The 576,716-nt window shown below is 37.8% G+C and overlaps 1 long non-coding RNA gene across 3 annotated transcripts; it reads left to right on the plus strand.

Moving 5' to 3' along the window:
• Positions 1–19,786: 19,786 nt before the first annotated feature.
• Positions 19,787–379,783, plus strand: LOC128644864 (uncharacterized). 3 transcript variants are annotated; one of them, XR_008400053.1, is made up of 5 exons: positions 19,787–19,865; positions 34,327–34,474; positions 193,511–193,710; positions 219,973–220,110; positions 379,586–379,783. It is a non-coding gene; the product is annotated as an uncharacterized LOC128644864 (long non-coding RNA). The 3 variants fall into 3 exon arrangements; XR_008400054.1 differs by lacking the exon at positions 219,973–220,110; XR_008400052.1 differs by lacking the exons at positions 219,973–220,110; positions 379,586–379,783 and adding an exon at positions 272,397–274,182.
• Positions 379,784–576,716: the final 196,933 nt, after the last annotated feature.

Consider the following 576,716-nt stretch of genomic DNA (forward strand, 5'->3'; position numbering starts at 1 on the left):
AAGAAAACAACTTTCCCTAAAAATCTGTATCTGTGAAATGTGCAGTTTCCAGTAACTCAGGCTTTGTTTTCTAAAAACATTAGTACAACATAGAATAACACTTTCGAAATGTTTCAGATTCGGGCTGGCTTGGTGACTTCGCTAACAAAGGGGCTAACATATGGGGACAGCAGCACTCATGAGACGAGGTTTTATCTCTGGCAAATGGCAGTTTTAGAGAGATTAGTATTCATTGCACTTGTGGAGAAAAATAAAGCAAAATGAATAATAATAATAATAATAATAATAATTATATATATATATATGTATATATATATATATATACACAGTATATATACACATGCACACACATGCAATATGCACATACATATACATACACAAATACAATTAAAATGTTCTAGTTTCATTCTTTAGAAAGCCTGTGTGCTTTTATAATACAGGTGGCCCTCGTTTTACAACGGTTCAATTTACACCGTTTCAGAATAACAACCTTTTTTCCAGTCATGTGACTGCTATTGAAAAGCATTGAGAAGCAGTGCATTAATTAAAATAGCCAGTAGGGGGAGCTGTCCGCTTGTGTTGCAGCAAAGCCAAGCAAGCTGAAATTAATCAGTTTAACCAGACCTGAGCTATCGAGCAGATTTCAAAGGAACAAGATATTCCTGTCTATAAATCAGTCCAGATTGGAATGCATAGAAAGAACTGTTTGCAGAAAAATGCAAGTGAAGTCTGTGTTGTGTGATTATATTATTAGGTTTATAATGCTGTTTATCAAATGTTTTTGTTCATTTAACTTCGTTTAATTATATATTCTGTTTTATTAGGTTTATAATGCTGTTTAGCATTTAAAGTCTTCATTTCAAAGCTTTACAAATAATGTATTAGGTGTTATTTATGACAATTTTGAGAGGGGCCTGGAACCTATCTTCCTCACTTCCCATAGACTTACATTATAAACTGGGTTTCAATTTACAACGGTTTCAATTTACAACCATTCCTTCTGGAACCTAACCCCGGCGTAAACTGAGGGCTACCTGTATATGTAAATGCATTGTAATGAGCAGTTCAGACCTGAACACAACATTTAAAGTTGTTTTTTTTTATTATTATTTTACATTCCAGGAAAATAATCCTTGCAAAGTCTTTTGGGTATGTTGATCTTATTTGTGACTAGTTAGGAATAGATATAACAAAGCTCCTGCAGTAATCAATCATTTGATGTGTAGCATGGTGCAGGCTAAATTTCGGAGCCCTGAATGATTTGCTGTATCCTCTTTTGGAAAGTGCAAAAAAATCATAATTTTTAGTGTTAAATTACAGGAATAGCCCTATGATCTAGTGTGCAAAACAAACTGGCTCTGTTAAAGATCTGTATGGTGAGCAGTGCACAGATGTTTAGACATTGTACATGCTTATATATGAACCATGTGCTATATACACACATCCAGGTGGTAGTCTAAAGATTAATGATTACTTATACTAAGGCCACATCACTCCTTAAAGGGACAAGTAAATATTGGCAACAAAGCACTGCATTGCAAAATAAATGTTGTATCATTTTAAATGTGTAGAACAATCATACCTTTTGAGGTATTTTACAGCAAGAGCAGGCAAACTAAATAATGAGTGTATTTTGTTTCATTTTTCTTAAAAACATTTTATTTGTTTAGTGTCTCTTCAACCTGTTTAAGTTCCAGGACTTAGCGGAGGAATTGATATGTGGGCAAACTTTTTTAACAATAATAAAACATCTGAATATGGATTTTTCTGTAATTTAATGTACTATTATTATTATTATTAGTATATAATGCTGAAAAAAATATTATTAAAAGATAGGTAAAATAACAAAATAATTGACAATTAAACTTAAAGGGAAACACAAACATTTTCTTTCATGATTTAGGTAGAACATACAATTTTGAACACCTTTCTAGTTTACTTCTATTATCAAATGTCCTTCATTCTCTTGTTATCCTTTGTTGAAGGAACAACAGTGCACTACTGGTTTCTAACTGAACACACGGGTGAGTCAATGCCAATCGGTATATATATATGCAGCCACCAATCAGCAGCTAGAACCTAGGTTGTTTGCTGTTCCTGAGCTTTCTTAGATAAACCTTTTAGCAAAGGTTAACAAGAAAAAGACGAAAATTAAATAATAGAAGTAAATTGGAAAGTTGTTTAAAAGTGTATGTTCTGTCTAAATTATGACTTTACTGTCCCTTTAACTGCTACTAGATAATAGTTTATGTTAATACTTAAACCTCTTCAGTATCAGGAATTGATGGAATATTCAACAACAGACTTGGAAAACAAAAATGTATCATTATAGTCCTTAGATTTCCTATACATTTTAATTAGAAATTTTACCAAATTACAGGATAGATATCTAAAAATGAACACAGCATAAATCATTTTTGACCCCCTCTTGTTGATAGGGGTTAACTACATGATATGGAGGCAAATAATATTCAGTAATGTTGGGTCATTGTCTTACATTGAGGAATAAAAAAAAAAATGTGGTAGAGGAAGCCAATAAAGTCCTTTATTTGAATGCCATTAATGGGTTTGGCAGTCGTCCGCGCCATTTACTTCAGAGGAGCGCAGCACAGATTAAGAGAGGCTGGATGCTAATTTGCACATATGGAAATGCTCGTCTTCTCAGTTCCGATGGCTCTGTTGTGGACAGATGGAATTAGCGAGCTTTCTCAAGCCGTGAAGGCAAACACGTATCAGAAGAAAAAGAAATAGAAAAAACAGGCTTCACTCCTTTATAGGAAACTGAAATAAAATAATTACATTTATAATGTCATGGTTGTTTTTGGTGTTCATTGTATTTTTAAGCTAAAAATGTGTTTTCTTTAAGCTTATGTAACGGACCAAGCACCAAGTAATGAGTGGAACTTGTGTATGATTGCTGATTGCATTTAGCAGTAATTAGCTAACAATAGCCTTCAGTAATCACAGTATCATTTTTAGAAAATGAACAAACTGCGCTTTCAATTTAGATTCTTTTGCTGTGTCCTCCTTTATGAATCTGCGACCCTTGCCAGGTTTGCTTTCTTGATTAACTTAGTTAATAACCAGCATTATAGCGCTATTACATGCAAACCTATTAATTGGGATCAAGGTTTCACAAAGACACTAGGAGAATAGTTAAATGTGTATGTACTGAAAGGCATCTCTACCAATAAAAATACTATTTTCAAAATATATAACAATAAAATAACAAAATATTAAGTATATACATGGTTTTGGTATTGACATATGTCAATTTATAGTACAATACAAATTATCATTATTATTATAATTATAACTATTTTTAAAGTCATTTGAAAGAGCAATAATGCAGTTTCTAGTAGTTTTATTAATGAAACGATTGCACAGAACAATGTCCTAGATTTCTAGTGGAGCATAAAAATGCAATCCTTAAAGGGGCAGTCAAGTAAAAAAAAAACTTTCATGATTTAAATAGGGCATGTCATTTTAAACAGCTAAACCTAGGAGGTTCATATGCTAATTTCTTAGTCCTTGAAGGCCGCCTCTAATCTAAAAGCAATTTGACAGTTTTTCACCACTAGAGGGCGTTAGTTCATGTGTTTCACATAGATAACATTGAGCTCAGGCACTGATTGGCTAAAAATGCAAGTCTGTCAAATGACATGAAATAAGGGGGCAGTTTGCAGAGGCTTAGATACACGGTAATCACAGAGGTAAAAAGTATATTAATATAACTGTGTTGGTTATGCAAAACTGGGGAATGGGTAATAAAGATATAATCTCCTTTTACAGTATAAACAACAATAATTCTGGTGTTTACTGTCCCTTTAAAGGAACATAAAACCCCACATTTTTCTTTAATGATTCAGATAGAGCGTACAATTTTAAACAACTTTCCAATTCACTTCTTTTATCAAATTGTCTTCCTTTTCTTGTTATCCTTTAAAGCAGGAAAGTAATGCAGCACTATATCTAAGTTCTAACTATGAGTGTTGAAAAAGTGCTGCAAGCTAGTGCTCTTGCTAATATATAACATTGTTGCACAACTGCTGCCATAAAGTACTGCAGACACGTGCACACTCCTGAACGTAAATGCTTTTCAACAAAGGATAACAAGAAAACTAAGACAAATTGATAACAGAAGTAAATTGGAAAATTGTTTGAAATTTTATGTTCTATCTGATTCATGAACTCATTTTTTTTAGGTTTTATGCCACTTAAAGTCTAAATATAAGTTAAATCCTTTATTCTCATAGCATTTTTGTATGTTTCGTTACGTAAACTAGCAAGTGATGATTGTTACCTTAAAGTGGTATTTTGGTTTGCGCACAAACTCAACTCTTAAATGACCCCTTGTAATAAGAGTGCAGCGAGCCCGCTAATACAGCTCTTCACTGTTCATTAACGGGATATAAAACAGTCTTTTTCTTTGTGACTCCTGCTTTAGCTGCAGTCGGTTTATTCCCCATGCTCAGTAAAGGATTTAGCTGCAAAATCATGTGATAGTAGAACTGAAGTTCTGTAATGTCAGCTCTCATTTCACTTAAAGGGACATAATACTCATATGCCAAATCACTTGAAACTGATGCAGTATAACTGTAAAAAGCTGACAGAAAAATATCATCTGAGCATCTCTATGTAAAAATTGAAGATATTTTACCTCACAATCTCCTCAGCTTGCCTGAGTAAGTTCTGTATAAAAAGTTATACTTCAGCTGCTGCCCAGCTGCAGGTAAAAAAAAAATAAGAAATGAACAGCAGCCAATCAACATCAACAGTGCTAAGGTCATGAACTCTTTTATTGTGATCTCATGAGATTTGACTTAATTCTCAGATTTCATAGTAAACCTCCTTGTACTGAATAGTGAAATAACACGAGTGTGCATGAGGCTCGCTCCCTTGCATGTCCCGGGACAGACATACTGATTTGCTGCTTAAAGTCCTTTACAATGGGGTGTGAATACTTACAACATTTTGAGGTAAAATATCTTTCTTTTTTACATAGAGATGTTCAGGTGACATTTTCTAGTCAGCTTTTTACAGCTATGCTGCATCACTTTCAAGTGTTTTAACATTTGGGTATCATGTCCCTTTAAGGCAGTGGCTACGATGAGAAGTGCCCAGTTTGATAGAATACTTTTTACTATACATGTATTCAGCTTTATGCCAAGTATAACTAAGGTGTAACAAGTGTAACAAAGCAATACATATGGTTACAGGCAAATAAAATAAATTATATTAAAAAGCAGGGAGTGGACGTATTGCTTATTACGCCAAACTTGCCAAATTCACGAATACCTGGTGCAGAGATGCTAAAAAATATATGTAAGAAAATGGTGTGTCCTTTCCCCACCACAAGCAAAGATGAGAGACTAAAGAATTGCAACGGTCACCAACAATCATTTACCATAAAAAATACTGTGTGGTATCTTATCAGTGTACACAATTTAACTTGCTTTAATGATTGAAATAGCTAAGTATAAACCAGAGATATTGTTGAAGGGCTCTGCAGGTATAAAATCTGCACTTAATTTTCATACTTCCTTAAAGGGACAGTCTAGTTAAAATTAAACTTTCATAATTCAGATAGGGCTTGCAATTATACAACTTCCCAATTTACTTCTGTCATCAAATTTGCTTTGTTCTCTAGGTATTCTTTGTTGAAAGCTAATCCTAGGTAGGCTCATAAGCTAATTTCTAAGCCCTTGAAGGCCGCCTCCTATTTTAGTGCATTTTGTTATTTTTTTTAACAGTTAGACAGCGATAGTTCATGAGGGTCATACAGATAACATTGTGCTCACTCTCGTGGACTTATTTATGAGTCAGCACTAATTTCAAACAATAAAAAATATGGAGTAGACTGTCCCTTTAAAGAGCCTGGAAAAGTATTTCATCATTTTCCCCCACAATGCTGAAATTAAATTTACTGCTCTGTTTGGGTGACCATGTGAATATCTCTTGTGTGTCTAACTGCTGGTGAAACCTCCTAGCCCAATAAAAAAACAGGAGTGGGGGAAAAAAATCCTTTTTAAAATGAATTCTAATTTTACAGAACACAATAAACAATTCTGGATATCTGAAAATTTCTGGAATTCCAGATTTGGGAATTTGTAGCTGTAAAATAGAGGGTTTAGTGAGTTTTGAGGTCTTATGGTGGGGGTGTGACTTGTGTATGGGGGCATTTGCAGTGCATGGTCCCTAATAGTGGTAGCAGCCCCTTGATGTGTTAGGGGGGCTTAGCAATAAGCTATCACTTAACTGTGGTGCGGTTATGGATGTTTAGGGTGTTTTGGATGAGAGGATCACATACTGGAGTTTTTTGCATGGAGGCTTATTGCTCATTGGCTGATGATGAAAAATCTAATTTTTCTTGTTGAACAGTGATATTCCACGATTCAGATAGGGTATGACAGTTTAGACAACTTTCTAATTTACTTTTATAATCAGATTTGCTTTGCTCTCTTGGTATTCTTTGTGGAAAGCTAAACTTAAGTAGGCTCATATGCTAATTTCTAAGCCATTGAACTGCCTCTTATCTCAGTGCATTTTGGCAGTTAGACACTGCTAGTTCATGTGTGCCACAGAGATAAAAATTGTGCTCACTCCCATGTAATTTTTTAAGAGTCAGCACTGATTGGCTAAAATGCAAGTCTGTCAAAAGAACTGAGATAAGAAGCAGTCTACAGATGCTTAATACAAAGCAATCACAGAGGTAAAAGGTGTATTAATATAACAGTGTTGGTTTTGCAACACTGGGGAATGTGTAATAAAGGAATTATCTATCTCTTTAGACAAAACAAAATCTGGAGTAGACTGTCCCTTTAAAGGTACACTGAACCCAAATTTTTTCTTTCATGATTCAGATAGAGCATGCAATTTTAAGCAACTTCCTAATTTACTCCTATTATAAAATTTTCTTCATTCTCTTGCAATCTTTATTTGAAAAAGAAGGCATCTAAGGGTTTTTTTTTGGGGTTCAGTACTCTGGACAGCACTTTTTAATTGGTGGATGAATGTATCCACCAATCAGCAAGAACAACCCAGGTTGTTCACCAAAAATGGGCCGGCATCTAAACTTACATTTTTGCATTTCAAATAAAGATACCAAGAAAATGAAGAAAATTTGATAATAGGAGTAAATTAGAGAGTTGCTTAAAATTTCATACTCTATCTGAATTACGAAAGAAAAAAATTGGGTTCAGTGTCCCTTTAAGCATAAGAATTTTTACTGCAAAATTACATACTCAAATTAACTAGAATTTACCCCAGTAAACTATGTGCTTAACTCCCACAAAGGTAAATTCCCATTTGAAAGCCCAAGCATGTCAACTCCCTAGCCAAAAAATCAAGATTCCCTTATGAGTTAGTGTGATTGATGCTTTTGACTGGCTCACAGCAAAACTTGCAGCTCCCAATTGGGAATGCCCCTTTAATTAAAGAGAAAAACATCCCTTTAAAGGGAGAGTAAATAGTACACCTATGTTAATAAACTAATATGATGTGTGACTTTGAAAATGTTTAGAATACTTTAGCACCTTGTTAGCTGCAACTGTTTTTTAATAGCCAAACTCCACCCACATCTTGTATTATTTGGAGGAGGAAATCTGGACTTAAAACTGAAGACTATTTAAGTTCTCTAAGCTGGCGGAGTGAAATTATCATAAACTCGCTCGTTTGTGGTGATTGACAGGCACTTCTTTCACTAGGGAAGGGGGCCTCAAAACATGCTCACTTGAGCGTATAATGGTATATACGGGCAGGGGATGGAAAGGGTCTCCTCCCCATTTTGTTGAAAAGCTGTGCGGACAATTTGTCAAATTGAGAACCTTGTCTGAAAGCATTTTTAAAAATGTAGCCTATTATGGGCTTGATGACGAGTGGCCCGCTAACTGTTGCACGCAAGCAAGATGAGGTATTTCACGCCTATGTGCACACGTTGTGTTAGCGTGACTTTAAAGTCCTGGTTAATTGTATTTTTTTTGTTTGTTTTTTTACTTTTCAAAAAACTTTTATTTTGTAAATAAGTTGTGTAGTTACAAATTATAAGTCGAAGAAGGATTGAATGAGGGACATGAAGGTTTCAGAGCTTGTGATGGTCTTCCTGAGAGCTTGGGAACTATACTAAGCGGTCCTCTCATGTCAAAATTAAGTATTAACAGCTACACTAGGCAACCAAAGGGTGCTATATGCTACTTTCTAGTGTGCCCAAATAAGTTTGAAAAGGTCAGATTTGTCCAGAGAGTAAAATATGTCTTTTTCTATTGAGTATATATAAGCCATGGTGCTCATAACGATGAACCAACTAGGGGGAGAATTTATTTTCCAGGATCTAGCTATTGTCAATGTGTGTGTATGTCTACATATGTATGCCTACATGTAGTAGGGTTAATGCAGGGGATTTATGTAAGGGGATCCCCATCTTGGTACGGGCAAGGAAGCAAACTCATGTGTTCCAAACAGGGCCGCCACTAGAAATTTTGGGGCCCCTGACTTAACCATTGATCAGGGCCCCCCCACTCCTTTGACATGTGCAATTTTTGACCAAGTGACTAAAACGTATATGCACTTTATTCTTAAGTGTCTATTTAAATTGGAATTGTTGTAAAGGTAGTAACATACACACACACAGACACACTCATACACTGAAACACACACACACACTCACACATAAGGATTCACATATAGACTCTCTAGCAGACACGCAAAGAAACACACTCAGACACAGACACTCAGCACTTGTTTACATTGACCTGACAAGTAATGAGGTAAACTACAGTTTTGTGAAAAAATTAGATTTAGAAAACAAAATATGGAGTTCTGATTATCTTTTTGCAAAGGAAGATGCCAACTAAATGATGACAACAGCATGCAGTGGCTGAAAGGAAGGGCCCTGAACTGCCTAAGCAATAATTTAAAGGTTAAAGGGTGGATTGGTGACTTCCAGAAAGGTCTTGTTAGTCTCAAAGTCTGTAGAAAGATGTGAATAATCAGTAGTAAGGCCCCAAAATGTCCTAAAAAGGAACAGACAATGTGTATGTGCATAGTGGTTTAGTGCACACTCAGAAATCCTCTCAAATGCTAATACTTTACTCCTTGTAATAACAATTCCCATGCTCAATTAGCACTCTGCTGTAGTACCCACTGGTGGCTGCCAAAATGTAAAAAAAATAATTTTTTTTTTTTTTTTTTTTTTAGCTCTTGCCTCATGGGGCCCCCCTGGCCCATTGGGCCCCTGACAGGAGTCACCCCTGTCACCCCTTGATGGCGGCCCTGGTTTCAAATGAGTTTGATCTTGGGACATTCCCACCATATGTGTTTAGAGTCTCCCACCTGGCCACACTTACTCCAGCACATGGGGAGAGGTGTCATGGAACATTTTTGCAAGACGCGTGGGAACATAATAAAAATGCGAAATGAGTTTGTAATATGTCTTGGATAAGGTGATGCAGTGGATAACTTTTTTGTTAGTGTGATGGATCTTTGCCAAGTTTGGGTAGTGATAGTGGTATTCAAGATGGTCTCCCAACGCTGCAGGAGAGGTGCTATATGTGGTGCGGATGCTTCCTCCATAAGTTAACTGGTTAACTGTTTAGTAAGACAAAAAAGTGGCACAAAACACATCAAAAATACATTTAACAGTACAGTTGGCTGGTTATTGCTACTGCGAGCATGCAGTAGCAATTATCGCTCAGAAAATTAACCAGAGATTAGAGATCTCGTTAATTTTCTAAAAGTGCCCCAAATGCCCTAAAAATAATCTAGCTTTTTTTGTTTATATAAAAACTGCACTAGGCAGTTTTCAGGCTTTAAAGTTGGTGGAGTGGGGTGTTAGAAAAAAATAAAAACGGCACTCAAACGTGTCTTTACATGTGTGTTCCCATACACAGCAATGTAAATATATATATATGTATATGCTTATATACATATAAATGTATGTGTTAATATGTGTATATACATATATTAACACATAAATACATATATATATTCATATACATTTATATTTTAAAAATGCTGTGCTACTTACCCCCTTTGCCTATAGAAGCAAGCTCTCATAAGTGCAATGCTTGATAGCAATGCGAATGCAATGTCGCGTTCGCATTGCAATTTACTTGTAATACCATGCTGATATTACAAAGTGAAGCGCTACTATCGCTTGCAGCAAGCGATATTTAGCTCTCCACTTGTAATCTAGCCCTTAGTTTTCACACTTAAAGGAACATTTCAGCCAAAGTTTGAATCCACATGGATGCATTTAAGTTTTGAATAAAATAATTTTTGTAGTATACTTGTATTACCAAAAATGCTTCTAATAAAACCTATATCTGTTTTAAAAGTGTATTTAAGTATGCACCGTGTACCCACATTTTAAACACAGCCTAAGGTGCTTGTACCGTCTTTTAATGACTCAATTTGTTAATTGCTGACATGATACAAGCCCCACTGGCACTCTTAGTAGCTGCAGTGTTTAAATTGCTGGGGCACTGAGAATATTTAGCTATGCTTCACATCCACGTGCAGAATTTTTTTTTAGCACTAAAACAGTGATCACTTTTACTAGAAGCATTTTTGCCAATACATGTATATTACAAATATATTTCTATTCAAATATCTAATTGATCTATGTGCAGTTCAATTTTGACCAGAATGTCCCTTTAACTTACAGGGGGGGGGGGAAATAAAAAAAATAATAATAGAAAATATATTACAAAGTTGTTTTACTGTATAATTAAACCTTTTATGTTGAAATCTCAAAATATTTACTGTCCCTCTAAGATGAAATGTATCTAAAACTCTTGCTGTTGCTAAATTGACAATATTTCCTTTTTTTGTTTGTGCTAACAGGGGGCTCAGGTTTTTGACGACCAGCCTTGGGTTCCTAAGGGGCTTCTAAAGCCCCCTCTACCCTATGACTTGAAATAAATGGATGAGAAACACACACAGGTGTAGCTACATTTCCTTGGAGAATCTGTATATATTTTTTTTGGATGTTTCACCACGTCAGCTATCCAAGCACTTTCACCTTCACTGCGCAGCCTGGCATAGTGTGTTCATGAAAGCATTAGAGCTACTCAGCTTTTTATGTCGTCTCTAATTGAAATAAAAACAGGGTGCTCTGGAGAGAAAAAAAAACAAACCTAAGAGGGCAACCGAGGAAGCAATCTGTATCTCTGTCCTTTCTTGTTCCGCAGAATTATAACCACCAAGGGGGTGACAATTCATATAGTGCAGCCAATTTCCTGCATTGTTAGGCAGTTCTGGAAAACTGCCTAATTTGTTTGTGGTATTCAGATCAAAATCCCACGAGTCGCTGAAAAGTTCCATCCTGCACGTTAGAACATACAGTGTCCCGCAACTGGCGCATGCCCTAATGTTCTGTCTTTATCATAGAGTGCAGATGGCACCTCTTTATGGACTAGTTTTTATTGTATACAGTTAGTTAATGAAATAATCGTAACCCAGAGCAGGACTACAGAGAGCTTTGCATGGCACCAACACTAATCATTGTCATTTATGACCTTATTTTTCTGATATTCACTAAGATTCATGAAAAGACACAACTGGCTGCGCTCTGCAGTTCTACAATAAACACAGAAAGTTCAGATAAAAAATGTGTATCTATATTATATTGCTATTTTTATAGAACTTTACTGTATAACAAATACCCAGATGGTACACTATTATCTCTATATTGTAGCATCACGGATGAGTTTAAAGGGACATTAATAGTATTGTATTATGTCAGCAATTAGAAACTACTTTAAAGAAAATCTGCATATAAAATAAATGTCTTTTTTTTATTTTGCCAGGTTTACAGGGACATTAAAGGGACATGAAACACAATTTTTTTCTTTCATGGTTTAGATAGAGCATACATTTTTAAACAACTTTCCAATGTACTTCTTTTATTTAATTTGCTTCATTCTCTTGGTATCCATTGTTGACAAGCATATCTAGATAGGCTTCTTTATTCTCTTGGTATCTTTATTGATGGTGCAGCAATGCACTACTTGGAGCTGGTTGAACACATCAGGAATATTTGAATAGCTACCAATCAGCAGATTGCTCCTAATACATTTCTAATTACATTTCTGCTCCTGAACCTACCTAGGTATTATTTTCAACCAAGAGAACACAGCAAATATGATAATAAAAGCAAAAATGAAATTATGAAAGAAAAATGTTTATATTACTGTCACTTTAAGAACACTTTATAAAGTTTTTCTAATCAGAGCGAGAGAGAGAGAGAGAGAGAGAGAGAGAGAGAGAGAGGTTCCCTGGTGGGGGAGTTTTTTTGTTTGTATTGTGCATTGATAGAGGTTGCTGAGAAAAAGTCTGTGAGATACAATTAGGGTCGGACTGGGAATAAAAAGCAGCCCTGAAAAATTTGGAGACCAGCCCTATTGTACTTTGAGTCAGAATAATGTGCACACCCCATTTTTCTCAAAGGGGATTACTGGGATACTCCTTCTCCAATATTTCTTTTTCATAATTTTATTATATTAGCTTGTTTAAAAAAAGTGCCAGATTATTGTGATATGCACCCTACAACCAAATTGCATCCATTAATCACCCCTAAATTAGATATCCAGTCCCAGCTGCTGCAGCCCACTGGGAAATCTCCTGGTATCCTGGTAGGCCAATCCAGCCTTGTATACAATTGTCACTTTGATGACTCAGTGGAGGTGCACTCTTCAGACAGATTTGCTGCTCTTATTCTCACTTGTTGGAGCTGACAATTAAGAATGAAAGCATGGTTATTGCTACCATAACCTGGTACCATCAAAATAAGCCCTCACAAAATGTTATGTTGTTTATTTCATGGGGCAAAGAACTAGCCTTATGTACATATAAAGTATGAACTAGCAGGGGATAATGATTGCTTAAAAGAGATTGCAGATCATTTTAATATGGTTAGAAACCACCAGCAATGAGTTGTGTTTCCAGTCTGTCCCTTGGGTGAATGTTGACCTATCCTGTAATAAAAGTTGTCACCTGCCCTACAGATGTGGACAGATACTCTTAGCACAATAACCTAGACTATGACTCCTTGTTGATGATGATTGCCTGAAAGATTGCCAACATTTTATTGTGCCCAGCAACCACCAGAGGTGTGCTTTCATTCTGTCCCTAGGGTGAATAGTTACCTATCCCAGAGTAAAGGTTGCCAGAGATGTGGGTACCTACAGTTAGTACAATACCCTAGACCATGATTCCTGATTGATGTAGTGGGTCTTGGCTATGAACAATTATCAGGATCTAGGATCTGTAGACCTTTAGTTCTCTTAGGGTACCTGATGATCTAAAGCTCTCCGCTCTGGTGAGATTATCTAAGAAGTCTTGTTGGTTCCACAGGGTCCCTCAAACAATTTTATAAAGTCAAATTGTAGCTTGAGAGCTGTTTATCTCTATGCAGGTTCTGGATGTGAAAGCGATACACCTCCATTACAATATCATAATTTATCTCTATGACCATGAGAGTTAGATCATTAGATACAGGAAGAGGTACTGGGTTTGCTATAGTCATAACACCTACACTAAGTCTAATAATAGAATTAATGTGTCAGTAAACCTCACACCTTACTTATTGTCCTTCTTATTTCTGGTCCTTTCCATTCATTGATCTTTGTCCATTATAAGTTACTAGCAATTTATTTTATTACATTGATTTAATTTGCATTGAAACTTCCTTCTCATCCCATTGCAAAGTGATCCCTTAGGACAAAATTAAACAATGCATAGTAAAAAGACAATTATTTAACACCTAGGCCCCTACTTATCAAGCCGTCGACTTTCTTGCATTCGACGGCACCAATACGCTCGCCTAAGATCGCCTAACATCGCTGCCGCGGACCTGAATACGTTTGCCCAAATTATCAAGAAAGCTGTCAAAAAGCTGCGCACCAAGTACAGTGCGATGAGCAGCGGACTGTTGTTAACTAACAGTCATTGATCTCGCTGCTCATCGGCTTATTCGCAGCTTTCTTGGTACCCTGTCACTAAGCACCCACACTATATTATACTATTTTACCCCCTATACTGCTGCTCCCAGAGCACACCGCACCTAAATAAAGTTATTAACCCCTAAATCACCGCTCCCGGAGCCCACCACAACTCTAATAAATGTATTAACCCCTAAACCGACACTCCCGGAGCCCACCGCCACCTACATTATATGTATTAACCCTTAAACTGCCACTCCCGGACCCCGCCACAACTAAATAAAATGTTTAACCCCTAAACCGCCGCTCACGGACCCCGCCGCGACCTACATTAAATTTATTAACACCTAATCTGACCCCCCTACACCGCTGCCACCTACATTAAATTTATTAACCCCTAATCTGACCCCCCTACACCGCCGCCACCTACATTAAATTTATTAACCCCTAATCTGACCCCCCTAAACCCCCGCCACCTACATTAAATTTATTAACCCCTAATCTGACCCCCCCTACACCGCCGCCACCTACATTAAATTTATTAACCCCTAAACCTAAGTCTAACCCTAACACCCCCTAACTTAAAGATAATTTAAATTAATCTAAATAAATATTCCTATCATGAAATAAATTATTCCTATTTAAAACTAAATACTTACCGATAAAATAAACCCTAAGCTAGCTACAATATAACTAATAGTTACATTGTATCTAGCTTAGGGTTTATTTTTATTTTACAGGCAAGTTTGTATTTAGTTTAACTAGGTACAATAGTTACTAAATAGTTATTAACTATTTAATAACTACCTAGCTAAAATAAATACAAATTTACCTGTAAAATAAATCCTAACCTAAGTTACACTAACACCTAACACTATCATTAAATTAATTACCTAAACTAACTACAATTAAATACAATTAAATAAAATTAACTAAAGTACCTTAAAAGGGCTTTTTGCGGGGCATTGCCCCAAAGTAATCAGCTCTATTACCTGTAAAAAAAAGACAATACCCCCCCAACATTACAACCCACCACCCACACACCCAACCCTACTCTAAAACCCACCCAATCCCTCCTTAATAAAACTAACATTACCCCCTTGAAGATGACCCTACCTTGAGAAGTCTTCACCCAGCCGGGCACAAGTGGTCCTCCAGAGGGGCAGAAGTCTTCATCCGATCCGGCCAGAAGAGATCCTCCAGACGGGCAGAAGTCTTCATCCAGGCGGTATCTTCTATCTTCATCCATCCAGCAAGGAGCAGCTCCATCTTGAAGACATCCGACGTGGAGCATCCATCCAGACCGACGACTACCCGACGAATGAATATTCCTTTAAATGACATCATTCAAGATGGCGTCCCTTGAATTCCTATTGGCTGATAGAATTCTATCAGCCAATCGGAATTAAGGTAGGAAAAATCCTATTGGCTGATGCAATCAGCCAATAGGATTGAGCTTGCATTCTATTGGTTGATTGGAACAGCCAATAGAATGCAAGCTCAATGCTATTGGCTGATTGCATCAGCCAATAGGATTTTTCCTACCTTAATTCCGATTGGCTGATAGAATTCTATCAGCCAATCAGAATTCAAGGGACGCCATCTTGGATGACGTCATTTAAAGGAATATTCATTCGTCGGGTAGTCATCGGTCTGGATGGATGCTCCGCGTCGGATGTCTTCAAGATGGAGGTAACAAAGTGATGATCTGCACCGAGGTACTTCTTAAAACTTTTATAATGAGTCACAGAAACTTCCCTAGGGAAGCAAATCACAACAAAAGAAGGGAGCTTGGTGGTGTGTGAGGATAACACCCAAAGAACTATTGCTGACGCGTTTCAGCCTGTCAGGCCGTAGTCGTAGCATGAAGCTCATAATCTCAATTACCTATATATTCCTAGTGCATAATTGTGATTGGATAAAAACATTTTATCCTGGGCGTATTCTCAGACACACCTATTTATTACAGCTTCACAAAACATTAGTTCTAAATACAGGGAGTGCAGAATTATTAGGCAAGTTGTATTTTTGAGGATTAATTTTATTATTGAACAACAACCAGGTTCTCAATGAACCCAAAAAACTCATTAATATCAAAGCTGAATATTTTTGGAAGTAGTTTTTAGTTTGTTTTTAGTTTTAGCTATTTTAGGGGGATATCTGTGTGTGCAGGTGACTATTACTGTGCATATTTATTAGGCAACTTAACAAAAAACAAATATATACCCATTTCAATTATTTATTTTTACCAGTGAAGCCAATATAACATCTCAACATTCACAAATATACATTTCTGATATTCAAAAACAAAACAAAAACAAATCAGTGACCAATATAGCCACCTTTCTTTGCAAGGACACTCAAAAGCCTGCCATCCATGGATTCTGTCAGTGTTTTGATCTGTTCACCATCAACATTGCGTGCAGCAGCAACCACAGCCTCCCAGACACTGTTCAGAGAGGTGTACTGTTTTCCCTCCTTGTAAATCTCACATTTGATGATGGACCACAGGTTCTCAATGGGGTTCAGATCAGGTGAACAAGGAGGCCATGTCATTAGATTTTCTTCTTTTATACCCTTTCTTGCCAGCCTCGCTGTGGAGTACTTGGACGCGTGTGATGGAGCATTGTCCTGCATGAAAATCATGTTTTTCTTGAAGGATGCAGACTTCTTCCTGTACCACTGCTTGAAGAAGGTGTTTTCCAGAAACTGGCAGTAGGACTAGAAGTTGAGCTTGACTCCATCCTCAACCCGAAAAGGCCCCACAAACTCATCTTTGATGATACCAGCCCAAACCAGTACCCCACCTCCACCTTGCTGGTGTCTGAGTCGGACTGGAGCTCTCCGCCCTTTACCAATCCAGCCACGGGCCCATCCATCTGGCCCATCAAGACTCACTCTCATTTCATCAGTCCATAAAACCTTAGAAAAATCAGTCTTGAGATATTTCTTGGCCCAGTCTTGATGTTTCAGCTTGTGTGTCTTGTTCAGTGGTGGTCGTCTTTCAGCCTTTCTTACCTTGGCCATGTCTCTGAGTATTGCACAACTTGTGCTTTTGGGCACTCCAGTGATGTTGCAGCTCTGAAATATGGCCAAACTGGTGGCAAGTGGCATCTTGGCAGCTGCACACTTGACTTTTCTCAGTTCATGGGCAGTTATTTTGCGCCTTGGTTTTTCCACACGCTTCTTGCGACCCTGTTGACTATTTTGAATGAAACGCTTGATTGTTCGATGATCACGCTTCAGAAGCTTTGCAATTTTAAGAGTGCTGCATCCCTCTGCAAGATATCTCACTATTTTTGACTTTTCTGAGCCTGTCAAGTCCTTCTTTTGACCCATTTTGCCAAAGGAAAGGAAGTTGCCTAATAATTATGCACACCTGATATAGGGTGTTGATGTCATTAGACCACACCCCTTCTCATTACAGAGATGCACATCACCTAATATGCTTAATTGGTAGTAGGCTTTCGAGCCTATACAGCTTGGAGTAAGACAACATGCATAAAGAGGATGATGTGGTCAAAATACTCATTTGCCTAATAATTCTGCACTCCCTGTAGAAACAATTGTTGTATACTATTTAAATAGCAACAAAATATATATATACACAATTGCAAACATGAACAAATAGTGAGTTTATATACATGAAACTTAATATATATATATATATATATATATATATATATATATATATATATATATATATATATATATATATATATATATATATATATATATATATATATATATATATATATATATAGAATATTTGTTAGCTCTAACAGTTCAGTGAGCATACCTTAATACAATAAATAAGGTTTAACCTGCTAAATTGAGAGTAAATATTCTTCTAATATTTAGACATGTGCTCACTATTATCTGAATATTATTTAATTTGTTACTGTTTGAAGGTGAAAAATATAAAGTATAAAAAGTATAAACATAAATAACAATTTTGAAAACAACTGAAAGAAGAGAAGAGAGAGAGAGCCAGATTAGGAGAACCTTTTAAATTAAAGAAATGACAGGCCAACCTTTAGAGATCCCTTCTGTGTACACAGACCGAAAACTACTCCCAAAAATTGATAATATCAAATTCCGAATTTAATCCTAAGGGAATTCTTGTTTTCAGTCTGTGTATCCAGAAGGCCTCTCTTTTTGTCCCTGTCTCCACCTCTTGCTTTGCATGTCACCTTTTCAATAATGGTCCACCTCAAAGTGTCAGCTTTTTTATTATGCTTCTGATCAAAATGCTGTATTAGTGGAGTTGTCAATTTTCCTGCCTTAATGTTGTTTATGTCTTCACGGATTCTATCACGTGTTTCCCTAGAGGTAAGACCTGTGTATTGAACTCCACATTGCACACAGGTAAGCAAATATATCACATAAGTGGCTCTATAATTCAGGCATGAATAATGCCTGAATTGTTCTCCTGTTACTGTGCTCAAAAAGCCTTCTCCACTTTGGAGATAGCTGCATGCTATACACAACACATAGCTACATTTATAGACTCCCTTGAACCTTAGCCATGATGAATGGTCTGGCTTTGTAGAGCATAACTGAGTGGGAGCTAGGATATTACCCAAGGTCTTCCCTCTCTTAAAGGCATATCTACATCCCTTGGTAACTATATCTTTCAGATCATCATCAGCTGATAACATACGGAAATGTTTCCGTATGATGTTGCAGACCTGATGGTACTGATTGCTATATCTGGTGATAAAAGAAACACCCTTTGAAACATTTTGTTTTATTGGTTTATCTGTTCTTAGAAACTCTGACCTACTTCTCTTAGCTATATCCATCCTAGTAAGGGACACCTCTTTCCTTTTGTAACCTCTCTGACATAAACGATTTTCTAGATCCAAAGCTTGTTCATCATATTCTTCTTGTGTGCTACAATTTCGTCTTAGACGTATAAACTGCCCTTTTGTTACAGACCTAAAAACCCTCTTTGGGTGATTGCTTCTTGCGTGGAGCAGTGTGTTCCCAGAAATAGGTTTTCTGTATACCTTTGTGAACACTTTACTTCCTTTACTCATGAGAGTCACATCTAGATAGCTCAGTTGGGTTACATTAAACTCAAAAGTAAATTTGATTCCTACAGTATTGTCATTAAGATACATTAAAAAATCTCTGGCTTCTTTTTCATTGCCTTCAAGATGGAGCCGCTCCTCGTCGGATGGATGAAGATAGAAGATGCCGCTTGGATGAAGACTTCTGCCCGTCTGGAGGACCTCTTCTGGCCGGATCAGATGAAGACTTCTGCCCCTCTGGAGGACCACTTGCTGGGTGAAGACGTCTCAAGGTAGGGTGATCTTCAAGGGGTTAGTGTTAGGTTTTATTAAGGGGGGATTGGGTGGGTTTTAGAGTAGGGTTGGGTGTGTGTGTTAGGAATCAGTGTACCTTTCACAAAGTATGTCTGAAACTTAGGTTTCAAGTGGATCTCAGGTACAGACTGAAAAATATTATGTCACTTTAAATAATGGAATGTAACACAGTCAGAGTCATAACTTCTAGGAGGTTTTTTTAGAAGTAGTGATTTGGAACTGTGTAATTACTTATAGTAAATAGTTTGCAAATGACTTGCTTTATGTAAGCAGCTGCAGTTGAATTAGAGTAGGTGTGCTGGATCTTGATTGCACAAATGAACTAAAGGAGTTAGCTTAGAGTGGAGTGTTACTTTAATTAAACTGCAATGGAGGATGTTAGGATCACTTAGCAATACAGATGGGGAGAAAGAGAAATGTAACAGTATTGATTGTTTGGTAATCTGGCAACAATGTAACCTGTGGTAGATGAATGCGGGAGCAGGCTGAGATGATTGAGTGGTGACGTCACTCAGGGGCATGTTCCGGTTACGGAGCTCCATTTTAATGTGCAGTGAAATGTAACAACAAGTCAGAGAAAACAAATGATATGATGGTAAGTGAAATACCTTTGAGGCCAGTCCTGTGGCGGGGGTCAGTGGTTTGGAGAGGAGAATGTAGTTAAACTTCACCGGTATGTCCGAAACCGGAAGTAGGTGCCTGTCAGGTTTCTGTGTGCTAGGATCGCACTGAAGGAGCAGACAATTGTTAGAAGTGTTAGGTAAGGCTCTTGGCAACTGAAAATGTTCCCTTGGAAGGAAGGAGGAAAGAGCTTTGAGTTGGTTAGGTCTCCTATGAGAGTGAGTAGTCATGATCAGAGGAATAGAATTATTGAAGGAGCTTAGGATCTAGCAGCTATAGGTCTCCTAGACGAAAATACTAAGCACCTAATGAAAGGTGCACAGGTGTTATGAAGGGAAGTTGGGAGGAGTGTGTGTCAAGAGCAGGAATCCTGACAGTGTGGGTGGTGGGTTTTAATGTTGGGGGGGTATTGTATTTTTTTTTACAGGTAATAGAGATGATTAGTTTGGGGCAATGCCCCGCAAAAGGCCCTTTTAAGGGCTATTTGTAATTTAGTATAGGGTAGGGATTTTTATTATTTTGGGGGGCTTTTTTTATTTTATTAGGGGGATTAGATTAGGTGTAATCAGTTTAAAAAAAAATTGTAATTATTTTATTATTTTCTGTATCTTAATGTTTTTTTTTTTGTACTTTAGTTAATTTTATTTAATTGTAGTTAGTTTAGGTAATTTATTTAATTGTAGTGTAGTGTTAGGTGTAATTGTAACTTAGGTTAGGGTTTATTTTACAGGTAAATTTGTTTTTATTTTAGCTAGGTAGTTATTAAATAGTTAATAACTATTTAATAACTATTCTACCTAGTTAAAATAAATACAAACTTGCCTGTAAAATAAAAATAAACCCTAAGATAGCTACAATGTAACTATTAGTTATATTGTAGCTAGCTTAGGGTTTATTTTATAGGTAAGTATTTAGTTTTAAACAGGTATAATTTATTTCATGATAGGAATATTTATTTAGATTAATTTAAATTATCTTTAAGTTAGGGGGTGTTAGGGTTAGGGTTAGACTTATGTTTAGGGGTTAATAAATTTAATATAGTGGTGGCGACATTGGGGGCGGGAGACTAGGGGTTAATAAATCTAATGTAGGTGGCGGCGGTGTAGGGGGGTCAGATTAGGGGTTAATAAATTTAATGTAGGTGGCGGCTGGGTCCGGGAGTGGCGGTTTAGGGGTTAAACATTTCGTTTAGTTGCGGCAGGGTCCGGGAGCGGCAGTTTAGGGGTTAATACATATAATGTATGTGGCGTTGTGCTCTGGGAGCGGCGGTTTAGGGGTTAATACATTTATTAGGGGGGCAGATTAGAGGTTAATAAGTATAATGTAGGTGACGATGGGCTCCGGGAGCGGCGGTATAGGGGTTCAAAACTTTATTTAGTTGCGGCGGTGTAGGGGGGGGGGAAGATTAGGGGTGTTTAGACTCGGGGTACATGTTAGGGTGTTAGGTGTAGACATTCCCATAGGAATCAATGGGATATCGGGCAGCAGCGAACATGAGCGTTTGCTGCTGTCAGACTCCCATTGATTCCTATGGCATCTGCTGCCTCCAGGGCGGCGTATTCAAAACCAGTTATGCTGGGCCGGAATAGTGGTGAGCGTACCTGATAGGAATTTGATAACTTCCAAAAGTAGTCAGATTGTGCCGAACTTGCGTTCAGAACATCTGTAGTGACGTAAGCATCGATCTGTGTCAGACTGAGTCCGGTGGATCGTATGTTACGTCACTATATTCTACTTTTGCCGGTCTGTAGGGTTTGATAACTACGGCGAATCAAGCTCGCCACAAATACGCTGCAGAATTCCAGCTTATTTGCGGTTGAGAGCTTGATAAATTGAGGCCCAACTCTGAATTTCAAATAAGCAGTAGATTTTTTTCTCTGACAAGTGTATTTTTTACTCCCATTTTCTGCCCCCCTGTATCATGTGACAGACATCAGCCAATCACAGACTAGCATACATATACCCTAGTGAGGAAGATAGGAATTTCAAGTCTTCCTAATGCAACTTCGGCTTTAGCACAGTTGGTCTGGTTTTTACTGCGCCCCCATCGAAGTCAGTCTGCTGATGGAGTTAGTGTGGTTTCATTAACCAAAGTACTGAAATTAGCGTGCCTGAGTCTTTTGCACGCGCTTTAACTTTTTACTTTCAACCTGTAATACCAGCACTAACATGGGAGCGCTATTGTTTTACCTTGAGCTCAGTTAGCACTCAGGAGCGATAAAAACATTTTTTTATTATTATCAAATTGAGAAGTTATATATAATACAATGTTATACCAGCAACCTGTTGAGAGCTTTAGAGTGCAGTAGCTTCCAACACTTTACGGTCAAATTCAGTGAAAAATAAGATAATGAATTTGTCAAGTGTATAATACTCTTCAAAAGAATATTAAAGATGTTTTTAATTGCACTTGGTTCACGCTCCCTAGAGGTCAAAAAGCAAATCCTGTAACCTGCAAATGCTGTAAATTAAATAGCTGTTGTAGGTTATTTACAGCATTTTTAAAACCTAGTTTATAGATTTTGCTTTTCTGCCTCTCTAGGGATAGTGGAACATTGAACTATTTTTACACCAAACCAAGAGGTGTTTAACGTCCTGAGAATGCTTCTATTGTTGGATAGGAGAAATCTAAACAGATTGCCAATTAGTAGTAAGTGAAGGCAGAGCTGTGGGTTTTACCTGCTGCTACTTACTTTCTGCTACAGCGCCCTCTACATGTTGCTTGTATAGCACAGCTGCAGACATTGCTCCAATTTAGAAAAAGATTACAAATGGAGCACACATAATGAAGTGATAAGACACATTAACATATCTAGAGCACAATCCAGTCTAGCACAGGTGCTTTATGTTCCTGATGTAATAGACTTCTATAGGGGTGTACACTGAAATCTATGTTACATCATGCTGAAGAGCTAAACCAATGGTGCACACTAAATACACTCAAGTAGTGGAGTTTTCATTTTGTTATGTACAACACAATTTCAATGGAAATTAGGCATAATAGATGTAGCTACCAATCAGCAAGCGCTACCCAGGTGCTGAACCAAAAATGAGCTGCTCATAAGCTTACATTCCTGCTTTTTTTCAAATAAAGATACAAGGAGAATGATGTAAAATGAATAATATGAGTAAATTAGAAAGTTGTTTAAAATTGCATGCGCTACCTGAATCATGAAAGAAAAAAAAAAATGTGTTTAAGAATCAAAATGCTTTAAATTTTTAAAGCAATATTTTAGATAGTGTACAAGCAAAACACTTAAAGGGACATGACATCCAAAAATGTTATTTTATGATTCAGATAGTGCATTCTATTTTAAACCAATTTCCAATTTAGGCCCAGGAGTAGGGAGCCAGCTACTGATTGGTGGCTGCACATATACCTCTTATCATTGACTTACTGATGTGTTCAGCTAGCCTCCAGTAATGCATTGCAGCTCCTTCAATAAAAAAGGATACCAAGAGAATAAAGCAAAATTGACAATAGAAGTAAATTGAAAGTTGTTTAAAATTATAAGCTCTATCTGAATTGCGAAAGAAAAAAATTGGGTTTCATGAACCTTTAACACACCACCTATAATCCAATCCCAATGAAGAGCTTATACCTCTCTGTGCTATCCATTAAAAATATAGGTTGTGTTATAAAAATATTTGTCACATTAAGATGTTTTGATTAAAATATATAACCAACTACTTGTAATACCAGCTGGTGCATTATTGTTTGCTCTGTGCTATATATGCACACCATTGATTGCGCTCCACTTGTAATCAAGCCCATAGACACATGCACACTTATAACTCTACCTTATTATAATCTCATGAAAAGGTGCAAAGATTCCGCCAAGGAGACCAAAACAAACAGGTAACTTAGCTAAATGTTAACTCTATCGAAATAATGAAAGTTTTATGTTGAATTTAAGGCGCACTAAATACAGTACAATTGCATAATTAAAAGAAAATGCAATAACACTAACTCTGAATTTTGAATAAGCGGTAGATTTTTTTTCTGGCAAATTTATTTTTTCTCCCATTTCCTGGCCCCCTGAATCATGTGGCAAACATCAGCCAATCACAAACTAGTATACATATACCCTGTGCACTTGTGCACATGCTCAGTAGGAGCTTGTTCCCTAGAAATTGTGTATATAATAAGATTGCGTATTAAGATAAGATTATAATAATGTTGCGTGCAAAATGTGATAAGGGAAGTAAATTGGAAAGTGTCTTAAAACTGCATGCTGTTTCTGAATCATAAAAGTTTATTTTGACTTGAGTGTCCCTTTAAGTGAAATGATATTTCCACATTTTCTATAGTTAAAGGGACAGAAAGGTTGAAATTGAAAGTGCACGTGTGTATTTCAATTTGAAATATAGGCATTTTTGCAATATATTTTCATATCCTCACAGGATATGTGTGTATGCTGCAGAAAAACATTAATAAAACCTCTCCTAGAAGAATTTATGCTAATGAAAGTATATTGCAAACATGTTTCTACATTGGGATGCATCCCTGCACATCTCACTTTTGACCTTTCCATCCCTTTAATTTGAAAGGATATATTTTATGATGAACAGGTATTATACTTTCTTTTCTCTGTCTTCCATTTTTATAAGAAAGTAGACATGTGCATGGCGAAAAAAATCGGTTCGGATAGATTCAGATTTTTTCAAATTTTGGTTTGGAGCGATTCGAATTCGGAAAAATTTGAATCAATTCGGTTTCGGATTCATTCGGATTCGAATAAATTCGGTTCTGATTTGTTTCGGATTCATTTGGATTCGAATAAATTCGTCTGGATTCATTTCGGTTCGGAAATTCGGAATTTCGATAAATGTTATGTGGGATTAGACTAGTATTATGTACTGTACATTAGGTGTAACCCATAGCAGAGTGATATAACCTAATATACTGTACAATACTAGTGTAATCCATGGCCATCCGAATCTACCAAATAAATGCGAATAAATCTGAATAAATCCGAAGTAATTCGGATTTATTCGGTAGATTCGGCACTATTTTAATTCGGAGATTCGGTTCGATCCCAATCTCCGAATTTGCCGAATTTTCCGAATTTCCGAATCGAACCGAACCGAATCGCACATGTCTATAAGAAAGGTGTCATCTGCATTGTTTGCTCAGGCCCTGTTTGATCCTGACCTTTGCTAATTAGGATCCTGTTACTGTTATTACCTTTAAATTGTATACCCTTAGCTTGTTACATCAAGCGTGCTTGTGAGACCAGTGCAGCATGTGTAGTTATCTAAGTGTGTTAGTTCATAAGTGTAGGGAGTTATAACAAGGAGTTATACAAAGGAGTGGACAAAATAGACACAAGTGCATTTAAATCTCCCTAAACTAACTGCAAACATGCTAAACTTTCTAATGTCTGCATTAACCTTTTTCTCCCTTCTCCTTAAAGTCACAGCTCTTCCTTTCACAAACAGCAGTCAGGCAATTCATATTTCTCCTTCTCTGCTACCTTCCCCCCTCTACAACACACATGAACTCTATTCCTATCTCACATCCTTCAGCCAGCCATGCTTCACTGATTTAAACTTAAACACTCACATAAGACACATTCTCATCTCCTTTCGCTCACCATATGTCTTCTTCTTGCAGCTGGGGATGTCTCACCTAACCCAGGTCCACCCTCTGCTTGCCCATGTAACCCTCTAAACCTCATTAACTGCACCCCTGTTAGTATACCCCAATTCTCTTGTGCCCTTTTGAATGCACGCTCTGTATGCAATAAGCTTACATCTATTCACAATCTATTTATTTCACGTTCACTTAACCTGTTAGCACTCACGGAAACTTGGCTTTCCTCCTCTAACACAACTGCTGTAGCCTCTCTGTCCTATGGTGGCCTGCACTCGAGTCACACTCCCAGACCAGGAGACAAACAAGGAGGGGGAGTAGGAATTCTCCTTTCACTGCATTCCTTCACCCCACTCTTTTTCCTTCTCATCTTTTGAAGTTCATACTATACTCCTCTTTTCCCCTGTAGCTCTTCATGTTGCAGTTATCTATCGACCCCCTGACCCAGCATCACAAATTCTGGACCACTTTGAAGCCTGGCTTCAACATTTTCTCTCTGGTAATGTCCCTTCTCTCATCTTAAGGGACTTCAACATACCCGTTGATAATCCTAACATGCCTGCTGCCTCTAAACTTCTATCCCTTTGCACTGCCCCAGTGGACAACATCTCCAACCCACTGTGAAGGCAACTCCATAGACCTAGTCTTCAGTAAACTCTGTGATGTTTCCAATTTCCTTAACTTCCCTTTTCCTCTCCCTGACCACCATCTACTAACTTTCTCTCTTACTCTAGCTACTACATCCTTGCAAGCCCTCAAAAAATTGCTACCTTGCAGGAATTTAAATGACTTGGATCTCACAGACTTTTCCACTCAACTGAATCCTCTGCTCTCTAATATTTCATCCCTCTCTTGCCCAAACCTTGTGGCTTTACAGTATAATCCAATACTAAAATCAACACTTGACAAAGCTACACCCTTCACTCTTCGACGTTCATCAATCACTCAACGGCAATCATGGCACACCAAATAGACCAGATATCTTCAGCAATGTTCACGGGCTGCTGAGCGGCAGTGGAGGAAATCACGCACCTGTGCTGATTTCCGGCATTATAAATTCAACCTTAAGTCCTACAACTCTGCACTCTGCCTGGCCAAATAAGTCTTGTATCATCTCACGCATCCAACCCCAGAAAGCTGTTCTCAGCCTTAAACTTCCTTCTATGTCCGCCTGCACCCCCACTCACTACCATCCTCACTGCTCAGATTATTTCTGATAACTTCAAAAATAAAATTGACACCATTAGAAAAGATATCTGCACCTCACATCCCTCAAACCCAGCAATCCTACCCACCCCTTCTATTAACAAAACTCTATGCTACTTCCCTTCTGTAACAGAGGAATAATTCTCTGTACTCCTATCCTTAGTTTATCTCACAACCTGCCAACTTGACCCTATTCTTTTACAACTTTTTCTCTCTCTGCTTCATTAACCCCTACCCTAACTCATCTCTTTAACCAATCTCTCACCGCTAGCACATTTTCTGATACTCTCAAGCATGCGTCAATCATACCAATCCTAAAAAAGCCTTCGCTTGACCCCTCCATCCCTTCTAACTATTGACCGGTCTCCTTACTTCCCTTTGCTTCAAAATTATTGGAACGACTGGTCTATAATTGGCTAACTCAATTTATCACAACTAACTCCTTACTTGATCCACTACAATCTGGTTTCCGCCCTAAACACTCAACAGAAACCGCTCTTACTAAAGTAACAAATGACCTGTTATCAGCTAAAGCAAAAGGCCACTACTCCTTACTAATTCTTCTTGACCTGTCCGCTGCATTTGACACAGTTGACCATTCTCTCCTCCTAAAAATACTACATTTATTTGGCATCCGAAACCCAGCCCTCTCCTGGTTTGCCTCATATCTCTCAAAAACGCTTGTTTTCAGTTTCCTTTAACAACATATCTTGTGATCCTATGCCTCTCTCAGTTGGAGTACCACAAGGCTCTGTCTTGGGTCCCTTGCTTTTCTCTCTCTATACATCCTCCCTTGGAAAACTTATATCCTCATTTGGATTCCAGTACCACTTATATGCTCATGATACCCAAATCTATCTTTCCTCTCTTGATAGCTCTCCCTCTTTGCTCAACCAGATTTCCAACTGCCCCTTTGCAATTTCCTCTTGGATGTCTTCACACTACCTCCAACTCAATCTGTCCAAAACTGAGCTGCTTCTTATCCCCCCCTCTTCGAGACATCCAACACCTGACAGTTCTCTGATGGTTGGAGAATCTATTCTCAACACCTCACCCCAGGTCCACTGTCTTGGGGTTACACTTGACTCAGAACTCACATTCAACCCACATATACAAGTACTTACCAAATCCTGCCGTTCACACCTACGCAACATTTCCAGAATTAGTCTCTTCCTTACTCAAAAAAACTACAAAAATACTTATTCATTCCCTCATTTTGTCATGCATTGATTATTGTAATCTACTTCTAAATGGCCTTCCAAAACACTGCCTCTCCACCCTCCAATCTATTATGAATGCTTCTGCTAGACTCATCCACCTAAGTCGCTGATCTACATCAGCTGCTCCACTCCAGAATACAATTTAAAGTATTAATCCTAACTTACAAAGCACTCAAAAGTCTAACTCCCAACTATATTTCCTCTCTCATCGGGAAATATTCCCCATCACAACCTCTTCGATCAACTTCTGACCTATGTCTCTCAACTCCTGTTTACCCTACGTCCCACTTCTGTCTCCAAATGTCTGAAACCTTGTATAGCTTCAGACGCTCCTTGAAAACCCACCTATTCAGAGAGGCTTACCATCTCTCCTCCATCTCTCATCCTAACCAAACTAATACATGAACTGTCTGACGCACTTCTGCAACTACAACCGATGTGACAAGCTACTCCCAACCTTATGTCTCTGCAACCTAAACCTATAGACTGTGAGCTATCCGGAGCAGGGCCCTCTTCCTCCTGTACTAGATTTATTTAGTTGTGCTATGTTTTGTATTTTATCCCTAATCCTTGTAATTGTATCCCCCTATCACTGTACCCAGCACTACAGAATTTGGTGGCGTTACACAAATAAATAATAATAATAACAATAATAATAATTTCACAGAGAAAAGTGCTCTGAAGGCAAAAAAATGTGCATTGATGAATTAAATCATGTCACTAGAATATCCCTTTAACGGTTTTAATAAAGGGACTATAAAGTCATATCATTTTACAAATCTTTCCAATTTACTTCCATTTTTAAAATGTGCACAGTCTTTTTATGTACACACTGAGCATGTGTAACAGTTCACAGCATATATGCAGATGCATTTGTAATTGGCTGATGGCTACCACATGATACAGGGGGAGGGGGAAATGGAAATAACTTTGAAATTTGTAAGAAAAAAATCTACAACTTATTTGAAATTCATAAGGGCGTTTGCATTGTCTTTCTATTATGCATTTGTTGATTATACAATCCTACAATATTGATTGTTCCTTTAATTATATAATATTACAATGCTCTAATGTGCTAGAGAATTTTATTATTGCATGAATGCTTACTGATAACTAACTATGGCCTAGATTTGGAGTTTGGCGGTAAAAGGGCTGTTAACGCTCCGCGGGTTTTTTTCTGGCCGCACCATAAATTTAACTCTGGTATCGAGAGTTCAAACAAATGCTGCGTTAGGCTCCAAAAAAGGAGCGTAGAGCATTTTTACCGCAAATGCAACTCTCGATACCAGAGCTGCTTACGGACGCGGCCGGCATCAAAAACGTGCTCGTGCACGATTCTCCCATAGAAAACAATGGGGCTGTTTGAGCTGAAAAAAAACCTAACACCTGCAAAAAAGCAGCGTTCAGCTCCTAACGCAGCCCCATTGTTTCCTATGGGGAAACACTTCCTACGTCTGCACCTAACACTCTAACATGTACCCCGAGTCTAAACACCCCTAACCTTACACTTATTAACCCCTAATCTGCCGCCCCCGCTATCGCTGACCCCTGCATTACACTTTTAACCCCTAATCTGCCGCTCCGTAAACCGCCGCCACCTACATTATCCCTATGTACCCCTAATCTGCTGCCCTAACATCGCCGACCCCTATGTAATATTTATTAACCCCTAATCTGCCCCCCACAACGTCGCCGACACCTACCTACACTTATTAACCCCTAATCTGCCGAGCGGACCTGAGCGCTACTATAATAAAGTTATTAACCCCTAATCCGCCTCACTAACCCTATCATAAATAGTATTAACCCCTAATCTGCCCTCCCTAACATCGCCGACACCTACCTTCAATTATTAACCCCTAAACTTCCGATCGGAGCTCACCGCTATTCTAATAAATGGATTAACCCCTAAAGCTAAGTCTAACCCTAACACTAACACCCCCCTAAGTTAAATATAATTTTTATCTAACGAAATAAATTAACTCTTATTAAATAACTTATTCCTATTTAAAGCTAAATACTTACCTGTAAAATAAATCCTAATATAGCTACAATATAAATTATAATTATATTATAGCTATTTTAGGATTAATATTTATTTTACAGGCAACTTTGTAATTATTTTAACCAGGTACAATAGCTATTAAATAGTTAAGAACTATTTAATAGTTACCTAGTTAAAATAATAACAAATTTACCTGTAAAATAAATCCTAACCTAAGTTATAATTAAACCTAACACTACCCTATCAATAAAATAATTAAATAAACTACCTACAATTACCTACAATTAACCTAACACTACACTATCAATAAATTAATTAAACACAATTCCTACAAATAAATAAAATTAAATAAACTAGCTAAAGTACAAAAAATAAAAAAGAACTAAGTTACAGAAAATAAAAAAATATTTACAAACATAAGAAAAATATTACAACAATTTTAAACTAATTACACCTACTCTAAGCCCCCTAATAAAATAACAAAGCCCCCCAAAATAAAGAATTCCCTACCCTATTCTAAATTAAAAAAGTTACAAGCTCTTTTACCTTACCAGCCCTGAACAGGGCCCTTTGCGGGGCATGCCCCAAGAATTTCAGCTCTTTTGCCTGTAAAAGAATAAATACAATACCCCCCCCCCCAACATTACAACCCACCACCCACATACCCCTAATCTAACCCAAACCCCCCTTAAATAAACCTAACACTAAGCCCCTGAAGATCTTCCTACCTTGTCTTCACCATCCAGGTATCACCGATCCGTCCTGGCTCCAAGATCTTCATCCAACCCAAGCGGGGGTTGGCGATCCATAATCCGGTGCTCCAAAGTCTTCCTCCTATCCGGCAAGAAGAGGACATCCGGACCGGCAAACATCTTCTCCAAGCGGCATCTTCGATCTTCTTCCATCCGGTGCGGAGCGGGTCCATCTTGAAGCAGGCGACGCGGATCCATCCTCTTCTTCCGATGTCTCCCGACTAATGACGGTTCCTTTAAGGGACGTCATCCAAGATGGCGTCCCTCGAATTCCGATTGGCTGATAGGATTCTATCAGCCAATCGGAATTAAGGTAGGAATTTTCTGATTGGCTGATGGAATCAGCCAATCAGAATCAAGTTCAATCCGATTGGCCGATCCCATCAGCCAATCAGATTGAGCTCGCATTCTATTGGCTGATCGGAACAGCCAATAGAATGCGAGCTCAATCTGATTGGCTGATTGGATCAGCCAATCGGATTGAACTTGATTCTGATTGGCTGATTCCATCAGCCAATCAGAAAATTCCTACCTTAATTCCCATTGGCTGATAGAATCCTATCAGCCAATCGGAATTCGAGGGACGCCATCTTGGATGACGTCCCTTAAAGGAACCGTCATTAGTCGGGAGACATCGGAAGAAGAGGATGGATCCGCGTCGCCTGCTTCAAGATGGACCCGCTCCGCACCGGATGGAAGAAGATCGAAGATGCCGCTTGGAGAAGATGTTTGCCGGTCCGGATGTCCTCTTCTTGCCGGATAGGAGGAAGACTTTGGAGCACCGGATTATGGATCGCCAACCCCCGCTTGGGTTGGATGAAGATCTTGGAGCCAGGACGGATCGGTGATACCTGGATGGTGAAGACAAGGTAGGAAGATCTTCAGGGGCTTAGTGTTAGGTTTATTTAAGGGGGGTTTGGGTTAGATTAGGGGTATGTGGGTGGTGGGTTGTAATGTTGGGGGGGGGGGTATTGTATTTATTCTTTTACAGGCAAAAGAGCTGAAATTCTTGGGGCATGCCCCGCAAAGGGCCCTGTTCAGGGCTGGTAAGGTAAAAGAGCTTGTAACTTTTTTAATTTAGAATAGGGTAGGGAATTTTTTATTTTGGGGGGCTTTGTTATTTTATTAGGGGGCTTAGAGTAGGTGTAATTAGTTTAAAATTGTTGTAATATTTTTCTTATGTTTGTAAATATTTTTTTATTTTCTGTAACTTAGTTCTTTTTTATTTTTTGTACTTTAGCTAGTTTATTTAATTGTATTTATTTGTAGGAATTGTGTTTAATTAATTTATTGATAGTGTAGTGTTAGGTTAATTGTAGGTAATTGTAGGTAGTTTATTTAATTAATTTATTGATAGGGTAGTGTTAGGTTTAATTATAACTTAGGTTAGGATTTATTTTACAGGTAAATTTGTTATTATTTTAACTAGGTAACTATTAAATAGTTCTTAACTATTTAATAGCTATTGTACCTGGTTAAAATAATTACAAAGTTGCCTGTAAAATAAATATTAATCCTAAAATAGCTATAATATAATTATAATTTATATTGTAGCTATATTAGGATTTATTTTACAGGTAAGTATTTAGCTTTAAATAGGAATAAGTTATTTAATAAGAGTTAATTTATTTTGTTAGATAAAAATTATATTTAACTTAGGGGGGTGTTAGTGTTAGGGTTAGACTTAGCTTTAGGGGTTAATCCATTTATTAGAATAGCGGTGAGCTCCGATCGGAAGTTTAGGGGTTAATAATTGAAGGTAGGTGTCGGCGATGTTAGGGAGGGCAGATTAGGGGTTAATACTATTTATGATAGGGTTAGTGAGGCGGATTAGGGGTTAATAACTTTATTATAGTAGCGCTCAGGTCCGCTCGGCAGATTAGGGGTTAATAAGTGTAGGCAGGTGTCGGCGACGTTGAGGGGGGCAGATTAGGGGTTAATAAATATAATATAGGGGTCGGCGGTGTTAGGGGTAGCAGATTAGGGGTACATAGGGATAACGTAGGTGGCGGCGATTTGCGGTCGGAAGATTAGGGGTTAATTATTTTAAGTAGCTTGCGGCGACGTTGTGGGGGGCAAGTTAGGGGTTAAGAAATATAATATAGGGGTCGGCGGGGTTAGGGGCAGCAGATTAGGGGTACATAAGTATAACATAGGTGGCGGTCGGCAGATTAGGGGTTAAAAATTTTAATCGAGTGGCGGCGGTGTGGGGGGACCTCGGTTTAGGGGTACATAGGTAGTTTATGGGTGTTAGTGTACTTTAGGGTACAGTAGTTAGGAGCTTTATAAACCGGCGTTAGCCAGAAAGCTCTTAACTCCTGCTATTTTCAGGCGGCTGGAATCTTGTCGTTAGAGCTCTAACGCTCACTGCAGAAACGACTCTAAATACCGGCGTTAGGAAGATCCCATTGAAAAGATAGGCTACGCAAATGGCGTAGGGGGATCTGCGGTATGGAAAAGTCGCGGCTGAAAAGTGAGCGTTAGACCCTTTAATCACTGACTCCAAATACCAGCGGGCGCCCAAAACCAGCGTTAGGAGCCTCTAACGCTGGTTTTGACGGCTACCGCCGAACTCTAAATCTAGGCCTATGTGCTTAAAAATGTTAACGCTTTTAAACAGATAGATAGTGCCCCATTTAGGGCCAGCTTACGGAGTGGAGGGCAAAATAATGCTTTCGCAAGCTTAATATTTGCGCTCCACTCAGTAATACCAGGGCATGCAAATGTGCACTGGTATTACAACTTGAGTGCAATGTGAAACCAACCTCACGTTCGCATTGCTGGGAAGCATAGCGCTCACAAGAGTGTGCCTTGTCAGAGACGGCAAAGGACCTAAGCGCAGCAAAGTGGGTAATTTGCGCAGTAATGGGAGGTAAATGTTAAGTATATATGTATATGAGGTGAATTTGCCCATTTCCGTGCATGTGAAAAATGAGTGCTCTGCTTGTAATATAGCCCTTAATAAACACTGGGTGGACACCTGTCTGTCCACATTCGAGGCTTGCAAGGCAGCAATAGCAGTTGTTCAGGCAGTCCTGCCCTCTGTTCTTATGTAAAAAATTGCACAACACCTGAGCTTGTCAATTACCTCAGAAGAGTAACCTCACGCTCCTTTAACTCTCTCTCTCTCTTTGCTTAAGAAATGGACATGTAAGAAAGCTACTATCTTGAAATACATGGCAGAGGGCACCTTTGAGGTTTGGGTTACTGCATTCAAGAGCGGGGGGGGGGGGGGAACTTTTTCTAAACAGCCATTATATATAGTTAACCCCTTTACAGGCATTAAACACATAATTACCAGCAAACATTTATTACTTTACTGTACGTCCTTTCCAGACCATATTAGGCACTTCTGTTAATATGTTGCAGTACTTCTGGCAGCCAAATGGTTAATATTCCTTGTCTGTCCACTTACATACAGGTTACAGCAGGGAGAGAAAAGTTACAGCCCTTTGACACTTATTTTGATTTTTTTTTATTGTTTGGCAAAAAGCTTTTCCCATTACACACAAGAAAAATATTCTTTGTGTTCTCTGGAACAGGGATGGGCTTGTCTGCCTGGATAGAGTTAAATCGCAAAACAAAAGTGACCTTCATAAAAGTAATACCTTTGTGGCTTTGAGTTTTTTTACCACAAGCTGTAATCTTCATTCCAGGAATGGGCTAGTCTGTTGTGACCGGGCAATGATATCACCACAGCATTTAGACCGGATCTGATTCACTGAGAGACTTGAGCCAATAAAACTCATCTTCTCTGCTTGCCCCTCAACTAAAATACCAGTCCATCGCCACAAATATTTACAGGTAAACTATATAATAGCATCTGGAAAGTGTTTAATTTAATAAATGAGCAAATTACCCAAATAAATGAGAAAATTAATAAATGAACACATTACCAAGTTATTTGTATGGCTATAAACAAAAAAGTATTTTGTATTTTTACACTGGAATATTTAAAGGGACATTATAGTGCAATTCAGTTCTCTGTGGCTTCCAATTGATATACTTTAACAATGTGTTTAACTCCGTGTGAAGGTTAAACACATAATATTGCATGGTAATTATCTATTGCAGTGATTTTTAACCTTTTTTTTTTTGCTGTGGCACACTTTTTTACATTAAAAAATCCTGTGGTACACCATCATCCCAAAATTTAAAAAAAATCACACATTGTAGCCTAATACAGCATATATATATATACACATACACACAAACACACACATACTGTATGTATTGTGCTGTTATGCCATGCCTCCTACAAACTACCCCTGCACTGGGAGTAAAAAACAAGCAAAGTTTAAAAAATATATCACACTGTTGTCAGTCTGCCGTGGCACACCTGAGGATCTCTCACGGCACACTAGTGTGCCACGGCACACTGGTTGAAAAACACTGATCTATTGTATCCATATTTACAAGAGAAAACAGTATACAATTAATACATGACCAGAATGCATAGCTTTAGCAGATATGTTGAATACTGAGTTACTATGTGAGAAAGCTGATCACCTGAAATATACCTTTTGAACCTAAGGCATAAGTAAGTATGCCTGATCATCTGTGGCCTCCCTCCCCTGCATTCCCCAAAACTCAAAATTTCTAAGAAATCACACCTTGAGAATATTTATTAAAGGGACACTAAAGTAAAAATTAAAATGTTGTGATTCAGATAGAGCATGCAATTTTAAGATTCTTTCTAGTTTACTTCCATGATCAAATTCTGCCCTGTTTTTTTTTTTTTTTACATATATGCACATTTTCAAGACACCTGCTACTGCTGAGCATGTGCAAGACTTCACATGAGTCTGTTAATGGCTGATGGCTGTCACATGATGCAGGGAGCTGGCAAATTGAAATAAATGTTGAAATTTGAGTAAGGGCTCTCTGTACAAAGCAGTGGTAAGCTGCTCCAGAGCCTTTGCAGGGCAGATTTGCACATGCAAGCCTGCTTCCCACAATGTAGGAAGCAGCTGTAATTAGGCCGCTGGCTATTACTCTCTTCGCCACCTCTGAGGTGGCGAAGATAAATCACAGAGTGCTTGCACACTCTCTGTGATTGACAGTCTTCTCTATTGCACGATTGGTATCGTGAGTGAAAGGGCGGGCTTTACACACTAATCGGAGTGTGTAATGATGCATATAGGCCAGCGGACGAACAGATCTGCTGCATGTATGCAGCGAAGGCGTGCGGACAGCTTCTCAAGTTGAGAATCTGTCCGCACGCCTTTTAATACATGGGATCCTAAGGGCTATTGCATTTTGTTTTTATTTTGTATTTGTTGATTATGCAATTCTAATATATTTAACTGAGTGATTGTCCCATTTTGATTGAATTAAAGGGACAGTCTAGTCCAAAATAAACTTTCATGATTCAAATAGGATATGTAATTTTACACAATTTTCCAGTTTACTTTTATCACCAATTTTGCTTTGTTCTCTTGTTATTCTTAGTTGAAAGCTAAACCTAGGAGGTTTATATGCTAATTTCTAAGCCCTTGAATGCCGCCTCTTCTCTCAGGGCATTTTGATAGTTTTTCACCACTAGAGGGTGTTAGTTCATGTGTGTCATATAGATAACACTGTGCTCACGCACGTGGAATTCCTATAAGCCAGCACTGATTGGCTAAAATGCAAGTCTGTCAAATAAACTGAAATAAGGGGGCAGTTTGCAGAGGCTTAGATGCAAGATAATCACAGAGGTAAAAAGTGCATTAATAAAATGGTGTTGTTAATGCAAAACTAGCGAATGGGTAATAAAGGGTTTATCTATCTTTTAAAACAATAAAAATTCTGGTGTAGACTGTCCCTTTAAGAATGTCTGGCAATCAGAGTTAGTTGACAGTGCTGGATGACAGTATATTCTGGCTCTGAGGTGAGATAGTAAGTAGCATAGCACTCCCTGATTATTTGCATCCACTACCCTTATATGCACATCACAGCAACTTTACTAGTATTGAAAGAAGAGTTTCCTATTTAAATAAAAAATAAGCCATATACCGTCATGCTCTTCCTGGTAGCTGATATTGTTTATGTGTGCAGTTCTAAGTTTAAAAAATAGCTCCCCTGTAAGTTTCTAAACTGCACCTGATGGTTTAACTATGGGATCTATCCAGAATGTGCACAACAGCACCAGCCTGACAACATTGTGTGACATAACCGACTTGAAGAAGTACAAGACCTCTATTTTTTAAACACTTGTGATGTCATCCTTTAACCAACACAAAATGGATTTGAAGTAAGCATTATAAAAAAATCAGCAAATTTTAAGGCCCCATATATTAAAATGAGTACAGACAAGGTACTCAACTTGAGAACTTGTCTGCACTGCTTCACGGCATAAAAGCATGTAATGTTGCCCCCTTGCCTTGCACAACCAATTGGGCGAGAGAAGGTCCTGTCAATCACACAGAGAAAGAGTGTTTGGGGTGTTTGCTCTCCGCCAACTTAGAGGTGGCGGAGAGTTTAAGAAGCAGCCGTCTAATGACCACTGCTTCTTACTTTGCAGGAAGAAGGGTCGCATGTGTAAACCTTCCCCGGAAGAGCTCCAAAGCAGCTTACGCTGCTTAGTGCCTGGAGCCCTTAGTGCAAAGTGAATGGGCTATCCACAAAGCACCAGACTCGTTAAATTCAGTGTTGAACACAATTATAAAATTGTTCATTTTTGGTGTTATTTAGCAAACACAGATGTCAATTGTTATTAAGTCAATTTGGACATGAAAATTCCACTGCATTGAGCGTCACTTGAACTATGTGTTTAACTCTGTTTTGTGGCTTAAATACCAAGAAAAGCAGTGTCAATAGTCGTAAAATGACATGCTCTAACGCATTAGAGCATGTCATATTTTGACTATTTAAGCCAATAAATGGTCAGTCTACTCCAGATTTTGTATTGTTTAAAAAGATAGATAATTCCTTTGTTACCCATTCCCCAGTTTTACATAACCAACACTGTTATATTAATATACTTTTTACCTTTGTGATTACCTTGTATCGAAGCCACTGCAGACTGCCCTCTTATCTCAGTTCTTTTGACAGACTTGTATTTAAGCCAATCGGTGATGACTCATAAATAACTCCACTGGAGTGAGCACAATGTTATATATATATATATATATATATATATATATATTTATATATATATATATATATATATATATGGCACACATGAACTAGCGCTGTCTAGCTGTGAAAAACTGTCAAAATGCACAGAAATAATAGGCGGCCTTCAAGGGCTGAGAAATTAGCTTATGAGGTATAGTTTCACCAAAGAATACCAAGAGAACTAACGCAAATTTGATGTAAATGTAAATTGGAAAGATTTTTTAAATGACATGCCCTATCTGAATCATGAAAGTTTAATTTTGACTAGACTGTCCCTTTAAGATCAGTGACCTAGACAACACAGAAAATCAGGAACTTATTTTGATATGTTTTACACAAAATGACAATTGATACAGTATATTAATAAATGATTCATTTAATTATTTCATATATTGCCTTTGAATTGTCAAAATCATATAGAAAACTTTAATAAATATAACATGTGTTGTGTCAGAACTAATTAATAGAAAGACAGAAAAGCAATAAATTATAGTCTATTTTGATGGCTACAAAAGGAAAATATGAAAAAATGCAAATTGCTGTGGGAAACATAGCTTGTAATACGTACAAGTGAATAAAATGTATACAACAATGATTACAGGCATACTTATTAAAGGCACAGTAATGTAAAAATAAAATTTTAATGGGTGAGATAGAGTTTCCAGTATTAAACAATATATTTCTATTATTACATTTGCTCGTAAGCTCAGGAGTGTGCAAGTGTGAGTAGAACTCTATGCTTGTAACAATATTTGTAGAAGTATCATAGATTGTTGCAAACTACTTCTATAGAGAGCTAAATGAACATCTGAGCTCCTATACAACTATTTAGGTTTACTCTTCAAGAAAGGATACCAGGAAAACAAAACAAATTTGAAAATGAAAAGTTGCTTAAAATTGCATGCCATATCAGAATCAAGAAAGTTCAATTTTGACTTTACTGTCCCTTTAAATACTATTATTATATATACTCAAATTGTTTATATAAAATATAATCTAAATATAAACTTCAATCCATGCAGCAAGATGGACAGAAGGGAACTAACAGACATTTATATATTTATTTACTTTTTTGGGTTCAAAGTCTAATGATGCTTTATTCTAGAGGACTGCGATGGTTGACACATTATTGCACTGGTATGATGCTAAGTATATAAAAATAATAGTACTTAGGTATTTATTTTCTAATACATTGTAAAAAATACATGTAACAAATAAACGTTCAAGCAATATATAGTAACGTGTCAGATTGATAATTTATGATCCTAAAGAAAAAAGACAAGACTCAGTGGACTTATGTTTCTTATCTGCTGTCAGAATCAATGTTTCTCTGTTTCTATATCACAATGTTCAGAGTTGTAACATATAGAAGTAAAACAGAGAAAAAAACATTATTCTCTTTAAGCATGTGTTGACCCACATATGTGTAAAATGGCCTCAATTAAAATGAAAACTGCACAGTATGTTTACAATAAAACACTCAGGTACAAAATATAATTGATTCACAGCTTTTTTAAATTCCCCAAGGGTAAAACTGAACACAAGCTTGTGATCTGATTCTGGAAATGGACTGGCTGAAGCCCAGGGAATTTTTAGAAAGCACTTAATCATAATGTGAGCAGAGAGTAAGTAATCTGTATAGGAGGAGAATATAATAAAGAAAAGAAAATATAAATAAATACCTAAACGTAACCCTTTGTGTGCCAGATGTAGTACAGCCCCTTTGTCACATGAATTACCTTATCATGTGCTCATTAATATTGTATATGACATTAAAAAACTCTTATTTTGTGTAAAAATTTGTGCTGGTCTCAAACTACCTAGAGAGACCAAAAAAAAACAAACAAATTTTGTAGCATTTTAAAGAAAACCTAAGTTACCAAATTTACTTTTTGACCTCTCTAGGAAGATAATTTAATGTATTCATAATATCACTGGTATAGTTAGGTTCTCTAATGACCTGGACAATGGGAAACTGCTGCCCTATGAAGAAAAAAAACACCCTACAAGTTTACTGGAAATAGAAGAAAAAAGAGCGCAACCACGACTCAAGGTAAAATGTTTTATATTTCCACTTTGAGCATATGTTATAAGGGTCACGGAAGCATTGCGCGCTTCCATAGGCTCCAATAGGAGCCTTGTTCTCATGCCATCAGACACAGAACAGAACCTAAGCGCAGCAAAGGGGGTAAGTCGCGCAGTGATGGGCAGCAACCTTAAATATATATGTATATGCTTATAAGCAAATACATATATTTATAGGGAACACACAGTTCCAATAGACTGCTATGTAAAGGCACTTTTTTAGTGTTGGATTTTTTCCTAACACCCCACAGCAGCCAACTGTAGCCCTTCAAAATGGCCTAGTGCAGTTATTTATTTATTTTTTTAAATAAAAAATGCAAATATATTTTATATTCAAAAACGCACTAGACACTGTATTTTGGGAGCAATTGGGGCACATTTAAAAAAATTAACCAGAGGTCTGGTTAATTTTTTAAGTGATAATTGCTACCGCAAGCTTGCACCCCCCTTGTCCATCCATTACCACAAAACATAACTTAAATAGCTCTTTTTCTTCTACAAAAGACATAACTGGTTGAATATCTACCATTTATTTTACATCTCACCCAGACCACACAGCTCCACACCCTCTCAGTTCTGTAAATTGTGTATAGCCAATCAGAAAATGTACATAGGTACTGACAGCAAATTACCCTTTACTGCAATATAACATAAACAATTACTAGATTTCTGATTGCTTATTTGTTATAAAAAATTAGTGTTAATGCCTTGAGTTAGCACCAGCCTAATAGTACTGAAGCAGTTAAATAGGATGACAGTTTAAGACTAAATGTTTTCGGTTGTCTAGCATTTTGAAATGATGCTTTAGGGAGTGTACATTCCAACTCTTTTTTTTTTTTTAAAGAGAAGACAATCATTTTACCGTCTAATGATTGACTAATTATCCTTACTGCTGGTCACAACTTGCTATGTGGAACAAACTTCCCCAAAAGCATCCAGCATGGACTGCGAGCCAAAATTGTCTGTAATGCTCATGCCGAACTTATTTTTACTTGTAGAAATATAATAATACTTATAGTAACTTTACACAGAAATTGACCATTGCTATTGTAGAATGCTAACATAATAAGAGAAATTAGCATGACTTTTATTTACTTGAAATGTTTTCTTGTGAGATTACAGGCACTTCAAAGGACTGAAGAGTGAATGAAATACAATTTTCCAATTTGAAGGGGTATTAAAGGGACAGTCAACCACAAAATTGTTTAAAAATATAGATTAACACCGTTAACACCTATTCCCCCACTTTGCACAACCTTCATTGTTATATTAATACTCTGTATAACCTTTAAACATCTACATGTCTGCCTGTTTCTAAGCCACTACAGACAGCCTCTTATCACATGCTTTTTTATTAGCTTTTAACAACAGGAGAGAGCTAGTTCATGTGAGCTATAAAGATAACATTGTACTCACGCCCGTGGAGTTATGCTCAACACATCACTAATTAGCTAAAATGCAAGTTACAAGATAATAAATAAAAAAAGTCATGTGATCAGGGGGCTGTCAGAAGAGGCTTAGATACAAGGTAATCACAGAGGTAAAATGTGTATTAATATAACCATGTTGTTTATGCAAAAATGGGTAAAGGGTAATAAAGTGATTATCTATCTTTTTAAACATTAACATTTTTGAAGTTGACTGTCCCTTTAAAATAATATATATATATATATATATACAGTATATATATATTATATATACAGTATATATATATTATATATAATGACTCCACCCCTTTTACTGGGGTCATTGTAAATGTATTGAATGCAGGCTGGACAATGAGGTATATAAAGGTGAGCAGTTTTATTTAACTTCTGCTGATTCAATTTGCTGATTTAATTCTTTTGTCTCCTTTTCAGCAAAAAAAATTCAACTGTCATTGGTGGTAGTGAGAAATAAGAAAAGGAAACCATTATTGTATCTGCAGAATTGTTTGTCAGTGCTGAACACACCACTAGTCCCAAACAAGTGTCACTATATATATTTATGTATCCATAACACCCTATAGCATTGAAATACCCCTGTTTATAATATATATATATGTATTATAAACAGGGGTATTTCAATGCTATAGGGTGTAATGTTAGGTTCTTGTGTGGTATAGGTGTCAGAAATCTGATTATGAATGGCCAATGCCAGTTTCTATTTACTAGAAGTTACCTCAATCAATATGATGTAATTGTTGCATCTGTGTTGCATCTGTGAGGGAGAGACCTCTGGTGTGGTGATGGTGGGAATCTTTCAGAGTGCACCTTCTTTATCTCTTGGAGTATGTTAGAGGGGTACGTCTGGGGAGTAGTACCTCGTGGCATTACTGTTATATTCTTAACCACTGCAGGATCATCTCACTAGGGCAATCACTTTAAGGATATTTAGGTACCACTGCTTTTTTCTTTCAGTAGCTGAAGCACCTTCTCAGTAGTTTAGTCCACTGAAGTCAATAGAATTATCATGAAATCCTCAGACAAACCTAGGTAATTTTTAACTACATAATTAGCTAGTTTATCACTTTAATTATGTGGTTAACAAAATAACTAGATTATATTCACAGTGCACTTATATTATTATATGAGATATTTCAGTTTTTACTAGTGGCCACTAGCTTGTTTTTTTTCTATTTATGATTTTAATGTGGTATTGTATAGTTAGCTTCAATATAAGGCTATTTTGTTTTACATTTTATTCTCAATAAATTTATATTTTTTGCGCACCTTTATATGTGTTTTATGATGGCAGCTGGCTAGGGAACCCTTTTGTTCCTTCTTTCTCTCTCTCTCTCTCTATATATATATATATATATGTCTCGGGATTAGCACTCTCACCTTCCAAAATGACTGCCAGGGTGTCAGGTACGTAAATCACATAGAAAAAGTTGCAGATACGCATTCTCTGGACCTTTGAAGTAAATAATTTATTGTGAACAGTGACGTTTCGGGGATCAAACTGTCCCCTTCCTCAGACTAAATGTTTGGTCTGAGGAAGTGGATGGTTTGATCCCGAAACGTCACTGTTCACAATAAATTATTTACTTCAAAAGTCCAGAGAGTGCAGTTCTGCAACTCTCTCTCTCTCTCTCTCTCTCTCTCTCTCTCTCTCTCTCTCTCTCTCTCAGATCTCTCTCTCTCTCTCTCAGATCTCTCTCTCTCTCTCTATTAATATATATATATTTATATATATATATATATATATATATATATATATATATATATATATATATATATATATATATATATATATATATATAAACACACATAAAGTCTAGTACTCACTCACAAGCTCTCAGCTAGGATTAAAAAGCAAAACCAGAAGAGTTAGTTACCGCATTTGGCCAAATGGGACAAGCCCAGGTACCACGCCAAGGTCTCTTCCACATACCTGGGTCCCTAATACAGCCACACAACTGTAGATATGCATACAAATGCAAGCTAATAATCAAACAAACTGGGAACAGGTCAGGGCTCACAGACTTTTGTAATCACCCTGGGCATAAGCAAAATCAGGAAAAAGGAATGCACATCCAGACTGGACCGGGTACATAAAAAGGCCCAGCTTTGGTTGCTATCGCACTCACATAAAGCTCCTCTATTTACAGAGTCACAGGTAGTTAACCCCGGGCCTGCCAGGGTGCAAGTCCTTAGGGAGAATAGCAAAATCAGACAAAACAGCACACATAAAGTCCAGTACTCACTCACAAGCTCTCAGCTAGGATTAAAAAGCAAAACCGGAAGAGTTAGTTACCGCATTTGGCCAAATGGGACAAGCCCAGGTACCATGCCAAAGTTGGGCCTGTTTATGAGTCATGGGATGTGTACCCAGTCCAGTCTGGATGTGCATTCCTTTCTCCTGATTTTGCTTATGCCCAGGGTGATTATAAAAGTCTGTGAGCCCTGACCTGTTCCCAGTTTGTTTGATTATTTGCTTGCATTTGTGTGCATGGCTGCATTTGTGTGGCTGTATTAGGGACCCAGGTTTGTGGAAGAGACCTTGGCGTGGTACCTTGGCGTGTCCCATTTGGCCAAATGCGGTAACTAACTCTTCCGGTTTTGCTTTTTAATCCTAGCTGAGAGCTTCTGAGTGAGTACTAGACTTTATGTGTGTTGTATTGTCTGATTTTGTAATTCTCCCTAAAGACTTGCACCCTGGTAGGCCCGGGGTTAACTGCCTGTGACTCTGTAAATAGAGGAGCTTTATGTGAGGGCGATAGCAACCAAAGCTTGGCCTGTTTATGAGTCATGGGATGTGTACCCGGTCCAGTCTGGATGTGCATTCCTTTCTCCTGATTTTGCTTATGCCCAGGGTGATTATAAAAGTCTGTGAGTCCTGACCTGTTCCCAGTTTGATTATTAGCTTGCATTTGTGTGCATGGCTGCAGTTGTGTGGCTGTATTAGGGACCCAAGTACGTGGAAGAGACCTTGGCGTGGTACCTGGGCTTGTCCCATTTGGACATATATATGGCTTGTCCCATTTGGCCATATATATATATATATATATATATATATAAATATCATCCAAATAGGTGCACTCTCACAGGCAAGTCATTTAAATGCCAGGGTGCTACAGTAATATCATGTAGTCATCAAAAGAATAAGCAGTCACTGGACTTAAAAAACAGTGAATAATCCTTCTTTATTCCATGATAGTGATGTTTATGGGCGATTCACCCCTTCATCAGACCTTGGGTGAAGTGGTAAATTGACCCAAAATGTCACAATCATGGAATAAAGAAGGATTAGTCACTGTATTGTAAGTCCAGTGACTGCTTATTCTTTTGACGACTATATATATATATATATATATATATATATATATATGTATATATATATATATATATATATATATATATATATACATACATACATACACAAACACACATATATGAGATGTGATACATAGACATATATTTAAATATTTATATTTATTTAACAGTATTGAATGTGTATAAAAATAAAAACTGTACTTCTAAAATATATTTAAAAGGTGAATTCTGCAGCTGGATAGATAAATAAAAATTACACAAAACAAGGGGGGGGGGGAATAAAAAAATAAATAGATTTTAACTTACTCAAGAACATATAAAACTGAACCAAAAAGCTAAACTTGTAATGAGAGCATCAAAATTAGGTTAAATTTGAATGCCAATATATCCACAATGCAAATAGATTATTATATTTTTCACATGGAGCATCCATGAAATTACATCTTTAGTCATAGCTTCCTCAATGAGTCAGGAGGGTGCATTATGAAGATTAACACACCCCTAGGTGCAAACTGTGCTCCTACTGTGTGCTAATCCTATAACACCCATGCTCGGCTCTATGTTATTGCTTATTTATTAAGTTCTGAAATGCCACTATCCTAAAAATCATTTATCCACACAAGGAATTAATTAAAGCTAGTTTGTACACTAACAACTGCTTAATGTTAGAGGTCAAGGATATTATTTCATTATTATCAGGTATTTGTAGAGCGCCAACAGATTCCGCAGCATAGAAAACATCTTATTTTATTATTTTGAGTCATAACCCAGTGTTACATTTTATATATATATATATATATATATATATATATATATATATATATATATATATATATATATATATATATATATATATATATATATATATATATACTGTATATATATATACTGTATATATATATATATATATATATATATATATACTGTATATATATATATATATATATATATATATATATATATATATATTCTCCACAAAAGTAGGCACTCACTGGTCTTGTTTAAAAAGTAAAAATTTATTCAATCCATTAAAAAATTTCCATGACGTTTCGGTACTTTCCTGTACCTTTATCAAATGTAACCGCAATATCAAAGACAAAAAAATTAAAACCTCTCAAGAGGTTTTAATTTTTTTGTCTTTGATATTGAGGTAAGATTGTGCTCTCATTAACTTGGACTTATATATTTATATATATATATATATATAAATATATATATATATATATATATATATATATATATATATTACATTTCTTATAATGAAACACTATATAAATGTTAATACATTATTTATGTATATGTGCATGTGTATTGTTATATATATATATATATATATATATATATATATATATATATATATATATATATATATATATATAGATATATGTGTGTGTGTGTGTGTATACTGTACATATAGATATTTCTTTATAAAACATTCTTAAAACATATGAAAGTGTTCTATTTCACAGGATTTTTCTAACTATATTGTAAAATTATAAATTAGTTTGAGAGCAAAAGAAAAAGGAAATAAATAAATATATATATATTGAATATTTTATAAAACACAGAAGGGGACTGCACTCTCAGACTGGACTGGGTACACATCCCATGACCCTGCAAAATGCCCTGCCCTGGGTGCTCGATGGCACTCACAGGAAGCTGTGCTGTCCACAGAGTCACAGGCAGTTAACCTCAGACAGGTCTGGGTGCAATGAAAAACAACACACAGAGAAAATCCAGCATTCACTTGCAAGCTTTATGCTAAGATTAAAATCCTTGACGTGGTACCTGGGATTGTCCCATTTGGGCTAACTAACCCTTCAGATTTTGCTTTTAAAGGGACATAAAACAAGTTGGGATAGAGACAAAATAATATATAATGTACTTTATTTACTTTACCTGCAAATTTATACTGCGGTTCCTCGCTATTAACCCTTTCTTTTTATTTTCTGAGTTGTACAGCTCTAACTCCCCCCACACAATTCCTGTTATGGCTGTATCTATGTTTATTGTTCTTTTGGTAAAATGCAAATGTGAATAGGAATTATCTGCTGGAGCATGCCTAGAAGCTGTGAACTCAGTTGAAATACAATGCCTGTGTCTAAACACTGATAAGGGGGGTGGAGTTAGCTGCTCCAGGCAGTTTAGCTATGTAATTCATTTTGCTTATTTTTGAAAAATATTTTAAAATACCAGCAATTTTGAAAACAATTTTTTATGCAAACTATTTTAAATTAATTAGCCCTTTTACGATATGCACATATCTCAACCTGTTTTATGGCACTTTAATCTTAGTTAAGAGCTTGTAAGTGAGTGCTGGACTTTCTCTGTGTGTTGTATTAATTTGTTTTGTAATTTTCCCTATGGCCCTTGCACCCAGACCTGTCTGGGGTTAACTGCCTGTGACTCTGGGGACAGCACAGCTTCCTGTGAGTGCCATTGAGCACCCAGGGCTGAGCATGTTGCAGGGTCATGGTATGTGTGCCCAGTCCAGTCTGAGAGTGCAGTCCCCTTCCGTGTTTTGTATATGTCTAGGGTGATTACATAAGCCTGTGCACCCTTCACTTGTTCTAAGTTTTTTTGATTGAGAGCTTGCATTGTGTGGCTGGTTTAGGGACCCAGGTTTTGGAAGGGACCTTGGCGTGGTACCCGGGCTTGTCCCATTTGGCCAGATGCGGTAACTAACCCTTCCATTTTTGCTTTTAAAGGGACATAAAACAAGTTGGGATAGAGGCAAAATAATATATAATGTACTTTAATTACTTTACCTGCAAATTTATACTGCAGTGCCTCGCCATTTACCCTTTCTTTTTAGTTTCTGAGTTGTACAGCTCTAACTCCCCCCACACAATTACTTTTTTTGCTGTATCTATGTTTATTGTTCTTTTGGTAAAATGCAAAAGTGAATAGGGATTATCTGCTGGAGCATGCCTAGAAGCTATAAACGCAGTTCAAATACAATGCCTGTGTCTAAACATTGATAAGAGGGGTGGAAATAGTTGCTCCAGGCAGTTTAGTTATGTAATTCATTTTGCTTATTTTTGAAAAATATTTTAAAATACCTACCAGCAATTTTGTAAACAATTTTTTATGCAAACTATTTTAAATTAATTAGCCCTTTTAGGATATGCACAGATCTCAACCTGTTTTATGGCACTTTAATCTTAGTTAAGAGCTTGTAAGTGAGTGCTGGAGTTTCTCTGTGTTTTGTATTTATTTGTTTTGTAATTTTCCCTATGGCCCTTGCACCCAGACCTGTCTGGAGTTAACTGCCTGTGACTCTGGGGACAGCACAGCTTCCTGTGAGTGCCATTGAACACCCAGGGCTGAGCATGTTGCAGGGTCATGGTATGTGTGCCCAGTCCAGTCTGAGAGTGCAGTCCCCTTCCGTGTTTTGTATATGTCTAGGGTGATTACATAAGCCTGTGCACCCTTCACTTGTTCCCAGTTTCTTTGATTGAGAGCTTGCATTGTGTGGCTGGTTTAGGGACCCAGATTTTGGAAGGGACCTTGACGTGGTACCTGGGCTTGTCCCATTTGGCCAGATGCGGTAACTAACCCTTCCATTTTTGCTTTTAATCTTAGCTGAGAGCTGGACTTTCTCTGTGTTTTGAATATTTTATAGATACTGTAGATGGCTAGATAGATAGATAGATAGATAGATAGATAGATAGATAGATAGATAGATAGATAGATAGATAGATAGATGATATGTGTTTCAGCCACACCCAACAGGTGCATAAAATCCAGCATATAGCCAAGAAATCTCCACAGACAAGCATTGACACTACTATGGGTCCTACTGAAGGGCACCGTGACTTTAAACGTGGCACTGTCATAGGGTGCCACCTTTGTCACAAGTTAATTTGTGAAATTTCTACCCTACTAGATCTGCTTCTCTGCTATTATTGGGAAGTAGAAGCATCTAAGAGTAACAATAGCCTAGCCACAAAGTAGTAGGCCATGCAAACTCACAAAGTTAGACTGTCAAGTGCTAGAGCACATAGTTAGACTGCCAACATCTCTTCTCATCTATTGCATTACTCACTACAGACTTCTAAACTATCTCTGGAAGCATCACTAGCACAAGACCTGCTGGTTAGAAGCTTCATGAAATTGATGCGCAAGCCTCAAATCAACATGTACAATGGCAAGTGTCAGTTGGAGACATGTAAAGCACACCGCCAGTGGACTTTGGATCAGTGGAAACAGGTTTTCTGGAGTGATGAATCATGCTTCACTATCGAGCAGTCTGCTTGAAGAATCTGGTAGATGCTAGGAGACCGCTATTAATCAGAATGCATAGCGCCTACTGTAAAATCTGGTGGTGGTGGGATGAAGGTCTGGGGCTGTTTTCAGGGTTTGTGTAGGACCCTTAGTTCCAGTAAAGGGTCATGTTAATGCTATAGGATTCAAATACATTTTAGACAAGTGAATGCTTTCAACTGTTTGGTGACAGCTCTGGGAAGGTCCTTTACCGTTCCAGCATGACTGTGAAATCAAAAACATGGTCTGACAAGTTTGGTGTGAAGGAGTTTGAGCGTCCTGCCCAGAGCCCTCTTGATCACATTTGAGATTAATTTGAATTATGATTGATAGTTAGACCTTCTCCTCCAACATCAGTGCCTAACTGAACAAATGCTCTTTTGGCTTTTTTTTTTTGACAGACACTCTCCATAATCTCATGGAAAGCCTTCCAAAAACAGTTGCAGCTGCTATAGCTGCAAAGGGGGGTTAACTCCATGTTAATGCCCATGGTTTTGGAATGGGATGAAAGTCAGGTGTCAACATACTTTTGGCCATATAGTGTGTTTGTGTGTGTTAATATAAAAAATTATATAAAAATAATGTATAGTAAAATTGCAAAGATGGAAAATTGGTTTCAGGATTTCCTTTTCCTTATCTTTTTTACATTTGGATTAAAAGATGACTGGATTTTTGGAAGCTTTTTGCATTTTATTTCTAGATAATGTCAAATAGAATTTTCCTTAGTTTAGAGAAGTACAAATATGTTGCAAAAAAATATGTATCATCTTACCCTTTATAACACAGGGTATGTCATGAGATGCAGGACACAGCATATAAGATATTTTATTGCAGAGCATAGAAGTATACAGACTGCACAACACATCAGACTTAGTAACTGCGACATAGACTATAAAAGCTATAGCCCATGCCCCCATCCGGTGACGCCCCACTCCCACTCTTATCACATATTCCCCCTTTTCAAAGAATAAAGTATAATTATTTTTTTTTTTAGAGTACAACAAATAACAAGGTATACAAGAAGCAAACAAATATATATATTTTTTTAGTGTACAACATATAACAAGGTACATGAGAATATATATGAAAAACAAGAAATACAATCATGTCTTGGAGATTGGTGTAGACTAGTGACCGTGGGATTATTCTGCCCAGTCTGAGAGTCTGCTGGAAGCACAGAAGTATCCCGACTATGGTCTTGCTGTGGGGAAGTCACACCTCTTAAAACAGGGGATCCCACTGGCTGTGGCACTGAAGCATCCAGTTTCAAACATCAGGTACTGGCTGAAGATGTCTTCTATTTCGACGTGTGACTGTCCCTCCTTCAGCAAGGACTACATAAGACCTTGGTTCTGGAGAGCGTCCTATTACTGTGGCTGGCATCTTCCATTTCTTCTCATCATCCAGTTTAACTCTAACATTCTGGCCCACATTCAGCTCCTGCAAGGGCCTCACAGAGTGTTTTCTGTCGTAGAAGAATCGGTAGCCCCTTTTCGCCTCTTCATCCCTCCTAAGGACCTCATCCTGAGGAACAAGGGGGGCCTGCTGGAAGACACCCACAGAGGGTAGAGTGGTGCGGATCTGGCATCCTAATATCAACTGTGCCAGGCTAAAACTCGTGGCTTGGATGGGAGTCGCCCTATAGGACAAGGTATGGCTGAGATTGTTTCAAAATGATCTTGGTTGTTTGGACTGCCCTTTCGGCCATTCCATAGGCCTGCGGGTAATGAGGACTTGACGTAGAATGGATGAAATCATATTTACTGCTGAAAGAATTTAACTCCATGGAAGCAAACTGCATTCCGTTATCACTCACTAGCTCCATCGGTATGAACCACTGGGCGAACAAGCTTTTGAGACGAGTGTTGATGGCCAGACTGGTGGTTTCATTCAGGGGTGCAATCTCCAAATACCTGGAATAATAGTCGATCACAACCAAGTACTTCTTCCCATGTAGTTTGCACAAATCTGCAGCTATCTTCTGCCACGGGCCTGCAGGCAGCAGGGTAGAAATTAAGGGTTCTCTTTTTTGAGTAGGCTGGTGTTCCCGGCAAAAGGCACATTTTGACATGTGGCTTGCAATGTCGGTACTGATCCCAAGCCACCATACCACCATAGCTGCCCTTTTTCTGCACTTTGTAATGCCCAAGTGGCCATTGTGAATCCTGTTTAACATCTCCTGCCGCATGCTAAGAGGGATAACAATGCGATCTTGGAACAACACTAAATCGTCCAGCTTAGTGAACTGTGACCTCTCAGACTCGTAAAAGATCAAAGACATCCAAGCTGCTCGGCTCTCGGGCCAAACTTGATAACTTCTTGAAGTTCTGTATCCAAACGTATCTCCTTTCTTACTTGCTCTAGCTTCCTTGACGAGATGGATTTAGATGCCAGAACTGAATCCAAGTAAACTTTCACATCTGATTCAGTTGAATATCATTCAGCAGCAGCCAGCAGGAGCCTGCAAAGTGTATCTGCTACTGCCAGTTGTTTCCCCGGCACATGCACTGCCTGAACGTTGAACCTGAGTAGCCTCATCAGAAGTCTCTGGCATCTTAGGGGTGCCTTGTCAATATCATAGAAATTGATTAGAGGGACTAGTGGTTTGTGGTCAGTTTCAAGACTAAATTTCTCCAAACCCACTAGGTAACGCTGGAAGCGCTCACAGGCCCAACCTGCAGCCAGGCACTCTTTAGCAATTTGGGCGTATTTCGATTCTGCAGCTGTCAGTGTATGGGAACAGTAGGTGATGGGCTGTAGTTTGTTCTCATTACTAACCCATAACTGCTTGCATCAGCACTAACCACTGACATTTTAGAAGGGTCGTAGAACCCCAACACTGGGTCAGACCCCAGTAGGGACTTGACCTGTATAAAAGCTTTTTCTTGTGGAGGTCCCCAGACCCAGGCAACATCTTTATTCAACAATTCGGTGATAGGGTGCAGTACTGTGGATAAATTTGGTAGAAACCTGCCCACATAATTCACAAGGCCCAATATTTGTCTCAGCTCATGTACACCAGATGGACGTTTCTTCTGCTCAATAGCAAGGACTTTACCAGGGTCTGGCTTGATGCCTGTGATGGATACCCCGGCTACCCCGACTGGGTAGCTCCGCCAAATGGGTCCTGCGTCTTCCCTGCCAACTGCAGCTATGTAGCTGGCAAGTGACTACAGCCTGTAGCCACCCTTGATGCCCGACAGCACCAGTACTCAGGGACCCATCCTTTGGCAGACTCCAGCTACTCAGACTAGGTAGCTCTGACAGAGGGTCCTTCCTCTGCCTGGAACAGGCTGCTATGTTGCCCAGGAAAGCAATTTTAGTTTGAGCCCACCCAAATAACTAGACATTCTAGCATTCAGGTGAAACACGAACTGATTTTATTGTAAAAACATACTCCTTTTATACACAAAGCTGATCTTGATAAGAAACTGGATAATCCCACAATTTTCCCGCCATTCCCGCCCCTCCAGACAGACGGCACCTCGATAGCAGCCACAGTACCACAGAATCCCAGGGGTGGCGGTTTCGGGGTGATCCTGGTGGAGCGGCGGCACTTCCAAGGTGTCATTTTAAAGATCTCCATACTCAGATGCCACAGTCCAAAAAACGGCATGATTCTTTACTGGGGACCAGAGTTAAAATCCATTGAAGTTATGGAGGTAGGGGTGTCCAAAACCCCCAGTTCCCAAAGGAGCTCCCCTCCAATAATTGCCACAGCTCTTGTCCTCCCTAGGGGCTACCAATCCCCAAAATAGCGGAGCTCTGGGGCAAAGGGCTGCTGAAGCAACCAGGATTAAATTTACCAGGAGTAAATTTAGCAGTGTCCTGCTGTTCTGTGGCCGACCGGGAGTTCCAGGAGCCCGGCCAGCCTGAGAGGGGTTAGGTGGGTGTCCATTGTGAGGTGGCTGACCAGGAGTTCCAGGAGCCTGGCCAGCCTAGGAGTGTTTTTCCTGGTCATAGATAAGCTCTTCCATGACCAAGTGTACACAGCAAAACAGCACATAGCACATAAGCCATGAAATGTAACAGGGAGTGAGCCATGTAGTAGGGGGGTGGGGGGTAGCCTTAGCTGTCTGGTATCCATTATAATGCTATTTCCATTGATGATATGCCCAAAATAACATAAGATTTTCTAAAATGGCATTTTTCTTTATTTAATTTCAGACCAGACTCTCTAATGGTCAGCAGCATACAGTTCAATCACTGATCATGTTCTTCCAGTGTAGACCCATACACTAAAATGTCATGACTGCCATGCCCTTGTGGTCTCTTAGGATGGAACTCATCTCTCTTTGAAAGATTTCAGAAGCAGGGGATATCCCAAAGGGGAGTCTGCAGAAGCAAAACCGACCGGTGTAATGAAGGTAGTCAGTTTGCGGCACTTTGGGCCTAGAGGTATTTGCCAGAAGCCGCTGAAAGCATCCAGTGTAGAGAAGAACTGTGCCCAAGTCAGTTTCAAGCATCGGCAGCACATATCTCTCTCTTTTCACTGCCTCATTCAGCCGTTTCAAGTCTATGCAGATGCGTACCTTCCCGTTCTTCTTCACAACTGGCACAATAGGGGCAAACCAGTCAGTTGCTTCGACAACCTCTTCAATAACTCCTATATTCTTCATACACAGAAGTTCCTTCTCTACTTGAGGCATGAGCGGGAATGGAATACTATGAGGAGTAGTAATACTGTATGGGACTGCATCAACTTTATGTGATATTCGGACTGGATTGCAATTTAGCAGGCCCAATTCACCAAACATGTCTTCCGTAATCTTATTTACTCTGGCGAAAAGGCCCAAACCACAGGCTGCTTTCCTGCTCAATAGGTTGTTAACACACTGTCCTCTAATTACATGTACCCACATGGTAAATTTCCTCTGTTTGTACTCGCAGCTAGCAAGAAATTTCCCCACACAATCGATGCAGCCTCAAAGATGATGAATTTCATTATAACTTTCGCCAGCTGCAACTGTCAAGGCAGTTTTATGAATACTGCAAGGGACATAAAAGTGAAGTCTGCTCCTGTGTCAATCTTGAAGGCAACCTTGGCTCCCATCACAGTAAGGCTAACCGGCCAATCTTCGCCTGAACCAGACCGTTCAACAGCAGACCCTACAAAGGACACTTCTTGAGCCTTCTGGTCCCTATCCACCTGCATCTCCTAATAGACTCAGTTTTACACACCACTTCAAAATGGCCCATTCGGTTACACTTTCTACATTTTTTATCTTTAGCGGGGTTTAAAACATTCTGATTATGGGTACGGTTACACCGCGTGCAGCGAGCCAGCTGCACCCATTCGCTTCTGGGCCTATCTGCTGCCCTTGGTCTACCACTCACACTTTGCCTTTCACCTGCAGCTCTCCTGAACTGCTGCACTTCATCCACAATACTCTCAGGCCTCATGTCAGCACTTTGCTTTTTCACCAGTTCACTCTGGCGGGCTATCCTAATAGCCCCATCTAACCTCAATTCAGCCTCCAACTGTAGCATCAGTGAGACCTCAGCATCTGCAATTCCTATAACTATTCTGTCTCTGATTTGCTCTTCTTTAGCAACACCAAACTCACATAATTCAGCTAGTTCATACAGGCTGCGCACAAATGACTCCACGGATTCTCCCACATGCTGGGCGCGTTTATGGAAACAGGCCCTCTCATGAATCACATTCATACAAAGTGAGCATTGAGTTTGTTCATGACTATTTCAAAGTCAAACTCTTCCCTTTCTTGGAATATAAATGCATTAAACACTGGCTCCAGAGAATTAACTTGTACTTCACCACTCTCCTTGTCCAGCTTGGAAGCTATCCTGAAGCATTGAAACCGCTGACGCCATGTGGGCCAAGCTGCAGGTCAAGAGAAATCAAAAGGCTCAGGTGGAGTAAATTTCGACATCGAAACAGGAAACAGAAGCGCAGGAAAGTACTTCTGACACCATGTCATGAGATGCAGGACACAGCATAGAAGGTACAATGCTATTTTATTGCAGAGCATAGAAGTATACAGATTGCACAACACATCAGACTTAGCAACTGCGACATAGACTATAACGGCTATAGCCCACCCCCATCCGTTTACATCACACTCCCACTCTCATCACAGGGTACTCCTTTTGTTTGTTAGCCTATTTCTGTAGCCTCAGCAGATCCCATGTATATTTTATTTTTATGTTTAAATCTGTGATTAGCAGGTCCATGGACAGTCTGTGGCTGCGACTGGGTGGTACATGGGCAAAACTTGTCTGTGGCCGAGCAGCCCAGGGTAGGAGTTGGGTATGTAGTTTGGGGGGGTATTAGCTGTTTATGGCCTAGATTTAGAGTTCGGCGGTAGCCGTCAAAACCAGCGTTAGAGGCTCCTAACGCTGGTTTTGGGCGCCCGCTGGTATTTGGAGTCAGTGATTAAAGGGTCTAACGCTCACTTTTCAGCCGCAACTTTTCCATACCGCAGATCCCCCTACGCCATTTGCGTAGCCTATCTTTTCAATGGGATCTTTCTAACGCTGGTATTTAGAGTCGTTTCTGCAGTGAGCGTTAGAGCTCTAACGACAAGATTCCAGCCGCCTGAAAATAGCAGGAGTTAAGAGCTTTCTGGCTAACGCCGGTTTATAAAGCTCTTAACTACTGTACCCTAAAGTACACTAACACCCATAAACTACCTATGTACCCCTAAACCGAGCTCCCCCCACATCGCCGCCACTCGATTAAAATTTTTAACCCCTAATCTGCCGACCGCCACCTACGTTATACTTATGTACCCCTAATCTGCTGCCCCTAACCCCGCCGACCCCTATATTATATTTCTTAACCCCTAACTTGCCCCCCACAACGTCGCCGCAAGCTACTTAAAATAATTAACCCCTAATCTTCCGACCGCAAATCGCCGCCACCTACGTTATCCCTATGTACCCCTAATCTGCTACCCCTAACACCGCCGACCCCTATATTATATTTATTAACCCCTAATCTGCCCCCCTCAACGTCGCCGACACCTGCCTACACTTATTAACCCCTAATCTGCCCCCCTCAACGTCGCCGACACCTGCCTACACTTATTAACCCCTAATCTGCCGACCGGAGCTCACCGCTATTCTAATAAATGTATTAACCCCTAAAGCTAAGTCTAACCCTAACACTAACACCCCCCTAAGTTAAATATAATTTTTATCTAACGAAATAAATTAACTCTTATTAAATAAATTATTCCTATTTAAAGCTAAATACTTACCTGTAAAATAAATCCTAATATAGCTACAATATAAATTATAATTATATTATAGCTATTTTAGGATTAATATTTATTTTACAGGTAACTTTGTAATTATTTTAACCAGGTACAATAGCTATTAAATAGTTAAGAACTATTTAATAGTTACCTAGTTAAAATAATAACAAATTTACCTGTAAAATAAATCCTAACCTAAGATATAATTAAACCTAACACTACCCTATCAATAAAATAATTAAATAAACTACCTACAATTACCTACAATTAACCTAACACTACACTATCAATAAATTAATTAAACACAATTGCTACAAATAAATACAATTAAATAAACTAGCTAAAGTACAAAAAATAAAAAAGATCTAAGTTACAGAAAATAAAAAAATATTTACAAACATAATAAAAATATTACAACAATTTTAAACTAATTACACCTACTCTAAGCCCCCTAATAAAATAACAAAGCCCCCCAACATAAAAAATTCCCTACCCTATTCTAAATTAAAAAAGTTACAAGCTCTTTTACCTTACCAGCCCTGAACAGGGCCCTTTGCGGGGCATGCCCCAAGGATTTCAGCTCTTTTGCCTGTAAAAAAAAACATACCATACCCCCCCCCCAACATTACAACCCACCACCCACATACCCCTAATCTAACCCAAACCCCCCTTAAATAAACCTAACACTAAGCCCCTGAAGATCTTCCTACCTTGTCTTCACCATCCAGGTTCACCGATCCGTCCTGAAGAGCTCCTCCGATGTCCTGATCCAAGCCCAAGCGGGGGCTGAAGAGGTCCATGATCCGGTCAAAGTCTTCATCCAAGCGGGGCAGAAGAGGATCTTCCATCCGATTGAAGTCATCATCCAGGCGGCATCTTCGATCTTCTTCCATCCGGAGCGAAGCGGCAGGATCCTGAAGACATCCAGCGCGGAACATCCATCCGGACCGACGACTGAACGACGAATGACTGTTCCTTTAAGGGACGTCATACAAGATGGCGTCCCTCGAATTCCGATTGGCTGATAGGATTCTATCAGCCAATCGGAATTAAGGTAGGAATTTTCTGATTGGCTGATGGAATCAGCCAATCAGAATCAAGTTCAATCCGATTGGCTGATCCAATCAGCCAATCAGATTGAGCTCGCATTCTATTGGCTGTTCCGATCAGCCAATAGAATGCGAGCTCAATCTGATTGGCTGATTGGATCGGCCAATCGGATTGAACTAGATTCTGATTGGCTGATTCCATCAGCCAATCAGAAAATTCCTACCTTAATTCCGATTGGCTGATAGAATCCTATCAGCCAATCGGAATTCGAGGGACGCCATCTTGGATGACGTCCCTTAAAGGAACAGTCATTCGTCGTTCAGTCGTCGGTCCGGATGGATGTTCCGCGCTGGATGTCTTCAGGATCCTGCCGCTTCGCTCCGGATGGAAGAAGATCGAAGATGCCGCCTGGATGATGACTTCAATCGGATGGAAGATTCTCTTCTGCCCCGCTTGGATGAAGACTTTGACCGGATCATGGACCTCTTCAGCCCCCGCTTGGGCTTGGATCAGGACATCGGAGGAGCTCTTCAGGACGGATCGGTGAACCTGGATGGTGAAGACAAGGTAGGAAGATCTTCAGGGGCTTAGTGTTAGGTTTATTTAAGGGGGGTTTGGGTTAGATTAGGGGTATGTGGGTGGTGGGTTGTAATGTTGGGGGGGGGGGGTTTGTATTTATTCTTTTACAGGCAAAAGAGCTGAAATTCTTGGGGCATGCCCTGCAAAGGGCCCTGTTCAGGGCTGGTAAGGTAAAAGGGCTTGTAACTTTTTTAATTTAGAATAGGGTAGGGAATTTTTTATTTTGGGGGGCTTTGTTATTTTATTAGGGGGCTTAGAGTAGGTGTAATTAGTTTAAAATTGTTGTAATATTTTTATTATGTTTGTAAATATTTTTTTATTTTCTGTAACTTAGATCTTTTTTATTTTTTGTACTTTAGCTAGTTTATTTAATTGTATTTATTTGTAGGAATTGTGTTTAATTAATTTATTGATAGTGTAGTGTTAGGTTAATTGTAGGTAATTGTAGGTAGTTTATTTAATTATTTTATTGATAGTGTAGTGTTAGGTTTAATTATATCTTAGGTTAGGACTTATTTTACAGGTAATTTTGTTATTATTTTAACTAGGTAACTATTAAATAGTTCTTAACTATTTAATAGCTATTGTACCTGGTTAAAATAATTACAAAGTTACCTGTAAAATAAATATTAATCCTAAAATAGCTATAATATAATTATAATTTATATTGTAGCTATATTAGGATTTATTTTACAGGTAAGTATTTAGCTTTAAATAGGAATAATTTATTTAATAAGAGTTAATTTATTTCGTTAGATAAAAATTATATTTAACTTAGGGGGGTGTTAGTGTTAGGGTTAGACTTAGCTTTAGGGGTTAATACATTTATTAGAATAGCGGTGAGCTCCGGTCGGCAGATTAGGGGTTAATAATTGAAGTTAGGTGTCGGCGATGTTAGGGAGGGCAGATTAGGGGTTAATACTATTTATGATAGGGTTAGTGAGGCGGATTAGGGGTTAATAACTTTATTATAGTAGCGCTCAGGTCCGCTCGGCAGATTAGGGGTTAATAAGTGTAGGCAGGTGCCGGCGACGTTGAGGGGGGCAGATTAGGGGTTAATAAATATAATATAGGGGTCGGCGATGTTAGGGCAGCAGATTAGGGGTACATAGGGATAATGTAAGTTGCGGCGGTTTACGGAGCGGCAGATTAGGGGTTTAAAAAAATATGCAGGGGTCAGCGATAGCGTGGGCGGCAGATTAGGGGTTAATAAGTGTAAGGTTAGGGGTGTTTAGACTCGGGGTACATGTTAGAGTGTTAGGTGCAGACGTAGGAAGTGTTTCCCCATAGGAAACAATGGGGCTGCGTTAGGAGCTGAACGCTGCTTTTTTGCAGGTGTTAGGTTTTTTTTCAGCTCAAACAGCCCCATTGTTTCCTATGGGAGAATCGTGCACGAGCACGTTTTTGATGCCGGCCGCGTCCGTAAGCAGCTCTGGTATCGAGAGTTGCATTTGCGGTAAAAATGCTCTACGCTCCTTTTTTGGAGCCTAACGCAGCATTTGTTTGAACTCTCGATACCAGAGTTAAATTTATGGTGCGGCCAGAAAAAAACCTGCGGAGCGTTAACAGCCCTTTTACCGCCGAACTCCAAATCTAGGCCTAAGAGTGTTACTGGATATGTGGAGTTAACTTACGACATTGTGTGTATTACTAATTATTAGTAGGTTAAGTCATTACTTTGGGGCATATTTATCAAGCTCCGAATGAAGCTTGATGCCCCGTGTTTCTGGTGAGCCTGCAGGCTCGCCAGAAACAGCAGTTATGAAGCAGCGGTCACAAAGACCGCTGCTCCATAACCTGTCCGCCTGCTCTGAGCAGGCGGACAGACATCGCCGGAAATAAACCCGATCGAGTACGATCGGGTTGATTGACACCCCTGCTGGCGGCCCATTGGCCGCGAGTCTGCAGGGGGCAGCGTTGCACCAGCAGCTCTCGTAAGCTGCTGGTGCAATGCTGAATACAGCGAGCGTATTGCTTGCCGTATTCAGCGAGGTCTGTCGGACCTGATCCGCACTGTCGGATCAGGTCCGACAGACCTTGATAAATAGAGGCCATTGAGTGGAGTACTCACTATGGGTTAGTTTACAGGTAGCTCGCTATTTACCACTCCCGCTGTAATGGTTAGGGTGCGTATTGTGAGTTGAAAGTAAAAGTTTTGTGTGCAAGCGAGCACGCTTACTTTAGAACTTCAAATATCGAGACCGCACTAATGCATTTGCCCCTTAAAATTCAAAGAGAGCTTGTGCACTAACCCGACAGGAGTTATTAATATTTCACATTCCAATGCTCTTGACATACAGGAATATGCTATTTTTATTGTAAATACATATTTATATAGATATCTGTACAGTATATACCTAAACCTGTATTTCTATTCATATATATATATATATATATATATATATATATATATATATACTGTATATATATATATATATATATATATATATATATATATATATATATATATATATATATATATATATATATATATATATATATATTGTAATAGGTATATATTTTACATTAACATTCTCAGATATATATAGAAATTATCAGCCAGATTACGAGTTTTGCGTTAGGAGCTATGGGGTGCTAACGAGCAGTTTTTTCTCACCACTCACTTACCTGCAGCGCTGGTATTACAGGGTTTTACAAACCCGGCGTTAAAAGGCAAGAAGTGAGCGTAGAGCAAAATTGTGCTCCATACCGCACTTCAATAACAGTGCTGCTTAAGTGAGCGGTGAGCTGGTCGTACGTGCTCATGCACGATTTCCCCATAGACATCAATGGGGAGAGCCGGCTGAGAGAAAGTCTAACACCTGCAAAAAAGCAGAGTAAAACTCAGTAACGCAGCCATTGATTCCTATGAGGAAACACATTTTATGAACTTGAACCCCGAGTCTAAACACCCCTAATCTTACACTTATTAACCCCTAATCTGCCGCCCCTGACATCGCCGACACCTACATTATACTTATTAACCCCTAATCTGCCGCTCCGGACATCGCCGCCACCTACATTATACTTATGAACCACTAATCTGCTGCCCCCAACATCGCCGACACCTACATTATATTTATTAACCCCTAATCTGCCGCCCCCAACGTCGCCACCACTATATTAAATGTATTAACCCCTAAACCTAAGTCTAACCCTAACCATAACACCCCCTAATTGAAATATAATTAAAATAAATCTAAATAAAATTTCTATCATTAACTAAATTATTCCTATTTAAAACTAAATACTTACCTATAAAATAAACCCTAAGATAGCTACAATATAACTAATAGTTACATTGTAGCTAGCTTAGGGCTTATTTTTATTTTACAGGAAAGTTTGTATTTAAGGGAAATATGCTGAGAGCATAAAAATAGGGTGTGCCTAAATATATTGATGTATAAAATATAAAAATATGTGAAAAATAATGTGAATCGATATTAAAAATGATAAAACGTACAATATAACAATTCCTATTGGTCTATTTGGAAATCGTAATACCGTGGAAAACTAAAACAGCGATTTCAAAATAAAATATTTGTGTATATAAACACAGTAATATTAAGAAATAATGAGTGCACTGTAGATAAGGATTATAATAAACTTAAAGTATATAATAATAGTCCGAACAAAAAAGTTAAAAGGTGATAGCGTGAGGATCCACTGTAAAGAAAAAAAGTTCAAATGTGGGCAGCTTTTCTTGAGGCCGATGGTGAGTCAGTGAATCTAAAAGGTGAAGACAAAAACATGAAAGCGCCTCATGGTGTGGTAATCACAAACAATTGCGAGAAGGTGTAATGGAAGCAAGTGAACAGATACTCACAAGCGAGGTGGCAGTCTTATTACAAGAAGTGCAAACGAGCAGGCTGGCCTTTAACAGCAGCCAGTACGCTGGATGGACGAATCTTGTTGATAACAAGGCTAGCTGTTGATACTCCACAGCCGGATGATTTGCTCCTGCAGTCTGTGTGTAGTTGAAGGATAGGCTCCTGGCAGGGGGAGGAGAAAACAACGCCAACTGTGCTGCGGTAGCAAGAGTACAAGCCAGACCAATGTGATCTAATAGGCTCCTGTGTGCCAATAGACACTTCCAAAAGTAAAGTTCATGTAAGCAAGCAAAGTAACAGCAAGCAAAGTATCCGAGTATGGTAAAAAACAGGTATTTATTGGAGCTAAACAACGTGTTTCTCGGCCGCAAGCTCTTGGTCGTTTCATCAGATGCAATCAGCCAATAGGATTGAACTTCAATCCTATTGGCTGATCCAACAGCCAATAGGATTGAGCTTGCATTCTATTGGCTGATTGGAACAGCCAATAGAATGCCAGCTCAATCCTATTGGCTGATTGCATCAGCCAATAGGATTTTTTCTACTTTAATTCCGATTGGCTGATAGAATACTATCAGCCAATCGGAATCTAAGGGACACCATCTTGGATGACGTCAGTTAAAGAGATATTCATTACGAAGAAGCCGTCGTTTGAAGAGGATGCTCTGCGTCAGATGTCTTTAAGATGGACCCGCTCCGCGCCGGAAGGATGAAGATAGAAGATGCCGTCTAGATCAAGACTTCTGCCTGTCTGGAGGACCACTTCTGCCGGCTTCGTTGAGGACATCTTGCTGCTTGGATGAAGACTTCTCCTGGTAAGTGAATCTTCAGGGGTTAGTGTTAGGATTTTTTTAAGGGTGTATTGGGTGGGTTTATTTTTTAGGTTAGGGCTTTGGGCCTGCAAAAGAGCTAAATGCACTTTTAAGGGCAATGCCCATCCAAATGCCCTTTTTTTATAGGGCTCTTAGATTAGGTGTAATTAGTTTAAAGATCTGTAATTAGTTTTTTATTTTCTGTAATTTAGTGTTTTTTTTTTTGGGATTTAGCTAATCTAATTTAATTTATTTAATTGTATTTAGGGCTAGATTTATTAAAGCTCAGGCATACAGGGGCGCGTATCCCGCCCCCTCCCCGCGCACAGCCAATCAAGCATGGGCAGGAGCTGTCAATCTCCTCGGTCTGACTAGAATAGGTTAGGGAAGCGGCGGTCTGGTTACCGCTGCTTGATAAACACGGCGAGCAAGTTCTTATGAGAACTTGCAGCCGTAGGGCTTTAATAAATCTAGCCCTTAATGTAGGGAACTTTTTTAATTGTAGTGTAGTGTTAGGTGTTAGTGTAACTTAGGTTAGGTTTTATTTTACAGGTAAATTTGTATTTATTTCAGCTAGGTAGTTATTAAATAGTTAATAACTATTTAATAACTATTCTACCTAGTTAAAATAAATACAAACTTGCATGTAAAATAAAAATAAACCCTAAGCTAGCTACAATGTAACTATTAGTTATATTGTAGCTAGCTTAGGGTTTATTTTATAGGTAAGTATTTAGTTTTAAATAGGAATAATTTAGTTAATGATAGTAATTTTATTTAGATTTATTAAAATTATATTTAAGTTAGGGGGTGTTAGGGTTAGGGTTAGACTTAGATTAGGGGTTAATACATTTAATATAGTGGCGGCGACATTGGGGACGGCAGATTAGGGGTTAATATTATTTAACTAGTGTTTGCGAGGCGGGAGTGCGGCAGTTTAGGGGTTAATATGTTTTTTCTAGTGGCGGCGATGTCCGGAGAGGCAGATTAGGGGTTAAAAATTTTATTATAGTGTTTGCGATGCGGGAGGGCCTCGGTTTAGGGGTTAATAGGTAGTTTTTGGGTGTTAGTGTACTTTTTAGCACTTTAGTTATGAGTTTTATGCTATGGCGGTGCAGTGTAAAACTCATAACTATTGACTTTAGAATGCGTTAGGAATCTTGGAGGTAGCGGGTGTACCGCTCACTTTTTGGCTTCCCAGGACAGACTCGTAAAACCGGCGCTATGGAAGTCCCATAGAAAAAAGGGTTTACGAAAGTCGTTTTGTGGTAAGGCCAAAGAAGTGTGCGGTGCCCCTAAACCTGCTAGACTCGTAATAGCAGCGGTAGTGATAAAGCAGCGTTAGGACCTGTTAACGCTGCTTTTTCAGCTTAACGCAAAACTCGTAATTTAGCTGTATATTTTTTTCTATGTCAAGAAAATAGGAATGTAAAATATGTGTAACACGCTTCGTTCTAAAGTGGTGTCAGGATAGCGCACATGTGAAAACTTAGTTAAAGTGCTTTATTGAAATATTAAATATAAAATTTAAAAAAATATTAATAATTATTCAATGTATTATATATACTGTATATATATATATATATATATATATATATATATATATATATATATATATATATATATATATATATATATTCTTTGTATTATTTAGAATTTTTATTGTTATTAATATTTTTTATATTTTATATTTAATAGTTCAGTAATGCGTCTTAAGATAAATTTTCATGTGCGCTGACTCAAATCCATCGATCCGCTGATTTAAATATTTTAGCCAATAGGAATGCAATGGTACCCCAGTATAAAAGGGGTACCTTGCATTTGAATCCTCAGTGTGCGGTGGACAATCACATGTAGAGGACCTCTACGTCGGATCGATGGACCTCCGCCTTGGACCTTCACCTGGACCTCCGCCTCCGCACATTGACCTCTCCACCTCCACAGGGATGAAAAAGGTGACGGTCACGCGATGGATGAAGATGGATCTGCCTAGATGAATGGAGCCGCTGGATTGAAGATCGTTCAAGCCAGACTTCAGCAACTGTGAGTTTCTAAAGAGGGTTAGTGTTAGGTTTTTTAAGGTTTTTTTGGGTGGGGTTTTTTTTTTAAATTAGGGATTTGGCTATTTGAAAAAAGCTGAATGCTCTTTTAATGCCCATACAAATGCCCTTTTCAAGGCAATGGGTAGCTTAGGGTTTTTTTTAGAGTTATTTTTTTTATTTTGGGGGGGTTGGTTGGGTGGTGGGTTTTACTGTTGGGGGGTCTTTGTATTTTTTTACAGGGAAAATAGCTGATTTCTTTAGGGCAATGCCCTACAAAAGGCCCTTTTAAGAGCTATTGGTAATTTATTGTAGGCTAGGGTTTTTTATTTTGGGGGGCTTTTTTATTTTGATAGGGCTATTAGATTAAGTGTAATTGTTTTTATTTTGGATAATTTAGTTTGTTATTTATTGTAATTTAGTATTTTTTTATTTTTTGTAATTTAGTACTTTTTAAACTGTAGATTTTTTTTTTTTTAGTAGGGTTAGGTTTTTTTAATGTGTAATTTAATTCATTTAATTTGTAGTTATTTTAATTTTAGTATAATAGTAATGTTAGTTTAATTTATAGTTTAAACTTAGTTTTTTTTTAATTTCCCAGGTAAGTTTTTATTTATTTTAAGGGATCTTGTAATTTTAATTTAAAGTTAGAGGGTTGTTAGGTTTAGGGGTTAATAGTTTATTTATTTTTTGGCGATGTGGGGGGCTGGCGGTTTAGGGGTTAATAGGTTTATTTAGTGGTAGTGTTGTGGGAGACTAGAGGTGTAGGGGTTAATAACTTTATTTAGTGACGGCGATGTCAGGGAGTGGAGGAATAGGGGTTAATATATTTATTATAGTGTGAGCGATGTTGGGGTGCGGGGGAATAGGGTTAATAACTTTAGTATAGTGGCGACGATGTCGGGGAGCGGTGGAATAGGGGTTAATAAATTTTATTAGTGGCGGCGATGTCAGGAGCGGCAGATTAGGGGTTAATAACTTTAATATAGTATTTGCGATGCGGGAGGGCCTCAGTTTAGGGGTTAATAGGTAGTTTATGAGTGTTAGTGTACTTTGTAACACTTTAGTTATGAGTTTTATGTAACAGTTTTGTTGCATAAAACTCATAACTACTGCTCTCGGAAGGCAGTACGGAACTTGTCATTATAGCGTGTAACGCAAGCTTTTTAGCCTCACCGCAAAGCTTGTAATGGCAGTGCTATGGGAATCCCATGAAAAAACCTCTGGCTAGATTACGAGTCTTGGGTTAAGGTAAAAAAGCAGCGTTAACAGGTCCTAACGCTGCTTTTTTACGCCTGCTGCTATTACGAGTCTTGCAGGTTTAGGGGCACCGCACACTTCTTTGGCCTTACCGCAAAACGACTTACATAAACTTTGTAAAGTCTTTTTTCTATGGGACTTCTATAGCGCCAGTATTACGAGTCTGTCCTGGGAGGCCAAAAAGTGAGCGGTACACCCTCTACCTCCAAGATCCGTAACGCATTCTAAAGTCAGTAGTTAAGAGTTTTATGGTACAACGCGGTAGCATAAAACTCATAACTAAAGTGCTTAAAAAGTACACTAACACCCAAAAACTACCTATTAACCCCTAAACCGAGGCCCTCCAGCATCACAAATACTAAAATAAAAATTTTAACCCCTAATCTGCCGCTCTCGAAATCGCCACCACTATAATAAACATATTAACCCCTAAACCGCCGCACTCCCGCCTCGCAAACACTAGTTAAATAATATGAACCCCTAATCTGCTATCCCTAACATCGCCGCCACCTACCTACATTTATTATCCCCTAATCTGCCGCCCCCGACATCGCCGACACCTACATTATATTTATTAACCCCTAATCTACCACTCCGGACATCGCCACCACCTACATTATATTTATTAACCCCTAATCTGCTATCCCTAACATCGCCACCACCTAACTACATTTATTAACCCCTAATCTGCCGCCCCCAACGTCGCCACCACTATACTAAATGTATTAACCCCTAAACCTAAGTCTAACCCTAACATCCCCTAACCTAAATATAATTTAAATAAATCTAAATAAATATTATTACCTAAATAATTCCTATTTAAAACTAAATACCTATAAAATAAACCCTAAACTAGCTACAATATAACTAATAGTTACATTGTAGCTAGCTTAGGGTTTATTTTTATTTTACAGCCAAGTTTGTATTTATTTTAACTAGGTAGAATAGTTACTAAATAGTTATTAACTATTTAATAACTACCTAGCTAAAATAAAGACAAATTTACCTGTAAAATAAAACCTAACATAAGTTACAATAACACCTAACACTACACTACAATTAAATAAATGTACTAAATTAAAAACAATTAAACAAATTAAAATAAATTAGTTAAAGTACAAAAAAAACCCCACTAAATTACAGAAAATAATAAACAAATTACAAGATATTTAAACTAATTATACTTAATCTAATAGCCCTATCAAAATAAAAAAGTCCCCCCAAAATAAAAAAAACCCTAGCCTAAACTAAACTACCAATAGCCCTTAAAAGGGCCTTTTGCGGGGCATTGCCCCAAAGTAATCAGCTCTTTTACCTGTAAAAAAAAAATACAAACAACCGCCCAACAGTAAAACCCACCACCCACACAACCAACCCCCCAAATAAAGTACTAACTAAAAAAACCTAAGCTCCCCATTGCCCTGAAAAGGGAATTTGGATGGACATTGCCCTTAAAAGGGCAGTTAGCTCTTTTGCGGCCCAAAGCCTTAACCTAAAAATAAAACCCACCCAATACACCCTTAAAAAAACCTAACACTAACCCCCTGAAGATCGACTTACTGTTCTGAAGACCGGACATCCATCCTCAAGGATGGGGAGCTTAGTTTTTTTTAGTTAGTATTTTATTTGGGGGGTTGGTTGTGTGGTGGGTGGGTTTTACTGTTGGGGGGGTTGTTTGTATTTTTTTACAGGTAAAAGAGCTGATTACTTTGGGGCAATGCCCCACAAAAGGCCCTTTTAAGGGCTATTAATAGTTTAGTTTAGGCTAGGTTTTTTATTTTTTATTTTGGGGAGGCTTTTTTATTTTGATAGGGCTATTAGATTAGGTGTAATTAGTTTAAATATCTTGTAATTTGTTTATTATTTACTGTAATTTAGTGTTTGTTTGTTTTTGTACTTTAGCTAATTTAATTTAATTTATTTAATTGTTTTTGAATTAGTAAATGTATTTAAGTGTAGTGTTAGGTGTTATTGTAACTTAGGTTAGGTTATATTTTACAGGTAAATTTGTCTTTATTTTAGCTAGTTAGTTATTAAATAGTTAATAACTATTTAGTAACTATTCTACCTAGTTAAAATAAATACAAACTTGCCTGTAAAATAAAAATAAACCCTATGCTAGATACAATGTAACTATTAGTATTTAGTTTTAAATTGGAATTATTTAGGTAATAATTTTAATATTTATTTAGATTTATTGTAATTATCTTTAAATTAGGGAGTGTTAGGGTTAGGGGTTAATACATTTAGTATAGTGGCGGCGACGTTGGGGGCGGCAGATTTGGGGTTAATAAATGTAGGTAGGTGGCTGCGATGTTAGGGACGGCAGATTAGGGGTTAATAATATTTAACTAATGTTTGTGAGGCGGGAGTGCGGCGGTTTAGGGGTTAATATGTTTATTACAGTGGCAGTGACGTAGGGGGCGGCAGATTAGGGGTTAATAAATGTAGGTAGGTTGCGGTGACATTGGGGGAGGGAGATTAGGGGTTAATAAATATAATATAGGTGGCGGCGATGTTGGGGGCAGCAGATTAGGGGTTAATAAATATAATGTAGGTGGCGGCTATGTCTGGAGCGGTAGATTAGGGGTTAATAAATATAATGTAGCTTTCGGCGATGTTGTTGGCGGCAGATTAGGGGTTAATAAGTGTAAGATTAGGGGTGTTTAGACTCGGGGTTCATGTTAGGGTGTTAGGTGTAAACATAAATTTTATTTCCCCATAAGAATCAACAGAGCTGCGTTACGGAGCTTTACGCTGCTTTTTTGCAGGTGTTAGACTTTTTCTCAGCCAGCTCTCCCCATTGATTCCTATGGGGAAATCGTGCACGCTGGTATTGAAGTTGGTTGTGGGGGTGGTGGGTTTTACTGTTGGGGGGGTTGTTTGTATTTTTTTTTTACAGGTAAAAGAGCTGATTACTTTGGGGTTAATACATTTAGTATAGTGGCAGCGATGTTGGGGGCGGCAGATTAGGGGTTAATAAATGTAGGTAGGTGGCGGCGATGTTAGGGAAGGCATATTAGGGGTTAATAATATTTAACTAATGTTTGTGAGGCGGGAGTGCTGCGGTTTAGGGGTTAATATGTTATAGTGGCGGCGACGTTGAGGGCAGCAGATTAGGGGTTAATAAATGTAAGTAGGTTGCAGCGACATTGGGGGAGGGTTATTAGGGGTTAAGGGGCAGCAGATTAGGGATTAATAAATATAATGTAGGTGGCGGCGATGTCTGGAGTGGTAGATTAGGGGTTAATAAATATAATGTAGGTGTCGGCGATGTTGTGGGCGGCAGATTAGGGGTTAATAAGTGTAAGATTAGGGGTGTTTAGACTCGGGGTTCATGTTAGGGTGTTAGGTGTAAACATAAATTTTATTTCTCCATAGGAATCAATAGGGCTGAGTTACGGAGCTTTACGCTGCTTTTTTGCAGGTGTTAGACTTTTTCTCAGCCAGCTCTCCCCATTGAATCCTATGGGGAAATCGTGCACGAGCACGTACAACCAGCTCACGGCTGACTTAAGCAGCGCTGGTATTGAAGTGCGGTAAGGAACACAATTTTGCTCAACGCTCACTTCTTGCCTTTTAACGCCGGGTTTGTAAAAAAACGTAATACCAGCGCTGCAGGTAAGTGAGCGGTGAGAAAAAACTGCTCATTAGCACCGCATAGCCTCTAACGCAAAACTCGTAATCTGGCCGTTCATTTTTTCGAGTGTGGGACTGACGTTGCGTTACAGGCTAAAAGGCTTGCAGTACAGCTATACCGACAAGACTCGTAATGGCTGCGTTGCTGTTTTAACCTTGAAATGACCATTTTTTCAGCGTTAAATTAAAACACAAACGCAAAACTTGTAATTTAGGTGACTGTGTGGCATTTATTAAATGGGGGTTAAATCACTGTTTTAAATGTACTACTGGCAATAAGGGGCCTTAAACACTGCACTAATGTTGAATAGGGTTAAACTGTTTAGTTCTGAGAAACTTGAATAAAACAGCCACAATATGAAATCTTTGGTGACAAGAATGCAGTAGATTTCTGCTGCTTAGGGCAGGAGAAACCCTAAATACGTTGCTGATTTAGACACAATTTTCTTTTCATTACATATCCTAAGCTACACTGCATTAATATGTGTTCCTATATGTGACATCACTTTCCTTTATTACCGTAAAATGCCCCACCTGGCACAATATGGATGCACACAGATTTGAAACATATGAGTAAATTTCCCTGTGTAGCCGCTAAACGCACAAGAAAAACCCAGCTAATTTCGGTACTCTTCTTGCCGAAATTCCTCCCTACAGGTTTCATCATAGCTCAAAACAAATGCTACATGGGCAAAGGCAGGAACTTGATTTGTCTTGTGATATATAATTACTTTATACCAGGTGGTTTCGTCCACACAATTAGCAGCAGCGGAATCCCAAAAAGGTAGTTTTATTCTCATTTTATTCATGATTTCTGAGCAATAAGCTCTTGACCAAACACAATAATTTGGGTGTTATTAGTATTGTAAATTGTTATCACTGATGAATAGAAAATGTCAGCAGAAATGTTAAACCCCTCATCCAATCATTTGTTTTCTTCAATTAATGGGTCTCTAGCAGAGGATTTGTATCTATTAGGGCTCTGGAATGGTCAGAATAAGCACTTAAAATGAGATGGCACTTGCTTTTACATGCATAGTTTTCTTTATGGAAATATATTTTCTTTATTTTGCAGTGCTTCAGTTATATTACAGCCCACAGCAGAACCAAATACAGAGTTTTAAATTAAAATCAATAAATATAACAATCTGGAGAGAAAAAAATCTGTGAAATTCAGATTTGCATAAAATATTACATCTAATGATTTTAGCTTTATTTGGGCTATATTATACTATATAATTAAGTGGAGGAAAAAATATTAACGCTATAGAACACTGCTACTAACACTGGTGAAGTTAAATTAATAGCACTTCTATGAACCCAAATTAGGCATACATTACGCATAATAAAGAATGCAACACACAAGAGAAATGGGTGTAAAGGCCGCAACCCTCATTTATTAAAATGATTTAATAAATATATAACATATAAATTTGATAGAATTCTAATAACCTGTAAACATATTAACATGAGGAAAAATATAAGGTGCTTGCCACCAGAGATGTACCTTCCAGCGGTTTACCACCAGGTACATCCCCAAACAACTCTCCCGCCTCTTCAAGGAGGTACCAATTTACCTAACTTACAGCATAGAAAACAAGCACCCCGCCAAGGCTGCAACACTAACTTAAGTAACTAGGGAGGGAGGGAGGGAACTTCAGCTTGTGATTGCAGGAACTCAAGAGGAAGAACAGTTTCTGCCCCCACCCTTACATATCATCCCCTCAGGCTCCACCCTTTCCACCATAGCCTGCTCCATTGCCTGCATAGGGGTCAAAATCCCCTCCGTCCATGCTCTCCTCCAGGGAGCATTGACCCCAAATTAGGCATACATTATGCATAATAAAGAATGCAACACACAAGAGAAATGGGTGTAAAGGCCACAGCCCGCATTTATTAAAATGATTTAATAAATATATAACTTATAAATTCAATAGAATTAAAATAACCTGTAAACATATTAACATGAGGAAAAACATAACATGAGGAAACACAACATGAGGAAACATAAGGTGCTTACCACCAGAGATGTATCTTCAACCGGCTTACCACCAGGTACATCCCCCAAACAACTCTCCCGCCTCTTTTGGGAAGTACCAATTTACCTAACTTACAGCATAGAAAGCAAGCAGACCCCATACGAGCTAACACTGATGTTGAAATTAAAAAGATGTAAACCCACTTTGTTCAAGTGGACCCCATCCCTTAGGAAAAAACAACGGCCCGTCTCCCCCTCTAGCTCCACATGACAAATACAAAAACCCCCAATCTTAGCTACAAAACTACTAACTGTTCTATTAATCTTTTTCCTAGAGGCTTCCAGCTTCTTGAAATCCCAAGCTGCCCTCCACACAGAGTGAGGTTCAATGTCAGACCACACTATAATCAAATTAGGAAACAACTCCCTTAATCTTCCCAAATCCTTCCTAATACTCTCAACCAAATCCCTCTGGGACTGAAAACCCAAGTCGTTACCTCCCGCATGGATCACCAAAATAGCTGGAAGCCGGAACAACCTAGCGTAATCCACCACCATTCTGAGAATCTGCTCCCACCTTAAACCCCGAACCCCAAACCAACATAACAACACTGTCTCCTCAGAAAAGTTAAACTGTGTTCCTTGATCCTTCACTGCATCTGCCTTATGAGCCCAATATATATAGGAGTGACCTACAATCCAACACTAAACTGGACCTGTCAAAACAAATAGATTCTAAACCTACAACGCCGATCTAACATACAAACGAAAACATCTAGTCTTCCACCTGCCAATTCTTCTAATCACATTCTCACCTAAACCCAAGCTGGTGGCTTCAGTCGCAGCCCACGATCTGGAAGGAATGCGTTCCAAACTCTGCTACCTGCGTAACCCAACCTGGACAAAACCCGATGAAAAACAGTTAAAAACTGTAAATGTAATAATGCCGACCCGTCCCTGTGGACAAATAGAGGAAGAAAACCAACAGGCAGAACATCCATGAATGCTGACAAATTGGCTACTGGGCAACAAATGTCCTGCGTTTCCCCAATTCTGATCCACCGCCCTAACCCCTCCTGATCTGTTTTAGACTTTCTACACAAACCCCATCTCTGATTGAAACATCTCTGGCCTGCAGGCCCCCAACATCCCTCCTATTAACCCCCACCAACTTGGATATACAGAAAGCCCCCAAAAAAGCTAACACAAATGCAGCCCGGAGCAAAATCGTCTCAAATTCTGATGAGCACAATACCGCCAGGGCCTCAAGTAACTTCACCAAAATTTCAAAACCACCGGACGCCTCCTGTCCCTACACACTGTTCCATTGCAAATCCCCTTCATGGCTAACTGAATAAAGAACATTTTTGTTATGTCTTCCCAACCCAACAACTTGAAAAGAAACTCCAATGCCGCCACATTCCTCCTCACCACAGACTTTGACAGGCCTCTAACACCCCAATCCTCAATCCATGACAGCAAACCCTGAAAACCACCCATCTCTAGAGGTTTCTACACCTTTCTCCCTTAAAACCTGAAGCCACTGACCCCATGCTCTTACATATGCAACCCAAGTACCTTGAACTAATGCTCCCCTTGCCACTTTGATTAAAGGGACAGTCAAGTATAAATTAAACTTTCATTATTCAGATAGGACTTTTAATTTTAATTGACTTTCCATTTTACTTTTATCATCAAATTTGCTTTTTTCTCTTGGTATTCTTAGTTTAAACTAAACATAGGTAGGCTCATATGCTAATTTCTAAGCCTTTGAGGGCTGCCTCTTATCACATGCTTTTTAAATCTCTTTTCAACACAAAGAGACAGAAAGTACACGTGGGCTATATAGATAACACTGTGTTCAGGCACAGAGGGTTATTTAAGATCTAGCACAATACAATGCTAAATTTAAGACAATAGATAATAAACAGTCACAGTCATGTGATCAGGGGGCTGGAAGAAGGTTCCTAGATACAAGGTAATCACAAAGGTAAAAAATACATTAATATAACTGTGTTGGTTATGAAAAACTGGGGAATGAGTAATAAAGGGATTATCTATCTTTTAAAACAATAACAATTCTATGGTTGACTGTCCCTTTAACTCCAAAACTTCAACTCCAACAGCTCTGGCGGGCAGCTGACTCCTTCCTCCTCCACCGCTTCCCAAAATCGTGCCCAAGAAGCAAGAAAGAGCATCAGCAATTACATTTAGGCAGCCTGGCACATGAACAGCATGGACAAATACATTCAGTTGCATACAATCCAACACAAACAGCCTCAGCAAGCGCACAACTGGCAGCGAGCTAGACATCAACTTGTTAATCATGAATACCACCCCTAAATTATCAGTATGAAAAACCACCCTCCTATACCGCAAACTCTCAGAGCCACCAGTAAGGGGAAAAGCTCCAGGAATACCAAATTCTTAGTGAGCCCCAAACGGCTTGCAACTTCCCCGCACTCCAGCTCCCCTGACAATACGCGCCAAAACCCACTGACCCCGATGCAACTCTTCATTCAAAACAGACCTCTCCTGCACCAAAGTCCTACCATTACATTTCTCCAGAAATAGCAACCAAACCTTAAGATCCTCTTTAAGATTGGCAGCCAACTGGATCCAATAGTGAGGATCCTTCATCCCTGCCATAGCCATCGAAAGTCTTCTGCAGAATACTCTCCCCACTGGGATAATCCTGGAGGCAAAATAAAGCGGGATAATCCTGGAGGCAAAATAAAGCTTTCCCCCCAAGGATTGAATCTCCCGAAGCTGAAGCTTCTTTTTACCGATTGCCCCTGTGATGGAACTTTTCAGGTCCATCAACTTGTCCAGAGGCAAACGACATTCCATCTGGCTGGAATCAATTCCAATACCCAAAAAACTCAAAGAAGTCACCAGGCCTTCGGTCTTTTCATGAGCCACTGGGATGCCGAACTCGTCTGCCACCTTAAGGAAATGCTCTATTAACTTTACACAATCCCCATTTCCTGCTTCTCCCACAAATAGGAAGTCATCTAAATAATGGACAACTGACGACAAACCAGAAACCTGTTGCACGACTCATTCCACAAAGAATGCACACGAGATGGAACATCCCATCTGAAGAAAAAGATCAACATAAAAGGCTCTGTCAGGGTTTTTTCCCTGATCTGTTTGCCATGTGCTGCTGGCAGCCATTTTACTCACCTCTCTTCCTGACTCTGGTGCATACTGTGTGATGCTGCTCATTTCCTGCACTTCCTTTTATGGCCAGACTGGTGTACATCATCCGTGTGAGACAGGATTCAGTCTCAGAATTGTGATGTCATCACTTATTATTTAAAGGGCCTCTGTTCAGTATGCTTTGCCCTTGCATTGTCTCAGACCTGTTTGTGAGAGCTCCTGTGTATTACCTGGCTGTCTGACATCCATCCTGGTTCCTGATCCCTGGCTTGTTCCTGACTCTGCTGTTCTCCTATTATTTTTTGCTATTAATAAAGGTGTGATTATTTTTGTACTTCTTGTCTCAGTCTGATTCCTGGCACCCTGACATTACGCAAGGGCCATGAATCCAGATGGTGCTAATAATCCACCTTTACTTGCCATAATTTCCAGGATGGATGAACAGGATCACCATTTGGATCAATTTGCACTATCCCTGCAAATCCTGCTGACTCGCACTGCACATTTGACCCAAAGTGTTCCGCAAGTTATGACTGCTCCTGTTTCCGCTGCTGCACCTAGTCCTACCAGGAGCATGTTCGGTTCTGCACCTCTACCTCAGCGATATGGAGATGATCCTAAGCAGTGCAGAGGGTTTTTGAACCAGGTGGGCATTTACTTTGAGATGTTACCTCAGGCGTTTCCCTCTGACAGAGCTAAGGTGGGATTTCTCATCTCGTTACTCTCTGACACAGCTCTTGCCTGGGCTAATCCCTTGTGGGAGCATAATAAACCTGTGATTACAAATTACCCTGAATTTGTGGCCTCCTTCCGAAGGGTATTTGATGTTCCGGCTCGCTCTAAATGACTCATGTCCATTCAGCAAGGTACAAGATCTGTTGCTCAGTATGCCATTGAGTTCCGTACGCTTGCCGCAGAGGTAGGTTGGAACAATGAAGCCCTTGTTGCCACCTTCTTTCATGGGCTCTCTGATACGATTAAGGACAAAGTTGCTGCCAGCGATTTACCAGAAGATCTCGAGGTATTGGTGTCTTTTTTATCCTATTTGACATCAGACTAAGTGAGAGGCCCTCTTTCAAGGAGCACTTGCGGAAACCTCCTGTTCCATTGTTTCCTACGTGTTCTTTCCCACCCATGCCTCCCTCTCCTCCCATGCCTCCTGGTCTAGAGTCACCAGGTACTGCTGAGCCGATGCAGTTGGGATTCATGCATCTCTCCATGGCGGAGAGGGCCTTTAGGAGGAGGGAGGGGCTCTGCCTCTATTGTGGGTTACAGGGCCACCTTTTGAAGTCTTGTCCTACACGGCCGGGAAACGTTCACACCTAAGGTCCTGTCAGGGGCAGATCTTGGGTGGTTTATCCTCGTCCCCGGAACCGCTAAAGGAGAAACCTTTGGTCAGGGTTGTCCTTTCCTGGGTGGACTCCTCCATAGTCACCCAGGCTCTTGTTGACTCCGGTGCTGCAGGCTATTTCATTGACAGTGCTTTTGTATCAAAGCACTCCATTCCTGTTTTGCCTTGGTCTGTTCCGCTTGCTATTGAGGCCATTGATGGCAGGCCCCTTCACCCCGCACTCGTTACTCACGAAACTGCTCCGTTATACATGGGTGTAGAGGCTCTCCATTTTGAAACCCTCCAGTTCTAGGTGATAAACTCTCTGCATTTTCCAGTTATTCTGGGTTATCCCTGGCTCCAAAAGCACAATCCCAGTCTCGACTGGCGCAGGTCTGAAATTTTGTCATGGTCTCCACAATGTATTTCCACTTGTCTTCGGAAACCAGTTAAAGTCTTGTGCACGTCATTGGTATCTCAATTGCCAGAGGAGTACCAAGAGTTCCTAGACGTTTTTGACAAGGTGCGTGCCGGTGCGTTGCCTCCTCACCGGTCTTACGATTGTGCCATAGACCTGCAACCCGGAGCCATTCCTCCTCAGGGCCGGGTTTACCCTTTGTCTGTTGCGGAGAATTGTGCTATGGAGGAGTATGTTGCAGATGCTCTGTCGCGGGGAATCATCCGCAAATCCTGCTCTCCTGCAGAGGCTGGCTTCTTCTTTGTGAAGAAAAAGGGTGGCGAGTTAAGACCATGTATCGATTATAGGGGTCTTAATCGTCTTACCATTAAGAATGCTTACCCTATTCCGCTCATTACGGAACTCTTTGACCGCCTCAAGGGAGCTACGGTCTTTACTAAACTTGATTTGAGAGGAGCGTACAATCTCGTTAGGATCAAGGAGGGCCACAAATGGAAAACAGCATTTAACACCAGGAGCGGGCATTATGAGTATCTTGTAATGTCCTTTAGCCCATGTAATGCTCCTGCTGTTTTCCAGGAATTTATTAATGATGTCCTACGAGATATGTTGCAACAGAGTGTTCTGGTGTAATTAGACGACATCCTCATACACTCACCCACACTTGAGGCTCATCGTTCTGATGTTACACGGGTTCTTCAGAGACTACGTGAGAACAGCCTGTTTTGGAAACTCGAGAAATGTGAGTTCCATCAGACTCAAGTAACCTTCCTAGGTTATGTTATCTCCGTTGCAGGGTTCTCCATGGATCCTGATATGTTATCTGCAGTTCTGCAGTGGCCTCGCCCAGTTGGTCTTCGGTCTATTCAACGTTTTTTGGGGTTCACCAATTACTATAGAAAGTTTATTAAAAACTTTTCTTCCTTGGTCAAACCTATCACAGACATAACCCGTAAAAAGAATGATCCACTCCATTGGTCACCTACTGCCATTAAGGCCTTTGATAGTCTTAAGACTGCCATTGCTGCCGCTCCAGTTCTGGCTCATCCTAACCCTGTGCTGCCTTTTGTTCTTGAGGTCGATGCGTCTAAGACTGGAGTAGGTGCTCTCTTGTCTCAACGCCCTATGCCTGACGGTTCCTTGCATCCGTGTGGTTTCTTCTCTAAGAAATTTTCTCCAGCGGAGTGCAATTATGATATTGGTGACAGGGTATTACTGGCCATAATTTTGGCACTCAAGGAATGGAGGCATCTCCTCGAGGGTACTAGCGTGCCAGTGCTCATTCTTACTGACCACAAGAATTGAACTTATCTATCTGAAGCAAAACGTTTGCCGCCCCAACAGGCCAGATGGGCACTATTTTTGTCTCGGTTTAATTGTGTGTTCTCCTACCTGCCTGGTAGTAATAATGTTAGGGCTGATGCCCTCTCTCGACAATTTTCACCTCTGTCCAAGGAGGAGTCTGTACCTACTCCAGTTATACCTCCTGACCATATTTTGGCTACCATACGTACTAATTTGACTTCTCCCTTGGGGGAGGAGATCCTGGCTGCACAAACCAATGCACCTCCTGAGAAACCTAGTGGTAAGTGTTTTGTTCCTGAGTATCTTCGAACTAAACTTTTGCACACTTACCACTATCCTAAAGCCGCAGGTCACCCAGGCAAGAACCAAATGATTTGGTCTGTCACTCGACAATTCTGGTGGCCAGCTCTTTATTCATATGTTGACTCCTGCTCAGTTTGTGCACATAATGAGACTCCTCAACATCTTCCTGTGGGTCTTCTTCAACCTATTACTAATGGTGAGAGTCCTTGGACACATCTTTCCATGGACTTCATTGTCGAGCTCCCTGTTTCCAATGGCAATACTGTTATCCTTATGGTGGTAGACCATTTTTCTAAAATGTCCCATTGCATTCTCTTGAAGAAGTTGCCTACCGCTCAGGAGCTTGCTTTAATTTTTGACCGGGAGGTCTTCCGTTTACATGGGTTACCCAAGGAGATAGTGTCGGACCAGGGTAGCCATTTTGTCTCCAGATTTTGGCGCTCCTTTTGTGCTCATAAGGGTATCCAGCTTTCCTTCTCCTCGGCATATCACCCTCAATCCAATGGGGCTGCGGAACGGTCTAATCAAGCTCTGGAACAGTTCCTCCGTTGCTATGTCTCAGATCACCACAATAATTGGTCTGAACTGTTACCTTGGGCAGCGTTTGCTCGTAATAGTGCTATTAATGCTTCCTCCAAGTTATCCCTGTTCATGGCGAATTATGGGTTTCAACCATCCTTGTTGCCCGATTCATTCATGTCTCAGGGTATTCTGGCTTTGGAGGAGCATCTCCGGCAACTCCATTCCACGTGGGTACAGATTCAGGATTGCCTTCATCGTTCTATGCAGCGCCAAAAGTTCCAGGCTGATCGTAGGCGTAGGTTGGTGAGAAAGTTTGGCTGTCCTCCCCCAACTTGAACCTTTGTGTACCTTCCAATAAACTGGCTCCCTGTTATGTTGGTCCTTTTCGAACGGGTCAATCCTGTGGCCTACGCTCTTGACCTTCCTCCTGCAATGCGCATCTCCAATGTTTTTCATGTCTCCCTCTTGAAACCATTGGTTTGTAGTCGGTTTACCACTGTGTTGCCTCATCCCCACCCTATCTTTGTTGACAACCATGAGGAGTATGAGGTCAGCAGGGGGCCACGTACAGTATTTGGTTCACTGGAGGGGCTACGGTCCGGAGGAGCGTTCATGGGTTCCCTTCTCTGATATTCATGCTCCCGCCCTTCTCCATGCCTGTTTCCCCAATAAGCCTTTTGTCCTCCCGCGGGGGAGGGGTCATTGAGGGGAGGGTACCGTCAGGGTTTTCTCCCTGATCTGTTTGCCATGTGCTGCTAGCAGCCATTTTACTCACCTCTCTTCCTGACTCTGGTGCATACTGTGTGATGCTGCTCATTTCCTGCACTTCCTTTTTTTGCCAGACTGGTGTACATCATCCGTGTGAGACAGGATGCAGTCTCAGAATTGTGATGTCATCACTTATTATTTTAAGGGCCTCTGTTCAGTATGCTTTGCCCTTGCGTTGTCTCAGACCTGTTTGTGAGAGCTCCTGTGTAGTGATGTCACAAATTGTTCGCCGGCAAATAGTTCCCGGCAAACATAGCATGTTCGCGTTCGCCGCGGCAGGCAAACATATGCGATGTTCGATCCGCCCCCTATTTGTCATCATTGAGTAATACTTTGCCCCTGTACCTCACAGTCAGCAGGCACATTCCAGCCAATCAGCAGCAGACCCTCCCTCCCAGACCCTCCTACCTCCTGGACAGCATCCATTTTAGATTCATTCGGAAGCTGTATTTTTAGTGAGAGGAGGAACAGTGTAGCTGCTGCCGATTTAGTAGTGAAATCTATAGCTAGGCTAGTGTATTCAGTGTCCACTACAGTCCTGAAGGACTCATCTGATCTCTGCTGTAAGGACAGCACCCCAAAAATCCCTTTTTAGGGCTGCTTTTTTTTTTTCCTGTGTAATCTAATTGCAGTTGCCTGCTTGCCTGCCAGCGTGTGTGTCAGGCTCGCAGCTTATACTGTGCCCACTTGCCCAGTGCCACCACTCATATCTGGTGTAACAGTAGTGTAGATTTAAAAAAAAAAACACTTTTTTGACTGTGTTAAATAATAGCAGTCAGTTTCCTTCACACGTGTGCGTTTAAGTGCCTGCCTGCCAGGGCACAGTATCACCCCAGTGCAACTCATATCTGGTGTAACAGTAGTGTAGATTTAAAAAAAACAAAACACTTTTTTGACTGTGTTAAATAATAGCAGTCAGTTTCCTTCACACGTGTGCGTTTAAGTGCCTGCCTGCCAGGGCACAGTGTCACCCCAGTGCAACTCATATGTGGTGTAACAGTAGTGTAGATTTTTTTAAAAAAAACACTTTTTTGACTGTGTTAAATAATAGCAGTCAGTTTCCTTCACACGTGTGCGTTTAAGTGCCTGCCTGCCAGGGCACAGTGTCACCCCAGTGCAACTCATATCTGGTGTAACAGTAGTGTAGATTTAAAAACAACAACACTTTTTTGACTGTGTTAAATAATAGCAGTCAGTTTCCTTCACACATGTGCGTTTAAGTGCCTGCCTGTCAGGGCACAGTGTCACCCCTGTGCAACTCATATCTGGTGTTACAGTAGTGTAGATTTAAAAAAAAAAAAAAACTTTTTTAACTGTGTTAAATAATAGCAGTCAGTTTCCTTCACACATGTGCGTTTAAGTGCCTGCCTGCCAGGGCACAGTGTCACCCCAGTGCAACTCATATCTGGTGTAACAGTAGTGTAGATTTAAAAAAAAAAACACTTTTTTGACTGTGTTAAATAATAGCAGTCAGTTTCCTTCACACGTGTGCGTTTCAGTGCCTGCCTGCCAGGGCACAGTGTCACCCCAGTGCAACTCATATGTGGTGTAACAGTAGTGTTCATTTAAAAAAAAAAAAAAAAACTTTTTTGACTGTGTTAAATAATAGTAGTCAGTTTCCTTCACACGTGTGTGTTTCAGTGCCTGCCAGGGCACAGTGTCACACCAGTGCAACTCATATCTGTTGTAACAGTAGTGTACATTTAAAAAAAATATACAATTTTGACTGTAATAGATTGAATAGCAGTTAGTTGTCTACAAGCGTGTGTGTCAGGCCTACAGCGTCTACTCTACCAACTTCTGCCAGTGCACAGTGCCACTCATATCTGTTGTCACAGTAGCTTGCACGCATAGTACCACTAATAAAAAAAAAATGACAGGCAGAGGCAGGCCACCCCGCAGGGGCCGTCGTGTTCGGGGTGCTGTGATTCCCTTTGGCCCTAGAATAATGCCCAGTGTTCAGAGGCCACATACCCCGAACTCGAACATTTCTGACTCTGAGGACATAGTTGACTGGCTAGCACAGGACACCCAATCTTCTAAAGCTTCCGCTCAGAACCTTGACGCACCATCCTCCTCCAGCTTAGCTTCGGGCACCTCTCAAGTTACCACTTGCCCGCCTGCCGCCACCACCAACACCAGCACCACAGCAGCTTCACTTGATCTGTCAGAGGAGTTATTTACACATCAGTTGGAAGAAATGAGTGATAGTGATGCGCAACCATCATTGACAGAGGATGTAGATAACAGTGATATGTCTCAGTCAGGCAGCATTACACACATGGACGTACGGTGTGATGATGATGATGTTGTACCCGCTGCTGCTTCCTTTGTTGACTTGTCAGATACAAGTGAAGCGGTTGATGATGACGATGCAGCATCTGACAGCTAGAAGAGAAGAAGAAGATGGGGAAAGTTCAGATGGGGAGACAGAGAGGAGGAGGAGACGAGTTGGAAGGAGGGGAGGTCATCGCAAGGAGCTAGTGGCACAGTCAGACAGCATGCATTGGCACCCGGGGTCAGCCAGACAGCACGCCAATCAACGCATGCTGTTGCCACCACCAGAATGCCATCATCGCAGAGCTCAGCAGTGTGGCATTTTTTTGTGTGTCTGCCTCTGACAACAGCGATGCCATTTGCAACCTGTGCCAAAAGAAACTGAGTTGTGGGAAGTCCAACACCCACCTAGGTACAACTGCTTTGCGAAGGCACATGATTGCACATCACAAACGCCTATGGGATCAACACATGAGTACAAGCAGCACACAAACTCAAAGCCGCCATCCTCCTCCTGGTGCAGCATCTTCAGCCACATCAACCACTGCTGTCCTCCTTGCCCCCTCTCAACCATCCGCCACTCCGTGTCTCGCCTTGAGCTGTTCCTGCTCATCTGCCCACAGTCAGGTGTCTGTCAAGGACATGTTTGAGCGTAAGAAGCCAATGTCACAAAGTCACCCCCTTGCCCGGCATCTGACAGCTGGCTTGTCTGAACTTTTAGCCCGCCAGCTTTTACCATACAAGCTGGTGGAGTCTGAGGCGTTCAAAAAATTTGTAGCTATTGGGACATTGCAGTGGAAGGTACCCGGCCGAAATTTCTTTGCACAAAAGGCAATCCCCAACTTGTATTCGATTGTGCAAAAGGAAGTAATGGCATGTCTGGCACACAGTGTTGGCGCAAGGGTCCATCTGACCACTGATACCTGGTCTGCAAAGCATGGTCAAGGCAGGTATATCACCTACACTGCGCATTGGGTAAACCTGCTGACGGCTGACAAGCATGGAATGTGTGGCTCTGCAGAGGAGTTGGTGACACCGCCACGACTTGCAGGCAGGCCTGCTGCCACCTCCTCTACTCCTCCTACTCCATCCTCTTCCATAGCCTCCTCGGCTGAGTCCTCTTCTGCTGCTGCTGCTGCTTCTTGCTCCACATCAACGGCACCCCCCCAGCTCCCCAGGTACTATTCCACATCCTGGATACGGCAGTGTCACACCGTCTTGGGGTTGACTTACCTGAAAGCAGAGAGTCACACCGGACCAGCACTCCTGTCCGCCGTGAACGCACAGGTGGATCAGTGGCTGACTCCGCACCAACTGGAGATCGGCAAAGTGGTTAGTGACAATGGAAGAAATTTGCTGGCGGCATTGAAATTGGGCAAGTTGACACATGTGCCGTGTATGGCACGTGTGTAATCTGATAGTACAACGCTTTGTGCATAAGTACCCAGGCTTACAGGGTGTCCTGAAGCAGGCCAGGAAGGTGTGTGGCCATTTCAGGCGTTCCTACACGGCCATGGCGCACTTTTCAGATATCCAGCGGCGAAACAACATGCCAGTGAGGCGCTTGATTTGCGACAGCCCGACACGGTGGAATTCAACACTCTTAATGTTCGACCGCCTGATCCAACAAGAAAAAGCCGTTAACGACTATTTGTATGACCGGGGTGCTAGGACAGCCTCTGTGGAGCTGGGAATTTTGTTGCCACATTATTGGACGCTCATGCCCAATGCCTGTAGGCTCATTCATCCTTTTGAGGAGGTGACAAACCTAGTCAGTCGCACCGAAGGCACAATCAGCGACATCATACCATTTGTTTTCTTCCTGGAGCGTGCCCTGTGAAGGGTGCTGGATCAGGCCGTAGATGAGCATGAAGAGGAAGAGTTGTGGTCACCATCACCACCAGAAACAGCCTTATCAGCATCGCTTGCTGGACCTGCGGCAACGCTGGAAGAGGATTGTGAGGAAGAGAAGTCAGAGGAGGAATGTGGCTTTGAGGAGGAGGAGGAAGACCAACCACAACAGTCATCCCAGGGTGCTCGTTGTCACCTATCTGGTACCCGTGGTGTTGTACGTGGCTGGGGGGAAGAACATACCTTCAGTGAGATCACTGTGGATGAGGAACGGGACATGAGTAGCTCAGCATCCAACCTTGTGCAAATGGGGTCTTTCATGCTGTCGTGCCTGTTGAGTGACCTTCGTATAAAAAGGCTGAAGGAGAACGACCTGTACTGGGTGTCCACGCTACTAGACCACCGGTATAAGCATAAAGTGCCTGAAATGTTACCGAATTCCCGCAAGTCGGAAAGGATGCAGCATTCCAAAATAAATTAAAAAGTATGCTTTACACAGCATATAAGGGATGTCTCAGCACAACGGGAATCTAACAGGGGAAGAGGTTAAAGTATTCCTCCTCCTCCCACGACAGGACGCTGTACAGATGTGTTGTTGATGGAGGACATGCAGAGCTTTTTAAGTCCTACTAATCACCACAGCCCTTCAGGGTCCACCCTCAGAGAACAACTCGACCGACAGGTAGCAGATTACCTCGCCTTAACTGCAGATATCGAGACTCTGAGGAGCGATGAACCCCTTGACTACTGGGTGTGCAGGCTTGACCTGTGGCCTGAGCTATCCCAATTTGCGATAGAACTTCTGGCCTGCCCCGCTTCAAGTGTCCTGTCAGAAAGGACCTTCAGTGCAGCAGGAGGTATTGTCACTGAGAAGAGAAGTCGCCTAGGTCAAAAAAGTCTAGATTACCTCACCTTTATTAAGATGAATGAGGGATGGATCCCGAAAGGACTGACAGTGGGCGATACATTTGACTAAAAAAGGCCTGATGAGATGAGCTGCCTTGGGCTAAAACGGTCCACACGCTGCTGTATTTTATCTCTGAATGCCGGATGACTTGCGTGACTTATCCGCCACCAACTAGGGTTCAAGCTGCAATGTTTTAGGGTACTTTCTGCCTGGGAAACAAACATCAATTTTTCTGGCTGCTGCTACAACAGTGGCTGCAAAAATACCTAATTTTTCAGGCATGTGTACATGCCTAATTTTTCTGGCCTCTGGTGCTGCACTGTGGCTTCAAAAACCAAAAAAAAAAAAAAAAGGCACATAACAGGGATTAAACTGATAGGAATAGTACTACTTAACACACCACTCCTATCTGGTGGCACATTAGATTGCACGCGCAGTGCCTCAAATTTGAAGTAGGAGGACCGACCAAGCATCTTTTTCCATCTCCCGGTTCCTAAAATCGATGCCATATACAAGTCCCCTGATAGGGGACGTAACAGGGATTAAACTGATAAGAATAGTACTACTTAACACACCACTCCTATCTGGTGGCACATTAGATTGCACGCGCAGTGCCCCAAATTTGAAGTAGGAGGACTGATCAAGCGTCTTTTTCCATCTCCCGGTTCCTAAAATCGATGCCATATACACGTCCCCTGATAGGGGATGTAACAGGGATTAAACTGATAGGAATAGTACTACTTAACACACCTTATAATAACGCAGAGAGAGGCAACGCAGAGAGAGGAGTCTGAAGAAGAGGAGTCAGAGGAGGAAGGTGGCTTTGAAGAGGTGGAAGACCAAACACAGCAGGCGTCCCAGGGGGCTTGTTGTCACCTTTTGGGGACCCTTGGTGTTGTATGTGGTTGGGTGGAGGAAGAGACCTTCAATGACATCAGTGAGGACAAGGAACGGGACATGGCTAGCTTGGTATCCAACCTTGTGCAAATGGAGAGTTTGCGGTTGTGCAAATGGACTGTTTGCGGTTGTTTGCGGTGCGTTAAAGGGACAGTCTAGGCCAAAATAAACTTTCATGATTCAGATAGAGCATGTAATTTTAAACAATTTTCCAATTTACTTTTATCACCAATTTTGCTTTGTTCTCTTGGTATTCTTAGTTGAAAGCTTAACCTAGGAGGTTCATATGCTAATTTCTTAGACCTTGAAGCCCACCTCTTTCAGAATGCATTTTAACAGTTTTTCACCACTAGAGGGTGTTAGTTCACGTATTTCACATAGATAACACTGTGCTGGTGCACGAGAAGTTATCTGGGAGCAGGCACTGATTGGCTAGACTGCAAGTCTGTCAAAAGAACTGAAAAAAGGGGCAGTTTGCAGAGGCTTAGATACAAGATAATCACAGAGTTTAAAAGTATATTATTATAAATGTGTTAGTTATGCAAAACTGGGAAATGGGTAATAAAGGGATTATCTATCTTTTAAAACAATAAAAATTCTGGTGTAGACTGTCCCTTTAAAAGGGGAGTTTGGTCTGTCACTGTGAAGCGAGCGTAACCCTTACACTACCTGATCGATACAACATCATACCTGATGTTTTAAAGCACGTTATTCCAAACAATTTAGGAATGTTAGGTGATTTATGCCCTTTGTGGATTTAAACCAGACTCTGCATTAACTATGTCATTTTCCGTGGGAGTTTTGCCATGGATTCCCCTCCGGCATGCCACAGTCCAGGTGTTAGTACCCTTGAAACAACTTTTCCATCACTATTGTGGCCAGAAAGAGTCCCTGTGGGTTTTAAAATTCGCCTGCCTATTGAAGTCAATGGCGGTTCGCCCAGTTCGCCCATTCGCGAACAGTTGTGGAAGTTCACGTCCGCCGTTCGCAAATGCAAAATTTTAGGTTCGCGACATCACTATACCTGAATAATACAGGAACGATTTTTAACCATTCATACTTTATCTTTATTGGTTTAACTATTCAATCATACATGTTTAAAAACACTTAAACTCTCTAGATATCAATATATAGCATAGATGTGTGAATAATACTGAGAATCATGTATCTATATGTGAAATATTATACGTGGATTGTATAATATCCAGCAGTCAGATACAAACATTATTTTTTGTAGCCGGCTACAAATAAATTCAGAAATAATGCTCTAACATTACACTGAATAGCTGTGCAAAATAATGCTGTAACATTACACTGAATAGCTGTGCAAAAGTTAACTGTGCAAGCAAGGACTTTATAATTACAGATAGAGTATTATCTTATTAGCTTTAATCTCGCAATCTGACATCCCACATATTAACAGGTCCTCTTGTTACAGCATTGTTTTTTAATTTATTATTAGCCAACTACAAAAGATATTTGCCTAGATTACGAGTTTTGCGTTAGAGGCTGTGTGGTGCTAACGAGCAGTTTATGATCACCGCTCACTTACAGACAGCACTGGTATTACGGGTTTTTACAAATCCGGCGTTAACCGCATAAAAGTGAGCGAAGAACAAAATTTCGTTTACGTTAGCGGTGAGCTGTTAAAACGTGCTCATGCACGATTTCCCCATAGGAATCAATGGGGAGAGCCGGCTGAAAAAAAAAACCTAACACCTGCAAAAAAGCAGCGTAAAGCTCCTAACGCAGCCCCATTGATCCCTATGGGGAAATACATTTATGTCTACACCTAACACCCTAACATGAACCCCGAGTCTAAACACCCTTAATCTTACACTTATTAACCCCCAATCTGCCGCCCACAACATCGCTGACACCGCCGCAACCTACATTATACTTATGAACCCCTAATCTGCTGCCCCCAACATCGCCGACACCTACATTATATTTATTAACCCCTAATCTGCCGCCCCCAATGTCGCCGCAACCTAACTACACTAATTAACCCCTAATCTGCCGCCCCCAACGTCGCCACCACTATAATAAACATATTAACCCCTAAACCTAAGTCTAACCTTAACCCCCCCAACTTAAATATAATTTAAATAAATCAAATTAAAATTACTATCATTAACTAAATAATTCCTTTTTTAAAACTAAATACTTACCTATAAAATAAACCCTAAGCTAGCTACAATATAAATAATAATTACATTGTAGCTAGCTTAGGGTTTATTTTTATTTTACAGGCAAGTTTGTATTTATTTTAACTAGGTAGAATAGTTATTAAATAGTTATTAACTATTTAATAACTACCTAGTTAAAATAAAGACAAATTTCCCTGTAAAATAAAACCTAACCTAAGTTACAATTTCACCTAACACTACACTATAAATAAATAAATTAAATAAATTAAATACAATTAATTACAAATACTGAATATTTGGGGAACATTTACATTATTTTTCATTAAAACAAATGTAAATGTTCTTTTAATACGGGTTAAAAATTTCACTAGTAGCCTTATACTTACCTCTAGCACACTGAAGAGTCGCTCTAATCCCAACACTTCTTCACAAATCCCTGGGCCGGGCTAATAGGAGGCTTAGCACAGCGGATTCCAAAGCTTGCGCCAAAGGACCTTTTCCTTTATTAGCACAGGCTCTGTGAAGAAGTGTTTGTAAAATATTTTACCAGGAAAAATACATTGAGATTTCTCTCATTTTCAAGTATGTCCTGGGGACATATTTATGTATTTCAATAATAAATATATATTTTGGGCCAGATTATGAGTGGAGCGCAAAATTGCGCTTTCACAAGAGTGATATTTGCGCTCCACTCGTAATACCAGCGTATGCAAATGTGCGCTGGTATTTGAAGATAAGCGAAATTCATGGAAGCTTTGTGCTCACGAGAGAGCACTTCCATAGGCTCCAATGGGAGCCCCGTTCTTGTGCCGATAGTCACGGCAGAGAACCTAGTGCAGAGAAGGGCTTAAGTCGCGCAGCCATGGGCAGAAATATTTAAATATATATGTATATGAATATATACATATATATGTATGTATTTATTTGTGTATAAACACATATTAACACATACATATACATGTAAATATGCATATACATATATATTTCAAGTTAAACACAGCCTCCATAAACAGCATTGGAAAAGCATTTTTCAGTGTCGTTTTTTTTTTTTTTTAAACACCCCACATCCCCTCACTTTAACCCCTTATAACTGCTTTGTGCATTTATATTTAATGAAAAAAATACATTCTCATATATTTTTTTTTTTCTATAAAGGAACACTACACTTTATTTTGGGGGCTAATTGTGGGACATTTTTGAATTAACCAGCGGTCTGACCTCTGGTTTATTCACTGAGAGCAAAGTGCTACCGCAAGCTTGCGGTAGTATTAACCAGTTACTCATAATGGCTGGTTATTTAATGTGCGCCTATAAACGGGCAAATTTGTCCATTTATGGGCTCACGCTAAATTAGCACTCCACTTGTAATCTAGCCCTTTATATTTAACATGTTTATATGAATGCAATACTTTATTTTAATATGTTTAATATTTTTATTCTAGTTCTAACACTTTACTTCAACACTACACTATTAATAAATAAATTAAATAAATTAAATACAATTAATTACAATTAAATAAAATTATCTAAAGTACAGAAACCCCCCCCCACTAAATTACAGAAAATAATAAAGAAATTACAAGATTTTTAATTACACCTAATCTAATCCCCCTAACAAAATAAAAAAAGCCCCCCCAAAATAAAAAAACCCTACCCTACACTAAATTACAAATAGCCCTTAAAAGGACCTTTTGCGGGGCATTGCCCCAAAGTAATCAGCTCTTTTACCTGAAAAAAAAAATTACAATCCCCCCCCAACATTAAAACCCACCACCCACAGAACCAACCCTACTCTAAAACCCACCCAATACCCCCTTAAAAAACCTAACACTAACACCTTGAAGATCACCTTACCGGGAGACGTCTTCACCCAACCAGGCAGAAGTGGTACTCCAGACGGGCAGAAGTCTTCATTCAGACGGTATCTTCCATCCAGCATGGAGCGGGTCCATCTTCAAGACATCCGACACGGAGCCTCCTCTTCTTTCCACGGCCGACGACTGAATGAAGGTTCCTTTAAATGACATCATCCAAGATGGCGTCCCTTCAATTCCGATTGGCTGATAGAATTCTATCAGCCAATCGGAATTTAGGTAGAAAAAATCCTATTGGCTGATGCATTCAACTGTCATTCTATTGGCTGATTGCATTCATCAGCCAATAGGATTTTTTCTACCTTAATTCCGATTGGCTGATTTTATCAGCCAATCAGAGTTGAAGGGACGCCATCTTGGGTGACGTCATTTAAAGGAACCTTCATTCAGTCGTCAACCGTGGAAAGAAGAGGATGCTCCACGTCGGATGTCTTGAAGATGGACCCGCTCCGTGCCGGATGGATAAAGATAGAAGATGCCGTCTGGATGAAGACTTCTGCCCGTCTGGAGGACCACTTCTGCCCGGTTGGATGAAGACTTCTCCCGGCTTTGTTGAGGACTTCGGCCTGGTTGGGTGAAGACGTCTCCCGGTAAGGTGATCTTCAGGGGGTTAGTGTTAGTTTTTTTTAAGGGGGTATTGGGTGGGTTTTTACAGTAGGGTTGGTTGTGTGGGTGGTGGGTTTTAATGTTGGGGGTATTTGTATTTTTTTTTACAGGTAAAAGAGCTGATTACTTTGGGGCAATGCCCCGCAAAAGGCCCTTTTAAGGGCTATTTGTAATTTAGTGTAGGGTAGGGCTTTTTTATTTTGGGGGGGCTTTTTTATTATGTTAGGGGGATTAGATTAGGTGTAATTAGTTTAAAAATCTTGTAATTTGTTTATTATTTTCTGTAATTTAGTGGGGGGTTTTTTGTACTTTAGATCATTTTATTTTATTGTAATTAATTGTATTTAATTTAGTTAATTTATTTAATTATAGCATAGTGTTAGGTGTAATTGTAACTAAGGTTAGGTTTTATTTTACAGGTAAATTTGTCTTTATTTTTCTAGGTAGTTATTAAATAGTTAATAACTATTTAATAACTATTGTACCTAGTTAAAATAAATACAAACTTGCCTGTAAAATAAAAATAAACCCTAAGATAGCTACAATGTAACTATTAGTTATATTGTAGCTAGCTTAGGGTTTATTTTATAGGTACGTATTTAGTTTTAAATATGAATTATTTAGTTAATTGTAGTAATTTTATTTAGATTTATTTAAATTATATGTAAGTTGGGGGGGTTAGGGTTAGACTTAGGTTTAGGGGTTAATACATTTAATATAGTGGCGGGGACGTTGGGGTGGCAGATTAGGGGTTAATAAATGTAGGTAGGTTGCGGCGATGTTAGGGATGGCAGATTAGAAGTTAATAATATTTAACTAGTGTTTGCGATGCAGGAGTGCAGTGGTTTAGGGGTTAATATATTTATTATAGTGGCGGTGATGTCCGGTTCGGCAGATTAGGGGTTAAAATATTTATTTTAGTGGTTGTGATGTGGGGGGGGCCTCGGTTTAGGGATTAATAGGTAGTTTATGTGTGTTAGTGTACTTTTTAGCACTTTAGTTAAGATTTTTATGCTACGGCGTTGTAGTGTAAAACTCTTAACTACTGACTTTTAAATGCGGTACCAGGGTATTTCCGAGTCTGGCCAAAAAAGTGAGCGGTACACCTGTACCGGCAAGACTCGTAATACCAGCGGGCGTTAAAAAGCAGCGTTGGGACCGGCCAACGCTGCTTTTTAACCCTAACGTACAACTCATAATCTAGGCCATTGTTTGTATCTGACTGCTTGATATTATACAAACCATGTACAATTTTTTATATCTAGGTACATGATTTTCAGAGGTGTTATTCACACACCTATACTAAATATTAATATCTAGAGATTTTAAGCAGACAGAATCTATTACACTGAACAGCTGTGCTAAAGTTGACTGTGCAAGCAAGGACTTTTTAATTATAGATTAGCTTATATCTTGCAATCTGACATCCCACATATTAACAGGTCCTCTTGTTACAGCATTATTTCTGAATTCATTAATAGCCAGCTACAAAAGATAATGTTTGTATCTGACTGCTTGATATTATACAAACCAATTACAATGTTTCACATATAGATACATGATTCCCAGAGGTATTATTCACACATCTATGCTATATATTGATATCTAGAGAGTTTAAGTGTTTTTAAACGTGTATGATTGAATAGTTAAACCAAAGTATGAACGGTTAAAAATCGTTCCTGTATTATTCAGGGAGAATTTTTCCTAAATAATTGCAGGGGAAAAGCACTCATTTTTGTTACAGACTTTTTAACTCATTTATCTATGAGTCTCCTTAGCGCTAAATTGCTACCTAACAGGTGCATATATATATGTATATATGTATATACACAAACACGCCTTTGAGCCCTTTCCTGTCAAACACCTTGTTATATACTAGACTTGTGCAGCAGCGAAAAAATTTGTTTAGAACAAATCATCATAATGAATATTACCAATTTTTGTCTGCTGTACTATTGTTTAAAACAAAACAAATACTGAATATTTGGGGAACATTTACATTATTTTTCATTAAAACAAATGTAAATGTTCTTTTGGTACGGGTGAAAAAGTTCACTAGTAGCCTTATACTTACCTCTAGCGCACTGAAGTGTCGCTCTAATCCCAACACTTCTTCACAAATCCCTGGGCCGTGCTAATAGGAGGCTTAGCACAGCGGATTCCAAAGCTTGCGCCAAAGGACCTTCTCCTTTATTAGCACAGGCTCTGTGAAGAAGTGTCGTGGCTAGAGTGACACTCCAGTGCGCTTCAGGTAAGTATTTCACTTTAATTTAAAGGAAACAAATACATACTAATACATTTCTTTAGTGATTGTTTGTTTTCTTTAAATGAATGCACAAGCCTATCATATTTGTAAAATATTTTACCAGGAAAAATACATTGAGATTTCTCTCATTTTCAAGTATGTCCTAGGGACATTTTTATACATGTATTTTAATAATAAATATATATTTTGGGCCAGATTATGAGTGGAGCGCAAAATTGCGCTTTCACAAGAGTGATATTTGCGCTCCACTCGTAATACCAGCGTATGCAAATGTGCGCTGGTATTTGAAGATAAGCGAAATTCATGGAAGATTTGTGCTCACGAGAGAGTACTTCCATAGGCTCCAATGGGAGCCCCGTTCTTGTGCCGATAGTCACGGCAGAGAACCTAGCGCAGAGAAGGGCTTAAGTCGCGCAGCCATGGGCAGAAATATTTAAATATATATGTATATGAATATATACATATATATGTATGTCTTTATTTGTGTATAAACACATATTAACACATACATATACATGTATATATGCATATACATATATATTTCAAGTTAAACACAGCCCCCATAAACCGCATTGGAAAAGCATTTTTCAGTGCCGTTTTTTTTTTTTTAAACACCCCACATCCCCTCACTTTAACCCCTTATAACTGCTTTGTGCATTTATATTTAATGAAAAAAATACATTCTCATATTTTTATTTTCTATAAAGGAACACTACACTTTATTTTGGGGGCTAATTGTGGGACATTTTTTGAATTAACCAGCGGTCTGACCTCTGGTTTATTCACTGAGAGCAAAGTGCTACCGCAAGCTTGTGGTAGTATTAACCAGTTACTCATAATGGCTGGTTATTTAACGCGCGCCTATAAACGGGCAAATTTGTCCATTTATGGGCTCACGCTAAATTAGCACTCCACTTGTAATCTAGCCCTTTATATTTAACATGTATATATGAATGCAATACTTTATTTTAATATGTTTAATATTTTTATTCTAGCTCTAACACTTTACTTCAAGTCTCAAGTCGCCCAAACTATTATAGCACTCACAACTTGTAATATGATCAATGTTTAGTGCAGCCTCACTATCCAATGAACGTACAGGGAGCGCAAAAGAGATATCAGCACTAAACATTTGGCGCATAAAAATATCAACGCTATTGGTAGTTAACATCACTAGAGTTACATAAAAAGCATTTCTATTTTTGTTTTCATATTATAGTAATAATCATTTTAGCACTTGAGTGATAGTCTAGTGCAGTGATGGCCAAATTCATAGCACATAGGAGCCACAAATCAATATTTTAGAAGCCTTAAGTGAACATAAAACCCAACATTTTTCTTTCATTAATCAGAAAGAGCATACAATTTTAAACAACTTTCTAATTTACTTCTATTATCTAATTTGCTTTGATCTCTTGGTATCCTTTGTTGAAGAAGCAGGAATTTACTACGAGGAGCAAGCTGAACACATCAGTAAACCAATGATGAGCGGCATATATGTGCAGCCAGCAATCAGCTGTTAGCTTCCAACTCCTGAGCCTAAGGCCTAAGCAAAGGACACCAATAGAATGAAGCAAATTAGACAATAGAAGTACATTGGAAAGTTTTTTTAAATTGTATGCTCTATCTGAATCGTGAAATAAATATGTTACGTTTCATGTCCCTCTATGGAACACATATAAATGTATGACCATTAAACAAACAAATAATATGCTTCCTAAAAATGTTCAGTGGCACAGGACCAGATTTTGGTAAGGTTGCAGGGTCATTTCTGTCTGCTGTTCTTTGCTCCAGAGGTTTCTTTTGAATTGTGGTCATCTCACAACACACATTCAGGTAGATTACGAGTTTTGCGCTACAGCAATTCCAGCGTAATGGCCAGGAACGCATATTACGAGTCGTGTCGGTATTGCTATATTGCAAGCATTTTAGCCTGTAGGTTTTTGCGTGGGATTTTCATAGCGCCGGTATTACAGGTTGTGCGTTGAGACTAAAATGCTTGCGTTACAGCCTATACCGACACGATCCATACCGCTATCTGAGACCAGTAGTTATGAGTTTTGCGCAACAAAAATGTTTTTACAAAACTCATAACTAAACTGTTACAAAGTACACTAACACCCATAAACTACCTATTAACCCCTAAACCTCCGGCCTCCCTTATCGTCGCCACTAAATTAACCTATTAACACCTAAACCTCTGCCCTCCCACATCGCCACCACTAAATAAACCTATTACCACTACAAACCGCCGCCCCCCACATCACAAAACACTAAATTAAACTATTAACCCCTAAACCTAACACCCCCTAACTTTAAATTACAATATAACTATCTTAAAATAAATAAAAACTCACCTGTGAAATAAAAATAAACCTAACATTAAACTATAAATTAACCTAACATAACTATTCAAATAAAATAAAAAAATACTACCAATTAAAAAATCTAAATTACAAATTTAAAAAACCTAACACTACAAAAAAATTACAAAAAATAATAAACACTAAATTACAAAAAATAATAAACAAAATTATTAAAAATTAATACAATTATACATAATCTAATACACCTATATAAATAAAAAAGCTCTCCCAAAATAAAAATACCCCCTTGCCTACAATAAAATACCAATAGCCCTTAAAAGGGCCTTTTGTAGGGTATTGCCCTAAGTTAAACAGCTCTTTCACCTGTAAAAAAATACAAAGTCCCCCCAACAGTAAAACCCACCACCCAACCAACCCCCCCAAAATAAAAAAAAACTAACTCTAAAAAAAAAACTAAGTTATGTATAGGCATTGCCCTTAAAAGGACATTCAGCTCTTTTATAAAAGCCCAAAGCCCTAATCTAAAAAAAAAAAAACCCAAAAAATCTAAAAAAAAAAAAAACTAACACTAACCCCAGAATATCTACTCACGGTCCCTAAAGTCCAGACATTCATCTCCATCCAGGCGGTGATATCTTCATCCATCCCGGGGGCATCTTCTATCTTCATCCCGGTGGCGCACAGTGAAGCCATCCTGGAAGCCGAAGACATCCTGCACAGAGTGTCTTCTTCCAGGGCCGCCATCAGGGGGTGACAGGGGTGACTCCTGTCAGGGGCCCAATGGGCCAGGGGGCCCTATGAGGCAAGAACAAATTATTTAAAAATATATATATATATATATATATATATATATATATATATATATATATATATATTTAAATTTTGACAGACACCAGAGGGTACTACAGCAGAGTGCTATAAGATGGTGGGAAATGTTATTACAAGGAGTAAAGCATTAGCATTTAAGAGGATTTCTGAGTGTGCACTAAACCACTATGCACATTGTGAGACAGACTTGGCACTTAAGTTTGTACAATGTGTGCCTGAGTCAGACGGCAGATCACTTTCATTTGCAGAGGAGGTAGGACTTACTTAGTAAGTTTTTTATTTCTTTGTGCAATTTCAGATTGTAACTTCAGTGTGGTAGTAGTTGTATGGTGGGGCCAGGGGTCCATGAAAAACACATTTTCTTAGCAATATGCAGCAGTGTATTTATGATTATTTGTCAATGCTGTAGAAATTCTATATTTAAAGCCATGCAGAAATGTTTGCTCCTCAATACACAAATGGTAGGTGCCCTTTTGGCAGATATGAGCTTTTTTTTTATTAATATATATATATTATAATTGCATTCCAGTTTACTGCCCTTTTATGCAAGGACTTTCCAGATGCAAGGAGGCATTTTATCTAAGATGTTTACATCTGCATAAAATGTTATACTCTCAGACTAAGATTGCTCAGTGTTTGAAATGAGACAGGTTAACTTAACACTGTTAAGTTTACACTACAGCTGACGTAATTTTGAAATACATACAAACAAGTCTAAATCCTGCATTTAACCAGATCTAATGGTATGAGACTGAGTACCACAGCTTATTGTTCCACCAAGACCATATAGAGTACAGCATTTTCAAAATCCATAAGAACAGCTGACAGATGGGAACATTTGTACACCATATTTGAAGTGGTGCTCTTGGTTGGGGAAAATGGGGAAAAACAAACAAACATATGTCAACCTTTCAAAAGCAATTTTCTTTATCTACCTATCCCAGATCATTGATGTACAATTTTGAATTCACAGAATTATTTTTGTTTGCACATTTACAAATATGATTCTTTAAAACGTGATCTCTTAATTTCTGCAATTTTTTTTCATGCATGTCACACACTGTTGATTTAGGGGATGCAATGTGCAGACATTTTACCTCCTGTGAGTGTTGCTGTGGGTGTCTGTGTTTATGTCTTTCTGCTTTTGTTTGTGTCTCTGAGTGTGTATGTATTTTTTTTCTGTGAGTCTCTCTGTGAGGGTGGTGTGTATGTCTTTGTGCATATTCTGGGGATGTCTGTGAGGGTGTGTGCATATGTCTTTGTGCTTCTTCTTTGGCTGTCTCTGTGAGGGTGTGTGTATGTATGTCTTTGTGTATTTTCTCTGGGTGCCTCTGTGAGGGTGGGTGTGTATGTCTTTGTGTGTTTTCTGTGGATGTCTCTGTGAGGGGTGTGTGTGTATGTATGTATGTCTGTGTTTTCTGTGGATGTCTCTGTGAGGATGTGTGTGTATGTCTGTGTGTTTTCTGTGGGTGTCTCTGTGAGGGTGTGTATATGTCTGTGCATTTTCTGTGGGTGTCTCTGTGAGAGTGTGTGTATGTATTTGTGTGTTTTCTGTGGATGTCTCAGTGAGAGTGTGTGTGTGTATGTCTTTGTGTGTTTTATGTGGTTGTCTCCCTGTGTGTGTATGTCTTTGTGTGTTTTCTGTGGGTGTCTCTCTGTGTGTGTGTATGTCTTTGTGTGTTTTATGAGGCTGTCTCTCTTGGTGTTTCCTTGGGTGTATGTGTAAGTTTGTGTTTGAGTTTGTGTGTGTGCGTCCATTGTCTGTTCCTTTTTAAGACATTTTGACCTTACTACTGATTATTCACATCTTTCTACAGACTTTGAGACTAATGAGACCTTTCCGGAAGGCACCAATCCACCATTTAACCTTTCAATTATTGTTTAGGCAGTTCAGGGCCCTTCCTTTCAGCCAATGCATGCTGTTGTCATCATTTAGTTAGCATCTTCCTTGAAAAAAAGATAATTAGAACTCCATATTTTGACTTGTAAATCTCCTTTTTTGACAAAACTGTAGTCTACCTCATTCGTTGTCAGGTCAATGTAAACAAGTGCTGAGGGTCTGTTTAGGTGTCTGAGTGTGTTTGGTTTGTGTTTTTCTTTGCTTGTCTTCTAGAGTGTCTATATGTGAATCCTTATGTGTGAGTGTGTGTTTCAGTGTATGAGTGTGTCTGTGTGTTTCTGTGTTTGTGTTTTACTACCTTTACAACATTTCCAAGTTTGACTACACTTAAGAATAAAATGCATATACGTTTTAGTCACTTGGTAAAAAATTGCACATGTCAAAGGGGGGGGGGGGGGGGGCTGATCAATGGTTAAGTCAGGGGCCTCAAATTTCTAGTGGCGGCATTGTCCTCTTCATACAGTCACCGCCGTACACTGAAGTTGAATGCAAGGTAGCCATTTCAAAATGGCGTACCTTGCATTCCTATTGGCTGATTTGATTATTCAAATTCAAATCAGCCAATAGGATGAGAGCTTCTGAAATCCTTTTGGCTGATTTGAACAGATTATACACAAAGAGCCCTATATATATTTATAAAGAGTCTTATGTAGAGCTTAGCACAAACTTACTGCACAGAAAACTTGCCAGGGTGCACTTCAAAAAATCATATGAACTGTAACACACTCACCGGTCTTGCAAATAAACACCTTTAATAAAGTGTTACATGTGACACTTTATTAAAGGTGTTTATTTGCAAGACCGGTAAGTGCGTTCCAGTTTGTGAAGTTTATATATATATATATATATATATATATATATATATATATATATATATATATATATATATACACACACACACACAAATACCCCTTTGTCATATAAATCTTTAAATCTATTTTTAAACCATTTTATTTTAATTTTAGATGTAATCAGTAAGTGCCTGATTGTATACATATAAGTTTTAGGACTCTATTTCTCTCTTGGTTATAGGGACAACTATAGTTAACTTAACATAATTTTGGAAGGCTTTCATTTCTGCACTTTTTAATAAAAACATTATTATACTATATACATTAGAAATGTTGCATTTAAAGATTTTGCTGTGGGGTGTTGCACTTAAATTCCAAAGAACTGAGCAGTTAAATAAAATGTATTTGTGTCGTTGCTTGAAACTTGGCTCCTAAACCTCTGACCTCCAACATCGCTAACGCTACATAAATATATTAACCCCTACACCTAACTCTAACCCTAAACCTAAGTCTAACCATAACCCTAACACCCCCTAACTTTAACATAATTAAAATAGAGCGAAATAGAGCAAAATAAAACCTACAATTATTAACTAAATAATTCCTATTTAAAACTAAATACTTACTTACCTGTAAAATAAAACCTAACATAGCTACAATATTACTAATAGTTATATTGTACCTATCTTACGGCTAGATTTAGAGTTCTGAGGCCAAAGGGGTGCGTTAGCTACGCGTGCTTTTTTTCTCCCGCACTTTTTAAAAACCGCTGGTATTTAGAGTTCACAGAAGGGCTGCGTTAGGCTCCAAAAAGGGAGCGTATAGCATATTTACCGCCACTGCAACTCTCGATACCAGCGTTGCTTACGGACGTGGCCAGCTTCCAAAACGTGCTCGTGCACGATTCACCAATAGAAAACAATGGGGCAGTTTGAGCTGAAAAAAACCTAACACCTGCAAAAAAGCAGTGTTCAGCTCCTAACGCAGCCCCATTGTTTTCTATGGGGAAACACTTCCTATGTCTGCACCTAACACCCTACATGTACCCCGAGTCTAAACACCCCTAACCTTACACTTATTAACCCCTAATCTGCCGCCCCTGCTATCGCTGACACCTGCATATTTTTTTAACCCCTAATCTGCCGCTCCGTACACCGCCGCAACCTACGTTATCCCTATGAAACCCTAATCTGCTGCCCCTAACACCGCCGACCCCTATATTATATTTATTAACCCCTAATCTGCCGCCCCCAACGTCACCTCCACCTACCTACAATTATTAACCCCTAATCTGCCGACCGGACCTCACCGATACTATAATAAATGTATTAACCCCTAATCCGCCTCACTCCCGCCTCAATAACCCTATAAGAAACATTATTAACCCCTAATCTGTCCTCCCTAACATCGCCGACACCTAACTTCACTTATTAACCCCTAATCTGCCGACCGGAACTCACTGCTACTATAATAAATGTATTAACTCCTAAAGCTAAGTCTAACCCTAGCACTAACACCCCCCTAAGTTAAATATAATTTAAATCTAACGAAATAAATTAGCTCTTATTAAATAAATTATTCCTATTTAAAGCTAAATACTTACCTGTAAAATAAATCCTAATATATCTACAATATAAATTATAATTATATTGTAGCTATTTTAGGATTAATATTTATTTTACAGGCAACTTTTTATTTATTTTAACCAGGTACAATAGCTATTAAATAGTTATTTACTATTTAATAGCTACCTAGTTAAAATAATTACAAAATTCTAACCTAAGTTACAATTAAACCTAACACTACACTATCAATAAATTAATTAAATACAATTCCTACAATTATCTACAATTAAACCTAACACTACACTATCAATAAATTAATTAAATACAATACCTTCATTCTTCATTTTCGACGTCAAACGAAGAGGATGGATCCGCGCCGGAGGTCTTCAAGATCAGCCGGTCATCATCGGATGGAACAACATAGAAGATGCGGCTTGGATGAAGATGTTTGCCGGTCCAGATGTCCTCTTCTGCCCGGATAGGATGAAGATTTCTTCCCGAAGATGGACTTCTTCATTTGCCGCTTGGATCAAGACTTCAGCCGGAGGATGGACGTCACTCTTTAGCCCCCGCTTGGGCTTGGATGAAGACATCGGAGGCTCTTCTGGATCGATCGGTGAACCCGGCGTGGTGAAGACAAGGTAGGAAGATCTTCAGGGGCTTAGTGTTAGGTTTATTTAAGGGGGGTTTGGGTTAGATTAGGGGTATGTGGGTGGTGGGTTGTAATGTTGGGGGGGTATTGTATGTGTTTTTTTTACAGGCAAAAGAGCTGAATTCTTTGGGGCATGCCCCGCAAATGGCCCTTTTCAGGGCTGGTAAGGTAAAAGAGCTTTGAACTTTTTTAATTTAGAATAGGGTAGGGCATTTTTTTATTTTGGGGGGCTTTGTTATTTTATTAGGGGGCTTAGAGTAGGTGTAATTAGTTTAAAATTGTTGTAATATTTTTCTAATGTTTGTAAATATTTTTTTATTTTTTGTAACTTAGTTATTTTTTATTTTTTGTACTTTAGTTAGTTTATTTAATTGTATTTATTTGTAGGTATTTTATTTAATTAATTTATTGATAGCGTAGTGTTAGGTTTAATTGTAGATAATTGTAGGTATTGTATTTAATTAATTTATTGATAGTGTAGTGTTAGGTTTAATTGTAACTTAGGTTAGGATTTATTTTACAGGTAATTTTGTAATTATTTTAACTTGGTAGCTATTAAATAGTAAATAACAATTTAATAGCTATTGTACCTGGTTAAAATAAATACAAAGTTGCCTGTAAAATAAATATTAATCCTAAAATAGCTACAATATAATTATAATTTATATTGGAGCTATATTAGGATTTATTTTACAGGTAAGTATTTAGCTTTAAATAGGAAAAATGTATTTAATAAGAGTTAATTTATTTCGTTAGATTTAAATTATATTTAACTTATGGGGGTGTTAGTGTTAGGGTTAGACTTAGCTTTAGGGGTTAATACATTTATTATAGTAGCGGTGTGGTCCGGTCGGCAGATTAGGAGTTAATAATTGTAGGTAGGTGGAGACGACATTGGGGGCGGCAGATTAGGGGTTAATAAATATAATATAGGGGTCGGCGGTGTTAGGGGCAGCAGATTAGGGGTACATAGGTATAATGTAGGTTGCGGCGGTGTACGGAGCGGCAGATTAGGGGTTAAAAAAAATTAATAGAGTGGCGGCGATGTGGGGGGACCTCGGTTTAGGGGTACATAGGTAGTTTATGGGTGTTAGTGTACTTTAGAGCACAGTAGTTAAGAGCTTTATAAACCGGCGTTAGCCCAGAAAGCTCTTAACTACTGACTTTTTTCTGCGGCTGGAGTTTTGTCGTTAGATTTCTAATGCTCACTTCAGCCACGACTCTAAATACTGGCGTTAGAAAGATCCCATTGAAAAGATAGGATACGCAATTGACGTAAGGGGATCTGCGGTATGGAAAAGTCGCGGCTGCAAAGTGAGCGTTAGACCCTTTCCTGACTGACTCTAAATACCAGCGGGTGGCCAAAACCAGCGTTAGGAGCCTCTAACGCTGGTTTTGACGGCTAACGCCAAACTCTAAATCTAGCCATTATGTTTAATTTTTATTTCACAGGTAAGTTTGTATTTATTTTAACTAGGTAGACTAGTTAGTAAATAGTTATTAACTATTTATTAACTACCTAGTTAAAATAAATACAAAGTTACATGTAAAATAAAACCTAACCTGCCTTACACTAAAAACTAACATTACAATAAAATAAATTAAATTAAATTATTAAAATACAATTTTCAAAATTACAAACCCCCCCCACTAAATTACAAAAAATAAAAAACAAAATTATCAAAAATAAAAATGAATTACTCCTAATCTAATAGCCCTATCAAAATAAAAAAGCCCCCCCAAAATAAAAAAAAAACATAGCCTACAATAAACTACCAATGGCCCTTAAACGGGCCTTTTGCGGGGCATTGCCCCAAAGATAACAGCTCTTTTACATTGCAATAAAAAATACAAAAAAACAACAACTGTAAAACCCACCACCCACCCAACTAAACCCCCCAAATAAAAACCTAAATCTAAATAAACCTAAGCTAACCATTGCCCTGAAAAGGGCATTTGGATATTCATTGCCCTTAAAAGGGCATTTTGCTCTTTTGCGATGCCCTAAAAAGGGCAACCAGCTCTTTTAGGAAGTACCCAAACCCTAAGCTAAAAAAAAAAACACCCAAAAAACCCTTAAAAAAACCTAACACTAACCCCCGACGATCCACTTACAGTTATTGAAGTCTGGACATCCATCCTCATCCAGCCGACGAAGTCCTCATCCAAGCGACAAGAAGTCTTCATCCAGGAGGCCTCTTCGATCTTTATCCATCCAGCAAAGTCCTCATCCAAGCGGAAAGAAGTCTTCATCCAGACGGCATGTTCTATCTTAATCCATCAGGCGCGGAGCGGGTCCATCTTCAAGACATCCGGCGTGGAGCATCCTCTTCATACGGTCACCGCCGTAAACTGAAGGTTCCCTTTAAGTGACGTCATCAAAGAAGGTAAGTATTTAGTTTAAAATAGGAATTTTTTAGTTAATAATTGTAGGTTTTATTTAGCTCTATTTTAATTATGTTAAAGTTAGGGGGTGTTAGGGTTAGGGTTAGACTTAGGCTTAGGGTTAGGTTTAAGTGTTAATATATTTATGTAGAGTTAGTGATGAGGGAGGTCAGAGGTTTAGGGGTTAATAATTTATTATAGTATATTTTTTGTTTTTTGTACTTTAGTGTTTTTTTTTGTAATTTAGAAAATTGTATTTTAATAATTTAATTTATTTTATTTTATTGTAATGTTAGTTTTTAGTGTAAGGTAGGTTAGGTTTTATTTTACAGGTAACTTTGTATTTATTTTAAATAGGTAGTTAGTAAATAGTTAATAACTGTTTACTAACTAGTCTACCTAGTTAAAATAAATACACACTTACCTGTGAAATAAAAATAAAACCTAAGATAGATACAATATAACTATTAGTAATATTGTAGCTAGCTTAGGTTTTATTTTACAGGTAAGTATGTATTTATTTTTAAATAGGAATTATTTAGGTAATAATTGTAAGGTTTATTTAGCTTTATTTTAATTATATTTAAGTTAGGGGGTGTTAGGGTTAGACTTAGGCTTAGGGTTGCATTAGGGTTAGGGTTATGTTTAGGGTTAGGGCTACGTTAGATTTAGGTTTAGGGGTTAATATATTTATTTCGTGTTAGTTATGTTAGAGGCCAGAGGTTTAGGGGTTAATAAATTTAGTATAGTGGCAGCGACATTGGGGGCGGAAGATTAGGGATTAAAAAGTGTAAATAGGGGGCGGTGATGTTGGGGGCGGTAGATTAGGGGTTAATAACTGTAATGTAGGTGGCTGCAATGTTAAGAGCGGCAGATTAGGGGTTAATAAATGTATTTAGGTGGCGGCAATGTTAGAGGCAGCAGATGTCTATATGGAAATTGTGCACAAACAAGTCAAAGCAGCGCTTGTTTTCGGTGCGGTATGGAGCTCAACGCAACCATATTGCCCGCGCAAGCCTGCTTTTTTAAAACTTGTAATAGCAGTATTATAGGGAGGTGAAATAACGCCGCGTTTGTGGTGGTCGTTAAAATCCCTATAGCGTTCAAAACTCGTAATCTAGCTGTATGTTAGGCAATAGGAATATGTAAGCTTCATTTTTGTTCTTGGCCAATGCTGAACCCATTAAAAAGAATTAAAACAACCTTACATTTTTGCTGCTGCTGGATATAGCAATAACATTACAACTTATTGCTACTTTAACTTTATTTAAAATGGATTTTTACAAATATAAGAATAAACTAAATATTTTTTTTATGCATGAACAACCATTAACCTGTCACATGTCTAGTTATCAACAAAAACAAATCAATTTTAGAGGCTGTTCTGATTTCCCATTGACCATGTATTTTTGTTTCCGTTAAAAACCTGGTAAACCACTTATAGGTGTACATGTGTTTAGTTAATCCAAATGTAGGAAAATCAAGATATTCTGAAATTACTGCATACTAATGGCGGATGGTCTAACGCATTTAAAAAAAATATATTTTTTTAAAGATCAGAATTTTATTTTACTTAATGTTATTTAACTGTTAATATTTTAAAATATTATTAAAACATTCAAAACAAAGAAATAATGTATACATTGAAAAATAATAAATAGAAAACTATATATTTGTTGTTAAGTTAAAAATGTTTTTTCTTTTACCATACGTTTAATTTCTCAATACTGAAAGGGTTAAGCTTAATTATCTGATTTATTAAAACTACAATTCCCACAAGCTCCCTAAGAGGTCATGCTAGGAAGGACTAAATATAATTATCTCAGTTAAGTACTTGCATTTGTGGCCTGTTGAAATGAGCAGTAGGCTTTAACCCTTCCCCCAGTGGGACTTGTGTCCAAACAGCATACCCATGGGTCACAGCGGACGCTGGAATCTAAATTCATTTTAGACAGAGTCGGAAGTTCTTTGTATGATCTGCTGTAGTTGTAGGTGAACTTCAGTATCCACAACAGATGGAATATATCAAAGTAGTTTTTCTGCACAACTGGAACACATATAGACCGAAATATAGGATCAATTTAATCTAAGTAAAACGTTTAACAAGAATAATTTTTTTCCCCTGTGATAAAGAACAATTATGTGCGCTAAGAATAGCTTATTAAAGAATTTCTTTGTCACAATAAAAATGCATAAAAAAGCTGACAGATTGTTGTGTTGCGCATGCTAAACTAAGGCAGCAAAAGGCTTTTTCAGCTCTCGTTTAAACCTATTGGAAACAAAAAAAAGTATAATTTACACACATTCAGCTCTATGGCTTTTGGTGTGTTGTATGTTTCAATTAATTGTCCATAACTTTATGCCTCACTCTCCTAGATGTAAAGTGTTAAAATGCCCTTATTATTGGTATTTCAAAAAGTGAAAGATACTTAAAACATATACAACACATACATAGGGGTGTCGATTTATCAAATGCCGGGCGGACATGATTATCTATAGCGAATCATGTCCACCTGGCATGGCTAAATGCTGACATGTCTAATTATAAATAATTAAAATTATAGACATGTACAGCAGGGGAAATTTTAATTCATATAATTCTTTCAGAATGAATATTTGGAACAATTACGCCTAGATTACGAGTTTTGTCTGTAAAGACTTGCGGTGCTAACAAGCCTTTTTTTTCCAGCGCTCCCTTAAGCCAACGCTAGTATTACGAGTTTTCTGAATGGTTGCGTTAACCTTAGAAAAGTGATCTTTGAGCAAATTTTGCTCCACTTCAACCCTCAATACCAGCGTTGCTTACGGTAGCGGTAAGCTGGAAAAACGTGCACGATTTCCCTATAGGATACAATGGGGCTGAGCTGGCTGAAAAAAAAACCTAACACCTGCAAAAAAGCAGCGTTCAGCTCCTAACGCAGCCCCATTGTTTCCTATGGGAAAATACTTTCTAAGTCTACACCTAACACCCTAACATGAACCCTGAGTCTAAACACCCCTAATCTTACACTTAATAACCCCTAATCTGCCGCCCCCGACATCCTCGCCACCTGCATTACACTATTAACCCCTAATCTGCCTCTCCGGACACCGCCGCCGCCACCTGCATTACACTATTAACCCCTAATCTGCCTCTCCGGACACCGCCGCCGCCACCTACATTATCCCTATGAACCCCTAATCTGCTGCCCCCAACATCGCCGACACCTATATTAAATTTATTAACCCCTAATCTGCCCCCCCAACGTCGCCGCCACCTACCTACACTTATTAACCCCTAATCTGCCGACCGGACATCACCACCACTATAATAAATGTATTAACCCCTAAACCTAAGTCTAAACCTAACCCTAACCCCCCCCCAAGTTAAATATAATTTAAATTAAATTAAATAAATTTACTATAATTAAATAAATTATTCCTATTTAAAACTAAATACTTACCTATAAAATAAACCATAAGATAGCTACAATATAACTAATAGATTTATTTTTATTTTACAGGCAACTTTGTATTTATTTTAACTAGGTACAATAGCTATTAAATAGTTAATAACTATTTAATAGCTACCTAGTTAAAATAATTACAAAATTACTTGTAAAATAAATCCTAACCTAAGTTACAAATACACCTAACACTACACTATCAATAAATTAATTAAATAAATGAAATACAATCATCTAAAATAAAATACAATTAAATAAACTAAACTTTATTACAAAAAATAAAAAAATATTATAAGAATTTTAATCTAATTACACCTAATCTAAGTCCCCTAATAAAATAAAAAAGCCCCCCCAAAAAAATATAATTCCCTACCCTATACTAAATTACAAAAGTAATCAGCTCTATTACCAGCCTTTAAAAGGTCTTTTTGCTGGGCATTGCCCCAAAGTAATCAGCTCTTTTACCTGTAAAATAAAAGAAATACAATACCCCCCAACATTACAACCCACCACCCACACACCCCTACTCTAAAACCCACCCGATCCCCCCTTAAAAAAACCTAACACTACCCCATTGAAGATCACCCTACCTTGAGCCGTGTTCACCCAGCCGGGCACCGATGGGCCAGAATAGGACATCCGGAGCGGCAGAAGTCTTCTTCCGATCGGGGCAGAAGAGGTCCTCCATCCAGCAGAAGTCTTCATCCAAGCGGCATCTTCTATCTTTATCCTTCCGGCGATGAGCGGCTCCATCTTGAAGACCTCCGGCGCGGAGCCTCCTTCCAGCACGACAGACTAGCGACGGATGACGGTTCCTTTAAATGACGTCATCCAAGATGGCGTCCCTCAAATTCCGATTGGCTGATAGGATTCTATCAACCAATCGGAATTAAGGTAGGAAAAATCTGATTGGCTGATGTAATCAGCCAATCGGATTGAAGTTCAATCTGATTGGCTGATTGGATCAGTCAATAGAATGTGAGGTCCATTCTATTGGCTGATCCAATTAGCCAATAGAATTTTTGCCCCGCAAAAAGCCCTTTTAAGGGCTGGTAATAGAGCTGATTACTTTTGAAATTTAGTATAGGGTAGGGAATTTTATTTTTTTGGGGGGCTTTTTTATTTTATTAGGGGGCTTAGATTAGGTGTAATTAGATTAACCCCTTAATGACCGGACCATTTTTCAATTTTCTTACCCTTAATGACAATGGCTATTTTTACATTTCTGCTGTGTTTGTGTTTAGCTGTAATTTTCCTCTTACTCATTTACTGTACCCACACATATTATATACCGTTTTTCTCGCCATTAAATGGACTTTCTAAAGATACCATTATTTTCATCATATCTTATAATTTACTATAAAAATAAATATAAAATATGAGGAAAAAATGGAAAAAAACACACTTTTTCTAACTTTGACCCCCAAAATCTGTTACACATCTACAACCACCAAAAAACATCCATTCTAAAAAGTTTCTAAATTTTGTCCCGAGTTTAGAAATACCCAATGTCTGCATGTTCTTTGCTTTTTTTGCAAGTTATAGGGCAAAAAATACAAGTAGCACTTTGCTATTTCCAAACCACTTTTTTTCAAAATTAGCGCTAGTTACATTGGAACACTGATATCTTTCAGGAATCCCTGAATATCCCTTGACATGTATATATTTTTTTTTAGAAGACATCCCAAAGTATTGATCTAGGCCAATTTTGGTATATTTCATGCCACCATTTCACCACCAAATGCGATCAAATAAAAGAAATTGTTGATTTTTTCACAATTTTTTTCACAAACTTTAGGTTTCTCGCTGAATTTATTTACAAACAACTTATGCAATTATGGCATAAATGGTTGTAAATACTTCTCTGGGATCCCCTTTGTTCAGAAATAGCAGACATATATGGCTTTGGCGTTGCTTTTTGGTAATTAGAAGGCCGCTAAATGCCGCTGCACACCACACGTGTATTATGCCCAGCAGTGAAGGGGTTAATTAGGGAGCTTGTAGGGAGCTTTTAGGTTTAATTTTAGCTTTAGTTTAGTGTACTAGACAACCCCAAGTATTGATCTAGGCCCATTTTGGTATATTTCATGCCACCATTTCACCGCCAAATGCGATCAAATAAAAAAAACTGTTAAATTTTTCACAATTTTAGGTTTCTCACTGAAATTATTTACAAACAGATTGTGCAATTATGGCACAAATGGTTGTAAATGCTTCTCTAGGATCCCCTTTCTTCAGAAATAGCAGACATGTATAGCTTTGGCTTTGCTTTTTGGTAATAATAAGGCCGTTAAATGCTGCTGCGCACCACACTTGTAATATGCCCAGCAGTTAAGGGGTTAATTAGGTAGCTTGCAGGGTTAATTTTTAGCTTTAGTGTAGAGATCAGCCTCCCACCTGACACATCCCACCCCCTGATCCCCCCATGACCCCCCTCAAACAGCTCTCTTCCCTCCCCCACCTCACAATTGCCATCGCCATCTTAAGTACTGGCAGAAAGTCTGCCAGTACTGAAATAAAAAGCATTTATAATTTTTTTTAATTTTTTTTCATACAGTGTGCAGTGATGGATCCCCCTTACCCCACAACCTCCCTGATCCCCCCCCCCCATACATTTCCCTAACCATCCCCATCTACCTATTTGCCGCCATCTTGGGTACTGGCAGCTGTCTGCCAGTACCCAATTTGCCCCCAAAAATTGTTTTATTTTACTTTTTTATAATAAAAATGTGTTTTCTGTAGTGTAGCAGGCCCCCCCTGAACAATCTACATACCTCCCCCTCCCAGATCCCTTACTAAACAACTGAGACACCACTCGCCATCAGTTTTTTTTGTACATGAATCCATGTTTTGCGTGCGCGCGCATGCGCGCGCAACCCCCCTTCGCCCCCCCCCGCCGCCACCGCCACAACCGAACACAAGGCTATATCCGATCCTGGTAAGACACATCGCAACAAGCTCCAGGAAGCTGCTCCCACCCACCAACGTAATCGAATGTTTTGCAATCAATAGCCGATGCAGAGAGGGCCACAGAGTGGCCCTTTCTGCATCGGTGGGTAAAATAGGGGATTGCAGTGATGCCTCAATATTGAGGCATCACTACAATCCCCTGGAAGCAGCTGGAAGCGATCATGATCGCTTCCAGCACTTCAAACAACAGAGGACGTGCCAGGTACCTCAATTGTCGTTAAGGGGAGTTTTTTCTATGACGTACCTGGCACGTCCTCTGTCATTAAGGGGTTAAAATTCTTGTAATATTATTATTTTTTTGTAATTTAGTTTATTTTATTTAATTGTATTTTATTTTAGGTAATTGTATTTAATTTATTTAATTAATTTATTGATAGTGTAGTGTTAGGTGTATTTGTAACTTAGGTTAGGATTTATTTTACATGTCATTTTGTAATTATTTTAACTAGGTAGCTATTAAATAGTTATTAACTATTTAATAGCTATTGTACCTAGTTAAAATAAATACAAAGTTGCCTGTAAAATAAAAATAAATCATAAAATAGCTACAATGTAACTATTAGTTATATTTCAGCTATCTTATGGTTTATTTTATAGGTAAGTATTTAGTTTTAAATAGAAATAATTTATTTAATTATAGTAAATTTATTTTGTTTAATTTAAATTATATTTAACTTGGGGGGGGGTTAGGGTTAGGGTTAGACTTAGGTTTAGGGGTTAATAACTTTATTATAGTAGCGGCGACGTTGGGTGCTGGAGATTAGGGGTTAATAATTGTAGGTAGGTTGTGGCGATGTTAGGGAGGGCAGATTAGGGGTTAATAAAATTTATTATAGTGTTTGCAAGGTGGGAGTGCGACGGTTTAGGGGTTAATACATTTATTATAGTGGCGGCGATGTCCGGTCGGCAGATTAGGGGTTAATAAGTGTAGGTAGGTGGCGGCGACGTTGGGGGGGCAGATTAGGGGATAATAAATTTAATATAGGTGTGGGCGATGTTAGGGGCAGCAGATAAGGGGTTCATAGGTATAATGTAGGTGGTGGTCGGCAGATTAGGGGTTAAATAATTTTATTATAGTGTTTGCGATGTGGGGGGGGGCTCGGTTTAGGGGTTTATAGGTAGTTTATGGGTGTTAGTGTACTTTGTAGCACTGTAGTTAAGAGCTTTATGTTCCGGTGTTAGCCCATAAAACTCTTAACTACTGACTTTTAAATGCGGTTGGAGTCTTGGAGGTAGAGGCTCTACCGCTCACTTTCTCCAAGACTCGTAATACCAGCATTAGGCAAATCCCATTAAAAAGATAGGATACGCAATTGACGTAAGGGGATTTGCGGTAGCCTCGAGTCGTGGAAGAAAAGTGAGCGGTGAGCCTGTACCTGTCAGACTTGTAATACCAGCGTTAGGTAAAAAGCAGCGTTGGGACCTCTCAATGCTGCTTTTTAAATCTAACGCAAAACTCGTAATCTAGGCGTTAGTTTTTCCGAATATTCGTCTGCTGCTCTATTTAGTATTTGTTTAGTTTAAAACATCCTATAGTACAACACTGGAATTTGTTGGTGCTTTATAAATAAAGTATAATAATAATAATAATAATAAAGGTACTTTAAGCAGTCAATTAGGATGTTAGTATAGAGACTTGCAAGGGAGTTTGTGAATCATGTAATTTCTCTCCCCAATTTAAAGACGTTTACTATGAAACCTGCCGCTTTCACCTTAAAAACATCTCTTAAAATAGAGATTTCCTTACACAAGACACAACTAAGATTTTAATCCCCTCTCTCATTCTTTCCCGCCTCGACTACTGCAACTCCATCCTCACTGGTCTCCCTAGCTGCCGCATAGCTCCATTACAATCCATACTGAATGTCTCTGCCAGGCTCATCCACCTCTCTGCCAATCCCTTCACTGGCTTCCTCTTGCCTCCAGGATTAAACACAAAATTTTCAATCTGACATACAAAGCCCTCAACTGCTCGGCTCGCCCCTAAATCTCAGACTTCGACTAAGGATACTCTCCCTCCCATCCCCTTCGCTCTGCTCACAATCTCCTCCTCCCCTCCTCTCCTCCTCTCTTTTTACCTCCTCACATTCCCATTTACAAGACTTATCTAGACTGGCTCCCATCTCATGGAACTCTCTGCCTCACTCCACAAGAATCTCTCCTAGTTTTGATAGCTTCAAGCACTCCCTAAAGACTCTACTATTCAGGGATGCTTACAAGCTACACTAACCTTTCTAACTCCATAGCTATCCCCTCAAACCCCTTAGCATGTAAGCCTATGAGCCCAGCTGTTTGTAGATAACCTTCATAAGAGCTGACTACAACAGTGAAACTCTCTGCAGGGCCCTCTTCTCATTTGATCCCCATAAATGTTATCTTGTATACCGCCTATGTTTATAGCGCTGCGGAATCTGTTGGCACTCTACAAATACCTGATACTAATAATAATAATATGAAATTTCTTGAGATTTCAGTAAAATCTAATGAGATCACAATAATGAAGCTGATTGGCTAATACTTTTTTCCAACATGCAGCTGACAGTAGTTTAAGTATTACTGTTCACAGAGCTCTTACTCTTGTAAACTGAAGAAATTTTGAGGTAAAATATCTTCCTTTTTATATAGAGATGTTTATGTGATATTTTCTAGCCAGCATTTTACAGATATTCTGCATCACTTTCAAGTGATTTAGTATATGGGTATTATGTCCCTTTAACTTGGTAACTCAAGACCTCAGAGCTGAAGTATTTAATAATTTAGGGTAAATGTTTGCAGCGCAACAGCATGCTCTATATATTGCTGCTTTGAATACTGTTAAGAAAAAAGAGATTCTTTTAATCAGGACATACTGATGGGCTATGTGACATTTTGGGGACCGACACTGCATTTTATGATTTAGCAGCATGGGATTTTGTCAAGTGAACAACTTTGATCAGCATAGGTTGGCGAGGACTGTCTATTGTGACACTTTTTTAGGGGCCTTGAATTTATAATACAACTTAGGGAGAAGGACGTGTGTCATGCAGTCACCTTTGATCATTTAGGAACGATCTGAAGCGCATGTCTTAGCCTTTAATAAACTGATGGCGTCTCAGAATCGAAATCAGTACTCTCATAAACAGAAGTTCCTTTTCTGCTGTTTCTATCAGAAGACTGAAAAAAAAGAAAAAGAAAAGAATAAAAAAAGACAAAAATAATTACCTAAGAACAAGCAGTAAGCAAGATATGTAAGTAGTTTCAGGCAGTGTTTCTATACAGCAATGAACATGCACATTATGTGTTACAAGAATTTCAGATTCTATTGCTTCCAAAGACTGAATTTCTTGCTAAACTCACTAACTTTGAAGTGGTAGAATATTTTTAACTAAAAACAAACAATTCTGACATTGTTTAGGAAGATATAGCCTTATGGGTAAATAAAATATTCATATAACATTAGATAACAGTAAAATCACTAATGTGTAACGGCAGAAACACCTTCCAGGTGCTTTGCCTACTTTAGAGTATGAATGGAAGAATTTTTATGAAACTTACAGAGCCGAATAAATAGTTTTTAGCTTTATTCCTTCTATATTTTAAAATATTATAACCACTTGTATGAGGCAGACGATAATGGACATTACAAAAATTAACCTTTTAAAACTATGGTTCTTAAATCTAGCAATCTTATATGTTGCAAACAGAAGCATTGCTCTGTTTTTTTATATAGTGATCATAATTAATTTAGGAACGGACCTGATTTCTGGAAACATTTTTTCAGCAATTAACTCATTAGATACTGGGACATAATCCCACACTTTGGGCAAGATTTATCATTAGGCGAATGCCCCAATTTGTTGCAGGATCACTATTTTGAGTCTGTAACTGATATTTATGAAGCAGCGGTTTAAACAGCTGTTTCATAAAACCTCTCGCCAATTTGGAGTTTGTGGATGACAATAACGCCGGATTCATTTGACTGTGGTGATTGAGAAGCCCTACTGTCACGCAATTGGTTGTGTGAGGGTATGAGGCCAGCATTGCACACAGTGGCGTCACTAGGGTTGGTGTCACCCGGTGCGGTAAGTTATGGTGTCACCCCCCCCCCCCAGAAAGCAGACACACACAAAAACACAGGCAAACACACATACAAACACTCAGACACACTTAAAACATACTCAGATGCACACACAAACACTCGGAAACACACTCAGACACACACACAAAAACACACACACAAAAACACTGAGACACACACACACAAAAACTCAGACACACACATACAAAATATGTAAACTGCACTGCATTAATTATAAAGCGCATGCCTAGAGCTGCTCCCTGGCTCAGCAGAGCATCAAATGAAAGATAAACAGAACTATGAAAATTCTGCTCTCTGACTCTGTTCCAAGTCTGTCAGTGCACAGCCCCGGGCCGCGTACCTACCGCTTCTTATGGCCAATCACCTCTGCACTCTGCCCACCCCCAGACCCCCGCCCGCCCTCCTACCTGTTCAGTGTGCACTTAGTGTACCATAACCGTAATGGTCTGGTGGGCATCATACGTGGCTTCTTCACTTTAAAGACAGTGTCAAACAGTCATGCGGTCAGGTGCCAGGCATCCCCTCATGATTTGCCAGTTCCCGTTTAGAGAGACAGCACAGCAGTGAGTGACTCCACTGCTCCACATGTCACTGAGCAGTGAGCACAGATAGGCAGGCAGGTTTAGGCTAGCAGCGCAACTTTGCAAGCCCCACGGCATGCCCACAACATTCATAGCGAAATCAGCCGGGAAAACTATTTGTTGAAATTGCAGCACTGGCTCAAGGGGCAAAAAAATTGTGTGTCTACATCTTCCCCTGTCCCACCAATGTTCACAAATGCCAGCCCCTCTAATAAAAAAAAATCTATGCATCTCAACATTATATTTCTTTGAATTTCAATAAAATTTAAAAAAAAAAAAAAAAAAAAAAAAATTTTTTTTTTTTGGTGTCACCCCCTGGTGGGTGTCACCCGGGTGCGGCCCGCCCCCCCGCCCCCCCTAGTGACGCCACTGATTGCACAAGCATTTGCCCATGCAAAGGTAAATATGCGGAACAAATGCACCCCACAATCGGCGATCAAATGTGTATAGGTTCCCTACATGTGAATCCTGTCCATTCACAGATTGATGAATCTTGTCCTAAGTATTACTAAAGAGTATATTAATTACCAATCTTCAGATCACTTGTTTTGTAGTCTAAAATATTGTATGGGCCCTTATACAAAACCAAGCAAGATTGCTAACAGAATACGTTTGAAAAATTCAAGCCGCTATTCAAAATCAAGAGATTTATGCATGAGTATGTGGCTCCACAGCAGATGTGTGAAATTTTTCAAGAAAATATGTGTTTGGAACATTTCACTCTTCAGACAGCCATATTGGTTTAGAACATCATTTAAAAAGCAAGAGAGAATACAAACAAGATTGAATGTTTGCTGTAAATACAAACAAGATTGAATGTTTGCTGTAAATTTTCTTTATCTACTTGTTGGTGAACACCATTGTTAGCAATGGAGGTAATTGTGCCAGACAACATTGCAGAAAAAAAGGATTTGTATGTCATAATGTATTATTTTATTTTTGCCCAATTAACGATTTCATCTTTTTATGTCTCTAGACACACCCCCCACTAAAATAAAAACACTCAAATTTCCTTGCATGTTTTTGTAAGTGCAGAATGGCAATTTGCTCCCATTCACAAGTAGATTGGATTGTGTATTTTCCCTGCATTTCTCTTTGAATGCTTGAAAACATGAAGCACGATAAAGCAAGCACGTTTGTTGTGTCGTATTACACACAATATACACTTCTTCATAAAAAGATATAATTTAAATATTACTAAAAAGATTTTAAAAGGGTTAAAAGGGATATGGTATATGGAAAGGTGTTTGACTAGGAGGGGCTCAAATACATATATATATATTTTCTTTCTTCATATAGATAGGTAGGTATAGAAATATATTTTACAAAAACTAATTGTGTATATATATATATATATATATATATATATATATATATAAATATATAAAAAATAAAAATAACATTTTCTGCTATGTGAAGAACATAGGAATGTAAAGTATTCCTAACACCTTCAGGTTTTGCGCAGTTGATCTAGTGCATTGTTGGGGTAGAGCAAACTGTATTTTTTGTAGCATGCCCCATAAAAGTCTATGGGAAAAATAAGTTAATAAGGCCTAGATTTAGAGTTCGGCGGTAAAAGGGCTGTTAACGCCACGCGTGTTTTATGTCTAACGCACGGCATTGTTTGACTCCGGTATTTAGAGTTAAAATAAGACCATCTAACGATGCTCCTAACGCGTGTATGTCACACGCGTAATACTGGCCGCGTAAGACAGTCTCCCATAGAGATCAATGGGAAAGCAAAAAAATTGCTTTTTTCACCTAACACTCGATCTCGCGAGAATACGCACAGCTCAGTCATATGACGCATACCACATCATGCACAACAATAACACGCCGCAAATGTCACAACAACAATCAATCAACAAAGCACACAAGCATTACACATTCACAAGCGGGGGATGTTTTAATAAAATTTTTATACGGGGAATACGCATATACTTTAAGATGCGGAAAATCGCTAAATAACAACAAGGATTAAAAATGATATACATACACTAGAAAAAAGATCGTATTCAATATCACTATATATTAGGACAAACATACATATACAACACTTCACTAATAACACACCATCACAAATTCACATTTAAAAAGAATACTATTGGACAATGTTAGAGAAAACGACCACTATGACATCATCGCATTCTGCACATTCCACAAATACCAACTCAAAATGAGCATGCGCAAATTCACACACCTAATACACATTGCAATAATATTAATTGCTAATAAAGCACACCTGAACACTATTTACAACGCAAATAGGTACATCATTAAACATTTACACAGGGTATATAAGCACCACACAAGCATGGCTTCTTTGACTGTGTTGCTGTTGGGTCTTTGGAGATTGGAGGTTTAAGAATAGAGAGTTTGCGAATTTTTGAGAGTTAGTGTTAGCGTGAGAGAGTCAGTTGGTAGTGTTAGCGTGAGAGAGTGAGTGAGTTAGTGGTAGTTAGTGGGAGTGGGAGAGAGTCTGTTAGTGGGAGCGTGAGTGAGTTAGTGGGAGTTATTAGTGAGAGTTGTTAGTGGGAGCGTAAGTTACTGGTAGTTAGTGAGAGTTAGTGGGAGTGTTTGTTAGTGAGAATTAGAAGTAGTGTGAGTTAGCGAGCGAGTGATTTTTCTGTACACTTAACACATTTACACGCAAACACATTCAATACATACATACACTTATCAATAACACTACATACACTCCATACCCCCTACCCCCTCATACTACACTCCATACCCCATTCCTTGTAGTCCCATTCCCTTTCATCCTATTTACTCTTATCCCATACCCCATACCCATCCCATACCCATCCCCTAGTTACATTTAGTTTACATATCCTCCTTTTAGTCTTATTCTTTTCGTTTATTTAAAGACTCCTTACCCTCTTTGTTTTTTACATCCCTCTCACACTTTAAGCACCTTTTTTGTCTTTTTAGTTCTTTATTTTGACCCCCTTTAATTTCATCACACTCATTTTTTTTTTGATTATTTGGGGTTTAGTTTAGGGAAGAGATGGAGGCCAGGCAGGGGACAGGTAGAGGGGGGAGTAGAGGGAGGGGGAGAGGAACAGGGCAGGAAGGGGGGCAGGAAGCGGGGGTGGAAGCGGTGGGTGGACCCAGCCACTTGGTTCAAGATGACCAAGTGGCTGGGCCCAGTGGCGGTCAGAGTAGGGCTTCACAGTCCGGGAAACAGAGGGCATCATCACAGGGGAAGGCCAAGGCGACCAGGGAGGCGAGGTTTTCGATGGAGGAGAAGGAGGCCCTCGTAGAGGCCTATATGGCCAGGCATAGGATGCTGCAGCACCAGAAGACCACCCCGACTGACAGGAGGAGGCTCTGGAACGAGATTAGGAATGCAGTCAATGCAGTGGGAAGCCGGAACCGCGATATGGATTCTATCAAACATCGGTACCGGGACTGTAAACTTGAACTGAAAAAAAAGTTAAGCCTGGAGGCCCGACATGCCGCAGGGACCGGTGGCGGCCCTGCCATTGAAATGGACTACTGCCGATGGGAGGAAATGTTGCGTCCCAGCATCTCCGAGGTGGAAGTAGTCGGTATCGGAGGAATCGATACCGGGAACCTGCCACTCTCATCTGACGGTAAGCTTATTGAAAAATAATTTCACATACAAATGTATTTCAAGGGACACTATACGCAAACATTTACTTTCATGATTGAGGTAGCGAATACAATTTGTCAAAACATTCAAATGTACTTATATTACCTAATTTGATTCATTCTTGAGATATATTTTAATGAAGAAATAGCCATGCACACGGTGAAACAATCACAGGAGGCAGCTATATTCAGCTAACAATCAGCATCTTATAAGCATATTTAGATATGCTTTTCAGCAAAGAATATCCAGAGAATGAAGCGAATTAGATAAGAAAAGTACATTCGAAAGTTGATACAAAATGTATGCTTCTAAATCATGAAAGATAAAACATTGGGTTTCATGTGTTAAGTATCCGATTAATGCTATAACGTTGTTTACACGCATTCAATTACTTTGCGGTTACATCAGTATCTAGGCTATAGGTTAGGTGTGCATTTAAACAGACTGAAAAAAAACGCAAAAACATTCACATTGACCAGATATCACAAACACGGTTTATGAAAAAGATGAAATCGTATTGATTGTTTGTTAGATTTCAAAGTGGATTAATGATTCTGCATTTGTAATTGTATCGTAAGCTAAGTCATTTAAACCTTTATTTGCAAATATGCTAATATATACTTTTTTATTTTTTCTTTTTATATACAGAGTCTGGGGACGAGGCAGCACAGCCTCCTGCATCTCCCCGGGATGAGAGTGGTGGTGAGGAATTTCCACTTCGGAGGGAAGAGGCCCCCCGTGACGAACAGCGCACGGGAGATGATCAAGAGGCCCCGGAAGCACAGGAGGAACCCGCGGAACCCGAGGTCCCTCAAAGACCCGCACTCCGCCGTGCACGGGCACCCCGCCGTGCACGGGTTCAACATGCACAACAAGAGGAGATAGCGGAGGTGCGGGTTCTACTGGAGTACATAGACCAGATGCGTACCTCCCGGATAGAAAATATAGAAGGACGACACAGAATACTTGATGGCCAAAATCAGATTATTCAAGGCCAAAATGAAATCATAAACATACTGAATAGAATAGAAGAAGGCCAAACAAGAATATTTAATCTTCATCAACAAATGTTTACTTTTTTCCGGGAGGCGCATGCTGGTCTACCTCCTGTTGCTGTGCCTCTTGTTGCTGGGCCTCTTGCTGCTGGGCCATCTCCTCCTGCCGGCCCATCTCATCCTCCTCAGCCATCTACTCCTCCTACTCAGCCATCTACTCCTCCTCCTCCTCAGCCATCTACTCATCCTCCTCCTCAGCCATCTTCTCCTCCTCATCCATCTTCTCCTCCCCAGCCATCTACTCCTCACCTTGGTCGTCCCAGTACTCTTCCTTCCACTCCTCCCACAACAGCTCCAAGGAGGACTCTTCGGAGTCGGCAGTTGCCTCTCCCAGAGCCTCAGCCCCGTGGGAAGAGGGGAAGGAAGAGGAAGTAAGTATTTTTTTCATCTTCACTGCTTTTTTTAATTTAATGTGTAATGGATAGGTATGTGATGATGTGGTTTTCATACACTTGTGGACCACACTCTGTATATAATCGACTTCTATGGGGCCGGGTCCATGGAGGCAGATTGTTTGCAGAGTGTGGGTTATAAGTGTGTGAAAACCACATCATCACATACCTATCCTTGTTCATGATATTGATTGGTTTCTGTGATGTGATGTCCAAACTGTTTCCCCAATCGCTAACTCAATTACCATAACAATTTTCCATGATGGCATATTACTGTTTGAATGCCAATAACACAGCTTAAAGGGACAGTCAGAAAATTATTGATTACAAAGAAAACACTGTATTACGCATTATAAAGTTTGAAACAACAAAACATGGAGAAATACATGTGTGACTTATGTGCTTACCCTTGTATCTATGACTATGAAAAATGACCACTTATTTGTTGTTCTGACATAACAACATTTTAGATATCAATGATCAATACATGGTCAATAATATGCTGTATGAGCACAAGGTTTTACATATACAAATGCTATCAAAATGCCCTCTAGTGCTCAAATTGTATAATGATTACAAGCACTCTTCAAGATGGAAGAAATGAGCACACCAACCTCATAAGTTTAGATAGCAAATTTAAATAAACCCAGACAAATGTTCAATTGTTGAGAAACATTTGATATCCTTGATATTACAGAATTGACTTTTACAATAATGACAAACATTATATATTTTCTAAACTGTCCCTTTAACAACATTACATATGCTAACACATATTTTAAACTTGTTGGTATATCTACATGTACTTTGTCAAATTAAAAAAATTTAAATCACATTTATATTGACGTGTTAAATAAAGTCTATTTTCTTTAAGAGACATTATTGTGTTAATATTTTATTGTAAAGACATTTTTATTTAACAATGAATATGGTTTAAAGTCCTTTTAGGAGGGGGGGGGGGAGAAAATATGCTAACAATAATATATTTGAAGATTAAACTATGTGGATCTCATACATGATACAAAAAACAACATTTGCATTCAAGGGACAGTATCCTATATTTTTAACATAACTGTATGTAATAGACACTACTACAAACAACAAGATTAACATATACTGATATCAATCTTAAAAACCTTCAAACAATTGAAAATAAAATAGGGTTAGCTATATTGAAAATATAGACGAAACCCCCATTACAACCGTAAAACAACACAATACACCATCATTAACATATGAAAAGACCCTTTACACAAACTGGAGAAAGCTGGAGAATGTACTCACATGAAACTCAGAGGCTTTGCGAGGAGTAAGAAAATTACTTACATTTTCTTAGAACAGAAGAAAAAATAAACGTATTGGTTAAACAATGGACTATCTAACTAGAGACAAAATCCAAGCTTTTGATTTATAATGTGAGTGTCTAATGAACCTTTAATAAAATATACAACAAAATTACATTTAGAAGAAGTCGGCATCATATATTTAGCATATGATAAAGATAAATGCATATTGATTAATTTATTCAAACACAATAGCGCTTATTTATTAATTAGATATATTCAACATTAAACACAACATTAATTTTTTAAGAAAAAGGAACATATTGTTGACAAACATATTAAACATGGACTGTAGAGATTTGCACTTGCCTAGAAATATCCTATGCATGAAAACATTTTTCTTTAGTTCGTTGATTCAACCAGACATACAGCAAAAGAGAATGTGGTGGTCTTTATCAGCTACGGGTCAACAATGTAACATGATGCAAATAATACATATTCGCAAGCTTTTTAAAATTGGATGCAGTCACAAACGTTTTTAACGTGCACAAATATTGCGGGACTACGTAATCCAATCAGACGTTTTTTTAAATTTACATGTGCCGTCTTAACATCGCGCTTCCTTGATCACGTAAGAACGCCATCCAATGAAAGGCACATTATTGATCACGTAAGAACGCCCAAAATAAAAGGCGCATCCTTGATCGCGTCAAAACGCAATCCAATAAAAGGCATATTCCTGATCACGTAAGAACGTCAGTCAATACAAGGAATCATTGGACAGCCTGGCAGGTGACGTCTTAAGCAACATGGCGCATCCGAGATCGCTGAAAAACCGCTGACAATACAAGGACTCAGTGACAGCTTGGCATATCACTAAGAAACGTATTTATATTTTAGGAACTAGTATGTGTGTAGATTGCTATCTAGGAATGACAACAAATCCTGATTCATCTTTTCGGACTTCACTGTACCTTGAACTATAGCTATGGTGTATATCTTTAACATTTAAAAGATACACATGAGAAATACATATGCCATTGATGTTTTAAGATATGTTTGGATTGTTGTTGAATAACAATAGTTATACATGTATTGATTAAACATGTCATTTATTCAGGTTTAATTATTGTCAGCCTACCTATAGCCATATATGGGAGGAGATGTATTTTGTTAACATATTAGTTAACTAATATTCATCATCTAAATTATTTGCATTACACACAGAGATTTATTTGGTTACACCTTTACACTAATATAGATTTGAAAATGAAATACAGGTGCTGTCAACATTACAATAAGATTGTTTATTAATAAAATTATATGTCTTTGTTCTTGTAAAAAGGACAAAAACGCTTTACAAATGGAAAAACATTCATTAACAATTGTGATCAACATCACTTAAAGGGACATTATTTTGTTTTTAAAAAGAGCATACACATAGTCAATACTATTTCAATAAAATGAAGACTTTACAGGGATTATATCATTTTATCAATACTCAGATCATTTGGTAAAGGTGCATCAATTCATGCAGACTTTCTAAATACACACATGGATCTGAACATTTAAATATACATATATACACAAATACCAATCTATATATACATATATAAAGAAATTACTCTGCTAATCATAATCAGGCAATGATAGAGCTAAGAGAAAATAATATAAAGACAAATAATAAGATTACATTGGAGATGTTAATCTTAAAGTCATTTACTATTGTCTTACATATATGATTTCAGTATAACAAATATATTTGGTAGGTCCCTTTAAGGATCAACAACATAAACTAGAGCTTTCAAAAAATAACAGGAAGAATGAGGACAATTATTTGTGAAATAAAATGTATTTTATTAGTATGTAAGAAAACATACACAACGTTTATAAATAATCTTGTAAAAATAAGGAATCTATGAGCCATATGACAAAGTAACACAGTGCATCACAGTCCATGAAGAGAGTTGCCAAGGGCCAGCATAGCCCCATTGGAGACACATGACAAGGTAACACAGTGCATCACAGTCCATGAAGAGAGTTGCCAAGGGCCAGCATAGCCCCATTGGAGACACATGACAAGGTAACACAGTGCATCACAGTCCATGAAGAGAGTTGCCAAGGGCCAGCATAGCCCCATTGGAGACACATGACAAGGTAACACAGTGCATCACAGTCCATGAAGAGAGTTGCCAAGGGCCAGCATAGCCCCATTGGAGACACATGACAAGGTAACACAGTGCATCACAGTCCATGAAGAGAGTTGCCAAGGGCCAGCATAGCCCCATTGGAGACACATGACAAGGTAACACAGTGCATCACAGTCCATGAAGAGAGTTGCCAAGGGCCAGCATAGCCCCATTGGAGACACATGACAAGGTAACACAGTGCATCACAGTCCATGAATAGAGTTGCCAAGGGCCAGCATAGCCCCATTGGAGACACATGACAAGGTAACACAGTGCATCACAGTCCATGAAGAGAGTTGCCAAGGGCCAGCATAGCCCCATTGGAGACACATGACAAGGTAACACAGTGCATCACAGTCCATGAAGAGAGTTGCCAAGGGCCAGCATAGCCCCATTGGAGACACATGACAAGGTAACACAGTGCATCACAGTCCATGAAGAGAGTTGCCAAGGGCCAGCATAGCCCCATTGGAGACACATGACAAGGTAACACAGTGCATCACAGTCCATGAAGAGAGTTGCCAAGGGCCAGCATAGCCCCATTGGAGACACATGACAAGGTAAAAGAGTGCAACAGGCACAACAATAAACAGAAAAAAAGGCCAAATGGCAACACTAACAATAAAAATTCAACATGTGGACGGAGGATTCTTATCTGCCACCATGGAGCATATCCAGATCCTCCACTTACTGGTCATCCTCTTCATTGTCCTGTGCATGTCCAGCTCTAGATTCAGGCCTTGAACGTAATTGCATAATTTCACGCAGAGTCAAGTCCTGAACCCGGAGCTGGGCCTGCATGGTGTCGTTCATCCCTCTCAGGACAGCTGCGTTCCTCAACACGGCCTGCTCTACTCTTGCTATCCCTTCTAGCATGAGCCATGCTGAGTCACAGCCTAAAATAAAATAAAATCCAAGATTAAGGATAATTACACAACAGACTAAAAATTTTAATACATACATTGTCATCATAAAGACAAATAATTATTTACATTAATTAGTTTACATTTATTCTTTACACATGAATTAGGTTATTCAGACAGACAGAAATCATTAAAGGGACATGTTACTCAAACATGTTGTCCCCTTTAATTGGTTTTAGATGATCCACTTATACAGCTTGAGTGTATCAAATCTTGTTAAAGGATTTACATAGTACTTACATCAGAAATTTTAAAATTTAAATTAGACTGTGGTAGGCACACCTATCCTTAAACATTTTTGCATTGAGGACAAGCTGTGTAAACATAGCAACCAGAAGAAATTACATTCCCACTGGGTTAGACAAGAGATAATGTATCCACATTTGTACATAAAATTTTGGATCCAAGTAGTGGTGATTGGTATATGTAGTGATATCCAATTAAAAGGACACTGAACCTAAATATTTAATGGACTCATTCAGATAGAGCATGACATGACAAATCTTTATAAATTACACATATTCATTATATGTTTTAATTCTCAAGCTATATTTTGAAAGCAAGAATGTTGCTTTTTATGGAAGCAAATATTTGTTTATCAACTTTGTTTGTGCATGCTGGTTTATGGATACATTCATCCAACAATAAAGAAATGATGGCCAGATTTATTTTATTGTTTAAAATAATTATAGTAATTACTTTTTTTACAAAAATATATCAAGAGAATGACGAATAATTAATAAGAGTATGAAATAATAAATTTGATTAACATTGCATGCTGGATTTGATTCACAATTTAACTTCACTGTACCTTTAAGTATCTTATAAAGTGTATTTAGAATTATACTTACAGCTGTGCCTGGGAAGGACAATCTGACACCCAGGACAATGAAGGTTGAGACAGGGGGGAGGGATGGGATTGGCTTGGGGAGGGATGTGAATGGCTTGGGGAGGGGTGAGCTGCCGCTCCGGGGTAGGCCGTACAGCTGGGGAGTGGGGAGTTTGGGTCTGGGCAGCTGTACGGGCCAGAATACGGGGAGAGCGGCGAAGGGGGGTGTATGGGCGTTTTTTGGGAGGGACAGGATATGAAATATGGGAAGGGCTGGCAGTGGTCTGGGCATGGTCATGAGTTTGGTCATGGGAAGGGCTCTGGGTCTGTGCAGGGGTGTGGCCATGGTCATGGGTGTGTGCATGGGGAGGGGTCTGTGACTGGGCAGGGGCGGAAACCAGATGACCAGAAGTGGTGGATCCATCTGAAAATGTAAAGAAAATATATTAACATCTCATACATCCTGACATCAAATCAACGCATTTCAAATTGATTATGTTTTCAATATACTTCGAAGTGTGTTTGAATTTTTAAACAATTCTGAAATAAGGATATGGTATGTATATAGGCACTCAGATGAATATCAATGACTGTCTGTACAATTTGAACCTTATTATTGTTTTTTGGCATGGAATATGCATGTGACATAATGATGGCATGAATTAGAAATATTTCAAAATAAATATACAAGCAGAATTTCATGCTGCCTGATATAGAAAGGGGGCAGTAGTGTATTTGAACAGACAAATAATATTCATTTTTAAAGGGCAAAAGCTGTAGACTTTTAAGGTCTTCAATAAAATGATTTAAAAAAAAAAAACATGTTGGAAACATGATAGATATATTTCACATACCATCAGACTCCAAGGCAGCCTCTTCCTCCTCCGTCCCACATGTGACAGCAATCTCTGTAAAACATAACATGTTGTGTACACGTTAAGATCAGATATTATAACATATGTTACTGTTGCTCAAATACGCACATCAATGTTGCATTAAAGATATACACACACAAAGTTATGATTTTCATCATTTTGATGGAGCATACAAATGACAATAGATTTGTTATTGTCAATGAATATTAATTTTAATGTATTGTTTGTATTAATGTTCAATTCATAAAAGCATAGTACATAGAACATTTAAGATTTCTCATGTGTGTATAACTTGATGACTGTTGTCAAAAAATCTAATGGAAACAAACATATGTTATACATCTTATGAATAACAAATGTGTAGACTAATAAAGTAGAAATTATTAATCGTTCAATATGAAAAATAAATTAATATATAATCAGAAGATAAATATTTTGAATTTTTATAATGTTATGCTTCATCAGAATCATGATCATAGTATTGATTAGCAATACACCTTCAATTACATATAAATGAGTCAATGGACTTACCAGGAGACCGCAAAGGCGTCTCTATGTCACTGCTGGATTCCTGTGGGCTCACCACACCAACTCTCTCTATGAATGATATAGATATATATTATTAAACACATTTTGGATATCACTAAATCACATCTGTCTAGAATTTTAACATTAATCAACTTTAAAATGTGAAGAATAGAGCAGTCATTACACAAGAAAATGCTTGATTGAATCAAGGGGATTCTGTAAAAATATCTGTATTGAACATATGTTTAATGTCAGACTACATTAGACATCAAAGTCATCTCAGATGCTGCTATTGCATATCTAAATATACCCAATGATCAATGTTCTTAACCCTTTAAGGACACGCCTTTCACTTTGCTCAATTGTTTTATGACGGAATAATTCCGTCATATGTCCTTAAGAAGTTACAAGAATACACACAAACCACATATTGAGTAGCACCTGTTGACAAATCTAAACAAACACATTTGTCACATCGAGCCATTTTTGCAATGTACAGTAATCTTGTTTAGGACACAACACATATTTATCACAATACAAAACAAAATTGATTATTACAAATATGTAATCATGGTGCTGTTAGAGTATGCAGATATCTATAAAGTAACTCCAACAGAGAATGTGATTTATATATCAATAGTTTTTAATAAAAAGAATGTAAAGATGAATGAATCTATTTTGTCTTAAAGGGACACTGACATGATTAATTTAAATAATTGATTTCTATGTTCAAACTGTAAAAAATTATTTAACATTGACTCCTATTATAATTAGAATGTTGCTCGATATTAATCTTAAAGGCAGATAAGGAATATTGGATTCAATAAATATTGTTTGTTGAAGGTATCCACCAATCATCAATAAAAACCCAGGTTGGTCAACCAAAATTTAGATGCACATCAACGTACTTTCTTTATTTTACAATACATTTAGCAATAGAATATGTCACATATGATGATAGTATTATATTTTTGTGTTTATTAATATTGCATACTGTATCTGAATGACAATATTAATAATTGTAGCTCAGTATCCCTTTAATGTAAAATTAAATTGATTCCACAATGTTGTTGTTAATGAATTATCTACTCCATATGTTGATGTCATGAATGGTATTGAGCATGCAATTAAAATGTAATATGTTATTTAAGGATATCCGAATAATTATTTAATTTTCATCTATTAAATAGACATTACATCTAAATATTGAACAATGTGTATTTAGTATGTAATGTTCAGTCCATGTTTCTAAGACAAATGTCAATTAAAAAGAGACATACCATACTGTGACAAGCCCTGGCTTGAGGATCCAGCAGCCACATCCATATCTGTAATATATTAAATGAGGATTGCATATCATTAATACTAATCATGCCATGTTAAAAAAATTTACATTAATAACAAATCAATTGAAAAATATTAATCCTTTGGTAGTCCCATGAGTTAATTGTTTCCTCAATTAAATTAATTATAAATATATCCTGGACTCTTATTTTCAATCAGTTGTGTTGTTTACTGTATATTTAAGAATATCTGCTTGTTATTACATAATCATCAATTGATGGCCATATGTTATAATTGTTTTGTATTATTGGTTTTTTATTAGCTATAATATTGAAAATAAGAATACTGTATTCTTCACTAATCTAAGAATTCCCATTTAATTTTTAACAACATGTATAAAGCAATGCCACTTTCCGCAAACCCATGTTAACGTGGATGAGAAATGCCATTTTCGCGATCATTGCGCAATGATTCCAAGCGGAATTACGCATCCGTCATTTCACCAATATGTATAAAGCAATGCCACTTTCCGCAAACCCATGTTAACGTGGATGAGAAATGCCATTTTCGCGATCATTGCGCAATGATTCCAAGCGGAATTACGCATCCGTCATTTCACCAATATGTATAAAGCAATGCCACTTTCCGCAAACCCATGTTAACGTGGATGAGAAATTACATTTCCGCTCTGTGACGCATATTCTGTAGAGCGCAAGAAACATCATTCCTATTTCATGTGTCAATAATCTAAAATCAGATATCTAAACATCATATGTAGTGTATGTTGTGAGATCTGTATAGGTTTAGTATCTGACTATATGCACATTTTCTAAAAGTCTAATAAAATATTAACATATTATATGAAGTTGGATAATTACCTGGTTCAGATTCTCTATCATCTCCTCCCAGGCCACCGGACGGAGAAGCATCTGCCCTGTCCCCCGCGTCAGGACTTTCAGATCCCGCAGCTGGGAGGGAAGAAGAGGAGGCCGAGGATGGCGAGGATCTAAATCTTTTGGGGACCCGGAGATTGAGGAGCTCGCATAAAGTCACCTCATAAGGGAGTAGGTACAGTTTCCGCGGGGCCTCTCTTTTGCCACCTCTTTTACGGGCTTGTACCCAGTCCCTTATGAGGTTTACTTTTTTCGATAAACGCAACCTCATATCTCCGAATCTCCTCATGATCTGATCCTGGGTCCTCTGGACGTCACACACCAATCTAACCGCATTGGTGATAGACTCCCAGAGGGCCTTCTTAACGTGCGCATCTGTCAACCTCCTCTTGTTCCCAAACAGCTGGGGATAAAAGTCCTTGACGGCGTGGACCAGTGCAGCGCTCTCCTCCTTGGTGAACCTGGGAACTGACATGCCTGCTGGGTTGTCTTCTCAAATATATATATATATATATAAAAATATATCTAGTACGCCTGCAGGCATTAGAGAACTGACAAAGATGGCAACGTGTAATGGACTTTTATATGGTGAAGTAAACATGAGATGCACCATGGGACAAGTTATCTGTACATCTGATTGGATAAAAGTTTGAAATATTGTTATAATGTCTGTCAGACCATCCTGACTCAAGTTGTGTTTGTGTGATGAACTCTGATTGGCCGTTCCTTAATGTTTCATATCTTAGTAACTTCCTTACACATACCTCATGGTGGTGCTGTAACTTCATTTTTCATGTGTACTTATTTGTAACTCATGGGCCTGTCATGCGGATATGTGTGACGCAGATTTAATATCCGTGATACGTTAAATATTAATGATTAAATACTCTTTAAAATCTAATACTGTCACATTATTAATGTTGTCGACATTTCTCGGTTTAATAACGGTCTGTTTCTTTAATACAAATACACATTTCATATTGTATGTCTTTATTGTTCTTTAAATACATTTATTGTGAAGTATTGACATTGCTCTATTAAATGCATTTCATAATGCACATTGATTGTGTGCTATTGCGTGACATTAGACTCTAATGTTTAAAGATGCTAATCTGGTGTTTCAAGATGCGTTTCCCACGCAATATTTATTAATGTTAAAATTCAGGTTAGAATGTCAGTAACTTGGATAATCTGTTTATAAATATTAAACTACAGCTTTGTTATTCGCAAATAAACCTCGAGCTTGTATTTGTCTGAAGTGCTCATATATGTTATTGTGCAATGGCGTCTTTAGTTTTAAAGAGACATTACAAACAATTGTATCAAATGATCTGTAGAGATAGAAGATTGTTTAGACTTTAAAATGTAAATCAATTTCTCTTAGTATTTAGATATCCTCAACATAAGAAATTTAAATGCACATGGTTGAGCCAATCACATAAGGCATCTCTGTGCATCCACCAATCTTCATCTACTGAGCCGATCTCGATATGCTTTTCAAGCAAAGTATGTGAAGATATCAAGATAAGTAAATACACTCTTTAAATCTCTTAAAGGGACACTGTCCCAACAAATTTAGCATTGGTGATTGAGCATGAAATGTTAATCAACTTTATTCTTTAATCAGATTATCAAATTTTAACAGTTATCTTGTTATGTTTCTTTGCAAATCAATAATGATATTTTATATTACGGACAATTGTTTTATAAAAACATGGGTTGTCCTTGACGATTGTTGCATCAATTATTCCAAACAATCAAGTTCTGTCCAGAGTACTGAAGCAAATAAATTAGCTATTTACTGCCTTAAATTTAAAGTAATGATAGCAACATCACAATGAGCATTCATAATATGAGACAAGTTTTAAAGTTGATTCCAATAGAATACTCATTCAGAATGTATAAATCATTAATTTTTTAACTGTCTACCTTTAAGTATATTTTGAGTTCATGTCCCTTTAAATAAACATTTCACAATAATGGTTAAAATATCATAAACCTAGGCACCTTCCTTTTGCTAAATGAGTCTAACATATGAGTAAAGCAAATTAAGATTCAATTCTAGATTGTTTTACACACTGACTGAAATATATTTATTAAATGATGTCTTTTTTAGCCTTCAGTGTAGAGGGACATTAAGCTATATGTTATGTATGCATTTTGTATAATATTCTTATATTTGAACAACTTAATATGTTTTGTTATTCAATCATTATATTGTAATTATATATATTCTTGGATTAAATACATCTCTACATAGGCTATTTTGATGCTGATTGTTGTTTGCATATAGATGCCTTATATCATTGACTAAGATATGTGCATTTTTTTTTTTTGAAAACAAGTATATTTAAAGACTGAATGTAATTCTATAGTACTTTCTAAATATGTTTAAATTCTTGTATGATATTTTTTACAATCTATACAAAATATACTTTGTCATTGTCCCTTTAAGGACCCAAACATTTGGTATTTTTATTTAACATTGACAAAATAAACAAAAGTGGAATTTACATTCTATATAGATATTTGATGTCGAACCCAAGAGGTAAGATTGTAATAAATACATAATATTACTAAGTATAGTTAAATGACTCCACTAGAAAATTACATAGATTAACCTGGCATCCAATTAATAATTTTAAAAAATTATCAAGTTAAATAACCTACCATTCATAAATGTAATAATTTAAATAATTTCTATTAATTTTTTTAGATACCTAAGGAAGATACATGATCTTATACAATTATTTTTACATTCAACAACACTGTCACTTTCATGTAATTGAACCACTTCACCTTATTATATGTTTAACAAAAAATATTTTACTACATATCCTAAATCATTGTAATATATACATTTTCAATATAAAAGCATTGAAGAATCTGACTCCCCAATTAATGTTATAAAATATATATTTATATTCTCGGAAGCATTTTATTTTCTAATATTAAAGCATTATTTTATCTTATGCATGTGCTTGTCAAATAGCCAACTACCAGTCATGGGAGTCCAAGTTTGATTTATTTACAGATTATATTGATATTTAGTAGAATCTGTTCAAAATAATGTATTTAATAATAAAATGTTTAGTATTAACATGTCAAAATATAATTAATCAAAAATAATTAAATATTCCTGGAAGTGATCAGATGCCAATCTGAAAAGAAAAATAATAAAAATGGAACAAAGTTAATACACACGTTGTCAAATATTCATAAAATACATTTAAAATCATATGGTGTCTATGCTCTAACTTTGATAAACATTTTTTAAAGATAATCATTAAATTGATTTAAAAATCATGAAATACATACACCATTATATTGTTGATTAAAAATTCAATTTAAATATCCAAATTTCAAATTATACATAATAATGTATATCACATTTCAACAATATATGTATGCTGAACATAAATCTAATATTTCATGTCCATTCAAATACCTCTATATCAACTATAATATGTATTCCTTTTTCTGATTGTGATCCCTAAATATCTAATGATGAAATAAGTCTGACTAATGTATGTAAGCTAACAATAATCAACATTCTTCATGTGATTCTTAACTAGCATGCACCAACCTGGATAATGCATGGTCTTTGAAAGTCAATTCAGGGGTAAACAGTTGATCTTCAATAGGTGTCTTATTCATCAGTTCATTAAATAGAGGACTGGGAAATACCATCTACAAAATAGAAAATCATCTAAGTGTCTCCAATAGGATGTCTCCACAGCCTTATTCTATCAAATAGTTTGCACTTACCATGTGAACATGTCTTTGTATGGTTTTCAAGGTCAGCAGAATTGAAAGATAATGCCAGACATGATCCCATTGGTATACTTCAATTTCAATCTTGGCTTTTTCCCCACTGTCAGTCTGGGCAATCTTGACTGTCAGGCTTCAAATTGTTCCCTTTCAGTCTTTAGATTAAGTCATCTCCCTAATGTAATAAATTTAATTAAAAAAAAATCATACAAGTGTGTGAATCAGTTCAGTACCCCTCTCCCACCCCCCATTTCATAATAAATATCTGTCACTAGCTTACTAAGCCTGTGTATGAACCTGTGTTATTTTCTAGCAAGTGTGAAGATGAGTCATATTGAGCATAAAAAACCTCTGTGTGACATTGAACCATAGTCATTCTAGAGTATCCCTTTCTGATTATGTACATTTTAAGTAATGTGTAAACAAAAATCTATTTATTAAAATGTATGCCATATGATGTTTTTGTGTACAAATCATGCCAGCAACAGTCCAAACATTTCTACTTACCATCTGATGTCCTCTTTAAAAACCAGGTGGCAAAGACTCGCTATAGGACCCAATGCCCAGAGCATCACCTATATTATGAAAATTAAAATTTATTCTAACATTTGATCAATACTAACATGTTTGCACAATTCTCTACTTGTCATTTCCCTAGAGTTCACATCTATTGAAAATACTACACAGTCTAACTTCTGTTCTTTACCGTCTAAAGTGGCGGTTGATGACGTCTGCTCTGACATCAAGTCCCTCGTCCTGGAATTCCCCCTCTAGAACAGGATCATCCTCCTCATCTCTGAGGAGGTCTCTGTCCACCGGGACGGCCTGCAGCATCCCAGCCCGCTGTGCAATATTATGCAGGACGCTACAGGCTACAACGATCTTCGCCACCTTCTTTGGGTTGTACTGGAGTGCTCCTCCAGAACGGTCCAGGCACCTGAACCTCATCTTCAGGAGCCCGAACATCCGTTCAACCACCGCCCTGGTTCTCTTATGAGCCCTATTGTAGCGCTCCTCAGACACATCAGTCGGGCTACGCAAGGGGGTAATGAGCCAAGGCCGGCTCATATACCCAGAATCACCTATAAATTTTGAACAGAACATAATTCAAACAGAATACTTAAACTAGTATATTGTTGTCTAATTTATTTTAGTTAAAAACCATAATCCATATTAAAACTTTTCAGAAACATACCAATAAAAAAATTTATATATTATTTTGTATCTTCCCATTTCAGCTAAGACATGCTACATATGCGTATTGTTCTGAAAACAAACCTTGTGTAAAATGCTAAATACATGGTTACATTGCATTCTCTATCTGAACACTTAAGGTAAGACATGCTACATATCTGCATTTAAATAAAACTAGACATTAGCAGAAAGAGACAATGACAGGGTTAAATTGCATGAGATAATAGCTTCCCATTTCAGCTAAGACATGCTACATATGCGTATTGTTCTGAAAACAAACCTTGTGTAAAATGCTAAATACATGGTTACATTGCATTCTCTATCTGAACACTTAAGGTAAGACATGCTACATATCTGCATTTAAATAAAACTAGACATTAGCAGAAAGAGACAATGACAGGGTTAAATTGCATGAGATAATAGCTTCCCATTTCAGCTAAGACATGCTACATATGCGTATTGTTCTGAAAACAAACCTTGTGTAAAATGCTAAATACATGGTTACATTGCATTCTCTATCTGAACACTTAAGGTAAGACATGCTACATATCTGCATTTAAATAAAACTAGACATTAGCAGAAAGAGACAATGACAGGGTTAAATTGCATGAGATAATAGCTTCCCATTTCAGCTAAGACATGCTACATATGCGTATTGTTCTGAAAACAAACCTTGTGTAAAATGCTAAATACATGGTTACATTGCATTCTCTATCTGAACACTTAAGGTAAGACATGCTACATATCTGCATTTAAATAAAAATAGACCTTAGCGTCGGTAAATAACAAATGGTTAAATTTAATCCTATAGCTGAACATGACGCTAACAGTTAAAAAATACAGGGCCAATTGTCAACATTATTAACCATGTTGAGCACAAATACTCACCAACGAGATAACCAGGGGGCATTTGTCTTTCCTCAAACTGGCTCCACAGGGACGACAGAGAGAGGATGCGGGCATCATGACAAGCCCCTCCAAAATTCGCATACACATGCATAATCCTCATCCGTGCGTCACAAACATACTGCACGTTGAGGCTATGAAAATGTTTGCGATTTCTGAAGGGCAAGTCATCAATTGGAGCACGCAGCGCAATGTGGGTACAATCTATGGCTCCCAAGACATTGGGCAATTGAGCAATATCAAAGAATTCCCGCTTCAGGCGCCTCCAATCACCATCATTCTGTGGGAATCCTATGTATTGCTTACTGATACGTACCATGGCGTTCAGAAAGTTATCAAACACCCCAGAGAATGTACCTTGAGCCAGGCCATGCATGTACAGTTCTCCGGATTGAAAACTCCCGGAGGCCAGGACGTATAGACAGCTTAGCATCTTACTCATGGGGGGAACAGCAGTCCTTATTTGTATACGTGGCTCCAAATGAGGTTTAAGAAGCTCGTAAAGGCCAATGAGCTGTTCGCGATCGAGCCGATACTTATCAAAAACCTCAAAGTCACTCATGTTTTCCAAGGTGGGTCTCACCCTGTAGACACGAGGACCTCGAACCAGACGACCCCTTCGTCTCGGTCTGAGCCGCCGAGGCTCCCTGATTCGACCAACAGCTAGTTCGCCAATAGCAGCACCAGCAGTGTCTACCATGTCATCGTCATCCATCTTTCAAAACAGCGTAACAAGGTAAGCACTTGATCTGATGTGGATCACAAGTGATGCTTTGGCCATGTTGTTTGGGGGATTTATAGTACAATTAGTCCAATGGTAGTGAGTTTGTAATGATTGCTAATTGTATTCACTTGTTTGTATGTGAGCGGCGCGAATGCTTTCACAGTGGGCGTTTATTTGTTGTTTGCTGAAATGTTGTTTTCCCCCAATGAATCTCAATGTGAAAGTGTCAAATATCACACATACAGTGCATGTTTGTAATGTTTGATCATATGCGTAATCAATATTTCTTAAACGCGATCTTATAGTAACAAGCACACGTCCAGGCTAACATGAATGAAGGTGCATAGTTGTGTATAATGTGCATCGAATGTGATCGATCAATGTTGCTGCAACATTGTTTGTAAACGATAAAGTAACATCTGTAGTATTGTATATATAAGTGATTTCAGAGCTGTCAATATTGTATGCGTCCCTTTAAAATCGCAATAATAATTCCGAACTTCCCGTCTGCCATCTGTAGTATTGTATATATAAGTGATTGCCGAGCTGTAAATATTGTATGCGTCCCTTTAAAATCGCAATAATAATTCCGAACTTCCCGTCTGCCATCTGTAGTATTGTATATATAAGTGATTGCCGAGCTGTAAATATTGTATGCGTCCCTTTAAAATCGCAATAATAATTCCGAACTTCCCGTCTGCCATCTGTAGTATTGTATATATAAGTGATTGCCGAGCTGTAAATATTGTATGCGTCCCTTTAAAATCGCAATAATAATTCCGAACTTCCCGTCTGTCATCTGTAGTATTGTATATATAAGTGATTGCCGAGCTGTAAATATTGTACGCGTCCCTTTCAAATCGCACTAATGCTGAATAACTTCCGGCTGTCATCTGTAGTATTGTGTATATATAAGTGATTGCCGAGCTGTAAATATTGTACGCGTCCCTTTCAAATCGCACTAATACTGAATAACTTCCGGCTGTCATCTGTAGTATTGTATATATAAGTGATTGCCGAGCTGTCAATATTGTATGCGTCCCATTCAAATCGCAATAATAATTCCGAACTTCCCATCTGCCATCTGTAGTATTGTGTATATAAGTGATTGCCGAGCTGTCAATATTGTATGCGTCCCATTCAAATCGCACTAATACTGAATAACTTCCGGCTGTCATCTGTAGTATTGTGTATATAAGTGATTGCCGAGCTGTCAATATTGTATGCGTCCCATTAAAATCGCACTAATACTGAATAACTTCCGGCTGTCATCTGTAGTATTATATATATAAGTGATTTGCGATCTGACAATATTTCTTAATTTTCCCATTGAAATCTCCCTAATAATGCTGTTCCAAACAGTTGTTTACGTATATGTTGTATTGTAGTATTGAGTGTTAAAGTTCCTAAAGGGGCGGTACAGTGGTGAATCTGTGATGTGTATGGTTGAATCTTCTAATGACGTCATGATATTATTACCCTGCCTATGTAGTTCTGAAATCCTCATTGTGTTGTTGTATTGTGCTACATTGTTATTGTGTGCTGAATAAAATATAAATGTGTGCTTTGTGGTTGCGTGATGGGTGATGCGTGTTATGTACATGTACGTATATATTGTGATTGTGTCCCACATATGCTGACTTGTATATAGCGGTGTGGCATTGTTGTTCCTTCCCATAAAGTGACATCTGTAATCTGGTGTAATGATGTTCTTGTTGTACGTAATTCCTAATGGTTTATTGTGATGGAATCATAATGTGAAAAGTACAGTAAAATCCATATGTTGTGTTTTGTGATTCCTCTAGAAAATGTAATGTGTTTTTCACCCATCATTTGAATGCACATGTATGAGTGAATGTTAAAAGTAATGTATGTGCATCCATGAGTGATCATGTGTTAAGCCTATGTAGATATGCTGTTGCTGCAAGCATATGAGTTGAATAACTGAAATGCAATAATAAAGGTAAATGAGAGGTGTTTCCCATTGTGTAGTGTTTGTGAATCCAGAAATGTGTCTAGAATTTTATTTTAATTTTAAATGTAATTTTATTGAAATAATAATGTGTTACTAGTGATGTGGATTTGTAGTTGATGTAATCTAAAAGTGTGAAACAAATTTATGGTGTTGTGAATATTTAATAATTAAAAACCATAAGTCCACCATAGGGAAATAGTCATTTCATAATCTATTTATCATCGCTAGGTCTAACGCATAAAATCATGTCTTTTCTAGCGCTGGTATTTGGAGTTTTTCTGTCTACGCTATTTGCGTGCGTTAGGGAAATGAGGGTTTCGCGTGCACGAGCACGTCTTCCCAATGGAAGTCAATGGAGGCTCTAAAGATTTCTAATTTTTTTTTCTAAGACTGGTTTTCCTCGTAAAGTGAGTGACGTCATGAGCTTGTGTGAAAAAGTAAATAAATCGTGTTGTTTTTGTAATAAATAAAAATTTTGTGTATGTCATGTGGTGTATATTGTTTGTATGCATCGATGAGTGTATGTTTGTGATAATGTTATTAGTTAGATGTAGGTATATGAGGGTCTTTTCCCGTGTGTCAATGTAAGTCAATGGGAAAATGGATTTTTGTGGATTTATTTCAAACACCCGAGATCTCGCAACTTTAATCCTTTGTATTTTAACGAAAACAAAATAAATATGAAAAATAAAGATAGTGTAGTGTTTGTATGAGTGTAAGTGTACTTTGTGTAATATTTGTTTAGTGATTCGTGGATGTTTTTTTTGTCGGTATATGTTTACTACTGGGTCTGAGGTGGCGGTAGAAAGGTGAGCGTTAGGTGTATTTTGAGTCGCGGTAAATAAACTCTAAATACCGGAGTGCGTAAGAAACCAGCGTTAGGAGCCTCTAACGCTGGTTTTCACGGTTAACGCCGAACTCTAAATCTAGGCCTAAGGTTGCAATATCCGAAATCCTGAAGTTAGCACACGTCTGTCTTTTGCTTGCGCTCTTTTTACTTTCAACTATTTTTTTTACATTGATTGCATTTAGAGCGTAAGCTGGGGGGGGGGGGAATTGCGTGCCACTTATAATCTGGCCCTATGTGCTTAATCACCGCTAAGGGCTAAATGTATAGTTAAAGTGATCTCCAGAACACATCTGGTGAGCCATTGACAAGAGATATGTTTAAAAAGATTAAAAGGAGAGAAGCGCAGGACACGATTCATGTTTAATACATACAACACGCACAATAATTCTACTCACAAGATATAATCATAAAATAGGCACATCAGGTGTGTAAAAATCCCCCGTAGTCGTATAGGAGGAGTCTTGTTATATTCTTTAGGCAGATTGTAAGTTCCAAGTCTGTGGATTCCCCCACGCCGTTCAATTAACACACGGAAGCAAGAGTTCAAAAATTGCCGCCTGCATATACGCTTCCAGTCTCAACCGCGCACTCCAATACCAGCGCTGCTTAAGTCAGCGGTGAGCTGGTCGTACGTGCTTGTGCACGATTTCCTCATAGGAATCAACAGGGAGAGCCGGCTGAGAAAAAGTCTAACACCTAAGCCTCCTGCATGGGACACCTCAGCACACAGTGTAGCACTAGGGAGCCCATGATATGGGATATGTTTGTAGTCACCAATGTTTGTAGTCACCAATTACCAGCTAGCTCCTGGTTGTGCATTGCTGCTCCTGAGCCTTCCTATGTGCTTTTCAACAAAGGATATCAAATGAAATCTGATAATATAAGTAAATTGAAAAGTCTATTAAAATTGCAAACTCTATTTCATGAAGGCCTCATGACTTTAGGATGTTAAGGGTTAATTTTTCTTTCTTTGCATTTTCTTCTCTGCTATTTACAACGCTGTATCAGAAATATCCAAAAGAATCAGACTTATGGGACCACTGACTTATACCATCTGCTGCTGGTTCAACAGGATACGGATGGGGGTGTATATAAGCCTTTGCACTAAAGTGAATTTTATGATATAAAGATTGCAAAAATAGTGACAGAAAACAGTGTCTCCATCAAGACACAGGCTTAGGCCAATCAGAGGTGAGACTAGTATAAACTGAAACATGCTTTTATCACAATATGACAGAAGATGATAGAAATATGACAATTATGTCATATTTGGTATCAAATTAGTCCTCATGATGTCACAAGGAGATTTCCTATCTGTGTATATGTACTGAATACACATAACAAAAGTTATGTTTTTTTATAATTTTAGCCAAGGATTCAGAGTTGTTATGACTTGACATAAAAAGAGGTGGTAGTTACTTCCCTGGTTCACTCTAGGAGGGGCCTGTCATAAATCGGACCTCAGAAACAACTGTATTAAATTGTGTTTACAACATAATAATTTTGTCATTTTACATGGGAAACTGTGCGCAACAGTGTATCTGACCATTTTCCAATTTCATTTCCCTGGAAGAAGAGGCTATTTTTTGTGTAATGTTATAGGTTCTGTAATGTTTCTCCCTTTTATTTTGAAAACTGTTTTGTCTTGTGTAATTTTAATTCCCTTTTTAAATAAATGCACTGTGACTCTTTTTTGCTCATTATTAATTTTCTTTTATTAAATTTTGCCTTTGTCTAAAAATTTAAATATGTTACTGAGAGGGACTGGTGATAATAGTTTTGTGTTTTCTTTTTTAGAGTTGTTTTTTGCTAAATTTTGCGCTTCGGGATAGTGCTCTGGTTAACTGTTGTGCTTCACTAAAAAGTTGCACAGAACACATCAAAAATACATTTAAATCTATAGTTACATGCATAATAACACTGTCTAATAAAAATTATAAAAAAGATATGAGGTCTCAGGTGTTAGAAAAAAAAAAGGTGCTCAACCTGGTAACAAACAATAACATAATAGCTTTTTCTATGGCTAGTTACCACCCAAGAAGCAACCTCTATTTGCTCAACATGTGCCTTTCACAGAGAAGAACTTTCCTGTATCATATCAGTCTGATCCAGACTTAACAGTACAGTCCAGCCCTGAAATACCAGGCGGCAATCCCACTCTGAACAAGAGAAACGGCAAAACCCCAGAGTTAAGTTTCGGCCTTTTGTGGGCCTCGTCAGTGAGGTGCAGCCATATCCCTCTAGGCACACTGAGCAACGGGTCCACATCTGGATTCCCACATCACGCTTAGGGAGACTTCCCAAAGTGTAATAATGTGCATAAATAAAAAGAGAGAAGCGCTCAACCTGGGAACTGACAATAGCATAATAGCTTGTTCTATGACTAGTTACCACCCAAAGGTACATGTTGTGTTGTGAAAGGCACATGTTGAGCAAAAAGAAGCTGCTTCTTGGGCGGTAACTGGTCATATAACAAGCTATTATGCTGTTGTTCATTCCCAGGTTGAGTGCTTCTCTCTTTTTATTTTTACGTCACGTTGATTGGAGTAGCCTTGTTAGTCCAGAGATTTAGATATCAAAATAACAAGAGTATTGCATTGAGCAATGATACTTTTTTTTATTGGACTAACTATATAGGTTTAAATATATATATATATATATATATATATATATATATATATATATATATATATATATATATATATATATATATATATTTAAACCTATATAGTTAGTCCAATAAAAAAAATATATTGCTTATATTTGGACAGCAAACTCGATTGTTTGATTGTTCTGATCTGTGTCGGGAGAGGCGCCGATGCAGCCCTTTTGGTTTCAAACTTGAATGCCTGCAGTTTTTAACTGTGCACTTACTCTCAGTCGTATATATATATATTAGGGTTGCACCGATACCATTTTTTTAAGACCGAGTACAAGTACCGATATTTTATTTCAAATACTCACCGATACCAATTACCGATACTTTTTTTATGTCATGACAGTTTACTAAGCACAATACAGACTTATGATTTAAGATCGCTTCTTTATAATTATGAACTGTATCTCAAAAGACATTTTGAAATAATAAAACAGTTTTTTGTGCTTGTTGTCACAAAGTTCACAGAACATGTTTATAAATAAAAATATTACAATAACATATTAATAATAACAACAATAACTAACAGCTGCAGCAGCTGGGGTTGGAAAGCTAAAATTTAAAGGGGTGATTACTGGTTGCAATTGAGTTGTAGGGTGCTTATATAACTCATCAATCTGACGTTTGTATTTAATACAAAGTAATATAATTTAATTCTGAAAATAATATTGGGGAAGGAGTTTCCCAGTAATCCTCTTTGAGAAAAATGGGGCATTTGCATTCTACTGACTCAACAGAAAATAGGGCTGGTCTTCATATTTTCCCAGGGCTGCTTTTTATTCCCAGTCCAGCCCTAGCTAAGGCTGTTCCTCAGAGTACAGTATGTTTTGAGTATAATTGTGAAAGAGGAACAGAAGCATCTCTGCATGTTCAGCTATAAGTCTGTTTCTGCTATCAGTAAGGATGTTTGACGCTAAGATGAACAGTCTTTCACTTTTCACACTACTGCATGGGTCAGAAAGATATTTTTGGGCCATTAAATCTCAGTTTATTAACTGCCCAGTACATCAGGGGTTTGCCTGAATGAGGTACAGTGATCTCTCCCAGGTAGGCTTCCAGCTGTAAAGTAGCGGCTTTTGGAGCACTGCTCTGACGTACAATAATACAAATAACAGCAATTTGTATTGGTAGAACAGAAGTAAACAATTTTTAGTTAAGTCCCCACTCTAGCTTAAAATGAAATGGGAACATGAAGTTTTAAAAACGCCACAAGATGGCGTATGGGTAGTAATAGGAGGTATCAGTTTGAGTATCGGTGCATTTGCACGAGTACAAGTACTCATGCAAATACTTGGTATCGGCACCGATACTAGTATCGGTATCGGTGCAACACTAATATATATATATATATATATACAGTATAAATATTCATATAAATATATACTATATCCCTCTAAATAACTGTTAACACATTATATATCTATATCTATCTTTCTCAATCTCTACTTCTAGTGTAATTAACGCTCAAGCAGGAACGTTAAATAGTGCTCCACTTGTAATCTGGGCCTTTATATCTATCTCACTCACTCTCTATCTATCTATCTATCTATCTATCTATCTATCTATCTATCTATTTAAAACCCACTATAAATAAAAGGAAGTTGAATCAAAGACCAGTGAGTGCTTGCTCTCAGTCTAATCACCTCTATACCCTGACAGTTGTGATTTAAAGGGACAGTCTAGTCTAAAATAAACTTTCATTATTCAGATAGGGAATGTAATTTTAAACAATTTTCCATTTTACTTCTATCACCAATTTTGCTTTGTTCTCTTGGTATTCTTAGTTGAAAGCTAAATCTAGGAGGTTCATATGCTAATTTCTAAGCCCTTGAAGACCACCTCTTATCTCAGGGCATTTTGACAGTTTTTCACCACTAGAGGGTGTTAGTTCACGTTTTTCATATATATAAAACTGTTCTCATGCACTTGGAGTTCCTAGGAGCCCACACTGATTGGCTAAAATGCAAGTCTGTCAAAAGAGCTGAAATAAGGGGTAGTTTGCAGAGGCTTAGATACAAGATAACCACAGAGGTAAAATGTGTATTAATATAACTGTGTTGGTTATGCAAAACAAGGGAATGGGTAATAAAGGGATTATCTATCTTTTAAAACAACAAATATTGTGGTGTAGACTGTCCCTTTAAGCGAGAGTGTGCTCCTTTGGAACATTTTATACATACATTATTTATATATACAGTACATATATATATATACACAGTATATATATATATATATATATATATATGTTTATATACATATATATATTCCCTCTCTTTTAAATTCACCTTCGGTATTAACCTTGGGTTAGCACTCAAGCAAAAGACAGGACCTGAGTTTTGTTGTTTGCCCCATTTAAATTTATCTGGTAAGGGATTTAAAGAGTCTTTATACTTGAGCACTGTTATATGAGAGCAAGAATAAGAGCGCTATTGATTTAACGTGGCAGTGTTAGCATTAAATAGTGCTAAGATTTTGTTTCTACACTTATCTATACCTGTATGTTTTAATTGATTCACAGGGTTTCCCATGGCAGACCAGAGATCAGAAATCCTTTTTATTATGTTTTATGATTTGCTTTGGCCACTCACATGCCAGATATAAATGAGATCCTGTTCTTGTCGAAGTAGTGCAGCATGTAGCAGGGTCAAATAAACTGCAGTATACTTCTTTACAGAGGTTTCAGTCTAATCTCTCTGTAGAGAAAGTAAATAGCACAATTAGCTGAAATGTATCACAATAAACAAACAATATCAATAATGTGTATTGCATTGGGTTTATACTATGTTTATTGTAACTTTTTATTGTAGATTTAATTTTGAAAAACCTTCAATAAAGAAATTGGTATCTAAAAATAATATATACTTCTTTTTTTGCAGATTTCAAATGTATATATTGTTTAATGGCTGCTGGATTTGATGTTCCTACACATATTATTTGCTGCACGGTTAACATCAACACAAAAAAATAATTTTAATAAATATTTATTAATTAATTTATATATAAATTGCATACTAAGGGCCAGATTACAAGTGGTGCACTCAAGCGTAAACTTTTAGTGCGCAATGGTTTGCACACGTATTACAAGTTTATAGTAAAAGTTTGCGCGCTAACCAAATATTGTAACCGCATACACAAATTTTCCCAATAGAGAGAGCAGAAGAAAAAATCCAAATAACTTTCGCTCGCGTGCTAACCCGACAGTTGTACATTCCAATGTTCTTAAAGGGATAGTAAAGTCCAAGTTAAACTTTTATGACTCAGATAGGGCATTTAATTTTAAACAGCTGTCTAATTTACTTCAATCATCAAATTTGCTTTGTTCTCTTGGTATTCTTTGTCGAAAACTAAAAATAGGTAGGCTCATATGCCTTGAAGGCAGCCTCTTATCTGAATGTATTTGACAGTTTTTCACAGCTAGAGGGATTTAGTTTATGTGTTTAAAATAAATAACATTGTGCTCATGCACATGGAGTTATTAAAGAGTCAGCACTAATTGCCTGAAACAAAAGTCTGTCAAAATATCTGAGATAAAGAGGCAGTCTGCAGAAGTAACAGTGTTGGTTATGCAAAAGTATGGAATAGTAAATAAATGGATTAACTATCTTTTCAAACAATAAAATTTTTAGTGTTTACTATACCTTTAACTTACAGGATAATGTAATTTTTATTGTAAATATACTGTATATATATATTTCTATATATCTGTATGTAGCTATGCCTGTATATATATATATATATATATATATATAAATATATATATATATATATATATATATATATATATATATATATATATATATATATATATATATATATATATTCCAGTAGATATATAGTAATAGATATCTATTTTTCATTATTATCACATTTAGAAATATATAATACAATTTCCATTTTTTTCTTCGAAAAATATGCGGAACGCGCATCGGGTTCGTGATGTAGGTCTAACATAGAATCTGGTTTGTGCACATGAACAATTGCTGACTTCAGTTTGAATTATTGAAATATTACATATTCAAATATTAATAATTATTAAAAATTATTATAGATACTGTACAAACTCTAATCCATAGAATATAAATATATAATTATTTACAGTATGTATAATAATTTTTAACAATTATAATAAATGTATTTTAATATTTTATATGTAATATTTCAATAACGTGCATTGAAGTTATCAATTCTTAATGTGCGCTAAGTCAACACCACGATATACCTAAATCACGAACCCTGATGCGTGTTACACATATTTTAAATTCCTGTGTCCTTCACATAGAATTTTGTTAAACATTTTTATTATTAAATATATGCTTTATATATATATATATATATATATATATATATATATATATATATATATATATATATATATATATATATATATATATATATATATATATATATACATACTGTATATGATAATGTTTATGTAAAATAGATATTTATACCTATATAGCTATTGTCACATTAATTGGAGTAGCTGTGCTAGTCTAGTGATTTAGATACCAAAATAACAAGAGTATTGCATTGAACAATGATACTTTTTTATTGGACTAACTATACATTGATAAGTAGAGAATCTTTCTGAAGATTTCCTTCCTCTCTCAAGTCTGAAGCAATACTGACCAGTTCAATGGAATTTACTGATTATTTTAAGATATAATCTACAAAATTCAATTGAATTGGTCAGTATTGCTTCAAACCTGAGAAAGGAAGTAATTCTTCCAAAAGATTCTATAGTTATCAATGTATAGTTAGTTCAATAAAAAGTATCATTGCTCAATACAATACTCTTGTTATTTTGGTATCTCCATATCTATAGGAATAGATATCCAGATATAGGTATATACAGGTATATATAGAAATATATATATTTACAATAAAAATTACATTACCTGTAAGTGAAGAACATAGGAATGTTAAATATGTACATTAAATATACAGTAAAACACATAAAAACATAAATACATATGTGCACACATTTATACAAATATACACATATTTAGACATGTGTATATATATATATATATATATATATATATATATATATATATATATATATATACTGTATATATAATATAGCCCTTTGCATTCAAACACCTTGTCATATACCATATATCTTTTAAACCTTATAACTTTTTAAACAAATATTTCTATGACTCTTTTATATCAGTGTAGTGTAACTGTATTCTTGAATGTATTTATGTTTTGTTTAGTGCAACTTTTTATAACCCACTACCCTATACGTGAAGGTTTCAGTCACGCTAACCCGACAAACGTAAAATGCAATTGTGCTCTCATGGTCGTATTTACATTCAACTTGCAATACATACGCTATTTGCAAAAACCCAATATCGCTTGTGTGCAACAGTTAGCGCGACACTTCTAACTGAGCACTAAATGTTATGGAAAGTGAATAAAAAATTTTTTATGTACTTTCAAAGTCAACCCTTGATCACAATTTGCCTTATTTAGGGCTAGATTACAAATGGAGCACTAATTTATCATGCACTCCCAAATGGGCAAATTTGCCAATTTGTGGGTGCATGATGAATAATCAACCATTACATGTGGCTGGTTATTGCTTTTTAATGTTGCAACTGGTATACAAACTGATAAACATTCATTTATAATTGTGTTTGGAATTTTAAACAATAATTACTCAATATGATATTCAGTTATTAATAGCAATTAATTGTTGTCTATAGCCAAACTCCACCCACCTATGGAGAAGTATAAGCTGCGGTGTTTTCACTTAGTTATATGCTGAAGCCAATTATGCAAAGGTATATAGCAGGGTTAGCCTTAATTAGTCTGCAGTTTGCACTTTCTGTTGTGAGAATTAGTAATGCACAATGTAGCCTTTCCCACCTATAGAATCAATATTTTAACTGTTTTTTTTTTTTTACATGAATTCAATAATTTATTTTTTCCTTTAAAGGACTGTTTGGTTTCTGTTTATGAACAAATGCAACAAACATAGAAAATATGTTATTTTTTTCTTCACATTCTCCTGAGACAGATGGACTGATAGAGAGATAGATGATAGATAGATAGATAGATAGATAGATAGATAGATAGATGATAGATAGATGATAGATGATAGATAATAGATATATAGATAGAAAGCTAGATGATAGATAGATAGATGTTAGATAGATAATAGATATATGATATATGATATAGATATATATATATATATATATATATATATATATATATATATATATATATATATATATATATATATATATATATATATAGTTTGTCTGGATAATTCACAGAAAAATCATTTTTTCTTCATTTCAACTGTAAAATCTGGAGAGTATAAAAGAGTACAAATAGCTTAAAGGAAAAGTCTACTTTTGTTTAAAGGACTTTACTACCCATTCTCCAGCTTTGCATAGCCAAATTGTTATATTAATATACTTTATAACTTCTAAGATTGCCTGCTTTTAAGCCCCTGCAGGTCACCCCTCCCTGCTTTTTATTAGTATTTTAAATCTTGCACAATAGCTTGACAGTGCTAGTTCATGTGTGCCATTTACATAACAGTATGCTCACTCCCCTGTAGAATGATAGTGGTTATGCAAGAACCAGCAGTAATTGGCTAAAATGCAAGATCGTGAAAAGCATTGAGATAAGAAGCAGTCTGCAGTGGCTTAGATACAGGTAATCATAGAGGTAAAAAGTGTATTAATAAAACAGTGCTGTTTATGCAAAACTGGGGAATACGTAATAAAGGTATTATCTATATTTTTAAACAATAAACATTTTCAAGTAGACTGTTCCTTTAAGCACATTATTGAGATGGTTCAGCAGTGAGTGTTATAATACATTAATAGTTTAATTTAAATGCACTTTCCAATGAAATAAACAATATCAAACATAAGAAATACAGACTAAACAAACAGCTTTTACTTTGTTCAATTTTCAGAGAGAAGACTCAGAATTAGCAAATGCTATTTGATTTGCATGAACGAGTTTCATGTATCAATTCTAGTGCTACATTGTATTCACAGGTTCTAGTGAGAGAAAACTCACTAGCAAGAGACGGCATACATTAAAATGTAACCAGAGGCTCTGTATAATATGTATGCAAATAAACTGGGATGTTCATTTGACAACCGAGAATATGTGTATTTCTAACCACTGTAAAATTAACCTAATGTATCATTCAGTAAATGTAGTTGTATTATCTCTATGGATATTTTGTATAATACATAAAATATTTACAATAATAATCAAAAGAACAAGAAAGATTTGTGGGATTCATTTTTTACTCATAGGAAAGAAAGGGACACTTAATAAATGCTTTTTATTTTTTACAAAAATTGCAAAAATCCATTGGTTGGCAATCAGTTAAAGAAACTTGGACTTCCACATTAACTCATACACTTAGAACAAGAAAATACATAAGAAAAGAAAAAAAGAAAAGGAGAAGGAAAACAGTATGTATAAAGCCCAACACAAATAGAGAAAACCCCTTGTAACACCTTCACTAGCAGTTGCTTCGCCCCAAGTACGAAAACAAGCCACCATAATGTTCCTTAAGGATCTATGCAGGGTTTTGGAAAATTATGCAAATACGTACAAGTTGCTTGGTATACAAAATACTATGTTAAAGAGTGGTGAGTGAATAAAGGGGTTAAACAACACCTAAACCTGAGGATGACACTACAAAACTCTGTAGCTAACCAACATTGTGGTATCAGACATAATTAGGATCCATGCTCACCCTATGGCATCTATTTATCAAAGCGTCGACTTTCTTGCATTCGCCGGCACCAATACGCTAGCCTAAGATCGCCTAACATCACTGCCGCGGACCTGAATACGTTCTCCATAATTATCAAAAAAGCTGTCAAAAAGCAGCGCACCAAGTACGGCGCGATGAGCAGCGGACTGTTGTTAACTAATAGTCATCGATCTGGATACTCTTCGGCTTTTTTATAGATTTCTTGGTACCCTGTCACTAAACATCCCCACTATAATCTACAGTTTACCCCCTAAACAGCCACTCCCGGAGCCCACCGCAACTCTAATAAATGTATTAACCCTTAATCCGCCGCTCCCAGACCCTGCCGCAGCGAAATAAAGTGTTTAACTCCTAAATCGCCGCTCTTGGAGCCCACTGCCACCTACATTATACTTATTAACCCCTAGTCTGCTGCCCCTACGCCGCCGCCACCTACATTATACTTATTAACCCCTAATCTGCCACCCCCTACACCGCCGCCACCTACATTATATTTACTAATCCCTAATCTGCCGCCCCCTACACCACCGCCACCTACATTATATTTATTAACCCCTAATCTGCCCCTCAACACTGCAGCCACCTACCTACATTTATTAACCCCTAATCTTCTCCCCCCAACATCGCCGCCACCTACTTACATTTATTAACCCTAATCTGCTGCCGCCAACGTCGCTGACACCATATTAAATTTATTAACCACTAAACCTAAGTCTAACCCTAACCCTAACACCCCCTAACTTAAATATAATTTAAATATACCTAAATAAATATTACTATCATTAACTAAATAATTCCTATTTAAAACTAAATACTTACCTATAAAATAAACCCTAAGCTAGCTACAATATAACTAATAGTTACATTGTAGCTAGCTTAGGGTTTATTTTTATTTTACAGGCAACTTTGTATTTATTTTAACTAGGTACAATAGCTATTAACTATTTAATAATTTCCAAGTTAAAATAAATACAAATATACCTGCAAAATAACACCTAACCTAAGTTACAATTATACCTAACACTACACTATAATTAAATTAATTCCCTAAACTAAATACAATTAAATACAATTAAAAAAATGTATCTAAAGTACAAGAAAAACAAACACTAAATTACAGAAAATAATAAAGTAATTGCAAGATTTTTAAACTAATTACACCTAATCTAATCCCCCTAACAAAATAAAAAAGCCCACCCACAATAAAAAAGCCCTACCCTACACTAAATTACAAATAGCCCTTTAAAGGGCCTTTTGCGGGGCATTGCCCCAAAGTGATCAGCTCTTTTACCTGTAAAAAAAAATTACAACCCCCCCAACATTAAAGCCCACCACCCACACAACCAACCCTACTATAAAATCCACCCAATCCCCCCTTAAAAAAAAACCCTAACCCCTTGAAGATCACCCTACCTTGAGAAGTCTTCACCCAACCTCCAATCCTCCACTAAGCCGGCAGAAGTGGTCATCCAGACGGGCAGAAGTGGTCCTCCAGATGGGCAGAAGTCTTCATCCAGACGGCATCTTCTATATTCATCCATCCGGCGTGAAGCGGCTCCATCTTCAAGACATCCGACGTGGAGCATCCTCTTCTTTCTTCGTCTTCAATCCTATTGGCTGATTGCATCAGCCAATAGGATTTTTCCTACCTTAATTCCTATTGGCTGATAGAATTCTATCAACCAATCGGAATTCAAGGGACTCCATCTTGGATGACATCATTTAAAGGAACATTCATTCAGCAAGAAAACGTTGAAAGAAGAGGATACTCCGCGTCGGATATCTTGAAGATGGAGACGCTCCGCGCTGGATGGATGAAGATAGAAGATGCTGCCTGGATGAAGATTTCTGCCTGTCTGGAGAACCACTTCTGTCCATCTGGAGGACTACTTCTGCCGGCTTCGTGGAGGACTTCGGCCCGGTTGGGAGAAGACTTCTCGAGGTAGGGTGATCTTCAAGGGGTTAGTGTTAGGTTTTTTTAAGGGGGATTGGGTGGGTTTTAGAGTAGGGTTGGTTGTGTGGATGGTGGGTTTTAATGTTGGGGGGGAATTTGTACTTTTTTTTACAGGTAAAAGAGTTGATTACTTTGGGGCAATGCCCCGCAAAAGGCCCTTATAAGGGCTATTTGTAATTTATTTTGGGGAGGCTTTTTTATTTTGTTAGGGGGATTAGATTAGGTGTAATTAGTTTAAAAATCTTGTAATTATTTTATTATTTTCTGTAATTTAGTGTTTTGTTTTTTTTGTACTTTAGATAATTTTTTTTAATTGTATTTAATTGTATTTAGTTTAGGGAATTAATTTATTTATAGTGTAGTGTAATTGTAACGTAGGTTAGGTTTTATTTTACAGGTACTTTTGTATTTATTTTAACTAGGAAGTTTTGAAATAGTTAATAACTATTTAATAACTATTGTACCTAGTTAAAATAAATACAAAGTTGCCTGTAAAATAAAAATAAACCCTAAGCTGGCTACAATGTAACTATTAGGGTTTATTTTATAGGTAAGTATTTAGTTTTAAATAGGAATTATTTAGTTATTGATAGTAATATTTATTTAGATATATTTAAATTATATTTAAGTTAGGGGGTGTTAGGGTTAGGGTTAGACTTAGGTTTAGTGGTTAATAAATTTAATATAGTTTTGGTGACGTTGGGAGGGGCAGATTAGGGGTTAATAAATATAATGTAGGTGGCGGTGGGCTCCGGGAGCGGCAGTTTAGGGATTAATAAGTTTATTTAGTTGCGGCGGGGTCCGGGAGCGGCGGAATAGGGGTTAATAACTTTTATTTAGGTGGCGGCGGTGTAGGGACGGCAGATTAGGGGTTAATAAGTATAAAGTAGGTGGCGGCGGTGTAGGGGGGGCAGATTAGGGGTGTTTAGACTCGGGGTACATGTTAGGGTGTTAGGTGTAAACGTTCCCATATTAATCAATGGGATATTGAGCAGCAGCGAACATAAGCTTTCGCTGCTTTCCGACTCCCATTGATTCCTATGGCATCCGCAGCCTCCAGGGCTTGAAAACCAGGTACGCTGGGCCAGAATAGTGCCGAGCGTACCTGGTAGATATTTGATAACTTCCAAAAGTAGTCAGATTGTGCCGAACTTGCATTCGACGTAAGCATCGATCTGTGTCAGACTGAATCTGATGGATCGTAATGTTACGTCACCAAATTCTACTTTTGCCGGTTTGTAGGGTTTGATAACTAAGGCGAATCAGGCTCGCCACAAATATGCTGCGGAATTCCAGCGTATTTGCGGTTGACGGCTTGATAAATAGATGCCTATATCATCAGCACACATACAGACTGGCAGTTTAGATACAAGAAAAACAGTTTCATACACTACCTTAGTAACGCACATAAAGTTCAATAGAATGTGTCTTGCACGTTAGTATGCATTGTATTATGTCCATTCAGACACATTGATGTGCAAGAGCAAGGGGGGAAATAAAAAGAGATCCTTATACCCCACACAAACTGTCCGTTGTTACCTCCAAGTTACCATCCTCTGTACCATATTTGAATATAGTTACCATTACATTTCCTCCTTGTATTGTCCCATAACTCTCCAAATTGCTGAGTTCCGCCTGTGTAGATAATGGTTTCAACTGTAACTGATCAGGCAATACCTGCCATATTGACTTTCTCTCACCACTCAGCAAACAGCACACACAATATTCATATTTGAAGATTGCAGAGTAGCAAGTTAGAGCTGGATGCTCTGATGGCGTCACTGCCAATGCATATTTCACCCCCCTCATAAGTGTCATTGGAGCTTCCTCAGGTTATAGTGCCTCTTTCTTAATAAGGCACATCCTAAACAGGGATTAGATAGTGATCCATCAATGATAGCCCAATCATGTTTTACAAAATTGCGCCCCTTTTTAGGTTAGGTCAAAAATTTAAGATAAGTTATTTTTATTTTCAATCAACCAGCACAAGTAAACAAAAACACTTTACCAATGCACCAACAGCATTACGAGAAGTGAATAAATAAACCAAAATAGAGAAGTTTTTTTTTTATTCAAAAATCAATCAATTTAAAAAGGTCTAGCATGGACTAGAATTTAAATTTCTAAATCTTCATTATCCATTGGTGGCCTCCGATAAGTCAAGGCCAAATATCGAGAAGCCTCATGCCGATATTGGGTACAGTATGTTTTAGCAAAGGTTGCATTGCTTAACCATGTAGAAATACTTATTATGTATATCTCACTGAGAGAAGGTGAAGGCTCATTATTCAGTACTATCTAGGCTTCACTCTTATTCAGAGTAAGGCTGCAAATTCAAGTTTTTCATTTAGCCCCGAAAGCTTCTTTTTTAATGAGGACATTATCAATTTTTCCCCCTCTTCCATACAATCAGCAGGCTTCTATACCTATGACTTTCAAGTCATCAGTAGAGCAATAATTAGGAAACTTAGAAAAGTGCAAGGCAACACTACTATATATTTCACCTTCCTTTGCTTTGTTAATATTGTTTCTGTGTTCAGTTATTCGATCTTTTAACATATGCCTTGTTTTACCAATGAAAAATGGAGACAAAAGCAATGCAGAAGATAAATCACATTTTCTGCTTTGCAGTTAATAAACAGTTTTATTTGGTATAGCTTATTGCCCGTAGTAAATTGTCAGGTGCGTGTAATATATTTACATAGAACACGATGGCCCATAGTTATCAAGGTCTGGCGGACCTGATCCGACAGTGGGGATCAGATCCGCCAGACCTCGCTGAATACATTGATTTCCGGCGATGTCTGTCCGCCTGCTCAGAGCAGGCGGACAGGTTATGGAGCAGCGGTCTTTGTGACCGCTGCTTCGTAACTGCTGTTTCTGGCTAGTCTGATGACTTGCCAGAAACACAGGGCATCAAGCTCCATTTGGAGCTTGATACATATGCCCCAATGTCCGCATTGGAAACAACCTTTAATTGCTCTGTGTTCTTCCAACCAGTCTTTCTCATTTGGACTATTTACATAATTACTCCTTACCAACTTATCCTTTAAGTTTGGAGCCTATGGGGCTACGATGAAAGGTTTTTCACCTACTAATTCTCTATAATTTTCATCAGCAGCAAGTATTGACATTTTTTGGATAAGATCGTTCTGAGCTTCCCCCAGTGGCAATTATACTGGGTAACAAATCTCATATTTTCATCCGTGTCCCTAACCTTCTGGCTATACAGTAGGTCATCTCTATTTTCATGTCGGGTCCTATTCATTGCATATTTAAGATTTTGTTTTGAGTAACTTCTGTTCTGGAATATATTTAACTTCTCTACTGCCTGCTCCTCAAACTTTTTCTTACTTGAGCAATTTATTTGTAGTCAAAGTAATTGACCAAATGGTATCCCTCTTATCAGGGGCTTCGGATTACGACTAGTGGCCTCTAAGGTGCTATTTTTGTCAAGCGGATATCATACTTATTGTGGTTTAGAACATCCACAAACTCTTTCAGTGACTCAGGGCTGCCTTTCCATAGAAGAAACACGTCATCCACATATCACAGCCAGAGTGTTACATGTTTGTCAGTCCTCCATGGTTGTCACCATAAAGTGCCAGAAGCTCCTAAAAACCCAATTGCAGACAGGTATAAGAGGGGGCACAAGTGTCCCCCATTGCTGTTCCTCTTACTTGTCTATAAAACCTTCTGTCACAAGTGAAAACATTATCTTCAAGTATAAACTCCAGAAGTGCTAAGACAAAACCAGTATCCTCTACTTTCCAAAACAACGTCTAGCTGCACGTAGACCAATTTTATGGGGATAGAGGAATACAAACCCTCCACATCCAGAGACACCAGGATTGTACCTGACTCACCCTCAAGGTCACTGTTTTCCTGTATATAAAATGGTAGGGTCAATACAAACGATTTTATGATGGTATCAACATAGTTTCACAAATATTCCATAATACTTCCCACCCCAGATATTATGGGGCATCCAGGGGGGTCCTTTATGGTTTTATGTAGCTTAGGGATGCAGTAAAACATCAAACTTCTGGGGAACTCTGTGTATAAATAGCTGAATTATTTATTATTAATTATACCCTCTTTATTTGTTTTATTTAGAATATGCAAAAGCACTGCCTGTATTTTACATATAGGATTGTCTGGAAGTAGATTGCACTGATCTTTGTTATTTTGTTGTCTTCTGACCTCCTTCACATATTTTTTTTTCATTCATTATAACTACATTTCCCCCTTATCAGCCTGTTTAATGATGATACCTGATTTAGGCATTAGTTCATTAAAGTGATTGTAAATCCTAGCGTTTGTGAAATGCTAGGATTTACCAGTGGAACAAATAAAGGACACTTTCAGTCATGAAACAAATAACTATTTATTTATTATCTATTAACTTGCATTTTAGCCAATTAGTGCAGTGTCATCCACAACCCACGGATGTGAGCACAATGTTATCTATATGGCCCACATGAATTAGTAGTCTCTTGTTGTGGAAGCTAATAAAAAAGCATATGATAAGAGAAATTTAGAGGTTTAAATGTTAGAAAGTATATTAATATAACAATGTTGGTTGTGCTAAGCTGAGGAATGTGTAGTAAAGGCGTTATCTATCTTTTTAAACAATAACAATTTTGGTGTTGACTGTCTCTTTAAAGGGACACTGAACCCAATTTTTTTCTTTCATAATTCAGATAGAGCATGCAATTTCAAGCAATTTTCTAAAATATTCCTATTATCAATTTTTCTTCGTAATCTTGCTATCTTTATTTAAAAAGCAGGAATGTGATTCATAGGAGCCAGCCCATTTTTGGTTGAGAACCTGGGTTATGCTTGCTTATTGGTGGGTAAATGTAAGCCTCCAATAAGCAAGCGCTATACATGGTGCTGAACCTAAAATGGGCTGGCTGCTAAGATTTACATTCCTGCTTTTAAAATAAAGATATCAAGAGAACGAAGAAAATTTGATAATAGGAATAAATTAGAAAGTTGATTAAAATGTCATGCTCTATCTGAATCATGAAAGAAAACATTTGGGTTCAACATGATTCTCCAATTGGCTGATTGGAACAGCCAATAGAATGCGAGCTCAATCTGATTGGCTGATTGGATCAGCCAATCGGATTGAACTTGAATCTGATTGGCTGATTCCATCAGCCAATCAGAATTTTCCTACCTTAATTCCGATTGGCTGATAGAATCCTATCAGCCAATCGGAATTCGAGGGACGCCATCTTGGACCGTCATTCGTCGGGAATTCGTCGGCCAGGATGGATGTTCCGCGTCGGCAGGATGAAGATGGAGCTGGAAGAAAGAAGATTGAAGATGCCGCTTGATAGAAGACTTCAGCCGGACGATGGACCTCTTCAGCCCCCGCTTGGATCAAGACTTCAGCCGGATGAGGGACCTCTTCAGCCCCTGCTTGGATCAAGACTTCAGCCGGATGATGGACCTCTTCAGCCCCCGCTTGCATCAAGACTTTAGCCGGATGATGGACCTCTTCAGCCCCCGCTTGCATCAAGACTTCAGCCGGATGATGGACCTCTTCAGCCCCCGCTTGGGCTTGGATGAAGACTTCGGACCCTCTTCTGGACGGATCGGTGAAGTGGTGAAGACAAGGTAGGGAGATCTTCAGGGGCTTAGTGTTAGGTTTATTTAAGGGGGGTTTGGGTTAGATTAGGGGTATGTGGGTGATGGGTTGTAATGTTGGGGGGGTATTGTATGGTTTTTTTTTACAGGCAAAAAAGCTGAATTCTTTGGGGCATGCCCCGCAAAAGGCCCTTTTAAGGGCTGGTAAGGTAAAAGAGCTTTTCAATTTTTATTTTAGAATTGGGTAGGGCATTTTTTTATTTTGGGGGCTTTGTTATTTTATTAGGGGGCTTAGAGTAGGTGTAATTAGCTTAAAATTGTTGTAATATTTTTATAATGTTTGTAAATTATTTTTTTATTTTTTGTAACTTAGTTCTTTTTTTATTTTTTGTACTTTAGTTAGTTTATTTAATTGTATTTATTTGTAGGTATTTGTACGTAATTAATTTATTGATAGTATAGTGTTAGGTTTAATTGTAGATAATTGTAGGTATTTTATTTAATTAATTTATTGATAGTGTAGTGTTAGGTTTAATTGTAACTTAGGTTAGGATTTATTTTACAGGTAATTTTGTAATTATTTTAACTAGGTAGCTATTAAATGGTTATTAAATGGTTATTAACTATTTAATAGCTATTGTACCTGGTTAAAATAAATACAAAGTTGCCTGTTAAATAAATATTAATCCTAAAAATAGCTACAATATAATTATAATTTATATTGTAGCTATATTAGGGTTTATTTTACAGGTAAGTATTTAGCTTTAAATAGGAATAATTTATTTAATAAGAAATAATTTATTTTGTTAGATAAAAATTATATTTAACTTAGGGGGTGTTAGTGTTAGGGTTAGACTTAGCTTTGGGGTTAATAAATTTATTAGAGTAGCGGTGAGGTCCGGTCGGCATATTAGGGGTTAATACTTGAAGTTAGGTGTCGGTGATGTTAGGGAGGGCAGATTAGGGGTTAATACTATTTATTATAGGGTTATTGAGGCGGGAGTGAGGCGGATTAGGGGTTAATAACTTTATTATAGTAGCGGTGAGGTCCGGTCGGCAGATTAGGGGTTAATAATTGTAGGTAGGTGGCGGCGACGTTGGGGGCGGCAGATTAGGGGTTAATAAATATACTATAGGGGTTGGCGGTGTTAGGGGCAGCAGATTAGGGGTTCATAGGGATAACGTAGTTTGCAGCAGTGTACAGAGCGGCAGATTAGGGGTTAATAATAATATGCAGGTGTCAGCGATAGCGGGGTCGGCAGATTAGGGGTTAATAAGTGTAAGGTTAGGGGTGTTTAGACTCGGGGGAAAATGTTAGGGTGTTAGGTGCAGACTTAGAAAGTGTTTCCCCATAGGAAACATTGGGGCTGCGTAAGGAGCTGAACGCTGCTTTTTTGCAGGTGTTAGATTTTGTTACAGCTCAAACGGCCCCATTGTTTCCTATGGGGGAATCATGCACGAGCACGTTTTTGAAGCTGGCCGCGTCCGTAAGCACCGCTGGTATTTAGAGTTGCAGTGGCAGTAAATATGCCTGTACGCTCCCTTTTTGGAGCCTAACTCAGCCCTTCTGTGAACTCTAAATACCAGCGGTATTTAAAAGGTGTGGGGGAAAAAAAGCACGCGTAGCTAACGCACCCCTTTGGCCGCAGAACTCTAAGGGCTCCATGTACTAAGCCGTCAATTCATCCGTCATTTTAGACGTGGCTAAACTCGCCGTTACTCGCCGCGGGCGAAATGGTGTCCGCTGTTGCTATGTACTAATAATCCCACAATAAATAGACACGTCTAGCCCGCCACAAGCAGTGGCGGAATATTGATAAATTTGACGCCTCGCTCGCCGCGACTAAGCTGATGTACTTAACTTTCAGTTGAATTGTCTGGCCAATTGTTAACACGTGACATGTAAGGTGTCATGAACGTCATAGTAGTTGCGGGAATAGAATTTTGCTCCTATAAATGTACAACTTTTCTAAACAACTTTATTATTGTTCCAAAATTTTTGGAGAGTAATTACAGAGCGCTCTTTTTTGTGATCTTTATTTACAAATTCGATATGGCTTCATCTGGATCTGAAACCGCTTCAAAATCCAAGAATCCTCACTTTTCTCATCAGCAAAACGTCGTTTTGATTGACATGATTATTGACTCTTATGATTATTTGTTTGGATGTCGTGCCAAACAGACAAATTTTTCTAGGAGGAAGCAGATCTGGCAAAGGATCAGCGACGCTGTTAGTGCCCAGGGTCCAGGAAAAAAGGATGTCGATCACCTGAAGAAGCGTTACAACGACATTAAACGTTTCGCCAAAGCTAAATTGGCCAGAGAAAAAAAATTGGCACGTGCTACCGGAGGTGGACCAGCATATGTGGCAGACCTCAATAATTATGAGCAGAAGCTTGTTCAGCGTCTGGGACCAGAGATCATCACTGGCATAACGGATGATTGTGACAGTGATTTAAGAGGTAAATGTACAACATAATTGACGCAAATGTTTTTTTTTAAATTATGATAGGTCATTGTCTCCAATATATATTTCTTTAAAATAACATTATCTGACTTCTTACGCTTCAGTATCTGAATCTATATAGGCCATTTAGGCCCCAAATACTGTAATCATTTATGTCGCATATATGTATAAGGGATTGTACAAGCCATCATCACACGGAGAATAAACAAAAACAGAATTCTCTCCATAGCTGCTGAAATGAACAATGTAAGTACAATGCTGATATTACTGCCTTTTATATATGTCTAGACTGGCGTCTAGAGTGACTTTCCTATTGTTTTGTACCTTGCCCGCCACCTAAAAGGTGGCGAGGCAAAAATAACGAGGTGGGGGCAGAGATTGACGCGAGCGGACAAATAGATTTTTTAGTACATTCGTTTTTGGCGAGTTGGTGGTCAAATCTGTCTAATTACAGTAAAAAATGGAGAGGTAGCGAGGTTTGGCTGATAAGTATGCTCGCAATTTTAAAGATGCGAGTTTTAACATAATTGACGGCTTTGTACATATCAGTTTGTGAGTTTTGACGAGAGATTTGTTGCGGGTAGCTCGCTGACTGCTTAGTACATGGAGCCCTAAATCTAGGCGTAACTTTGCAAACAAACTATATGTATGAAGCTTATGTGCGTAGTATTTAAAGGGACAGTCTAGTTAAAATTAAATTTTCATTATTCAGATGGGGCTTGCAATTTTAAACAACTTACCAAATTATTTTTTTTTTTTTTTTTTTTTTTTTTTTTTTTTTTTAAAATAAATATTGAAAAGAATATATATTTTTTTTTTTTTTTTTTTTTTTTTTGAGGGAAAATAAAATTTAAAACTGAAAATGACACAAACTTTGCAAATAAATCAGACTAGAGTCAGAGGGCAACGTTGGGCAACACATTGAAAAGGGAAAAAATATTAAACTGTAAAAAAGTGACCTATATTTAAAAAAGAAAATAAAGTGTTCACATTTAAAGGTCACTCATCGCTGAGAGGTATCAGAGACCCACTAAAATAGACCGGCCTCTATCCTATTCCCACTGCCTCGAATGAGAAGAGGGTGGACAGTACAGTGTAGCTATACTTTGTAGATAGGTCATCCAGGCCTCGGTGGGAAGAAGAAATTTGCAGGAGAATGTCCAGTGCCAGTCTAACGGACAAATCCGCGTTTGCGGGTATAATAATGCCAAACCAGCTCTTTGGTGATATAGTGCTGTATGTCCAATATATGTCTGCATCGATTGGGGCAGTCTCCTCATATGGCGTGCTGGTAACAGGCTGAATCTCCATCACGTCTAATACAGCAAAGTCAGAATGGCCTTCGCTCTCGCCCCATACGGCTAAATCTCCATTTATAGCCTGTACAATCTGGTCCGGTTCTGTGACCCACGATAGGGAGGTATCCTCTGTCTCCTGGCAAAGGTCAGCAACAGTGGTGTACAAGTATTGCCCACCGGGCTCTCCGACCTGTTCCGCTCTCTCACATAAACCAATAGGCACCTTTGGCAAAGTCTCGGCTGCAGAAGGAGTAATTGCGTCTTGCAACGCATCAAGAACAGCGATCTGGAATGCATCCAGAAGGCTGCTTAACTCAGCCGTTATCCTCGTGACCAGTCCCATGCTTCGTCTCTCAATCCACACAGTATGAATAAAATGCAAGGGAAATGGTCTTTTTTTTTCCCCAGCACCGCAAAAAAGAGAAATGTGTCCTCTATTGAGTAGCGGCTTTTCTTAAATAAAAGGTGTAGAACAGCGATAGTATCTGTGTACTTATTTCCTTAACTAGGAACTAGAGGGGGGGTAGATGAAGGTCCAGGCCACAGTCAGGCCTCCGCTGCGTACCTCCTCTAATATGGTCTGCTAGGCTGGACTGTCGGGGATGAAAAAGAGATAGATCTGCTCCACAAATGTTCAAATACACGATCCCACTCAATATAGCTGTATATTATACATTAGGAAAGCAACAAACAGCGGTTTTGGTTGCTCTAGGTCTCAGCCCACGTTGAAAGCAGCCATCTTGGTCAATGGTCGGACACGCCCCCCTTACCAAATTATTTTTTATCATCAAATTTGCTTTGGTATTTATTGTTGAAAGCTAAACCTAGGTGGGCTCATATGCTAATTTCTAAGTCCTTGAAAGCCGCCTTTTTATCTTAGTGAATTTTGACAGTTTTTCACAGCTAGATAGTGCTAGTTCAGGTGTGCTATATCGATAACATTGTGTACATGTCCATGGAGTTATTTGTGAGTTATCACTGATTTGCTAGAATGCAATTCTCAAAAGAACTGAAATAATGGGGCCATCTGTAGAGGCTTAGATAAAAGGTAATCACAGAGGTAAAAGGTATATTAATATAACCATATTGGTTATGCAAAATTGGGGAATGGTTTAGGGGAATGGTTTATCTATCTTTTTAAAGAATAATAATTTTGGAGTAGACAGTCTCTTTAACATTTAGATCTACATTAAAATGAGAGAAACTTAAAACTGGCCGGTGTATCATCTGCAGGTCCTTACACAAAATCCTTTATTGCACTCACAATTTCAAAATGGGAAAAAATGTCTCCTGGCTTGTCTGGCTGTGTGTATTTGCTAACCAATCAGTTGTCTGAATCACCTTGTTTAACTCCTTGAATGCAATGACTATATGATCCATGACAATGTGTTGTTGCTCTGTGAATCTGCTTTTCATGAGTATTGCATTATGCTTGATGGGCCATTCAGCACACTTATTCTCTGTAGCTTGTAAGGAGATCTGTGATCTTTATGGATGTTCCAATCTGATGTCTCTGATGGGTGCAAAACTATCGGCCTCATGATCAAAAGTTTTATCTGAATGTAACTGCAATTTTGAAAGTATTTATGTTGTGTTTAGTGCAGATTTGTTTTACCCTCTATGCAATGTTTTCAGTTGCGCTAACACGAGCGTAAAATGTGATTGTGTGATCAACTTGTAATATGAATGCTATTTTAGTTGCACTCGGAAAGATGAAATCGCTTGCGTGCAACAGTTAACGCACCACATATAGCATAGCCCTATATGTGCTTCTTGGTGAAGCTCCAAATTTAAATTGTGCACTGCCATCTTGGAACAAACATACTTGCATCCTGTGACAGCGTATACATTGACAGATTAAGGACGTTGCAGGTTTTTACAGCTATTCCTTGCACTTTGGTTAAGACAGTGGAAGCTTTACATTTTTACAGTTTTTACACACTTTAAAATTACATATCAAAAAATAAATAACCTCAGGAATAAAATAGAGCACTGCAGCACTGCACCATTGTACAGCTTTTGCTTTGTGCACACTAAACCGAAGTGCATGATATAGCTTGTCAAAACTGATCTACGAATGTGCATCACTTCGGTCTAAATGTGCGCGGATACTGAAGCTCATAGATGGCACCACCCAGTATGAAGATATGGAGCTTCACTAACCGGCACCAATAAGGGGTTAATGGGCTCCATTTATCAATTGTCAAGCAGATATGATTCGCTATAGAGAATCAAGTCCGCTGGGCATTGCTGCAGGCAGGCATCATACGCTGTCAGCATTTATCATTGCTCAAGCATTTCACCATTGCTCACTGGCAGCCAATCAGCTTCTAGCAGGGACTGTCAATCACCCCAATCCTATTGGATAGGGATGATTTCAATCTACCACCTTTTAGGTGGCGGACAGGTTAAGTAGCTGCCTCTTAACTTTAGTTTCAGGCAAACCTGAAACAATGGGCCTCCTCAGCAACAACTGCTGTTTTGTACATAGATCCCAATATCTTTAAAGAGAGCTTCAGGTACAGGTGGAAAAAGTTATATAATGGTGGGTAGGAACTTGCTACTGTAGATGTGCCCAGAGGGACAAGGTACCACTCATTAGAAAGATGGAACCAAGGAGAGAATGGCTTTATTGTCACCAAACAACATAGACGGGTGTGAGACCCCTTAACTGAAATCGTCAATCCTCCTCTTTCAAATAAGTGGTCCTAACTGATTTATGACTATTTCTTTTCCACACAAAATAAAGCAACATTATTATGCACAATTGATATGCTTTAAGTTAAGACATTAAAACATTTGTTTCATTCAGTACTGGCTTTAGTTTCTGTTATGCTTAATCCCTGTTAAAGGTAAAGTCCCACTTGGGAGCTTCAAAGCAGAAAATTCCCATATATATATATATATATATATATATATATATATATATATATATATATAGTAATTCTTATTGGCTGACCAGTGGTGTCCTGCTGAAAAACTGCAACCCTAGCAGCCTCCCAGACTGTATCTGTGTTCTTAATAGTTTTGCAGTGAGTGTTCATCAGTTATGCACAATTACTCACTCTAACAAATTATAGAATGTCATTTTTTTCATTATAATGTCCCTTTAAAATAAATAACGTCCCTTTAAAAGAAACAAAGCTTTACACAAGTTGACAGTGAAAGGTCTTCAGAAATAAAACCTAAACATCTACAAATTGATCATTTAAAGGCAAATAAGTAAAGGGCTCTGACTAATGCAAGTTGCTGCTGTACCTCCTATAAATATGGACAAAATCTGAAACCAATAAAAGCTTGTCCCTGGTTCCTAGTTATTTACAGAGAACATGGCTGTCAACTTTCTTACTAGTGAGACAGCCACTGAAACGTGACCAAGCTTCATACACATATGGAGTCATTGGTGCGTCTCCCTGACATCTCCATTAATGTCAAGTGGACCTTTTTTTTTCCAATTTAAGCAGACGACGTATTTAAATATTAATATTGCTGGAGCAGAGGTGCTTCTAGAATAATTATCAGCCGGGCACAGGCCAGAAGGCAACAAATTCTAATTTAAGGAAGCAGATAAAAGATTAACCATATAATGCCTGGAAAACAAACACATTTTTTAAACCCTTTGGCTGCCACAGAATAGGAATGCACTGTGTGTTCTCCCTGACATCTGATGTGGTTAAACAAACAGTAAACGCATTATATAAAATATTTATTTCTGCATAAGAAAACAACTTTGCAATATATTGTACCTTCATTGTTTATTTTGCCCCCTTTTCATGTAATGTAGCTCTAAAAAATTTTGATTTTTCTCATTTCTATGCTAACCCTGCTGCATATCTTTCCCTAATTGGATTTAACTAATAACAACTGAAAAATAATGTACTTTATACTAGTATTATGACTGTGGCTAGCCTTCTTGACATCAAACTCCTCCAATTACGGCAAATGGTGGGGGGAGTTTGGCTGCTAAAAAACAATTGCTCTAATAAGGATAACAATTTGTTTTAAAAATGTTTAGACTTAACTGATATGTTATTCTATAGCAACACAACATAACTGACTTTACAAGGCATTTACTATTCATGTGCATTTGTTCGTTATTTGGCATTCCTTATGAAAAAATAGTGACGAATATGGCAGCAGCATTCTGCTATTTTCTCTACCATATTTATTCGAGTAAAAATGCAACAGAAAAATATATGTGCAAAACCCGATTTGTGTCTTTCTCTTTTACACTAATAAATACGGCGATGAAAATAGCTAAATGCTACTGACTGTGTCATTCGTTTCTTTAACCCCTTAATGACCAAGGACGTGCAGGGTACGTCCTCAAAAAAAATGTCCTTAATGACCAAGGACGTACCCTGCACATCTTTGGTCTTTGAAAGCAGTGGAAGCGATCCTGATCGCTTCCACCTGCTTTCATGTTATTGCAGTGATGCCTCGATATAGAGGCATCCTGCAATAACTTTTTTAAGCAGTCCGATGCAGAGAGAGCCACTCTGTGGCCCTCTCTGCATCGGCTATTGATGGCTATGATCGTTGGTGGGTGGGAGCGTGTCCAGGGAGGCAAGTGGGTGGCCATCAGTAGAGTAGGGGGGCGGGATCGTGTGTGGGTGCGCATGCACGGGGGTGTGCGCGCACGTGCACGTGTTAAACTGGCCATAAGTTAGCATTTATGTTGAAGAGGCACAAGGTGGGACTCAGTGGGAGAGAGGGTGGGAATAAAAAATATTAATGATCTGGGAGAGGGTGGGGGGTTGGGTGTTAAGGGGGGTAAGCTACACTACAGAAAAACCTAAAATAAACATTTGATTTAAAACTGGGTACTGGCAGACAGCTGCCAGTACCCAATATGGTGCACAATAAGGCAGAGGAGGGGGGTAGAGAGCTGTTTGGGGGGGATCAGGGAGGTTGGGGCTTAGGGGGGGGGGTCCTACACAGAAGAATTATTATTTTTTTTTAAAACAAAACAAAAAAAAAACTTTTATTTTAGTACTGGCAGACTTTCTGCCAGTACTTAAGATGGCGGGGACAATTGTGGGGTGGGGGAGGGAAGGGAGCTGTTTGGGAGGAATCAGGGGTGTGATGTGTCAGGTGGGAGGCTGATCTCTACACTAAAGCTAAAATTAACCCTGCAAGCTCCCTATAAGCTACCTAATTAACCCCTTCACTGCTAGCCATAATACACGTGTGATGCACATCAGCATTTAGCGGCCTTCTAATTACCAAAAAGCAACGCCAAAGTCATATATGTCTGCTATTTCTGAACAAAGGGGATCCTAGAAAAGCATTTACAACCATGTGTGCCATAATTGCACAAGCTGTTAGTAAATAGTTTCAGTGAGAAACATAAAATTGTGAAAAAAAATAGCGTTTTTTTCAATTTGATCGCATTTGGCAGTGAAATGGTGGCATGAAATATACCAAAATGTGCCTAGATCAATACTTGGGGTTGTCTACTGCACTACACTAAAGCTAAAATTAACCCTACAAGCTCCCTACATGCTCCCTAATTAACCCCTTCACTGCTGGGCATAATACACGTGTGGTGCGCAGTGGCATTTGGCAGCCATCTAATTACCAAAAAGCAACGCCAAAGCCATATATGTCTGCTATTTATGAACAAAGGGGATCCCAGAGAAGCATTTACAACCATTTATGCCATAATTGCACAAGTTGTTTGTAAATAATTTCAGTGAGAAACCTAAGGTTTGTGAAAAAATTTGTGAAAAAGTGAACAATATTTTTTATTTGATGGCATTTGGCGGTGAAATGGTGGCATGAAATATACCAAAATGGGCCTAGATCAATACTTTGGGATGTCCTCTAAAAAAAAATATATACATGTCAAGTGATATTCAGGGATTCCTGAAAGATATCAGTGTCCCAATGTAACTAGCGCTAATTTTGAAAAAAAGTGGTTTGGAAATAGCAAAGTGCTACTTGTATTTATGGCCCTATAACTTGCAAAAAAAGCAAAGAACATGTAAACATTGGGTATTTCTAAACTCAGGACAACATTTAGAAACTATTTAGCATGGGAGTTTTTTGGTGATTGTAGATATGTAACAGATTTTGGGGATCAATGTTAGAAAAAGTGTGTTTTTTCCATTTTTTCCTCATATTTTATAATTTTTTTTACAGTAAATTATACGATATGATGAAAATAATGGTATCTTTCGAAAGTCCATTTAATGGCGAGAAAAGCAATATATAATATGTGTGGGTACAGTAAATAAGTAAGAGGAAAATTACAGCTAAACTCAAATACCGCAAAAATGTAAAAATAGCCTTGGTCCCAAACGGACAGAAAATGGAAAAGTGCTGTGGTCATTAAGGGGTTAACGAATAATAAATAAATAAATATGCCATATTGGGGATCCGTTTCTATAACGATTACCGAATAACAAACAAATGTACATGCCTAACATTTACTGTCCCTTTAAATATTACAATAGTTTAATAAACTGAAGCTACAGCAGTGTAAATGAAAATCTAGTTTGCAATACTGTACAGGAGACAGCTGTTTGCCAATACCCTTAGCAGAGTGGCCGGTACAATGTCTCCAGAGCTCATCCAAATGTTGCTCTTTTTTAGTTCAGGCCTATTCAGTACATATTCACTCGGGAATAAAAGACTTCATTGTATGACCTCCTCGATGCATTCGGCCGCTGTAGCTTAGGGCTAGGAACCTGAGACAAGCCGAGCCTCTCAGATGAAAGCACAAAATGTGCTATTGCAGCTCCATTAAACACACAAAAGTACAGGATACAGACTCCTGAGCTCTGCGAGAGGATGATATTTTCTGTTTGATTTGGCGAGTCACCTTAATGCCCTAAAATATGTTAGGCTTTTAACCCCATGATTGCCAGGTAAATCTATGTAGCACTGTATTGCAGCCCTTTCTGGAAGCCGAGAGGTTAATGTTTATTGTACAATGACATATTCAGTGTTGATTTTATCTATAGATTATTTATTTTATAAGAATACTGTTGTAAATGAATTATATATAAATATGTAAAATCAACGGAATCCTACATCTTGTGGATGGGCACAGTGTATCTGATTATTCCTTACCTGATCCGTCTAACACTCCCATTTATATTTGTACATTCTATAGGGCTGATTTATCAAGCTCCGTATCCTTCAGGCTCGCCGGAAACCGCAGTTATGAAGCAACGGCCTAAAGACAGCTGATCCATAACTTGTCCGCCTGCTCTGAGGCCGTGGAAAGAAATCAACCCGATCGAATACAATCAGGTTGATTGACACCCCCTGCTAGCGGCCGATTGGTCGCGAATCTGCAGGGGGCGGCATTGCACCAGCATTTCACAAGAACTGCTGGTGCAATGATAAATGCTGACAGCGTATGCTGTTGGCATTTATCGATGTGCAGCGGACATGATACGTGACATTGTATCATGTCCCCTCGCACTATGATAAATCTACCCTTATCTATCTATATATCTATCTATATATCTATGTGTTTTTCAGTTTCACTATGTCTTATTTTTAACACATTTATCAGTTATATAGACAGGGCTCCAGGATTTATCTGTTTGTAGAAACAAAAATGTGTAAAATAGTTTATGAGGCGAGGTAAATAATATTATTTAAAAATTGGACAAATAACTTGGATCTAAATACAAAATTATCCATTTAGGAAATCTGATGGTTAATTACAGACTCAATTGCACTTTTTGTTATATAAAAGGAACAGGACTTGGTAATAATAATTTCTGATGATTTGAAATTTGGTAAACAATGCAGGAGCGCATCTCATAAATATTAAGAAAATATAATATCAGCGCTGCTCCATAACTCTGTCCGCCTGCTCTGATGAGGCGGACAGACATCGCCGGAATTCAACCTGATCGAGTATGATCGGGTTGATTGACACCCCCTGCTGGTGGCCGATTGGCTGCGAGTATGCAGGTGGCGGCATTGCACTAGCAGCTTTTGTGAGCTGCTGATGCAATGTTGAATACGGAGAGCGTATTGCTCTCCGCATTCAGCGAGGTCTTGCGGACCTGATCCGCACTGTTGGATCAGGTCCGCAAGACCTATGATAAATAGGCCTCTTTGTATAGAGTTCAGAAAAAAAATATATATTTCCCTTTTTGTCAGTTGCAGCTTAGTGTGTAATCCGGGTATCATGGTCCCGACAAAGAGTAGCAGATGAAAGATATAAGGAACACACAGCGCCCACTGATTCAAGGTAGTATAAAAACACTTTTAATATCAGCGCAATTTAAGCATACATTGCACTTACAAAACAAAAGTTGTTCACAGGCGTATCACTCAGGTAACGAAAGTCTCTGTAGCTGGCCAAACTGTATACTTATTCTCTGTGGAGTGTGAGTTTTCAGCATTCTTAATACTAGGTCCCATGCAATATCCTTCTGAATTCCTTGGATTTGCAAAGCTTCACTCAAACGCCGTTACGCCACAAGAAAAGTTCCCTATAAGTCTGGATACACTTGCAACAACTTTAAACAAAAACAAAAAATACCCCTGAAGAAGTTTGCCCGTGCAGCAAACGAAACGCGTAGGATGAATCCACTCCACAGAGAATAAGTATCCAGTATGGCCAGTTACGGAGACTTTCGTTACCTGAGTGATATGCCTGTGAACAACTTTTATCTTGTAAGTGCAATGTATGCTTACATTGCGCTGATATTAAAAGTGTTTTTATACTAGCTTGAATCGGTGGGCGCTGTGTGTTCCTTATATCTTTCAGCATCACATAAAGCCAATATAATACTTGGTGTTATGTGTAGAGGTATTACAGGTGGATGTATTTGCAGCAGTATTAATAAGGTTCTTATGCCACTTTACAGATCACTAGTTAGGTCTCATCTTAAAGGGACATAATACTCATATGCTAAATCACTTGAAACTGATGCTGTATAACTGTAAAAAGCTGACAGGAAAATATCACCTGAGTATCTCTATGTAAAAAAGGAAGATATTTTACCTCACAATTTCCTCATCTCAGCAGAGTAAGTGCTGTGTAAAAAGTTAAGGCTGTGACACACTGCAAGCAGAGCGACGCACAGCGTGTAGATGCAGCTGTGCGCGCTCAGTGTGTCTTGCCTTTTCATCTCTGAGCACTCTGCTGCGTCAGGTCGCGTAGCTAAGCGCTCAGAGATGAAATATTTGAACTTCAGAAGCGATGCAACGCGGAGCAAAGCAGCTGCTTTGCTTCGCGCCGCATCGCTTGCAGTGTATCACAGCCTTTATACTCAGCTGCAGCTGAGCTGCAGGTAAAAAAAAAAAAAAAGAAATGAACAGCAGCCAATCAGCATCAGCAGTGCTGTGGTCATAAACTCTTTTACTGTGATCTCATGAGATTTCATTGTAAACATCCTTTTACTGAATAGGGAAATAACATGGGAGTGCACGAGGCTCAACCCTTCGGCTGCTGCTTAGAAATCCTTTACAATGGAATGTGGCTACTGAGAAACTTTTGAGGTAAAATATCTTTCTTTTTGACATAGAGATGATCAGGTGATATTTTCTAGTCAGCTTTTTACAGCTATGCTGCATCACTTTCAAGTGTTTAAACATTTGGGTATTATGGCCCTTTAAGTATTGTGTACAGTTCTGGAGGACATATCTTCAGATGGATATAAACAAACTGGATATAAACTCTCTATCTAAACCCTGAAATTTTAATGTTGACTTTCATTTCAAAGAGGGCTATTAATAGAGCAAGGCCTAACAAAATAAACTTACAAAGAAAGATTCAGTGACTTATATGTATATAGCTTAGAGCACTGGTTTTCAAACCTGTCCTCAGGCCTCCCCAACAGGACAGGTTTTCTGGATTACCTTGGATGAGAGCAGATAGAATAACCATGGTTACTAACCAGCTGATTATTTCACCTGTGCTCCAGTTCAGATATCCTCAAAACGTGGCCTGTTAGTGAAGCTTGAGGAGAGGTTTGAAAACCAGTGGCTTAGAGGGAAGAATGGACAGAAGTGAAATGATAGAATCCTTCAAGTATATTAAGGTACTGAGTAAAAAAGAGCAACAGTGGAACAAGGGGTCATGATTTCAAGTTGAAGGGAGTAGTTTGCAGAAGCACTTCTTCACAGAATAGGTGGTTGATTCAGTGAATAAACTTTCATTAGAAGTGGTAAAGAAAAACACAGGATAAATAAAAGGCTTTCCTATGAACTAAGTACACTTACACTTTATAGAAGATATGCATCAACTAAGGAAAAAGGTAATACAGACACCATAGATAGATGTAGCTTAAAGGGACAGTATACACCAATTTTCATATAACTGCATGTAATAGACACTACTATAAAGAATAAGATGCACAGATACTGATATAAAAATCCAGTATAAAACTGTTTAAAAACTTACTTAGTTTAGCTCTGTTGAAAAGGTAGCTGGAAAGCCCATTGCAAGTGGGAAATATCAGATACTCCCCCCTCCCCCTTCTTTTGCATATGAAAAGACCCTTTACACAAACAGAAGCAAGCTGGAGGAGGTATCTGACGGTATTCTCCTAAAACTTTTGGTGGGGCTTGGTTAGGAGTCTGAAAATCAATGTTATTTAAAAATAAGCAAAACTATACATTTAAAAAAAAACAAAAAAACTTTATGGGCTATATAAATAGATCATCTAAAAAACATTTATGCATAAAAAAAAATGAGTGTGTAATGTCCCTTTAAGATTCTAGAGTTTATTACAGTTATAATACAACCATACTCAAAGCTTGACAGACATGGGGCATGACACATTTCCTGCCCCCTAAGCACACTTTCTCAGATGTCCTGTCTGAATTTAAAAAAAAATAGATAAAAGGGATGAGAGAGCTGGGTGTAGTCAGTCTCCGCACATCTGTAATTAGTTGTCAAGGCCACATATCCACATCAGATCAGTCCCTTGGTCCTACAAAGTCACCCTATAGCCATATAAGACCTTAAGTCTTAGAGCCTGATGATCAAATACTCACCGGCATGGAGAGACATGGATCATGTCCACCCACACATTAATAAATCAGCCCCAAAGTGTTATAAAAAAAGTGCACCAAACACAACATAAATACATTAAAATAAACTGTTACACTCACAACCACACTATCTGATTAAATATTATTTATATAACATAGTAGATGAGAATGAAAAAAGACTGAAATCCATTGAGTTCAACCTATACAAATCTTAATTTATCTACAATAAAAGCTCCAGTTGATCATAAATTGATCCCATTAAAAAGGTGACTCATTTAACACCAGCAATCATATCCATGAATTTTGTTTCTAGCCAGAAATGTATCTAAACAATTTTTAAATCTAAGATATTGGCATTTACTACCTCCTTAGGTAATAAGTAACACAATTTGATTGCTCTTACAGAGAAAATACATTTATGTTAGTGGAGATCTCCTTTCCTCCAGCCTTAAATTGTGACCTCTTATCACAAACAATTTATTTATTATAACTATTAATAAAAATAATTATATAAGGTTAAAAGGTAATGGGACAAGGCATTTGAATGGAAAGGGCTATATTGTATACATATATCTATATGTATATATATATATGAATATGTATACATATAAACACACACACATATATATATATATATATATATATATATATATATATATATATATATATATATACCCACAATTTTTTTCAATTTATTCAATTTCAATATTTTATAATGTGTTTTACTGTGTATTTACTGTAAATATTTTCCCTGTATTTTTAAGTATATATTCCTATGTATATCTCTATATATCTATACCTGATTATAATACATCACCTTTGTCAAATGCAACAAATGATGCATTTGACAAAGGGGCTGTTATGGCACTGAAACATTATGCTCTTTCAACTTCAACTATGTGTAATAAAGGCTAAGTTTAATATAAAAGATATACCCTACCAATATATATATATATATATATATATATATATACATATATATATATATATATATATATATATATATATATATAGAGAGAGAGAGAGAGAGAGAGAGAGAGAGAGAGAGAGAGAGAGAGAGAGAGAGAGAGATAGCTGTAGGTATAGATATTTATCTTTTTAAATGAATCAGATATATAGAAATATATATATTTAAAAATAAAAAGTAAATATTCTTCCATGTGAAGAACATATGAAATATGAATAACTCACGTCTGATTGAGTGCACTTGGTCTTATGCAGTGTTGGGTTAGCTTGTGAGCAATAAGTGTTATGGTTTTTTTTTTCATAGCATCCTCCATTGAAGTCTAAGGAGTCAATGTTTTAGTGTGTTCACAATAGCTGAAGTCCTGTAGTTATCGCACATTGGGTTTTGCTCGCTAACAAAAATGTACTTTCCGATAGCAGTATTTGTGCACGCGAGAAAGTACTAAATAGCGTGCCACTTGTAATCTGGCCCAAAATGTTTGGGTACATTTTTTGAGCATTATATTGCAATGTATGTTTATATCCTTTATGTGCAGAACTCTAGATAGCTAAATTAACAGCCCTCAAGCTAAAATGTTCTTTCCTAAAACTCTTTGAGGGACCTCGCAGTAGTTGAAGGACTTCTCTTAGATAACCTCACCAGAGTAATGAGCTTCAGATCATCGGGCACTTAGTCACCTGGCCCTAAAGTTTCTCTTTCAGCCACAACCTTGGTTTCCACTAAGTCTTCCCAGTTGCTTTGGGTTCTGTAGAATGTAGTGTTGTAATGTGCATGGAAGCTGTGGCGAGGGGGGGGGTTGAAGTGGAGGCTAACCTTGGGCTTAGCAGCCCCCTACAGTGCAGATATGTAATGATGGTGGGACTAAAGGCCATGTAAGTCCTTAGTTTACCAATCCAAGCTGTTAAAAGTCACTCACTTGGCACATGTGCCATTAGTTGCTGATCCCCGGTCTAAATACTATGCAGGTCACTAACACAGTCATTATAAAATATCTAGTGATATAGATTTCCAATTGTAGCTTTATTATAGTAACCTGATCAAGTTCACACTGCTGTAATTTAGCAACATTGTGCTATATGCAAGTCACTAAATTATATCAACTCACAATCGATGGTCAGTTACCAGGGAGCTTCTGATACTAATCACTAGACATGTGCAATTTGTTTCGGATCGATTTGGAAATTCGGCAAATTCAGCAAATTCGGAGATTCGGATCGAACTGAATTTCCGAATTAAAATACTGCCGAATTTACCGAATAAATCCGAATTAGTTCGGATTTATTCGGTAAATTTGGATGGCCATGGATTACACTAGTATTGTACAGTATATTAGGTTATATCACTCTGCTATGGGTTACACCTAATATACAGTACATAATACTAGTCTAATACACAGCACACATACCGAAATTCCGAATTTCCGAACCGAACCGAATCGAACCGAATCCAGCCAAATTTTTTTGAATCCGAATGAATCCGAAAGGAATCCGAAACAAATTCATTCGAAGTTTTCCGAATTTGAATCGATCCGAAACGAAATTCAAAAATCTCCGAATCGATCCGAACCGATGAAAGAAAAAAATTGGGTTTCATGACCCTTTAAACTGTATATATATATATATATGTTTATATTATACACATATAAACACATAACTATATATGTATATATATATACTATGCAAAAAGGCAGCACTCACTGGTCATTTGTAAGTAAAATTTAGCTTTTAATAATACAAAAAGTTAAAATCTTGGGAAAAACATGACGTTTCGATGCCTAACTGGCATCTTTTTCAAATGTCCCAAAAGGTAAATCCAAAGTGGTCACACCATTTATGTGGTGTTCCCCATGAGAGCATAAAACTACTGGCTAAAAGTGTTATATTTATACAAGTCATAGCTGACATCGAGGCTGTGTTCAGCTGTGGATAATCACTTGCAAATCTGATCAGCTGGTTCTATTCCCACCCACAAGCTTTATACTTCATTGTGCTGTTAGTTGAGCAACTGCATGGCTAATTTGCATAAGTGGGAGTAATCTGCACCGGAGTAGTGTCCAATGATCTTGCGATGTTTTCAGGTGTCATCATACACGCCCACTTGTCTCTGCTGTGAGTGAAACTTCCCCAAACAAAGAGATATAAGCCTGTGACTTATGAACTGCTTCTGGCACAACAATGCCGTATGTTTCACACAGATTGGTGAGGGGTCACCTTTGTCAATCAACGTAGAAGCTGCATGTTCACCTTGGGGCATGATGTACTAAACATTGTACTGGGATGTAATACACATTCAAAAGTTGTAGTGAGGAGATCAAATGTCCCACCTATAGCGGGTACACCCTCACATTTATTCATAAAGCAACAGCTAATGCAGGAATATCAGGAAATATCGATGGGGTGTAATACACATTCAATCTATTCAAGTCAGACAACACGAATGCCCCACTTGTAGCGGGTACATCCCCATTGGTTAATATGAAGCTCCCATGCAAGATTAGCAGAAAATGCTTGATAGAGCACACAATCCAGCAACATGTGGGGGGTGGTGATGTTAAATAAATGACATCTAATAACACATTAGCCAAGTAGCAAAGGAAGAGAAAAAATGTAGAGAAGAAAAAATGAAAAAAAAATTTTTTTTAAAAGTTAAAAACATAGTAGAAGCTGGAACAATGAGCAAATTCAAAAAGTGTCCATTTTGTAATCCAATGATAGAAACATTTAATGGATTTTTATTCATAAATTAGTGGATAATTTTTATCCAATGAACGACCCAAAGTCCAATTTAATGTTTAATCCTTTAGGAGAGACAGTGTCCAACATGTAGATCCATCTGGACTCTAGTCTAAGTAACATATTGTTGCGGTCTCCCCCCCCTTTTTGGAATAGGTAGATGATCAATAATCATGCAGCGTAGACTGGAGATGCTATGTTTCTGTGTAGCATAGTGTCGGGCAACTGGGAGGTCAGATGTTCCATTCTTCAGTGCCTCCCTAATTGAGCATCTATGATTCGCCATTCTATCTTTGAAAGGGGTGGTCGTTTTCCCCACATAGACCAGAGAACAGGGGCAAATTAGGATATATATGACATGTGAGCTGTTACAATTCAGACGGTAACGAATGGTATATCTTTTATTCTTGTGTGGATGTTGAAAAGAATCTCCAACTTGCATGGAATTACAGTTAACACAATCACCGCATTTGTAGCAACCACTTTTTCGAGATTTTAACCACGTATCACCTTGATGGGTACTTTTGGGATCATTTTTTACCAGTAGGTCCCTGATACTCCTCGCCCATCTGTAAACCACTCTTCGAGTGTTAATTTTCCAGGATGCCAGGCTCTTGTCTGTCTCAAGTAAGTCCCATCTATTGTGAATGGAATCCCTTATGGTCTCATGTGATGGAGAGAATGTGGTGATGAAGTTTAACTTCTCTTCAGTCATGTTTTTTCTTTCTTTATGTTTTAGGAGCGAATCTTGGTTACACCTGTGGAGTTTCTGTCTCGCCATATTAATTTCCTTAATGTCATATAGCCTTTCCTCCAATTTCTTACACATAGCATCCAATTGTTTACAGCAGAATTATTCCTGATTACTTGCTTGAGTTGGGAGGAGATAATGCCTAACTTTTGGTGTTGTGGGTGATAGCTAGATGCCAGCAGCAGCGAGTTTCTGTCAGTGCTCTTAGTGTATAAAGATGTACCAAATCTAATGTGTTGTTCAGTTCTGACTTTAAAAATATTTAAATCCAAAAAGTGTATTTGTTCATGATCACATTCCATTTTTAACCTAATAGGGCCTTTGATCTGATTCAGGTGTTCTACCCATAGTATCAAGTCCTGTTCACTGCCATGCCAAATCAAAAACAAGTCATCTATGTATCTAGTGTACATCAGGATGTTGGGATGTGTGTAGGGTTGCATAATATGATGCTTATACCAGAGCATAAAGATATTGGCATAGACAGGGGCCATGTTCGAGCCCATGGCTGTCCCTGCTATCTGCAAATAAAAATTACTTTCAAAAGAGAAATAATTTTTAGCTAAGCAATGTTCCATAAGTTCCAAAAGGAACTCTAATAGAGGACCCCTATAGTCTGGGTTCCCCGTGGCCATGGATCTAACAGCCTCCAAGCGATCCAAGTGGGGGATGACAGTATAGAGGCTGTCAACGTCCATGGTCACGAGGATATCCCCAACAGTCAATAAATGAAAAGTTTGTAGTTTATGTATCATCGCAGATGAATCTTGTAAATATGATCTCGAATTAGTAACTAGGGGTTGAAGGTGATGGTCAATGTACTTCGCTAATCCTGAGCATATAGAGTCCCTGGCGGACACAATAGGTTGCCCAGGTGGGTGTGTCAGTGACTTATGTATTTTGGGTAATAGGTATAGTATTGGTGTTTTTGGATAGCCTATGGATAGAAAGTCACTTTCTTGTGTGGTAAGATATCCCATATGGAGTCCAAAATCAATTGATTTATCAACAAGTTTTTTATGAGACAATGTGGGGTTAAAAGATAACCTTTTATAAGTTGAGGCATCAGAAAGTTGGCGGAGTGCCTCGAGCTTATAGTCATCGTAGTTTTGAATCACGATGGCACCCCCCTTATCAGAAGGGTGTATGGTGATTGTCGTGTCATGCATCAATGTATCAAGGGCCACCTGTTCTGTTTTAGTTATATTTGAATAAACTGGTTTAGATTTATTTTTTAAGTCAGTTCTAATCATCCTTGTAAAACTGCGTATGGAGGGATTTAAAGTAGGTGGGTCAAAAGTTGATGGTTTCTTAAAGCTGTAATTACAGTCAGTTTTATTTTGATCCTTGAAAAATTCTCTGATATTTAACTGTCTTTGAAAACGTTAAATTTCAACCTCAGTCTGGAAATTATCCGGCTTAGATGTGGCTATAAAAGACACACCCTTGTTCAATACTTTGTTTTCATCAAAGGACAAGGGTCTAATGCTCAAATTATACACTATGTCAGTTTTTTGTGGGTGATTTTTCTTCTTGTACCCCCCTCGTCTGATATGCCTCCTTCCAAGTTTTTTGACTGACTAGTAGTAAATGAGTTTTTATTTGCTGATCTAGTGGTAACCGTACCCCCTTGGGGTTGTGTGGTCCCTATCTTAGTTTTACCAGAATTAGAATCACTGCCTGAACTTTCGCAACTGCTGGTGTCTATGGTGTCAACAGTGTTCTTGATAACTCTTGTTTGTGTGCGTCGCCTAGGGATGTGTTCCCTACGTCTATCGTCACTCCCATAAAGCCATTTGTACAACCTTTTTTCTCTGTAGTCTGTCTCTACTGTGCAGAGTTTTCTATTTTTAAAAGCCAGCAATTCACTATTCTATTTCTTGACTAGTGTATCTAATTTGGTGATCCAATTGTCAGTTTTATCATCTATTAACACCTGATAACTTTCAGCCTTAATTATCTCTATCTCAACTTGTATTTTATCCTCTAAACGGGAGACTTCCTGAATGGTGAGTAAAATTAGATCATAGGAGCATTTATTAAGGATGCAGCACCATTTTCTGCAAAATTCAGGATTAGTTCTTCCTAGTGTAGGTACATTAGCAATCCTAAAGCCCCTTGGTATTAGTTTGTTTTTATAATAGTTACCCTCCAAAATAGTTTAAATTTAAACTTTTGAAGCTTTTCTTACTTAAATAGAGTAAACTTGAATTTTTTGAAGCTTTACAAGTGGCTGGTTAATGCTACTGCGAGTTTGCGGTAGGACTTTGCGATCAAATTCATTAACCTGTGGTCAGACCTCTAGTTAATGAAATAAATGTCCCCCCATTTCACCCACAATAAAGTGTAGTGTTAATTTTGTTAAATAAATATTACGAGCATCTTTATTTTTGTTTAGAATAACTACACAAAGTGGTTATAAGGGATTTAAGTGAGGGGATGTGGCAGTGTTAGAAAAAAATTACACTGAAAAGTGTCATTACATTGCAGTCTATGGGGACTGTGTTTAAAAGGACATGAAACCCAAAATTTTTCTTCCATGAGTCAGATAGAAAATACAATTTTAAACATTCCAGATTCCAGTTTTAATTTCATTCTTTAGATATCCTTTGTTGAATAAATAGCAATGCACATGGGTAAGCCAATCACACAAGGCATCTATGTGCAGCCATCAATCAGCAGCTACTGAGCCTATTTAGATATGCTTTTCAACAAAGGATAACAAGAGAAAAAAGCAAATTAGATAATAGAAGTAAATTGGAAAGTTGTTTAAAATCACACACTTTCTAAATCATGAAAGAAAAAAATTGGGTTTCATGACCCTTTAAACTGTATATATATATATATATATATATATATATATATATATATATATATATATATATATATATATATATATATTATACACATATAAACACATAAATATATATGTATATATATATATATATATATATATATTCATATACATATATATTTTAAATATGCTGCTCAACGCTATGCGACTTACCCCTTTCACTGCGCTAGATTCTGTGTCTATCGACATCAGAACGAGGCTCACATTGCAGCCTATGAAAGCTGCTCTCGTGAGTATAAAGCTTCCATGCATTGCGCTCAACTTGTAATACCATCGCATATTTGCATGCGCAGTTATTATTGAGTGGAGTGCAAATATCATGCTTGCAAAGCGCAATTTTGCACTCCACTAGTAATCTGGCCCTCAATAGTGTAAATTTTAACTCCTGCCTACAGAAATGTGTTTTCCACCTTTAAAATAATGATAATAACCGAATGAAACCAACCAATTAATTATTATTATCATCAGTTATTTGTTTGTTTGCATTTTGTCTTTAAAAGGACATTCATTTATCTTTTTCAGATGAACACAATGGATATGGGAAAATTTGTCTTTTTTTTAGCTTTTGCCCGGAAATAAACGCACATGTCTAGCTAAGCTCCAGCAAATAAAGAAAAGGTGGGAGTGTCCTTTTGCACGTGCCCTACAAAAGCTTCTCCTTCAGAAATATTATCAAATCACTCTACATTAAAGGGACCTTCCATATTTATACTAAGGCCAGTGCTGATCTCATACTCATACTCATACTCATACTTAAATTATTAACTTCCTTTGTCTCTCTTCTAACTTCAGTCATCTCTCCCTGGTTGTTATACCCATTTATCTACTTCCCTTCTCTTCCACTGACTTTATTTCTCTCTCCAATTCACACAACATTTTGAACTCCATCACATTTTAAATACAAATACAAATATTTCCTTTATCAATTGGATTAATTAAATATCAAATATAACATTCATATACTGTATTCAGATATTAATATCTGAATGTTGGTTCTCATAGACTTTGGTGCAAGCAATTTGAAATTAAAGAGACATGAAATCCAATTTTTTTCTTTTGGGATTTAGAAAGTGCATGCAATTTTATACAACTTTCCAATTTACTTATATTATCTAATTTGCTCCATTCTCTTGACATCATTTGTTGAAAAGCATATATAAATAGGTTTAGTAGCTGATGATTGGTGGCTGCACATAGATACCTTGTGTGATTGGCTCACCCATGGGCATTGCTATTTATTCAACAAAGGATAGCTAAAGAATGAAGTAAATTAGGTCATCAAAGTAAATTGGAATGTTGTTTAAAATTGTATTTTCTATCTGAATCATGAAAGAAAAATTTTGGGTTTCATGTCCCTTTAATATACAACTTTAATATTCTAATGTTATATTTGGTATTCAAATGTTAACATGTAGTGCCCTATTTATGGGTATGTTGGTGGACAAGGTTTGCAGGCCGAAACCTGTCCGCTTATGTTCTCAGTCAGCCAGGCAGCATCCACTGACGGAATTTATAATTCCACCACATTGCAATGAAAAATATCATATTCTTTTGTTAGAGGAACATACACACACAAAAATGACTTTTTGGACCTACATGGTACGTTATCCAAGTAACCTTCTTGCAATTATTATAGAAGAATCTATTTCAATAGCTGAATTTAAAGGGATATGAAACCCATATTTTTCTTTCATGATTCGGATAGAACATGCAATTTTAAGCAACTTTCTAATGTACTCCTATTACATTTTCTTTGTTCTCTTGGTTAAATGTAAAATATAAAATTTGGGTTAAAAATACCTTTAATTAATTTGGAATTTACGGCTGCACAATTAAACGCTGGTGCAGGCCCGCCCCCTGATTTTGTGCAAAGCCGTACAAGAGCAGGAGTTATCAACCACCCCTCCCAGATTAGTTTAGGGTGATTTAATGTCAGCCTCCGAGGTACAGACTGTTTACAACGAATGCTTCTCAAAGGGACAGTGTAATGCAAAAAAAAATCTCAAAGATCCATTTTAACTGCTGGAGTGTATTTCATTGCTTGCAAATTGCTCATTTACCTTCATTTTGACATTTAAAATAGCTGATTTTGCCTGCTGTATGTTGCTATACTGAACATTTCTCTACTTTTTTTTAAAGTATTGGCTATAGAAAAGTTATGCAAACACAGCAGAAGAAAATGCACTCCCCAAGTTAGGTGTAGGAGATAAAAGCTAAAATGTTCATTTTTAATTTGATTGAGAAATTACCCAAAATCTTTTGGATTTTTTCTAGACCTTGTATTGTAATGTAGGAGTCTCTATTTCACATAATGAACATTATATAGCAACATAAACATGTCTCAAAATAAAATTAGTGTTTTAAAAAAACAATTTAACCCCTTAATGACCGCAGCACTTTTCCATTTTCTGTCCGTTTGGGACCAAGGCTATTTTTACATTTTTGCGGTGTTTGTGTTTAGCTGTAATTTTCCTCTTACTCATTTACTGTACCCACACATATTATATACCGTTTTTCTCGCCATTAATTGGAATTTCAAAAGATACCATTATTTTCATCATATCTTATAATTTACTATAAAAAACATTATAAAATATGAAGAAAAAATGGAAAAAAACACACTTTTTCTAACTTTGACCCCCAAAATCTGTTACACATCTACAACCACCAAAAAACACCCATGCTAAATAGTTTCTAAATTTTGTCCTGAGTTTAGAAATACCCAATGTTTACATCTTCTTTGCTTTTTTTGCAAGTTATAGGGCCATAAATACAAGTAGCACTTTGCTATTTCCAAACCACTTTTTTTCAAAATTAGCGCTAGTTACATTGGGACACTAATATCTTTCAGGAATCCCTGAATATCCATTGACATGTATATATTTTTTTTTTCAAAGACATCCCAAAGTATTGATCTAGGCCCATTTTGGTATATTTCATGCCACTATTTCACCGCCAAATGCGATCAAATAAAAAAAATTGTTCACTTTTTCACAAATTTTTTCACAAACTTTAGGTTTCTCACTGAAATTATTTACAAACAACTTATGTAATTATAGAATAAATGGTTGTAAATGCTTCTCTGGGATCCCCTTTGTTCAGAAATAGCAGACATATATGGCTTTGGCTTTGCTTTTTGGTAATTAGAAGGCTGCTAAATGCCACTGCGCACAATACGTGTATTATGCCCAGCATTGAAGGGGTTAATTAGGGAGCATGTAGGGAGCTTCTAGGGTTAATTTTAGCTTTAGTGTAGTGTAGTAGACCACCCCAAGTATTGATCTAGACCCATTTTGGTATATTTCATGCCCCCATTTCACCGCCAAATGCGATCAAAGTAAAAAAAACGTTAATTTTTTCACAATTTTAGGTTTCTCACTGAAATTATTTACAAACAGCTTGTGCAATTATGGCGCAAATGGTTGTAAATGCTTCTCTGGGATGCCCTTTGTTCAGAAATAGAAGACATATATGACTTTGGCGTTGCTTTATGGTAATTAGAAAGTCGCTAAATGCTGCTGCGCATCACACGTGTATTATGGCTAGCAGTGAAGGGGTTAATTAGGTAGTTTGTAGGGAGCTTGCAGGGTTAATTTTAGCTTTAGTGTAGAGATCAGCCTCCCACCTGACACATCCCACCCCCTGATCCCTCCCAAACAGCTCCCTTCTCTCCCCCACCCCACAATTGTCACCGCCATCTTAAGTACTGGCAGAAAGTCTGCCAGTACTAAAATAATTTTTTTTATTTTTTTTTAAGAAAAAAAAAAAAAAGCATATTTACATATGCTGTGTTTAGCATCCCCCCTTAACCCCCAACCTCCCTGATCCCCCCCAAAACAGCTCTCTAAGCCTCCCTCTCAGCCTTATTGGGGGCCATCTTGGGTACTGGCAGCTGTCTGCCAGTACCCAGTTTGAACAATCAAATGTTTATTTTTTTTTTTTTATTTTTTTTTCTGTAGTGTAGCTCAATCCCCCCCCCCCCACCTAAATGACACCTAAGGGTTTTTTTATATATATTTAAATTTTGTCCCACTTTTATTTTGGGACACATTTTTTCCGTAGTGTAGCGGTTCCCACCCGCTCCCTCCCCGTGCACGCGCCCGCCCCCTCGTGCACGTGCGCGCGCCCGCCCCCGGACTTACCCGCCCACGATCCCGCCCCCCTCCACATGACCAGGGCCATCGATGGCCGCCACCCACCTCCCACACCGGCTCCCACCCACCAACGATACCGGCCATTGATGTCCGGTGCAGAGAGGGCCACAGAGTGGCTCTCTGCATCGGATGGCCGTAAAAGGTTATTGCAGGATGCCTCCATATCGAGGCATCACTGCAATAACCGGAAAGCAGCTGGAAGCGAGCAGGATCGCTTCCAGCTGCTTTCCACACCGAGGACGTGCAGGGTACGTCCTCAGGCGTTAACTGCCTTTTTTCTGAGGACGTACCCTGCACGTCCTCAGTCGTTAAGGGGTTAAAGGGACACTGAACCCAATTTTTTTTCTTTCGTGATTCAGATAGAGCATGCCATTTTAAGCAACTTTCTAATTTACTCCAATTATCAAATTTTCTTCATTCTCTTGGTATGTTTGTTTGAAAAGCAAGAATGTAGGTTTAGATGCCGGACCATTTTTGGTGAACAAATTGGGTTGTCCTTGCTGATTGGACAGCACCAATAAACAAGTGCTGTCCCTGGTACTCAACCAACAATTTGCTGTCTCCTTAGCACAGATGTCTTCTTTTTCAAATAAAGATAGCAAGAGTACGAACAAAAATTGATAATATAAATAAATTAGAAAGCTGCTTAAAATTGCATGCTCAATCTGAATCATGAAAGAAAAAAATTGGGTTCAGTGTTTCTTTAAGGGCCCTCGCCGTACAGATGAGACTTCTTAGAATGTCTTGCCTGAGCAGCAAGGTTTGAAATATCAGGCCCTGAGTATTAGGCTTTGTTATAGAGACAAAAATAAAGAAACCTTTGTGTGTATACAAAAGTGATAAGCAAGCTCAGCCCATTTTAATAGGTTGTGGTTTCAAATAACAAAATCAACTTTATAAATGGAGCATTGTTCTATGTATTTCAGAACAAATGTCAAGGGGAATATTGGTTCTACTATTTTAATGTTAACATTTCAACATTAACCTTTAAACAATGTTCACCGCATCTGTTTTATGCTCCTTTAATAGATATAACATTTTTATATCCTCTTACCATGGGACAGTTCTCTCTCATTATTTTCTTCCTTGCTCCCTTTTTTGTTCCCTTTTCTCCCTATCTCTCTGTTTCTCTCCCTGTCTCTCTTCCTGTCTCTGTGTTTTCTAGACATATGCTTCAGTATAGCATTATCACATTGATAATGGCTGCATTTCACCTGTATCACATTGATAGAGATCCTGATTGGTGCTGTGAGATCTTTATCACAGTTCACACGTTTGAATATTCAAATGGCATTTAAATATTCATAAAGATATTTATAGTGAATAAAAATAAAATCCATGCAAATGAGCGAATCTTGCCTTGTTATATCCATGCGTGATAAGAGCTCCCATGCAATGCCATCAGATTGGTTAACAGGAAATACTTATCACCTGCTAGAGGGAATGTGACAAAAGAGATATGTAATTCCAGATGCATCTATTAAAAGCTGCCTAGCTCAAAATATTTTATTCTACTAAAATAACATTTAAATTAAGTAACCTGTATTCCATACATGAACATTTGTTTGGTCGCTTATGTATTTATATATATATGTATGTATGTATGTGGTTAGTTGTGTGTGTGTTTGCACATGTGTATGTGTACGTATGTGTGTGTGTTTGTGCGTGTGTGTGCGCATATACATTTGTGTTTTTGCATTTGTCTATGTGAAAGTGTGTGTATGGGCACATTTGCGTATGTATGTGTGTATGTGTGTTGTGTATTCATGCGCGTTTGTGTATATTTGAGTTTGTGTATGTGCATTTTCTTTGTGTGACTGCGTATGTGTGATTGTATTTTTGCATATGTGTGCAAGTATAAAAAAAACTAGATAACGCCACTTTAATAAAAAAAGTTTTTTTTCCCTGTAAGTGCCCCCAAAAACAGAATTTATGCTTACCTGATAAATTACTTTCTCCAACGGTGTGTCCGGTCCACGGTGTCATCCATTACTTGTGGGATATTCTCCTCCCCCACAGGGAAAGGCAAGGAGAGCACACAGCAAGAGCTGTCCATATAGTCCCTCCCAGGCTCCGCCCCCCCAGTCATTCGACCGACGGTTAGGAGAAAAAAAGGAGAAACTATAGTGTGCCGTGGTGACTGTAGTGTATAGAGAAAGAAATTCTTCAAACCTGATTAAAAAACCAGGGCGGGCCGTGGACCGGACACACCGTTGGAGAAAGTAATTTATCAGGTAAGCATAAATTCTGTTTTCTCCAACATTGGTGTGTCCGGTCCACGGTGTCATCCATTACTTGTGGGAACCAATACCAAAGCTTTAGGACACGGATGAAGGGAGGGAGCAAATCAGGTTACCTAAACAGAAGGCACCACGGCTTGCAAAACCTTTCTCCCAAAAATAGCCTCCGAAGAAGCAAAAGTATCAAATTTGTAGAATTTGGACAAAGTGTGCAGAGAAGACCAGGTCGCTGCCTTACATATCTGATCAACAGAAGCCTCGTTCTTGAAGGCCCATGTGGAAGCCACAGCCCTAGTAGAGTGAGCTGTGATTCGTTCAGGAGGCTGCCGTCCGGCAGTCTCGTAAGCCAATCGTATGATGCTTTTCAGCCAAAAGGAAAGAGAGGTAGCAGTAGCTTTTTTGACCTCTCCTCTTGCCAGAATAAACTACAAACAGAGAAGACGTTTGTCTGAAATCCTTTGTTGCTTCTAAATAGAACTTTAAAGCACGGACTACATCTAAATTGTGTAACAAGCGTTCCTTCTTTGAAACTGGATTCGGACACAAAGAAGGCACAACTATTTCCTGGTTAATATTCTTGTTGGAAACAACCTTTGGAAGGAAACCAGGTTTAGTACGCAAAACAACCTTATCTGAATGGAACACCAGATAGGGCGGATTACACTGCAGAGCAGATAATTCAGAAACTCTTCTAGCAGAAGAATAGCAACCAAAAACAGAACTTTCCAAGATAACAACTTGATATCTATGGAATGTAGAGGTTCAAACGGAACCCCTTGAAGAACTGAAAGAACCAAATTTAGACTCCAGGGAGGAGTCAAGGGTCTGTAAACAGGCTTGATCCTGACCAAAGCCTGAACAAAAGCTTGAACATCTGGCACAGCTGCCAGTCGTTTGTGTAACAAGACAGATAAAGCAGAAATCTGTCCTTTTAGAGAACTCGCTGATAATCCCTTATCCAAACCTTCTTGGAGAAAGGAAAGGATCCTAGGAATTTTAATCTTACTCCATGAGAATCCCTTGGATTCACACCAACAGATATATCTTTTCCATATTTTATAGTAATCTTTCTAGTCACAGGTTTTCTGGCTTGTACCAGAGTATCTATCACAGAATCCGAAAACCCACGCTTAGACAAAATCAAGCATTCAATTTCCAAGCAGTCAGCTGGAGAGAAACTAGATTTGGATGTTCGAATGGACCTTGTACTAGAAGATCCTGTCTCAAAGGTAGCTTCCATGGTGGAGCCGATGACATATTCACCAGGTCTGCATACCAAGTCCTGCGTGGCCACGCAGGAGCTATCAAAATCACAGAGGCCTTCTCCTGTTTGATCCTGGCTACCAGCCTGGGAATGAGAAGGAACGGTGGAAACGCATAAGCTAGGTTGAAAGTCCAAGGCGCCACTAATGCATCCACTAGAGTCACCTTGGGATCCCTGGATCTGGACCCATAGCAAGGAACCTTGAAGTTCTGATGAGACGCCATCAGATCCATGTCTGGAATGCCCCATAATTGGGTCAACTGGGCAAACACCTCCGGGTGGAGTTCCCACTCCCCCGGATGAAAGGTCTGACGACTCAGATAATCCGCCTCCCAGTTTTCCACTCCTGGGATGTGGATCGCAGACAGGTGGTAGGAGTGATCCTCCGCCCATTTGATGATCTTGGTCACCTCTCTCATCGCCAGGGAACTCCTTGTTCCCCCCTGATGGTTGAAGTAAGCAACAGTCGTCATGTTGTCTGATTGGAATCTTATGAATCTGGCCTTTGCTAGTTGAGGCCAAGCCCGGAGAGCATTGAATATCGCTCTCAGTTCCAGAATGTTTATCGGGAGAAGAGATTCTTCCCGAGACCATAGACCCTGAGCTTTCAGGAAATCCCAGACCGCGCCCCAGCCTAATAGACTGGCGTCGGTCGTGACAATGACCCACTCTGGTCTGCGGAAGCTCATTCCCTGGGACAGGTGATCCTGAGTTAGCCACCAACGGAGTGAGTCTCTGGTCTTCTGATCTACTTGAATCACTGGAGACAAGTCTGTATAGTCCCCATTCCACTGTTTGAGCATGCACAGTTGTAATGGTCTTAGATGAATTCGCGCAAAAGGAATTATGTCCATTGCTGCAACCATCAACCCTACTACTTCCATGCACTGAGCTATGGAAGGCCGTAGAACAGAGTGAAGAACTTGACAAGCGTTTAGAAGCTTTGACTCTCTGACATCTGTCAGGAAAATCTTCATTTCTAAAGAATCTATTATTGTTCCCAAGAAAGGGACTCTTGTTGACGGAGACGGGGAACTTTTTTCTATGTTCACCTACCACCCGTGAGATCTGAGAAAGGCTAGAACAATGTCTGTGTGAGCCTTTGTCTTTGAAAGAGACGACGCTTGAATTAGGATGTCGTCCAAGTAAGGTGCCACTGCAATGCCCCTGGGTCTTAGAACCGCTAGAAGGGACCCGAGCACCTTTGTGAAAATCCTTGGAGCAGTGGCTAGTCCGAATGGGAGAGCCACAATAGGTAATGTTTGTCCAGAAAGGCGAACCTTAGGAACTGATGAGGATCTTTGTGGATAGGAATATGCAGATACACATCCTTTAGATCCACGGTAGTCATAAATTGACCCTCCTGGATTGTAGGTAAAATCGTTCGAATAGTTTCCATTTTGAACGATGGCACTCTGAGAAATTTTTTTTTTTAAATAACTGCACAAGGCAGTTTTTGGGTGCTAAAGTTATCAGCTGTGGAGTGTTGGGGAAAAAAAACAGCACTGAAAAGTGCCTTTACATTACCTTCTAGGGGAACTGTATGTTCCCAGTAAATATATATGCATATGCTTATATACATATATATATCTATGTGTTAATATGTGTATATACACATATTAACACATTAATATATGTATATATTCATATACATATATATTTACACTTTGCTGCCCATCGCTGTGTGACTTACCCCCTTCGCTGGCTAGTTCTCATGCCGTGTCTGACGGCATGAGAACAAGACTCTCATTGGAACTTATAGAAGCGTGCTCTCGAGAGCACAATGCTTTGGTGCAATGCAAACGCAAGGTCACGTTTGCATTGCACCTAACTCGTAATAGTTACAAAGTGGTATTACAAAGTGGAGCAAAAGCGATATTTTGTGCTCCACTTGTAATCTGGCCCTTAATGGTTGTTCTCTCATCAATACACAGAATATTGTCCAAATACATCTTTAAATGCACATTAAAGTCAGTTTTACATATGCATCAGAAATGAATAACTGCAATGTGAAACCGCAGGGTGAAAATAAATGTTTTAAAAACATCTATAATGAACAATTTTGATCAAAATGTGGTTTGTTTTACATTACAGAGACAAAATGTGCTTTGTTTTGCAGTCCAGAGACACACCGCTTGAAAAGTTTTATATCCTGTTCTGTGGGTACTCACTGAGATATAAATGAGCAGGTAGAAAGGTTGGCGTTATGAATTCCATGGAATACAGCTTAGACTTTCTGCAATAAAATGGAAAAAAAACACAATTTCCTTTTAAATTATGAAAGTGCCCTGCAATATTTTTTTTTACTATGCGTAATTAAACCTTCTATTGGGAATTACAATTTGAGTTCAATGTCCTTTTAATAGCAAACATCTTGGATGAAAATTAGAAAATCAGCATGATATGAAATAATTTGTTTTTGTAACATACAACATGATATTGCAAATATATCACAGTGATTCCTATTGCTAATGCTTTTGAGCAGTTTTGTAGCAAACTAACATTTATTGATGACTTGTATACAAATAATAAAAGTCTTATATACTAAAAATAAAAGTACGTATGTATCTTTATTTGTATAGAGCTGTCCATATACACAATACTTTAAAGTTTTGGTATTGCAATATAACAGTGCAGAGCATAGTGAAGTGCTTTCCCCAGGGAGCTTACAGTCTTAGTACTAAAGGTTTCAGTGGAGATACATACAAATAAAATAATTGTGTTAGACAGGAGAGAAAGTAAAGACTGACTGGAAAACAACAACTCTTGAGAATCATCTACAGTATAGATAGACAGATAGATAGATAGATAGATAGATAGATAGATAGATAGATAGATAGATAGATAGATTGATAATTGATAGATACAGTAGTTAATAAATTGATGATAGATAGATAATAGATTGATGATAGATGTTTGATAGATAGATAGATAGATAGATAGATAGATAGATGATAGATAAGATAGATAAGATAGATAAGATAGATAGATAGATAGATAGATAGATGATAGATGATAGATAAGAGAGATAGATTGATTGATTGATAATTGATAGATACAGTAGATAATACATTGATATAGATAGATAGATAGATAGATAGATAGATAGATAGATAGATAGATGATAGATAAGATAGATAAGATAGATAGATAGATAGATAGATAGATAGATAGATAGATAGATAGATAGATAGATAGATAGATAGATAGATGATAGATGATAGATGATAGATAAGAGAGATAGATTGATTGATTGATTGATTGATAATTGATAGATACAGTAGATAATACATTGATATAGATAGATAGATAGATAGATAGATAGATAGATAGATAGATAGATAGATAGATAGATAGATAGATAGATAGATAGATGATAGATAAGATAGATAGATAGATAGATAGATAGATAGATAGATAGATAGATAGATAGATAGATAGATGATAGATGATAGATAAGAGAGATAGAATGATTGATTGATTGATAATTGATAGATACAGTAGATAATACATTGATATAGATAGATAGATAGATAGATAGATAGATAGATAGATAGATAGATAGATAGATAGATAGATAGATGATAGATAAGATAGATAGATAGATAGATAGATAGATAGATAGATAGATAGATAGATAGATAGATAGATAGATAGATAGATAGATAGATAGATAGATAGATAGATAGATAGATAGATGATAGATGATAGATAAGAGAGATATAATGATTGATTGATTGATAATTGATAGATACAGTAGATAATACATTGATATAGATAGATAGATAGATAGATAGATAGATAGATAGATAGATAGATAGATAGATAGATAGACAGATAGATTAGATAGATAGATTATAAATAGATTGATAGAGATATATTGATATGTAATGCATTATGCTGCCAATACACATATTTGTTTAGCTCATGTTATCATGACACTATAACTTACCTACATACCAATGTGTAAAATACTGGTCTGGAGTGAAACATGGCTACTAAGCCTATCTACTGATCAAGAGTGGGATATACAAGAGTCAAACAAATAGTTCTGTTATACAATAGTTCAATAATAGCATGTTCTATTTATTATTACCTTATTTATGTCCCTTTAATGTTACAGAGCAGCATGTACAAAACTCAGAAAGCTTAAGAAATAAAATTTAGTTGTGCATAATTACAGTCATAATAAGTTTCTGCAAATACAACATTAACCTACAATTTATAAACAGCACAAGGTTGCATGTACTTTTTCCAGAGCTGGGTTCTCTATAAGGCTGAGTAGGTATCTGCCTAGGACCTGACCAGTAAGCTGGGGGGGGGGGGGGGCTGCTATCATACCACTGGATGCCAGAGCTGATTCAGAACAAGGAATATATAAAGCCTAGAGTGCTTAAGAGGTGGGCCTCATAACTTTGTAATTTAATTGGCTGTATTGTACTGCCTATCTACATTCCCTGCACTGTCTAATTTTGATGACAAATTATAGCCAAAAGAACAATAACTCACAGAATCCTGTGTGCTAATCAGATGAATTGTCAGTAGTCAGATGACACAGAGCTAGAAATGTTTTAATTTGAGGAGCAGTTGGGGTACATAACATTGCACTCCACTAATGATGTGTCACTGTCACTGGTTATGGCATAGTAGAAATTTATTAATAAATGTTAAATGTATATAAATTATTATTTTTTGCATTACTCTTCAGTTTAAAGGGGCATGGAAGCACAAGGAGAATTTGTTCTATGTCAGAACATTTATTATTACATTGATAAGAGACATATATGTGTAGTCACCAATAACCATATTAACACATATTAAGTGCTCTACAAAATGCATATATGTTGTGTGTGTGTCTGTCTGTATGTAGTTTTTGCACATGTGTATGTAGTGTGAAGGTTTGTACATATAATTTTAAGCAACTTTCCATTTTATTATCAAATTTGCTTCATTCTCTTGTTATCCGTTGCTGAAAGAACAGCATTGCACTACTGGCAGCAAGATGAATACATCTAGTTAGCCAATCACAAAAGACAAATGTGTGCAGGCACCAATCAGCAGCTAGTTACCATTAGTGTACGATATGTGCATATTCTTTTTCAACAAGGGATACTAAGAGATCGAAGCACATTTGAAAATAGAAGTGAATTTAAAAGTGTCTTAAAATGACATGCTCTATCTGAATCATACACATTTAATTTTGACTTTCCTATCCCATTAATTAAGAAATGGGTATTTACTGTATATTGTGTGTGTTTAGCTAGTTTGTTTGTAAAAGGTACATGTGTGTAGTATGCGTGTACATGCACATGTGTGAGTACTCTGTATATGAGGAAAGCTTTGAACTGACATCTCCTCTGATGTAAATTTGACCTAGCTCTATCACCATGATAACATCATATTTTGGCTAAAACATTTATACCTGTCTGTCATGTTACGCAAATGTTGTTACATAAGTAATACTCTAATTCATTTGAACAATTTACTGCCATTTACAATCCATCTAATTGTCTTTATTCTGTATATGCCCCTTATCATTGGCTCACCTGATGTGATCTGCTAGCTCCCAGTAGAACTCTGCTCCTCTTTAGCCTATCTTTTCAACAAAGGATACCAATATACCACACCAAATATGAAGAATAAGCTGTGATAATAGAAGTAAATTGGAAAATTGTTTAAAATCATATGCTCTAGCTGAATCATGCCCTTTAATTATTAATCACAGCATTGTTTTGCTTGGCAGAGTTTTATGAATAGGATAAAGACTAACAGATCTTTCTGTCTAGCTGAATGTTTTGTCCCACGTTCTGTTCAGGTAACAGTTAAGTGATTTATGAAGAGAAATTAGTGATATAGCTGTGCATCACTAATGTGATCAGTGTACTTGCATGAACTATACAGACTGACGTGTTATTAAGATCACCACAAATGTGGCAGATATGGAAACAGTAACCAGGGTGGACAAACCAAAGTAATGTTCTCACACGCAAGTTGTACACATATTCGATATACACCACACTTTTCTCTCTATGAATATGTATTAATGGTCTTGTCACATTTACTGATTTTTTTATTTAATTATGCACTTGATAATAGGGTTTTATATGAGTTTGGCTACCATATTTGGATATGAACTAATTTTGTTGAAACATTGATGTATATATGTAACAACTTGTTTAAAATAATGATTAGTGTTGTTGCAGGATCACCATGACAACAGGGTTACTTTCTAGTGCAATTTTCAAACAAAGGGGATGGGGCCTTTGGGGCTTTAAAGGCACTATGTTTTTTCACTTTGATGTCTGGTCTGAGGAAGGGGTTTGAGGACCCCGAAACGTCACTACGAGTTAATCAAATAGATTTTATTACTTGTCACAAATCCAGTGAGTGCAGTCTATTTGCATACTTTATATAATTTAACTCTGACTAAGCACCCTGGTTGTTGTCTTCCCAGCAGTGAGAGTGCAGATACATATTGAAATTATTATATATATATACTAGTTGATAAACCTGCCCAAAGGGCAGTAACCCTCCAAGCTACAAAAAATAAAAAAGTGAAAATACAAAAAAATAAACAACACTATCCAAAATAAAAAATTAAACCTAATCCCTATGAAAATCAAAAAGCCCCCACAAAATAAAAACACCCCCTAATCTAAGAATAAACTACCAATAGCCCTTAAAATGGCTTTTTTATAGGGCATTGCCCTAAAGAAATCAGCTGTTTTTACATTAAAGTCCCCACCAAACAGTAAAACCCCCCACCCACCAAACCCCCCAAATTAAAAAAAACTTAACACTAATAAACCTAAACTACCCATTGCCCCTAAAGGGGAATTTGTATGGGCTTTGCCCTTAAATGGGCATTCAGCTCTTTTTAACTTCCCCTAAAAGGGCATTCAGCTCTTTTGCAAATTGCCCAATAAACCCTAATGTAAAAAAACAGAACCCCCCAAAAAATTAAAAAAAAACTAACACTAAAACCCTAAATAGGTACTCACAGTTTCAGAAGTCCGGCGGAGAAGGTCTTCTTCCAGGGGGGTCCATCAACAGTGAAGGCAGCGCGGAGCCGAGGTCCGGAGCAGTCTTCTCAGATATAGCGATCCTCAGCGATGGTGATCTGTGGTGGCGGTCCTCGGCGGGGGTCCTCGTGGTGGTGGTGGTCCTCGGCGGCATGGAGTCTCCTCTTCATCCGATGTCCGTTGTATACTGAATATTGAATGCAAGATACCGCCATCAATTTGGAGTACATTGCATTCCTATTGGCTGAATTTTTCAAAACATCCTATTGGCTGTTCAAATCATCCAATAAGATTTCAGTAGCTCTCATCCTATTGGCTAATTTTAAAATTTCAGTCAATAGGAATGCAAAGTACCCCAATAAATATGGGGTACCTTGAATTCAATCTTCAGTGTGCGGCGGACGATCACATAAAGAGGAACCTCCACACCTTCTCCGAGGACTGCCGCTGCTGAGGACCGCCGCAGAGGATCGCCACATCTGGGAAGACTGCTCTGGACCTCCGCTCCGCGCCACCTTCGCTCCGCGTACATCTAAAAAAATATATTAAAATATTCATAAAACCCATATTTTTTCTTTCATGATTTAGGTAGAACATACAATTTAAAACAACTTTTCAATTTACTTCTATTACTTCCTTCTCTTGTTATCCTTTGCTGAAATGTTTATCTAGGTAAGCTCAGGAGCAGAAAAGTACCTAGGTTCTAGCTGCTGATTGGTGGCTACATATATAAACCGATTGTCATTGGCTCACCCATGTGTGCAGTTAGAAACCAGTAGTGCATAGCTGCTCCTTCAACAAATGATACCAAGAGAACGAAGCAAATTTTTATATTAGAAGTAAACTGGAGCGTTATTTAAAATTGTATGTTCTACCTAAATCATGAAAGACATTTTTTGGGTTTCATGTCCCTTTAAATGCAAATAACAATGCAATAATACACATTAGAGCATTTTCTTTTTACACTTTTATGTCTTGACTTATAAATAGAGTTTCTGTTTATTATTAGCCTGATTTTCTCTTTCTATCATCACTGCACTTTCTAATATTTACAGCTCTCTATTCAAAATAACTTCTAATACTTGTGCACCAGGGTGACAGTCTTGGCTTTTATTTCTACCCATTTGTCCTTAAGATGAAAGCAGCACAACGAAAGATTAATGCCCCCATAAATTGTCAATCATTAATGACATCATTGAATGTGATATTTGGAACGTTAGCAACATCTGCTTGTATTAAATATGGCTAGGGGCATCCCCTCCAGGTAACTGCAGCCATATGGAATGTCTTACATGCAAAACTTAGTGTGTTTAAAGAAAATCACACTTTCAAAATAAATACCAAAGTAATATTTTTTACTTTTTTTTATAGAAAATGCACTCATTTAATTAAATTTGTGATGGAGTCATTAACAGAATCATAAAAATTAAAATACATAAAAAAATATATTTCTATTTTGTTTTATAGTTGAGGTTTAATAGAAAGATGATATAAACAATATTACATTGGGAAGTAAAGGGAGAAATTTGGCAATAATAAGATTCAAGGGAAACAAAAACTCCAAATTTGAATTTTTATTTTTTTTTCAAAAATATATAATAAACGTTAAAAGTTCTGTTGCTTGGATGGAATGTATCATTTAAAAGCATTAAGGTGACATGAAACCCAAAACTTTGATTTAGGTAGAACATACAATTTTGAACAACTTTCCAGTTTACTTTTATTATCAAATTTGCTTCATTCTCTTGGTATCATTTGTTGAAGGAGCAGCAATGCACTACTGGTTTACTGGTTTTGGTGAGCCAATGACAATTGGTATATATATATATGCAGCCACCAATCAGCAGCTAGAACCTAGGTTCTTTGCTGCTCCTGAGCTTACCTAGATGAACCCTTCAGCAAAGGATAACAAGAGAAAGAAGCAAATAATAAAAGTAAATTGGAGAATTGTTTAAAATTGTATGCTCTGTCTAAATCACAACTGTCTAATTATGACTTTACTGTCCCTTTAAATTCAGAATTGAAACTTCATGATTCAGACAGTGAATGTCATTTTTAACAATTTATTTCTATTATCTAATTCAGAACAGCCAGCCCTGCTGATGGGCTGCTACTCAAGTGTACGTTTTTGTCACTTCCCCCACGTTGAACTGCCCGCTGCCTGGTGTTCGGTATGTGTGGAACAGCAGGCCTGCCAGGGTTCCACTGAGCAAGTGTGCATGTGCTCTATATAGTGAGGACAGCGTGGGATGAGGAGCAGACATGACCGGCCCTGGACACCACAGGTAAGTACAATTAGTGCTACTAGCATCCTACGATGACCCAACTGACACCAATGAAAGTATATATATATATATATATATATAAAATTCCATACCCAAGTAGTCTCAGGAGTATCAATGCACTACTGGGAGTTAGCTTTTGATTGGTGGCTGCATACATATGCGTTTTGCCATTGGCTGAACCAATGGGTTCAGCTACCTCCCCAGTGGTGCTTTGCTGCTCCTTCAACAAGGGATACAAAGAGATTAAAGCAAATTTGAAAATAGAAGTACATTTAAAATTTGTTTAAAATAGTATGCTCAGTCTGAATAAAGACAGAAAAATGTGGGTTTTCATGTCCCTTTAAGAAACAGTTAGGTACAGTATGCCATCTTGACAACTTCAAAAATGTTGCTAGGCTTAAAAGGACAGTACACATCTGTGTGCAACCTTTTTCTGCAGTCTTCCAATAGATAAACATAGAGTCTGAATGTTATTAGAACAACTGAACACCTTTCAAACTCCAGCCACCAATTTCCTTATTTGTAGGAGTCAATCCAGACTTAGAAGTTGAGTAGAGAGTGCTTGCCACGGTCATTTTGTTAACAAATTCTCATTGTTTGACTTAAGTAGAAGGATAAAATAATAAACTGCAACTTAGAGACATATATGTGGCAAGGTCAGGCTTATAAAACCAGTCATGTGCTCTTTCAGTTTTCACAATAAAAAAAAACACAAAGTTGTTTTACTATGCATTATTAAAGGGTACTAAACCCACATTTTTTCTTTCATGATTCAGATAGAACATGCCATTTTAAGCAACGTTCTAATTTACTTCTAATATCTTTTTTTTCTACGTTCTCTTGGTATCTTTATTGGAAAAAGCAGGAATGAAAGCAGGCCCATTTTTGGTTCAGACCCTGGATAGCACTTGCTGATTGGTGGCTACATTTAGCCAATTCCTGCTTTCCAAATAGATACCAAGAAAATGAACAAAAACTTGATAATAGGAGTAAAAAAGAAAGTTGCTTAAAATTGCCTGCTCTATGAAAAAAAGGCAAATTGGGTTTAGTATCCCTTTAAGCATTGTATTATTATATTAATATTAAAATCCTAAAGTGTTTAATAAAAAAAAAATGTAACTAATAGATTGTGTTATTGTGTGATTGTCCTGGGATTCAGTTAGCTGATAGGGACAGCTACCAATTATTTTTTTTTAAAAACTAAACACTGTAATTCATTGTGAATATTCACTTTTAGATGGAGCAGAAACAAATTTGAGTATCATAATCCTTTAAAAGGACAAACAATTAAAAAAAAAAAGTTTCCAATTTACTTCTTTTATCGAATGTATTTTATCCCCATGGTTTGATGAAGAGACACCTAGGCAGGTGTCTGAAGCATTAATGGCAAGAAAATAGGGCTGCCCTCTACTACTCTTGAAAATGCATAACGTTCTTGCAAAACTACTGCCATACAGTGCGCCAGACATGGGCAGGCTCATGAGGTTACATCCCTGCTGCTTTTCTACAAAAGATACCAAGTAAACTAAGAACATTTGATAATGGAAGTAAATTAGAAAGTTGTTTAAAATGGCATGCTGTATATGAATCATGAAATAAAAAAAATGGGTTAAAAGGGATTTTGCAGATATGATTTAAAGGGACATGGAATTTAAAATGAAACTTTAATGATCTAGACAGAGCACAGTTTAAAAAAAAAAAAAAACAACGCTATTATCAAATGTATTTATTTTTTTCTCTTGGTATTCTTTATTAAACTTAGCACCATTCCATGCATATAGAGCACATCACTTGAGCTACCATATATTGCTCAGGACACGTGCACACCCATTGAGCCTACCTCAGTATGCTCTCAGGAAAAGTAGCTAAGATTCAAAGGATATCAAGAGAAAAATGCAAATTCGGTAACGGATTTAAAAAAATATATATATCTATATATATATATATATATATATATATATATATATATATATATATATATATACAGGTAGCCCTCAGTTTACGCCGGGGTTAGGTTCCAGAAGGAATGGTTGTAAATCAAAACCGTTGTAAATTGAAATCCAGTTTATAATGTAAGTCAATGGGAAGTGAGGGAGTTAGGTTCCAGGCCCCTCTCAAAATTGGCATAAGTAGCACCTAATACATTATTTTTAAAGCTTTGAAATGAAGACTTTAGCATTATAAACCTAATAAAATAATCACACAACACAGAATATATAATTAAACTAGGGTAAATGAACAAAAACATTTGCTAAACAGCATTATAAACCTAATAAAATAATCACACAACACAGACTTTACTTGCATTTTTCTGCAAACAGTTCTTTCTATGCATTCCAATCTGGACTGATTTATAGGCAGGAAGATCTTGTTCCCTTGCAAGCTGCTCGATAGCTCAGGTCTGGTTAAACTGATTAATTTCAGCTTGCATATCTTTGCTGCAACACAAGCGGACAGCTCCACCTACTGGCTATTTTAATCAATGCACTGCTTCTCAATGCTTTTTAATAGCAGTCACATGACTGGAAAAAAAGGTTGTTATTCTGAAACGGTGTAAATTGAACCGTTGTAAAACGAGGGCCACCTGTATATTATATATATTTTAATTAAAGCTAATTACTTAGGAGAACTGCAGTACAGGAAAGAATTTAAAGGGTCATTAAACACAATGAGACTGCAATATAACATTTTTAATTGGACGAAGATAAATAACTTTGAAATATACTTTTATTTTATTTATTTTGTCTAAATTATGGGATTTCCAATTTCTGTTAAAAGTGGAAGTGCAGACTCTAAGCATAACATTGCTATATTCTACAAAACCATTGGTTGCACACTCTAGTGACCAATTTATAACTGTCCCTAATTGGCCTCAACAGAAAATGTGACAGTTATCATTGCTTTATGACCACTAAAATTTAAAACCTATTTTTTCAGTATTTAAACAACTGATATAAATTAAAAAAAAAATACCTCTACATGTTATTCGCAGGCTAAGCATTGTGTTTTATACATTATTCTATCTAGTGTTTAGTGTATATAGAAGTCAATCACAATCTATTAGTTGAGGCTCTTTTTTTGCTGAAAAAGACACATTTCATTTCATCATGACAACAATAGTGATTTTATGAAAATTAAAAAATAGAGGAGAGCTCAAAAGGCTAAAGACATCAAAATTAATTTTTAAAAAATTATTACATACAATATTATATGAGTGCGCACTCTGTAGTCATTCACACTTATTATAAAACTAATAAAATAAAATCAGATGGATAGATGTATTTATCCCATTAAACAGTCCTGTTGCAACTTCTCAAAGCAGACCGCTTGTTGAAAAAACTAAACAACTTTGTTTCTTTTACCAAACACGTGTTTTCCACTGGCCAATAATATGCCTTAAACTTCGTTACCCTTAAATTCAAATTGTAACGTTTTTTTGGCAATTATATTTACACAATCTTAATTAATCTTCTTAATGTTGCAGAAAAGTTTCCAAACTAATATTGTGCTGGTCGTTATTTATTTCAATCTTTTCCCATCTGGTTTTTCTTCCGATGATTTCTTGGTTAGTATAACCGTCAATAAATTCGTTTATAGGTGCTATGGTTCTCACCCTGTCGCTCTCGCTCCTGCTTATGCCCCAACGTTGTTTGGATCTCCAAAACATACGTCCTTAATTGCACTCATTTTATTAAAGGGATATTCGTTAAAGTGATCTTTATAAGTGTATTTCTTTTTCAACCTTCTTAAAGGGACATTTCTGAAAGGGATCTTTATAAAAAAATATATAATTTTTCACTACAGTAGTTTATATGAATATATAACCTATATTTACACATTTTTCCAATAAGTAAATAACGTTATTTTAAAAAAAAAAAACATTTTGTCTTAAAAATATAAAATATAAAAAATAATAAAAAATGTATATAAAAACATTCGCCTATATTTAGAGTTCTGCGTTAGCCATCAAAAGCAGCGTTAAGGGCTCCTAACGCTGCTTTTTACTGCCTGCTGGTATTTAGAGTCAGTCAGGAAAGGGTCTAACGCTCACTTTCCAGCCGCGACTTTTCCATACCGCAGATCCCCTTACGCCAATTGCGTATCCTATCTTTTCAATGGGATCTTCCTAACGCCGGTATTTAGAGTCTTGGCTGAAGTGAGCGTTACACCTCTACCGACAAGACTCCAGCCGCAGAAAAAAGTCAGAAGTTAAGAGCTTTCTGGGCTAACGCCGGTTTATAAAGCTCTTAACTACTGTGCTCTAAAGTACACTAACACCCATAAACTACCTATGTACCCATAAAACCGAGGTCCCCCCACATCGCCACCACTCTAATACATTTTTTTAACCCCTAATCTGCCGACCGGACACCGCCGCCACCTACATTATCCCTATAAACCCCTAATCTGCTGCCCCTAACACCGCCGACACCTACATAATATTTATTAACCCCTAATCTGCCCCCCCCAACGTTGCCACTACCTACCTACACTTATTAACCCCTAATCTGCCGACCGGACCTTGCCGCTACTCTAATAAATGTATTAACCCCTAAACCGCCTCACTCCCGCCTCGCAAACCCTATAATAAATTTTATTAACCCCTAATCTGCCCTCCCTAACATCTGCGACACCTAACTTCAAGTATTAACCCCTAATCTGCTGACCGGACCTCACCGCTACTCTAATAAATGTATTAACCCCTAAAGCTAAGTCTAACCCTAACCCTAACACCCCACTAAGTTAAATATAATTTTAATCTAACAAAATAAATTATTTCTTATTAAATAAATTAATCCTATTTAAAGCTAAATACTTACCTGTAAAATAAACCCTAATATAGCTACAATATAAATAATAATTATATTGTAGCTATTTTAGGATTTATATTTATTTTACAGGCAACTTTGTATTTATTTTAACTAGGTACAATAGCTATTAAATAGTTATTAACTATTTAATAGCTACCTAGTTAAAATAATTACAAAATTACCTGTAAAATAAATCCTAACCTAAGTTACAATTAAACCTAACACTACACTATCAATAAATAAATTAAATAAATTAACTACAATTACCTACAATTAAATCAACTAAACTAAATTACAAAAAAAAAAAAAATTACAAAAAAAAAAAGATTACAAGAATTTTAAACTAATTACACCTACTCTAAGCCCCCTAAAAAAATAACAAAGCCCCCCAAAATAAAAAAATGCCCTACCCTATTCTAAAATAAAAAGTTAACAGCTCTATTACCTCACCAGCCCTTAAAAGGGCTTTTTGCGGGGCATGCCCCAAAGAAATCAGCTCTTTTGCCTGTAAAAAAAACATACAATACCCCCCCAACATTGCAACCCACCACCCACGTACCCCTACTCTAACCCACCCAAACCCCCCTTAAAAAAACCTAACTCTAAGCCCCTGAAGATCTCCCTACCATGTATTCACCCAGCCGGGTATCACCGATCCGTCCTCCAGAGGGTCGGAAGTCTTCATCCAGGCGGCATCTTCTATCTTCTTCCATCCGGAGCGGAGCGGGTCCATCTTGAAGCAGCCGACGCGGAGCCATCCTTCCTCACCGACGGACTAACGATGAATGAAGGTTCCTTTAAATGACGTCATCCAAGATGGCGTCCCTTGAATTCCGATTGGCTGATAGGATTAAGGTAGGAAAAATCTGATTGGTTGATTGAATCAGCCAATCAGATTCAAGTTCAATCCGATTGGCTGATCCAATCAGCCAATCAGATTGAACTCGCATTCTATTGGCTGTTCCGATCAGCCAATAGAATGCAAGCTTAATCTAATTGGCTGATTGGATCAGCCAATCTGATTGAACTCGAATCTGATTGGCTGATTCAATTAGCCAATCAGATTTTTCCTACCTTAATTCCGACTGGCTGATAGAATCCTATCAGCCAATCGGAATTCAAGGGACGCCATCTTGGATGACGTCATTTAAAGGAACCTTCATTCGTCGTTAGTCCGTTGGTGAGGAAGGATGGCTCCGTATCGGCTGCTTCAAGATGGACCCGCTCCGCTCCGGATGGAAGAAGATAGAAGATGCCGCCTGGATGAAGACTTACGACCCTCTGGAGGACCTCTTCTGGCCGGATAGGATGAAGACTTTGGACCCTCTGGAGGACCTCTTCTGGCCGGATAGGATGAAGACTTCGGACCCTCTTCTGGACGGATCGGTGATAGCCGGCTGGGTGAATACAAGGTAGGGAGATCTTCAGGGGCTTAGTGTTAGGTTTTTTAAGGGGGGTTTGGGTGGGTTAGAGAAGGGGTATGTGGGTGGTGGGTTGTAATGTTGGGGGGGGGTATTGTATTTTTCTTTACAGGCAAAAGAGCTGATTTCTTTGGGGCATGCCACGCAAAAAGCCCTTTTAAGGGCTGGTAAGGTAATAGAGCTGTTAACCTTTTATTTTAGAATAGGGTAGGGCATTTTTTTATTTTGGGGGGCTTTGTTATTTTTTTAGGGGGCTTAGAGTAGGTGTAATTAGTTTAAAATTCTTGTAATCTTTTTTATTGTAATTTAGTGTTTGTTTGTTTTTGTAATTTAGTTTAGTTGATTTAATTGTAGATAATTGTAGTTAATTTATTTAATTTATTTATTGATAGTGTAGTGTTAGGTTTAATTGTAACTTAGGTTAGGATTTATTTTACAGGTAATTTTGTAATTATTTTAACTAGGTAACTATTAAATAGTTAATAACTATTTAATAGCTATTGTACCTAGATAAAATAAATACAAAGTTGCCTGTAAAATAAATATAAATCCTAAAATAGCTACAATATAATTATTAGTTATATTGTAGCTATATTAGGGTTTATTTTACAGGTAAAAATTTAGCTTTACATAGGATTAATTTATTTAATAAGAGTTAATTTATTTAGTTAGATTAAAATTATATTTAATTTAGGGGCGTGTTAGGGTTAGGGTTAGACTTAGCTTTAGGGGTTAATACATTTATTAGAGTAGCGGCGAGGTCCGGTCGGCAGATTAGGGGTTAATAAGTGTAGGTAAGGTAGCGGCGATGTTGGGGGGGCAGATTAGGGGTTAATAAGTGTAAGGTTAGGGGTGTTTAGACTCGGGGTTCATGTTAGGGTGTTAGGTGCAGACTTAGGAAGTGTTTCCCCATAGGAAACAATGGGGCTGCGTTAGGAGCTTAACGCTGATTTTTTGCAGGTGTTAGTTTTTTTTTTGCAGCTCAAACTGCCCCATTGTTTCCTATGGGGGAATCGTGTACGAGCACGTTTTTCAAGCTGGCCGCTACCGTAAGCAACGCTGGTATTGAGAGTTGAAGTGGCGGTAAATTATGCTCTACGCTCCCTTTTTGGTGCCTACCGCAGCCCTTTAGACAACTCTAAATACCAGCGTTATTTAAAAGGTGAGGGGGGGAAAAAACACGCGTAGCTAACGCATCCCTTTGGCCGCAAAACTCTAAATCTAGCCGATTGCTTCTTATCATTTGCTTAAAAGGATAAATCCTATTTAAATGAATATAATATTTTATTTTCTATGTATAAGGGGATTCAAATCTAGTTCAGCATTTAGTCCTAAAGGATATAATGTTTTAAAATTGTATATCAACTCGGCCTCACTATATAATAAGTCCTGTTCATAATTCCCTCCTCTCCAATTTTTCTTAACTAATTTTAAACCCCAAAATTTTAATCCAACTGTGCTTTGGTTATGTTTTTCTTTAAAATGCTTTGATAATTTTAAAACATTTTATCCTTTAGGACTAAACGCTGAACTAGATTTGAATCCCCTTATACATAGAAAATAAAATATTATATTCTTTTAAATAGGATTTATCCTTTTAAGCAAATGATAAGAAGCAATGTTTTTATATACATTTTATATAATTTTTATTATTTTTTATATTTTATAGTTTATATTTTTAAGACAAAATGTTTTTTTTTTGTTTTTTTTTAAAATAACGTTATTTATTTATTGTAAAAATGTGTAAATATAGGTTATATAATCATATAAACTACTGTAGTTAAAAATTATATATATTTTTTATACAGATCCCTTTAAGAAATGTCCCTTTAAGAAGGTTGAAAAAGAAATACACTTATAAAGATCACTTTAACAAATATCCCTTTAAGAAAATGAGTGCATAATTGGAAGACTATAAAAAGGTACAACTAACTCATGGTATACATCTTGAAAAAGACTCACAATGAGCTGAAACACGTTGATCATATACTATGAGAAGCTTTTGAAAATAAAAGCAATAAAAAGCAGCCATACGGAAGAATAAACTAACCAGGATCATCTGAAAACGGGCATTAAGATTGTAAGTGCCGTGGCAGTTTCCGGTCATCTTCTATTTGCTGACAACACTTGGAGAAAAAACTGGGAAGAAAAAAAGAGGTGCAGTGAAAAAACACCGGCTCTGTGAGAACCCTGCAGCACCAAGGTGGATCGTTGGGCCTGGAGACACAGAATAGGTGAGAGACCTGTGTCATCGGAAGGCAAGTTTTGGAGATCCGAAAAACGTTTGGGCAAGCAGGAGTGAGAGCGACAGGGTGAAGTTGCAGCAGGACTGTTTAATGGGATAAGTACATCTATCCATCTGATTTGATTTTATTAAAAGAAATGTTATAAGTTTTATAATAAGTGTGAATGACTACAGAGTGCGCACTCTTATAATATTGTATGTAATAATTTAAAAAAAATTAATTTTGATGTCTTTAGCCTTTTGAGCGCTCCTCTATTTTTTAATATTTATAGATATTTTTAGAGCTGTAATACAGGTACAGTGTTTAGAGGAGACATAGAATTGTCTATATCATTTATATTTATATTAGACAATAGTAATTTTGTTTTCGGATCCTTACTAAAATCCTTTTTTTAGTAGGGGGCTGAAAAGTTGTCAGTGATCACAATCTATTTTCAAGAGATGTTTCAACAACTTTTTGAAACTAGTTTTGCCTTTTTAAATTCAACACCGATAGGCATTTAATAAAGTCCTCGAAAGGCATTTTGGACATCTTTGGAATCAGATTATTATCTTTCACTAGTCGATAAGCCTGCTCAAAGGGCAGTCTAATTTTTGTTTGAACTACAGATGTAGAAACAACCTATTTTGTAACTCTTCTTTTATATAAATAAGTGGGAAAGCCTGCCCAGAGGGCAATCTTTTGTGGTGACAGAACCACTCTGCCATTTTCAGAAGGGTGGTCTATTGTGGTAACAGAACCACTCTGCCATTTTCAGAATCCACCAGGATGCAGCTTACGCTGCATCCAGGTGGATTTAAAAAATGGCAGGGTGGTGAAAAAATCCACCTGGATGCAACTCCTTTCACCACCCTGCCATTTTCGGAATCCACCTGGATGCAGCTTACGCTGCATCAAGGTGGATTCTTTCACCACCCTGCCATCCAGGTGGATTCCAAAAATAGCAGGGTGGTTAAAGATGCTGCATCCAGGTGGATTCTTTCACCACCCTGCCATTTTTAGAATCCACCTGGATGGCAGGGTGGTGAGCTTACACTGCATCCAGGTGGATTCTTTCACCACCCTGCCATCCAGGTGGATTCCGAAAATGGCAGGGTGGTGAAAGGAGCTGCATCCAGATGGATTCTTTCACGACCCTGCCATTTTTTGAATCCACTTGGATGCAGCTTACCCTGCATTCAGGTGGATTCTTTCACCACCCTGCTATCCAGATGGATTCTTTCACCACCCCTTTTGCTCTCTCTCCCCCTTTCTTTTGCTCTCTCTCCCCCCTCTCTTTTGCTCTCTCTCCCCCCTCTCTTTTGCTCTTTCTCCCCCCTCTCTTTTGCTCTCTCTCCCACTTTCTTTTCTTCTCTCTCTCCCACTCTCTTTTGCTCTCCCTCTCCACCCTCTCTTTTGCTCTCTCTCCCCTCTCTTTTGCTATCTCTCTCCCCCTCTCTTTTGCTCTCCCTCTCCCCCTCTCTTTTGCTCTCTCTCTCCCCTCTCTTTTGCTCTCCCTCTCCCCCCTCTCCTCTGCTCTCCTTCTCCCCCCTCTCTTTTGCTCTCTCACCCTCTCTTTTGCTCTCTCTCCCCCCTCCAGTTGCTCTTTCTCCCCCCCTCTCTTTTGCTCTCTTCCCTCTCTCTCTCTCTCTCTCTCTCTCTCTCTCTCTCTCTCTCTCTCTCTCTCTCTCTCTCTCTCTCTCTCTCTCTCTCTCTCTCTCTTTTTCTCTCTCTCTCCCCTTCTCTTTTGTGCTCTCTCTCCCCTTGTCTTTTGCCGTCTCTCTTTTGCTCTCTCCACTTCTCTTTTGCTCTCTCTCCCCCTCTCTTTTGCTCTTCTTCCCCCCTCTCATTGCTCTCTCTCTCCCCTCTCTTTTGCTCTCCCTCTCCCCCTCTCTTTTGCTCTCTCTCTCTCTCCCCTCTCTTTTGCTCTCCCCCCTCTCCTCTGCTCTCCTTCTCCCCCCCTCTCTTTTGCTCTCTTGTCCTCTCTTTTGCTCTCTCTCCCCCCTCCAGTTGCTCTTTCTCCCCAATGGGATTCCGAAGCACCATTCATAAATGGAGCCCATGATATAGATTAATTGAAGCTCTATTCATCACTATTAGCAATGTTACAACATTTGAATGTTACAGCAAATACGTGCCTTGACATTCAAATCTCTTTTGCTATCTCTCCACCTATCTTTTGCTCTCTCTCCCCCCTCTCTTTGCTCTCCCTCCCCCTCTCATTGCTCTCTCTCTCCCCTCTCATTTGCTCTCCCTCCCCCCTCAAATTTGCTCTCTCTCTCCCCTCTCATTTGCTCTCTCTCTCCCCTCTCATTTGCTCTCTTTGTCCCCCCTCTCTTTTGCTCTCTCTCTCCCCCCTCTCTTTTGCTCTCTCTCTCTCCCCTCTCTTTTGCTCTCTCTCCCCCTCTCTTTTGCTCTCTCCCCCTCTCTTTTGCTCTCTCTCCCCCCTCTCTTTTGCTCTCTCTCCCCCCTCTCTTTTGCTCTCTCTCCCCCTCTCTTTTGCTTTCTCTCCCCCTCTCTAATGCTATCTCTCTCCCCCTCTCTTTTGCTCTCCCTCCTCTCTTTTGCTATCCCTCTTCCCCTCTCTTTTGCTCTCTCTCTCACCCTCTTTTTTGCTCTCTCTCTCCCCTCTCTTTTGCTCTCCCTCTCCCCCCCTCTCTTTTGCTCTCCTTCTCCCCCCTCTCTTGTGCTCTCTCCCCCTCTCTTTTGCTCTCTCTCCCCCCTCCATTTGCTCTTTCTCCCCCCTCTCTTTTGCTCTCTTCCCCCTCTCTTTTGCTCTCTCTCTCCCCCTCTCTTTTTCTCTCTATCTCCCCTTCTCTTTTGTGCTCTCTCTCCCCTTGTCCTTTGCTGTTTCTCTTTTGCTCTCTCTCCACCTCTCTTTTGCTCTCTCTCCCCCCTCTCTTTTGCTCTCCCTCCCCCCTCTCATTGCTCTCTCTCTCTCTCTCTCTCCCATCTCATTTGCTCTCCCTCCCCCTTAAAATTTGCTCTCTCTCCCCTCTCATTTGTTCTCTCTCTCCCCTCTCATTTCCTCTCTCTCCCCTCTCATTTGATCTCTCTCCCCCTCTCTTTTGCTCTATCTCTCTCTCTCCCCTCTCTTTTGCTCTCTCTCCCCCTCTCTTTTACTCTCTCTCCCCCTCTCTTTTGCTCTCTCTCCCCCTATCTTTTGCTTTTTCTCCCCCTCTCATATGCTCTCTCTCCCCCCCTCTCTTTTGCTCTCCCTCCTCTCTTTTGCTATCCCTCTCCCCCTCTCTTTTGCTCTCTCTCTCCCCTCTCTTTTGCTCTCACCCCTCTCTTTTACTCTCTACCCCCTCTCTTTTGCTCTCCCTACTCTCTTTTGCTATCCCTCTCCCCCTCTCTTTTGCTTACTCTCCCCCCTCTCTTTTGCTCTCCCTCCTCTCTTTTGCTATCCCTCTCCCCCTCTCTTTTGCTCTATCTCTCCCCTCTCTTTTGCTCTCTCCCCTCTCTTTTACTCTCTCCCCCCCTCTCTTTTGCTCTCTCTCTCCTTTCTCATTTGCTCTCTCTCTCCCCTCTCATTTGCTCTCCCTCCCCCTCTTTTTTTGCTTTCTCTCCCCCCTCTCATTTACTCTCTCTCCCCTCTCTTTTGCTCTCTCTCCAGCTCTCATTTGCTCTCTCTCCCCTCTCTTTTGCTTTTTGCTCTCCCTCCTATTTTGCTCTCTCCTCCCTCTCTTTTCCTTTTATCCCCCTTCTCTTTTGCTCTCTCTCATACTTCTCTATCTTCCTCCTCTTGCTCTCTGTCACCCCTCTTCTGCGCTCTCACGCAGACAGCCACGTCCACTCCCACATGGCCCGCCCCTGCCACACCTGGCTCCGCCCCCATCATGCCCGGCCGGCCCTGCACCCTTCATTCCCAGTTGTCCAGATCAGGTCAGTTTGCCCACACCTTCACCAACAGAATATCATTACAGACGGTGACACACACACAGTGTCACCGTCTGTAACGATCAGGCATCTGGCCTCATATGGAGGCGGAGCACCGATCACGCTCCGGCTTCATATGCGGCAGATGCCTGAAGCTTCAGAAGCTCCAGCTCTCAGCTGTTATGTTACATCTGAGAGTTGTAGCTCCTGAAGCTGTCTGTCGCTGCGAGGCTGCTGCGCGCATCCAACATTCCTTTGAGGATGCGTGTGCAACTGCCGATGGCAACGGACATTACAAACACAATTATAGTATACATATGTGCAAGACACATGAACACAGGAACCATTGTAGAGGTGTATTAGCATACATGGGGGTATATTTATTAAATGGGAGCGGACTTGAGTTGCTATATCGAATTATGTCTGCTCTACACCGCTAAATGCCGACAGCATGCACTGTTGGCATTTATCATTGCACAAGCATTTCTAGTGAAATGCTTGTGCAATGCCGCCCCCTGCTCCCTGACGGCCAATCAGCCACTAGCAGGGGCTGTCAATCATCTTGATGGGAATGGGATGATTTCAATCCGCCACCTAAAAGGTCTTATGACAGCTGCTTCTTAACTTCCGTTTCAGGTGAAGCTGAAACTATGGGATTCCGAAGCACCATTCATAAATGGAGCCCATGGTATAGATTCATTGAAGCTCTATTCATCACTATTAGCAATGTTACAACATTTGAATGTTACAGCAAATACGTGCCTTGACATTCAAATCTTTCTACAAACCAAAACATTTAAAAAAAATAATTTTGCTTAACATGAAAAACACATATTAAAAATTTAAATTAACATTCATGTTGTTTTCTTAATCAGATGTTACAATTAAAAAAAAAAAAGTTTTTATTTCAGGGGCAGCCAGCAGTGGCTTCTGGATTAAAATATGCATATAATGATGAACAAACATCAACAGAAGTGATAATGCTATTTGGGGGCATAAAGTAAAATTACTTAAAAATGTCAGGTTAACTATCCCTTTAATAGCAACACTACAGCATAGAAGCTGTTGAATTAAATTAAGCAATTAAAAAAATTAATTAAATAATTAGATTATAAATAAATAAAATAAGATATTAGTTGGTTTAACACACAGACATTTAGGGGCATATCTATCAAGCTCTGTATGGAGCTTGAAGCCCCGTGTTTCTAGCGAGCCTTCAGGCTCGCCAGAATCACCAGTTATGAAGCAGCGGTCTAAAAACCGCTGCTCCATAACCTGTCCGCCTGCTTTGAGGAGGTGGACAGAGATCGCCGCAAATCAACCCGATCAAATACGATCGGGTTGATTGACACCCCCTGCTAGCGGCCGATTGGCCGCTAATCTGCAGGGGATGGAGTTGCACCAGCAGTTCACAAGAACTGCTGGTGCAATGCTGAATGCGGAGAGCGTATTGCTCTCCGCATTCAGCGAGGTTTGTCGGACATGTTCCGCAATGTCGACAGGCCTTTCATAAATAGGCCCTTTAGCATTTTTTCTTGGTCGATAAAACAAAAATCTGATGATAAATGTCCTGCTTCAACTACCCTATTAACAAAATAAAAAATAAATTAATTATTAAAATAAAAAAAGAAATAATTATAATAATCATTAAATACATTTATTGGCTTAATGGTACATCTAAAATAATATTTTACTTGGTTAACATGAAATTCTATCTTTAAGTGAGGATCGTACATAAGTGCAAAAAAGTTTGCTCTTCAAACTTCCCTTTTCATTTTTTTGTATAATGAATTATCTTTAAGTTTTTCTTCCCAATGTTGCCAAACTAAGGATAATTGTAAATAAAATGACACAGTTGTAGTAGGAAATCCCATTTGGCAGTCTTATGTTGCTATAAAAAGTGTGCTTGGAAATGAAATGTGAGCCCTTTGCAGGGTGTCTTGCCATCGCGTACAATCATTTTACATGTTTTCATTATAACAATCATTTAAATGACTCACTTTTTCTCATTTGAGTGGCAGTACATACATTTATGGAACACTTCCATTACCAAGAAAGGTTCAAAAGGCAAGACTGTAAGAATAATTTAGGAATGGATATACTAAAAACTGATTGCAAAGCCAGAAAACAGTAATATTTCTGGCATACGCCTCACACTTCATATAGTAATAAGGTGATGTATCTTTTGTGCTTACTGAAGCATTCTAAAACCATTGACCAAAAACACAGGACATAAAGAAAATGCTGTAGTTTGTTACAGCATTTTATTATTGCATTTTTGCTTGCATATAACTATGGGGCTGATTACAATCTATAGTAAGATCATTATCAGCATGTTAACAGCTGCTGATGAGCATTTCAATGTCACCCAATGATAATTAGCCATTTTCATTGTTTAAAAGCAGCCCTTTTTTATTTTTTATTATTGGGTAAAAAAAATTATCCAATACCTATTCTGTGGTAGTCTTGCTCTGATGATTACAATCCAAATTCTCAATATATAAAAACATATTTATCGGGATATTTTTCCCATATAGAATACCACAATAAAAATGACTTGATAAACTCCAGACAACAATTTTCTAATTATTTATCAGTGCCCCAAAAAATTCTAGGGGGGGGAGATTGGTTTTGTGATTGGGCAAAACACACGGAATTTACAGTCTGCCATATTGAGAGTCAGGAGTCAATATTTACCTCTTTCTGCTCCTGTGTCAGGCTCCTGACTGGTATTCAGTGTCCTGCTGTATCCAGATATATCTTATATCCTTTTCTGCTGAGATCTTGTCGTGTATCCTGGTATCCTGTTATCCTGCCTTCTATCCTGGCAGGAATAAAGTGTCCTGCTGTATTCAGCATCCTACCTTTTATCCTGACTGGTATGTATTGCTCTTCTGTGTGCAGATATCACATCTTCTATCCTGTTATCCTGTTTTACATCATCGCTGGTATTCAGTGTCCTGCTGTATCCAGTATCCTGTTTTGTATCCTTACTGGTATCTAGTGTATTAAGATCCTGTCTTGTATCCTTTTAGCCTGTCCTGTAGCCCTAGTATCCTGTTTGATATTCAGTATCCGCCCTAGTATTCTGTCTGGTATCTAGTATCCACCCTACTATCCTGTCTGGTATTCATTATCTGTTCTATAATTAAGTCCAAAACCCATTATCCGCCCTAGTATCCTGTCTGATATTCAGTATCCGCCCTAGTATCCTGTCTGATATTCAGTATCCGCCCTAGTATTCTGTCTGGTATCTAGTATCCACCCTACTATCCTGTCTGGTATTCATTATCTGTTCTATAATTAAGTCCAAAACCCATTATCCGCCCTAGTATCCTGTCTGATATTCAGTATCCGCCCTAGTATCCTGTCTGATATTCAGTATCCGCCCTAGTATTCTGTCTGGTATCCAGTATCCACCCTACTATCCTGTCTGGTATTCATTATCTGTTCTATAATTAAGTCCAAAATCCATTATCCGCCCTAGTATCCTGTTTGGTATTTAGTATCTGCCCTAGAGTCCTTTATGGTATTCAGTACTCGCACTAGTATCCTGCCTGATACTCAGTATCTTCCCTAGTATCCTGTGTTATATTTAGTATCTGCCCTGGTATCCTATCTAGTATCAAGGATCCTCCCTTGTATCCTGCATTATATTCAAAATCTGCACTAGTATCTTGTCTGGTATCCAATTCTCCCCCTAGTATTCTGTCTGACACTAAGGGGCCTATCTATCAAGCTCCGAATGGAGCTTGAATCCCTGTGTTTCTGGAGAGCCTGTATAGCCCTGTCCGCCTGCTCTGAGCAGGCGGATAGACATCGCCAGAATTCAACCCGATCGAGTATGATCGGGTTGATTGACACCTCCCTGCTCGCGGCTGATTGGCTGCGAGTCTGCAGGGGGCGGCGTTGCACCAGCAGCTCTTGTGAGCTGCTGGTGCAATGCTGAATATGGAGAACGTATTGCTCTCCACATTCAGCGATGTCTGTCGGACCTGATCCGCACTGTCGGATCAGGTCCGCAAGACCTTTGATAAATAGGCCTCAATGTATCTGCCCTAGTATCCTGTCTGGTATCCAGTTTCCACCCTAGTATCCTATCTGGTATTCAGTATCCACCCTAGTATCCTGTCTGGTATCCACTATCCTCACTAGTATCCTTTCTGACACTAAGTATCTGCCCTAGTATCCTGTCTGGCATCCAGTGTCCACCCTAGTATCCTTTCTGGTAATCAGTATCCTCCCTTGTATCCTGCCTGAAATGTAGTATCCGGCCCTAGTATCCTGTCCAATATACATTATTCGTCCTAGTATCCTGTCTGGTATAGTATAGGATATTCAGTATCCATCCTAGTATCGTTTCTGGCATCCAATGTGCGCCCTAGTATCCTCATTGGGTTCTAATATTCACCCAAGTATCCTGTCTGTTATTTAGTATCCCTCCTATAATCCTGCCTGAATATTAATATACGCCCTAGTATCCTGTCTGGTATTCAGCATCTTTCCAAGTATTGTGTCTGGTATTCAGTAGCTGGCATGGTATCCTATCTGTTATTCAGGAACTAGGCTAGAAACCTGTCTAGTATTAAGTATCTGCCCTAGTATCCTGTCTGGTATCCAGTATCTGTCCTATTATCCTATGTGGAATTAAGTATCTGCCCTAGTATCCTGTCCAATATCCATTATCTGTCCTAGTATCCTTTCTGGTATCCAGTGTAGTATCTTGTCCGTTATCCAGTATCCACCCTAGTGTCCTGTCTGTTATTCAGTACCAGCCCTAGTACCCTGCCTGATATTCAGTACCAGCCCTAGTACCCTGCCTGATATTCAGTATCCACTTTAGTATTCTGTCTTGTTTTTAGTATCCACACTAGTATCCTGCCTGATATTAAGTATCTGCCCTAGTATCCTGTCTGGTATCTAGTTTCCACCCTAGTATCCTATCTGGAATTCAGTATCCATCCCAGTATCCTGTCTGGTATCCACTATCCTCTCTAGTATCCTTTCTAACACTAAATATCTGCCCTAGTATCCTGTCTGGTATTCAGTATTCACCCTAGTATCCTGTCTGGTAATAGTATCCTCCCTTGTATCCTGCCTAAGTATCCGACCCTAGTATCCTGTCCAATATCCTATCCATTACTCGCCCTAGTATCCTGTCTGGTATAGTATAGGATAGTATGCTCTCTGATATTCAGTATCCATCCCAGTATCCTTTCTGTTATCCAATATGCGCCCTAGTATCCTCTTTGGGTTCCAATATTCACCCAAGTATCCTGTCTGTTATGTAGTATCCATCCTATAATCCTGCCTGAATATCAATATCCACCCTAATATCCTGTCTGGTATTCAGCATCTTCCCAAGTATTGTGTCTGGTATTCAGTATCTTGCATGGCATCCTATCTGTTATTCAGTAACTAGGCTAGAAACCTGTCTAGTATTAAGTATCCTATGTGGTGTTAAGTATCCGCCCTAGTATCCTGGCCAATATCCATTATCTGTCCTAGTATCCTTTCTGGTATCCAGTGTAGTATCTTATCCATTATCCACCCTAGTGTCCTGTCTGTTATTCAGTACCAGCCCTAGTATCCTGCCAGATATTCAGTATCCACGCTAGTATTCTGTCTGGTATTTAGTATCCACACTAGTATCCTGCCTGATATTAACTATCTGCCCTAGTTTCCTATCTGGTATCCAGTTTCCACCCTAGTATCCTGTCCGGCATCCAGTATCCACCCTAGTATCCTGTTTGGTAATCAGTATGCTCCCTTGTATCCTGCCTGAAATTCAGTATCTGGCCGTAGTATCCTGTCCAATATCCATTATTTGCCTTAGTATCCTGTCTGGTATAGTATAGGATAGTATGCTCTCTGATATTCAGTATCCATCCTAGTATCCTTTCTGGTATCCAATATGCACCCTATTATCCTGTTTCGGTTCCAATAATTACCCAAGTTTCCTGTCTGTTATTTAGTCTTTGCCCTATAATACTGCCTGAATATCAATATCCACCCTAGTATTATGTCTGGTATTCAGTATCTTCCCTAGTATCCTGCCTGATATTCAGAATACCCACTAGTATTCTATCTGGTATTTACTATCCACAATAGTATCCTGCCTGATATTAAGTATCTGCCCTGGTATCCAGTTTCCGCCCTAGTATCCTGTCTGGTATCCAGTATCATGCCTTAGTATTCTGTCTGATATTGAGTATCTACCCTAGTATCCTCTCTGGTATTCAGTATCCACCCTAGTATCCTGTCTGGTAAGCAATATCCTCCCTAGTATCCTGTCTGGTATTCAGTATCCGCCCGAGTATCTTGTCTGGTATTCAATATTCATGCTAGCATCCTTTCTGGTATTAAGTATCCGCCCAAGTATCCTGTCTGGTATCCAGTATCTGCCCTATTATCCTGTCTGTATTCAGTAACTGCCCTAGTATCCTTATTCCATATCCACCCCAGTATTCTGTAACGCATTCTGTATCTGCCCTAGTATCCTGTCTGGTTTTCAATATATGACCTAGTATACTGTCTTGTATTCAGATTCCACCCTAGTATCCAGTATCTGCCTTATTATTGGGTCTCCTATTCAGTATCTGCCCTAGTATCCTTTTTGGCATTCATTATCCACTCTAGTATCCTGTCTGGTAAGCAATATCCTCCCAAATATAATTTCTGGTATTCCATACCCACCCTACTATCCTGTCATACATTCAGTATCTGCCCTAGTGTCCTAATTCATTAGGAATTCATTATTCATGCTAGTATCCTTTCTCCTATTAAATATCCAACCAAGTATCCTGTCTGGTATCCATGATCTGCCCTATTATCCTGTCTGGTATTCAGTATCTACCCTGGTATCCTGTCAGGCATTCTGTATACAAGACTAGTATCTTGTCTTGTGTTCAGTATCCACACTATTATCCTGTCTGGTATCCAGTATCTGACTTATTATACTGTCTCTTATTCAGTATCTGCCCTTAGTATCCTCTCTCTCTGGTATTCAGTATCAGCCCTAGTATCTTGCTGGTATTTATTATCCGCCATTTTATCTTGCCTTAAATTGAGTATCCGCCGTTTTATCTTGTCTGAAATTCAGTATCCACTCTAGTATCTTTTCTGATATCCATAATCCACACTAGTATTGTGTCTGGTATTTAGTATCTGGTACTGGCATGTTATCCAATCTGTTATTCAGTATCCAGGCTAGAAACCTGTCTAGTATTAATTATCCACCCTAGTGTCCTGTCTGGTATCCAGTATCTGTCCTATTACCCAATCTGGTATTAAGTATCCACCCTAGTATCCTGTCCAATATCCATTATCTGTCCTAGTATCCTTTCTGGTATCCATTGTACACCCTAGAATCTTGCCTGACTCACAGAATCCACCCTAGTATCTTTCCTGAAATACTGCATTTGCCCTAATATCTTGTCCATTATCTTTTATCCGCCCTAGTGTCCTATCTGGTATTCAGTACCAGCCCTAGTTTCCTGCCTTATATTCAGTATCCACCCTAGTATCCAGCCTGATATTCAGTTCCACCCTGGTATCCTGTCTAGTATGTAGTTTCCACCCTAGTATCCTGTCTGGTATCCAGTATCCGCCCTAGTATTCTGTCTAGTATTCGCCCTAGTATCCAGCTTTGTATTCAATATCTGTCCTAGTATGCTCTCTGGTATCCAGTCCCCACCCTAGTATCCAGTCTAATGTTCCTATCCACCAGTATCCAGTCCCCACCCTAGTATCCAGTCTAATGTTCCTATCCACCATGGTATCCTGTCTAGTATACAGTTTTTGACCATAGTATCCTGTCTGCTATCGAAAATCCTTCCTAGTATTCTGTCTAGTATTCAGTTTCTGCTCTAGTATCCTGCTTTATATTTAATATCCGTCCAAGTATCCTGTCTAGTATTCTGTACCTGCCCTAATATCCAATCTGGCATTCAATATCCACCCTAGTATCCTGCCGGATATATCCACTATCCTCCCTAGAATCCTGTCTGATCTTAAATATCAGCCCTAGTATCCATATTGACGCATTGCCATATGATTGGCTAATACGGACAACTACTTCTTTGAAATAGAAAAATTTCAACAGTCACTAAAAAGGATTTGCCATCAGACATATGAACTCTCGCATTGGTTAACACACATCACGAGGTCCACCCCTTCATAACAAAGAACATCAACATGGACCTTTTTCAGATTGGACACAAATGAACACGTGATCCGTTATAGACGGAACGGACCTATTTGAGAACTTTTTCACAAACAGTACTTGATTGAGGACTATATTATATGGCATCAGGATTGGCCATTTTAAACCTAGAGGATAATGATTTTCACCCAAAGTTGAATTTAAGTAAAGAAAAAGTTTGTTATTAGATTTAGTTTAGATTTTAAAATTACGTATAGTATTAAAAACATGTTTTTATGGTTATTAAAACCTTAGTTGGAAATAAACAAAATTAATAACAAATTTTTAAATCCACTTTCCGGCTTTACACAGGAAGGTGGATATGGTATACCCTGTATTTAAGCAGACGAATCTGCAATTTACACTACAGCATTTTACTTTTTTGATTTTAAGGAAACAGTTCTTGAGAAAGACGACTGTGTTCGTCAAAACACATTGAGCAACAACAATAAAAGTTGTAATATTTTATTTAAAAGGATCTTTTGGTCTGAATAAACTGCCTAACTCTGGAAACCATTCACAGAGACATGTGAATCTCTATTTCCAGTGATACACAGAGATGATTATACTTCAGAGCAAAGTTTCCCTAGTACCCTGCCTGATATTTAGTATCCACCCTAGTCTTGTATTCTGTATCCACACTAGTATCCTGCCTTATATTCAATATATGCCCTGATATCCTGTCTAGTAGTATCTGTCTTAGTATCCAGTCTAGAATTCAGTAACTGCCCTAGTATCCTCTCTGGTATTCAGTGTCCACCCTAGTATCCTGTCTGGTAAGCAATATCCTCCCTATTATCCTATCTGGTAATCAATATCTGCCCTATCCCGTGTATTCACTTTCTCCCCTAGTATCTTGTCTGGTATTCAGTATCCACCCTAATATCCTCTCGGGTATTCAGTATCCACCCTAGTACCCTGCCTGGTAAGCAATATCCTCCCTAGTGTCCTATCTGGTAAATCAATATGTGCGGTTTACTGTCTAGTCTCCAGTTTCTGCCCTAGTTTCTTGTCTGGTATTCAGTATCCGCCTTAATATCCTGTCTGGTATCCAGTATCTGCCTTAGTATCCTGTCTTGTATTCATTATCTGTCCTAGTATCCTTTCTGGTATTAAGTATCCACCCAAGTATCCTGTCTGGAATCCAGTATCTGCCCTATTATCCTGTCTGGTATTTAGTATCTGCCCTAGTATCTTTATTCCATATCCACTAGCACTATCTGGTATTTAATATTAAACCCTAGTCTCCTGTCAGGCATTCTGTTTCAGCCCTATTATCCTTTCTGGTAGTCAGTATCCGCCCTAGTATCCTCTCTGGTATTAAGTATCTGCCCTAGTATCCTGTCTGGTAACCAATATCCTCCCTAGTCTTGTCTGGTATTCCATATGCAACGTAGTATCCTGTCATTCATTCAGTATCTGCCCTAGTATAGTGTCTGGTATTCAGTATCCACCCTTGCATCTTTTCTGATATCCATAATCCACTCTTGTATTGTTTCTGGTATTCAGTATCCGGCTTAGTATCCTGTGTGGTATTAATTTTCCAGACTATTATCCTGTCTGATATGAAGTATCCATCCTAGTATCCTGTCAGATATCCATTATCTGTCTTAGTATCCTTTCTGGCATCCAGGCATTCACCCTAGTAACCTGCCTGAAATGTAATATTTGCCCTAATATAGTGTCCATTATCCATTTTCTGCACTAGTATCCTGTCCATTATCCATTATCTGCCCTTATATCCTATCCATTATCCATGATCTGCCATAGTATCTTGTCTGTTATCCATTATCTGCCCTGTCTTGTAGCCAGTATACTGAACCATGAATGTTTAATGCTGAATCTCCCTGTAAGGGGGAAAATAAAGAATATTTGAATGGGTATAATAAATAAGTTAGAGAGCTGCCTACACCAGTAAAACTATTATATATTTAACAATTGAAAAACAATTGTGGTAAACAAGGTGTTAATCTATTTATAAATCACATTCAGCTTACATGTTAATTCATTTCTGTAGACGTTGCTGTTTCTGCTAGGGAGTTATCACATAGGGAGTTATCACATAAATATCCACTGTCACAAATAATAAAAAAAAAACATTTTGGAAAGTTAGAGCATGCACTTTTTTGCAATGCAATGTCCCTTTAAAGGTTATTAAATATAGTGTTGTAGCCATTAGAGATAGCATTGACATGAATAGGTTCATCATAAAGGTCTGTATTAATAGGATAGTAATTTAGTTCTATTATCAAATTAATTTTTTGTCTTAGTGTCCTATGTTGAAACTTGTTCCTTTCCATAACAGTATACTGAAGTATTCTAAGGTGTGTGCACTTATCTTGAGCACTTTATGGCAGCAATGCTTTCAACAATGTTTATAAAAATGTTACACATAATGCGCTCAAAAGATGTGACCACTCCTAAGTCTGTCTCTAAATACTGAAAAGTTAAGGAATAGTCAAAATTAAACTTTCATGATTCAGATACAGCATGCAGTTTTAAGCAACTTTCTAATTTACGCCTATTATCAATTTTTCTTCAGTCTCTTGGTATCTTTATTTGAAAAAGCAGGGATGTAAGCATGGGAGCCAGCCCATTTTTGGTTCAGAACATGGGTAGCATTTTCTGATTGGTTTCTAAATGTAGCTACCAATCAGCAAGCGCTACCCAGGTTCTGAACCAAAAATAGGCCTCCTCCTAAGCTTACATTCAAATAAAGATACCAAGAGAACTAAGAAAAAAATGATAATAGGAGTAAATTAGAAAGTTGCTTAAAATTGCATTCTCTATCTGAATCATAAAAGTTTCATTTTTACTTTACTGTCCCTTTAATTATACACTAATTACTATTAGTTTAAGAATTGGAGTTATTAGAGCTGATGTCAAGGTTATTAAGAGCTGATGTGTGATCTATTAGCATATACTTAATATAATTATTCACTTTAATGTCATAGCTAACAGAATTAGTGTTGGGGTTATTAAGGTTAGTTCTGATATTATTAGAAAGAATGTTTGGCTTATTAACATGGTTTTTTTGCATTCATTAGACTAATATAATAAAATAATATGTATGGAACTGTAACAGCTATATGTTTTATAAAAATAAATGCTATTTTACATTTTGTTTGAATAAAGAGTGAAACTAGCAGGAAATGTCTGTAAGTGCACAATTGATACTGGAGTCTTCAATGCCCATTGGCAGGAAAATGTCTTATCCCTAGCAGTAGAAAATGCCACATCTCTAGAAGCATTAAAAAGGTAGTTTTATGTGGGACAGTTTAGAGGGGGGGGGGGATCTGTAATATTACCTTATTATTAATATTATTTTATTTATTTTATTTACATTGATAATTTTGTTTTGGAATACTAAGAAATGTTTTTTTTTTTTATTATTATTTAGCTAAAGAGAATTTTACTTAATTGTTGAATAAAAAGTTTCATTAATATATATGAAAGTTTAAATAAAATATATGATACAAATTCCTATAAATGACAATAAATTATATATTTCTCTTTTTCTTGGAAATAGTAAAATACTTTGAAATGTTATCGAGCAGAACTAAACAAAACAACAATGGAGAATTCTGTTGTCTAAAGTCTAAGGCCTAGATTTGGAGTTTGGCGGTAGCCGTGAAAACCAGCGTTAGAGGCTCCTAACGCTGGTTTTAGGCTACCGCCGGTATATGGAGTCACTCAAAATAGGGTCTAACGCTCACTTTCCAGCCGCGACTTTTCCATACCGCAGATCCCCTTACGTAAATTGCGTATCCTATCTTTTCAATGGGATTTTTATAACTCCGGTATTTAGAGTAGTTTCTGAAGTGAGCGTGACATCTAACGACAAAACTCCAGCCGCAGGAAAAAAGTCAGTAGTTAAGAGCTTTCTGGGCTAACGCCGGTTTATAAAGCTCTTAACTACTGTACTCTAAAGTACACTAACACCCATAAACTACCTATGTACCCCTAAACCGAGGTCCCCCCACATCGCCAACACTCGAAAAAAAATTTTTAACCCCTAATCTGCCGACCGCCACCTACGTTATACTTATGTACCCCTAATCTGCTGCCCCTAACACCGCCGATCCCTGTATTATATTTATTAACCCCTAACCTGCCCCCCACAACGTCGCCTCTACCTGCCTACACTTATTAACCCCTAATCTGCTGACCGCAAAGCGCCGCCACCTACGTTATCCTTATGTACCCCTAATCTGCTGCCCCTAACACCGCCGACCCCTATATTATATTTATTAACCCCTAATCTGCCCCCTCAACATCGCCTCCACCTGCCTACACTTATTAACCCCTAATCTGCCGACCGGACCTGAGCGCTACTATAATAAAGTTATTAACCCCTAATCCGCCTCACTAACCCTATAATAAATAGTATTAACCCCTAATCTGCCCTCCCTAACATCGCCGACACCTAACTTCAAACATTAACCCTAATCTGCCGACCGAATCTCGCCGCTATTCTAATAAATGGATTAACCCCTAAAGCTAAGTCTAACACTAACACCCCCCGAAGTTAAATATAATTTAAATCTAACGAAATTAATTAACTCTTATTAAATAATTTATTCCAATTTAAAGCTAAATACTTACCTGTAAAATAAATCCTAATATAGCTACAATATAAATTATAATTATATTATAGCTATTTTAGGATTAATATTTATTTTACAGGTAACTTTGTATTTATTTTAACCATGTACAATAGCTATTAAATAGTTAAGAACTATTTAATAGCTAAAATAGTTAAAATAATTACAAATTTACCTGTAAAAGAAATCCTAACCTAAGTTACAATTAAACCTAACACTAGACTATCAATAAATTAATTAAATACAATTGCTACAAATAAATACAATTAAATAAACTAGCTAAAGTACAAAAAATAAAAAAGAACTAAGTTACAAAAAATAAAAAAATATTTACAAACATAAGAAAAATATTACAACAATTTTAAACTAATTACACCTACTCTAAGCCCCCTAATAAAATAACAAAGCCCCCCAAAATAAAAAAATGCCCTACCCTATTCTAAATTACTAAAGTTCAAAGCTCTTTTACCTTACCAGTCCTGAACAGGGCCCTTTGCGGGGCATGCCCCAAGAAATACAGCTCTTTTGCCTGTAAAAAAAACATACAATACCCAAGCCCCCCAACATTACAACCCACCACCCACATACCCCTAATCTAAACCAAACCCCCCTTACTAACACTAAGCTCCTGAAGATCATCCTACCTTGTCTTCACCTCACCGGGTATCACACCGATCCGTCCAGAAGAGCTTCTCCGATGTCCTGATCCAAGCCCAAGCGGGGGGCTGAAGAGGTCCATGATCCGGCTGAAGTCTTCATCCAAGCGGGGCAGAAGAGGTCTTCCATCCGATTGAAGTCTTCATCCAAGCGGCATCCATCCGGAGCGAAGCGGCAGCATCCTGAAGACCTCCACCGCGGAACATCCATCCTGGCCGACGACTTAACGACGAATGACGGTTCCTTTAAATGACGTCATCCAAGATGGCGTCCCTCGAATTCCGATTGGCTGATAGGATTCTATCAGCCAATCGGAATTAAGGTAGGAATATTCTGATTGGCTGATGGAATCAGCCAATCAGAATCAAGTTCAATCCGATTGGCTGATCCGATCAGCCAATCAGATTGAGCTTGCATTCTATTGGCTGTTCCGATCAGTGCTAATCCAACCCTTTTTCACAGAGTCCAGGGGGAGCACTAATAGAAAGAAGTGTGAATGGATCAGTCCTTTAGTGAAAGCTCCTTGAAGAATGTTTGGATTATAGTGCCCCACACCGCGCTATAGACAGGCAGCGCAGATAGCTCCCTGTTGCGCTATAAGTAAGTACTGAAGCTACAGGTAAGACTGCGTCACCTGCAACAAAGCAATATATGCATTATTTTTAAAGAAAATTACTGCAAATGTTGACAAATATTTAGTATTTGTTTAGTTTTAAATTAAACGTATACCAAATAGAGCTGCACACAAATTTTCCGAAAAACTAATTTTTCAGTGCTGCACAAGTCAAAACCTTTCCTCACCTATATAAAAATCCACTTTTATTCTTGAGGGTATCTATCCAATCACCTTTATTCACATTTTATTATAAAAGGGACAGTTTAGTCGAAAATAAACTTTCATGATTCAGATAGGCCATGTAATTTTAAACAATTTTCCAATTTACTTTTATCACCAATTTTGCTTTGTTCTCTTGGTATTCTTAGTTAAAAGCTAATCCTAGGAGCTTCATATGCTAATTTCTAAGCCCTTGAAGGCTGCCTCTTATCTCAGGGCATTTTGGCAGTTTTTTACCAGAGGGTGTTAGTTCATGTGTTTCATATAGATAACACTATGGTCACGCATCTGGAGATCCTAGGAGCCAGCACTGATTGGCTAAAATGCAAGTCTGTCAAAAGAACTGAAATAAGGGACAGTTTACAGAGGCTTAGATACAAGATAATCACAGAAGTAAAAAATGTATTTATGTACCCATGTTGGTTATGTAAAACTGGGGAATGGGTAATAAAGGGATTACTGTATCTATCTTTTCAAACAATAAAAATTCTGGTGTAGACTGTCCCTTTAAAGTTTTTTTTTTTAATTAAACAGTGTCTGATTTATAATCTCCAAAACATTTTATGGTATTCAAGATGAGGTTTATCTAGTAATCAATAAATTAGTATGATAATCTCACTTTTCTGTTACTGATTACTTTTTGCCTACTCAACCAAGTATCCTATTGTCTTTACCTGCTACATTCCCACTTTGTTTACCAATGTTCAAATTCTCTGAAAAAAAAATCCATGTAAGTAAAGGACCATTAAAGGGATATTAAGATAAAAAATTAAATGTTCATGAGTGTATTTCAATTTGAAATAGAAGCATTTTTTCAATATACTTTTAATAGCAAAAATGCTTCTAATAAAAGTGATTACTGATTTTCTGGGGCATATGCACATATCCTTTGAGGGCACAAATATTCAAATACCATGCCTGGTCAGAGAGTCAGCAGTGTCTTGTTTGACACAAATGATGTCTTCTGTAACAATACACACCACGGCCAGCTCTCTGAGTAGGTGTGGTGTTTGTATGCTGATACACAGACCCTTACAGGATATGTGTGTATGCCACAGAAAAATAGTAAAAACTTTTACTAGAAGCATTTTTTATAGATGAAAGTATAGTGCAAAAATGCTTCTATTTCAAATTGAAATGCACCCATGCACATTTCATTTTTTACCCTAATATCCGCTATCACTAAATGCATAATTAAAATGTATGCTTTCTTATAATATTCGTTCTGCCATTTTAGCTTTAAAGGGAAACTAAACACTAAATACATCTCATGCACCTCCCTTTAATCATGGGTGCTGCCATTTTGGAACCTAGGTGACACTGCAGGTATCTGAAGGAGAGTTACAGCACACATGTCCACACTGGAATGTAGTGAGAGACAGATTTCAACATGGCTGCATCCATGGGAGGTGGAGAATAAACTCAATACTGTACTTATAAAATGTATTACGTTTTAATGTCCCTTAAGTATTAAGAAATCATTTCAACATATAGGAAACCTTTTCCTGATAAACCATTATTTTATATATATATATATATATATATATATATATATATATATATATATATATATATATATATATATATATATATATATAATATTCACAATAGAGCGCACTCCCAACTTCAAGGTCAGCTACCAAGGTGCAGGCAAGTGAAGTTACAATTCCATAAATGGCATGCACTCACTGGATTTGTGCAAAAAGGTGCTTTATTGGCACACATAAAATATAGTAACGTTTTGAAGATCAATCACCCCTTCATCAGATTAAGTGATATACAAAAAAAGCTGATAAAACTATTTTATCCATACTCAAAGTAAATCTCAAATTTTAATGTATAGATATATATCAACATTAAAATTTAAATTTATAATTAGAATTGGGTTGTCAGTGTTAATCTATCTATCTATTCTGAAGAAGGGGAGTTTTATTCCCCGAAACGTCAATAAATTTCACTTGTTGATTTGAAGAAATCCTGGTTTGCCTCTGATTCTGTTTGAGTTGTTATATATATTTTTTTTTTCATGGTTTTATCAAGAAAGAATTTTAAGTAAGAAATAATTAATAATATATTTATAATAATATATTTATAATATTAAAGCTAAATCAATGTAAATATTTGCATAGAAAATTAGCACATCTAGGCAAGATTCCCTGCTCGCTTTTCCCCAAAAATACCTCATACACAGTGTTACCAATGCAAAAGAGAATTCTGGGTAAGATATGCAAATTAGATATGCAAATTCTCAGTTTTTTGCTTCAAAATACTGTTTTAACACAGCTTTCCTTTTAACAGGATTATTGCAGCAAACTAGAAATCACTCACTAGACAGCCTGTTTCGTTCTTTTTGGAACTCATCAGTAGGAGATAGATATCTGGTTGCTTCATTGGTAAAGCTATTTTCAAGGTTAAACCAAAATTCATTAAAATTATGGGGGGAGATAAAAAACTGAAATTAAAATTCTCCATGTCTCAAAATTAAATCAATGTAAATATTTGCATAGGAAATTAGCACATCTAGGCAAGATTCCCCGCTCGCTTTTCTCCAGAAATACCTCATATACAATGTTACCAATGCACAAGAGAATTCTGGGTAAGATATGCAAATTAGATATGCAAATTCTTAGTTTTTTGCTTCAAAATACTGTTTTAACACAGCTATCCTTTTAACAGGATTATTGCAGCAAACTAGAAATCACTCACTAGACAGCCTGTTTCGTTCTTTTTGGAACTCATCAATAGGAGATAGATTCCTGGTTGCTGCATTGGTAAAGCTATTTTCAAGGTTAAACCAAAATTCATTAAAATTATGGGGGGAGATAAAAAACTGAATGGGCAATGCCCATTCAAATGCCCTTTTCAGGGCAATGGGGAGATTAGGTTTTTTTAGTTAGGCTTTTATTTGGGGGGTTGGTTGTGTGGGTGGTGGGTTTTACTGTTGGGGGGTTGTTTGTATTTCATTTTCAGGTAAAAGAGTTGATTTCTTTGGGGCAATTTTTTTATTTTATTTTTATTTTGGGTGGCCTTTTTTATTTTGATAGGGCTCTTAGATTAGGTGTAATTAGTTTAAAGATCTTGTAATTTGTTTTTTATTTTCTGTAATTTAGTGTTTTTTTTTTTTTGTAATTTAGCTAATTTTATTTAATTTATTTAATTGTATTTAATTTAGGTAATTTATTTAATTGTAGTGTAGTGTTAGGTGTTAGTGTAACTTAGGTTAGGTTTTATTTTACAGGTAAATTTGTATTTATTTTAGCTAGGTAGTTATTAAATAGTTAATAACTATTTAGTAACTATTCTACCTAGTTAAAAATAAATACAAACTTGCCTGTAAAATAAAAATAAACCCTAAGCTAGCTACAATATAACTATTAGTTATATTGTAGCTAGTTTAGGGTTTATTTTATAGGTAAGTATTTAGTTTTAAATAGGAATAATTTTGGTGATAATAGTAGGTTTTATTTAGATTTATTTAAATTATATTTAAGTTAGGGGGTGTTAGGGTTAGACTTAGATTTAGGGGTTAATAAATTTAATATAGTGGCGGCGACGTTGGGGGCAGCAGATAAGGGGTTAATAAATGTAGGTAGGTGGCGGCGATGTTAGGGACAGCAGATTAGGGGTTAATAATATTTAACTAGTGTTTGCAAGGTGGAAGTATGGCGGTTTAGGGGTTAATATGTTTATTATAGTGGCAGCGGTGTCCGGAGCGGCAGATTAGGGGTTAATATTTTTATTTTAGTGTTTGCGATGTGGGAGGGCCTCGGTTTAGAGGTTACTAGGTAGTTTATGGGTGTTAGTGTACTTTTTAGTACTTTAGTTATGAGTTTTATGCTACGGCTTTGTAGTGTAAAACTCATAACTACTGACTTTAAAATGCGGTATCAATCTTGACGGGATAGGGTTTACCGCTCACTTTTTGGCCTTCCAGGACAAGCTCGTAATACCAGTGCTATGTGAGTCCCATTGAAAAAAGACTATATGCAAATTGCGTAAGTTGATTTGCGGTAAGGTCAAAAAAGTGGGCGGTGCCCCTAAATCTGCAAGACTCGTAATACCAGCGGTAGTGAAAAAGCAGTGTTATAACCTGATAACGCTGCTTTTTCAGTATAACGCAAAACTCGTAATCTAGCAGAAAGGAAGGTAGAACTGCCTGTTTGTACACATACAACTTCAACGCTAAAACATGCAATATCTGAGCAAGCAATATTAAATAATAAACCCCTGAATGCTTGGCTGAGTATGATGCATTGAAGTTATTGCATCATTTTCTTGTTCCATTAAATGGATAGTCTAGTCAAAATTAAACTTTCATGATTCAGGTAGGGCATGCCATTTTAAATAACTTTCCATTTTATTTGTATCATCAAAGTTTATTGATATTGTTGAAGGCCTCCTCTTATTTCAGTGCATTTTGACAGTTTTTCACAGCTAGACAGTGCTAGTTCATGTGTGTCATATAGATAGCACTGTGCTCACTCCCATGGAGTTATTTATGAGTCAGCACTGATTGGCTAAAAATGCAAGTGTGTTAAAAAAAACTGAAATAAGTGGCAGTCTGCAGAGGCTTAGATACAAGGTAATCACAGAGGGAAAAAGTATATTAATATTACATTGTTGGTTATGCAAAACTGGAGAATGGGCAATAAAAGGATTATCTATCTTTTTAAACAATAACAATTCTTGAGTAGACTGTCGATTTAAGTCTACTTTGTAGTGCTGTTTACAAACCTATTATTATTAATATTTATAAACCATCAACATACAAGGTCATATTACTGATATGGGAAAATGACAATTCATGTTAAACAAAACTTAAACAAAAGGAGTGGATAACCCTGCCCTTGAGCAATAATTATTAGTTAATGCATCTTTATTTAAAGTGCATTAGAGACAGAAAAAAGTCTTACACTCACAATCTAAATATGAATGATTTGGAACAAAAGAAGATTAGTTTACAGGAAGGTCAGAGGATTGGTTGGTAAGTGTACTAAATAATGTTTTATTAGAAGGGTTTCTGTAGGGATAAATAGAAAAGCAAAAGTGAGAGCAAAGGAAACAATATATGCGCTAACCTTAATATGTCTTTGAGTTACTTACAATAATTATTATGAGTACATACAATGCTTATATTTACAAGTGTTGGGAGAAGTGAAAATAGCTGTGAAGAGATAAAAAAAGGTCAAAATGTGTCTAGTAATTAATCTTTCAAGGATTATTAAAGGGGTGTACCCCTTTGTAGCATGTGGGTCTATACATCCCCAGGATTATACTGTGCAGTAGTTACCACAAATTAGGATTTAAAAGGTCATCTTGTGCTGCATCCATTGGGGATCTCTGCTGTTATGCAGGTGCTTATTGGTATATATGGTCCATACACTGTTCACAAAGCATGCAAACCTATCAGCCCTGTGTATCGAGTACATGCATATGATGCTGTTAAAGATTAATCAGTCTTTTCCAACCCTCATTGCATTGTGAAGTGCATTGCAATAGTATGCTGAAACCGTACAGTTCAATGCCCATTTCATTCATTATTAAAATGAATTAGAACTCAATTTCCATACAAGTACACCAATTAGGGGTGGGTGAGATGAGCAGAAGGAGGGCAGTTACTGTGTGGGAATATTTATTGAGCTAACAGTACATTTACTACTGAAAGGTTAACATGTTACCCTATCTAAAAGTATCACTATAAAGGGTGGACAAATGTCTCTGCATATTAAAGATAATAATTGGGAGGACTTCCTGTTGGGGGCGGAGCATTTCAAGTCAGTTGCTCCTCGACGGTTGCAAGAGTGTTTGCAGCGTGTAAGAGCCGATTCCCCACGCTACTTGCCCCGTGGCCCAAACTGTTGTCTGGGCCTGTTGGTACGTGTAGTACTGGTGTGAGAAGCCCTCACCAGCCAATTTGGCTTGCAGCAGACGCAGTAACAGTGTACCACTTTTACATGTCCCATTGAAATACATCCTGAAAACGGAGGAGTGAAAAGTCTCTGGAAGGTATCTGGAAGAGAAAGCAGCATCTCGTACCGAAGTGAAAAGAGCTGTCTAGGACCGGTCCCTCTCAAGCCCAGTGTCGCATGTAGGTAAGAGCATTGGGGTGGCGGCGGAAGTCGTACCCGGAGCCCTGAAGAATCGAGGTGATTAGACATACCGGTAACTATACCTCTATACTTATCTTGTGTACTAAGAGACTTCAACACATGGGGCATTGAAAATGTCCTTAAATGCACGGCATTGAGAAAGGGCAGCCCCAGTACATGGACGAACATCTTATTGAAAGGGCAGCTGAATGGAATACAGGGTGTATTGATGAGCCTTGCTGATAACTTTTCAGACATATGAACGCTATGTTGAACTTTCCTGTGACTTAAAAGAAAGTCACCCTGGAATTTCATTTTTCTGTTTGGGGAGTTCTGCCATTATAAATTTACCTCTGGAAGATCAATTTACCCTAGTGTATAGAAAGATGCTCTGCTGAGATCGGCATGCCCTAAATCTATATAGAGGGCGATTGTATGAGATATGTGCAATACCTATGTCAAAATATGTGCTGTAAAAAATGCACATGCATGATTAAATATATCTGGGGGGAGATTTACTGTGTTGTTATATAGGAGAAGGCTTTACGGAGCTCTGTTTGATTGTTGCTTTATTACAGGCTGGACTTTCAAGAGTTAACTGCAGCAGCAGTTATTGTTCATATAAATGTGATTACCTGTGGTTTTGTGTTTCATTCAACTGTTTTTTTGTGTGTTTTTTATCTCTTAAAAAATGCTCATAGTTATACATTTTATGTTAGCAAAGGCATTGACAGATTAATATAGAATTTATATGCTTTATTTAAATATAATAACGTCTAGGTTATGATCTTTAGCTTGATATAAGGTTGAAGGTTTGAGTTAATTTTTATAAAACAAAACTTTATACTAAGATAACTACCAATATTTTCTGTGCTGTATACTTTTATGCGTGGACCTTCATTTTTTTCCTATATATCCCTATAGTTTGGTATCTCAAATTATATGTTTGGTGGTACAGATCAATAACTGCTAAATAGGAAGGAGTTTCCTAGATTTACAGTCAAGGCATATATACTATTCCAATATACATAATCTCTGTGTTGCGATTCTTTGCCTGATATAAGTGATATGTTTAAGCTACCCTGCAAGGTTAGAGTGTACTAAATTGTTGTAAGCATCGAATGATGTTTTGAGACCCTACCTAGAGGTTAATATTATCTTGTAAAAATGTTAATTTTATTTTATATTGATATCTTTGTATATACAGAGTAATACTAGTTAATTAATAAGGAATCTTTCAGCCCTGTAGTTAAAATATTTTAAGCTATTGGTGTTAAAGACTACTTCCATTCAGATCTTTTTCTGCTTTGGAGTACTAAAATTCAGTTATGATGAGCTAGTTGTCTAAATTATTTGTGTATTTGATTTTGCAGGCTTCTTCACACTAAGTGTTTTTTTTTCACATATCTTTATAGAGGCTCTCATATGGGTATATGCATATGTTTATATATATTCATATAGATAAAGTATTCACATTTTTCTCTTATATAAGCTCGTTAAAGAGTTTTTCACTTTTTGGTTTAGTGCTTGGTTTCACGTCACTATTTTTTCACTAGACTTTATGGATAAATTTCTCACGCAGGCAAAAACTATTTCGCCCATAATGCCTGCCAAGGTAAAAGATAAAAAATCTAAAACTCATGATATAAACACTGATACTATTTTAGATTATTCATCTTCTAGAATGGACATGCAGTCATTGTTTTCGCAAATATTTGAATTTTTTACACTACAATTTAATTGTATTAAGAAAGGCTTATCTAGTATCTCCACAGATCTGATTACTCTCACATCATGACAATGATTGCATTAGCCAATAGGATTTTTTCTACCTTAATTCCGATTGGCTGATAGAATTCTATCAGCCAATCGTAATTGAAGGGATGCCATCTTGGATGAGATCACTTAAAGGTACCGTCATTTAGGAAGAAGACTCCGGATGAAGAGGATGCTCCGCCTCGGATGTCTTGAAGATGGACCCGCTCTGCGCCGGATAGATGAAGATAGAAGATTCTGTGAGGATGAAGACTTCTGCCCGTCTGGAGGACCACTGCTGCCCGGCTTGGATGAAGACTTCTGCCCGTCTGGAGGACCATTTCTGCCTGGTTGGATGAAGACGTCTCCCGGTAGGGTGATCTTCAGGGGGTTAGTGTTAGGTTTTTTTAAGGGGGAATTGGGTGGGTTTTAGAGTAGGGTTGGTTGTGTGGGTGGTGGGTTTTAATGTTGGGAGGGGGATCTGTAATTATTTTTACAGGTAAAAGAGCTGATTACTTTGGGACAATGCCCCACAAAAAAAGGCCCTTTTAAGGGCTATTTGTAATTTAGTGTAGGGTAGGGCTTTTTTATTTTGTTAGGGGGATTTAATTAGGTGTAATTAGTTTAAAAATCTTGTAATATTTTTATTATTTTCTGTAATTTAGTGGGGTTTTTTGTACTTTGGATAATTTTATTTAATTTAGGGAATTAATTTAATTATAGTGGTAGTGTTAGGTGTAATTGTAACTTAGGTTAGGTTTTATTTTACATGTACTTGTGTCTTTATTTTAGCTAGGTAGTTATTAAATAGTTAATAACTATTTAATAACTATTGTACCTAGTTAAAATAAATACAAACTTGCCAGTAAAATAAAAATAAACCCTAAGCTAGATACAATGTAACTATAAGTTATATTGTAGCTATCTTAGGGTTTATTTTATAGGTAAGTATTTAGTTTTAAATAGGAATAATTTAGTTAATGATAGTAATTTTATTTAGATTTATTTAAATTATATTTAAGTTAGGGGGTGTTAGGGTTAGGGTTAGACTTAGGTTTAGTGGTTAATAACTTTAATATAGTGGCGGCGACATTGGGGGGGCAGATTAGGGGTTAATAAGTGTAGGTAGGTTGCGGCAACATTGGGGGTGGCAGATTAGGGGTTCATAAATATAATGTAAGTGTTGGCGATGTTGGGGCAGCAGATTAGGGGTTCATAAGTATAATGTAGGTGGCGGCAGTGTCTGGAGCGGCAGATTAGGGGTTAATAATATAATGCAGGTGTCGGCGATGTCGAGGGCGGCAGATTAGGGGTTTATAAGTGTAAGATTAGGGGTGTTTAGACACAGGGTTCATGTTAGGGTGTTAGGTGTAGACATAAATGTATTTTCCCCATAGGAATCAATGGGGCTGCGTTAGGAGCTTTACCCTGCTTTTTTGCAGGTGTTAGACTTTTTTTCAGCCGGCTCTCCCCCATTGATCCCTAGAGGGAAATTGTGCACGAGCACGTTCAGCCAGCTCACCGCTAACGTAAGCAGCACTGGTATTGAAGTGAGATGTGGAGCAAAATTTTGCTCTACAATTACTTTTTTGTGGTTAACGCTGGGTTTATAAAAACCTGTAATACCAGCGCTATCTGTAAGTGAGTGGTGAGCATAAACTGCTTGTTAGCACCGCACAGCTTCTAACGCCAAACTCGTAATCTAGCCAAAAGACTTTGGGCCTAATGTTCTAATGTTAAGGGGCAGACAAGTTTCCCAACATGCCTCCATGTACTATACAGCAAGAATTGCCTTCTGCCATGCCGCCCCTGCTCATGACCAGTCAAAGGTGGTAGAGAGGCCAGCGGTTGTATGACGACTGCTTCTTACAGTGAGGTAAACCCTGCAATGTTTACTATGCAGTGTTCACTGCTTAGTACACAAAGTCTTTTGTTCAAATGTTTTCATCATAACTAATAAGGATCAAGTTAGCTCATAATTATAGTAAATCAGGGAAATCAGATTCTTATGACCATATTGGGCTAGATTACAAGTGGTGCGCTAATTATAGTGCGTCTGTAAATTGCCAAATTTGCCCATTTGCGGGCACGCAATAAATAACCAGCCGTTAAAAGTGGCTAGTTATTGCTACTGCAAGCTCAAGGTAGCAAATATTGATTTGAAAATTAACCAAAATGTAGTGTGTAGTGATTTAAAAAAAAAAAAAAAAAAAACTGCACTAAGCAGTTATAAGGCATTAAAAGTGGTGGATGTGGGGTGTTAGAAAAACAACGGCACTGAAAAGTGCCTTTACATTGCAGTCTATGGTGACTGTGTGCTTTCTGTAAATATATATGCATTTGCTTATTTACATATATATTTATGTGTTAATATGTGTATATACACATATTAACACATATATATATATATATATATATACATTTGCTGCCCATCGCTGCACGACTTAACCCCTTCGCTGCGCTAGTTCTTGTGCCCTGTCTCACGGAATGAGAACGAGGCTCCCATTGGAGCCTATGGAAACGCACTCTATTGAGCACATCACTTCCTAGCAAAGCAAAAGTGAAGTCGTGCTCGTATTGCACCGCACTTCAAATACCAGCCCACAATTACGTGCGCTGGCATTATGAGTGGAGCAGAAATATCACGCTCGCATAAGCACAACTTTGCATTTCACTCGTAATCGGACTCATTATTGGCTGACTTAGAATTATTGTCAACCAGTATTCATTAGTGTGTCTGAGAAATATCAAAATAAATGCAGATCATATTAGCAGTAGTATTTCAGATGAGCCAGTTTAATAAATTACCAAACTAAAATAAAGACTATTCAGGTTAACAGTTTGTCCAATCTTGCCAAGTATGTAATAATCCTGACAATGTAACCAGATCACCAACAATAAGCAGGGGTTTGATTTAAAAAGCAGCTAAAAGAAGATCGGCTGGATAATGGGACTGATGTGACATGTTGCTGAGAGAAAACCATCAGGGTAAGGAGTTTGGTTTGATGTGGATATGTGGCTGTGGCAGTTCTGGTGTGGGTGTAATTGCACAAATGGCAAATTGATTATTATCTATACCTTTAAGTGTCCAAACCTATTTTTGGTCCCAGTCTAGCTCTGCACTGCACCATGGTTGTGCATTAATTAGCTGCTGTGTGTGTTTTGAAAAGGAAAAAAAGGAAATCCAAAGGTGCCAGTCTCAGAATTAGATAAACATAAACATATGCTTAAAAAGATGTATAATATATTTAACTTTTTAAAATGTCTCTGTAAAGGAGCATAAGAGTCAAAATTAAAGTTCTATCATTCATATAGAGAGTTCAGTTTAAATCTACTTTTAAATTTACTTCTATTAGCAAATTTAGGGGCACCAAATTGAGCTTTCGCAAACACGATATTTGCGCTCAACTCGTAATACCAGTGCATGCAATTGTCATACATGGCACAGAACCTAGCACAGTGAACGGGCAGTAATGGCCAGCAAATGTAAAATATAAATACATATGAATATATACATATATATATATATGTGTTTATATGTGTATATACACATATTAACACACACACAAATATATATATATACAGTATATATATATATATATTTATATATATATATACTGTATATATATATATATATATATATATATATATATATATATATAAGTCTATAAGCAAATACATATATATTTTCATTTTTAACATAGTCCACATAGACCACAACGTAAAGGTACTTTTCAGTTCTATTTTTTTTTTCTAACACCCCACATCCACACACTTTAACCCCTCATAACTGATTTGTGAAGTTATGTTTTAATAAAATAAAGATATTACTTTTTTTTTTTTTTTTATTAAGGCACACTTGACTGTATTTTGGGAGCATATAAGGGGGATTTGCCTCTGGTTAATTTTCAGAGTGCTTACTGCTACCAAGAGCTTTCAGTAGCATTAACCAGCCACTTGTAATGGCTGGTTATGTAATGTGCGCCCGTAAACAGGTGAATTTGCCCATTTACCAGTGCACGATAAATAAGCGCTCCACTTGTAATCTATCTTAAATTCTCTTGTTTATTGAAATGTATACCGAGCTAGGTTCTGGAGCATCATTGCGCTACTGGAAGCTAGCTGCTGATTGGAGGCTGTGCAAATATGCCTCATGTTATTGGCTCACCAGATGTGTTCAGCTAGCTCCCTGTAGTGTATTGCTTCTCTTCTGCTGGATTTAAAGGGACACTCAATCAAAATTAAACTTTCATGATTCAGATAGAGCAGGCCATTTTAAACAACTTTTCAATTTACTTCCATTAACTAAATGTGCACAGTCTTTTTATATTTAAACTTTTTGAGTCACCAGCTCCTACTGAGCATGTGCAAGAATAAGTGTGTATGCCTTTGTGAATGGCTAATGGCTGTCACATGTTTTCTGTAAATATATATGCATTTGCTTATTTACATATATATTTATGTGTTAATATGTGTATATACACATATTAACACATACATATATATACATTTGGTGCCCATCGCTGCACAACTTAACCCCTTCGCTGCGCTAGTTCTTGTGCCCTGTCTCACGGCATGAGAACGAGGCTCCCATTGGAGCCTATGGAAACGCACTCTATTGAGCACATCACTTCCTAGCAAAGCAAAAGTGAAGTTGTGCTCGTATTGCACCGCACTTCAAATACCAGCCCACAATTACGTGCGCTGGCATTATGAGTGGAGCAGAAATATCACGCTCGCATAAGCACAACTTTGCATTTCACTCGTAATCGGACTCATTATTGGCTGACTTAGAATTATTGTCAATCAGTATTCATTAGTTTGTCTGAGAAATATCAAAATAAATGCAGATCATATTAGCAGTAGTATTTCAGATGAGCCAGTTTAATAAATTACCAAACTAAAATAAAGACTATTCAGGTTAACAGTTTGTCCAATCTTGTCAAGTATGTAATAATCCTGACAATGTAACCAGATCACCAACAATAAGCAGGGGTTTGATTTAAAAAGCAGCTAAAAGAAGATCGGCTGGATAATGGGACTGATGTGACATGTTGCTGAGAGAAAACCATCAGGGTAAGGAGTTTGGTTTGATGTGGATATGTAGCTGTGGCAGTTCTGGTGTGGGTGTAATTGCACAAATGGCAAATTGATTATTATCTATACCTTTAAGTGTCCAAACCTATTTTTGGTCCCAGTCTAGCTCTGCACTGCACCATGGTTGTGCATTAATTAGCTGCTGTGTGTGTTTTGAAAAGGAAAAAAATGAAATCCAAAGGTGCCAGTCTCAGAATTAGATAAACATAAACATATGCTTAAAAAGATGTATAATATATTTAACTTTTTAAAATGTCTCTGTAAAGGAGCATAAGAGTCAAAATTAAAGTTCTATCATTCATATAGAGAGTTTAGTTTAAATCTACTTTTAAATTTACTTCTATTAGCAAATTTAGGGGCAAAAAAATTGAGCTTTCGCAAACACGATATTTGCGCTCAACTCGTAATACCAGTGCATGCAATTGTCATACACGGCACAGAACCTAGCACAGTGAACGGGCAGTAATGGCCAGCAAATGTAAAATATAAATACATATGAATATATACATATATATATATATATATATATATATATATATATATATATATATATATATATGTGTGTGTGTTTATATGTGTATAAACAATCAAAGAAGAAAGGTAGGATCCAGCTTTATGCAAATAAAATCCATCTTTATTGGCAAAGTTAAAACGCCAAATTTGGCTCAGTGAACAACATACAGTGATAGCAAGCAAATCAGGTGTGTGAGCGTGACACCACGGCTTACATGTTTCGGCACTCAGCCGTAATCATAGCCATAGGTGTCATGCAGGTGAATGCAAGTTTAAAAAGTCTGTGTTACAGTTGTGATTGGATAAGAACAATGAATACAGAACACGCCCACACACCAGGTAATGAGTAATCTTAACCCTTAATACCCTAGACACGCTACAGCAGGAGTACACACATTATGGTTTATATACAGGCAATCTATAAATATATATGGAGATGTATCCTTATAAACATAAACATTATTTTTCTAGAATAGAAAACACATATAAATAATGCGGTAACAATAGAGAAAGAAAGCACAGAGGTAAACTTAACCAAAAACTGGATGTAAAATATTTTACTGTAATCACCATAGTTCTATCTACGATAAATCTTTGCAGTATAACTGGATATGTGAAAAATATACCACATGTGTATGAGAGAAAATGTTGCAATATACACTTGGTGTGTTAAATTATCAAGGGTGTTTAGCCAACATGCGCATATTAGTTATGAGGGGGTAAATTATTACCTGTAAAGATATATAAATAATTGCAAATGCAATATAAATATAGACAACTGTATGCGCATGTGACCTACATCCAGACCTAGGTATATAAGTCAACAGATCGGAGAAAAATATAATATAATATGATGAGAATCACATGAGGGAGGTGTATGTAGGTAAGGATCCTCCATAATAATTAGTTCTATAATTAGCAAGCACTAAAGCAAGATGTATATAGACTAAGTATTTCAAAGGTGGCATAATTTAAAATGAAATATTAATAAGGCTGGATAGCTGGAATATATTCCCATTACAGAGTAATGTCTCAAAGGTGTTTAACACTTTGAAAAAGTAAGCACATACACACATACACAAACATACACATACTGATGTATGCATGTATATATATATATATACACACATTACAGGGCAGTCTAGTATGTAACCAACCATTAATGCACATTAAAGTGTAATTAAAGTTAAAAGTACGGAATATGTGTTAGAATGTCAGAGAGGGGGGTATAGTAAAGTGGACAATACGCACAAAAGAATGTGATTTAAAGAGATGTTTGTATAATAAGTATATGTACTCTCAGATCATTCCCAGAAATTGATCAAATTGTATCTTGAGTTTAAACCCAATGGTAGTCTGGTTTTGAGGGTGTATATCCAATACACTTCCCTTTTGGCAAGTATGTTTTCAAGATTACCACCTCTCTTGGTCACCTTGGCTTGTTCTATTGCCGCCCATTTAAATGAGTTCAGACTACTGTGATGTTTGGTGGAAAAATGTTGAACAAGTGGTGTGCTAGATGTACCTTTTGTAATAGTCGAGAAATGTTCTCTAATGCGGGAATTTATATCCCTTGAGGTTAACCCTATGTATTGAATATTACATAAGGTGCATGTAATGATATATATGACATTCGTGCTTTGGCAGTTTAAACAGGTTTTGATTGGATATGTCTGTCCCGTTATTGCTGAGGTGAATTCTTTAGTAACCCATGCAAAATCGCAGGGTTTACATTTCTTATGGCCACATTTAAACATGCCCAGATGTTGTAACCATGAGCTAGTGTAACAAGAGGTCTGTTTTAATTCTGTGGGAGACAGAATAGAAGCCAATGTGGGGCTTTTCTTGTAGGAACACCTAACGCCTTGTTTTACAGTTTCAACCAACTTCTCATCGGCTGCCAGTAACGGGAAATGTTTTCTGACTATGTTACAGATTTGGGGGTATTGTGTGCTGAAGGTTGTCACAAAATGTACACCTAGGAAATCTCTGTGTGTGTTTCTAGGTTTATCCACCAAAAGTTGGTCCCTGTCCAGTTGGTCAACAGCTAATCTAGCCTGTCTAATATGTCCACGAGTGTATTTCCTCTCTTTTAGTCTCTTCTCAAGGCAACCAGCCTCCTGCACGTAATCCTCCATGTTGCTACAATTCCTTTTAAGCCTTGTGAACTGGCCTTTTGCAACAGCATATGATGTATTTTTTGGGTGGCAGCTGGAGGCGTGCAGGAGGGTGTTGCCCGAGATAGGTTTTCGGTACACTTTTGATACAATGTTGCCCCTTCTCTCTCCTGTAAGGCATAAGTCTAGGTAATTAATGGAGTTTCTGTCAGTGGTGTATGTGAAACTCAAGTTCAAATTATTTTTGTTGATCATGTCAATGAAATTCTCAATGTCTGCAGGAGGACCTGACCAGATAAGAAGGAGGTCGTCAATATAATGTTTAAAGAAACAAATGTGAGATCTAAATGGGTTGCTATGGTCAAAGATGTTTTCTAGCTCCCATTTGCCAAGAAATAAATTCGCATATGAGGGGGCATATTTCGCCCCCATGGCAGTACCACATCTTTGCACATAGTATTTGCCTTCAAAAGTAAAGAAATTGTGAGTCAATAGGAACTCGAGAATTCTTAAAATGTAGTTTTGGAAATCTGATGTATATTCTGTGTGTGTTGTCAAATAATATCTTACAGCTTCAATACCCTTGTTGTGTGGGATCCTAGAATATAGTGAGACCACATCAACCGAAAGCCAATGGTAGTTGGTTTGCCATTTTGTATTTGTTAGGAGATTTAGTATATGTTTTGAATATCTCGTGTATGAAGGTAGTTGGTTAACCAATGGCTGCAAGATGGCATCCAACCACTGGGAAAATCTTTCAAAAATAGAATCAATACCGCTAACTATTGGGCGGCCTTGTACGTTAGTAAGAGACTTATGAACCTTAGGGAACATATGGAAGACTGGGGTTCTTGGGTACTTAACATAGAGATAATCTGCTGTATTTTCATCTAAAAAAACGTGTTCAACACCATCATCTAAGATATCAAATAGGAGCTTCTTATACTCATTTGTTGGATTTCTGGGTAGGATCGAATAATCTGTGGGAATATTTAATTGTCTGTGTGCCTCTGATATATAATCCTGCCTATCAAGTACTACAACAGTACCTCCCTTATCTGATGGGTGGATTACTAGGTCAGATCTTTGTTGTAATGACCTAAGTGCTTCTGTCTGTCTTTTAGTCAGATTTTTAGTTGTTCGTTCAGTGGTCTCCTTTAGTTTCTGCAAATCAGATTCTACTTGTGCATGAAATGTCTCTATTATTGGCCCTCTGTTTTGTATCGGGTAAAAAGTAGATTTATTTCTAAATGAGTATGCCCTATTGAGTGTTCCTGATACTGTGTTGCTCTCAATTGCCAAATTTTGAAGGGATATAAGGTCACATGTTTCTAAAAAGGTGTTTATGCCTGTAATAGATGTAGTGTGGAGACTATCTGGTTCTAAAGTTGTTGTCTCCTGTGGGGTATCTGCAAAATATTTCTTTAATGTAATATTCCTGACAAATTTGTTGATATCTATGAGTGTCTGAAAGATATCAAAGTTTGTGGTGGGTGCAAAACCCAAACCTAAGGAGAGTACATCTATTTGGTCTTTAGTAAGTGTAGCTGAAGATAAATTTACTACACTATTCATTTGTATTTGGTCTGTGTGCGGTTGCCCCGTACTGGATATCTCTCTTGGTTGTTGGCCTGCATCCCCCCTATACCCTGTTTTGGAAGGTCCATGGGAAAAACCTGATTCAGTAATGACATTTCATGTGTTCCTGTGTTTGCTGCATATGTACTCATTTGTTCATCTGGTCTATTAGTAGAGGTGTATTTAGAGGCAATGTTTTTATCTTTAGATTTCACTACTTGAGGTGCTGAACTTGTACCTATAGTATTAGGTACAACGGGAATGTTAGAGATGTTAGAAATGTTAGAGGCAATGGGGGCCTTTAAAATACCTTGTTGTGAGTTAGAAATAGTGTTATTTTCTGGGTTGCTATGTCCATTTCACCACCTGATGTGTATTCATCAGACGATCTGTCTGTATCGCTATCAGAAAAACTGACCTGTTTTTGATTACCCCTTCTATGTCTACGGTTAGCCCTGTGTTTTTTGTTTTTGTTCCGTGGCAAGCTTCTTCTGTAGTTGGAACGTTGTTTTTTGTTCCAAATATATACTGAATTTTTCTGATAATCGGTTTTATCCCGAATAAACTTGATATGTTTATTTTCCATTATAACTTGCTTACCACGGGCCAAAGACTCTTGTAATATTTTATCAAATTTGGCAAAATCTGGGTCAACACTACGGTTATTTAACTCTATCTGGATGGTATCTATCTCTTGCTTAATTTCATTAAGTTGCTGGGTTCTGTATTGTATTAATAACAGCATTAATTGACATGAACATTCAGATAGTACTGCATTCCATTTATCAACAAACTCAATGTCCGTTGTATCAACATCGAAAGTAGGAAATTTAAAAATCCTCTTGGGATCATTTGGGCTTTGAGATATGATTGAAATGTCCAAATGTCCCACTGTGCTTTAGTCTCCTTAAATAACAAAGTCTCCACTGTATCAAATAAAGTGCTAAGTGAAAGTGTCCCCTTATCTTCTGAAAATATTTTTTCACATTCTGTGGAAAAGTTACTACGTGCCGTAGCGGGTCTCAGGGAAAAATATTGTTGTGCTGTTTCTTCCATTATAATAATGGTTAAATGTTCATTGCCAAAATGGATACTCAATATAGAGAGGAAAAGCCCTTGTATTAGTGAATAGCAGTGAAAAGTTTCCCTAGGTATCGCCAGTAATACCCAAATGACAGTGATATAGGGAGATATGGGAAGTCCTCTTCTAATATGCAAATATGTAGGTGCAAACAAAAGGTGCAAACAAGTAGATGCTGTTGTGTCTGGGACTTACCCTTAAGGAGCCTAACCGCCCCCGGAATCTGTGTATGCCGTGCAGTGCCTCAGACAGGAGTTCTATGCAGCCGGGGGACCTCCGTGGTCAAACCGAAATCAGATCAGTGGGCTAGCAGCTCCAAACCAACCGGCAAAGAAGAAGATCTCCAGCAGCGCTTCAGGCTGTTCACAGGTGCACTGGGGCGTCCGTTTGTGACGTAGCGGGATCTCCGGTCTGGGGGCGGTGCTCTTTCTTCACCCGGGCTTCACAACAGGTAGTTCTCATATACAAGGGCTTTGAGCTGATCCAAAACTGGTGCAGGTATAAACAATCAAAGAAGAAAGGTAGGATCCAGCTTTATGCAAATAAAATCCATCTTTATTGGCAAAGTTAAAATGCCAAATTTGGCTCAGTGAACAGCATACAGTGATAGCAAGCAAATCAGGTGTGTGAGCGTGACACCACGGCTTACATGTTTCGGCACTCAGCCGTAATCATAGCCATAGGTGTCATGCAGGTGAATGCAAGTTTAAAAAGTCTGTGTTACAGTTGTGATTGGATAAGAACAATGAATACAGAACACGCCCACACACCAGGTAATGAGTAATTTTAACCCTTATACCCTAGACACGCTACAGCAGGAGTACACACATTATGGTTTATATACAGGCAATCTATAAATATATATGGAGATGTATCCTTATAAACATAAACATTATATTTCTAGAATAGAAAACACATATAAATAATGCGGTAACAATAGAGAAAGAAAGCCCAGAGGTAAACTTAACCAAAAACTGGATGTAAAATATTTTACTGTAATCACCATAGTTCTATCTACGATAAATCTTTGCAGTATAACTGGATATGTGAAAAATATACCACATGTGTATGAGAGAAAATGTTGCAATATACACTTGGTGTGTTAAATTATCAAGGGTGTTTAGCCAACATGCGCATATTAGTTATGAGGGGGTAAATTATTACCTGTAAAGATACATAAATAATTGCAAATGCAATATAAATATAGACAACTGTATGCGCATGTGACCTACATCCAGACCTAGGTATATAAGTCAACAGATCGGAGAAAAATATAATATAATATGATGAGAATCACATGAGGGAGGTGTATGTAGGTAAGGATCCTCCATAATAATTAGTTCTATAATTAGCAAGCACTAAAGCAAGATGTATATAGACTAAGTATTTCAAATACCTAGCACAGTGAACGGGCAGTAATGGCCAGCAAATGTAAAATATAAATACATATGAATATATACATATATATATATATATATATATATATATATATATATATATATATATATATATATATATATATATATATGTGTATATACACATATTAACACACACACAAATATATATATATACAGTATATATATATATATATATATATATATATATATATATATATATATATATATATATATATATATATATATATATACTGTATATATATATATATATAAGTCTATAAGCAAATACATATATATTTTCATTTTTAACATAGTCCACATAGACCACAACGTAAAGGTACTTTTCAGTTCTATTTTTTTTTTCTAACACCCCACATCCGCACACTTTAACCCCTCATAACTGATTTGTGAAGTTATGTTTTAATAAAATAAAGATATTACTTTTTTTTTTTTTTTTTATTAAGGCACACTTGACTGTATTTTGGGAGCATATAAGGGGGATTTGCCTCTGGTTAATTTTCAGAGTGCTTACTGCTACCAAGAGCTTTCAGTAGCATTAACCAGCCACTTGTAATGGCTGGTTATGTAATGTGCGCCCGTAAACAGGTGAATTTGCCCATTTACCAGTGCACGATAAATAAGCGCTCCACTTGTAATCTATCCTAAATTCTCTTGTTTATTGAAATGTATACCGAGCTAGGCTCTGGAGCATCATTGCGCTACTGGAAGCTAGCTGCTGATTGGAGGCTGTGCAAATATGCCTCATGTTATTGGCTCACCAGATGTGTTCAGCTAGCTCCCTGTAGTGTATTGCTTCTCTTCTGCTGGATTTAAAGGGACACTCAATCAAAATTAAACTTTCATGATTCAGATAGAGCAGGCCATTTTAAACAACTTTTCAATTTACTTCCACTAACTAAATGTGCACAGTCTTTTTATATTTAAACTTTTTGAGTCACCAGCTCCTACTGAGCATGTGCAAGAATAAGTGTGTATGCCTTTGTGAATGGCTAATGGCTGTCACATGGTACGTGTATCCATTTGTTATTGGCTGATGGCTGTCACATGGTACAGGGGGAGTGGAAAAAGACATAACTTAAAATTGTCATAAAAAAAATCTACTACTCATTTGAAGTTCAGACTAAGTGCTATTGCATTGTTTTGTTATCTTGCATTTGTTGATTATGCAAATCTACTTTGTTGACTGGTCCTTTAACTATGTAATTAACCACTTTGTAAGGTTATATGCAAGCAACAATGCAATAACAAATGCTCTAACACACTATTATTTTTTAATACATATTAAAGCATTTTATTTTGTATACCCTTTGTAGGGTATTGCTAGATATTCTATTGCTTGTTTCACAGTCTACCTCTGTAACCACACGCATCTCCAGAGGTGTATAACCTAGGAAGTATGATTCTTAGACTGATGGGTTCCAGTTCACACAAATCTATTTTGTACCAAAAAATAAAATGCCAACTCCGTCTGATAGCGCAATAACTAATAAAACAATTTTGCTACAGCCTTTTATCTGTGTTTTCAGTTAAAGTTAAGATTGTCGTTTCATTTGACAAATCGCAGATATCTTATAGATTCATAAAATAAACATTACTTGACCATGTGTTATGGCTCAGATACCAATCAGGGACAGGGGCATAAACAAACAAGCAAGAAAGGTCAGTGCTGTTTTATTTTCTGAGCAATAACATTAAATACATTTATGAATTTTGGGTGTAACTTTATAAAGATGAGAAAAAGACTATTTGCTGTTTTGAGGAACTATAGCCTGCAGACTGTGCTGGTGGATAATAGGTGAACTTGTTTTAATTTGTTTGCAAAAGTATTTACTACTTACACTGGGTGCTATGCTCTAAAATGTATTAAGCATTTATTCTAGTATGTGGTTAAAAAGGCAGTTACACTAAACTAGTCTAACATGCAAATGTTTTTCATATTTTGGGTTTAAAGCTAGCAGGAAGTGTCTGTGTGAAATTGGTCCTTAAAGGGACGTTACCAAAAGACTGCATTGGTTTGAAAGTATTATAGCATATCTGTAAAAAGATATCTAGCAAATATTACATCTTTATGTAAAAAGGGAAGATATATCATAGAGAATCAAAATTTTCGAGAATATACTAAGACACTCAAAGTTAAGGATATTTGGCGTTTGCAACACCCAGATGAACGTACATACGCGTGTGAATCTAAAGTGCATAAAAACTTTTCAAGAATTAATATTTTTTTAATAGACGATCAGTTATTAAAGCTAGATATAGTATCAAACATTGCAGATATAATTATATCAGACCATGCGATAATTAGCATTAAGATCCCTTTGAATACCAAGGTAAATAGTAAAATAAATTAATTCCGATTCCCGGGTTATATGATTAACAACACGCAATTCTCCAACTGGCTAAATAATAAATAGAAAGAATATTATTCGTTAAATAAGGATTATGTAAACAAGGTTGAAATTTTGTGGGATGCAGGAAAGGCTGTTCTAAGAGGTGAAATCAAACCTTATATGGTCAAAATGAAACGCAAAAACAAGGCTAGAGAAATCCAGCTGGCTAATCAGCTTAGAAATACCTATGAAAGATATCTCGCTAACCCCAATACAGTTACATGGGGACAATATATTCAGGCCAAAACTTACAGGGATAATTATTTGAGGGAAAGATGGACAAGTGAGGACTTAAAGGCAAGAGCAATATATCAAGGATATCAAGGGATATCAGCCAAACACCTAGCCAGGATAGTGAAATCATATACTAATGTATCAGAAATCAGAGAGGCATTCTTTAAATATTATCAAAAATGATATTCTAGAGAAAGTATAAACAGGCTGGAGAAAGAGCAATTTTGGCAGGGACTGGAAGTACCACAAATAACTCAAGAAGCACCCCAACATATAAATTCACAAATTACAATTTTGGAAATTAAAAAAGTAATACAGAAAGCTAAATATAGTAAGGCACTGGGACCGGACAGTCTGCCAGCAGAGTTCTATAAAATAATATCTGATTCCGTAGCAGAAACTTTAGCAAGTCTATATAACAATTATTATATTAAAAATGACATGACGTCATCTTACTTTTCTGACTCTATAATCACACTAATATATAAAAAAGGTTAAAACCCAGAAGAAATGTCTTCATATAGTCCGATCTCACTGTTAAATCAGGACTACAAAATATTGATGTCAATTTTAGCTGACAGGTTTAAGAGAATTATTGGAGGACTGATACATACAGATCAATCTGGATTCCTACCTGGCAGAAATCAGTCCGTAATATGCGTAGGGTATTAACTGTGCTGGGCCACTTCTTTCAGGTTGACCAGGATTGCAGAAGAGTGCCCGGTATCAATAGGAAAACAGATCTTGCAATATTAAGAGTAGATGCAGCAAAAGAATTTGATTCAATTATATAGGATCATCTATTTACAACACTGGAGAAATTCGGCTTCTCTGGCAACCTGGTCAACCTGATTAAGTTAGTATATAATAGACATAGATCCCAATTACTTGTGAATTGGGAATTGTCTAAGTTTATAACCCTGCAAAAGGGAACCTGTCAGGGATGCCCATTATTGCCCTTACTGTTTAACATTGCTTTAGAACCCTTAGCTATTTCTATAAGAAAAGATTTAAAGCCGATAAAAGTAGGTAGTCAAAATTTGTTAATTTCTTTGTATGCGGACGATATCTTATTGTTTTTGCTTTTAGTATTCCTCCTTTCCTGGAGATTATAGGTAAATATAGCCAATTTTCAGGATATAAAATAAATCCCAGTAAATCTGAGTTGTTATGGGTCAACAAAACTAGGGATAGTTTGAAATATTGCTTTAAGGACACACAGTATATAAATTATCTAGGGATCAAAATAGGAAGGAATCCTAAAGAGTGGTACCATCTTAATTACAAAGGATTTTTTGATAATATCCAAATGGATTTGAATAAGTGGAATCTATACTATCTATCTTTATCAGCACGAGTAATGGTGATCAAAACAATTGTCTTTCCAAAATTGCTATTTTTACTGCAGAATCTTCCATTACTCATTGTAAAAAAAGATATATATAGATATAATAGAGCCTGTTCACATTTTATCTGGGGGAAAAAGAAGTCATGAATATCGTTAGAAAATTTAACACACTTGAAGCATTATGGGGGCCTAGCTTTCCCCAATATTAAATACTATAACTATGTCACACTGACGAAATTTGGTATAGATTGGCTGGCGGAAGAATATTATGTTACTTATTATAAAATAGAATCAGAGCTAGTTGCCCCCTTTGATTTAAAGGTCATACTTCATTGCCCATATAGAAAATTACCAAGAAATATTAGCAAGATGCTGATATTTACAAATGTAGTACAATCATGGTAGATGTATTGTCAGATATTAGGACTAGAATATCAAATATCACAGCATCTAGCCATGACTGGCTGCATTGATTTTTCACCACTCCAGGCATCTATAACAAAATTTTCCCTGAATGGATCGAAAAAGAGTTAAGGGTATTCACGCAATTAAGATCTGGAGATACTGCAATAATTTGGCCCTATGAGATTCTGGTAGCTGAGTTTGATCTACCTAGGAAAAATTTCTATGCGTACCTACAAGCACGACACTATATAGAGACATAAATACATACATTTGGATATGAATGGGGGCAAACACAGATAGAGTCAGGGTTAAAACTCTATAAGGCAGGGATCCGCTCAATTTCATTTTGGTATCAACTCATGATGAAAGTCATTGGACAAAATCATATTAACAAGGTCAGCGAACAAAATCTGAAGTATTTCAATTTCCTACAACCTGAGAATATTATACAGAGTATAAAAAAGGCTGATGAAGCTACTAATCTGATTAACTGGAGAGAGTCCCAGCTAAAATTAATTAATAACTTTTATCTGACACCTGAGAGAATAAGTATATGGGCTTCCCCACAACAAGGTAATTGTTACAAGTGTAATAAAGTAAGGGCGAACCTACTACATTGTCTATGGGAATGCCCTAAAATACGACAATCCTGGGCAAAGATCCAGTTCTGGCTTAATAAGTACCTGACAGTAGTAACTGTCTTAGAACCTGTGAAAATATTCTTTTTGGAGCATGAAAAGACTATGGGAGATAGACGCCTCATAAATATGGCTATTTTAGCCGCAAGAATCTTAATATTGAAAAAATGGAAACACAAAGAGGCTCCTAGGTTAACAGAATTTGTTAATACTATTAAACTACAGATGACTACAGAGCGCCAGGATTTGAAAATAAGATCAGAAAAACAATATAGACTATCTTTTCATAAATGGAAAAAGTTTATCTGCTCATGGCCTCTGTCCGCTCAACAACAATTTGTAGAACCACTTATATTTGCAAAACCGTTTATAAACCTAGTCGTGGCACAATTTTTACCATCAAGTTGGCTAGACAATTAATCACTTTATTGCAGGGAAGATTGGATAACAGAGTGGATTGGGATAGGGAAGGAGGGGAAGGAAAAAGAAAAAGAGAGATTTTTGTTTTTTTCTGTTTTGATAGTTTGTTCGTTTTGGCAGTTCAGTTGAACGTTTCTGTTCTCATATTATAAGTATACTTGTCTATGATAGGTGAAATTGATCTAAGTCAGACAATTATTTGCATGATACGTTATGTAAGTCGCTACTGGGATGTATCTTTTGAAATAATGTACTGTCCTTAATGAGTTGTGCTATTTATTAATGCTCTTGATTTTGGTTCTGTATGTAAGGACTCTGAAAACCGAAAAAACAAAGTTTAAAAAAAAAAGTGGGAAGATATTTACTTCAAAATTTCCTCAGCTCACCAGAGTAAGTGCTCTGTTATCCTTCAGCTACTCTTTTTTATTTTTATTTATTTTACTGATTGACAAAAACAGCCAATCAGTATTGTCAGGGCTGAGATCACACATTGTTTACTGAGATCTCATGGGATTGTACCATATTCTTGTGTGATATTTTCAGCTTTTTACAGCTATGCTGCCATCACTTTTAATTGATTCAGTATTGGGATAACATATACCTTTTAAGGTCTGATTGTTCCCTTCATTAAAGACAGAAATTTCCCTGCTTTGTTGGTGAACAGTTCCTCTAAAGCATTAGAAAACAGAATTAAACAAAAATATTTTACATTGAAATTAATTAAACAAACACACTTATCCTTGCAGGGCAATATTACTGTTAACCACAGCATACCCATTTTAAAGGGACATGAAACCCCAAAATTTTCTTTCATGATTCAGAAAAAAGAATACAATTTTAAACAACTTTCCAATGTATTTCTATGAACTAATTTGCTTCATTCATTTGGTGTCCTTTGTTGAAGAAACAGTAATGCACATGGATAAGACAATAAGATGAGGCACATATGTGCACCCACCAGTCATCAGTTCCTGAGCCTACCTAGGTATGCTTTTCAACAAATGATACCAAGAGAACAAAACAAATTAGATAATAGAGGTATATTGGAAAGTTGTTTAAAATATATTTTCTCTCTGAATTATGAAAAAAATAGGTTTCCTGTCCCTTTAAGAATCACCAAAAACACATGGATTACAATATATTCATACTAACATTTTGCTATATAGTAGTGCAACATATTGTCATTAGTGTGAACATAATGGTCAATTTAAGAAATGAACTGCTAATAAATAGCACAGCCATAGTGAACAGAGTAAAATAATTGTAACTCTTAAACCTTAGCGTAAGGTTACGTTTGAGCGGTTTATGGTCTTGTGTGTCAGACTTTAATAAATATGTCATGAAACCACACTAGAGCTTATTTTAATGAAAATAATCTTTCTATGAATACCATGAATATAAAATTAGATTTTTGTAAGGTTTGTGATCAAAACCAAATGAAATTAGATTTTGTAAGATAAAATAGCCACTAAAAGAAACATTGATAGATAAAATTAGAAGAGTACATGCATCAAAATAACAATTTGTAAAGGTTGATGCATATTTTCCTTTATACATTTTAAATATTAACAAATATACAAGTGTTTTATGTTTAATTTACTAACATTTTGAGTCTAGTTTGTGCAATGCTTTTATGAGATTTCCCAATGAGCATAATCTAACGAAGAAGATCTGAATTCTAAAATTTGGAGATTTACTTGCAAAGTCACTTCATTTTTATGAATGCAGAAGTAGTGAGTGGAAGGTGCCTGTCAGAAGGAAAATACATTAAAGCACTGGTTTTAAAACCAGTTCTCAGGCCTCCCCAACGGTCCAGGTTTTCTGTATAACCTTTATTTCACCTGTGCTCCAGGTAACCTCAAAATGTGGCCTGTTAGTGAGGCCTGCTCTAAAGTAATTACTTTGGCATAAAGGTTCTGTCAAGTCCTGTTATGCAGGGGCAAAACTACAGGGGGTGCAGAGGTCGCAACTGCAATATGAAAAACGTTGACCTGCAACTGCCTACACTGATATCATGTGAGTGTGACATGATGCTTCACTAGTGTCTCTGACTACAGGGGTTAGTCTTTCTGTGTTTACGTGTGTATGCATGTATGTGACTGTGTGTGTATTTATGCATGTATGTGTGTGTGTATATTTATGGAACCAGCAAATTACAGACCTTGTTACTACAGAATGGGGGGGGGGGGCAGGGGGTAAACAGTGTCACTATACAGTACCACTATATACAGTATGGGGGGGCTGGACTATGTCACAGACTACTATGGTCACTTATAAAGTACTGGGGCAGGTAGGGTCAGGCCAGCCATCTCACCGGCAGATTACAGACTATGTCACTGACTCACTATATACAGAACTGGTGGGTTAAACAGTGTCACTATATGCAGTAATAGGGGGTCAGACCATCTTACAAACTGTGGGCACAGGGTACCTCCTTTTGCAGACATGTAATCCGATTCACATGGTTTCTAGTTACGCCTCTGCCGATATGGCAAATTTAGAGAATTGGTTGTGAAACAGATTTTATGTCCCCAAAGGGCTATTAGCTATTTTATTGTCATTTAAAAACAAAAATGTAATTTTATAATTTAGCTGTAACTTTAACCTTATAAACATTACCCAGGTAAAAAGTATACAATTATTTGTGACTCTGTTTTCATCAATCTTTCTTTTGCTTTTTAAAAGATTATGTGATCATTGGATCAAAAGACTTTTTGTAATGTTAAAGGACTTAGCTGTAAAATATATAAACTTTTGTACTTTACTGATTTACTGATATTAAAGGCATTGTATTAAAAAATAGTTCCATTTCAAATATATATTGATTCCACTGTTCATCTAAGTCAGAGCTTTCCCAACTTTTCATGTTGGTGACACACTTTTAAACCTACATAATTTTGCAACACAATAATTCAGTAAGAGGTTAAACTAACTTGTTTTAAGAGATACGGACACATACATAAATTATATAATAACACTATACTATCATTAAATTAATTACCGAAATTAACTACAATTAAATACAATTAAATAAAATTAAATAAAGTACAAAAAAAACAAACACTAAATTACAGAAAATAATAAAATAATTACAAGAATTTTAAACTAATTACACCTAATCTAATCCCCCTAATAAAATAAAAAAGCCCCCCAAAATAATAAAAATCCCTACCCTACTCTAAAACCCACCCAATCCCCCCTTAATAAAACCTAACACTAACCCCTTGAAGATCACCCTACCTTGAGACGTCTTCACCCAACCGGGCAGAAGTGGTCCTCCAGACGTCCAGAAGTCTTCATCCTATCCGGGCAGAAGAGGACCCCCAGATGGGCAGAAGTCTTCATCCAGACGGCATGTTCTATCTTCATCCATCCTGAGTGGAGCAGGTCCATCTTCAAGACATCCGATGCGGAGCATCCTTCCAGGCCGGCGACTACCCGACAAATGAATATTCCTTTAAATGATGTCATCCAAGATGGCGTCCCTTGAATTCCAATTGGCTGACAGAATTCTATCAGCCAATCGGAATTAAGGTAGGAAAACTCATATTGGCTGATGCAATCAGCCAATAGGATTGAGCTCGCCTTCTATTGGCTGTTCCAATCAGCCAATAGAATGCAAGCTCAATCCTATTGGCTGATTGAATCAGCCAATAGGATTGAACTTCAATCCTATTGGCTGATTGCATCAGCCAATAGGATTTTTCCTACCTTAATTCCGATTGGCTGATAGAATTCTATCAGCCAATCGGAATTCAAGGGATGCCATCTTGGATGACGTCATTTAAAGGAATATTCATTCGTCGGGTAGTCTTCGGCCTGGAAGGATGCTCCGCGTTGGATGTCTTGAAGATGGACCAGCTCCGCTCCGGATGGATGAAGATAGAAGATGCCGCATGGATGAAGACTTCTGCTGTCTGGAGGTCCTCTTCTGCCCAGATAGGATGAAGACTTCTGGCCATCTGGAGGACCACTTCTGCCTGGCTGGGTGAAGACGTCTCAAGGTATGGTGATCTTCAAGGGGTTAGTGTTAGGTTTTATTAAGGGGGGATTGGGTGGGTTTTAGAGTAGGGTTGGGTGCGTGGGTGGTGGGTTGTAATGTTGTGGGGGGTATTGTATTTTTTTTACAGGTAAAAGAGCTGATTACTTTGGGGCAATGCCCCGCAAAAGGCCTTTTTAAGGGCTATTTGTAATTTAGTGTAGGGTAGGGATTTTTATTATTTTGGGGGGCTTTTTTATTTTATTAGGGGATTAGATTAGGTGTAATTATTTAAAAATTCTTGTAATTATTTATTATTTTCTGTAATTTAGTGTTTGTTTTTGTACTTTAGTTAATTTTATTTAATTGTAATTAATTGTAGTTAATTTAAGTAATTTATTTAATGATAGTGTAGTGAGGTGTATTTGTAACTTAGGTTAGGTTTTATTTTACAGGTACTTTTGTATTTATTTTAGCTAGGTAGTTATTAAATAGTTAATAACTATTTAATAACTATTGTACCTAGTTAAAATAAATACAAACTTGCCTGTAAAATAAAAATAAACTCTAAGCTAGATACAATGTAACTATTAGTTATATTTTAGCTAGCTTAGGGTTTATTTTATAGGTAAGTATTTAGTTTTAAATAGGAATTAATGATAGGAATAATTATTTAGATTTTTTTAAATTATATTTAAGTTAGGGGGGTTAGGGTTAGACTTAGGTTTAGGGGTTAATAAATTTAATGTAGGTGGCAGCGGTGTAGGGGGGTCAGATTAGGGGTTAATCAATTTAATGTAGGTGATGGCGGTGTAGAGGGGTCAGATTAGGGGTTAATAAATTGAATGTAAGTGGCAGCGGTGTAGGGGGGTCAGATTAGGGGTTAATAAATATAATGTATGTTTAGGGGTTAAACACTTTATTTAGTTGTGGTGGGCTCTGGGAGCGGCGGTTTAGGGGTTAATAAGTATAATGTTGGTGGCGGCGGTGTGGGGGGGCAGATTAGGGGTGTTTAGTCTTGGGGTACATGTTATGGTGTTAGGTGTAGAGGTTTCCCATAGGAATCAATGGGATATCGGGCAGCAGCGAACATAAGCTTTCGCTGCTGTCAGACTCCCTTTGATTCCTATGGCGGATTGAAAACCAGGTATGCTGGGCCATAATAGTGGTGAGCGTACCTGCTAGTTTTTTGATAACTAGCAAAAGTAGTCAGATTGTGCCGAACTTGCGTTCGGAACATCTGTAGTGACTTAAGCATCGATCTGTGTCGGACTGAGTCCGGAGGATCATATGTTACGTCACTATATTCTACTTTTGCCGTTCTGTAGGGTTTGATAACTACGGCAAACCAGGCTCGCCACAAATACGCTGCGGAATTCCAGCGTATTTGCGGTTGACAGCTTGATAAAAAAAGGCCTAAGAGTCATGTAGACAACTTCTACATAAAAAATAACATGTTTTATTATGAATGAAAGGCCGGAATGGTCTACCAGGACACAAGGAGATTTCCTGGTGGGCCGCAGCATCTGGGGCTAGCCATGTTATAATTTAAAGGGACAGTCTACTCCAGAATTGTTATTGTTTAAAAAGATAGATAATCCCTTTGTTACCCATTCCCCAGTTTTGCATAACCAATACAGTTATATTAATATATGTTTTACCTCTGTGATTGCCTTATATCTAAGCCTATGCTGACTGCCCCCTTAACTAAATGGTTTTGACAGATATGCAGTTTAGCCAATCAGTGCAGACTCCTAAATAACTCCACGGGAGTGAGCACAATGTTATGAAACACATGAACTAATACTGTCTAACTGTGAAAAACTTTCAAAATGCTTCAACGGTTTAGAAATCAGTTTGAGCCTACCTAGGTTTAGCTTTTCAAAAATACCACCAAGGGAACAAAGCAAATTTAATGATAAAAGTTAATTGGAAAGTTGTTTAAAATTGCATGCCCTATCTGAATCATATAAGTTTAATTTTGACTAGACTGTCCCTTTAAGGGTGTGGTGCTCCTGGTGAGGAGTAGTGATGTCGCGAACAGTTCTGCCGCGAATAGTTCGCAGCGAACATAGCATGTGCGCTTTCGCAGCGGACGGCAAACATATGCGATGTTCGATCCGCCCCCTATTCGTCATCATTGAGTAAACTTTGACCCTGTAGCTCACAGTCACAAGACACATTCCAGCCAATCAGCAGCAGACACTCCCTCCCAGACCCTCCTACCTCCTGGACAGCATCCATTTTAGATTCATTTGGAGCCTGCATTCTTAGTGAGAGGAGGGACAGTGTAGCTGCTGCTGATTTAATAGGGAAATCGATAGCTAGGCTAGTGTATTCAGTGTCCACTACAGTCCTAAAGGACTCATCTGATCTCTGCACTCATCTGATCTCTGCTGTAAGGACAGCACCCCAAAAAGCCATTTTTAGGGCTAGAACATCAGTCTGCTTTTTTTTTCCCCTGTGTAATCTAATTGCAGCCTGCCTGCCAGCTCAGGCTCACAGCGTATACTGTGCCCACTTTGCTAGTGCCATCACTCATATCTGGTGTAATAGTAGTGTACATTTAAAAAACAAACAAAAAAAAAACCTTTTTTAATTTGAAATAATAGCAGTCAGTTTCCTTAACACGTGTGCCTTTCAGGTCCTGCCAGGGCACAGTGTGACACCAGTGCAAGTCATATCTGCTAAAACAGTAGTGTACATTTAAAAAAAAAACAACCTTTTTTTACTGTGAAATAATAGCAGTCAGTTTCCTTCACACGTGTGCGTTCCAGGTCCTGCCAGAGCACAGTGTCACATCAGTGCAAGTCATATCTGCTAAAACAGTAGTGTACATACATTTAAAAAAAAAAACCTTTTTTATTGTGAAATAATAGCAGTCAGTTTCCCTCACACGTGTGCGCTCCAGGTCCTGCCAGGGCACAGTGTCACACCAGTTCAAGTCATATCTACTAAAACAGTAGTGTACATACATTTAAAAAAAAAACAAAACTTTTTTTACTGTGAAATAATATCAGTCAGTTTCCCTTAAAAGTGTGCGTTCCAGGTCCTGCCAGGGCACAGTGTCACACCAGTGCAAGTCATATCTGCTAAAACAGTAGTGTACATTTAAAAAAAAAAAAAACCTTACACTACCTGATAGATACGACATCATAACTGATGTTTTAAAGCACGTTATTCCAAACAATTTAAGAATGTTAGGTGATTTATGCCCTTTATGGATTAAAACCAGACTCTGCATCAACTATGTAATTTTCCATGGGAGTTTGCCATGGATCCCCCTCCGGCATGCCACAGTCCAGGTGTTAGTCCCCTTGAAACAACTTTTCCATCACTTTTGTGGCCAGAAGGAGTCCCCGTGGGTTTTAAAATTTGCCTGCCTATTGAAGTCTATGGCGGTTCACCCGGTTCGCAAACTTTTGCGGAAGTTCGCGTTCGCCGTTTGCGAACGCAAAATTTTAGGTTTGCGACATCACTAGTGAGGAGATGCATCTGTATCACCTCTCTTCTCCTGTGAGCTATATTTAAGCTGCTCCGGAGCCTTTTTTGGGCAGGTTCACACATGGGAAACGGCTTCCCACAATGTAAGAAGCAGCGGTTATTAGACTGCCACTTCTTACACTCTTCATCATCTCTGGCGAAGAGAAATCACCCCAAACTCATCAGAGTGTGTAATGATGAAGCCGGTCAGTGGGTGAACAGATCAAGTTGAGAAGCTTGTGCGCACACAGCTTTATACATGGGGCCCAAAGTGTTTCCTTGTAAGTACTAAATTGCTCTCCTTTGACTGGTTTACAGCGTCTAGTCAAGTCACACTGTGAGACAGAGAAACACACTGCTTTGAATGTCTTCTCCAGATCACACTATGCATAATCATTTTATGATAGAGAGTCATGGATAAAACTGGGTAGCAGGGTGCCTATATACTAACAATCAGGCATTTTATTTTTTACAAATTTAATTCTGAAGAAAAAATATTGGAGGAAGATCTATCCCAGTATTCCCCCTGAGAAAAGTGGGGTGTATGCATTCTACTGACTCAGTGTAAAATAGGGGCTCATCTTCACATTTCACCAGGGCTGCTTTTTATTCCCAGTCCAGCACTGCAGGAAGTGTATGTTTGTGCACAGCCTTTCCAACAGACTGATTCCAGACTTCCTAACCATCCCGGAATGTCACAGGATTTAAGATCCATCTGTCAGGCTTTTGGGTGTACTGTTTCCTTAATTAGAATTCAACCAATCATATCTTACTTACTCTCATAAAACACCTGTTCACTGAACACACCTTGCTTAGTATTTTGTTATTTTCCTCAGAGTAACACTGAGCCTCTGATACCTCTGGAAGGTTAATATTGAATCTAAACTTTTCAGCAACTCAAGTTACCTCATTCAAGATCTACCTACTACGGATTTAATATTTATTTCCAGCCTGTTGCAACATCTTACTTTGGCAAGTACTTTTCATTTATTCAAGACTGTCTTTATTTTGGGAAGTTACGTTACCTGTTTCAACTTATCAGCTCATATTATTTATCAACCAAGTCTGTGGCTGCCATAAAGAATAACCGGTTATTGAAGCTCTTATCTGTTAATCTTATTTGTTCTGTTATATTATCCTTATGTTGATTTCTGCTGCACCGGAGAATCGTGACGTCACACGCTGACTGTTAGCTGGCTTCAGCGTGTCTCTGCTGCTGCTGCAGCCGCAGCCCACAGAACCCGGAAGTGTTTGTCCTTACTTACCGCATTCACAGTTTTCAAGGTACATTACTACGTTTGCAACTATAATCATATCTGCAGAAGTTCTCCATTATAACAATCTATCAATACTACATTGGATAAGACTTACTTGCTGTGTGTTCAATATCTCATGTTACGCAATATATTATAATTATTCCTTACTTATTCTTAAGAAAGTTTCACCTATTCCTATATCCTTTTGTATTATTACAAGCCTGCTTATTTCTAAGATTGCATTTGATTTTGATTCCTATAATACAGATAATACTTTAGTGTGTACTTTTTGTAGGGAAACATTAATCTATATTAACTGCACATATATCCATATGGGTTTACCAAGTAATAGTACTCTCAATTGATATTGTGCTACATACCTATACTAGTAATCAAACTAAGCAGGATTGATTATTACATAATACTAAGCCATAAAAGAAAATGGAACCTGCTGAAATTCCCCAAGTAGTCTATAACCTGAGTCAAAAGGTAGACAAAATGGGACAGGCTATCTTGGACTTACAACTAGAAAATCAGGTTCTCAGAGAGCTTATAAAGGAGGTAAAAGAACAACAAACCCCCAGTTCTGAACCACAGATAAGCTTGCCAGAATTATATAATGGTAATAGGAAAACCTATAGGCAGTTTAAAAATGCCTGCTACCTGCTCTTCAATTTAAAACCAAAAACTTACCCCACTGACAGGGTAAGGGTTTTGTCTACAATATCTTTTCTAAGATCTGAACCCAGAATTTGGGCAGATCATTTGTGTGAAACAAATGACCCTCTACTAGATTCACTAACAAATTTTTTCCAAGCCATGGATGAGCTATATAGAGATACTGATATTCAACTAACGGCTGAACAAAAGATGAGGAGTTTAAAACAAGGAAAAAAGACAGTGGAGGAATATACCACTGAATTTAAGCTGTACGCATCAGACTCAGCATGGAGTTTGGTTTCGCTCAGAAACCAATTTAGATTGGGACTGTCTGATCCTGTCAAGGATGAGCTAGCACGTATAGAGCTTCCAAGTACCCTGGATGCATTAATAAAAGTCTCAACCCAAATTGACCGGAGGCTCAGGGAACGCAAAGCTGAACGTGGTTATTCAGATCCAACATTTAAAGCCACTATGTCCACCTCTGCACACATAAAATCACCTCCAATGGAGCATGTCACCCCCATGGAAATAGGAGTTATTCGTGGACCATTAACCCCTGAAGAAAGGATAAGAAGAAGAACTAATCACCTCTGTATGTATTGTGCAAATCCCAGTCATACAGTTATGAATTGTCCAACATTACAAAAAAATAAAAAGAGTAAGTTTGTTCATATTAACAATACTCAAAGTCTAGATAAACAAATTTCTTATTGCAAACTAACTCTCCTTTTGCAGTGGGACCTTAATAGATTGGCTACTTCTGCCATCGTTGACTCTGGAGCCTTTGGAAACTTTATAGACAAATCTACTGTATTGAAAAATAAAATACCTATTGTATTAAAGAAAACACCAGTTTCAATCAAAGTTATTGATGGCTCTGTAATTGCAAATAGTCCTATAACTCACAACACAGTACCTATATTAGTTACTACTGAAGATGGCCACACTGAATATATAACATTCGATGTAATTCCATCACCTCATTTCCCTATTGTATTAGGGTTATACTGGCTTCAGACACATAACCCCTATATTGATTGGTCTACTTTAACTGTTGCCTTCCAATCAAAATTCTGTGAAAATACATGCTTCCCACATCATAAAATACTACACACAGAATTAGAACAGATTCAAATACTGGAACCATACCAGGACTTCATAGAGGTCTTTAGTAAAGTTGAGGCAGAAACTCTTCCACCTCATCGGGTTTATGATTGCCCAATTGAATTAATTCCAGGTGCAACATTACCGGTTGGTCATTTGTATCCATTGAGTCACCCTGAGTTATTACATCTTAAACAATACTTACAAGATAATCTTAGAAAGGGTTTCATCAGACCCTCTTCTTCACCCACAGCAGCTGGAATGTTCTTTGTAACCAACAAAGACACTTCCCTCAGGCCGATAATAGATTACCGAGAGCTTAATAAACGGACGGTAAAAAACCGATATCCGTTACCTCTCATACCAGAATTAATTGAAAGATTAAGTAATGCTACCATCTTTACTAAGTTGGACTTGCGTGGGGCATACAATCTCATACGTATAAGAGAAGGAGACGAATGGCTCACAGCATTCAGAACTCGCTATGGACTCTATGAGTACCTAGTGATGCCATTCGGTCTCTGTAATGCCCCCGCAACGTTCCAACACTTTATTAATGATATCTTCCGGGATTTATTAGACATATGTCTAGTAGTATACTTAGACGACATCCTAATTTACTCCAACAATTTGCCAGAACATATAAAACATGTACGTTGGGTATTAGCTCGGTTACAAACACATAAACTATATGCCAAATTAGAAAAGTGTTCATTCCACAATACCACTATCTCATTCTTAGGTTACACTATATCTCCTGCTGGTATCCAAATGCAAACCGAGAAGGTTGATTCAGTAAAAAATTGGCCAACTCCTAAAGATAAGAAGTCTCTCCAAAGGTTTTTGGGGTTTGCCAATTATTACAGAAAATTTATAAAGAATTTTTCATCAATAGTGAGACCACTCACACAACTTACTGGTTCAACCCAACAATTCCATTGGAATCAAAGTCATTCCAAAGTATTTGACTTCTTGAAACAAACTTTCACAGAAGCACCCATACTCAAATTTCCTAATGTTGATTTACAATACGTATTGGAAGTTGATTCCTCAGACTTTGCGATTGGGGCAGTACTTTCACAACAGAAAACACCTAAAGATCCTCTACATCCAATCTCCTACTTTTCAAAAAGTATGACATCAGCAGAGAGGAATTACGCAATAGGAGACAAAGAATTACTCGCCATCCGTAAATCTTTAGAATTTTGGAGACACCTACTAGAAGGTGCAAAAATGCCCTTCATAATTTACACTGACCACAAAAACCTCCAATACCTGCAAAATAACAAGACTCTATCAGCTAGACAGGTACGGTGGAGTCTCTACTTTGCAAGATTCGACTTTCAAATCCAATACCGCCCAGCAAACAAAAATGGAAAAGCGGATGCACTCTCTCGACAACTATCCGAACCTATTCCTAACGAAAATCCTACTGCTATAATTCCTCCTGAACGCTTCATCGGATTAACTTCAGACTTTCTAACTGATATAAAGAACTCTTCAAAAAATTCACCTACTGACACTAAGGTTCCTTTGGAATTGAAGGACGGATTATACTACTACAAGAATATGATTTATATTCCTAAAGAATTGAGACAACAAATTTTACAACATCACCATGATTCACCCTTAGCGGGACATCCAGGGGAATCACGCACCATCGAACTTATAACAAGGACATATTGGTGGCCTCATTTGAAGGAAACTGTTTCAGATTATATTAAGACTTGTGTTACTTGTCAAGTATGCAAAACTGAGCGGAAATTACCTTATGGACTTTTAATATCAATTCCAACATCTGACAGACCTTGGAAACAAGTAGGAGTTGACTTCATTGTGGATTTACCTCCATCAAAGAATTATACCACCATCATGGTAGTTGTTGATAGTTTCACCAAAATGTCGCATTTTATTCCATTTCATAAGCTTCCCACTTCAGCAGAAACAGCTAACTTATTTATACAACATGTGATTCGGCTTCATGGGGTACCAACAGTTTTGATATCTGACAGGGGTTCCCAGTTCACATCTAAATTCTGGAAAAGTCTCTGTCAATCTCTTAACATAACCCATCAATACACCACTGCATTTCATCCACAAGCAAACGGACAGGTTGAGAGAATCAATCAATGGTTAGATGAGTACCTACGATGTTTTTGTTCCTACCAGCAAGACAATTGGATAACATACTTACCCTTCGCTGAATTTTCCTACAATAATCTAACCAATTCATCCACAAAATTATCTCCATTCTTCGCAAATTATGGGTACCATCCAACCATCACTTCAGTTAGTACTTCTCCTTCCAATTCTCCTCTTGTAGATGAATGGAATAATGCACTTCTAGACAATTTTCGGGTTATCAAGGAAAACATTTCAAAAGCTCAGACTTCCCAAAAGCACTATTATGATTTGAGACACAGACAACCACCTTCATATCAAATTGGAGACCAGGTATGGTTGTCAACTAAAAACCTAAAGCTACATCTTCCTAGTAGGAAAATGACACAAAAATTCTGTGGACCATTCCCTATCACTAGGGTAATAAATCAGAATGCAGTCACTCTGGATTTACCTTCATCTATGAGAATACATCCGACTTTCCATGTTTCCCTCCTCAAACCATACGTTCCTACTAGAAATAACACACCCCAATTACTACCAACCACTTCCATCCAAGACTCAGAAATCTATGAAGTTAAAGAAGTACTTGACTCAAGGTTTTCCAAGGGTATTCTGGAATATTTAATTAGGTGGAAGGGGTACTCGGAGGAAGATGACTCTTGGGAACCCGCATCTAATCTTAATGCTCCTCGACTTGTTTCCCAATTCCACAGGAGATATCCAGATCGCCCCAGACTTCAAGCTGAGGATCAGCTTGTTTGAGGGGGGAGTCATGTCAGGCTTTTGGGTGTACTGTTTCCTTAATTAGAATTCAACCAATCATATCTTACTTACTCTCATAAAACACCTGTTCACTGAACACACCTTGCTTAGTATTTTGTTATTTTCCTCAGAGTAACACTGAGCCTCTGATACCTCTGGAAGGTTAATATTGAATCTAAACTTTTCAGCAACTCAAGTTACCTCATTCAAGATCTACCTACTACGGATTTAATATTTATTTCCAGCCTGTTGCAACATCTTACTTTGGCAAGTACTTTTCATTTATTCAAGACTGTCTTTATTTTGGGAAGTTACGTTACCTGTTTCAACTTATCAGCTCATATTATTTATCAACCAAGTCTGTGGCTGCCATAAAGAATAACCGGTTATTGAAGCTCTTATCTGTTAATCTTATTTGTTCTGTTATATTATCCTTATGTTGATTTCTGCTGCACCGGAGAATCGTGACGTCACACGCTGACTGTTAGCTGGCTTCAGCGTGTCTCTGCTGCTGCTGCAGCCGCAGCCCACAGAACCCGGAAGTGTTTGTCCTTACTTACCGCATTCACAGTTTTCAAGGTACATTACTACGTTTGCAACTATAATCATATCTGCAGAAGTTCTCCATTATAACAATCTATCAATACTACATTGGATAAGACTTACTTGCTGTGTGTTCAATATCTCATGTTACGCAATATATTATAATTATTCCTTACTTATTCTTAAGAAAGTTTCACCTATTCCTATATCCTTTTGTATTATTACAAGCCTGCTTATTTCTAAGATTGCATTTGATTTTGATTCCTATAATACAGATAATACTTTAGTGTGTACTTTTTGTAGGGAAACATTAATCTATATTAACTGCACATATATCCATATGGGTTTACCAAGTAATAGTACTCTCAATTGATATTGTGCTACATACCTATACTAGTAATCAAACTAAGCAGGATTGATTATTACACCATCTGATGTCCTTCCCACAACCTAGGCAAATGTCTATAGCGACTACTTAGCTCCGCCCATGACACACAGTCCTGACATGTCTTTGTCAGCAAACCATTGATAGATCACAAGAGGCATGGGATCATCCAATGACTAATAAGAATAACCCCCGGCATCTCTACTGGCAGACAAGAACAAAAAAAAATAAACAAAAAGTTAGTTTTTACCCAGCACAAAAAATAAATAAAATGAGATACATTTTAATGTGCTCAACAAAGAAAATGTACTTTTTAATTTCCATTTAGTGTGGGCCATATACTGTATCTTTACTTTAAATTAATTATATTTATTGTGAGTTCCAGGCTGCTTATTTTATTAAGGTTGTGGTATGTTTTTTGTTTTGTTTTTTATAAAATTGTATATAGAGAGACACAAAGGCTGGGAAACAATGTTTTTATCTACATGTCAAATAATCATCAAATATTAATAACATGCTGAAAAAATGAGACTATTGTGCAGTTTCATTTGTTTCTTTGTTTGTCCACTGAGTTAAGTAGAATAACTTATGAGAGACGTTATCATTCTCTCCTTACACTGCTTATTTTTAACAGGTTATCACCCAAGCAATTCAAATAACCTACGCTTCAATGTTTTATTAATCAAAAGAGTTAAAAAGCCAATCCAATCTGGCTATATAGTTCTTGAGGTTTTCAGATCTATAAATAATTAATGGTGTCATCGCTTCCCAGTGGATGACAAGCTCATTGTATGTCTAGAATTGGAATTGTATTAGATGAAAAAAAAAGCAATAAAGTCAAAAAATAGTCATTTTTAATGACAGCAACTGAAGCCCATTTTATATCGTCTTTGGCATTCTCTTGAGATTTAATGGCAGAAATCAAAAGCTAAAAATTTCAGCTCAGCCACGTCATGGGGTGAAACATTGCCAAGTAAATCTTGAATATCTAAATTTTATAACAAAGATTTTTATACTTTTATTGTCTTCCCACTACTCAAAAGTCCTGAGTTTGTAGAGCTTTATATATACATACATACATAAATAAACATATATATGAATATTGTTCACACCTACTGGCCATCAAACATTCCATAAAACCAGATTATGCATAATGTCAAAACATTTATTTATTTTTGTGCACTGTTGGCAAATTAGCCAGTAGCCCAGACCAACGTGTCACAGGTTCAAACCACAGTAGTGCTAGTGCAGCCGTTGTTCTTTCAAAGGTTGCTAAATGAAATACAATAATTGGGGCATTCATTTTCATGCTTGGTTTCATATATAAGAGGACAGGGCATAGTTTGGGTGGCTCGGGAAAGTGTCATGCCATGCCAACGGGTGTTTTTGTATACTGTTTCCTGGTTGCAGCTTTGTATAAATTTTTGGCACCATCATGACTTCTACTTCATGAGTTTGTGGCAGCATTGTGTTTTAGTAATCAGGTTGATAACACAAGAAAAAAAAAGAAAAGGCAGGCCCATCAAATATGTTCTTCATATCATTTACTGAATCATAGTAGGCAGCAGTACAGAAAAAGCAACGTTTCAGGGCTCCGGTCCCTTTCTCAGGCTCACGTTTATAACACAGTTTTTATTGGCATTTGGCTTTATTTATTGACATGGTTTATGGCCCAGTTGTAATGTCCAGAAGATGTGAAACTCAGACGTAGTCAAACTAACCGGATCAACAACAGATTGGTCCAATTAAAGATGAATTCGCCACACAACACATGGCTGCAACCATGATAGCAGCGCCAAAATATTACACAAAACTGTAACTAGAGATTGGTAAACAAAAACACCTGACAGCTTGACATTAAGAGCCCAATCAGCAAAAACTCACCTGCATAGGGAGGAGTTAGCAAAAATGTCTGTTTTTTTTCAATATATTGTAATGTATTTGTCTGTCCTTCACATTCAGAAATCTGCATAGCACAAACAACTCTCATGCAAATATTCTTTTTAGGAAACTTGCAGAATTGGGTAGGGGCGGAGCTACCATTGGTGCAGCAGGTGCAGTGGCAAAGGGACTAAGTGCTGAGGGGGGCCCATAGCAGCCAACCTATACATACTGGATTTAACACAATAGATACAAGGGCCTCGATACGATATAAATCGTCGCCCACAAAATCCGGCGATGCCAAATTTTGTGCTGGTTTGGTATCACATGTACGGCGTAACATAGAAGTTATGCTCGTATATTTCTGCCTTCGCCCGTAGTTTTTTGGCCCATAGACAGGTATACCAAACCAGCACAGTTTGGTATCCAATATACAGCGTAAGGACTTACGTGGCGAAAATGGAGAAATCTTACTCCATTTTCACCTCGCCACAAATTGCAGGCGTAGTAAGCCTTACGCTGTGTATTGGAGCCCCGTAACTCCCTAAACTAGCTGCAAAATAAAACCTAACACCTAACGCATGCGCAATGTCTATCTACCTGTCAACCGCGATCCCCCGCCACAATCTCTAATAAAGTATTTAACCCCTAAATCGCCGCTCCGGGACCCCGCTGCCACCTACATTAACTACCCCCTAATGTGAGCCCCTTACTCCGCCGCCACGTACATTACCTACCCCCTAATGTGAGCCCCTTACACCGCTGCCACCTACATTACCTACCCCCTAATGTGAGCCCCTTACATCGCCGCCACCTACATTACCTACCCCTAATGCGAGCTCCTTACACCGCCGCCACCTACATTACCTACCCCCTAATGAGAGCTCCTACCCCGCCGCCAGCTATATTAAAATTATTAACCCCTAATCTAATCTCCCTACCCCACCGCCAGCTATATTAAAATTATTAACCCCTAATTTAATCCCCCTATACCGCCGCCACCTATATTAAATTAATTAACCCTAAAAATACTAAAATATTCCTACCACTAAACCTAAGTCTAACCCTACAAATAGCCCTGAAAAGGGCTTTTTGCGTGGCATTACCCCAAACTAACCAGCTCTATTGCCAGCCCTTAAAAGGGCTTTTTGCGGGCCATTGTCACAAAGTAATCAGCTCTTTTGCCTGTAATCTAAATCCCCCTACCCCGCCACCACCTATATTAAATGTATTAACCCCTAATCTAATCCCCCTACACTGCCGCAACCTATATTAAAATTATTAACCCCTAATCTAATCCCCCTACACCGCCGCCACCTATATTAACTATATTAACCCTAATTATATTAGGGTTAATATAGTTAATATAGTTATTATATTATATATATTAACTATAATAACCCTAATTATATTAGGGTTAATATAGTTAATATAGTTATTATATTATATATATATATATATATATTAACTATATTAACCCTATCTAACTCTAACACCCCTAACTTAATTATTATTAAAATAAATCTAAATAATATTAATAATATTAACTAAATTATTCCTATTTAAATCTAAATACTTATCTATAAAATAAACCCTAAGATAGCTACAATATAATTAATAATTACATTGTAGCTATTTTACGGTTTATACTTATTTTACAGGTAACTTGGTATTTATTTTAACTAGGTACAATAGCTATTAAATAAATAACTATTAGCTACCTAGTTAAAATAATTACCAATTTACCTGTAAAATAAATCCTAACTTAAGTTACAAATACACTTACACTATCAATAAATTAAATTAACTACAAATATCTAAACTAAAATTCAATTAAATACACTAAACTAAATTACAAAAAACAAACAAACACTAAATTACAAAAAATAAAAAAGATTACAAGAATTTTAAGCTACTTACACCTAATCTAAGCCCCCTAATAAAACAATAAAGCTCCCCAAAATAACGAATTAAGTTTTAATGACGTCATCCAAGATGGCGCTCCTCGAATTCTGATTGGCTGATCAGCCAATCGGATTGAACTTGAATCTGATTGGCTGATTGAATCAGCCAATCAGATTTTCTTACCTTAATTCCGATTGGCTGATAAAATCCTATCAGCCAATCGGAATTCGAGGGACGCCATCTTGGATGACGTCATTTAAAGGAAAATTAATTCGTCGTTCAGTCGTCGGGCCAGCTGGATGTTCCGCGTCAGAGGTCGGAAGAAGCCGGAAGAAAGAAGATTGAAGATGCCGCTTGGAGGAAGAATTCGCCCCGATGGAGGACCTCTTCTTTGCCGCTTGGATGAAGACATCGCCGGGATGGAAGACCTCTTCTTGGCCGCTTGGATGAAGACATCGCCGGGATTTAGGACCACATCTGGATGAGGAGTTCGGCCCGGCTGGGTGAAGACGACTCAAGGTAGGGAGATCTTCTGGGGGTTAGTGTTAGGTTTTTTTAAGGGGGGTTTGGGTGGGTTTAGAGTAGGGGTATGTGGGTGGTGGGTTGTAATGTTGGGGGGTGGTATTGTGGGGTTTTTTTTACAGGCAAAAGAGCTGATTACTTTGGGGAAATACCCCGCAAAAAGCCCTTTTAAGGGCTGGTAAAAGAGCTGGTTACTTTTTAATTTAGAATAGGGTAGGGCATTTTTTTATTTTGGGGGGCTTTATTATTTTATTAGGCGGCTTAGATTAGGTGTAAGTAGCTTAAAATTCTTGTAATCTTTTTTATTTTTTGTAATTTAGTGTTTGTTTTTTTTTGTAATTTAGTTTAGTGTATTTAATTGTATTTTAGTTTAGATATTTGTAGTTTATTTAATTTATTGATAGTGTAGGTGTATTTGTAACTTAAGTTAGGATTTATTTTACAGGTAAATTGGTAATTATTTTAACTAGGTAGCTAATAGTTATTAACTATTTAATAGCTATTGTACCTAGTTAAAATAAATACCAAGTTACCTGTAAAATAAGTATAAACCGTAAAATAGCTACAATGTAAACCCACCCAAACCCCCCTTAAAAAAACCTAACACTAACCCCCAGAAGATCTCCCTACCTTGAGTCGTCTTCACCCAGCCGGGCCGAACTCCTCATCCAGATGTGGTCCTAAATCCCGGCGATGTCTTCATCCAAGCGGCCAAGAAGAGGTCTTCCATCCCGGCGATGTCTTCATCCAAGCAGCAAAGAAGAGGTCCTCCATCGGGGCGAATTCTTCCTCCAAGCGGCATCTTCAATCTTCTTTCTTCCGGCTTCTTCCGACCTCTGACGCGGAACATCCAGCTGGCCCGACGACTGAACGACGAATTAATTTTCCTTTAAATGACGTCATCCAAGATGGCGTCCCTCGAATTCCGATTGGCTGATAGGATTTTATCAGCCAATCGGAATTAAGGTAAGAAAATCTGATTGGCTGATTCAATCAGCCAATCAGATTCAAGTTCAATCCGATTGGCTGATCAGCCAATCAGAATTCGAGGAGCGCCATCTTGGATGACGTCATTAAAACTTAATTCGTTATTTTGGGGAGCTTTATTGTTTTATTAGGGGGCTTAGATTAGGTGTAAGTAGCTTAAAATTCTTGTAATCTTTTTTATTTTTTGTAATTTAGTGTTTGTTTGTTTTTTGTAATTTAGTTTAGTGTATTTAATTGAATTTTAGTTTAGATATTTGTAGTTAATTTAATTTATTGATAGTGTAAGTGTATTTGTAACTTAAGTTAGGATTTATTTTACAGGTAAATTGGTAATTATTTTAACTAGGTAGCTATTAAATAGTTATTAACTATGTAATAGCTATTGTACCTAGTTAAAATAAATACCAAGTTACCTGTAAAATAAGTATAAACCATAAAATAGCTACAATGTAATTATTAATAGGGTTTATTTTATAGGTAAGTATTTAGATTGAAATAGGAATAATTTAGTTAATATTATTAATATTATTTAGATTTATTTTAATAATAATTAAGTTAGGGGTGTTAGAGTTAGATAGGGTTAATATATATTTATATTTATATATATATATATATATATATATATATATAATATAATAACTATATTAACTATATTAACCCTAATATAATTAGGGTTAATATAGTTAATATATATAATATAATAACTATATTAACTATATTAACCCTAATATAATTAGGGTTAATATAGTTAATATAGGTGGCGGCGGTGTAGGGGAATTAAATTAGGGGTTAATAATATTAATATAGCTGGCGGCGGGGTAGGGGATTAGATTAGGGGTTAATAATTTTAATATAGGTGGCGGCGGTGTAGGGGGATTTAGATTACAGGCAAAAGAGCTGATTACTTTGTGACAATGCCCCGCAAAAAGCCCTTTTAAGGGCTGGTAAAAGAGCTTGTTACTTTAGGGCAATGGCCCGCAAAAAGCCCTTTTAAGGGCTGGCAATAGAGCTGGTTACTGTGGGGTAATGCCTTGCAAAAAGCCCTTTTCAGGGCTATTTGTAGGGTTAGACTTAGGTTTAGTGGTAGGGATATTTTAGTATTTTAGGGGTTAATTAATTTAATATAGGTGGCGGCGGTATAGGGGGATTAGATTAGGGGTTAATAATTTTAATATAGGTGGCGGCAGTGTAGGGGGATCATATTAGGGGTTAATATAGTTTAAATAGGTGGCGGCGGTGTAGGGGGGTCATATGAGGGGTTAATATAGTTTAAATAGGTGGCGTGGGGTAGGGGGCTCACATTAGGGGGGAAAACATTTAATATAGCTAGTGGCGGTGTAGGGGGCTCACATTAGGGGGTAATATAGATAATGTAACTGGCGGCGGTGTAGGGTGCTCAAATTAGGGGGTAATATAGATAATGTAGCTGGCGGCGGGGTCCGGGAGTGGCGGTTTAGGGGTTAATATATTTATTGTTAGGAGTGAGAGGGGGGATTGCGGATAGAGGGGTATACATGTCGGCTATGTTTGGGAGGCGTGTTAGACAGTACAGGTTATTTAATAACTTAGTCAGGTTTTTTATGCGGCGGCAGTTTCTAAAGTGCCGTAAGTCACTGGCGACTCCAGAAATTTGTACTTACGCAGATTTCTGGACATCGCTAGTTTGTAAGACTTACGGCACTTTAGCATCTTACGGCGCCGTATATGAGATAGCTCGAGTTGCGAGCTGAAACTATGGGTGCGCAAGTTTCCACGAATGCGCCAAAACCGGCGCCGTATATCGGATCGCGCCCAAGATTACTAGTACAAGGGATATTGTATTTGAATAATAAAATACTCTAATTAGTTTATCTGTTAAAAAAAATGCATGTAAAATGCAGCGGTAATGTCAGGAGAACAAAATTCATACCACTTGCATTTTTGCACTGCAATAACAATATGTTAGTTTAGAGTACATTATAGTAACTCCTGACGCTTATTGCAGAAGGGTAAACCCGCTCTAGAACAATAATTCCACTCAGGTAATTGGAGTTTTTGGTTTATGTCTTTGCAACAAACTTTGCATATCAGCTGAATTGTACATATATACAAATTTAACACATATACGTGTACTTATACACACACATATTCACTTTACCCTCTCTCTTCCACCCCTTCCATCTCATGTTCTTTATCCCTATACCTTTTTCTCAACACCTCAAATATTTTTTTTTCATATTAACTCTTTGTCCCACATTTATCAAGTTCCTACACCCGCATCTCCTACCTACTTTAGCAGTTCAATTACGAATCTGGCTTCCTCCAATTAGTGCAATAATTGGAGGAAGCCAGATTCGTCATCGATCTGTTAAAGAAGGTAGGAGATGCTGGCGGGGGGACTGCGATATGTTTACCATAACTCAGTGGTAACATTTTTAAAAATGAAGCGTCTTTGTAAAGTTTAATGAATTAAAGTGCCCCTGTTTTTTAAGATTATTTTTAGATACTGGCCATTAATTCATTAAAATGTACAATTACTTTATTTCAACTTTATTTAATTTATTTCTATATTATTTAAAAGTGTATATGAAAGAAAATGCTAATAGCTAATACCATATGTTTCAAAAGCTTTAAAGAGAAAACATAATTTTGTATTTCTCGTCAGTGCAGTACTTAATTAACCAATGACCTGAAATATGCACAAAAATGGCACACTATTACCGCTTTGCACTTTCCATTTTATATATATATATATATATATATATATATATATATATATATATATATATATATATATATATGTGTGTTTGTATTTGTATTGCTTGCACAAGGGCCAAGAGAAATACCCAATCAGCTACCCTTGACTTATAAATAAAAGTTACACTCAGGACCTGCAATTCATTCCCAGTACTGAGTAGAGCATTTTCAGTGAGATGTTAAAGAGTTGAAGTTACTGTGTTTAATTACATAGGATCACACATAGTTTACATAACACTTAATTTGCCTTTAACTGTTTGGATGCCAAAATAGCCTGCCACACACTGCACAGCAATTCTCCCCAGCAAGCAACAAGTTAAATACTATACCATTCATATAATCATAAAACCACTTCTCACCCTCTTATCATAAAAAAAACTTTATCTCTGTAGTTCAGGGTATGATTTTATCTCAATAAATCGCATGCTTTAAGTGTTTGCATATTACATACTTAAATCTTGATGTTGCCCGTGATTCTTTTCACCTGTAACTTTACACTACCTTATCCTCGCTCTCATTGCCAGACCACAGGGGCCACAAGGCCGCTCTCCCATCACTACTTTCTCAGCAAGTCACTTCCTACTGCTCATTTCTCTCGTATAGTGTTTATCTCTCGGAAGGATTGTAGCTATAGATAGTATCAGTGGAACTGTATCTGTCTAGCAGCAGATGTCTACCTCCCTAGCATCATCTTAATTGCCCTGCTGCGTCTAACCTACCACAAGCTTTTTTTTTTTTCTTTTTCTTTTTAAATTTGAAGATTATTAGTTTAAAAACAGTGAGAATGTGACTGTTTGGTAATGCCCTCTCGTAAGGTTATTTAACCAGTTTAAAGGGACATTCTTTTTATTCTTTCATGATTGAAATAGAGAATACAGTTTTATAACTTTACAGTTTACTTCTAATAGCTAAATGTCTTCATACTCTTGGTATCCTTTGTTGAAGAAACAACAATGCACACGGGTGAACCAATAGAATGAGGCATAGATGTACAAGCACCAATCAGCAGCTACCTAGGGATGCTTTTCAACAAAATATACCAAGATAAAGAAAAAAAAACAATTTAGATTATAGAAGTAAATTGGAATGTTGTTTAAAAACACATGCTCCCTCTGAATCATGAAAGGGAAAAAAGTGGTTTCATGTCCCATTAGTCCCAACGATATGCACTGAATGGTTTTACTCAAATATTATATGCTACTTAGGCATCACCAGTAAATGGAATTACAGGGACAAGAAACCCAAAATGTTTCTTTCATGATTCAGATAGAACATACATTTTAAAGAACTTTCCAATTTACATCTATTATATAATTTGCTTGATTCTTTTGATATCCTTTGTTGAATAAGCAGTAATGCACTACTGGAAGATAGCTAAAAGCCAATGACAAGAGGCAAATATGGGCAGCCACCAATCAGCAGCTTCTGAGCCTACCTAGGTATACTTTTCAACAAATAATACAAAAGTGAACAAAACAAATTAGATAATAGAAGTAAATTAAAAAGTTGTTCAAAAGACCAGTAAATACAGTAGATTTGCATAATCAACAAATGCGCAATAACAAAACAATACAATAGCACTTAGGGGCCGAATTATCAAGCTCCGAATGGCTCGCCGGAAACAGAAGTTATGAAGCAGCGGTCTAAAGACCGCTGCTCCATAACGTGTCTGCCTGCTCTGAGGCAGCGGACAGAAATTAACCCGATCGAATACGATCGGATTTATTGACACCCCCTGCTAGTGGCCGATTGGCTGCGAATCTGCAGGGGGCGGCATTGCACAAGCAGTTCACCAGAACTGCTTGTGCAATGATAACTCCCGATAACGTATGCTGTCAGCATTTATCGATATGCGGAGAACATGATACGCTACATCGTATCATGTCCGCTCGCACTATGATAAATTGGCCCCTATGTCTGATCTTTAAATGAGTAGTAGCTTTTTTTCTGACAAATTTTAGTTATGTCTATTTCCACTCCTCCTGTATCATGTGACAGACATCAGCCAATCACAAAAGCATATGCGTATATTCTGTGAAGTCTTGCACATGCTCAGTAGAAGCTAGTGTGGAACCTGGTTCTATGTTTTCTTATGATCCACTATCTCCCTACTATTCTATAATAATACTAAAAACTACCTGCAATACTGTAAATAAAACATCACAGTTTTAATTAATAAGATTAAGTGAAGAGTATAGTAAATATCTGGTAAATGTTATGTAAAGAAAATCAAACTTTGAGGTCGATCACAATCTCTTAGAAAAATGTATTAAATTATTTATTTGCAAAACTCCCTATAGACTATAATGGTGGCTTTCTTCAGATGAATAATGTGCCTGAACTATTCTCCCTTTTATTCTAGCATTAAAGGTAAAACGTAAACAGGGTGAGGGGAGCTGGTGTGTGGTAAATGTCACATTAAAATCGAAGAATTATATAATTAGACGACAAACTAATTAGTCAATAAAATATGCGACTATTATATGTTAAATTAAAATACATTTATTTAAAAAATATACATAAAAAACATTGGTATAGAGCTCTAATACCATATATATTGTCGTATGATAGTGTACAATACAATGAATAAAACAATTTTTCTTAAATACAGAACTAATATATAAGTACAGGATTAATATATAAGTACAGGATTTGCTGGGTGTTATCATACAATGTGTAAAAAATATATATATATTTTATTATTTTTTTCTTTCAAATAGAGACAGTTGATATTTGAGAAGGTCTCGTGTATCAATACGGTATCTTATGTTTTTAAAGTCTTAATATAATCATCCGTATTTACAACTCTAAGATGAACTTAGTGGTATGTTAGCTTCTTCTGTTAGAATTATGTGGGACTAACGCAGGTACTCACGTTTAGAGGAGAAGTCCAGAGTTACTAGGCCCCTTTTTTTTTTTTTTTTTTTTTTGGGCTTAGGTAACTTTTTCAAAGTACCCTGAATAATACGTGTTATTGGTTAAAAGTGCTCAGCCTTTATGTTGAAAAAACGGAAAGTTAAAGGAGGGCAACTTTTGCGTGCTTTACGTTGTAGTGATGAAGACTTTTGTTAGTGTGTATGAAGAGGTTTATGAATCGTTACAATGTCTCTTTTAAAAGGTTGCAGATAAACACCTTTATGAGGTTAGCTGGATACAATGTCTTTTTAAAAGGATGCGGCTAAATATCTCCTTGAGGTTTGCTGGAATGCCAATTAGATGGACAGATGTCCGTTGGTCTTTGAGACTGTATACCAGGGGTCTCCAAACTTTGCTCTCCAGAGGTTTTGGAACTACATTTCCCATGATGCTCAGCTAGATAAAATGCTGGCTGAGCATCATCGGAAATGTAGTTCCAAAACCTCTGGAGAGCAAAGTTTGGACACCCCTGCTGTATACCCTGCTTTGTGGTTGGAGCTTTTCATAACTCTCAAAAGGGTTTGCTGGAGTCTCCAAAAGACTTGTAGGATGTGGCTAAACACCTCCTTACAGTATACAGTACTAATACAATCCACTTCCTGATGCTCATACACTCCTAATTATTAATTATTAATTATATAATTCTTCGATTTTAATGTGACATTTACCATACACCAGCTCCCCTCACCCTGTTCACTTTTTATCTTTGCCTAAGACAGAAGTTTGAAGGAACTACTGTCACTTTGTAGGGTTTTGACCGCTATAACAAATACATTTTTATAGGTGCACTCACTCTATACTGATCTTTGACCCCTATTCTAGCATTAAAGGGACATGAATCCCAAGCATTTATTTTCATGATTCAGATAGAGCATACAATTTTAAACAACTTTCTTTCTATTATCAAATTTGCTTCATTCTTTTGGTAGAATTTGCTGAAAAAGCAGCACATCGCTACTGCTAGCTATCTAAACACATCAGGTGAGCCAATGACATGAAGAGTATATGTGCATCCAACAATCAGCAGCTAGTCCCCAGTAGTGCATTGCCGCTCCTGAGCCTACCTAGGTATTATTTTCAACAAATGATACCAAGAGAACAAAGCAAATTAGATAATAAAAGTAATATGGAAAGTTGTTAAAATTGCATGCTCTATCTTAATTATGAAAGAAACATTTTAGGTTGTATGTCCCTTTAATAAGTAACAAAATTAGAGTTTTCATTATAGTCACAAATTTTAATGCTTTTCCCTAACTGAAGGAATAAACATCTTCAGCATAGTACCGTGAATGATGTAGACTGTGCAGATTAGTGCACTTTTTAGAGTTTGCATTTAAAAAAAAATTGGACAATATACAGTGAAATACAGAATATGCATTTCTTAGACTACTACACACATAATTGTTGCAGCGTTTTACCTATTTCATTGCTAATAAATAGCCTCACTTTTCCTGTACACTTATTAATAAATGTCACTATTTTCTTCTCTACTAGCACTGGCAGATAAGGTGTTATACACCAGTATTAGTTGAAAAACACAGCTAGATATAACCAATTGTATATAAATATTTTCACTTATCTTAAGTATGTCTGCAATTAACTGAGACATTTGGAAGCTACTAAGTCTGTCTATTTATGGGCAAAAACAAAATTAAATACTTAAAAACTGAAATGACCAAATATTGTGCTCTATTTTAAACTAAAACATGTGTTTTCTTTTAGTGACTTCAGTACTTTGGATAGTGACTTTCTAAAAAAACATAGAAAAACAACCACTTATTTTGGAAGAATACAAAATCTTATGAATCAGATTTAACGCTCCAACAAAAAACAAGACATTCTCTAAAAGCTCTCTGCTAAGGCAACATTCTCGTAAAAGATACACCGGGGTATGAGATCTTTCATCGGATTCTTAATAAGCAAATTTGTTGTCAAACTTGAAAGTCTTGTAAAAGGTAATAACGCACACTCACACTCTCATACAATACACACACACTTTCTTTCAACACACACGCACGCCCCACAGACTCTCATACAACACAGGCAGACCACACACTCTCATACAACACACACACACATCACACACGCTTATACAACATACACACACCACACACACTCTCATACAACACACACACATGCCCCACACACTCTCATACAACATACACACATATCACACACGCTTATACAACATACACACACTCTCATACAACACAAACACCACACACACTCTCATATAACACACCACATACACTCTCATACAACACACAATCACACATTGCACACTCTTATACAAAACACACACTCATACAACACACATCACACATCACACATCACACACTCTTATACAACATACACACTCATACAACACACATCACACACTATTATACAACACACACTTACACATCACACACTCTTATACAACACACACACCATACACACTCTCTTATAACACACACACATCACACACACTCTTATACAACACACACTCACACATCACACACTCGTATGCAACACACACACACCCCACACACTCTCATACAACACACACTCGCACATCCCAAACTCTTATACAACACACTTACACCACACACACTCTCATATAACATAAACACTTTCCAACAACACACAACACACACTCTGATACAACAAGCACACACCACATACTCTTATACAACACACACACACACTGTCATACAACACACTTCCATATAACATACACACTTTCCTACAACACACACACACCACATACTCTTATACAACACACACACACTGTCATACAACACACTTTTATATAACATACACACTCTCCTACAACACACACACACACCACATACTCTTACATAACACACACACAACACACATTCTCATACAACACACACACACACCACATACTCTTATATAACACACACACAACACACATTATCATACAACACACACACACACCACATACTCTTATACAACACACACACAATGTAATACAACACACTTTCATATAACATACACACTCTCCTACAACACACACACCACATACTCTTATATAACACACACACAACACACATTCTCATACAACACGCACACACCACATACTCTTATATAGCACACAAACAACACACATTATCATACAACACACACACACACACCACATACTCTTATACAACACACACACACACACTGTAATACAACACACTTTCATATAACATACATACTCTCCTACAACACACACACCACATACTCTTATATCACACACACACAACACACATTCTCATACAACACGCACACACCACATACTCTTATACAACACACACACACTGTCATACAAAACACTTCCATATAACATACACACTCTCCTACAACACACAAACCAAACAAACTCTCCTATAACACACACTTTGCGATCCAGTAAACATGTTGCAGCGACCCAGTAATGGGTCCTGACCCGTGGCATGAAGAACCCTGAGATAGATAATACAATTTTAAATTGCTTTCCAGTGTATTTCTATTATTAAATTTGCTTCTTTCTCTTGGTATCTTTTGTTGAAGTAGCAACAATGCTTGACAGGGAGCTAGCTGAACTAATCAGGTGAGTCAATGACAAGAGTCATGTATGTGCAAACACCAGTCAGCAGCTAGCTCCCAGTAGTGAATTGTTCCTCTTGAGTCTATTAAGGTATGTTTTTCTACAAAGGATATCAAGAGAATGAAGTGAATTAAATAGCAGTAAATTGGTTTATTAATACAATTCAGCTTAAAATTTTAATTTAATCATTGTCCATTTCTGTTGCATGAAATACAAATACTCACTTCTATAGTGCATTGATTGTGCATAGTACAATATTAACAGTTTAACTAGATGGAGAAAATTGCATCAAACTACAGTCAGGTGGATTTAAGTGGCAGGAATATGTAGCCATAATTATGGCCTGATTATTATCTAACATTCAACTGATCAGACATAATGGATTGAAGTCAGCAAAAAAAAAAAAAAATTAGGTTAATAAGTGTTGCATATTTTGACATAATCTCCCCACATTTTAGTTGATAAGATAAAACTGTAAGGCCAGAAGGACATTTTTTGCGAATACGCCAGATACATGGCCCTTATTTATTTCACTTGTAGAGTGAGGAACTCATTTCATAATAAGAAATACAATGCTGAATGAATTTGATATTTAACTTTCATTAAAGGGATAGTAAACCCAAATTGTTTTCTTTTATGATTCAGATAGAGCATGCAAATTTAAGCAACTTTCTAATTTACTCCTATTATAATTTTTTCTTCGTTCTCTTGATATCTTTATTTAAAAAGCAGGAATGTAAAGCTTAGGAAGGTTTTGAATATCAGGCCACACGACTTTTTATTAGGGTTAGTGAGATGGCTAGGGTAAGAGTTAAGGGGGGCTAGGGGGCCGATTTATCATTGTGCGGCAGACATAATCCGCTGTAGCGGATCATGTCCGCCGCATATCGATAAATGCTGACAGCATACTCTGTTGGCATTTATCATTGCAATGCCACCCCCTGCACTTTTGAGGTTGCTAGCAGGGGGTGTCAATCATCCCGTTCTTATCTGATCGAGATGATTGCTGTCCGCCGCCTCAGAGGTGGTGAATGAGTTAAGGAGCAGCGATCTTAAGACCGCTGCTTCTTAACTTCAGTTTCAGGGGAACCTGAAACTATGGGGGTAGATTGCAGCATCCACTGCTTTATAAATCTACCCCTAGTACTTTTATTACATTAGTGTTATGGCTAGGGCTCAGTTTGGGGTTAGGACTTGGTTTAGTAATTCCTCCAACTCATTTCTGGAGGGTGTGTGACAAAAGCTTAGCCTGGTCAGTTAGCTAGGTGTGAAGAAACAGCAGGGGGAGAATCGTTTTTGTCCATTCTCAAGTGCAACCTGTAAGTTTTCACCCCTGTAAAACCAGCACTGGTTCTCAGTTTATGGTTAGTGGTATGGCTAGGCTTGGTTTAAGGATGGCTAGACTCAGTTTGTGTCAGGGTTTTTTTCCTGCTTTGTTTGCCATGTGCTGCTGGCAGCCATTTAACTCACCTCTCTTGCTGAGTCTTGTGCAGAGTGTGTGATGCTGCTCATTTCCTGCACGCCCTCTTATAGCCAGACTGTTGTACATCATCAGAATTGTTATGTCATCACTTATCATTTAAAGGGCCTCTGTTCAGTTTGCTTTGCCCTTGCGTTGTCTCAGACCTGTTTCTGAGTTCCAGTTCCTGTGTATTACAGTACTTGGCTGTCTGACGTCCCTCCTGGTTCCTGATCCCTGGCTTGTTCCTGACTCTGCTGTTCTCCTTGTTCCTGATTCTGGCTCGTCGGACTACTCGCTTTGGCTCCTGACTCAGCTCGTCTGACTATTCTCTTTGGCTCCCGACTCGGCTCGTCTGACTACCAGCTCTGGCTTTGATTCCTGGCTTGTTGTTTGACTTGTGGACTTTTTATTATTTTTTGTTATTAATAAAGGTGTGATTTTTTTTGCACTTCTCGTCTCAGTCTGATTCCTGGCACCCTGACATTAAATCCTGATGGTGCTAATAATCCACCTTTACCTGCCATCATTTCCAGGATGGATGAACAGGATCACCGCTTGGATCAATTTGCACTAGCCCTGCAAACCCTGCTGATTCGCACTGCACATTTGGACAAAAAAGTGTCCCGCAAGTTGACTGTTCCTGTTTCTACTGCTGCACCTAGTCCTACCAGCAGCATGTCCGGTTCTGCACCTCTACCTCAGCGATATGGAGGCGATCCTATTCAGGGCTGAGGGTTTTTGAACCAGGTGGGCATTTACTTTGAGATGTTACCTCAGGCGTTTCCCTCTGACAGAGCTAAGGTGGGATTTCTCATCTCATTACTCTCTGACACAGCTCTTGCCTGGGCTAATCCCTTGTGGGAGACTAATAAACCTATGATTTCAAATTACCCTGAATTTGTGGCCTCCTTTCGAAGGGTATTTGATGTTCCGACTCGTTCCTTCTCTGCTGCTAAATGACTCATATCCATTCAGCAAGGTCCTGGATATGTTGCTCAGTATGCCATTGAGTTCCATACGCTTGCCGCAGAGGTAGGTTGGAACAATGAAGCTCTTGTTGCCACCTTTTTTCATGGACTCTCTGATGCGATTAAAGACGAAGTTGCTGTCAGAGATTTACCAGAGGATCTCTAGGTATTGGTGTCTTTTTTATCCTAATTGAAATCAGACTCAGAGAGAGGCCCTCTTTCAAGGAGCGCTTGTGGAAGCCTCCTGTTCCATTGTCTCCTACGTGTTCGTTCCCACCCATGCCTCCCTCTCCTCTTATGCCTGCTGGTCCCGAGTCACCAGGTACTGCTGAGCCGATGCAGTTGAGATTCACTAGTCTCTCCATGGCGGAGAGGGCCTTTAGGAGGAGGGAGGGGCTCTGCCTCTATTGTGGGTTACAGAGCCACCTTTTAAAGTCTTGTCCTACACGGCCGGGAACGCTCGCACCTAAGGTCCTGTCGAGGTCCCCGGAACTGGTAAAGGAGAAACCTTTGGTCACGGTTGTCCTTTCCTAGGTGGACTCCTCCATAGCCACCCAGGCTCTTGTTGACTCTGGTGCTGTGGGCTATCTCATTGACAGTGCTTTTGTATCAAAGCACTCCATTCCTGTTTTGTCTCAGTCCATTCCGCTTGCTATTGAGGCCATTGATGGCAGGCCCCTTCAGCCTGCACTCGTTACTCAAGAAAACGCTCTGTTATACATGGCTGTTGGGGCTCTCCATTTTGAAACCCTCCAGTTCCAGGTAATAAAATAAAGCATTTTCCAGTTGTTGTGGGTTATCCCTGACTCCAAAAGCACAATACCAGTCTCGACTGGCACAGGTCCGAAATTTTGTCATGGTCTCTGCAATGTATTTCCACTTGTCTTCGGAAACCAGTTAAAGTCTTGTGCACTTCTTCAGTATCTCAATTGCCAGAGGAGTACCGAGAGTTCCTAGACGTTTTTGATAAGGTGCGTGCCAGTACGTTGCCTCCTCACCGTTCTTACGATTGTGCCATAGACCTGCAACCCGGAGCCATTCCTCCTCGGGCCGGGTTTACCCTCTGTCTGTTGCAGAGAATTGTGCTTTTGAGGAGTATGTTGCTGATGCTCTGTCGCGGGGGATCATCCACAAATCCTGGTCTCCTGCAGGGGCTGGCTTCTTCTTTGTGAAGAAAAAGGGTGGCGAGTTAAGACCATGCATCAATTATAGGGGTCTTAATCGACTTACCATTAAGAATGCTTACCCTATTCCGCTCATTACGGAACTCTTTGACAACCTCAAGGGAGCTTCGGTCTTTTCTAAACTTGATTTGAGAGGAGCGTACAATCTCGTTAGGATCAAGGAGGGCCACGAATGGAAAACAGCATTTAACACCAGGAGCAGGCATTATGAATATCCTGTAATGCCCGGCCTATGTAATGCTCCTGCTGTTTTCCAGGAATTTATTAATAATGTCCTACGAGATATGTTGCAACAGTGTGTTGTGGTGTACTTAGACGACATCTTCATACACTCACCCACAATTGAGGCTCATCGTTCTGATGTTACACGGGTTCTTCAGAGACTATGTGAGAATGGCCTGTTTTGTAAACTCGAGAAATTTGAGTTCCATCAGACTCAAGTAACTTTTATAGGTTATGTTATCTCCGTTGCAGGGTTCTCCATGGATCCTGACAAGTTGTCTGCAGTTCTGCAGTGGCCTCGCCCAGTTGGTCTTCGGTCTATTCAACATTTTTTTGGGGTTCGCCGATTACTATATAAAGTTTATTAAAAACTTTTCTTCCTTGGTCAAACCTATCACAGACATGACCCGTAAAGAGAATGATCCACTCCATTGGTCACCTACTGCCATTAAGGCCTTTGATAGTCTTAAGACTGCCTTTGCTGCCGCTCCAGTTCTGGTTCATCCTAACCCTGTCCTGCCTTTCGTTCTTGAGGTTAATGCATGTGAGACTGGAGTAGGTGCCCTCTTGTCTCAACGTCCTACGCCTGACGGTTCCTTGCATCCGTGCGGTTTCTTCTATAAGAAATTGTCTCCAACGGAGTGCAATTATGAAATTGGCGACAGGGAATTACTGGCCATAATTGTGGCACTCAAGGAATGGAGGCATTTTCTCAAGGGTACTAGCGTACCAGTGCTCATTCTTACTGACCACAAGAATTTAACTTGTCGCCCCAACAGGCCAGAGGGGCGCTTTTTTTGTCTTGATTTAATTATGTGGTCTCCTACCTGCCTGGTAGTTAGAATGTTAGGGCTGATGCCCTCTCTCGACAATTTTCACCTCTGTCCAAGGAGGAGTCTGTACCTACTCCAGTTATACCTCCTGACCATATTTTGGCTACCATACATACTTATTTGACTTCTTCCTTGGGGGAGGAGATCCTGGCTGCACAAACCAATGCACCTCCTGAGAAACCTAGTAGTAAGTGTTTTGTTCCTGAGAATCTTCAAACTAAACTTTTGCACACTTACCACTATCCTAAAGTCGCAGGTCACCCAGGCAAGAACCAAATGATTTGGTCTGTCACTCAACAATTCTGGTGGCCAGGTCTTCATTCTGATGTTGCTGCGTATGTTACCTCCTGCTCAGTTTGTGCATAAAATAAGACTCCTTGATGTCTTCCTGTGGGTCTTCTTCAACCCATTGCTAATGGTGAGCATCCTTGGACACATCTTTCCATGGACTTCATTGTCGAGCTCCCTGCTTCCAATGTCAATACTGTTATCCTTATGGTGGTTGACCGTTTTTCTAAAATGTCACATTGCATTCCATTGCAGAAGCTGCCTACAGCTCTGGTGCTTGCTTCAATTTTTGCCCGGAAGGTCTTCCGTTTACATGGGTTACCTAAGGAGATTGTGTCGGTCCGGGGTAGCCAGTTTATCTCCAGATTTTGGCGTTCCTTTTGTGCTCAAATGGGGATCCAGCTTTCCTTCTCCTCGGCATATCTCCCTCAATCCAATGGGGCTGCGGAATGGTCTAATCAAGCTCTGGAACAGTTCCTCCATTGCTATGTCTCAGATCACCACAATAATTGGTCTGAACTGTTACCTTGAGCAGAGTTTGCTTATAATAGTGCTATTAATGCTTCCTCCTAGATATCCCCGTTCATGGCAAATTATGGGTTTCAACCATCCTTGTTGCCTGATTCATTCATGTCTCAGGGTATCCAGGCTTTAGAGGAGTATCTCCGGCACCTCCATTCCACCTGGGTGCAGATTCAGGATTGCCTTCATTGTTCTATGCAGCGCCAAAAGTTCCAGGCTGATCGTAGGTGTCTGCCCACGCCTTCCTACCAGGTTGGTGAGAGGGTTTGGCTGTCCTCCCGCAACTTGAACCTTCGTGTGCCTTCCAATAAACTGGCTCCCCGTTATGTTGGTCCTTTCCGAATACTCCGACGGGTCAATCCTGAGGCCTACACTCTTGACCTTCCCCCTGCAATGTGCATCTCCAATGTTTTTCATGTCTCCCTCTTGAAACCATTGGTTTGTAATCGGTTTACCACTGTGTTGCCTCATCCCTGTCCTATCTCTGTTGACTACCATGAAGAATATGAGGTCAGCATCATTATTGATTCTCGTATGTCCAGGGGCCGCGTACAGTATTTGGTTCACTGGAGGGGCTACAGTCCGGAGGAGCGTTCACCTCCTCTGATGTTCATGCTCCCACCCTCCTCTGTGCCTTCCATGCCCATTTCCCCAATAAGCCTCCTTCCTGCGGGGGAGGGGTCATTGAGGGGAGGGTACTGTCAGGGTTTTTTCCCTGCTTTGCCATGTGCTGCTAGCAGCCATTTTACTCACCTCTCTTGCTGAGTCTGGTGCAGAGTGTGTGATGCTGCTCATTTCCTGCACACCCTCTTATGGCCAGACTGGTGTACATCATCCGTGTGTGACAGGTTGCAGTCTCAGAATTGTGATGTCATCACTTATTATTTAAAGGACCTCTGTTCAGTATGCTTTGCCCTTGCGTTGTCTCAGACCTGTTTGTGAGTTCCAGTTCCTGTGTATTACCTGGCTGTCTGACGTCCCTCCTGGTTCCTGATCCCTGGCTTGTTCCTGACTCTGCTGTTTTCCTTGTTCCTGATTCCGGCTTGTCGAACTACTTGCTTTGGCTCCTGACTCGTCTCGTCTGACTATTCACTTTGGCTCCCGATTCGGTTTGTCTGACTACCAGCTCTGGCTTTGACTCCTGGCTTGTTGTTTGACTTGTGGACTTTTATTATTTTTTGCTATAAATAAAGGTATGATTATTTTTGCACTTCTCGTCTCAGTCTGATTCCTGGCACCCTGACAGTTTGATATTAGTGCTTGGCTTAGGTTTATTATTATTACCAGTGTGATATGGTTAAACTTAGGAGTAGTTCTTTATTTAGGGTTAGTGTTATGTCTAGATTTAACTAGTTTGATGCTAGGGACTGGCTTAGATTTAGAGTTTTTACTTGGGATATAACTAAGATTTAATTTAGGAAACGTTAATTCTTTAGGGTTAGTGTTATGTCTAGGTTTGGTTTAGGGTTAAGGCCTGGCTTAGGTTTATAACTAGGGTTAGAGTTAGGGTTAAAGGGACAGTCTACTTCAGACTTTTTATTGTTTAAAAAGGAAGATAATCACTATATTACCCATTCCCCAGTTTTGCATATCCCACCTCTGTTACATTAATCCACTTTTTTACCAATATGATTACCTTGTATCTAAGGTTCTGAAGACTGCTCCCTTATCTCAGTTCTTTTGACAGACATGTATTTTAGCCAATCAGTGCTAAATCATAAATAATGTTATCTAAATGTCACACATGAACTAGCGAGCGCTGTCTAGCTGTGAATAAACATCAAAATGCACTGAGATAAGAGGCAGCCTTCAAGGTCATAGAAATCAGCATATGAGCCAAGAGAACAACGCAAATTTGATGATAAAAGTAAATTGGAGACTTGTTTAAAATTGCATGCCCTATCTGAATCATGAAGTTTAATTTTTACTACACTGTCCCTTTAAGGTTAGGGTTAATTTTGGTTAAGAGTTAGTGTTATCGCTAGGTTTATGGTTAAACTTGTCTTATATTTAAGGTTACTACTAAAGTTAGGGCTAGATTTAAAGGAACATTGTACTCCCCTTTATTATTTTCCAAATGTTCCATTTTACATGCTGGGGTGAATGTAATTAAACAGCTACTTTATTTTTTATTTTGTTATTTTAAATACTTATCCCCACCTACTGAAAATATGGGTAACAATGTGTTCTCTGTAAAAAAAAGCTATGTAAACAATAGCACAAATCTACCAGTGGGCGATAAGAGAGTGAGAGATATTGTATCTGAAATAGCTGGTTGTGCTAATTCAAACTCCAAGCCATAATTAGCATTTCAATACCTAACATAGATAACATTAGCAGGTTTGCTTTATGTGCAGGCTCAGTCCATTGTTATGGACATGTCCTGAAGAACAACAGGTGATGGTTTTAATGAAAAAAGACAGCTATTTCAAATACAGAATAAATATGAAGGTCCAATTCCCCATACATTTAATGCTCTGCAGTATGCATAACAAGTCATTTGGAACACATTAAGCAGAAACACATTTTGTAGTACAGTGTCCCTTTAAGTTTAGGGTTAGTTCTTGGTATAGTGTTAATATTATGGCTAAGCCTGGTTTAGGGTTAGAGCTTGTCTTAGCTAAAGGTTAATTTCTAGGGTTTGGGCTAGTATAGGGCTCAGTTTAGGGTGAGGGCTACATGATATTGCCTTATATGTCTTTTTGTACTTTGTAATACCAATAGCACTTGTATTTATGGAAACAGCTGATTGTATACAATGGTAGCACTATGGTCCTATCCCATCAACAGAGGAAGTCAAAAGCATATCTTTCTTAAAGGTACATTAAGTGGATTACAGTTGTTTTGGGGTGGGGGGGGGGGGGTTTGTTGTTGATTTTTTTTTTTACACAGCATGTTCATGTGCTTTCTAAAATAACTTTTTATGTTTATGCTTACGGAGGTGTGTCTTTATCTACCAATGGAGGTAAGGAAGTTGTCATTACCAGCTAACTAAAACAAATGTATGTGTTTATATTAAATGGGAGTATGTCCTTATCCACCAATAGAGATGGTGGCATTCTCAGCTATTTACATTCATCATATTTTATCAGCTGTACACAGACATGCAGTGCAGGTCCAGATTAAACCACTTTTATTTAACCTTCTTTTTGTGCAAAAAATAAAATGTTTTAACATGTTTAACATTCATTTTTAATAATATATCAAGTGTTATATCCCTTTAAAATATATCAAGATTTTCATGTAAACAGACATACTAAGACCATCATACAAAACAGTATTTTAAAAATGGAGACTATTAGCCAAAATGTATTTTTTGGATAAATTGTTGACCTAGTTATTCACAAAAAATGGAACTTCCTCTTCTAAACTTAATTTGTAACCACAATTCCATATACCAGTGCACCACCAGTTTACTGTTGACAAACCACCCTTAAGTTTGTGGGAATTATCTACAAAGTGGAAAAAAATAAAAGCCAAAGTAATGTATTCTCTATAAATCAATACAAATTTACATGACAAAATTAGGTCACCCCCTTTGGATTTGCAGGCCATAACACATCTGAATCACCGCTGGATTTTCGAGCTTCCACCTTGGAAATAACATGGTTCTTGTCTTACTGAGGTAGTTTGCGGTGAGGTACTCAGCAGATGTGTCAAATTACCTGGCTTTAATTCTGGGTAATTGGTGAACATGATGACTATTGAGTTGAAATCCTGAACTGTGATACTAATGGAGTTGTTCCCTGGTGGATGCGAGATGAAGTGTATATGACTGAATGTGGTTTCTTTAAACTTTCCCTTGGGAAGTTTCCATTGATGGATATTTAACCAAAAGAACATTTAAACGCTTGGTTTTCGTTCATTTTAGAAATAATATATTTTTTATTTTTTTATATCAGTGTTAAAAGCTTTTTTTAAAATGTCACATATTAGGGATGGTGTTTTTCTAAATTTGTTATATTTTGTTTTTCTGCAATTCTGTGTGAAATTAATGTACATTTGCATTTAGTCTATATTTATGATATATTAGATAAACTGTATACAGTAACAGGAATGTTATATGTGATTATCTATCTATCTATCTACCTATCTATCTATCATCTATCTATGAATCATCTATCTATCTATCATCATCTACTTGTGCAACAATTCAGATACAATGAATAACAGAGAGAGAGAATTTGAGGTGCTTTAAATACTATAACTTCATTTTATTTATTATATAAATTGTGTATCATGTATGATTTACAGAAATATATATATATTTACAGGTGTGTGTGTGTATGACACAAACACAAACAAATCTGGAACTTAAAAATAAAAGTTTAATATATTGTCTTATTGCAATGTACTGTCATAATAATTTTATTTCTAGTGATTGCTTAAAAAAAATTACAAAGCTTCCTATTACTCTGAGTACATATCAATTTAACCATGTATTGTGGGGTTTAAACCATTTTTTAAGTACTTTAATATCCTAATCCATTCTGTTTGTTCTGACAATAGTCTTGTTTGACTTTTCACTTTTTGTGTGAGCCAAGAGGTCTCATGTGAATATATCCGGCTGCCAATTACATCATTCTATTCCCAGTAGTATTGCGGTGACTTAAACAGACTGAGCAAGACAGTTTAACTGAACTGAATCAAACTGAACTCCTTTGAGCCACCTGTTCTACCCGGCTCACCTTGAGGGACATCATTAAACTGTTTTTCTGACCACATGCAAACCACCGGTTACAAGGAAAATAAATGCCTCAATGCGTATGTCAGAAAAGGGTTCGGCAATAGAAAATGCAATATGACTCTGCAATTTCTTATTTACAGAATAATCCACTAATAATTGAGTTTAGTTATGATCATAAACTACATTTTAAATGTAATAATCTAGAGGATATTAGACAGAAGTATGTTAAAGGGACACACACATATATATGAAAAATGAGGAATTAAAGTTCAGTATTATGAGATATAAATATATATTTATTTTTATTTAAAGATTGCTGCTGTTTGTAGAAAATTTAAACTGCTTTACCAGTTTCAACTTAAATTTAGACATGATTTACTTAATATTTTTAAATCAAAAATATTTTCAATATGTTTAAATTCTGCTTTTAAAGGGAAAGTCTACTCCAGAAATTTTATTGTTTAAAAAGATAAATAATCCCTTAATTACCCATTCCCCAGTTTTGCATTACCAACACGGTTGTATTAATATACTTTTTACCTCTGTGATTACCTTGTATCTAAGCCTCTGCAGACTGCCCCCTTATTTCAGTTCTTTTGACAGACTTGCATTTTAGCCAATCAGTGTCCTCTCATAAGTAACTCCACAGGCGTGAGCACAATTTTATCTATATAGCACACGTGAATTAACGCCATCTACCTTAGAAAGTAACATATGAGCCTATCTAGGATTAGCTTTTAACAAAAAATACCAAAAGAACAAAACAAATTTGATGATAAACGTAAATTGGAAAGTTGTTTAAAATTACATGCCCAGGTTTCCAGTAAAAAACAAAGAGCAGAGATTTTACCCCAGCGACTACAAGTAACACATATTGTTATCAATGAGTGCCAGTGACAAACACCACAGCAATTTGTTTTTTTACACTTTACCTTCATATTTGAAATGCATAGATGACTAAGAGCTGTTTAAAATGTAGCTGCCTCTTAGGTGTGCATAAATACTGGACTGCCAGCATAAAGGGACAGTCTACACCAACCTTTTTAATGTTTAAAAAGATAAATAATCCCTTTATTACCCATTCCCCAGTTTTGCCTACCCAACATGGTTATATTAATATATTTGTTACCTCTGTGATTACCTTGTATCCAAGCCTCTGCAGACTGCCCCCTTATTTCAGTTCTTTTGACAGATTTGCATTTTAGCCAATTAGTGCTGACTCCTAAGTAACTCCACAGTAGAAAGCACAATGTTACTTATATGACAAACAGATAAGAGACAACCTTCAATGTCTTAGAATTTAGCATATGAGTCTACCTAGGTTTAAATTTCAAACAAAGAATACCAAGAGAACAAAGCAAATTTGATGATAATAGTAGATTGGAAAGTTGTTTAAAATTGCATGCCCTCTCTGAATCAAGAACGTTTAACTTTGACTAGACTGTCCCTTAAAATATGCATTATACATTCTCTACAATTTTTTTAGTATATTGTCCCTTTTTTTCTCGTTATTGTGTCTTCAGTGACTTCTTATATCAGCTGCAGAGTATTAAATGTTTTTGATATTTCCTTTAGGTTTATTTATTCAACTGAGATAACTACTTTTGCTCATTGAAGTACACTGAGAGTGAGATAAGATAAGGAGATCTGCTTTTTTTTCTAGGCGCATCCCATTGGTATGGGAATGGTATTGGAACACAGGGCCTGATTGACCTACCAGTATACCAGGAGATTTCCCGGTGGGCTGCAGCAGCTTGGGCTGGAAAGCTACAATTTAAAGGAGTGATTAATGGATGCAATTGTGTTGTAGGGTGTCTAAATAACATCAATCTGGTACTTTTATTTAATACAAAATAATAAACAGTAATTCTAAAAAAAATATTGGGGAAGGAGTATCCCAATAATCCCCTTTGAGTAAAAAAAATGGGGCTTGTACATTCTACTGACTCAATATGGCTGTTTTTCATATTTTTCCAGGGCTGCTTTTTATTCTTAGTCCAGCCCTGTTGGAACAATGGTATGTTTTTTCAATGAACAAAAGCAACAATGTCCTTTACATTTGCAGCTGGAATTACAAGTAATTGGGAACATATTTATGGTCAAAAGATATTACAGTTCAGTTTCTCTTTAAGATTAAGAAAGGACTACCCAGTGAGGTGAAGCCTTTCTGTCCAGTTATATCCCTCTAATTCCTATGGTACTACATCAAGTCTATTATCTAAAGTGAACAGAATACTCACCACAATTAAATGAACAACAAAGTAAAAATTAAACTTACATGGTTCAGCACACAATTTTAAGAAACATTTCATGTTACTTCTATAATCAAATTGACTTTTTTCTCTTGTGAAAAACATATCTAGATATGCTTAGGAGCAGTACTACACTACTGGGATATAATTGCTGATTGGTGGCTGCACACATATCACTCATCTCATTGGCTCACCAGTAGGTGCATTTCTTCTTGGGAGCTGATATTAAATATGGTTAGATTATGAGTGGTGCGCTAACTGTTGCGCACAAGCGATAAGGGTTTTTTCTCGACTCTTTGCGCGCATTGGAAGTAGTGCACATATTACAAGTTGAAAGGAAATGCGTTCGCTTGAGTGCCATTGAATTTAACGCCCATCGGGAAAGTACAACTTCAGAGCTCTGGTTAACTCTTATGCTTGGCAAAAAAGTTGCACAAACACATCAAAAATACATTTAACAGTACAGTCACACTCATAATGACACTGTCTGATTCAAAAATTATTAAAAAACAAAATTGCATAAAAAGGTTATAAGGGCTCAAAGATATGAGGCCTCCGGTGTTAGAAAAAGAAAAAGGCAGACAAAAGGTCTTTGACATAGAAATGCATACATACAAATGTCTAAATAAATATATATATATATATATATATATATATATATATATATATATATATATATATACACAGGGAGTGCAGAATTATTAGGCAAGTTGTATTTTTGAGGATTAATTTTATTATTGAACAACAACCATGTTCTCAATGAATCCAAAAAACTCATTAATATCAAAGCTGAATAGTTTTGGAAGTAGTTTTTAGTTTGTTTTTAGTTATAGCTATTTTAGGGGGATATCTCTGTGTGCAGGCGACTATTACTGTGCATAATTATTAGGCAACTTAACAAAAAACAAATATATACCCATTTCAATTATTTATTTTTACCAGTGAAACCAATATAACATCTCAACATTCACAAATATACATTTCTGACATTCAAAAACAAAACAAAAACAAATCAGTGACCAATATAGCCACCTTTCTTTGCAAGGACACTCAAAAGCCTGCCATCCATGGATTCTGTCAGTGTTTTGATCTGTTCACCATCAACATTGCGTGCAGCAGCAACCACAGCCTCCCAGACACTGTTCAGAGAGGTGTACTGTTTTCCCTCCTTGTAAATCTCACATTTGATGATGGACCACAGGTTCCCAATGGGGTTCAGATCAGGTGAACAAGGAGGCCATGTCATTAGATTTTCTTCTTTTATACCCTTTCTTGCCAGCCACGCTGTGGAGTACTTGGACGCGTGTGATGGAGCATTGTGCTGCATGAAAATCATGTTTTTCTTGAAGGATGCAGACTTCTTCCTGTACCACTGCTTGAAGAAGGTGTCTTCCAGAAACTGGCAGTAGGACTGGGAGTTGAGCTTGACTCCTTGGCAGCTGCACGCTTGACTTTTCTCAGTTCATGGGCAGTTATTTTGCGCCTTGGTTTTTCCACACGCTTCTTGCGACCCTGTTAACTATTTTGAATGAAACGCTTGATTGTTCGATGATCACGCTTCAGAAGCTTTGCAATTTGAAGAGTGCTGCATCCCTCTGCAAGATATCTCACTATTTTTGACTTTTCTGAGCCTGTCAAGTCCTTCTTTTGACCCATTTTGCCAAAGGAAAGGAAGTTGCCTAATAATTATGCACACCTGATATAGGGTGTTGATGTCATTAGACCACACCCCTTCTCATTACAGAGATGCACATCACCTAATATGCTTAATTGGTAGTAGGCTTTCGAGCCTATACAGCTAGGAGTAAGACAACATGCATAAAGAGGATGATGTGGTCAAAATACTCATTTGCCTAATAATTCTGCACTCCCTGTGTGTATATATATATATATATATATATATATATATATGCGTTTACATATGCATTTATGTGTTTATATATGTATATATGTATTTACAGACATATATACTCATATAGACACATACATACACTTGTATATAAATATATATATATATATATATATGCATTTATGTGTTTACATATGCATTTATGTGTTTATATATGTATATATGTATTTACAGACATATATACACATATAAACACATAAATACACTTGCATATAAATATATAAATATAGATACAGTATATATATATATATATATATATATATATATATATATATATATATATATATATACATTGGAGCCCTTTGCAGTCAAACACGGTTATGGTTTTAACTATGTGTTTACTGTAAATATTTCACATATCAATGTTCTTCACATAGAGGAATATGTTAAAAAGGTTTTTAAATAGATATTCCTGTATATATATATATATATATATATATATATATATATATATATATATATATATATATATATATATATATATATATATATATATAAATAGAATATATTCTTCTGTGTGAAGAACATTGAAATGTGAAATGTTAATATTTCATGACGGGTTAGTGCCCTTGAGTAAAATTGGGTGTTAGATTTTTACCACCTTTCGCGCTCCATCGAAGTCTAGGGGGGATATACTAACGTGGTCATGATATTCAAAGTTCTGCTTTTTGCGCTCATCGGGTTAACACTTGTGCAAAAACTTTTTACTTTAAACTTGTAATACGTGTGATACCTGATGCCCGAAAAAGCTTACTTCTAGCGAAGTTAACACGTGAGCTCTCCACTAGTAATCTAGTTCAATATGTTTAATACATTTATTTGACTTTGGCTATATGTTTAACCCTGTGTTAAACACTTTTACTGTACGACAGCCTAGTCAAAATTAAACTTTCCTGATTCAGATAGTGCATGTTATTTTAAACAACTTTCCAGTTTCCTTTTATCATCAAATTTGCTTTGTTCGCTTGGTATTCTTTGTTGAAAGCTAAACCTAGGTAGGCTCATATGCTAAATACTAAGCCCTTGAAGGCGCCTCTGAATGCATTTGACAGTTTTTCACAGCTAGAGGGTACTTCTTCATGTGTGCCATATAGATTTGTGCTCATGCCCGTGGAGTTACTTATGAGAGGGCACTGATTGGCTAAAATGCAAGTTTGTGAAAAGAACTGAAATCAGGGGCAGTCTGCAGAAGCTTAGATACAAGATAATCACAGAGGTAAAAAGTAAATTAATATAACCGTGTTCATTAAGCAAAACTGGGGAATGGGTAATAAAGAGATTATCTATCTTTTTAAACAATAAAAATTCTGCAGTAGACTGTCCCTTTAACCATATAGTTATCAAGGTTCAGTAATGCAAAAATTGCAAAGTCTAATTTGCATGAAAATGTCCCATTAAACAGGAAATAATAATGTAAAAAACATAATATACTCACATAATTCTTATGTCTTCTTCTGAATACATTAATAAGCTTCACAGCTGCGAAGTTAGCAAAGATTTAGCATCTTTGCCACCCGGGGATGTGTACAGAGTCAACTCTACATGACCTCATACTTTGTGGCAATAGTTTTATAATATAGCTCATATTCAGATTGCATATAAAAAGTATATATAAATTACCTTGCAAAATAAATACCATTGGACCCAGAGCATGGTTTTTTTCTTTCCCATTTTCTTTCTTTTTTTTTTTTTTTGTAGACCTGTACATTTTTTTTTTTCCAGAATACATTTTTTTGTTGATTAAACTATAAATATAATTGAAATTATGAACCATCAAGGACCAGAATATTTGCTTTGTTTGTTACTTTGTTACCATGCAGGTGGTATCTTGTTAACATATACATAAAATTGTTCACTTCAATACAACCAGCAAGGACATACCAGCCAAGTTTCAGCATTATGTACAACCATAGAATCATTTTGCTTAGACAAAATGCACCATCTGCCCACTGCATCTTACTTCCAGGAAATTGAAAGAGAACGGATGTTGTTTTTCGCTATATTTCTTCTGCCTATGATTAACCGTTTAGTAACTGCAAAGCGAAAACTCGAGATTGACCCAGAATTCTGTAAAAGGCAAGAGGTGAAAAAGAACTGGAAATTCTCAGATACGGTTAATTTTCTAAGGATTACTATATATATATATATATATATATATATATATATATATATATATATATATATATATATGTGTGTGTATATATATATATATATATATATATATGTGTGTATATATATATATATATATATATATATATATGTGTATATATATATATATATATATATATATATATGTATGTATATATATATATAAATACATACATATATATACAGTATATTATTTAAAGCACTTTGTTGGCCTTTTCTATATAACTTATTTATGAGTTTTGGGGTAATACTCCCTGGTATGAGTGGTATATTGCCTTAAAACATCATAGTATAACATTTATTTTGTGTAAAAAATAAGTTATTTTAAGTCCAGTAAATGACACCATTTTGTATATGGAAAAATATCAAGTGCGAGAAGTTACTAGTCAAGAGAGAAAAAGTTATTATTTATTATTAAATATAGACAGGATAGGTGCTAAACCATAACATTTGGGGAAAAAGAATGAGCAACAAGGCTAAATATCTGGGTAGTGCAGTAGAATGAAAGCACTAAGCTTCTCCCCAGGACAGAAAGATAGATAAATAATCCAATTTGCTTTATTCTCTTGGTATCCTTTGTTAAAACATACATCTAGGTAGGGTAAGAGCTTAGGAGCATGCATGTATTTTTAGCAGTCTAAGACAGAAGTGTTTTCAACAATGTTTGTAGCAATGCTATGTATAGTAGCAAACACTGCTGCCAGATTGCTAAAGACACAGGCATGCTCTTGAGTTCAGCTACGATTTTTCTTTTATCAAAGGATACCAAAAGGAAGCAAAATTGATAATAGAATTTTAAAACATCATGCCCTATTCAATTTATTCATTTAATTTTCACTTTACTGTCCCTTTAAGGTTCATTTCCACACAATATAATATCATTTCTGTCTCTATAAAACCCAAACACAATGAGGCCTATTTAACAAATGTCTGTCGGACCTGATCAGACATCGCTGAATGCGGAGAGCAATCCGCTCGCTGTATTCAGCATTGCACCAGCAGCTCACAAGAGCTGCTGCTGCAACACCGCCCCCTGCAGACTCGCAGCCAATGGCCCGCCAGCAGGGGGGTGTCAATCAACCCAATTGTACTCGATCGGGTTGAATTGCGGCGATTCCTGTCCTCCTCATTAGAGCAGGCGGACAGGGTTATGGAGCAGCGGTCTTTAGACTGCTGCTTCATAACTGCTGTTTCTGGCGAGCCTGGAGGCTCGCCAGAAACACGGGCCCTCAAGCTCCGTACGGAGCTTGATAGATAAGCCCCAATGTGTCCATAAACATATGGGATTTCACAGGTACTGTGACCCTTGCACTGAGTAGTGCAATTGTGGTTGAGTAGGAGGATAAAGGTGAATAGTTTTTTTCTATCTCTGGGAACCTGATTTATAAATGTTTCTAATCTTACAACATCCAAATAACTTTCCTTTGTTGTTACAACAATGTGACTATCATTGTTATTGTTTGCTTACAAGCCCATAAGTCTAACGTGATCATGCCGCAGCCCAGCTTGTCTCATGCAGCAGGTGGGCATTTGTGGTTATTAGTGGTAAAAAGTATCCAAACAAAGCTGATGCCCATACTATCATTCGATTGTGGCATAGAGTCAACTCATTTTCATTCACACATTTATTAGCTCACTTATTGATTTAAACCTATTTGTGAAACAAATATCTCATAGATAAAAACTTGCTGTAACATTTCACATTGAAATGTACGTAATTCAAAAAGATTTGTACCCATCTCCTAGCTGCTAGTTATAAGTAACTCTTTAATATAATCAGCAGCATATAAACTCAACCATTTACCTCTCTGTGTATAGAATGAATTCTACTGTGAATGATACCAGCAACAAAAAAGGCTTTCAAAATATTACACAACAAATTAATTAAAAGGAAGAAAACTGCGTGTATAAAGCAGTCCATGCTAACATATGAAAAGAGACATCTTGAAAACTGGTAAAAAGAAATAAAAGAAACATAAAAATGAGACAACATTGTTAGGTTTGAAATAGCGAGACACGATGCTTAACTAAGGTAATAGAGGTGAAAATCACTACTGTGCCTCTAGAATACCCTGCAACATCCATGTCCAGTCCCTCGTTCAAGTATACGAGACCTCTGAGACGCGTTTTGGTCTATCCAGCAAGTCTACTTCTCCATCACAAAATAGACATTCACATAATTTTAGTGTGTTTCCTAAGTGGTGTTTGTAATTGTCACTTTACCCACAATTCTAAGTCTAGGGCCTGTCACTTAGTGCGTGACTAGTAACAGGTGGCACGATTTCGCTCATAAGGAGAGAGTATAAAATGTCGTCAGTGAAAATGATTTCCTTAATTATAGGTATCTTATGCCCCAATTATGTTGTAACACTTCAGGCAACATTTAATCTGAGCTACCCGACAGAAAACCTATCTTCATTGAGTCACAATTGAGTTTGCACAAGCTCGCAAATTACAAAAATTGCTGTCTGAAGACTTTACGATTGCCGACAGTTTTCAAAAAGTGTATTTTCCACCATTACCGGCAGCCTGGGACACAATTACGTGTATCATAGCAGATAGCAGAAAATCGCAAAATTAAAAACTGGTTTCCAATCAACACGCAAACAGGCAAAACACTGTTGGGTGCTTTCTTTAAAGTCTCAAACCTTACGACATTCTCAATTAGGTGCAAGAGGAGAAATGATCTTTTTGGGTCCTAGATTTAATAGAGAAAGTACATTTTGTAAACAATGCAAGTTTTATCTTTTAAAATGTATTTTTTATATGTAATGTCTAGTGCTGCCTGACCATAGGCCTAGTTGGACTTATGTTCTTAATTATATTTCACTATGTACTGACATATACAAATATAATCAAGCATATAACTTAAAACTCCAACTATGTCGAAATAAATTAACTTACGATTAAAAAGAAATGGAAAAAAAAAAAGTCTATCCATAATTTTATAAATTGTTTTAAATTCTTTGGATATTTGTTATGTCACCTAGAGTAAACTTAAATAATGAAATAAACTCGCCAAATCACTCTACCTAGCACAAAACTTACCAAAACTCTTAACACTGCAACTAACTTCCATATTTTTCTCTCTCGAGGCGATCACAGGTAAGGAGCGCAGGAGCTAACATTATCTTTTATAATCTAAAGTTGGGTTACCATAGCAATGAACATGTTTTGACATGATTGACAAAAATATATTTATGAATCAAGTAAGTATAACCATTAACAGGGTACCACAAGATCCAGGAGGATATTAGCTGTAACAATTTTCTGATAAGTTCCTACAGAATGTATATTCATCTCAGACCAACCAGCTTGTTCTATACCATAAATGCAAAGGGATAAATCTATAATTTAGCTTCCTTATAAGGATTTCACAAATTTGCATGATGTATAGATAATTCTATTTTAATTCTACTCATTCGTAGTTCAATGGTATGACATAATAGAAAGTTAATTGAAGCTTTTCTAAGTGTCCATAGACTATTTATTATTGTTTTAAATGGCATGGACAACTCTTCTATAAACCTATGCATATGAATGAGACTTAACTCATTACTGTCTAAATCAGTGATGGGAAACCTTGGCACTGCTGATGTTTCAGAACTGCATTACCCATGATGCTTAGGCACTCTGAAGTCTACATGAGCATCATGGGAAATGTAGTTCTGAAACATCTGCAGGGCCAAGGCTCTGTGCAAATCCAGATCTTAACATAGTGATCTTGCACAAGAATCGATCCATCTCAGAGAAGGGATGAATAGCGCATACTTCCATATTCGGGTCCTAAAGAAGGATCCAAATGCACATGTGTAGAAAATAGGGAAGAGATGCCCAACAAATTTCAAACATGATCTCCACTTTACAATGAGATCTCTGCGCTACCTCACAAACACTTATGAATTTAGACCTTTATTTCCACTGGAAACTTTCTCTCTGGAGAGGACAGTAAGAAACAGATATGAAAAAGGCAATAAAACAGAATGTGCAAACAAGGCTTAGATAGCTACTTTAGCAATCCTCTATTCCACACATTGTTATTTATACACTATTTTATTGTCTGTTTTCTGTGTCTAATTGTCATCAATTTAAAGATAAATAAGACAAAAACATGGCACTGTAAATTACTTTATAGAAACAGTTTTTAAGAGTTAAATTACAGGAAAGGGGCAAAATAAATAAATAAATCGCATACCTTCCAACAATTGTTGGATGCATTCCAGGTTGTTGGAGGATAAAGTACTCATGGGTACTGGCATACCTGTGTTTTGTGAGCAGGGATGTGAACAAGATGGGCGTAGCCAAGGATGGGTGGCAGGAGTGTGGGTGGGACACAGCAGGTTGGACTGGACATATGAGTAGCCTTGGGGTACATGGGTATGTCTGAGTGGGTTGAGGATGGAGCTCAAACACTGAGGGGCTGTGGGCATAAAGTAGGCAGGTATGAAAATATATTGCAAATTTGTTTTACTAACACATTTGAACATTTCATATTAAGATCTTATACTGTTTAATGCAATTAACTAAGCACTAGATTTTAAAGGATATACATACAATATGAATGTTTGAAAATCACTGCAATTTTTTCCTCTTATTAGCAAAACTTTCTGAAATAAAATATGGAAACATGGACAAAATAAATAACAAGAACAGTAAAAAGTTATTTTACTTTAACCTCACACAATAGTTATTTCACAGGGAATTCAATTTTCAATTTGAGGTCCCTTTAACCCCATCGGTTGACACAAAGAAGAAACATTTGGATGTCAACTCATATTGCCGCATATTATTTTCCAATTGATACACAAATTTGTTCATCATTTCATTTTATACAGGTAGCATTTAGCCTATATTGTATCATATTAATGCTATTTTCAGTAACTGTCTATTCATCCTAGTGAAAGCATTACCTATTCCGTAATACATACAACATTGTTTCCTTTGTGTTGTTTATGATGTTTCTTATCTGCATGCTCAATTTTTATCCACTTGATAATATATTCAACAAAAAATATTTGATCCTTAAATAACAGGCTTCTGAAATTATGAATTTATTGCATGCATTGCATTACCAAAAAACCCTAGCCTTTAAAATAAATTATATGCTTTGTTCTGAATACTAACATCTTCCCTCTATGACCTTTTTGTAAGCCCTATTTTTTTTTCTAGTAACAACACGATTTAAATTTTCTTGAGCAAATAAGCTCTTTCACACAAAGGAAAATACATGTATATGAGTAATAAAACTGGTGAAGAGTTGTGACCAATCTGGGACCTCGAAAGGACCCCTCTGGACTTGCCAATAATTTGGCCTTGTGTCTTAGGGATAGCTTTAACGCTAAGCTAATTATCTTTTTAAATTCATATCAAGGAGCACACAGTGTCTTGTGGGATTAAACACGGTATGCTTTGCAAATTGAAAATAAAATAGCTGCTAGGATCATATACATGGCTGTTTGATTACAGGGGGGAAAAAACAGTGGAAAAAACAATCATTTACATCTATTATAACAGAAAAACAGAGCCCCCTATCTTTTATTACCAAATAAAAAAAAGACAAATAAGAAATATGATACTGAATTGTAATTTATACAGATAATGAAAAATCCTTATATAACACTGAGGCATCAGAAACAATGTTATTGATTTGAAAAGCTTATTCATATTACATTACATATCACTCGTAACATATTGAGAATTAAAGGACGTAATTTTTTACGCTAGGTCAGGGGATTTAACACAGTCTCCCTTGTATAAGACAAAACCGACTACAAAGATTCGGTTCACACTCTGTTACCTTAGATAAGATTGTTTTTTGTGTAATATTTAGCAAGAAGTGATGTTCGTTATTACTTGCTTTCAATTAGTCATCATATTTATGCTCAAACAAAAACGTAGTCCCTGCTGTATTTTATACAAGAGAAATCTAAACTGATAGGTTTGTAGTCTTAGTTCATATTTCTTATTAAGAGATTTTTTTTCATCACTTAGAACAGTTTTATAGGATATTGCTTTTGTTCATAGCTATATTTTTGTTAAGAAATATTAGTGATCTGATACAGTTAACTAGTGTTTTCAGGTATCCAGTATTTACCAGCCGATCTTGTATTTAATCTGCTAATCACCTAAAATAAATGAAAACTGGACACTCAAGTGATCTGACTTATGACCTTGTTATATAAAATTGACTTCATTTAAAGGAGTCTGATCTCATGTCTAGTGAGGGGCTAAGATCAGAGCGGAACAACCAAGCAAAGGCGTCTTTAGTCATGTGATGCCAAATACCATCAAGGTCACAAATAACGCTACCCTTAATGCCAGTAGCGGACCTACTCAACAGAGGGTCCTGGTGCAAAAAACTTTTTTGGGCCCCCACCCCGATTGTATCTCAATAATAAGCTAAAGTAATAATACACATGCTTCTGTGTATAATGATTATACTATAATACATCTATACAATACTGATGAGTATCTATTCAAAGATAATGACCACATAGGCACACTCCTATGTATAGGCTGGCTGCTATGGGCCCCCAAATACTTGGGCACTGGGGCCACTGCAACTGCTGCACCAATGGTAGTTCCGGCAATGCTTAGTGCAGGAAACACTGTTGGCATTATTAACAGATGAGGTATGACGGTCCTGTGTGCTAAACCTTGCACACCTTCCTAGATCCACTTCCGACATAGAGATAAACACAGCGCACCATGACCTACCAGCTAAACCTATGCTTTTTAGCACAGGTGTTTTCTTCAACTGCCTTCACAGCCTTCAGTTTAGCACAACCTTGAGCCCTCACAGTAATCCTTCTTAACTTAGCACTGCCTCTGCCATGCTGCGGTAATCTTTTAAAGCACTAGGCAGCTCTAACTTTCTCTCATACTCAGCAACACACTCTATATTTAACTCTTTCACTCACCCATTCTGTAACTCACATAATACTCAGAAGCTGCTAATAAGCATGTCTTCATTAAGTCTCTCAACATTTTACTAGACATGCTCCAAATACCGTTATGTCTTAGCAACCACTGCACATTTTTTCACAATAAAAAAGACCAACTTGACAATAAAATATATCTAAATGACTTATTTAAAAAAAGATGCAGAAGTATGTATAGCTTTGGAGAATCCTTTTTTAACAGAGAAAGGGAAAATTAGTTTGGGACAGTCTAGTCAAAATTAAACTTTCATGATTTAAATAGGGCAGGCAATGATAAACAATTTTCAAATTTACTATTATCATCAAATTTACTTTGTTCCATTGCTATTCTTTTGTTAAAAGATAAACTTAGGTAGGCTTATATGCTAATTTCTAAGCCCTTGAAAGCCGCCTCTTATCTCAGTGCAGTTTGACAGTTTTCACAGCTAGACAGCGCTAGTTCATGTGGGCCATATAGATAACAATGTGCTCATTCCTGTGGAGTTATTTATGAGTCAGCTCTGATTGGCTAAAATTTAAGTCTTTCCAATAAACTGAAATAAGGGGGCAGTCTGCAGAGGCTTAGATACATGGTAATCACAGAGGTAAAAAGTGTATTAATATAATTGTGTTGGTTATGAAAAACTGGGGAATGGGCAATAAAGGCATTATCTATGTTTTTAAACAATAACAATTCTAGAGAAGATTGTCCCTTTAATGACTCCAAAAATTCTCAATCAGTTTACTTTAGTTTTCAGCATTTGTTTTCCCCTTTGGTGTTCACAAAACTGCTATATTTTAAAGAAATTTACAAGCACCTAAAAAAAAACAAGAAAGTTTGACATGCCCAATTGAATGGTCTGCACTTGCAGGAAAAGCAGACTTGCTTGTTGTATACACAAAGGTCTATGCTTAGATACTGAAAGTGCAATTTGGTAAATATGTATAGATATATTTATGTATAATAATTGGTGAGTGTGTATTCATGTGTGTACTTACATTCTAGTTTGTATTTGAATGTATGTACTTCTGAGGTTGTGGATGATTACAGTATGTGAATATATGTGTTAACATGTGAGTGCACTATTTTCTGCACAATCATTTATATAAAAAATCTTAGTTTTCATTATTGGAGACTGTGTTCATTGAACTTAAAACAAATGACAAAATAAATAGTTAAGTAACTAATGATTTCATACTTCATCTTAAAATGCAATGTAAAAATTATGTTTTCTCAATCATAATGCACCGTATCACTGACCTATTACATGTCAATTCAATTACATTTTTTTTATCAACTGATTAATGCCCCACTCAATAATCCCTTATACATTTAGAAAGATTTGTACCAACACTACATTGTTACACTTGACTTCATCTCTTTTTTTAATTATGTAAAAAAATCACATTAAGTGGAATCTAATTACTGCAATGTATATTAGGAGCAGGGCACCATCAAAATTTTATTTAAATTAATCAGGTTTTGATTTAAGATATTAAATTCAAATTAATCATGTAAAAGTGGAAATGATCCTTGACGTGCTCCCAGCTGTGACTTCAGTCTGTTTTCTCGCGTGAGTCACTTTTGGGATGTCTTGGGGGGAACATTACAGAAATTCATGCCGCTGCTATTTCAATTACAGTTATTTAGCAGGACAGCTGTAAAGAATATGGTATAATTAAGAAGGAACTAATGACAGGGGTACAGATTTGCATGATCAAAAAAATAAACCTCTGGAGTAATAGGCTACTGGTCATGATGATAAAAGGTGAGATCCCTATTAATTCAGCAAGAAAGTTGTTTCTTAGGCAAATCTGCTGGACGTCTGTGCTAAAGTAGCTTGGATGAAAGTTTTGTGGTTTAAAAATATACTTAAGATCTAAAAGATGACGGAACACATAGTTCTGGTGTTTAAAAAGACGGTTAAAGGGACATAAAAGGGAAAAAAGAAAATATTCTAATTTGTTAGAGCATTTTATTATGCACTGTAGCTTGAATATAACTGTGTGTTTAATCTGTGAAATACAGGTTAACATATAGTTAAAATCCGCTCCAGAGAAAGAATAATCTATCTGAACACATCTATTGAGCCAATGACAAAAGGCATATGTGCGTAGCCACTAATGACCGGCTAGCTTTCAGTAGTCATTGTTGTTCTGAAGCTAACTTTAATAATATGTTTAATTCCTTTGTAGGAGAGTAAACCCCAGCAGCACATCTGCTTGAGACTTATTCAAAATTCTGTTATCTGGAGGTACCACCAATCAGAAGACTTATCACTCACCCCATGGAAGCTATGCAGAATACTTTTGTGCTGCTCAGACTTTCATCCATTTAAAGGGACACTGAACCCAAATTTTTTTCTGTGATGCAGATAGAGCATGAAATTTTAAGCAACTTTCTAATTTACTCCTATTATCAAATTTTCTTCATTCTCTTGATATCTTTATTTGAAATGCAAGAATGTAAGTTTAGATGCCGGCCCATTTTTGGTGAACAACCTGGGTTGTCCTTGCTGATTGGTGGATAAATTCATCCACCAATAAAAAGTGCTATCTAGAGTGCTGAACAAAAAAAAAGCTTAGATGCCTTCTTTTTCAAATAAAGATAGCAAAAGAACGAAGAAAATTTGATATTAGGAGTAAATTAGAAAGTTGCTTAAAATTGCATGCTCTATCTGAATCACAAAAGAAAAAATTTGGGTTCAGTGTCCCTCTAACTCAGAGGCTTGGAGAATACATCTTATTTAGTTTTAAATGGACTAGCAAAAATGAGAGAATTTAAAAACAAACAAACCACAAACCGTTTGGTGTCCAGGAAAAACTAAACAAGCACACACAGGAGTATAAATAAATAGCTATACATACAATCCCAAGGCTTAAGGAAATATTACTATACACTATTTAATGCAGTGGTTAAGATACAGAGAAAAAAATACTGAATACTATATTGTCCCTTTAATTGGCAATAAATATACATAAAATAACATTCACCTATATTCTCTAAAGTGCACCAGGATTGCGAGGAAGATTTGGCAGAAATGCAAAGTTCTTAAAGGGATAAAAGATATATGTATATGGTAACAAACCAAACTTGCACTCTCTCTGGTCTTTTCAAAATACTTTACTGTGAAGTAGTGACGTTTCAGGGACAAAGTATCTCATTCCTTGCAGAGGAAGGGGATACTTTGTTCCCGAAATGTCGCTACTTCACAGTAAAGGATTTTGAAAAGACCAGAGAGTGCAAGTTTGGTTTGTTAGGTTTATGAATATACTATCACCCTGGCAATTATTGGACTAAGTGAGAGTATGTATATATGTATTGGGTACTTGTAAACATCAGAGTGCACATCTTGGCTGCATATATATATATATATATATATATGCATACAATTTTTTGGTGTAGCAAAGATGGTGCAGAGCTCTATTCACCATCAGTTTTATGGCATTTTCAGTATATTGATAGTAAGATTAATTCACAAGCTAATATAATAGTAATAATAATTTGGAAAAAAAGCAAGAAAACGTGTACATTTCCAGGAACAAGGGTGCTGAAGAATAACATGTATATTTATTAGACCTGAGATAACTATTTTCTCTTACCAAAATAAAACTCACACACACCCAAACCGTCTGATTGAACGAGAGCTTCCAATTCACACTATGCGACACTGTGGCATGCTACGTAGGGTCTTATTCTCCAGATAACACTTTGGTTCAGTAAAATCACACTATGAAATGAAAAATCAAATTTTGTATATTTCCTCAAACAAGTTTACATATATCATATGGAACTGCTAATGTGTTTCTGCTACAGTAAAATGCTACTGAAATACTTAGAAGGACATGATTTCCCCACCCCCATGATTCAAATAGAGCAAACAATTAAAATAATTTTCCAATTTACTTCTAGTATCTAATTTGCTTTATTCTCTTGGTATCCTTTTTGAAGGAGACCAAATGCACTACTGGTAGCTAACTGAACACATTGGGTAAGCCAGTGACAAGATACATATGTGTGCAGCCACCAATCAGCAGCTCCTGAGCCTACCTACAGTAGGTATGCTTTCCATCAACGGATACTAAGAAGAAAAAAAATAAAATAATAAAAGTCAATTGGAAAGTTGTTTAAAAATTGTTGTGCTTCACGTCCCTTAAATAACCTTAAAATTTGGTTTCTTATAATACATTCAGTTTTGATATACAAATTGTAATATTTTCTAAAGCTGTAAATGCTAAACAGAATGGGCAAAAAATCACTAGCATCTTTTTAACATCTAATTGCACAGATATTATATTTTAGTTAGCATTTTTCAAACTTTATTTATATTTCTTTTTTTCATTAAAATATTAAGATTAAAAATAAATAGAGCTTTAAATCAAAACTATTGCTTACAAAAAAGTTGATTTACTATTAAAATATTCAGATTTCAAATGCTTTAGAATTGTTCAGTTCTTAAAAAAATATTGAGCAACAGGGGCACGATCCGATATAGATCGTAGTTTGCGGCGCAAGCGAGGGAACCCCCGCCGCCTGTAGTTTCAGCTCACAATTCGGGCTATCCCAAATACAGCGCCATCAGAGGCTTAAGTGCCGTAAGTCGGATAAACCAGCGATGTCCAGAAATCAGCGTAAGTACAAATTTCTGGAGTCGCCAGTGACTTACGGCACTTTAGAAACTGCGGGCGCCTACAAAACCTGACTAAGTTATAAAATCACCCATACTGTCTAACACGCCTCCTAAACATAGCCCGACACGTCTAACCCTCTATCCACTATCCCCCCTCACTATCCTAACAATAAAACATGTATTAACCCCATAAACCGCCGCTCCCGGACCCCAACGCCACCTAATAAAGTTATTAACCCCTAAACCGCCGCTCCCGGACCCTGCCGCCACCTACATTATCTATATTACCCCCTAATGTGAGCTCCTACCCCGCCGCCACCTACATTAACTACCCCCTAATGTGAGCTCCTACCCCGCCGCCACCTACATTAACTACCCCCTAATGTGAGCCCCTTACACCGCCGCCATCTATATTACCTACCCCCTAATGTGATCTCCTTACACCGCCGCCATCTATATTACCTACCCCCTAATGTGATCTCCTTACACCGCCGCCATCTATATTACCTACCCCCTAATGTGAGCTCCTACCCCGCCGCCAGCTATATTAAATGTATTAACCCCTAATTTAATCTCCCTACACCGCCGCCAGCTATATTAAATGTATTAACCCCTAATCTAATCCCCCTACACCGCCGCCAGCTATATTAACTATATAAACCCTAATTATATTACGGTTAATATAGTTAATATAGTTATTATATTATATATATTAACTATAGTAACCCTAATTATATTAGGGTTAATATAGTTAATATCGTTATTATATTATATATATATTAAGTATAATAACCCTATCTAACTCTAACATCCCTAACTAAATTCTTATTAAAATAAATCTAATTAGTATTAATATTATTAATTAAAATATTCCTATTTAAATCTAAATACTTACCTATAAAATAAACCCTAAGATAGCTACAATGTAATTAATAATTACATTGTAGCTATTTTAGGGTTTATATTTATTTTACAGGTAACTTGGTATTTATTTTAACAAACTTGGTATTTATTTTACAAATACACCTACACTATCAATAAATTAAATAAACTACAAATATCTAAACTAAAATACAATTGAATAAACTAAACTAAATTACAAAAACAAACAAACACTAAATTACAAAAAATTAAAAAGATTACAAGATTGTTAAGCTAATTACAGGGGGCTGGTAAGGTAATAGAGCTGTTAACTTTTTTTAATTTAGAATAGGGTATTTTGGGGGGCTTTATTATTTTATTAGGGGGCTTAGAATAGGTGTAATTAGCTTAACAATCTTGTAATCTTTTTTTATTTAATTGTATTTTAGTTTAGATATTTGTAGTTTATTTAATTTATTGATAGTGTAGGTGTATTTGTAACTTAGGTTAGGATTTATTTTACAGGTAAATTGGTAATTATTTTAACTAGGTAGCTATTAAATAGTTATTAACTATAATAGCTATTGTACCTAGTTAAAATAAATACCAAGTTACCTGTAAAATAAATATAAACCCTAAAATAGCTACAATGTAATTATTAATTACATTGTAGCTATCTTAGGGTTTATTTTATAGGTATGTATTTAGATTTAAATAGGAATATTTTAATTAATAATATTAATATTAATTAGATTTATTTTAATAAGAATTTAGTTAGGGATGTTAGAGTTAGATAGGGTTATTATACTATATAATATATATATATAATATAATAACCATATTAACTATATTAACCCTAATTTAATTAGGGTTAATATAGTTAATATATATAATATAATAACTATATTAACTATATTAACCCTAATATAATTAGGGTTAATATAGATAATATAGCTGGCGGCGGTGTAGGGGGATTAGATTAGGGGTTAATACATTTAATATAGCTGGCGGCGGTGTAGGGGGATTAAATTAGGGGTTAATACATTTAATATAGCTGGCGGTGGGTAGAAGCTCACATTAGGGGGTAGGTAATATAGATGGCGGCGGTGTAAGGAGATCACATTAGGGGGTAGGTAATATAGATGGTGGCGGTGTAAGGAGATCACATTAGGGGGTAGGTAATATAGATGGCGGTGGTGTAAGGAGATCACATTAGGGGGTAGGTAATATAGATAGCAGCGGTGTAAGGAGATTACATTAGGGGGTAGGTAATATAGATGGCGGCGGTGTAAGGGGCTCACATTAGGGGGTAGGTAATATAGATGGCGGCGGTGTAAGGAGATCACATTAGGGGGTAGGTAATATAGATGGCGGCGGTGTAAGGGGCTCACATTAGGGTATGGGTAATATAGATGGCGGCGGTGTAAGGAGATCACATTAGCGGGTAGGTAATATAGATGGCGGCGGTGTAAGGAGATCACATTAGGGGGTAGGTAATATAGATGGCGGCGGTGTAAGGGGCTCACATTAGGGGGTATGTAATGTAGCTGACGGTGTAGGGGGATCACATTAGGGCCCGGGGGTTATACTTTTAATATAGGTGGCGGCGGGGTCCGGGAGCGGTGGTTTAGGGGTTAAATACTTTATTAAGGATTGCGGCGGGGGATTGTGGTTGACAGGTAGATAGACATTGTGCATGCGTTAGGTGTTAGGTTTTATTTAGCAGTTCGCGGTTGACAGGTAGATAGACATTGCGCATACGTTAGGTGTTAGGTTTTATTTAGCAGCTAGTTTAGGGAGTTACGGGGCTCCAATAGACAGCGTAAGGCTTACTACGGCTGCATTTTGTGGCGAGGTGAAAATGGAGTAAGAGTTCTCCATTTTCGCCACGTAAGTCCTTACGCTGTTTATTGGATACCAAACTGCGCGGGTCTGGTATACCTGTCTATGGCCCAAAAAACGACGGGCGAAGGCAGAAATATACGAGCGTAACTTCTAGGTTACGCCGTATATAGGAAACCAAACCCGTGCAAATTTTGGCGTCGCCGGCTTCTGCGGGAGATGCTGCATATCGGATCGAGGCCCAGGTTACAGAAAAGTTGCCAGGTGTCTAGTATTTAAAGGGACAGTCAATTCAAATTTAAACTTTCATGATTTAAAGAGGGCATGCAATTTTAAACAACTTTCCAATTTACTATTATCAAATTTGCTTTGTTCTCTTGGTATTCTTTGTTTTAAATTTAAACCTAGGTAGACTCATATGCTAAATTCTAATAAATTGAAGGTTGTCTCTTATCTGTGTGTCATATAAGTAACATTGTGCTTTCTACTGTGGAGTTACTTAGGAGTCAGCACTAATTGGCTAAAATGCAAATCTGTCAAAAGAACTGAAATAAGGGGCAGTCTGCAGAGGCTTAGATACAAGGTAATCACAGAGGTAACAAATATATTAATATAACCGTGTTGGTTAGGCAAAACTGGGGAATGGGTAATAAAGGGATTATTTATCTTTTTAAACATTAAAAAGTTTGGTGTAGACTGTTCCTTTATTCTGACAGTCCGGTATTTATGCACACCTAAGAGGCAGCTAAATTTTAAATAGCTCTTAGTCATCTATGCATTTCAAATATGAAGGTAAAGTTTAAAAACACATTGCTGTGCTGTTTGTCACTGGCACTCATTGATAACAATATGTGTTACTTGTAGTCACTGGGGTAAAATCTCTGCTTTACTGGCAACCTTGACTGGTATTAAAAACACCGCTCTGTGTGTGCTACTGGCAGTCAAAGTCATAGGAGGCATCAAATCACTGTAGTGTGTGTTATACTGGCAGCCAAGAGGTTACAAAGAGTGTGAGGGCTAAGGTAGAGTTTTGGGGAGGGGCCATTGTGTGACACACCTACCACGTATCTACAGGTTGTCCCATTTTTTTTTTTTTTTTTTTATGGGTAACTTAATCTGAAACAAATATAAAAAGGATGAATCAAATGAATATGATAGGAGATTGCTTTCTGTGTCAGATAAGCAAATAAATGCAAAACATGAAATGTGTTGTTTTTTTCTTCAAAGTAGACAGGTTTGAATAACATTTAACCCCTTAGTTACCCATAGAGTTAACTGTTATACATTACTGCACAATATTTTGCCCTCCTCTCTTGGAAACCCTTGGGAATAAATCTTTATTTTTCAAGCATGTTACTGTTAACCACATTTAAGAGCAGTATGGTTCATCTTTTGTCTATAAGTGATTATACAATTCTCATTTTTGCAGTTTCTTATTAAGATAATGTTGTAAGGGACTTACCCCTGTTGATATGAATCACTTATTAGCTTGAGCCTGTTATGCAATCATTTTTTCCATGCTGAGAATGACTCATATGGCTGCTCAAAAATGTGTGGCTTATTTCTTTAAATAATGCATATAATGAGCTTGTAGTTACTGCTTCATTCTCACATATAATTCAAATCATAACTGAAATGATCTACTCTGTTTAGGCTTTGACCAAGCTGTAAATATAGAGACCATTTTGCTATCTAAATTGTAATTTGTGATGCAAATTATCATCCAGTAACATATCACCATATTTTGTTCCATTATGTAGACGAAAATAAAATTATGATATCCATGGACAGGCAATGGCTGCAGCCCTAATTCAAAGGACATTCAGCTCATACTTTAATTTTCCATTAAATCTTTTTGCATTGTAAAATTAAATTGGCAATTCTCAAAGGATCTGGTTATCTAAAAGTCACCAGAAGGGTCTTGAAAATCTTTGCTATCGCTCACAAGGGCTGACCTCAAGGGAATTATGTAAAAAAAAAAAGGGGATGTCCTTGTAAGTTGTGAGATGTCTCCAGTAGAAAGTAATGAAGATTGCTGAAGAAGGGAAACTTTGCTGGGGAGAGAGACATTAGCAGGGAGCCCACTTAAAAACAAAAGATAGCAGCCAATACAAATCAGATTACCCTGTTTTCAGTGTATAGTATCTTTGGGTATTAAGTGTTCTGCAAATTTTTACATAATCTTGCAGAGGTTTGCGAGGTAAAGCAAGAAGATTTGCAAGTGAAAATGTTAAGAGAATACACCAGACCCAGCAGATATCTTTTAACTACACCCAGAAGCTGGAAAACTCATTTTACAATAAGGAAAACATTTGCTTTGAATTTTGTATTAAAAAATGAAATTCAATTTTTTTTTCACGATTCAAATAGAGCAGCAACTTTCCAATTTACTTCTATTAGCAGTTTAGCTTCATTCTCTTAGTATAATTTATTGAAAGCGTAGCAATGCACTACTGTGAGCTAGCTGAACACATTGATAATCTAATAAAAAGAGGCACATATGTGCAACCACAGCACCAATCAGCAGCTAGCTCCAAGCTCCTAAGCCTACCTAGAAATGCTTTTCAACAATGAATACCAAGAGAACAAAGCAAATTAGATAATAGAAGTAAATTGGAAAGTTGTTAAAAATTGGATTCTCTATCTGAATCATGAAAGATAAATTTTTGGATTTTATGTCCCTTTAACAAAGATTTCACAGTGTTTTATCCACACATGCTATATTATTCTCTATGTAATTTCAATACAAATTTTTACAATTTTAAATTAAATTTTTGCAGAACAATTTCTTTAGATTTTTTAATGCAATTTAACAATATAATTTATTACTAATCTGTTTTCAGATATTTCCTTCATTAATTTCATATAATTTTTAAAATATTATTGTAATGCATGTATCTCTTTCCCAGACAGACAGGCAGGCAGACGGATAGCTAGATAAATAGATGATTAGATAAATAAACAGATAGATAGATAGATAGATAGATAGATAGATAGATAGATAGATAGATAGAAAGACAGACAGACAGACAGACAGGCAGGCAGACGGATAGCTAGATAAATAGATGATTAGATAAATAGACAGACAGATAGATAGATAGACAGACAGACAGACAGACAGACAGACAGACAGATAGATAGATAGATAGATAGATAGATAGATAGATAGATTGATGACAGATATATACTTAAATCAAATATAGCATTTTATATTTGCACTACAATATCCTGTAAATAAAACCTGAACTAAACATATGAAACCATATCTTTCTGTATTTCAAACTCATTGCCACTCCTTGATGTTGTGAAAAGACTAAGTCATAACTAATCCTACTAAAGGCAGTATTTTATTACAGAAGGCTAGGCTTTGCTGGACTTAAAGCCATTCAGAGCATAATGGAGCGGCAGGGTTGTGTCACGAATAGGTACAAGTCATGACAGGCTGGAATATTTCCTTACATTATACAAGTACATGATGAAATTTTAAACTACATTTTCTTTGTATTTAACAATATTTATGTTTTTATAGCTGTTGATATTTAAGGGTTGGAATTTAGTAAGCTGTGTCATACATCTATATATTTATCTGAAATTACCAGCTTAATAAAAAACACACTTACTGTACTAAAAGATACCAACCATTAGTATTGCAATGGAATGTTTCTGAAATAGATTGTTACATTGTAGAACCTTGTGTCCTTTGTGCTTTACTGGCACACAATTAAACTATATTATTCTAGTTTTCTATTTATTTCCATACAGAACAAGTCTCACTGTTGTGCAGTTCTGGGTCACTTGTTATAAATGTTCTTTTGTGTGACTGCAGCTTGTGAACATGGAATATCTGGTATAAAATGGTCACCTGTATATAGACATTACATAATATAGCATAACTCAGAAGACTATATACCATTTACAACTGGTATGTAATTGCTATCTGTTCATGGACATTGCATGGTTTAATATATCTCACAACATTATATACCACATTCACCTGGTACGTAATTGTTGCCTGTACATGGACATTATGTTCTATAGCAATATCTATATCTATCTATCTATCTATCTATCTATCTATCTATCTATCTATCTATCTATCTATCTATCTATCTTTCTTTCTTTCTTTCTATCTATCTATCTATCTATCTATCTATATTTATCCTCTATCTATCACCTGTCTATCAATCTATCTATCTATCTATCTATCTATCTATCTATCTATCTATCTATCTATGATCTATCTATCTATTATCTATCTATTATCTATCTATATTTTGTTCTTTATTTCTATCTATCTATTCTATATATATATTGTATATATCAATAAATGTATCATCATGAATTGGTGTGGGATTTTTTTTCTGATAAGTTCTGATACTATGCATGTTTGTTTTATTCAATAGTTTCTGATGTCTTGACAAAGGCTTACGTTTAAGACGAAACATAGACCAATCTTTTAATGGATTATAAATAAAGAAGTTAATTTTATATATAAGACCTGTGAGCACCCTTATGTGAGTGGATCTATATATACATACAAACACACATTATTCATACACAATTATAAAAACTGGGCTAGATTACAAGTGGTGCGCTAACTTTAACTCACAAGAATAGCATGGGTGCATTAGTTTGCACGCATATTACAAGTTAAAAGTAAATGCATTCACTCGAGTGCAATCAAATTTAACATGCTTTGGGTTAGTGCGACTGAAGACTTTGCGTAAAGGGTTATGGAGAAAAAAAAGCCGTGGGTGTGTGTTTATCCTCTGACGAACCTTGCCGGGTTTGTGGAATTGTTCCGGTGGTGATAGCGGTATCCATATTCAGGGAAAAAGACACCCAACGCTACAGCAAAAAAATTATATCCATTAAGCCTGGCATGAACTGAACTGATGGATTCTCAGAGGATTACATACATCGATGTGCCTGTATATTTTATTCATCTTGAGTACATATATAGCGTGTGTTGCTATAATTAAAGTTTGGCTCTACACTTGAATCGTGTTCTACGCTTCTCTCATTCTTTTACTTTTTCAAACTTTCAACTTTGTTTTTTTTGGATCTACCCGTTTAAGAGGAGCAGCAGTACTCTCTGGATTTGGAGCTATTAGCGTCTCATGAACTTTTAGATATCCATGAACTTTCATGATATGAACAAGTATTTTAATTTATTTTTAACTATTATTATTGTATCATATTTATTGTATCACATTGTATGTATATTTAGTTACCCAAAACACATTGTGCTCAATATTATCAGGATAAGTTTTATTTTGTGATTGACTCTTATATAATATAATAGATATTTCTATATCTAATTACCTTTTACCTTTTATCAGTATTCTTATCAGTACTTTTTTGACTGCTTATACTAGTAACTATCTATCTAAGTGTATATTATTGGTTTTTAGCTTGACTAGCGCTACCTGTGTGCTCTTGTTAGCATTTTTGTTTTTTGATTAAAAAAAAGTTGCACTAAACACAACATAAATACATTAAAATAAACTGTTACACTCATATAAACACTATCTGAGAAAAAAATATTCATAACAATATTTATAAAAATGTTAAAGGGTTCAAAGGTATATGGTATATGGCCATGTATTTGACTGCAAAGGGCTATTATGTATATGTGTCTAAATAATAATTTTATAATAATTAATAATGTGTTTTACTGTGTATCGACTGTATATATTTAACATTCTATTATTCTTCACATACAGGAACATGTTATTAGTTATCTTAAGGTGCAGGATTGAAATATTAAATATGAAATATTGTAAAAATATTAATACTAATTATTAATAATTATTATAGACACTGTAATATATATATATATTCTATGGATATTTCTAATTTCTTTAGTACATCTATAATAATTATTTAAATTCATTATTAATATGTTTCAATATTTTATATTTTAGAAATACATTACTCACCTTAAGATAACTCATATCGGGTTAGCGCACATGACGAATTAGAGTACTACTGTTGGGTTTGCACACATAGACCCGAGAAGAGTACAGTAATTCATCAAGTGCGCTAACCCAACATTTAAGGTGCGTTATGTATTTATTATATATAAGATATTGAAACATATTAATAATAAGTGTAAATAATTATTATTGATGTACAAAAAAATAATATATATATATATATAAAGTTTTATATATATATATATATTACAGTGTCGATAATAAATATTAAGACTGTTAATATTTCTTTACAATATTTTATATTTCAATAACGTTCCTTAAGATAACTAATTCTTCATGTGTGCTAACCTGACACCCTGTTAGACCTAAAGCGCAAAACCCGAAGTGCATTATGCATATTTTACATTCCAATGTTCTTCACATAGAATTTTTTTTTGAAAATGCAAATCTTTATTGATAAACTCAAAATGGATACAGAAATATGTAGCCAAATAATGCGTTAGGTACAAAATTAACTGTATGTAACCACATAGAATTTTTTTTATTTTTTATTATTGAATATATATTTCTATATATATGTGATAATGTTAATGTAAAATATACATCTATACCTATATATCTATAAGAATTGATTTATAGATATAAGTATATACAGATATATGTATACAAAGATATTTATTTAAATTAAAAATAACATTTTCCTGTATGCGAAGAATATTGGAACATGAAATATTAATAACTCCTGACGGGGAGGCATGCAAGTGATAAGTGTTAGGTTTTTTCTTCGACACCGTCTATTTAAATATATGGCAGAAAAAAATGCAGTCGCAATATTCAAGGGGTTTCACTTGTGCGCACAAATTTCCCTTTCAACTTATAATATGCACACTAACCCATGTGCAAAAAGAATACTTCTGGCGGTGTTAATAATTGAGCAAAATCACAAAATAGAGCTCCACTTGTAATCTAGCCCACTATGTTAAAATAGTTAAATCCTGCTCACGAAGCTCTGGAATAGTCGTATTTATAGAACTGAAAGGAAAAAGTATGTTTTAAGTCCCAGTGTTTACTAAACAGAAGAGAGATACTAATTCCTCATCGGCTATGCCTCTTACTAACCTAAAAACTGAAATTTGCTGCTATAATTCACGCATATTTCATATATCCAAATGACAGATCTAATGCAGTTGGCTTTTAACTACTCAGGAGCACAGGTAAAAACCAATAAATATTTTGCTAGAAAAATGGGGAAAAAATCTGTAAAAAGAAAATGAGATACTACTAAACACTGCTGTTAATATGTAGTTAGTGCCGTAGTATCTTGATGAATCACCTCAAACTCTGCTTTTTTATGAATATTAAGGGACAGATTACAAGTGGAGCGCTAATTAACATTAATGAGTGTAAATTGCGCTAGAAGTAAGATTTTAGCGAGCATCGGGTTGCACTCGTATTATGAGTTGAAAGTAAACTGTTTTTAACACGCTATCCCCGACGAGTGCAAAAAGCTGAACTTAAAATAGCGTGTGCATGTTCACGTATTCCCTCATGGAATTAAATGGAGAAAATAGTGGAAAAAATCCCAACACCACACTCTCGCACTAACGCGATTGCATATTCTCATGTGCGCTAACCCGACATGAAAATATGAATATTTCTCATCCCAAGGTCCTTCACATAACAGAATATGTTCTATGTATTCATAAATACATATTTCTACATATCTCAGAGAAATATCTCTTTATAAAAACTTAGAACATATTCCCCTATGTGCAGAACATTGGAATGTGAAATATTTACAGTAAAATACATAGTTAAAATCTTTATTAAATATGAATATTGAATAAATATGTTTATTTTTTTTCATGTTTTCATCTACTTAACTGGAAAGGGCTCCAATGCACTTATGTACAGTATCTGTCTATATATGTGTACATATATATTTATATGTTTTTTATGTTTATATATGTCTGTAAATACATATATACATATATAAATACATATGAACATACATATATATATATATATATATATATATATATATATAAACATATACTGTATACATATAAGTTTCAGACATGTATATGTATCTATGTCTAAGCGCTTTACCTGCTTAACACCTGAGATCTCATATCTTTGAGCTTCTATAACGTTGTGTACAATATTTTTTTTAATAATTTTTATCAGGGGCCCGATCAAATATACGGCGCAGGTTTCAGCGCAAGCGTGGGAACCTGCGCCATCCGTAATTTCACCTCGCACATCGGGGAATTACATATACTGCGCCGTTAGATGCTAAACTGGCGTAAGTAGGACAAACTGGCAATCTTCCGAAATGTGCGCAAATACACATTTTAGTTGTCGCAAGTAACTTACGCCAGTATTTTGTCCACGGAAAGTCTCCATAAAGAGTAGTTTTATGCAAATTAGGCTAACACTTGTAAAAATGAACCGCGACTACATATAAAAATTCAACACGTAATTACGCTATTCAAAATTCATATCTAAACCCATGCGCAGCCGCCATTTTCTTCAGTGTGTTTGGATGGTTCGTTGAGCTACAGCATACTACAGTGGAGTGGAGGATTAGTGAGAGTAGAGAGAGAGGCGCAAACAGAGGAGTTAGTTAGGTCGCATTGTTGTTTGATTAAGCTTGTACACTTACGTGTATTTTTACATATTGCACACATTTTGCATACATACCTATACAAATACATCACACTTTTTTTTCTAACACCTCACACATTTTATTAGATTTTTACAGTGTGATAGGCTGAGTGTTTGGTTGTGATTGTGTGTGATTGAACTGGGAGTGAGTGTGAGTGTGTATAGTGTGATTTAGTGTGAGGATGGCAGGGAGAGGTAGGGCAGAGGGGAGGAGGGGAGAGGAGTTGCAGCGAGAGGTGTATTGTAGAGGACAGGAGGAGCAGTGGGGTCCCCGTCAGGGAGTAAGTGGAGTGGGGAGAGGGAGAGCTAGAAGGGATGATGGGAGGGGAGATGCCCGAGAGCCCCAGAGACCAGGCACATCAAGGAGAGGGACAGAGGGTGCAAATGGGGACAGAAGGGGGGGAGGAGGGAGAGGATAGGGAGGAACCCACACCAGGGACATCACAGCAAGCCAGGTGTCCATGGAGGATGAGAGGCTGAGATGTCCCAACTTCTCATTTGATGAAAATGTTGCCCTAGTCCAGGCCATCATGGACAATTACAGTGCCCTCTTTGGGCAGGAGAAGGGCAAAGGCAGTGCCAAAAGGCAGAAAATGGCATGGTTGGCGGTAGAGGATGCCGTCAACAGTGTGGCCCCGCAGAGGAGGACTGTTGAGGGCCTTAAAAAGTGGTGGAATGACTGCAAGAGGCGGGTGAAAGAAAAGATGGGGCAGAAAGTTATGCACCAGAGGGGAACAGGTGGTGGTCCATTCCTGGACATAGAATATAACACCTGGCAGGAGATGATACGCAGGTCCCTGAGTATCACAGCAGTCCATGGACTTCCAAGGGCTCGTGACTCAGGGGCTGCAACAACAGCACATCATGCTGGTGAGTAACATCCCACACACCAGTATTATATGTATTTGAGATATAACATCCTTTAATATCACACATTCATGTACACAATGAGGAGCATGGTATTTGGCATACTAACAAAAACATCTACAATTATATTTGACATTAATGCTACTTAACACAATGCAATGCATGATGATATGAGGTGGAATAGTGCAATACTAACATGTCTCAGAGTAACACAGGCCATAAGCCACATGTAGAGTTTTCAGTAAATGGACACTATAGCCATCACAATACTTTTAGCTCAAGAAAGTAGGTTCTGTGCCTACATCAGGCTAAAGTAAATTGTGTGACCATAGTGCCAATTAAAGAACACATTTTTTCCATAATTGACATGTACACATAGTTATTGTATGAAACACATCCCTGTATACTGCACATATTAAAATCCCTCATAGCACAAATCACACTGTGCACATGCATGTTATAGAGTTTGACATGAGAATCAGTATAGGCCCTAGCATGTATCAATGTACATTGTATGCCCACATGGACATATATCTGACTGTACTAATCCCTCTCATCATTTGATACCTCCACAGAACCTCCTGTCACGAGGATACAAACAGGCATGCCGTCACCACCACCAGTCACAGGCATGCAGCCACCACCACCAGTCTTCATGCACCCACATGAACAGTATGCACCCAGGCATGAGCATGGTTGGATTGCTTCAGTTGAGGACCTGGGAGTGATGCCACCACCATTGCCATATGACCCCTGGCAAGATTCCTGGCCAGAGGAATATTCTTCTTTTGGCTTTGAGGGGGAGCCAAGACAGCCACAAAGGGTCCATGTATTTACCCGCCAACACAATCTCAGGGCAGTCATGGCTTTTACCCACAGACTATGTCACAAGAAGTGCCAACTGGACAGGCTGAGTGGTCACACACTGGTCATCAGTGGGAATATCAATCCACCCTGAGAGCTCCAACATCCTCATCACTTGGGAGAGCTCCACAATCCTCATCACTTGGGAGAGCTCCACCATCTGCAGATGAAAATATAGCTGAAATTACTCAAGTACTAGCAGATGCAGCTGAACCTGTCCCAACAGAACCAGCAGATGCCGCTGAACCTGTCCCAACAGAACCAGCAGATGCAGCCGAACCTGCACCTCAAGCAACTAGAAGCCCTGCTGCTCAAGAGCCTGTGGATGCATTGTATTCTCCCCTGGATGAGGAATACATTGCACTCCAGAGAAGGCTCATAACAAGCTCCAAGAGCAGACAAAGAGGCAAGAGAGGTTCCACAGGAGCCAAGAGAGGTTCTTCAGGAGCCAAGAGAGGTTCTTCAGGAGCCAAGAGAGGTTACACAAACGTAGCATAGAGCTGCAGAGGGACATGGCAGCATAATTAAGTGGAAGTGTTCAAAACCAGTCACAGATGATACGAATTCTGTCTGATATGCAGATGCAGATGCACAATAGATGGCGAGAACAAAATCAACTCTTGGGTGTGTTGGTTGAGCACTTTACACACCAGCAGGACACTGCCTCCAGCCTATCATCTGTGGCCAGCACACCAGCAGAAACATCAGAATCTTCTAAAACCAGGAGAACAAGGCAATCCACTACAGTCACCTCAGCTCCCTCATCTAAGAAGCCAAAAAAGAAATAAATATTCTTATAGTTCACCATAAATCTTGTCCTCTGTTATTTACCATATAATTGTCATCCACATCCATGTGAGGTGTGTTTTAGTACACTAATATTGTTAAACCATATAATAAGACCTGTGTGGAAATGGCAAATAAAAGGTAATATTATCCTGTTTATGACATATTCTTGTACTATAAACCACATCCACAATAGTTGCTTATGAAAGGTACATATAGTAATATTCACTTGTAAGATGTAAATTAATGTATCTCACATCTAATATAAATTGCCACATTGGTATATATAGTAGTGATGTTACTGATAGGGTGGGCATTATCAGGTGTTTTAAGTCTGCAGGTGAGAGGTTGTGGTGTCTGTGATTGGTTTTACACAATTGCAAAGAGGCAGCCTTCAAGAAGGTCTTAGAAATGATCATATGAGCCATCCTAGGTTTTGCTTTCAACTAAGAATACCAAGAGAACAAAGCAAGTGTTCTAATTAAATCTGAAAGTAGTTTGAAATAACATGCCCTATTTAAAAGAAGAAGGTTTTCTTTGGACTTGACTGTCCCTTTATATATTTTGGCATCAGTGCCAAGCTGTATTAGCATTAGAATAAATTACACTCCAGTGGGTTCTAAAGAGATGAAGGTTATACAATTTAAAGTAAATAAGCAAGTTTATGTCCACAATGTGATAAGTACCTACAAGCTCAATCCATTTGATTATGTTGGGGCTTCAAACTATTTCAAATACACAAATAAACCTTACAAAACCAATATAATAGTATACTGTCCCTTTAACCTTGAGATGCTGCTTAAATGTATGTGTTTGTTAAGGCTTCCAGGGAGTTACGTTGCTTTTTTAGTCAGTGCAAGGGTTGCTGCGCCTGCAATATGTGGCGAGATGAGAATGGAGTAGATTTTCTGAATTCTGCGCGTAAGTCCTTACGCTGCATATTGGATACCAAATTGCACGTCTGTTCTATGTTAGCCTATGGCTAAAAAAAATACGTCCGTAGGGTAAAATATACGTGCGTAACTTGTATGCTACGCCGTATATGTAATACCAACATCGCGTAAAATCTGGCGGCAGAGGATTTTGCGGGCGACGCTGCATATGTAATGAAGGTGATAGTGTTATTATGAGTGTAACTGTACTTTGTAATTTATTTTTGATGTGTTTTGTGCAACTTTTTTGTTTTCGAGAAATTGTTAACCAGAGCTCTGAGGACGCAGTAATCATTTGAGGGTAAAACGCCATTGCACTCATGCGATCACGTTTACTTTCAACTGTTAATACCAGTGGTAAGCCCGACACACACAAACACCTGCAAGAAACATTTGGCTAGATTACGAGTCTTGCGTTAGCCTTAAAAAGCAGTGTTAAGAGGTCCTAATGCTGCTTTTTAACGCCAGCTGGTATTACAAATCTTGAAGGTACAGGTGTACCGCTCACTTTTTTGGCCACAAATACTGCAAATCCACTTACGTCAATTATGTATCCTATATTTTCAATGGGACTTATATAGTGCCGGTATTACGAGTCTGACCAAAAAGTGAGCAGTAGACCCTCTCTTGTCAAGCCTGGTACCACATTTTATGTGGATTGAAGTTCAATCCTATTGGCTGATCCAATCAGCCAATAGAATGCGAGCTGTGTTTTTATGTATTCGTATGCATATGTTTCTGTGTGTGTTTTTGTGTGCATATTTTTATGTCTGTGTTTTTGTGTGGATATGTTTATGTGTGTGTTTTTGTGTATTTGTGTGCATATGTTTATGTGTGTGTCTGTGTATTTGTGTGCATATAGAAAGTGCAGGGCGATTAGTCCGGAGCGTAGCTAAGGCTTAAAGGGACAGTCTAGGCCAAAATAAACTTTCATGATTCAGATAGAGCATGTAATTTTAAACAATTTTCCAATTTACTTTTATCACCAATTTTGCTTTGTTCTCTTGGTATTCTTAGTTGAAAGCTTAACCTAGGAGGTTCATATGCTAATTTCTTAGACCTTGAAGCCCACCTCTTTCAGATTGGATTTTAACAGTTTTTCACCACTAGAGGGTGTTAGTTCACGTATTTCATATAGATAACACTGTGCTCGTGCACGTGAAGTTTTCTGGGAGCAGGCACTGATTGGCTAGACTGCAAGTCTGTCAAAAGAACTGGAAAAGGGGCAGTTTGCAGAGGCTTAGATACAAGATAATCACAGAGGTTAAAAGTATATTATTATAACTGTGTTGGTTATGCAAAACTGGTAAATGGGTAATAAAGGGATTATCTATCTTTTAAAACAATAAAAATTCTGGTGTAGACTGTCCCTTTAAGGCCTGGTTGAGTGAGTGCTGCTGCTGTGTGTGTATTTGTTACAATGTTGCATTGTGTTGGGAGGGGTTTACCAACCTTATATATGGGATGTGCAGGGAGTCCACTTCCTCTTTGTTTCTGTGTATCCCTGGAAGCTCTTTCTACAGCTACCATTCCATGTGGTGTGTAGGCCTCCGTCCGGACCTCATCTTCTGCCCCATCCAAGATGGCCGCCACATCTACTTCCGGTGACGTTGTGTGTCCCAACGTCACTTCCGGTGACGTCACTTCCGCGCGCGGCACTCGATCCTTGGTCGTCGGGCAGAGCGGATCGTCCCCCTCAGGCTCCAGTGGTAAGAAGGGAGTGCCACGGGGGGGAGACCCACTCAGGGGGGCACGCATGTTAGCTATCTGAAGGCTGGGGGGGGCCCATTCTAGGCCAGTGGGGGTTTGCGGCAGACTTGAAACAAGGGGCAAATGTGACTCAGGATGTGGGGCAGCAAGTGCATCCGGGGGGCTCGGCAGGTGCCACGCAGCAAGGTGTGAGCACAAGGGCCTCGGCAACAGCTGGCAATAAAGGAGGGGAGGCCACTAGGGCACCCTCCTCGTGCTCTCGGCCTAAGTCACGCGGTAGTAAGGCAAAAGCGGGCCCCGCACGTGTCGGGGGTCAAGGAAAAGCCCCTGCGGGTGGAGCAGGGCCTAAGAGGCCTCGCATAACTGCGGCCCTGGGTAGAGGTGCCGTTAGTCTGGAACCGCATGCAGGAGGTCTGCAGGGTACCGTATCGCCCAGCAGGACCTTAGCGGTTAGGTCAGGGCAGGTAGTTACGAGAGGAGCGGTGAAGAGGGGGCACGCTAGTATTAGCACTAGCCCAGGCGAACGCCTAGATGGCACTGACAGGGGGACAGTTAGTCCTGCCAGGATGGTGAAGCCACAAGGGCGGAGCAGGGAAGTTAGATTTATGGAGGATTATGAATGTGGGCAGGCTGCAAGTACGGATGAGGATCACAGTTTACTGTATGGTGTGAGTGACAGTGACCGTGAGGGGTATCAGGAATGTGGGGCTGGGGAGGATAGGGAGGAGACAGCTGGCTCTTCCCGTGCTACTCCCCTCTTGTCTTCTGTGTTCCAGGTCTCCATGGCATCTTCATCTGGCAGAGACGCAGCTACCCAGAGTTCCAGAGCCCTCGTGCCTAGAGTGGCGGCAACGTGTATGGGCAACCACAGCCCCTCCGGATCCGGTCAAGGTCCTGTGGCCTCTTCATCCGGTGAGTGTCAATTTGTTTTTTCTTGGGGAAGGTGTGACTCCTCTAGTTCCAGTGGGTCTGGGTCTGATTTGGACGGGTACCTGGGTTTTGCACACAAAAGGCCATAGGAGGATGTACAGGATGTTGAGGAAAATGAGTAGGGGTAAACTCGGGAAAGGGTACTGTCAGTGGTTTGGCCCAGACATCTCAATTCCCGGGGGTACAGGTGGGCTCACCACAGGCTGTGAATAGAAAGGCGGCTGTGCATGGGGACACATACTCATGTCAGGTACATAGCTTGCACGCCCACCTGAAGTCAAAGATAGTGAAGCATATACAGGATGGTAAGTACGTCAACATGTTTGAATTATCCACATAAGTGTTTAAATTCAAAGAAATGGAGGAGGATGGGACGGCCCCTAAAAAATTAAAATGGCCCGACACATTTGAGGAATGGCATCAGTGTTTCCGGGTATATGCCACATGCTATCTGGAGAGGTTCCCAGATCAGGGTACCGCATTGTTTAAGTATGATGACACAATAGATGCAATACGTAGGAAATTTGCCGATGGAGCCTGGAGGGAGTATGACATGATCTACCGTAAAAAGAAGGTGGGTAACCCATTGCTGGACTTTAGGACCATGGATCTCCACCTCTGAGCGCATCTCGATGCGGAACGGGGGGCACAAGCGGGCCCAGGAGTAGTTACTCAGGGGCCCAGGCAGTCCCTGCGCTTCCGACGGCGGCAAGGGGGAGTGTGCTGGCGTTACCAGGATAAGGCCTGTGAAAGGGGCACGTCCTGCACGTTCAAGCACGTCTACAAGTTCTACAGTGGTCAACACCCTGGGGCTGATTGCTCCAAGAAGCGGGACTCCCAAACTGAACGGTTTGGGTCTAAAGGAAGCTCTGCGGGAAAGGGCGGATTCCCCTCTTAGGGTCCCTATTATCGGTACCTGAAAAGGGCGGCTGCTAGATTGCTGGACGCCGGTCTGTGCCTTGGTTTCACTATTCCGGTAGTAGGCCAGGTGCTGGGGTCTAAGGTTAAGAGGAACTTGAAGTTGGCCTCTCAGTTCCTGGAGGCGGTCAGGGAAAAGCTGGGTAAGGAAGTAGCTCTAGGACTTGCCAATTCAGGATTTGGTAATTTATCCACTAGGAGTGGTTCCCAAAAAGGAAATGGGTAAATATCAGCTCATACAACATCTATCCTACCCGAAGGGGCAGTATTTCGGAGGTTTTGAGCTCAGTCCACTACCAGTCATTTGATGATGCGCTGGCTATTGTGAGGGAAAGGGGGCCCAGAGCCTTGATGGCTAAATTGGACATAGAGTCCGTGTTCCGTCTTCTTCCAATCCACCCGTCATCCTTCAGATTGATGGGGTGCTGGTTTGAAGGGGGTTACTATGTAGACCGTTGCCTGCCTATGGGCTGTTCTATATCCTATTTTGAGGCGTTTAGTACTTTCCTCCACTAGGCGGTTTTCCCTAAGCGGCGGGAAGTGACAAGATTGCACACCATTTGGATGATTTCCTTCAAGTGGGGTCTGCTAATTCAGGGGAATATGCCTCCTTGATGAACGTCATGAGGTTTATGATGGCTAGGTTCGGTGTTCCTCTCGCCGAGAATAAAATGGAGGGATCTTGCCCGTGCCTGACATTTCTGGGCATATAAATAGATTCCGTGGCAATGGAATGCAATGGAATGCAGGCTGCCTAAAGAGAAGGTGGCTAGAATGTTGATGGCGGTTTGTGCCATGGCTACAGAACAATCATGTTCCCTGAGGGAGTTGAACTTGCTCCTCGGTCTCCTAAACTTCATGGAGAGAGTCATCCCGTGGGGCAGGATTTTTAGCAAAAGGTTAGAATGGAGATTGGGGGGCGGCTGGACAGCATCGTTGCGCAATCCGGATCACGGGAGATCTTGTGGCGGTTTTGAAGGTCTGGGAACGGTTCCTACAGGATTTTGATGGGGTCTGCATGTGGAGGGGTGACCCAGTGTCCAATCAGTCTTTGCATCTGTTTACGGATGCAGCAGGGGCATCCAGATACAGTGCATACTTTGAAGGGGCATGGAGTCCGGAGCCGTGGCCGTCTGAGTGGGCGGGCCTAGGGCTTACATGCAACCTTTGCTTCTTGGAACTGTTTCCCATTGTAGTGGCAGTTGAGCTGCGGGGGCACCTTTTCAGCAACAGGGCTGTGATTTTCTGGACGGATAATCTCAGCGTGGTTTTTGCCATCAACAGACTTTCAGCTTCATCGCCTGCGGCACCTGGTGTTGAGATGTCTGCAGTTAAACATTGATTTCAGGGCTCGTCATGTTCCCGGGGTGCAGAACATAGTGGCAAACGCATTGTCTCAGTTCCAGTGGGAGGCATTCAGAGCGGCAGCACTGACTGTGGCTCCTAATGGTCTTTCTTGCCCACCCTTTCTGTGGCAGATGGGGAAGGACTGCAGCAGCTGATCCCCCTATTGTGAGATTCTTTGGCACCCAACCCCTAGCTAATCCCACACACCACGTTAGGGTGGTGGATGATTCAGTGTTTCTTTTTATCCCCAGGTCTAAGATGGACCAGGAGGGCCGCTGAGGCTGGCTTTCCCTGCTGGGGTAGCTAGGGGTTGCCTGTTGCCCATTACGTCTGGCCTCTTCATACCTGGAAGTGCAGCCAGGAGGCTCCTCCAGGTTTCTTATACATGGGAATGGAGACCCGCTGACCAGATACCAGTTCAGGAAGGTGTTAGGTTGCGTAGCGGGTGGGTCTCGATGGGTCACGTATTACCCCCGGTAGGTGCAGTGCTGGCTTGGTCCTCGGATTGTATTCGCTCCTTGGGGTGTTAGAGATCTCAGCGGTACAAATCCTATGTCAGGTCTCTGTACACATAAGTGTATAGGTTGATAACGAGGGGGGCATCAAGGGAATTGGGCTTGCATGGGTAAACAAAAAGGGGGATTGGCCATGGTAAATTGTGGTCAGGTCCAGTAAGTGTGCAAGCTAACTCTTGTTTCTTTGTTTCAGGCAAACTTCCAGGTCCTGTATGGGTGCGGATCATCGTCCATTCATACGTGCACTGGGCTGCAATTCGAGCTGCGGCCATGCCAGGAGGACAGCAGCTGGGATTTCCATCGTGCAAGGCTGTGCTGCGTTGGCTAGGGCACAGGGGTTTGTCCTGGGCAGATCTGCCTGCATTGTTACAGGATGCCGCAAGAAGGTGGGAAAAACTCCACATTTGAATCTTACATGTTGGCGGCAATGATGTGGGGGCCATCCCCACATTAGATTTAATCTGGGCAATGCAGGCAGATCTGCGAATCGGGTGGTCGAATGTGATCCCTAGATTGAGGTGGAAGCACATGGTGTGCCATAAATTGGCTTTCCAGGTCAGAAAAAAGATAAATAGGGACCTGAGGAAGCAGGTTGAGGACCTTGAGGGTTTTGTTATCGAGCATGGGAACATCTCAGCAGCCCATAAGGGTTTATATAGGCAGGATGGGGTTCATTTAGAACCAGCAGGAATAGATCTGTTCCTTCAGAACATCAGGCAGGCAGGTCTGTCTCTTGTGGCGGGTAGTCAGGATCACGGCTGCAGGCTGGAAGGAGGTTTGAATGACGGCCATTGCAGTCAGGGTGATGCCACAGGCTTGGTATGCTTGGGCATGCTCTGGCTGGTTATTAACGGGCCGAGAACCCCCTGCATTTCAAAGCTGCATTGAGTATCTTCGCCTTGTGGTCTGTAGCAGTGTCCCTTGGCCATTTTTCTAGAAGGGGTTATATATAGTTAGTTATGTAGGCCCCGATTGCTGCCACCCGTGTTTTTATTACCTGTCGTTGCCAGTTCCCATTGCTGGTATTAATAAATATGACCCACGGGTCTTTCACCCACCTAATGTGTCAAGTTTTATTGACAAAGTTATTGAAGTTCAACTGTTAAGTTAAGTGTTAAGTTATTACTTAGTTATGTTACAAGCAGACACTCAGGAGATGTAGGGCATTTAATCCCTTAGTTTATGTGTGTGTCTTTGTGTGTTTGTGTGCATATGTATGTGTGTGTCTGTGTATTTGTGTGCATATGTTTGTGTGTGTGTTTTTGTGTATTTGTATGGATATGTTTATGTGTGTGTCTTTGTATTTGTGTGGATATGTTTATGTGTGTGTCTTTGTGTGTTTGTGTGCATATGTGTTTGTATGTCTGTTTATTTGTGTGCATATGTTTATGTGTGTGTCTTTGTGTGCATATGTTTATGTGTGTGTTTTTGTGTATTTGTGTGCGTGTTTTTGTGTGTGTGTGTGTCTGTGTATTTGTGTGCATATGTTTATGTGTGTATATGTTTATGTGCGTGCTTTTGTGTATTTTCGTGCATATGTTTATGTGTGTGTATTTGTGTGCATATGTGTGCATGTGTCTTTGTGTATTTGTGTGCATATGTTTATGTTTGTGTATTTGTGTGTATATGTGTGCATGTGTCTTTGTGTGTTTGTATGCATATGTTTATGTATATGTGTTTGTGTGCATATCTGTGCATGTGTGTGTGTATTTGTATGGATATGTTTATGTGTGTGTCTTTGTGTGCATATGTTTGTGTGTGTGTTTTTGTGTGCGTATGTTTATGTGTGTTTCTCTGTGTATTTGTGTGCATATGTTTATGTGTGTGTCTGTGTATTTGTGTGCGTGTGTCTGTGTATTTTTGTGCATATGTTTATGTGTGTTTATTTGTGTGCATATGTTTATGTGTGTGTTTTTGTGTATTTGTGTGCATGTGTCTGTGTATTTGTGTGCATATGTTTATGTGTGTGTCTGTGTATTTGTGTGCATATGTTTATGTACATGTCTTTATATATTTGTTTGCATATGTTTATGTGTGTGTATTTGTGTTCATGTGAATGCATGTGTATATATTTATGTGTGATTGTGTGTACAAATGTTTATGTATGATATGTGTGTATCTTTGTATATGTGTGTGTTTTTATGTTTATTTGTGGTTGAGGGTTTTTTATGAGTTTGTGTACTATGTGTGGGTGAGTCTGCATATCAGTAAAATGTCAGGAGTAACCTGCTATATAAAGTCAGGTGTGCAATATTGTAAACAAGTCAGGATTATACTACTGTAACAAGTCAGGAGTACCCTGCTTTATAATGTCAGGAGTACCCTATTGTACCAAGTCAGGATTATGCTACTGTAATAACTCAGGCATACACTGCTGTAACAAATCAGGAATACACTACTGTAACAGGTCAGGAGTACACTTATGTAACAAGTCAGGATTATACTACTGTAATGGGTCAGGACAGGAGTACACTGCTGTAACAAGTCAGATGTATACTATGGTAATAGCTCAGTAGTACACTGCTGTAACAAATCATGATTAGAAAACTGTAACATGTCAGGAGTACCCTGCTGTATAAAGTCAGGAGTACACTATTGTAGCAAATCAGGATTATACTACTGCAGCAACAAGTCAGGAGTACCTCAGGATTACAATACTGTAATATGTCAGGAGTACACTGCTGTATAAAGTCAGGAGTACACTATTGTAGCAAATCAGGATTATACTACTGCAGCAACAAGTCAGGAGTACCTCAGGATTACAATACTGTAATATGTCAGGAGTACACTGCTGTAGAAAATCAGGACTACACTACTGTTCCATTGTCAGGTAAAGTAAGACCTTGCTTGCTGGCCTTTTCTCAGTGCACAGGTCTTTAAAAGACTCAGGCTGCCTAGATATCCAGGTTTTTTCCCTCTGCCTTGTTGTATCCCGCCCTCAACATGCCTCTGAATCAATCAGGGTTGAAGATAATAATGACATAATACAGCAATTCAAAGAACAAATGGTATGCAAAATGTACTGGTTGCTAATGGGTTAATGTCCCTGCAACTATTTGTCTATTGGTTCCAAGGTAAGTAGTTCCAAACGTAAAGGGATATTTTAGTGTAAAAATAAATTCTCCACTCTGTTAGAGTATTTTATTATGAAACAAATTAGTTTTCTTTACTGTGAGCATGATACATTCAAAAGGAATAAGTACATAGTCAAAGCTGTGCTCTTTAGTCACTCCAAATAAGGATACAGATGGTGCGTAAATGAGAAATAGGTGTATATTTGCATATGCTCCAATCATTGGCCATACACATAACTTGAGCAGAACTGAAGGTGTTCCAGAATGCACTAAATATGTAAAAAACCAAGAGAGTTTGTTAACAAATAAAATGCTTTAAAAATCGAGTGTTTTATTTTTACGCTGGAATATGCCTATAAATAGTAACAAATCGAATATAAAGAAGTGAGTCATCCAATACTACATTTTATTCATGTGCAGTTTGGCAGAACTCTCTAACATTTAATTTCCTTACTGATCTATAACATGGAACATAATGAGTAAACCCTCATAAGAAGTCTACAAAAATCGTGCACCACTAAAAGTTGCAGCCCTCTATGGCAGCTTTAGGGTTAAAATAATTCTTACATGCCCAACAACAACCAGCCTGAAGATAAGTTACAATAAATGATTGTCCTATTTGGTCTGAGCTTTGTGCGAGTCATGGGACTAAAGAATGACTGGTGTTAGCATCTGTGTGCTCATATCCGGGACCTGGAGTCTGTACTAGCTAAAATAACAAACAGGTGAAATCATAATGTCAACAAATTAAAGGGACAGCAGCAATAATTAAATACATGGCAACACGTTATCAGTGATAATTAATGTGCAGTTTTGTCACTTCTTTTTTATGATTTCTTAGCTAAGTTTTGCCCTTTTGTATCAGCATTCTGCTAATTGCTCACATATATGCTCTTGTGCACATCAATAGCTTTATCTACTACAGACAGGGCAGATTTAAAATAGAGCTGAGTAGGTACGTGCCTAGACGCACCCTCCATAGAGGGGAGCCTGTCTCTGCCTATTGTAAATACTGGTCAACCGGCTAACGTGCAATGCTTGCAGCAGCTTCAACAAGGTCACCGGGACAGTGTTGAGTGGGGAGCGCTGGGGGTGCAGCAGGGACGGAACTACCATTGGTGCAGCAGGTGCAGTTGCCCAAGTCCTGGGGGCACCCATAGCAGCCAGTCTATACATAGACATATGCAGAATGATTATAATCCTAATGTAGGGGAGACTTTTATTAGTGCAGCTTTCCAGTCTATCAGTCTATCTATCTATTTATCTATCTATCTATCTATCTATCATCTATCTATTTAATATATCTATCTATCTATCATTTAATATATCTATCATCTATCTATCTATCTATCTATCTATATCTATCTATCTATCTATCTATCTATCTATTTAATATATATATATATATCTATCATTTAATATATCTATCTATCTATCTATCTATCTATCTATCATTTAATATATCTATCATCTATCTATCTATCTATCTATCTATCTATCATCTATCTATCTCTAGCTATCTATCATCTATCTATCTATCTATCTATCTATCTATCTATCTATCTATCTATCTATCTATCTATCTATATAAGATCTATCTATCTATCTATCTATCTATCAGTCAATCATCTATCTATCTATATCTATCTATCTCTATCTATCTATCTATCTATCTATCATCTATCTATCTATCTATCTATCTATCTATCTATCTATCATCTATCTATCTATCTATCTATCCTTAAAATCAATATACAGAGCAGCATGTCAATTATTACTTGTTCTTACTTCTGAGTTACCTTTCGGGGGCCCAACATGTTTTAGTACCAGGCCCTCTGTCTAGTAAGTCCGCTACTGGGTTGTAAATCGGGCACTGACTACAGAGTGCTCAAAAGTATCTCATCTGTTTAAAGGCAGGCTTATATCTTCTTCCTCCTAAATAAAACACTACAGTCTTTTTTTTTATGTACATATATTGCGCTACATTACAAGGTTAGCGCTAATTTATCGTGCGCCTGCAATCAGGTAAATGTGCCCGTTTGCGGGATCCCAATAAATAAACAGCCATTGCAAGTTGCTGGTTATTGCTACCGCCAGCTTCCGGTAATAATTATCGCTTATTAAATGAACCAGAGATCAGATCTCTGGTTATCTTTTTAAAATATCCACCAAATGCTCCCAAAATCAGGTATAATATACGTTATTAAAAAATATTATTTTTTAATAAAAAAAAGTCAAAAAGCAGTTATGAGGGTTTAAAGTTGGCGGGTGTGGATCAGGTCCGCAAGACCTCGCTGAATGCGGAGAGCAATACGCTCTCCGTATTCAGCATTGCACCAGCAGCTCACAAGAGCTGCTGGTGCAACGCCGTCCCCTGCAGACTCGCGGCCAATCGGCCGCCAGCAGGGAGGTGTCAATCAACCGATCGTACTTGATCAGGTTGAATTGTGGCAATTCCTGTCCGCCTCCTCAGAGCAGGCGAACAGGGTTATTAACACATAAATATATATGAATATAGTCATATACATATATATTTACAATTTGCCGCCATCGCTGCGCAACTTACATCCTTTGCTGAGCTAGTTCTCATTCCATGTCTCGCGTAATTTCAACTTGTAATACAAGCGATAAACAAGAGACGCGCAAACACCCGCGATAAACCCCTTATCGCTTACGAGCAAACATTTGTGCTCCACACGTAATCCGGCCCTATACGGGGTATTCAACTTTTAGCTGAATGGCCCTTTAGGGCTAATAGAGTAAATGAATACACTGAAAAACGAAGGCAGTAGCAGAACTTATAAATAATAAAATATGAAACTGTTTATAAAACATTATCTTTTGCTATTTAGACACAATTTAAGCCAGTAAATACCCAAGACTGAAATGTATAAAAGCAAAGTAAGGACTTGCAACACCTATACACAGGTATTTTGCAAGAGATTAAATTATTCAGAGGTGTTTTTGTAAAAGGTAAACTGTCTGTAACATCTGTGACCATCCCCACCCCCCTCCTCTTCAACCCTTCTGTTTTGCTAAGATCTTAATCCATTTGAGTTGGAGCACTGGGAGCCTTGGCCACAGGTGACAGTCCTAGCCAGTTTCTATACTCTGTAGGCCAATCAAGCTGGCCCTACATGAGGCAAGATGGATAGTCTCCCTGTGTGCCCTCAACTCCCTCTGAAAATTCAGCAGATCAATGTCATAGAGGCTTTTAATTACCCTCAACTTCATCATTATTTCATAGGCTTTAATATGCCCGGCAGGACGGCCTCACAGCACACAGATAAACAACCACTGTGCTCCAATGCCTCTAGAGACCGGAGGACACCTTTGTAAGAGAGAATATTATCTGCATAAGTAATTACCCTCGGAGAGTTGACCTCCAAGTTATCATGTTACAATTTTTATTTACACTGAAAGTTTGGTTCTTCTGAATGTGAAATGTGTTAAGGACATAAGGACTTCATGTAAATGTGTTGCTTTTTGAAGCAGTTAAAGGGACATTCTTTTTTTTCCCTCTTCTTCTAGTACTGAAAACACAAACACAAACCGTTTTCTTTTTTTATATCTGTGTGACTTTTCTTTGTCCACCAATAATAATATTTCTTATCTGAAAGTGCTTCTATACTCTCAAGCACTGCATGTTCATTTTTAAAATCAGAATAAACATCTTTAATTTAAAGAGATATCCTAAAGCAAAAATGACTTGCTCTAATTTGTTATAATGCATAAACACATAGGTAAAGTCACACCACAACCATTGCAGCTCTTGAGTAGAACACAGCTTCTGATTGGTGGCTTTATGCAACTTCCACTTTTTGTTTTGTTCATGAGCTGCATTATGCTTGGGGGCTGCAATGCTTGCACCTACTAAACAGTACTTTAGCTATGTGTTTAACCCCTAGTTGGCATCAGTAATGCAAAAATGGCATGCTCTAACAAATAAGAATATGTGAGTGACATTTACATTGTTCTTTTAAACATTTATTTATGCAAAAATAAACACATTTAAAGGCATCAGTCGTATGCATTGAATTTTTTAGATTTAAAAATCCTTATATGTTTTTTTTAAATTATTAGTCCTAATCACTATAGTTATTGTGTGTAGCATCTAAAAATAAATGTTTGATTCAGTTCTCAAGAAGTGAAATATTGTTTGGAACGCACGTGCTTATTTATAATCTATATACACCATTATGACTTTAAAATATATCTGCTTAATATCTATTGCCTTCTCTTAAGACCCAATTAATGCAGATACTTCTTGCATAAAACTCATTTTTAATAGTGAACCTGCCTGTACCAGGTGCAAGTGATTTCATACTTGGAGAATAACGTAAACTGGCCAGTTGAGTGTTCAGAATCTTTACTGTTATGTGTGCTATGTTATTGCCTTCAGTTTGCAGGTGCTTTGCTGTCCGGGAAGCTTTGCAGGAAAACAGGCAAAAAGCCTGGAGATAAGAGCTAATCATTTTTGATAAATGATGATGATGCAAATCTCATATAATTGTTACACGTCCAACTGTAGGAGTAACCCCTTAGTTGCCAAAGAGGGCTGCAGTTGTTGAAACATTTGTTGCAACCAATCTAGCAGCCACGGGGTTAATGTAATGTGCACACTTCTGGCATGCCAGGTGATAATAGCAACTATTAGGTTCTTAAAGAAACATGGATAGTCTAAGGGCTCCATGCACTAAGCATCATAAGCTGCTTCGGAGCCCTTGTGGGGCAGGGAGAGCCTGAGTACTGCAGTCATTGGAAAGCCGCTCCTTACACTCTCCGGCACCTCTAGGTTGGCAGAGAGAAATCACCCCAAACTTGCTTGCTGGGGGTAATTGACAGGGCCTTCTCTCGCATGATTGGTCGTGCAAGGGTAGCAGGCTCCTAAGCTTTACATTTCTGCTTTTTAAATAAAGATAGCAAGAGACTAAAGAAAATTGATACTTGGGGACCAAGTTATGAAAGTGCAAGTGGACATGATACGATGTAGCATTTCATGTCCGCCGCACAACGATAAATGCCGACAGCATACGCTGTCGGCATTTATCATTGCATAAGCAGTTCTTGTGTAATGCCGTCCCCTGCAGAATCGCGGCCAATCGGCCGCTAGCAGGGGGTGTCAATCAACCCGACCGTATAGGATTGGGCGGATTGATGTCCGCAGCCTCAGAGCAGGTGGACAAGTTATGGAACAGCTGTCTTAAGACCGCTGCTTCATAACTGCTGTTTCTGGTGAGCCTGAAGGCTCGCTCGGAAACAGGGGCATCAAGCTCTATTTGGAGCTTGATAATTCGGCCCCTAGGAGTAAATTAGAAAGTTTCTTAAAATTGCTCGATCGGGTTGAATTGTGGCGATCTCTGTTCACCTCATCAGAGCAGGCGGATAGGGTTATGGAGCAGCGGTCAAGGGAAGGGTCAAGCGCTATGAGGCGTAGCTCGGAGGTTATACTTGTGAAACTGGATAATGGTGCATCAGTAATTGCAGATAATGCTTCTGCTGCAAAATAGCAACGCCATTTACAGGTCAGATCAAGCTCTTTTAAATGCATGCTTGTAAATTGTGTTGGGCGTTACGTGTTTTTTTAATGGATCAATCTTTTCTGTATATAAGTAAGAAAAGTGTTACGGACAGGATGACTTGTCTGCATATTAGTACCTAGAGCAGTGTTTTTCAACCAGTGTGCCGTGAGAGATCCTCAGGTGTGCCACGGCAGACTGACAACAGTGTGACATATTTTTTAAGCATTAGTTTTTCTGGTTTAAAGTTGAATGTTTCTCGCTTTGCACTTAGTAAATAATGCCCACAATTTGCCATTTTCTTCTTCCATTAAAATCAATGGGAAGGGTTTAATTAAGAATTAGCACTGCATTTACACTATACAAAGTATTGTTATATCCAGGGGTGGACTGAGCAGTCTTGCAAATAGGACCTGGACCGAGGGCCTGGTACCTTAGGGGGGCCACCAGTGGTGTCGGCAAGGCAGCCGATCACCATGGGCTACTAGTAACTAAACAGGGGGGGGGGTCTGTTCCTCTAGAGGCCGGGAGTGTGGGGTCTGGCCCTGCAAGGGGGGCCCTGGGGGGTATGTCACTGTGGGGACCCTGGGGTATGAGGTCTGGCACTGAAATTTGAGGAACTTGCCTCTATCTCTGGTGTTTGGGGTCACTGGACCTGGAGTTTGGTGGGCCCTGGTGGGACCAGGACATTGAAGCAGGAGGATGAGGGAGGGGCATAGGAGACAATTGGGTCCCTTTTCTAATTTGTGCCCAGGGGCCATGGTTGGTCTCAGTCCACCCCTGGTTATATATCCCTTCCAAACATGAAACTTAAGTTTCTCAACAATAGGGGCCCATTTATCAAGTTTTGGATGGAGCTTGAGGTCCTGTGTTTCTGGCGAGCCTGCAGGCTCGCCATAAACAGCAGTTATAAAGCAGCGGTCTAAAGACCGCTGCTCCATAACCCTGTCTGCCTGCTCTGAGCAGGCGGGCACACATCGCCGAAAATCAACCCGATCGAGTACGATCGGGTTGATTGACACCTTCCTGCTGGCCGGGAATCTGCTTGAGGCGCGTTGCACCAGCTCTCCGCATTCAGCGAGGTCTGGCGGACCTGATCCGCACTGTCGGATTAGGTCCGCCAGACCTTTTATAAATATCCCCCTAAGACACAAAGACCAGACAAAACAGTGTGTGAAGTATACCGAAACCAAATTTCTTTGTACCATTTCTAAGGTAAACATCATTGGCATGAGAAAAATTAAACTTTTGCCCCCTGACTTTTTCAACTCCATTGAAGTCTATGGGAGCAGATGCGATTTAACGTTTGTGAATTCTCAAAGTCTATTTGTTACTGCAATGTTACAACCGTGAGAGTGCAAACTTTTTAAACAGTATTGAAAAAGTGTTTAAGCTGTGTGATTAACGGTAGGCGATTTTTAGAGCTGCAATTATTAGCGTTTTACAACTGATGATTATCGGCAACAATGTGGCAATAGTTCACCCAGAGCTGATCAGTCTCTTGGCGCACAGCTCACTAACTCAAAAGGCCACTAAAGTCAAAATTAAAGTTTCATGATTCAGATAAAACATGCAATTTTAAAGAAAAAAAGCATTACAATATACTTCTATTATAAAAACATGCACAATCTTTTTATACGCATACTCTCTGAGGCTCCAGCTCAAGATGAGCATGTGCAAAAGAGCACAGTATATATACGCATATGCATTTTGTGATTGGCTGATGGCTGTCACATGATACAAAGGAATGGAAAAAATGAATAACTTTGTAATTTGCCAGAAAATATTCTACTGCTATGGAATTTTGTGGAGCTAAACAAATAAATGATAATAATAATGATAATAATTCAAAGTAAGTGCATTACCTTTTTGTGTGTATTTGTTAATTATTCAATTCTACTGTATTAAATGGCCCTTTCATTTTAATTAGGTGTTTAGCATTGTGGTGGTTGAACTCATTGAGGCAGATTTATTGTGTCGAGCGGAAATTATTCGCTGTCGGCATTTATCATTGCACAAGCATTTCTGGTGAAATGTTTGTGAAATGACGCCCCCTGCTTACTGGTGGCCAATCGTCTGCTAGCAGGGGCTGTCAATAATCCCAATCATATCTTATAAACGCTGCTTCTTAACTTCCGTTTCAGGCGAGCCAGAAACTATAGCCTCCGAAACAGCATCCGCTGCTTAATAAATGGAGCCCATAGAGTTAGAGAGGCCTAATTACTAAAGATCTTACGGACCTGATCCGACAGTGCTGATCAGATCGCAAGAGCTGCTGATGCAACTCCGCCCCCTGCAGACTCGTGGCCAATGGGCCGCCAGCAGGGGGTGTCAATCAACCCGATCGTACTGGGTTATGGAGCAGCGTTTTTTGCGACAGAGCTTGATAAATGGGCCCCAGAGCCCATAATACTCAAGAATTATTATTGTATATAGATAATCTCTACTCAAGAATTATTATTGTATATAGACAATCTCTACTCAAGAATTATTATTGTATATAGATAATCTCTACTCAAGAATTATTATTGTATATAGATAATCTCTACTCAAGAATTATTATTGTATATAGATAATCTCTACTCAAGAATTATTATTGTATATAGATAATCTCTACTCAAGAATTATTATTGTATATAGACAATCTCTACTCAAGAATTATTATTGTATATAGATAATCTCTACTCAAGAATTATTATTGTATATAGATAATCTCTACTCAAGAATTATTATTGTATATAGATAATCTCTACTCAAGAATTATTATTGTATATAGATAATCTCTACTCAAGAATTATTATTGTATATAGATAATCTCTACTCAAGAATTATTATTGTATATAGATAATCTCTACTCAAGAATTATTATTGTATATAGATAATCTCTACTCAAGAATTATTATTGTATATAGATAATCTCTACTCAAGAATTATTATTGTATATAGACAATCTCTACTCAAGAATTATTATTGTATATAGACAATCTCTACTCAAGAATTATTATTGTATATAGATAATCTCTACTCAAGAATTATTATTGTATATAGACAATCTCTACTCAAGAATTATTATTGTATATAGATAATCTCTACTCAAGAATTATTATTGTATATAGATAATCCCTTTATTACCCATTCCCCAGTTTTGCATAACCAACACAGTTATATTAATATAATTTTTACCTCTGTGATTACCTTGTAACTAAGCCTCTGCAGACTGTCCCCTTATTTTAGTTCTTTGGACAGATTTGGATTTTAGCCAATCAGTGCTGACTTATAAATAACTCCACACAAGTGAGCACCATGTTATCTGTATGGCACACATGAACTAGCGCTGTATAGTTGTGAAAAACTGTCAAAATGCAGTGAGATAAAATACTTTAAGCTTTAAACAAAGAATACCAAGAAATCAAAGCAAATTTGATGATAAAAGTAAATTGGAAAGTTGTTTAAAATTGCATGCCCTATCTGAATCATAAAAGTTTAATTTTGTCTAGACTGTCCCTTTAATGAACTAGAGCATGCTATTTTGCACTAGAATGTCCCTTTAATGAACTAGCGCATGCTATTTTGCACTAGAATGTCCCTTTAATTAACTAGAGCATGCTATTTTGCACTAGAATGTCCCTTTAATGAACTAGCGCATGCTATTTTGCACTAGAATGTCCCTTTAATGAACTAGAGCATGCTATTTTGCACTAGAATGTCCCTTTAATGAACTAAAGCATGCTATTTTGCACTAAAATGTCCCTTTAATGAACTAGTGCATGCTATTTTGCTCTAGAATGTCCCTTTAATGAACTAGAGCATTCTATTTTGCACTAGAATGTCCCTTTAATTAACTAGAGCACGCTATTTTGCACTAGAATGTCCCTTTAATGAACTAGAGCATGCTATTTTGCACTAGAATGTCCCTTTAATGAACTAGAGCATGCTATTTTGCACTAGAATGTTCCTTTAATTAACTAGAGCATGCTATTTTGCACTAGAATGTCCCTTTAATGAACTAGCGCATGCTATTTTGCACTAGAATGTCCCTTTAATGAACTAGAGCATGCTATTTTGCACTAGAATGTCCCTTTAGCTATTTTAGGAGATATGTCATCAATTCTCTATTTATTCTCTGCTTATTATTTAATCTTTGTGGATTGTGTTGTACAGTGTTTCCTGGCATTGCAGTTTAATCCTAGGGCTAAAAACATCTCTGGTCTTGTGTACACATGATCTTAGGCAGTAGACCTCAGCCTGTTTTCCCTTGTGACACTCTTGGCTCATTTTGTAAACTAAAATGACACATCTACCTGCCTTGAACTGTACAAAACAAAACCAGAAAAATATACAGATCATATTTCTTAAAGTTAAAAATTGTCTGTCATGCGTATCAAAAAGTAGTCCTTAAAGAGACATAAAATGTTAGTTCACTGCTAGAATAATGTATACAAGGAACAAACAAAGAAAAAAAGGAATATACTGTATATATATATATATTGTCTATAAAGCAATGAGCAACACCTAGGTTTCATTCTTTGCTGAAGCCAATTTGGAGTAGTTATAAATGGGTCACTAGAGTGTGCAACCATATGTGTTTCCTTTTGCGGAGAAGATAGGAAGCCACAATTTAACGATCAAAGCTTGTTAACTTACACTTAGCAGGCTCTCATGAGCGAGCCTGTACTGTAAAAACTCCAAAGCGGTGTCTACCACTTGACAAATGGAGCCCTTTGATCTTAACGTCCCTTTAAGACAGTGGGCACACTTACATCTCATTACATTGAGAGCCATCTTTTATTTTCCATAGCCTCCTGATTTTCAGAAGGCACTGAAAGATTATTGACTTTCGCGATTGTTTGTGCGCTGGTTAAATTGCGCTCATATTAGTTGAGCGCAATCACTTAACACAATGACACTAGCAAGACCTGTCATTTTAAGATGCAAGTCTGAATTGGTCCCTCAGAAAAGAAAAGTGGGTTGAGCTTGAACCTTAAAAAACATTTGAAGAAAACAAGGTGTTATTCTGTTCTAATAACATTCAATTGATGCACATATTGTAGTTTTGCGCCCTGTGTGTACTTGTTTACCTTAGTGAGCAGTTGCTTATTTTTTTCCATTTGGCATCAGGAACTTTAGAGTTAATTGCGATCTAAATACGATTTTTGCATTTGTCGGGTTGCGCTCGTATTATGAGTTGAAAGTAAGCTATTTTCATGTGTGCGTTCACGTAATTCCCACATACTGTAGAAGTTAACGGTGAAAAAAAAGTGAAAAATAAACACCCGACTCTCGCACTAACGCAATTGCATATTCTCATTTGCGCTAACCTAACATGAAAATATGAATATTTCACATTCCAATGTTCTTTACATAGCAGAATATGTTCTATCTATTCATAAATACATATGTCTACAGATATCTGATGGTATTTTGGTACAATATATATCTATACCTACTGTATGTATATATATATATATACATGATTATATATAGGTATAGTTATATACAGATATAGATATATATAGAAATATATATTTTAAAATACATAGAACATATTCTGCTATGTAACGACCATTGGAATGGAAAATATTTACAGTAAATACATAGTTAAAACGTTTATTAAATATATATATATATATTGCATAAGTATACTATTACATGTATTCATATATATATATATATATATATATATATATATATATATATATATATATATATATATATATATATATATATATATATATACAGGGAGTGCAGAATTATTAGGCAAATTGTATTTTTGAGGATTAATTTTATTATTGAACAACAACCATGTTCTCAATGAACCCAAAAAACTCATTAATATCAAAGCTGAATAGTTTTGGAAGTAGTTTTTAGTTTGTTTTTAGTTATAGCTATTTTAGGGGGATATCTGTGTGTGCAGGTGACTATTACTGTGCATAATTATTAGGCAACTTAACAAAAAACAAATATATACCCATTACAATTATTTATTTTTACCAGTAAAACCAATATAACATCTCAACATTCACAAATATACATTTCTGACATTCAAAAACAAAACAAAAACAAATCAGTGACCAATATAGCCACCTTTCTTTGCAAGGACACTCAAAAGCCTGCCATCCATGGATTCTGTCAGTGTTTTGATCTGTTCACCATCAACATTGCGTGCAGCAGCAACCACAGCCTCCCAGACACTGTTCAGAGAGGTGTACTGTTTTCCCTCCTTGTAAATCTCACATTTGATGATGGACCACAGGTTCTCAATGGGGTTCAGATCAGGTGAACAAGGAGGCCATGTCATTAGATTTTCTTCTTTTATACCCTTTCTTGCCAGCCACACTGTGGAGTACTTGGAAGCGTGTGATGGAGCATTGTCCTGCATGAAAATCATGTTTTTCTTGAAGGATGCAGACTTCTTCCTGTACCACTGCTTGAAGAAGGTGTCTTCCAGAAACTGGCAGTAGGACTGGGAGTTGAGCTTGACTCCATCCTCAACCCGAAAAGGCCCCACAAGCTCATCTTTGATGATACCAGCCCAAACCAGTACTCCACCTCCACCTTACTGGCGTCTGAGTCGGACTGGAGCTCTCTGCCCTTTACCAATCCAGCCACGGGCCCATCCATCTGGCCCATCAAGACTCACTCTCATTTCATCAGTCCATAAAACCTTAGAAAAATCAGTCTTGAGATATTTCTTAACCCAGTCTTGACGTTTCAGCTTGTGTGTCTTGTTCAGTGGTGGTCGTCTTTCAGCCTTTCTTACCTTGGCCATGTCTCTGAGTATTGCACACCTTGTGCTTTTGGGCACTCCAGTGATGTTGCAGCTCTGAAATATGGCCAAATTGGTGGCAAGTGGCATCTTGGCAGCTGCACGCTTGACTTTTCTCAGTTCATGGGCAGTTATTTTGCGCCTTGGTTTTTCCACACGCTTCTTGCGACCCTGTTGACTATTTTGAATGAAACGCTTGATTGTTCGATGATCGCGCTTCAGAAGCTTTGCAATTTTAAGAGTGCTGCATCCCTCTGCAAGATATCTCACTATTTTTGACTTTTCTGAGCCTGTCAAGTCCTTCTTTTGACCCATTTTGCCAAAGGAAAGGAAGTTGCCTAATAATTATGCACACCTGATATAGGGTGTTGATGTCATTAGGCCACACCCCTTCTCATTACAGAGATGCACATCACCTAATATGCTTAATTGGTAGTAGGCTTTCGAGCCTATACAGCTTGGAGCAAGACAACATGCATAAAGAGGATGATGTGGTCAAAATACTCATTTGCCTAATAATTCTGCACTCCCTGTATAAATACATAAATACATATGTACACACATAAAGACATATATATATCTTCCATGTGTATCTGCACTCTCAATTCAGTTGTAGTCAGCAATCAGGGTGCCAAAGTCAATATATCAGTAGGTTTCTTCAATCAAGGACGGCACTCGCTGGATTTAGATAAAAAAAATAGTTCTTTAATATGTGGTAATGTTTCGGGATTCACAGACCCCTTCCTCAGACCAAACCCTTTAGAGATGTATGTATGTCTATGTTAAAGCCCTTTGTCTGCCTTTTTTTCTAACACCTGAGACCTCACATCTTTCAGCCTTTATAACTGTTTTTAATATTTTTTTATGAGATGGTGCTATTATGAGTGTAACTGTACTTTGTAATGTATTTTTAATGTGTTTTGTGCAACCTTTGAGTTATATGAAACAGTTAACCAGAGCTCTGAAGTCACGTTAATCATTCTACCTTAAATTGCGATTGCGCTCACGCGATTGTGTTTACTTTTAACTCGTATAATACGAGCAGTAAGCACGATGAGCACAAACCCTTGCAATATATACCTCTTTGCGCTCCACTTGTAATCTAGCCCATAGTAAGCAGAGTGCTATTCTGCAGCCCTTCTCTAGTACCAAGAGTAACTCAGCGGACTACAGTTATAGATCTTGCTATGTTGCTGCTGGGTTAATTATTCAGGAAAGATGCATTGAGCATCATTTCACATATCTTTTACTAACCAATCACCAATGGGCTTTCCTACCATTTACATATATTGTTGTGTTAAAGGGACAGTCTACATAAAAATGTTTGTTGTTCAAAAAGATATATAATCCCTTTATTACACATTCCCCAGTTTTGCACAACTAACATGGTTATATTAAAGGGATATGAAACCTAAAAAAATGATCTTGCGATTCAGACAGAGCATAGCATTTAAAAACAAAAAAAGTTTAAAATTTACCTCTATTATCAAGTTTGCTTCGATCTCATGGTACTCTGTGTTGAAGAGATACCTAGTTAGGTTTCTAGAGCACTACATGTCAGGAAATAGTGCTGCAATATAGTGCTCTTGCAAATTGATAACATTCTTACAAAACTGCTGCCCTCTAGTGCTCTTGTAAATTGATAACATTCTTACAAAACTGCTGCCATATAGTGATCCAGAAACGGGGCGGCTAAGCATATGGGGCCTATCTATCAAGCTCCGAATGAAGCTTGATGCCCTGTGTTTCTGGCGAGCCTGCAGACTCGCCAGAAACAGCAGTTATGAAGCAGCGGTCTCAAAGACCGCTGCTCCATAACCTGTCCGCCTGCTCTGAGCAGGCGGACAGACATCACCGGAAATCAACCCGATTGAGTATGATCGGGTTGATTGACACCCCCAGGGGGCGACGTTGCACCAGCAGCTCTTGTGAGCTCTTGTGAGCTGCTGGTGCAATGCTGAATACGGCGAGCATATTGCTCGCCGTATTCAGCGAGGTCTGGCGGACCTGATCTGCACTGTCGGATCAGGTCCGCCAGACATTGATAAATAGAGGCCTATGTCTCTACTTTTAAACAAAATTTCATTCATATAGATTCAGATAGAGCAGGCAATTTTAAACAACTTTCCAATTTACTTCCATTAACAAAATGTGCACAGTCTTTTTGTATTTACACTTTTTGAGTCACCAGCTCCTACTGAGCATGTGCAAGACTTCACAGACTATACGTATATGCCTTTGTGATTGGCTAATGGCTGTCACATGATACAGGAGAAGTGGAAATAGACATAACTTTCAAAGTTGTCAGAAAAAAATCTACTACTCCTTTGAAGTTCAATCTTTTTATCATGTATTTCTTTATTATGCAAATCTAGTGTATTTACTCTTTGAATTCCGGGATTTACGCATTGTGATGATGCAGCATTTTTTATTTTCTGTGAGATTTTAGTTTCACAAACACGTTTGTTTTTAAATTTAGGCCAATGACTAGTTGCACGTGTGTGCTATGCTTCAGCACACGCGTAACCTGTCACATGATGGGATGTATGACATCTGATTGGGTGTGCTGCTCGCCCCAAGGAAAAAGGAAGAAAAAAACGATTACAAGAAGGGGTACAAAAGTGTACTATTAACAGTCAACTCTAATGTTTCCTGTGAGTGATATTGACTGCTTATTACTATATTTGTAAAACATAGCAAAAATATAAAAACTCATTGGCTGCTAGAGGCCTGCAACACATTTCTATGCAATGCATTTCAATCCTCTCTACAAACCAAGGTGTTAAATGTTCATATTTTTGATTTATGACCACTTGTAAAATTGCCTTTATGATAAACAAAACCTTATGGTTAGTTTGTTGCATAAGATCTCTTTGCAGTGACCTCAGGAGGCAGCTACGTACTTGATCGCCTTTGGAACATGCATTGCGGTTACATTATTTCACAGTCATCTTTAGTCCTAGCATGGGCTGTTGCTAGGTATTTGAGAATCAGAGCTTCGTCCAGCTGGATATGCAAGGCTTGGCGTATGTATTAACAAAACAATGAATGTTCTAATGAAGCCGTCAGTTTATCTGACCTTGCAACACAGCTACAGCTGTAAGTGGCATTGAAATAATTGCAGAAAACATTCACCTTTTATTTCTCTGCAAGAATGTCCTTCTGTACCTTATTTAAGTAATGCAAATGAACTAAAAAGAATGTCTCTTTCTATCCCTCTTGAACACTGATGCCATAACATAATTATCTAGGCTGGATTAAAAAGCGAAAATGCATTTGAAAATCTATGGCCTCATTTTTTCTGTTTTAGTGAGAAATGTATTCAGTGTGACTCCTCAGTCTTCAGTAGTAAGCACAGTAAAACACCTTAATCCCTGGGTGGGGAAAGGTAATACCGTGACAGATGTATGCCTTCCACTTACCTTGCGGCCATGTTTCAACAACAAACCTTTATTTTTGCTTCTCGGCTATAGCTGGGAATAAAAAAAATGAGAAACACAATAAAGAAATCAGACAACTCTCCGGAGCCAGCCTGCAATGCAATAGTAATGACAGATTTTAATGTAGCTGCAGAGATTGACAGTGAAATGTCTATAGAGCGTACGCATGCCAGATGGAATGCTAGTGATTTTTACGAAAGGACAGGGGCCCAAGATATCAGTAAGGATAGCTCAGGATAGTCCTTTTTACTTTTATATAGAAACAGGGATTAATAAGAGAAATATTATGTGAGTTCATATTCATACAAAATCTGTTATTAAAAAAGGACAAAAACTGCAAAATCATTAGATAAAAGTATACAATAAAACCATAAATATCTTAGAAACATTCTAAATACATAATATATATATGTATGTATATATATATATATATATATATATATATATATATATATATATATATATAATTATATTAGTGTATATATTATAATTGATAATTCAAATAAAAAAAAAAGATTAAAAAAATGATTATGAAACATAAAATTATTTTTCTAGTTAGCGTATTTTTAAACACCACATTTTTAGTTTTTATATGGACAGTAGGCTAAAAAGTTTTTCTTTTTGAAACTAGCAGAAAGTGTTTTTTTGTACACAGTTCATCCCTAAGGACAGAAGGCTCATTGGTCAAAGTTGACAGCTGCTTCGACTCCATTGGTAGACAGTGACGGACTTCCACCAGAAACAAAACAAAAGCAATGTACTTACAAAACAAACAAATTGTAAAACATTGTACAAATTCTTATTTTAGATATTTTAGATAAACACAATCACCTTCATGTTCTTTTATATGGCATTTAATAACAGAACAAGTATTCTAATTTTTTTGAAAGCAGATAAAAGGGTTATGAAACAATAAAAAGTTATTTCATGATTCAGATAAATCAAGCAATTTTCAACTTTCTAACTTTGTTCTCTATCTTTTGCTGAAAAGCAGGGGCAAAAGCTTAGGTGCCGGCCCATTTCTAGAGCACTATATGGTAGCGGTTTTGCAAGAATGTTATCCATTTGCAAGAGCACTAGACAGCAGTTCTATCCCGCCCATGTAATACTCTAGAAGACTACCTAGGTATCTCTTTAAAGGGACAGTCTAGTCCAAAATAAACTTTTATGATTCAGATAGAGAATGTCATTTTAAACAATTTTCCAATTTACTTTTATCACCAATTTGCTTTGTTCTCTTGGCATTCTTAGTTGAAAGCTAAACCTAGGAGGTTCATGCGCTAATTTCTAAGCCCTTGAAGGCCGCCTCTTCTCTCAGGGCATTTTGACAGTTTTTCACCACTAGAGGGTGTTAGTTCATGTGTGTCATATAGATAACTGTGCTCACACACATGGAGTTCCTAGGAGCCAGCACTGATTGGCTAAAATGCAAGTCTGTCAAAAGAACTGAAATAAGGGGGCAGTTTGCAGAGGCTTAGATGCAGAATAATCACAGAGGTAAACATTATATTATTATAACTGTGTTGCTTATGCAAAACTAGCGAATGGGTAATAAAGGGATTTTCTATCTTTTAAAACAATAAAAATTCTGGTGTAGACTGTCCCTTTAATCAGGGGAACAAACAAATTTGATAATAGAATTTAATTGAAAACTTTTTTCAAATTGCATGCTCTGCCTGAATTACTAAATCATTTTTTTTGTTTCTTATCCCTTTAAAGCAGAATAATGAAAATTTCATATGGTTAATGTTTTTTCATGTATAATGTATGTATATATATATATATATATATATATATATATATATACTATTCAAAAATCTAAAATAAGTTTAAAAGTTTTTTGTTTATTCTTTTCTTTGCAGCATTAATAAAAAGTTTTTAAACAGTTTTTTTCTTGACACAAGAAAGCTTGTGGAAGTGTGTTACTGTCCACTAATACAGGGCTAGATTACAAGTGGCGTCGTACTAATGTTAGCGTGGGTCACAATTGCGACTGCATTAACTAGCACGCACATTACAATTTGAAAGTAAATTGTAGCTCTATTTAGCTCTTGGGTAGGGATGGGCGAATGTGTTTATATCCAAATTCGAATGTTAGAATGAATGTTATTGTAGAAATTCGATTTACATAATAGAATATTGATAAGAACGAATATTCTAAAAAATTCGATTTTCGAATGTTATTTACAGTTTTCGAATGTCACATTCGAATTCGAATGTCACATTCGAATTCGAATGTTACATTCCAATATCACATTCGAATTCGAATATTACATTAATAATACACAATTGTAAACTAGAAACACTATTTTGAATGTCACATTCAAATCGAATATCACCTTCGAATCGAATGTGACATTCAAATTCGAATATTACATTTATAAAACACAGTATTAGACTAGAAATACTATTTCAAATTCGAATGTGACATTCGAATTCAAATATTACATTTTCGAAATTGAATGAATACATAGCTAAACATTCTATTATTCGAACGAATATTTTCGAATTTTATTGAAAAATTTGAAAACGAAAATTCGAAAATAGAATGTTAGAATGTTATATTAACATTCGAAATTCGATTCGAATGAACGAATGTATCAAAATTCGTTTTAAATTTCGAATTTTTAGAAACATTCGCCCATCCCTACTCTTGGGATGGATAATATTGTGTGAGTGGACTAAAAAGTCAAAAATATGGGTATTTGGGAGTAAAGATGAAGGGATAATATTTTATGTAAAGCGTATTGAATGTATGAATAAATATATAAATAGATCTCAAAAAACAAATAGACACACTCTAGGTTAATATATGTCTAACTAGACACCCATAAAACAATCAGACCCATAAAGAGAATGTCCAAGAAATATTGAAAAGTTCATTAACTGAAGTGGATGAGTGAATGTTGAAATCCCACAGGTTTTCCCTTGTGGTTGTGTACTTACAAGCTCCTACCCCAGTCATATGAGGTAAGGTCGAGGCAGGGTTATACGTGTTTGCTTATGTTTAGCGATCAGTCACTGGAATCCGTCAGCGAATGTATCCGTATCACGCCTGTACACTTCAGTTTATTAACTTTTCCAAATAACCATATATGTGACTTTCAGTCCACTCACACAATATTATCCATCCCAAGCGCTGAATATACACCAGCTTCTTCCTTCTAATATCTTTCCATTAGAGATTTCTTGGAAACGGATCTCCCGCCCTTCTGACTTGTGTATTATTAGCAGCTGGTTTGGATTTTCTTTTTAGAAAGGTAATACACATATGTATCCTCTATCTCTTTGCCACCAATAGATATATAACTTGTGCATGTACATATACACCATTTGTACATATTAGTATATTTGCTAACAGAAGTAATCTGCTTGTTTCTCATATATATATTTTTAGCCCTTATCAGTTGTGCCCTCTTCAAAGCTTACTTTTTCACTTGTTGGAAGAGTATTCTACTTTGAAAACACACACACACATATATATATATATATATATATATATATATATATATATATATATATATATTTATATATATATATATATAAATACGTTGATTGGAGTAGCCATGTTAGTCCAGAGATTTAGATATCAAAATAACAAGAGTATTGCATTGAGCAATGATACTTTTTTTATTGGACTAACTATACATTTATAAGATGACAAGCTTTCGGAAGAGTTCCTTCCTTTATCAAGTCTGAAGCAATACTAACCAATTCAATGGAATTTACAGATTGTATCTTAAAACACAGAATAGCTAAGAAGACAGTGCAGGGAGAGGAGGAGGTGTCGTAAAAATCATGAGGGGGGCTTAGGTAACAGGCAGACAGTGTCCAGTGTAGGAGAACAGACAGGGGAAATATATAACTTTATGTCAGTATATGCTCTATGTAAAGCTATATATTTCCCCTGTCTGTTCTCCTACACTAGACACTGTCTGCCTGTTACCTAAGCCCCCCTCATGATTTTTACGACACCTCCTCCTCTCCCTGCACTGTCTTCTTAGCTATTCTGTGTTTTAAGATACAATCTGTAAATTCCATTGAATTGGTTAGTATTGCTTCAGACTTGATAAAGGAAGGAACTCTTCCGAAAGCTTGTCATCTTATAAATGTATAGTTAGTCCAATAAAAAAAGTATCATTGCTCAATGCAATACTCTTGTTATTTTGATATCTATATATAAATAAATATATATGTCTAAATATGTTTATGTGTGTGTGTGTATATATATATATATATATATATATATATATATATATATATGTGTGTGTGTGTATGCATACATGTGTGTTTATGTGTTTATATGTATAAATATGTACATTATATACATACATATATAATTTATATATATATAAAAATATGCATGTGTATATATTCTCACACACGTTTGAACCCTTGAAACATGAAATATCATTTAACCTCTTAACGACTGAGGATGTGCCAGGTACATCCTACAAAAAACTACCCTTAACGAAGCACTGATCGCTTCCATATGCTTTCAGGGTATTGAAGTGATGCCTCGATATTGAGGCATTACTGCAATACCCTTTTTTCTCCACCGATGCAGAGAGGGACACTCTGTGGCCCTCTCTGCATCAGACATCGATGGTGCCGATCGTTGGTGGGTGGGAGCTGTAGTAGGGAGGCGGGAGGGCGGCACATCGTTGGTTCCTGGATCGGGATCAGGTCCCTTACTAGTGTGCACGATGCCGCGGGAGTGCGGCCGGGTGGATGGTGGGGGCGCACACGCGTGTGTGTAAGCCATTTTGGACAAAATGTATTATACATGTATGGGAAGGAGGAAGAGGGGGGCAATAAATGTTTGTGCAAGGAATCTGGGATAGAGTATTGAGGGGGGCAGCTACACTACAGAAAATTGTTAATTATTTTAAAAAAATAATAAAAGCAATTATTTTTGGCAATTTGGGTACTGGCAGACAGCTGCCAGTACCCAAGATGGAGGCAAATAGGTAGAGGGGCGAGGGTTTAAAAGATGTATGGGGGGGATCAGGGAGGTTAGGGACTAAGAGGAGATCCATCACTGCAGACTAAATATATAATAAAAAAAAAATAATAATAATAAATGCCTTTTATTTTAGTACTGGCAGACTTTCTGCCAGTACTTAAGATGGCGGTGACAATTGTGATGCCTAGATCAATACTTTAGTTTGTCTAGTAAAAAAAATCTATACATGTCAAGGGATATTCAGGGATTCCTGACAGATATCAGTGTTGAAACTATCGCTAATTTTGAAAAAAGAAATGGTTTGGAAATAGCAAAGTGCTACTTGTACTTATTGCCCTATAACTTGCAAAAAAAGCAAAGAACATGTAAACATTGGTTATTTTCTAAACTCAGGACAAAATTTAGGAACTATTTAGCATGGGTGTTTTTTAATTGTAGATGTGTAACAGATTTTGGGGTTCAAATTTAGAAAAAAGTGTTTTTTTTCCATTTTTTCATCATATTTTATAATTTTTTTATAGTAAATTATAAGATATGATGAAAATAATGGTATCTTTATAAACTCCATTTGATGGCGAGAAAAACGTTATATAATATGTGTGGGTACAGTAAATGAGTAAGAGGAAGGTTACAGCTAAACACAAACACCGCAGAAATGTAAAAATAGCCCTGGTCCCAGACGGTCAACAAATGAAAAAGTGGTCTGGTCACTAAGGGGTTCAATACATTTTAATGTGTTTTATTGTGTTTAATAGAATTACATCCCATTCATGTTTTCAGCTTTATAATACAAGTGCTAACCAACGCGTTAAAAGTTTATTTTGAGCACAGTTAAATCCCATAGTTGTGAAATTCAGCACTAGAGAGATAAATTGTATACAAACTTCGCCCCCTTTATTTTCAAAGTCTGTTTAAAAGACTGTAGTTTAAACTTTTTTCTGCAAAAAATATTTGAATATGTTGATTGTCTGTTCTTATATATACAGAAGTGTTTGAATTGAGTGACCCTTTTAAACACACTTACAGGAGAGAAATCCACTCTGTTAGTTATGCATGTTTGCCTTTACTAAGAGTCTCTAATAAACATTATGAGGTTAACAAATAACAGGACAAGTCAGATATAATGACATAAATATATTCTCTACTCCTTTAAATCTTTGTGTTCCGGCATCCAAAATGACATATTATAGTATAACCTTTAGAAATGAAGGATACAATTCAATTTTGTTTTAATTTAAAGGATTTACGCATTCTACGGTTCGGTTTATCAGAAAAAAGTGTATTTATCTATAAAAACCTCAGATGAGCAGTTCTTTTTTAAAGTGTCACAAACAGACATCTAAACGTAGACACAGGACCATATACAACAAGCTAAATTCAAATATGCTAGTGAGACTGCTTCATTGGAAAGGCGAGATTATGTTGGAAAATGAACTGAGTATCACTTCGCCTAAGTTCTTTTACAGTTTCATTAGTGGGTTTTCATGGCGTTGGCATCTATAGTTGCACAACTCGCAATCAAAAGCAATCCACTAACAACACGGAAAAACAAATCAATCAACAATCTGCTATATGTAAATGTTTGACCTACTTTGTTGTCTTTTATATGTGTAAAGATGTTTTTTGCCTGTTCCATTTTCATCAGCTTTAAAGGAATAGTAAACTCAAAAAAATTCTGTTATGATTCAGATAGAACATACAATTTTAAACAACTTTCTAATTTATTTATATTATCAAATGTGCTTCATTCTCTTGTTATCCTTTGCTGAAGGAACAGCATTGCACTACTGGCAGCTAGCTGAACACATCTAGTTAGCCAATCACAAGAGACAAATGTGTGCAGGCACCAATTAGAAGCAGCTCCCACTGGTGTATGATATGTGCATATTCATTTTCAACAAGGGATACTATGAGAACGAAGCACATTTGAAAATACAAGTGAATTTAAAAGTGTCTTAAAATGACATGCTCTATCCGAATCAGGCAAGTTTAATTTTGACTTTCCTATCCCTTTAAAATGATACTTTCATGATTCAGATAGAGCATGCAATTTTATATGATTTGATATTTTACTTCTGTTATCACATTAAATTTGTTCTCTGTTGATTGGTGGTTGCACACAAAGGCTCATTGTAATTGGCTGACTGGGGGCCTGATATTCAAACCTCGCTAGCATAAAAAGAAATCCCAAGTCTTTGGGATTTTTTTTAGACCTTGTATTGTAATGTAGAGGTGATTAGAGGTGGGGTCAGCCACTTGTCAGAACACCGGAGGCTTCGTAGTGAGGAAACAAGCTTGAGACCAAGGGGCCATTTTACTATGGTGCGAGCGGACATGATCCGATATAGCGGATCATATCCGCTGCACATCGATAATTGCCAACATAAATCGGCATTTATGATTGCACCAGCAGATCTTGTGAACTGCTGGTGCAATGCCACCCCCTGTATATTCGCGGCCATTTGGCCTCTAGCAGGGGCTGTCAATCAACCCAATCGTATTCGATCTGGTTGATTTCTGTCTGCCGCCTCAGAGCAGGCAGACAGGTTATGGAGCAGCGGTCTTTAGATAAATATGCCCCCAACACTTAAGTAGCTTTTTGGGAAGCTGTATTACAATTGTTGCATTTTTCCTTACATATTACAATATTATTAGATACTGTAAGTTGGCCAACTTGCTTTTTTAGATATTTTGTATCTGTTAATGGCTTTTTGCAAAAGTATATCAATTAATTAAATATAATTTTGTTTTAAGATTGTTAATATATATGTGTTGACATTAAATAATAATTTTATTTATTTTTTTGGTTTAAGCAGAAAAGGTGCTTCCTTATACAATATTACTTTTTTCGCTATTAAAGGGACAGTCTAGTCAAAATTAAACTTTCATGATTCGGATAAGGCATGTTATTTTAAACAAATTTCCTATCGAATGTTAGCATCAAATTTGCTTTGCTCTCTTGGTATTCTTTGTGGAAAGCTAAACCTAGTTAGAATTATATGCTAATTTCTAAGCCATTGAACAGCCTCATTTCTCAATGCATTTTGATAGTTTTTGACAGTTAGACACTGCTAGTTCATGTGTGTCATATAGATAACATTGTGCTCACTACCGTGGAGTTATTTAAGAGTCTGCACTGATTGGCTAAACTGCATGTCTGTCAAAAGAACTAAGATAAGGGGGCAGTCTGCAGAGGCTTAGATACAAGGTAATCACACTGGTAAAAAGAATATTAATATAAGTGTTCGTTATGCAAAACTGGGGAATGGGTAATAAAGGGATTATCAAGCTTTTTAAACAATACAAATTCTGGACTGTCCCTTTAACTTTTTTTGTATACTAAAAGAGAGTACCCAGTAATAGGAAGCTTACCATATCTAACACTCCATAGCAACATAAACATTTCTCTAGATGAAATTTGTATTTTTCAAAATGTTTAGGGGCCTCGCCGTACTAACGAGACTTCTTAGAATATCTCACCTGAGCGGCAAGGTTTTGAATATCCGGCCCCTGATGTGTTCAGCTAGTTGCTCCTCTTGAGCCTACCTAGGTTTACTCATGAACAAACGATACCAACAGAACAAAGTCATATATATTGTCTAATTCATATTAGTTATTTTGTACTGGAAAACATAAGATCTGCATACTAAACACATGATTTAAGTGAGGATGTTTAACCTCTTTAAGCAATCACACATGGTTTAAGCAGTTTGCAGCATTTTAAAGGAATCTTGAAGGTTCTAGAATTAGTGCTGTTAATACTAAGAGGCCCATTTATCAAGCTCCGTATGGATCTTGTGGGCCTGTGTTTCTGGCGAGTCTTCAGAAACAGCAGTTATGAAGCAGCGGTCTAAAGACTCTGAGCAGGCGGACAGGAATCGCCAAAATTCAACCCGATCGAGTACGATCGGATTGATTGACACCTCCCTGTTGGCGGCACATTGGCTGCAAGTCTGCAGGGGACGGCGGATCAGGTCTGCAAGACCTTTGATACATAGGCCCCTAAGTCATGAAACCCATTTTTGAATGTTCACAATTAGATCCAATATCCACATTCAAAATTTGAATGTAACATTTGATTTAACAAATACTATTCAGAAGTTCAATAATTCATGTGGTAGGTAATTTGCATAATTTGAATATTACATTTAAAGAGAGCATTAGAAATACTATTACAAATACTAATACAAATCTAAAAATCAAATCAAATTATTAGAAAACATTTTAATCAAATATTACATTTGAAGATAGCGTTAGAAATACTGTTACATTAAATGAGTGTTAGAATGTTATACAAACATTTGAAATTCTAAACGAATGAACAAACGTGTTAAAATTTGTTTCATTTTTTTTAATGTTGCAAGACATTAACCCATTCTATCTATGAGTTATATAGGTCCCAGAAAAGAATCAATGGTTAAAATACATTTCTAGCTCTGAATATACTAGTCTTGGAAATTTGTAATTTGAAAACTAGTGTTACGTGTTGGATTGGCATAGCGTGACAACTTACTGATTAAGTGTTGAGTACCATTTACAACAATAAATGATAATATTAGGATAATCAAGCAGGCTATCCCACTGAAATAGTAGTGACTTATATGTAGGTTCACTGGTGCTAAAGTAGAGTAAATCTGCTATGAACAGAACCATAGACTACTAACCACCTAGTGCACATATTAGCTTAATTAATTTACTGATTCTGTTCCACAATGTAAGTCTACTTCCCTTGATTTATTGTCTTTCTTTGTGGAATAGAGGATGACTATTTTATTCACGGCCCTAAATGATCTTTTAAGTTTCTAAATTAGTTTTATATATATATAAATGTCACGCTTTGAATAAATTATCTTTGTATAAGTCCAGTGAGTGCAGATTCCTTATAGTGTATCTCCAATTTATACTCTTTTCACCCTGACAAGTTGTAATGAAGGTGAAAATGCTTTTACCCTGTGTAGATTGATATATATATAATGTTAGGGAAAAAATAATTGACCTTAAAAAAGTTTTCATAAATGATCCCTATCAACACAGATCATACCTTTTTCTGAACAATAACTATTGTTACTCCAGAAAATGCTAAAAAAAATCAATCTCTTTAATGCACTTGAGTATCTAAACCTGAAAAAAAAAATATTGGAAAATCAAATTACTTCCAAGACTCACTGGTTATAATATATATACAGCATATAAATATATATATATATAACCTATCCTCTGACTTTATATTTGCACAGTAGTTGTGCTTGTAACATCTTAAAAAAATACATTTACTGAGTATATTTGTTCTTCTTTCAGTTAGTGAGACAAATATATTTCTGAGTTGTTCTTGTCAAATATTTTCATCTTTGTTAGACGGATGATATATCCAAATTTTTCATTCCCACATATTCATAAAGTTGCAGAGCAATACTTAAATAATTCACATTTTCATATCACAAGACAGTAAATACTGACGGTCTGCATCAACTCATATTCCATGCTTGATAAGTCTCAATTTTTGAATCCTAAAAATCATACCAAGTAAATCAGTGTGTTCTTATGCACCTTCACACTGTGAAATTTTGATAATATATGTCCTAACTGCTTAATTGATTGATTGGCTTACTGCAGTTTTTCGAGGCACCAAATTTATCTTTAATAGCCGGAGACAGGCTCGGCAGGCAATCGGGGGGGCTCCCTTGGCGTCGATTTGCTTTTAACTGGAAAGTCATTACCACTTAATACATGTAGATTGTGTTGAAAGAAAATTATGTGTAATGAAATGAGGGAAAAATTAGTGGAGTGTTATGGACTAAAGCAGATGTTACAGAGGAATTATACTAGCAGAGATAATCACCTTCACAAAGCTTTGTGTGTGCTGAAGTGGTAACTCAGGCGAAGGCATTGTGAAGATCTAAGTATACTGACTGATTTATACAGATTCACTCCTTAAATATATGCTTCTGGCATATATAACAGGCTAGCTTCTTGATTCATCTTCTTGTGAGCTGCGCAGGAGCATAGCGAGACTAATGGTCATTTCTGTTAATGTCAGAGACTAGATTGTAATACTGTTTGAGGGGGGCTTTCCTTTCATTTTTTTCTTGTTTTGTTCAGGTTTCTTTTTTTCCAGTATATATTTTCTGGTTTAAATAGAGTTGTTGGTAAAGTTAAATTATAATGTCACCTAAAAATTTAATAGCAGTGAATGAATGTGATAAATATTGAAATCAGGCTTTGATTTGTATAATCTATATTGTAGTGTGTGGAATTTATCTTCCTACATTCAATAAAACTCATTGGAGAAACTAAAATTTTGATGACAAAAATTTACTGCAACATCAAATCTCAAAAAATTTGAAGTGACTGGAAACGGCATCTTGTCAGAGCAGCAAGGGACAAGATCAGCACCATTGAAATAAGAAATAAATGGAGCTGTTTTATCTCACAACTGTTAAAGGGACAGTCTGCTTGAAATGTTTTATTGTTTGAAAAGATAGATAATCCCTTTATTACCCATTCCCCAGTTTTGCATAACCAACACTGTTATATTAATACACTTTAACCTCTGTGATTACCTTGTATCTAAGCCTTATATCTGTGCTTTTTACAAACTTGCATTTCTGCCAATCACTGCTAACTCATGCATAACTCTACAGGAGTGAGCACAATGTTATCTATATGGCAAACATGAACTAATACTGTCTAGCTGCATAAAGCTAATAAAATGCACTGAGATAAGAGGCAATCTTCAAGGGCTTAGAAATCAGCATATGAGCCAACCTAGGTTTAGCCTTCAACAAAGAATACCAAGAGAACAAAGCAAATTTAATTATAAAAGTAAATTGGAAAGTTGTTTAAAACTGCATGCCCTATCTGAATTAAAAAAAAAAAAAAAAATTGACTTTATTGTCCCTTTAACTTCCTGCGGCATATAATGACTTCCATTGTTAAGGCTTACAAAACAAATTAATAAAAGCAAGAACCAGCCTCTAAAAAAAAGTCATATCTAACATATACACAAAAGAAAACTAGGAAACAGTTAAAGATAATGACAAAAAAATAAAATAAAAATAATTGACAACCTTGTCAGCTTTGATATAGTGACACACAACCACAAGATAAGATACTTTACACAGGCATTTAGTTGTTTTTAAATCCTACATGCTCAGTTGGGTTTAAGTAGCAAATACCGACCATACCGTGAGAACGTTTCAGAAGGTTTGTGGTCAGGGCTTTTTGTTGCATTTGTGAGATTGCTCATACTCATAAAATATAATACAATTGGCTTGTTATTTTTTTCATTCATGTGCAATCTTCGCTAAAAGTAAGTTTTTATACAGTCAGGTTAGCGAACGTAAAAAGTTTGCGTGCGAGTGAAACCCGATAACTTCAGGACTTCAGATATTGTAACAACGTTAGGTTCTCTCTATAGACTTCAATGGAGCACACTGTTGAAAAATGTAAAAAAATTCTGACACTTATTGCTTGTGTGCTAACCCAACATTAGTGATGTCGTGAATAGTTCGCCGGTGAATAGTTCCCGGCGAACATATGCAATGTACGATCCGCCCCCTATTCGTCATCATTGAGTAAACTTTGACCCTGTATCTCACAGTCTGCAGACACATTCCAGCCAATCAGCAGCAGACTCTCCCTCCCAGACCCTCCCAGCTCCTGAACAGCAGCCATTTTAGATTCATTCGGAAGCTGCATTGTTAGTGAGAGGAGGGACAGTGTAGCTGCTGGTGATTTAATAGGGAAATTGATAGCTAGGCTAGTGTATTCAGTGTCCACTACAGTCCTGAAGGACTCATCTGATCTCTGCTGTAAGCACAGCACCCCAAAAAGCCCTTTTTAGGGCTAGAAAATCATTTTTTATTTTTTTTTATTTTTTTCCTGTGTAATCTAATTGCAGTTACCTGCCTGCCAAGCCACTTGCCCAGTGCCACCACTCATATCTGGTGTAACAGTAGTGTAAATTAAAAAAAAAAACTTTTTTGACTGTGAAACATCAGTCTGCTAGTGTAATCTAATTGAAGTTGCCTGCCTGCCAGCGTGTGTGCCAGGCCCACTTGCCCAGTGCCACCACTCATATCTGGTGTAACAGTAGTGTAAATTTAAAAAAAACAACTTTTTTGACTGTGAAACATCAGTCTGCTAGTGTAATCTAATTGCAGTTGCCTGCCTGCCAGTGTGAGTGCCAGACCCACTTGCCCAGTGCCACACCACTCATATCTGGTGTAACAGTAGTGTAAATTTAAAAAAAAAAACTTTTTTGACTGTGAAATATCAGTCTGCTAGTGTAATCTAATTGCAGTTGCCTGCCTGCCAGCGTGTGTGCCAGACCCACTTTCCCAGTGCCACACCACTCATATCTGGTGTAACAGTAGTGTAAATTTAAAAAAAAAAAAACTTTTTTGACTGTGAAACATCAGTATGCTAGTGTAATCTAATTGCAGTTGCCTGCCTGCCTGCCAGTGTGAGTGCCAGACCCACTTGCCCAGTGCCACACCACTCATATCTGGTGTAACAGTAGTGTAAATTTAAAAAAAAAAAACTTTTTTGACTGTGAAACATCAGTCTGCTAGTGTAATCTAATTGCAGTTGCCTGCCTTCCAGCGTGTGTGCCAGGCCCACTTGCCCAGTGCCACCACTCATATCTGGTGTAACATTAGTGTAAATAAAAAAACAACAACTTTTTTGACTGTGAAACATCAGTCTGCTAGTGTAATCTAATTGCAGTTGCCTGCCTGCCAGAGTGTGTGCCAGGCCCACTTGCCCCGTGCCACCACTCATATCTGGTGTAACAGTAGTGTAAATTTAAAAAAAAAACTTTTTTGACTGTGAGACATCAGTCTGCTAGTGTAATCTAATTGCAGATGCCTGCCTGCTAGCGTGTGTGCCAGGGCCACTTGCCCAGTGCCACACCACTCATATCTGGTGTAACAGTAGTGTAAATTTAAAAAAAACAAAAAACTTTTTAGACTGTGAAACATCAGTCTGCTAGTGTAATCTAATTGCAGTTGCCTGCATTCCAGCGTGTGTGCCAGACCCACTTTCCCAGTGCCACACCACTCATATCTGGTGTAACAGTAGTGTAAATTAAAAAAAAAAAACTTTTTTGACTGTGAAACATCAGTCTGCTAGTGTAATCTAATTGCAGTTGCCTGCCTGCCAGCGTGTGTGCCAGGCCCACTTGCCCAGTGCCACCACTCATATCTGGTGTAACAGTAGTGTAAATTTAAAAAAAAAACTTTTTTGACTGTGAGACATCAGTCTGCTAGTGTAATCTAATTGCAGTTGCCTGCCTGCTAGCGTGTGTGCCAGGGCCACTTGCCCAGTGCCACACCACTCATATCTGGTGTAACAGTAGTGTAAATTTAAAAAAAACAAAACTTTTTTGACTGTGAAACATCAGTCTGCTAGTGTAATCTAATTTCAGTTGCCTGCCTGCCAGCTTGTGTGCCAGACCAACTTGCCCAGTGCCACACCACTCATATCTGGTGTAACAGTAGTGTAAATTTAAAAAAAAAAACTTTTTTGACTGTGAAACATCAGTCTGCTAGTGTAATCTAATTGCAGTTGCCTGCCTGCCAGCGTGTGTGCCAGACCCACTTGCCCAGTGCCACACCACTCATATCTGGTGTAACAGTAGTGTAAATTTAAAAAAAAAAACTTTTTAAACTGTGAAACATCAGTCTGTTAGTGTAATCTAATTGCAGTTGCCTGCCTGCCTGCCAGCGTGTGTGCCAGGCTCACAGCGTATACTGTGCCCACTTGCCCAGTGCCACACCACTCATATCTGGTGTAACAGTAGTGTAAATTTAAAAAAAAAAAACTTTTTTGACTGTGAAACATCAGTCTGCTAGTGTAATCTAATTTCAGTTGCCTGCCTGCCAGCGTGTGTGCCAGACCAACTTGCCCAGTGCCACACCACTCATATCTGGTGTAACAGTAGTGTAAATTTAAAAAAAAAACTTTTTTGACTGTGAAACATCAGTCTGCTAGTGTAATCTAATTGCAGTTGCCTGCCTGCCAGCGTGTGTGCCAGACCCACTTGCCCAGTGCCACACCACTCATATCTGGTGTAACAGTAGTATAAATTTAAAAAAAAAAACTTTTTAAACTGTGAAACATCAGTCTGTTAGTGTAATCTAATTGCAGTTGCCTGCCTGCCAGCGTGTGTGCCAGGCCCACTTGCCCAGTGCCACCACTCATATCTGGTGTAACAGTAGTGTAAATTTTAAAAAAAATCTTTTTTGACTGTGAAACATCAGTATGCTAGTGTAATCAAATTGCAGTTGCCTGCCTGCCTGCCAGCGTGTGTGCCAGGCTCACAGCGTATACTGTGCCCACTTGCCCAGTGCCCCCACTCATATCTGGTGTAACAATAGTGTAAATTAAAAAAAAAAACTTTTTTGACTGTGAAACATCAGTCTGCTAGTGTAATCTAATTGCAGTTGCCTGCCTGCCAGCGTGTGTGCCAGGCTTACAGCGTATACAGTGCCCACTTGCCAAGTGCCACCACTCATATCTGGTGTAACAGTAATGTGAATTTAAAAACAAAAAACTTTTTGGACTGTAAAACATCAGTCTGCTTTTTTGTGTCAGGCTCACAGTGTATACTGTGCCCACTTGCCCAGTGCCACCACTCATATCTTGTTTAATAGTAGTGTAAGTGTACATTTAAAAAAAAAAAAAAAACTTTTTGGACTGTGAAACATCAGTCTGCTTTTTTGTTTCAGGCTCACAGCTTATACTGGGCCCACTTGCCCAGTGCCAACACTCATATCTTGTTTAATAGTAGTGTAAGTGTACATTTAAAATAAAAAAAAAACTTTTTGGACTGTGAAACATCAGTCTGCTTTTTTGTTTCATGCTCACAGCTTATACTGGGCCCACTTGCCCAGTGCCACCACTCATATCTTGTTTAATAGTAGTGTAAGTGTACATTTAAAAAAATAAAAACTTTTTGGACTGTGAAACATCAGTCTGCTTTTTTGTTTCATGTTCACAGCTTATACTGGGCCCACTTGCCCAGTGCCACCACTCATATCTTGTTTAATAGTAGTGTAAGTGTACATTTAAAAAAATAAAAACTTTTTGGACTGTGAAACATCAGTCTGCTTTTTTTTGTCAGGCTCACAGTGTATACTGTGCCCACTTGCCCAGTGCCACCACTCATATCTTGTTTAATAGTTCTGTAAGTGTACATTTAAAAAAAAATGACAGGCAGAGGCAGGCCACCCCAAAGGTGCCGTTGTGGTCGTGGTGCTGTGATTACCTTTGGCACTAGAATAATGCCCAGAGTGTTCAGAGGCCACGTCCCATGAACTCGAAAAGTTCTGAGGAGGACATAGTTGACTTTATAACACAGGACACCCAATCTTCTATAGCTTCTGCTCCGAACCTTGACGCACCATCCTCCTCCAGCTTATCTTCGGGCACCTCTCAAGTTACCACTCACCCTCCTGCCGCCACCACCAACACTAGCACCACAGCCGCTTCACTTGATCTGTCAGAGGAGTTTTTTACACATCAGTTGGAAGAAATGAGTGATGCGCAACCATCAATGACAGAGGATGTAGATAACAGTAATATGTCTCAGTCAGGCAGCATTACAGACAGGGACATACGGTGTGATGATGATGATGTTGTACCCGCTGCTGCTTCCTTTGTTGATTTGTCAGATACAAGTGAAGCAGTTGATGATGACGATGCATCCGTGGATGTCACGTGGGTGCCCTCTAGAAGAGAAGAAGAACAGGGGGAAAGTTCAGATGGGGAGACAGAGAGGAAGAGGAGGAGACGAGTTGGAAGCAGGGGGAGATCATTGCAAGGAGCTAGTGGCACAGTCAGACAGCATGCATCAGCACCCGGGGTCAGCCAGACAGCACGCCAATCAACGCATGCTGTTGCCACCACCAGAATGCCGTCATCGCAGAGCTCAGCAGTGTGGCATTTTTTTTTGTGTGTCTGCCTCTGACAACAGCGATGCCATTTGCAACCTGTGCCAAAAGAAACTGAGTCGTGGGAAGTCCAACACCCACCTAGGTACAACTGCTTTGCGAAGGCACATGATCGCACATCACAAACGCCTATGGGATCAACACATGAGTAGAAGCAGCACACCAACTCAAAGCCGCCATCCTCCTCCTGGTCCAGCATCTTCAGCCACGTCAACCACTGCTGTCCTCCTTGCCCCCTCTCAACCATCCGCCACCCCGTCTCTCTTCCGGAGCAGTTCCTGCTCATCTACCCACAGTCAGGTGTCTGTCAAGGACATGTTTGAGCGTAAAAAGCCAATGTCACAAAGTCACCCCCTTGCCCGGCGTCTGACAGCTGGCTTGTCTGAACTCTTAGCCCGCCAGCTTTTACCATACAAGCTGGTGGAGTCTGAGGCGTTCAAAAAATTTGTAGCTATTGGGACACCGCAGTGGAAGGTATCTGGCCGAAATTTCTTTGCACAAAAGGCAATCCCAAACCTGTACTCGATTGTGCAAAAGGAAGTAATGGCATGTCTGGCACACAGTGTTGGGGCAAGGGTCCATATGACCACTGATAGCTGGTCTGCAAAGAATGGTCAGGGCAGGTATATCACCTACACTGCGCATTGGGTAAACCTACTGACGGCTGCCAAGCATGGAATGCGTGGCTCTGCAGAGGAGGAGTTGGTGACACCACCACGACTTGCAGGCAGGCCTTCTGCCACCTTCTCTACTCCTCCTACTCCATCCTCTTCCATAACCTCCTCGGCTGAGTCCTCTTCTGCTGCTGCGTCTTGCTCCACATCAACGGCACCCCCCAGCTCCGCAGGTACTATTCCACATCCCGGATACGGCAGTGTCACGCCGTCTTGGGGTTGACTTGCCTGAAAGCAGAGAGTCACACCAGACCAGCACTCCTGTCCGCCCTGAATGCACAGGTGGATCAGTGGCTGACTCTGCACCAACTGGAGATCGGCAAAGTGGTTTCTGACAATGGAAGTAATTTGGTGGCGGCTTTGAAATTGGGCAAGTTGACACATGTGCTGTGCATGGCACATGTGTTTAATCTGATCGTACAACGCTTTGTGCATAAGTACCCAGGCTTACAGGACGTCCTGAAGCAGGCCAGGAAGCTGTGTGGCCATTTGAGGCGTTCCTACACGGCCATGGCGCACTTTTCCGATATCCAGCGGTGAAACAACATGCCAGTGAGGCGCTTGATTTGCGACAGCCCGACACGTTGGAATTCAACGCTCCTAATGTTCGACCGTCTGCTCCAACAAGAAAAAGCCATTAACGAGTATTTGTATCACCGGGGTGCTAGGACAGCCTCTGCGGAGCTGGGAATTTTTTTCCCACGTTACTGGGAGCTCATGCGCAATGCCTGTAGGCTCATGCGTCCTTTTGAGGAGGTGACAAACCTAGTCAGTCGCACCGAAGGCACCATCAGCGACATCATACCATTTGTTTTCTTACTGGAGCGTGCCCTGCGAAGAGTGCTGGATCAGGCCATAGATGAGCGTGAAGAGGAAGAGTTGTGGTCACCATTACCACCAGAAACAGCCTTATCAGCATCGCTTGCTGGACCAGCGGCAACGCAGGAAGAGGATTGTGAGGAAGAGGAGTCAGAGGAGGAATGTGGCTTTAAGGAGGAGGAAGAAGACCAACCACAACAGGCATCCCAGGGTGCTCGTTGTCACCTATCTGGTACCCGTGGTGTTGTACGTGGCTGGGGGGAAGAAGATACCTTAAGTGAGATCACTGAGGACGAGGAACGGGACATGAGTAGCTCAGCATCCAACCTTGTGCAAATGGGGTCTTTCATGCTGTCGTGCCTGTTGAGTGACCCTCGTATAAAAAAGCTGAAGGAGAACGACCTGTACTGGGTGTCCACGCTACTAGACCCCTGGTATAAGCATAAAGTGCCTGAAATGTTACCAAATTACCGCAAGTCGGAAAGGATGCAGCAGTTCCAAAATAAATTAAAAAGTATGCTTTACACAGCGTATAAGGGTGATGTCACAGCACAACGGGAATCTAACAGGGGAAGAGGTGAAAGTAATCCTACGACTCCCACGACCACGCCAGCAAGGACAGGACACTTTACAGACATGTTGTTGATGGAGGACATGCAAAGCTTTTTAACTCCTATGCATCGCCACAGCCCTTCGGGTTCCACGCTCAGAGAACGACTCGACCGACAGGTAGCAGACTACCTCGCCTTAACTGCAGATCTCGACACTCAGAGGAGCGATGAACCCCTTGACTACTGGGTGTGCAGGCTTGACCTGTGGCCTGAGCTATCCCAATTTGCAATAGAACTTCTGGCCTGCCCCGCTTCAAGTGTCCTGTCAGAGAGGACCTTCAGTGCAGCAGGAGGTATTGTCACTGAGAAGAGAAGTCGCCTAGGTCAAAAAAGTCTAGATTACCTCACCTTTATTAAGATGAATGAGGGATGGATCCCGAAGGGACTGACATTGGGTGATACACTCGAGGAAAAAGGCCTGATGAGATGAGCTGCCTTGGGCTAAAAATGGTCCACACTGTGCTGTATTTTATCTTCAAATGCCGGATGACTTGCGTGACTTATCGGCCACCAACTAGGGTTCAAGCCACAATGTTTTAGGGCACTTTCTGCCTGGGAAACAAACATCACATTTTCTGCAACACTACCTAATTTTTCAGGCATGTGTACATGCCTAATTTTTCTGGCCTCTGGTGCAGCACTGTGGCTTCAAAAACCAAACCAATAAAAAGAGGCACATAACAGGGATTAAACTGATAGGAATAGTACTACTTAACACACCACTCCTATCTGGTGGCACATTAGATTGCACACGCAGTGCCCCAAATTTGAAGTAGGAGGACCGACCAAGCATCTTTTTCCATCTCCCAGTTCCTAAAATCCATGAAATATACACGTCCCCTGATAGGGGACACCACAGGGATTAAACTGATAGGAATAGTACTACTTAACACACCTTATAATAACACAGAGAGAGGCAACGCAGAGAGAGGAGTCTGAAGAAGAGGAGTCAGAGGAGGAAGGTGGCTTTGAGGAGGTGGAAGACCAAACACAGCAGGCATCCCAGGGGGCTTGTTGTAACCTTTTGGGGACCCTTGGTGTTGTACGTGGCTGGGTGGAGGAAGAGACCTTCAATGACATCAATGAGGACAAGGAACGGGACATGGCTAGCTTGGTATCCAACCTTGTGCAAATGGGGAGTTTGCGGTTGTGCAAATGGACTATTTGCGGTTGTTTGCGGTGCATTAAAGGGACAGTCTAGGCCAAAATAAACTTTCATGATTCAGATAGAGCATGTAATTTTAAACAATTTTCCAATTTACTTTTATCACCAATTTTGCTTTGTTCTCTTGGTATTCTTAGTTGAAAGCTTAACCTATGAGGTTCATATGCTAATTTCTTAGACCTTGAAGCCCACCTCTTTCAGATTGCATTTTTACAGTTTTTCACCACTAGAGGGTGTTAGTTCACGCATTTCATATAGATAACACTGTGCTCGTGCACGAGAAGTTATCTGGGAGCAGGCACTGATTGGCTAGACTGCAAGTCTGTCAAAAGAACTGAAAAAAGGGGCAGTTTGCAGAGGCTTTGATACAAGATAATCACAGTGGTTAAAAGTATATTATTATAAATGTGTTAGTTATGCAAAATTGGGAAATGGGTAATAAAGGGATTATCTATCTTTTAAAACAATAAAAATTCTGGTGTAGACTGTCCCTTTAAACGGGGAGTTTGGTCTGTCACTGTGAAGCGGGCGTAACCCTTACACTACCTGATCGATACAACATCATACCTGATGTTTTAAAGCACGTTATTCCAAACAATTTAGGAATGTTAGGTGATTTATGCCCTTTGTGGCTTAAAACCAGACTCTGCATCAACTATGTAATTTTCCATGGGAGTTTTGCCATGGATCCCCCTCCGGCATGCCACAGTCCAGGTGTTAGTCCCCTTGAAACAACTTTTCCATCACTATTGTGGCCAGAAAGAGTCCCTGTGGGTTTAAAAATTTGCCTGCCCATTGAAGTCAATGGGGGTTTGCCCTTATAATATATAAGGATGTGTTGAATATGCATGAACTAATAATGAATAAATATATGGCTGGCAATATTCCAGCAAAGTATTAAAATTAAAATCCTCCCATATATTGCTATGTATCATCTCAACCCACCCCCTCCCCTAAGCAGCTATGTGTGCAGGTAACTGACCAAGCACACACTACTTTCTGCAGAAAGTTTTCTAGCATCTGTTGTTATGGATGCAACTTTAATGGGGATGCAACAGAAAAAGTGAGGAAACACCCTGTAGCCCCCTAATAAAACAGCCACTGCTAGGCATATACAGAAAAATGCATTGTCATTGGTAAGTCATACAATTTGCATCAGTGCTAAGAGGAAAATGTATTAAATTAAGATTTCATGATTCAGATAGAGCATGCAATTTTAAGCAACTATCTATTAATTTTTCTTCGTTCTCTTGGTATCTTTATTTGAAAAAACAAGAATGTAAACTTAGGAGCCAGCTCATTTTTGGTTCAGCACCTGGGTAGAGCTTAGATATAGGTGTTTAAATGTAGCCACCAATCAGCAAGCGCTACCCTGGTGCTAAAACAATAATAGGCCGGCTCCTAAGCTTACATTCTTGCTTTTTCAAATAAAGATACCAAGAGAATGAAGAATAATTGATAATATGAATAAATTAGAAAGGGGCTTAAAATTTCATGCTCTATCTGAATCATGAAGGGTTCATTTTTAGTAGACTATCCATTTAAGCTACATTTGCAGATTTTGAGGGTTGGCAGCGCAAGCTCAAACGTGCGAGCCTGCAACTAAAAATGTAAGAAGCAAAAACTGCTTTTTTAGCCTCTGAAGTAGCAAGATAAATCCCCCCAGACACTCACTTGTTTGAGGTGATTGACATGTCAAATTGTGCAAGAGCAGAGGGCAGTTTTGCACAAGAGACCACTTGTGCAATGTTGAATTTTGCAACTAACTGCTGCATCACAAGTGACATTTGCAAGTAGACAGGTTCTCTACCTGAGAATTGTCCAACTGCAATCTTGATAAATGTTTATGAAAATGTGTGCTTATTCACAATTGTAATATTTATTATCTTATACACTCATGCATGTCTTGTCTGTTGGGACAACATTTGTTGTTGTTTTTTAATCAATCCATAATTTAACTTTAATTTTTTAAGATACAAAATCTGTGAGTTTGCAAAATAGCAGCAATTGCAAATACATAAATAAATGGTTCTATAGCAGTAAAAAGACAATAATATTGTTATATTTTAAACATTTTGGGGCATCTGTTTGTTACCTTCAAATTTGCATGTGTGAAAGAGCAATGCTGCAGTAAATGTTTACATTAAAAGAACATTAAAGGGACATGAAACCCAAAATTTTTCTTTCATGATTCAGATAGAGGGGCCATGTACCTGAATATGATCTCCATATTTATTAAAAAAAGCCGGAAAAAAGACGCGCACCAAGTACGGGGCGATGAGCATTTTTACCAACTTTATTTATACCCTGTCACTAAACGCCGCCACAATACTAAAATGTTTAACCCCTATCACGCCGCTCCCGGACCCCGCCGCAACCTAAATAAAGTAATTAACCCCTATCCCGCCGCTCCCAGACCCTGCCGCAACCTAAATAAATGTATTAACCCCTAAACCTCTGGCCTCCCACATCACTACCACTAACTAAACCTATTAACCCCTAAACTGCCAACCACCCACATTGCCATATACTAAATTAAGCTATTAACCCCTAAACCTAACAAGCCACTAACTTTAAATTAAAATTAAAACATCCCTATCTTAAAATAAATGTAAACTTACCTGTAGAATTAAAATGAACTATTTTTAAACTATTAATTAACCTACCCTAACTCTTATCCTACAATTAAATTAACTAAATTACATATTAAAAAACCCTAACCCTACTCAAATTATTTAAATCTACTATTAAACATTATTAAAAATTACTAAATTACCTAAAAAATAAACGCTAAGTTACAAAAAATAAAAAACACAAAATTACCAACAAAAACAAACAAACCACATTATCAAAAATAAAAAGAATTACACTTATCTAATAGCCCTATCAAAATAAAAAAGCCCCCCCAAAATAAAAAAAATACCCTAGCCTCCAATAAACTATCAATGGCCATTAAAAGGAGCTTTTGTGGGGCATTGCCCCAAAGAATTCAGCTCTTTTACCTGTAAAAAAAAAAAAACCCCAACAGTAAAACCCACCACCCAACCAACCCCCCCAAATAAAAAAACTAAATCTAAAATAACCTAAGCTCCCCATTGCCCTGAAAAGGGCATTTGTATGGGCATTGCCCTTAAAAGGGCATTTAGCTCTTTTACATACCCTAATAGCCAATAGAATGCGAGCTCAATCTGATTGGCTGATTGGATCAGCCAATCGGATTGAACTTGATTCTGATTGGCTGATTCCATCAGCCAATCAGAATATTCTTACCTTAATTCCGATTGGCTGATAGAATCCTATCAGCCAATCGGAATTCGAGGGACGCCATCTTGGATGACGTCCCTTAAAGGAACCGTCATTCTTCAGTTGGACGTCGCCGGATGAAGATGGGTCCGCGGTGGAGGTCTTCAGGATGGAGCCGGTCCTCATAGGATGAAGAAAGAAGATGCCGCTTGGAAGAAGATGGTTGCCGGTCCGGATCTACTCTTCTTCCCGGATAGGATGAAGACTTTGGACCCTCTTCTGGACTTCTTCAGCCATCGGATGATGGATGTCTAGCCCCCTCTTGGGTTGGATGAAGATATCGGAGCCAGGACGGATCGGTGATACCCGGTGAGGTGAAGACAAGGTAGGAAGATCTTCAGGGGCTTAGTGTTAGGTTTATTTAAGGGGGGTTTGGGTTAGATTAGGAGTATGTGGGTGGTGGGTTGTAATGTTGGGGGGTATTGTATGTTTTTTTTTACAGGCAAAAGAGCTGAATTCTTTGGGGCATGCCCCGCAAAGGGCCCTGTTCAGGGCTGGTAAGGTAAAAGAGCTTTGAACTTTAGTAATTTAGAATAGGGTAGGGCATTTTTATTTTGGGGGGCTTTGTTATTTTATTAGGGGGCTTAGAGTAGGTGTAATTAGTTTAAAATTGTTGTAAGATTTTCCTTATGTTTGTAAATATTTTTTTATTTTTTGTAACTTAGTTCTTTTTTATTTTTTTGTACTTTAGTTAGTTTATTTCATTGTAGTTATTTGTAGATATTGTATTTAATTAATGTATTGATAGTGTAGTGTTAGGTTTAATTGTAGGTAATTGTAGATATTTTATTTAATTAATTTAATGATAGTGTAGTGTTAGGTTTAATTGTAACTTAGGTTAGGATTTATTTTACATGTAATTTTGTTATTATTTTAACTAGGTAACTATTAAATAGTTATTAACTATTTAATAGCTATTGTACCTGGTTAAAATAATTACAAAGTTACCTGTAAAATAAATATTAATCCTAAAATAGCTATAATATAATTATAATTTATATTGTAGCTATATTAGGATTTATTTTACAGGTAAGAATTTAGCTTTAAATAGGAATAATTTATTTAATAAGAGATAATTTATTTTGTTAGATTAAAATTATATTTAACTTAGGGGGGTGTTAGTGTTAGGGTTAGACTTAGCTTTAGGGGTTAATACATTTATTAGAATAGCGGTGAGCTCCAGTGGGCAGATTAGGGGTTAATAATTGAAGTTAGGTGTCGGCGATGTTAGGGAGGGCAGATTAGGGGTTAATACTATTTATTATAGGGTTAGTGAGGCGGATTAGGGGTTAATAACTTTATTATAGTAGTGCTCAGGTCCGGTCGGCAGATTAGGGGTTAATAAGTGTAGGCAGGTGGAGGCGACGTTGAGGGGGGCAGATTAGGGGTTAATAAATATAATATAGGGGTTGGCGGTGTTAGGGGCAGCAGATTAGGGGTACATAGGGATAATGTAAGTAGCGGCGGTTTACGGAGCGGCAGATTAGGGGTTAATAATAATATGCAGAGGTCAGCAATAGCGGGGGCGGCAGAATAGGGGTTAATAAGTGTAAGGTTAGGGGTGTTTAGACTCGGGGTACATGTTAGAGTGTTAGGTGCAGACGTAGGAAGTGTTTCCCCATAGGAAACAATGGTGCTGCGTTAGGAGCTGAACGCGGCTTTTTTGCAGGTGTTAGGTTTTTTTTCAGCTCAAACAGCCCCATTGTTTCCTATGGGGGAATCGTGCACAAGCACGTTTTTGAGGCTGGCCGCGTCCGTAAGCAACTCTGGTATCGAGAGTTGAAGCTGCGTTAAATATGCTCTACGCTCCTTTTTTGGAGCCTAACGCAGCCTTTATGTGGACTCTCAATACCAGAGTTATTTTTATGGTGCGGCCAGAAAAAAGCCGGCGTTAGCTACGCGGGTCCTTACCGACAAAACTCTAAATCTAGCCGTTAGTGGGTTTTTTTTTTTGTAACTTAGCGTTTATTTTTTTTTGGTAATTTAGTAATTTTTAATAATGTTTAATAGTAGATTTAAATAATTTGAGTAGGGTTAGGGTTTTTTAATATGTAATTTAGTTAATTTAATTGGTAGTTTAATTTTATTGTAGTATAATAGTTAGGGTAGGTTAAATAATAGTTTAAAAATAGTTTATTTTAATTCTACAGGTAAGTTTAATTTTTTTTTTAAGATAGGGATGTTGTAATTTAAAGTTAGCGGGTTGTTATGTTTAGGGGTTAATAGCTTAATTTAGTGTATGGCAATGTGGGGGCTGGCGGTTTAGATGTTAATAGGTTTAGTTAGTGGTAGTGTAGTGATGTGGGAGGCCAGAGGTTTAGGGGTTAATGCATTTATTTAGTGGCAGCGGGGTCCGGGAGCAGCGGGATAGGGGTAAATAACTTTAAGTTGCGGCGGGGTCCGGGAGCAACGGAATAGGGGTTAATAACATTATGTAGGTGGCGGCGATGTTGGGGGCAGAAGATTAGGGTTTAGACTCTGGACTTATGTTAGGGTGTTAGGTGTAAATGTTACTGGTTTTCAACCATATAAATCAATGAGATATCTGGCAGCATCGAACATAAGCTTTCACTGCTTTCAGACTCCCATTGATTCCTATGGCATCCGCAGCCTCCAGGGTGGCGGATTGAAAACCAGGTACGATGGGCCGGAATAGCCGCAAGCATACCAGTTAGAAATTTGATAAATGGGAAAAGGTGTCAAATAGAGCCAAATTCGGAACATCTGTAATGACATAAGCATTGGCCTGAGTCAGATTGAGACCGGCGGATCGTATGTTACGTCACAAATGTCAACTTTTGCCGGTTTGTAGGCTTTGATAACTAGGTCGGATCAAGCTCGCAACAATTACGCTGCAGAATTCCGGCGTATTTGCTGTTGGCGGCTTGATAAATATCCCCCAGAGAATACAATTTTAAACAACTTTCCAATTTACTTCTATTATTTAATTTGCTTTATTCTCTTGTTATCCTTTGGTGAAGGGTTTATCTAGGCAATATCAGGGGCAGTAGAGAACCTAGGTTCTAGTAGTTGATTGGTGCCTACATATATATATATTGATTGTGATTGGCTCACCCATGTGTTCAGTTAGAAACCAGTAGCGCAATGCTGCTCCTTCAACAAATGATTCCAAGAGAAAGAAACAGATTAGAAAATATAAGTAAATTAGAAAGTTGTTTGAAATTGTATTCTCTATCTGAATCATGAAAGACAATTTTTGGGTTTCATGTCCCTTTAATCACTTCTTGCTTTTGCTTTAAAAAAATTGTGCTTTGTCCTACGCTCCCTAAAAAAGGCCAAAAAGCATTTTCTCTAACCAGGAGCTCAAAATGCTGCAAATCAAATAGTTGATTTAGGCAATTTTCAGCAGTGTGAAAATATTGGTTAGAGAAATGTCTGTTTGGCCTTTAAAGGGAGCATGGGAAAAAGGCAACATTTTTACACAGAAGGAAGAAGTGTTCATTTTAATAAAGGGACATGTAGTCATATTTTCTTTCATCTAAAATATTGAATATAAAATGTGCTTACATTGTTAAAGCAGAAGTTTTGAAATAAAAAAATCATGTAAAAATCTGGATATATATCAGTGCAGCTCAGTGTTGACATCCAATTAAGAGCCAGATTACAAGTGGAGTACAAAATATCGATATTAATAAACGATATTTGCGCTGTACTGAATAATACCAGTGCATGCTTATGTGTGCTGGTATTAAGAGTTAGGTGCAATACGAATGAGACCAAGCGTTTGCATTGCACGGAATCATTGGACTCACAAAAGCGCACTTCCATAGGCTCCAATGGGACATGGGATGAGACACGGCATGAGATGTGGTAAGTCGCTTAGCAATGGGCAGCAAATATAAATATATATGTAGGGTGACCATATTGCCACTTTAAAAAGGGTCACATATGAAAAATACATATGTCACGGCTGTTTTCAAGGCTGTTTAAATAAATGTTTTGTATAAGAACCCTGACATGTATTTTTCATGTGTGTCCCTTTTTAAAGAGGCAATATGGTCAGTATATATATATATATATATGATTATATACATATATATGTATGTGTTTATGTGTGTATTTATGGCAAACTGCCGAAACACGTAAGTCCGTGTGCTGCGCTTTCCTCTCACATTATTTTGTAGGTGGCATGCTGTCACGTTTTAAATTTTTGGAATAAAAATTTGTTATTTTAATTTTCGGAGCGTGGGACTGTCTTTTTTGGTGTTTTTACACATATTAACACATAAATATATATGTATAAAATCATTTACATATATATTTACGGGGAACACACAGTTCCCATAGACCGCAATGTAAAGGCACTTTTCAGTGCTGTTTTTTCATACTAACACCCCACAGCTGCCAACCTTAGCCCCCAATAACTGCCAAGTGCAGTTATTTTTTAGAAAAAAAATGCCACCATTTTTTTAGTATTTAAAAGGGACGTCAAATATTTTTGGGAGCCAGTTGGGGAACATTTAAAAAATTAACGAGAGGTCACTTGCAATCGCTAGTTAGTTATCACCTGCCTCTTTGCGGGCGTACGATAAATTAGCGTTCCATTTGTAATCTAGCCCTTAATTGTTTCTGTAAAACATCTTTTGTCACATGTAAAAATGATTATCTCCCTGGTGTTAAAAAGCTTAAATATATTGCTTAGCAGATCTGCTGTATACATAATTCCTGGAAGCAAATGTAGTGAAAACCTTGTATTTTAACTGAAGAGGTAAAGAAAAGTACTAGTAAAAATAAATGTGTGGGTCTCACTCAGCTGAGATATGGGTGAAAACATTATAACATAAAATCTGACCCCACAGTGACAGCCAGCACACTGCCTGTATCCAGATGGTTCTCATGCAACATAATCGGAGGAGGATCAAAGTCTCTCACACTCTGAAAAAGACACCAAAAAAGGATGAAATTACCCAAGCACTTGTGCAATAAAATACATAAGAAGATTTTAAAATGTGCCTTAGACTATAAATTCCTATGTAAAAAAACACCATGAAGCCTTCGCTTTTTGTAGTCTTTGCAGCGTTAGCAGAGAATTATATGCATTATACTATGAATTTAATATCTCTGTCTATTTATTATCTGATAAAATGAGAATAATTACTGCTTCCTAAGACTTGTTTGTGTATATATTTAAAGACAGGGAACTAGATGAAATAATTTTAGAATATCTCAGGTTGAACAATGGTGAAAGGGACATTAAAAGGATATTGTAATAGAAAAGTTGCATGTGCGACTCACCGTGGAACTTTTTGGTACTGATAATAAAAAAAACTGGCCAGCATTTTCAGGAATGACCCAATATCTTTTGGGGCTGTTTTTGAGCATTATATTGCAATATATGTTTCTCTCTTTACATCCTCAAACTGCATAGAGGTGGAAACAGTACTCAAGCCTAAATTTTACCTTTCTAAAATTCTTTGAGGTACCACACAGTGCTGCATAGACTTCTTAGATACTTATGCCACAGAGGAGAGCTTTAGATCATAGGGCCCTTTGTTTTTAACTTTTGCAGATTGAACACATGGACATCTCCGTGTTGATTCAGTTCTTGCACATATTTTGCGCATGCGCAATGCATGCTTTTTGGCAAAGTTCCGTTCTTAAAATGACCCCCTTGCCGAAAGAACGTATTGCGCATGAGTCGATCGGGTTGATTTCTGTCCGCCACCTCAGAGCAGGCGGACAGGTTATGGAAACATGGGGCATCAGGCCCCGTACGGAGCTTGATAAATTGATCCCCTTAGTGTCTATAAAACAATGGGAGCTGCCATGTTGTAACTTAGGTTACCTTCTCTGCTGTGGCAAATTAAGTACAGTTATAAATAAGTCACTGGAGTGTGCAACCAATGACTGTGTGGAATATAATAGTGTTCTACACTTCCATTTCTAACAGGAACTGACTAGCTCACAATTCCAGGATGGAATTACAGGAAAAGGGGACAAATTAAATAATGAAAGCATATTGCAGAGTCTTTTCTCTTGTTAAGTATAGTCAGTCCACGGGTCATCCATTACTTATGGAATATATCTCTTCCTAACAGGAAGCTGCAAGAGGATCACCCAAGCAGAGCTGCTATATAGCTCCTCCCCTCACATGTCATATTCAGTCATTCTCTTGCAGCCTAACTAAAGATAGGTCGCTGTGAGAGGTCTGTGGTGTTTTTTAACTTAGTTTATTTCTTCAATCAAAAGTTTGTTATTTTAAATGGCACCGGAGTGTGCTGTTTGTTCTCAGGCAGCATTAGAAGAAGAATCTGCCTGCGTTTTCTATGATCTTAGCAGACGTAACTAAGATCCACTGGCTGTTCTCATCTGAGGAGTGAGGTAACTTCAGAAAAGGGGAATAGCATGCAGGGCCCCCCTGCAAAAGAGGTATGTGCAGTAAATTATTTTTCTGAGGAATGGAATTGACTGAGAAAATACTGCTGATACCAATGTAACGTAAGTTCAGCCTTAAATGCAGTGATAGCGACTGGTATTAGGCTGATGAGTGTGTGTACACTGAATGTATTTTTCTAAGGAATGGAATTGACTCTGAAAATACTGTTAATACTGAAGTAATGTATGAGCCTTAACTGCAGTAAAAGCGACTGGTAGCAGGCTTATTAATAACACTTCATAACTTTTAAAATGTATGTTTAAAACGTTTACTGGCATGTTAATCGTTTTTTGTGAGGTACTTGGTGATAAAACTTATTGGGGCATGATTTTTACCACATGGCCATCTTTGTTTTCTGCATAGAAACAGTTATCTGAGCTTCCCCACTGTTGTAATATGAGTGGGAGGGGCCTATTTTAGCGCTTTTTTGCGCAGTAAAAATTCAGTCACAATCTGTCTACTTCATCCTCCATGATCCAGATTGTCTCTAGAGAGCTCAGGGGTCTTAAAATTCATTTTGAGGGAGGTAATCAGTCACAGCAGACCTGTGACAGTGTGTTTTGACTGTGATAAAAACGTTAATTATTAAATTGTTATCCGTTTTTGGGTATTAAGGGGTTAATCATCCATTTGCTGGTGGGTGCAATCCTTTGCTAACTTAATACATTTACTGTGAAAAATTGGTTGCTATAACTATTTTGGTTCATTGTTATTTCAACTGTGACAGTTTTTTGTGCTTCTTAAAGGCACAGTAGCGTTTTTTATATTGCTTGTAAATTTATTTAGAAAAGTATTTCCAAGCTTGCTAGTCTCATTGCTAGTCTGTTTAAACATGTCTGACACAGATGAATCTCTTTGTTCACTATGTTTAAAGGCCAATGTGGAACCCAATAGAAATTTGTGTACTAATTGCATTGATGTTACTTTAAATAAAAGTCAATCTTTACATGTAAAGAAATTATCACCAGACAACGAGGGGGAAGTTATGCCGACTAACTCTCCTCACGTGTTAGTACCTTCGCCTCCCGCTTAGGAGGTGCGGGATTTTGTGGCGCCAAGTACATCAGGGAAGCCCTTACAAATCACTTTGCAAGACATGGCTACTGTTATGACAGAAGTATTATCTAAATTGCCAGAATTAAGAGGCAAGCGCGATAGCTCTGGGTTAAGGACAGAGCGTGCGGATGAGGTGAGAGCCATGTCAGATACTGCGTCACAGTTTGCAGAACGTGAAGACGGAGAGCTTCATTCTGTGGGTGACGGATCTGATCCAGGGAGACTGGATTCAGAGATTTCTAATTTTAAATTTAAGCTTGAGAACCTCCGCATATTGCTAGGGGAGGTATTAGCGGCTCTGAATGATTGTAACATGGTTGCAATTCCAGAAAAATGATGTAGGTTGGATAGATACTATGCGGTACCGGTGTGTACTGACGTGTTTCCTATACCTAAAAGGCTTACAGAGATTATTAGCAAGGAGTGGGATAGACCTGGTGTGCCTTTTTCCCCTCCTCCCATATTTAGGAAAATGTTTCCTATAGACGCCACCACACGAGACTTATGGCAGACGGTCCCTAAGGTGGAGGGAGCAGTTTCTACTTTAGCTAAGCGTACCACTATCCCGGTGGAGGATAGTTGTGCCTTTTCAGATCCAATGGATAAGAAATTAGAGGGTTACCTTAAGAAAATGTTTGTTCAACAAGGTTTTATCTTACAGCCCCTTGCATGCATTGCGCCTGTCACTGCTGCGGCGGCATTCTGGTTTGAGTCTCTGGAAGAGGCCATTCGCACAGCTCCATTGGATGAAATTATGAACAAGCTTAAAGCACTTAAGCTAGCTAACGCATTTGTTTCTGATGTCGTCATACATTTAACCAAACTTACGGCTAAGAACTCTGGATTCGCCATCCAAGCGCGCAGAGTGCTATGGCTTAAATCCTGGTCAGCTGACGTGACTTCTAAATCTAAATTGCTTAATATTCCTTTCAAAGGGCAGACCTTATTCGGGCCCGGCTTGAAAGAAATTATCGCTGACATTACGGGAGGTAAGGGCCATGCTCTACCTCAGGACAGGGCCAAATCAAAAGCCAAACAGTCTAATTTTCGTGCCTTTCGTAACCTCAAGGCAGGAGCAGCATCAACTTCCTCCGCTCCAAAACAGGAAGGAGCTGTTGCTCGTTACAGACAAGGCTGGAAAACTAACCAGTCCTGGAACAAGGGCAAGCAGGCCAGAAAACCTGCTGCTGCCCCTAAGACAGCATAAAGAGAGGGCCCCCTATCCGGAAACGGATCTAGTGGGGGGCAGACTTTCTCTCTTCACCCAGGCTTGGGCAAGAGATGTCCAGGATCCCTGGGCGTTGGAGATCATATCTCAGGGATATCTCCTGGACTTCAAAACTTCTCCTCCACGAGGGAGATTTCATCTTTCAAGGTTATCAGCAAACCAAATAAAGAAAGAGGCGTTTCTACGCTGTGTACAAGACCTCTTACTAATGGGGGTGATCCACCCAGTTCCGCGGACGGAACACGGGCAAGGATTCTATTCAAATCTATTTGTGGTTCCCAAGAAAGAGGGAACCTTCAGACCAATCTTGGACTTAAAAATCCTAAACAAATTCCTAAGAGTTCCATCATTCAAAATGGAAACTATTCGAACCATCCTTCCCATGATCCAAGAGGGTCAGTACATGACCACAGTGGACTTAAAGGATGCCTACCTTCACATACCGATTCACAAGGATCATTATCGGTATCTAAGATTTGCTTTCCTAGACAGGCATTACCATTTTTTAGCTCTTCCCTTTGGATTAGCTATGGCTCCAAGAATCTTTACAAAAGTTCTGGGCTCACTTCTGGCGGTACTTAGACCGCGAGGCATTGCGGTGACTCCGTACCTAGACGACATTCTGATACAAGCTTCAAGTTTTCAAACTGCCAAGTCTCATACAGAGATAGTTCTGGCATTTCTGAGGTCGCATGGGTGGAAGGTGAATGTGGAAAAGAGTTCTCTATCACCACTTACAAGGGTTCCCTTTCTAGGGACTCTTATAGATTGTGTAGAGATGAAAATTTACCTGACAGAGGCCAGGTTATCAAAACTTCTAAATGCTTGCCGTGTCCTTCATTCCATTCCACACCCGTCAGTAGCTCAGTGCATGGAAGTAATCGGCTTAATGGTAGCGGCAATGGACATAGTACCATTTGCGCGCCTGCATCTCAGACCGCTGCAATTGTGCATGTTAAGTCAGTGGAACGGGGATTACTCAGATTTGTCCCCCCTGCTAAATCTGGATCAAGAGACCAGAGATTCTCTTCTATGGTGGCTTTCTCTGCCACATCTGTCCAAAGGGATGACCTTTCGCAGGCCAGATTGGACGATTGTAACAACAGACGCCAGCCTTCTAGGCTGGGGCGCTGTTTGGAACTCCCTGAAGGCTCAGGGACTATGGACTCAGGAGGAGAAACTCCTCCCAATAAATATTCTGGAATTAAGAGCAATATTCAATGCTCTCCTAGCTTGGCCTCAGTTAGCAACTCTGAGGTTCATCAGATTTCAGTCGGACAACATCACGACTGTGGCTTACATCAACCATCAAGGGGGAACCAGAAGTTCCCTAGCGATGTTGGAAGTCTCAAAGATAATTCACTGGGCAGAGTCTCACTCTTGCCACCTGTCAGCGATTTACATCCCAGGCGTGGAGAACTGGGAGGCGGATTTTCTAAGTCGCCAGACTTTTCATCCGGGGGAGTGGGAACTTCATCCGGAGGTTTTTGCTCAACTGATTCATCGTTGGGGCAAACCAGATCTGGATCTCATGGCGTCTCGCCAGAATGCCAAGCTTCCTTGTTACGGATCCAGGTCCAGGGACCCGGGAGCGGTGCTGATAGATGCTCTGACAGCCCCTTGGGTCTTCAACATGGCTTATGTGTTTCCACCATTCCCGATGCTTCCTCGTTTGATTGCCAAGATCAAACAGGAGAGAGCTTTGGTGATTCTGATAGCGCCTGCGTGGCCACGCAGGACCTGGTATGCAGACCTAGTGGACATGTCGTCCTGTCCACCGTGGTCTCTGCCTCTGAGACGGGACCTTCTAATTCAGGGTCCTTTCAACCATCCAAATCTAATTTCTCTGAGGCTGACTGCATGGAGATTGAACGCTTGATTCTATCAAAGCATGGCTTCTCGGAGTCGGTTATTGATACCTTAATACAGGCTAGGAAGCCTGTTACCAGAAAAATTTACCATAAGATATGGCGTAAATATTTATATTGGTGCGAATCCAAGAGTTACTCATGGAGTAAGGTTAGGATTCCTAGGATATTGTCCTTTCTACAAGAGGGTTTAGAAAAGGGCTTATCTGCTAGTTAAACTTAGTTCTTAACGTTCTTCAAGGCGTTCCATTTGAACCCCTTCATTCCATTGATATCAAGCTGTTATCCTGGAAGGTTCTGTTTTTGATGGCTATTTCCTCGGCTCGAAGAGTCTCTGAGTTATCTGCCTTACATTGTGATTCTCCTTATCTGATTTTTCATTCAGACAAGGTAGTTCTGCGTACTAAACCTGGGTTCTTACCTAAGGTAGTTACTAACAGGAATATCAATCAAGAGATTGTTGTTCCATCACTGTGTCCTAACCCTTCTTCAAAGAAGGAACGACTTTTACATAATCTGGACGTAGTCCGTGCCCTGAAGTTCTATTTGCAGGCAACTAAAGATTTTCGTCAAACTTCTTCCCTGTTTGTCGTTTACTCTGGACAGAGAAGAGGTCAAAAGGCTTCGGCTACCTCTCTCTCTTTTTGGCTTCGTAGCATAATACGTTTAGCCTATGAGACCGCTGGACAGCAGCCTCCTGAAAGGATTACAGCTCATTCTACTAGAGCTGTGGCTTCCACCTGGGCCTTTAAAAATGAGGCCTCTGTTGAACAGGTTTGCAAGGCTGCAACTTGGTCTTCACTTCACACTTTTTCAAAATTTTACAAATTTGACACTTTTGCTTCTTCGGAAGCTATTTTTGGGAGAAAGGTACTACTGGCAGTGGTTCCTTCTGTTTAATGTTCCTGCCTTGTCCCTCCCTTCATCCGTGTACTTTAGCTTTGGTATTGGTATTCCATAAGTAATGGATGACCCGTGGACTGACTACACTTAACAAGAGAAAACATAATTTATGCTTACCTGATAAATTTATTTCTCTTGTAGTGTAGTCAGTCCACGGCCCGCCCTGTCTTTAAGGTAGATCTAAATTTTAATTAAACTCCAGTCACCACTGCACCCTATGGTTTCTCCTTTCTCGTCTGCTTTTGGTCGAATGACTGAATATGACATGTGAGGGGAGGAGCTATATAGCAGCTCTGCTTGGGTGATCCTCTTGCAGCTTCCTGTTAGGAAGAGATATATTCCATAAGTAATGGATGACCCGTGGACTGACTACACTACAAGAGAAATAAATTTATCAGGTAAGCATAAATTATGTTTTTTTTATATATATACAATTTATCATTTTATATTACCATCTCAAAGTGTCCCTTTAAGGAATGTTTATCAAAGCTTAAATCAGAATTAAGTTGCAGCTCAAACAGTTCAGTATGCTTAAAGGGATTTTGAAATAATGTTTCAATGAAGCAAGTATATACAAAATATCTATAATCTTTAAATGTTTGTCAACAAAATTTGAAGTATCTTTATCTTTTGTCCTTTCCCGCACCTTTCCCAACCCTTTTTTTTTCTTTTTTCTTTCTTGGTTATTTCATTGAAACAACAAAGTTTAAAGTGTGAGCAAGCGCACAAATTTTCTAAACTAATTTTAACATGTAATTAAATTCTAGAGGTGTAAACATCCTTGCAATAAAAAGTATTACTCAGTGTGTAACTGCTGTGAGTCAAAGGATTTAGCAATCACACTGTTATATGCGTATTTATTTTAGTTTATAGCTTTTTTATCCCTTTCTTTAAATAGTTTTCTCTCTCTCCTTTTTTTTTTATATATACAAAAAATGTTTTTCTTATCCAGGAGCTTACTTGCAATATGACGACCAATCAGGGAACCGATTGTGAACCAAAAACAAAACATATGATCTATGGCCCCTGGATAGCCTTTTTCTGGCTAAGGGCTTAAAGGGACACCGTACCCATACATTTTCTTTCGTGATTCAGATTGAGCATGAAATTTTAAGCAACTTTCTAATTTACTCCTATTATCGAATTTTCTTCATTCTCTTGGTATCTTTATTTGAAATGCAAGAATGTAAGTTTAAATGCCGGCCCATTTTTGGTGAACAACCTGGGTTGTCCTTGCTGATTGGTGGATAAATTCATCCACCAATAAAAAAGTGCTGTCCAGAGTACTTAAACCAAAAAAAAGCTTAGATGCCTTCTTTTTCAAATAATGATAGCAAGAGAACAAAGAAAAATTGATAATAGGAGTAAATTAGAAAGTTGCTTAAAATTGCATGTTCTTTCTGAATTACAAAAGAAAAAATTTGGGTACAGTGTCCCTTTAAGGTTATTATGGGTTCAGCCTTTAATGTGACGTTTGAGTTTGGTGGAATTTGTTGCTGTCGGTGTCAGGGGTGCTTAATATGGTCAGTATAGTGGAGTTGCCCTTTGCAGGAAGGGAGCCTGGTAAATCAAAGGCTAAGAGCCCTATTTACTAAAGGTCTTGCGGACCTGATCCGACAGTGTGGATCAGGTCCGCAAGACCTCGCTGAATGCGAGAGCAATACGCTCCCCATATCCAGCATTGCACCAGCAGCTCACAAGAGCTGCTGGTGCAACTCCGCCCCTTGCAGACTCATTGCTAATGGGCCGCCAGCAGGGGGGTGTCAATCAACCCGATCGTACTCGATCGGGTTGAATTCCGGCGATTCCTGTCCGCCTGCTCAGAGCAGGCGGACAGGGTTATGGAGCAGCAGTCTTTGTGACCGCTGCTTCATAACTGCTGTTTCTGGCGAGTCTGAAGACTCACCAGAAACACGGGCCCTCAAGCTAATTACGGAACTTGATAAATGGGCCCCAAAATATAGTGGTTGAAATCACATATTAGGGGTTAAATGTCAGACTAATCCCTTTATTAACCATTCCTCAGTGTTACATAAGCAACACTGTAATATTAATACACTTTTTACCTCTGTAATTACCTTGTATCTAAGCCTCTACAGACTGCCTCCTTATTTCAGTTCTTTTTACAGACTTGCATTTAAGCCAATCAGTGGTGGCACATAAATAACTCCACGCATGTGAGCACAATGTTATTTATATGGCACTCATGAACTAGCGCTGTCCATCTGCGGAAAACTGTCAAAATGCACTGAGATAAGAGGTGGCCTTCAAATTGAATAGAAATTGGCATATGAGCCTACCTAGGTTAAGCTTTTAACAAAGAATACCACAAAGAATAAAGAACAAAGCAAATTTAATAATACAAGTAAATTGAAGAGCTGTTTAAAATTGCATGCCCTATCCGAATCATAGAAGTTTAATTTTGACTAGACTGTCCCTTTAATTACATAGGATGGGCTTGTTATCATTATAAGCTCCTCCAAGCCAATATTGTGGCAGGTTTTATTTATTTATTTTAAAAATAATAATAATAATAATAATAATAATTTATTTCTGGGGTTTCCACCACTCATAGCTGTATACAACAATCTTAAGAGTATAATGAGATGGTTAAAATTTAGATACAAGATTGTGATCTTGCCTTTTGTATTTTAGGATTAATGTGTTTGAAACCGGTCCTCTGAATTGTTTTAATAATTTGTTTCTTTTATAGTAAAATTTAAATATTTCAGCTAATTTTAATGCAATAATGCATAGCAAGTTTAACCATTGTAAATTTAAATCAGTAAAACGTGTTACTATGTTTAGAAATTTTGATAAAATAATTCATATATTGATGTTGAATATGGAAATCTCACTCTATCATGTTAAATAAGGATTTTAATACTGCTAGTGTTTGTTGAATAGGGATAGCCTTTATTTATAAATTAAATTAGGAAATTCTGTGATATTCTTAAAATGACATGAAACCCATTTTTTATGATTTAGAAAGAGCATGCAATTTGAAACATCTTTCCAATTTACTTCTATTATCTAATTTGCATCATTCTCTTGATATCCTTTGTTGATAAGCGTATCTAGATAGGCTCAGTAGCTGCTGATTGGTGGTTGCACATAGATGCCTTGTGTTATTTCTTCAACAAAGATATCTAAAGAATGAAGTAAATCAGATAATAGAATCCTGAATGAAAAAAAATTGGGTTTTATGTCCCTTTAAGACTGTAGACATCACAGACATCACTGAAAAAACTTGAAATTAGTATGGATTTTTAACGACAATACTTATTAATTAGCATTTTTAACATTTAGTTATAGAGTGGCCTTTTTGATGTCCTTTTTGACACTATACATGTTGTTGCCAATAACACTTCATTTTATATTTTATAGATCTTTAACAGAGAAAGAAAATGAAAATGTAATTCCTTATTGTGGATTATCAACAAACCGTGGAGTGTAAGCAACAATAAAAATAATAAAATACATGAAAAATGATGTGAAAATTAAAGCTTAGTAGTAATGGGCAGAAAAAAAAGCTAAAAAAGTGCAAATTTCATAAAGAATAAAATAATAAAATGTTTTATGTTATCTGTGGTTTCAGTAATGTTTATACCATTCTATATGATGTGTGCTTGTATAAAATGTGCCTATAAATGCTCTGGATTGGCTGTCATCATGTAGACCTACTACCAATCTCAGAGTAATGCAGCTTGATTTTTCAGGGCAGTGAACCAAACACAAGACACCTTCTGCCCTTTTTAAAAGACTAATATAACCTTGTTTAAAGGGACATTAAACACATAGGCCTAGATTTGGAGTTTGGCGGTAAAAGGGCTGTTAACGCTCCGCAGGCTTTTTTCTGGCCGCACCATAAAATTAACTCTGGTATCGAGAGTTCAAACAAAGGCTGCGTTAGGCTCAAAAAAGGAGCGTAGAGCATTTTTACCGCAAATGCAACTCTCGATACCAGAGTTGCTTACGGACGCGGCCGGCCTCAAAAACGTGCTCGTGCACGATATCCCCATAGGAAACAATGGGGCTGTTTGAGCTGAAAAAAAACCTAACACATGCAAAAAAGCAGCGTTCAGCTCCTAACGCAGCCCCATTGTTTCCTATGGGGAAACACTTCCTACGTCTGCACCTAACACCCTAACATGAACCCCGAGTCTAAACACCCCTAACCTTACACTTATTAACCCCTAATCTGCCGCCCCCGCTATCGCTGACCCCTGCATATTTTTTTTAACCCCTAATCTGCCGCTCCGTAAACCGCCGCAACCTACGTTATCCCTATGTACCCCTAATCTGCTGCCCTAACATCGCCGACCCCTATATTATATTTATTAACCCCTAATCTGCCCCCCTCAACGTCGCCGACACCTGCCTACACTTATTAACCCCTAATCTGCCGAGCGGACCTGAGCGCTACTATAATAAAGTTATTAACCCCTAATCCGCCTCACTAACCCTATCATAAATAGTATTAACCCCTAATCTGCCCTCCCTAACATCGCCGACACCTAACTTCAATTATTAACCCCTAATCTGACGACCGGAGCTCACCGCTATTCTAATAAATGTATTAACCCCTAAAGCTAAGTCTAACCCTAACACTAACACCCCCCTAAATTAAATATAATTTTATTCTAACAAAATAAATTAACTCTTATTAAATAAATTATTCCTATTTAAAGCTAAATACTTACCTGTAAAATAAATCCTAATATAGCTACAATATAAATTATAATTATATTATAGCTATTTTAGGATTAATATTTATTTTACAGGCAACTTTGTATTTATTTTAACCAGGTACAATAGCTATTAAATAGTTAAGAACTATTTAATAGCTAAAATAGTTAAAATAATTACAAATTTACCTGTAAAAGAAATCCTAACCTAAGATATAATTAAACCTAACACTACCCTATCAATAAAATAATTAAATAAACTACCTACAATTACCTACAATTAACCTAACACTACACTATCAATAAATTAATTAAACACAATTGCTACAAATAAATACAATTAAATAAACTATCTAAAGTACAAAAAATAAAAAAGAACTAAGTTACAAAAAATAATAAAATATTTACAAACATAAGAAAAATATTACAACAATTTTAAACTAATTACACCTACTCTAAGCCCCCTAATAAAATAACAAAGCCCCCCAAAATAAAAAATTCCCTACCCTATTCTAAATTAAAAAAGTTACAAGCTCTTTTACCTTACCAGCCCTGAACAGGGCCCTTTGCGGGGCATGCCCCAAGAATTTCAGCTCTTTTGCCTGTAAAAGAATAAATACAATACCCCCCCCCAACATTACAACCCACCACCCACATACCCCTAATCTAACCCAAACCCCCCTTAAATAAACCTAACACTAAGCCCCTGAAGATCTTCCTACCTTGTCTTCACCATCCAGGTATCACCGATCCGTCCTGGCTCCAACATCTTCATCCAACCCAAGCGGGGGTTGGCGATCCATAATCCGGTGCTGAAGAGGTCCAGAAGAGGCTCCAAAGTCTTCCTCCTATCCGGCAAGAAGAGGACATCCGGACCGGCAAACATCTTCTCCAAGCGGCATCTTCGATCTTCTTCCATCCGGAGCGAAGCGGCAGGATCCTGAAGACCTCCAGCGCGGAACATCCATCCGGACCGACGACTGAACGACGAATGACTGTTCCTTTAAGGGACGTCATCCAAGATGGCGTCCCTCGAATTCCGATTGGCTGATAGGATTCTATCAGCCAATCGGAATTAAGGTAGGAAAATTCTGATTGGCTGATGGAATCAGCCAATCAGAATCTAGTTCAATCCGATTGGCCGATCCAATCAGCCAATCAGATTGAGCTCGCATTCTATTGGCTGTTCCGATCAGCCAATAGAATGCGAGCTCAATCTGATTGGCTGATTGGATCGGCCAATCGGATTGAACTAGATTCTGATTGGCTGATTCCATCAGCCAATCAGAATTTTCCTACCTTAATTCCGATTGGCTGATAGAATCCTATCAGCCAATCGGAATTCGAGGGACGCCATCTTGGATGACGTCCCTTAAAGGAACAGTCATTCGTCGTTCAGTCGTCGGTCCGGATGGATGTTCCGCGCTGGAGGTCTTCAAGATCCTGCCGCTTCGCTCCGGATGGAAGAAGATCGAAGATGCCGCTTGGAGAAGATGTTTGCCGGTCCGGATGTCCTCTTCTTGCCGGATAGGAGGAAGACTTTGGAGCCTCTTCTGGACCTCTTCAGCACCGGATTATGGATCGCCAACCCCCGCTTGGGTTGGATGAAGATGTTGGAGCCAGGACGGATCGGTGATACCTGGATGGTGAAGACAAGGTAGGAAGATCTTCAGGGGCTTAGTGTTAGGTTTATTTAAGGGGGGTTTGGGTTAGATTAGGGGTATGTGGGTGGTGGGTTGTAATGTTGGGGGGGGGGGTATTGTATTTATTCTTTTACAGGCAAAAGAGCTGAAATTCTTGGGGCATGCCCCGCAAAGGGCCCTGTTCAGGGCTGGTAAGGTAAAAGAGCTTGTAACTTTTTTAATTTAGAATAGGGTAGGGAATTTTTTATTTTGGGGGTCTTTGTTATTTTATTAGGGGGCTTAGAGTAGGTGTAATTAGTTTAAAATTGTTGTAATATTTTTCTTATGTTTGTAAATATTTTTTTATTTTTTGTAACTTAGTTCTTTTTTATTTTTTGGACTTTAGATAGTTTATTTAATTGTATTTATTTGTAGCAATTGTGTTTAATTAATTTATTGATAGTGTAGTGTTAGGTTAATTGTAGGTAATTGTAGGTAGTTTATTTAATTATTTTATTGATAGGGTAGTGTTAGGTTTAATTATATCTTAGGTTAGGATTTATTTTACAGGTAAATTTGTTATTATTTTAACTATTTTAGCTATTAAATAGTTCTTAACTATTTAATAGCTATTGTACCTGGTTAAAATAATTACAAAGTTGCCTGTAAAATAAATATTAATCCTAAAATAGCTATAATATAATTATAATTTATATTGTAGCTATATTAGGATTTATTTTACAGGCAAGTATTTAGCTTTAAATAGGAATAATTTATTTAATAAGAGTTAATTTATTTCGTTAGATGTAAATTACATTTAAGTTAGGGGGTGTTAGTGTTAGGGTTAGACTTAGCTTTAGGGGTTAATACATTTATTAGAATAGCGGTGAGCTCCGGTCGTCAGATTAGGGGTTAATAATTGAAGGTAGGTGTCGGCGATGTTAGGGAGGGCAGATTAGGGGGTTAATACTATTTATGATAGGGTTAGTGAGGCGGGTTAGGGGTTAATAACTTTATTATAGTAGCGCTCAGGTCCGCTCGGCAGATTAGGGGTTAATAAGTGTAGGCAGGTGTCGGCGACGTTGAGGGGGGCAGATTAGGGGTTAATAAATATAATATAGGGGTCGGCGGTGTTAGGGGTAGCAGATTAGGGGTACATAGGGATAACGTAGGTGGCGGCGCTTTGCGGTCGGAAGATTAGGGGTTAATTATTTTAAGTAGCTGGCGGCGACGTTGTGGGGGGCAGGTTAGGGGTTAATAAATATAATACAGGGGTCGGCAGGGTTAGGGGCAGCAGATTAGGGGTACATAAGTATAACGTAGGTGGCGGTCGGCAGATTAGGGGTTAAAAATTTTAATCGAGTGGCGGCGATGTGGGGGGAGCTCGGTTTAGGGGTACATAGGTAGTTTATGGGTGTTAGTGTACTTTAGGGTACAGTAGTTAAGAGCTTTATGAACCGGCGTTAGCCAGAAAGCTCTTAACTCCTGCTATTTTCAGGCGGCTGGAATATTGTCGTTAGAGCTCTAACGCTCACTTCAGAAACGACTCTAAATACCGGCGTTAGAAAGATCCCATTGAAAATATAGGCTACGCAAATGGCGTAGGGGGATCTGCGGTATGGAAAAGTCGCGGCTGAAAAGTGAGCGTTAGACCCTTTAATGACTGACTCCAAATACCAGCGGGCGGCCAAAACCAGCGTTAGGAGCCTCTAACGCTGGTTTTGACGGCTACCGCCGAACTCCAAATCTAGGCCTAAATAAATTGCTAGATAGAATGATGCTTCCAAAGAAAATATTTGTCTGAGAATAAAATGTAGATGTATTTTTTAAATTTTAATTAGCTGCGGAAGCAGTTGAGAAAATAAGTGTAAAGTTTCAATGTTATAAAAACTCTGTTCTGGCTAATTAGGGACAGCTATTAATAGGTCACCGGAAAAGCTAACAATTTTATAGTGGAATTACAGCAAAAGGGGACAAAATAAATAATGAAAGTATATTGTAGAGTTTTATATATATATATATATATATATATATATATATATATATATTTGAAACTGAAGGGCACTCTCAGTTTTTTTTTGAAGAAACACAAAATGTTTTTATTTAGAATCACAACGAGTCATCAAGGACAAAGTCGACGTTTCAGCTCACATCAGAGCCTTCTTCAAGACAAAGAAAATCTGTAAAACATATAAAGAAAAAAAATATACTAACAAAATATGCAAACTACAGTGATAACAAACACCCAACACCATTATTAACCTAGATAAAAATCTTATTGGAAGGATACATTTTTAACTCTAAACCAACAAAGAGGCCTTGTTGAACACACAATCCCACTACTATCAATTTCACTACCAGAGCCAAACTGATATGGAGCCAAAATGCTACTAGGGAAACTCACCCGAATACATGACAACCGTTGCACAACAAGGGGTATAAATCTAAATTGCATGAATCAACATTCATAAAATTCATATAAAGTCCTGGGCGTAACTAAATAATTCACTAACTCTCAATCGTGGGTGATATACCGGTATAACAGGTAGTTGCCAATCAATATAAAATAAAGTAAAACAACATGCTGAACATGTGATACAATTTAACTATTATGTCCTTTAAACAAGATCCGACAATTCATAAGCGTAAAACCATGCATTGAAAACATTATGATCAATCAATATGACTACAACTGAGATTGAAACATGTTATGTGAACAACCATTAGAATAACAGGCCTTGTATTAAGTCAGAACTTCAATATGTTACACATAGAAACATACATCTAATCACGATTAGGCTGTCGACCCGTTAAATCAAAACTTTTAGTGATTGTCCAATAGAAATATTAATGCGAAAAACGCCACCAGCGACATACCCAACACATTTAAAGCCCAGCATGCAAAGCGCAATAACATTATATATGAACAACACGATAAAAAAATTCAATAGCCGAGAAGAAATACAAAAAATCTAAATCTATACTACAATATACAGGAGCACAGTCAAAGATCTTATGTGTCTAGGTTAGATTGAAAAGCTGTTGCCACTTTGTTAGATAACCAAATCATCATAATACAGGGTACATACGGAGCCGGAGCCACGTCATCCACTGGATGGCAGAGCATGAATCAAACATTAACCGGAACCACACTCGAAGATGAGACAACCACCAGAGGCTACCGTCAATGTTATATCGTATAAACTGCCTATGTTTTAACAACCACATAACTACGTAACAATTTAAGGAACAACTTGTAATAAAACAAAAATGTTTCAATAATTTAACAAACCGCAGCTCATACCTCAAGTCGGCGCATAGCCGTACTCCCAAAACAGGAAATATGCTCACGTAGATTAAACACCTGTGCAGTCTAAAAAAAAAAAAGCTTAGAAAATGCAACCATTGGTCTAGGCAGGGGGTGTGTAAATACGTAGCACGTACAGCTGATCAGTCGGGAAAAACATGCAGTATGACTACTGACACTTCAATATTTATGTATATCCAATGTACCTGAAAAAACTGTACCACTATTCAAACCACTATGGAGCAAGGCACCCATAGCTAGAAATTAAACCCCAAGTATGCCCATATATCAAACCGATAGACAATACAAAAAATCGAAATCTATACTACAATAGACAAGAGCAAAGACAAAGATCATATGTGTCTAGGCTAGATTGAAAAGCTGTTGCCACTTTGCTAAATGACCAAATCATCATTATACAGGGTACGTACAAAGCCAGAGCCACGCTGTTCACTGGATGGCAGACCATGAATAAAATATTAGACAGAACCACACTCGGAGATTAAAAAGCCACCATAGGCTGCCGTCTGTGTTATTTCGCATAAACCGCCTATGTTTTAACAACCACATAACTGTGTAACAATTTAAGGAACAACTTGGAATAAAACAAAAGTGTTACAATAATTTACCAAACCGCAGCTACTACCTCAAGTCGGCGCGTAGCCGTGCTCCCAAAACAGGAAATATGATCATGCAGATTATTCATCTGGGGAGTCTAAAAAGGCTTAGAAAACGCATCCATAGGTCTAGACAGGGGGTGTGTCTATACGTAGCACGAACAGCTGATCCCTCGGGGAAACATGCAGTGTGGCTATTGACACTTCAATATTTATGTGTATCCAATGTACCTGAAAACACCAGACTACTATTCAAACCACTACGGTACAGGGCACCCATGGCTAAAACTTAGACTCCAAATGTGCCCATATATCAAACCAAAAGACAGTTACAGAATCACAGGGAACCACATCACAACAATTTTCACACAGCAGGGCCAACAAATCACGTAGACATACCAATCAGATAGAAAAGGGAATCAACAATTTTGCTAAGAACAAGACCGGTGCCCACAGGTAATGCCTTAAACCAGAAAACAAAAAATGTAAGCATCAGTAATCAAACACATATCAATATAAGTAGACCAAACCTCCAAACAGGGAAAATAATGAATAGCTTAGAACTATCACCATACTACGAGCAAAAGCCAACAATATAGCTAACCCTAATAGTATGGTGTGGGTGTTACACAATGAATATATACAGACATTTTGAACACAGTGCAATAGCATAATATGATAATGTAAATCGACATAGCCAATAGGCTTACGGTCAAGAGTGATGAATGAATCAGGATTACATAACAAATTGAGTTGGTAATAAAACATATACATGAATTTAATAGAACAATGAATAATCAAGATGGACATTCATCCCATGTGGACTGAGGGTGTTCAACCTATAGATCCATCTGTTCTCGCAGCGTAGGAGTTCCTTGTGCCTATTACCACCCCTCCATGGTGGGACCACCATGTCTATGAGCATCACCCTTAAGGTGGATATTTTATGGTTAAATTCCAAAAAAATGACGGGCAACAGGTTGGTCAGTCTAAGCACTACATATATACATAAAGAAAGCAGGAGCGCTGTAGCTAAAGGTGGATCAGACTAAAATTATTAAATGCAAAAGGTGAACCAAACAAAAATTAATAAATGTGGATCAAACTAAAATTAATAAATGCAAAAGTACAAAAGTGTAAAATAAATGGCTATGCCACAATTTAATAATGGTGCAATATAAGTAAAACAAACAGTAATGTAGACCTAATAATATAAACTAAAAACAGACGTCTCCATTTATAAAAAAGGGGGTAGAAGGTTGCCACCACATAAAAGTTTAAAACAGTCAGAAACTTGAGTATGTGCAAATAAGCAAATCCGGATAGGTACTGGTATTACCTCGTCAACTTCTGGTAACAGTCTTACCCGCGGGCAGTGTGTAGCTCAGGTGCCTCCGTCAAAGCTTCCAGATGTGGCCGGATGACGTCATCTTTATGGGCGCTGTCCCAAAGAGGCAATCTGATTGGTCTCTTTATGATCCTCTGGAAAAAAAGAGCAATGTAGCCGCCAGACTCCACACAACAAAGTAACCGCTCATCAATGCCTAATAGCATGCAGGGTACTTGTTGAGGATGAGGTGTGTGGATGGCACAAATATCAATCTTGGTTCAAAGCGGTCCCGATGCAAATTGGGTCAGTGGTCTTGCTGCAAATCGGGTCAGCAGTCTTTAGAGCACAAATGGATTCCGGTGCACTGGTCAATAGTGCTGACTTGTTAGGTATTCCACAGGTCCTTCCAACAAAGTCTCACAAACACCACAGTTCCAGCAAAGTGGTGTAAACAATGTAGCTCAAACTACATAGATAAATACTGTCTATAAGTTGCAACTTCACATCAATGCATTTCTCCCTATACAGGGCTTTCTCAAGATGAAATTGTTGCAACATAGGAACCTATTTAAAGGAGTTTCCTGCTTTTCCATTGGTCAAACTGGATAAGTGAAAATTAAGGTGGTATGGGCTATTATAAGTGGTATTTGGCAACCCTGTGATGTTAAGGCAACCAAAAAATGTTGTATATCTATACACATAAATGGCTTCTAATTCATAAATTGAATAAAATGAATGAGTACATATAAAATTAAGACATAAGATAAATAAAGTGCATAGCTTAAGGTGCAACAGAAATACTCTATAAGAATAATTATCAAAAATAGAAACTATTTTCAAGGATCAGAAGTTCTTTCTATATTAGGGCAAATGAACAGTTAATCCAATAAAAAGTTAATTGAATAAAAAATTAATCCAATAAAAATTCAATCCAATAAAAAAATAATCTAATAAAAAATTAATCCAATGAAAAATTATTCCAATAAAAACGGGGAGATATCCAGCTCTGAATTTAGGCCAGTAGGGAACAACGTTTCATATTTATAAATGTATTCAGCCTCTTTTAATCATAGAAACTTGTCTATGTTGCCACCCCTCCAAGTCTGTTTGACATGTAATATCCCCCAATATTTAAGATCTTTGGTCCTACCATTGTGCACTTGTTTGAAATGTTTGTAGAGACTTGTGTCATCTAATCCCTTTTCAATGCAAAGGAGATGTTCCCTTATCCTATCTCTGATCATTCACTTAGTTTCTCCAAAAATATACCAAATTACAAGTACATTTTAGAACATAGATGACCCCCTTAGTAGTGCATCTAATGCAATCTTTTATCAAAATATCCTCTCCTGTAGTCTGGACATTCAATACGCATCTTTTATCAATATATTGGCAGGCCTTACAGGAATAACAGGGGAAGAAGCCTGATAACCTCTCACCATGTAGATTTTTTTGGGTATATCCCTGTTTCTAATTGCCATTTCAAACACTAGGTGCCAAAATAGATTTAAGATTTCTAGATTTTCTAAATATCACTCTGGGCTTATATGGGAGTGAATCTCCCAATATGGGATCTGCTTTAAGTATAGCCCAATGCTTGTTTAGTATCCTCCTCATCAGGCCATGATCTACACTATAATCAGTGACAAAGGGTATATCAATTGATTATGAATTTTCTTTAGTGTTTTTTTGTTTGTATGAAAGGAGAGATTTTCTGTCAGTCTCCCTTGCCCTTACTACTGCTTTATTAACAAGATCTTCCTTATATCCCCTATCTTTAAATTTCTCAACTAAAACTCCAATCTGGTTCTCGAAATCTGATAATCTGGAGCAGTTCTTCCTTACCCTCAAATTTTGTCCTACAAGGATATTCTCCTTCCATTGTTTAAGGTGACAGCTTTTGGCGTGCATAAAGCTGTTGGAATCAACCTCCTTAAAATGGGTTTTTGTTTCTAAAGAATTGTTAATCACCATAATTTCTAAAAGATTGGGGCGTAGGATGGGGCCAAACTCGACCCCATAGCCATACCGACAAGTTGTAAATAGTATGAGTCCTCAAACCTGAAATAGTTGTGGGTGAGACACATCAATAGCTAGTCCAGAAGAACCTCAATTGGAGGGCCCTCATATCCAGTGCTTGTTAATAGGGCCTGTCTGACTGCCTCCACACCTATATCGTGTGGAATTACTGTGTAGAGGCTATTGACGTTGAGAGTAACTAGGATACAATGTGTTGGAAATGTTCAATTATAGAGGAGTTGAATCAATTGAATAGAGTCCAATAGGAATGCCTCTGTGCTTTTTACCAGATCTTGCAGGTGGAAGTCAATATAGATAGATAAGTTCAGAAACAAAGTCCCTTCGGCTGATACTATATGGGTTGTCCTGGCGGGTTATTCAGGTCTTTATGTATCTTGGGAATGGTGTAAATTATAGGATACATGGGATAGTCAGTCTTCTAAAACTCAAAAACTCATTGGTCAATGTGACCATTGTTAAGTTCAAAAGTCAAACTATTGTCCAACTTCTTTTTATACAGGGTTGTAGGGTTATGTGCAAGTTTCTTGTACGTGGAGTCATCCTCCAATTGTTTCAATAGCTCAATTCTATCATAAGAGTAAGAAAAGATCCCTCTAATTGTTGTAATTTTAGGCCTATATCCCTAATTAATGCTGATACACAAATATACTCCAAATTGGTGGCAGGCAGATTGGCATCTATGTTGCCGTCCCTGATTGAAGTGGACCAGGTGGGTTTTGTAAAAGGTTGTCAAGGCCCAGATAACACACGGCATTTGATTACTATTTTCTCAGAAGCAAAGAGATCCAGGGTTTCCCTGATGGCCCTGTCGCTTGATGCTGAAAAAGCATTTGACAGGGTCAGATGGGATTACCTATGGGAAGTTCTGAAAGTTTTTGGATTTCCACCTGGAGCTATTAACATGATAGGGGTCCTCTCCTCGAACCCTAGCGCGAAGGTGAGAGGGTTGGGCTTCTGCTCACCGGCAATTTCCATTTCCAATGGTACTAGGCAGGGGTGCCCGCTGTCCCCCCTGATATTTGCTCTTGCTATGGAGTCAGTAGCAAAAGCAATTCGAAATTCACCTGACATAGAAGGCCTGCTCATGGGTACTAGGCAGGAAAAGATTGTCCTATACGCAGATGATGTTACTCTTCTTCTTACAAATCCTATCTCTTCAGTACCAGCGGTTTTCACTTTGTTGGAATGCTTCGGTACACTTAGTCATTATAAAATAAACATGACCAAAACAGAAGCGTACTGCATTAATATGACCTCGGTGCAGTTCTCTGATTTACAAAAGGCTTATGAATTTCAGTGGTCCAGGGAGTCTATAAGACACTTTGGTATCCACCTGAGTGCTGATTTGGACAAAATGTTAAAAATAAATTTTGACGCTTTAATCGCAGAACTGAAATTGTTAACAAATAGATGGGACTTTAGAGAGATGTCGTGGCTAGGACGTGTGGCCACGATAAAAATGTCTTTACTCCCTAAGGTCCTGTACTTGTTCCGATGCATACCTTTGAATATCCCACATGTTATACTGCAACATATTCATCAAATCTTCTCCAGATATGTCTGGATGCAGAAGATCCCACGTATCAGCCACAAAACTCTGCAGAGAGAATTCTCAAAAGGTGGAATCTCCTTACCCAACATATTTTTATACTATGAGGCAACAAGACTGTCACAGATTACAGCCTGGTGTCCGGGACTGGAGAAGCCAGGATGGTATAGATTAGAAGAACTATATTTACCTGTAGGCCTGGATCTTACAGGTACCTTATGAGTCCCGAGTTATAAACTGTTAGTGGATAAAATTGCTAATCCCATCATTCAGCAAAACATTCGATTGTGGCACGCGCTTAGACATCATTCTGAGATTGCTCCGCATACTTCCCCCATTCACCAATTAAGAGGTCTGATGTGGGATCTCCCCAATATTCATGTGGATTTTTGGATGGACAACCAATTCACTTTGGTTGAGCAGCTTTACCTCAATAACAAATTATTAACAGTCCCTCAGATCCTTGGTTCTTTAGATGACCCCCCACTATGGTTCCACTTTGAATGCTGTAGAATACTCAGTTTGTTGAGTTCTTGGCAATTCAATACTCAAGGTCTTAGACCGTACTCTAAATGGGAGGAGAGATGAATGGGCGGGTTGGCAACATACAAACCTCTCACATTAGACTGGCAAATCATAAGAGTGCCATTAGAGTTGCGCTAAAAGAAGGACAGTCTGACCAACCTGTTGCCCGTCATTTGGAATTTAACCATCCAATATCCACCTCAAGGGTGATGCTCATAGACATGGTGGTCCCACCAAGGAGGGGTGGTGATAGGCACAAGGAACTGATGGATCTATAGGTTGAACACCCTCAGTCCAAATGGGATGAATGTCCATCTTGATTATTCATTGTTCTATTAAATTCCTGTATATGTTTTATTAACAACTCATTTTGTTATGTAATCCTGATTCATTCATCACTCTCGACCGTAAGCCTATTGGCTATGCCGATTTACATTATCATATTATGCTATTGCACTGTTCTAAGTTCTAAGCTATTCATTATTTTCCTGGTTTGGTCTACTTATATTGATATGTGTTTGATTACTGATGCTTACATTTTTTGTTTTCTGGTTTAAGGCATTGCCTGTTGGCACCGGTCTGGTTCTTAGCATAATTGTTGATTCCCTTTTCTATCTGATTGGTATGTCTACGTGATTTGTTGGCCCTGCTGTGTGAAAATTGTTGTGATGTGGTTCCCTATGATTCTGGTACTGTCTTTTAGTTTGATATATGGGCACATTTGGAGTCTAAGTTTTAGCCATGGGTGCCCTGTACCGTAGTGGTTTGAATAGTAGTCTGGTGTTTTCAGGTACATTGGATACACATAAATATTGAAGTGTCAATAGCCACACTGCATGTTTCCCCGAGGGATCAGCTGTTCGTGCTACGTATAGACACACCCCCTGTCTAGACCTATGGATGCGCTTTCTAAGCCTTTTTAGACTCCACAGGTGTATAATCTGCATGAGCATATTTCCTGTTTTAGGAGCACGGCTACGCACCGACTTGAGGTAGTAGCTGCGGTTTGGTAAATTATTGTAACACTTTTGTTTTATTCCAAGTTGTTCCTTAAATTGTTACGCAGTTATGTGGTTGTTAAAACATAGGCGGTTTATGCGAAATAACATAGACGGTAGCCTATGGTGGCTTTTTAATCTCCAAGTGGGGTTCTGTCCTGTCATCCAGTGAATGGCGTGGCTCCGGCTTTGTACGTACCCTATATAATGATGATTTAGTTATTTAGCAAAGTGGCAACAGCTTTTCAATCTAGCCTAGACACATATGATCTTTGTCTTTGGTCTTGTCTATTGTAGTATAGATTTCAATTTTTTTTTTGTATTGTCTATCGGTTTGATATATGGGCATACTTGGGGTTTAATTTCTAGCTATGGGTGCCTTGCTCCGTAGTGGTTTGAATAGTGGTCCGGTTTTTTCAGGTACATTGGATATACATAAATATTGAAGTGTCAGTAGTCATACTGCATGTTTTTCCTGACTGATCAGCTGTACGTGCTACGTATTTACACACCCCCTGCCTAGACCAACGGTTGCGTTTTCTAAGCTTTTTTTTTTTAGACTGCACAGGTCTTTAATCTATGTGAGCATATTTCCTGTTTTGGGAGCACGGCTATGCGCCAACTTGAGGTATGAGCTGCGGTTTGTTAAATTATTGAAACATTTTTATTTTATTACAAGTTGTTCCTTAAATTGTTACGTAGTTATGTGGTTGTTAAAACATAGGCAGTTTATACGATATAACATTGACGGTAGCCTCTGGTGGTTGTCTCATCTTCGAGTGTGGTTCCGATTAATGTTTGATTCATGCTCTGCCATCCAGTGGATGACGTGGCTCCGGCTCCGTATGTACCCTGTATAATGATGATTTGGTTATCTAACAAAGTGGCAACAGCTTTTCAATCTAACCTAGACACATAAGATCTTTGACTGTGCTCCTGTCTATTGTAGTATAGATTTAGATTTTTTTGTATTTCTTCTCGGCTATTGAATTTTTTTATCGTGTTGTTCATATATAATGTCATTGCGCTTTGCATGCTGGGCTTTAAATGTGTTGGGTATGTCGCTGGTGGCGTTTTTCGCATTAATATATCTATTGGACAATAACTAAAAGTTTTGATTTAACGGGTCGACAGCCTAATCGGGATTAGATGTATGTTTCTATGTGTAACATATTGAAGTTCTGACTTAATACAAGGCCTGTTATTCTAATGGTTGTTCACATAACATATTTCAATCTCAGCTGTGGTCATATTGATTGATCATAATGTTTTCAATGCATAGTTTTACGCTTATGAATTGTCGGATCTTGTTTAAAGGACATAATAGTTAAATTGTATCACATGTTCAGCGTGTTGTTTTACTTTATTTTATATTGATTGGCAACTACCTGTTATACCGGTATATAACCCACAATTGAGATTTAGTGAATTATTTAGTTACGTCCAGGACTTTATATGAATTTTATAAATGTTGATTCATGCAATTTAGATTTATACCCCATGTTGTGCAACGGTTGTCATGTATTCGGGTGAGTTTCCCAAGTAGCATTTTGGCTCCATATCAGTTTGGCTCTGGTAGTGAAATTGATAGTAGTGGGATTGCGTGTTCAACACAGCCTCTTTGTTGGTTTAGAGTTAAAAATGTATCCTTCCAATAAGATTTTAATCTAGGTTAATAATGGTGTTGGGTGTTTGTTATCACTGTAGTTTGTATATTTTGTTAGTATATTTTTTCTTTATATGTTTTACAGATTTTCTTTGTCTTGAAGAAGGCTCTGATGTGAGCCGCAACGTCAACTTTGTCCTTTATGACTCGTTGTGATTCTAAATAAAAACATTTTGTGTTTCTTCAAAAAAAAACCTGAGAGTGCCCTTCACTTTCAAATACATCTACATATGACCTTTTGAGAATTGCACCCAGGTGGTTGATACAATGCCTAGGCTGGAGTGCTAGGACATCTGCTAGTAATATATATATATATATATATATATATATATATATACAATTTATCATCCATCTCATAATGTTTATTGTCCCTTTAAAGTGACATTAAACTGCTGGGTACAACTACAGTAGCTGGTTACTATTAGTCACCATGCTCTTGTTTTTTATCATATGCCTGCAGCTCTCTTCAAAGTCATTGTCTTATTTTTTTTTCTAATATTATTTTTTTATTGAGGTAAAATTTTTGGCATACACAATAAGCTTTACAGCATTATACAATTACATTCCAAGAATGCTTATAACAAGGAAAAAGAAAACATATACCATGAACCATAACTGTTATAACAAAAATGCTATACCCCAGTTGCATATTATAAGTGCATATACAGTGAGCAATGTCTTCTGACTATATGGTATAAGGTTAGTAAATTAAGGGTTTGCTGTAGAGGATAAAACAATTTAAAAAGGACATGCCAATAAAAAGAACAAAGCCCTCTATGCCATTTAGGAGACCTCTCTAGGACCCCACACCTTGTAGCACAATGAGATTTACAGAGGACTATCTGGTTTAGAGGAGACCACTTATGGATCTCAATGATGGGACCTCAGATTTTTATTATTTGTCTGTACAATTAGAATTAGAGAGGGAGAAATATTGCGCTGCGAGGTATACTCATAAAGAAGGTAATTAGGGTGCGGCATAAGTAAGAGAAACCGCAAAGTTAACCCTCCCAATGTAGGAGGTATGTTATGGGGGGGGGGGGGGAGGTGGTAAATTGAGTACCTTCCAAAAAAGGTAAGAGGAGCTGTAATATTATAGCTTAAAGTAAACATGCTTCAATAAAATAAGGCATCATATCTATGTAAAGAGTCTCCTGAACACTTGGCTTACTAGAAAATACATAAAAAGGACTGATTGCATATTGGGCCAATGCCATACTCGACATGCTAGAGTCCAAAATCTCAAAAAATAAATTTAATGTAAGTTATGTAGCTCAGTCCTGGTACTATGAGGAGGGAGACTATATATATGGCAGGGCCAGCCTGCGTCAATAAACATGTGAAATATTTAAGCGAGAGGTTGCACATAATAATATAGCATCTACTGCAGTTACAAGTTAGGAGCCCAGCACACAATGCCACATAAAAAAAAAAAAAGGAACAATCTAGCTTATATAGATATATACGCTATCCTGTCTTTTGCTGCACTTTCCAAAACTTCCATGGCATCACAGTAGGCTTTGGTAGCAAGCAAAAATCTGTAACTGTCTGCAAGGGCATATGCACATATCTAATGGTGGGTGTTGGTATTTCCCAACTAACTATGTGGTTTCCAATCTGTATGCATGCTACCTATCATGTCTATAAATATAGGAGTAAGAAGGCTCAGATATCTCGGCCGCAGACATCCAAGCCCCTAGGAACATGCAGACTAGTAGGGGACAACATATCAAATTATATTTCGGCCCTGAGCATCGATTAACTATACAGGTTGTGCAAAGAAATAGATATATATACAGAATATCGATAGGCAGTTAGCTGGATCCTCGATGATACCATAGTATTCTTTCTATGTTGGGCTACAAAGATAACCTCCAGGGGGGAGCATTAACAACTAACAACTTTTGTAGGAAACTTATACATTTGTAGACAGGGTATGCTAAATACTATTGTTTATCATTCCAAATACAGAGACTCAGCTTATATTCTTACAAGGGTAAGCCCACAGCACCAATGCCAAATAGCTAAGTTATAGTATACTAGAAATAGAATCAGCTGCAATGTGGACTATACACTTCTCATCTCACATTAAGTATATATGCATTAACATCGTTAAGTATATTAACAACTTTCACACAAAATACTATAACCTAATATAACATAAAATTGAGTAGATATATGTGTACCTTATTTTATATTTTTAGGGTAGCAAAAATGATAAAAAAATAGTGGTATAAGACATCTAGTAGAAAAAAAACCAGCTGAACCACGTAAGTAAAATAGGGTTAAATAGTCCAAAGGAGATATAAACTGAATCATCAAGTCAGTAGATATCATAGAGGTAAGGGTAAGCCTGTAATAAGTCACAAAACACACATTGGCCCACTATCATCTTTGAAGCTGGATAGGGGCTAATGGAGTGATGTAATGTTTTGCTATAGTCAGTTTTTTTACCCCACACCAGACCGCAAACCAGGGCAATTTCTTCTGGCTGGCTGCTCCAGCCGAACTAAGTGTGCAACTAGGAAAGCAAAATCAAGTGCGCAGCTAGGAAACAGACCCAAGTGAACGGCTAGGATAGAGGCCACCTCGCCACTGCAGATGCTCTGACACTTGCACAAAGTTTCCCCAGAGGTGCTCGTGTTCAGGTCACTAGGATTAGTAATCAGTGGGATACTGCTGTGAAGCTCTAAGAAATTCCCAGGTAATACCAGGTTCTTTTCGACCTCAGGCTGACGCCAAAATATCAGAGACACCTCCGTTTTTAGATCTGTGCTGGCGAAGTCTAAGTCTGTTGTAGCACCTTGATATAGGCCAGCATTGTCTGCCAGATGATAACAATCTGTCATCGATAAGCTCTGTGTGTGGAAATCTGATGTTTTGCAGGGTAGCGATTGCTGGGATCTCAAATCACTGCTGTCACCAGGTTCGTTATTAGTACTGTCTCCAAAGTGCATGACAGGAGTATTAACGATAGTGGGATGAAATGTGGCCTCAATCAAAGCTGTAAAGTCTTCTTGATATTGTCGCAGCAGAAGACCGACTGCCTGTTGTAAAGTATGGGGCTCCATTTTGAGTATCGGAAACTGACACCGGGGGATGCTTGGCTGAGGCTCAGATGAATCTCCGGTAACTATGATCAGTGCCTTATTCACAAAGTAGTAGCTCAATTTTCAGGCTCCTTTGATCCCACTGTAAGCTCCTCTCTATATGTATAGATCGCTATGCTAGACCTCCTCGTGGTCTCATACAAAATAAATCAGTGTTTATCTAGTTAGTACTTTAAAGTTTGGAAGAAAACATCACAAATTGGTTTCTTCTTCTGTAACAGGCAAAAACCCAAAAGCAATGTACTTATATTGCGCAGAAAGCCATAGAATTAAGATTTATTTTTTTCCAGGAGCTTTCTCTGTGCGACCTATTGCTTTGGTGTCTGGCTCCGTCCCCCCGTCATTGTCTTATTTAACACCTTACCAGTATTAGTTTCTGAAGCGCTGGATCTTCTCACTGGGAGCCGCCATCTTTGATCTTATATTTGTTATTTATTCAAAAAATGAGCACTTCCATTCTCTATTATGTGAGGTAAACTGAATTGTAAGGTACAGCTGTCAAAAAGCAGATGTATGAAAGTGCACTGCTTCTATATCACAACACGTGTGTTACAAGATGGCGGTGCCCAGTATAAAATGCAGAGCTTTAGCAGCTGGATTCTGTAATGAGATAAAATAAGAGAACGTCTCTAAAGAGAGCTGCAGGTACAGGAAGAGTAGTTGTACCTAGCAGTTTAATGTCCCTTTACAACACTTCATTTAAACATACAAATTAATAACTTTAAACTTATAGATGATTTTGCAATATTCTGATTTTTTTTCCCAGTTCATCAATGCCATTTATACGTTTGTAGTTTAAACAACAGCAGCAGATGCAAAGATCTAGATTCAATAAAACGTGTTCATGAACCTTTATTAATATCTACCTGAAAAAAATTGCCATATATTTGGTGCTCAAAATTTTCAGAATTCAGATCTGTACCTACCCCTTATTAGATCAGCCAGTGGTAAGATCTGCTCCACTTGAAATCATAGAAGCTGCTTCAAGAGGCTCGATTTATCAAGTTGTTTGCCCCCTACGACTGCAATTCTCACAAGAAAACCTGCAGTCAGTATTTATCAAGCAACGGTCATAAGGCCGCTGCTTCCTAACCTCTTCTCTACCTCTTAGGTGGAGAATTTCAATCTCCCCGGTCTCGTCTGACCGGAGAGATTGACAGCACCTGCTTGTGCGTTATTGGCTTGCTCGGGCAGGGGGCGGTGTTGCACGCAAGCACAAAATAGCGCTCGTGTGCAATGCTGAATTCTGTCAGCAGATTGCTGCTCACCACAAGCGAGCTGGGGCGGACAGGGGAGAATATGTACACCCCTGTCTGCCCTAGTTTGATAAGTTGAGCTCTATTTGGCAACTGTACAACTTCCTACTGCATAGAACAACTTCCTCGATTAAGGATGCCAGCATAAAAATACTTTAAAAACATTACAAAACTTACGCATGAAAGTGAAATAACAACACTCTCTATAAAATAGTCCACTTTAGTAACATATGCACAAAACAAAACTTGAATAAAATTCTAAAAATATATATTAAAACTAAAAAAGTGAGACATATTGAAAACACAACTATGTGACATGACACACCACAGGCAAATGTGTCTTTCTAAATCTTGCATGCTGAGCTGTGGTTTATGTGAAAAATCCTGATTACGCCTACAGAACTCCCAGGGCCGTCTTTAATATTGACTGGACCCTGGGCAAACATTTTCTTGCCCCCCCCCCATGCAATTTCGCTCTCCACCCCAACATCCCAAAAAACAACTAAACCAATTTATTTTATTTTATTTTTTTAAATTATTAGCCCAGCAGTGGATCATCCACTGCTGGGCTAATCATTTTAAAAAAAATAATGAAATAAATTGAAATATGTGAAACTGGACCTAAGCAGTAGTAATAAGTAAATAAATATATAAATTCCTCCACTGTGGATTAATTTAATATGCTTTTAAATGTGATTCTGGTGGTTAACTGGTTAAATAGATTTAGGGCAACCAACAGGAGCAAAGTAAGGTAAAGACTGAGGAGGAAGCATGGAGGTGCAGACAAGTATAAGTTTACTGACTGGAACAGCAGAACTACTATGGGAAGATGTACAATCTGAGACAGCGAGAAAAAAAAAACTATAAAAAAAAATCTTACCTTAATGTGTGAAGTATCAGCATGACATTATACATCAGCCACAGCAGCACATGTCACTTCTTTGCTAGGAACAAGTTCCCTCTCACCCTGCACTAGACAATGCTGCATGGGGGAGGGGGGGAACTGTTCCCCTAACAAACTTCTGTTAGTTGATCTTAGGGCCACAGCAGAAAGAGCAGGGCTAAGGGGACCAGCAGACTGGATGCTGTCTGCTCAAGGGTGCATGAATACAGTGTGAGATGAGTCACACAGCCTCAAGACTGAAGACAGCAGTGTGTGCAGCTGCACAGATGCTCAAATCCTCACGTGCCTGCTGCTCCAGCTTTCTGCTGCATGCACCTACAGCCAGCACTACCCAGAAACATCCCCACCACCAGAGCAGTTACCTGGTAACAGTGGTAACCCCAGCAGGACCTTTTCTGATGCAGTGGGATTGGCTGGAGGCCGAGTTAAGGATTAGCATTCAGTGCTGCACAGTGCGCATCTAAAACAGCACATGGCACTAGCTTGGCATGTCACATGACACCGGCACGGTCTGGCACAGTTTCTCACAAATAAATATAAGCAGAGAACTTTTGACTGTGACAGTATTATGAATGACTGTGTGTCCCCCCCATATCACATGACATCAGCAGTCTGGCATGAACCAAAACATTTTTTTTTTTATTTTTTTTAGGACTCTTGGGCCCCTCAACAAAGACAGGGCTCTGGGCAGCTGCCCCTTTTGCCCTGTGTTAAAGACGGCCCTGAGAACTCCCTTGGAACTCTCATGGGTAACTCCTCCTTTGCAACTGCAAGATTCAGAGGCAAATTCTGAATGAAATAACAAAACAGACGTGAATATTTAACAATTACACTGTGTTCAATTACACAAATTACATTTCTAGAATCCCTTTTGGAAACGTGTTTCCAAAGTGTTGCAGCAGTAATAATTGTTTTTTTGCCACGTTGCTAATGGTTATCGTTTGCTGTGTGAGATATTGTCTATGGCGCCATTTAACACAACCATAGATGTTTAAGGAAAAATGTACTCTAAAATTTTCTTGCCTTTAATGTGTTCCTAATAATTAATTTGACCCACTAGAGTGTATTTGATTATTTACGGATAGCTACTTTACATTTATTTTGTTATTTGAAACTGCTGATTTTGCCTGTTGTATCCCCATATATACTGAATATTTAAATCCTTAAGTATTGGCTTTAAAAATGCTATGTAATCACAGATAGCAGAAGATATTACACTCCCAGTGGGGAGTAGGAGACAGAATGTTCTGTAATGTTAATTTTTTTAATTGTTCTTTCTAACAACAATTTCTAACATAGACAGAGATAATAAATAGAAGCATTTGAGTGATAACATAAGGATGTCTGATCTATCCACCTATTTTGATGGATCATAGTATCAAATATCAAACCCAGCTATTTAATTTTCAAAAACAAACATAAAGGAACACATTCTCATACATTTTAAAAGGTATAATAAGTTATTGGAAGCACATTAAGGGGAACCCGTATTTACAGTGCACTGCCCCAATGACAGGGACACCCACTGGCGGTAGGCTAGAAAAGGCAGACTGAGTGAGCCTTAAAGATGAGTATTCATGAATCTAGAACATTGTTTTATACCCTATGTGTTGCCTGCGGACATCTCAATATTATTTTACCTGCCATTACTCTAGTAGTTTATTTTCAAGTATCTGAATCTAAAATATAAAAATGAATAAATTATCTTAAATAGAGATTTATTTGAACACAAAAAAATATTAAAAAAATAAAGTTTACGGAGAATGTTTGAAGATAGAACACAAGCTTATGGGTAAAAGAGAAAAAAAAAGCAAGAAAAAGACATAAAATTTGTAGATAAGGAAACAGAATTACCTGTTTCATGAACTTTCACAGCAAGAGATTAATCTCAGCGTAAAACCTTTTCTTAAACCTCAAGTAATTAGACAAAACTCATAAACTAACAATATGATTTTGCATATAAACCTTGTAGTGTCTCATATAACAAACCAATGTTTTATAAGCCTGCTGAACTGCTGCAGATTACTGTTCTCATTTGTACTTTACTTGTCTCTCAAATACATGTATATCTGCCAACACAAAACAATAATACATTCAAATTATTATACTATCTTCATTAAACCATTTTGAAACTCTCATTTATCTCTCACAACTTCTTTATGAAGCTTGAAAATAAATGAATAATCATCTTTATGCACTGGAATCTTTACAAGATATGACTTTATTTTTCAGATCAGATACTTGCAAAGATGTTACTTTATAATTTAAAGAAACACCATGGGGCCCATTAATCAAGCGGAACGGAGCTTGTGAGCCCGTGTTTCTGGCGAGTCTTCAGACTTGCCAGAAACAGCAGTTATGAAGCAGCGGTCTAAAGACCGCTGCTCCATAACCCTGTCCGACTGCTCTGAGCAGGCGGACAGGAATTGCCGGAAATCAACCCGATCAAGTTCGATCGGTTTGATTGACACCTCCCTGTTGGCGGTCCATTGGCCGCGAGTCTGCAGGGAGCAGCGTTGCAATGCTGAATACGGAGAGCGTATTGCTCTCCGCATTCAGCGAGGTCTTGCGGACCTGATCCGCACTGTCGGATCAGGTCCGCAAGACCTTTGATAAATAGGCCCCAATATAATTTGTGACTTGGCTTTACTACATATTGGCCACTGTTTCCCAGAGGCTTCTGAGACAGGAAGATAGGGGAATTTGTAGGCAGTAGCGATTTGTGGCAATGGTTGTGCTGTGGGAAAAGTGGTTTGGTGTGGTGGGGTGAAGTTAGGGCGTGAGTTGGAAAACAAGGTATTTGCCCTGATAGAAGAAGTTGTAGGAGACATAACGGGCAGACCTCCCAACCTAAGACAATCCAACCCGATACATGATGGTTGGAAGGTATCCCTTACTATGGGCCAGATTAAGAGAAGTGCACAAAATTGCGCTTTCACAAGACTGATATCTGTGCTCCATTCGTAAAACCATTACACATAACTGTGCGCTGGTATTTTAAGTGGCCCACAATGTGAACATGCTAGGAAGCTATGTGCTCAATAAAGCGGGCTTCCATAGGCTCCATAGCTCAGAAAAGGGGGTAAGTGACAGCCAGCAAATATAAATATATATGTATATGAATATATACATATATATTTATTTGTTAACATGTTTATATACACATATTAACACATAAATATATATTTATATGAGCAAATACATATATTTTTACAGGGAACACACACTCCCATAGACCACAATGTAAAGGCACTTTTCAGTGCCGCTTTGTTTCTAACACCCACCGCCACTTTTATCTCCTAAAAACTGCTCCTAGTAGTTTTTTGTTATCGGGAATAAATGTAGAATAAATATGAATAAATGTAGAATAAAATAAAAGACCCATTATTTTTGGGCCAATTTGGGCCCTTTTAGAAAATGAACCAGAGATCTGCTTGTGGCAGCAAAAAATTAGCGCTCCACTTGTAATGTAGCCCTATATGTTTAACACAGCAAAGGTTTTAAACGCATAAGCAAAGTCTCACTCATTAACCTAAAGCATTATAGCTCCCAAGCAGAACGCAGGTAGCATTTAGTTGCTACAAGTCTATGCCAGCTCTGATTGGCCCATCGGCTGTATTATACAATGCTGACAGCTAAAAAAGATGTATTTTACACTATTGAAAAAATATATGTTCTAAAGAATTAGAGCATCTAATATTTTTTATTAGAATGATCCTTTAATAGGAAATTAATTGTGGGCTAATTTCTCTAAAGTTTCCAATTTATCTCCTAAGACCCTCTTTAGAGTCTGCTGTGCATAAAAATTAGAATACATCAGATTATACATTTAAATTATGTCAGTGGATAATCCAGAATATCTGTTTTTCTTACGTACAGATCGTACAAACATGCAAAAAAATAGTTTCAAAAATATATTGTCCCAGATTGTTGGTTGGGTTGTCGCACACCAACACAGAAACAAAATATACGCATCCGATTAAAAAGAAATACTTGGTGACTGAATCAATATTGATGATGACTGCCTTATGTGTTTAAATGCAGGTTTTTCACTTAACAAGCAATATCAATTCATGACATATGTGCAATTAACACTCTCATATCATTTTGTGTTTTTAATTAACATTTTAAGAACGTCCAAGCAATTAATTGCAATCAGGAAGGAACATTTTGATGATCAGATTTTATTTCTCAACATGTTTCATGTTTTTGAAAAAAGCGTGATTTGGTCAATATGTTAACATTTTTATTAAACATAGAAATGTTAGTGTTTGTTCAAATGTGAACAGGGTGTGTGAGAGATTAACAGGCCAAAAGAAAAAAAATAGTAAAATGCAAAAATATGCTTGGCAAAAAAAAAAATTGGTCCAAATTAGCTTTGAAGATGCTAAGGTTTTTGAACTGGATAAATCCACAGATCACCAAAAAAAAACTATTTTATTAAGCATTAGAATAATACGGGTGCTGTTTCTATAAGGTATTCGTGCAGTAAATAGTCAACAAGAATTAAAAAAATATGTGCAAAAAACAAGTTTTCTTGTGAATTGCAATGACCTTGAATTTGAAGAGATTGGCTGCACGCAAGCAGGGAGCAGCGTTGCACAATCAGCCAATTTTGAAATGTTAACTACGGGCAGCGTATTGCTGCCCATTCGCCATAAGGCTGGGCGGACAAGATTCAAGTCTCCACACCTGGCCTTTGATAAATAGAGGCCATAGATAATGAACACTAAACATGTGCATAGACAAAAAAAGGATTTTGGATGAATTGCTCATTACGAAAAAAAATACATTTTTTTTTGTTTAATCTGATTTTAGTTTATGGGGTCATTCAGAATTAATTTATTAATGATAAACTATTCACTCGCTATTTCCTGTTTGTAATGTCTTCAATGAAGTAGGTAAGCATCTGGTCAGAAGCTTAAAGGGTCACTAAAGTAAAAATTAAAGTTTCATGATTCAGATAGAGCATGCAATTTACAAAAAAAAATTCCAATATACTTCCATTAGCAAAACATGCACATTCTTCTTATATACACACTTTCTGAGGCTCCAGGCCCTACTGATCATGTGTATAATACACAGTATATATGTAAATTAATTGTGTGATTGGTTGATGGCTGTCACATGATTCAGGGGAAGGGAACATTGGATAAACATTGAAATTGGCCAGAAAATATTCTACAGCTCATTATAAATTCAAAGTAAGTGCTATTGTATTTTGTATTTATTTTTATATTGTATATTTCCCAATTATTCAATTTGGCTGTATTTAGTGGTCCTTTAAGTTTGAATAAAGTAAGAGTAGTTTTTGTTTGTTTGTTAACAACATTGGTCAACAACATAAGTGAAGCTTACATACGTATTGGCTGGCACAGGAGTAATTCAACTGGCAAGGACATTGCAGTATCACAAGGACATTGCTGTTATTGAACAGTGTAAATTTCAAACCTGCAGAAAATAATTTGCCTTCTTTACAGTATCAGTTTTAACCACATGAACAAATGAACGACTGTTTTGTTGTTGTCACATGCATTTGTTCTTTCAATTAATTGATGAAGGGACCAATGCTTATCACAAATGCAAAAAACAGATGCAAATAGTTAATTATAGGATTTGTCCATAATGTAATATACATATCTAATGAACACGGTAGAAAATGTTCCCACAATGCCTTATGTTTTTTACAGCTTAGATCAGTTATGTAAATGGCTGGTTTAAAACATGTGATAACTAATGTTATCTATGTGACAGTATCAAGAAAACATTGTTAAATATCCTACACTACTGTAATTTAAAGGGATATGAAATCCCAAATTCTTATTTTAGATGCAGCAAACACAAAAATCACCTTCATGCCATTTTATAATGGCAGAACAAGTAATTTAATTTATTTGAGAGCAGCTTAAAGAGAAATGAAACTCCACATTTTTCTTTCATGGTTTTGACAGAGCATGTGATTTTTAAACAACATTCTAATTTATTTATACAATCAGTTCTTCTTCATTCTCTTGGTATCTTTTGTTGAAAACTTAGAAGTCTTCTCATTTATGTTGCACTTAATGGCAGCAATTTTGCAAGAATGTTACTTTTTTGCAAGAGCGCTAGATGACAGCACTATTTCCTGCCACATAGTTTTCCAGACGCCTACTTAGGTATCTCTTCAACACAGAATACCATGGGAACGAAGCAAATTTAATAATAGAAGTAAATTGGAAACTTGTTTAAAATTGTATGCTCTGTCTAAATCCCAAAATGTTGTTTTATATCCCTTTAATACCATAAGGCTTTATTTTAAATCTAATTAGGAAAACATCATTATTCTTCTGTGGTATTCAAGTGTTCACAACATTTTCCCATTTTTTTTTAAACCAGATTGTTATGGAATAGGAGGATGATTTTCAAATGTTCCTGCAAAATGCTTTAGTCAAATATCCACCATCAAACTTATTAACAAAGGTTTATTGAATGTTGACATAGGAATATTTAATGAAACCTTCAAATATTTGAAAGTTTATATTGCACTGGAATGTTTATTCACATTGACTTATTCAGAGAATTTACATTTGAATATTAATATTCAAATGTTACATTCAAAATGTGTTATACATTCATGTTTGAATGTGGAAAGTTTATAAAAAATTTTTTTTTTTTAAAGTGAATATGACAAAAGAAAAAAAAAAAATTATGAATGGGCCAAAAGTAGATTGGTATAAGAAAAAATAATTTGCAGTCAATACATGATATTTATATTAAAAATACAACCCCAATTGTAGCAACTGAAAAATGATATGTATGGAATTCAAACAGGAAAAAATAAATGAATCTGCATATTTCATCGTCTACCTTTTTGACATATTGTGACATTGTTACATATGCAAAATGGGAATCATTAACCCTTTTAGGGCAAGATTACAAGCGGCGCGCTAACAGGTATGCAATAGCGATATCAAGTTTAGCGTGGCTGTTTGCACGCATCAGAAGGAGCATTATATTACAAGCTGAAAGTAAATGCAAGCTTGTGAGAGCAATCGCGATTTATGCAAGCTCTTTGCAGTTAAGTAGCTGAAAACATGTAAAAACATATTAATGCAATATTAGTATTTAATAAAATGTTTAACTGGAATGTAAAGCTTAAGAGAAGGCCCATTTTTGGTTGAGAACCTGGGTTATGCTTGCCTATTAGTTTGCTAAATGTAACAACCAAAATGCAAGCGCTATCCATGGTGCTGAACCTAAAATGGCTGGCTCCTAAGCTTTAAATTCCTGCTTTTTAAATAAAGATAGCAAGAGAATGAAGAAAAATTGATAGTAGGAGTAAATTAGAAGGTTGCTTAAAATGGCATGCTCTATCTGAATCATTAAGAAAAAAATTAGGTTTAGTATCCCTTTAAGTGATCAGGAGAAACTTGTGTTGTTCATGTGAATTCTATTTATGAATATGTCAATGAATAGAATGAGACCCAGAATATCTAAGATTATTACCTTAGATTGAATGTTATTATATTTTCCAACCTCAGTTAATATTTTACCATATAGATCACATAAACCCTCGAGTATAGAACTGTGAGAGCTGGGTTGTTGTAACTTTCTATGTAGGGTACTATTACAGATTAATATATTACTGCGAATATATATATATATATATATATATATATATATATATATATAGTACTGCCAAATTGTCTGTCATCCAATGATGTCCAATGAACCAATAATCATACAAATATTTTATAAATATTTATTATTGAATCTGAAAATAATTTTGACTTTATATTGTGATTTAAATTTATTTATGTATATATATATATGTATATATACTGCACATATATACATATATATATATATACACACACACACACACATATATATATATATATATATATATATATATATATATATATATATCTGTATTGATGAAGGAGGGCACTCACAGGACTTTTTTGAATCAAAAAGTAGTGTAAATTTATTTCCAAATGCGTAACAACATTAAATAGAATGTCGATGTTTCAACCCCATTACGGGCCTTCTTCAAGACAAATTTGATTGGTGCAATGCAGCATGCATCCACTCAAGACAGCGTCCAAGCTGAACTGGAGTTTGGCTTGGACACCATCTTGAGTAGATGCATGCTGCATTGCACCAATCAAATTGGAGTCGAAACGCTGACATTCTATTTATGTTGTTACTCATTTGGAAATAAATTTACACTACTTTTTGATTAAAAAAAAGTCCTGTGAGTGCCCTCCTTCATCAATACAGTTCTATTTAATCTCAATGAGGATAGCACCCAGGCGGTGATTACACCAATGTGGAAGTAGTGCCGGACCGGGTACACATCCAATGACCCTGAAACATGCTCAGCCCTGGGTGCCACTGGCACTCACAGGAAGCTGTGCTGTCCCCAGAGCCACAAGCAGTTAACCCCAGACAGGTCTAGGTGCAAGAACCATAGGGAAAATTACAAAACAAATTAATACAACACACAGAGAAAACCCAGCACTCACTTACAAGCTCTCAGCTAAGATTTAAAAGCAAAAATGGAAAGGTTAGTCACCGCATCTGGCCAAATGGGACAAGCTCAGGTACCACGTCAAGGTCCTTTCCAATACCTGAGACCCTAAAACAGCCACACAATGCAAGCTTTCAAATCTAAACAAACTGAAAACAAGGGAAGGGTGCACAGGAATATGTAATCACCCTAGACATATACAAAACATGGAAGGGAACTGCACTCTCATACCGGACCGGGTACACATCCCATGACCCTGCAACATGCTCAGCCCTGGGTGCCACTGGCACTCACAGGAAGCTGTCCTGTCCCCAGAGCCACAAGCAGTTAACCCCAGACAGGTCTGGGTGCAAGAACCATAGGGAAAATTACAAAACAAATTAATACAACACACAGAGAAAACCCAGCACTCACTTACAAGCTCTCAGCTAAGATTTAAAAGCAAAAATGGAAAGGTTAGTCACCGCATCTGGCCAAATACCTTTCCATTTTTGCTTTTAAATCTTAGCTGAGAGAGTGCTGGGTTTTCTCTGTGTGTTGTATATATATATATATATATATATATATATATATAGCAAGAAATTTTGCAGGTCCAAAACTTGATTTATTTCAGTTTAAAACAATCCATGAATACATGATCAAAATCGGCATGTCTCACAACTCCAGCAAAACTTGTAGAAAGACTGCTGCTGACATGTTTTGCCGCTCACGGCGTAATCATAGCTACAGGTAAAATCCCTGCTCACCTGTTTAAGGTGGCTGGGAAAATCCAATTGGTTAAAATTTAATTGGCAAGTTGAGCTGGAATAAATACTTAACCCCATGTGAACTGTGAACACTTTAAAAGGAAATATTTCTTTGTTTACATTTTAGTTTATTATATATGTTTGTTTTTACAAACTGAAATGGTATTTGAATTTTTTTTTTTTTTTTAAATAATTTTTTATTGAGGTTAGCTTCACGTTACAGTACAACTGTGATACATCGAGATATGCATGAATACAACACATTATGCACAAAAAAAACACATAAGGTCTATTCTGTTTCATCACAGGATAATCCAATCAAATAAGAAATAAACTTAACCTCTTTTTTTTTTTTAATTTTAGAACAGAATAAAGTGTAAAAATACTGACATATGAAAATGGACAAAAGAACAGTCTAAATTTTTGAAAATAATGCAAATATTAATATCCATCGTAAGACTGAATAATCTATCAAGTAAGACCAACCAGAAAGTAGTTAGAGAGAAGAAGAGAAGAAAAAAAAAAAAAAAAAAAATAAATAAAATAAAAAGGGAAAGAAGAGGGGGTGATGGGGAGATGAGTGGGTAGAGGAGGGGGGGGAGGAAGAAGAGTTAGTTGATGTATGGGGCCTACAGCTACTGTTCTCATTAGTTGCCCTGTAGTAGAATCAGTTCAGGAGCTTCCACTTTGCCCAGATTTCCGAATGCAAAAAAACTTTGTTACGTTGAGTGAAGATTGGACCCTCCATTATCTCCAAGTAGGACATGGTTTTGACCACTTCTCCCCATGAAGGTGGAGCTTGCTGTCTCCAAAGTCTCGCTATAGCTAGTTTGGCTGAGATAAGTATATAAACGGAGAGTAAGGCCTCTGGGGGTGTGGCTGTGTCTAGGTTTAAGTGCAATAAGGCTGTTTGCGGGGAGTTGTGTAAGTGGGGGATTAGGTTTCTACATTTGTGTGAGATAACTTGCCAGAAGGTAGTCAACTTCGGACATTCCCACCAAATATGGGCCGGCGAACCCACCATCCCACACTGCCTCCAGCATAGTGGGGAGTTAGTCTGAGAAATTTTGTATAACCTGAGCGGGGTGAGATGCCACTGTGTACAGATTTTAAGATATAACTCTAGTAGTGTAACACAGTGAAGTGCTTGTTTGGTTAGGGCCACTGCTCGGGCCCACTCGTCCTGTTCCGTTCGAAAGTGAAAAGCCCTTTCCCAGGCCAAAGTGTAAGCTGACCTGTAGAATAGGGGAGAGTTCATCAGATCTTTGTAGGAAACCGATAGCGACCTGGGAATCCTAACGCTGCTGGTCCATCTTTTTTCCCACATAGTGGGTGGTCTGGGGGGTTGACTTAAAAATCCCCAGGATTTTAATAGACTTCTAAGCCTCCAGAACTCAAATAGAAGAAGTTGGGGTGGATTGTAATTATTGGTAAATTGTGCGGTCGTGATGAATTGGCCGTTGAAAAACAGATCAGCTATGCGGTGGATTCCATGTTCCTGCCAGAGATGGGGGTGGGAGTCTCTAAGGGCCGCTAGCAGGCCCGTTAGAGAGTGTACAGGAGAAGGATGTGGGGCTATCTGAGGTAGCGAGCGCAGTCTATCCCATATTCGAAGGGCATGTGAGATTATTGTATTATGGATTTTGAAGAGCGACCTGACATGCTTGGGTAGCCAAATGAGGTCTTGTAAGGTAAGAGGGCTAGGGAGCATTGCTTGTTCTAGCGCTTGCCATTTGTTTTTGCTGTCTGTGGTCTTCCATGCTAGGACTTGAGAAAGCCTTGAAGCTTCATGGTAATACGTTATGTTAGGGGCGCCCGCGCCTCCGCACAAGAGTGGTTGCTGAAGTATTCTAGTAGCGACCCTAGGATGCTTATTTTTCCATATATACTTATTGCAGATCTGTTGAAATTTGCTAATCAGACATTTAGGGACAGGGATAGGGAGTGAACGGAACAGGTATGTGAGCTTGGGAAGCAGGAGCATCTTGAATGCAGCAATACGTCCCAGCCAGGAGATGCATGGGACACTCCACCTGTCAGTACAAGATTGGAACTGCTGGAGGAGAGGACTGAAATTAGACTCTATAATAGTGGTGATGTTCGAGGAGAGATAAACTCCAAGATGTTTGATCCTCTGCTGGGACCAATTGAATGGGTACCGTTGTTGGAGTTCTGTAAGATCAGTATCTGACACGTTAATGGAATATGCCTCCGTCTTGTTGATGTTAAGCTTGTAGTAGCTAATCTGTCCAAACCAATCCAGTAACCTGAAAAGGGCAGGGAGGGAATGGAGAGGGTCGCTAAGAAATATGGTTAGGTCGTCCGCGAATAAGGCGGTTTTTTGCAAGGTATTCTCTAGTTCCACTCCCTTGATATCAGGACTACCTCTGATCGCCTCCGCCAGCGGTTCCATGATTAGAGCGAAGAGTAGCGGAGAGAGGGGACAGCCTTGGCGCGTCCCGTTGGTAATCGGGAAGGTCGGGGAACGGAATCCTAGACCTCTAACCGAGGCCGAGGGGGCTGAGTACAAAGCTCTAACACTAGAGCAAAATCCCGGGGGGAAGCCGAATTTATCAAGGACCTCAAATAGGTATGTCCAATTGACCCTATCAAAAGCCTTTTCGGCATCTAAGGCTAGGGTCGTGCAGGAAAGATTACGCTGCTTGGCTTCAAAGTATATGTTGAGGATCCGACGAGTGTTGTCTGGTCCTTCCCGACCTGGGGTAAAGCCAACTTGATCACCGTCCAACAGCGACGGAAGAACTTTATTTAATCTAAAGGACAAAAGTTTCGCCATCAACTTTACATCAACATTGATCAATGAAATGGGGCGGAAGTGTTCACATACGTTAGGAGTTTTACCCGGTTTCGGGATGGTCACTATGGTCGCCTCTAGAAACTCAGTTGGTAGGGTGCCGGACTGTCTGGCCAGAGAGCAGATTCTAGTAAGAAGTGGAGATATCTGAAGTCTGAACGTTTTATAGAACAGAGCTCCAAAACCATCGGGACCTGGGGCTTTGTGGGATTTTAGGGAGTTGATGACATGTAGAACTTCTTTAATGCTGAATGGAGCATCAAGCTGATCTCTCTGGGCTTCCGTCAAGGTCGGCAGAGAGATGGTGCCTAGGAAGTCCTGAATATGTTGTGATATCGGGACACGTTGGGTAGGGGAACTCGCTAGGTTATATAATGCAGAGTAATAAGAAGCAAAAGCTTTCCCTATGTCTGCTGGGAGCCGGACATTGCCCTGGGGAGTTTTAATATATGGGATGCGGGCTTCTGCAGTCTTTTGCTTGAGTTTATTGGCCAATAGCCTGTCTGCTTTGTTTCCTTTGGCGTAGAATGTTTGTTTGAATTTCTGAACCTGAGTCTGTTGTCTTTTTAATTCTAGGGTTGCAATTTGTGTCTTAATAGTTTCAATTTGGGTGAGAGTTTGCGGGTCAAAAGATGTTACATGTAATGTGTTCAGGTTTCTCAGGGAGACATGGAGTTGGGCAAGTGAACTACCCAACCGTTTCTTATGCTCTGCATTCAATTTAATGAATACCCCTCTAAGAAAGGCCTTGAAAGTGCCCCACAAACAGAAGTCGTTTACTGCTCCGTTATCATTTATGCTTAGAAACTCGGAAATCTCTTTCCGGATCAGTGCGACCTGTTCTGGACTAGAAAGGAGGTGTTCCGGAAGCATCCAAGAAGAACGATAGGGTGTGCTATTGGGGTTTTTTAGGGTAAGCTGAACCGAAGAATGGTCAGACCATGTACACTCAGGCATAAGTACTGATTGGACCGAGTCTAGGAGTCTCGGTTCACAGAAAAAGTAATCAATCCTGGTGTAGGTATTGTGTACTTTAGAAAAAAAAGGAGTAGTCTCTTGAGGAAGGATGGTGGGAACGCCAGATGTCGAATAGAGTGTGTTGGGCCAAGAGATTGTTGAAATGCTTTGCAGTCCTAGAGGCTTGTTTGTCACAGGGTTTAAGCTTAGGAGAGCGTCTATCTAATGTTGTGTCTAGCAACATGTTAAAATCACCAGCTAGTAGTAAGTTTTGTGTTTTGTGAGAGGCCAGCAGTCTTAAAAACTTCCTAAAGGCTCTAATTTGACCAGAGTTTGGGCCATAGTAATTGGCAAGAGTGTATGGAGTATCGTCTATCCTGCAGGTCAGTATTAGGAATCTACCCTTTGGGTCCTTGAAAGTTTCTATTTTTTCAAAGAGAACGGATTTATGTATCAGAATAGCTACGCCTCTCGATTTCCCCAGGTATGAGGCTGTCTCCACTATCGGGTATTGTTTGCATCTAAAGGGTATAGGGGTTCCTTCTGCCCAATGGGTCTCCTGGAGAAAGGCTATTTTAGTTTTGGCGCGAGTTAAGTAACTAACTAATCTACTTCTCTTGTTAGGGGTATTGAGCCCTCTAGTGTTAAGCGAGGTGCAAATGAGGGACATGATGAAGTAGTGTTAAGGAGAAGTGGGGAGTGAGAAAGCAGGGGAAGAGAAGAAAAAAAAAAAAAAAAAACACTAAAAGACTAGGAGGAGAAGGAGGTGAGAGAGAGGTGTAAAAAGAAAAAAGACAGGGAAGAATGGTTGTTCTTAAACTTCTAGTAGAGTGCAAAAAAATATTACATTCAGTCAAATATATGTTGGTACTGATAAATTGGCAAATAGAAATTGCGGTATGATCGAGAGAAACCGCGTTAATCGTCTTCCCTAATAGGGGAAGCACATTTAAGTGAATGGAAAAAAAAGGGGGCTTGGGTTTGTTGTAGGGGGGGGGGGGAGGAGGTTGTTGGAAACTATAAAGTAATGAACTGTTAATAGCTAGTCAGGCAGTGGGGGTTGCCAATCGTGCCACTGTTTAACAGCGGAGTGTTAGAAGTGGCGGGAGGGAAGTGGGTAGAATAACGGCCTAGTAGCCTGTCTAGTGAAAAGGTGGTGTATCAATTGGAGTTATATGACAGTGACAGTAGAGAACTTTCAATTTACTTATAAGAGAACAACAGTGCAATACATAAAACAGCAACCAGAACAACAAACAATTTAAAACAACAATACTATAACAGGTGATCAGGTATGTATCTCGGTGTAGACCTTACAGAGTGAGTTGAGGAGTCAAGATTATGGTGTCTTAGTGTAGGCAGTGAGTTCAGCTAATGAACTATTCTAGGTGTGTGGACCGCTGGACTTGCTACTGTGAATATGTCATGGGCAGCTGAGATTGTAGAACTATGGTAGAGTACTCAGATGTATGGGGTAAGGTGTTCTGTTAACAATTAAGTGATCGGAATGGTCTGTACTAGGCGTGTGATCCGCTAGACTTGCTGCTATAAGTTTGTAATGGGCAGCTGAGGTTGTATTGCTGTGGTGTAGCGCTCTGATGCATGGGGTGAAGAGTTCTACTGACAATTAAGTGATCAAAACACTATGTGAGCGGGTGTGCTGTAGGGGTACTTCGAGTGTTATATACGTAGGGGTTACTTTTCTAGTGTGTCTGTCTAAGTCCCAGGAAGATTGTGTGCAGGGAGTGTGCTACAGCCGGGCCCTCGCTGAGCACATGGTGCCTGTATATCAGAGTAACCTTGTTTGGAGGCAGTAAAAGTTGTGTGTGGGGTCTATGGATGTTTGACAGCTAATTGTAGTAGGAATGAGACTTTAATGTTCCAGAGAAAAAGCAATGATAACAGTTTAGTAAGCGATAAAACCTCTGTATAGAAATGTAAACAATGTTCACCATGGTATGAGTACTGTATATTGTAAAGGAGCAAAACAAGTTAAAGATACTTATCGTCCAAAGGTCATCAAAATCAGCATGCCAGCTACTAGAGTCCAAATGGTGTGTGACCACCTGTTATCCAAATGAGCTAAAAGAGGAAAAAAGAAAGTAACTTCACATAACAAATGTCCAGGAAGAGTAAGCTACATCTTAGGGTTTGTGATGCACTTCCTAGGAAACTGGTGATCCAGATCTATGTCTCTGCGTAAAGGTTGGCCATTTCTGGCTCTCATGTTGCTTCTGAAGGCCAAACCTTCGTGTTGTAGGGGTAGTCCAGTCTCCCACCTCGGAGACATCTAAATTGTTCCGTCGGTCTTCATTCTGCAGCTGTGCCTCTCAATTGGGTTTGGCTGGTGTGCGGTTTGTCCTTTTGTGAGGGGTATAGATTCCATAGCTTGAGTAGTTCATACCCTCTGTTAGGGGTCTGTATGGTAAACATCTGATTGTTCCGGAAGATGAGTAGCTTTATGGGGTAGCCCCACCTGTACCTGATCTCGTTTTTCCGTAAAATGGATGTAACTTCTGTAAAAGTTTTTCTCTTCTGTAAAGTTCTTGCAGAAAGGTCAGGAAAAATTTGTAGTTTTTTAAATTTTTCTGGAAGGGAGGGTTTCTGAAAATGGGCTCTTTGGATTCTCTCTTTGTAAGTGAAGTAGTGTAGCCGGACAATTGTGTCTCTAGGTTGGTCATCTGGGAGTCCTTTGGGCTTAAGAAACCGGTGTGCCCGGTCCATCATGGCTTCAGTCTCCGTGGCTGGGGGTGCTAGCACATGAAACAGTTCTTTTAGGTACGGCTGTAAATCGCCAGCAGAGACGGACTCAGGGATACCCCGGATCCTGAGGTTGTTCCTCCGAGATCTATCTTCCAAGTCCGCTATCTTGTCGTCGACAACATCCAGGTAGTCTGCAAGGCGTTGTGTGTAAGAAAGCAGGTTAGAATGTTCCACAGCGGCATCCTCCTGCTTTCTTTCCAAAGTGTCAATTCTTTCATTTGTTGAAGAGATCTCTTTCTTGAGCTCAGCTGTTGAGGCCGCCATTTGGGCAGTGAATGAAGCGTGGTGCTTGTCCAGTAGGGACTTAAGTGAGTCCATGATGAATGAGGGAGTAACTGCCTCAGATGAGGCTTGTTGAATGTTCTGAATAGCCGCCAGTGTGAGATCCGAAGTGTCAGACCCAGGGGAGTCTGGGGGTTCTATGTCACCTTGTGAGAGCCCTCCAGGGGGCCCAAAGTGATCCATCACAGTTTTTTTAGGTAGAAAAGGTTGTTTGTTTTTTTTCCCTCTGGCTGATTGTGACATGGTGAGGGGGGGAAAAGGCTGGGTCTTTTGCAGAAGGAGACTTTGAGAAGTTAGAGGTCAGGTATGGCAGGGCGGCCCCACTTCAGGACAACGAAGGGTCACTATGTGGTAGACAGGCTTAAGTGGCCTATACGTGCCTATTCCATTTTAAACAGATGTGTACCTTAGAGAAAATGAGAATGTCACTGGCGTGGAAAAGTCTGGAAGTATTCAGAGTAGGTTTGGGGCACTCTCCCTAGGGAAATTGCCACCTCTAGGCCAGGCCGGAAAAGGGGTGGTGGATATGACCTGCTGCATCAAAGTGCAGCAGGAAAGGGGACAGGAGAGTGCACTCTAGCTATAATTTAAAGGCAAGATATATTGCGGCTCCTAAGCTGCTGCAGTTGGTGTAACACAGTCCTACTTTGTGTCAGAACCAGTGCAGTAATTGGTGGATATGCAGATTGCTTTCACTTAGAGCCTAAGGGTATTATTGTGATGTAGGCCTGGGAGCCCCTGGGTTATTGTGGGTTAGCTGCTTATCTCCTTGTGTAATCACTATCCTCACAGGGGAGCTGTTGGTGATGGGAAAACAAATAGTAGTTGCTGCACAGTAAATTTGCAGGCCCCTTTATAGAGTTCAAATTTTCGCGTGGCTTGCGACAGGTTAATAAGTGGTTGGTAAGCTGGTTGCAGTTGTACCTGCGTTAGGAGAAAAGTACATATACTGGGAATAGTCCTTGTAAATGCCTGTGCTGCGGTTTCTTCTGGCGCTCTGAGTGTGACTGTGAGGAAGGCCGCGCTGACAGGCTGCTGTGCTTATATGGCTGGAGATTAAAGATGGCGTTTTCGCGCCACTATATGGGGAAGGAGTATCGGCATGAAGTGGCGCCCAGCTAGTGTGTTAGCTCAGTTTAGGTAAGTCACTGTCAGTCTCCGGGTCCCCTTAGGCTTGAGTGTTTGTAGGTAGTTTAGTTTTAATTAAGCAGTGTAATCCCCTGCAGATCGGGCTGCATGTACTTACGGGGAGGAGATCGGCTGGGCACCACGTGGAAGCTGTTCCTCTATGGGGTCGCAAGTTGTGCGGTATCTTTGGCGGCTTCCCAGAGTATCAAGGGAGAGCAGGCTCCGGGGAGGGCAGTGGACTTCCTCGGTTCAGAGCTCCAGTCCGGCTCCGCTTCTGTAAAGTGTGAGTAGATGCGGGGGGTTCCGCTGCAGCACAGCTCTTTCAAGGCCAAATATGGAGGGTCGTTCAAACTTCCAGTGCCGCTGGGTCTGGAGCCCCTGCTATCGCGGCTGTGCTGCACAGTAGGTTGCTGGTTGCTATGCTGTTAGGATTGCGGGCATAGGACACAGGAAAGGCGGCCAGGGACAGGTCAGATCCTCCGGCAGCAGAGGCAGTGCCAGTAAATCTGTAACTTCCTCCGACGTCGTGCTGAGTCTTCTAATAGGTGTTTCTGTGTCCCTGCTATGGATATGGGATCGTAACTGGTGGAAAATAGCTTAATACTGAGGGAATTTATCTGGTATATTTTGCTTTTTGGCTAACTAGAACTCAGAGCTCTAGCTAGGTGCGACCGGCCAGTATGGTGGTTGGCTCCACCCCCCTGGTATTTGAATTTTAAACCCTGTATAATGCAAAACGGGTAATTCATATCAAATGCTCAAATTACCCATTTGAATAATATATAAGCATATAAGCATTATAGGATGCACCAAATTACCTGAAATAATAGAGGGGGGGGGTTATTAACCCTGTTTTCACACTTAACATGGGGTGTGTATATGATGCCCATTATTATACAATGGGAATTCATAACCACACAATATCGGTGAATCATATCACACAAATATGGCTTAAAGGAATAACCTGAAGCCATTCAAACTGGATGCAGATTTATACAAAAAGTTGAAAATGAGTGGTATCTGAATTAAAAAGACAAATGAGGAGGTATTATGAAAATTTTATAAATGTTTTATCTAAGGTATTAGTTCTTCTAAAATTGCAATGGTTAAAGTGAGAAAAGATAGAGTTGTAGACTCTTCCTAAATGGTAGACTTACTGTATTGTTGTATATTAATATTTAATGTAAATATTACTCTTATCATTTATAGTTTTATATATACATATTGTCACACTCGATCCGCTCATCGCCGTGTCGCCACGGCTCCTGGATCTCCTGTGTCTCTCACGTCACGTTGCCTAGCAACGTGACACGCTCCTCAGCACACTCCTCCCTGACGTCAGCCTCTCTCTCTGCCTTTAAATCTTGGCGGGAGATCTTACTCGGGGCCTGTTTGTTGTTGCTGACTGGTGCTGTGTGAGTACTATTTCTGAACCTGAATTTGACCCTTGCCTGTCTGACTACGAACTCTGCTTTACCCTCAAATTCTGTCTCCTGGATATATTGACCCTAGCCTGCCTGACCTTGCTTTTGTCTAGTCCCTCAAACTGTCTCCTGGATATTGGACCCTTGCCTGCCTGACCTTGCTTCTGCTTAGTCCCTCAAACTGACTCCTGGAAATACTGACCCTTGCCTGCCTGACCTTGCTTTTGCCTAGTCCCTCAAACTGTCACCTGGATATACTGACCCTTGCTTGCCTGACCTTGCTTTTGCCTTAACCCTAGCAAACCTGCTTAAAGGGACATTTATATTTTGTTTTCTGCAAAACCTGATAAAAGGGACATTATCATTTGTTTGCTGCAATCCTGCTTAAAGGGACATTTATTTCTGTTTGCTGCAAACCTGCTTAAAGGGACATTATCATTTATTGGTTGTTAACCTGCTTAAAGGGACATTTATCATTTATTGGATACAAAACTGCTTAAAGGGTCATTTATCATTTGTTTGTTGCAAACCTGTTTAAAAGGACATTTATCATTTTAACTTTCTACTACTTAAAGTTCGCTATCTCTTGTGTATCAATTCAGACCTCAAGAAATTATACAGATATTCTACTTCTTTTGTGAATACATTGTATCCTGTTTATTTTGTTTCCTGAGTGGGTCACGTCCTGGATATTTCTCAGTGTGCTAGCGTGTGTTTTACTTTTCATGCTAGCAGTTGGGTTGAATCCTGGGCTGATCCTTTACGGCTGACAATACAAACGGGCCCGAAATGGACCCCACTGAATTATCCATGGCCGTGGCTCACCAGGGACAATTACTGGGATCTCATGCTACTCACTTGCAATCCTTGGACTCAAAGTTGGATCAGATAACTACATTACTACAGAGTTTGGTTGCTCCTATACCTCTCAATCCTACTCCTTTGGAGACCTCTCCTCCTATGAATCTTACTAACCAGTCACAAGAGCAACTCAGTCCTAGGATACCCCTTCCAGATAAATATGATTGGAATCCTGAAGACTGTAGGTGTTTTTTGAATCAATGCCGCCTTCACTTCCGTAACAGCCCAGTCCTTTTTGCTACTCCCTCTTCTAGAATACCTTCCTTATATCCTTAATGAAAGGAAAAGCCTTAGCTTGGGTATCACCTTTGCTTGAAAAGAATGATCCAATACTCCTGGATGTGGATTCCTTCCTCTCTGTATTTTCAAATGTCTTTGACAAACCTAGAAGATCCTCCGCTGCTTAAGCTTCCCTCTTAGACCTACGACAGGGAGGTCAATCTGTGTCTCAATATGCCATTGAGTTCCGCACTCTAGCATCAGAAACTACTTGGAATCAGGGAGCTCTTAGAGCAGCCTTTCGTAAAGGACTTTCTGAACGTCTCAAAGATGAATTGGTGTACCAGGATCTTCCAGACTCCCTAGAAGCTCTGATTAATCTTTGTATTTGTCTCGATTCCAGATACCGTGAACACCAACAGGAAAGAGAGAGAAGTCAGAAATCTTCAAATCGACCTTCTTTTCGTCTGGCTCCTCGTTTCTCTAACCCAATAACTCCCGCTTCTCCTCCTTCTGACCAGGCTGAGCCAATGGAAGTAGGCACCATAAAAAATAACCAAAACTGAACGCCTGAGAAGACGCTCTCTTGGCTTATGTTTGTACTGTGGCCTTAAAGGACACTTATTAAGGGATTGTCCCACCAGACCAGTAAAAGCCAGGGCTTAACTTCTGACCGGGGGACTGAGTTAAGCCAAATAGGATTTCATTCCCTCAATAATAAACTTTTTGTTCCAGTGACTCTTCAATTTGGAGGAAACAAGATTCATACCCAAGCTCTCATAGACTCGGGTGCCGGAGGAGTCTTCATTGACTCCACATATGTATCTACTCACACTATACCCTTACTTAGAAAAGATTATTCAGTTCCTGTCTCTACTGTTAGTGGAGATCCTTTGGGTTCCGGACTCATCCAGTTTGCTACTAAAATAGATAACATAAACTGAGCGCCTAATGTGTGGGATGACCCTTGGCTCTGATGGATGTGACCCCTAGTGGTGACTGGTCAACAGAGAAAAATGAAGAATCAGAAATATATCAGAGCGCCAATTGGTGGAGGCGGCGTCCTAATGAAACCATATACAAAATCTCGCAGTATAATAAAAACTTACAATTTATTCAAAGATTCTGGATACAATGTAAATCATTTTCACAACATATATACACATAAATTGGTTACAATTAAAAGTCAGAAATTCATGGATCCATGTACTGACAGTTTACAATAAAACACTGTTAACAATAAAAGCTTGTTCCAATAAAAGTGGTAAAAAATAAAATAGATGGTTTGATGTCAGTGCGAGTATAATTAATACAAATAGAAAACTGCTAGAAACAATAATAGCTGAACTGATGGCTTAATGTCAGTAAGAGTATGACCTCTGTGGACAAGAAAACTCCGCTCTGAGATGCGTTAGATATAATTTCTATCTATGAGCGGTCATAAATGGAAAGTAATGGGTAGCAATTTGGAACTGGTAGTGGTTCACAACGCAATTGCAGGAACTTCCCAGTACTGCATGGCCAAATCCGCTTGGAATGGACTAGGGGGTGTGTAAAAAATATAAAGTGCCTAAGTTTAGGATTGAAAACAATGCGATGGTGCATTATATTACATAAATTAAAACATGTTAAGGTATATGCTAAACGTCAACGGCATAAAGTGCTAAAGTCTGCCTTCCAACTAGAATATCAATCTGGTGCAAAGTGAAAAACAATAAAATAACGGAGCAGTGTATACGATAATTAAAACCTTATAAAAATTATATAGGTGTGTGTTAAACCTCCACGGCAAAATAAGTGCTATTGTCTAGGTGTGTGTTAAACCTCCACGGCAAAATAAGTACTATTGTCTGACTCCAAACTGAATATCAATCAAACATGTATAAAAACAGTGAAAAAGATGCAGGGTTTATAAAAATGACAAAGTGAAACAGCTTGAAAAATAGCTTGTAAAAAGCTTGAAAAAAAAGTGTCTGTGTATCAATCTTGTAACTTTGCTATATGCATAAAAGACGGAGAGATGAAATAACAGCTGTAATCCAAACGGTGAAAAGTGATCTTCACCAATAGACGTGTGAGGATATGTGCAACAGTATATGAGGTCCACAATAATAAGCGGTCCACAAAGAAAAACAAAAGTCAATTTGTATACTTCAAGCAGCTATGGTAGTGTCACGCTCGGCTGCTGGGAAGCTCTGCAGTCCTCTCTGTGTGCTTGATTGACAGGTGTCTGAGCCACCCCTTCCTGATGATGTCACAACCAGGCTTTTTAATCTGGGCTTCCTGTTTCTCCAGTACCCGTTTGTTTGTTTAACTTTGTGCTTCTGATAGGAATTCGCTGAGGAATCTCTCTAACTGCTGCTTTTCTGTTGCCAATCTCTTCAAGGATTTACTATGCTGGGTTAACCTTCAACCTCCTGATTACCTGTCTCCAAACAATGCAAGTACTGTTTGTTTTGTGAAACTTTCAAACTTCCTGTTTACCTGCTGCAAACCCTGCATATACTTACTACTCTGTGAACTGCCAAACTATTCAAATACTGTTATTTCTGTGAAACCTTCAATCTGCATGTTTACCTGTTTCCAAACTCTGCAAATACAATTATTCAGTGTAAACCTTCAAACTGCTTAATATCCTGTTGCCAATCTCAACAAGTACTGATTAATCTGTGTTAACCTTCAAACAACCACCTTAGCTGTTGCTATCTCTGCAAGTTCTGACAACACAGTGTTAACCTTCAAACTACCTGATTACATGTTGTTAATTATGCAAGTTCTGACTACACAGTGTTTACCCTCAAACTGCCTGATTACCTGTTGCATACTCTGCAAAGACTGTCTACACAGTGTTAACTCTCAAACTGCCTGATTACCTGTTGCATACTCTGCAAAGACTGTATACTCAGTGTTAACCCTCAAACTGCCTGATTACCTGTTGCATACTCTGCAAAGACTGTCTACACAGTGTTAACCCTCAGACTGCCTGATAACAAATGACCTACTCCTGCATTATTAACTGTTTCCTGTTTTACCCTTCTTCTGTCTGAGTATAAGTGGACTATCCCTGCTCTCCTGATTCTGTGGAAGACATTTCCTGAAACCAGTTCCTTATTCAGAAGTCTATCTGGCTGATATCATGAATTACTTTGGCACAGGCTAACCCTGCTCCATATCGTGAGTACTTTGTTTTTTGGAGGTTGTCGTGGGGTCACATCCTGGATTAAACTCAGAGTGCAAGGGTGTTGTTTAAGTTCACCCTAGCATTTGAGTCTTCTTCTGGACATTTCCTAACCTGACAGGTAGGTTTAAAAGTCAATGGTTTATATCACATAGCGCTATGCCTATTCTATATGTGGTTGAGTTCAACGTTGGTTCAGGAGATCTTCCCTCTGCCAAAAACGAAACAAATAATAGTGTAGATTGTTTTTTAAAATAACCTAATATCAGTAATGTACTCACCAGTCAACGCGTTTCGGTCATGCACTGACCTTTATCAAACCTATCAAGAACATGTGCATCCCGTCAGGGAAGTATTGCAATGGTTAAGAGATAACCATTTGTTTGCCAAACTGGAGAAATGTACATTTCATCAAAGATCCATACCTTTCTTGGGTTATGTAATATCCAAATCTGGATTTGAAATGGATCCAACTAAACTTTCTGCCATTTTGGATTGGACTAGACCTGATTCTCTTAAAGCTCTACAACGTTTTCTGGGCTTCGCCAGTTATTATCGAAAATTTATCAAGGGATTTGCAACTATCACTACACCTCTTACTTCTCTCACTAGAAAGGGGCAAAACTGTAAAGAATGGCCTACAGAGGCTATTAAGGCTTTTGAGTCTCTCAAAGAAGCCTTTTCTTCTGCACCTATACACCGCCACCCAAATCCGGATTTTCAATTTACCCTAGAAGTGGATGCCTTCTGTTGCTGCTGGGGCTATTCTTTCCCAACGATTACCTGACACAGGAAAGATTCATCCTGTAGGTTTCTTCTCCAAGAAATTTACCTCTTCTGAATTAAATTACGACGTAGGCAATAAAGAGTTGCTTGCCATCAAGATGGCTCTGGACGAATTGAGGCATTGGTTGGAGGGTACTGCTTTACCGTTTTCCATACTGACAGATCATAAAAACCTTCTTTATCTCCAAATTGCCAAATGTTTGAATTCCAGGCAGGCTCGTTGGTCTTTATTCTTCTCTCGTTTTCATTACTTTCTTATATACCTGGTTCTAAGAATATAAAAGCGGATGCCCTTTCCAGACAGTTTCAACTTACCTCTACTCCTGAATCTGGTACCATCCTTCAACCATATAAAGTCATTGCTCAGTTATCAACTTCTTGCTTACAGGAATTACAGACTGCTCAAAAGGATCTTCCTTTGTCCTGCAAACCTCCTGATGGTTTACTATTTGTTCCTGAATGTCTTCGTTCCAAGATCCTCCATTGGGCTCATGATAGTCCTCTCTCCGGACATCCAGGTATCAGTAACACTGTTCAGAGTCTCAAACAGTATGTCTAGTCGGTGGCCAACTATCACTCAAGATGTTAAAGACTATGTTTCAGTATGCACACAATGTGCTACCAATAAAATTCCTCGACAACTCCCTTCTGGATTGCTTCAGCCTTTGCCCATTCCTTACCAGCCTTGGACCCATTTATCTATGGATTTTATTACCGATCTCCCTCTTTCAGCTGGAAACAACACTATTTGGGTGGTTGTCGACAGGTTCACTAAAACAGCTCATTTCAATCCTTTGCCTGGTTTACCCTCTGCCAAAAGACTTTCTGAGCTTTTTCTTTTACATATTGTGAAATTACATGGCTTCCCACTGGATATCGTCTCTGATAGAGGGGTACAATTTGTTTCTCGGTTCTGGAAATTGCTCTGCAAACATTTTGGTACTACAGTCTCTTTGTCTACTTCACATCATCCGCAGTCTAATGGCCAAACTGAAAGAGTTAACCAGTGCCTGGAGACTTATCTTAGACATTATGTGGATCATCATCATTCTAATTGGACTCGTTATCTTCCATTAGCCGAATTGGCTCATAATGCCCGATACAATTCATCTCTTCAGTCTTCTCCCTTTTATGCAGCTTACGGATTTCAACCCAGAACATTTCCTCTGCATACTTCTTCCACTGAAAATCTTGCTTCTGATGTTTCTGCTTGAAGATTAACTCGCCATTGGTGGAAGATACGTCTTCTTCTATCCAAATCCTCTAATAGATATAAGCTCTTTGCAGATCGCCGACGGAAGAAGGCTCCCAAATATCGTCCTGGGGACAAGGTTTGGATTTCTACTCGTCATCTTCGTCTCAAATAGACATGTGCGATTCGTTTCGGATTTATTCGGAAATTCGGAAAATTCTGTAAATTCGGAGATTCGGATCGATTCGAATTTCCGAATTAAAATACTTCCGAATCTACCGAATGAATCCGAAATAGCTCGGTAAAATTCGGCATTTCCCCATAGGAAACAATGGGGAGTTTCGGCTGAAAAAAAAACGCACACACCGCAGCCCCATTGTTTCCTATGGGGAAACACTAAGTCTGCACCTAACACCCTAACATGTACCCCGAGTCTCTAAACACCTCTAATCTAACACTTATTAACCCCTAATCTGCCACCCCCGTTATCGCTGACACCTGCATTATCTTATTAACCCCTAATCTGCCGACCGGATATCGCCGCCACTATAATAAATGTATTAACCCCTAAACCGCCGCACTCCCGCCTCGCAAACACTATAATAAATGTCATTAACCCCTAATCTGCCCCCCCCAACGTTGCCGCAATCTAACTACTACCTTTAAGTATTAACCCCTAATCTGCCGACCGGACACCGCCGCCACCTACATTATAGCTATTAACCCCTAATCTGCTGTCCCTAACATCGCCGACCCCTACATTATAGTTATTAACCCCTAATCTGCTCCCCCAACGTCGCCGCAATCTAACTACAAGTATTAACCCCTAATCTGCTGACCGGACACCGCCGCCACCTACATTATAGCTATTAACCCCTAATCTGCTGTCCCTAACATCACCGACCCCTACATTATAGTTATTAACCCCTAATCTGCCCCCCCAACGTCGCCGCAACCTAACTACAAGTATTAACCCCTAATCTGCCGACCGGACACCGCCGCCACCTACATTATAGCTATTAACCCCTAATCTGCTGTCCCTAACATCGCCGACCCCTACATTATAGTTATTAACCCCTAATCTGCCCCTCCCACGTCGCCGCAATCTAGCTACAAGTATTAACCCCTAATCTGCCGACCGGACATCGCCGCCACTATAATAAATGTATTAACCCCTAAACCGCCGCACTCCCGCCTCGCAAACACTATAATAAATTTTATTAACCCCTAATCTGCCCTCCCTAACATCGCCGCCACCTACCTACAATTATTAACCCCTAATCTCCCGCCCCCAACGTCGCCGCTACTATAATAATATAATAATATATAATAATATATTTAAGTTAGGGGGTGTTAGGGTTAGACTTAGGTTTAGGGGGTTAATAACCTTATTATAGTAGCGGCGACGTTGGGGGCGGGAGATTAGGGGTTAATAATTGTAGGTAGGTGGCGGCGATGTTAGGGAGGGCAGATTAGGGGTTAATAAAATGTATTATAGTGTTTGCGAGGCGGGAGTAAGGCGGTTTAGGGGTTAATACATTTATTATAGTGGTGGCGATGTCCGGTCGGCAGATTAGGGGTTAATACTTGTAGTTAGATTGCGGCGACGTTGGGGGGGGGGGCAGATTAGGGGTTAATAACTATAATGTAGGGGTCGGCGATGTTAGGGACAGCAGATTAGGGGTTAATAGCTATAATGTAGGTGGCGGCGATGTACAGTCGGCAGATTAGGGGTTAATACTTGTAGTTAGATTGTGGCGACGTTGGGGGGGACAGATTAGGGGTTAATAACTATAATGTAGAGGTCAGCGATGTTAGGGACAGCAGATTAGGGGTTAATAGCAATAATGTAGGTGGCGGCGATGTCCGGTCGGCAGATTAGGGGTTAATACTTGTAGTTAGGTTGCGGCGACGTTGGGGGGGCAGATTAGGGGTTAATAACTATAATGTAGGGGTCGACGATGTTAGGGACAGCAGATTAGGGGATAATAGCTATAATGTAGGTGGCAGCGGTGATTAGGGGTTAAATAATTTTATGATAGTGTTTGCGATGTGGGGGAGCCTCGGTTTAGTGGTTCATAGGTAGTTTATGGGTGTTAGTGTACTTTGTAGCACTCAGTAGTTAAGAGCTTTATATTCCGGTGTTAACCCATAAAACTCTTAACTACTGACTTTATTCGGTAGATTTGGATGGCCGTGTATTACACTAGTACTATTTACACCTAATATACAGTACATAATACTAGTCTAATACACAGCATATACCACCTAAAACATACCAAATTTCCGAATTTCGGAACCGAATCGAACCAAATAGAACCGAATTCAGCCGAATTTATTCGAATCCGAATAAATCCAAAACGAATTCATTCAAATCCGAATAAATCCGAAACTAATTCATTCAAATTTTGCCGAATTCGAATCGATCCGAACCGAAATTCGAAAAGTCTGAATCGATCCGAAGCGAAAACGAACCGAATTTTTTAGCCATGCACATGTCTAGTCTCAAACAACCTTCTCTTGTGCATTGTGCATTGGAAACATTGTATATTAAGAATTTCTGGGGAAAAGCAAGCGGGGATACTTGCCTAGATGTACTAATTTCCTATGCAAATATTTACATTGATTTAATTTTGAGACATGGAGGATTTTAATTTCAGTTTTTTATCTCCCCCATAATTTTAATGAATTTATATATATATATATATATATATATAGATATATACTGTATATATATGTTTTATGTGTGTACATATGTATGTATGCGTTTATATGTGTATACATATCTATAAGTACATGTACACACACATAAATACATATGTATACACATATAGACGTATATAAATATATATATATATATACATACATATACATTTTTAGACATGTATATGTATGTATCTCTATGTTAAAGCCCTTTCCGTTCCTTTTTTCTCTCTAACACCCGAGATCTCATATATTTGAAGCTTTATAACTAATTTGTGCAATATTTATTTTTAAGAATTTGTATTAGATAGTGTTATAATTAATCTAAGTATACTTTGTAATGTATAATTGATGTTTTTTGTGCAACTTTTTTGTTTGCAAAACAATCAACCAGAGCTCTGAAGTCGTGGTAATCATTCTAGCGATTGCGCTTAAGCGATTGCATTTACTTTCAACTTCTAATACTGCAATAAGCCAGATGAGCGCAAACACTGGTGATAAACCCCTTATCACGTGTGTGCGCTTGTGATCTGGCTCATAATGTAGCAAACTCCAATTATAAAATTCTACCAGACATGTAAAATTGTGTATATATTGTTTTCTGGCCTTTGTTTAAACTGTAGATAATTTGCATTAAATATTGCACTTTAATTGTTATAATCTGTTTAAAGGAACACTTTCAGCGCAAGCTTTGCATGGCTTAAGCGTACAACAGTTATGTTAATAACTGTTGATTATTGACGATAAATGACATTGCTAGAGGCATTTAACTAAGTTTAAATTAAAATTCCTTTGTGAGGCAAATTATGATGTCATCTTTTTTCTTCTACAGAGACATTACAGAAGCATATCGGTGCTGAGGTCTCCAGGCAGATAATTAATATACGTTTCATGAGTACCTATCTGCCTTATACCATGGAAAGCCCAAAATGAAGTACCTACATAATACCAACGTCCCGCCTATGTTTTGCATATTTTACCACTGATGTAATCTAAAAGCAGACTATGAACATTATTTAGATGGTGATACAAAATTCAGTCTGCAACAATAGTGTTGATTTGTTAATTATTATTTATTTGTAGAATGTCTGACTTTGCCATCTTTTAAAGTAATTGACATAAAGTGAAAAAATATAAACTGTCCCCTACCAAAAAAGCAATTTATCTGTGTAAAGCAGTTTTAAACTTAAATGAAGGGTTAAATATATAGGTGGCTTCAGTGATTACTTGCAAAATGTTTCAATTGTTGCTCACCAATATACTTTAAAAGCCCCGCACTTTGTCACCTGGCCTCAATTCTAACCAATCAGAAGCTCTTCCATATGGAAGCAGTAAAAGAGAGCATTTAGGGCCAGATTGCAAGTGGAGAGTTATTTAACATTCCCGCTTGCATGCAAACCCTGCTAGAAGTAAGCTTCTTGCGTACGTCAGGTAGCGCTCGTTTTACAACTTGAAAAAAACAGTTTTTTGCACAAGCGCTACTTGATGCATGCAAAATGCCAAACTTAGAATATTGCATGCACGTATTCCCCCATGGAAGTCAATGGAGCAGAAAAAGTTGAAGAAAACCTAACATCCTACTTGCGCGTAACCCAGCATATTCTCAAGTGAACTAACCCAACATGAAAATATTAATATTTCACATTCCAGTGTTCTTCACATAGCAGAATATGTTCTATGTATTTATAATTTATAAATACATATTTCTACATATATCTGATGTTTTTTGGTATTATATATATATACTGTATATATATATATATATATATATATATATATATATACTGTATATATATATATATATATATATATATATATATATATATAATATATATATACCTATATATATATATATATATATATAATTGTATATAGGTATCAATATATACAAATTCACTATTTCAATAGAGAGAAACACGAAGAGGACACAGTAGTGTCCTCTCCAAAGAAAGACAGGGATTTCAGCACTCCAAAAATTTTTCACTCTTTAATAAGAGGTATAAAGTATTCAATTTATATATGTAAAAAATGGTGCTCCCCACCCCAGCGCAACCTGATCAGCGGCCGGGCCCCCTAAATCAAACCACACATAGATAGTTAATAAATGAATTTTATTACAAGTGCGAATAAAAATCAAGTGTTTCAAAATATAAAAAACACATAGAAAAAGCTGGCCAGCTCACATTGGTTGCTAACAATGCAATGATAATAACCTTAAATATAGTTATAGCAAAGTTATTTGGCAACACCCCAAGCCAGTGGGTAGCCCTGTGATTACACAGGAATCTGCTACCATGGATATAGGAGGGGATCCATGCAAAATAACTAAGAAGACAGCAGCAAGTATTGGCAACACCTCTCTCAGAGGATAACCCAAACTGATTGGAAATATGTTATCATGAGGTAAGTACCTGAGGATCTATGCCTAATACTTCTAAATATAAGCAAAAAGTTACATGCAAGTTGTTATAACATGTAAGGCTTATTTTTACACTTTCGTACTAATGGACAACACCCTTACCAGAGGATAGCACCAATATGATAAAAGGTTACAGCTATCATAGTACACCACATACGGGATCTATGTCCATAGAATACTACTAGCGTAATCACAGCAAATATGAACCATTAACATAAGATGTATCAAGCAGGCAAAAAAAGGGGAACATATTAGAGAGATACTTATATTTCATTGCAACATGTAGTAAAAAATGTTGCAAACAGAGATCACTCTGTTACTTGGTTTCCTAAGGAGTGTGTTCCATTTAGAAAGTTAGACTCGATAGTCCAAAGATACTTATCAAGTGACTCCTGGATATTCAGTTCTCCGTTACGTCCTTATATCATAGCCTGATCTGGATACAACAACTTGCTTCTTATGGGGATTCCCGGACTGTATTTACAGCTAATATGGTTCCAAAAGCTGTGTTTAACATTTGCATCGAACAAACAAAGTGAAGCTTGATTCCCAGCTGTGCGATAGTGACGTTCCACGCCGTGTATCTTTGGACTATCGAGTCTAACTTGATTTTTATTCGCACTTGTAATAAAATTAATTTATTAACTATCTATGTGTGGTTTGATTTAGGGGGCCCGGCCACTGATCAGGTTGCGCTGGGGTGGGGAGCACCATTTTTTACATATATAAATTTAATACTTTATACCTCTTATTAAAGAGTGAAAAATTTTTGGAGTGCTGAAATCCCTGTCTTTCTTTGGAGAGGACACTACTGTGTCCTCTTCGTGTTTCTCTCTATTGAAATAGTGAATTTATATGTGCATCAGGGTCTGCACCCATGTGTATCTTCTATAAATTATATTATCCTACTCCCCAAAAATTTGTATATATATCGATATATACAGATATATATATATATATAGGAATATCTATTTATAAATACTTAGGACATATTCTGCCATGTGCAAAACATTGTATTGTGAAATTTTTATGTAAGATTAAACAAGAAAATCTTACTACTCAAGAGGAATTAGCCTATTTGTTATATACAGTATAACAAATATATATTTATATATATACAGTATTTATATATTTCAACATTGTAATATGAAATATTTACAGTAAATACACAGTATAACACTTTATAAAAAAATTAATATTGCAAAAATATGTTTTCACATGTTTTCATCTACTTAACTGCAAAGGGCTCTAATGCACTTATATAGGTATGGTTTGTGTATATGTGTGTACGTGTGTATTTATGTGTTTTTATGTGTATATGTCTGTAAATACATTTTTTCACATATAAATATATAAATGCATCTGTACACACATATAGACATATATATATACATACATATCCATCTTTGAGCCAAAATATAACCTTTTTGTGCAACTGTAGTGCACCTGTACTCTGTAATGTATTTTTGATGTGTTTTGTGAAACAGCTAAATAGAGCTCTGAGGACACGGTAATCATTCTAGAGTAAATCACGATTGTGCTCATTCGATCGTGTTTACTTTCAACTTGTAATACGAGCGGTAAACCCATCATGCTCAAACGCCAGCGATAAACCCCTTTTGCTCCCGCTTAACTTTTAGAACTCCACTCATAATCTGGCACTTAATTGACTCCATGTGTCTGCAGGAACAGTAGTAGACGGCATTTTATGGGCATTATGTGCCTGTGATTTTGCAGAGGGCATTCCAGTGCTTGGCCATCTACGATATATGATTGGGAACAGCCTAGCAGTCCCCTAAAGAAAGTCAGCCTTTTTACTAGAATTCTCTAGACCAGTGATAGTCACCTTCTGAATACATGGGACTGCATATCAATATTTTAGAAGCTTTAATGGTGTTGATATGATTTATGGCTTTTTAAAATATAATTAATAGTACATTTCTTTAAAATGCCCAGATCCACAGTGGCACAGAGCCAGACTTAAATGAGTATGTAGGTTTCTATCTATATAAATGTACACTAAAGATGCCAGAAGTCATTGCATAATAAATGCATTTATTATGATAAATTATTATTATTATTATTATTATGTAGACAACAATTTTATTGATGTTACATACTTTAGAAATGGAATTTATTTAACTATATATAATTTATTGAACTTAGCATCACTAAGGACCTGATAGAAAAAAGATCTCTGGGCTGGTGAGATTCTATAAGAATGCTCACCAGCCATTCTATTTCCCTAGGGGAATTCTATAAAGTCACTATTTCCTTGAAAACACTGTCTTGCTAAAGGGTGCATACTGCGTTTTCATATGGGGAGGAGATGCATACATTATAAAAGTGCACATTGAACATTGTAATTTAAAAATCATAAAAAACGAAAAAATTGAACCATTCACACAAAAATACTGTGTGGTTAAGGTGCATCAAAAATCGTAACATAATTGTTCACCAAAAATCACATTTTATCAAAAACATAAAATTTGTATGTAATTTACACAAAAATAAATTATATATGCACAGCATAAATCGTAGTTTAAGTACACTGGATGTGCAAAAAACACATATACAAAGAATTATTGTTTTGTTGTAAAATGTTCTGAACATAGGAGTTCCATGAGCATATATGAAATTGTCTTTCAAATCCCAGCATAAATAATCTAAACATTTCCACCCTAAAGATCTCACTGTTTTTTCTCGCAACCTTAAAGTTGGCAAACTTTTATCAAAATATTCAAAAAACTAATTGCTCTGAAAGGAAAACCCATGCATGCAAAAATAACAGCAAATTTAAGCTACAGTGCACTGAAAACAGAGTAATTTGAATTAGGCATAATATAAATGGTTAAACATATGCCGTAACTCAGGCCCGGACTGACCATAGGGCATACCGGGCATTTGCCTGGTGGGCCGCGGGTTATCTTAGCTCCGCCCACAATTATCACACATACCGAGTGCCCCAAAATTTTATTATAATGTGGTGCCTGTGTGGCTGTTGGGCCGCAGATTACGTCAGCTCCACCCAACATTATCTCTCACACGATTACTGTAGGCTGTACAAGGTTGAAGGCTGCGAGGGTAAATCGCTTGTGTAATGTACGACTAAACTATGCAGCAGCTGAGCAGTCGACTCTCTATACTACAGTTACCCCCTAATATTGATTGCTAGTACAGCTGCTGGCACTATCCTCGCCTTTCTGACTGTGGGTATTTCACCAGTGGCGAACGGACCTGCTACCACGGTCGCCACTCAGGCCAAGAATGTGCAACCAGTCACTGTTGAGATGCCCAGACAGCCCAGGAAATCAGGAATGGGAGCAGGAGGGACCCGGGGTCCAGTATAACTGTAGTATGTTACTGCACTGCAATCTATGCAGTCAGACCCAGAATTTTTTTTTTTTTTTTAAATATCAGGTGTGGCCATTAAAAAGCGCAGGCTAGGAGCAGGCTAGCAGCAGTACCATTCAGTGGACTGTGTGGAGCTACCATCCATAGCAGTGCACACAGTTAGACCCATAGTGTTTATGGGGATTATGGAGGATCACCACTCAGGAAGGAAGCATAGTGCTGACAGAAAGTAAGTGTCTGCTGTGTCAGAGGATCGTAATGCTGCTGTGCATATATTGTTTTAAACTATGCATATGTTTTTGCAAAAAAAAATATACAAAAGCTGATTCCAACATCTAGTCTTTGAGTAGTTTCTGAGAACTCATGTCAAGTACAAGTGTATAGTAACTAAGTTTCGTTGTGGATGATGATTGTATCCCCTACTTGGTTAAGCGGATGTGAGCCGCCATGCCATAATAATATAATCCTGTCTGTACATTTTCTTATTTGTACAGCTATTAGCCAATCAGCTAAGTCGATATACTAATGAAGCATAATGATTGGAACCGCCTCCTGGTTTCATCAGCATGGGCAAACATGGAACGCCAGAAGTTGCTCCTGTCTAACGCAGCCTACTAGCAAGCACATTGCAATGTTCCACTGCAAATAATATATGCAGGATGTCAATAGCAGCAGCGCTAGAGAGCAATATACAGAGCGGCACAGGTACAAGCCATTTGTACATACTAATCGATAGATAGGTTGCTGTACTGTATTAAAGTTTTTTTTTTTATCCTTTAACTAGCTGTGTACAATGTGATACAAATATACACTGTTGTGATGGATTTAATATATTGTTTCTATGACAGTATGTATCACAGTTTACTGCAATATGGAGTTTACACAGGGTTGCTATGGCTACAACCTGGCGTCTTTTTTCTCACTGGGGTGGGGCTACTGGGGTTTGTACAATTTGGTTGCCTGAGGAAGGGGAATGTGTCCCCGAAACGTCACATTAAATATCACATTTTCTTGAAATGACCAGTGAGTGCCTTCCTTTTACTTTGTGTTATATATATATATATATATATATATATATATATATATATATACAGTATATATATATATATATATACTGTATATATATATATATATATATATATACATATATATATGTGTGTGTGTGTGTGTGTCTATATATATATGTATTCTCTTTGTACTGTACTGGGAGCTAACTAATCAAATTAAGTGAGCCAATTACAACAGCCATATATGTGGAACTGTGATTGGAGAAGAAATTTCATACATGCCCATGTTCAGCCTATTTTATGAAAAAAACAACTAAATGGTTAGTTTATTGAATATGTCTTGTGTTTACAAAATAGTACTTTATATTGTTTTTGTTGTTTTATATTTTACTTTTTTTTTATACAAACCTATTCAAAATATATATACATTATACTTTGTTATATTTGATATACGGTTCAATAAGAAATAAGGGGGGGGGGGGCTGCTTTGCCTTAAAATGCCTGGGCCTATTTTTGGTCCCATTCCGGCCCTGCCGGGACTCCTACTGTACTTTGTCCTCCATTGCAAACTTTTACGTAACAGAGAATTACAATTATTTGTAAGAGAGAAATCTCTCCACTCGCAGGGACAGCCCCTTTTTTATAGAATTTTACAAGGGCTGCCCTTGTATGTGTAACTACATCTAGATTTGCAAATGTTATAGAATCAGCCAATTAAGCAAGTGTTCATTAGAGTGCATCTTCATTTGTAACATACTTCATGATTGGCTTATGAAACATGTCAGTCACAAAGGAAAATGTCTTCCTGTTTGCCAGGGAAGTGATGTTATAGCTTTGGTATTGATGGATTTGTCATATATTAAAAGAAAATATTTAAGATTTTGATAGTATAATGCTGTCTGTCAGTGACCTAAAATCGGTTGCTATTTTAGCTGGTTAAATGTCCATTTCCGAATGCGTTAAGAGGCAAAATAAAGCAAATAAACTATCCTTTGGTTAGCTTCTAGCCATTGGCATCATCACCTGTGATATTATGTGTCTGCTGTTAGACTGAGGGCAGTGCGTGTACTAATGTGTCTGTCATAATTAGGTGCAAATTAATATTTGCAAAGATAATAACTAAATGTATTTGAATTATATCTGTATTAGACCAATAAATAAAGTAAATAATTTACAAGCTTTCATCACTAGATATCTTCATTAAACAGGAAAATGAGAGTTCATTTTTAACTCATTTTATTTCATTACATACTTTAGTGCAGGTAATTAGATTTTTTTTTATTTTTATTTTAGATTTTTTTTTATTTTGATATCCCTTTAAATGGTTTTCCTCACAAGCTTTGAAATAGCGCTCAAAATCCAAAACGCACACATTATGCAGTATATACTTTTTAAATATTTCTTTAAAGACAATAAAGATTTTTGGCAATGTTGTTTAATATCAGTGATGCAAAGCAATCATGCAAGATCTGTCTGATAAGAAGTTCAAATGTAATCAGTCCAACTCTCCTATGGTAGTGGATATAGCTTTAATATTCCTTTCTCCCTGATGCTTTTTTCTGTTTAGTACACATCTCATGTCATTACTTTTCCTTTTATAGATATAGTTATAAGCCATTTGCCCCAATAATCACAGTCCAAGTAAAAAGAGTTCACTCTGCCAATCCAGGTGAGACTGAATGCATGTCTGGTAGCGGTCACTAATAAAATTATAGACGACCCAACGGTAAAAGTAATATACATTGTACAGAATCCACATATGAACCAGCTGGGACACAGCATAGAGGAGAGCAAGGCTAATCCCTTTAGGTCTTAGATTCAGAACTTAGATGGGAACCTTTCACAAAACTAATATAAAAAAGTCTATGAAAAATGTGATCATTGCTTGGCAATATTGTGGACTGAATATCCCACAATCACTGTAATTTTTTTTTATTTTTATTTTTTTTAGAGTAAGTCAAACTGAATTTTTGAAAGAATAAGGTTCAACATTTTTAGTATTTAGTCAATTAAAAAAACACACAAAAAATAGACTCATACAATAAAAATTAAATCTTTCTTTGACAAAAATATCTCAGTACTTCACACAAAATAATAATAATAATAAAAAATGATTATAGGTTGATTTTAAAGGTATTCTAAATAGTATGTATAAGGATAATCATTTGGGGAAAACATTAAAATATTTTCTATGCCTGTTACTAACTAACTACCCCAAATACGCTTTTTATCAATAGCATTTCATTAACATATCTCTACCGTATATCAGAAATCTTGTCTGCAAATTTAATTGTTTTCCAAACCCACTCCGTGGGTATCCTTTGCTCTGTACCAATCCGTTTACAATACCTAGGTTTCAAAATGGCGCTTTAAACACAAAGTTATTGGTTTAAGTATTTTGAACATGCAGTGCTGAAAATAGTGGGCAGGATAACGTGACATCATCGGCGAATAAAAGATATAACTTTTAGAACGTTATGAAACTTCGTTTTGGAGAAAATATAGGTCAGTAGGTTTTAATTAATGTTTATTAACTTTAATATGTTAGTTGTTTAGCTTAAAAATTATAACAGAAAGTAATCCTTTAACCATATTGCTGCTTGATCAATTTCACATATGCTCTAGCTGGTTTTAGTTGTTGCATAGCAATTAAAGGGACAGTCAAGTAAAAAAAAAAAACTTTCATGATTTAAATAGGGCATGTAGTTTTAAACAACGTTCCAATTTACTTTTATTACCAATTTTGCTTTTTCTCTTGGTATTCTTAGTTGAAAGCTAAATCTAGGTGGTATATATGCTAATTTCTTAGACCTTGAAGGCCACCTCTAATCTGAAAGCATTTTGACAGTTTTCACCACTAGAGGGCGTTAGGTCATGTGTTTGATATAGATAACATTGAGCTCATGCACGTGAAGCTCCTAGGAGTAAGCACTGATTGGCTAAAAATGCAAGTCTGTCAAAAGAACTGAAATAAGGGGGCAGTTTGCAGAGCCATTGATACAAGGTAATCACAGAGGTAAAAAGTATATTATTATAACTGTGTTGGTTATGCAAAATTGGGGAATGGGTAATAAAGGGATTATCTACCTTTTTAAACAACAACGATTCTGGTGTTTGCTGTCCCTTTAAACATGAGTTTCAGCTGGCGGAGCCTAGGCAAGCTTAATGGAGGACGCATATTCCTAGAGCTCCGGGATCACTTAGCACAACAAATGGAGTAACAGCAATCTAAACTTCATCAAGTGACCCTCAACTTTCACCGGACTTATGCCGAAGTGGTTCGGTGCTTTATTGCTGGCCAAGCTGCGTTATATACAAGGGCTGACAGTGAACTGACACATCTGTTTCATACCGAGCTATGGCAGACTTAACAGGACACTGGAAGTGAAGCCCTGGTCATGGTAAGCCCTCCACGGTGCAACTAAACAAAAACTTACAAACCGGCAACCATTACAAGGAAGACCAGCAACATAAGACAGCTTCTGAACGGAGGGGATAGAAACTTGTAAGGAACCGCCATCTTAATGGCGCTACCACGTGGCAACCGAAACAGTCTCCAATGCTGATTTAAGGTGAGCAGAGTAAAGATAAACATCAATACATAGGAGAACTAGCACACATAGTGATTCACTGCTGCCTATCTTGTCAAACGATGTAAAATATAACAGCTGACAGGGAGCCAAAAGACCCGACACGCGCCGAGTAATGGCGGATTAAGCAGAAACTCATAAGTAAAGCCCCTATCATCGGGAACCTGACACGGAACAATTAGACACAGGGTAAACGGTCCGACAAGCAGGACAGGGATGTAAAGACATATAAAACAGCTTCAGAAAAGTGGAGACAGAAGCATGTAATAAAAGACATTATCTATGTGGTGCTCCCACGTGGCAACCGAAACAGCTAATTATGCTGAACACAGACACCTAAGGTACAGATAAAAGCAATGCATGCAAGAGTACTAGCTCACTATTAAAGTGCTCCACCACATTTGAGAAGAGAGGGCAGAGTAAACCACTCAGTAGAAATAATAAGCTACTTTAAATGACTCACTTCACTAAAAGGTCATATATAAAAAGAATGAGCAGTACATAAATAAATGGGACGATTTATATTCTGACTTAATCTCTGGAGAGCTCTAAAGTAATAGCATGATAAGGGAGAAATAAAACTTATTGTGCCTAATTTAGCAACTTGTTAAGAAACCATCCACACAAGCTAAGGGGTTTCAGAGCAAATTTTTAATAACCTTACTCACTCAGTCACAGACTGCACTCCTTATTAGTGGCTACATAACCTATTTTAACAGTCAACAAACTACAAAATGTCAGTCAGAAGACAGAGTAAAACAGGGACCATAAGCAAACCTGCAGTAGCTGACATTTTTCTTAAAAGCCAAAGAGGAGAAAAGCCTCCAGAAAAGAGTGGAAATATCACTGAGGATGAGATGGAGGAAGACATTGAAACCACTTCCATAGAAATTGTGGACACCCCTGTAACTTTAAAGGATATAAAGAATCTCGTCTGCAAACAAGATATTACTAACATATTTGACAAAATGTGGGCAAAGATGGATGCACTCCAAAACACTGTCACAAACAGCCTTACTGAAATCAAGCATGACATAACAGAATTAGGTGCTAGGCTGGAAACCCTTGAAGAAAAAGAAGAGACAATGGAAGAAGACATCACATCTATCAATCAACATCTAGCTGATCATCAGCGGGAATTAACAGATATTAATGACAAACTTGAGGATTTGGAGAATAGGAGTCGGAGGTGCAACATTCGTTTGAAAGGAATTCCAGAAACAATCATATCATCAGAACTTCGTAATTATCTGATACACCTATTTCAAAATATTACAGGCTCATCAGAAGAAGGGAAATTTCAGATTGAGAGAGCTCATAGAGCTCTTAGAGCTAAACCCAAAGACTCTGAACCCCCCAGAGATGTGATAGTCAAATTCCTCCGATTCCAAGAAAAAGAAGAGGTCATGGCGGCGTCTAGGAAGAATCCAACATTCAAGTATCAAGGAACAATCATTCAATTCTTCCAAGACCTATGTATTAAGACCCTCCAGAAGAGATTTGCCCTTCGCCCACTGACTCAACTACTGAGGAAAAATAAGATTTTGTACAGATGGGGTTTCCCCTTCGCCCTATTCATACAACATGAGGGCAGCACCATCTCCATCAGAGAGAAGCAGGACATTCCAGAGATTTGTCAACGTTTAAAATTAGACTGCCCAGAGATTCCAGACAGTTCTCAAGACAATATTAAAGTCCGCTCACAGAACCCAGGCGGATCAAATCAGCCGAATCGCTGGACCAAAGTCTCCAAAAGAAAACAGAAGAGTTGAGAGACTCTAGAGACTCTGAAAGATGTTTAATACCTTGGTGTGGTAACTATGCCTTTGCCTGTTCCTAGACGAGAGAAATTTTTGTGGGACTTGAGACTCTAGCAGATATATCCAACCAACAGCTTAGATAACCTATCAAGAAGAGGTTGGGGGTTAAAGTACTATATGTCTAACTAATTTCAAAATTTACTCCCTCCATACTATCTTCTAGTCCGGGCCAATAGATGTACTACACAAACATCTATAGATGGGTCACTCTATAATTAAGCTTATACATTTCATGATTGCTTAAATATATATATAACACTATACTGTGCTATGATTTGCAGATAGTTAGGAAATTGCAAATTTATTACTACTCACAATTGTTGTATTATGTTCCTTATTGTTTGATTACTTGAGTTTGTTTAATGTTTGGTTTTGTTTTTTCTTTTCAAATTCCGTCGAGCAGAGGTCCAGAAAGTTTCTCCATACCATAGAAGGCCAGAAGACAAGGTCAGACAACCTTCAAATTAATGTCAGGTGTAATATTCAGGTACGAGGGGATGGGGTGGTGGTAATTGGTAAATGGATCCTAAGATACAGATAATCTCACATAACGTCAGGGGTCTAAATACCAATGTAAAGAGAAAAATAGCACTCGCCCAATATAGCAATATGAATGCTAAAATTATTTTACTACAAGAAACCCATTTTACACATAACCAAATCCCTAAACACTGGAGTAGACACTACACGCAACATTTTCACTCCACAGCCGACACAAAAAAAAGAGGTGTAACAATCCTCCTGCACAATTCCCTCCCATTCACTAAAGAAGAGGTGATAAGAGACAAAGAGGGTAGATACCTCATTCTGAGAGGTTCCATTCAAGACACTCAGATAACACTTTGCAACATTTATGCGCCTAACGAGCAACAACATACCTTCTTCACTAAACTCTCACACTTATTAACACAGTGGTCTCAGACCTTGATGATTGTGGCGGGAGACTTCAATGTAAATCTAAAGATACTAAAGGAGACCAATACTACCAAACTGACAAACAAACAATGTAGATTAAACTCTATTACTAAAACCATTAGAGAAACACTAGAATCACACAACGTGATTGACTCTTGGACTTCATTATATGGCCAGACGTCTGATCATACGTATTACTCACCTGCCCATAAAACTTATACTAAACTCGATTACATTTTCATTAGTCAGATAATGCTACCTAATCTGGTCTCCTCATCTATCCATGCATCAGTTTGGTCAGATCACTCAATCATTCAAACACAATTAAAAAGCCTCACTGATGTAAACAGACAGAAATCATGGACATATGACCCCACACTATTGAAACAACCAGATATATTCAATAGAATCCTTAATAGTCTTAAAGAATATTGGAGTTTTAACGTTACTCCTTCAATCAAACCAGTAATAACTTGGGCTGCCCACAAACCTTACATTAGGGGTTTGCTCATAAAAGAGAAAAACATGTTCCTAAAGAAGACCAGATTAGTAACAGCAACGCTACAGCAGGAAATAGAAGAATTAGAAAAGATACACAGACTCACACTGTCCAATCAGACTTTGATCACACTGACCAATAAAAGAAAAGAACTCAATAAAATATTAACCGACAACTCCATGAGAGCTATTAGCAAACTGAAAACGTACTATTTCCTGCACGCAAACAAACCAGATAGATTTCTAGCTAATAAATTAAGAGAGAAAACTAAATCCTTCACAATCACACAACTACAAAAACCAGACGGTACTTTGACTTCCCACCCACGAGAGATTGTAGAATGCTTTGCCCAATACTATGAGGCCCTTTACGATGGAAGGAAGGTTTCACATTCACCGCAGACAGCACAACTGAGACAAACACTTCTCGAGTCAGCAAAACTCCCGAGGTTAGACGAACAAGACACAAAAACCCTAGATGCAGAAATCACATTGACAGAAATAGCTTCCGCTATCAAAGAGCTCAAGATAGGTAAAGCGGCGGGCCCGGATGGGTTTTCTGGGGATTACTTTAAATTGTTTAAAACAGATTTGTGCTCCCATCTTCACAAGTTTTGCAATGATGCTCTAAGTGGTACTCCAATCCCCTCAGAACTTCTTCAGGCGAAAATTATTGTAATCCCCAAACCGGGGAAAACCCCCAAAATAACTTCAAATTACAGGCCAATCTCATTGATCAATCAAGATGTAAAGATTTTTACCAAAATCTTGGCAAACAGACTTAAACACCTTTTACCCTCATTAATCCATCCTGATCAGGTGGGCTTTATTAAAGATCGTGAAGCACCGGATAATGTCCGCCGCACAGTAGCCCTGGTCGAATATTTGAAAGAAACAAAAACGCCTTCTCTGCTCCTATCCTTGGACGCAGAGAAGGCGTTTGATAGGGTAGATTGGATATATATGATGGAGGTCTTAGAGCACTTGGGATTTGGTGACAAATTTATAGGGGCGGTTAAAAATATATATTCTAACCCAAGAGCTACAATCAGAGCGGCGGGATACCAATCTAGACCGATCCAAATCTTAAATGGTACGCGCCAGGGATGCCCTCTTTCACCACTTTTGTTTGCGCTATGCGTGGAACCATTAGCAGCATGCATCCGGAATTTAAAGAATATCCATGGGGTTAGATTGAACAAAGGGGAATTTAAATTATCACTATTCGCAGATGACATCCTGCTAACACTTTCTAAACCCATGCTTTCTCTACCCAATCTCTATAAGGTATTAGACGATTTTTCTCGGATTTCTGGCTTCAAAATAAATTCTGATAAGTGTGAGGCACTCCCCCTACTGCTACCAGCTCAAACACGGAAATTAATAGAAACTAATTTTGACTTTAAATGGGCCAATCACGCTATTAAATATTTGGGAATATATATCACTGACACCCTGGATACTCTGTATAAAGCTAACTATACACCGATCATCAAAAATCTAAGGACTGATCTAAACAAATGGAAAAAGGGAGGTTTCTCATGGGTGGGAAGACAAGTAGCAATAAAAATGAATGTTCTGCCTCGGCTGCTGTACCTGTTTAGAGCCCTCCCTATTAGGATACCACTAAAAGACTTAGATGACCTACAGACTGAGTTCCTCAGATTTATTCGAGGCCACAAAACAACTAGAATACCCGCTAACTTATTAAAATTGCATAAACAACTAGGGGGAATAGGTGTACCTAATTTACGTGACTATTACCAGGCTGCTAGATTAGCACAAAGCACACTACTAGGGAAAGACTGTCGCAACATGACATGGCCAAATATTGAAGCGGAAATTGGAGGTTATAGCAATCCAGGAAAATTCTTTGGTCCCCCACAAATACTAAACTTCAGCCTCTAGCCAAACTTAAAACCACGGAATACACTAAAATAATATGGAGTTCACTGACTAAAACACTGAAACTAATCTCACCACTTACAACCATATTACCACTGGGTCTGTTGCTACCGCTAGAATTTCGAAAACAGCTGACTAAATGGGAAAACAAAGGTCTATATCGGGTGGCGGACTTCTTGGACAAAGGGAAAATACTGACTTACCTTCAACTAAGAGACAAAATTAGCCCCAATACATTGCAATGGTTCTTGTACCACCAAATATCACACACGATACATAAATATAGGCAAAACACTCCCTCCAGCCCAAACACCATCCTGGAGCAAATCATATTATCACCAGGTAGAAACAAAAAAATGATTTCAAAATTATACCTAGCTATTCAAAAAGCGAAAAACCTTAAAAAACAAAAGCTACACATTCTATGGGAACATGATCTAGATATAACATATAATGATGAGGAATGGGAACAAATATTCTTTTCGCTGGGCAAAAGTCTAGTAGGGGCTGACCTCGTTGAAAATGCAATAAAAACGGCATACAGATGGTACCTCACGCCATTAAAAACTTCACATTATACCCCACAGAATAATAGATTATGCTACCGAGGTTGCTCAGGGTTAGGTACTTATTTACATATGTGGTGGGAGTGCCCGAAGATAAGACCTATATGGGATAAACTATCACATTTGATCAAGAATACATTAGATGACTCATTCACACTCTCAGCCGCTAAAGCCTTGCTCCATATTCCACTAGATTCACTAAACTCAGCCACTAACAAATGGGTTAATATAGTATGCACAGCTACTAGATTATGCATAGCTAGAAAATGGAAAGAGGGTACACTGGAATGGAGTGAAATACTTGAAAAAATTGAGAATATTTACACAATGTTAGAATCAGCAGCATGGATGCAGGGTACTTCTGCAAGCTTTCAAAATATCTGGATCCACTGGATAATGAAAAGACATATATAGGGGGAGATGTCTGAACTAAATCTACAGAAATATTTTTAAGCTAAGAGAAATATGCTTTAACAGCTTCCAAAAAGGCGACACTGCTTGACGGAAAAAGTTCACAGTTAGAAGTTAGACCAAGTTAAGTGGTCTTTTGTTCAGGGAGATGGGTGGGTAAGGTGGGTGGGGAAGTTGTTCATTTGTTGGAGGGGTTAAAAATGACAACCCATGGGTAGTTGTAACTAAAACAAACGGGAAAAGTATATTCTGCAAAGACAAATTGTATCATTGTACTCAAATGAATAGTAACATATCCTATTGTATTGACACACATTGTGACAGTGTTGCATTTCTGTTGTGAATCCTCCATAAAAATTATTTCAACTAAACATGAGTTTCAGTGCTTTTTTAGCGAGGTTATTATTTATACTATACTTTATTTATAAAGCGCCACTAAATTTCACAGCGCTGTCCATAGGTTACAAATGATAAAAGTACAATTTATCAAACAAATACAGGAGGAATGGAGGAGCCTATGCCCGTGGGAACTTACAATCTAGAGGAGAGTGAGAAACAGAAGGTGAGGACTGCAAGGGTGAGAATGGTGTTAGTACACAGCTAGATGGGGGCAATTATTAGGTAAGTGAAATTCATTTGTTACTGAGTTGGGTGCAAGGCTTCCCTGAACAACAAACTGCACTGAAAAGTGCCTTTACATTGGAGTCTAGGGGAACTGTGTGTTCCCAGTATATTTTTATGTATATGCTTATCTACATATATATTTATGTGTTAGTATGTGTAACAGCATGAGAACGAGGCTCCCATAGGGACCTATGCAAGCGATTTCTTGTGAGTTCGCATTCACATTGCTCTCAACTTGTAATACCAGCGGACATTAGCGTGCACTGGTATTACTCAGTAGAGTGCAAATAGCTATTTCCTGAAAGTAATATTTAGCGCTCCACTTGTAATCTGGCCCTTAATTTGTTTCCTGCTATTTTTATTAGGTAAGAAAAACAAGGATGTATGAGGCCGGATAATGGTTAATGCCGGGAGATGGTTATTTCTATGACAATCAGTTGACAGCTATAAGGACATAAGGACTCCTTATTTAAATGGTTGGACCCAGCTATTTAAAGGAAAGGGGTCTTATTAAATATTTATATGCTAAGTGGGTTATAAAGGTCTCTTTAACTAAATATGAAACCCCTAAAATTATTGTCATTGTTAATACAGGGAGTGCAGAATTATTAGGCAAGTTGTATTTTTGAGGATTAATTTTATTATTGAACAACAACCATGTTCTCAATGAACCCAAAAAACTCATTAATATCAAAGCTGAATAGTTTTGGAAGTAGTTTTTAGTTTGTTTTTAGTTATAGCTATTTTAGGGGGATATCTGTGTGTGCAGGTGACTATTACTGTGCATAATTATTAGGCAACTTAACAAAAAACAAATATATACCCATTTCAATTATTTATTTTTACCAGTGAAACCAATATAACATCTCAACATTCACAAATATACATTTCTGACATTCAAAAAAACAAACAAAAACAAATCAGTGACCAATATAGCCACCTTTCTTTGCAAGGACACTCAAAAACCTGCCATCCATGGATTCTGTCAGTGTTTTGATCTGTTCACCATCAACATTGCGTGCAGCAGCAACCACAGCCTCCCAGACACTGTTCAGAGAGGTGTACTGTTTTCCCTCCTTGTAAATCTCACATTTGATGATGGACCACAGGTTCTCAATGGGGTTCAGATCAGGTAAACAAGGAGGCCATGTCATTAGATTTTCTTCTTTTATACCCTTTCTTGCCAGCCACGCTGTGGAGTACTTGGACGCGTGTGATGGAGCATTGTCCTGCATGAAAATCATGTTTTTCTTGAAGGATGCAGACTTCTTCCTGTACCACTGCTTGAAGAAGGTGTCTTCCAGAAACTGGCAGTAGGACTGGGAGTTGAGCTTGACTCCATCCTCAACCCGAAAAGGCCCCACAAGCTCATCTTTGATGATACCAGCCCAAACAAGTACTCCACCTCCACCTTGCTGGCGTCTGAATCGGACTGAAGCTCTCTGCCCTTTACTAATCCAGCCACGGGCCCATCCATCTGGCCCATCAAGACTCACTCTCATTTCATCAGTCCATAAAACCTTAGAAAAATCAGTCTTGAGATATTTCTTGGCCCAGTCTTGACGTTTCAGCTTGTGTGTCTTGTTCAGTGGTGGTCGTCTTTCAGCCTTTCTTACCTTGGCCATGTCTCTGAGTATTGCACACCTTGTGCTTTTGGGCACTCCAGTGATGTTGCAGCTCTGAAATATGGCCAAACTGGTGGCAAGTGGCATCTTGGCAGCTGCACGCTTGACTTTTCTCAGTTCATGGGCGCCTTGGTTTTTCCAAACGCTTCTTGCGACCCTGTTGACTATTTTGAATGAAACGCTTGATTGCTCGATGATCACGCTTCAGAAGCTTTGCAATTTTAAGAGTGCTGCATCCCTCTGCAAGATATCTCACTATTTTTTACTTTTCTGAGCCTGTCAAGTCCTTCTTTTGACCCATTTTGCCAAAGGAAAGGAAGTTGCCTAATAATTATGCACACCTGATATATGGTGTTGATGTCATTAGACCACACCCCTTCTCATTACAGAGATGCACATCACCTAATATGCTTAATTGGTAGTAGGCTTTCGAGCCTATACAGCTTGGAGTAAGACAACATGCATAAAGAGAATGATGTGGTCAAAATACTCATTTGCCTAATAATTCTGCACTCCCTGAATAATCACCTATGAGCTGGACTGACACAGGACCACTTAAATGGAAGAGAAGGAATGCAGATTTTGAATAAACAACCTCATGCTCCTCAATGTGTTGTGATGAATGTAAGATAGAGGGGCAAACCCTGTTCCCCTGATTTTTCTCCATGTACCTATGGTTCTTTCACTTTCTCACAATTACCCTGGTGATCAACTGATAGCATTTTGGACATGTGGCCCCTCATTAAAAAGAAGAATCCATTCTTTCATAAAAACAGACTTATTGCTGCTAATGAAATAACTAAATGAATAAATGACTACTGAACTGGATAAACTATTCAACTGCATTTGTAGTTTTGGTGGTGGAACATCTTTTACAAATAACTAGGATATTTTAGAGAAATATCTTCCAATTATTGCATTATTTTTAGTTTTACTAGTTAGATAGATCTTTTAATTCATTCAACAAGGAAATGTTAGAAATAGCTGAAAATGATTAAGAAAGACTTTGGCTCAAAGTGACAGCATGCACTGCCATTTACAAAACAAGATTGACATACCAGATGTTAACTTGGATACATTACATTAGTAAATGTAATGTTCCATTATAGGGTCACATATATAAGTATTAGGACAAATAGATTAATTATACAAGTTAAAAATAGTTTACAAAAAGTTATGGACCAAGTGAAAAAATATTTAATATATTTTAAAAATCGAAATATCTGTTATTAAAAAATAAGAAGGAAATTATTGACACGTGAGAGATAAAATATCCCTTAAATTAGATTTATCAAGCAGCGGATGCTGCAATCTACCTCTGAAGTATCCGTCTCATCGGAAACTTATATTAAGAAGCAACTGCTCCTTAATTCATCCGCCATCCCTGAGGTGGCGGACAGCAATCATCCCGATCAGATACAAGATGATTGACACCCCCTGCTAGCGTCCGATTGGCCGCAAATGTGCATTGGGGGTGGCATTGCACAAACATTTCACCAGAAATGCTTGTGACAATGTTAAATGCCGACAGCGTATGCAGTCGGCATTTAGCGATGTTGGGTAGACATGATTCGCCACAGTGAATCATGTCTGCCAGCCGCTTGATAATCCGGCCCCCAAGTCTAATAGCACTCGAAAAGCATGTTAATTGTCATCTTTAACTAACGGAATAACGCATCTACTTTAAACATTTTTGCCCTATATAGGTATTTTCAATTAACATATTAAGGCAAAAGTGTTTTTTTTTTGTAACTTTTTCTTTTTGATATGCACAATATAGTTTTAAAGGCAATCTTTAGTTTCTTATTTTATTTATTATTTTTCTTTAGTTGTAGGTAGCTAGAATTAACAAAACAGCATCTAACAGCTTCATTTTTGTTTACGTTTCTGAATACTGGTTTGATTCAAGTGCTGTTGTGCATATTTTAAACCCTTTACCCTGCATATAATATACCAGGCTTTAGCAGTTAGTCTCTGGTGTCACTATTCATAAAATAATTGAGTTTACACAAAAAGTGATTTCTGTAATAGCCCCTTTTTTTTTTTTTTACAAGTAAGTACGTTTTATTTAAAATTACTAACTCAAAGGCAAGGTAAAAAAAATCACCTCCAACAACTTCCTGTAATTGCGAATTATTGTGAAGAAAACAGAGGGAAAAGATTTCAAAATTATGAGCCATTATGCTCGAGAGGGAGAAAAAAAATAGGAGAGGGAAGCAGAAGAAAAAAAAAGATGTCTTAGCTTCATGAAACACAGCTGACAAGCTCGACTAAATTACCCCCGGACCATTACAAAAATCACTTAATTGGCAACCATTTTGTTAGGTCAATTGACTCTAATTGAAAAAATAACAAAAAGCTTATTATGCTGCAAATGTGACCGTAGAAAATGAGTCTTCTGTTAGGAGGAAACAATAATTCTAAATTTCAGCTGCTTCTAACAGTAAAAAAGTTCTATGTTTTCTTGTGCTGGAATATAGAGCAAAAGGGAAACTGAATGTGTTTGAATTGGATGTTTTGTTATATTTAAATCTCCGTTTCCTCCCCTCCTCCATTTTAAGTGTTTTATTGTGGTTCCAACAAACTATGGGTAGAATATAAAATAAAATGTCTATCATTATAATTACAGTTTAGGGAAACATTTTTAATGTCAGGAGTTTTAAATAAAACTGAGACAATAGAATGACCTTGGTAAGATTCTGCAAGGAAATTAATACATTCAGAGGGTTGACAAGGGTTCAGTAGGGTACTGTGATGGTTTATTTTTATGCAGTTCAACTACACTGATGCTAAACAAAGAATATTTTATGCATTTTAGAGGGTACTATTTAGACATATTAAAATATTTTTACATAAAAAAGGTTACAATAAACATGTTCAAAATGTATTTTGAAACTAATGGGAAGGGCCTGTATGTTCATAACTAGTGACTCGGGACAGATTACTCTCTGAGTGGATAATGGTAACTTTCACACTTCTATTGGTCAATGGTGACATGCCCCACAAACAACAAAAAAATAATAAAAATGTTAAAACAACGGGCACATCGGTGTCCAGAACAATATCCTGTAAATTTATTCAGGTGAATTTTGTAAAATATAATAAAAAAAAAAAAATCTCACACTTTATAAATAAATCTGAATGTACATGAATTATTAGATATTTATGTTGCAGCATTTGTTCACTAAACAATTTCTCAAAAATTGCCACAGTCTGCGGCATTCAACTCTTTTCAGTGCAGAATTTATTTGTAAAAAGTGTGTTGCACTTTTTTATGAATATATGTGGTGCATATACGTGGTGCAGAAAAAAAGCCAAATGCTGCGGACCGTGGCCATTTTGATATTCATTTAGTAAACAAATTTCCAAAATGCACGACTAATTGTTAATACATAAATAATAATTAATTTATATACATTTCCAGTATAGTTCAATATTGAGGGACACATTAATCAGCACACATTAGAGGGCTACCTAATTTATTTATATATATATATATATATTTGTATTTATTTAATTTTTTTGAAGGTTATCAGCAGCCAGAGTTACAGTTCTAGTGATTATTGCTCTGTAGCTCATATAATTTATCTTAATGTGTAAAATCAGAACTTAAAAATGCACACAAAAAATCCAGCCAATTAGGATAAAAAAAAATAAAAAATGCAAAATACTTAGATATTTTATCAATCTAACACAGCAAAAATATGGGAATGTTCAGTTTTGCATTTTGATTCCAATTTCAGTACTTTAAGAATGTGATATTTTTCTTTAAATGTGAAAATTAGTGTTGATCATTATTAACAATGATACTTTATTGTTGAGAATTACAACACCTCTTATGAGAAGTTTTAAAACAACATTGAATAATATCCCAATAACAATGTAGGTCTCACTAGGATGACATTGGCAGAATGTTGTTTTTTTTTGTTTGTTTTTTACTGAAAGGCAAAAATCCTCACAAAACTGTGCAAAATGAGCAATGTGTGTATAATCCTAATGACAACACATTCACCAAAGCCTCCCTAAAATATCTAGGGTGAGTCAATAATCTTGAGTTTTGATTGGATAAAATTAGTAAGTAAAATCACCTGTTTAATGGATCATGACTGAAGAAAGAATGATAGGCGTTTCCATTTAGTTTGATGATGGACTACAACTTGTGAGGGAGACAAAGTATTGCAATACCCAATTAACATTTTACTAGTTGCATGCATGGATAATGATAGCCAGTTTTAAGCTAGATTTCAAGTGGCGTGCTAATGATAGCGTGATAACCAATATCGCTTGACCGCCCTAACATTAGCAAGCAACTTTCAAATTACAAATCCATGGTAAAGCATGCTAACTAGAGAAGGGTTAGCACGGCCAACTTTGCTCAAGTGCAGCCTATACTTTCAATGGTTATCGCAATGGCACTAATATGAGCTGGTATTACAAGTTAAAAGTTACAGTTTGTGCTCTAGTGCAAGCCAAAACTGCACTAGAAGAATTAGTGTGACTTCACACATGAAGTAGGCTGTAAGAGTAAAACAAGTTACACGTCTATATAGATGTATATATGTGTATACATGTGTATTTATGAGTTTAGAAGTGTAAACATGCATGTGCACACCACATACATACATACATACACATTAAAAACATATACACACACTCACACACATATTTTTATATATATATATATATATATATATATATATATATATATATATATATGCTTTTGAGCCTTTCCCAGTTAAATACCTTGAAACATGCAATAGAATTTGTATTCATTTGTATTGTGTTTAATGTGTTTTGAATGGAAATACTTGAAATTCCTATGTTCTTCACATAGAAAAATAAATCCTTTTAATTTTCAATTTTTTTCTATATATCTGTATATACTTTAATTAACTATCTGTATATATATATATATATATATATATATATATACTATATATATATATATATATATATATATATATATATATATATATATATAGCTGTAGATCCGCACTCTCTGGACTTTCAAAATATAGTAATTTATTGTGATCCCCGAAACGCCACTAAAAAAAAAAAAAAAAATTACTATATTTTGAAAAGTCCAGAGAGTGTTGATTTACAGCTTGCTCTATGATACTTATGTTCCTGACACCCTGGTAGTGATTTTGGAAGGTGAGAGAGAGTTTGTATATATTCATGTAGATATATAGGTAGGTAAATATATACAGTATATCTTATAAAAATAAATATATATATATATATATATATACATATATTGAAATAAAAATAAAAGTATCCTATATGTGAAGAACATAGGAATATTAAGTATTTCTAATTCGCTTAAGGTTTAGCTCAGTTGGTGTAACACAGTGGGGGTTTTTTACAACGCGCCCCATAGAAGTCTATAGGGGAGCAGAAGTTAGCACAGTTATTGGTATCTAGAGTCCTGAAGTTAGCACGCATTGTAATATGCACGCTAACCCGGCCATGAAAAATTTCTACTTTGCTCGCAGTTAATGTGCAAAAGAAATGTTTAATTAACTCGCCACTTTTAATCTGGCCACATATTGGCTACAGACATATGGGTAATGGGGAAACTAATTGGACAAAAATAAGAAACAAAATCAAAGCAAAAAAAAAAAAAATGCATTAATGCAATAAAAACTTTTCAACAGTGTTTTAATTAATTGTTTTTTTTTTTGTTTTTTTTTTAATTTAGAAGAGTTTTCATTTTTCTTAGATGTCCTTTTAGGAAGAAGGTATATTTAACTACAGATTATACAGTATCACAATTATTTTTATTATGTGTAAACTGGGCTATATTCTATACAACATATACTATTCATATACTGAACAGTTTTAATGTAGCTAGTTAATTTATGTTGTTTTAAATTCATGTTAGAAATGAATGCTTTTTTGAGTTTAATGTTACATTATCTTTTATGACTAATTATCAAACATATTGAAGGTGATATATAATTTTAGCACAGATTGCATGGTTTAAATGCCTGCATTAAAAGCATGTGACTTACATCATTATGTAAATGAGGTATACACCCACCAGTAACTCAACATTAACATATCACCATGGCAATAATGCACATAGCACACAATGACAAGTGTTTTACACACACATGTACAAGATAGTGAAAACATTCTCACATCAGGAAGCAAACAGCCTTCGTGCATTCAGCTTCACTTAGCATCATTTGCAGTAGCTGTTTCAAACCATATATAACCTTCACATTTAGGTGCATGGCTTGAAGATAAGGTTCTCAGCAGAGTCTACCAAGTGACTGTCTGAATGTATAGAAACATTCTATAACAGGACACACAATGAGCACTTTTTTGTCAGAGATTAATAATACTATGCAAAGTGAACACTTGGTATATTGCAACACTTATTGCAAAGCTGTAGTGATCAGATCACATTGTACAGAGAAAAAGACTAACATATAGTCTTTCTTTTTCTTTTCTTTTAACTTCTTTTTCATTCATTTATTCACCTCTCTAATTTGTAACACAATAATTATTCATACTAATAAGAATATCTATCTATCTATCTATCTATCTATATATATATATATCTCAAAAGTGAAAAAAAAATATAAAGTCAAAATTAGATGTTATTTAGTTAGATGCTATTAATATCCATTTTTTTTCCTTCAATTTTTATAATTGTATTTTAATAGTCTTGGCCAAAATACTTTTTTGTATCCTTTATAATTAAATTGAACTTTATTATAGACAGCAACAATTTATTAGCCATGAATAATGTGATTTATTCTTAATTAACCTCCTCAGAAGTAATACAAAATATCCATTTATCCTTTGTGAGTTTTAATCCATTATTATGCTATTTTTAAGGTATATATTATTTGAATATTAAAAAAAACTAAATGTAAAATATGATACAGTAGGATAATATTAAGATATAGCACTAATTTATTGCAATAAACCTTGCTTGCCCATTATGAGAAATGAGAAAATGTGTAACTCTTGAAGACCAATGGGTTTCATCAATTAATCAGAGCCAAATAATCACCACCTACATTAAAGAATAATACATGAAAAGGACAGGGCAAGGATTTAACTTATTCAGAAAGGAATGGCTCTCTATTCCCTGTGAGCATTGACATGTTAACTGGCTAGCAACTAATTAGATGTCAAAAATTTATAAGCAGTCTTTAATATTGCATATATCTGCAGAAGACATTTCAATATGAGAGTTGTATACAAAAGTCACTATAGCATTAAACCACAGCAGGTAAAATAATAAAAAAAAAAAAAAAAGATATTCAGCAAAAAAAAACAAAAAAAAAAAAAAACAATAGCCTTTAAAAACCCTGGAGTGGAAAAAAATATGCTTTTTTATTCAGAAAAGGTATCTCCTTAATCAGAATTATAAGCAGAAAAGATTCACAATTCTGTGCAGCACGGACGGGAAAGAAGGGCATATACTGACTTATCAAAGGCTCTGGCAGGTAAATAGTAATTTACTATGCATGCACAATGAACCTAACAGTGCCTTGACACAGGGTGATAATGAAAGGCATTCTATTGTGGCATCCATCGAGGGAATTTTTTTTCATCCTCTTTCCTTTCTCTGTCTCTCCAGAGTGAAGAAGTGATGTTTCTTGGCAGGCGCTTCCTGTTTCAAGCTATTTCACATAATATACGGAAAAAACTGAAGTTTTTGTGTATTAAGGAAGCTGCTTTGCAGGGTTTTTTTTTTTTTTTTTTTAGAGTTGTACATTGTCTTGGGTATACAAGTAAATTTCACAAATGTGATACAATTTGAAGGTTGTTTTTTAGGGCATTTTATTAAGCCATAATAATGTATCAAATCTATACTCTATTAATCATGGTATTGGCTCCTGTATCCAAATCTTCTTTGATAATGAAATAGCTGGTTTTAATTCATATAGCAAATAAGATAGGCATCTTTAGATGTTCTTAGTTTTAAATGCAAATTAATTTAGTATTATTGCAGTATACTATATTGTAATGCAAAAAAAATTGATTTTACCATTATGATTAACTCCAATATCCACAAAGAAAACCAATTTAATACAGATATAAATTTATTTGTAATGTTTATTAACGTTTTAAGGTATTTCCTGGATATTTAATAAGAAAAACGTTTTGACAAATATTATCATTTATTTGTAAAGCTTCTCCAGATTCTGAGATCATAAGTGGGAGAATATGTAATTCATAACACATATACATAATTAGGCAATACAGATACAGTCAAAATGAACACACACAGCCATACAAACTGATTCAGCAAGAAAAGGGATTTTGTTTCAAAGAGCTTGCAATCTAAATAGAGAATTCAGTAATCAGTTTTGTGACCTGTTGGCCACAGGTTATATACAGTATATGTATAGAAAAGCCAAAAGTTGCTTGCAACATAGATCAAAGTAAATGTTTGCTTAAAGGGACAGTAAAGTAAAAAAAAAATATTTCATGATTTAATTTTAAACAACTTTCCAATTTACTTTTATTACCAATTTTGCTTTGTTCTCTTGGTATTCTTAGTTGAAAGCTAAATCTAGGAGGTTCATGTGCTAATTTCTTAGACCTTGAAGACTGCCTCTAATTTGAAAGCATTTTGACTGTTTTTCACCACTAGAGGGCGTTAGTTCATGTGTTTCACATAGATAACATTGAGCTCAGGCACGTGAAGCTCCTAGGAACCAGCACTAATTGGCTAAAAATGCAAGTCTGTCAAAAGAACTGAAATAAGGGGGCAGTTTGCAGAGGCATAGATACAAGGTAATCACAGAGGTAAAAAGTATATTATTAAAACTGTGTTGGTTATGCAAAATCAGGGAATGGGTAATAAAGGGATTATCTACCTTTTTTAAAAACAAAAATTCTGGTGTTTACTGTCCCTTTAACATGTAATTTACTCACATTGGGGTTTTATCATATAGATCGTTCTTTGATAAAAAGGCAGATTACACTTGCGCAGATTTGGACACTTAAAGGGACATTTCAATGCACATATTACAGAACACGCTGTTTTTGCATTGCTGATCGTAGTTTACTACACCATGCTTGCTGCTACCAAGAAGGACTTTATCTATGTGTTTAACCATGTTGATGGCATTAAACCCATAGACTAGATGATATAGTTGAGCATTAAAATGTAAGCAAAATGAAGCGATAACACTGCTGGTGAAAAATCCAATCTACGTGCATTTTTGCTCTATTATTACTATTAATCGGTAAAGGGCTACTAAACACGCATCTTTTCTTTCATGATTCAGAGCATGCATTTTTAAGCAACTTTCTAACTTAATTTTGTTAACAATTTTTCTTCATTCTCTTGCTATCTATATTTGGAAAAGCAGGAATCTAAGATAAGGAGCCAACCCATTTTTGGTTCAGAACCCTGGATAGCGCTTGCTGATTGGTGTCGTATTACAAGTTGAAAGTAAAAAGATAGCGAGCAAGTGAACCCCAATGCACGATAAATTTCAGGACTTCAGATATAGCAACCGCATTTACGTCTTCTCCTGTACACATATTTAGACATACAATATACATACCTTGTCATATACCATATACCTTTTAATCTTTATAAAACATTTTTATTAATATTTATATAAATATTTTTACCAAATAGTGTACATATGTCTAACACTTTATTTAAACCCCTTCACTTCCAGAACTTGGCCAAAATATCGGAGACTTAAAAAGTTTGCTATCACTCCATTTAAACAGAAATAGAGCTTTTTTTAATTTACCTGTCAAAACTATATATATATATTTTTTAAATTAAACAACCCAAAGTATTTATCCGGGCCCATTTTAGTATATTTCATGGCACAATTTCAGTGCCAAATGCGACCATATAAAAAAAAAATTGTTAACTTTTTTTTACAAACTTTGGGTTTCTCCCTGAAATTATTTACATACGGCTTGTGCAATCATGGCACAAATGATTGTAAAAGCTTACATACATGGCTTTGCCATTGCTTTTTGAAAATTAGAAGGCTGCTAATTGCAGCTGCGCACCACACTTTTATTATTATTATTACTTTTTATTATTCCCGGCAGTGAAGGGGTTAATCAGGTAGCTTGTAAGGTTAAGTTTAGCTTTAGTGTAAATATTACCCTCCCACCTGACACTTCCCTTCCCCTGATCCCTACCTGATTCCTCCCAAACAACTCTCTTCCCTCACTCACCCCCACTGGTCACCACCATCTTTGTTACTGGCAGACGGTCTACCAGTATGGAGAGTTAAGGCAATTTTTTTTAAATTATTTTATATGTTTTATATTTTGTAATATTTTCTGCAGTGTATGATCCCCCCCTTACCCTCCAACCTCTCTGATCCCTCACAAACAGCCCTCTACCCTCCTCCTCTAACTGTGTCTGCCATCTTAGGTACTGGCAGCTGTCTGCCATTATCCATAAAGGGCTAGATTATAAGTGGTACAGTGTTATCTATTGCAAAAACTCTGCTAGAGTTAAGCTTCTTGCACTAGTCAGGTTGTGCTCTTATTTCAAGTAGCAAAAAACATATTTTGTGCAAGCGGTAACCCAATAGCGCAAAAATTGAATTGTGCGCGTGCATATATTCCCTCATAGAAATCAATGGAAAAAAAAAACAGAAAAAAAAAACCAACACCCAAGATCGCACATAGTATATTCGCATTAGCAAAGATGAAATATTTACAGTAAATAAAAAGTTAAAATCTTTAATATGAATCTTGCATAGCTATGTTTTATCATGTTTTCATCTACTTAGTGGCAAAGGGCTCTAATGCACTTATATTCATGTCTATACATATATACACATATAAATACATATGTACAATTATATATATAAAAATAATATATATATATATATATATACACACATACAAATACATATTTAGCAATGTATGTGTATGTGTCACGCCATCCGATCCGTCCTCTGATGACGTCAGGCGCCTTCTTATTCCGGTGATCCTTTTGCCTGGTGCCCGTTTGTCTTTTTGTGGCTGTGAGTACTCTAACTTTGTTACTTTGTCTGTGTCTGATTTCCTGTTACCGAACCTTGCTACTCTGACTACGCTATTGCCTAACCCTAAACTGCCTGAATACAAGTTGCCAAACCTTGCTATACTGACCACGCTATTGTTTAACCATGAACTGCCTGAATACAAGTTGCCAAACCTTGCTATACTGACCACGCTGTTGTTTAACCTTGAACTGCCTGAATACAAGTTGCCAAACCTTGCTATACTGACCACGCTATTGTTTAACCCTGAACTACCTGAATAAAAGTTGCCAAACCTTGCTATACTGACCACGCTATTGTTTAACCCTGAACTGCCTGAATACAAGTTGCCAAACCTTGCTATACTGACCACGATATTGTTTAACCCTGAACTGACTGAATACAAGTTGCCAAACCTTGCTGAATTGACCACGCAATTGTTTAACCCTGAACTGTCTGATCTTCTGTTGCCGAATTCTGCTGGTCTGACTACGCCTCGGCTTGGCTCCACACTATCAACCATCAAGACATCTGGTACCCAGTTCTGAACCCCAAGTTATCATTCTGCCTGTGTGAGTACTGTGTTTAATAGAAGTTGTCGTGGGGTCACGTCCTGGGTTTTACTCAGTGTGTGGAGTGTTATTTTAATTTACTCAGCTATTGGGTCTGATTCCGGACTTAACCTAACCTGACAGTAAGTACCTCTATATTAGTACTTTGGTGGCTTCTTATTTTCTAACACTCATATCTTTGAGCCCTTATAACTTTTTTTTGGTCTAGATTACAAGTGGTGTACTAACAGTAGTGCAGGCAATATTAACATATTGCGCCCACTTTAAATTGCACGTTTATTACAAGTTGAAAGTAAATGCAACTGCATGAGCGAAAAACTAAATTAACACATTTAAATCTAAATTAATATTAAAAAAGTTATAAGGGTTAAAAGGTTTATGGTATATGACAAGGTATTTGAATGGAAAGGGCTATATTGTATATGCATACAGTATATTTACCTATATATGTGTATATATACACAATATGATAATTGTGCGCAGAGCCTAAGTACCAAACTCCTAAAAAATCCTAAAAATCCCCTAGATTAGGATAAGAGACATACGCGTTTCTCCCTACATGAGGGCTTTTTCAAGATGAAGAAATTGCAGTCCAGTGCTTCCTTTTAAATGTAGGCAAACATTTCTATTGGTCACAATTCTTTAATTAATATTAAAGGTGGTATTGGAAATGTTACACCAAGCAGGGGAAAAGGTGGTATTGGCAATTTTATATTACAAGTGAAAAGGTGATATTGGCGTATTTACACCAAACAAGTGAGAAGATAGTGTTGACAATATAAAATAAAACAACTAAAACATTAAATCTATCATGTTAATTAGCATAAAAGGAAACAAAGTAAAGGTAAAATGTATGAAATGAATCAATTAATGCATTTACTAAGAATTTTTTTTTCAATATTCTAAAAATATGTATACCTCTACATATATAAACACATATATACACATGTATACACTTATAAACATATGTATATATACTTTGGAACTCTTTCCACTCAAATAACTGAAAACAATAAAATACATTTCTAATCAATATTAATATTTATTAATGAATTTCACTGTATATGTACTGTAAATGCGAAGATAAGTAGGGGGCGCCCTATCAAGGAATAAACAGAACTCTTGTCAGGGTGATATTAATTAACCAATTAGTATACAACCTCAGTAGAGAAAGATAATGTATCTATACTAATCAAAGACTAATTAGTCTATATATATATATATATATATATATATATATATATATAAAAAAAAAAATTATATAAAATTAAACCTCCTAAGAGAAAGACAAGGTGTGGTAATGTATAACACACAATGGAGATGGTAGCAAAATATCTGTGTACCTCATAAGAGAAAGAAATAAGATAAAATTATCAAACAACTAGATTACAATAATATACAAGTAGTCCAAACTCTGAAATAGAGTTACAAAGAGGTGTGAACTATTTAGTCCAATACACTGGGTAACAAACTTGTGGAGGACAGTGAGTCCTAAATTGGTAGTAATATAATTTGTAGTGGTGGTGATGAAAGTCACTGAGATGAATACAGGCAGCTATCTGTGAAGATCCAGGCCGGGATCCAAAGCAGCAATCTACAAAGACAAGAAAAAACAGAAGCGCCACATGGCCCAATATTTATCTATCTTCTGGACCAGACAATATTGGGCCATGGGGCGCTTCTGTTTCTTCTTGTCTATGTACTGTAAATATTTTACATTCCAGTGTTCTTCACATAAGGGAAAATGTTCTATGTATTTTGAAATAGATATTCCTATATATATATATATATATATATATATATATATATATCAAAATAACAAGAGTATTGCATTGAGCAATGATACTTTTTTATTGGACTAACTATACATTTATAAGTTGACAAGCTTTCGGAAGAGTTCCCTCCTTTATCAAGTCTAAAGGAATTATTGCTTTAGACTTGATAAAGGAAGGAACTATTCCGAAAGCTTGTCAACTTATAAATGTATAGTTAGTCCAATAAAAAAGTATCATTGCTCAATGCAATACTCTTGTTATTTTGATATCTAAATCTCTGGACTAACACGGCTACTCCAATCAACGTATATATATATATAGATATAACTATACTTAACCCACGTTGGCTTTTGCTCACACAAAAACATTTTACTTTAACTTGTAATATATGTGCTAACCTCATTAATAATACCCTCATCTAACTCTGCATTAACATCTTTTTCAATCTTGCAGTCCTCACCTCCTGTTTCTCAACCTCCTAGCCTTCTAGATTGTAAGTTCCCATGGGAATAGGGCCCTCAATCCCTCCTGTATGTGTTTATCAATTTTGTCCTGTCTCTTACAAGAAATTAATTGTATCCATGGACTGCGCTGTGGAATATGTTGGTGCTTCATAAATAAAGTATAATAATAATAACAACCTATGGGCATTAAAAGTTTACTTACGGTTTTTAATGCGAGCGAAAATGATAAATAGTGTGCCGCTTGTAATTCAGCCCTTATTTGTTTATTGCAACTATCATATATATTCATTACTAAGTTCAAGTTTTGCTATGCTCTGATTTTTTTTCTCTTAATCTTCTTTTATTTACTGTCCCTTAAAGAGACAGTCAAGCCCCAAAAAAATTTCATGATTGAAATAGGGCATGTAATTTTAAACAACTTTCCAATTTACTTCTAGCACCAATTTTGCTTTGTTCTCTTGGTATTCTTAGTTGAAAGCTAAACCTAGGTAGGCTCATGTGCTAATTTCTTTGACATTGAAGGCCGCCTGTTATCTGAATGAATTTTGACAATGTTTCATCACTAGAGGGCATTAGTTCACGTGTGTCATGAAGATAACATTGTGTTCATGCACGCGGAGTTACCTAGGAGTCAGCACTGACTGGCTAAAATGCAAGTCTGTAAAAAAAAAATAAGGGGGCAATTTGCAAAGACTTAGATACAAGGTATAACAGAGGTAAAAGGTGTATTAATTTAACAGTGTTGGTTATGCAAAACTAGGGAATGAGAAATAAAGGAATTATCTATCTTTTTAAACAACAACAATTCTAGTGTTGACTGTCCCTTTAACATTTTAAAAAAAAATAATTTCTCTCTCTCGTTGTCTGTATTTAAATATAATCTCTCAAGCCCGACAACAATGAAATATCCTGTCAATGCAAGCTCTGTGGTTCCAGACAGAATGCGTTTTGTTTTGCACTTGTGTGCTCTCTCACAACAAGGACGAAGAGCATTATAAGAAATTAAAGTGGCCAAATCCTTTTCAAGCCATCAGAGAAACATTCCTGCGCATTATTATTCAGTGGGCTCTCAGTGAAAATATTTAATGCTGCTGTCAGGAAGCCAAGTCATGATGTTACTTTGATCCTTTCTGATTAGCTGACTTTTAATATTTGCTTTAAGGTGTACTAAGCTAAAGGTGCCGTCTTGACTTGCCAGGTGGGTGGAGATCGGAATGAAAAAAAATGTTGTCAATGGACCATTGTTTATCATTGTCCCTTAATACTGGCTTTTATTTTGCTCAGAGCAGAGGGAAAAAAAGGTGAATGCATTAAAAATATTTAAAATCACCGCTGTGAATGATATCTGGAGATTAACTTGACTTACTTCTTCATGTCAGATAAAATATTGTGCATCAAATATGGATGTTGAGTTCAGTTGAGTTTAATACTGTGTTTTGGATTCTCTTAAAGTGCTAAATTGCAATAACTCTTGAATATTTATCAGACCAAATATTTTCCTGGCTTTGTTCGTAAAAAAGTATATGTCAGGGTAAATTAGCATTGGGTTTTGTGTTCAAATATAAAGAAGCTCTGTGTAATAACTAATTTGTTCATTTTGTGTGTGAAATATTATCAAATCATTTATGCGTTCCCAAGTCTAAAGAAGACAAAGTAAATCCCTAAAAAACATTATTTTTATTGTACATAACTTTTAATGGGCCACTATTTGCATAGGCATCTCTAGAAACCACAACCTAGAAGCACAAATACAGCTAAGTGATAATAATACGTATAAACAACTGCAGTATTATCCAACAGAAATAGTAAAAGGGAAAATCAAACATTTGTTTGATGAAGGTAGACATCTTGGTATTATTGATGAAGAACTTAGTGGATATCTAATACAAGATAACCAAATAATACCGAATTTCAGACTGGTATCCAAGATACATAAAGATCCCCTAAAGCCGCAAGGGAGGTGTCAGGGGTGGGGTCCCTGATGTAATCAGCCAATCAGATTGAAGTTCAATCTGATTGACTGATTGGATTTTACTGGATTGGCTGATTGGATTTTACAGGATTTTCACTTCTTTACAAATGTAAATCTTGACCCTAATTCCTTGATGTTTAGTATCTTTCTGAGAGACCCTTAAATAAGAGTGTGCAATTGTGAATGGGTTTTTATAGGGGAAAAGCCTCAATCCACACAAAGTACAAACTTGTTCACAACAGTGCATGCATTATTGAGCTTGTTATCTGGATAAAATATTTGTAACCATGAGTTTTATAATAGACACACTGTCGTGAATGAGATTGGTCTTAGCGAGCATGGAGGCTTGTCCCCTAAAACAACCTGTTCCTGATTGAGTGATCTTGTTTAAGGATCTATTAGAGAGATACTGAGCAGCAAGGAAGCAGGGCCAAAATTTACTGTTTTAAAGAAGTGAAAATCCTGTAAAAAAAATATTTTGTGTTTTACTTAGAAACATGCACCAGTCAAGTTATGAAATATATAGGACTAGATTACAAGTGGAATGCTAAATATCGGAAGCAATATTAGAACTACACTTTGTAATACCAGTGCACGATAATGTACGCTGGTATTACAAGTTAAGTGTAATGCGAACATTAGTAGGATGATAGCGCACTTCCATAGGCTCCTATGGGAGCCTCGTTCTGATGCCGTCAAAGACTTTATAGAAACTATGGAACTTTATAGAAACTAAAATTTTATACTTATATATTTAATATTTAGACAACTAATATAATTGTAAAAATAGATCTACATATTATTCTCAGGTTAATCTTTGCTTTAAATACATCACTATGTCTAGCTTGTATTTACTGATCAACATTCCTGTAAAATGTTCTTTTTGATCCAGGAATGAGATCACATTATGAAGCAGTAAACTATTATTGCTCCCCTGTATATAGGGAAGACTTTAATAGAATCCAGGGCTTGCTGTGGCATATTAAGCATGTTATATTTGGTACAGACAATAGGTGATGAACTTAGGGCACAAATGACCAAGATGGCAAATTTGCTGGTGCTCCACCACTATTTGAGCCATAATAACTTTCCTGATCCAATGCACAGTGACACACTATAAAATCCAATGACTTCTTATTCCTCTCTCAACCTTTAGATGAAAGCTTTTTGGAACAGAGATCTTATCTCCTTTATCATCATATATTAATAAATAAATAAGTCTTATATTACTGTATTTTGTTCGAGTGTCACACATTTTAATTTCTGATTTATGAGTAATATGCCTCTTATTAAGCCCACTCATTTTGTTCAGTTACCACTAAACTGCTTGTTTTTATTGGGTCCAATCAGTGTTTTTTGTTTTTGTGCTGCCTTAAGCACTACATAATCTGTTTCCCCTGGTCCTCCCCACCCCAACAGTTTCAGTTCTTATATTTCTCTTAACTGAGGTCAGGGATGCATGAAGGGCCATACACTCCTAGACACGTTGATTTACAATAAAATTAACATATAAACCATTTGGAGGCCAATAGAAATGAGAAAACATGATGCCATAGAACTGAAAACCACTCAAAATCTTTTGGTCTTCCTAAATCCTGCTGCTTTATACACAGGCCTAGTGAAATATCTGGCAACATTTCCCACAGGTTTTCTGGGACAGGTAAGCCAGGGGTCTCGTCAAGGCATGTCATGAACTGAGTTAAAGCATGGTATGGTCAAAACTGGTGTAGACCCTGAAAACTAGGATGTTTAACCTAGTCAGAAACACCACAGGTTTAACAGTGGGCATACTACCCAGGATGTGATAATACCATGTCATGGTTGGTTGTCATGGTTGGGAGGTTTGTAGTTGGCTTAGTCCAAAATATGACCCTGGTTGCAACCATCATGGTTTTTCTTTCATTATTAAGGCAGAGCCCACAATTGTAAAGAATTTTCCAAATTACTTTTACTATCAAATGTACTTAATTCTCTTGGTATCCTTGTTGACGGAGAAGCAATGCACTACTGGGAGATAGCTAAGCAGATCAGGTGAGCCAATGACAAGAGTCATGTAGTGCAGCCACCAACCACACCAGCAGCTAGCTCTCGGTACTGCAGTGAATCTTGCATCTGAATCCTGAAAGTTAAATTTTTCCTTTACTGCCCATTTAATACATTATTTTTCTTATATATTATTTGTCATCCCTTAAACGTTAATATATATCATTCTGGGTTTAAAAGTAGAAATAGTTCCAATTTTTTAAAGATACCATGGGCACTTAGGGGAACTTGTACAAAATTATGGACAACTTGGGTACACACTCAAAAAGGTTCACTACACCTGGTATAGACCTTTGACTATCTTAAGGGAGAGTGAATTTTTTTATTTTATTTATTTAGTGCCTTGATTATTGTTGCTATACCCTAGACTGCAGCTACATTAATTTATGGAAATTTTACTTAAAGGACAATTAAATATTGTACAATTCCATAATTAACAAGTGCATAATAAAAAGACAATGCAATAGCACTTACTCTAATTTTTATTTTTTTCTGACAAATTTCAAAATCTACTTCAATTTGCCACCCTCCTGTATCAGTTAATCACAGACACATACAATTTTTTTTGCACATGCTCAGTAGTTTTTACTTTCATATTAGTGTCATAATTTTTAGTTTCCTCAAAAAATTAAACCAATGCATGGAACCATCTTCAAGTAGATTTATTTGTTTTGTGTTTTTCTGTGAATGCACATTTGAAAAATAAAAAAGCAGTGCTTTCTACAGACTGAAGTATAGGTTTCGGAAGCCATTTTTGTTTACATTCATTTTGAATTAGATCATACAGTATATATAAGCATAGGTTATAAATGTCAGGAAAACTAGGGGACTGGTCAGATTTGACAGCTAATCCAATGAAAATACTGAAAGAGAGAAGCAGTCTGCCAGGAAAACACAATAGCTCAGTCACCATGTTCTATAGCCCGGTTATCACCTGGGAGTAGCTTCTTTTAGTTCAATTGTGCTTTTCTTAGAGGAAAACTTTCTAAAAAATTGTCTTAGGTTTCCATTTCCCTTGTTCACAGGAGAATTGCCTGGTATTGTATGGCTGAACTGACCTTGCTATGCGGGATTTGACTGATATACTTCATCATACTTCACTTCTTTTAAAAGCACAATTTGGCTAAAAGAGGCTACTATCAGGTGGTAACCAGATCATAGATCAAGCCCCTGAGCCGTTATTTATTTCTAGCAGAGTGCTTCTCTTTCTGTATGTAGCTAATCCTATAAATCCAGAAAATTAAACCTAATGTTCACAAGATATGCATATCCCTACTCCTAAATTCATTTGGTGCAGTAAAACATAATTTAAAAACATGAAAGGTACACTAAAGTCAACATTAAACTTTCATGATTCAGATAGAGCATGCAGTTTTAAGAGTTTTTTCAGTTTACTTCCATTATGAAATATTATATAGTTCACAGTGTATACGTATATGAGGCTATGATTGGTTGATGGCTGTTAGATAATACAGGGGGCTGCCATATTGAAGTCAAGTTTGAAATTTCTCCTAAAAAAGAGTGACTATCTACGCTTCACATCCATCCTAATCCGATACCTGCAGTGGTATTGGTTGTGATCATAGCCATACGGAACCATCAGAGGCGTGTGGATTGCCGACTGTCGATTGGTGGACACGGAGTGACGTACGCTAGCTGAGGTGTGTCTGTCGGCGACTCTGAACAGTCCCGATCCGCGTTTAGAGGCACAAAGTTTGTGCCGCCTTGTCTGTGAGTATCTGGCACAACGGGGTGGATTGAACACGTAGGGGTCTCTTACTTGTTTGGACCTACGCTACTGTTTTATGGTTTTGGCGCCTCTCTTCTTCTTTTTTTTTCCTATTACAGATAGAGCATGCAGTTTTAAGAGTTTTTTCAGTTTACTTCCATTATGAAATATTATTATTAATATTTTATTTTTATATACGCACTTTCTGAGGTACTAACTACTACTAAGAATGGGCAAGAGTTCACAGTGTATACGTATATGAGTCTATGATTGGTTGATGGCTGTCAGATGATACAGAGGGCTGCCATATTGAAGTCAAGTTTGAAATTTCTCCTAAAAAAATTCCTGCTCATTTAAAATTCAGTGTTACTGTATTGTCTTTTTATTATGCAATTGCTGATCATGCAGCTCTACTTTATTTAATGGTACTTTAAACAGAAAGGACTAGATTACAAGTGGAGCACAAAAACATTAGTACTATTCTGTGTTAATATCATTGGAATTAAATAAATAGCACGTATAGTTCTGTGCTAATTTTACAAGTTAAAAGTAATTTTTCAATGTTCCAGTGATATTCTAGGGAGAGCTAAGGACTGAGATTTTGCCCAGTCTGCTACTTTAGGTGCTGGTCACCTGAGGTTACAATCTTCAGTCGCACCAACAGTTATTACATTGAAATTGTAACCATCCAGTTCCAGTTTTGTTTCCTCAAGATTCAGAAAATAACTTAAATGTACAGTAAAGTCAAAATTAGACTTTCATGATTCAGACATAGGGGCCGATTGATCAATGTCTGCCCGACATGATACACTGTAGGGTATCATGTCCAATAGACATCGCTGAATGCTGACAGCATAAGATGTCAGCATTTAACATTGCACAAGCAGTTTTGGTGAACTGCTTGTGCAATGCCGCTCCCTGCAGATTTGTGGCCAATTGGCCACTAGCAGGGGGTGTCAATCAACCCAGATCGTATAGGATCGGGCGGATTGATGTCCGCAGCCTCAGAGACAGCGGACCAGTTAAGGAGCAGCGGTCTTAAGACTGCTGCTTCATAACTGCTTTTTCCGGCGAGTCTGAAGACGGAAACAGGGGCATCAGGGGTCATTCAGCCCTTGATAAATTGGCCCCCATAATTTTAAACAACTTTCCAATTTTATTCTATTATTTAATTTGCTTCATTCTCTTGGAATCTTTTATTGAAAATAAAACCCAGGTAGGCTCATGAGCAGCAGTGCATTACTGGGATCTATCTGCTAATTGGTGGTTGGGCATATATGCCTCTTGTCCCTGACCCAACACATATAATAAGAGTATTAATCAAATTTGATCATAGAAGTACATTGAAAAGTTGTTTAAAATATTATGTGGTGTCTGAAAAATTAGACTTCACTTGGTCTCACTAATCTGCATGACCCATGCCAGACGATTACTCTGCTCACGCTAAAGTTATGAAGCTTACTGATACCTTAGCAGGATCTCAAATTCAAGTTAATGATATTTACGCTGGGAAGCTTTGATGATCCAGAAAATTGTGTGGAACAGAGAGGGCGTATGCAGGGTTTGGTGCTCCTAGGTAAAGCTAATCCAGAGGAGGTCCAAGGTTGGGATTTCCTACATTGTATTTATTAATATAATTTGTTAAAATTGATGCTATTTACTACTCTGGCTAATACAGAAGCTTGAAGTATACACCACTTTATTTTTTTATTGATTATATCTGTAAGCTAATTGATATTTTTGAAGATGGCCATCAGACCATAAAACAATATATTTCCTTGATGTACAAAATATACTGAGCATTATTTGTTAATGCCTATGAGTAATGATTCTGAAATAAAGTCTCCTGCAAATGATAGAATTAAACTAAAGTATGTCAGTTCATTAAGTATTCTCTTCTAAGTGCCCATCTATCTTAGTAATACCATCTGTAACAAAGCAGGAGGAAATGAAAATCCTACTTTATAAAAAAGGTAAAATAAACACAATTTTCTATTCCATTATAAATTGTTCATTGAATTACTTTACACTGAACAGCTACTTATGTGTCTTTAGTCTATAATTATGTATTGTTTGTAATGATTGTGGATAAGGAAGTTTATAATATAATAAGATAACATGAAAAATTAAATGGACATTAATATTTTCTTTGTTGCAGCATACAGGGGATATTTTTAAATTGTGTGAAAGAATGGAAGGAAGGAAGGGAGTGAGGAAGGGAGGAAGGAGGGAGGGAGGGAGGGAAGGAAGGAGGAATGAAGGAGGGAGGGAGGGAAGGACGGGATGAAGGGAGGAAGGAAGGAAGAGAGAAAGGGAGGAAGGAAGGAAGGACGGAAGGAAGGGAGGCAGGAAGGAAGGAAGAGAGGGATGGAGGGAGGGAGGGAAGGAGGAATGAAGGAGGGAGGGAAGGGAGGGAAGGAAGGGATGAAGGGAGGAAGGAAGGAAGGAAGGAAGAGAGGGAGGGAGGAAGGAAGGAAGGAAGGAAGAGAGGGAGGGAGGGAGGAAGGAAGGAAGGAAGGAGGGATGGAAGGGAGGCAGGAAGGAAGGAAGAGAGGGAGGGAGGAAGGAAGGAAGGAAGGAAGGACGGAGGGACAGAAGGAACAGAGGCAGGAAGGAAGGAAGAGAGGGAGGGAGGAAGGGAGGGAGGGAGGGAGGGAGGGAGGGAGGAAGGAAGGAAGGAAGGAAGGAAGGAAGGAAAAAAGGAAGGAAGGGAGTGAGAAAGGAAAAGTGGGTAGAAATAGAGGGAGGAAGGGAGGGAGGAAGGAAGGAAGAGAGGGAGGGAGGAAGGAAGGAAGAGAGGGAGGGATGGACGGAAGGAACGGAGGCAGGAAGGAAGGAAGAGAGGGAGGGAGGGAGGGAGGAAGGAAGGAAGAGAGGGAGGGAGGGAGGGAGGAAGGAAGGAAGAGAGGGAGTTAGGGAGGGATGGACGGAAGGAACAGAGGCAGGAAGGAAGAGAGGTAGGGAGGAAGGAAGGAAGGAAGAGAGGGAGGGAGGGATGGAAGGAACGGAGGCAGGAAGGAAGGAAGAGAGGGAGGGAGGAAGGAAGGAAGGAAGGAAGAGAGGGAGGGAGAGAGGGAGGAAGGAAGGAAAAAAGGAAGGGAGGGAGTGAGAATGGAAGAGTGGGTAGAAAGAGAGGGAGGGAGGAAGGAAGGAAGGAAGGAAAGAAGGAAAGGAAGGAAGGAAGGAAAGAAAGAATGAAGGATAGGAGGGAGGGAGGAAGGAAGGAAGGAAGGAAGAAAGGGAGGGAGGAAGGAATGAATGAAGGAAGGGATAGATGTCTTACTAATTATTTGATTTTATATTATAATTTCATGAAGTTTACTGTCCATTTAATCTGTTTTGCACACATATTTTCACATGGTTTAAACTTCTCTTTCATATGCACCAAATCATAGGCATCAAATGATTTTTTTCCGTCAGTGCAACAGAAACATTTTGCAGCCAATAAAAATCCCATAATTGAATTACAAACCAGTTATCAATTAGTTAAAAAATCATACACAAATGTGTGTGTGTGTATTTACCTCAGGTGATGTCATGTGATCCAACAGTGACAGGAAGCACTTAGCGTGAGCATGCACAGCAAATGTCTATGCACACTTCTTACAGAACTATATGCAGTTAATTATGTGCACCTGAAAAGTCATCAATAGTAGAACCATATTTGTAAAATAAATAGTTTTCAAAAATGTTTCCATCTTTAGCTGAAATAGACATTCTAGAAGAAATTGGAATGCACAGGGATGCATTTCAGTTTTGAATAAAAGCATTTTTGTAATATACATGTATTCGCAAACATTATTCTAGAAAAAGCTATAGCTGTTTTAATGGTGTATTTAAGTATGCCCCCTCCACCAGCATTTTAAACACAGCACTTGCTCAGAGAACCTAGGGCTCCTGTATAATCTTTTAATGACTAAAAGCCCCCTGGCTTTCTGAGCAGCTGCAGTATTTAAAATGTTGGCACTGAGAATACCTTGCATGCACAGAACATTTTTAACACTAAAACAGTGATAACTTTTACTAGAAGCATTTTTGCAAATGCATGTATATTGCAAATATGAAAAAAGATAGATCACAAGTATACTATCCAATAGGAGGCATTATTTATTTTTTTACAATTCATTGGCATCACATTCCCACTATTCCATATATCATTAACACCTGGCATAGCTATTAGTCCTCTATGATTAACACATAGTTTAGAACATTACAATTTACACTTTTCACATTTTTTAACATACTTTCTTTTTGCACGCTCATTATATACACATAGTGACATTTGTATATACAGTGCACACTGTTGCGCTACATTTGTACTTATTACTACGCTCACACTTCTGAATATGCAGTTTAAGATCGGGGTCAGGTGTTATTTGGTACACACTACAATTACGCATTGTCCACTCTAGCCCCACCCCAGGCGGATTTTACCCATTCAGATGGATTTCCATCCTAGGGGAGGCGGAGCTTTGTGTAGCGATTATCTTATTAATCTCGAATAGCTACATTGTTGCATTTATACCTTTTAAAGTAAGTAAAGATCTTTATTTTTTATGTGACTAAGTTTATCATGCACAGTTTGTTAACGAGTTTGTACTGTACGGCGTGTATGTTGTACTAACATGAATCCAATGACACTTTGGCATTATTGAGGATACTATACCTTTCTGAGACAAAGGGTAATGATTTATCTTGTAAGCCATTTGAAGGGGCGGGCTCATTTTTAATAGGTAGCGTTGCCTTATTTACAGGTGAGGTTTTAGCAAGTATAACATGCCTGATGAAATGGCTTTTACGCCGAGAAACGCGTTGCATTGTTTCTCAAATCAGATGCTTGAATTACACAGTTTTTAAAAAGAGTGTTTTTACTTCATGTTTTATGATTTTAATAAATGTACTTGACATGTTAACACTCGGGGAACTGTTGTAATACCTGAGCCTACGCTACCTTGGGTCTTGTCATCTGAGCCAAACACTGAGGATTCTATGTTCCTGAATTTCTGGAGTTCAGCTATCTGGATTGCTGTTAAAGATCCAGCCTGCACCTTTCGGCACAGTGGGATGCCTTTCACAAATGTGAACATAGAACCTTATTGATACACACATGCGGCGCCTCTCTTGTTTTATCATTAATTTATATTGTAAATATGTTTCTGTTCAAAGATGTAATTAATCTATGTGTATTTAAATTTTGACCAGAATGTCCCTTGAAATGCATATTTTTTTTCAAATTTCCATATCTTTTAACATTTCCTGGCGCATTAAGGTAAGAGAGGGGCTTGTGGGTAGTTGCTTCAGGAGATGTGGGCTTGCAGGTGTGTTGCAGGTGAGTTACAGCATTTCACTGTTCCCCTTGGGCGGAACAAGGCACTTTGTTGAAATTAGGGCATTTATCTTGATAGGAAGAGCTGATAGAGGAAAAGCACAAAGACCTCCTAATTTATAATAATCCCACAAGACCCATGACAGTTAGAGGATCATCATTTAAATTACAGGTCTTTGTTTATATAACATTTATAGCAGATTTTTTTTTGTCTTATCAAAATAATGTCTGTGATTTAACTAATTCGTACAAATGTGGTTTTGAGGATATGTGCTGGAAATACCTTAAATATAAGGAGCGTGCAGTTTCAAGAGGCTTTCCAATTTACTTTACAGTTTTTTATATGCATGGTTTCTGAGGTAACAGCTACTACTAACCATGTGCAAAAGTACAGAGTGCACACATATATGAGTTGGTGATTGGCTGATGGCTGTTACATGATAAGGGGGGGCAGGGAAATTAAAGTACATTTTGAAAATTGCCAGAACAAATCTACTTCTAATTTCATTGACAGAGTAAGTGTTACTGCATTGTTTTTTTTTTATTATCTGCTTAATGATTATGCAATTATATTGCATATACAAGTAAGAGATTGCAAAAAATACCTCTTTCAACAAATAAGCATCACTAGAAACTGCCTATCAGACAGTTAACATTCGCATGAAGTGTCTTTTAACAAATATTCATTTAAACAGCTTTTACACCCAAATATTTTTCTTTAAAACACACAAAAACAAACAAACAGAAATTCACCATGCTTAGATGATTCTCATTTATATGACGGACGGTAATGTTTTGATAACAGTGTCTGTTCATTAAGCACATTGCATATACTGTTTTATAGGAATTTTGGATCAAGGACAGGTTCCTTCTGAAGTTAACTTTACATAAGTGGCTTTTCAGTTTGTGCAAAGTAGATTTACTCTCACTTATGTGGTCCCCATAAGTTTAATATTTTTTTCTCCATTTTGGCATGTGAACTTCGCTTCTCAAATATGAAAGACTTGGGCAGATGACATGTTAATCTTACAATTATAACAATTTGTGGCTGTTGGAACCGACAAACTAAGAAGCAGAAATGCGTCTTATCTCTCTATCATTCAGGTGTATGAATGAAAAACAGAACATGAAATAAGATTCCTACTTTAAATACATTGTATTGTTCTTTCCTATACAATATTGTAACCTGGTATCTACATATCAAGAACACAGATGAAGGAAAATTAAATCAAATACATTATCTTGTTTCTAGTCATTCTTGTTCTTTACAGTAATGAGCCTAGTGAATGCCAATTTATTCCTTTCTCAGGTTCTAATACAGGGGCATAATACTTAAAAAACTGCTATTATGCATATGAAAGAGCAGTATTTCAATATGCTGGGGGGATATATATGCGTGTGTGTGTGTGTATATGTATATATATATATATATATATATATATATACAGTATCTCACAAAAGTGAGTACACCCATCACATTTTTGTAAATATTTTAATATATCTTTTTATGTGACAACACTGAAGAAATGACACTTTGCTACAAGGTAAAGTAGTGAGTGTAAAGCCTGTATAACACTGTCAATTTGCTGTCCCTTGAAAATAACTCAACACACAGCCATTAATGTCTAAACCTTTTGCAACAAAAGTGAGTACACCCATAAGAGGAAATGTCCAAATTGGGCCCAAAGTGTCAATATTTTTTGGCCACCATTATTTTCCAGCACTGCCTTACTTAACCCTCTTGGGCATGCAGTTCACCAGAGCTTCACAGGTTGCCACTGGAGTCCTCTTCCACTCCTCCATGATGACATCACGGAGCTGGTGGATGTTGCACTCCCCCACCTTCCATTTAAGGATGCCCCACAGATGCTCAATAGGGTTTAGGTCTGGAGACATGCTTGGCCAGTCCATCACCTTTACCCTCAGCTTCTTTAGCAAGGCAGTGGTTGTCTTGGAGGTGTGTTTGGGGTTGTTATTATGTTGGAATACTGCCCTGTGGCCCAGTCTCCGAAGAGAGGGGATAATGCTCTGCTTCCGTATGTCACAGTACATGTTGGCATTCATGGTTCCCTCAATGAACTGTAGCTCCCCAGTGCCAGAAGCACTCATGCAAGCCCAGGCCATGACACTCCCACCACCATGCTTGACTGTAGGCAAGACACACTTGTCTTTGTACTCCTCACCTGGTTGCCACCACACACGTTTGTCACCATCTGAACCAAATAAGTTTATCTTGGTCTCATCGGACCACAGGGCATGGTTCCTGTTATCCATGTCCTTAGTCTGCTTGTCTTTAGAAAACTGTTTGCGGGCTTTCTTGTGCATCATCTTTAGAAGAGGCTTCCTTCTGGGATGACAGCTATGCAGACCAATTTGATGCAGTGTGTGGCGTGTGGCTTGAGCACTGACAGGCTGACCCCCCACCCCTTCAACCTCTGCAGCAATGCTGGCAGCACTCATACATCTATTTCCCAAAGACAACCTCTGGATATGACGCTGAGCACTCAACTTCTTTGGTCGAGCATGGCGAGGCCTGTTCTGAGTGGAACCTGTCCTGTGAAACTGCTGTATGGTCTTGCCCACCATGCTGCAGCTTAGTTTCAGGGTCTTGGCAATCTTCTTCTATGTAAAGCAACAATTCTTTTTTTAAGATCCTCAGAGAGTTCTTTGCATTAGGTGCCATGTTGAACTTCCAGTGACCAGTATGAGAGAGTGTGAGAGCGATAATACCAAATTTAACATACCTGCTCCCCATTCACACCTGAGACCTTGTAACACTAACAAGTCACATTTACACCAGGGAGGGAAAATGGCTAATTGGGCCCAATTTGGACATTTCCACTTAGGGGTGTATTCACTTTTGTTGCCAATGGTTTAGACCAGAGCTTTCCAAACTTTTTATGTTGGTGACACACTTTTTAGACCTACATCATTTCTCGACACAGTAATTCAGTTGTACTAGCAAAAAGGAGGTTAAACTAGACATGTGCGATTCGGTTCAATTCGGAAATTCGGGAAATTCGGAAAATTCAGCAAATTCGGATCGAACCGAATTTCCGAATTAAAATAGTGCCAAATCTACCGAATAAAACCGAATTACTTCGGATTTATTCGGTAGATTCGGATGGCCATGGATTACACTAGTATTGTACAGTATATTAGGTTATATCACTCTGCTATGGGTTACACCTAATATACAGTACATAATACTAGTCTAATCCCACCTAACACTTACCGAAATTCCAAATTTCCAAACCGAATCCAGCCGAATTTATTCGAATCCGAAACAAATACGAACCGAATTTATTCGAATCCGAATGAATCCGAAACAAATCCGAACCGAATTGATTCAAATTTTTCCGAATTCGAAAAAATCCGAATCGATCCGAACCAAATTTTTTCACCATGCACATGTCTAGGTTAAACTAACTTGTTTTAAGAGATACAGACACATACATGAATTATATAATTACAAAATGTATTTACAAGTAACCGTATGAATGTGCAAGAATTAAAAAAAAGTTGAATATCCCCAATAGCTACTTACTATTTTAATGGGCTGTATAAGGTTGATGGGATGAACACAATTTCTGAATATTTGGTGTAATATTAGATAAAGACACTCACATTTCATCATCAAGCATTTTTAAGCTTCCACTTCCTATCCATATATCAAGAGCAGGAGCAGCAATGCACTACAGGGAGCTAGTTGCAAAAAAAAAACCCACTGACTTCAGCTCAGCATTTAAGCTGCCGCCCTCAGAGCTCGGTGAGTCTGATTGACTACTGCCTGCGCTGCAAACAAACTGCTGTCCCACTCACTGACTACACGTGCAGTCACGAGCTAATTAAGGAGACTACACGTGCAGTCAGGAGCCAATGTGCCGCCAATGGGAATAGTTTCAGTTCCCACTGAGCTGCGCCAATGGGTTAAGATGATCTGTGTCCCCCTAGGTATCAATCACGTGTCAACCATGTGATATGCGTAGCAGGCAGGCGGAAAGTCAGAAACCAAAAAAAAAAATTTAAAAAAATTTGTGCTGAAGCAGGGACACACCTACACACTGCTGCCGACACACTAGTGTGTCCCGACACACAGTTTGGAAAGCACTGGTTTAGACATTAATGGCTGTATGTTGAGTTATTTTGAGGGGACAGCAAATGTACACTGTTATACATGCTGTAAGCATGTAGTTTAACTCCCCCAGTTTTGCTCTGTATTGTTTTCACAAAAGTTATTTGCTCTCTTGTGAAGTGCACCCATTAAGGCCAAGATGACTGATGGGTGGCATGTCTCTATAGTTACAGTGACAGTGCTGATATATAATTTGATGATTGTCAGCAATATTAATCAATAGAAACGCGATGGTATCTTAATGTTATATATTGTGGGTGGACTAGTGTAGATTCCAATGTGATGCAGACACTGAGATGTCGAAGGGGGACCAGTGCTATGAATACAATTTATTACAATCGCTAAAATTACAATGTTATTAAAAATTAAAGTAAATAAATTAAAAAAAATTAAAAAATTAAAAAATTAAAAATCATGGATCAATGATATATGTTATTAATAACAATGGTGTGGGATAAAACCGGATAGAGGTTCTGTGATGGGTTCAGATAATTCAGAGGTGGTACACATGGGTGTGCAGGAAAAAACTAGTCTCCTAGGAATAGTCTTTCTGCACCTTCCGCTACTAGGAACAATCTATCTCCTGCTGGGTGAACTATGATGATCAGATTGAATATTACTCAGACCTGCGACGTGTGTGACTCAAATGGTGAATCAATTACCATACAGTGTGATAAATCAAACAATAAATAAACTTAAATGAACTTGGTAAAACTAGAAACCTTGTATGAAAGACTATTCCTAGGAGACTAGTTTTTTCCTGCACACCCATGTGTACCACCTCCGAATTATCTGAGCCCATCACAGAACCTCTATCCGGTTTTATCCCACACCATTGTTATTAATAACATATATCATGGATCCATGATTTTTAATTTTTTTAATTTGTATTCATTTATTTACTGTAATTTTTAATAACATTGTAATTTTAGAGATTGTAATAAATTGTATCCATGACACTGATCGCCCTTCGACATCTCAGTGTCTGCATCACATTGGAATCTACACTAGTCCACCCACAGATACCATCGCGTTTCTATTGATCTATATTGCTGACAATCATCAAATTATATATCAGCACTGTCACTGTAACTATAGAGACATGCCACCCATCAGTCATCTCGGCCTTATTTAGGTGCTTTGTACACACATCTCACAACTTGAATCCCTTTTTGGCCAGCTAGGAGGCCTTTTGTTCAAAGCTAGAGGTGCAGGTCCTTTAGCGCTTAGTCTTGAATCCATTGCTCGAAGTGCACCCATTACTAATATATAATATTAAAACACAGCTTTCTTGTGATACCCTATATGGGTAAATAAAATAACAATAAATATGACATTTATAGTGATAAATGGTTGGAACAATGATAAAACAAACAAACAAATATTTTTGCAGTTTTCTTTATAACAATTTCAACAAATATAGTGTAAGAAAAAAATATGTAATAATGGATGAATTATTTTTTTCTGATTTTAGGAGTACCTTATGAGGCCTATTTATCAAAGGTATGTCCGACAGTGCAGATCAGGTCCGACATACCTCGCTGAATGTGGAGAGCAATACGCTCTCCGTATTCAGCATTGCACCAGCAGCTCTTGTTATGGAGGTCTTTAGACCGCTGCTTCATAACTGCTGTTTCTGGCGAGCCTGCAGGCTCGCCAGAAACACGAGCCCTCAAGCTCCATTCGGAGCTTGATATTTAGGCCCCTATATGTCTATAAGTAGTTTTACAAAGTTTAGGCCAAATACTTCAAGAATGGAATTATTGATTTAATTTTTTTTTTGCTATGTAAGCTTAATGCAGGTTATCCAATCCAAAACCACTACACAAAAGTATATATTTGTGGGAACTAGACAGCCCAGGGTATTTATTGAGGAGCACTAAATTTAATTATCATTTAATAATAAATCTGAGGGCTAAAGAAAACTTTAATAAAATAAAATTATAATAATTATATTTATGTTTACATTCAATGGCTTGCCATTTATGACCTGTGATTATTGTTATTGGCTGTCTTAGTGATCACATGACCATATGGGCATTTATTGGGCATCATTGAACTGCATCCAGTGAAAGCTATTGAGCCTGACACCAGCATGTATTGCAGCATGACAGTAACAAGGATTCATTTTAAGCATACAATCAATGTGACTGGCTGTCACAGAGATTTATACACAGTAACAGTCATCTTTGACTGTTACTGTGTACTGTCACTGGATAGCCTCACATACTGGCATCCAACAATGGAATAGATACTGTACGTGCTGATCTCAGTGTGTATCTCATTTAATGGAGGCACCCCACTGTCAGGCATGCGATCACTGGGACAACCTGTTCTAGTGATCACTTGCCTGTTGTGGCCTCCATAGTACTATTTCTGTGCTGCTTCACTGCTAAGGCATACAGAAATAGCTTGGTCTTGCTGCTGTTAGAGCACAGAAAGCGGCCACGGACAGACATTGTACACTGTAAGACGACTGTCATTAAAGGGTTAAATAATGATGCACAAGGTGCTAGTCTTCTTGTAAAGAATGACTATGTTTGGTCTGTATGTACAGTGACCATAACTGTGTCCACTCAGGCACAGATATGATGTGTAATAGTAAATGCGCAATATAGGTCACAAACATATAGCACAAATATGCAGAAGTGAATAAAAACAAAAATACAAAAAGATTTATTATAACACTGGTTAGTACATTTTATGCAATAGTCCAAGTAACAATCTTCTAGTGAAATGCCAAATCTTCACGCCTCAGAGAAATGAGATTAATAATTGCAACAGTGTAAATCAGATATGGTAACACTATAGGTAAATAGTGTGTCAAATTTTAACTCACGTGGAATAGAGCTAGAAAAGTTCTTTATACGGCGCACACATGTATACTGCACAGGTAAGCAGTGTTCCCTGTATGTGAATAAAAATAAATGTATTAAAAAATAATCATAGAAACAAAGTCATATACCAGGCATTTTAAAGTCACTTAGGGTTAGTGTCCAAATCCAATCCAATATGGATGTACGACTACTCCCAGACCGAGGATGGTACTATATTGTTTTACTGCATACAGCAAGGCCAACCACATCTCTATGTAGTAAGTATTTGAGCACTCGCCCTTCATCACAACCATCATGTATAGGCCCAATGTCTGATGTGCATTTTGCCGTATGATAACAGCTTTTTTAAGACTGTGCCTTTATTTCAGTCTTGTATATAACATAGTAATTTGTAACTAGGTAAGCCATCTGTAATATTGGCAAATTAATTCATAATTGTAATAAAAGGACAAATGTCCATACAATAATGGAATAAATTATATAGAAAACAATATCTGAGTGTATACATGAGTGTGTGTGTATAAGAGTGTGAGTGTGTGTGTGTATATCAATATGGCGAAGCAGAGTATATACATGTTACAAAAATAGTGCCACTGGGAGGTTAAAGAAATATTTAAAAAAATATATATAATATTAATGTGTATCTGAAAAAAGCTGCTGAGCCAATCAGGGGCAACATATGTTCATAGCCACTAATGAAGAACCATGTTCAGCTCAGGATATAAAGTATATTGCGCCACTTCTGTTTCCTAGGAATGGTGCATTTCTGTTTTAGTTACAGAGACATTCTACCCATAAATATGTTTTAGCTTTATATTTCCAGACTGTCATTTTTCCAGGTTTTCAATATAAATCTAGTTAAAACAACAAAAACATGACCTCTTTTGCCTATGAATTGAATAAAAATGAAGGTACAAAATGTGCTATTTGAACAAAGAATGCCTATTATTGGTTTGTATGTACAGTGCACGTTAGCATCTCCACTCAAGAATGTGTATGATGCATATATTCCAAGATTCACATCTCATCCAATAAAATGATACTGTTTTAAAAAACTTGATTATAATGGTGCTAAGATTGTAAGCTATAGGGACCAGGGATATACAGAAGGAGAAGGATCTCTCTGTACCCTTTCTGACCTTATCTGCATTCCCTGTCTTGTTTCCATTTATTGTACACCCCGTATAGCAAATAGGAATCTGTGCATTATAAAAAAAGAAAATTATATTTATGCTAGGGTCCAATTATGGGATAGATTACAAGAGGAGTGCAAAATTGTGCTTTTGCAAGCACGATATTTGCGCTCCACTCGTAATACCAGCACCCGCAATTGTGCACTAGTATTTGAAGTGCCCCACAACGCAAACATGACCTCTCGTTCGCATTGCTAGGAAGCTATGCGCTCAATAGAGAGCGATTCCATAGGCTCCGATAGGAGCCTCGTTCTCATGCATTGAGACACGGCATAAGAACTAGTGCAGCGAAGGGGGTAAGTCATGCAGCAATGGCAGAAAATTGTAAATAAATATGTATATGAGTATATACATATATATCTAAGTGTTAATATATGTATATACACAAATTAACAGATAAATATATATGTATATAAGCAGATACATATATATTTACTGAGAACACAGTTCGCATAGAGTGCAATGTAAAGGCACTTTCAGTTTAAATATTATAAAATAAGTATTAAATAATAAAAATGTTATTTTGGGGGCATTTGGGGCACATTTATAAAATTAACCAGGTTAATTTATAAGCGCTAATTGATATCACAAGCTCGCGGTAGCAATAACCAGCCACTTGTAAATTTGCCCATTTGAGGGCATGCAATAAATTAGCGCTCCACTTGTAATTTAGCCCTTTATGGCTAAAATGTGCCTTTAGCATGAAACATTGCTTAGAAAATTAAGGCATAGCAACTTTATAATAAGGATCATAAATAAAATAAACAACATTTGCAATTTACCTCTATTTCCCTTCATATTCTCATTTGTCTTGCTGAATCTGTGTTCAATTTACAAGTGATATAACACTACAGTAAACTGCATTCATTCTCTGTGTCATTAATTCAACCAACTCTTAAGGAAGTTGGCTCTGACAACCTATCACTAAAAAACATCATTTCAATAATTCCAGTACTCCAAATCTGACTGAACCTGCTACAGCACCTATGTAATAAAATTATGTCTATGCAGTTCCTAACTAAAAATTATTTGATATGTAGGCAGCTTATATCCTTACTCAAGTCAAAGGCTACAGAACACTTGTGAAAGCTCTGAATATGCACCCACATATGGTCACTGTCATATTTCAGTTGACATTTCATGAGATTTTATTTGGTTAGCTTACTGCTGGTGATCAGTGTTGATTGACAAGCATTAGTTGATGACAACTCATTAAAAAGACAGATGCAGAAGAAATGAGTATATATATATATATATATATATATATATATATATATATATATATATATATTTATATTTATATACTGTATATATATATATTAAAGTACATATTTTTAAAATATATTTATTATCATTAGAATTTTGACACAATGGCTTTTCTGCTTAGCCTTATCAAATCATGTAGACACAAACTTATATCTGATGTATTCCGCAAAGTTGACCACAGGGTTATCACACTGGTATGACAAGATAAGTTGACCTATGCTAGATGTACTTAGCTTGAATAGAAATTGAAAAACATTAGTTTACATCTACAGGTTACATATTTTCATTTCTGATTCCTCCAGTAAGGGTCACAGATTGTTCTATATGACAATCGCAGCATAGTTGCAGGGTTCAGCTGCATTCCCTGCAGTCTCCCTTCATGGTCAGGATGCCTTGAGGGCACAAGAACTGGACTTTGTACTTCTTCCGTTTCACTGCACAGCCCAATGTGTGGCATGGGGCATGATGACAGGACATGGCTTTGAGGGAGCCTGTTCTTGTTCCAGTTCATCTATTAAGATAACAGTTATTCTACAACGAAGGAACAGAACCTAAAGGGATGCAGCATTTTAAGAAGATGAGAGCAGATTACTTCACTAAGGAATAGCCCCCTCTTCTGCAATACAGTTTCTGTCTTACGTTAGTCCTTTTAAATCTTGCTTTTAAAAAATGATGGTTTACAAGGGCAAATGGAATCATTATTTTAATTAGAGCGATCTTTGTTTACAGGCACAGAGCCATCCTATCCCAGTATCCACTGACAGTACATGTGTCCAAAGTCAGAGACATCCAGCAAAGCATTGACCTGACAAGGGAATATCAGAGTTTAATTTTAAAATGTTAACTAAAAGATGGGTCAAAAATCACATACAAACTCATTTATTTTGTAAAATGTAATAAACGTTAAAATTAACATGGATGTCCTACTTTAAATTTGCTTTAAAGCGATTGCTTAGTTAAATAAATAAACCATCCATGCAAATTTGTTTTCTTAATTTGATTAATTGTATTCATGCTATATCTATTTAGTAATAGAGCTTTAAATTCTAATTTTCTATAAAAGAGGACAGTGTGTCCAATGTTAAGAAACTTACAGTATAGTTTCTATAGGAATAAATGAAAGATGTTATATTCAGAAACAGTGATTCTTTAATTTGTATAAGAAATTAGTTTTGATAGGGAAACTACCCATTCTCTAGATCTTTACCTTACATTCATTTTAATGAAATGTAAAAACCCTCAACTCCCCCCCCCCAAAAAAGGGCGACATTTCTTAGCCATATTTTTTGCAATAAAGCACTGTTGTGTATTTGTTTTTAGTACATGAGACCTCACATCATAATGAGCAGTGATCTGTGTGAAGAGTGGGCATAATTACACTAACGCTTGCATATCTAGGGGTGATTAAACACCTAGTTAAAGTTAGTTCCAGAATAGCAATGGTTTGGAGATGAATGTGGCTGCTGAGCCAATTGGGGCAGCATATTTGCATAGCCACCGAGCACTGGTCATGCTTATATCTGGGTCTACAGCATAAACCCCTTTTTTAATTTCATACAGTAATTCAGACAGAGCATGTCGTTTTAAACTAGCTAGTTTCAAATGTACTTATTTTATCTAATTTGCTTAGTTCTCTTTGTGACCTTATTTGAAGAGAATATATGATTGTGCATCTATGCTTAAAGGGACAGTGTACTTTAAAATGTTCTTCCATTGAATGTGTTTCCAATGATCCATTTTATCTGCTAAAGTGTGCTAAATTATTTATCAATAGCCTCTTTTCATTTATTTTCATTTATTTAATTTATTTATAATAAATGTAAATCAGAAAGTTGTTTAAAATAGTGGGCTCTATCTGAATCACAAAGAAAACAATTGTGTTTCATATCCATTTAACATGCAATTCCATTTCATATTTTATGAGAAACATTTTGCAAAATACATTTGTTACAAAAAAAGTCTTCTGAGAAAAGTCATCACATGGTTTGTGATAATTTTTTTGTGCACATGGCTATAAAGCATATCCAAGCTTCATGTTTGTGCACCCAATACACAAGAATGCTCAAAATGTTGTGATGTCATGTATGATGCTGCTGACAGTTGGAGGTTTGCACAGGTTTTGCATATGTGTTGGATATAGGACCTTTATGCCCAAGAAAAGTTATTACGGAATGGAATTTTTTGAATATGAAAGTGTAATGCAACAGTTCATGTAGGGCAGGGCTGTCCAAACTTTGCTCTCCAGAGGTTTTGGAACTACATTTCCCATGATGCTCAGCTAGATAAAATGCTGGCTGAGCATCATCGGAAATGTAGTTCCAAAACCTCTGGAGAGCAAAGTTTGGACACCCCTGATGTAGGGCAATCTAAACGAGAATGATAGTGTAAGGCACAACTATGTATGGAAGTAGACAAAAAGAAAGAGTATACAATACGGATATGCACTCCGCTCTAATTGGAACCTCAGCCTTCCAATAGTCTCTCCCCAAGGCTGTTTGTAGGTTTATAGAAGAGGCACTGATTCTTAGGGTACTCCAAAAGATTCCACTGTATGTATTCCACAATTCCTCCAAAAGGACTGTATCTGTGTCTGTTGGAAAATATCACATTGTTGTAGAGTTCCAAACACCTTGTAAACAAGTGTAAAATGCTCACAGAATAGTATAGGATAAACGGCTAAAGGTAGCTTTATTCAGCTCATCTTTAGGGTTAACATATCTTACTGTAATGTGAGGCTAGCAGGTAGTTGCAACATTGTTGCCAATATTGAGGTGGGATTTATTCTTACCATATATAAGGCTCTGCCTGATGATCTTCTTCCTCTTTGACCACTGGATTGTTTAGAGGAACATTTTTTACTACCCTTGTCCCCACAATGGTTTGTGTTGTTTCTGTAACAGGGGCAGTTGGGGTCGCACACATTTTAAATCTTACACTGATAGGGCCCTTGAGTTTTGGATTGTGTTGTTTCTCCTCCTAGCATGTCTGAAATCAAGGCCCAGATCAATGTGTGGGTCCATATGGTTATGGTTGAGCTAATGGGAGGAGCAATATGCTGCAAGTCGGAGCTTGTAGCGCCTCTCCCGTGGGCATGCTGGCCAGTAACACCTAAAAGGCTATCCCACAAATTTTTGAAGGTTAAAGCTCAGCAGGGGCTTTGCAATAAACCTATTAGGGCTGCTGACCTCTGTGTGATTGGGGTTTATAGATTTTTTTCAGGGAATTCAGCAGCCACCACTTTGTTTTTCTAAATTATAAAAGTGCTTTAAATTATCTTTTGTTACTAGATTTAATAAACGCAACCATGTTCACGGTTTTCCTCCGAATTCTCTGTGTCTTGTATTTATTTCAGTATGGTTGTTAGGTGGGAATGTAAATAACTGTGTTTTCAAAATGTGTTATAATTTTAAAAAATAGAAGTTGCTGTGCTAAATAATAAAAAACATTCTGTGTGAGTTAACCCTATAAAAATATCTTCCAGCCCTCCCACATCCTGAGAAATTTTTGGTATGTATGGCCCACATACTACCTGCAGCACCTTAGTGTCCTGATTTTAAAGAACTGGCCAAGTCCAGCCCAATATCTGCCTGGGCATGCTTACTGACCACTTTGGCACACCCACTGATCACCCATAACCCTGCCCATATGTCAATTATTCCCTTCCCACCTCTTCTGCACATGATGCTGCTTACAAGCTTTAAATCTAACACATCCCATAAATCATTTGGCATGTTAGGAGGTATGTTATCAGTCATTAGTCTAGATTCAAAAAAACTTGTTGCAAATCTTGCTTAAAAAATTGCTGCCGCTTTGCTTCTCTAAACAAATGGAGAATTGAAAAAGTTTTGTACTTGGCCTTCCTCAGAGCAGCCAATTGCGAGATCAGCTCCATTAGTATTTATGGAGTCACGTATATATCTCACAGTCATAAACGACTTCCACTGTCAAGTATAGCAAAATCACAAAATCGTGTTAAAAACATTGCAAAATAAACAAAATGAAATCCTCTGTTAAGTAATCCTCACCAAAATATACACAGAAATGAGCTCGTGACTCATTTCTTTATATTGCAAGTCACAAGCTCATTTGAGTCTAAAGTGGCTCTTTGATTAAAAGTGGTGGAGTTACTCACTGGAGTTCATCTACGTCCACACTGCTTCTAATGCTATTTCATCTCATCTCTCTACAAGTAATGTCTTCTGCCTCTGTCTACCTGGCTGCTGTTAAATGTCCCTTTAATTCCTGTTTGAATCTCTGTTAATGTCTTCTGCCTCTGTCTACCTGGCTGCTGTTAAATGTCCCTTTAATGCCTGTTTGAATCTCTGGTAATGTCTTCTGCCTTGGTTAACCTGGCTGCTGTTAAATGTCCCTTTAATTCCTGTTTGAATCTCTGGTAACCATTTGCTCTGTCTCCATCTTGTCTACCTGTGATCATTTTATCATATACTTTGTATAATTGTAATGCATCCTGCCACCCTCCCCCCCCCCCCCCCCTAATTTGCAAGTGTGTAATTCCTGGCTAACCCAACTACTTTTAATCAGCTGCACAGAATTATTCCATCACACTCATTTCTTTATATTGCAAGTCACAAGCTCATTTGAGCCTTGGCTCTCTAAGTCTAAAGTGGCTCTTTAATTAAAAGTGGTGGAGTTACTCACTTGAGTTAGAAACTGGTGGTTAAAACTGCAGACCAACTAACAGGTAAACTTAATAACTATACACATACACAATGCTCTCCAAGTCTTTTCTGCTCTCTCTGACTGCCCTTCTCCTAAAAATCACTGCATGTCCCTATAACAACAACCCCCACACTATCCATATCTCACCCTCCCTTCTCTCATCCCCTATGCTGTCCTCTCATGAACTACTCTGTTTCCTTAGAAACACTTCCCCCTCTAACTCTCCTGTGTCTAGTCATACGCGCTCCTACAAATCTCACTCTCACCTTCTGTCACTCTCACTGCTACTACTGCTTGCTGCTGGTGATGTCTCTCCTAACCCTGGCCCTGCAGCAATCACCACACTTTTACACTCTCTCTCCGTCTCCCACAGCAAAAATGTAAGGTCACGCAATACCAACAATCTCATATCCATTAACCCACAGTACCTATCCCCTCTCTTTTCTTGTTCCTTCTGGAATGCTCGCTCTGTCTGCAACAAACTTACAACTGTTCACGAACCTGTTTGTTTCCAAAGCTTTTAACCTTTTAGCAATTACTGAAACTTGGCTATCTTCCTCTGACACTGCTTCCATTGCTGCTCTCATTAATGGTGGTCTTCACTTTAGCCATACACCTAGGCCAGGTGAGAGACATGTTGGCGGTGTTGGCATCTTACTCTCCCCCTCCTGCTCCTATCAGTACCTATCTCCATTTCCATCTCTCTCCTTTTCTTCCTTTGAAGTCCACTGCATCCGCCTGTTCTCCCCCCTCTCTCTCAGATTGGCAGTTAACTATCGCCCCCCTGGACCAACCTCCCAATTCCTTGACAACTTTGCTGCCTTGTTTCCCCACTTTCTCTCTACAAATACACCTACCCTAATTCTGGGGGACTTCAACATCCCTATTGACAACCCATCTGCCCCTGCTGCCTCTAAACTTCTCTCACTCACTAACTCCTTCGGCCTCTCACAATCCACCCTATTCCCTACCCACCATGATGGACACTCTATTGATCTGGTATTCTCCTATCTCTGCTCTCTCTTTGATGTTGCCTGTTGACCATTTCCCAGCTCACCTTTAATCCCAATATAGATGCTAAACCTACTTCCCCCTCTCGCCCCCGCACCAGTAGAAATCTGCACACTGTAGACCCTTCCCAACTCTCCAATCTTATTCATATACCCCTCTCCCACACTTCCACGATATCCTGCCCTGACCTTGCTATAACCCACTATAACAATACTCTCTCCACTGCACTTGACACTCTTGCTCCGCCCCAACTTCGCAAAGCCCCACCTCGTCAGCTCCAGCCCTGGCACTCCCAACAAACACACTACCTACAAAAATGCTCACGCACTGCTGAACGTGCATGGAGGAAATCCCGCTCTGAACCTGATTTCCTGCACTATAAGTTCACTCTTTACTCTTACACCTCTGCCCTTCGCTTAGCTAAGCAAACATACTTCTCTTCTCTTATATCCACTCACTCTTCAAACCCTAAAAGACTCTTCTCCATCTTCAACTATCTCCTCTACCCACCTGCACCTCCCCCCTCATCTGCATTCAGTGCTCAAGACCTTGCTGACTATTTTTTCAATAAAACACTTGCCATCTGAAGAATCATCCCAACACAAACCTGCAATCTCCCAACTTCACTCCCAGTCACCCCCTCTGCCACTCTCTGCACCCTCCTCCCAACCACTGAGAGTGAAGTGGCTTCCCTTTTGTCTTACTCTCACCTCACTACCTGCCCACTTGACCCTATTCCTTCACATCTAATTCTCCCTCTGTCTCCCACCCTCACTCCGGCTCTTACTCACATATTCAACCTATCCCTTTCTACCGGCTCATTCCCTGCCTCCTTCAAACATGCAAAGGTCACCCCCATCCTCAAAAAACCCTCGACCCTCTGCAATCTGGCTTCCGTCCCCAACACTCAACTGAGACTGCCCTCACCAAGGTTACTAACGATCTCCTTTCTGCTAAAAACAAAGCCTACTACTCTATATTCATCTTACTGGACCTCTCTGCTGCTTTCGACACTGTTGACCATCCCCTTCTCCTACAGACTCTCAGCTCTCTTGGGGTCTGTGACACTGCCCTCTCTTGGATTCACTCTTATCTCTCTAACAGATCCTTCTTCGTCTCTTCTGCTGGTGACTCCTCCTCTCTTTTGCCTCTGTCTGTTGGAGTACCTCAAGGCTCTGTCCTGGGTCCTCTACTCTTCTCTATTTACACTTCTTCACTGGGTAAACGTATCAACAGCTATGGCTTCAGCTATCATCTCTATGCTGACAATACCCAGATCTACCTTTCCACCCCTGCACTCTTTCCTTCTGTCAATTCTCACATCAGCAACTGCTTATCTGGCATTTCCTCCTGGATGGCCTCTCACCACCTAAGTATAAACATGTCCAAGACCAAACTACTTCTAATTCCCCCTTCTAACTTTACTCCAATTTCTAATTTTTCCATCACTGTTAGCGGCACCACTATCTCCCATCACCCCAAGTCCGCTGCCTTGGAGTCACGCTTGACTCAAATCTGTCCTTCATTTCCCACATCCAATTGCTCTCTTCATCCTGCCGCAACCACCTACGCAACATCTCCAAAATTAGTCCGTTTCTAAGTGCTGAAACCACTAAACAGCTAATCCACTCCCTGGTAATTTCCCGACTTGACTACTGTAACAACTTACTAACTGGCCTCCCTCTCTCCCGCCTCTCTCCCCTCCAATCCATTCTTAAAGGGACACTCAGGTTTTATTAAATTTTCATGATTCAGATACAGCATGTAATTTTAAACAACTTTCCAATTTACTTCCATTAAAAAAAATGTGCACAGTCTTTTATATTTACACTTTTTTTGAGTCACCAGCTCCTACTGAGCATGTGCAAGAACTCAGACTATACGTATATGCATTTGTGATTGGCTGATTGCTGTCACATGGTACAGGGGGAGTGGAAATAGAGATAACTTTGAAATGTGTTAAAAAATAATCTACTATTCATTTGAAATTCAGAGTAAATGCTATTGTATTGTCTTGTTATCTTGCATTTGTTGATTATGCAAATCTGCTGTGTTTACTGGTCCTTTAATGCATCTGCCAGACTAATCCACCTCTCTCGACCCTCTGTTTCTGCTGCACCTCTCTGTGAGTCCCTTCACTGGCTCCCCATTCACAACAGAGTTAAATTCAAAATTCTCACCCTGACCTACAAAGACCTCACCAATGCTGCCCCACCCTACCTGTCATCACTTATCAACAAATACACTCCTGCCCGCCCCCTAAGATCCAACAATGACCTGCTTCTTACGTCCTCTACCATCACCTCCTTTCATGCTAGACTACAGAACTTCTCTCGGGCAGCACCAACCCTCTGGAACGCACTTCCTCGCACTGTCAGACTTGCCCCTAACCTCTCCTCCTTTAAACGTTCCCTAAAGACTCTCTGTTCAGGGAAGCTTATCACCCGACTTATTAACAAACTAACTTCACTTAACTAACAGCTGCCCCCTATCTCCTCACTAATATCATTCTCACCTTTGCAGTCCCCACCTCCTGTTTCCCATCAGGAATAGGGCCCTCAATTCCCCCTGTTTTTGTCTGTAAAATTTTGTCTTATCGTATTGTTTCTCCATTGTACTGTTTTCCGTGTACCCATGGGCAGCGCAGCGGAATCTGTTGGCGCTTTATAAATAAATAATAATAATAATAATAACAGAAGAAAAGAAACTGAAAATAAAACAAAATATATGGCAACATCATTATTTTTGAGATAGAGAGACATGACCAGAAGACGAGAAACTTCACAGAGGAAATTACACCTTTCTAAATCCCATATACTAAGATACTGTTTAGGTGACAAATTCTAGCCTTCACTAGAGGGATCCCCGGAACTTCAGGACCTGTTCAAGTCTGCGGCATTGCAATGGCAAATTCTGTTCTACCCAGCAACATTACTTTACCATAAGAAAACAGACATGTATTTAAAAACCTTATTTTGCAAATGTGTTTTTAAGGTCTTTCAGCGGTAAATCCTATTGTTCCTGTTGTGCTGCTGATGGTTCATGGAGATATCATGTATTGGGCCATTTAACACCACTACATGGTAAAGGAAGGAAATCTCACTAAAATATATTTGAAGTGAGCTTAAAGGGACATTATACACTCATTTTTTCTTTGCATAAATGTTTTGTAGATAATCTATTTATATAGCCCATAAAGTTTTTTTTTTTTTAAATTAATGTATAGTTTTGCTTATTTTTAAATAACATTGCTCTGATTTTCAGACTCCTAACCAAGCCCCAAAGTTTTATGTGAATACGCTCGACTACCTACTTCAGCTTGCTCCTGTTTGTGTAAAGGGTCTTTTCATATGCAAAAGAAGGGGGAGGGGGGGAGTGTCTTATTTGCCACTTGCAGTGGGCTTTCCAGCTACCTTTTCAACAGAGCCAAACTGACAGCTTCTAAGTAAGTTTTTAAACAGTTTTATACTGGATTTTTATATCAGTATCTGTGCATATTATTCTTTATAGTAGTGTCTATTACATGCAGTTATATGAAAATGAGTGTATACTGTCCCTTTAAATCCATGATCTTTCCTTAAAGGAACATCAAAGCCAAAAATAAACTTTTATGATTCAGATAGAGCACACAATTTAAAAAAACTATCCAATTCCCTTACATTATCAAAATGTGCACAATCTTTGTATATGAGCACTTTCTGAGGAACCAACTCCTACTGAGCATGTGCAAGAGTTCACAGTATATACGTATCTCCTTTTTGTTATTGGCTGATGGCTGTCATGTGATGCAGGGGGAAGCAAATAGAACTAACTTTGACATTTGTTATAAGAATATAATTCAGACTAAGGGCCCAATGTTCTAAAGGTCTCTGGGCTGGTGAGATTATTAAAGAATGCTCACCAGTCCTTCTTTTTTCCTGGTTGAATGATCTAAAGCCACTTTTTACCCTGAAAACAAGGTATCTCGTTATGGGGCATATACTGCATTTTCATATGAGGAGGAGATGTGGACATTACAAAGTGCACAAAAAAATTCATATTTAAAAAATATTACAAAACTAATAATTGAACCATTCACACAAAAATACGCAGGAAAAATATGTATTGTTAAAGTGCATCAAAAATCGTTACAAAATTCTTCACCAAAATTCGTATTTTATCAAAAATGTAAAATTTGTATGTAAATTACTCAGTAAATCGTAATTTAAGTACACTGGATGTGCAAAAATCACGTAGAAATGTTTACTTATTAGTACAAAATACAAAGCTTAATTGTTGTTTTTTCGTAAAATGGGCTGAACATGGGTGTTCCATGGATGTATATGAAATTGTCTCTCTAATCCCAGGGTAATTCAATAAAGGTTTTCACACTGCAGATCTCAGTTTTTTTCTCACAAACTAAAAGGTGGCGAGCTTTTCTCAAAGCACTGAAAATACTTCTAACCCTAATAGACAAACTCTTGCATATGAAAATAAGATGCTATGCGCAGAAAGCAGCATAATGTGGTTTATATTGGCTGCAGATTTCATTTTTAAAGTGCTCACTGCTAACTTCGCTCCACGGTGCAGTGTCCCTTTCTAGCAAGCACCATTATTTTTATGAGGAGACATCTCGCCACTCGCAGGGACTGCACCTTTTTCACGATAATTCCACCAGTGATGGTCGGCCAGCAAAACCATGTGTGAAGTTAAGAGGCTTAGATCATCGGACCCTATGTTCTATGGCATTGTCTTTTATTATGCATTTGTTGATTATGCAAGTCTTTTACTATTACTTTAATGACAAGAACTCTCTGCAGCATAACCAGGAATCTACATGTAATAAATGTTTTTAACCACTCCTCTTTCATACACAATAGGCAAAATTGTGAGTGCCCTACATGTGAAAAGATTTAACCCCTTAAAGGGACAATTTACTTAAAAATTGTCTCCCCTTTAATTTGTTCCCAATGATCCACTTTACCTGCTGGAGTGTATTAAATTATTTACAAGTATTTCCCATACATTTATATTGTCATATGAAATTGTTTACTTAGCCTGTGGTATCCCCACCCATCCTGAAAGTTTTTGGTCTCGAGGTCTAGCTGGAGCCAGTAGAAGAAATTACACTCCCATTGGGTTATAGAAGAGATAAGGTAATAAAATGTTAATTTTCCATTGTTCTCTCCAAGTATTGCTGATTTGTTTATGGACAGATATAAGATAAATAAGCAGGTATATGTACACAATGTGATAAAGTAATGAGATCTGATTATACCTACAAGCTCAACCCATTTTATTAGGTTGTGGCTTCAAGACACAAACTCAGCTAATTCATATACACAAATTAACCTTAAAAAAGCAAATCTCACACATTTATACTCTGCAGCTGGTAAAAAAAGTAATTGGAATCACATTAAGGGAAAAACAATTTTATAGTATACTGTCCCTTTAAGGACAAGGCCATTTTTCAATTTCTTACCCTTAAGGAACACGACTATTTTTACATTTCTGCTGTGTATGTGTTTAGCTGTAATTTTCCTCTTACTCATTTTCTGTACCCATACATATTATATACCGTTTTTTTCGCCATTAAATGAACTTTCAAAAGATACCATTATTTTCATCAAATCTTATAATTTATTATAAAACAAAATATAAAATATGAGGAAAAAATGGAAAAAAACACACTTTTTCTAACTTTGACCCACAAAATCTATTACACATCTACAACCACCAAAAAACAACCATACTAAATAGTTTCTAAATTTTGTCCTGAGTTTAGAAATACCCAATGTTTACATGTTCTTTGCTTTTTTTGCAAGTTATAGGGCGATAAGTACAAGTAGCACTTTGCTATTTCCAAACCATTTTTTTTTTCAAAATTAGCGATAGTTACATTGTAAATCCCTGAGTATCCCTTGACATGTATATATTTTTTTTTTAGTAGACAACCCAAGTATTGATCTAGGCCCATTTTGGTATATTTCATGCCACCATTTCACCGCCAAATGCGATCAAATAAATAAAATCTTTACATTTTTCACAATTTTAGGTTTCTCACTGAAATTATTTACAAACAGCTTATGCAATTATGGCACAAATGGTTGTAAATGCTTCTCTGGGATCCCCTTTGTTCTGAAATAGCAGACATATATGGCTTTGGCATTGCTTTTGAGTAATTAGAAGGCTGCTAAATGCCGCTGCCATTACACGTATATTATGCCCAGCAGTGAAGGGGTTAGTTAGGTAGCTTGTAGGGAGCTTGTAGGGTTAATTTTAGCTTTAGTGTAGTGATCAGCCTCCCACCTGACACATTCCACCCCCTGATCCCTCCCAAACAGCCCTCTTCCTTCCCGCATCCCACAATTGTCCCCACCATCTTGAGTACTATCAGAAAGTCTGCCAGTACTAAAATAAAAGGCTTTTTTTTCTAAATGTTTTTAATTATTCTGCCTTTTAAGATCCCCCTTAGCCTCCAACCTCCCTGATCCCCCCCAAACAGCTCTCTAACCCCCCCCTCCTCTACCTTATTATCCACCATCTTGGGTACTGGCAGCTGTCTGCCAGTACCTAGTTGTCCATATATATATATATATATATTTTTTTTAAATAAAATAAAAAACCCTATTTTTCTGTAGTGTAGCTTCCCCCCCTCAATACCCTACCCCCCTCCCGGATCCCTTTCCAGACAATTTTTCGCCCCTTCCTCTCCCTTTCCCCTTCCCCACTCCCTCCTTTCCTGTAGTATAATATCCGAGCATGCACTCGCGCGCACGCGTGTACAGGGTACGCCGTTGGTCGTTAAGGGGTTAATATGTATATTAAAGGGACAGTAAATGTAAGAAATAATGTTATAGAATTCTGCACATAGTGCAGAATTATGTAACATTATCTTAGCGACAGCTTTAAAAATCAAAAGATTTGATAGATTTTAGCCCTCAAAGTTGCACTTACCTGGTCTCCTCTCCAGGCTCTTGTGATCATGTCTTCTTTTTCAAAAGCGGTTCATGTGCGCTCTGTCTAATCACAGAATGCCTAATCAGGCTATTGAACTAAATGTAGTTCACTCCCGCTACCAGACCAGAGTGGGAGCGCTCTACATTCAATTCAATAGCGCGATCAGGCGTGCTGTAATTAGACAGCGTGCCCACGGAGACATGATCAGAAGAGCCTGGAGAGGAGACCAGGTAAGTTCAACTTTGAGGACTAAAATCTATCAAATCTTTTTATTTTTAACGCTGTCGCTAAGATAATGTTACATAATTCCCGGCACAATTATGTGACATTATTTTTTACATTTAAGTGTTACTTTTATGTTCCTTTAAAGTGTAAAGCTGCTTGTCCTTGCAATGGTGCCATAGGAGGCTGCAATTTATACAGCTATTTGTTGCAGCCCTTTTATAGCTACTAATGGGTCAAATATTTAAAGGGATATATATACCAATTTTTTCTTTTATGACTCAGAGAGGACCATTTATCAAGCTCCAAATGGAGCTTGTGGGCCCGTGTTTCTGGCGAGTCAGAAGACCGCTGCTCCTTAACCCTGTCCCCCTGCTCTGAGCAGGCGGACAGGAATCGACACACGAGTATGATCGGGTTGATTGACACCCCCTGTTGGTCGCGAGTCTGCAGGGGGCAGCGTTGCACCAGCAGCTCTTGTGAGCTGCTGCAGCAATTCTGAATACGGAGAGCGTATTGGTCTCTGCATTCAGCGATGTCTGTCGGACCTGATCCACACTGTCGGATCAGTTCTGACAGGGATTTGATAAATAGGCCTCATAGTGTGAAATTTTAAATAGCATTCCAGTTTATTTCTATCTAATTTGTTTAGCTCACTTTGTATCCTTTGTTGAAAAGTATACATAGGTAGGTTCAGTGGCTGCACATATATGCATCTTGTTATTGGCTTTCGGCTAGTTCCCCGTAGTGCATTTCTGCTCCTTCAACAAAGGATAACATAGGAATGAAACAAATTATATAATAGATGGAAATTGGAAAAATGTTTATAATTGTATCTTCTATCTGAATCATAAAAGAAAAAAATATTGTGTTTAAAAATATTTAATTATTTATTGTAAAAAATGAAAATAAAAATTGTTACATTTGCCTTTTTTGTTTTAAATTTAACTCTGAAAATTGTGTTTTTTCAAAAAATTAAGTTTAAATAGAATCTTTTAAAAAAACTGCACAAAGCAGTTTTTAGGGATTAAAGTGTGCAGATGTGGGGTGTAAGAAAAAAACAACAACAATGAAAAGTGCCTTAACACATAAATATGTATGTATATATTCATATACATATATATTTACACTTTGCTGCCCATCACTGTGCTAGGTTCTCAGCAGTGTCTGACGGCATGAGAACAAGGCTCCCATTGGAGCGCAAATCTTCCCTGCAATTTGAATGCAAGGTTGCACTCGCATTGCGCCTAACTTTTATAACCAGTGCACATTTGCATTTGCTGGTGTTAGTGAGTGGAGAGCAAACATTGTAATTTTGCACTTCACTCATAGGGGCATATTTATCAAAGTGCGAGCGGACATGATACGATGTAACGTATCATGTCTGCTGCACACCGATAAATGCAGAACTGCTTGTGCGATACCGCCTCCCTGCAGAATTGCGGCCAATCGACTGCTAGCAGGGGGTATCAATCAACCCGATCATATTCGATCGGGTTGTTTTCTGTTCGCCGCCTCAGAGCAGGAAAACAAGTTATAGAGCAGCGGTCTTTAGACTACTGCTTCATAACTTCTGTTTCCGCCAAGCCTTTTTTCGGAGCTTGATAATTCGGCCCCATAATCTGGCCCTATATAAGTACATTTTAAGTTTTATATTTTAAAGAACTGAATTATTATTACCCTCTGCTTTTTTCCTAAACAGTAATTTCTTGTACATTCTCTTTCCAATCGCTGGCTATTTTACTTGTATTGCAACCTACTTTATTTTCCCTTTGTTAATTACACTTTCTTTTCTAGATGTTTTTTTCTCTATGGAATCACCCTTCTCCATATGAATGCCAATATATCTATCCAGCTCTATTTATAATATAGAGAAATCTCCCCTCCTCATTTCTTCTGTGAAATGGATAAACCTTCTGTTATTTGTGTGAAATGTGATTAGTTGAAGGATCAGAAATGTTGGGATGAGAAATACAATTATTTTTTTTATAATTTAAAATGAAAACTCAGCTTATTTGGTCACATTAATGAAAATATTCATTACTATTTCCTTATTGGCCAAATTAATTATATTCTCTGTAGTCCAAGATCATGTGTGGAACTTTGTTTGGACAGCGGAGCTATTAATAGGAAATGTAATTTCTAGTGTAAATGTGTGTTCTGCAATTCATATTAAATGCTCTCTGTAATCTGCAATTTGTTTATTTCTTTTTTGAGTAAGTACAATTATTTTTCCCAGAGAAAAGAGAAATTGTCTTCATGAAAAGGAATATGATTTCTTTGCACATGAGCAATGTCGAAAATGTTTTTTTGAATAAAGTGACAAATTCTCATTCTCAGTCAGTGAAGCACAAAATTAGTCCTGTGCTTTAGTGAAAGGTCGTCATGAAAAGACAGAAACCAGAGTTCAGGGTTCCTGACCCACCTGCAAGAAACACAGACATTTAAAGGGACATTGTCACAAATAATTATGTCAGTCTCTAATGTAAGTTCAGCACAAAAAATAATAAATAAAAATAAATACATATTACATTTTCTTTCTCATTCTTTTCAAACAACTTGATTCTCTCTAATTTTGTGCAGTCGCCATAAGTGAGATTTTCTGTTTCTTTCCAATTGCGTAGGCACTTTCTCATCCGATAATTTTAATCTACAAACAAACAAGCGAATAAAATAGAATGTAAATACTAGTTTTGTAACTATAGAAAACATTTTGAACTATATTCTCCTTCAGCTTTTTTAATATAGAACAGCTACTTTAGATTGCAAAGGTAAATTATATAAGTGTTGGAAAGCTTATCACAAACCCATAGGGTGCCATCGATAGCGCAGGATGCGTTATCTTTTGCGTGACCTTCGGCAAAGAAAAGCTCACTTTCTGGTATTACAATTGTATATTGTAACTAAAGCTTCTATACACAGTCAAAAGTGCAGTGCAAATTGCGTTCGTATTACAAGTGCCTCAAGCGCAATCCAAAATACCACTGACAAATTTGGAGCTTTTTAAGACCTGTAAATTATTCTTATTAACAGTATAGCACAGAACTAAATGAAGAACTCCGCTACTTGCACACCCATTGCTTAGCGCACCATTCCCTTAGTGCTCAAGCGATACCTGACATGAATGCTTTCCACCATAGAAGTCTATTATGTTACACTATCTGCAAATTCAGATGTTATGTGACCAGTGGCAGTTCCAGGGGACAAGGAGTACAAATGCACCCTCCATTCTTCTAATTTGCGCCACCATTGGGCTGAGGAGGAGAGTAAAAAATAAAACATACTTCTCACTGCCCTAGTCTTTTAAGCTGGCCACATCCCAAAACTGCCTAACCACACCCCTGGATCACCTGGCCCATATAACTTTTTTATGCAATGAACGCCTTCACTGCTGGGAACAATAGAAGTGTGGTATGCAGCTGCATTAGCATTCTAATTACCAAAAAGCAATGGCAAAGTATGTCTGCTATTTCTGAACAAAGGGGATCCCAGAGAAGCTTTTACAATCATTTGTGCCATGATTGCACAAGCGGTATGTAAATAATTTCAGTCAGAATTCCAAAGTTTTATGAAAAAGTTAATAGTTTTTTTATATGATCGCATTTGGCGGGGAAATAGTGGCATGAAATATACCAAAATGGGCCTAGGTCAATACCTTGGGTTGTCTACTTAAAGGGACAGTGTACACCAATTTTCTTATAACTGCATGTAATAGATACTACTATAAAGAAAAATATGCAAAGATACTGATCTAAAATCCAGTAGAAAACCTTTTAAAAAAATATTTAGAAGCTCCCAGTTTAGCACTGTTGATGGCTTAGGCTGGGACACTCAGTAAAATGGGCTGAGAAAGTAGAAAGAGCAGACCCCCTCCCCCTTCCATGCATTTAAAAAAGATCATTAGACAAACAGGAACAGCAGGAGACTGTAGACTTGGGTCTACATCTAATACTTTGGGGCAAAACTATACATTGTTACAAAAATACTCCTGGATTTGCTATATAAATGGATCATCTACAAAAAATCTAGCGTATAATGTCCCTTTCAAAAATATATACTTTTGACAGGTACATAAAAAAACACAACACTCTGTTTGAATGGAGTTACAGCAAAAATGCAAAAAAAATCTCCAAAGTCCTGGGAGCGAAGGGGTTAAATGCTCAGCTAGTGACGTGTTCACAGATAAATTAGATCAAAGGGACATTTTAGTACTATGTATTTTGGGGCTTTCCAGTTGCATTATTGCTTTCTAAACAATTTTATGCAATGGTCTGGATATATAAACAAGGGACCTTCTCATGAAGGTGAGATCATGTTTTTTCATCTTTCTAATATACTTCTATTAGCAGTTTTCCTTCATTCTCTTGGTATTCTGTTTTGAAGAATTAGCAATGCCCTACTGGGAGCTAGCTGAACACATTGGTAAGTGAATACAAAAGATACCAAGAGAATGAAGCAAATTAGATTATAGAAAATAAATTAGAAAGTTGTTTAAAATGGTATGTTCTATCTAAATCACAAAAGAATATTTTTAAGTTTCATGTCCCTTTAAATGGGCATTCCTACTATTAATATCAATTGATGTGAGATGTGAGCAATTCATGAAATCTTACACTTCAAACTAGATATACTAGACAAATAAATGTAATATTAATATGTAATTATTTGTATCTAAAATGCAATATATATTTTATTTATATTTATGCAATTGCTGAATCCGCCCTCTTGGGTCAACCACCTGTGCTTGCACTCCAGTAATATATATATATTAGAGAGACAGAGAGAGAAAAGAGACAGAGGCCAAGATGACTTTCTGTCGGTCTGACGATATTTTCTATAATAAAAGAAGGCAGGGCCCGCAATGTGTCGGGGAGTGGCGATGTGTCTCCCATAGGCTATAATAGGGAGTGCTATGTCAGCTAAACATCGCCAACATTGAGGTTGAAAGATGGAATAAGATGGAAGACAGAAAATAAAAGAAAAGGATCAATGCAATGAAGATGAAGAGGACCGCCCAGGAGTGCTGCCACCATGAAGAAAGAAGAGAAGCACAGCTAGAATTAAGTTTGGTACAAACTTTGGGGTTTAGGGGGATTTTTTATTTTTAAGGTTCCCTTTAGGTTTTTTTAGTTTAGGACTTTATTCCTAAACGAGCTGTGCCAATTCAGAGCAATTCCCTACTAAATGTATTTTCAGGGCAATCTTTTTTTAGATTAGGGATTTATTTTTAGTTTAGTTTTTTTTAAGATTGGACTTTTTTTAGGGGTGGGTGGGGGTACACATTTTTGTAGAATGGGGTTGTACTGTTTATTTAAAAAAGAGCTGTCCGTGACACTTTAGGGTAATTCCCTACAAAAAGCCATTCTAAGAGTTATTGCTACATTTAGTGTTAGTTTAGTGTTTATTTTGGGGTGTTTTTATTTTTAAAGGGGGCCATAGTTTTAGTATAGGAATTAGTGTGAGTTTTTGATTTTCACAGTGTTGTTTTTCTTTCCTGTAATGTAAGGTTTTGTTATTTTTTGTAAATTTAGTGTTTATTATTTTTTTTTTTATTTAGGGGTTTTTAGATTAGAGGTGGGTGGAAGGGGTTAGGTGTTAGGTAGTTAAGTAGTGTAGGGGTAGTTTGCATTGGGAGGTTGTGGTGGTATAGGGGTTAATAGGTTAGTGGGTATTGAGAGTATAGGCGTTAAATTGTGTTAGGGGTGTTTGTGGTGGGCTTTTGGAGGTACAGGGGTAAATAGGCTAGGAAGTTTATGGCACGCAAAAAAGCCAAACAATATGGTGCGCGCGATATCCTATTCCCTCATAGGAGTAAATGGAGCAAATAAACTGGAAAAAAGCTAACATCGTACACATGCGTAAACCCAATCGCATATTCTCATGTCCACTAACCAAACATTAAAATATGAATATTTCACATTCAAATGTTCTGCACATAGCAGAATATGTTCTATTTATTCATAAATACACATTTCAATATATATATGATGGTATTTTGGTTCAATATATATCTATACCTATATTTATACATGATTATTTATAGGTATAGATATGTAGAGATATATATTGGAATATCTATTTAGAAATATTCTGCTATGTGCAGAACATTGGAATGCAAAATATATACAGTAAATACACAGTATAACACTTTATTAAAAATAAATACTGTGTGAATATGCTTTTACATGTTTTCATCTACTTAACTGCAAAGGGCCCTAATGCACTTATATATATGTCTATATATGTGTACATATGTATTTATGTGTTTATATGTGTATATATGACTGTTAATATATATATATATATATGTATACCTATAAATTCATATGTACACATATGTAGACATTTATATATAAATGCATATACATATTAGACATGTGTATGTATGTATCTCAATGTTAACGCCCTTTGAAGCCTTTTCCCCCCCAACACCTGAGACCTCATATCTTTAAACCCTTATAACTTTTGTGTGCAATATTTTTTAGAAATATTTTTTATTAGATAGTATAATTATCAGTGTAACTGCACTTTGTAATGTATTTTTTTATGTGTTTTGTGGGACGTTTTTGTTTCATGAAACAGCTCTGAGGACACGCTAAGCCAAAGAGTTTTAACTTGAGTTGCGCTTACTTTCAACTTTTAATACCAGAGCCATTTAACCTGCGTCCAAACAATTGGGAAAATGAAATATTTTTGCGCATAAACTTTTACACTCTACTCATAATATTGCCCTGCATCAGATCCCATTTTAATTTATTGCCGCCTCACAACACTTTCAATCATCAGGGCCACAGAGTGAGAGGGAGGGAGAGAGAGAGATCATAGGAGAACCCTACACCCGAACAGCCCAACTACAATGGTACAAACAGAGGTAAGTATATACAAACATGAAGGTTGGCACGTTCTGGATTTTTTTAGTGGTTTATAGCACTAGCAAACAATTGTGATGCTTCAATACTTGGTTTTACTTACCTATTTTACTTGTTTTAATGTATGCTCTTGATAAAGAAGTGTAATACGTTGAAACACGTTGAGCAAATAAAACCTTTTATCCTTTGTTGAAAGATTGTCAAGATCTTGTTTTGCTTTGCTGAGCTGGAATCTCCTTATTAATGGAGTAAGTTACTACATTTTTTCAATTATACACTTGATACTTTTGTCATTTGGGTCTCTATTCATTTATAGTCCACTTTTGGATAAACCTGAAAATTCAGTATTTGACTCCAGGAACCCGTGGACTCTTGCCATCTGACGCTACGTTCCCTTTCAGCTGTAAAGATTCATCTTATGGAGTGAGTATACTGCACCCATATTAATTGGCTTCAATATATGCATCAAGCCTTTTTTCTCTTCACTTACTAGAGAAAATCACTCAATAGACCAGCGCCATCTACTACTACTATCTATCTATACACAGTCACAAGGGAGAGACTGCAAGAAGGCTGCGGTCTGACCTAAAGGAGAGTATCAGTTCTTAGTTCATTTGTACAGAATATTGTGTGTTTTTTTCCATCTTGCACCTCTGTATATTGTTTTCCTTTTTCTATTTAGTATTCAGGATGACATAATAAACATTATTCACATTGCTGCATCAATCACATGGATTTTAAATCAGCAGGTTACACGCCCACAAGCAAAGACCATTTACCTTAAGCATCAAATGGGGGAACTCATGCCCAACTGTCAATCATGCCAAAATCAACTGTAATAGGGCAGATGGGCGCTGAGTGTAGCCATGGAAACCTGAGACAATATAAACAAACAGACATGTAAAAAAAAAACTTATGTCAGTGTATTACAGAGTATCATGCATCGGCAATAAAGAAATCAACGAACATAGAAGTAGAAATTTTAAGCTTTCCAAATAAATAGTGATGTCGGAATCAATTTGCATATAGAATAAACAATGCATATATTATACTTGTAATATAAACCATATGAACACATCACAGAATGCTGTAACAAATAATGCCTTAATCGGTTAAATAAATGCAAATGCTATGACGGTACATGTGTGAAATGTTTAAGAAAATCTAGCTATAGATGGTCACAGAAGGGGAACCTCACACACTTCAGTCTGATTGCATCTCATGCTAAACAGGATATAGCCTACAATTTACAAGGAAATGCTATGTATTATCTAAAATATTAACAAGTAAGATAGGTATTGTTGGCACTGATCTAATTAAAAAAATATGTGTCTAATTATCCAAAACAGTGCCAATAATCTTGGCTATTCAGGCCATGGGTAAATATAGTGTAAGGTTTAATATCAACCAGTCTTTCGGCTGCAAAAGGCTTCTAAGAGGGGGGGGTCTATAAGAATAAACTTTAAGTCGCTAACTGAGTAGTCCTATTCCATGAAATGCCTTGCAACTGACTTTTCTTTTTTTTCTTCTGGTTGGTAGCCATACGAATGGCACAGCAGTGGTTTGCCATACAGGTGGGAATATCATTGCTAGTTTTTACCCACATAAAATTTACCACAAACACAACTAAGATAAATGACAAATTTTAGTTCTACAAGTAAGATAATATCTGATGTGGAATTTATAGTTAGTATGTGGGTGCCAAAACGTTGACCTCTACAGCATGGAATTACAAGTATTACATCTTGGGCAGTAAAATTAACCCATTTTAGAAGATATTAACCAAGTATCTTTTTTTGGGTCTGTTAATACCAAGTTGTTATTTAAGGACTGGCCCCAACTTTAGCCAATCATTGGTGCCTAACTATTTACAAAGGGTAACATCTGATCAGAACTGTTGATGTACCAATTATCCTTCAAAGGAAGTCCCAATCTTCTTTTATCAGGGGAATATGTGGTGGTAAAGGTATGTCTCTTCCCTGTTGAGTCACAGACTGTCCCTGAGTTTGTATCATTCCTCACTACCCTAAGATATTGAGCCATTGGATTTGCCTTGATCAAATGATGGCTACTTTGGGCATGTAGGAGGGAGTTTCTGTAAGTAGGTTTCTCAACTTATCTGCTTCTTTGTAAATCTAGAAAATCAATGTGAGAAGTTTGAGAAATGAACTTGAACTGTACCGGTCCAGGAAGCCCATTTAGATATTCTCACAACTCATGTAATTCTAACGGTGATCCCTTCCACAAAAAGAACAAATCAGCTATGTATTAATAATATAGTGTGATCTATTTTTGCTCTGGGACCTTCATAACTTTGGTCTCATAATATTTCATTAATAAATTAGCATATGATGGGGCCATATTGGACGCAGTCCTGAGATCAGGAGATAGAATTTCAACTCAAACCTGAAATAGTTGTACCTCAAGCAATAGCCCACCAAGTCAAGCAAGAACTCCTTTGGTGTACCAACATAAGGAGACTTAAGTAATGCTTTACTTATCATCTGAATTCCAATATCATGAGATATAATCATATAGAGACTGTTCACATCTGCCGTTACCAATAGAACATTCTCTGTCACATCCTGAATGTTATTGATAATAATGTCCACTATCTGAGCCGAGTTTCTAAAATAAAAAGCCATGTATTTGACATTAGGCTGTAGAAAGAAGTCATGTGTCCATAATAAATTGCCAATTACCTAGAAACTAGCTTGAAAATGATAACATGGACTGGCCAATCAAACTGTAAAATAAAAACCCTCTGAATTGTGGGATTTCTAATTTGAAAAGTAAGATGAAAATATGTACAGCTAAATTAAATGAAAACATGGCTGATAACAAATGCATCATAGATAATGATTGACTTATTTGTCCAAATAAATGGCTAGATTACGAGTTTTCTGCAAGCTGGCGTTAGCCTCAGAAAAGTGAGCGGAGAGCAAAATTTAGCTCCCTATCTCACCTCAATACCAGCGTTGCTTACGGTAGCGGTAAGCAGGTAAAACGTGTACATGCACGATTTGCACATAGGAAACAATGGGGCTGAGCTGGCTGAAAAGATAGAATCCTATCAGCCAATCAGAATTAAGGTAGGAAAAATCCTATTTGCTGATTGGATCAGCCAATAGAATTGAAGTTCAATCCTATTGGCTGATCCAATCAGCCAATAGGATTGAGCTCACATTCTATTGGCTGTTCCAATAAGCCAATAGAATGTGAGCTCAATTCTATTTGCTGATTGCATCAGCCAATATAATTTTTCCTACCTTAATTCCGATTGGCTGATAGGATTCTATCAGCCAATCGGAATTGAAGGGACGCCATCTTGGATGACGTCACTTAAAGGAACCTTCATTCTTCAGTCACCGTCGAATGGAAGAGGATGCTCTGCGTCAGATGTCTTCAAGATGGACCCGCTCCGCTCCGGATGGAAGAAGCTAGAAGATGCCGGTCTTGATGTCCTCTTCTGGCCGGATCGGATGAAGACTTCTGCCGGTCTGGAGGTCCACTTGAGCCTGGTTGGGTGAAGACGGCTCAAGGTAGGGTGATCTTCAAGGGGTAATGTTAGGTTTTATTAAGGGGGGATTGGGTGGGTTTTAGAGTAGGGTTGGGTGTGTGGGTGGTGGGTTTTAATGTTGGGGGGGTGTATTGTATTTTTTTTTACAGGTAAAAGAGCTGATTATTTTGGGGCAATGCCCCGCAAAAAGCCCTTTTAAGGGCTATTTGTAATTTAGTATAGGGTAGGGAATTTTTTTATTTTGGGGGTCTTTTTTATTTTATTAGGGGGATTAGATTAGGTGTAATTAGTTTAAAAATTTGTAATTTCTTTTTTATTTTCTGTAATTTAGTGATTTTTTTTTTTTTTAATTGTAATTAATTGTAGTTAGTTTGGGGAATTAATTTAATTATAGTGTAGTGCTAGGTGTAATTGTAACTTAGGTTAGGGTTTATTTTACAGGTAAATTTGTACTTATTTTAGCTAGGTAGTTATTAAATAGTTAATAACTATTTAATAACTATTCTACCTAGTTAAAATAAATACAAACTTGCCTGTAAAATAAAAATAACCCCTAAGCTAGCAACAATGTAACTATTAGTTATATTGTAGCTAGCTTAGGGTTTATTTTACAGGTAGGTATTTAGTTTTAAATAGGAATAATTTAATTAATTGTAGTAATTTTATTTATATGTTTTAAAATTATATTTAAGTTAGGGGGGTGTTAGGGTTAGCTTTAGATTTAGATTTAGGGGTTAATACATTTAATATAGTAGCGACGATGTTGGGGGCGGCAGATTAGGGGTTAATAAATGTAGGTAGGTGGCGGCGATGTAAGGGACGGCAGATTAGGGGTTTATAAAATGTAACTAGTGTTGGCAGGCGGGAGTGCGGCGGTTTAGGGGTTAATATATTTATTAAAGTTGCGGCGATGTCCAGTCGGCAGATTAGGGGTTAAACATTTTAGTTAAGTGTTTGCAATGTGGGGGGGGGGGGCTCGGTTTAGGGGTTAATAGGTAGTTTATGGTTGTTAGTGTACTTTTAGCACTTTAGTTAAGAGTTTTATGTTACGGCGTTAGCCCATAAAACTCTTAACCACTGACTTTTAAATGCGGTAGGATTCTGGACAGGAGAGTGTCTACCGCTCACTTTTTCCAGCAATCATAATACCGGCTTTAGGCAAATCCCATTAAAAGATAGGATACGCAATTGACGTAAGGGGATTTGTGGTATGCTAAAATCGCGGAAAAAAGTGAGCGGTACACCTGTACCTGCCAGACTCGTAATTCCAGCAGGTGTTAAAAAGCATCGTTGGGACCCCTCAACGCTGCTTTTTAAGGCTAACGCAAGACTCGTAATCTAGGCGAAAGTTTTTTCAGTTAACCAATAATAACAATTCATGATTTCCGTAATTAAGAATTTCATAAAATGTTGTGTAATATAATATTTTGTAAATGTCCAAACACATAATTGAAATAATGGATCGAACATTCTGGTGATTGTATTTTATTTGTATACAAATTTCATAGTTTAAAAGTGTTTAACATATAAACTGAGGAATTAAAGGAATACTCAAGTATCTTTTTTTCAACTGTTTGTATCTAAAAGAGGGCATATTTGTACTGAGAGTGTAACATTATTTATTTGTATGATTGTGAGGTTGTGGGTGGTGGGTTTTAATGTTGGGTGGGTGTATTGTATTTTTTTTTACAGGTAAAAGAGCTGATTATTTTGGGGCAATGCCCCGCAAAAAGCCCTTTTAAGGGCTATTTGTAATTTAGTATAGGGTAGGGAATTTTTTTATTTTGGGGGTCTTTTTTATTTTATTAGGGGGATTAGATTAGGTGTAATTAGTTTAAAAATATGTAATTTCTTTTTTATTTTCTGTAATTTAGTGTTTGTTTTTTTTTAATTGTAATTAATTGTAGTTAGTTTAGGGAATTAATTTAATTATAGTGTAGTGTTAGGTGTAATTGTAACTTATGTTAGGGTTTATTTTACAGGTAAATTTGTACTTATTTTAGCTAGGTAGTTATTAAATAGTTAATAACTATTTAATAACTATTCTACCTAGTTAAAATAAATACAAACTTGCCTGTAAAATAAAAATAACCCCTAAGCTAGCAACAATGTAACTATTAGTTATATTGTAGCTAGCTTAGGGTTTATTTTACAGGTAGGTATTTAGTTTTAAATAGGAATAATTTAATTAATTGTAGTAATTTTATTTATATGTTTTAAAATTATATTTAAGTTAGGGGGGTGTTAGCGTTAGATTTAGATTTAGGGGTTAATACATTTAATATAGTAGCGACGATGTTGGGGGTGGCAGATTAGGGGTTAATAAATGTAGGTAGGTGGCAGCGATGTAAGGGACGGCAGATTAGGGGTTTATAAAATGTAACTAGTGTTGGCAGGCGGGAGTGCGGCGGTTTAGGGGTTAATATATTTATTAAAGTTGTGGCGATGTCCAGTCGGCAGATTAGGGGTTAAACATTTTAGTTAAGTGTTTGCAATGTGGGGGGGGGGGGGGCTCGGTTTAGGGGTTAATAGGTAGTTTATGGTTGTTAGTGTACTTTTAGCACTTTAGTTAAGAGTTTTATGTTACGGCGTTAGCCCATAAAACTCTTAACTACTGAATTTTAAATGCGGTAGGATTCTGGACAGGAGAGTGTCTACCGCTCACTTTTTCCAGCAATCATAATACCGGCTTTAGGCAAATCCCATTAAAAGATAGGATACGCAATTGACGTAAGGGGATTTGTGGTATGCTAAAATCGCGGAAAAAAGTGAGCGGTACTCCTGTACCTGCCAGACTCGTAATTCCAGCAGGTGTTAAAAAGCATCGTTGGGACCCCTCAACGCTGTTTTTTAAGGCTAACGCAAGACTCGTAATCTAGGCGAAAGTTTTTTCAGTTAACCAATAATAACAATTCATGATTTCCGTAATTAAGAATTTCATAAAATGTTGTGTAATATAATATTTTGTAAATGTCCAAACACATAATTGAAATAATGGATCGAACATTCTGGTGATTGTATTTTATTTGTATACAAATTTCATAGTTTAAAAGTGTTTAACATATAAACTGAGGAATTAAAGGAATACTCAAGTATCTTTTTTTCAACTGTTTGTATCTAAAAGAGGGCATATTTGTACTGAGAGTGTAACATTATTTATTTGTATGATTGTGAGGTTGTGGGTGGTGGGTTTTAATGTTGGGTGGGTGTATTGTATTTTTTTTTACAGGTAAAAGAGCTGATTATTTTGGGGCAATGCCCCGCAAAAAGCCCTTTTAAGGGCTATTTGTAATTTAGTATAGGGTAGGGAATTTTTTTATTTTGGGGGTCTTTTTTATTTTATTAGGGGGATTAGATTAGGTGTAATTAGTTTAAAAATTTGTAATTTCTTTTTTATTTTCTGTAATTTAGTGTTTGTTTGTCTTTAATTGTAATTAATTGTAGTTAGTTTAGGGAATTAATTTAATTATAGTGTAGTGTTAGGTGTCATTGTAACTTAGGTTAGGGTTTATTTTACAGGTAAATTTGTACTTATTTTAGCTAGGTAGTTATTAAATAGTTAATAACTATTAAATAACTATTCTACCTAGTTAAAATAAATACAAACTTGCCTGTAAAATAAAAATAACCCCTAAGCTAGCAACAATGTAACTATTAGTTATATTGTAGCTAGCTTAGGGTTTATTTTACAGGTAGGTATTTAGTTTTAAATAGGAATAATTTAATTAATTGTAGTAATTTTATTTATATGTTTTAAAATTATATTTAAGTTAGGGGGGTGTTAGGGTTAGCGTTAGATTTAGATTTAGGGGTTAATACATTTAATATAGTAGCGACGATGTTGGGGGCAGCAGATTAGGGGTTAATAAATGTAGGTAGGTGGCGGCGATGTAAGGGACGGCAGATTAGGGGTTTATAAAATGTAACTAGTGTTGGCAGGCGGGAGTGCGGTGGTTTAGGGGTTAATATATTTATTAAAGTTGCGGCGATGTCCAGTCGGCAGATTAGGGGTTAAACATTTTAGTTAAGTGTTTGCAATGTGGGGGGGGGGGGGCTCGGTTTAGGGGTTAATAGGTAGTTTATGGTTGTTAGTGTACTTTTAGCACTTTAGTTAAGAGTTTTATGTTACGGCGTTAGCCCATAAAACTCTTAACCACTGACTTTTAAATGCGGTAGGATTCTGGACAGGAGAGTGTCTACCGCTCACTTTTTCCAGCAATCATAATACCGGCTTTAGGCAAATCCCATTAAAAGATAGGATACGCAATTGACGTAAGGGGATTTGTGGTATGCTAAAATCGCGGAAAAAAGTGAGCGGTACACCTGTACCTGCCAGACTCGTAATTCCAGCAGGTGTTAAAAAGCATCGTTGGGACCCCTCAACGTTGCTTTTTAAGGCTAACGCAAGACTCGTAATCTAGGCGAAAGTTTTTTCAGTTAACCAATAATAACAATTCATGATTTCCGTAATTAAGAATTTCATAAAATGTTGTGTAATATAATATTTTGTAAATGTCCAAACACATAATTGAAATAATGGATCGAACATTCTGGTGATTGTATTTTATTTGTATACAAATTTCATAGTTTAAAAGTGTTTAACATATAAACTGAGGAATTAAAGGAATACTCAAGTATCTTTTTTTCAACTGTTTGTATCTAAAAGAGGGCATATTTGTACTGAGAGTGTAACATTATTTATTTGTATGATTGTGAGGTTGTGGGTGGTGGGTTTTAATGTTGGGTGGGTGTATTGTATTTTTTTTTACAGGTAAAAGAGCTGATTATTTTGGGGCAATGCCCCGCAAAAAGCCCTTTTAAGGGCTATTTGTAATTTAGTATAGGGTAGGGAATTTTTTTATTTTGGGGGTCTTTTTTATTTTATTAGGGGGATTAGATTAGGTGTAATTAGTTTAAAAATTTGTAATTTCTTTTTTATTTTCTGTAATTTAGTGTTTGTTTTTTTTAATTGTAATTAATTGTAGTTAGTTTAGGGAATTAATTTAATTATAGTGTAGTGTTAGGTGTAATTGTAACTTAGGTTAGGGTTTATTTTACAGGTAAATTTGTACTTTTTTTAGCTAGGTAGTTATTAGATAGTTAATAACTATTAAATAACTATTCTACCTAGTTAAAATAAATATAAACTTGCCTGTAAAATAAAAATAACCCCTAAGCTAGCAACAATGTAACTATTAGTTATATTGTAGCTAGCTTAGGGTTTATTTTACAGGTAGGTATTTAGTTTTAAATAGGAATAATTTAATTAATTGTAGTAATTTTATTTATATGTTTTAAAATTATATTTAAGTTAGGGGGGTGTTAGGGTTAGCGTTAGATTTAGATTTAGGGGTTAATACATTTAATATAGTAGCGACGATGTTGGGGGCGGCAGATTAGGGGTTAATAAATGTAGGTAGGTGGCAGCGATGTAAGGGACGGCAGATTAGGGGTTTATAAAATGTAACTAGTGTGGGCAGGCGGGAGTGCGGCGGTTTAGGGGTTAATATATTTATTAAAGTTGCGGCGATGTCCAGTCGGCAGATTAGGGGTTAAACATTTTAGTTAAGTGTTTGCAATGTGGGGGGGGGGCTCGGTTTAGGGGTTAATAGGTAGTTTATGGTTGTTAGTGTACTTTTAGCACTTTAGTTAAGAGTTTTATGTTACGGCGTTAGCCCATAAAACTCTTAACCACTGACTTTTAAATGCGGTAGGATTCTGGACAGGAGAGTGTCTACCGCTCACTTTTTCCAGCAATCATAATACCGGCTTTAGGCAAATCCCATTAAAAGATAGGATACGCAATTGACGTAAGGGGATTTGTGGTATGCTAAAATCGCGGAAAAAAGTGAGCGGTACACCTGTACCTGCCAGACTCGTAATTCCAGCAGGTGTTAAAAAGCATCGTTGGGACCCCTCAACGCTGCTTTTTAAGGCTAACGCAAGACTCGTAATCTAGGCGAAAGTTTTTTCAGTTAACCAATAATAACAATTCATGATTTCCGTAATTAAGAATTTCATAAAATGTTGTGTAATATAATATTTTGTAAATGTCCAAACACATAATTGAAATAATGGATCGAACATTCTGGTGATTGTATTTTATTTGTATACAAATTTCATAGTTTAAAAGTGTTTAACATATAAACTGAGGAATTAAAGGAATACTCAAGTATCTTTTTTTCAACTGTTTGTATCTAAAAGAGGGCATATTTGTACTGAGAGTGTAACATTATTTATTTGTATGATTGTGAGGTTGTGGGTGGTGGGTTTTAATGTTGGGTGGGTGTATTGTATTTTTTTTTACAGGTAAAAGAGCTGATTATTTTGGGGCAATGCCCCGCAAAAAGCCCTTTTAAGGGCTATTTGTAATTTAGTATAGGGTAGGGAATTTTTTTATTTTGGGGGTCTTTTTTATTTTATTAGGGGGATTAGATTAGGTGTAATTAGTTTAAAAATTTGTAATTTCTTTTTTATTTTCTGTAATTTAGTGTTTGTTTGTCTTTAATTGTAATTAATTGTAGTTAGTTTAGGGAATTAATTTAATTATAGTGTAGTGTTAGGTGTCATTGTAACTTAGGTTAGGGTTTATTTTACAGGTAAATTTGTACTTATTTTAGCTAGGTAGTTATTAAATAGTTAATAACTATTTAATAACTATTCTACCTAGTTAAAATAAATACAAACTTGCCTGTAAAATAAAAATAAACCCTAAGCTAGCAACAATGTAACTATTAGTTATATTGTAGCTAGCGTAGGGTTTATTTTACAGGTAGGTATTTAGTTTTAAATAGGAATAATTTAATTAATTGTAGTAATTTTATTTATATGTTTTAAAATTATATTTAAGTTAGGGGGGTGTTAGGGTTAGCGTTAGATTTAGATTTAGGGGTTAATACATTTATTATAGTAGCGACGACGTTGGGGGCGGCAGATTAGGGGTTAATAAATGTAGGTAGGTGGCGGCGATGTAAGGGACGGCAGATTAGGGGTTTATAAAATGTAACTAGTGTTGGCAGGCGGGAGTGCAGCGGTTTAGGGGTTAATATATTTATTAAAGTTGCGGCAATGTCCAGTCGGCAGATTAGGGGTTAAACATTTTAGTTATGTGTTTGCAATGTGGGGGGGGGCTTGGTTTAGGGGTTAATAGGTAGTTTATGGTTGTTAGTGTACTTTTAGCACTTTAGTTAAGAGTTTTATGTTACGGCGTTAGCCCATAAAACTCTTAACTACTGACTTTTAAATGCGGTAGGATTCTGGACAGGAGAGGGTCTACCGCTCACTTTTTCCAGCAATCATAATACCGGCATTAGGCAAATCCCATTAAAAGATAGGATACGCAATTGACGTAAGGGGATTTGTGGTATGCTAAAATCTTGGAAAAAAGTGAGCGGTACACCTGTACCTGCCAGACTCGTAATTCCAGCGGGCCTTAAAAAGCATCGTTGGGACCCCTCAACGCTGCTTTTTAAGGCTAACGCAAGACTCGTAATCTAGGCGAAAGTTTTTTTCAGTTAACCAATAATAACAATTCATGATTTCCGTAATTAAGAATTTCATAAAATGTTGTGTAATATAATATTTTGTAAATGTCCAAACACATAATTGAAATAATGGATCGAACATTCTGGTGATTGTATTTTATTTGTATACAAATTTCATAGTTTAAAAGTGTTTAACATATAAACTGAGGAATTAAAGGAATACTCAAGTATCTTTTTTTCAACTGTTTGTATCTAAAAGAGGGCATATTTGTACTGAGAGAGTAACATTATTTATTTGTATGCTTGTGAGGTAGGTCACTACACACAAATAAAGCAATAGGAATCAGTGGAAAGCTGCTTGTTACACACGAGCGGCACATTCTTTTTAAAAATGGTGGCTCATTGGCATAAGAAAAGGGACTCAAATGGGTGCTTACATTTGGATGTAAAAAACAAAACAAAACTGGGCAGGTATTTACTCCCCTACGTACACCCATTGTTGAGAGATGTGCTTATTATCCAATAAACAATTAGTCCTTAAGACTAAGCTATACTTTTAGCTTCAGTATCAAAATAAGCAGCTTTACTTCACTTTTTCCATTTAAAAGTGTATTAATAAGTTTAAATATTGTTCTTGCATGATAGACTATATTAGAGTCCCTTCTTCACCTTCCCATTCAGACAAAATGAAACCAGGGATGGTCCTAGCTCTTCGCACAAAGAACCCTAACCTCAGTCATGGTCAACCCCTACTCCAATGGCTTGCCCAACACTGGCCTCAAAAAGTCTAAGGGCCGCTATATATTAAGCAGCAGGAACTGCTTTGGAACCCTTGTGGTGCAGACTCACTTTTACAATCCTGCTTTCTGCAAGTTAACCCCTTAAACCTGCCTGCCTGCCTAGCATACCCTGTTGACGTAGTACCTACGTCCTACCTTCTGATTCATGCTGCAGTCCCAGCTGTCAGCTCTGACAGCTAAGACTGCAGCCAGAGGCAGAAAGCATCAGCCTTTATACGGTAAGGGAGCTCAGTACAGTTGTGCTCCCTTTACCATATGAAGACAGATTGCTGATGCAAACATTGACACTCAGTGTCACTGTTTGTATTGGCTTGTGGTGCAGAAGTGCATTGTGGGTGGGGTTTTAGAGGCAAGGGAGGAAGGGGAGAGATACATTTTGGGGAGGTAGGGGAGGAACTGGTTGGGCCCCAGTGACAATCGTTAGGTCAGAGGGGGACCACCATACTACAGAGAGAGAAAATTATAGCAATAATATATATAAATTGGGTAGTGGCATACAGTACCTATTAGATAGAGAGGTTAGATAGATGTTTGGGGGTCAGGGAGGGGTGGTTGAGGAGGTTTCCCTACATTAGAAACATTTAGAAAAATATATAAATATTTTAAAAAAATATCCCTACACTACATACTTGACAGACTGTCTGCCAGTACCTAAGATAATGGTGACCAGTAGGGAGCGAGGTAGAGAACTGTTTGAGAGGATTCAGGTAGGGGAATGTCAGCTGATAGGGTAATCTCTACAATAAAGCTAACATTAATTTTATAAGCTACGTGATTAACTCCTTTACTACAGGGAATTTCAGAAGTGTGGTGCACAGCTGTAGTTAGCGACCTTCTAATTGCCTAAAACAATGCAAATACATGCATGGCTGCGGTTTCTTAACAAAAAGTAGCCCAGAGAAGCTTTTACAACAATTTCAGTGAGAATCCCAAAGTTTGTGAAAAAGTTAACAATTTTTTAAATTTGATCGCATTTGGCAGAAAAACTGTGGCACAAAATCTACGACAATGGGCCTAGATCAATACCTTGGGTTGTCTACTTAAAAAACATAAATATATAGTTTTGATAAGTAAATAAAAAAAAACAAGGCTCTATTTCTGTTTAGCTTGATTGATGGCAAAAATGCTAAAAATTCTCCAGTCTTTTGGCCAAGCTTTTCTCTGAAATTCCCAGTCTTTAAGGGATTAAGAAGTGAAACATACAACCGGTGCATCATAAACCTCTCTACCACCTCTGAAATGGTAGAGACAAATCGCCCCAGATTCGATCATTTGGGGGTGACTAACAGGCCCTGTTCTCGGGCTATTGATTGTGCAATAGCCGAGGATAGAGCTGCAAAAGGAAATGATTGTGCGATGAAAACTGTAGGAATTTGATGATAATGTCCTCTGCCCACTCGCCGTGAAGATGAGCAGACAGGTTCTCTAGATGGGACCATGTCCGTCCTTCACTTAGTTCATGGGGCTCTTGTTTGCTAGATGGGAACCATGTCTGTCTATCACTTAGTACATATGGCCCTAAATCTCTCAGTCCTGGAAGGTGTCTGGGAAGTTTTTGGAGGTATTTGTATATGTTGTAATTTCTAATAATTAACAAGTAAAATTAAAAGTCAAATAAAAATGACCAATACCAGATGAAGAAAAATAATATTGCAAGGTTATAAAGTAAAATGTTTAATCAGTATTGCTACCCCACACTTGTAATCTTTCCAGTAAATGTCAAACTGGGGCAGTAAAGCCTCAGCAAACTGTTTTAATCTACTTTACAACATAAGTACGTTAAAAAGTCTGCTTTTCTATATGTTAATTGCTTACTTTGGAGCTAAAGCAGCTGCTGATTGGTGCATTTACACAACACCATTGTCTAACAATAAAGCCTGTGAACAAGAGTGCACCTATCAAGAACCAAGAATGCTCTGAGATCTGCAGGTGTAAAAAGGTAACAATCTCCCAGTTAGGGGCATATTTATCAAGCTCCATATGGACCTGCTCTGAAGCGGCGGACAGAAATTGACAGAAATCAGAAATTGACACCCCCTGCTAGCGGCCAATTGGCCACGAATCTGCAGGGGGCGGTATTGCACCAGCAGTTCACAAGAAGACTGTATGCTGTCGGCATTTATTGATGTGCAGCGGACATGATTTGCTATATCGGATCATGTCTGCTCACACCATAATAAATAGGCCCCTTAAAGTTAAATAATCAAATCAAAATGTAAATCCCGATAAAGGAGCAGATTACATATGACACTTGCGCACTAACATCGCTAAAAGTAAGCTTTTAACATTGGCGGGTTAGTGTACATATTACAAATTTAAAGTAAAAAGGTAGTACATTAGCAAAATCTGATGCGTACTAACTTCTTTCCATAGACTTCAATGGAGCATGCTGAAGAAAAAGAAACTACAACTTGTCTCTTGTGCTCTAACCGACACTGCGTTAGACCTACATCGCTAAACCAGAAGGTAGTTATGAATATTTCATTGCAATATTCTTTACATAGAAGAAAATTCTCATGTTTATATTTAAATATACAGTTGTGCTTATAAGTTTACATACCCTGGCAGAATTTATGATTTCTTGGCAATTTTTCAAAGAATGTGAATGATAACACAAAGTGGCCTATTTATTAAAGGTCTTGCGGACCTGATCCAACAGTGCGGTTAAGGTACGCAAGACCTCGCTGAATGCGGAGAGCAATACGCTCTCTGTATTCAGCATTGCACCAGCAGCTCACAAGAGCTGCTGGTGCAACGCCGCCCCCTGCAGACTCGCATCCAACCGGCCGCCAGCAGGGGGTGTCAAACAACCTGATCGTACTCAATCGGGTTGAATTGTGGCGATTCCTGTCCGCCTGCTCAGAGCAGGCGGACAGTGTTATGGAACAGCGGACTTTAGACCGCTGCTTAATAACTGCTGTTTCTGGCGAGTCTGAAGACTCGCCAGAAACACGGGTCCACAAGCTCCATACAGAGCTTGATAAATGGGCCTCAAAAACTTATTTTTCACTCAGGGTTAGTGTTTGGCTGAAGCCATTTATTATCAGTCAACTGTATTTTCTCTTTTTAAATCATAATCACAACAGAAACTACCCAAATGACCCTGATCAAAAGTTTACATACCCTGGTGATTTTGGCCTGATAACATGAACACAATTTGAAACATAGGGGTTAGAATGGCTATTAAAGGTAACCATCCTCACCTGTGATCTGTTTTCTTGTAATTAGTGTGTGTGTATAAAAGGTCAATGAGTTTCTGGACTCCTAACAGACCCTTGCATCTTTCATTCAGTGCTGCACTGACAATTCTGGATTCTGAGTCATGGGGAAAGCAAAAGAATTGTCAAAGGATCTGCGGGAAAAGGTAGTTGAACTGCATAAAACAGGAAAGGGATATAAAAAGATATCCAAATAACTGAGAATTCAAATTAGCAGTGTTCATACTCTAATAAAGAAGTGAAAAATGAGGGAAAGATGGGCTGCATGGTCGAGTCGCCAGAAGAAATCCATTACTATGCAAATGCCACAAAGTATCCCATTTACAATACGCCAAACAGCACAGAGACAAGCCTCAAACCTTCTGGCACAAAGTCATTTGGAGTGATGAGACCAAAATTGAGCTTTTTTGCCACAACCATAAACGCTACATTTGGAGAGGAGTCAACAAGGCCGACTGTGAAACACGGAGATGGATTGCTGATGTTTTGGGGATGTGTGAGCTACAAAGGCACAGGAAATTTGGTCAGAATTGATGGCAAGCTGAATGCAGTATGTTATCAAACAGAACGTCTCATTTTTCACTTCTTGATTAGAGTTTGAACACTGCTGATTTGCATTCTCAAATCCTTGGATATCTTTGTATATCCCTTTTCTGTTTTATACAGTTCAACTACCTTTTTCCCACAGATCCTTTGACAATTCTTTTTCTTTCCCCATAACTTAGAATCCAGAAACGTCAGTGCAGCACTGGATGAAAGATGCACGGTTCTGTCAGGAGTCCAGAAACTCATTGACCTTTTATACACACACACTAATTACAAGCAAACAGATCACAGGTGAGGATGGTTATTTTTAACAGCCATTCAAACCCCTTTGCGTCAACTTGTGTGCATGTTATCAGGCCAAAATCAGCAGCGTATGTAAACTATTGATCAGGGTCATTTGGGTAGTTTCTGTTGTCATTATGATTTAAAAAGAGTAAACACAGTTGATTGATAATAAATGGCTTCAGCCAAACACTAACCATGAGTGAAAGAAAAGTTTTGTGTTATCATTCATATTCTCTGAAAAATGGCCAAGAAATCATAAATTCTGCCAGGGAATGTAAACTTATGAGCACAACTGTATGTGTGTGTGTGTGTGTTTATATATATATATATGTGTATATATGTGTTCTTTTGTGTATATATGTATGTATATGCATATATACATACATAAACCCATAAATACACGTTTATACACATATATACACACACATATATATATACAGTATATATTTATATATACACCCAAACACATAGTTATACATTAAAGCCCTTTCCAGTCAAACATTTTTTCATATATTATATACCTTTTAACCCTTATAAATATATGTTTTTAATAATAATCAGCTGGATTACAAGTTTTGCGTTATGAGCTATACGGTGCTAACGAGCAGTTTTCTCTCACTGCTCACTTACATACAGCACTGGTATTACGGGTTTTTACAAACCTGGCGTTAAAAGACAAAACGTGAGCGTAGAGCAAAATTGTGCTCCATACCGCATTTCAATACCAGCGCTGCTTAAGTCAGCGGTGAGCTGGTCGTACGTGCTTGTACTCAATTTCCCCATAGGAATCAATGGGGAGAGGCGGCTGAAAAAAATTCTAACACCTGCAAAAAAGCAGCATAAAACTCAGTAACGCAGCCCCATTGATTCCTATGGGGAAATAAAAGTTATGTTTACACCTAACACCCTAACATGAACCCCGAGTCTAAACACCCCTAATCTTACATTTATTAACCCCTAATCTGCCGCCCCCAACATCATCGCCACCTACATTATATTTATTAACCCCTAATCTGCCACCCCCAATGTCGCCGCAACCTACCTACACTTATTAACCCCTAATCTGCCGCCCCCAACATCGCCACTACTATAATAAACATATTAACCCCTAAACCGCTGCACTCCCGCCTCGCAAACATTAGTTAAATATTATTAACCCATAATCTGCCGTCCCTAACATCGCCACCACCTACCTACATTTATTAACCCCTAATCTGCCGCCCCCAACGTTGCCGCCAATATACTAAATGTATTAACCCCTAAACCTAAGTCTAACCCTAACCCTAACACCCCCTAACTTAAATAGAATTACAATAAATCTAAATAAAAATTAATATTATTACCTAAATTATGCCTATTTAAAACTAAATACTTACCTGTAAAATAAACCCTAAGCTAGCTACAATATAACTAATAGTTACATTGTATCTAGTTTAGGGTTTATTTTTATTTTACAGGCAAGTTTGTATTTATTTTAACTAGGTAGAATAGTTATTAAATAGTTATTAACTATTTAATAACTACCTAGCTAAAATAATACCTAGCTAAAATAAATACAAATGTACCTGTAAAATAAAACCTAACCTAAGTTACAATAACACCTAACATTACACTATAATTAAATAAATTAACTAAATTAACAACAATTAAATAAATTAAATTAGCTAAAGTACAAACCCCCCCACTAAATTACAGAAAATAATAAACAAATTATAAGATATTTAAACTAATTACACCTAATCTAATAGCCCTATCAAAATAAAAAAGCCCCCCAAAAATAAAAAAAAACCCTAGCCTAAACTATCAATATTGCCCCAAAGTAATCATCTCTTTTACCTGTAAAAAAAAAATACAAACAAACCCCCAACAGTTAAACACACCACCCACACAACCATCCCCCCAAATAAAATACTATCTAAAAAAACCTAAGCTCCCCATTGACCTGAAAAGGACATTTGGATGAGCATTGCCCTTAAAAGGGCAGTTAGCTCTTTTGCTGCCCAAACCCTAATCTAAAAAATAAAACCCACCCAATACACCCTTAAAAAAACCTAACACTAACCCCCTGAAGATCGACTTACTGTTCTGAAGACCAGACATCCATCCTCAAGGAAGCGGCAGAAGTCTTCATCCAACCGGGCCGAAGTCCTCAACGAAGCCGGGAGAAGTCTTCATCCAAGCCGGGTGAAGTGGTCCTCCAGACGGGCAAGTCTTCATCCAGATGGCATCTTCTATCTTCATCCATCCGACATGGAGCGGGTCCATCTTCAAGACATCCGGCGCAGAGCATCCTTTTCAAACGACGGCTTCTTACTGAATGACGGTTCCTTTAAGTGACGTCAACGAATATGGCGTCCCTTAGATTCCGATTGGCTGATAGAATTCTATCAGCCAATCAGAATTAAGGTAGAAAAAATCCTATTGGCTGATGCAATCAGCCAATAGGATTGAGCTGGCAATCTATTTACTGATTGGAACAGCCAATAGAATGTGAGCTCAATCCTATTGGCTGATTGAATCAGCCAATAGGATTGAAGTTCAAGTGATGAGATGACACGCAATTTCTATTTACTCTAGAATGATTACCGCATCCTCACAGCTATGGTTACCTGTTCCACAAAACAAAAAAGTGTCACAAAACACATAAAAAAATAAATTACAAAGTACACTTTCACTCATAATAACACCATCTAACATAGATTTAACATAGAGATACAAAAATATACATGTCTAAAGATGTATATGTATGTGTGTGTATATATATATATATATAAATATATATATATGTGTGTGTGTGTGTACATATGTATTTATATGTGTATATATGTATTTACTGATATATATACACATATAAACACATGTACTGCTGAGCGACACTGGAGAAAATCTCGAAGTTCAGCTGACTTTCTTGACTACAAGTTCATCTTGAACTCTTACTATTCTGCCCTTAATCTATATAAGCAACCTTACATCGCCACTCTTATCTCTACTCTTTCTTCAAACCCAAAAAGTCTGTTCTCCATGCTCAATACTCTTCTCCACCCACCCCCAGATCCTACTACAACTTCTCTCTCAGCTAAAGATTTTTCCAGCTACTACAAAATAGACTCCATCAGAAATGAAATCAGCTACCAACATGCTACCGGTCTCAAACCCCTCAAAGCCTCATTATCATCGAAAACCCACATAGCTATAAATTTATCTCTTTTGCCCCTGTTACAGATGATGAAGTTTCTGCCCTTATATTATCCCCTCACCTCACTACCTGTCCCCTCAACCCCATCCCCTCACAGCTACTCTCCGCCCTCTCCTCTACCCTTACCCCTATACTCACACACATCTTCAAACTCTCCCTCAGAACTGGTATATTTCCTCATCTCTTAAACATGCACTGGTCACACCTATCCTCAAAAAACCTTCTCTCAACCTAACCTCTCCATCCAGCTACCGCCCTATTTCCGTACTCCCTCTTGCATCAAAGCTTCTCAAAAAGCTAGTATATGTACGTCTATCCCATTTCCTTACACTATTGGATTGACGTTGCATTCTATTGGCTGATCCAATCAGCCAATTGGATTGAACTTCAATCTGATTGGCTGATTAAATCAGCCAATCGGATTTTTCCTACCTTAATTCTGATTGGCTGATAGAATCCTATCAGCCAATCGGAATTCGAGAGACTCCATCTTGAATGACGTAATTTAAAGCAACCGCCATTCGCCGTTAGTCCATCATGCTGGAAGGATGCTCCTCGCCGGAGGTCTTTAAGACGGAGCCGCTCATCGCTGGAAGGATGAAGATAGAAGATGCCGCTTGGATGAAGACTTCTGCTGGATGGAGAACCTCTTCTGCCCCGATCGGATGAAGATTTCTGCCCGGCTGGAGGACCACTTGTGCCCGGATCGGATGAAGAGTTTGGCTCGGCTGGGTGAAGACGGCTCAAGGTAGGGTGATCTTCAATGGGGTAGTGTTAGTTTTTTTTAAGGGGGGTTTGGGTGGGTTTTAGAGTAGGGGTGTGTAGGTGGTGGGTTGTAATGTTGGGGGGCTATTGTATTTTTTTTTTTTACAGGTAAAAGAACTGATTACTTTGGGGCAATGCCCTGCAAAAAGCCCTTTTAAGGGCTGGTAAAAGAGCTGATTACTTTGGGGCAATACCCCACAAAAGGCCCTTTTAAGGGCTATTTGTAATTTAGTTTAGATTAGGGAATTTTATTATTTTGGGGGGCTTTTTATTTTATTAGGGGGCTTAGATTAGTTGTACCTAATTAGATTAAACTTCTTGTAATATTTTTTTATTTTTTGTAAGTTAGTGTTTGTTTGTTTTTGTAATATAGTTTAGTTTATTTAATTGTATTTTATTTTAGATCATTGTAGTTAATTTATTTAATTAATTTATTGATAGTGTAGTGTTAGGTGTATTTGTAACTTAGGTTAGGATTTATTTTACAGGTAATTTAAATAGTTATTAACTATTTAATAGCTATTGTACCTAGTTAAAATAAATACAAAGTTGCCTGTAAAATAAAAATAAACCCTAAAATAGCTATAATGTAATTATTAATTATATTGTAGTTATCTTAGGGTTTATTTTATAGGTAAGTATTTAGTTTTAAAGAGGATTAATTTATTTAATTATAGGAATCTTTATTTAGTTTAATTTAAATAATATTTAAGTTAGGGGGTGTTAGGGTTAGGGGTTAATCAATGTACTGTAGGTGGCGGCGGTGTGGGGGGGGGGGCAGTATAGGGGTTAATAAATGTAATGTAGGTGGCGGAGGGCTCCGGGTGCAGCGGTGTAGGGGTTAAACAATTTATTTATTTGCGGCGGGGTCCGGGATCGGCAGGATAGGGGTTAATAACTTTATGTAGGTGGCGGTGGTATAGGGGGCGGCAGATTAGGGGTTAATAAGTATAATGTAGGTGGCGGCGGGGTCAGGGAGCGGTGGTTTAGGGGATCATATATTTATTATAGTTGCGGCGGGGTCCGGGAGCGGAGGTTTAGGGGTTAATATGTATAATGTAGGTGGCGGCGGTGTCAGGGCGGTGCTTTAGGGGTTAATAAGTATAAAGTAGGTGAAGGCGGTGTAGGGGGGGGCAGATTAGGGGTGCTTAGACTCGGGGTACATGTTAGGGTGTTATGTGCAGACACTTCCCATAGAAATCAATGGGATATCGGGCAGCAGCGAACATAAGCTTTTGCTGCTGTCAGACTCCCATTGATTGCTATGGGAAACCAGGTACGCTGGCCCGGAATAGTGGCGAGCGTACCTGCTAGTTCTTTGATAACTAGCGAAAGTAGTCAGATTGTGCCGAACTTGCGTTCGGAAACATCTGTAGTGACGTAACCATCGATCTGTGTCAGACTGAGTCCGGCGAATCGCATGTTATGTCACTAAATTCTACTTTTGCTGAGCTGTAGGGCTTGATAACTACAGCGAATCAGCCTCACCATAAATACGCTGTGGAATTCCAGTGTATTTGTGGTTGACGGCTTGATAACTAGAGGCCCCTGTCTCCAGATACTCTCCCTCCCGACCCCTTTGCTCTGCCCACAATCTCCTACTCTCCTCCTCTTGTTACCTCCTCACATTCCCATTTACAAGACTTCTCCAGACTGGCTCCCTTCTTGTGGAACTCTCTGACTCTCTCCACAAGACTCTCCCCTAGTTTTGAAAGCTTCAAGCGCTCCCTAAAGACTGTACTATTCAGGGATGCATACAACCAACACTAACCTTTCCTAACTCCATAGCTATCCCCTCGAACCCCTTAGCATGTAAGCTTATGAGCCCAGCTGTTTGTAGATAACCTTCATAAGAGCTGACTACAACAGTGAAACTCTCAGCAGGGGCCCTATTTGACCCCCTATAAATGTTACATTGTATTCCACCTATGTTTATAGCGCTGCGGAATCTGTTGGCGCTCTACAAATACCTGATAATAATATTAATAATAATAATAAAAGGTATAAATATATATGTGTGCAACAAAACATTATATATATATATATATATATATATTTATTTATGAATAAATAGAACATATTCTGCTATGTGAAGAACATTGGAATGTGAAATATGCGATCGGGTTAGCTTTATTGACTTCTGTAATTATATAAAAAGTATGTTGTGTCTTTGCACTCACACTATTAATTGACAACGGATTCTTGCACTTTAATATATGCATCAGGTAAAATGTGCCAATCTTAGATTTAAAAATGTAAAAGTTAGCCTTTTTTTAAAAGGTTTACACTATAAAAAAAATTGTGATTCATTTTAAAAAAAATTGTATTTTATGCACCTTTTCAAATGTTTATTTTTTCCTCAGTTATATATTTTTTTTATCATTTATTAAATTTCAGTTTCAATGTGCTGCCCCTTTAAGGAAAGAAATATATTCCTTTTTTTTAGACGCAAATGTAAAGCTGTGCTTGCAATCATTGTGTATTTCCCTTTTGTGAAAGAATAACAGATGTTGATAGAAATAGCCATTGGGTTGGTAAAGAACCCATTTCACGTGTCAGAATAGTTGCGCCTCTCCTAGATGAAATGTCAAAAGCGAGCAGATATCTCAATGTGAAATGACCTTAAGAAAAACCCGACCTCGCCAAAGATGACCTTTTTTTCAGCATGAAACATTAAAATTACAACATATTTATGCTTCAGTGTTGAGAACAATATGTGTTTTCTTGTGTATAATATTTGTTTTCTTGTATATTATTACCATTGCACGTTCACATTCCTATGCACAACATAAATCTCTCTCAGTGTCGAAATGAAAGGAGATACAAAATTTGCTTGGAGTCAGTCTTAACCCTTTCACTGCTAGAGAGGGCTGCAGTGACTTTTTGCATAGTAAGTGATGGACCTCTTGAGCAATTAAAGGGTTAATAAAGTAAATTTCAAATTTATGTTTCCTTTTTCAGGGAAAAGATTTGAAATCCTTTGATATTTCAACCTATGTCATTTTTTCTTCTATTAATATTAAAACCAGGAAATATACTTTACACGGAGGATATAATTTATTTTCTGGGTTTTATTCTAGTACCTAATTAGGACGACAGCTATCAATGCACAGGCACAGAAATATGCCACAAGTGTATGTCAAAATCCTATGTGCTTATTTATCGATAATTGATCCTCACAGGTAACAGTTCGGTGAGTAGGTGTCAAGTCTTGACTTTTTTTAAATGTACCATGAGACTTGTGTTCAGTGGCTTGCAGGTGAATTTTAGAAACATTTATGTTCAAATTCAGAAGTACAGTCTACACCGTGAGAAAAAGCAAACTACGCAACCTTGTTAACTCAGGATATAAGCTCAGCACTTCAAGTCATCCATCGCTTAGAAGATTGCATCTAAAGAAATAAAGTGAAACATTTAAGTAAAAAAACAGATTACGAGTGGAGCGTTATTTAGTGCTTTCACGAGAGTGCTTATTGCGATAGAAGTAAACTTTTTGCACGTGTCAGGTTGCCCTGGTATTACAAGTTGAAAGTAAAAAGTTATTGCGATTGCGCTGCCCCGACGAGCGCAAACAGCTTACTTCTATTGCAATTAGAATATCGTGCACGCATTAACGTATTCCCCATTGAAGTCAAAGGATCAAAAAAAGTGGGGGGGAAAAAAACTAACCTACTCGTGCTAACGTGAACTCATGTTCTCAAGAGCGCTAACCTGACATGAAGAGATCTCAATGTTAAAGCGCCCTTTGCCAGCCTTTTTTTTCTAACACCTGAGATCTCATATCTTTGAGCATTTATAACTTTTGTGTGCATTTTTTTTCCAATAATTTTTATTAGATGGTGTTAATATGAATGTAACTGTACTTTGTAATGTATTTTTTTTATGTGTTTTGTGACACTCGCAAAACAGTTAACCACAGCTCTGAGGACGTGCTAACCCAGCGAGCGTTAACTTAAATTGCGCTCAAGCAATCGCATTTACTTTGAACTTGTAATAAAAGTGCAATTTAACCTGTGCACAAATGATTATGAAAACCCAATATTGCTTGCGCTCAAACATTTGCGCTCCACTCGTAATCTGACCTAAATTGTGAAACATAGATTTTGACAGCAGATTATCCTATTGAGTTTACTTGATGCTCTACTGCATTGTTTACTGCATATTGTGAAATTAATAATTCTATAAGTCAGAATTCCTCCTTGGTTACGTTGAGCAAATGTCTTACTTAATATTAAGTGATATTGTCCATGGGATGCTAATGAAGATGAAAAAGCTTTAATGTCACCATTAATGAACAGATCCTATATGCCTGGTGTCATCTGTGTGCCTGATGTGTGGTGTGTGTGAATGGCCACTGTTTGCCTTGCGTTATGTGTATGAATGGCTCCTGTGTGCCTTGTGTGGTATGCATGAATGGCCCCAGTGTGTATTGTGTGGTGTGTATAAATAGACACTGTATTCCTGGTGTCATCTGTGTGCCTGGTGTTGTGTGTACGAATAGATCCTGTATGTCTGGTGGTGTCATCTCTATGGGGTCAATTTACCAAGTGCCAGGCCCGACATCGCTAAATGCGGCCAATCACAGGGGGTGTTAATCACCCCGATCGGATCAGGATGATTGCAGTCCACCACCTAAAAGGTGGTGGAGAAGTTAAGGAGCAGCGGTCTTACAGCGAGCCTGAAATGCTGGTGTGGTGTAAATAAATGGTTGGTGTGTGTCTGCTGAGGTGTGTGTTAATGTCTCTTGCGTGTCTGGTAGGGTGTGTTTGCCTGGTGTTGTTTGTCATTTGGTTGGTGTGTGCATATGAGGGGATGTATGTACTTGTGAATGTGTATCTGTTGTGTATGTATGATCTACATATCTATGTGTAGTGATCAGTGGTGGTTCTATGGAGGTGCTAACTATCTCCAAACACATGTGTAGCACCCCTGTTAAGCTGAAAAGAGCAGCAATGCTCTGCAAAGCATTTTCACATATTATTGCCTCAATTTACTAAGGGCTGGACAGACAGGGGCAGACATCTGCTCCCCTAACCACCCGGCATCATGGCTAGCAGGCAGCAATACGCTGCCTGCATTTATCATTGCACAAGGCAAAGTGTGCAATGCCACCCCTTGCTTACGCGTGGCCAATCATGCACAAATAGGGGCTGTCAAAAAAGTCTGAAGAAATTAAGAAATGCCACTTTACAGTTGGCGTATGGGGTTAAGAAGCAGCAGTCTGATGGTGCTCCAAAGCTGCTATCACAGCTTCCTAAATTGAGCCCTATGTGTTCTGTGTCTTTCAACTTTTTCACCACCTTTGTTAACTCCCAAAATTTTGAGTTCTAGAACCACCACTGGCAGTGATCAGTTCTGTATGTTATCTGTTGGGTGAGAGTGTAACTGTTTAATTTGCCTGTATAGTGTGTACCAGCATATAGTGTGTGTTGTGTGGTTGTATGTGTCTGGCTTGAGTGTGTGTGTGCCTGCCATGGTTTGTGTTTTGCCAGGTGTGATAAAATTGTGTACGATGTTCTGTGTGACCATTTGGCAGAGCGAGTCAAAATATTGTTATGCAAAAATCACCTGTCTGACCACTCAAATTTGCTGTCCTTGTCATTGGCCTAAATAGTTTATGATTAAGAGATATAGAGGCATATTTAACAAATGTCTGTCGGACCTGATCAGGTCCAACAGACATCGCTGAATGCGGAGAGCAATACGCTCTCCGTATTCAGCATTGCGCCAGCAGCTCACAAGAGCAGCTGGTGCAACGCCGCCCCCTGCAGACTCGCGGCCAATGGGCCACCAGCAGGGGATGTCAATCAACCCGATCGTACTCAATTGGGTTGAATTCCGGTGATTCCTGTCCGCCTGCTCAGAGCCGGCAGACAGGGTTACGGAGCTTGATATATGGGTCCCATAATGTTGACTTCTATCTTTTATTTTTTTCTAAAAGTTGTATGTTCTTACAAAATGCACTTTTTTCAATTATTAAAATTTGTTCACCAAGTTTAAATGTTTGTTCACTACATCATTTAATCCTAGTGTTAAACAAATGTAAAGTCACATAGAAATGTTTATTTTTATTTTACTTCATTGTCATTTTATTTCTTCTCAGAGTTTCTTTGTGTTTTCTGGCAACGTAATATTTTTCCTTCTCTATTCAATGCTGTGCATCAAAGGGTCGGGGAAGTGTTGGGCATGTTATTTTGCCAATAGAGATAACATGACCTTGTTCATTTCCTGGGTAGCTTTAGTACTCTGATCAATCATTTTATTGATTTTCAAAATCTTGAACCCTCTACTACAGGCTCGAGCAATGCTGATTGTCTTCTTTTTAAATAAAGAAAAGCCTTTAAGGTATAACTCACAGAAAATCACTTTGGACACAAAAGGTACTTTGTACTATGACATTTTGATTCCTCCTGACTGAGTATACAATTTGGAGTCTATATCTATTTCTCTGTGTTTAACCATAGTGAATATTGCCATATTTATCAAACAGCATTAAATCTGTCAGTTTGTATTTACTTCATAATTCATGCTCAAACAAATGATTGTATTTTATCTATCTATCATCTATCTATCTATCTATCTATCTATCATCTATTTATCTATCATCTATCTATCTATCATCTGTCTATCTATCATCTATTTATCTATCATCTATCTATCTATATATCGATATATATATATATATATATATATATATATATATACAGAAAGAGAGAGAATAAGACATTATGACCAAGATTACAAGTTATGCAGTATAGCCGTAGCGTACACACCACACAAAATGGGGCTGTACCGCTATTTCTATACCGCCGGTATTACAAGTCACCCTAAAACTTTCTTTTGTTGTGCGGTATGGTGCGGAAAGCTGCATATCGCACAAAAACAAAGTTTCGACTTGGCGTGCTCATGCACGTGTTCCCCCATAGAGATCAATGGAAAAAAAATAAAGGAAAAAAAACCTAACACCTGCGATTGCGAAATGGTGATCGCATTAACGCATTCCCCATTGAAGTCTATGGAGAAAAGAAAGTTTTGTAGAAACCTAACATCCTAACATAGACCCTAGTCTAATAACCCCTAAACTGCCATCCCCCCACATCACCAACACTAAATAAAGCTTTTAACCTCTAAACCGTCATTCCCCCACATCACCAATACTAAATAAACAGATTAACACCTAAAACGTTGTCCCCCCACATTGCAAACACTAAATAAAGCTATTAACCCCTAAACCACCGACCCCCCACATCGCTAACACTAAATAAAGCTATTAATCCCTAAACTGCCGGCACCCCACATCGCCAAAACAAAATAAAGCTATTATCCTCTAAACCGCCGTCCACCCACATCGCGACAAACTAAATTAAACTATTAACCCCTAAACCTAACACCCCTAACTTTAAATTAAAGTTACAATATAACTACCTTAAAATAAATAAACACCTGTGAAATAAATAAAAAAACTAAGCTTAAACTATAAATAAACCTATCATTACTATTTAAAAAAAAAGAAAAAAAAAGATACCAAAAATAAAAAACCTTAATTAGAAAAACTAAACTCCTAAAACTATGGAAAAATACAACATTACAAAAAATAACAAACTCTAAAATTACATAAAATAACAAAATCTAGCATAACAAAAAAATAACAAATTCTAAAATGAAAAAAATAACAAAATCTAACATTACAGAAAATAACAAATGAAATTATCCAAAATAAAAAAAGATATTTCTAATCTACTACCTAGTTTAAAATAAAAAAGCCACCCAAAAAATAAAAACACCCCCTAATCTAACAATAAACTACCAATAGCCCTTAAAATGGCCTATTGCAGGGCATTGCCCTAAAGAAATCAGCTATTTTACATATAAAAATACAAAGTCCCCCCTAACAGTACAACCCCCACTCACTCAACCCTCCAAAATAAAAAAGACCTAACAAAAAAAAATGACTTGTCACGGATACCAGGCTGCAATGGTTAAACCCCTAACCCCCATAACCTTCCCCCTATCTAGTCTAGGTGTAAAGTGTTTTTCTGTTAATTGTATGAGTCATCCATTGTCCTTTTGTAAGTCAGGATGTGATTAGAATCTGTTTAACTAACTATTGTCTGATGTTTGTCTCATTGTATAATATTTGTTTTTAGTTGTGTAGTAACTATACAATTTGTTGGAAATATATAAAAGCTGTGTTTTCTGTGCAATAAACCCCTACCCCCATAACCTTCCCCCTGTTGTATCTAGTCTAGGTGTAAAGTGTTTTTCTGTTAATTGTATGAGTCATCCATTGTCCTTTAGTAAGTCAGGATGTGATTAGAATCTGTTTAACTAACTATTGTCTGATGTTTGTCTCATTGTATAATATTTGTTTTTAGTTGTGTAGTAACTTTGTTGGAAATGTATAAAAGCTGTGTTTTCTGTGCAATAAAGCAGTCTTTATTTCACCTGAATGCTAGTCTGTATAGTCATTTAGGTGGGCTCCTGCTAGAATCTCTTTCCTGGGCTACATATCAGCCTGTTCCAGGCAAAGGAAGGACCCTCTGGCAGAGCTACTCAGTCGGGGTAGCTGGAGTCTGCCACAGGGTGGGACCCTGAGTACTGGTGCTGTCGGGCATCAGGGGTGGCTACAGGCTGTGGGCACTTGCCAGCTACATAGCTGCAGTTGGCAGGGAGGAAGCAGGACCCGTTTGGCAGAGCTACCCAGTCGGGGTAGCCAGGGGTATCCATCACATTGGCTGGCAGCGGTGGGATCTGCTTCTATCACACAGTTTTTGCCGACAGAGGAGACGTGCCACAGTAACCGGTAACTATGGGAACCAAGCTCCTAAGGAGAGCAGAGGAGGCACTGGCCCAGCTGGACAGTCCTAGTTCATATTGGGACATGCTGGCACAAAGGGACCTTGTCCGCCGACGACTCTGGAGGGAGGCTCTTCAACAAGAGCTGGGCTATCGAGTAACATCCCTCTCCCCTGATGATGAAGATTACTGGCTCCAGTGGCAGTTCCGAGTACCTTGCCTGGGAGGACAGCCCCGGGCGGAATGGCTGTCTGAATTGGATGGACTGGTCCAGGAAGAGATGGTTCTGCATGACAGCTATAGGGCCCTCCGATGGTATGCTATGCAAGTGTGGCCATGGCTGGGTGATGGTGTCCCCACAGAGGGCTTTGGCTACAGCAGCCCTGGATTACTATTTGAACTAATGGCAGAGGACCCAGATTTTGGGAGTCAGGAGGAGTGGAGACTTAAGGACATTTGTGAGTACCAAGGGAGCCTGCTGAGTCTCTCAGGGGTACACTGGCTGCAAGCCGATTTGGATTTTATATGTGGCAAGGAATTGGAGATCGAACAGAGATACAAAAGACTGATAGATTGCGTTAAACAGCATGCCACAGAGCCTGCAGGGAGCTATGATACAGCAGTCTGGGAATCGTGGAGGTTGGCCTTAGAGAATTGGCAACAGAGCATAAGAGATGACGAGCTGCTAGATACAGATCAGCAGCCTGGCCCCGAGCTTATAGACTTGGACAAGGGAGCCACCCCAGCAGAAGCGCTGGCCACAGGGCAGAGAGCCGCCGGCCTCTGCCCAGCACCTGTAACAGCTCCAGGAAACCAGGGAGAGGAGGAAGTTGTCCTCCCTCCCCTTACAGAGAACCCCTTGCAGGGAGAGATGGATGTCAATAACTCTCCCCAGCAGCAGAACCCCTTCCCGGGAGAGGAGACAGTCGGTCTCTCTCCCCAGCGGCAGAGCCAGGAGCCGGGAGAGGAGACAGTCGGTCTTTCTCCCCAACAGCAGAGCCATCCCCTGGGAGCGGAGGTAGTCGTCCTCCCTCCCCGTAAGCAGAACCCCTTCCTAGGAGAGGAGACAGTCAGTCTCTCTCCCCAGCGGCAGAGCCAGGAGCAGGGAGAGGAGACAGTCAGTCTCTCTTCCTAGCAGCAGAGCCATCCCCTGGGAGCGGAGGTAGTCGTCCTCCCTCCCCGTAAGCAGAACCCCTTCCTAGGAGAGGAGACAGTCGGTCTCTCTCCCCAGCGGAAGAACCAGGAGACGGGAGAGGAGACAGTTGGTCTCTCTCCCCAATGGCACAGCTATCCCCTGGGAGTGGAGGTAGTCGTCCTCCCTCCCCGTAAGCAGAACCCCTTCCTAGGAGAGGAGACAGTCAGTCTCTCTCCCCAGTGGCAGAGCCAGGAGCAGGGAGAGGAGACAGTCGGTCTCTCTCCCCAGTGGCAGAGCCATCCCCTGGGAGCGGAGGTAGTCGTCCTCCCTCACCGTAAGCAGAACCCCTTCCTGTGAGAGGAGACAGTCGGTCTCTCTCCCCAGCGACAGAGCCAGGAGCCGGGAGAGGAGACAGTCGGTCTCTCTCCCCAGCGCCAGATCAATCCTTCGGGAGCAGAGGTAGTCATCCTCCCTCCCCTTACAGAGAAGCCCTTGCAGGGAGAGATGGGTATCAATATCTCTCCCCAGCGGCCGAATCCCTTTCTGGGAGAGAAGACAGTTGGTCTCTCTCCCCAGCGGCAGCACAGTTTCCCATGGAGAGGAGGTAGCAGACCTCCCTCCCCAACGGTAGATCTCCTTCTCGGGAGAAGAGACAGACGGACTCTCCCCTCAGTAGCTTGGCAGGGTCTCTACCCTTTTCTTGTCCCGGAGTATTTCTCACAGGGGGCAGATGTTGCATTGGGCAAGGAGGATAAAAGTGTTTACAGTTGGTGCCACATGTTTGGGCACCTGAGCTTTACCTGCCCCACCAAGGAGCAACCTCCCCCTCTGGTCTGGGGTGGGAATACAGCTGGGAAACCAGAACTAGCTTTGTTTGTGGGTGGGTCACAGAGTGTCACAGAGAGAGGCAGTGTGGCCATAGAACTTAAGGACACTGGAACTTGTGGGACAGCAATTGTTTTGGAGCCGAACTTAGAAAACTTGTTCGGGACGTTGCCTTATGTGACTATCCCTGCGCCCAGGGTATAAACGTCAGCGGGAACCCCCCCAGGATGCCCCAAGCTCAGGAGAGATGGGATAACCTCTCCCAGCAACCGAGAAGTGGAGAGCCACTGTCGGACAGCCCCAGGCCGACCCGTTAAGGGTCTAGCCGGGTCTGCCGAACTGGAGGAGGGGAGATGTCACAGATACCAGGCTGCAATGGTTAAACCCCTAACCCCCATAACCTTCCCCCTATCTAGTCTAGGTGTAAAGTGGTTTTCTGTTAATTGTATGAGTCATCCATTGTCCTTTTATAAGTCAGGATGTGATTAGAATCTGTTTAACTAACTATTGTCTGATGTTTGTCTCATTGTATAATATTTGTTTTTAGTTGTGTAGTAACTATCCAATTTGTTGGAAATGTATAAAAGCTGTGTTTTCTGTGCAATAAACCCCTACCCCCATAACCTTCCCCCTGTTGTATCTAGTCTAGGTGTAAAGTGTTTTTCTGTTAATTGTAGGAGTCATCCATTGTCCTTTAGTAAGTCAGGATGTGATTAGAATCTGTTTAACTAACTATTGTCTGATGCTTGTCTCATTGTATAATATTTGTTTTTAGTTGTGTAGTAACTTTGTTGGAAATGTATAAAAGCTGTGTTTTCTGTGCAATAAAGCAGTCTTTATTTCACCTGAATGCTAGTCTGTATAGTCATTTAGGTGGGCTCCTGCTAGAATCTCTTTCCTGAGCTACATAGCAGCCTGTTCCAGGCAAAAGAAGGACCCTCTGGCAGAGCTACTCAGTCGGGGTAGCTGGAGTCTGCCACAGGATAGGACCCTGAGTACTGGTGCTGTCGGGCATCAGGGGTGGCTACAGGCTGTGGTCACTTGCCAGCTACATAGCTGCAGTCGGCAGGGAGGAAGCAGGACCCGTTTGGCGGAGCTACCCAGTCGGGGTAGCCGGGGTATCCGTCACACAAATCTACCCATTGCCCCTAAAGGGGAATTTGTATGGGCATTGCCCTTAAAAGTGAGATAAGCTCTTTTAGTGTCCATGAAAAAATAAAGAAAACCCTAACCAAAAAAAAAAAACACCACAAAAAATAAACCTAACTCTAACCCCAAAATAGGTACTCACCTTTTCTAAAGTCCGGCGGTAAAGGTCTTCTTCCACGTGGCTCCATTTTCATCCAGCACAGGACCATCTTCAATCTTCATTACGGTGTTGCGGAGCGGAGGTGGCGCGGTAATCCGTCGTGGAGGATCCTTTTCATGCGATCGTCCGCTGCACACTGAAGGCTGAATGCAAGGTACCCCTTTTATATTGGGGTACCTTGCAATCCTATTGGCTCAAAAATTCAAATCAGCCAATAGGATGAGAGCTGCTTAAATCCTATTGGCTGATTTGAACAGCCAATAGGATGCAAGCAGCTCTCATCCTATTGGCTGATTTGAAATTTTCAGCCAATAGGAATGCAAGGTACCCCAATATAAAAGGGGTACCTTACATTACAGTAAATACATAGTTAAAACCTTTATTAAAATGAATATTCCATGTGTATATATGTCTGTAAATTTATATATATACATATAAATACATAAAAACATATGTACATATAACATATCTATATATCCATCTTTAGACATGCATATATATGTATCTCAATGTTAAAGCCCTTTGTCTGCCTTTTTTTTTCTAACACTTGAGACTTCACATCTTTGAACCCGTATAACTTTTGTGTGCAATATTTTGTAATGTATTTTTGTTGTGTTTTGTGCAACTTTTTTGTTTTGCGAAACAGTTAACCACAGCTCTGAGGACGCGGTAATCATTGTTGCGTAAAATCGTGATTGCGCTCAAGTGATCACGCTTACTTTCAACTTGTAATACTAGCGCAATTTAACCTGCACGCAAATCATTGCAAAAACCCGATATTGTGTGGGCGCAAAGGTTTGCGCTCCACTCGTAATCAGGTCCAAACTATTTTCCTCAATATTTTAGATTGTGCTCAAGCACAACACTTAATTCATCACTTATAATATAAGTGCAATGAGGGAACTAATAGTGCTCTCTAGAATATCTATTAATATCATTGAGAGCACTAAAATAGATCCCTTAAAGATGCTTTAACTAAACTGTTTAACCATCTACTTGCCTGCCAGTTTGTGAGGTCAAGCACAAGATACAACATCCTACACTATTGATTGTCTTTCACTTGTAAGCTAGCCCCTTATTGGTTATTACATTTTAAGTGTAATGCCACCTTTAACCAATATCTTTAATTTCTCCTCTATATTCATCTTCTCTTTCAACTGATCTCTATATACTTCCTTTACCATGTAAGCATATTAGCTCATAAGCACATTAGCTCATCATTCCTACAGTTCAGCTCTTGTAAATGTGGTGTCAGATGATAACTCGTGCACATGGCTTTTTAACCCTTTCTGATCTGTGTAATTGGCATCTTTCTTAAATTATTCTGCAATCACACATCTAAGGTCATTGCACTGTGGAATATACTTTACTATACATGATAAAAAATAATATAACTCTGCCTAAAGGAAAAGATTACATTTGCTGTTGAATTGCCATGATGTGCAAAGAATAAAGACAATCTCAGTTATTTTTTTTTCAGGCAGAAAAGCTGAGGAAAGTAAATAGTCTATACATACCAGAATGATTTCTATTGATACAGCCAGCCTATTTCCTAAATGACAGTGTCGAACTAAGTATTGTGTTGACATAGTGGGTTACCCACTTATTATATACCTGTAAACCAAATGCATGACGGCACCTAAAAATGTGTAACCTTTATTCATCAGATAACTGATGTACTCTCCTTGCTGGAGGGTAAAAAACATACTGGATTGATATGAGTGTACAGAGTCGCATTACTACAACAGTACACACTGTATATTATATAATAAACTGTGATTTCTTACTTATCCAGCCACACCTCCAGAAAAAATATCCTTATCGCCTTTTTCCTTCGTCCCCAATTAAACTTTTTTGTCACCTCTCCTTTTCAGCAATTCCCAGCCTTACTTCTGTGTTAAGAAACCATAAAGAGATATATTCGACAGAAACATCATAATTAAGGAATTATTTTAGGTCGATTTTTTTGATGACATAAAATACCCCATGGTCCTCAAAACATAAAATATATCCCTCCGAGCCAAGTTTTCAGCTCCTTTCTCAACAATATGCCTAAAATATATCCAAGGTAAGCCAGGACATATCTTTACAATCTGCACAGAGGCTTTTAAATTTATTCAGTCTAATGAGGTAGTCTAAATTTTGAGAATGCTAATTCGGAGAAACCAGTTCTGTGGTGGAAGAAACAAAACAAAAATGTCATCGTCTGTGAACAAAGTGAATTGGTTATATGACTGGCAGTAAAGATTTCTTTTAACATCAGTAAAACTCTGCTGAAGTGACAGGTAAGGGGACAGATGCAGAATTGTGGTGTGCTCTAACAATTTGTGTACGATATCTAAAGGACAAGCCAGCTTGATATATCGTCTTAATAAGCTCAGCAGGGGCTAACTGGAAGGAGATGTGAAAACGAATGGATATAATCACAAGTCTATATGGTAAATAATGAGACCAAAGTCAAAAACTGTTCCTTGAAGTGTGGGTCAAAACATATAGGAAAAAACACAACAGTTCTTTATTTTTTAACTTTTAAAAGTCTATTTTTTATTTTATTTTTATATTTACCATTATAAAACCTTAAGTTAAAAAAAAGAGATTTCAAAGTTTGTAATTCTCATTGTATATGGAGAACTTAAAACAATAAATAAATAAAAAAAATAGTGTAAACATTTTAAGGGAACACAACTTTGTTTTCATTTCTGCCAAACTCATTTGAAAAACTAAATTAAATTTATAGGTGTTTTTTATTGATGGGGAAAAAAATCAAATATTTTGTTATTGTGTTACTTTAAGTATTTGTATAGCTTTTAAATATGATGAATGATCTAAGAATATAACACAAATTACCCTGATTTACGGACAAATATTACTCCAAAAACACACACAAATATATATTTATTTATTTATTTTTGTTTTTAAACTGTTAGCACTATGTATAAATAAAAAAAAAAAAATTGTGTTTAAAATTTACTGATTTATATTTTCCTTTGCCCTCTAAAATGTAACATTGATTTTTTTAAGTTAAAGGGGTCAATTTATTATTGGAAAAATTGGACCAATTCACCCCCTGTTTCCGCGGAAGCCTTTAGGCTCGCTAGAAACAGGAGTTAAGAAGCAGTGGTCTATAGACCTCTGCTCCTTAATTCATACGCCACATGTGATTCTGCATACATCAATCCGCACAATCCTATATGATTGGGCTAATTGACACCCCCTGCTAGCGGCCGCAAATCTGCAGGGGGCGGTATTGCACAAGCAGTTCACTAGAACTTGTCCAATGCTGAATACGGACATCATATACTGTCCGCAATCAGTGATGTCTGGCGTACATGATACGCTACAGCATATCATGTCTGCTAGACTTTAATAAATTGACCCAAAAGAATACTTTTCTTTTTATTTATGCAATTTAAAATGTGTTGTTATTATTAAACTTTCAATGTATCGCTTGTGTTATAGACGTAAAGCCCAATATTCAGATATACTATTTTTTTTTGTTTGTTTTGTTAAGAATGTTTCTGGCAAAAATTTCAGCAATAAATAAATACATAAATAATATAGACATGTTTAAAGGGGCAGTCTACTTTAATTTTTTATTGTTTAAAAAAAATAGATAATCCCTTATTACCCATTACCCAGTTTTGCATAAACAACACTGTTATATTACTACACATTTTACTGCCCCCTTTTCACTGCTATTTACAAGTTTGCATTTTAGCCAATCCTTGCTGACTCCTTCAGAACTCCATGGAAGTGAGCACAATGTTATCTATATTGCACACATGAACATGCACTGTCTAGCTGTTAAAAGCTAATAAAATGCACCTAGGTTAAGCCTTCAACAAAGAATACAAAGATAACAAAGCAAATTTGATGCTAAAAGTAAATTTCAAAGTTGTTTAAAATTGCATGCCCTATCTGAAGCATGAAAGTTTAATTTTGAATTTACAGTCCCTTTTAGCTACCTATTAAACAATGTGAATGTTTTTCCGTCATTTTTGGCCCCTGATGCCTCTGTTTCCGCAAAAGCATTCTTAAGACCGTTGCTTCATAACTGGTCCGCTGCCTGTGAGGCTGCGGTCTGCAAACCGCCTGATCCAAAATGATCGGGTTGATTGGCCCCCCCTGCTAGTGTCCTATTGGCCGCAAATCTGTAGGGATGGCATTGCACAAGCAGTTCACAGAACTGTTTGAGCAATGTTAAATGCAGACAGCGTATGCTGTCGGCATTCAGCGATGTCTGTCGAACATGATACGCTACAGCAGACAATGGTAAATCTGCCCACGAGGGTTTAATCCTAGTCCTAAAACTAGCTTTAAAATTAATAGTGATATTAAATAAATCTAACTTACTCTATAAGGGATATTTATCAAGCCGTCAACCGCAAATACACTGGAATTCCGCAGCGTAATTGTGGCGAGCCTGATTCGACCTAGTTATCAAAGCCTACAGACCGGCAAAAGTTGAAATTTTTGATGTATCATACGATCCGCCGGTCTCAATTCGACACAGATTGATGCTTACGTCATTACAGATGTTCCGAATACAAATTTGGCACTATCTGACAACTTTTGCAAGTTATCAAATTTCTAACAGGTACGCTCGCCACTATTCTGGCCCAGCGTAACTGATTTTTAATCCGCCACCCTGGAGGTCGCGGATGCCATAGGAATAAATGGGAGTCTGAAAGCAACGAAAGCTTATGTTCGCTGCTGCCAGATATCCCATTCATTTCTATGGTAGAAAACCAGTAACGTTTACACCTAACACCCTAACATAAATCCCGAGTCTAAACACCCCTAATCTGCCTCACCGACATCGCCGCCACCTACATAAAATATATTAACCCCTATCCTGCCGCTCCCGGAGACAACCGCAACTAAATAAATGTATTAACCCCTATCCCGCCGCTCCCGGAGCCCACCACAACTAAATAAATGTATTAACCCCTATCCTGCCGCTCCCGGAGCCCACCACAACTAAATAAATGTATTAACCCCTATCCTGCCTCTCCCGGAGCCCACCGCAACTAAATAAATGTATTAACCCCTATCCCGCCGCTCCCGGAGCCCACTGCAACTGTAATAAAATTATTAACCCCTAAACCCCTGGCCTCCCACATCACTACCTCTAACTAAACCTTTTAACCCCTAAACTGCCAGCCTCCCCACATCGCCATAAACTAAATTAAGCTATTAAACCCTAAAACTAACAACCCGCTAACTTTACATTAAATATTAACTCATCCCTATCTTATAATAAATTAAAACTTACCTTTAGAATTGAATTAATTTATATTAAACTATTAATTAACCTACCCTAACTTTTATACTAAAATTACATTAAACTAACAATTAAATTAACTATATTACATATTTAAAAACCTAACCCTACTCAAGTTATTTAAATCTACTATTAAAAATTACTAAATTACAAAAAAATAAAAACTAAGTTACAAAAAATAAAAAACCACACTATCAAAAATAAAAAAGAATTACACCTAATCTAATAGCCCTATCAAAATAGTCATGCTGGAACAGGAAAGCACCTTCTCCAAAATGTTGCCACAAAATAGGTAGCATCCAATTGTCTAAAATGTATTTGTATCCTGTAGCATTAAGATGACTCTCCTCTGGAACTAAGATGCCTAGCCGCTCCCCACCACTCCAGCAAATGCTTAGCATTGCACATGTTGATGTGAGGCTTGTGTAAATTTGCACAGCCATGGAAACCCATTTCATAAAGATGGAAACCCATTTCATGAAGCTCTAGAGGTGCAGTTCTTGTACTGATGTTGCTTTCAGGGGCAGTTTGGAACTCTATAGTGAGTGATGCAATATATAATAGGTGTTTTTTTACAAACTATCGCCTAGATTACGAGTCTTGCGTTAGCCTTAAAATCAGCGTTGAGAGGTCCCAACACTGCTTTTTAACGCCCGCTGGTATTATGAGTCAGGCAGGTACAGGTGTACCGCTCACTTTTTTTCCGCGATTTTAGCATACCTCAAATCCCCTTACGTCAATTGCGTATCCTATCTTTTTAATGGGATTTTCCTAACACCGGTATTACGATCGCTGGAAAAAGTGAGCGGTACACCCTCTCCTGGCAATACTCCTAACACATTTTAAAGTCAGTAGTTAAGAGTTTTATGGGCTAACGCCGGAACATAAAGCTCTTAACTAAAGTGCTAAAAAGTACACTAACACCCATTGACTACCTATTAACCCCTAAACCGAGCCCCCCCCCACATCACAAACACTATAATAAAATTATTTAACCACTAATCTGCCGACCGGACATTGCCGCCACTGTAATAAATATATTAACCCCTAAACCGCCGCACTCCCGCTTCGCAAACACTATTTACATTTTATTTACCCCTAATCTGCCATCCCTAACATCGCCGACACCTACCTACATTTATTAACCCCTAATCTGCAGCCCACAACGTTGCCGCTACTATATTAAATGTATTAACCCATAAACCTAAATCTAACCCTAACACCCCCCTAACTTAAATATAATTTAAATAAATCTTAATAAATTTACTATTATTAAATAAATTATTCCTATTTAAAACTAAATACTTACCTATAAAATAAACCCTAAGCTAGCTACAATATAACTAATAGTTACATTGTATCTATCTCAGGATTTATTTTTATTTTACAGGCAAGTTTGTATTTATTTTAACTAGGTACAATAGTTATTAAATAGTTATTAACTATTTGATAGCTACCTAGTTAAAATAAGTACAAATTTACCTGTAAAATAAGCCCTAACCTAAGTTACAATTACACCTAACACTACACTATAATTTAATGAATTACCTAAACTACCTACAATTAATTACAATTAAATTAAATAAACTAAATTATGGAAAAAAAACACTAAATTACAGAAAATAAAAAAGAAATTACAAATTTTTAAACAAATTACACCTAATCTAATCCCCCTAATAAAATAAAAAAGCCCCCCAAAATAAAAATAAAAATCCCTACCCTATACTAAATTACAAATAGCCCTTAAAAGGGCTTTTTGCGGGGCATTGCCCCAAAGTAATCAGCTCTTTTACCTGTAAAAAAAATACAATACCCCCCCAACATTAAAACCCACCACCCACACACCCAACTCTACTTTAAAACCCACCCAATCCCCCTTAATAAAACCTAACACTACCCCCTTGAAGATCACCCTACCTTGAGCCTTCTTCACCCAGCTGGGCACAAGTGGACCTCCAGACCGGCAGAAGTCTTCATCTGATCCCGCCAGAAGAGGACATCCAGACCGGCAGAAGTCTTCATCCAGGCGGCATCTTATATCTTCTTCCATCTGGAGTGGGTCCATCTTGAAGACATCCGTCGCGGAGCATCCTCTTCCATCCGACGGTGACCGAAGAATGAAGGTTCCTTTAAGTGACATCATCCAAGATGGCGTCCCTTCAATTTCAATTGGCTGATAGAATCCTATCAGCCAATCAGAATTAAGGTAGGAAAAATCCTTTTGGCTGATGCAATCAGCCAAAAGGATTGAAGTTCAATATTATTTGCTGATCCAATCAGCCAATAGGATTGAGCTTGCATTCTATTGGCTGATTGGAACAGCCAATAGAATGCGAGATCAATCCTATTGGCTGATTGCATCAGCCAATAGGAATTTTCCCAGGGAGATTTACCCATGTGTTAAAAGATTATGTTCCATTTAGGTTTTGTGATCATTAGGTTTAGCTCTTTCTCCCACACTTTAGTGTAAGAAGGTAATCCTGTAGAATGAATATCTAATAGTATTTTGTATATCAATGATATGTGTCCCCTAGTATTGTTTCTTGACGCACACAGGGCTTGAAAGGGAGTTAGTGGTCTAGTATAATTTAGTCTATGTTTGTTGTAGTTTATAAAGTGGGAGAGTTGCAAATATGCATAACATTTGTCAAATACTGGGATATCTTTGTTTGCAAGGTCAATTTTAGATATAAGTTTCCCCCCTTCTAGTACTGAGTGACAGGGCAAGTATGTATGTACTGTATATTGACGGTTTCTTGTAGATGTCTGTTATAGTGCATAGGAAGTTCCGGGTTACTAAGAAGCAGGGTAAGTGGCGATGGAATTGTGGATATACTTTGTTTTTTAGTTATTTTTGTATCCCATGTTGTAAATGTGTTGCAAACTAATGTAGGAGATTGATGCAGTGGTTGTCTGTTTTGCTTCTCATCCAGCAATCACTTCCTAGGTGTGTGGAACCAGTGATATGGTGTTCGAGCGTGACCCATTCTTTGCTGTCTGCGTGCTTGCACCAGTCTATTACTCTTACCAGTTGTGATGCCTGCTTATAGTAGAGAATATTAGGAACTCCCAGCCCTCCATTATATCTGTTGCGATACATGGTATGCTTAGAGATCCTGGGCATCTTTTTGCCCCATATAAACGAGTTAGTCAGTTTTTGTATCGTGTCTAGAAATAAAGGTAGGTGGATCAGTATGGTTTGGTATATGTATAAAAGGCAAAGTAGTATATTCATTTTATAATAACACCTATATTTTATACATTCATAAGAGAAAACAATTGGTTATAAACATACAGCAAATGCCTCTTGTTTCCATGATTAACACCTCTATATAACACAACAGGACACCTTTACACAATTCTATTTTAGATACCAAGGCCATATGTCATAAAGATAATGCTCAGTAACTCATAATAGATTTGTATTTTCTTTGGCCTAGATTTAGAGTTTGGCGGTAGCCGTGAAAACCAGCGTTAGAGGCTCCTAACGCTGGTTTTAGGCTACCGCCGGTATTTGGAGTCAGTCAGGAAAGGGTCTAACGCTCACTTTCCAGCCGCGACTTTTCCATACCGCAGATCCCCTTACGTCAATTGCGTATCCTATCTTTTCAATGGGATCTTTCTAACTCCGGTATTTAGAGTCGTGGCTGAAGTGAGCGTTAGAAATCTAACGACAAAACTCCAGCCGCAGAAAAAAGTCAGTAGTTAAGAGCTTTCTGGACTAACGCCGGTTTATAAAGCTCTTAACTACTGTGCTCTAAAGTACACTAACACCCATAAACTACCTATACACCCCTAAACCGAGGTCCCCCCACATCGCCGCCACTCTATTAATTTTTTTTAACCCCTAATCTGCCGACCGCCACCTACGTTATACTTATGTACCCCTAATCTGCTGCCCCTAACACCGCCGACCCCTATATTATATTTATTAACCCCTAACCTGCCCCCCACAACGTCGCCGCCAGCTACCTACAATAATTAACCCCTAATCTGCCGACAGCAAAGCGCCGCTACCTACGTTATCCTTATGTACCCCTAATCTGCTGCCCCTAACACCGCCGACCCCTATATTATATTTATTAACCCCTAATCTGCCCCCCACAACGTCGCCTCCACCTGCCTACACTTATTAACCCCTAATCTGCCGAGCGGACCGCACTGCTACTATAATAAAGTTATTAACCCCTAATCCGCCTCACTCCCGCTTTAATAACCCTATAATAAATAGTATTAACCCCTAATCTGCCCTCCCTAACATCGCTGACACCTAACTTCAATTATTAACCCCTAATCTGCCAACCGAATCTCGCCGCTACTGTAATAAATGGATTAACCCCTAAAGCTAAGTCTAACCCTAACCCTAACACCCCCCTAAATTAAATATAATTTAAATCTAACGAAATAAATTAACTCTTACTAAATAAATTATTCCTATTTAAAGCTAAATACTTACCTGTAAAATAAACCCTAATATAGCTACAATATAAATTATAATTATATTATAGCTATTTTAGGATTTATATTTATTTTACAGGTAACTTTGTATTTATTTTAACCAGGTACAATAGCTATTAAATAGTTAAGAACTATTTAATAGCTAAAATAGTTAAAATAATTACAAAATTACCTGTAAAATAAATCCTAACCTAAGTTACAATTAAACCTAACACTACACTATCAATAAATAAATTAAATACAATACCTACAATTACCTACAATTAAACCTAACACTACACTATCAATACATTAATTAAATACAATACCTACAAATAACTACAATTAAATAAACTAACTAAAGTACAAAAAATAAAAAAGAACTAAGTTACAAAAAATAAAAAAATATTTACAAACATTAGAAAAATATTACAACAATTTTAAACTAATTACACCTACTCTAAGCCCCCTAATGAAATTACAAAGCCCCCCAAAATAAAAAAAATGCCCTACCCTATTCTAAATTACAAAAGTTCAAAGCTCTTTTACCTTACCAGCCCTGAACAGGGCCCTTTGCGGGGCATGCCCCAAGAAATTCAGCTCTTTTGCCTGTAACAAAACACATACAATACCCCCCCAACATTACAACCCACCACCCACATACCCCTAATCTAACCCAAACCCCCCTTAAATAAAACTAACACTAAGCCCCTGAAGATCTTCCTACCTTATCTTCACCTCACCGGGTATCACCGATCGGTCCTGGCTCCAAAATCTTCATCCAACCCAAGCGGGGGCTGGCGATCCATAATCCTGCGGGTGAAGAGGTCCAGAAGAGGCTCCAAAGTCTTCATCCTATCCGGGAAGAAGAGGCAATCCAGACCGGCAACCATCTTGATCCAAGCGGCATCTTCTATCTTCATCCGATGAGGAACGGCTCCATCGTGAAGACCTCCAGCGCGGATCAATCTTCTTCCGACGACGTCCAACTGAAGAATGACGGTTCCTTTAAGGGACGTCATCCAAGATAGCGTCCCTCGAATTCCGATTGGCTGATAGGATTCTATCAGCCAATCGGAATTAAGGTAGGAAAATTCTGATTGGCTGATGGAATCAGCCAATCAGAATCAAGTTCAATCCGATTGGCTGATCCGATCAGCCAATCAGATTGAGCTCACATTCTATTGGCTGTTCCGATCAGTTAATTTATTTCGTTAGAATAAAATTATATTTAACTTAGGGGGGTGTTAGTGTTAGGGTTAGAATTAGCTTTAGGGGTTAAAAAATTTATTAGAGTAGCGGTGACCTCCGATCAGCAGATTAGGGGTTAATACTTGAAGTTAGGTGTCGGCAATGTTAGGGAGGGCAGATTAGGGGTTAATACTATTTATTATAGGGTTATTGAGGCGGGAGTGAGGCGGATTAGGGGAGGCGGGAGTGAGGCGGATTAGGGGTTAATACATTTATTATAGTAGCGCTCAGGTCCGGTCGGCAGATTAGGGGTTAATAAGTATAGTTAGGTGGAGGCGACGTTGGGGGCGGCAGATTAGGGGTTAATAAATATAATATAGGGGTTGGCGGTGTTAGGGGCAGCAGATTAGGGGTACATAGGGATAATGTAAGTAGCGGCGGTTTACGGAGCGGCAGATTAGGGGTTAAAAAAATATGCAGGTGTCAGCGATAGCGGGGGCGGCAGAATAGGGGTTAATAAGTGTAAGGTTAGGGGTGTTTAGACTCGGGGTACATGTTAGAGTGTTAGGTGCAGAAGTAGGAAGTGTTTCCCCATAGGAAACAATGGGGCTGCATTAGGAGCTGAACGCGGCTTTTTTGCAGGTGTTAGGTTTTTTTTCAGCTCAAACAGCCCCATTGTTTCCTATGGGGGAATCGTGCACGAGCACGTTTTTGAGGCTGGCCGCGTCCGTAAGCACCGCTGATATCTAGAGTTGCAGTGGCGGTAAATCCCTTTTTGGAGCCTAACGCACTGAAAACCCAGCCATTCTGTTAACTCTAAATACCAGCGGAATTTAAAAAGTGCGGGGGAAAAAAAGCACGCGTAGCTAACGCACCCCCTTGGCCGCAAAACTCCAAATCTAGGCGTTTGTGTTAATGTCTGGAACAAAAACATTTGCCCTCAAATACAAAAATATTTTGATAAATACCTAGATAATTTTACCAGCATAGCATGATAACACAACTAAAAGACAATTCACTGTATCTTTTACAGAACAATATGTTGCAGATGGATGCATAGAAGCTTTTTGCAAGTGCTTTACTATCTTCCATGTACTTGTATTTAGCGCTATTAAATATACTGTAAATCACAACTGCTTGCACTATAAGGGGCATTAAACTTAAAGGGATATAACCCCCCCACAAAAAAAAAAAAATAATTTGTGATTTAAACAGAGCAATATTTTTTTTTAAATTTACTTCTATAATCACATTTGCTTAGTTTCCATGGTATTCTTTATTAAAGGGACACTGAACCCATTTTTTTTCTTTTGTGATTCAGATAGAGCATGCAATTTTAAGCAACTTTCTAATTTACTGCTATTAACAATTTTCATCGTTCTCTTGCTATCTTTATCTGAAAAAGAAGGCATCTAAGATATTTTTTGGTTCAGACCCTGGACAGCACTTGTTTATTGGTTGGTTAAATTAATCCACCAATCAGCAAGAACAACCCAGGTTGTTCACCAAAAATGGTCCGGCATCTAAACTTACATTATTGCTTTTCAAATAAAGATACCAAGAGAATGAAGCAAATTTGATAATAGGAGTAAATTAGAAAGTTGCTTAAAATTTCATGCTCTATTTGAATTACGAAAGAAAAAAGTTGGGTTCAGTATCCCTTTAAAGAGCTACCTAGGTACCAAGTAATAAAAGAAAATGTAATAGAAATTTGAAAGTTGTTTAAAATTGCATGCTCTATCTGAAGTTAAGAAGCAGCAGTAGTAAGAGGTGGCGGACAGCAATCAGCCCTATCAGATACGATCGTGTTGATTGACAACCCCGCTAGTGGCCGATTGGCCTCAAATGTGCAGGGGGCGATATTGCACAAGCATTTCACAAGGAATGCTTGTGCAATGATAAATGCCAACAGTGTATGCTGTCGGCATTTATCAATGTGCAGTGAACATGATTCGCTACAGCGGATCATGTCCACTCGCACTATAATAAATCAGCCCCATTGACTCCAATGGGGTAATATGTTAATGTTATTGCGATATTCGAAGTTCAGCTTTCGCAATCAAAAACTTTTAAAATTTAAAATTGTAATATGAGCGCTACCTGACACGCGGAAAAAGATTGCGTCTAGTGGAGTTACTGCACGAGCAGGAGCGATATATAGCGTTCCACTTGTAATCTAGCCCAAAATATTCATAATTAAATAAAATTGCTTAGCACTTTCATAATTTATTTTATGTACTTTATTTTCCTGTAATTTAACAGAGAAGCTGAAGTGCATTCTATGGCATGCAGAACACTGACCCGACATTATGCTGCATAGTGATTAGTTGATGAGTAAAGGAACTTGTTTATATCTCTTCCTGATTGGTCAAAGAACAGGAAGTAATGTAAACAAGTGTCTTTTCAGGGGTGTAGTGTATCCTGTGAGGGCAAAACAATGCATATTTTTAATGACAAAGGACAGGTTTTACATTATTTTAATGTCCCAATAATCTTTTTCCTCCTTCAAGATATCAATTGCTAAGCTTCAACAAGGGTTCTAAGTCATAAAAAGATCATAGAATACAAAGAGCCTATTTTTTATATCTTTTTATATGATTCAGAAGCAGTTTATATTGTTTATTTAAAAGCACGTTTCATTGTAGCATGTCGTGTTTTTTCATTCTTTTTTTATAATCTGGTTTATATTAACTGTGATTGACAGAATTCAACTGTGAAATCACATCTAGTGACCTGAATCAAACACGCTCTGTTCCAACAAGCATTAAATCAGTGTTACATGCACTTTACTTTTGGAAAATGGCAATAATAATTTTACTCGGGCAAGCAATAGAAGGTGTGAAATGCTTTGGCAAAATGGGCAAACATGTCATAGTAAAAGCTTCTGTTTGCAGCTAGTTTATTGGGTGTTTAAAATTTTCCAACTCAATAACCACATTTACACGTTCAGTTAAAAAAAAGAAGGATTTATACAAGGGTTCAGATTGATAATAGTAAATTATGTATGACTGTACTATATAAAAATAATGTCAACTTCTTAAAAAAAAGATTTAAAATAAACGACTTATTTTGGCTGTATGTCGAAGGTTAAAGGAGCTCAACGTATCAGAAATTGAAAGTAACATTCTGACAGTTCCAGCCATAAAAAAAAAATCAAACCTTTTAACAAAGTAGATTTTCTGCATCATAATCATTATTATAATTTATTTATACTGGCACCCCTTGAGTGAGTTGGAGAATGAAAGGCAAGTAATATTAATTTTGAGTAAGTGGTTTGCATTTTCTTGAATTTATCAGATACTAAGTACTTGTTTTGATGCTGTGCTCTTAGGTAATTAAATGAAGCTTCTAATGAGAACAATGGGAAAAAATTGCATAGAATGGAGAAAGTAATGTAAAAAGACATGGGGGTAGATTTATCAAAGCTTCATGTGATAATACGTTGGAATCCTGCGTCAAATTTGACGCAAGATTGATCCAACGTAGTTAACAATGCGTCAAGATCGTCAAATGTTGAAATGTGTGACGTAATATATGCTACAGCGATATCAATGCAACGCAGATTGATGCTTGCATCATTCCAGATGTTTCAAATTCACATTTGATTCTATTTGACCCTCTTCCCAATTTATAAAACATACAACAGGTACGCTCGTGTCAATTCCAATGCAGCGTACCTAACTTTCAAACCACCACCCTTGAGACCGTGAATGCCATAGAAATCAATGGGAGTCTGAAAACACAGAAAGGTTATGTTCAATGCTGCAAGACAATGAAGCATATTAGATAATAAAAGTGAATTAGAAACGTTATTAAAATTGTATACTCTTTCAAAATCAAACAATATTATTGGTCCAAATTTGGTGCAAAGTATTGCTCCAAATTTGGTGCACTAGTAGATACAGGGATAAAAATTAAATAAATACATAACATAATATAGCTAACTCTCCATTTCGTACCAAGTTTGACGCAAGACTTTTCGCACCAAATTTGACACAATACTCCTAAATAACCCACAAACTTGTGAATTTATCCACCACTTTTGATTGGGAAATGCATGGGAAAATATATTTGCTAAAGATTTCTGACATAACACACACGTGCAAAGCTATGTGTACAAATTCTAGCATTAATAGTCATTTTAAAAAACAAGAAAATATGAGATAGGCATATCATGATTTCTAGAAATACAAATACACATTAATTTATGTGGAAATATCATATATCAGATTTTTTGTATAACAATACATTGAAAAATACTTTCTAAGAGATATTATTGTTTGTTGAGGTATAAATCTACCTATTTCTTGGACATTAACAAATAAAAAATAAAAGATTAGCTTTAGAGAAATGTGCTTGTTCATGGACAGTAATAAAATGGTATAAATAAAGTTGGAAAAAACAGAATATCCGCAACATCAGTGACTCTTATTTATCAACAGTCCGATGCTCACCGCTCCATACTTGATGAGCGTGTTTGTGACAGACTTTTTAATAAATAAGGCCGTTGTATGTAGATTTGCGGCATCGATGTCTGGTGAGCGTATTGACTCCAGAGAATGCATCGAGATTGACGCAATGATAAATATGCCCCATGGAATAAACTGGAATACATTTTTGTGAAAAAGGACAAAACAGATTTTTCAAACATATCTGTATTGAAAATATCTAACATACATTGGACACATTATTTTGTATGTTGCCTTGCTCAAACAACAGGCCATAAGGTAAAAAAAGTTTTTGGTAAAAACGTTTATCCAAACTATTTTTATCTGATCTATACTTTAAAGGGACACTGAAGTCATATAGAGCATGCACTTTTATACAACTTTCCAATTCACTTCCATTCCATCTAAATGTGGACAATCTTTTCTGAGGCACCACTATAGAAAATGTGCAAGTATTCACAGAACATATATATATGGATTTAGTGACTGGCTGTCACATGATCCCGGAGGAAGGAAAATGTAATTAATTCTGAAAATTGTTGGGAAAAACATTTCTTATTTGAAATTCAAACCAAATGATTTTGCATTGTATTTTTATTATGCATTTAATAATTAAGTGGTAGAAGCACCCTCATTGCACTTGTACTACAAGCTGTTGGTTATAGGGACATGAAACCAAACAAAATTCTTTAATGATTAAGATAGAACATGGAATTTTAAAACACTTTCCAATTTACTTCTATTATCGACTTTGCTGGTTTTCTTGGTATCTTTTGTTGAAAAACATACAATACAGTACTGGGAGGAAGCCAGTTGTGCATTGCTGTTCCTTCAACAAAGGATACAAAGAAAATGAATCAAAATTGACAATAGAAGTCAATTGGAAAGTTGTTTAAAATTGTATGCTCTACATGAATAATGACAGAAAAAAAATTGTGGGTTTCATGTCGTATTTTATGCTTGTCACTTTCACCAGTGACCAACTCAGCTGCAATAGACACACAAGAATTTAAAAAATATTTAATAAACTGTTTAATATACACCAATGCCAGACTCCTACATTTAAATAATGTATTGTTTGGCAAAATCATATCCCTTAAAGAAATTACAAAACAATTTAAGAAACAGGTAAATTACAAATTACAGATCTTCACAAAAGCAGATGATGAATGGTAAAATCCAAAATAAACTATGATGATTTAATGATTCATTATTTATCTTGGCCTATATTCATTTATGCTCACCTTGTTGTGAAGTTGAGATTATGGGCCCCATTTATGAAGCTGTGGATGCAGCTTTAGGGAACCATGTGTTTCAGGATTTCTGTAACTTTAGTTAAGAAGCTGCAGTCTTAAGACCACTGCTATTTAACCTCTCCACCACCCCAAGAGGCCCATTTATCAAGCTCCGTATGGAGCTTGTGGACCCGTGTTTCTAAAGACCGCTGCTCCATAACCCTGTACGCCTGCTCTGAGCAGGCGTACAGGAATCGCCACAATTCAACCCGATTGAGTACAATTGGGTTGATTTACAACTCCCTGCTGGCGGCCGCGAGTCTGCAGGGGGCAGCGTTGCACCAGCACTAGTGAGCTGCTGGTGCAATGCTGAATACGGAGAGCGTATTGCTCTCCGCATTCAGCGAGGTCTTGCGGACCTGATCCGCATGTAAGAGCAAGTCTTGCCATTGAATTTAACTGTTCACCAGAACTGCTTGTGTGATGATAAATGCCGACAGCTATGCTGTCGGCATTCAGAGATGTCTGGTGGACATGATCCGCAACAGCAGATAATGTCTACCAGACATTGATAAATCTGCCCCTATATCTCCAACCTATTCTAAAGATACTCTCCCCCCCATCCCATTTGCTCTACTCATGACCTTCTTCTCTCCTCCTCTCTTGTTACCTCCTCACATTCCGTCTACAAGACTTCTTCAGACTAGCCCCTATTTTGTTGAAATCTCTGCCTCGTGACCACATGACTCTCCCCTAGTTTTCAAACTTTTAAGCACTCCTTAAACACTCTGCTGTTCATGGATGCATATAATATACATTAACGTTTTCTTATCTTAGTTCCTCTCCTTCTTTAGTTATCCCCTTGGAACCCCCTTAGCATGTAAGCGTACGAGCCTAGCTTCTTTATAGATCCCCTTCCTGAGAGCTGATTTACAACAGTGCATATTAAACCCATGTTTTTAGTGCTGTGGAATCTGTTGACCCTCTACAAATAACTGAATATATACAGTTGTGCTCATAAGTTTACATACCCTGGCAGAATTTATGATTTCTTGGCCATTTTTCAGAAAATATAAATGATAACACAAAAACTTTTCTTTCATTCATGGTTAGTGTTTGGATGAAGCCATGTATTATCAATCAACTGTGTTTACTCTTTTTAAATCATAATGTCAACAGAAACTACCCAAATGACCCCGATCAAAAGTTTACATAGAAAAAGCAAAGATACTCCAGTTGGTGCAAAGTCCACGACCTTTGCACCAGCTGGAGTATCTTTGCTTTTTCTATGATTGTATTGGGCTTGGTAAGCCTGCTCCATGCTGTGCAGTTAGTGAGTGCTGTGTTTGTGCTACTCTGTTTCAAAAGTTTACATACCCTGGTGATTTTGGCCTGATAACATGCACACAAGTTGACACAAAGGGGTTTGAATGGCTATTAAAGGTAGCAATCCTCACCTGTGATCTGTTTGCTTGCAATTAGTGTGTATAAAAAAGGTCAATGAGTTTCTGGACTCCTAACAGACCCTTGCATCTTTCATCCAGTGCTACACTGACGTTTCTGGATTCTGAATCATGAGGAAAGCAACAGAATTGTCAAAGGATCTGCAGGAAAAGGTAGTTAGATTTTATAACACAGGAAAGGGATATTAAAAGATATCCAAGGAATTGAGAATGCCAATCAGCAGTGTTCAAACTCTATTTAAGAAGTGGAAAATGAGGGGTTCTGTTGAAACTAAACCACGGTCAGGTAGACCAACTAAAATTTCAGCCACAACTGCCTGGAAAATTGTTCGGGATGCAAAGAAAACCCCACAAATAACTTCAGGTGAAATAAAGGACTCTCTGAAAACATGTGGTGTGGTTGTTTCAAGATGCACAATAAGGAGGCACTTGAAAAAAGGTGGGCTGCATGGTCGAGTCGCCAGAAGAAAGCCATTACTACGATAATGCCACAAAGAATCCCGCTTACAATACGCCAAACAGCACAGAGACAAACCTCAAATCTTCTGGCACAAAGTCATTTGGAGTGATGAGACCAAAATTTAGCTTTTTAGCCACAACCATAAACGCTACTTTTGGAGAGGAGTCAACAAGGCCTATGATGAAAGGTACACCATTCCTACTTTGAAACACGGAGGTGGATCGCTGATGTTTTGGGGATGTGTGAGCTACAAAGGCAAAGGAAATTTGGTCAGAATTGATGGCAAGATGAATGCAGTATGTTATCAAAAAATACTGGAGGAAAATTTGCATTCATCAGTTTGGAAGCTGCGCAATCGCATGGGACGTACTTGGACATTTCAACATGACAATGATCCTAAACACAAGGCCAAGTCAACCTGCCATTGGCTACAGCAGAATAAAGTGAATGTTCTGGAGTGGCCATCTTAGTCTCCTGACCTCAATATCATTGAGCCACACTGGGGAGATCTCAAAAGTGCAGTTTATGCAAGACAGCCCAAGAATTTACAGGAACTGGAGGCTTTTTGCCAGGAAGAATGGGCAGCTTTACCATCTGAGAAGATAAAGAGCCTCATCCACAAATACCACAAAATACTTCAAGCTGTCATTTATGTTAAGGGAGGCAATACACAGTATTAAGAACTGGGGTATGTAAACTTTTGATCAGGGTCATTTGGGTAGTTTCTGTTGTTATTACGATTTAAAAAGAGTAAACACAATGGTAATAAATGGCTTCAGCCAAACACTAACCATGAGTGAAAGAAAAGTTTTTGTGTTATCATTCATATTCTTTTAAAAATGGCCAAGAAATCATAAATTCTGCCAGGGTATGTATATATATATGAATTACTTTATTTTAGCATATTATACATGTATCTTGTTATGCATATATTTAAGCCTTAACACTATTGAAAGCATAGGTTGCGCAAAAAAATGTCCACTGCATTAAGATTCTCTGGTAAATCTATTTTACCAATCACTTGTAATGCTAGATAGTGCGCTATTCTTAGCACAGGTTTTTTATATGAATAGCGCTCTGTTGATTGAGCTCCACTTGTAATCTAGTAATAGATGTTTTATTTCACTTGCGATTCAGTGGGCATTTTCTTTCTTGTTCCACGTTTCCCTTCAATAAAAAATAAAATCACTATGTTAAAAGTAACTTGATCTTTCTGGGACTGTTAAACATTATAAATTAACTCAGACCACCAAAGAACAGAAGCTAACAGGGAAAAGTAAAAAGAGTTTATTAGAAGTGTGAACTTCTATAATTTGTGGGTTTTGGATAATTACAAAGAATGTATTAATTAAAGGGAAGTGAACTGCAATTTTATATGGGGAAGTTTTCCATATTTAACTTACAGAGCAAATGCATTGATTATTAAAAAAAAAAATCTGCTTTGTGCAAAAAATAGTCAAGGCTAGAAATCTATGCAGGCAAATTCATTCATGTCCACTTTCTGTGCTGCCAAACCGACATTCCTGAGTTAGTATTTAATCACAGTTTGGATGGGGACTGAAGCCAAAGACTTTGATAGCCTCTAGGTGAATTATTTCAATATATTACTGAATTTAGCACCTGTGGTCTCCTTAGGAGGTAAAGTAGAAAAATTGAAATCACATCAACAAAGAAGAAAACCTAATCAACTCTCCTTTGATTATGCCCTTTTGTTTAAAAAATATCAAATTATTACAAATGCAACCTTATCTGGACAGGTGTAGAAAGTATTCTTTTAGCCAGTAATTAAATATTATAAAATACATCTGATGAAATATATGATTGCTTTTATCTACTAATTAATATAGCAGCACTGGACTTGTTCCAATTGGCTGGTGTCTACAGAAATTTGTTTAGCATTAGCCAAATAACAATAGAACTCAAACATATTTCAAACAAGCTCTTCTTGTATTCATTGCATTTTTTCTTATTTTTTAATAAAAAAGATGCTAATGATTTATGATAAAACAAGCATAATTCTTAACTGATTGAGCTTCCAGAATTAGATTTGATTTATTTACCCTTAGAAATTGTCTTTTGAATTTAAAGGGACAATAGAGTATGTATATATATATATATATATACATTTTAGAAATTAGGCAGGAACTACAAACATTTGCTATCAACAACTAGACAAAGATATTGAAAATAGAACAAATAAATTAGAGATAGATATAATCAAAAAGAAAAAAATAGAAAGAGACCTAGGGGTATATTTATCAAGCTCCGTGTGAAGCTTGATGCCCCGTGTTTCTGGCGAGCCTTCAAGCTCGCCGGAAACACAAGTTATGAAGCAGCAGTCTAAAGACCACTGCTCCATAACCTCTCCACCTGCTCTGAGGCGGCCGACAGACATTGCAAGAATCAGAGGAGAATTGCCTGGTATTTCGGGGCTGGACTGACCTTACTTGGCGGGATCAGACTGATATACTTCAGGAAACTTTTCTTCTGTGAAAAGCACACTGGTCTAAAAGAGGCTGCTTCCGGGTGGTAAATCGCCATAGAACAAGCCACTGAGCTGTTGTTCGTTCCTGGTAGAGCGCTTCTCTCTTTGTATGCAAATTATTATGACCCTGGGGAAGTCTCCCTATGGGTGATGGGGGAAACCAGACGTGGACTCCTTGCTCAGTGTGCTTAGAGGAATGTGGCTGCACCTCACTGACGAGGCCCATAGGAGGCCGAAACGATCGTCTGGGGTTGTCATGTTCCTTGTTCAGAGGAGAATTGCCTGGTATTTCGGGGCTGGACTGACCTTACTTGGCGGGATCAGACTGATATACTTCAGGAAACTTTTCTTCTGTGGAAAGCACACTGGTCTAAAAGAGGCTGCTTCCGGGTGGTAAATCGCCATAGAACAAGCCACTGAGCTGTTGTTCGTTCCTGGTAGAGCGCTTCTCTCTTTGTATGCAAATTATTATGACCCTGGGGAAGTCTCCCTATGGGTGATGGGGGAAACCAGACGTGGACTCCTTGCTCAGTGTGCTTAGAGGAATGTGGCTGCACCTCACTGACGAGGCCCATAGGAGGCCGAAACGATCGTCTGGGGTTGTCATGTTCCTTGTTCAGAGGAGAATTGCCTGGTATTTCGGGGCTGGACTGACCTTACTTGGCGGGATCAGACTGATATACTTCAGGAAACTTTTCTTCTGTGAAAAGCACACTGGTCTAAAAGAGGCTGCTTCCGGGTGGTAAATCGCCATAGAACAAGCCACTGAGCTGTTGTTCGTTCCTGGTAGAGCGCTTCTCTCTTTGTATGCAAATTATTATGACCCTGGGGAAGTCTCCCTATGGGTGATGGGGGAAACCAGACGTGGACTCCTTGCTCAGTGTGCTTAGAGGAATGTGGCTGCACCTCACTGACGAGGCCCATAGGAGGCCGAAACGATCGTCTGGGGTTGTCATGTTCCTTGTTCAGAGGAGAATTGCCTGGTATTTCGGGGCTGGACTGACCTTACTTGGCGGGATCAGACTGATATACTTCAGGAAACTTTTCTTCTGTGAAAAGCACACTGGTCTAAAAGAGGCTGCTTCCGGGTGGTAAATCGCCATAGAACAAGCCACTGAGCTGTTGTTCGTTCCTGGTAGAGCGCTTCTCTCTTTGTATGCAAATTATTATGACCCTGGGGAAGTCTCCCTATGGGTGATGGGGGAAACCAGACGTGGACTCCTTGCTCAGTGTGCTTAGAGGAATGTGGTTGCACCTCACTGACGAGGCCCATAGGAGGCCGAAACGATCGTCTGGGGTTGTCATGTTCCTTGTTCAGAGGAGAATTGCCTGGTATTTCGGGGCTGGACTGACCTTACTTGGCGGGATCAGACTGATATACTTCAGGAAACTTTTCTTCTGTGAAAAGCACACTGGTCTAAAAGAGGCTGCTTCCGGGTGGTAAATCGCCATAGAACAAGCCACTGAGCTGTTGTTCGTTCCTGGTAGAGCGCTTCTCTCTTTGTATGCAAATTATTATGACCCTGGGGAAGTCTCCCTATGGGTGATGAGGGAAACCAGACGTGGACTCCTTGCTCAGTGTGCTTAGAGGAATGTGGCTGCACCTCACTGACGAGGCCCATAGGAGGCCGAAACGATCGTCTGGGGTTGTCATGTTCCTTGTTCAGAGGAGAATTGCCTGGTATTTCGGGGCTGGACTGACCTTACTTGGCGGGATCAGACTGATATACTTCAGGAAACTTTTCTTCTGTGAAAAGCACACTGGTCTAAAAGAGGCTGCTTCCGGGTGGTAAATCGCCATAGAACAAGCCACTGAGCTGTTGTTCGTTCCTGGTAGAGCGCTTCTCTCTTTGTATGCAAATTATTATGACCCTGGGGAAGTCTCCCTATGGGTGATGGGGGAAACCAGACGTGGACTCCTTGCTCAGTGTGCTTAGAGGAATGTGGCTGCACCTCACTGACGAGGCCCATAGGAGGCCGAAACGATCGTCTGGGGTTGTCATGTTCCTTGTTCAGAGGAGAATTGCCTGGTATTTCGGGGCTGGACTGACCTTACTTGGCGGGATCAGACTGATATACTTCAGGAAACTTTTCTTCTGTGAAAAGCACACTGGTCTAAAAGAGGCTGCTTCCGGGTGGTAAATCGCCATAGAACAAGCCACTGAGCTGTTGTTCGTTCCTGGTAGAGCGCTTCTCTCTTTGTATGCAAATTATTATGACCCTGGGGAAGTCTCCCTATGGGTGATGGGGGAAACCAGACGTGGACTCCTTGCTCAGTGTGCTTAGAGGAATGTGGCTGCACCTCACTGACGAGGCCCATAGGAGGCCGAAACGATCGTCTGGGGTTGTCATGTTCCTTGCTCAGAGGAGAATTGCCTGGTATTTCGGGGCTGGACTGACCTTACTTGGCGGGATCAGACTGATATACTTCAGGAAACTTTTCTTCTGTGAAAAGCACACTGGTCTAAAAGAGGCTGCTTCCGGGTGGTAAATCGCCATAGAACAAGCCACTGAGCTGTTGTTCGTTCCTGGTAGAGCGCTTCTCTCTTTGTATTGCAAGAAATTAACCCATACGATCGGGTTGATTGACACCCCCTACTGGCGGCCAATTGGCAGCGAATCTGCAGGGGGCGGTATTGCACCAGAATTTCACCAGAACTGCTGGTGCAATGATAAATGTCAACAGCATAAGCTGTCAACATTTATCGATGTGCAGCGGACATGATCCACAATATCGGATCATGTCCACTCGCACCTTCTTAAATAGGTCCCCTAAACTCTAAAAAAACAGAATTAGGTGAAACTACAATAGATATTGAAAGAGATGAATTCATTGATGCCACAGATACACCAAACATATAGGTCTTCACCAATACAGTAAAATGTTTTTTTCCCAATAAAAAAAAAAATATAAAAATCGACAACCACTAAACCAAGGAAGAATTGAAAAGGGACAATATAGCACAAGTAACAAGAATAAGCAACACCATTCTTGGCGTTTCAATGATAACCACTACTACGAGACTGCCAATAGTAACTCAAACACTACATACAATAATTACAACAGAAATAAATAGCAGCAGTCAGAAAAAGCTAATACTACATATGCTAACACTAATGACTATTATAGAAATGGAATAAGACATGAAAATAGATCATACGAGCAAAAAAAATTTCCACAACAAAATACGTATCGGAATAAACAACAACAAACACATTTTTTAGAGTTGAGAGAAAGGAAAGAATCAATTAAAAAAAAAACTTACATTCCGCCAAGATTCAGACAAGAAAGAATAAAACCAATAACCCAAAACTTCCAAACACAAAATAAATCAATGTCGCAAAAAATACGGAAAGAAAGCGAGGAAGAGGGTGCAGAGTAGGCAAACAAAAGCAAACAAAGAAGAGAAAACTGGCAAACAAGGCAGAGATCAGTTAATCTCACAGGGATTAACAAAAGTAAAAAACTTTAACCTATCAGATAGAATTTTAATTGAGGGAGAAGAAAATCTCCTCAAAAAAGGCTTGTATTTTGCCCCCAGCTATTTGTAGATTGCAACAAATATATAAGAAAACTAATAGTATAAAAAAGCAAACACTGCACGGGCAATCAAAGTGCTGTTGTAGTCAAGAAGTTTATTTCGCCACAAGTGTTAGACAAAGTCATACATCAGAACACCTGACATGTTTCGCGCAGGCGTACCTGCGCTTCATCAGAGGTGATTATCCACCACAGGTGAACACCTTTTAAAGCTGAGTTACACCAATTAAATTTGTCTCAAGGTTATACACCCCCTAAATGCAAAACAACATATATCAAACAAATGCACAGGGAATGTAATTATATGTTGTTATGTTAATTACATAAAATAAGATCATGCATATATATACATAAATAAAATACAACATAAGAACAATAGAAAATAAAAATAATAATAATAAAAATCAGAAATATAAATAAGGCAAGATAGACAAAATCAAATAAATATAACAATAAATACAAAATAATTAAAGAATAAACAATAATGAAAACAATAAATAAATATAAACATATTAAAAACTAAATATAAATGATTAATTATTGAGTACATAATCATAATTAAAGTATAAAATTGTATGTAATTTTTAATATGAAATACCTATAGCTAAGCTCAACTCAATCTAGCACTTAGGCTAGACAAATAAGGGAGGAAGACAAAATCAATGCTAAGAAAACACACACTATTAGATAATTGTAATTTCTTGGTGTAGATTAGCAAAGAGAGAGATAGGGGGCTAATTTACGGAAAAAAAAATTCTTAATTTTTATGTATTTTTATTACATGTTATATAGCTTTACCATCCGTAGGGATAAAGATCATAATTCTATAATAACTCAATTAATACAAGGATTACTAATCCATATTGTTTCCAATAGGATAAGAGAAATTCCTATATATGTCAATACAGATAATGATATATGGTAAGGTTTAGCCAATTTAATTATTTATTAATCTTAGTCAATATCCTAATGACACATCAACTGAATAAATACGGTAAATACCAATCCATACTATAACACACTATCAATATATTCTTAGAGAAAATTCTTAGAAAGTATATAGTAAATACCAATCCAAACGAATTCAGAACAATTTGTAAATCAATGAATGAATGCATCCACATCAAGTCTCTTATTTATCCCATAAGGGGCTCTTGTATTTAATTCAATAATCCAAAAGACTTCTCTCTTTAGTAATAAGTCAGTTCTATTACCTCCTCTAGCTGTTTTTTGTATACTATCTATGCCAATAAATGAAAAATATTTAGTACCTTTACCATGTACTCTAAAATGTTTGGCAACCGGTGTTTTAGCTTCTTTTTCATCTAAAGATAGTAGATGTTGTCTAATTCTTTCTTTCAAAGTTCTAGTCGTAATCCCAATGTATTGTAACTGACAGTATTGGCAAGTAATTAGATATATGACAAATAAATATATATATATGACAAAGAAATAAGAAATAAGAAAACTAACATTACAACGCCATTTCCAAAAAATGGAAATAAACAAATAGACAGACCCCTATTAGTTGAGCATTAAACAATGGATAATAATATTGATGTAAACAATATCATTAGTTTAACACATGGTGACCTTCCTACTTTAGAACTTCTGGAATCTCTAGAATTAGATACAGATACCAAAATAGAAGAGGAAAGAATCATCAAACACAGCAAATTTAAACCTAAATCAATATTTTACCCGATACATTCCAAAGGGCAATATATTTCTATGTTTGAAGACCTAGTATTAAATTACCTTGAATCCATGTGCCAGTCTTTTAAATTGACTCAGAAAAACATAACAAACAAAGAAGAGAAAATCTTATCAGATCCAAGCAAAGATCATAAACTACTTTTCTAAGAGATGGATAAAGGTGGTTCTATTGTAGTGCAAAACAAAACTGACTACATTAAAGAAGCCAACAGAATACTCTCAGATACAGATACGTATGAAGAGTTGACAATAAACCCAAATGAAAAATTCTCAAGGGCATATGAGAAGTTAATAAATGGAGCAAAGTGGGATGCTATAATAACCGAAGAAGAACAAAAATTCTTAATCTCAGAAAACCCAAAAACAAAAATCTATACTAAGGACACAGATACAAATCGATATTTACATGCTACTAGTAACAATCACAAAAGATGGATTAACAAAATACCATATGGCCAATTTCAACGCATAAAATGTAATTGTTCAAAAGTGGAGGACTTCGAAAAAGCAGCTGGAATTTTAAAACACAAATTCTACAGCAAAAATTATAATAAAAACCAGTTGACAAAGCTTATCAAAAAACAAAACAAATTGATAGAAAGACATTACATACTACAAAGAACAAACACAAAAATGAAAATACTAACAATATAATTGTATCTCCGCCTATAAACAAAACGCCCAGATTCATAACCACCTTCAGCAATGGCACAAAGAACATAGAAAACATATTAGAAAAGCCTTGGCATATCCTAAAAATTGACCCGTTATTGAAAGAAACAATATCAGAAATAACAAAAATTACATACAGTATAAGAAAAATGTAAACTTCAAAAATATACTAGCACCTACTAAGCTTAAAACACAAAAATCTCAGAAAAAATTGTCTCACTTCAAAAACAAAAGGATTTTATAAATGCAACCACAAGAATTGGACTTGCTGCGAGCACACTAGCAAAAACAAGGAAGACAACAAATGGATCACAGATAGGGATAATAAAAGATATGAAATTACAAGCTTCATGAACTACAAATCGCAATATGTGATATACATCGGAAGAACGAAGAGAACTCTAAAAACAAGGGTATTGGAACATGTGAAAAGCATCACTAGTGATGAACCAGAATATGGAATAGGAACTCAAAAATGAAAAATAATACCACATCAAAGCAATAGAACATATGCACCATATAGAAGGGACAAATAGGTTACTAAAACTCAGGAAGCGAGAAACCTATTGGATATACAAGCTCAAAACCAGAAAACCATATGGTTTAAATACAGATATCGATCTAGCAGCTTTTCTCTGATACCCTATATAAACACAAAATAGAAATAAAATAGAATAACAGAATAACACACAGATATTTACATACTTATAGATTTATACATTATACCTAAATTATATATTATTTTTTATTTAGTTTTTTGATTCAGGGTCCTTCAACAGAGGGCTTTTTAAAAAACAATTTTTAAAAAACATTTTTTTTAAAACATAATGTTAAAAAACCTATTTCTAAATACATATGTTTTAAAAGACAAGTGTTCTTTTTAAATACATGTGGATAAAAAATACATGTGTTTAAAAACATGGTTCTCTTTCAAGGGGAGAATACCAAAAATCTCCAAAAAATAATTGTAACATAATAGTTTATAATTGCCAAGACGCTTTCCTCTACTAGTTCACATGTATTATCGCTTTGTTTTAACTATCGTTTTAATTCATGCTTTATGCCCTCTATTTATTTATTTATTATTAATCGTCTAGCACGCTCGAAATATTCATCATATTCGTAAAATATCTCCTTTGCATTCTTATCCATAAATAACTATAAATGCTTATACAAATAAATTTGTTCACCGCACTGAACAAATCTTTGTCAAACACGCAAATAATCGTGTCGACAATTAGACACTGAGTATCTAATCCATTTTCTAATTGGATAATTAACAGGCTATTTAAGCCTACCTTGGATGGCTTCAGATTTTACCCTCTGATGAAGTTAGCATAGACGCTCACGAAACATGTAAGGGTCACGTGATGCATATTCGTGACATCACCTTCGGATTCTGCATTCCACTCGGCACGCCAGCCGATAGCGGTTCTATTTTTACTCAGTTTTTATTTTTTACCTTCTTAGTCCAAGAGATATTTATAGGAATCTACAGAATTTTTTCATTTGATTTTTACATTTGATTTTTAACATTTGTTTTTTATATTTAATGTTATATTTTAATCGTCAGTTTTTAACCGTTTATATAATTAATAAACTTTTCAGCTCTAGATAAAATCAGGATTATCCCCTTGTTCCCACTCTCTGTCCAACATTAAAAAGCAGTGTTAGGGGGGTATCCTACACCTTCCAAGCAAATATCTTCCAAGACATACAGTTTATCCATACTGTGATCAGTCATTTACAGGACACTGACAGTCAGACAACACCAACCAGGAGAGATATACGTTGTTGACCACCTTCCCCTGTGGTCCATACAGGTGAACAGTTAATTATTGCTTGTTTTAATTCTTCTATTGTATACTACTTATGAGATTTATTTGCCTCTAATTTACATGCACATGAGGATACCCATTCTGAAGTTACAGTTAAAACCACCTTCCTTTTTACAGACATTTCACCTTTCTCACTCTGGAGTAAGTGAGATACTTAGTAAAGCAACATTTAGTGGAGATCTTATTGTGCATTTATAACCATTTACCATATAGGCGCTATATCAATCGCCTCTCTGACTATATATATATATATATATATATATATATATATATATATATATATATATATATATATATATATATATATATATAATGAAAACAAAACAATATATAAACTTGCTTAATCGAATAAATAAAATAAAAAAAACAAATGTGATAGTGCACAAAAATGTCCCAGGGTAGGTAATCACGATGATTATTAGCAGGTGAACCTCAGGGAAAAAAGGAAAAACACATATAGTGAAGTCCTGTGGTTATTCAAGTATTAAAAAAAGAGCAAAGAACGGAACTCACATTCTCCAGAGCTTCAAAATCAAGCTCTAGATAATAAGGCACTGGAAACTCCTAATAGGCGACAAAGGCAAAGATCGATATCCCAGCTGGGTTAAAACTCCACATGTAATGAATCAGAAGTGGATAAAAGAATATAACACTTTATTTAAAAAACAAGTTAGTCACAAGGCATACATATGAGACTGTCCCAGTCAAAGACCACTGTAAACAAAGACCATGTTTTCACAGTGTCTACTGAATGCCGTTTTCAGTCTGGTAAGGAAAAAGACTGCGCCTCTTTTGTGACGTCACTCTGCTCTGATGTACGTTTTGCCAATGAAAGCTTGGCTTTTTTGAGGATCCTTGTCTCTCAGTCAGGACTGTGCTAGGTGGAATGGAGTCCCAGTACTCCACAGGAATATAAGACAAAAAAGAGATCCAAGCAGTCCTTGTGAAAAAAATATAGTAAATTCTTGCAGTATACTAAAAATAGTCTTTATTTAAGGACTCCATACAAAAGGTAAGGGAAAGAAGATCAGGCTGACCGGTTTTGGTCTCACAGACCGTTGTCATAGACATAAAATACAAGTTACAGGTGTGTGGTATTTAAGTTACAGGTGGATAAAAATACCTCCCATTGGGGGCCACATAACACAGACCGTTGTCATAGACATAAAATACAAGTTAAAGGTGTGTGGTATTTAAGTTACAGGTGGATAAAAATACCTCCCATTGGGGGCCACATAACACAGACCGTTGTCATAGACATAAAATACAAGTTACAGGTGTGTGGTATTTAAGTTACAGGTGGATAAGAATACCTCCCATTGGGGGCCACATAACACTCCCTCTTAACCCTTTGATGACTTAATAGTACTTTCTGATTATTCATGGAAAATGTGGACAAACAATGTAATAAATAACAATGGGGTGAGTATAGATATAGGAACAAGTGGATATCCACAGCGCCAAAGTGCAACCATGCAAGCTCCTCCCAAGAGCAAGATCTCTCAACCAGATCTCAGAAAAAAGTACCAAGATTTGAGCAAGAGGAAGAGTGCTAAATTAGCTCCGGATTAGGAGGCTAATAAGCTAAGGTGGGATCTATCAGGGTGGATACAAGGATAAAGTGTGAAGTATGATATAGATCGGTATTTATTTAACAAATCTAAAACTTAACACATCTAAAAAAACTTCTTAAAAACTCCTATACGATGATTTGACAATAAAAATACAAATACAATAAATCCCTATTGGTGATCAAAGATGGTGTATCTATGTCTGTACAATATGTTATATCTATACAGGATGCTTATGAATCCTATAAACTAAAAACATCCAGATATCTCCTTTGAGGAAAGGGTGACACAGAATCCTGATAAGACCAACAATAATGTGTTGTACAAACTGTGTTCAAAAGTGAGTCAAAGTTAATATTAAAGTTTATAATCCAAATGTGGAATCCCAAATGAAGGAGTTAATTCCAGATATGTGTATTGGTGTCCAAAGTTAAAAAATATATAATATAAGAGAAAAATCTTAAAAGAAAAAATTATAAGAAAAAATCCAAAAAGGTGTACACCTCAGACTAAAAATGGTGAAAAAATATAATACTAAAAAAATAAAAATATAAACACGTGGACTGTGAAAAAATATATTAAGTAGAAAATGTTGAGAAAAATGTATAAATATAATATCCAATTGTGGGTTGTAAAAGTAAAGGTCTTTATGTGGTTATCCTTAAACCGTAATTATCCTTAAATATCCTTAAATAATGGTGATCATCAGATTGTATTGAAAGGTCTTCTAAACAGTGTATGACGATCTCCTATAAGAGATAAAGTACATAGTGCAATATTGCTAATATATCCTTAACAATAAGTATTATGCTTACCAATTAGGATGAACCTGAGTCGTTAAATCAGCGTGTCTATGTGTTTCGATCCTAAACAGGATCTTTCTCAAGACTGATAACGTCTATGATCGAATGGCTCCTTAAAAAGGTGTATTTGACTAATCATGGGGCTTCAAACAAATGGCAAAATTCCTCCTTGCAACCGGAAATGATCTTGTACCTTGTCATATCTGGTTCCGTTGCGGTGTCCCAAACCGGAAATCGTCTATAATGACGTCATATTTGGTTAGTGTAATTTCCGGTTGGAGTAATATCTGGATACGTGTTTCTGGAATCCTGTTTACTTTTGTTATCCAAGATAAATAGAAGCTATCATGGTGGGGAATATATACCAAGATGGAGAATGTATACATGTATATAATTTAATGAGTGATTCACATAAAAAAGACAAGGTATATACTCATATCTAATTGTTTATGTGTGTGTTATATTCTAATGTTTTCCACGGACTCAGATCCATGCTTAAAGGTACTATTGTCTACCAAATGGGCTTAGAAACAAACCACCAGATATGACAAGGTACAAGATCAATAATCTGCAGTGCTTAATGTATGGTTATTGAAATATAGGGGCCGATTTATTAAAAGTGAGCAGACATGATACGATGTACCATATCATGTCCACCGCACATCGATAAATGCTGACAGCATACGCTGTCTGCATTTATCATTGCACAAGCAGTTCTTGGGAACTGCTTGTGCAATGCCGCCCACTGCAGATTCCTGGCCAATCGGCAGGGGGTGTCAATCAGCCCGATCGTATGTGATCGACAGGTTGATGTCGGCAGCCTCAGAGCAGGCGGACAAGTGCAGAAACAGGGGCATAAAGTTCCATTCGGAGCTTGATAATTCAGCCCCATAAAGTACAATTGGAATTAAACCTTATCCCCCCCCCCCTCCCCTTCTCCCAAGACCTCTATACCCCAACTCTATAACTATTGATATTATCATCATTAACCCAACCCATACCCCCCAACTGTCCTGATTTTCCCGGGACAGTCCCGATTTTAGGGGTCTGTCCCGGGTTGTTAGCCATCTGTCCCACGATTCTTTTTTTTTAAAATTATATTGGGCCCATACTCAGAAGCAGCTGGCTTTTCTCTCCCAGGGTTAGATACCTGTTAGATTCCCTGTGGAAAAGGAATGGTGTGTGGGTTAAGCAGGAGTAAGAAGGCTGTATACCCTCTGACCTCAGGTAATGGTGACCTCTCTAAATTACCTCTGGTAGTGATGACATCTAACCCCTGGTGATAATACTAACATGCCTTCAGTTTTATACAATGAGCAGTGCTAACACCAGGGTAACAAACAGTGGCAGCTGCAGACTGCCAGCTAATGTGCTTGCCAACCCCAGGACCCCATATTACAGATACATATATATGATGTAGTGTGTGTGGCTATCTATATCTATAAGTCTGTGTGTATATCTGTATGTATAAGTGTAAGGTTTGTAGTGTGTGTGTGTGTGTATCTATAAGTATAAGTTTGTGTGTGTATCTCCATGTTTAAGTGTATGCTATATAGTGTGTGTGTGTGTGTGTGTGCATGTATAAATGTAAGCTATGTAGTTTGTGTGTCTATCTGTATCTAAAAGTCTGTGTGTGTATCTGTATGTATATGTTTATGCTATGTAGTGTGTGTATCTGCATGTATAAGCGTTAGCTATGTAGTGTGTAGTGTGTATCTGTATGTATAAGTTTGTATCTGCATGTATAAGTGTATGCTATGTAGTGTGTGTATGTATAAATGTAAGCTATGTAGTGTGTGTGTGTGTATCTGTATGGATAAGTGTGTATCTGCATATGTATAAGCGTGTATCTGCATGTATAAGTGTATGCTATGTAGTATGTGTGTATCTGCATGTATAAGTGTCATATTCCTGTAGCTTTAAGAACTAAGACCAACCCACTCCTTCACCTCCCTTTAAAGGTGTGTTCACTACACCTGTGCTTTGCTTGATAATTGAAGTTTGTAGTTCCCACTCTGCTTCAAGCTCTAAAGCTAAATTCTACAGATCCTGCTTTTATACCTGTTAAAGGAAATCCTTGTTGTCATTTCTCCAGCTTCTAAACCTAAGAAGCATTTCCTGCTGCTTTACACTTCAAGGAACAGTCTTTGGCAGCAACTCTTGCAAGTCTGTGTTAACTCTGCAGTCTGATTTTCCAGCCAGCTCCATTACTGAGTGTTTACCTCTACCAGGAAATAAGAACATCTTCCCTGCTGTGATCCATTTTGACTCAGTGCCAACTTCGCTCTCTGCAGTTCTAAACTCACTCGCAAGTATCATTAATTTTATATACAATTGTCTCTAGCTGTATATATTCTTATCCAAAGTTCTGCTGACATACAAACTGTTAAAGTGCTCACAACTGGTTAAATCTGGCTCTCTCCTTCTCTCTGCATCACACACTCTGCCTGCTGTAACCTGATACCTCTTGATATATGGACACTGCAGACTGCAAATCAGTTTCTCATTTCTAAGCTTAACTATAAAGAGACTTTGCTATAAAATTCTGCTTTTCTCAGACAATACCAATAAGCTGCTTGTTTGCTGCCTCCTATCTTTAAAGAACACAACTCTTTACAACTGTGTAAAATATACAAAGGCTTCATTTCATCTGTTTTATTCACTTTATTTTGATTTTGTAAAGTGTTATAAAAAGAACTTGTACTAAGTAAACCAGCTATCTCCCTTGGTAATAACCTTTTGTATAAGCCTGTTTTACTTAAGGTTCTCTGGGAATAGCCACATTATACAAGCTTATAACAGAATTATCAAGCCATAAAGAAATTTACTAACATATATACATTATAGTTTAAAGCTTGTATATAAAAAAATCATGGATCCTGCCTCAATGGCAATTGAAATAGCTTCCTTAAACCAGAAAGTTGAAATTTTAGCACAAGGTTTGACTGAAGTTAAAAATGAAAACCACACCCTGAAGAGGTTAATGAATGATTTCTTTTCAAGGAAAGAGGCTGATCACCCTGAACCACAGGTTAACCCTCCACACATTTTTTCTGGTGAAAGAACACGCTTTCGTGAATTCAGAAATGCATGCATGCTGATGTTTTCCATGAAGCCCAGGACATATTATACTGACAAGATCAAGGTTTGTACTACCATCTCTTATCTAACTGGAGATCCCCGTTCGTGGGCTGATAAGTTTTATGAAACTGATGATCCTATTTTGAATTCTATCAGTGAATTTTTTAAGGAGATGGCTGTCTTATATGAGGATTGCAACACCCAGTTAACCGCAGAAACAAATTTGCGCACCCTGAAGCAAGGCAAACGTCCAGTTGAGGACTATGTGGCAGATTTTCAGCTCTGGGCTACAGATTCACAGTGGAATACTGTAAGTCTAAAGAAGCAATTCCGTTTAGGTCTCTCTGAACATCTTAAGGATGAGATCTCTCGCATTGAACCTCCAGACACCATGGAATCCCTCATAAAGATATGCATAGCCATGGACAGACGATACAGAGAGAGGAGAGCTGAAAAACAACACCCAGAAACTTACCTCAAAAGGTTTACACCCTCTCATTCTGAAAAGACCTCCACAGCCCCTGTGCCCATGGAAATTGGGGCCATCCGAGGACCATTATCCCAAGAAGAGAAACAGAGAAGGAGGATTTCAAACCTCTGTATGTACTGTGGGAATAAAGAACACAGTGTCTCTTCCTGCCCTATTCTGGACCGGCAAAAAAGGGGTAAGATTCTTATAGTTAACCCAAATACTGATAACATTCATGAATCACAATTAACTTTCACATTGTCTTGACAGTGGGACCAGCATCTTCTCAAGACTGAGGCGCTGATAGATTCTGGAGCTTATGGAAGCTTCATTGACAAAACCCTTGTAGATACTAATAAAATACCTTGTGTGCAAAAGCAAACCCCTATCTATGTGAAGGTTATTGATGGCTCTACACCCTCATATACCATTGCAGTATTCAGACTTTTCAGATGTATTTGACCTTAAGGAAGCCGAAAATCTACCTCCACACAGACCTTATCATTGCCCCATTGATACTAAACCTGGGTCTATCATACCATTCGGCCGAATTTTTCCACTCTCTCAAAAAGAATTAAAATTTCTCAGAGAGTACCTAGACGATAATCTAAGGAAAGGTTTTATTTCTACCTCAACCTCTCCTGCAGCAGCGGGCATATTCTTTGTCACAAATAAAGATGGGACCTTACGCCCAATCATTGACTACAGAGCATTAAACTCTATTACGATTAAAAATAGGTATCCACTTCCTTTAATACCTGAATTACTTGAACGGTTAACAGATGCAACCATCTTTACCAAACTAGATTTGAAGGGAGCATACAATTTAATCAGGATAAAAAGCGGTGACGAATGGAAAACAGCATTTAGAACCCGTTATGGTCTCTTTCAATATAATGTTATGCCATTCGGCTTAACTAATGCTCCGGCCACATTTCAATTTTTCATAAACGATATTTTCAAAGACTTAATGGATGTGTGTGTTGTAATATATCTAGACGATATTTTGATATACTCCAAAAATCTAACTGATCATGTAAAACATGTAAGATGGGTTTTGTCTAGATTAAGAGAACATCAGCTATACGCCAAGGCTGAGAAATGTGTATTCCATGTAAAGACAATAAAATTTTTGGGTTACATAATTTCCCCTAACGGTGTAAACATGGATCCAGAGAAGGTTACATCCATACTCAAATGGCCTGTACCTACCTCTGTGAAATCACTTCAGAGGTTTCTAGGCTTCTCTAATTTTTATAGGAGATTCATCAAAGGATTTTCATCCATTGTCCAACCTCTAACTAAGTTAACCGGTAAGAATCGACTCGTTTGGACTGTAGAAGCCCAACAAGCTTTTGAGCACTTAAAAGAATGTTTTACTTCAGCTCCTATCCTACAGCTTCCTAATCCAGAATTTCAATTTGTGTTAGAGGTTGATGCTTCCACTGTTGGTATTGGTGCTATTCTCTCCCAACAACAAACCGATACTTCAGTCCTACATCCTGTAGCCTTTTACTCTCGACTCCTGTCTATAGCTGAAAGGAATTACTCCGTTGGGGACCTGGAACTTCTAGCTATCAAATGTGCCCTGGAACACTGGAGACACCTACTGGAAGGGACACTCAAACCTTTTACAGTTCTTACAGATCATAAGAATTTACAAATCTTAGAAAAAACAAGACCTTGTCATCAAGACAAGTCCGATGGTCTTTATTCCTGGACCGATTTAACTTTCAGATCACATATAGACCAGGTTCAAGGAACATCCAAGCTGATGCTCTTTCCCGTTCTTTCATTAAACATAATGAAAAGGAAGAACAACAAACAGTTATACCGTCGACCAAGTTTATAGCTGTAACTTCTAGCCTACAAAAAGACATTTTATTAGCTTTACTAAAAGATTCTACCATTCCATCATGCTGCGTAAAGGACACCACTTCAGGTTTATACTTCTACAACAATTTGTTATACGTTCCTCCTTCTGTAAGGAAGGAGATCCTACATCTACATCATACGAACCCTATGTCCGGTCATCCTGGAATCACTAAAACCCAGGATTTATTAACAAGGAATTACTGGTGGCCTGGTTTAAGACAAGATGTAGTTACCTTTGTGTCAGATTGTCATGTATGTGCAGCTTGCAAAAAAGAACACCACAGACCTTTTGGTTTACTAAAACCATTACCTATACCTGAAGTCCCTTGGACCATGATTGGAATGGACTTCATAGTCGAATTACCACCATCTAATTCATTCACAACCATATTAGTGGTTATAGATCATCTTACTAAACTCTCTCATTTCATACCTCTTAAGAGAATTCCAAACGCTATCACAACAGCTAAAACATTCTTTGATCACATTGTGAAACTCCATGGTTTACCGACCTCTATAGTCACTGATCGAGGGACTCAATTCACATCCAGGTTTTGGAAGGCACTATGTAAATTGTTAAGAATCTCCTCTAGAATGACAACAGCATTTCATCCCCAATCTAATGGCCTTACTGAAAGACTGAATCAGACTTTGGAGCAATACTTAAGGTGTTATATCTCACAGAACCAGGATGACTGGGTTGAATGGTTACCGCTTGCAGAGTTCGCATACAACAACTCCATCAACTCTTCTACTAAAGTCTCACCCTTCTTTGCCACTTATGGTTACCATCCAACCACTGTACCCAACTTCATCTCAACCTCAAAATCACCTTATGCTCTGGATTATGTCTCTAATTTGAAACAAACTTTGACTTCCCTAAAGATTCACTTAGAGAAATCTAAATGTACCCAAAAGAGTTATTTTGATAAAAAAACGTCTAACTCCACCTCAATACTCAGTTGGCGATAGAGTTTGGCTCTCAACAAAAAACCTCAAATTAAAGGTACCAAGCAAAAAACTGGCTAACCAGTTCATAGGTCCGTTCAAGATAAAAAGAATGATCAACTCTAATGCAGCGATTCTTGATCTACCTGTATCTTACAGGATACACCCATCCTTCCATGTTTCTCTACTTAAACCCTATCAAGGATCTGATGTTAATATTCCTCAAGTCATCGAGGACTCTCCTCAGCTGATAGAAGATCAAACGGAATTCGAAGTGGAATCAATTCTGGATTCGCGCCGCCGGGGTAGAACAATTGAGTATCTAGTACATTGGAAAGGGTATGGTCATGAGGAGGATTCTTGGATATCCCTTAGGGACTTACATGCTCCACAATTGCTCACATCCTTCCATCGTCTACATCCTGACAAACCAGGTTTGGAGCCGGGAAGGGGGCGCCCCTGAAAGGGGGGATCTGTCATATTCCTGTAGCTTTAAGAACTAAGACCAACCCACTCCTTCACCTCCCTTTAAAGGTGTGTTCACTACACCTGTGCTTTGCTTGATAATTGAAGTTTGTAGTTCCCACTCTGCTTCAAGCTCTAAAGCTAAATTCTACAGATCCTGCTTTTATACCTGTTAAAGGAAATCCTTGTTGTCATTTCTCCAGCTTCTAAACCTAAGAAGCATTTCCTGCTGCTTTACACTTCAAGGAACAGTCTTTGGCAGCAACTCTTGCAAGTCTGTGTTAACTCTGCAGTCTGATTTTCCAGCCAGCTCCATTACTGAGTGTTTACCTCTACCAGGAAATAAGAACATCTTCCCTGCTGTGATCCATTTTGACTCAGTGCCAACTTCGCTCTCTGCAGTTCTAAACTCACTCGCAAGTATCATTAATTTTATATACAATTGTCTCTAGCTGTATATATTCTTATCCAAAGTTCTGCTGACATACAAACTGTTAAAGTGCTCACAACTGGTTAAATCTGGCTCTCTCCTTCTCTCTGCATCACACACTCTGCCTGCTGTAACCTGATACCTCTTGATATATGGACACTGCAGACTGCAAATCAGTTTCTCATTTCTAAGCTTAACTATAAAGAGACTTTGCTATAAAATTCTGCTTTTCTCAGACAATACCAATAAGCTGCTTGTTTGCTGCCTCCTATCTTTAAAGAACACAACTCTTTACAACTGTGTAAAATATACAAAGGCTTCATTTCATCTGTTTTATTCACTTTATTTTGATTTTGTAAAGTGTTATAAAAAGAACTTGTACTAAGTAAACCAGCTATCTCCCTTGGTAATAACCTTTTGTATAAGCCTGTTTTACTTAAGGTTCTCTGGGAATAGCCACATTATACAAGCTTATAACAATAAGTGTATACTATGTAGTTTCTGTGTATCTGCATGTATAAGTGTATGCTGTGTAGTGTGTGTGTATATGCCTGTATAAGTGTATGCTATGTAGTGTGTGTAACTGCATGTATAAGTGTATGCTATGTTGTGTGTGTGTGTGCATCTGCTTGTGTAAGTGTATGCTATGTAGTGTGTGTGTGTATCTGTATGTATAAGTGTATGCTATGTAGTGTGTGAGTATCTACATGTATAAGTGTAAGCTATGTAGTGTGTTTGTATCTGTAAGTATAAGTGTGTATCTGCATGTATAAGTGTATGCTATGTAGTGTGTGCATCTGCATTTATAAGTGTATGCTGTGTAGTGTGTAGTGTGTATCTGCCTGTGTAAGTGTATGCTATGTAGTGTGTATCTGCCTGTGTAAGTGTATGCTATGTAGTGTGTGTGTGTGTGTATGCATGTGTAAGTGTATGCTATGTAGTGTGTATCTGCCTGTGTAAGTGTATGCTATGTAGTGTGTGTGTGTGTATCTGCATGTGTAAGTGTATGCTATGTAGTGTTTTACTGTGCATTTTTGCTGACTTTAAAGGCCAGAATATTAATGGAGAATGCAGAGAGCAGTTTTAAAGAATTTATTATTAAATGTCCAATTAAGATAAAAAATATTTAGCACTGTCTCTGCAAAGGCTAATTAAATACATAGCTCACATAGCTATACCAGTGGTGTGAGCGTGTGTTTGATTTGCTGCCTAAGTGTATTAAAAGATATTTATTAATTATTTATTTATAAAATATTTTACCAGGAAGGATACATTGAGATTTCTCTCGTTTTCAAGTATGTCCTGGGACCACAAAACATTGCATTGTTACAATAAGGTACAATAAAATACAGAAACAATATTAATAATATAATATAAATAATGTGCTGGTATTGGATCGGAGGTTATAGGAGGTGGGAATAGCCGGGGAGAGCATTCTGCTCAGGTAGGATGGGAGCTTCCCAGAAAAGCTCTTAAACACAAGGCTGGAACGATGAAGGGTGCGTCTGGATTCAGACAGTTTAGTTCTTTTAGCCTGTCACAATGGCTGATCGGAACAGCCAATAGTATGCGAGCTCAATCTGATTGGCTGATCGGATCGGCCAATCGGATTGAACTTGATTCTGATTGGCTGATTCCATCAGCCAATCAGAATATTCCTACCTTAATTCTGATTGGCTGATAGAATCCTATCAGCCAATCGGAATTCAAGGGACGCCATCTTGGATGACGTCATTTAAAGGAACCGTCATTCGTCGTTCAGTCGTCGGCCAGGATGGATGTTTCGCGGTGGAGGTCTTCAGGATGCTGCCGCTTCGCTCCGGATGGATGCCGCTTGGATGAAGACTTCAATCGGATGGAAGACCTCTTCTGGCCCGCTTGGATGAAGACTTCAGCCGGATCATGGACCTCTTCAGCCCCCCGCTTGGCTTGGATCAGGACATCGGAGGAGCTCTTCTGGACCGATCGGTGAACCTGGTATGGTGAAGACAAGGTAGGATGATCTTCAGGGGCTTAGTGTTAGGTTTATTTAAGGGGGGTTTGGGTTAGATTAGGGGTATGTGGGTGGTGGGTTGTAATGTTGGGGGGGTATTGTATGTTTTTTTTTACAGGCAAAAGAGCTGAATTTCTTGGGGCATGCCCCGCAAAGGGCCCTGTTCAGGGCTGGTAAGGTAAAAGAGCTTTGAACTTTAGTAATTTAGAATAGGGTAGGGCATTTTTTTTATTTTGGGGGGCTTTGTTATTTTATTAGGGGGCTTAGAGTAGGTGTAATTAGTTTAAAATTGTTGTAATATTTTTCTTATGTTTGTAAATATTTTTTTATTTTTTGTAACTTAGTTCTTTTTTATTTTTTGTACTTTAGCTAGTTTATTTAATTGTATTTATTTGTAGCAATTGTATTTAATTAATTTATTGATAGTGTAGTGTTAGGTTAATTGTAGGTAATTGTAGGTAGTTTATTTAATTAATTTATTGATAGTCTAGTGTTAGGTTTATTTGTAACTTAGGTTAGGATTTCTTTTACAGGTAAATTTGTAATTATTTTAACTATTTTAGCTATTAAATAGTTCTTAACTATTTAATAGCTATTGTACCTGGTTAAAATAAATACAAAGTTACCTGTAAAATAAATATAAATCCTAAAATAGCTATAATATAATTATAATTTATATTGTAGCTATATTAGGATTTATTTTACAGGTAAGTATTTAGCTTTAAATTGGAATAATTTATTTAATAAGAGTTAATTAATTTTGTTAGATTTAAATTATATTTAACTTAGGGGGGTGTTAGTATTAGGGTTAGACAGCTTTAGGGGTTAATACATTTATTAGAATAGCGGCGAGATTCGGTCGGCAGATTAGGGGTTAATAATTGAAGTTAGGTGTCGGCGATGTTAGGGAGGGCAGATTAGGGGTTAATACTATTTATGATAGGGTTAGTGAGGCGGATTAGGGGTTAATAACTTTATTATAGTAGCGCTCAGGTCCGGTCGGCAGATTAGGGGTTAATAAGTGTAGGCAGGTGGAGGCGACGTTGTGGGGGGCAGATTAGGGGTTAATAAATATAATATAGGGGTCAGCGGTGTTAGGGGCAGCAGATTAGGGGTACATAAGGATAACGTAGGTGGCGGCGCTTTGCGGTCGGCAGATTAGGGGTTAATAAGTGTAGGCAGGTGGAGGCGACGTTGAGGGGGGCAGATTAGGGGTTAATAAATATAATACAGGGGTCGGCGGTGTTAGGGGCAGCAGATTAGGGGTACATAAGGATAATGTAGGTGGCGGTCGGCAGAATAGGGGTTAAAACATTTTTTTCGAGTGTCGGCGATGTGGGGGGACCTCGGTTTAGGGGTACATAGGTAGTTTATGGGTGTTAGTGTACTTTAGAGCACAGTAGTTAAGAGCTTTATAAACCGGCGTTAGCCCAGAAAGCTCTTAACTACTGACTTTTTTCCTGCGGCTGGAGTTTTGTCGTTAGATGTCTAACGCTCACTTCAGAAATGACTCTAAATACCGGAGTTAGAAAAATCCCATTGGAAAGATAGGATACGCAATTTACGTAAGGGGATCTGCGGTATGGAAAATTCGCAGCTGGAAAGTGAGCGTTAGACCCTATTTTGAGTGACTCCAAATACCGGCGGTAGCCTAAAACCAGCGTTAGGAGCCTCTAACGCTGGTTTTCACGGCTAACGCCAAACTCTAAATCTAGGCCCTAGTTTTTGATAGAGTTTAGATGCAAGTTTTTCTACGTGGAGGCCAAAAGATAGATTGGGGTCTAACAACATACGCAAGTATTTGAAAGAGTAGACTGCGGTCAGTGTGCAATTTGATTTTGTTTTTATGCGCAGATGGGAATTTTGTAGTTTGTGTAATTTAGGTACTGTTCCAAAGATCATTGTAACAGTTTTGTCAGTGTTTAGGAAGAGTTTGTTTTTTGAGATCCACTTCTACCTCTGTGAACTGGTCTTGGAGTACTGTCTCAATCTGCGGCAGATCGGATTTGCTTGCATAGATTACTGTGTCATCTGCGTACATGTGTACGGTTGAGGATTTGCAGATATTTGGCCGAACATTTATAATTAATGTGAATAGTAGGGGGCCGAGAATGGAACCTTGGGGAACACCACACGTAACTGGGAGAGGGAGGGAGTCGCTGTGAGAAATGGAGACATATTGTGACCGATATGATACATATGATCGAAGCCAGGTTAGCGGACCATCACCACTACCTGAGTTTTTTATTATTTTGAGCAGTAGTATGTCGTGGTCTACTGTGTCAAAGACCTTTACAAAATCAAGGTAAATAGCTATAGTTAGGTCTCCTTGTTCCATGCCAGTTTGGATGTCGTTGCAAACTTTTAGGAGGGCAGTAGTAGTGGAGTGGTTCGGGCGAAAACTTTAATTGATCAGGGGTCAGATAGTTAGATTGTGGGTAATACTCACAAAGTTGCGTATGGAATATCTTTTCTAAGATTTTTGACAATACTGGGAGCAATGATATTGGGCGATAATTAGAAAACAAGGTTATCTCTCCACTTTTATGGATTGGCACTACTCTTAATGTATCTTAATGACTCTGATGGGTACAGGTCTAAAATTTAACTTCTCTATATTGGGCCTTTGCAGATTCAGAGGGGCCTGATCTACATTTGTAGTTTCAGGATGTGTGTCATTTATTAGTTTGTCAATCAGGGTGGTGGAGCATCCGACAAAATAATTGTTAAAGGCCTTTGCTACTTCTAACAGTGGAGGGTTGGGAGTGGATTGGTGGATTGTTTAAGTTATTTATGATTTTCCAAAACTTTCTAGCCGGTATGCTTGAACTTTGATCACAATGAAGTGACATGAGGAATAGGAATTTGGACATAGTTTTTGTTTGGCCATATAGTGAATGGCATACTTTATAATTTTGTGACGTGGGGGTAGGAGGGTTATTTTTTATAACTCTCCACCAGCATTCAGCAGATAATTTACAGCAACAGAGCAGGCCATGGTGTATGATAATTTGTTTTCCAGTTTGAGGTGTGCTTATGGCGGTAATGATGTAAACAAAATTGGAGTGAGAAAAGGGTTATCATGAATATCAGTATGGTCATATTTGGATTCATGTTAGTGGAATGAGGTGTGTAGATGAAAATAAAACAAAAATACTAAAAAAAAAAAAAATTATATACTATCGATGTGGGATATATAGCTATTTGTAGGGAGAGAGGGTATGTATTCTTTAGGGTTAAGTGAATGGAAGGATGTGCTGATCAATGTTTGTCAGTTTAGGAGAATGAAAGTTGTGTGGGAGACTATCTATAAATGAGGAAATGAGCTTGGGTTGGGTGAGGAGCAGGGTGGGAGGGAAACTATCTTTCAGAGGTTACCTGGTTGCAAAGGGCAGTATACAGCTGAAATATGCAGGTCTGTGAATTTATTTAGACTGTGGCAGATATACTTTAAATTCAGCTGATTGCAGAGGGCAGGGGGACAGCTGAAATATGCAGGTCTGAATTTATTTAGACTGTGGCAGATATACTTTAATTCAGCTGAGAGAGAGAGCTATATTAGTGTTAGATGGGCCTTCCAAAAAAGTTAAGGGAGGGGATATCTATGGACATTTGAGCTAGGGGTCGTTCAGGCAAAAAACACACAGGGAAAGTTTACAAATTAGAAAGATATGAATTTATTTTAGATTTTTTTTATATTACTTTGGTCTTATGATTTATTTAAGGCCGGTCCCTGCTCTTGCCCACCGTATATCAATTTTTTGCCACGGGAGGTATCCCTCTTTTGAATTTTGAAATGTTGGTAGGTATTCCAACCTCTTATGCCTGATGTCTTGGGCTATACTTGTCCACAGGCCTAGACTGGCCATAGGGTATACAGGGAAAATGCCCGGTGGGCTAAGCTCTTATGTCGGCCTTGTTGCTATGTAGAAGCCCCCCTCTCTTAATATGGGTAACAATAGAAAAGCTGTTACAGCCTGCCTGTATTGTAATGTAGAAAGTACACACAAGACACAACTAAGATTGTAATCCACTCTATTATAATTTCTTACCTTGACTGCCATCTATCCCCTTTATGACCCATAATGAATCCTCTACCAGGCTGATCTTCTTTACATGTCCCCCGCCATCTGCTTCACCTCTCTGACATTCCCTCCACTGGCTTCCTCTAGCCTCCAGAATACAATACAGCATCCCCAACATTCAAGGCAGTTAATAACAATTTCCCCTCCTATATATTCCATATCCTTTCACATTCAAAGGTGATCTACAACAGTTGGCAACTCTTGGTCCAATGACATATTCAT

Source organism: Bombina bombina, chromosome 1 (genome assembly GCF_027579735.1).
Source record: "Bombina bombina isolate aBomBom1 chromosome 1, aBomBom1.pri, whole genome shotgun sequence".
In the NCBI taxonomy this organism is placed as follows: domain Eukaryota; kingdom Metazoa; phylum Chordata; class Amphibia; order Anura; family Bombinatoridae; genus Bombina; species Bombina bombina.